Source organism: Ranitomeya variabilis, chromosome 4 (assembly GCF_051348905.1).
Source record: "Ranitomeya variabilis isolate aRanVar5 chromosome 4, aRanVar5.hap1, whole genome shotgun sequence".
In the NCBI taxonomy this organism is placed as follows: Eukaryota; Metazoa; Chordata; class Amphibia; order Anura; family Dendrobatidae; genus Ranitomeya; species Ranitomeya variabilis.
In genome coordinates, this window is record NC_135235.1 from 335,531,534 (window position 1) to 336,079,001 (window position 547,468).

The 547,468-nt window shown below is 46.0% G+C and overlaps 2 protein-coding genes across 6 annotated transcripts; both read right to left on the minus strand.

The window, feature by feature from the left end:
- Positions 1–32,122: 32,122 nt before the first annotated feature.
- Positions 32,123–279,692, minus strand: NHERF4 (NHERF family PDZ scaffold protein 4). Its single transcript, XM_077250577.1, has 10 exons — positions 279,550–279,692; positions 234,397–234,424; positions 164,977–165,041; positions 143,167–143,378; positions 113,863–114,064; positions 111,646–111,782; positions 106,632–106,833; positions 73,455–73,651; positions 42,451–42,555; positions 32,123–34,477 (listed from the first exon to the last, which is right to left on the minus strand). Exons 1-10 carry the CDS (start codon positions 279,563–279,565, stop codon positions 34,409–34,411), a joined length of 1,233 nt encoding a protein of 410 aa, XP_077106692.1. The 5' UTR covers positions 279,566–279,692; the 3' UTR covers positions 32,123–34,408.
- A 16,907-nt stretch (positions 279,693–296,599) lies between these two features.
- NLRX1 (NLR family member X1) lies at positions 296,600–374,794 on the minus strand. Of its 5 annotated transcripts, none has more exons than XM_077250580.1 (8): positions 374,693–374,794; positions 345,132–345,320; positions 344,963–345,051; positions 315,298–315,914; positions 305,824–307,217; positions 305,146–305,232; positions 299,626–299,877; positions 296,600–297,180 (listed from the first exon to the last, which is right to left on the minus strand). In XM_077250580.1, the coding sequence occupies exons 2-8, from the start codon at positions 345,278–345,280 to the stop codon at positions 296,874–296,876; spliced, it is 2,895 nt and encodes a 964-aa protein (XP_077106695.1). In that variant the 5' UTR covers positions 345,281–345,320; positions 374,693–374,794; the 3' UTR covers positions 296,600–296,873. The 5 variants fall into 5 exon arrangements, with proteins under 5 accessions (XP_077106695.1, XP_077106693.1, XP_077106694.1 ...); XM_077250578.1 differs by lacking the exon at positions 374,693–374,794 and adding an exon at positions 374,287–374,662; XM_077250579.1 differs by lacking the exon at positions 374,693–374,794 and adding an exon at positions 352,796–352,872.
- Between the last annotated feature and the right edge of the window lie 172,674 nt (positions 374,795–547,468).

Genomic DNA, 547,468 nt, shown 5'->3' on the forward strand with positions numbered 1-547,468 from the left:
CTAAAAAGAAGAAGGAGGAGAGGGGTGACTTTATTGTGCTGCGGTCTAGTGTGGTTCAGTGATCCGTATGCACTAGCCCCATAGTGAGTACCTTAATATCCAGAAACGCTCCTGGTTCCAGCTTTAAAGCTGGAAAATAATAAAGGACAAAGTCCTTGTAAGTCTGAGGGCGCCGTATGGCGGAGTCCGGTGGGCGTGGCTTATTGCCGGTATAGTGGGGCCGCTAAAACGCTGCGCTGATTACCTGTGTTGTGTCCGGGTATGGACGCGGTTTCCACCATTAGTCTCAATCCTCTACAGGAGTGAAGTGGACCGGTGTGTGCGCTCTTTTGTGTGAGCGGCATGGAGCGCCGGAAGTGACGCACCGGAAGTGCGTCACCGGACTGTCGTGACTGGCAGTAAAGAGGCGCCCAATGGGAAAAGCCTGGAGCGTGGTTATGGGCGGGACTATGGGTGAATGTGGTTGCCCAACAGTTAGTAAATAGAAGGAAAAGTCCGGTGTAGTAGGCGGAGCTGTGAACAAAACATTGCACAATAGATAGTAGTAGGTCCTAGGAGTATAGCGATGAGAAGTGCTCTTAAGGTGGTGATCAAGTGGTGTCCATCTCAGTGGTGAGAGGCGAGGTCTCAGTATAGGCGGCTCTAGGAGAATAGACAATGGTAATAGTAGGGTGTCCTTATATTCATAAACCATTACAGAAAACCGCAATTACATCCAATTCAATGGTAATCAATGTGGTACAGTATGATATTAAGACTAGTGTTGAGCGATACCTTCCGATATCGGAAAGTATCGGTATCGGAAAGTATCGGCCGATACCGTCAAAGTATTGGATCTAATCCGATACCGATACCCGATCCCAATGCAAGTCAATGGGACGAAAATATCGGAATTAAAATAAACCCTTTCTTTCCTTGTAGGTTCATTCTACATGAAGGAAAACAACTAAGAATAATGTAGGATGTATTGGGGGAGGTGGCGGAGACATTAAAGGCACAGAGGTTTAGCCCAATCAAATAGAATAGCAGGATTTTGGTTTTTTTTTATGACGTTCGGCGTTAGAAAGATTTTGACTATGTTATTTTTTAAAAATTTTGTCAGATATTGATGTTTCACTACTTCCACGCCCTTCACCTTCTTTTTTACTTCTCCCACACTTTCTTCTTCATTATCCTCATCATCAGCTTCTTTGACATCAACTTCTTCACCTTATTCATCTTCTTCTTCATCTTCTACCTATAATTTTTTTTTTTTACATTGTTCATATTCTTTCTATTTAACTATTATCTTCTTCATATTCAACTTCTTCATCATATTCTTATTTGTGACAGGCATTCCCGTAGTTGTTATCTATAAAAGTTTGAAGATTACACCTTCCGTTCTGCCTGTCACAAAAGAGTTACATTTGTCCGCGTTCAGTTTGGCCTGCAGCATCAGGCTTTATCCAGGGGCACCACGAGGAGGAACGGACTCACCCCCATACACTGCTTAGTCTTCTTCTGTTTATAATTTAGATAATATCTTTTGCTCTGATATTTAGTGTTATGCTTAATGTTCTTCTGCTCTTTGTTCTGCAGCCTCTTGTTCTTCTGCTTCTCGGTCTCCCATGTCGTCGTCGTCTCCAGGGTCGTCGTCTCCAGGGTCGTCGTCTCCGGGGTCGTCGTCATCGGGGTGGTCTTCAGGGTCATCGTCTCCAGGGTCGTCGTCATCTCAGTGGTTGTCGTCTCTGGTGTCGTCGTCATCTTAGGGGTGGTCTTCCGGGTCGTCGTCTTTAGGGTCTTGAACTTGGAAATGTAGCAGAAGGTACAAGAAGGCTGAGAAAATGCCGAGAAACAGCTGATGGAACTGGAACTCGGATGGCTACCCGAAGGTCCAAGAGCCAATGGAACTACCGAGGACCAGCTGACGTTACTGGAACCCGGTTACTAAGCAGGAGGTACCCGTACCTGAAAGCACTACCAAGGACCACCTGACGTTGGTGGAACTCGGATACCCAGAGAGAGGCACCTAAGCCAAAGGCTCTGCCCGGAACCAGCTGACGGTACTGGAACCAGGATGGGGAGCAGAAGGTACAAGAGCAAAAGACACTGCCGAGAACCAGCTGACAGTACTGGAACCCGGATGGGTAGCCGAAGGTCCAAGAGCCAATGGAACTACCGAGGACCAGCTGACATTACTGGAACCCGGTTACTAAGCAGGAGGTACCCGTACCTGAAAGCACTACCAAGGACCACCTGACGTTGGTGGAACTCGGATACCCAGAGAGAGGCACCTAAGCCAAAGGCTCTGCCCGGAACCAGCTGACGGTACTGGAACCAGGATGAGGAGCAGAAGGTACAAGAGCAAAAGACACTGCCGAGAACCAGCTGACGGTACTGGAACCCGGATGGGTAGCCGAAGGTCCAAAAGCCAATGGAACTACCGAGGACCAGCTGACGTTACTGGAACCCGGTTACTAAGCAGGAGGTACCCGTGCCTGAAAGCACTGCCAAGGACCACCTGACGTTGGTGGAACTCGGATACCCAGAAGGAGGCACCTAAGCCAAAGGCTCTTCCCGGAACCAGCTGACGGTGCTGGAACCAGGATGGGGACCTATTCAAGCTTGTCTTCCTAGAGCCCCAACTAGCGGTGTTGGAGCAAAGGGTCAGCAGGGGGAGCAGAGTGTAGGCCGAAGCCTTCACTGGAGGCATTTGTAGGTCTGTTGTGTCTGCGTGGCTTTTGCAGGACACGTTGCCGGCTACACAGCAGGGGAACAGCTGGTGGTGCTGAACCCCACTGACACATTGGCTGGTGTTTTTCTCTGTGCAGCTAGCAGTACCGGGCACCAACTGGCGGTGTTAGAGCCCAGGGTCAGCAGGAGGAGGAGAGGGAGCAGAGTGTAGGCCGAAACCTGCACTGGCGGCAGCTTTGTGTCTGCGTGGCTGTTGCAGGACACGTTGCCGGCTACACAGCAGGGGAACAGCTGGCGGTGCTGAACCCCACTGACACATTGGCGAGGTGTTTTTCTCTGTGCAGCCAGCACTTCGGGGCACCAACTGGCGGTGTTAGAGCCCAGGCTCTGCAGGGGGAGCAGAGTGTAGGCCGAAGCCTAATTGAACCAATTTTAAAGGTAACCTTTAACCCCCCCTCAGATGTTACAAACTAGAAGAGCCACGCCTTATGCAGCAGTAGTGCTGCACAAGTCAAAGGTTGCTCTTTTAATTTTGTTCCTTGCACAAGCTGAATGAAACACGTACAACATTTTGGCCCTTATACAGTCAATCTGTCTTGGAGGCGGGAGTTCCCTTCGTAATGAGACGCAGCACAGCTGGCAAAAATACCACCTTGGTGCTTGGCGCGGCCTCCTGAGCATCGCATTTTGATGTACAGGAGTCTGCGTTGTTGCGTTATCCCTTGGCCATGCGCTGCCTGTCTTCTGACATCATTTCATGTCGGCTGGTGCGGTTCGCGATGCCCATGAATCCCAGCCCCGCAGTGTCTTTACAGTGTTTCACACTGCGGGGCTGGGATTCATGGCCTGGCGCAGTACATATGTTCGCCTCTCGCTCGTGTCCTTACACCTGCTACAGACTGTGCGGCGTCAGCTGATCCCTTATCGCATGCCACGGCCATGAAGCTGCACAGTCTGAAGAAGGCGGAAGGAGCTGAGTGACAGCCTGGCGAAGATATGCACTGCTCATGCCCGTCAATCACACCCTCGCAGTCAAAATAAATAAGACACCGAGGGGCGTTGTGTCGGGCAGGGCGGCCGCAGAGGCACAGCCAGCCAAACAATGATGTCAGAAGAAGGGCTGTGCTACCAAGGGGGTCGTTGCGTGTCATTACAAAGGAAAGTCACACCTCAGGGACGTTTTAATGGTCTCAGGGGACACATTGTAGACGTGTTCTGTTCCACGGGTGCAAGGAGAATAAGTTTATGAGCCACCTTGCACACATGCAGCATTACTGCTGTACAAGGTGGCTGTAAAACATACAAACACCTGGGGGTGGGGCGACAGGATCCCTTCAATTTCAGTTCTTGTGTCTGCGTGGCTTTTGCAGGACACGATGCCGGCTACACAGCAGGGGAACAGCTGGCGGTGCTGAACCCCACTGACACATTGGCTGGTGTTTTTCTCTGTGCAACTAGCAGTACCGGGCACCAACTGGCGGTGTTAGAGCCCAGGGTCAGCAGGAGGAGGAGAGGGAGAAGAGTGTAGGCCGAAGCTTGCACTGGCGGCAGCTTTGTGTCTGCGTGGCTGTTGCAGGACACGATGCCGGCTACACAGCAGGGGAACAGCTGGCGGTGCTGAACCCCACTGACAGAGTGGCGTGTGTTTTGCTCTGTGCAGCCAGCACTTCCGGACAGCAACTAGCGGTGTTGGAGCCCGGGCTCTGCAGGTGGAGCAGAGTGTAGGCCGAAGCCTAATTGAACCGATTTTAAAGTTAACCTTTAACCCCCCCTCAGGGGTTACAAACTACAAGAGCCACAGCTTGGGCAGCAGTGTTGCTGCACAAGTCAAAGGTTGCTCTTTAAATTTTGCTCCTTGCACACGCAGAAAGAAACACGTATAACATTTAGGCCCTTAAGCAGTCAAACTGTTTTGGAGGCGTGAGTTCCCTTCGTAATGAGACGGAGCACAGCTGTCAAAAATCCCACCTTGGTGCTGGGCGTGGCCTCCTGAGCGTCGTTATTTGCTGCACATGAGTCTGCGCTGTCGTGTTATACCTTGGCCTTGCGCTGTTAGCGCTGCCCATCTTCTGACATCATTTAATGTTGGCCGGTGCGGTTCGCGATGACCATGAATCCCAGCCCCGCAGTGTCTTTACATTGTTAAAATACTGCGGGGCTGGGATTCATGGCCTGGCGCAGTACATAGGTTCTCCTCTCACACTCGGGTCCTTACACCTGCTTCAGACTGTGCGGCGTCAGCTGATCCCTTGTCGCATGCCATGGCCATGAAGCCGCACAGTCTGAAGAAGGCCGAAGGAGATGAGGGACAGGCGAACATATGCACTGCTCATGCCCATCAATCACACCCTCGCAGTCAAAATAAATAAGACACCGAGGGGCGTTGTGTGGGCCAGGGCGGCCGCAGAGGCGCAGCCAGCCAAACAATGATGCCAGAAGACGGGCAGCGCTACCAAGGGGGTTGCAGCGTGTCATTACAAAGGAAAGTCACACCTCAGGGACGGTTTAATGGTCACAGAGGACACATTTTAGACGTCTTCAGTTCCACGTGTGCAAGGGGAATAAGTTTCTGAGCCACCTTGGACACATGCAGCATTACTACTGTACAAGGTGGCTGTGAAACATACAAACGCCTGGGGGAGGGGGGACAAGTTCCCTTCAATTTCAGTTCTTGTGTCTGCGTGGCTGTTGCAGGACACGATGCCGGCTACACAGCAGGGGAACAGCTGGCGGTGCTGAACCCCACTGACACATTGGCTGGTGTTTGTCTCTGTGCAGCTAGCAGTACCGGGCACCAACTGGCGGTGTTAGAGCCCAGGGTCAGCAGGAGGAGAGGGAGCAGAGTGTAGGCCGAAGCCTGCACTGGCGGCAACTTTGTGTCTGCATGGCTGTTGCAGGACACGTTGCCGGCTACACAGCAGGGGTACAGCTGGCGTTGCTGAACCCCACTGACACATTGGCTGGTGTTTTTCTCTGTGCAGCTAGCACATCTGGGCGCCAACTGGCGGTGTTAGAGCCCAGGGTCAGCTGGAGGAGCATAGTGTAGGCCGAAGCCTGCACTGGAGCAAATTGAAAGGGAACCTATAACCCCCCCCCCAGGGGTTTGTAGCTGAAAGAGCCATATTGTACAGCACTAATGCTGGAAAAGGTAAACTTAGCTCTTTTAATTATGGTCCTTGCAAACGCTGAACTTGACACTTATGAAAGGTGTCCCCTCACACCATTAAACCGTCCGGTCAGAGGGACTTTCCTTTGTCATGTGACGCAGCACAGCTGTCATTCTTACCCCCTTGGTGCCGTGCACCGCCTCCTCAACGTTGTTTGAATCTGTCCCGGAGCCTGCGCTGTTATGTTAGCCCTTGTCCATGCACACATTTTGCGCTGCCCATCTTCTGACATCATTTGGTGTCAGACTGGCTGCGCCTGTGCGGCTGCGCTAGCCAAGATCCCGCCTCGCTGTGTCATCTAATGTAATCACTCTGCGGACCTGTGATCCATGGGCATGCGCAGTGCATATCCTTGCCTCTCACTCCCCTCCTTCCAGCTTCTTCAGACTGTGCGGCGTCATGGCCGTGGCATGCTATTAGGGATCAGCTGACGGCGCACAGTCTGAAGAAGGCTGAGGGAGATGAGAGAGAGGCGGATGTTAAGATATGCACTGCGCATGTCCATGGATCACAGGCCCGCAGTGGGATTAAATCAGAAGACACTACGAGGCAGGATCTCGTCCAGCGCGGCCGCACAGGCGCAGCCAGCCTGACACCAAATGATGTCAGAAGATGGGCAGCGCAAAATGTGTGCATGGACAAGGGCTAACATAACAGCGCAGGCTCCAGGACAGATTCAAACAACGCTGAGGAGGCGGCGCACGGCGCCAAGGGGGTAAGAATGACAGCTGTGCTGCGTCACATGACAAAGGAAAGTCCCTCCGACCGGACGGTTTAACAGTGTGAGGGGTCACATTTCATAAGTGTCAAGTTCAGCGTGTGCAAGGAGCACCACAAAAAGAGCCACTTTTTCCTTTCGCATCATTATCACTGCTGCACAAGGTGGCTCTTTCAGTAACAAACCCCTTGGGGGGGGGGGGACAGGTTCCCTTAAATTTAAGTTGTTGTGCCTGCGTGGCGGTCGCATGACACGTTGCCGTATACACAGCAGGGGAGCAGCAGGCATTACTGAACCCCACTAACACATTGGCGAGGTGTTTGGCTCTGTGCGGACAGCACTTCTGGACAACTAGCGGTGTTGTAGCCCAGGGACAGCAGGAGGAGGAGGTGGAGGAGATAGGAGGGATTGCCACACACACAGCTGGGGAACAGCTGACGTTACTGAACCCCAATAACAGAGGAGCGACTGTTGACTGTGCGTACAGCACTACCAGGCAACAACTAGCGGTGTTGTAGCCCAGGGACAGCAGGAGGAGGAGGTGGAGGAGATAGGAGGGATTGCCACACACACAGCTGGGGAACAGCTGACATTACTGAACCCCAATAACAGAGGAGCGACTGTTGACTGTGCGTACAGCACTACCAGGCAACAACTAGCGGTGTTGGAGCCCAGGGACAGCAGGAGGAGCAGAGGAACACAGTGTAGGCCGAAGCCTGATTGGAGTAAGTCGAAAGGGAACCTTTAACCCCCCCCAAGGCGTTTGTAGCTGAAAGAGCCAGCTTGTGCAGCACAAAGGATGCAAAAGGAAAAGGTGGCTCTTTTCATTATGCTCCTTGCAAACACAGAACTAAACACTTATAAAATGTCAAAAAATGAGATATCGCGCTATAGCACTACTTATTTGAACCCACCTATTAAATTCAAAAGAAACCTACACTAATATGCCATAAACTAATGATGAGAGGACAATAATATAACTAATGAAAAAAATAATGAAACCATAATAATATAATATAAAATGTAGGAAACAATAGATAATGATAATGGTAATGGTAATGGTAAACTGCCACCACTTCAAATACCAAGAACAATACAAATGAATGATTAATATATATATATATATATATATATATATATATATATATATATATATACAGAAAAAAGAGCTAAGCTCCTTACATAAATGGTAGCTTAAATCGAGTAACAGCTGGTACAGCGATGTAAATGATAGATGTCAATAGCTTGCGGTGCTAGGCGGCAGAAGTAAATGTCAGCCTGTACTGTGCTGGTATAGCGATACTGGTAATATGGTGCCAGCAGCTGGACCTGCTAAACACTCGGCAGCAGGAGTGAGTGTCCAAGGAAAGGGGGAATAAGTGTCCAAGGAAAGGACTGTGCTCTACGAACGCGCAGAGCCAGGAGCACTCCGGCCGGTAGCGATCCTGGATGCGCGTGTGGAGGAATGGCCGCCGCTGCTAGACTGCAGCGTGTGACGTCACAAGGGCCTACGGCGTGTAGCACAGGACACAAAGTGGCTAACCAACGCGTTTCGAGGGACTCCGTCCCTCTTCGTCCTTATAAAATGTGTCCCCTGATACCGTGAGACCGTCCCGGAGGTGGGACTTTCCTTCGTAATATGACGCAGCACAGCTGTCATTCCTACCCCCTTGGCGCCGTGCCCCGGCTCCTCAGCGTTGTTTGATTCCGTCCCGGAGCCTGCGCTGTTATGTTATCCCTTGGCCAGGCACACTTAGCGCTGCCCATCTTCTGACATCATTTGGTGTCAGGCTGGCTGCGCCTCTGCGGCCGCGCTGGCCGAGAGCCCGCCTCGCAGTGTCGTCTAATGTAATCCCACCGCGGGCCTGGGATCCGTGGCCATGCGCAGTGCATATCCTCGCCTCTCACTCCCCTCCCTACGGCTTCTTCAGACTGTGTGGCGTCACGGCCGTGGCATGCTATTAGGGGTCAGCTGACGGTGCACAGTCTGAAGAAGGCGTAGGGAGATGAGTGAGAGGCGGAGGTTCAGATATGCACTGCGCATGTCCATGGATCTCAGGCCCCCAGTGGAATTAAATCAGAAGACACTGCGAGGCGGGCTCTCGGCCAGCGCGGCCGCACAGGCGCAGTCAGCCTGACACCAAATTATGTCAGAAGAGGGGCAGCGCTAAGTGTGCCTGGCCAAGGGATAACATAACAGCGCAGGCTCCGGGACGGAATCAAACAACGCTGAGGAGCCGGGGCACGGCGCCAAGGGGGTAGGAATGACAGCTGTGCTGCATCATATTACGAAGGAAAGTCCCACCTCCGGGACGGTTTTACGGTATGAGTGGACACATTTTATAAGTGTTAAGTTCTGCGTGTGCAAGGAGCTAAACAAAAATAGCTACCTTTTCCTTGTGCAGCATTACTGCTGCACAAGGTGGCTCTTTCAGTAACAAACGCCTTGGAGGGGGGGGTACAGGTTCCCTTACATTTTAGTTGTTGTGTCAGCGTGGCGGTCGCAGGACACATTGCCGGCTACACAGCTGGGGATCAGCTGACGTTACTGAAACCCAATAACACTGGGTCGTATGTTTTGACTGTGCAGACGGCACTTCTGAGCCTCAACTGGCGGTGTTGGAGCCCAGGAATTTAAGTTCAGGTGGTAGAAAGATGAACACAACAGGAGACCTGGATACTGTAGACAGTCACCTAATTATTTAATCAGGAAGAGGAGTGGCAAATTCCTGCGAGATCCAGGCCTTGTTCATTTTCAGGAAAGTAAGCCGGTCAATGTTATCGGAGGATAGTCGCATGCGACGGTCAGTTAGTACACCACCTGCAGCACTAAAGACGCGTTCCGATAATACACTAGCCGCTGGGCAAGCCAGCACCTCCAATGCATACTGGCTTAGCTCTGGCCATGTATCCAGCTTTGAGACCCAAAACTTGAAAGGGGAAGATCAGTCTGGGAGTACAGCAAGAGGGCAAGACATGTAGTCTTGCTTGAAAAAGACCTCTGTGGTCGAAACGTTGCATCTGGCAAATAAAGGAAACATTTTTTAAGACTTCCCCTGGATTGGATGCTGTCCTTCATTGTGGATTTTGGTATGTAGTCTGTCACCATCTGACGGAACCGTTGCCTCCTGCTGACTGGAGCCATCTGTGATGGTGTAGACTTTTGTGGCGGGCACAAAAAACTGTGCCACAGTTGGGCCATACTGGTCTTGCCTTGGGCAGAGGCACTGCTTCTGCTCCCTCTTTGTGCAGAGCCTCCTCCACTGCCTGGACACACTGAGCTGCTTTGTAATGCAATAGCAGCACTTCTCTCAGTTGGAATGGAGAAGATGATGGAATTCACCAGTGTGTCTTGGTACTCCCGCATTTTTCGCTCCCGGTTCAACGGTGTGATGAGGCTTTCTACGTTGTCCCGGTAGCGAGGATTGAGGAGGGTGAACACCCAATAATCAGACATGTTGAGAATGTGGGCGATGTGGCGGTCATTTCTCAGGCACTGCAGCATGTAATCCACCATGTGCTGCAGACTGCCAACTGGCCAAGAAATGCTGTCCCCTGCTGGAGGCGTGATCTCTGCCCGCTCGTCATCACCCCACCCTCGCTGTACACACTGAGTACTGGACAATTGTGTAACTCCCTCCTCTGGACGGATGTCTTCCTCCTCCATTGACTCCTCCTCATCCTCCTCACAAAGTGTCCCCTGCCTACGCGTTTGTGAGGAACCACGTGGCGCTGACTGTCCAGATGATGATGGAAATGGTGAATCCTCATCCTCCACCTCTTCCACAACATCATCCCTTAGCGCTTGCAGTGATTTTTCAAGCAGGCAGATAAGGGGGACAGTCATGCTGACTAGTGCATCATCTGCACTCGCCATCCGCGTGGAATAATCGAAGGGACGCAAAACCTGGCAGACGTCCTTCATAGTGGCCCACTCTGTGGTTGTGAAGTCTGAACGGCGCGGAGTGCGACTTCTTTGCGCCTGATGCAGCTGGTACTCCATTACAGCTTGCTGCTGCTCACACAACCGCTCCAACATATGTAACGTGGAATTCCACCTGGTAGGTAGGTCACATATGATGCGATGTTCCGGCAGGCGGTGTCGGCGCTGCAGAGCCGCAATGCGCGATTTTGCCGTGCTGGAACGCCGCAAGTGAGCACACTCTAGGCGGACCTTGTGCAGCAGTGCATCAAGATCCGGATAGTCCCTCAAAAAACTCTGCACGACCAAATTGAGCACATGTGCCAGACATGGGATGTGAGTGAGGTTGCCGAGGCCCAGAGCTGCCACCAGATTTCGGCCATTATCACACACTACCATGCCTGGCTGGAGATTCGCTGGCACAAACCACACATCGCTCTCCTGCTTGATGGCATTCCAGAGCTCCTGCGCTGTGTGGCTTCGATTCCCCAAAGAAATTAATTTCAAGACGGCCTGTTGACGTTTGGCCACGGCTGTGCTCATGTCGGTCGTAACAGGTAAACGTTCATCACGGGTCCATGTGGAGGTGGACTGTGACGCTCCTGCAGCGATGATTCTGAGGAACTGGTGTAAGAAGAGGAGTCAATGCGTACAGAATGGATTCCTGCAATCCTTGGAGTGGGCAGGACACGGCCTGCACTCGCACGATCTGTACCCGGCTCAACGACATTAACCCAATGGGCAGTGAGGGAAAGGTATCGCCCCTGTCCATGTTGACTGGTCCACGCATCGGTGGTGAGGTGGACCTTGCTACTGACGGCGTTCAGTAGCACGTGTTTTATGTGTCCCTCCACATGCTTGTGCAGGGCAGGGACAGCTTGCCTGCTGAAGTAAAAGCAGCTGGGCACATTGTACTGTGGGACTGCCAATGACATCAAGTCACGGAAGCTGTCAGTCTCCACCAGCCTGAATGACAGCATTTCCAGTGACAGAAGTTTGGCAATGCCTGCAGTCAGAGCCTGTGCTCGTGGGTGGTTTGACGAGAAAGGCCGCCTTTTCTCCCATGCCTGTACTACCGATGGCTGTAGACTGGGCTGGGAGTGTGTGGATGACTGGGAAAGTGGTGCTGCTGCGAATTACAGTGGGTCTCTGGACAACAGGGCCAGAGGTTCTTCCACGGCGATCCTGGGAGGAAGCCGAACCAGCTGCGTGTGAGCTGGAGGAAGAGGCAACACGAGCTGAAGAGGTGGTAGCTGCCGCTGTTGGTTGGCCTAGCTCTTCAGTGTGTTTTTCTAACTCCGCCGCGTGCCTGTTGCGCACATGTTTCCACATGTTGGAGGTATTGAGGTTGCTGACATTTCGACCTCTTTTGACTTTGTGATGACACACCTTGCATTTGACATAGCAAATGTCATCTGCAACTGTGTCAAAAAAGGGCCAGCCAATGACTCAGAGGTATTCTTTGCAGTATGAGACGGTGCATTGTCATGCATGAAGATGATTTTGCTCCTGAAGGCATATTTCTGCTTTTTATATCATGGAAGAAAGTTGTCAGTTAGAAACTCTATATACTTTGCAGAGGTCATTTTCACACCTTCAGGAACCTTAAAGGGCTCTACCAGCTGTTTCCCCATGATTCCGTCCCAAAACATGACTCCTCCACCTCCTTGCTGACATAGCAGTCTTGTTGGGATATGGTGGACATCCACCAACCATCCACTACTCCATCCATCTGGACCATCCAGGGTTTCCCGACACTCATCAGTAAACAAGACTGTTTGAAAATTAGTCTTCATGTATGTCTGGGCCCACTGCAACCATTTCTGCTTGTAAACACTGTTTAGGGTTGGCCGAATAGTAGGTTTATGAACCAAAGCAAGCTTTTGAAGGATCCTACACCTTGAGGTTCAAGGGACTCCAGAGGCACCAGCAGCTTCAAATATCTGTTTGCTGGTTTGTAATGTTTTTTTAGCAGCTGCTCTCTTAATCCGATGAACTTGCCTGGCAGAAACTTTCCTCATTATGCCTTTATCACGTCTGTGCTCAGATTCAGCCACAAATCTCTTAACAGTACGATGATCACGCTTAAGTTTTCGGGAAATATCTAATGTTTTCATCTCTTGACCAAGGCATTGCACTAGTTGATGCTTTTCGGCAGCAGAGATCCTTTTTCTTTCCAATGTCACTTGAAAACTGTAGCCTGCTTAATAATGTGGAACATCATTTTTAAGTAGTTTTCCTTTAATTAGAATCACCTGGAAAACTAATTATCACATGTATTTAAGATTGATTTCAGTGATCCATTGAGCCCTGAGACACAATACCATCCATGAGTTTATTTGAAAAACAAAACAATTAAATCTTTATGACACTTAAATCCAATTTGCATAATAATTTGGAACACAGTATAATGCCACCGAAGCACTCGATCTCCTGTAATAAATCAAAAATAATAAAACAACAATATACCATACCTGTCACCTGTCCATCGTTCTGTCACACATTGTAAACCATGTCTACGGGAAAAACAGTTTTCAACCTGAACGGTGCAAGATGTGACCTTCCAGGCTGAGAACCACTGGGGAATGAACTGCTGCGAGCGCAGCCTCAGTGACTGGAGGTTATGTCATAAAGGTTACCTCTCACGATGTTAGTGGGGATGTCACAGAGGTCACCACAGTTCAGCCCGTCTGGGAACGCAGCCTCAGTAGTGTCACCGCTAGTCACTGATGCTGTGGTCCTCAGCCTGGACGGTTGCAACTTGGCACCATCCAGATTGATAACTGTTTTTCCCTCAGACATGGATTACAGGGTGGGACAGAACAACGGACAGGTATGGTATATTGTTATTTCATTATTTTTGGTTTATTACAGTGTGGGAACAGTGGCTCTCTGACCTGTGGGGATGATTTAATTGCCGATCAGAAGCGGTGTTTGGGCAGCCGAACAGTAACATGGACTTCCTGGTGAAGTCCATGTTCAGTCTCCGTGCCTGAACAGTAGATGTTTGGTATGGATGCCGAACTTTACTGTTCGGGTTTGCCCATCTCTATTTATTAACCCTTCAGTTGCTTCACAAGAATATTTTCACAAAAAAATGTACTTCAGATCCTTTTTTTTTATTTTACCAAGGATAACTGGAGAAATTAGACCCCAAAAGTTGATGTGCAATTTGTCCTGAGTATGCTGATACCCCATATGTGAGGGTAAACCACTGTTTGGGCGCATGGCAGAGCTCAGAAGGTTAGGAGCGCTATTTGACATTTTCAAAGCAAAAATTGTCTGGAATTGAGATCGGATGCCATGTCACGTTAAGAGAGCCCCTGATGTGCCTAAACAGTGGAAACTCCCTACAATTGACACCATTTTGGAAACTAGACCCCCCCAGGAACTTATCTAGAAGTGTGGTGAGCACTGTGAGCCCCAAAGTGCTTCACAGAAGTTTATACCATAGAGCCGTAAAATTAAAAAATTAAATTTTTTCCACAAAAATGATCCTTTTCCCCAAATTGTTTATTTTCCCAAGGGTTACAGGAGAAATTGGACCCAAAAATTTGCTGTGTAATTTGTCCTGAGTACGCTGATATTCAATTTGTGGGGGTAAACCACTGTTTGGGTGCGTGGCAGAGCTCGGAAGGGAAGGAGCGCTGTTTGACTTTTTCAATGCAAAATTGGCCGGAATTCAGATTGGACGCCATGTCGCGTTTGGAGAGCTCCTGATGTGCCTAAACAGTGGAAACCCCCCCACAAGTGACACTATTTTGGAAACTAGACCCCCCAGGAATTTATCTAGATGTGAGTTGAGCACTTTGAACCCCCAAGTGCTTCACAGAAGTTTATACCGTAGAGCCGTAAAAATAAAAAAAAATGATCTTTTGCCCCCAATCCATTACTAAACCCATAGTTACATGGTAAATAAAGACACAGCCAGAATAAAGTCTTTTATTAGAAATAAAACAAAACAATTTTAATTTTTTATTTAAAAATAACAAGCACAGTTATACTTACCTAACACGAATTGCACCGAAGCACTCGTTCTCCTGTAATTAAACAAAAATAAAAAAAAATCAATATACCATACCTCTCGGTCGTTCTGTTCCACACCATAATCCATGTCTGGGGGAAAATTAGTTTTCAAACTGTGGTGAGATCCCCCGGTGAGCGCTTATGGTGCTAGCGGGGATCTCCCCGAAGTCACCGCATTTCAGCCCGGCTGGGAACGGAGCCTCAGTGACCGGAAGTAACCTCTATGACGTCACCCCTGGTCACTGACGCTGCTCATTCACCAGTGGTTCTCAGCCTCAACGGTCGCATTTTGGCACAGTCCAGGTAGAAAAATAATTATCCTTCAGACATGGATTACGGCATGGGACAGAATGACCAGGAGCTATGGTATATTGTTGTTTTTTTTTTTTTGTATAATTATGGAGAACGAGGGCTTCGGTGGAATAGGTGTTAGGTGAGTATAACTGTGGTTTTTATTTTTAAATAAAAAAGTAAAACTGTGTTTTGTTTTATTTCTAATACAAGACTTTATTCTGGCTCTTTCATTATTTACTATGTAACTATAGGATTAGTAATGGATAGGTGTATTTTAGATGCTTCTCCATTACTAAGCCATGGGCTTTATGTCACCTGACATTACAAAAGTGACATCAACCCCAGAAATATGAACCCCACTTGCCATCGCTACAGGGCAAGTGGGAAGAGCCAGGCAAAGTGCTAGAATTGGCGTATCTAATAGATGTGCCTTTTCAGAGCAGCTGCGGGCTGCTATCTTTAGGCTGAGGGGGTCAATATCCATGGTCCCTTCCAAGCCTAAGAATACCAGCACCCAGCTGTGAGCTTTAGTAAGACTGGTTGTAAAAAATGGGGGGGCCCATGCCATTTTTAAAATTATATATTTAATTTATTTAATAATTTTAAAAAAAACAGCGTCGTGACCCCTCTATTCTTGATAACCAACCTTGCTGAAGCAGTCAGCTGAATGTTACAGCCCCCAGCTGTGAGTTTTGCCTGGCTGGTTATAGAAAATACAGGTGAACCCATGGCTTTATGCTGCGCCTTCTGGTGGCATAAACTCATATGAACTCTAGCATGGGAATTTTTCGGAATATTTTCTCACGCTAGAGTTCATATGAGTTTATGCCACCAGGGGGCGCAGCACCACAAGTCAACGGAGCTGCATTCCATTCATTCCCCAGTTATTACAGCCAGGGGTGGCTGCATTAGCAGGCTCCTGGTTGTAAATTTATTTAACCCCTTCAGATGGATTTACATCGTGGGACATGACTGTACGGCGGACAGGTATGGGATATTGTTGTTTTTTTTATTTTTCCTTTTTTTAAGAAGAACAAGGGTCGTCGGTTGGATTGAGCATGCAATAAAGATATTAAAACCCAATGTGTTTATTTATTTCATTAAAATACTTTATTTATAATGTGTGCATTTTTTTTAACCCTTTATTAATATTGGATTAATATCAGATAGGTGTCTTATTGACATCTCTTCATTATTAACCTGGCTTAATGTCACCTTACATTAGCAAGGTGACATTAACCCCTTATTACCCCATATGCCACTGCTACTCGGGAGAGGGAAGAGAGTGGCTAAGTGCCAGATTAGGCGCATCTTACAGATGTGCCTTTTCAGGGGTGGCTGGGGTAGATGTTTTTAGCTGGGGGGGCAATAACCATGGTCCCTCTCTAGGCTATTAATATCTGCCTCACTGGCTTTCCCACTCTGGCGGAGAAAATTGCGAGGGAGCCCACGCCAGTTTTTCCGTGAATTAACCCTTTATTTTAACACCTAGAGCTCCCAAATTTTGCACACACAACTAACATTATTAGTGAGGAATAGGTAAAAATATAACGGATAAATGGAGTACTGTATGTAAACTATGTCTCATATCCTGTCGGGTTTGGTAAGGAGATAGCAAAAGCGGGCAATTAAATTACCAGCTTTTCTGCTATCTAGCGCTGTATGAAATATATATATACACTGTGTGCAGAATTATTAGGAAAGTTGTATTTTGATCACATGATAATTTTTATACAGTACAGACCAAAAGTTTGGACACACCTTCTCATTTAAAGATTTTTCTGTATTTTCATGACTATGAAAACTGTACATTCATACTGAAGGCATCAAAACTATGAATTAACACATGTGAAATTATATACTTAACAAAAAAAGTGTGAAACAACTGAAAATATGTCTTATATTCTAGGTTCTTCAAAGTAGCCACCCTTTGCTTTGATGACTACTTTGCACACTCTTGGCATTCTCTTGATGAGCTTCAAGAGGTAGTCACCGGAAATGGTTTTCCAACAATCTTGAAGGAGTTCCCAGAGATGCTTAGCGCTTGTTGGCCCTTTTGCCTTCACTCTGCGGTCCAGCTCACCCCAAACCATCTTGATTGGGTTCAGGTCTGGTGACCACCCTATCACTCTCCTTCTTGGTCAAATAGCCCTTACACAGCCTGGAGGTGTGTTTGGGGTCATTGTCCTGTTGAAAAATAAATGATGGTCCAACTAAACGCAAACCGGGTGGAATAGCATGCCGCTGCAAGATGCTGTGGTAGCCATGCTGGTTCAGTATGTCTTCAATTTTTAATAAATCCCTAACAGTGTCACCAGCAAAGCACCCCCACACCATCACACCTCCTCCTCCATGCTTCACTGTGGGAACCAGGCATGTAGGGTCCATCCATTCACCTTTTCTGCGTCGCACCAAGACACGGTGGTTGGATCCAAAAATCTCAAATTAGGACTCATCAGACCAAAGCACAGATTTCCACTGGTCTAATGTCCATTCCTTGTGTTCTGTAGCCCAAACAAGTCTCTTCTGCTTGTTACCTGTCCTTAGCAGTGCTTTCCTTGCAGCTAATTTACCATGAAGGCCTGCTGCACAAAGTCTCCTCTTAACAGTTGTTGTAGAGATGAGTCTGCTGCTAGAACTCTGTGTGGCATTGACCTGGTCTCTAATCTGAGCTGCTGATAACCTGCGATTTCTGAGGCTGGTGACTCGGATAAACTTATCCTCAGAAGCAGAGGTGACTCTTGGTCTTCCTTTCCTGGGGCGGTCCTCATGTGAGCCAGTTTCTTTGTAGCACTTGCTGGTTTTTGCAACTGCACTTTCCCAATTTTCCTACTGACTGACCTTCATTTCTAAAGTAATGATGGCCACTAGGGTTGAGCGACTTTGACTTTTTTAGGGTCGAGTCGGGTTTCACGGAACTCGACTATCTCAAAAGTCGGGTCGAGTGAAATCGGCCGATTATCTCGTAAAGTCAGGATAGGCCGAAACACGAAACCCAATGCAAGTCAATGGGGCAGCATAGTCGGCAGTGAGTGGGGGCCAGGAAAACACCTAGAGTGGCCATTTTAATGCGAAAAACATCTATTCTTGTTAATGAAGCTTGTCAATCTTAATTTCCCTTATAATAATAGTTAGGCATTGGAAATTGGGGGTCATTTGGCTAAAGTTTTTGGGGGTAGGGCTGGTTCAAGTATTTTGTGGGCCCAGGAAATCTGGACCACGTCACGGCAGTGGCGCAGGGAGAGGTAAGTATTTCAACTTTGCAAGTGCTGTGATCCTGAGCAAGCAGGGGGGGCCCACTCTTTGGCATTGCCACTGGCACAGGGCCCCTCAAAGTACGGTGGTGTGTTTGCATGGCGGGGGTGCCTCCCACCGGCAGCGACACTTTTGCGTACTATGAGGGGCCCTGTGCCAGTGACGTCACCAACGAGTATTCCCCCTCACCTGATGAAGGAACCAGCACTTTCATCTGCACCTTCCTCTTTTTCCCCGTGTAAGGTGGTATAGCATGTGGGAAGGGGAATCTGACTTTCAGCAGGGACACATTCTGGCTGTGTAGCATGCAAGGGGAATGTAGTGGTCTGGGTCAATGTACCAGCAGACTCATCTAGCAGTGGCTGGGCAATGGGCAGGATGAGGAGGAAACACAGATATAGGGCCAAAGAATAAAGTAGGCTAAGTGCAGTTCAAAATTGGTAACAGGACTAAACAGGCGGCATTGCTTTGTTCAGTGGAGGAGCAAACCCAGGAGCAGCAGACACCGTTTTAAGGGCCCAACCACACTAGTAGGCCAAATGCAGTTTAATATCTGCTACTATAGGCCAAAAGCCTAAAGACTGAAGCTCAGCTTTATACAGTGGAGGACAACACCAGGGAGCGGCACACACCGTTAGTAGGGCCCAACCAAAGTTGAAGGCTAAATGCAGTTTAATATCTGCTACTATAGGCCGAAAGCCTAAAGACTGAAGCTCAGCTTTATACAGTGGAGGACAACACCAGGGAGCGGCACACACCGTTAGTAGGGCCCAACCAAAGTTGAAGGCCAAATGCAGTTTAATATCTGCTACTATAGGCCGAAAGCCTAAAGACTGAAGCTCAGCTTTATACAGTGGAGGACAACACCAGGGAGCGGCACACACCGTTACTAGGCCCCAACCAAAGTAGTAGGGCAACTGCAGTGTTACATTTAAAAATACTTTATGAGAGCCTGAAGGTTGAAGCTCAGACAAGGAAACCTGGAGGAGAACACCAAGGAGGAGGAGAACACCAAGGAGCGGCAGACACCATTACTAGGCCCCAACCCAGGTAGCAGGGCAACTGCAGTGTTACATTTAAAAATACTTAATGAGAGCCTGAAGGTTGAAGCTCAGACAATGAAACCAGGAGGAGAACAACAAGGAGGAGGAGAACACCAAGGAGCGGCAGACACCGTTACTAGGCCCCAACCCAGGTAGCAGGGCAACTGCAGTGTTACATTTAAAAATACTTTATGAGAGCCTGAAGGTTGAAGCTCAGACAAGGAAACCAGGAGGAGAACACCAAGGAGGAGGAGAACACCCAGGAGGAGGAGAACACCCAGGAGCGGCAGACATCACTAGTAGGCCCCAACCAAACTAGTAGCCCAAATGCAGTTTCCTATTTTTTAAAAAAGCCCAAAAACCTGAATTGAGGACAATTTGAATTAGGGACAGACTTAGTAGGCTGTCCCCTGTGGACCATGCATCCACCACATTAACCCATTGCGCCGTAATGGACACGTAACCTTCCTTGGCCATGCCTACAGGTTCATGCGTCTGTTGTCAGGTGCACCTTTGTACTCACAGATTGCCAGAGTGCATGGACAATGCGGTCTTTTACATGCTGGTGGAGGGTTGGGATGGCTTTTCTCGCAAAAGAAGTGTCAACTGGGTAGCTCGTAGCGTGGTACAGCGTAGTCCATCATGGCTTTATTAATATTAAATTAAATTAAAAAATAGGCTCTATGCACTTTAAAATAGGTTCCAGGGGTACACGGGCAGCATTGGTGTGGTCAGCGGAGGACGATTGCAAGGAGGGACCGCAGACAGACTTACTAGGCCTAAAATAATAAAATAGGCTCAAGGCACTTAGAGTTATCTCGCAGGGGTACACAGACAGCATTGGTGTGGTCAGCGGAGGACGATTGCAAGGAGGGACCGCAGACAGACTTACTAGGCCTAAAATAATAAAATAGGCTCTATGCAGTTTTAAATAGGTTACATAGGTACACAGGCAGCATTGGTGTGGTCAGCGGAGGACGATTGCAAGGAGGGACCGCAGACAGACTTACTAGGCCTAAAATAATAAAATAGGCTCAAGGCACTTAGAGTTATCTCGCAGGGGTACACAGGCAGCATTGGTGTGGTCAGCGGAGGACGATTGCAAGGAGGGACCGCAGACAGACTTACTAGGCCTAAAATATATAAAAATAGGCTCAAGGCACTTAGAGTTATCTCGCAGGGGTACACAGGCAGCATTGGTGTGGTCAGCGGAGGACGATTGCAAGGAGGGACTGCAGACAGACTTACTAGGCCTAAAATAATAAAATAGGCTCTATGCAGTTTTAAATAGGTTACATAGGTACACAGGCAGCATTGGTGTGGTCAGCGGAGGACGATTGCAAGGAGGGACCGCAGACAGACTTACTAGGCCTAAAATATATAAAAATAGGCTCAAGGCACTTAGAGTTATCTCGCAGGGGTACACAGGCAGCATTGGTGTGGTCAGCGGAGGACGATTGCAAAAAGGGACCGCAGACAGACTTACTAGGCCTAAAATAATAAAATAGGCTCTATGCAGTTTTAAATAGGTTACATAGGTACACAGGCAGCATTGGTGTGGTCAGCGGAGGACGATTGCAAGGAGGGACCGCAGACAGACTTACTAGGCCTAAAATAATAAAATAGGCTCTATGCAGTTTTAAATAGGTTACATAGGTACACAGGCAGCATTGGTGTGGTCAGCGGAGGACGATTGCAAGGAGGGACCGCAGACAGACTTACTAGGCCTAAAATATATAAAAATAGGCTCAAGGCACTTAGAGTTATCTCGCAGGGGTACACAGGCAGCATTGGTGTGGTCAGCGGAGGACGATTGCAAGGAGGGACCGCAGACAGACTTACTAGGCCTAAAATAATAAAATAGGCTCTATGCAGTTTTAAATAGGTTACATAGGTACACAGGCAGCATTGGTGTGGTCAGCGGAGGACGATTGCAAGGAGGGACCGCAGACAGACTTACTAGGCCTAAAATAATAAAATAGGCTCTATGCAGTTTTAAATAGGTTACATGGGTACACAGGCAGCATTGGTGTGGTCAGCGGAGGACGATTGGAAGGAGTGTCTGACACAGTTAGTACTCCCAAAAAATAAATAGATGTTAATGTCTCGCAAAACAAAAAAACAAAAGTGTGGCATACTTAGGTACAGGGGTGGGCTCCTCTGCTGAGTTTCAGACATAGTAATTTGGCACTAAGTATTTACTGGTGTCAATATAGGACACTGACCCTGACTATTTAAACTAGCATCATACATGTCAACAAATTGGTATTGTCAGTGCCAGGCATTGAAGGATGTCAGCGCATAGACTAAACATTGTTGGAGCTGTGAGAGATAATTTTGCACGTGGTAGAGCCCAGTTTGAGCTGGGGGGGAACTCTCTTGTGGCCGGCCGTACAGGCCCAGGGCCCCTCATGTTACAACGGTGTGTCTGACGTTGGTTGCTCGCCACCACCAGAGACACGTTATTGTACTATGAGGGACCCAGTGGCAGTGCCGTCGACCAAAAGCGGGCACACCTACCTCTTCAGACAAACGGCACTCTAACGGGTGCTTGCGCCAAGTGGCGAGACCACGGCCCCGTGGGGGGAGTTTTCCCATCTAGGGTGGTGTAAACATGTCGTATGCTGGACAAACAGCTGCTGCAAATTACGAGATTGGAACACTCAGTAAGACCAGTCCACAAGCAAGACCTTTTTATAGGAAAGCTAGGTGTCAGCCGGGAAAGGTGGGGCAAAATAATTTGAAATCCTGGAGTGGTTCATTTTAATGAAGGTTAGATCATCAACATTTTGGGTAGCCAGACGAGTCCTTTTTTCGGTTAATATTGAACCAGCAGCACTGAATACTCTTTCTGATAGCACACTAGCTGCTGGGCAAGCAAGCTCCTGCAATGCATATTCTGCCAATTCAGGCCAGGTGTCTAATTTGGATGCCCAGTAATCAAATGGGAATGACGGTTGAGGGAGAACATCGATAAGGGCTGAAAAATAGTTAGTAACCATACTGGACAAATGTTGTCTCCTGTCACTTTGAATAGATGCTGCAGTACCTGTCCTGTCTGCGGTCATTGCGAAATCACTCCACAACCTGGTCAGAAAACCCCTCTGTCCAACACCACTTCTGATTTGTGCACCTCTAACACCTCTGCCCTGTAGCCCCCTGCAGCTCGTGTGAGAACCATCACCGGCGCTGTGTGCTGGGAATGCCTGAATCAAACGGTCTACAAGAGTTGCTTGTTTCGTTGCTAATATTTGATCGAGGTTCTCATGTGGCATAATATTTTGCAATTTGCCTTTATAGCGAGGATCAAGGAGGCAGGCCAACCAGTAATCGTCATCGGTCATCATTTTAATAATGCGTGGGTCCCTTTTGAGGATACGTAAGGCATAATCCGCCATGTGGGCCAAAGTTCCAGTTGTCAAATCTGCGGTTGTGCTGGTTTGAGGGGCAGTTACAGGCAAATCTACGTCACTTGTCTCCCTCAAAAAAACGGAACCCGGCCTTGCCACGCCACCAATTTCCATTGGCCCCGGAGAAGCTTCCTCATTTAAAAAAGTCATCCCCATCATCCTCCTCGTCCTCCTCCTCTTCGCCCGCTACCTCGTCCTGTAGACTGCCCTGACCAGACAATGGCTGACTGTCATCAGTGCTTTCCTCTTCCTCGGCTGCAGACGCCTGCTCCTTTATGTGCGTCAAACTTTGCATCAGCAGACGCATTAGGGGGATGCTCATGCTTATTATGGCGTTGTCTGCACTAACCAGCCGTGTGCATTCCTCAAAACACTGAAGGACTTGACACAGGTCTTGTACCTTCGACCACTGCACACCTGACAACTCCATGTCTGCCATCCAACTGCCTGCCCGTGTATGTGTATCCTCCCACAAATACATAACAGCACGCCTCTGTTCGCACAGTCTCTGAAGCATGTGCAGTGTTGAGTTCCACCTTGTTGCAACATCAATGATTAAGCGATGCTGGGGAAGGTTCAAAGACCGCTCATAGTTCTGCATACGGCTGGAGTGTACGGGCGAACGGCGGATATGCGAGCAAAGTCTGCGCACTTTGAGGAGCAGGTCGGGTAACCCCGGATAACTTTTCAGGAAGCACTGCACCACCAGGTTTAAGGTGTGAGCCAGGCAAGGAATGTGTTTCAGTTGGGAAAGGGCTATGGCAGCCATGAAATTTCTTCCTTTATCACTCACTACCTTGCCTGCCTCAAGATGTACAGTGCCCAGCCATGACTGAGTTTCTTTCTGCAAGAACTCGGACAGAACTTCCGCGGTGTTTCTGTTGTCGCCCAAACACTTCATTGCCAATACAGCCTGCTGACGCTTGTCACTAGCTGTCCCATAATGGGACACCTGGTGTACAACAGTGGCAGCTGCAGATGGAGTGGATGTGCGACTGCGGTCTGTGGACGAGCTCTCACTTCTTCAGGAGGATGAGGAGGAGGAGGAGGGGGGGCGAACGCCTACAGCCAACTGTTTCCTAGACCGTGGGCTAGGCAGAACTGTCCCAATATTGCTGTCCCCTGTGGACCCTGCATCCACCACATTCACCCAGTGTGCCGTGATGGACACGTAACGTCCCTGGCCATGCCTACTGGTCCATGTGTTATGATCCTAGTGGCTTAGGATCACAAATCTAACCAGCTAAGTAGAAAATAATAGGACAGGACGAGCTCTGGGGATGTGGTAACTGGACTGACCGCAAAACCTGATCCTAACCGCACACACTATAGGCAGCCGTGGAACGTTTCCTGAAATCCTAGACGTCTCTTCACGGCCTGAGAAACTGACTACCCCTAAAGAGAAAGTAAAGACCTCACTTGCCTCAGAGAAATAACCCCAGAGATATAGAAGCCCCCCACAAATAATAACGGTGAGTTAAGAGGAAAAGACAAACGCAGAGATGAAACAGGTAGAGCAAATGAGGCCTGCTAACGCTAGATAGCAGAAAATAGCAAGGGATCTGTGCGGTCAGTAAAAAACCCTATGCAAAAATATCCACGCAGAGAATGCGAGAACCCCCACACCAACTAACGATGTGGGGGGAGCAACTCAGCACCCCAGAGCACCAGCAGGCAAGGAAATCACATATTAGCAAGCTGGACAAAACTCATAATATACTAGGAAACATCTTGAACACAGATGAGCAAAAATAAGCAAACCAAACTTAGCTTCTCTTGAGAGACTGATAACGGATGTAGACAGGAGCAATCAGAATAGGACTGAATACAACGACAACAGGCAAGGACTAAAAGACCAGGTGGATTAAATAGGAAACCTGACTAGCAGATGACGAGACAGGTGATCCCAGCCAGAAACCTGCAAAATAACAAAAAGAGCCACCAGGGGGAGCCCAAAGAGAGAACTCACACAGTACCACTCACGACCACAGGAGGGAGCCCGGAAACAGAGTTCACAACATCCATGCATCTGTTGTCAGGTGCACCTTTGTAGTCACAGATTGCCTGAGTGCATGGACGATGCGCTCTTTAACATGGTGGTGGAGGGCTGGGATGGCTTTTCTCGAAAAGAAGTGTCGACTCGGTAGCTCGTAGCGTGGTACAGCGTAGTCCATCAGCGAGCGCTTTGAAAGCTTCACTTTCAACTAACCGGTAGGGCATCATCTCTAATGAGATTAGTCTAGCAATGTGGGCGTTCAAACCCTGTGTATGCGGATGCGAGGATGAGTACTTCCTTTTCCTAACAAGAGTCTCATGTAGGGTGAGCTGGACTGGAGAGCTGGAGATCATGGAACTAGCGGTGGTGCCGGTGGACATGGCAGACTGAGAGAGGGTTGGAGATGGTATTCTTGCCGGTGCCCTACATGCAGTGTTTCCTACTACAAACCTGGTGATTCCCTGACTGCTTTGGCCTGGCGATGAAAGCTGCACAGATACTGCAGGTGGTGCGGGAAATGGTGGGCTTACAGTGAGGGAAGGGATGTAGCGTTGCTGACTAGCTTCATTGGCCGAGGGTGCTGCAACCTTTAGGGACGTTTGGTAGTTAGTCCAGGCTTTCAAATGCATGGTGGTTAAATGTCTATTCATGCAACTTGTATTTAGACTTTTAAGATTCTGACCTCTGCTTAAGGTAGTTGAACATTTTTGACAGATGACTTTGCGCTGATCATTTGGATGTTGTTTAAATAAATGCCAGACTGCACTCTTTCTACTATCGGATACCTTTTCAGGCATTGCAGACTGAGCTGCTTTAACCGGATGGCCACACTGTCCTCCAACTGGTTTTGGTTTTGCCACGCGTTTTTGGCCAGATACGGGCCCGGCAGATGGAACCTGTTGTGATGTTGATGCCTGCTGCGGCTCCTCTGCTTCAGAACTACTGCCGCCTGCACCCTGTTCCCCCAATGGCTGCCAATCGGGGTCAACAACTGGGTCATCTATGACCTCCTCTTCTATGTCGTGTGCAACTTCGTCTGCGTCACCGTGTAAGCCGGTGGTATAGCGGTCGTGACGGGGCACCATAGTCTCAGCTGGGTTTGATTCAGGCTCAGTACACTGCGAGGGCAATGTTCTGGTCTGAGTCAAAGGAACAGCATAGTAATCTGGCTGTGGCTGTGCATCTGTGCACTCCATGTCCGATTCAACTTCTAATGGGCATGGCCTGTTAACTGTTTCACTGTCTCACCCAGGAACGGTATGTGTAAAGAGCTCCATGGAGTAACCCGTTGTGTCGCCTGACGCATCCTTCTCTCCTGTTCTGGGTGAAGAAGACAAGGAAGCGACTTGTCCCTGACCGTGAACATCCACTAACGACGCGCTGCTTTTACATTTAGCACTCTCAGAAGAGGAGGCAAAAGAGCTAGAGGCTGAGTCAGCAAGGAAAGCCAAAACTTGTTCTTGCTGCTCCGGCTTTAAAAGCGGTTTTCCTACTCCCAGAAAAGGGAGCATTCGAGGCCTTGTGTAGCCAGACGATGAACCTGCCTCAACAACTCGAGACTTAGGTGCTGTATTGCTTTTACCACGACCACCTAATGCTCCACCACCACTACCATCATTACTAGCTGACAATGACCGCCCACGGCCACGACCTCTTCCACCAGACTTCCTCATTGTTTGCAAAACGTAACCAAAGTAACGGTATTTGTTACTGTAAAACAACTTATAAGGTGAACTCAAACTTCTGTAGGATTTATATATACCTTTATAGGTGGCTGACACTGAAAGGAAAATCAGGCCCAATGTTACACACTAGGTTTTCTGTGCCCCAATAATTTGAGACAGATGGCACACACAGGACCGGCACTCAAGCAGAAATGCCAATCTTAATCTCCCACTATTTTTTTTGTTTTCAGGGAGAATTTAAACAAAAAAAAAATCCAAGTATGACACACTAGGTTTTCTGTGCCCCAATAATTTGAGACAGATGGCACACACAGGACCGGCACTCAAGCAGAAATGCCAATCTTAATCTCCCACTATTTTTTTTGTTTTCAGGGAGAATTTAAAAAAAAAAATAATAATTTCCAGTATGACACACTAGGTTTTCTGTGCCCCAATAATTTGAGACAGATGGCAGACACAGGACCGGCACTCAAGCAGAAATGCCAATCTTAATCTCCCACTATTTTTTTGTTTTCAGGGAGAATTTAAAAAAAAAATAATAATTCCCAGTATGACACACTAGGTTTTCTGTGCCCCAATAATTTGAGACAGATGGCAGACACAGGACCGGCACTCAAGCAGAAATGCCAATCTTAATCTCCCACTATTTTTTTGTTTTCAGGGAGAATTTAAAAAAAAAAAAAAAAATCCCAGTATGACACACTAGGTTTTCTGTGCCCCAATAATTTGAGACAGAAGGCACACACAGGACCGGCACTCAAGCAGAAATGCCAATCTTAATCTCCCACTATTTTTTTTGTTTTCAGGGAGAATTAAAAAAAAAAAAAAAAATTCCCAGTATGACACACTAGGTTTTCTGTGCCCCAATAATTTGAGACAGATGGCACACACAGGACCGGCACTCAAGCAGAAATGCCAATCTTAATCTCCCACTATTTTTTTTGTTTTCAGGGAGAATTAAAAAAAAAAATAATAATTCCCAGTATGACACACTAGGTTTTCTGTGCCCCAATAATTTGAGACAGATGGCACACACAGGACCAGCACTCAAGCAGAAATGCCAAACTTAATCTCCCACTATTTTTTTTGTTTTCAGGGAGAATTTAAAAAAAAAAATAATAATTCCCAGTATGACACACTAGGTTTTCTGTGCCCCAATAATTTGAGACAGATGGCACACACAGGACCGGCACTCAAGCAGAAATGCCAATCTTAATCTCCCACTATTTTTTTTGTTTTCAGGGAGAATTAAAAAAAATAATAATAATTCCCAGTATGACACACTAGGTTTTCTGTGCCCCAATAATTTGAGACAGATGGCACACACAGGACCGGCACTCAAGCAGAAATGCCAAACTTAATCTCCCACTATTTTTTTGTTTTCAGGGAGAATTTAGAAAAAAAAAAATCCCAGTATGACACACTAGGTTTTCTGTGCCCCAATGATTTGAGACAGATGGCACACACAGGACCGGCACTCAAGCAGAAATGCCAATCTTAATCTCCCACTATTTTTTTTGTTTTCAGGGAGAATTTAAAAAAAAAATCCCAGTATGACACACTAGGTTTTCTGTGCCCCAATAATTTGAGACAGATGGCACACACAGGACCGGCACTCAAGCAGAAATGCCAATCTTAATCTCCCACTATTTTTTTTGTTTTCAGGGAGAATTTAAAAAAAAAAAAAAAAATTCCCAGTATGACACACTAGGTTTTCTGTGCCCCAATAATTTGAGACAGATGGCACACACAGGACCGGCACTCAAGCAGAAATGCCAATCTTAATCTCCCACTATTTTTTTTGTTTTCAGGGAGAATTAAAAAAAAAAATAATAATTCCCAGTATGACACACTAGGTTTTCTGTGCCCCAATAATTTGAGACAGATGGCACACACAGGACCGGCACTCAAGCAGAAATGCCAATCTTAATCTCCCACTATTTTTTTTGTTTTCAGGGAGAACTTAAAAAAATAATAATAATTCCCAGTATGACACACTAGGTTTTCTGTGCCCCAATCATTTGAGACAGATGGCACACACAGGACCGGCACTCAAGCAGAAATGCCAATCTTAATCTCCCACTTTTTTTTGTTTTCAGGGAGAATTTAAAAAAAAAATAATAATTCCCAGTATGACACACTAGGTTTTCTGTGCCCCAATAATTTGAGACAGATGGCACACACAGGACCAGCACTCAAGGAGAAATACCAATCTTAATCTCCCACTATTTTTTTTGTTTTCAGGGAGAATTTAAAAAAAAAAAAATAATAATTCCCAGTATGACACACTAGGTTTTCTGTGCCCCAATAATTTGAGACAGATGGCACACACAGGACCGTCACTCAAGCAGAAATGCCAATCTTAATCTCCCACTATTTTTTTTTTTTCAGGGAGAATTTAAAAAAAAAAAAGAAAAAGGGACTGTCCTATAATTACTATCTCCCTGCAGTAATCTCAGCAAGGTATGGCAGGCAGCAATAACAAGCAGTGGACAGCTGCACAAAAAAAAACAAAAGTGTGGACAAACAAACAAGATAGCTGTGCAGAAAGGAAGGAACAACAGGATTTGTGCTTTGAAAAAAGCAGTTGGTTTGCACAGCGGCATACACACACAGCAACGCAGCTATCAGGGAGCCTTCTAGGGCAGCCCAATGAGCTACAGCGCTGAGGAAAAAAAATGTAGCTTCCACTGTCCCTGCAAACAAAAGGTGGTGTTGGACAGTGGAAATCGCTACAGCACAAGCGGTTTGGGGGTGAATGTACCCTGCCTAACACTATCTCTGCTTCTGACGAAGCGGCACCTCTCCCTACGCTCAGATCAGCAGCAGTAAGATGGCGGTCGGCGGGAACGCCCCTTTATAGCCCCTGTGACGCCGCAGAAAGCAAGCCAATCACTGCAATGCCCTTCTCTAAGATGGTGGGGACTGAGATCTATGTCATCACGCTGCCCACACTCTGCGTCCACCTTCGTTGGCTGAGAAATGGCGCTTTTAGCGTCATTGAAACGCAACTTTGGCGCGAAAGTCGCGTACCGTGTGGCCGACCCCACACAGGGATCGGGTCGGGTTTCATGAAACCCGACTTTTCAAAAAGTCGGCGACTTATGAAAATGACCAATCCGTTTCGCTCAACCCTAATGGCCACTCATTTTTCTCTACTGAGCTGCTTTTTTCTTGCCATAATACAAATTCTAACAGTCTATTCAGTTGGACTATCAGCTGTGTATCCACCAGACTTCTGCACAACACAACTGATGATCCCATCCCCATTTATAAGGCAAGAAATCCCTCTTCTTAAACCTGACAGGGAACACCTGTGAAGTGAAAACCATTCCTGGTGACTACCTCTTGAAGCTCATCAAGAGAATGCCAAAAGTGTGCAAAACAGTCATCAAAGCAAAAGGTGGTTACTTTGAAGAACCTAGAATATAAGACATATTTTCAGTTGTTTCACACTTTTTTGTTAAGTATATAATTCCACATGTGTTAATTCATAGTTTTGATGCTTTCAGTGTGAATTTACAATTTTCATAGTCAGGAAAATACAGAAAAATCTTTAAATGAGAAGGTGTGTCCAAACTTTTGGTCTGTACTGTAGTTCTACGTACGCTCTAATCAGCATACTATTAACACTGTTATAGGCTATTCTGGTCCCAATATGGATGTTACAGGAGCAGTTTGGTATGTGCCCTTCCTTTCCTTCCCCTTAATTTTCCCTCACCATAATTGCACCATTGGTTTGATTATACTGCTTTATTACAGTATGTCTCTTCATACGACTGTACACGAACTGACTGTGGTTGTCTTCTATTCTTGATTAGCAATTTTGTTATACTTTGATCATTTCAGTGTATTGATGAAGGTCGATCTACGACCGAAACGTTTACTTTGACTGCAATAAAAAATTCTATTTCATCACACATTCAGAAGTTGAGTGCCAAATTTAATTTATTATTGTTCTGGTGGGGGAACCTATTTGAACACCAACACGGCTGTGCCACGATATACTTCACACATATCTGTTACCCCTTAGACCCCAGTCCAGAGCCTGTCACCTAGCCAAATCAGTTCTCATGCTTCGCACTGACGAGGGCCAACAGCCCGAAACACCGTGTCTGCGAATTGAGATACTGATTTGGCTTTTATCCTAAGTCATATTGTATGACTCGTTAAAGGGTTGATTGTGACTTGTAGGATCGCTACTTCCAATAGGTGGCGCTATAGAGTTAAGTCCTCTTTTTTTCAGCAGAGGCAATTTGCATACATATCTGTTAGAGATAGTCATCTGGAAATGCCTACGGTAGACCTGGTGTCTCATCTTTTGTATGTAATTTTAATCTCCCCTTCGGAATTTTACGTAATATAATAAATGCGATGTTTACATTTACTTATTTTTGAGGTTGCTGGCATTTTTTCTCTTTTCTCATGCTTCAGAATTCAATTACCAGCCTGAGGCTGCCATGCACTGCACCCTACTTTAGGAGATTTTCCTACCCGTTGAGCTAATGTTTCTGTTTTTTTATTTTTACCAGATCCTTATAGAGCTGAAAGGTCAATTATAATCCGCATAAAGAGATACATTTACTAAATTTAAAGAGAACAAAAACATGGATCTAAAGAAAAAATGCATGAATAGTTCTATAAAACTATGGGTCCATATGTTGTCTACATTAAAAAATAAATAAATATAAAGGATAGCACATGGATGAGAATGACTGATGTGTAAATTTGTTCTAATCCTGCTATGAAATCAACAGAAACAACAACATGAATGCCATAATGTGAAAAAGGTAATAAAATCTTTCCATTAAAAGCTTTTTATTAACGAATGCAAGTCAATACGTATTTCACTTTCATTTTTGCTCATTAATTATAAAGAACCACTTTGTATTTCCAAGAAGTGACAAAAATCCATCACATAAAGAATTGGATTGCATGTATTCATTTTATTACAATTCTTTTGAAACCACACAGAATTAACGTTAGGGCATGGATCTTCAGATGGCAGCAGTACTGATGTGTGGCGAGAGGTCTAATAACATACTCTCTTGGTAGATTCCTTAAAGACAATCCATCTCCCCCTAAAAAATCAAATTCTACCATTTATGCATTTATATAGGAGACTGTAAAATGATACTAATGTTGTACATTTTGTTGTTTCATATTAAGGCTATGTTCACACGATACGGTTTTCGCTGCGGATCCGCAGCGGATTTGCAGCTGCGGATCCGCAGACGTTTTCCATGCAGGGTACAGTACAATGTTACCCTATGGAAAACGAAATCCGCTCTGCCCACTATCCTTTTTTTGGCTTGAAAATCAGCACGGATTTTCAGCGGAAAAAAAGAAGTAGCATGTCAATTCTTTCTGCGGATTCCGCAGCGGGTTTCCACCTGCACCAATAGGAAAATGCAGCTGGAAACCCGCAGTGGAATCCGCAGTAGAAAAAGGACTGAAAACCGCAGTGAAAACCACCGCAGGTTTTGCACTGCGGTTTTCACAAATTAGGACCTGAAAAATCCGCAGCGAAAAAAGGATCGTGTGAACAAGCCCTAATTGTTTTATTAAAGAGTAGAAGAAAAACAGCACTCACCCCATTTGACTATGTATCAGTCCTTTTTTATTTTCAGTTAATTCAGGACAACTGCAGGAAGTGCAATGGTGCTAGCAGCGTTAAGACAGGGGCAGGGATTTCATGAGAGAGACATGACGGACAATGAACATTTCGCGCTCAAATTGCACTTCTATTGGTCCATGAACATGAATGAACATGGACCAGTGGAAGCGCAAGTTAAGCGCAAAACGTTCGTTGTCCTTCCTGTCTCTCTGATGAAATGAAGAAAAAAAACTTGTTCCAGCTCCATAATCGTAAAATTCAGGCTTGATACTTAATTATTCCAATTAAAAACAGTTGATGTGTAGCTCTCCAAAAGCACAATGGGAAAAGAGCGACGCGTTTCGATCACTAAAGATCTTTGTCAAACCTCTATACAAAAAGTCAGATCCACAATAAATGGACACCATTGACCAATGAGAAAAAAAGACAATAAAATTAAAAACATAATGTACAAATATGTTTTGATATGCGAAAATGCTTAGTGCTACGGGCATGTTGTGTGTTGAAATGTCTTGAAGCTGCTGAGACGACTTGAATCTCCAGTGTTACCTATGTCATAAAGATGTTCAGTAATGTGTACCTTAAGTTTGCGCGATGTACATCTGATGTAGGATAAATGACATGCAGTACAGTCAATTTTGTAGACCACATAGGTGGTGTTGCAGTTGATATATTGTTTAATATTGAAACTTGCTGAATTGTCAGAATTATTACGTAATGAATTGATGTATCACTATTAGTGTCAAAACACATTTGTACATTATGTTTTTAATTTTATTGTCTTTTTTTCTTTTTTTCACTGGAAGTATGTCTGTATATTTGTCTTTAGTCAATTTGTTAATCATTATTGTTTTTTGTACATCCAGGACCTTTGACTTGTCATGTGATTCGTGTTTAGATTCTCATTGGTCAATGGTGTCCATTTATTGTGGATCTGAATTTTTGTATATAGCTTTGACAAAGATCTTTAGTGATCGAAACGCGTCGCTCTTATCCCGTTGTGCGTTTGGAGAGCTGCACATCCACTGTTTTTAATTGGAATAATAAAGTAGCAAGCCTGAATTTTACGATTATGGAGCTGGAACAAGTTTTTTTCTTTCTTTCTCACATATGACTGCGTGGATCAGCGTGGAGTTCCATGCACCTGCGGTGGTTGCTTGGTGAGCTGGCTTTACTTGTTTATCTCTGATGAAATCCCTGCACCTGGCTTCACATTCCTAGAACCATTGCACTTTATGCAGTTGTCCTGAATGAACTGAAAATAAACATGGACTGATACGCCGTCAAATGGGGTGAGTGCTGTTTTTCTTCTACTCTTTTTGAAAAATCACTATGTGTCTTTGAATTTATACCACCATGAAGAAATTTGTCAAAGAGGTTGTTACCGAAAGAAGGGTCAGCACACACTGATGAAAAGCTATAGAATTGGTACCTCAACACTTTTTTGCATAGAATGTCAGTGCGTGCAGCTATGTTCTCATCACTTTCCTGTGTGTAACGGCTGCTCGCTGCACAGTTTTACACAGCAGCAAACAGCCGATGTTGATAGGAGAGGGAAATAAGAACATGCACACGCGCACACTGTCTGTACTTTTGCCATCGGCAGTGTCAGAACGCGCCTGGCTGCGGATTCAGATCAGGCATCGATCCAAAGCAAGCACTGTCACTCAACATAATTGGATGTGTGAAGCATTAAAATTGGGGGAGCACAATGGTGGACTGAGCCCTTGGCCATGAGAATCACTGAATCCCCTAATTTAATTTAAATATCTAATAAAAATGTTTTTTTAGATAAACACAATAAGTAAAATCTACATTGCAAGTATGATTTTTATAGGGGCCAAGTCCCCTATAATGAATGTGCAAATGATTCAATTTGAATTTTGGAAGTGACAATCTCCATTTAAGAAAATTAACCAAGCTATTTGTTAAATTTGGAGAGCAACTAGAGCTTATATCTGCTGTGCAACTATTAGTCTAAAGTATAAGGTAGAATCCTGAGTCTATATGAAAGATGTCCATATGAAAATCTCATCTACACACCGAAGAAAAATGTGAAATAATTTTGAAATCTACAGCACGCCAATTCTTTGTGAGATTTTTCATTGCAAAATTACAGCACAAAAGGTGAAATATGTGGCAAGTCCTTGACAAAATCCGCTGCGGATACCCTGCAGAAAATCCACAGCAAATTTCTTACCTGAGCAGGTACCCTAACGGCTGATTTGTGAATAGATATTAAAGTGCAGCTTTTAAATGACACATTGTGTGGATTATGTAACAATTTGCATCAGCAAAAGCAAATATAATATAAAAATGTCAATAATAAAATCAATATGATATGGTTGTAGACAGGATCATAGGTCACATTGTGCTGTAGGAATGTAGATTTAGTGTTTCTCTAATGACTATAAGTGATCACATCATCTACTATTGGCAGTGTTTGTAGTGTGTAGCCTTTGGTATAAAGTGCAGGTTCCATCTGTACAAGCCTGGTGCTCATATAATAACTGGAGCTCATACAGGAACAGAAGAACTGGAGCAGAGAGAACAAGAACGTCATCAAAGCCTGGAGTCACCTTCCGTAGTATAAACTCTCATGTTATTCCTCACTGCTCTGAGCAGTTGTACCTTCTCTCCCCGTCTGTGCATGAGAGAATGTTTTTTCAACCTGTTTGAAAAATAGCATTATATTCATATTCATATTATTAGTCACAATAATCCCAGAGAAAATATAATGCTCGACACTTTGCTACCTATTTATTTAACCAAAACACCTGAGAATAATAAATACCGATTCCAGAATATGAAGAGATTCCAGCAGGAATGATTAAAAAAATTGTACTAAGTAATTATGTAAAATAGAGCACGAAATAAAATGACAGGGAATAAAACTCCAAAATTAGGACACATAAATATCTGCAAAGCTAAAGAAATATAGTATAGATCCACTTACAAGATGGAGCCAAGGGTATTGATATTAAAAGTGCCAGTGCTGTGCTACATAGAAGGGTATATTTACAGTATCCCTACCTCCAGGCTACTCACATAGTGATCTCAGAAATAAAGCTGCCTCCTGGCGGCATAGAGTGGCTTTCAAAAGTATTCAACCCCTTGGCTGACCTCATTTTGTTGTAAAATTTTCTCCTGAGTACAACAAAACCCTACATGTAATCCGGAAATACAGCTCTGGCAAAAATTAAGAGACCACTGCAAAATGTTCAGTTTGTCTGATTTTTCTCTTTATAGGTATATTTTTGAGTAAAATGTAAATTGTTCTTTTATTCTATAAACTTCTGACAACATGTCTCCGAATTTCCAAGCAATAAATTTTGTATTTTTTTCTGACAAAGAAAAATGGTCAAAATTAAAAAAAAACCTAGTGCTTTCAGACCTCAAATAATGCAAAGAAATCAAGTTCATAATCATTTAGAAATAACAATACTAATGATTTAACTCAGGAAGAGTTCAGAAATCAATATTGGGTGGAATAACCATGATTTTTCATCACAGCTTCCATGCATCTTGGCATGCTTTCCACCAGTCTTTCACACTGCTTCTGGCACAAAAATGTAAGCAGTTCTTCTTTGTTTGATGGCTTGTGACTATCCATCATCCTCTTGATTACGTTTCAGAGGTTTTCAATGGGGTTCAGGTCTGGAGATTGGGCTGCCAATGACAGGGTTTTGATGGGGTGGTCCCTTAATTTTTGCCAGAGCTGTATATAGGAAACAATAGGGATCTTTTCATACAAGTATATTAGAATATAGCTTAGATTACAGCACCAAATAGATAGGGATTTAGAATTAAATTTAGTTTGAAGTCAAACCACGCCTGTAATACTATAAATATCTTTTACAGAACGTGGTCTCACTTCCACTCATTTATGGAATCAGATGACTATGAGCCTATAATTGTTACTGCATGATCAGACAGCCTGCTCCTAGTTGACTATGTGTGGTTTGCTGTGAGAAAACATTGTGTTGGTTTTCTTTTTTCTCTTTTTGTCATCTCATCACTCGACTGCTTAAATATTTTATATTTTGCTCAATTCTCATGGCTTTAGTTTCCTTGATAGCTTAATTTTCTCTTATGGCAAATACAGGTGCTTCTCACTAAATTAGAATATCATCAAAAATTTAATGTATTTCAGTTCTTTAATACAAAAAGTGAATATATTTTTATATTATATAGAGTCATTACAAACAGAGAGATCTATTTCAAGTGTTTATTTCTGTTAATGTTGATGATTATGTTGATGGTTATGTTGATGATTATGGCTTACAGCCAATGAAAACCCAAAAGTATTTATCTCAGTAAATTATAATAATTAATTAAAAAAAACACCTGCAAAGGCTTCCTAAGTGTTTAGAAAGGAACCTTAGTCTGTTTCAGTAGGCTCCACAATCATGGGGAAGACTGCTGACTTGACAGATATCCAGAACGCAATCATTCACACACTCCACAATGAGGGTAAGCCACAAAAGGACATTGCTAAAGAAGATGGCTGGTCACAGAGTGCTCTATCCAAGCATATTAACCCCTTACTGACCTCGGACAGGATAGTACGTCCGAGGTCAGATCCCCTGCTTTGAAGCAGGGCTCCGCGGTGAGCCCGCATCAAAGCCGGGACATGTCAGCTGTTTTGAACAGCCGACATGTGCCCGCAATAGCGGCAGGTAAATCGCGATTCACCCACCGCTATTAACTAGTTAAATGCCGCTGTCAAACGCAGACAGCGGCATTTAACTACCGCATCCGGCCGGGCGGCCGAATATGAGACCATCGCCGACCCCCGTCACATGATCGGAGGTCAGCGATGCTTCTCCATTGTAACCATAGAGGTCCTTGAGATCTCTATGGTTACTGATCCCCGGCAGCTGTGAGCGCCACCCTGTGGTCGGCGCTCACAGCACACCTGATTTTCTACTACATAGCAGCGAACAGCAGATCGCTGCTATGTAGCAGAGGCGATCGTGCTGTGCTAGCTTCTAGCCTCCCATGGAGGCTATTGAAGCATGGCAAAAGTTAAAAAAAAAGTTAAAAAAATTTGAAAAAAATAAAAAAAATATAAAAGTTTAAATCACCCCCCTTTTGCCCCAATCAAAATAAATCAATTAAAAAAAATCAAACCTACACATATTTGGTATCGCCGCGTTCAGAATTGCCCGATCTATCAATAAAAAAAAGCATTAACCTGATCGCTAAATGGCGTAACGAGAAAAAAATTTGAAACGCCAGAATTACATTTTTTTTGTTGCCGCGACATTGCATTAAAATGCAATAACGGGCGATCAAAAGAACGTATCTGCACCAAAATGCTATCATTAAAAATGCCAGCTCGGCACGCAAAAAATAAGCCCTCAACCGACCCCAAATCATGAAAAATGGAGACGCTACGAGTATCGGAAAATGGCGCTTTTTTTTTTTTTTTTTTTTTAGCAAAGTTTGGAATTTTTCTTTCACCACTTGGGTAAAAAATAACCTAGACATGTTAGGTGTCTATGAACTCGTACTGACCTGGAGAATCATAATGGCAGGTCAGTTTTAGCATTTAGTGAACCTAGCAAAAAAGCCAAACAAAAAACAAGTGTGGGATTGCACTTTTTTTGCAATTTCACTGCACTTGGAATTTTTTTCCCGTTTTCTAGTACACGACATGGTAAAACCAATGATGTCATTCAAAAGTACAACTCGTCCCGCAAAAAATAAGCCCTCACATGGCCATATTGACGGAAAAATAAAAAAGTTATGGCTCTGGGAAGGAGGGGAGCGAAAAACGAACACGGAAAAACGGAAAATCCCAAGGTCATGAAGGGGTTAATGGAAAGTTGAGTGGAAGGAAAAAGTGTGGCAGAAAAGGTGCACACCGGGATAACCGCAGCCTTGAAAGGATTGTTAAGAAAAGGCCATTCAAAATTTTTGGGGCGATTCACAAGAAGTGGACTGCTACTGGAGTCATTGCTTTAAGAGCCACCACACACAGACGTATCCAGGACATGGGCTACAAGTGTCACATTCCTTGTGTCAAGCCACTCATGACCAACAGACAACGCCAGAAGCGTCTTACCTGGGCCAAGGAGAAAAAGAACTGGACCAGTGGTCCAGGTGTTGTTTTCAGATGAAAGTAAATTTTGCATTTCATTTGGAAATCAAGGTCCCAGAGTCTGGAGGAAGAGTGGAGAGGCCACAATCCAAGCTGCTTGAGGTCTAGTGTGAAGTTTCCACAATCAGTGATGGTTTGGGGAGCCATGTCATCTGCTGGTGTAGGTCCACTGTGTTTTATCAAGACCAAAGTCAGAGCAGCCGGTGACCATGAAATTGTACAGCAATTCATACTTCCCTCTGCAAATAAGCTTTTTGGAGAAGGAAATTTCACTCTCCAGCAGGACTTGGCACCTGTCCACACTGCCAAAAGTACCAATACCTGGTTTAAAAACAACAGTATCACTGTGCTTGACTGGCCAGCAAACTCACCTGACCATAATCCTATAGAGAATCTATGGGGCATTGTCAAGAGTACGATGAGAGATACCAGACCCAACAATGCAGACGAGCTGAAGGCTGCTATCAAAGCAACCTGGGCTTCCATAACACCTCAGCAATGCCACAGGCTGATCGCCTCCATGCCTCGACACATTGATGCAGTAATTGATGTACAAAGAACCCCAGCCAAGTATTGAGTGCACAAGATCTTTTTATGTACTCCTCTCTCATCTCCTCTTCCCACAATTGCATACAAGATTTCTTCCGCACATCCCCCATACTCTGGAACTCTCTACCCCAACATATCAGACTCTCACCTACCGTGGAAACATTCAAAAGTAATCTGAAGACCTACCTCTTCCGACAAGGCTACAACCTGCAGTAACCACCAAACCGCTACACAACCAGCTCTATCCTCACCTACTGTATCCTCACCCATCCCTTGTAGATTGTGAGCTTTAGCGAGCAGGGTCCTCTCTCCTACTGTACCAGTCGTGACTTTTATTGTTTAAGATTATTGTACTTGTTTTGTATTATGTATACCCCTTTTCACATGTAAAGCGCCATGGAATAAATGTTGCTATAATAATTTCACATTTTACATTGAAGAATTGAAATTAATTAACTTTTTGATGATATTCTAATTTTGTGAGAAGCACCTGTAACTTCTCGTCCCTTACCAATGACAGAGCCTGCCTCTTTATTTCCTTTGGATTAGCTGTCTTTTCAGTATGGCCTCATTAGACATCTACTTTTATCTCACTTGTGAAAAACAGACAATTTTTTCAGAGTGTTGGATCCATTTTTGGTCCATGTATGAATTTTCTCAATTTGTGTGTCATCTGTTTTTCTCATATGAAAAAAATCAACAAATAAAGAGGTTTCTTAAATCTTTGCCTATCAGCTGCTCAGCTACTTGGATAACACATGGAGGCATATGAATGCTATCCTTTTTTGCCCATTGACCAAATCATTTGAATGAGTGAGTTTGATCTGCAAATCAGAACAAAAATAGACATATCTCAATCATTATTTGCAGATCACTTTAATACAATAGGTGCATGTTCCATCCATGAAAAACACAGAACACATGGAAATAATGAACTTTCACTCCTGCACAGAGCTAAAACAGGTGAAAGTTTGTCTGTTTTTGCAAAACATAAAAAGCTGATGTCTTATCATACCAGGAAGAATCATTTAAGGACTTTTTCCACCTTTAATGTCACCCATAATCTGTACAAATACATTCAGAAACAAACTGAAATCTTTTTGAGTGGAAAAGGAAAAATAAAACAAGAAAAAAGGTAGGCCTGACAAAATGGGAGTCACCACCAAGTCAATACAAAATCACAGCTTTATTAAACAATTTGTACAAGCAAAAAGGCAGAACACATTTAAAAACATTTTAAAACGAGGGGATATAACATAACCCCATTTTAACAAGAGCCCAAAATGAGGCCAAAAACCCGCACAAACCCAAGCAGAGTGAAATACACATGACCATGAATACAAATGGCCTAAACGACAGCGTGATGGCAAAGAATAACCAGCCCACCTGGTCCCATGAGATCACTCATATAAAGAAACATGATATATGCCTAGAGATAAACCAGACATGACACGCACCCTATGATAATGTGCCGTGACGTCCGCAAATGAAACAAATATACAAAAGAAAAATAATGAGACCGGCTATGCAAATAGTACAGGCAGGACTGTGACAAGTTGTCCTATACCCACCAAAGAATAAGACCGGAGGCCTGGGATGAAGTACGAGCATAAGGTGCATGAATAGCCCATAGGCACTGGTGATGGGCAAGACCAGAAGGGCATGTGTACCCTGAAGGAGGAGAGTGCGGGCAGCAGACACCCAACGCGTGTCGCCACACACTGGTGGCTTCGTCAGGGTATGCAACCACAGAAAAAATGGTGGAAAAAAGTCCATAGGTAACACGAAATAGCACAAAGTAGAAATATCTTTATTATTAAAATCCACATACAAGAGCAAGGGACAGGGGCATAACTGAAATGGGCGATGGAACAAAACACACCGGTGCCTATGGGCTATTCATGCACCTTATGCTCATACTTCATCCCAGGCCTCCGGTCTTATTCTTTGGTGGGTATAGGACAACTTGTCACAGTCCTGCCTGTACTATTTGCATAGCCGGTCTCATTATTTTTCTTTTGTATATTTGTTTCATTTGCGGACGTCACGGCACATTATCATAGGGTGCGTGTCAGTTCTGGTTTATCTCTAGGCATATATCATGTTTCTTTATATGAGTGATCTCATGGGACCAGGTGGGCTGGTTATTCTTTGCCATCATGCTGTCGTTTAGGCCATTTGTATTCATGGGCATGTGTATTTCACTCTGCTTGGGTTTGTGCGGGTTTTTGGCCTCATTTTGGGCTCTTGTTAAAATTGGGTTATGTTATATCCCCTCGTTTTAAAATGTTTTTAAATGTGTTCTGCCTTTTTGCTTGTACAAATTGTTTAATAAAGCTGTGATTTTGTATTGACTTGGTGGTGACTCCCATTTTGTCAGGCCTACCTTTTTTCTTGTTATATTTTTCCTGGTAGTTTTTAGGCCTTGGTTTGAGTCCCACTGACCGTGGTGCCCCCATTGTTCTTTCTCTGAAAAGGAAAAATAAAGAACTAAAATAATATGGCTGCATAAATATGCACACCCTTAAAATAATACTTTGTTGAAGTACCCTTTGAATTTATGACAGCATTCAGTCTTTTTGGTAGTAGTCTATCAGCCTGGCACATCTTGAATTGGAAATCTTTGCCCACTCCTCCTTGCAGTAGCTCCAAGCCTGTCAGATTGTGAAGGAATCGTCTCTGTACAGCGCCCTCTTCAAGTCACCAGATCACTCACTGATTTTCAATTGTATTCAGCTCTGGGCTCTGACTAGGCCATTCTAAATTATAGATTTTCTTCTGGCAGAGAAATTTTTTGGATGATTCAGAGGTATGCTTACGTTTCTTCTCGTGTTGAAAGGTGAAATTTCTCTTCATTGTCAGCTTTTAAGCTCAGGCATGAAGGTTTTGTTGCAAAATTTACTGATATCTGGAATGCTTCATAATTGTCACCACCTTTGCTAAAGCCTAGTTGCAGCTGCCAAAAATAGCCCAAAAGCATAATGCTGCCTCCACCATGCTTCACTGTAGGTATGGTATTTTTGGTAATGTGCAGCGTTGGCTTCGAGTCAAACATAACTTTTAGAATTATGGCCAAAACATTCAACCTTGGTCTCATCAGAATATAACATGTTTTCCCTCATGCATTCAGCAGACTTAGTGTAGATTGTGACAAAACAGCTGGGCTTGGATGTTTTTCTTTGCAAGAAAAGGGTACCGTCTTTACACTCTACCCCACAAACATATGGGGAATAAGGGAGATTGTTGTCACATACAATACACAACTAGTACTTACCAGAAAGTAATGCAACTCCTGTAATGTTGCTGTTGGTCTCTTGACAGCCTCAGGGATCATTTTTCTTCTTGCCTTTCACTAATTTTTTGAGGGACATCTAGTTCTTGGTAATGTCACTGTTGTGCAAAATTAAAGCCACGTCTTGCTAACTGACTTCACAGTGTTCCATGGTGTCTGATTACTTGTAGCATTTTTTGTACTCTTCGCCTAACTAATAACTTTCAACAATGAAATCCCTTCGCTGTGTTGTAAGCTGTTTACAGACCATGGCTTTAATGTAAAGTGTAAGTGTAAGGTCTAAAATTTACATGCAGTTAATCAAAATCTCTGTAAATGATGGTACCTGTGTGCTAACTACTATTTAATATGAGTGTAATTTGATTGGCTAATCCTAAACACATCCATATCCCCAATTATAAGAGTGTGCTGACACTTATGCAACCAAATTATTTTAATTTTGCTATTTTTATTTTCCGCTCAGTATTATTTCAGTTTATTTCTAAAAGGATTTGCTTGGATTATTGGTGGAAAAAGTACTGAAATGATTCTTCTTGGTATGATTTTTACATCACAAAAATCTGAAATTTTTACAGGGGTGTGTTGACTTTTTCTACACACTTAGATTTCCACTACTGCTTGATACTATTTTTAAAATGCTTTTAGCAAATAATCTAAGAAAATAACATATTTGGGTACAAATAGAAAAATATATCACCTCTGTAACACTGGATGACAGTGGTTCTCTTTGATTTGAGTTATCACCTTCTGAAGCTTTAACTTGACTGGTATCTTCATAAAAAAGCAGAGGTGAGGTTTCAATCTGATTGAGAGAAAACATGTAGCATAACATAACCAAATAATTTATGCCAAATTTTTAAATCTACATCTAATTTAGTTTGCTTTGATTTTCAGGTAAATAGGTTTCCAGAATCATTAAAACATTCATTCACTGGTACATTTTTCCTTTTAAAGGGAATCTGTCAGTAGGAGCAACCCTCCTGAACCGTAATACAACAGTAGAACTGAACTTTGCCTCCTTACTAACACATTAGCAGCTGCAGTTCTCACAGCTCTGCTGTATTGCAACACTATTGCAACCCTGTCTGCCTGGGAAATGGAAGCTGAAGCTGAGAGGAGCCTGCAGATGTGTCAGGTATAATCACACACAGCTCTGCAGAGAGATCAGGAGAACCAAGAGAGGCCATTACATATTGTAACATCCCTGCCAGCATCAAAGTAGAGAAGAACAAGAGAACAAAGGAAAATGCCTACAGAATTGGGAACACCAAAATTCAGTAACTGTTTTTTTATTATTAGACTGATAACAGCACATACAAAAATCACAGTAAGACTCAATAAAAACATTTAAAAACAAAAGATGAAAAAATGACCAGTTATGCCCATGATATGGCAATAACTAACCCACACTAAATCCCCAACAGCAATGTGAGCAACCACATATGGCTCCAAATCAAAAAACATATTATTTATGATGAGAAACAATATGCTCTGATACGATGGTACCAGTAATATGAATGCAAATATGCAAGACCATATATTCCTATTCACAGCACCATATTCAAAATAATACATATGTAATCATTATAAGCCGAGGTGGGCTGATCCACCGTATAACCACAAAATCAATAAACAAGATGTAAAGAGTACTGAATAGAAATCAAACCAATTCTTGTAGTATAGCAAAGAGGGGCAGCTCAAAAATTAGACCCAATGGTGGAGGAATGAAGAAAACATGGAGAGAGCCATGGAAGCTGGAGGAGAATAGGGGGGATGCGGACCCCATGCATATCGCCACAAACTAGTGTGGCTTCTTCAGGGGTAGATTCCTGCATGGCTTCCCATCCCTACTATTCAGCTTTCTTTGGTCTACATGCCCATATAGACGGCTTGGGAGGGTAGATCCTAGAACAGATTCCAATTAAAGGGAACCTGCCACCCCCCAGGTGTTTGTAACTAAAAGAGCCACCTTGTGCGGCACTAATGCTGCATTCTGATAAGGTGGCTCTTTTAGTTCGGGTCCCTGGCACTGCTGAAAGAATCGTTTTTTAAACGATTAGTGCAGCACAAGATGACTCTTTTAGTTACAAACGCCGGGGGGGAGGGGGGGGGGGGGCAGGTTCCTTTTAATACTATGCCCCATAACATATACTAGAGATTAGAAAATGTATTCTAGTTTCATTGAATTCTTCTCACATTTTACAAAAAATTTTATTCTCCAGAACACATATTATTTTGCAATTCTCTTCACACAAATTCAGCAATAAAGTTCCCAGTTGTGGCGGCCGTGTTGCTGAATTGTAGTTGGCAGTTAAAAAACATAATAATAATAATACTCACTTCCCTGCTCATTTGTCCCTTTGCTGCCATACCTGAGAAGGTGAGCGGTGAGGTGAGTATTAAGAGCATTGGGAAGAACAATCAATTTGCATCCAATTCATTTAATGAGAATCAAATTTCCCTGAAAAATTTGTGTGATTTGCTACATTTGAATCTAGATAGATTCAATCATATTATTGTATAAACCATCACACAAAATTGTTTGCATTGTTCATTTTGAATCCTAAATGCAGTTAATCAACTTTCTAAATAATCTTCCTTAACCTCTTTGAGACGAAGCCTGTTTTCACGTTCCTAACCAGGCCAAATTTTACAAATCTGACCACTGTCACTTTATGTGGTAATAACTCTGGAAATCTTCAATGGATCTCACTAATTCTCATGACATATTGTTCTTCATAATATTGTTAAAATTTCCTCATCATAGCTTGTGTTTATTTGAATAAAAAACAAAAATTGGTGAAAATTTGGAAAATTTAGCAATTTTCCAATTTTTAATTTTAAATCAGAGTTATGTAACACAAAATAGTTAAGAAATAACATTTTCCAAACTTTACATCAGGACATTTTTTGAAACATAATTTTTTTTGTTAGAAAGTTATAAAGGGTAAAAGTTGACCAGCGATTTCTCATTTTTCCAACAAAATTTATAAAACCATTTATTTTAGGGACCACATCACATTTGAAGTGATGTTGAAGGGCCTATATGACAGAAAATACCCAAAAGTAACATGATTCTAAAAACAACAACCCTTAAGGTGCTCAAATCCATATTTAAAAAATGTATGAACCCTTCAGGTGCTTCATGGGAATTAATGGAATGTGGAAGGAAAAAATGAACAATATTTTTGCAAGGATAAAAGGAAGAGATGGGCGAACCCAAACAGTAGATTTCAGGTCCGTACTGAACACCTATTGTTCGGGCACAGACCCCAAACACGGACTTCATTAGAAACAAAACAGTGGTGAACCCTGAATTTTTGATAACCAGCCAGGCAAAACTGACAGCTGCGGGCAGCAACACTCAGCTGTCAGCTTTAGCAAGGTTGATTATCAAGAATAGAAGAGTCCAAGATATAAAAGACAGCTGGGGGCTGGAATTCTCAGGCTGTTAAGGAGCCATGTATATTGGTCCCCCCAGTCTAAAAATAGTAGCTCACAGCCACCCAGAAAAGGTGCATTTATTAAATGTGTCAATTCTGGCTCTTTGCTTGGCTCTTGCCACTTGCCCTGTGCCACTTGCCCTGTGGGGTTGATGTCACCTTTGTATTGTCTGGCGACATCAAGCCCAAGGCTTAGTAATAGAGAGGCGCCTATAAGATGCCTCTCCAGTTCTAATCCTAGAGTTATATTGTAAATAAACACAGCCAGAATAAAGTTATAGGAAATCTTATGCCGGCTGTTAAATCTGAATCACATATTTCAGAGATTTACACAGCAGTGTAAGCACTTAGCGCTTAGCGTACAGCGCAGGATAAATGTGAGCCGAGCCTTACTCTAATCTTTGGGAAGCAAAATGAAACAAAATCAACATCAGGTAAAGAATTGGTTTTAGTTATTTTTTACGCCGTTTCTCGTGTGGCATGACCGATTAGACAACGTTATTCATCAGGGCGGTGCGCTTACGGCGATACCAGAGTTAAACTGTTTTTTTATGTTTGGCTTCTGTCACACACTAAAAGATACAAGTTTTTGCATCACCATATTTTGATAGCTATCATTTTTCCCTTTTTCGGTTGACAGAGTCATGTGAGGGCTTGTTTTTTGTGGGACGATTTGACGTTTTTATTCATACCATTTTCAGGCACATTTTCTGATTACTTTCTATTCTGATTTTTGGGAGGCAGAATGAGCAAAAATCAGCAATTCAGGAATTGCTTTTTTGGAGGGGTTTTGGCGTTCCACGTGTGGCAAAATTGATAAGGCAGCCTTTTTCTTCAGGGCAGTATGATTACAGCCATACTACCTTTATATTATTTTTATATGTTTGGCACTTTTACACAATAAAAAGTATTTGATAGAAAAAATAATTATTTTTGCATCGTTTTATTCTGAGAGCTATAACTTTTTTATTTTTCCCGCTGATGGAGCGGTTTGGTAGCTTGTTTTTTGCGGGACAAGATGACTTTTTCAGAAATACCATATTTATTTACATTCATCATTTTGATTGTGTTTTTTTCCACTTTTTGTTTGGCGATATGATGATAAAGCATAGTTTATTGCCTCGGTTTTTATTTATTTTTTTAACGGTGTTCACTGAAGGGATTAACTAGTGGGACACTTTTATAGGTTGGGTCTTTCTAGATGTGGCGATAGCAAATATTTGTACTTTTTTTGTTACTTCCTTTACATGAATAAATTGTTATGATCTGGTGGCCTAGGAGCAGCATGGACGAGCTCTGGAGTAGGTGGCCTCTATACTGACCGCAGACCCTGAACTTAACACCGCAACTAGAAGTAGCCGTGGGATGTTCCTGTCACTCCCTAGACACCTCGTCACGGCCAGAGGACTAATTACCCCTAAAGAAAGAAACAGGAATACTATCTTGCCTCAGAGAAAATTCCCAAAGGAAAGACAGCCCCCCACAAATATTGACTGTGAGAGGAGAGGGAAATTACAAACGCAAACTGAAAAACAGAATTTAGTAAAGGAGGCCACGCTACCTAGAAAGAAAAGACAGGACAGAGTACTGTGCGGTCAGTATTAAAATTCTACAAAAATCCACCACAGAGGATACAAAAATCTCCACACCTAACTAAAGGCATGGAGGGTAACTCTCTGACTCCAGAGCTTCCAACTTGGCTGAATAAATCCTTACACAGACAAAGCTGGACAAGAAAAAACATAGCAATTCACTGAACTATAAAGTCCACCGCATGTGGACTGCAAAAACAGAGCCAGGACTTATCTTTGATGATTTGGACAATCCAGCAGGAGAAACCAAGCAGAGATGAGAATCCCCAGAAAACAATGGACAACTGGCACTCACTAAAGGAAGGAGCCAGACTAAATAGCCCCGTCCAAAGTGGAAGCAGCTGATGACTGCTGTGAAGGACAAACAGCAGCACTACCACTTATAACCACCGGAGGGAGCCCAAGAGCAGAACCCACAACAGAATTCACAACAGTACCCTCACCAGAGCCCCCAGGCCGATCCGGACGAGCCAAATGGAAGGCACGAACCAAATCGTCAGCATGAACATCGGAGGCAACAACCCAAGAATTATCCTCCTGGCCATAACCCTTCCACTTGACAAGATACTGAAGCCTCCATCTAGAAAAACGAGAATCCAAGATCTTCTCCACAACATACTCCAACTCCCCATCAATCAACACCGGGGCAGGAGGATCAACAGAGGGAACCACGGGCACCACATATTTCCGCAACAAAGATCTATGAAAAACATTATGGATGGAAAAAGAGGCTGGAAGGGCCAAACGAAAAGACACTGGATTGATAATCTCAGAAATCCTATAAGGACCAATAAACCGAGGCTTGAACTTCGGGGAAGAAACCTTCATAGGAACATGACGAGAAGACAACCAGACCAAATCCCCAACCCGAAGCCGGGAACCCACACGCCGACGACGGTTGGCAAAACGCTGAGCCTCCTCCTGAGACAACACCAAATTGTCCACAACATGAGCCCAAATCTGCTGCAACCTGTCAACCACAGAGTCCACCCCAGGACAATCAGAAGACTCAACCTGCCCTGAAGAAAAACGAGGATGAAACCCAGAATTACAAAAGAATGGTGAAACCAAGGTAGCAGAACTAGCCCGATTATTAAGGGCAAACTCGGCCAATGGCAAGAAAGCCACCCAATCATCCTGATCGGCAGACACAAAGCATCTCAAATAATTTTCCAAAGTCTGGTTAGTTCGCTCGGTTTGGCCGTTTGTCTGAGGATAAAATGCGGAAGAAAAAGACAAATCAATGCCCAGCTTAGCACAAAAGGACCGCCAAAACCTAGAAACAAACTGGGAACCTCTATCGGGCACAATATTCTCCGGAATGCCATGCAAACGAACCACATGCTGAAAAAAACAACGGAACCAACTCAGAAGAGGAAGGCAACTTAGGCAAAGGTACCAAATGAACCATCTTAGAAAACCGGTCCCAGACCACCCAGATAACAGACATCCTCTGGGAAACAGGAAGATCCGAAATAAAATCCATAGAAATATGCGTCCAAGGCCTCTCAGGGACCGGCAAAGGCAAAAGCAACCCACTGGCGCGGGAGCAGCAAGGTTTGAACCCGTGCACAAGTCCCACAGGACTGCACAAAAGAATGCACATCCAGTGACAAAGAAGGCCACCAAAAGGACCTACTAACCAAATCTCTGGTACCAAAAATCCCAGGATGGCCAGCCAACACAGAACAGTGAACCTCAGAAATCACTTTACTAGTCCATCTGTCAGGAACAAACAGTTTCCCCGCTGGACAGCACTCAGGTTTATCAGCCTGAAACTCCTGAAGAACCCGTCGCAAATCAGGGGAGATGGCAGAAAGAATCACCCCCTCCTTAAGAATACCAACCGGCTCAAGAATCCCAGGGGAATCAGGTAAAAAACTCCTAGAGAGGGCATCAGCCTTAACATTCTTAGAACCCGGAAGATACGAGACAACAAAATCAAAACGGGAGAAAAACAGGGACCATCGGGCCTGTCTAGGATTCAGCCGTTTGGCAGACTCGAGGTAAATCAGATTCTTATGATCGGTCAAGACCACAATACGGTGCTTGGCCCCCTCAAGCCAATGTCGCCACTCCTCAAATGCCCACTTCATAGCCAACAACTCACGATTGCCGACATCATAATTGCGTTCCGCAGGCGAAAACTTTCGAGAAAAGAAGGCACACGGTTTCATCAAGGAACCATCAGAATTCCTCTGAGACAAAACGGCCCCTGCCCCAATCTCAGAAGCGTCAACCTCAACCTGAAAAGGAAGAGAAACATCCGGCTGACGCAACACAGGGGCAGAAGTAAATCGGCGCTTAAGCTCCTGAAAGGCAGAAACAGCCTCAGAGAACCAATTCGCTACATCAGCGCCCTTCCTCGTCAAATCAGTCAGGGGTTTAACCACACTGGAGAAGTTGGCAATGAAACGGCGATAAAAATTAGCAAAGCCCAAAAATTTCTGAAGGCTCTTCACGGATGTGGGCTGGATCCAACCATGAATGGCCTGAACCTTAGCCGGATCCATTTCTATAGATGATGGAGAAAAAATGAAGCCCAAAAAAGAAACCTTCTGTACTCCAAAGAGGCACTTAGACCCCTTCACAAACAAGGCATTATCACGAAGGACCTGAAATACCATCCTGACTTGTTTCACATGAGACTCCCAATCACCTGAAAAAATCAAAATATCATCCAAATATACAATCATGAATTTATCAAGATAATTCCGAAAAATATCATGCATGAAGGACTGAAACACAGATGGGGCATTAGAGAGTCCGAATGGCATCACAAGATATTCAAAATGGCCCTCGGGCGTATTAAACGCAGTTTTCCGGGGGCGTGGCCTGGCTGTGAAGGGAAACAGTCGCATGTCTGATGAGCTCCTGCCCAGCGCTGGATTCCCACTAAATTTAATTAGCCCTGCAGCGTGAGAAATAACCCCATAGACAGACAAGAAGCTGTGCCTGACCCTGGAGTGGACGGTGTACCACACCCCAGCACGAGTCCCAGAAACTGAGAGGAGAGAGGGAGACAGGACAGCGGCGCCGCCATCTTTAACAGATCCACGGGCCGGGTCTGTGCCGAGCTGCGGCGACCGCGGGGAGGTTCGAACTGCCCCCTTCCCACACACCCTCTCAAGCCTCGGCTTGCCGCTCATGCGGCTCACCGCTTACCTGCAGCTGTGCCCCCTGCGGTCCGGTGCATCTCGCTGTGCTTAGAGGCGCTCTGGACTGCTGCTTCCATAACCCGGTCCCTGTCCCATGCGGTGGTGCCTGCAGACATAGAGGGACACCACGGCCGGCGATATTGCTAGACGATCTCAACGCCTGTGAGGGCGCTCTGCTCTCCTGGAGGCCTGGTAATTCCCCTGGACACATCCCTGTCGGCGAGGTGAGGGAGCTGTAAGTTTTCCCGCCAGTCCTGGCGCCATCTTTGACTCGCTGCGTGGTGTGGAGGGAGCCCCTGCACGCTTGAAACAGGAGCTATACCTTTGCTGGGATCGCTCCCCGTTTGCAATCTGTACTTGTGCCTTGTCTCCTGCTGCCCCATACCCACCTGTTTAACACCTACTGGCCTGGAGAGATAGCTGTGGATGTTTGTGCACTGTTACACTGAGGCACACTTCAGCAGAAACCGTCTCCCTGTGCTGGGATCACTCCCCGCCTGCAGCCTGTGCTTATGCCTTATCTCCTGCTGCCCCATACCCATCTGTTTAACACTTACTGAGCTGGAGAGATAGCTGTGGATGTTTGTGCACTGTTACACCGAAGCACACTTCAGCAGAAAACACCCTGTGCTGGGATCACTCCCCGCCTGTAGCCTGTGCTTGAGCCTTGTCTCCTGCTGCCCCATACCCACCTGTTTAACACCTACTGGCCTGGAGAGATAGCTGTGGATGTTTGTGCACTGTTACACTGAGGCACACTTCAGCAGAAACCGTCTCCCTGTGCTGGGATCACTCCCCGCCTGCAGCCTGTGCTTATGCCTTATCTCCTGCTGCCCCATACCCATCTGTTTAACACTTACTGAGCTGGAGAGATAGCTGTGGATGTTTGTGCACTGTTACACCGAAGCACACTTCAGCAGAAAACACCCTGTGCTGGGATCACTCCCCGCCTGTAGCCTGTGCTTGAGCCTTGTCTCCTGCTGCCCCATACCCACCTGTTTAACACCTACTGGCCTGGAGAGATAGCTGTGGATGTTTGTGCACTGTTACACTGAGGCACACTTCAGCTGAAAGCGTCTCCCTGTGCTGGGATCACTCGCCTGCAGCCTGTGCTTGTGCCTTATCTCCTGCTGCCCCATACCCATCTGTTTAACACTTACTGAGCTGGAAAGATAGCTGTGGATGTTTGTGCACTGTTACATGGAAGCACACTTCAGCAGAAAGCGACACCCTGTGCTGGGATCACTCCCCGCCTGCAGCCTGTGCTTGAGCCTTGTCTCCTGCTGCCCCATACCCATCTGTTTAACACTTAGTGGGCTGGAGAGATAGCTGTGGATGTTTATGCACTGTTACATGGAAGCACACTTCAGCAGAAAGCGGCACCCTGTGCTGGGATCACTCCCCGCCTGCAGCCTACACTTGTGCCTTATCTCTTGCTGCCCCATTGCCTACTGCCGCCCTGAGTACGAGGCACTTCAATTCAGCAGAAAGTAGTAGACATTGTAGCCGGGACTGAACACACTAAAAGCAGTACCATTAGCTTCCAGCCCATGCGGCCTCCCTCTGCATGCGGCTCATCTTGCAACTAAGTGAAATCAGCAAGTAGATAAAACTTTATTGACGGGGCGCATGTGCAGGGAACGGCAATGACAGTCATGTTGTGCTGAGCTCTGCTACCCGACGGACCCCATTCAACCCTTTCCAGCGACCGAAACATTGTAAATATTCCCCTCCCGGGGACAGTCTGCCTCTAAGAGCAGGGCAGTCAGTAATGCCGAAAAAGGGGGGCGCAGCACAGCCGACGGGCCGCACCATTTCAGACCTCTTTATGAACGGCACCCCCTCCAAAATGGCTGCAGCAACTAACCCTCCGTCTGTTTCTGCAACTCAGGGTAATGGGGGCGCAGAGCGGGATGATGCTTCCCCAAGCTCTGAAGCAATGATTTCAATGGCTGCCTTCATGAGGTCCTTGCAAGAAACCTTTAGAGAGGAGCTTACCACCGCCATGCAGGGTATCTCATCCCAGTTGCAAGACCTGGCACAGCGCACAAATAACTTGGAGGAAAAAATGGATGTTGTCTCTGACGCGCTGGAGGAAGATCAGGAGACTCTCAAGCGGCATACTGACCGTATTACTGAGTTGGAATTGAGATGTGAGGATTATGAGAACAGGTCCAGAAGAAGCAACATTCGAATTAGAGGACTTCCATAACACGTGGTTGCCCTTAAAGATACAGCAGCAGCCCTTTTTGCAGCCCTTCTACCTGACCTAGACCCGGCCCTTCTCCATATTACAAGAATACACAGAGCACTGGGTAAGTCAAGATCTAATGCTATGCCCAGAGATGTAATACTAAAGATGCACTATGAGGAGACCCGTGATCAGATCTTGCTGGCGGCTAGAAACCAACCTATCTTACCTGGCCTTCCAGACTCAGTGCACATTTATGCAGACATTGCACCCACTACATTGGCCAGAAGAAGGGCCCTCAGGCCAATTACTACCTCCCTACAAGAGGCTCAGGTTAAATACAAGTGGGGTTTTCCATTCGCTCTTATCTTCACTTTCAAGTCTCAGCTCTATACCTGCCGGTCACTAGAGGAAGGAACCCAGGCCTTGATAAAGGCTAGTATTCCACTATCTTCAGAGACTCCCTCGCTTCCACAAAGAAAACCCAGGCCAACAAGGGAATGGACAAACTATCCCAGAACAAGAAGTCAAGACACTCAGATTACCTGATTTGCATACCTCAAGATTTGATATCCCCAAAATAATTCATGTTTCTCTAGGTTATATTTATGGGGCCAGTTGTTGTCTTTGCCCTGCTCTGGATTTAGGTTAAATACCTAGCAGTTAATGTTCGGTCTATCCACAGTTGTTGTATTACCTGCTAATGCATTATCTAGTTCTCTTCTCCTTCCCCCCCCCTTTTTTTTTTCTTTCTCTCCCTTCCCCTCCCCCCCTTCCCCCCTCCCTTCTCCCCCCTCCCTTCTCCCCCCTCCCTTCTCCCCCTCCCCTCCCCCCTTCCCCCCTCCCTTCTCCCTCCTTGTTAATAGTTACCTGCCAACGGCCACTCAGACTCGGGTCATGCGTTTAATCTTATCAAAATTAGCCTCATTCTCATATCATCACCTTATCTGGTGTGGCGATTTTAATCTCACTCTCAGCCCGTCGCTCGACAGCAGTTCACTTAATCGAGTTGACATATCAAAAATAGACAGGAAAAAGATTCTACAAATGCTGAAAGTAAATTGTCTGGCCGATATCTGGCGAAAGCAAAATGGACCTCAGAGGGGATATACTTACTTTTCACCTGCACAAAAGTCCTATTCCAGAATTGACCTACATCTCACATCCTCCAGAACCCTTCCCTCGGTTTTATTCTCCCGGCATATCGTATCGTCTTGGTCAGACCACGATGCGGTCCTATCTGCATTTAACTTTGCCATTACCTCTTCTAGACTCTTCAGGTGGAGACTGAATGAATCCCTACTAGTAGACCCATCGGTTTTATCTACCATAAAGGACGAGCTGAATCTATATTTCCAAACCAACAATACTGCAGAGGTGTCCCCGGGAAATGTGTGGATGGCACACAAAAAATTTATAACAGGGACCCTAATTAAAATTGCCTCTAGCAAAAAAAAGCAAAGGTCTGAGCTACAATTACAATTAGAAAATAAACTCTCAAAATTAGAACAGGCAAACCAAAACCTCCCCTCACTTTATCTAATTAAGAAAATTCGTGAAACTAAATTACAACTCAATACCATTTTAACAAACAGATCAGAAAGAGCCCTGGCTTGGACGAAATCTACTTTTCACAAATATGCAAACAAACCAAGCAGCATGTTGGCCCGTAAACTTAAGAGTAAAGAGCTCCTGAATAATATCCCCCATATTAAAGAAACTTCAGGCCGTATCACTGCCCACCCTGATGCAATATATAAAACGTTTCAGCAATTTTACCAAAATCTTTACTCTCTCCCACGGCCTCCTTCTCCAATTCGCATCCAGAATTTCCTCAAAGACCTGACATTACCTAAAGTCCCAAATTCTGATATAGCACATCTTCAAGCGCCAATCGACTCTGAAGAAATAAAGGCAACGATCAAAAATGTAAAAAAAAATAAGGCTCCGGGGCCTGATGGGCTCACCGCGCAGTATTATAAAAAATTTGACAGTATACTTATACCTCATATACAAAGCTTTTGTAATGCTTTACTAAACGGAGCCCAAATGCCATCCAAATTTTACGTTGCCCACGTCACTGTGATTCCAAAACCGAAGAAAGATCACCTTTACCCCAAAAACTACAGGCCTATTTCACTGCTAAACATAGACTTAAAAATTTTTACATCTATAATCACGGCCAGAATAAATAAAATACTGCCTACCCTAATTCACCAGGATCAAGTGGGGTTCATTCCCAGAAGACAGGGCCCAGACAATATTAGGAGGAACCTTAATTTAATACATTTAGCTAATCACTCCAAACAGTCCTTACTCTTGTTAGCACTCGATATAGAGAAAGCCTTTGATTCGGTGTCGTGGTCGTACTTGTTCGAAGTCCTTGCGAAATTTGGCTTTCCGAGTGGTTTCACCTCCTGCCTTCGACTCCTGTACGACCACCCCACGGCCTATCTAAAGTTACCCTCAAACCAGCCTACCCCTATTAACCCCTTCCCGACATTTGACGTACTATCCCGTCGAGGTGGGGTGGGCCCCCATGACCACGGACGGGATAGTACGTCATACGCGATCGGCCGCGCTCACGGGGGGAGCGCGGCCGATCGCGGCCGGGTGTCAGCTGCATATCGCAGCTGACATCCGGCACTATGTGCCAGGAGCGGTCACGGACCGCCCCCGGCACATTAACCCCCGGCACACCGCGATCAAACATGATCGCGATGTGCCGGCGGTGCAGGGAAGCATCGCGCAGGGAGGGGGCTCCCTGCGGGCTTCCCTGAGACCCCCGGAGCAACGCGATGTGATCGCGTTGCTGCGAGGGTCTTACCTCCCTCCCTGCCTGCTCCAGACCCGGATCCAAGATGGCCGCGGATCCGGGTCCTGCAGGGAGGGAGGTGGCTTCACAGAAGCCTGCTCAGAGCAGGCACTGTGAAGCAGCCTGCACTTCTCTCAGATCGGTGATCTGTCAGAGTGCTATGCAAACTGACAGATCACCGATCTGTATTGTCCCCCCCTGGGGCAAAGTAAAAAAGTTAAAAAAAAAAATTCCAAATGTGTAAAAAAAAATAAAAAAAAATATTCCAAAATAATGAAAAAAAATATATATATTATTCCCATAAATACATTTCTTTATCTAAATATAAAAAAAAAAACAGTAAAAGTACACATATTTAGTATCGCCGCGTCCGTAACGACCCGACCTATAAAACTGGCCCACTAGTTAACCCCTTCAGTAAACACCGTAAGAAAAAAAAAAAAAAACGAGGCAAAAAACAACGCTTTATTATCATACCGCCGAACAAAAAGTGGAATAACACGCGATCAAAAAGACAGATATAAATAAACATGGTACCGCTGAAAGCGTCATCTTGTCCCGCAAATAACGAGCTGCCATACAGCACCATCAGCAAAAAACTAAAAAAGTTATAGTCCTGAGAATAAAGCGATGCAAAAATAATTATTTTTTCAATAAAATAGTTTTTATCGTATAAAAGCGCCAAAACATAAAAAAATGAGATAAATGAGGTATCGCTGTAATCGTACTGACCCGAAGAATAAAACTGCTTTATCAATTTTACCAAACGCGGAACAGTATAAACGCCTCCCCCAAAAGAAATTCATGAATAGCTGGTTTTTGGTCATTCTGCCTCACAAAAATCGGAATAAAAAGCGATCAAAAAATGTGACGTGCCCAAAAATGTTACCAATAAAAACGTCAACTCGTCCCGCAAAAAACAAGACCTCACATGACTGTGGACCAAAATATGGAAAATTTATAGCTCTCAAAATGTGGTAACGCAAAAAATATTTTTTGCAATAAAAAGCGTCTTTCAGTGTGTGACGGCTGCCAATCATAAAAATCCGCTAAAAAACCCACTATAAAAGTAAATCAAACACCCCTTCATCACCCCCTTAGTTAGGGAAAAATAAAAAAAAAGTATTTATTTCCATTTTCCCATTAGGGCTAGGGTTGGGGCTAGGGTTAAGGCTACAGTTAGGGTTGGGGCTAAAGTTAGGGTTAGGGTTTGGATTACATTTACGGTTGGGAATAGGGTTGGGATTAGGGTTAGGGGTGTGTCAGGGTTAGAGGTGTGGTTAGGGTTACTGTTGGGATTAGGGTTAGGGGTGTGTTTGGATTAGGGTTTCAGTTATAATTGGGGGGTTTCCACTGTTTCGGCACATCAGGGGCTCTCCATACGCGACATGGCGTCCGATCTCAATTCCAGCCAATTCTGCGTTGAAAAAGTAAAACAGTGCTCCTTCCCTTCCGAGCTCTCCCGTGTGCCCAAACAGGGGTTTATCCCAACATATGGGGTATCAGCGTACTCAGGACAAATTGGACAGCAACCTCTGGGGTCCAATTTCTCCTGTTACCCCTGGGAAAATACAAAACTGGGGGCTAAAAAATAATTTTTGTGGGAAAAACAAAGATTTTTTATTTTCACGGCTCTGCGTTATAAACTGTAGTGAAACACTTGGGGGTTCAAAATTCTTACAACACATCTAGATAAGTTCCTTGGGGGGTCTAGTTTCCAAAATGGGGTCACTTGTGTGGGGCTTCTACTGTTTAGGTACATTAGGGGCTCTGCAAACGCAATGTGACGCCTGCAGACCATTCCATCTAAGTCTGCATTCCAAATGGCGCTCCTTCCCTTCCGAGCCCTCCCATGCATCCAAACGGTGGTTCCCCCCACATATGGGGTATCAGCGCACTCAGGACAAATTGGACAACAACTTTTGGGGTCCAATTTCTCCTGTTACCCTCGGGAAAATACAAAACCGGGGGCTGAAAAATATTTTATGTGGGAAAAATTTTTAGTTTTATTTTTACGGCTCTGCATTATAAACTTCTGTGAAGCCCTTGGTGGGTCAAAGCGCTCACCACACATCTAGATAAGTTCCTTAGGCAGTGTACTTTCCAACATGGTGTCACTTGTGGGGGGTTTCTACTGTTTAGATACATTAGGGGCTCTGCAAACGCAATGTGACGCCTGCAGACCATTCCATCTAAGTCTGCATTCCAAATGGCGCTCCTTCACTTCCGAGCCCTTCCATGCGTCCAAACGGTGGTTCCCCCCCACATATGGGGTATCAGCGCACTCAGGAAAAATTGGACAACAACATTTGGGGTCCAATTTCTCCTGTTACCCTCGGGAAAATACAAAACTGGGGGCTAAAAAATAATTTTTGTGGGAAAAAATTTTTGTTTTATTTTTATGGCTCTGCATTATAAACTTCTGTGAAGCCCTTGGTGGGTCAAAGTGCTCACCACACATCTAGATAAGTTCCTTAGGGGGTCTACTTTCCAACATGGTGTCACTTGTGGGGGGTTTCTACTGTTTAGGTACATTAGGGGCTCTGCAAACGCAATGTGACGCCTGCAGACCATTCCATCTAAGTCTGCATTCCAAATGGCGCTCCTTCCTTTCCGAGCCCTCCCATGCGCCCAAACAGTGGTTCTCCCCACATATGGTGTATCATCGCACTCAGGACAACTTGGACAACAAATTTTGGGGTCCAATTTCTCCTGCTACCCTCGGGAAAATACAAAATTGGGGGCTAAAAAAATAATTTTTGTGGGAAAAAATTTTTGTTTTATTTTTACGGCTCTGCATTATTAACTTCTGTGAAGCCCTTGGTGGGTCAAAGCGCTCAAAACACATCTAGATAAGTTCCTTAGGGGGTCTACTTTCCAAAATGGTGTCACTTGTGGGGGGTTTCAATGTTTAGGCACATCAGTGGCTCTCCAAACGCAACATGGCGTCCCATCTCAATTCCTGTCAATTTTGCATTGAAAAGTCAAACGGTGCTACTTCCTTTCCGAGCTCTCCCATGCGCCCAAACAGTGGTTTACCCCCACATATGGGGTATCAGCGTACTCAGGACAAATTGTACAACATCTTTTGGGGTCCAATTTCTCCTGCTACCCTTGGAAAAATACAAAACTGGGGGCCAAAAAATAAGTTTTGTGGGAAAAAAAAGATTTTTTATTTTCACGGCTCTGCGTTGTAAACTGTAGTGAAACACTTGGGGGTTCAAAGTTCTCATAACACATCTAGATAAGTTCCTTGGGGAGTCTAGTTTCCGATATGGGGTCACTTGTGGGGGGTTTGTACTGTTTGGGTACATCAGGGGCTCTGCAAATGCAACGTGACGCCTGCAGACCAATCCATTTAAGTCTGCATTCCAAATGGCGCTCCTTCCCTTCCGAGCTCTGTCATGTGCCCAAACAGTGGTTCCCCCCCACATATGGGGTACCAGCATACTCAGGACAAATTGGGCAACAACTTTTGGGGTCCAATTTATCCTGATACCCTTGTAAAAATACAAAACTGGGGGCTAAAAAATCATTTTTGTGAAAAAAAAAAGGAATTTTTATTTTCACGGCTCTGCGTTATAAACTGTAGTGAAACACTTGGGGGTTCAAAGTTCTCACAACACATCTAGATAAGTTCCTTGGGGGGTCTAGTTTCCAATATGGGGTCACTTGTGGGGGGTTTGTACTGTTTGGGTACATCAGGGGCTCTGCAAATGCAACGTGACGCCTGCAGACCAATCCATTTAAGTCTGCATTCCAAATGGCGCTCCTTCCCTTCTGAGCTCTGTCATGCACCCAAACAGTGGTTCCCCCCCACATATGGGGTATCAGCATACTCAGGACAACTTGGACAACAACTTTTGAGGTCCAATTTATCCTGATACCCTTGTGAAAATACAAAACTGGGGGCTAAAAAATCATTTTTGTGAAAAAAAAAGAATTTTTATTTTTACGGCTCTGCATTATAAACTTCTGTGAAGCACTTGTTGGGTCAAAGTGCTCACCACACATCTAGATAAGTTCCTTAGGGGGTCTACTTTCCAAAATGGTGTCACTTGTGGGGGGTTTCAATGTTTAGGCACATCAGGGGCTCTGCAAACGCAACATGGCATCCCATCTTAATTCCAGTCAATTTTGCATTGAAAAGTAAAATAGCGCTCCTTCCCTTCCGAGCTCTGCTATGCGCCCAAACAGTGGTTTACCCCCACATATGGGGTATCGTCGTACTCAGGACAAATTGCACAACAACTTTTGTGGTCTAATTTCTTCTCTTACCCTTGGGGAAATAAAAAAATGGGGGCGAAAAGATCATTTTTGTGAAAAAATATGATTTTTTATTTTTACGGCTCTGCATTATAAACTTCTGTGAAGCACTTGTTGGGTCAAAGTGCTCACCACACATCTAGATAAGTTCCTTAGGGGGTCTACTTTCCAAAATGGTGTCACTTGTGGGGGGTTTCAATGTTTAGGCACATCAGGGGCTCTCCAAATGCAACATGGCGTCCCATCTCAATTCCAGTCAATTTTGCATTGAAAAGTCAAATGGCGCTCCTTCCCTTCCGAGCTCTGCCCTGCGCCCAAACAATGGTTTACACCCACATATGGGGTATCAGCGTACTCAGGACAAATTGCACAACAATTTTTGAGGTCCAATTTCTTCTCTTACCCTTGGGAAAATAAAAAATTGGGGGTGAAAAGATCATATTTGTGAAAAAATATGATTTTTTATTTTTACCGCTCTGCATTATAAACTTCTGTGAAGCACTTGTTGGGTCAAAGTGCTCACCACACATCTAGATAAGTTCCTTAGGGGGTCTACTTTCCAAAATGGTGTCACTTGTGGGGGGTTTCTATGTTTAGGCACATCAGGGGCTCTCCAAATGCAACTTGGCGTCCCATCTCAATTCCAGTCAATTTTGCATTGAAAAGTCAAATGGCGCTCCTTTCCTTCCGAGCTCTGCCATGCGCCCAAACAGTGGATTAACCCCACATATGGGGTATCAGCGTACTCAGGACAAATTGTACAACAAATTTTGGGGTCTATTTTCTCCTGTTACCCTTGGTAAAATAAAACAAATTGGATCTGAAATAAATTTTGTGTGAAAAAAAGTTAAATGTTCATTTTTATTTAAACATTCCAAAAATTCCTGTGAAACACCTGAAGGGTTAATAAACTTCTTGAAAGTGGTTTTGAGTACCTTGAGGGGTGCAGTTTTTAGAATGGTGTCACACTTGGGTATTTTCTATCATATAGACCCCTCAAAATGACTTCAAATGAGATGTGGTCCCTAAAAAAAAAATGGTGTTGTAAAAATGAGAAATTGCTGGTCAACTTTTAACCCTTATAACTCCGTCACAAAAAAAAATGTTGGTTCCAAAATTGTGCTGATGTAAAGTAGACATGTGGGAAATGTTACTTATTAAGTATTTTGCGTGACATATGTCTGTGATTTAAGGGCATAAAAATTAAAAGTTGGAAAATTGCGAAATTTTCTAAATTTTCGCCAAATATTCGTTTTTTTCACAAATAATTGCAAGTTATATCGAAGAAATTTTACCACTATCATGAAGTACAATATGTCATGAGAAAACAGTGTCAGAATCGCCAAGATCCGTTGAAGCGTTCCAGAGTTATAACCTCATAAAGGGACAGTGGTCAGAATTGTAAAAATTGGCCCGGTCATTAACGTGCAAACCACCCTTGGTGGTGAAGGGGTTAACATCCAACGTGGCACCAGGCAAGGATGCCCGCTTTCCCCAGCTCTATTCGTCCTAGCCATGGAGCCATTAGCGGAAGCTATCAGAACCAACCCTAACATTAATGGACCCACAATCAGAGGTGACCACTACAAGGCTAGCCTTTTTGCAGATGATCTGCTTTTGTCCTTAGTCAATCCCATAATTACACTCCCAAATCTTTTTGTCGCTCTCCATGAATTTGAATTGGTCTCAGGCCTTAAGATTAACATAGATAAATCTGAAGCCCTGTTTATTAACACTCCCAGGGATACACAAAACAACATAACAGCGCAATTCAAATTTACCAGAAATGAGCAATACTTAACCTATCTCGGCATTAATCTAACTTCCCATAGGTCGACTTTATTTAAATGGAACTATGCTCCCTTAATTTCTAACCTCAAATCGGACCTTACCAGATGGTCGTCCATGCCCTTATCCTGGTTGGGTAGACTCCATGCCATTAAGATGGTTTCCTTACCACGATTTCTGTATGTTTTTCGATCCTTGCCCATTCCTCTCCCTGCCAAAACGTTGCTAGATATTCACAACACGATTTTTAAATTCATATGGCAGGGGAAGAGGCCTAGAATAAGGCTTAAAACTATGTTTATTAACAGAAGACGGGGAGGTCTGTCCCTACCCAACTTCATCTTATATTATAGAGCGGCCCAACTAGCCCAGCTAATAAGTGCCAATGCGGACAAACACAGCACTCCCAGATGGGTGAATCTCGAATCTCACCTCCTATCCCCATTTACCCTTCCTGGCCTCATGTGGACGTTGCAGAGACTCCCGAAAGGGATTCATAAGTCAGCCCCTTTTACAGCACACTCCCTGATGCTGTGGAGGAAGGAGAGATTTAAACACTCCCTACAATCCAGGTCCTCCTTAATGACACATATTTTTCACAATCCAGCTTTCTCCCAAGGGTTGGATCCTCGCCCTTTCAGTTGGTGGACATCTAGGGGTTTAATTACCCTTAGGCCATGTTCACATGATCCTTTTTTTGATCCTTTTTTTGATCCTTTTTTTTCAGGTCCTGATTTGGAAAACCCGCAGTGCAAAACTGCACTGCTGATTTTCCTGCAGTTTCTTCTGCAGATTCCTCTGCGGGTTTTCAACAGCACTTTCCTATTGGTGCCTGTTGAAACCAGGAGCTGAATCCGCAGAAAGAAGTGACATGGTACTTCTTTTTTTCTGCAGGCAAATCCTTGCGGATTTGCCTGAGAAAAAAAGGATAGTGGGCACAGCGGTTTTTGTTTTCCATAGAGTAACATTGGACTGTACCCTGCATGGAAAAAGGACCTGAAAAAAAAAGGATCAAAAAAAGGATCGTGTGAACATAGCCTCAAACAGCTTACCTCACCGTTCAACACTCTACTCACCAAGCAAGAGTTCATCCAAAAATACTCTCCACCAAGCTCTGAAATATTGCGTATCATCCAAATTTTCCATTTCGCTGAACAGATACTGGGACATGGTACCACCCACCGCCCATCGGGTTATGAACAAATATGCTTAAGTGACCCACTGGGCGGGGGAGCTATCTCTTTAATTTATTCGAACCTAAATGCAATACCAGAAGATGTAAAACTTAAATATATGATACAGTGGGAAAATGACTTCAATAAGATAATGTCCCCATTAGATTGGCAAAACTGTTGTTGCTCCCTCACTAAGGGCAGTCTCCAGACTTCTATAGTTGAGACGTCTATCAAACTTCTACATAGAACATATCTAGTCCCGAGCAAGCTACATGCTATCTTCTCAAACATATCGGATCGGTGTTTCAGGGGGTGTGGTGCTCTGGGAGATCTGAGGCATACGTGGTGGGATTGCCCGGTCGTGTCCGCCTTTTGGTCAAAAATCAAATCTATTGTAGAGGAGCTGTATGGTGGGGCGATCCAGTTAGAAGTGACAGTGTTCCTACTGGGGGCCAGATACCCGGGCTTCTCCAACAAGCTCCATAATTTAGTTAATCAACTATTTCTTGCTGCTAAGCTGCACATTGCAGCAAAATGGAAAACAGCTACCCTATCTCTCTCCCCAGTAATTGACAAGATGAACACTATCATGCTATGTGAACGAATACAAGCTACAAGAGAGGACTCCTGGGAGTCATATTATAAAGTGTGGAGACCGTGTATTGAAAGGAATCCTAACAGTAATCTTGATCAAGTTTTAACATTATCTCTATGAGGCTAATCTAATATCCGATGGTTTCTATTGGACTCGCTCCTTATACCTGACCATTGATTGTTTGATTGGTACCACTATGATGCAGTTATGGATCTCTTATCCCCCCCCCCTTCCTTCTTGTTCTTTCCATTTACCTGTCTTTGTCTATGTGTTTATTTGTATTGTTTAAATACCATGAAAGTTATTCTGGATTTTGATAATATTCAAGTATATTCCCCTGCGTGGGATTTTGTTGTAAAGCTTTCTGGATTTATCTTGAAAATAAAAACTTGTTGAAACTAAACGCAGTTTTCCATTCGTCGCCCTGCTTAATACGAACCAGATTATATGCCCCTCGAAGGTCAATCTTAGTAAACCAACTAGCCCCCTTAATTCTGGCAAACAAATCAGAAAGCAAAGGCAAAGGGTATTGGAATTTGACCGTGATCTTATTCAAGAGGCGATAATCAATACAGGGTCTCAAGGAGCCATCCTTCTTGGCAACAAAAAAAACCCTGCTCCTAATGGAGAAGAAGATGGCCGAATATTATTATTATTATTATTATTATTTATTGTTATAGCGCCATTTATTCCATAGCGCTTTACAAGTGAGGAGGGGTATACATAATAAAAACAAGTACAATAATCTTAAACAATACAAGTCATAACTGGTACAGGAGGAGAGAGGACCCTGCCCGCGAAGGCTCACAATCTACAAGATGCCCCTTCTCCAAAGACTCCTTTACATAGCTCCGCATGGCGGCATGTTCAGGCACAGATAGGTTGAAAAGTCGGCCCTTAGGGAACTTACAGCCTGGAATCAAGTCAATAGCACAATCACAGTCCCTATGCGGTGGAAGGGAACTGGACTTGGGCTCATCGAAAACATCCTGGAAATCTGACAGAAACTCAGGAATTTCAGAAGAGGGGGAGGAGGAAATTGACATCAGAGGAATGTCATCATGAACCCCCTGACAACCCCAACTAGTCACAGACATACACTCACCGGCCACTTTATTAGGTACACCATGCTAGTAACGGGTTGGACCCCCTTTTGCCTTCAGAACTGCCTCAATTCTTCGTGGCATAGATTCAACAAGGTGCTGGAAGCATTCCTAAGAGATTTTGGTCCATATTGACATGATGGCATCACACAGTTGCCGCAGATTTGTCGGCTGCACATCCCAAAGATGCTCCATACAAGGGAGGATGGATCCATGCTTTCATGTTGTTTACGCCAAATTCTGACCCTACCATCCGAATGTCGCAGCAGAAATCGAGACTCATCAGACCAAGCAACGTTTTTCCAATCTTCTACTGTCCAATTTCGATGAGCTTGTACAAATTGTAGCCTCAGTTTCCTGTTCTTAGCTGAAAGGAGTGGTACCCGGTGTGGTCTTCTGCTGCTGTAGCCCATCTGCCTCAAAGTTCGACGCACTGTGCGTTCAGAGATGCTCTTAGGCCTACCTTGGTTGTAACGGGTGGCGATTTGAGTCACTGTTGCCTTTCTATCAGCTCGAACCAGTCTGCCCATTCTCCTCTGACCTCTGGCATCAACAAGGCATTTCCGCCCACAGAACTGCCGCTCACTGGATTTTTTTTCTTTTTCGGACCATTCTCTGTAAACCCTAGAGATGGTTGTGCGTGAAAATCCCAGTAGATCAGCAGTTTCTGAAATACTCAGACCAGCCCTTCTGGCACCAACAACCATGCCACGTTCAAAGGCACTCAAATCACCTTTCTTCCCCATACTGATTCTCAGTTTGAACTGCAGGAGATTGTCTTGACCATGTCTACATGCCTAAATGCACTGAGTTGCCGCCATGTGATTGGCTGATTAGAAATTAAGTGTTAACAAGAAGTTGGACAGGTGTACCTAATAAAGTGGCCAGTGAGTGTAGATTTCCAATCCAACACCGGATTATGTACCTGTAACCATGGAAACCCCAGCACAATAGCATCATGCAAATTATGTAACACCAGGAAGCGACAATCTTCCTGATGGGCTGGCGCCATGCACATGGTTAACTGTGTCCAAAACTGAGGTTTATTTTTAGCCAATGGTGTAGCATCAATGCCCCTCAAAGGGATAAGACTCCGCAAAGGCTGTAAGGAAAAACCACAACGTCTGGCAAATTCTAAGTCCATTAAATTTAAAGCGGCGCCTGAATCCACAAATGCCATGACCGAGAATGACGATAATGAGCAGATCAGGGTCACAGATAACAGAAATTTAGGTTGTACAGTACTGATGGTAACGGAATTAGCGATTCTCTTGGCACGCTTAGGGCAATCAGAAATAACATGAGCAGAATTGCCGCAGTAAAAGCACAACCTATTCTGATGTCTGAATCCTTGGCGTTCCGCTCTAGACACAATCCTATCACACTGCATAGGCTCAGGACTCCGCTCGGAAGACAACGCAATAGTGTGCACAAGTCCACGCTCACGCATGCGCCGATCAATTTGAATGGCCAGAGACATAGAATCACTCAGACCTGCAGGCGTGGGGAAGCCCACCATAACATCTTTAACAGATCCAGAAAGACCCTTTCTGAAAATTGCCACCAAAGCATCCTCATTCCACTTAGTAAGCACAGACCATTTTCTGAATTTCTGGCAATATGATTCTGCCGCTTCTTGACCCTGACACAGGGCCAAAAGTGTTTTCTCAGCATGCTCTACAGAGTTAGGCTCATCATACAATAACCCAAGCGCCTGAAAAAAGGTGTCTACATTAAGCAAGGCCGGATTCCCTGATTCCAGGGAAAATGCCCAATCCTGCGGGTCACCACGCAACAGAGAAATGACAATTTTTACCTGCTGGATGGGATCACCAGAGGAACAGGGCTTCAGAGGAAAAAACAGTTTACAGTTATTTTTAAAGCTCAAAAATTTGGACCTGTCCCCAAAAAACAGATCGGAGGTAGGAATTCTAGGCTCTAAAACAGGAGTCTGCACGATATAATCAGAAATACCCTGTACTCTAGCAGCAAGTTGATCCACCCGAGAAGCAAGTTCCTGAACATCCATGTCAACGCCTAACTCCTGAGCCACCCAGAAGTGAAGAGGGAAAAAAAAACACAACAGAGTACAGAAAAAAAATGGCTCAGCACTTTCTTTCCCTTCTTTTGAGATGCGGTTAACTCATTGTGGGCCAGTTGTACTGTTATGATCTGGTGGCCTAGGAGCAGCATGGACGAGCTCTGGAGTAGGTGGCCTCTATACTGACCGCAGACCCTGAACTTAACACCGCAACTAGAAGTAGCCGTGGGATGTTCCTGTCACTCCCTAGACACCTCATCACGGCCGGAGGACTAATTACCCCTAAAGAAAGAAACAGGAATACTATCTTGCCTCAGAGAAAATTCCCAAAGGAAAGACAGCCCCCCACAAATATTGACTGTGAGAGGAGAGGGAAATTACAAACGCAGACTGAAAAACAGAATTTAGCAAAGGAGGCCACGTTACCTAGAAAGAAAATACAGGACAGAGTACTGTGCGGTCAGTATTAAAATTCTACAAAAATCCACCACAGAGGATACAAAAATCTCCACACCTAACTAAAGGCATGGAGGGTAACTCTGTGACTCCAGAGCTTCCAACTTGGCTGAATAAATCCTTACACAGACAAAGCTGGACAAGAAAAAACATAGCAATTCACTGAACTATAAAGTCCACCACATGTGGACTGCAAAAACAGAGCCAGGACTTATCTTTGATGATTTGGACAATCCAGCAGGAGAAACCAAGCAGAGATGAGAATCCCCAGAAAACAATGGACAACTGGCACTCACTAAAGGAAGGAGCCAGACTAAATAGCCCCGTCCAAAGTGGAAGCAGCTGATGACTGCTGTGAAGGACAAACAGCAGCACTACCACTTATAACCACCGGAGGGAGCCCAAGAGCAGAACCCACAACAGAATTCACAACATAAATTCACTTATTGTTAGGGCTAGCGGAACGCACCGAGAAAATATAGTTTTTTATTGTTATTGATGCGTTCGCAGCCCGGGGTCCACCGTGCAGGAAAACCTGCTGCTAGCAAATGGCAGCACTATATGACGGTATCGGCTAGCTCTGTTAACTCACAGAACAGCCGTGAAAGCAAAGCACTGCGCCCTGTTAGACTTCACAGGAGCACAGGCTAACTGCCCAACAGAGAGCAGTCAGTGGTCATGCATGCACAAAAAACTCCTCGCCGGAGGTGCCAGCATTCTAGGGGCTTATTTCAGCCAGGTCCCTGAATACACATGTAGCGCCCCTACTGCCGCAGGGCCGAGGGGTACCCGGTACCGGGCCTCTGAGTCTCTGCTCTGGGGTTGTCACGGTGGCTAGGCCCAGTCCGTGACCCTGCCGAGGGGCGTACAGTGATAGATATGATGAATGATGGTGGTGGTGAGGCTGTGGTGCGATGCAGTAAATAACGAGGACACCAGGTTGCAGTCTCTTTACCTCTTTACTGAAGATCTCTGGGTCCTCAGTCCGGAATCCGGATAACCAGGCTACGCAAGTCCGGCCAGTCTAATGGCACCTCCAGAGTTCTCTTAGCAGGTGGAAATCTGTGCCTTCCTTCTAGCGCTATGTGTTGCGGTCCTTCCCTGCTGTGCTTACAGAAAGTCCCCACAACTGTTGTGTCTGTTTCTTAAGTTCCCTCACAACTCGATTAGATGATGTTCTGCTAATCCTCCGTCCCTCCCTGGTGTTCTGGTTGGGACGGCACCCGTTTGACAGGTAGGCTCGGAGCTCTTCCGGGACCCTAGAGTCGCCCCTCTCCACAAGTTGCCCCCCAAGACTGCATAGGTGATTTAAGTTAGACAGCCCGCCTTAGACTGACTGCCCTGCCGCTGTTTAGAGTATTGCTTGAAGCTGGATGTTGAAATACTCTCTCGGCGTTCCGGCCACCGGTAGTGCGCCTCAGTAGGGTGTTGCTTCGGTCTTACAGCACGACCCCTACTGGTATTCTCCTATCGCTTGATCTCGTTTCTCACTCAGCACAATCTATCTCGCTTCTGATCCTTCCTTGGGCACCGCCGCTATCCTGAGCAGGCACGGTCCCGTTACGTTCGTTCAAGTTGCCAAGCCTCTGTCAGGATCCCACCCCTGACAGAGACCCTACTGTATCTTCCCCCACAACACCCTCTGCCACAAGGTGTTGCCTGGTTCCAACCCAGTCAGCTTTCTGATCTAACTTCCTGCCTGACCCCCAGTTTACCCACTATGGTGGGGAGTGGCCTAGTGAATAGAACCCTTAGCTCCCCCCGGAGGCCCGACTGTGAAATGTATTGGTGTCTGTGATACCTGATCAGATGAACTCCTTCAGTGCCATCAGATGCACCATAGCTCCCCTTAGTGGCGGAGCCACAGTACTCCAACGACCAGGACTCTGGGGCGCTGCACTCCCCCCTGGTTAAACACAGTACTCCGGGACTGAGAAGAAAACAACAATACAAGTTAGCAAAAAGACATACAGTTTTGTTGAGTGCAATAACAATAAGTATACTTAAACAGAGCTTCCCTTTATGGGAGGTGAGGACACTTGAACGTTACAAACATAGTTAAATGTCATAGCAACATGCTATAAATAACTTGCTTTTACCCAACCGGGTATTCTACTAAGTGCAAAATTGTTGAACAATAATTTAACATTGCCTTTAAGGACATACACTCTGAATCCACTAAAGACCTTCTTATAATCACATTATAAGGCAATTTAACTTTTTCATTCTCCTACTTTAAATCTGCAGGACCGCCTGTCCTAACGGCACCAGACCTTCTGCCTCTCCTTTCTGTTACAGGACCGCCCCGTTCAGCCCGGGCCTACTGCCTTTTCAACTACTATACACAATATAGAACATAACATTACTTTCAGTTTAAGAGTACTGAGCCAGTTCTATATGGCTCCTAGGAGGACTCAGGGTTCACCTTCTATCCTCATTGTCTATCAACATTATCAGCATTTTCTATAGAACTTTAAACCTTCTCATTATTTGTCTTACTAACGTGTATGCTGGGCACTACGTCCACCCCTACGGGCCCACTGCATCCCTCTTCTAGCTTTCACTTTCTTCCAGGGAACATCATCAGCATTTCTTTACAATTAACTGGTTGGATACATATAACTTTCTCATGTAAACATTATCATCACTTTCTTTCATCAAACATTATTGCCACCTGTCTTAAAGCAATATCACCATTTAAGTACAACAAATGAACATCCCCTTTAAGAGGGGACCAAGTCTTTATGAGGTAGCATATCTTCTCAAGCTACCAGTCCATACTCGGCAAAGGTTCCAGTGTGGTATCTTCACAAAGAGTCCTTTTTGAAGTAAAACCAGTAGGGAGCACCTTTAATAAGGTGCAAACTATTTACAAAAAGTTTGTATCATGCACTGTTCATGATTGCGGCAGTTCTGGAAACTTGTGCAAAAACTTAGAAGAACAAACACAACAATAGGGATCCCGGGTCAATAAAAGGAATCCCTTTAAAAGTTAACCCTGGACGGGTTTTAGCAGCAAAATAATAGAACAGCAACTATTTACATATTCAGAATACGGAGACATTTACTCAAACCACCAAGGAGGCAGCACCGGCGGAGGTAACCCCTTTGGTTATTGCGAGCCGCCTGGTACTGCATAAGGGGGTCTGTCGTCCCATCTGGGGGTCTGTGTACCCACAGTCTTCAGCTCCGCAGCAGCACGGGCACCACCCTCCGAGAGAGGTGCCTCCTTGGCCACGAGGGTGGTGGAGGTGACAATGCTGCATGTCGTGGTCTTGACCATAGTGCACGTGGGGGTGTCTTCGGTGGTCCTGGCCACGACCACGGGCTGACCGCAGGGGGACACCTTTGCTACAGGGGTCAGCTTTACTGGCACCCTAATCGGAGGCATCGCAGGGGTTGGCTCCTTGTGGACATTCAGGGCAAACCACCCCTTTTCCCCAAAGTGCCTGGTGTATGAGACTTCATCCCCCGGATAGAGATCCCGGCCTGGGTGGCCCTCCCTGAGGTGCGACTCAACATCCCTCCGGTTCACAAACACCTCCGCATACAGACCCGGTTCTTTGATAAAGCCCCAGCCCCCACGGAGCTTGAAGGTGGTGATGATGCCCTGCCTGCGCAGGGCCTGGTGAGCAGTGGGGTCCTTGCGGGCCCGGTCCTTGACCGCCAAGTCTTTCCGATGGTAGGCCTCCAGCCCGGCCTGGTATTTTTGTTCTTCTTCCTTCCACTGCTGCTCTAGCTGGACCTGATATTCTCCCCAGCTTAGGGCCTGCACCATCTCTCCCTCCTGGGTCTCCACCCCGGGGAACCCCATAAGATTGGATCCAGGGTTCGGCACACTGTGCGCTCCGCGTGGACCTCACACAGCAGGGGAGTGGGGGCGATTGGGGCTCGCATACGGTGTTCCATGCCCGTGGCTTCCTCCCATGGTAGCAGGCGTTGGAGTCTATGGGTTCCCGGGGGAGGTGGTGCTGCTACGGGACCCACCAGCAAACCCTCGGCCAGCGGGACGGGGTCGGCGGACTCACCAGCCGATGCAGGTTCCTCCTCCGCGGCGGGTTCCTCCGGCGGTGTCAGCGAGGATCTCAGCGGCTGCTCCAGTAACGGTGCAGGATCCGGCGCCTGAGGACCTTCTTCCGGCGCTGCCTGGTGCGGAGCCTGGGCCTTCATGTTCAGCTGACGGAGCTGGTCGAGCAAGCTCTCCATCTCCATCTCCATCTGCTGTGCTCATCCGGGTAGTTGGGGGAAACTTCCACTTCAACCCCACTGTCGGGTTCGAAGCTGCTGGCCATGGCGTCCTCCACGTGGGTCACTTCCTGGTCTTTTTCCCGCTCTCTCCTTCGTGGGCGGTGTCGTTTTCTCGATCTCCGCCCCCCATTGAGGATCAGGAGGCGGATCTCCGCTGCTGACGGACACGTCCTCACAGTGCAGAAATATTTAGACTGGGCGGCCATTGTTGTTCGCGCTCTCCAGCTTACCTACGCCCACTCAACGCCCCTCTTCTTCTCCTGCGCTCTCCTCAGCGCTATAATGGCGGCGGATTTTGGCGGTAAATGGCACAGCACAGTCTTTGCAATAAAGTACAGTCCAAGCACAACAAATCACAGTTCCAAGGCACACATGACCTGATTCTTCAGGCTTAAGTAGATCCTGTTCGTGACGCCAAGTTGTAGCTCCCCTACTGCCGCAGGGCCGAGGGGTACCTTCCTTGGGCACCGCCGCTATCCTGAGCAGGCACGGTCCCGTTACGTTCGTTCAAGTTGCCAAGCCTCTGTCAGGATCCCACCCCTGACAGAGACCCTACTGTATCTTCCCCCACAACACCCTCTGCCACAAGGTGTTGCCTGGTTCCAACCCAGTCAGCTTTCTGATCTAACTTCCTGCCTGACCCCCAGTTTACCCACTATGGTGGGGAGTGGCCTAGTGAATAGAACCCTTAGCTCCCCCCGGAGGCCCGACTGTGAAATGTATTGGTGTCTGTGATACCTGATCAGATGAACTCCTTCAGTGCCATCAGACGCACCATAGCTCCCCTTAGTGGCGGAGCCACAGTACTGCAACGAGCAGGACTCTGGGGCGCTGCACACACAAACACACAAACTCCTCGCCGGAGGTGCCAGCATTCTAGGGGCTTATTGCAGCCGGGTCCCTGAACACAATCTTACATGACCACACTGGCGCAAAGCACATAACTTAGAAAGATACTAGCGCATCGCCATGCGGCCATGCAAGCTTTTTATAGCTGCAGCCAGAACAAGGCCTTCCTAGAAGGACCAATGAGAAGCTGCCACAAAGCCTGAGCACCTTCAGGACCTTCCTGGAGGACCAATGGGCTTTGCTGCAGTATCCAAGCATGTGACCCTTGATCTCCAATGAGAGATCTTACCCTGGGCATGCTCAGAAGGAGAAAAGCAGGACTTAGTCCCAAAAGCGTCTGCTCGCCGCTGCCCAGCACTGACTTCAATGGCAGAAGCTGGAAAAGCAGCAGTAATCCTCTTCACAGAGTCAGATTGAGCGAGATGCTGGGACCGACGTCTCCGCTGAGCAGCCTCCACTGCAGCAGGAGAAGAATGGGAGACCGCAGCGGAGATGGCCTGAGATTCTCCCTGTGCAGAGGCGGGAACTCGACCCCTAACATTTATTGGATCAATATTTTTTCTTTTTTTGTTCCTTATTTTGTAATTTTTTGTAAAATATTTTTCAACTTTTATTAACTTTTTTTATAACTCTTTTACATTGTCCCAGGATGGGTCATCAACTTTCCAGAGACAGATCTGCACTGCAGAACATTAAAGCAGCATCTCATATGCAGGGAGGAGGCATGTCCGCTCATGAGCTGACAGGCCACCATCCTTGGGTGACCCTGCGGCAATCTTTCGGCCCGGGCTCACCAAGGACACCATTGGCAAGACGCGATCGCATCGTCTTGTGCTGATCGGAGCACAGAGGGAGCTCCCTCCCTCTGCGATGCCCCATGATGTTGCTGTCACTATTGACAGGGGCATCACAGGACTTACATGCCGGCGATCGGTGCCAGTACCAATCATGGGTGTTGCTGTAGGGTGTCAGCTCTCACATAGAGCAGACAACCACATTTGATCGCGGTGGCCCTCAATGTGAGCCCGCGCAATCTTGGCGCCATATATATATATATATATATATATATACAGCGATTTGCGTGAACGCAGCTCCTTCGGCGCCGTATATATACAACACATGTTGGCATGGGGTTAAAAATGTTCTACTATTTTGCTGCTTCAGAATGTCTGTGAGTCTTAATATTGGCTGGAGCAGCCATCATATGAGTGTATTCTGCATTTTAATCCAGTTCCCTCTGAACACTCTAGCTCTATTTTACACTGGTACACAGGTGCATTCAACACCAACTGCGATGAGTGTCTGAGTGTGGTGTTCGCCCGGAAGATTAAACCATCATGAATAAGGTGAGTATATAGAACTTGATGCTTTATTGCGATAAAACTACAGCGCATTTAGATTTCAATAAAATTCTGGAATCTTCATCGGGTATAAAAATACATCTATTCTTTTCAAATTATAAAACCATCTAATCCCTGACACTTGTTCAGAGACTTTGCCCCTCTTCATTGCAAAACAAGAGGTCCATTGTATAGCACTGTAGAGGGGCAACTCTTACTAAGGTTTATATTTAGAATTGAACAGATGTATTTCTATCTCACAGGAAAACCCTGTTCTAACCTTCTGAGGGAGAATGTTCTTTTTTTCATCTGTGTAATGCCTCCTAATTATGTCTGGACAATGCCATGCAGGGAGAAAAGTGCTCTTCCCAAGAGAAGAATCTCTCCTACCATGATTGAGTGGGAAATTAGAATAGAATTGTATCAAGTCAATATCTTTGCAACGGAGATGGAAAATATAAAATACATCTTACTCAGATCTGCCTACACTATTACATGATGTGGGAAGTTTAACATGCTCATACTGGTTATAGGACCTCTTTAAATATCTAACTGTTCATTTTCACATGGCTGTCAACCTTTTCTCACATTTTTTGACCATTTTATTAATAATTGAAATCCCTTGATAGGCCTTTAATTACCTCACTGTAGAATCTGTCCCCTTCATTGCTGATGACAAGCAGAGTTACTTGTTTTCCGCTTTCCTGAATGAGAGTGACAATGTCTTCATGTTCCAATCCCTCCACACTCTGTCCATTCACGCCCAATAGACGGTCTCCTTCACGCATTCCGGAAACTTCTGCTGGAAGTCCTGGATCCAACTCACGCAGAAACTGGCCTGACAAAAAGGAGCATGATACTATAAAATCTGTAATATAATATTCATAACGACTATGTACATTGGTGCCAATTGAAGACCAGCCATCTTCATGCAAGACACCTTTAAAAAGTAAGATTTCAATCAATATCTTACTGAACACAACAGCAATTTTAAAAGTTTGACAAGACTGAGTTTCACAGAACATTTTTTTTTCATCTCATAACATGGAAATAAGGTTTAGAATATAACTTTCCTTTCAAAATCTTCAGTTTTACTCAAAAATGAATGCACCCCACATGAAAAACTACTACATCCAATATTTTGTATCACCTCCATGTGTTTTAAGGAAAGCACCATGTTTTCTAGGCATGGAACGATCAAGCTGGAGACATATTGCAACATTAATGTTTTTTCATTCATCAATGTGACCTCTTTTAGAGCCTTGATACTAGAGGGCAATGCTAAACTTATCTCTTCAGAATTCACCATAGTTGTACATTTGGGTTAAGATGAGGAGACATACCCCTGGACTCATTTATGTTGAGCACTGTACATGTATAGTGTTTGTCCTTGTTCAGAAAACTATTGGCGGTAAACTGCGGTAGTTATATCAAAACAAACTGAGTATTACTTACTAGTGATGAGCTAGCACTAAAATGCTCGGGTGCTCGTTGCTCGAATCAAGAAAAACAGACTGTTTGGGTGCTTGATTCGAGTAAAGCGGATAATGGAAGACAATGGGAAACCCTAAAAGGATGCCTGGACGGGGCAGGAAAATTGCTGAAATGGCTGGAAACAGCACTCAAATGGAATGAGATCAGCACAGGGAATACGACTGGATGCATATGACTCCCAGGTCTCTGCTGGGAATAATATTGTCAGAGTATTACTCCACTTTTACTGACTGGCAATATAAGACACAAAAACAAAGATAAAATGGATTTTACAGGAAAAAATGTGAGGAAATATTATTTAATGTATTATGACTTGTATATAAGGCAAAATTTAAAAAAAAGAAAAAAAAACACCACCTCCACCCCTTAGTAGCCGGGTCATCTCTCACTATATTTCACCGTCACCTATAACTACAGTAGATGACATAGTAGAAGGGGAAATAACAGTACACCCACCGGTAGTTACCAGTAAATGTAATTTTAACATTTTACTTCCTAATCTGGTCATGTGGTGTATGTGACATGGTCAAACACATCCTGCTTAATTTATGAAGGAGGGACTCTGAAAGTCCCAAAACCTATGCGGACAATGCAAGAACTGCTAAAAATTAGAAATAGTTAACACAATACAGGGGTGTCTCCTAGTATAATTATGATAATTGATATCAAATCTCTCAATTTATATGTATATAAATATGTGTATATTACAAATAAGGTACTAAGAGATCCAAAGACTGGAAGGACAGCCGGTAATGCAAGCAATAAATATCAAGAAACAGAAAAAAAACGACCAGAAAGTCCAAACTATATTGTAAAATTAAAATATATAATTTTATTGAAAAACAGATTTAAAACAATGAGATCACAAGATCTATACATATATTAAAACATAACTTCAAATATTGTATATTATTAAATGAACGCAACCAATTCCAGTAAATGAATGACAAATCGTGGACTACACTGATAGTACATATGGCTCATGGATGTGTGCTAATAAATATTCAGTGCAAAAAATTGTAAGTATAAAGGGCTGAAAAAGTGTTACTGACATGAATGATATTAATAATTTGAAGACCATCCCGAAACATTTTAAATTACATCACAATTGTGACGGTACCTTGTGGAAAATACGGGGAAATGATACAATTGTAACCAATGTTAGAGGTGACAAGATTAGTTGGAAGTTAGCACAATGTGAGACCAAGTGGATTTGGACCAGAAATACGGTCAAACCACTAGGTCTCAATGACAATAATAGTTTTGCCCCATTTCTCTGATCATTTTTATATATTTTTTTATTGTGATTGTACAATTTTATGCCCCTTTTAAGCAACTTTTATGTATGGATTCTATTGCATATTAATATTTTTAATTTTGGTGTTTTTTAGGAGAATATTGTATGTGTATGCGGCCGTGCATTTACTATGTCCCCAGACTATTATGATTGCCATCTTGGTGTTACTAATTTTCTTGTCCTTACTATTTCAGTGGAAGTAATCTAATAAGATATACGACAACTGTTTGCTTTTATGAAGATAGATGGGACCATATAAGGAATTTTTCATTTGGACACCGAAGACCTATGATGTCATTATTTGATATATTATGCACCATTGCACTTAATTTTTATATATTCTTTTATGATTTAGTTATAATTATGGTATACATGTGATTCTATTATATATATGCATTATTTTTCATATTTGTTTTATTATTATAGTATATTAATATACATTGGGTGTGTGTTTATGTATTTATACAGAATTATACTTGTGGTCCGATCGCGGTGCGCGCGGGGTGGCATGGGTTACCTGGGCATTCCGTGCCTGGCTGCGTCTCCACGGTCCCCTTGGCAATCCTCATTGCCCTGGTGATTTTACGTGCCTGGCTCGGAGGTGCCTGGGGCCACTGCACCTCGTGCGCCGGCATGCTCTCGGCCCCACAAGTATATGGATACCTAATACTGTATTCATTTCCACTTTGTGTGCGCATCATTATATATACATGATTGGCAGGCGCTTATAAGTTATATCCTCCCTGTTTGCTTTTTATGAGGACATCTGCCTCTAACCGCTGCAGCCGGTGCGATTTAGTTAGCAGTATTGTGCTTTCAGCTTTACTAGCTTATTGTCCCCTTTTTTTATAGCATACTATAGTACTCTATATATGCTGGACATTGGTAATGTACGTTCCTACAGTTGTAACCATGGACGCTACCCTCTTGAGATCAGCTTCCGGTCATGCGTACTCCCTTGGTTTCAGATTCATATGTTTAAGGAGCGGTATGTTCCGTTATATGTTAAAACAACTTTTTGCTAGCCGGGTTAGGTGGTATTGTACTGTACCTATATTTCTCTATTCACCCGGGTATAATATTAACAGTAGATCTTCCATCCATTGTCTGAATCGGCCGCTGCGTGTACTTCCGGTCTTGCGCAGTCGGGCGGCATTCCACACGGATACGAATGTCTGCGCATTGGGGATGTATTGGTCTGGTGCATGCGCAGTGCGTCTGGTGTTTTAACAGGGTGGCGTCCATGACAGCGGGGATGCTGCTCCTGCACAGTAGATGCCTGTGTGCCCGTAGTTTCATTGGCGGTTTATCCACACACCTCCTCCTCTGTTGGGCATATGCCCTATTTATACTTACCTCTGTCCTAATGGCGCCACCCCCTGATGAAGGCAAGGAGCTGAAACGCGCGTCAGGTGTTGGATGCCATTCCAGGAGACCAGGTATACATCATATTCCCCTGTAAGTAGCCTAATTTACTTTACTTCACCTTGGATTGAGGTCTGATTCTAAACACTATAGCTTGCAGTTACCTTACAATCCTGGTCTTGCAAATATGTATGTGGTTACACTGACCCCTACTGGCTGCTTGGTCGATTGCACTTTTGCACTTTAAATATAGCTGTAAATATAGCATTGTATTCAATCACTTATTCATTTTTTATATGGATTTGTTTGAAATAATTTTTTATATGTGCACTTTATATAGTTTATATTAATTTTGCAGTGTCAGTGTAGCGAGCTAAAGAAGACAAGAGTGGACCCTCTGGACCGTGGGGAGACCTACCCCTGGGCGAGCGGCCTAGGAGAGAACGACCCCTATACAGGGACCGCAAGGAGCAAGCCCAGAGGTCACTTACCCACGGTGAGATACCAGCAGGGACGGCTCCAGGAAGAGAGAGAGCAGAGGCTGGGTATGGAAGGAGACTCCGGGAGGTAGCGGAAGGACCTGAGGACTGGAAGGCAGGAGAGGAGCGGACCTGAGGGAAGAAAACAGAAAACAAAACCAAAGAACACAATAGGAACGGTAAAACTGGAACCAAGGGAAAACAACAAGGGAGGCGAGGAGTAAAAGGGAAGGTTGCACGGAAGGGCACAGAGTTCGGGCCAAGAGGCAGGAAAGCAAACGGTGGGCCAAACGTAATAGCAAAGGTGCTAAAACAATCAGGCACCAGGAAGCAGGAAGAGCTACCTTAAATAGTAGACGCTGGAACAGGATTGGTTGAGGGAACCCCATGACCTCAGGAAGCGGTAGCAGGGAGGCTAGACCTGCGTCCAGGAGGGAAGCTAGAACGCCTGCGCAGAGACAGGATACCTGCTACGGACCTGGCCACTGGAAGTGCAGGAAAGGCGGAAGAGCGTGCAGACTCGGACGCAGCAGCGGCGGACCGAGAGCGGAGGAGTGCAGCGCTGGAGCGGTGAGAACCGCGACGCAGAGGCGCAGCAGTGGAACGAGGATGCCGGAGCGCAGCGCTACAGCGCCGCGGAAGAGCGGTGTGTGTAACAGTACCCCTCCTCTTACACCCCCCTTTACGAAGAGAAGCAAAAAATTTATTAAGAATACGAGGAGCATCAATGTTCTCCAAGGGTTCCCAGGACCTCTCCTCCGGACCAAACCCCTTCCAGTCCACCAAAAAAAACTCTTTACCCCGAACCTTTTTAACAGCCAAAATGTCCCTAACTTCGAAAATATTGTCCGTGCTGGCTGGTAGAGAAGAGGTACAAGAGGGGGAATGAAAACGGTTAAAGACGGCTGGTTTGAGAAGGGAGACATGAAACGTATTGGGTATTCGGAGCGAGGCAGGCAATTTCAGCTTGTAGGCGACATCGTTGACCCGACGTAGAATCTCAAAAGGACCGATGAAACGTGGACCCAGCTTGTAGGAAGGAATCTTGAGTCTGATGAACTTTGAAGAAAGCCAGACCTTATCACCAGGGGAGAAAGGAGAAGAGTCTAAACGCCTCTTGTCTGCTTGTTTTTTCATTCTGGACGAAGCTTGATTTAGCGTCTGTTTGACCTCGCCCCAGATGGAAGAAAAGTCGAGAGCCATAGAGTCAGCTGCAGGAACACCAGAGGCAGGAGAAACCGGTAAAGGAACACTCGGATGCCGTCCGAAAACAATAAAAAATGGAGACTTTGCAGAGGACTCGCTGGAATGGTTGTTATAGGCAAACTCCGCCCAAGGAAGTAGTTTGACCCAGTCATTATGGTGAGCATTAGAAAAATGCCGAAGATAGACAGCCAGAGTCTGGTTAGTGTGTTCTGCTTGACCGTTAGTTTGAGGGTGATAAGAGGAAGAGAAGTCCAGATTCACCTTTAGAAGTTTGCACAAGGCTCTCCAGAAGCGGGAAGTAAATTGAACCCCTCTGTCTGACACGATGTGCTGAGGGAGACCATGGAATTTGAAAATGTTAAGAATGAAAATGTTTGCCAACTCAGGAGCTGAAGGTAGACCGGACAAAGGGATGAAGTGAGCCATCTTAGAGAATCGGTCCACAACAACGAGGATGACCGTGCAGGCAGAAGAGCAAGGTAGATCGGTGATGAAGTCCATTGCGATGTGTTGCCATGGGGCGGACGGAACAGGAAGAGGAAGGAGATTTCCAAGCGGTAGTCGTCTGGGTACCTTGTTTCTGGCACAAGAAGGACAAGAGGCTACGAAGTCTTTTACATCTTGACGTAAGGTAGGCCACCAATAGTATCGTGAGATGAGAAGAAACGTCTTTCTAGTTCCGGCATGGCCAGCCAATTTAGAAGAATGGCCCCAAGATAAGACCCTCTTCGTGTCAGCATCCAAGACAAGAGTCTTACCCGGAGGAGGCTGGAACATCCGTACAGGAGCAACGGTGACCATTTTAGTAGGGTCAATGATGTAAGCAGGCTCCTCTATGGCATCGGATGACTGGAAAGACCTGGACAGGGCGTCAGCTCTTATGTTTTTGTTGCCGGGCCGAAAGCGAAGTTCGAATTCAAAGCGAGCAAAAAACAAAGACCATCTAGCTTGACGAGGATTTAATCTTTGCGCAGTCTGCAGATAAGTAAGATTCTTGTGATCGGAGAAGATAACAAACGGATGAACCGAGCCCTCTAGAAGATACCTCCACTCCTCCAAGGCCAGTTTAATAGCCAGCAGTTCACGATCTCCAATAGTGTAGTTTCGTTCAGCGGAAGAGAAGGCTTTAGAGAAGAAGCCACATGGAGCCGTTAGACCCTCCGGGGTCTTTTGAGAGAGCACTGCTCCGGCCCCGGTAGAGGAGGCGTCAACTTCCAGAATAAAAGGCTTGTTCACCTCCGGGTGATGCAAGACTGGGGCAGAAGAAAAAGATTTCTTAAGTCGAACAAAGGACTCCTCGGCCTCAGGAGACCAATCCTTGGAGCAGGAACTCTTGCGAGGGAGAAAAGAGAGAGGACGGATTATGGAGGAGAAATGCGGGATGAATTGCCTGTAGTAGTTGGCGAATCCGATGAAGCGTTGGATGGCTTTCACTCCGCAGGGCCGCGGCCAGTTTAAAATGGCATTCACTTTCTCAGGGTCCATCTTAAAACCGGAGTCAGAAACAATGTATCCCAGGAAAGGCAAAGAGGTTTGCTCAAATAGGCATTTCTCAATCTTGGCATACAAGAGATTATCTCTTAAGCGTTGTAAGACTTCGCGAACGCTCCTGCGATGTGACGGAAGATCAGAAGAAAAAACAAGGATGTCGTCCAGATATACCAAAACACAAGAGTAAAGAAGATCCCGGAACACGTCGTTGACGAACTCTTGGAAAACCGCGGGAGCATTGCAGAGACCGAAAGGCATAACTAAATACTCATAATGTCCATCCCGGGTGTTAAAGGCGGTCTTCCACTCATCGCCAGAGCGGATCCGGACCAAATTATAAGCGCCACGTAAGTCTAGCTTAGTAAAAATACGGGCGCCTCGGAGGCGATCGAAGAGCTCCGGTATAAGGGGCAGAGGATACCGATTCTTGATCGTGATGCTGTTTAGTCCCCGATAGTCTATACAAGGTCTTAAGGAACCGTCCTTCTTCTTCACAAAGAAGAACCCTGCTCCAGCAGGGGAGGAGGATTTCCGGATGAAACCCTTAGCTAGGTTCTCTTGTATGTATTCGGACATAGATTTGGTCTCAGCAGCAGAAAGCGGGTAAATTCTTCCCCTAGGAGGAGAACGACCGGGGAGAAGCTCCACAGGACAATCGTAGGTACGATGAGGAGGAAGGTTTTCTGCCTCTCACTTGTTGAAGACGTCAGCGAAAGACCAGTAAGGGGAAGGTAATCCATCAGGAACTTCAGCAGGCTGGGTACGAGAAACTGGACAAACAGATTGAAGACAGCGATCATGGCACGAAGAACCCCATCGAAGTACGTCTCCTGTGCGCCAACTTAATGTAGGCTCATGTAGTCGAAGCCAAGGAAGACCCAGCAGGAAGGCATAGGAGAGGTTAGGCAGAACATAAAAAGCGATCCTCTCGCGATGAAGGGCCCCAATTTGAATCTCCACCTCTTCAGAGACGAGAGAAATAGCGTCTTGTAAGGGTCTTCCATCCACAGACGCGATTAAGCGGGGGGTGTCCAAAGAGATTACAGGTACGCGAAGCCTCCGAACCGCTTCAAGACTGATAAAATTGCCTGCCGCTCCAGAATCCACATACGCCACTTCGGAAGATTGATGCTGGTTAGAAATAAAAAGAATGGAAAGAGTCAGAGGTAGAGAGGAAACGTGAGCACCTAGGGAGGCCTCTCTTACCTGGCCTAGGCGGAAGAGTTTTCCGGTCTGTCAGGACAACTGCGGAGTAAATGGGTAGCACTACCACAATAGAAGCAGAGACCCTGGGTGCGCCTCTCCTTGCGGCGTTGTTCCGCCATTTTAACTCGATCCACTTGCATAGGTTCAGAGGTTGGGACAGAAGGAGGAACAGAAACGGGAGCACGAGGAGAACTGGGCAAACGGAGGGTAGAAGATACAGGCATAGGTCTCCTCTCTCGAGCAGACTCCCGCGAACGCTCCTGGAAACGGAGGTCAATCCGGGTGGCGAGAGAGATAAGGTCCTCAAGGGTAGTGGGAGTGTCACGACCGGCGAGCTCGTCTTTAATACGACTGGACAAGCCCCGCCAAAAAGCACCCACAAGAGCTTCGTTGTTCCACCCTAACTCTGAGGCCAGAGTACGGAAGCGGATGGCATATTGTCCTACAGAAGAAGATCCCTGACGTAAATTAAAAAGAGACTCCGTCGTAGAGGCTAAACGTCCGGGCTCATCGAAGACCTTCCGAAAGGTCTCAAGAAACTCATCCAGATGGCAGACCACGGGATCGTCACGCTCCCATAAAGGATTCACCCAGGCTAATGCCTCTCCCTCTAGATGAGACACTATGAACGCCACTCTCGCCCGGTCAGATGGATACTGAAGTGGCAGAAGCTCGAAGTGGAGGCGGCATTGATTTAAAAATCCCCTACAGAGTTTAGGATCGCCGGAGTACCTGGGAGGTTTACCTAGTCGAGGAGGAGGGTGAGCGGTGGACGGAGAACTGGAATCTAGGGGAGGGGCTTGCGCGACCACAGCTGGGGCAGACTGAAGATTAAATAAACGGTCATCAATAGAGGCCATATAACTCAGCATGCGGGACTGGGTATCGCGTTGTTGGGCAAGCTCTTGTTGGAGGCTAGCTAATTGGGCGGCGTTAACTGGGTCAGTAGATTGACTCGACGTGAGGCGAGACTCCATAGATTTCAAGAAAGCCATTATGCGCTGTTGGTTATTGCGCAAATGGGTTAGCTCTTTCTGGGCCGAAAAAGGGGTACCAGCGGGGTCCATGGCCTGATTGTAATGTAGCGAGCTAAAGAAGACAAGAGTGGACCCTCTGGACAGTGGGGAGACCTACCCCTGGGCGAGCGGCCTAGGAGAGAACGACCCCTATACAGGGACCGCAAGGAGCAAGCCCAGAGGTCACTTACCCACGGTGAGATACCAGCAGGGACGGCTCCAGGAAGAGAGAGAGCAGAGGCTGGGTATGGAAGGAGACTCCGGGAGGTAGCGGAAGGACCTGAGGACTGGAAGGCAGGAGAGGAGCGGACCTGAGGGAAGAAAACAGAAAACAAAACCAAAGAACACAATAGGAACGGTAAAACTGGAACCAAGGGAAAACAACAAGGGAGGCGAGGAGTAAAAGGGAAGGTTGCACGGAAGGGCACAGAGTTCGGGCCAAGAGGCAGGAAAGCAAACGGTGGGCCAAACGTAATAGCAAAGGTGCTAAAACAATCAGGCACCAGGAAGCAGGAAGAGCTACCTTAAATAGTAGATGCTGGAACAGGATTGGTTGAGGGAACCCCATGACCTCAGGAAGCGGTAGCAGGGAGGCTAGACCTGCGTCCAGGAGGGAAGCTAGAACGCCTGCGCAGAGACAGGATACCTGCTACGGACCTGGCCACCAGAAGTGCAGGAAAGGCGGAAGAGCGTGCAGACTCGGACGCAGCAGCGGCGGACCGAGAGCGGAGGAGTGCAGCGCTGGAGCGGTGAGAACCGCGACGCAGAGGCGCAGCAGTGGAACGAGGATGCCGGAGCGCAGCGCTACAGCGCCGCGGAAGAGCGGTGTGTGTAACAGTACCCCTCCTCTTACACCCCCCTTTACGAAGAGAAGCAAAAAATTTATTAAGAATACGAGGGGCATCAATGTTCTCCAAGGGTTCCCAGGACCTCTCCTCCGGACCAAACCCCTTCCAGTCCACCAAAAAAAACTCTTTACCCCGAACCTTTTTAACAGCCAAAATGTCCCTAACTTCGAAAATATTGTCCGTGCTGGCTGGTAGAGAAGAGGTACAAGAGGGGGAATGAAAACGGTTAAAGACGGCTGGTTTGAGAAGGGAGACATGAAACGTATTGGGTATTCGGAGCGAGGCAGGCAATTTCAGCTTGTAGGCGACATCGTTGACCCGACGTAGAATCTCAAAAGGACCGATGAAACGTGGACCCAGCTTGTAGGAAGGAATCTTGAGTCTGATAAACTTTGAAGAAAGCCAGACCTTATCACTAGGGTTGAGCGAAACGGGTCGATCATTTTCAAAAGTCGCCGACTTTTGGCTAAGTCGGCGTCTCATGAAACCCGATCCGACCCCTGTGCTTGTCGGCCATGCGGTACGCGACTTTCGCGCCAAAGTCGCGTTTCAATGACGCGAAAAGCGCCATTTCTCAGCCAATGAAGGTGAACGCAGAGTGTGGGCAGCGTGATGACATAGATCCTGGTCCCCACCATCTTAGAGAAGGGCATTGCAGTGATTGGCTTGCTGTCTGCGGCGTCACAGGGGCTATAAAGGGGCGTTCCCGCCGACCGCCATCTTACTGCTGCTGATCTGAGCTTAGGGACAGGTTGCTGCCGCTTCATCAGAAGCAGGGAGAGCGTTAGGCAGGGTCCACTAACCACCAAACCGCTTGTGCTGCAGCGATTTCCACTGTCCAACACCACCTTCGGTGTGCAGGAACAGTGGAAGCTATTTTTTTTTTTTTTTCCCCTCAGCGCTGTAGCTCATTGGGCTGCCCTAGAAGGCTCCGTGATAGCTGTATTGCTGTGTGTACGCCACTGTGGAAACCAACTGCTTTTTTCAAAGCACATATCCTCTTGTTCCTTCCTTTCTGCACAGCTATCTTTTTTGTTTGTCCACACTTTTTATTTAATTTGTGCATCAGTCCACTCCTATTGCTGCCTGCCATACCTGGCTTACATTACTGCAGGGAGATAGTAATTGTAGGACAGTTTTTTTTTTTTTTTTGTTTTTTTTTTGTGGGAGATTAAGATTGGCATTTCTGCTACAGTGCCATCCCTGTGTGTGCCATCTCTCACTGAGTGGGCCATAGAAAGCCTATTTATTTTTTCCGTGATTTGTGTTCTAAAATCTACCTCAACACAGAAACACTACATCAATCAGTGGGAGAAAAATATTGGCCTCAGTCAGGGCTTGTGTGCCACTGCTGTGTGTGCGCTATCTCTCATTCAGTGGGCTATAGCAAGCCTATATTTTTTTTTTTTTTTTTTTTTTAATATTATTTGGTTTCAAAAGTCTCCCTGAAAAAAAAAAAAACCTAAAAAAACAGTGGGAGAGTAATATTGCCCTTTCAGCTTGTGTGCCAGTCTTGACTCCTGGGTGTGCCACCTCTCTCCCTCTCATTCAGTGGGCCATAGAAAGCCTATTTATTTTTTTTTTTAAATATTATTGGGTTTCTAAAGTCTCCCTGAAAAAAACAAAAAATACATAAAAAAACAGTGGGAGAGTAATATTGCCCTTTCAGCTTGTGTGCCAGTCTTGACTCCTGGGTGTGCCACCTCTCTCCCTTTCATTCAGTGGGCCATAGAAAGCCTATTTATTTTTTTTTTTAAATATTATTGGGTTTCTAAAGTCTCCCTGAAAAAACAAAAAAAACCTAAAAAAACAGTGGGAGAGTAATATTGCCCTTTCAGCTTGTGTGCCAGTCTTGACTCCTGGGTGTGCCACCTCTCTCCCTCTCATTCAGTGGGCCATAGAAAGCCTATTTATTTTTTTTTTTAAATATTATTGGGTTTCTAAAGTCTCCCTGAAAAAAACAAAAAATACATAAAAAAACAGTGGGAGAGTAATATTGCCCTTTCAGCTTGTGCGCCAGTCTTGACTCCTGGTTGTGCCACCTCTCTCTCTCTAATTGTGGGCCATAGAAAGCCTTTTTTTTTTTTTTTTTTAATATTATTTGGTTTCTAAAGTCTCCCTGAGAAAAAAAAATAAATAAATTAGGTGGGAGATTAATATTGACATTAGTGCTTGAGTGACAGTCCTGCGTGTGTGTCATCTCTGTGATTTTGTGCCACAGAAAACAGAGTGTGTAACATTGTGCCTGATTTTCCTTGTGGTCTCACCAACCTGTTAAGGGATATTGAAATCATACTGAAGTTATAGCTCACCGTGTAAGTTGTTTGATAGCAACAAATAAAGTTACTTTGGTTAAGATTTTAAAACAATGAGGAAGTCTGGTGCAAGAGGTCGTCGTGGGCGTTCATTGTCAGCTGGTAATGATGGTAGTGGTAGTGGAGCATCAGGTGGTCGTGGGGATAAAAATATTCCACCTAAGTCTGGAGCTGTGGAGCCAGTTTCGTCGTCAGGCTACACAAGGCCTCGAACGCTCTCTTTTCTGGGAGTAGGAAAACCGCTTTTAAAGGCGGAGCAGCAACAGCAAGTTTTGGCTTACATTGCAGACTCAGCCTCTAGCTCTTTTGCCTCCTCTTCCGAAACTGGTAAATGTAAAAGCAGCGCGTCGCTTGTGGATGTTCACGGTCAGGGACAAGTCGCTTCCTTGTCCTCCTCAGCAAAAACTACAACAAGAGAGAAGGATGCAGCAGGCGACACAACGGGTCACTCCATGGAGCTCTTTACACATACCGTCCCTGGCTTAGAAAGTGAAACATTTAACAGGCCATGCCCATTACAAGTATATTCTGACATGGAGTGCACTGATGCACAGCCACAGCCAGAGTACTATGCTGCTCCTTTGACTCAGACCACCACATTGCCCTCTCAGGGTACAGATCCACAATCAGACCCTGATGAGACTATGTTGCCCCGCCACGAACGCTATACCACCGACCGACACAGTGACACAGACGAAGTTGCACACGAGCTCGAAGAGGAGGTAATAGATGACCCAGTTATTGACCCCGATTGGCAGCCATTGGGGGAACAGGGTGCAGGCGGCAGTAGTTCAGAAGCGGAGGTGGAGGAGGGGCCGCAGCAGGCATCAACATCGCAACAGGTTCCATCTGCCGGGCCCGTATCTGGACCAAAACGCGTGTCAAAGCCAAAACCTGTTGGAGCACAGCGTTGCCATCCGGTTAAAGCTCAGTCTGCAATCCCTGAAAAGGGATCAGAGTCTAGGAAGAGTGCAGTCTGGCATTTTTTTAAACAACATCCAACTGATCAGCGCAAAGTCATCTGTCAAAAATGTTCAACTAGCTTAAGCAGAGGTCAGAATCTGAAAAGTCTAAATACTAGTTGCATGCATAGACACTTAACCACCATGCATTCTCAAGCCTGGACTAACTACCAAACGTCCCTCAAGGTTGTAGCACCCTCGGCCAATGAAGCTAGTCAGCAACGCAACATCCCTTCCGTCACTGTAAGGCCACCATTTTCCGCACCACCGGCAGTATCTGTGCAGGTTTCTTTGCCAGCCAAAAGCAGTCAGGGTCAGGGAATCACCAGTTTTGTAGGAGGAAATATTGCATGTAGGGCACCGGCGGAAACAATACCGTCTCCAACCGTCTCTCAGTCTGCCATGTCCACCGGCACACCCGAAAGTTCCACGATCTACAGCTCTCCAGTCCAGCTCACCCTACATGAGACTCTGGTTAGAAAAAGGAAGTACTTATCCTCGCATCCGCGTACACAGGGTTTTAACGCCCACATAGCTAGACTAATCTCGTTAGAGATGATGCCCTACCGGTTAGTTGAAAGCGAAGCTTTCAAAGCCCTGATGGAGTACGCTGAACCACGATACGAGCTACCCAGTCGACACTTTTTTTCCAGAAAAGCCATCCCAGCCCTGCACCAGCATGTTAAACAGCGCATCGTCCATGCACTCAGGCAATCTGTGAGTACAAAGGTGCACCTGACTACAGATGCATGGACCAGTAGGCATGGCCAGGGACGTTATGTGTCCATCACGGCACACTGGGTGAATGTGGTGGATGCAGGGTCCACAGGCGACATCAATTTAGGGACAGTTGTGCCTAGCCCACGGTCTAGGAAACAGTTGGCTGTAGGCGTTCGCACCCCCTCCTCCTCCTCCTCGTCCTCCTGCAGAAGCTACAGCTCTTCCACAGAACGCAGTCGGCCAACCACTCCATCGGCAGATGACACTGTTGCACACCAGTTGTCCCATTATGGGCCAGCTACTGCCAAGCGTCAGCAGGCTGTATTGGCTATGAAGTGTTTGGGCGACAACAGACACACCGCGGAAGTTCTGTCCGAGTTCTTGCAACAAGAAACGCAGTCGTGGCTGGGCACAGTAGATCTTGAGGCAGGCAAGGTAGTGAGTGATAACGGAAGGAATTTCATGGCTGCCATCTCCCTTTCCCAACTGAAACACATTCCTTGCCTGGCTCACACCTTAAACCTGGTGGTGCAGTGCTTATTGAAAACTTATCCTGGGTTCTCCGACCTGCTCCTCAAAGTGCGTGCACTTTGCTCACATATCCGACGTTCGCCTGTACACGCCAGCCGTATGCAGACCTATCAGCGGTCTTTGAACCTTCCCCAGCATCGCCTAATCATAGACGTTGCAACAAGGTGGAACTCAACACTGCACATGCTTCAGAGACTGTGCGAACAGAGGCGTGCTGTTATTTATTTGTGGGAGGATACACGGGCAGGCAGTAGGATGGCAGACATGGAGTTGTCAGGTGTGCAGTGGTCGAAGATACAAGACATGTGTCAAGTCCTTCAGTGTTTTGAGGAATGCACACGGCTGGTTAGTGCAGACAACGCCGTAATAAGCATGAGCATCCCCCTAATGCGTCTGCTGATGCAAAGTTTGACGCACATAAAGGAGCAGGCGTCTGCACCAGAGGAAGAGGGAAGCCTTGATGACAGTCAGCCATTGTCTGGTCAGGGCAGTGTACAGGACGAGGTAGCGGGCGAAGAGGAGGTGGAGGACGAGGAGGATGATGGGGATGAGTATATTTTTAATGCGGAAACTTTCACGGGGGCACAGGAAATTGGTTGCGTGTCACGGCCGGGTTCTGGTTTTTTGAGGGACACAAGTGACGTAGATTTGCCTGCAACTGCCCCTCAACCAATCACAACCGGAGATTTGACAAGTGGAACTTTGGCCCACATGGCGGATTATGCCTTACGTATCCTACAAAGGGACACACGCATTACGAAAATGATGAACGATGACGATTACTGGTTGGCCTGCCTCCTTGATCCACGCTATAAAGGCAAATTGCAAAATATTATGCCACATGAGAACTTGGAACTAATATTAGCAACCAAACAATCAACTCTTGTTGACCGTTTGCTTCAGGCATTCCCAGCACACAGCGCACGTGATCGTTCTCACACGAGCTCCAGGGGGCAGCAGACTAGGAGTGTTAGGGGTGCACACATCAGAAGTGGCGTTGGACAGAGGGGTTTTCTGACCAGGTTGTGGAGTGATTTTGCTATGACCGCAGACAGGACAGGTACTGCTGCATCAATTGAAAGTGACAGGAGACAACATTTGTCCAGTATGGTTACTAACTATTTTTCATCCCTTATCGATGTTCTCCCTCAACCGTCATTCCCATTTGATTACTGGGCCTCCAAATTAGACACCTGGCCAGAATTGGCAGAATATGCATTGCAGGAGCTTGCTTGCCCGGCAGCAAGTGTCCTATCAGAAAGAGTATTCAGTGCTGCAGGGTCAATATTAACCGAAAAAAGGACTCGTCTGGCTACCCAAAATGTTGACGATCTAACATTCATTAAAATGAACCACAACTGGATTTCAAAATCTTTTGCCCCACCTTGCCCGGCCGACACCTAGCTTTCCTATGAAAAGCTCTTGCCTGTGAATTACTTTTCTAATGTCTAATTTGCTGCTGCAGATTGTACAGCATACGACATGTTTACACCTCCCTAAATGGCCAAACTCCCCACACGGGGCCGTGGTATCGCGACTTGGCGCAAGCACCCGTGAGACTGCTGTTTGTCTGAAGAGGTGGGTGTGCTCGCTTTTGGTTGACGGCATTGCTACTGGGTCCCTCATAGTACAATGTAGTGTCTCTGGCGGTGGTGGTGCGCACCCAACGTCAGACACACCGTTGTAACATGAGTGGCCCTGGGGCGGTCCCGCCGGCCTCAAGAGAGTTCCCCCCTACCCCAGCTCAAACTGGGCTCTACTACGTGCAAAATTATGTCGCACAGCTCCACCAATCTTTAGTCTATTCGCTGACATCATTCAATGTCTGGCACTGACAATACAAATTTGTAGACATCTATGATGCAACTTAAAGTAGTCTGTGTCTGTGTCCTATATTGGCACCATTAAATAGTTACTGCCAAATTACTATGTCAGAAACACAGCAGATGAGCCCACCCCTGTACCTAAGTATGCCATCTTTTTTTTTGTTTTGGTTGTTTTGCGAGACATTAACATCTATTTATATTTTGGGAGTACTGGGACAGACACTCCTTGCACTACTCCTCCACTCAGCACCAAGCTGCCTGCCCGTGTATCCATGTAACCGCTGTAAAACTGCCATGAGCCTATTGTTTGTTATTTTAGGCCTTTGATAGCCTGTCTGCGGTCCCTACTCCTCCACTGACCACCAAGCTGCCTGCCCGTGTATCCATGTAACCGCTGTAAAACTGCCATGAGCCTATTGTTTGTTATTTTAGGCCTTTGAAGCCTTTCTGCGCTCCCTCCTTCCACTAGTCCTCCACTGACCAGACCACTGCTGCCCGTGTACCCCTGGAACCAATTTTAAAGTGCCTACAGCCAGCCCATTTTATTGTGTTAGGCCTTCGAAGCCTGTCTGCGGTCCATACTTCCACTAGTCCTCCACTGACCAGACCACTGCTGCCCGTGTACCCCTGGAACCAATTTTAAAGTGCCTACAGCCAGCCCATTTTATTGTGTTAGGCCTTCGAAGCCTGTCTGCGGTCCATACTTCCACTAGGCCTCCACTGACCAGACCACTGCTGCCCGTGTACCCCTGGAACCAATTTTAAAGTGCCTACAGCCAGCCCATTTTATTGTGTTAGGCCTTCGAAGCCTGTCTGCGGTCCATACTTCCACTAGGCCTCCACTGACCAGACCACTGCTGCCCGTGTACCCCTGGAACCAATTTTAAAGTGCCTACAGCCAGCCCATTTTATTGTGTTAGGCCTTCGAAGCCTGTCTGCGGTCCCTCCTTCCACTAGGCCTCCACTGACCAGACCACTGCTGCCCGTGTACCCCTGGAACCAATTTTAAAGTGCCTACAGCCAGCCCATTTTATTGTGTTAGGCCTTCGAAGCCTGTCTGCGGTCCATACTTTAAATACTCCTCCACTCACCACCAAGCTGCCTGCCCGTGTATCCATGTAACCGCTGTAAAACTGCCATGAGCCTATTGTTTGTTATGTTAGGCCTTTGATAGCCTGTCTGCGGTCCCTACTTTAAATACTCCTCCACTCACCACCACCAAGCTGCCTGCCCGTGTATCCATGTAACCGCTGTGAAACTGCCATGAGCCTATTGTTTTTTTATGTTAGGCCTTTGATAGCCTGTCTGCGGTCCCTACTTTAAATACTCCTCCACTCACCACCACCAAGCTGCCTGCCCGTGTATCCATGTAACCGCTGTAAAACTGCCATGAGCCTATTGTTTGTTATTTTAGGCCTTTGAAGCCTTTCTGCGCTCCCTCCTTCCACTAGTCCTCCACTGACCAGACCACTGCTGCCCGTGTACCCCTGGAACCAATTTTAAAGTGCCTACAGCCAGCCCATTTTATTGTGTTAGGCCTTCGAAGCCTGTCTGCGGTCCATACTTCCACTAGTCCTCCACTGACCAGACCACTGCTGCCCGTGTACCCCTGGAACCAATTTTAAAGTGCCTACAGCCAGCCCATTTTATTGTGTTAGGCCTTCGAAGCCTGTCTGCGGTCCATACTTCCACTAGGCCTCCACTGACCAGACCACTGCTGCCCGTGTACCCCTGGAACCAATTTTAAAGTGCCTACAGCCAGCCCATTTTATTGTGTTAGGCCTTCGAAGCCTGTCTGCGGTCCATACTTCCACTAGGCCTCCACTGACCAGACCACTGCTGCCCGTGTACCCCTGGAACCAATTTTAAAGTGCCTACAGCCAGCCCATTTTATTGTGTTAGGCCTTCGAAGCCTGTCTGCGGTCCATACTTTAAATACTCCTCCACTCACCACCAAGCTGCCTGCCCGTGTATCCATGTAACCGCTGTAAAACTGCCATGAGCCTATTGTTTGTTATGTTAGGCCTTTGATAGCCTGTCTGCGGTCCCTACTTTAAATACTCCTCCACTCACCACCACCAAGCTGCCTGCCCGTGTATCCATGTAACCGCTGTAAAACTGCCATGAGCCTATTGTTTGTTATGTTAGGCCTTTGATAGCCTGTCTGCGGTCCTTACTTTAAATACTCCTCCACTCACCACCTAGCTGCCTGTGTATCCATGTAACCGATGTAAAACTGCCATGACTGCCTACTGTTTGTTATTTTAGGCCTTTGATAGCCTGTCTGCGGCCCCTACTTGCAATACTCCTCCACTGACCACAATGCTGCCTGGAGTGCCTGCCTGTGTATCCATGTAACCGATGTAAAACTGCCATGACTGCCTACTGTTTGTTATTTTAGGCCTTTGATAGCCTGTCTGCGGCCCCTACTTGCAATACTCCTCCACTGAGCACAATGCTGCCTGGAGTGCCTGCCTGTGTATCCATGTAACCGATGTAAAACTGCCATGACTGCCTACTGTTTGTTATTTTAGGCCTTTGATAGCCTGTCTGCAGCCCCTACTTGCAATACTCCTCCACTGACCACACCAATGCTGCCCGTGTACCCCTGGAACCTATTTAAAAGTTCATAGAGCCTAGTTATATATTTTATTTACTATTAATAAGGCCATGATGGACTACGCTGTACCACGCTACAAGCTAACCAGTCGACACTTCTTTTGCGAGAAAAGCCATCCCAACCCTCCACCAGCATGTAGAAGACCGCATTGTCCATGCACTCTGGCAATCTGTGAGTACAAAGGTGCACCTGACAACAGACGCATGGACCTGTAGGCATGGCCACGGAAGATTACGTGTCCATTACGGCGCAATGGGTTAATGTGGTGGATGCATGGTCCACAGGGGACAGCCTACTAAGTCTGTCTGCAGTCCCTAATTCAAATTGTCCTCCACTGTCTAAATCGGAACTTCCACCTTCTGGCTTTCGGCCTATAGTATCAGAAATTAAACTGCATTTGGCCTTCAACTTTGGTTAGGGCCTACTAACGGCTTCTGCCCCTCCCTGGTGTTGCCCTCAACTAAATAAAGCTGAGCTTCAACCTTCCGGCTCTCATTATGTGGTTTTAAAAAAAAAAATGGTGGTTAGGGCCTACTAACGGCTTCTGCCCCTCCCTGGTGTTGTCCTCAACTAAATAAAGCTGAGCTTCAACCTTCCGGCTCTCATTATGTGGTTTTAAAAAAAAAAATGGTGGTTAGGGCCTACTAACGGCTTCTGCCCCTCCCTGGTGTTGTCCTCAACTAAATAAAGCTGAGCTTCAACCTTCCGGCTCTCATTAAGTGGTTTTTAAAAAAAAATGGTGGTTAGGGCCTACTAACGGCTTCTGCCCCTCCCTGGTGTTGTCCTCAACTAAATAAAGCTGAGCTTCAACCTTCCGGCTCTCATTAAGTGGTTTTAAAAAAAAAAAAAATGGTGGTTAGGGCCTACTAACGGCTTCTGCCCCTCCCTGGTGTTGTCCTCAACTAAATAAAGCTGAGCTTCAACCTTCCGGCTCTCATTATGTGGTTTAAAAAAAAAAATGGTGGTTAGGGCCTACTAACGGCTTCTGCCCCTCCCTGGTGTTGTCCTCAACTAAATAAAGCTGAGCTTCAACCTTCCGGCTCTCATTAAGTGGTTTTAAAAAAAAAATGGTGGTTAGGGCCTACTAACGGCTTCTGCCCCTCCCTGGTGTTGTCCTCAACTAAATAAAGCTGAGCTTCAACCTTCCGGCTCTCATTAAGTGGTTTTAAAAAAAAAAAAAATGGTGGTTAGGGCCTACTAACGGCTTCTGCCCCTCCCTGGTGTTGTCCTCAACTAAATAAAGCTGAGCTTCAACCTTCCGGCTCTCATTATGTGGTTTTAAAAAAAAAAATGGTGGTTAGGGCCTACTAACGGCTTCTGCCCCTCCCTGGTGTTGTCCTCAACTAAATAAAGCTGAGCTTCAACCTTCCGGCTCTCATTAAGTGGTTTTAAAAAAAAAATGGTGGTTAGGGCCTACTAACGGCTTCTGCCCCTCCCTGGTGTTGTCCTCAACTAAATAAAGCTGAGCTTCAACCTTCCGGCTCTCATTAAGTGGTTTTAAAAAAAAAAAAAATGGTGGTTAGGGCCTACTAACGGCTTCTGCCCCTCCCTGGTGTTGCCCTCAACTAAATAAAGCTGAGCTTCAACCTTCCGGCTCTCATTAAGTGGTTTTAAAAAAAAAAAAAATGGTGGTTAGGGCCTACTAACGGCTTCTGCCCCTCCCTGGTGTTGTCCTCAACTAAATAAAGCTGAGCTTCAACCTTCCGGCTCTCATTAAGTGGTTTTAAAAAAAAAAAAAATGGTGGTTAGGGCCTACTAACGGCTTCTGCCCCTCCCTGGTGTTGTCCTCAACTAAATAAAGCTGAGCTTCAACCTTCCGGCTCTCATTAAGTGGTTTTAAAAAAAAAAAAAATGGTGGTTAGGGCCTACTAACGGCTTCTGCCCCTCCCTGGTGTTGCCCTCAACTAAATAAAGCTGAGCTTCAACCTTCTGCTCCAAATTACCATTTTAAAAAATGCAATAGGCTTTTCCGGCCTACTAAAGGTGTCTGCCCCTCCCTGGTGTTGTCCTCAACTGAACAAAGCTGAGCTTCCACATTCTGGCTTTCGCCCTATACTATCAGATATTAAACTGCATTTGGCCTACTAGTGTGGTTAGGCCCTTGAAACAGTGTCTGCTGCTCTTGGGTTTGCTACTCCACTGAACAAAGCAATGCCGCCTGTTTAGTCCTGTTACCAATTTTGAACTGCATGTAGCCTACTTTATTCTTTGGCCCTATATCTGTTTCCTCCTCATCCTGCCCATTGCCCAGCCACTGCTAAATGAGTCTGCTGGTACATTGACCTAGACCACTACATTCCCCTTGTACTCTACACAGCCAGAATCTGTCCCTGCTGAAAGTAAGGTTCCCCTTCCCGCATGTTATACCACCTTACACAGGGACAAAGAGGAAGGTGCAGATGAAAGTGCAGGTTCCTTCATCAGGTGGGGGGGCATACTCGTTGGCGACGTCACTGGCACAGGGCCCCTCAGAGTACGCAAAAGTGTCGCTGCTGGTGGGAGGCGCCCCCGCCATGCAAACACACCGCCGTACTTTGAGGGGCCCTGTGCCAGTGGCAATGCGAACGAGTGGGCCCCCCCTGCTTGCTCAGGATCACAGCACTTGCAACTTTTAAATACTTACCTTTCCCTGCAACACCGCCGTGACGTAGTCCGCATTTCCTGGGCCCACGAAAAACTTGAGCCAGCCCTACTCCCCCCACAACTTTCCCCCAATTCCCTATGCCCAACTATTATTATACAGTTAATTAAGATTGGCAAGCTTCAGAAACAAGAATGGATGTTTTTGGCATTAAAATGGGCACTGTAGGTGTTTTCCTGGCCTCCACTCACTGCCGACTATGCTTCCCCATTGACTTGCATTGGGTTTCGTGTTTCGGTCGATCCCCGACTTTTAGCGATAATCGGCCGACTGCACTCGACTCGACTCTGGACAAAATCGGGTTTCCCAAAACCCTACTCGATCTTAAAAAAATGAAAGTCGCTCAACCCTACTTATCACCAGGGGAGAAAGGAGAAGAGTCTAAACGCCTCTTGTCTGCTTGTTTTTTCATTCTGGACGAAGCTTGATTTAGCGTCTGTTTGACCTCGCCCCAGATGGAAGAAAAGTCGAGAGCCATAGAGTCAGCTGCAGGAACACCAGAGGCAGGAGAAACCGGTAAAGGAACACTCGGATGCCGTCCAAAAACAATAAAAAATGGAGACTTTGCAGAGGACTCGCTGGAATGGTTGTTATAGGCAAACTCCGCCCAAGGAAGTAGTTTGACCCAGTCATTATGGTGAGCATTAGAAAAATGCCGAAGATAGACAGCCAGAGTCTGGTTAGTGTGTTCTGCTTGACCGTTAGTTTGAGGGTGATAAGAGGAAGAGAAGTCCAGATTCACCTTTAGAAGTTTGCACAAGGCTCTCCAGAAGCGGGAAGTAAATTGAACCCCTCTGTCTGACACGATGTGCTGAGGGAGACCATGGAATTTGAAAATGTTAAGAATGAAAATGTTTGCCAACTCAGGAGCTGAAGGTAGACCGGACAAAGGGATGAAGTGAGCCATCTTAGAGAATCGGTCCACAACAACGAGGATGACCGTGCAGGCAGAAGAGCAAGGTAGATCGGTGATGAAGTCCATTGCGATGTGTTGCCATGGGGCGGACGGAACAGGAAGAGGAAGGAGATTTCCAAGCGGTAGTCGTCTGGGTACCTTGTTTCTGGCACAAGAAGGACAAGAGGCTACGAAGTCTTTTACATCTTGACGTAAGGTAGGCCACCAATAGTATCGTGAGATGAGAAGAAACGTCTTTCTAGTTCCGGCATGGCCAGCCAATTTAGAAGAATGGCCCCAAGATAAGACCCTCTTCGTGTCAGCATCCAAGACAAGAGTCTTACCCGGAGGAGGCTGGAACATCCGTACAGGAGCAACGGTGACCATTTTAGTAGGGTCAATGATGTAAGCAGGCTCCTCTATGGCATCGGATGACTGGAAAGACCTGGACAGGGCGTCAGCTCTTATGTTTTTGTTGCCGGGCCGAAAGCGAAGTTCGAATTCAAAGCGAGCAAAAAACAAAGACCATCTAGCTTGACGAGGATTTAATCTTTGCGCAGTCTGCAGATAAGTAAGATTCTTGTGATCGGAGAAGATAACAAACGGATGAACCGAGCCCTCTAGAAGATACCTCCACTCCTCCAAGGCCAGTTTAATAGCCAGCAGTTCACGATCTCCAATAGTGTAGTTTCGTTCAGCGGAAGAGAAGGCTTTAGAGAAGAAGCCACATGGAGCCGTTAGACCCTCCGGGGTCTTTTGAGAGAGCACTGCTCCGGCCCCGGTAGAGGAGGCGTCAACTTCCAGAATAAAAGGCTTGTTCACCTCCGGGTGATGCAAGACTGGGGCAGAAGAAAAAGATTTCTTAAGTCGAACAAAGGACTCCTCGGCCTCAGGAGACCAATCCTTGGAGCAGGAACTCTTGCGAGGGAGAAAAGAGAGAGGACGGATTATGGAGGAGAAATGCGGGATGAATTGCCTGTAGTAGTTGGCGAATCCGATGAAGCGTTGGATGGCTTTCACTCCGCAGGGCCGCGGCCAGTTTAAAATGGCATTCACTTTCTCAGGGTCCATCTTAAAACCGGAGTCAGAAACAATGTATCCCAGGAAAGGCAAAGAGGTTTGCTCAAATAGGCATTTCTCAATCTTGGCATACAAGAGATTATCTCTTAAGCGTTGTAAGACTTCGCGAACGCTCCTGCGATGTGACGGAAGATCAGAAGAAAAAACAAGGATGTCGTCCAGATATACCAAAACACAAGAGTAAAGAAGATCCCGGAACACGTCGTTGACGAACTCTTGGAAAACCGCGGGAGCATTGCAGAGACCGAAAGGCATAACTAAATACTCATAATGTCCATCCCGGGTGTTAAAGGCGGTCTTCCACTCATCGCCAGAGCGGATCCGGACCAAATTATAAGCGCCACGTAAGTCTAGCTTAGTAAAAATACGGGCGCCTCGGAGGCGATCGAAGAGCTCCGGTATAAGGGGCAGAGGATACCGATTCTTGATCGTGATGCTGTTTAGTCCCCGATAGTCTATACAAGGTCTTAAGGAACCGTCCTTCTTCTTCACAAAGAAGAACCCTGCTCCAGCAGGGGAGGAGGATTTCCGGATGAAACCCTTAGCTAGGTTCTCTTGTATGTATTCGGACATAGATTTGGTCTCAGCAGCAGAAAGCGGGTAAATTCTTCCCCTAGGAGGAGAACGACCGGGGAGAAGCTCCACAGGACAATCGTAGGTACGATGAGGAGGAAGGTTTTCTGCCTCTCACTTGTTGAAGACGTCAGCGAAAGACCAGTAAGGGGAAGGTAATCCATCAGGAACTTCAGCAGGCTGGGTACGAGAAACTGGACAAACAGATTGAAGACAGCGATCATGGCACGAAGAACCCCATCGAAGTACGTCTCCTGTGCGCCAACTTAATGTAGGCTCATGTAGTCGAAGCCAAGGAAGACCCAGCAGGAAGGCATAGGAGAGGTTAGGCAGAACATAAAAAGCGATCCTCTCGCGATGAAGGGCCCCAATTTGAATCTCCACCTCTTCAGAGACGAGAGAAATAGCGTCTTGTAAGGGTCTTCCATCCACAGACGCGATTAAGCGGGGGGTGTCCAAAGAGATTACAGGTACGCGAAGCCTCCGAACCGCTTCAAGACTGATAAAATTGCCTGCCGCTCCAGAATCCACATACGCCACTTCGGAAGATTGATGCTGGTTAGAAATAAAAAGAATGGAAAGAGTCAGAGGTAGAGAGGAAACGTGAGCACCTAGGGAGGCCTCTCTTACCTGGCCTAGGCGGAAGAGTTTTCCGGTCTGTCAGGACAACTGCGGAGTAAATGGGTAGCACTACCACAATAGAAGCAGAGACCCTGGGTGCGCCTCTCCTTGCGGCGTTGTTCCGCCATTTTAACTCGATCCACTTGCATAGGTTCGGAGGTTGGGACAGAAGGAGGAACAGAAACGGGAGCACGAGGAGAACTGGGCAAACGGAGGGTAGAAGATACAGGCATAGGTCTCCTCTCTCGAGCAGACTCCCGCGAACGCTCCTGGAAACGGAGGTCAATCCGGGTGGCGAGAGAGATAAGGTCCTCAAGGGTAGTGGGAGTGTCACGACCGGCGAGCTCGTCTTTAATACGACTGGACAAGCCCCGCCAAAAAGCACCCACAAGAGCTTCGTTGTTCCACCCTAACTCTGAGGCCAGAGTACGGAAGCGGATGGCATATTGTCCTACAGAAGAAGATCCCTGACGTAAATTAAAAAGAGACTCCGTCGTAGAGGCTAAACGTCCGGGCTCATCGAAGACCTTCCGAAAGGTCTCAAGAAACTCATCCAGATGGCAGACCACGGGATCGTCACGCTCCCATAAAGGATTCACCCAGGCTAATGCCTCTCCCTCTAGATGAGACACTATGAACGCCACTCTCGCCCGGTCAGATGGATACTGAAGTGGCAGAAGCTCGAAGTGGAGGCGGCATTGATTTAAAAATCCCCTACAGAGTTTAGGATCGCCGGAGTACCTGGGAGGTTTACCTAGTCGAGGAGGAGGGTGAGCGGTGGACGGAGAACTGGAATCTAGGGGAGGGGCTTGCGCGACCACAGCTGGGGCAGACTGAAGATTAAATAAACGGTCATCAATAGAGGCCATATAACTCAGCATGCGGGACTGGGTATCGCGTTGTTGGGCAAGCTCTTGTTGGAGGCTAGCTAATTGGGCGGCGTTAACTGGGTCAGTAGATTGAATCGACGTGAGGCGAGACTCCATAGATTTCAAGAAAGCCATTATGCGCTGTTGGTTATCGCGCAAATGGGTTAGCTCTTTCTGGGCCGAAAAAGGGGTACCAGCGGGGTCCATGGCCTGATTGTAATGTAGCGAGCTAAAGAAGACAAGAGTGGACCCTCTGGACCGTGGGGAGACCTACCCCTGGGCGAGCGGCCTAGGAGAGAACGACCCCTATACAGGGACCGCAAGGAGCAAGCCCAGAGGTCACTTACCCACGGTGAGATACCAGCAGGGACGGCTCCAGGAAGAGAGAGAGCAGAGGCTGGGTATGGAAGGAGACTCCGGGAGGTAGCGGAAGGACCTGAGGACTGGAAGGCAGGAGAGGAGCGGACCTGAGGGAAGAAAACAGAAAACAAAACCAAAGAACACAATAGGAACGGTAAAACTGGAACCAAGGGAAAACAACAAGGGAGGCGAGGAGTAAAAGGGAAGGTTGCACGGAAGGGCACAGAGTTCGGGCCAAGAGGCAGGAAAGCAAACGGTGGGCCAAACGTAATAGCAAAGGTGCTAAAACAATCAGGCACCAGGAAGCAGGAAGAGCTACCTTAAATAGTAGACGCTGGAACAGGATTGGTTGAGGGAACCCCATGACCTCAGGAAGCGGTAGCAGGGAGGCTAGACCTGCGTCCAGGAGGGAAGCTAGAACGCCTGCGCAGAGACAGGATACCTGCTACGGACCTGGCCACCGGAAGTGCAGGAAAGGCGGAAGAGCGTGCAGACTCGGACGCAGCAGCGGCGGACCGAGAGCGGAGGAGTGCAGCGCTGGAGCGGTGAGAACCGCGACGCAGAGGCGCAGCAGTGGAACGAGGATGCCGGAGCGCAGCGCTACAGCGCCGCGGAAGAGCGGTGTGTGTAACAGTCAGTAACACTTTTTCAGCCCCTCATACCTACATTTTTTTTGCACTCAATATTTATTAGCACACATCCATGAGCCATATGTACTATCAGTGTAGTCCACGATTTGTCATTCATTTACTGGAATTGGTTGCGTTCATTTAATAATATACAATATTTGAAGCTATGTTTTAATATGTATAGATCTTGTGATCTCATTGTTTTAAATCTGTTTTTCAATAAAATTATATATTTTAATTTTACAATATAGTTTGGACTTTCTGGTCGTTTTTTTTCTGTTTCTTGATATTTATTAAAAATTAGAAAGAAGAGGAACTCCTATACACCCTGTATTAGACATAAAGGAGGGTTTCATACACATTCTGTTAAAATTGTTAGGTAGTTGGACTTCTAGACTCAAAAAAGCTATGCACTAAGTGCAAGGGCTGCCAAAAATTAGAAAAAGGGACTGCAATACACCTTGGAAGACACGTAGAAGAGGAACACAGAAAACATTTTTTCCACATTTTTAAGGAGCGGGACTCCTAGACTGGTAAAGCTTATGCACGAAGTGCAAGATCTGAAAAACATTTACCCCTGGGAGGTAAATATATATATATGCAAGAGAATTGTAGAGATAGGCCTCATACATATTCTGTAAAAATTATGAAGGAGGGCATCATACACTCCCTGGAAAAATTAAGAGCGAGGGTTGTGTAATGACCCTCTAAAAAATTTTGAGTTAGGGCCACATGATAACCCTATAAAGATTTTGAGTGAGGGGTGTCTGATGACCCTATAAAGATTTTGAGTGAGGGCCACCTGATGACCCTATAAGGATTTTGAATGAGGGCCACCTGATGACCCAATAAATATTTTTAGTGAAGGCAGCCTGATGACTCTGTAAAAATTTTGAGTGAGGGCTACCTGTTGACGTATGAAGAGTTTGAGTGAGGACCACCTGATGACCCTATGAAGATTTTGAATGAGGACAGCATGACAATACTATCAAGATTTTGAGTGAGGGCTGCCAAATAAATGAATAAGGGCCACCTGATGACTCCATAAACATTTTGAGTGAGTGAGGGCTGCCTGATGACCCTCTAAAGATTTTGAGCGAGGGCTGACCCTACGAATTGGCTTTGTTTTCCACTGCTGTCATCGGGTGAAATTGAGAAGTCTGGGCCAATCCAGGCCTTATTCATTTTGGTAAGAGTCAGCTTGTTCTCATTTTCAGTTGACAGGTGGATGCACCTCTGACAAACCCACTCTGACAAAATGCTAGTGGCAGGCCAGCACCTACAAGGCGTAGAGGGACAGTTCATGCCACGTGTCCAACTTGGATACCCAATAGTTATACCACACAGATGAATTACGGAGCAAGCTGGTACCATCAGCTAGGTACTCCTTCACCATTGTCCACAACTTTTCTATCCTTGTCAGACTACCCCGAACATCAGAGCTTGGGTGCTGGGAGGGTCTAATGCAACTTTCCTGGACCTTTAATACTGTTCCCCTGCCTCTGTTGGATCTGGTGTGTGTCTCCTTCCTCTCTCCTCCTTGGTTGCTCAAGGATCTATGACCTCTGCTGCCAGCGTTGTCAAGTGGGAATTTTCGTACTAATTGCTTGACTGGGGCCTTCTGGTATTACACAATTTTACTAGCCTTCTCTGTCTCAGGAAGGAGAGATTGAAACGTGTGCTTGTAGCATGGATCGAGAAGGGTGAACAACCAGTAATCGGCGTTGGACAAAAAGCGCATAATGGGAGGGTCACGGGAATGGCAGCGGGACATAAAGTCATCCATGTGTGTATGCATATCAGACTCCCAACAGGCAAGACTTCCCTGTCTCCACCAGGAGGACAACTCTCCATCTCCTCCTCCTCTTCTCTCTCCTTCTCCTCTTCAGCCCATCCACACTGAACAGATGGGATGAAGCTGGTGTGGGTAATACCCTCTGTAGTGCAGGCAACCATCTCCTGTTCCTCCTCAGCCTCCTCCTTCTAATTATCACCCAATCCGGGCTGAGAAGATAAGATGAGGCTTGGCTGTGTAGTATCAGCCTGTGTACTTTCTTCCTCCATCTCAACCTGATCCTCATGCAAAGCTTATTCTTTAATTGTGAGCAGCGAGAGTTTGAGTAGACACAGAAACGGGATGGTTACGCTAATTATGGTGTCATAATGCTCACCATCTTGGATGATTCCTCAAAGTTTTGTACAACCTAACAGATGTGAGACACCTATGCCCACTTGTCGGTTGTTATGTGCGGTGACTAATCATAATACCGATGGGCACGTTGTATCTGGTATTCAACTACTGCCCTCTGCTGCTCACAAAGCCTTGCCAACAGATGCAATATGGAGTTCCAGCGCGTGGTCACGTCACACACCAGTTGGTAAGCTGGCACTTGCAAGTGCTGCTGCAGCACTGCCAGATAGATGTCAGCTGTAGCTGACATGCGGAAATGGACGTACATCTGACATACCTTCACAAGTAATGCAAGCAAATCTGGGTACGTTTTCAAAAAGCTCTGAACTACTAAGTTGAGTACTTGGGCCAGGAATGATACATGTGCAAAGCTTGCCAAGCTTCAGAGCCACCACCAGGTAATGGCGATTATTCCACACGACCATGGCTGGTTGAAGGTTCAGCAGCAAGTCACAGATTTGTCTGGTCTGTTATACCTGTTAACAACTCTGCGGTGGTGTGCTGTTTGTCACCTAAACAAACTAGCTTCAGCAGAGCCTGTTGTCACTGAAGCAGTGCTGCAGTGCTTCCATCTTGCGACTGACATGGACAACGACACAGAAAAGAAAAAGAAATACAATATGCACTATGCAATATGCGAAGTGCACACGTACAATCTGACAAATTTTAGTAAACTACAATCCATAAAATATATAAAATGTAAGTACAAAAACCTGAACACATCTAATAAGGTGCTAAAATTGGGCCAATTTCTCATGGTCAGAATTGGATAAACTGCGTAATGCAGTATAATGTAATCTGCATACACTGATTGTGGACCCAGGCATGTGGCCCACCTAGTCAGATGCTTTGATGACATGTGCATGCTGGTAGTGGTGAGGCCCCTGCTGATCTTGGTGCTGAACAGGTTTTATCGTCCGGACTTTCATTTAACAAAGCACCAAATAGGGAAACACTTCTTCTGACTTTTTGACATAACAACATCACTTGTTTGCAACTGGATCTCATCATCATCTACCTCTTGAGACACTATTTGCAGTTTCCTACCATTGTCGTCATCTGACCATGGCTGCTCAAATATTTGGCCATCACTAAACATGAGCTCCTCATGTCCCTCTTGAAACGTGCAGGGCGAGAGGCCAGAACCAAAAAATGGAAACGTAAATAGCTCTATGAAGTGTCTGAGTGTGGGATCACTTATCTCCTGAGACTTGCCATGGTGGGAGGAAGGAGGATCAGGGTGAGGATTATGTGGCCCAGACTTTTGGCTGGTGAAACTGGACCATGTAGAAGACAGGGTGGTGCTGGGAAATATACTGGAAGCTTTATCTGCAATCCAACCTACCACCTGTTCGCACTGTTTTGCCTTCAAGAACGATGTCCCGCATTCCCCTGCAAAGTGGGACAGGAAGCTAGGTCTCCTGGATAAGCATGTTTGTTGTGCTCCTGTCACGCCGTTCTGTCTGTATCTGGTTTTCGACGAGACAATGCATGTCTTTGCTTTAACCCTTTGCTCCTTTCCCCCTAATCTGAGCTGGGATACTGTTGGCTGTTACCTGTATGGAGCCTTCTCAATTCCCTGCTCTGCTGCGCAGCAGTACATGGGTGGCTAGGTCTTTGCCCTGCTGCATGACCAGCTGCATGACCATCCGCATGTGTGGTCCCTGGTTGCCGCTGTGGAAGCTGTCCGCAGGTTGCAAGGTCATTTGCAGCTGGTGCATGACTTTCCACGTGTGTCAGTGCATGCAGTCACAGCCAGGTGCCCTAAGCCAGAGTTCCTGCACTGATTGTGCTGTAATGGTTACTGTTTGTGCTTAGGGCGTGCGCGGCCACACCTCCTCTGGTTTTATCAGGGTTAGTGTGTGTACTTGAAATGCTGTCCCCAGCCAATTGCTGAGGGGCAGCTCCTATATAAAGTTCCCCTGCCCTATGGGCGGGGTCTGAGCTACTCACAAAGCTCCTGAACTTTGCTATGTGTGTTTGTGTTCCTGCACCTCTCCTGTCTATGTTTTGGTACCAAAGCCCTTGCCTTGATTCCTGTTTTGTCCTGTTATGTCGACTGTCCTGGAGGCGGTTTCTCCAGGCCCGAATCCTTGATCCTGTGCCTGTCCTGTACCTGAATCTGTCTGAACTGTGTCTGCTGTGATTATGTTCCTGGAATCCCTCTCTGCATCTGGAGCCTCACACCCTGTGACTTTGAGTCTCTTGTAACTGGTGTTTCTGCGGAGCATCTACTACTCTGTGCTCTGAGTACCATGCGGTGTTAACCCCCTCTGGCCCAGTACAGTGGTGCTTGCACCATCACGCTTGAGTTCCTTCCTAGGTCCGATGCCCGGAGCCTGATGACCGCAGTCTGGAGCCTGATGACTGGTGGTGCTTGTAGGTCGTGTCGGATGTCCGGAACCGAACGACTCCTGCCTGATGTCTGCCGGTGACCCTGGGTCCAGATGTCCTGTCTGTACCCTGTAACCCTGCCTGTGTCTTGATTTCCTGATGTCCTTCCTGTGTCTGATGTCCTTCCTGAGTTCGATGTCCTGATGTAACAGATGCCCTGGGCTGCCATGCTAGTGTCCCAGCCGACTACCTGGGCTGCCACGCCAATGTCCCAGATGTCTATCCGGTATTCCTGATGTCCTGATGCCCTGCCTATGTCCTAATGTCCTTCCTGTGTCCGATGTCCTGATGTAACTGATGCCCTGGGCTGCCACGCCAGTGTCCCAGCCGATGCCCTGGGCTGCCACGCCTGTGTCCCAGTTGTCTATCCGGTATTCCTGATGTCCTGATGCCCTGTCAGTATCCTGATGTCTTGCCTGCGTCCTGCTGACCTCGTGTACCCTGATGTCATGCCTATGTGTGCCTCGGTGATCCGTTGGTACCTTGGGGTCCACTGGGTGGTACCCTTCTGGAGGTGTGGAATCGGGAGCCTGACATTGTCATGTTTTGTTTATGTACTGTGTGACTTTACTTTAGTAAACTTTACTTTCTCTATACCTGAAGTTGTGCGGTGTAATCAAGTTCTACGTGTCTCTTTCCTTGTCCACATGCTCAGCTGCCACAGAACCCCAGTCTCTGCCCTCTCCTAGTTCGGTCAGGCCCGGGTCCCCCTCTGCAGTATAAAGGGTCCGTATTGCGTCCCTGGGGGACGCGCGCCCCTCACCTTCTGAGGTCGGTCAGCTTGGGGGTGTCTATGGGCAGCTGCAGCTGATTGTGACAGCTCCCATAGGAGGCACAGTTCTACCTGGCCCACGGCCTTGGCCTCTACGTGCACCATCAGAAGCACATCCACTTTCCCGTTCCTTTCCACATGCCTTAATTGGGTATATATTTATATGCAAACTTTCTGGTATCAGTAGGGAAAATAAATTATGTAGCTCTGAAAGGGACTTTTCTTTTAACGGTGCAGCAGCATTATACAAGTACTTCAATAGCAATAATAAACCCTGCCAAATGCATCTAATCCAAAACTATCCCTCCACTGAATACAGGTAACGGCGGTTTTATTAGATAAAGGAAAATATGTATGAAAAAGACTGTTGTTTTTAGGTTGCAGCAGCAGTATACCTAGATAAGGACTGTAAGGCAATAAACCTTGACTATATGACTGCTCTAAAATACGCTCTCTCCCCTATAACAACTCTCCCTGAACTGCTTTCTGAGGATAGTGTGCTGAGCATCGTGTCACCGGGACTTATGTAGGACCCTGTGATGCGATGCGGCCAGCCAATCTCAGGGTTACTCATGCAGATGGCGTACGTGATTGGTGGACTCATTGTATCACGGACTGGGTTTAGCTAGGAGGAGCGTAGCTAAGTGGCTACCTGGTATTCACTGGAGCTCTTGCAGATAGCCTCCAGGTACCACTATTATCAGAAGGTAAAAGGAGTTAGTGGACAATTTCCACGCTGCCGACAGGATTGAGTTTAGTAAAGTAAGGTGGTGGTTTATTTCAACGCGTTTCGAAGTACAGCGTTACTTCTTCAGGAAAAACAACTTTGAAGGAAGTTTACCATGGTCGTCCACTTGTAGGTTTGTCAGCTGTTCCATAACCTTCTTTTTCTTTCTTTATTATACGTGATGCTTGACTTTGAGAATAGTTGAATTCCTTAGCTAACTCTTTTTAGCTTTTGCCTGACTTCACTCTCAGAATAAAAAGCTTTCTCACATCTGGTAATAAAATGTTGAAAACTAACACATATAGGGATAAAAGAATGTCAAACACAATTTCCATCCTTATAGCCGACAACCATTTGCTTTTAGCTTACTAAAATCACCAGGAAAATGGCATCACACCAACCAGACAGAAGTAATCACACTTTTTAAGAAAATTCCAAACTTTTGGTCTCTACTGTACATGTTATGGCGGCGCTGGCACTTGCAACACCTTTTCAGAACATCAAGCTAAAGTGGTACGTGCTAGTGAAATATATGGCCATATTATAACTCAGGTGATCACCTGCCTAAAAAGTGGACTCAGTATGCAGGTTTTCCATTAGTAGGGGCATATACATAATGTAAAAGCTATCAGCTGTGTTTTCCCTGTTGGTTGACTATTTGCAGTTGTTTCATCACATCAAATTGCTTACCATGTCCTCCTAAACACTTCTCTTGCCTTAAAAGGAACCCATATCCCTGTGGGCATCTCACCAAGTGAAGCTTTCGTGGATGGTACGGTAAGGGAGATGTATCAGCAAATGCTATGCTTGGTGTCACTCCATGAAACTCATACATCTCCCATGCAGACGATTCCATAACTAGGAGGACTACTCGAGAGCCACTTTGATGTAGCTATAAAGAAGAAAACACATTTTTGTACACACATTTAGGGTGTGTTCACATTGTCATATCGCCATTATACAACATATGACAACAATAACTTTTGTGTGACGCTCCGAACAAAGTCAAATGCACATTAAAAGGAGTCTGTCGTAAATTGCATAGTAAATTAATTACATATCTTTATAGTCGCCCCTTATAAAAATTGTTCCCTTAGTTTATTAGGAGACTATTTCTGTCCTCACTTCTGACTCATAGAGCTTGTATCACCCAGACATGTGCTGTCTATAAAGGAAAGCGCATTCATGCATGTGCTTGCTCGCATACAGTCCTGTCTCCTGATGCTGTGTAGGGAAGACATGACTTGTGTTCAATAGCACACTTAGTTACTGACATTAGCTAGCTCAGGCAATGCAAAGTGCTGTCAATCAGAAGACAGGAAGATGGAGGCATGCCACTACTAAGGGCGGAATGGTGCGCTGAGGCGCTAGGCAATATGCATCGAGCACACTAATTTGGATTAAGTTGTTATTCTTAACAAAGAAACAAGCTACGAATCAATATTAATAAGGGATAAGTTCCTAATATAGATATGTATTTAGTTTACAATGAAATTCTATAAAGTACAAGTATCATTACCAAAACTGCAGCTCTGGTCAATTTTCACTGCAGGTTTTCTCCACAGCATGTGGAAGAGATTGCGTAAAATCTGGGGTCCCCAGCAGTCAAATCCATACTTTGTGGGCAGGAAATAAGATATAATCTTGGAAAAACTCATTTAAATTGAATTGCAACTTTTAATACAACAGAAAGTTCTCAATGAAAAGGAGGACTTAGAAGATATTTACTAACATCTGCAACACCATTCCACAGAACCCTTGTATACTAATGACTCATGTGGCTCAGTCCATCCAGGAACACCAGGTATCATTAATAGGGTTGTCTGGTCTCAGAAGAAGAGTCTGCAGTTACTAAGTGACGCAGGGCCGGCTCCAGGTTTTCATGGGCCCTGGGCGAAAGAGTCCCGATGGGCCCCTTTAACACATACCACAATTCATAATGCACCGATACGGCAGAGAAATATAGGTATAGTACAATGCCAAAGATTTCACTAACTTCTTATATTACATGAGTGATATCTATTGTACATTCTACATTAACTCAGAAACCGGACAGTATAGTCCTCTATACAGAATAATGAGCCCCATATATTGCTCCAAACAGAATAATGAGCCCCATATATTGCTCCAAACAGAATAATTAGCCCCACATATTGGTCCATACAGTATAACTGGCACCACATAGTCCTCTATACAGAATAATGAGCCCCATATATTGCTCCAAACAGAATAATGAGCCCCATATATTGCTCCATACAGTATAATTGGCACCACATAGTCCTCTATACAGAATAATGAGCCCCATATTATGCTCCAAACAGAATAATGAGCCCCATATATTGCTCCATACAGTATAATTGGCACCACATAGTCCTCTATACAGAATAATGAGCCCCATACATTGCTCTAAACAGAATAATGAGCCCCATATTATGGTCCAAACAGCATAATGAGCCCCATATATTGCTCCATACAGTATAATGGGCAGCACTTAGTACTTCATACAGAATAATGAGCCCCATATAATGCTCCATACAGTATAATGGGCACCACAGAGTGCTCCATACAGAATGAGCCGCATATATTGCTCCATACAGAATTGACCCCATATAATGCTCCATACAGTATAGTGAGCCACATATAATTCTCCATACAGTATATGATGGGCCCCATCTATTGCTCCATATATAATGAGCCTCATATAATGCTCCATACAGTATATGATCGGCCCCATACAGTATACTGAGTCCCATATATTGCTCCATACAGAATGGGCCCCATATGATGCTCCATACAGAATGGGCCCCATATAATACTCCTTACAGAATGGGTCCCATATAATGCTCCAAAAATAATTGGCCCCATAAGATGCTCCATGTATAATGGGCCCCATATAATGCTCCATATATAATTGGCCATATAAAATGCTCCATATATAATTAGTCCCATAAGATGCTTCATATATTATTGGCCCCATATACTGCTCCATATGTAATTGGCCCCATATACTGCTCCATATGTAATTGGCCCCATAAGAAGCTCCATATAGAATTGGCCCCATAAGATGATCCATATAGAATTGGCCCCATAAGATGCTCCCTATTAAATTGGCCCTATAAGATGCTCCCTATAGACTTGGCCTCAAAAGATGCTCCCTATAGAATTGGCCCCATAAGATGCTCCATATATCATTGGCCCCATAAGATGCTCCCTATATTATTGACCCCATAAGATGCTCCATATTAAATTGGCCCCATATAATGCTCCATATATGGGCCCCTTCTGATGGTCCCCATATATTGCTCCAAATATTAAAAAAAATGAAATACTCACCTCTCGTTGCTTGTCGCTTCTCTGCTCTGGACTCCTCACCGTCGGCGTCTTCCTGCTCTGTGCTGCGACTGCTCAGGCAGAGGGCGTGCACTGGTGACGTCATCGTGCCCTCTGACCTGAACGTCACAGTCAGAGGATGGAAGACGCTGCAGCGCTGGAACCGGGAGAGGTAAGTATCGCAAGTGCCGGGGCCCGGAGCAGGCGGGGGGGGGTCCACTTGCGGGAGCCGGCACCATAGCGCACCAGTGTCCCAGACAGCGAGTGGGCCCCCTGCCTGCTCAGGGCCCCGGCACTTGCCCAGGTGCGCCGGGTGCTGACGCCGGCCCTGAAGTGAGGGGTGGCAAAGACTTAACCTCTTTTTTTCTTAAAAATAATGATAATCAATCCAAATGAAAAGTAATTTAATTAAACCTAAAATATTGGTTATGAAGTTGCTAATGTAGGTTCACGACTGGTAACAAATATGTGGCAACAATGGCATTAAGGCTGAGGGGTGTACATTATGTAAAGCTGATTTCGCTTTTTAAAAAAATTTAATAAAAGTAAAAAGCCCAAGTGGGATCCAGGAAATCTAGGTAGAATCAAGCCTCAAAAGCAAGCATGTGCAATTGGCCGCTGTTTTCAGGTGGCGTATGTACTCGTCTAATATTAGGCGAGCAATGAAGGATGCCCAAAATTGATTTTAAACAACGCACACACTCTGGTGGATAAGTGGATCACCCCCAGGTGCAGGGCAGTGGGGTACTCAGTACCGGGTCCCTCTGTCTCGGTTCTGGGGATGTCACGGTGGCCCGACCCGGTCTGTGGCCCTGCTAAGGGGCGCCCAATCAAAGGTGTAGTTTGTCAAGTGTTCGTGACGTCACCTGTGGTGTTCGGTCAGGGTGACCGACGCTGCTAGGGGTCCGCTGGGGTGATGGAATGGCAGCTAGATGTTATACCTTCCCACAGGTGAAGTATGTCCCCAGGGCTTCCCTTGATGAGTAGGTGGTAATGGTGGATGTTGTAAGGCGAGATGAATAACGAGGACACAAAGGTTGCAGTCTCTTTACCTTTTACTGAAAACTTCCATGTCCACAGTCCAGAGCACTGTTCACAGGGCAGGCTAAGTCCGGCCGGTCCGAAGGCACATCCAGAGTTCCCTTTGCAGGTGGAAATCAGTAGCCTTCCTACTAGCGCCTATGTGTTGTAGTACCTCCCTGCTGAGCACCACGGGATAGTCCTCACAACTCTTGTGTATATTTCTGATGTTCTATCTCCGTCCCCCAGATGGTATGGCTAGGACGACCTGTATGACGGGGTAGGCCTGGAGCTATTTTATAGGGACCCTAGTGACGCCCCTCTCCCACAATTTGCCTTCGTTGTCTTCATTAGGTATTAAGGTCGGGCAGCCAACTTGGAATTGAACTGTCCTGCCATGTTTCAAAGTAATGCGTAGAGCCAATTACTTCCTCGGTGTTCCGGCCACCGGCTACGCGCCTCAGAAGGATGTTGTCGATCTTAAGGCAGGACTCCTCCTGGTGTTATCTCCTTGTGCTATGATCTCGTTTCTCACTTCTCCACAATATACTTCGCTTCTTGTCCTTTCTTAGGATGCTGCCGCAATGAGGTGCAGGCGCAGCTCCGTAACGTTCTATCTCTTGCTATGTCTCTGTCAGGATCCCACCCCTGACAGGGACCTCTGTCTACAGCTCCGAGGTTCCTCCTTCTCTCTCTGTCTGCCTGACAGGTCTTCTCTGGGTCAAACCCAGGTAGCTTCTCCCTAACTTCCTATCCAACCCCCAGTTTTACCCGAGTGTGAGGAGTGGCCTAATAGATAGAACCTTTTGCTCCCCCTGGTGGACGGAGTGTGAAGTGTAGTGTGTGACTGTGATACCTGGTCAGGTGAACTCCTTTAGTACCATCAGACGTACCATCACTCCCCCTGGTGGAAGAGCGACAATACTGCAACGACCAGAACTCTGGGGCGCTGCACTAGCACTTGTGTTTAAGTTACAGAATTAGGGACGATTTAGTTTTTAAAAAGAAAATGACGCATCTCAAAACATAGAGAGCACGTTTTCATTTATAAACAAACAGAAACAAGCCTTGAATTCAGAATTTGGCAAGTACGGTATATTGAGCAGGCTAGACAAATGCTCCGCATGGCAAGTTTGGAACATGTAATAAGTTGAAACCTATTTTGCAGTATATATACATAGATATTAAGAAATACTAAGAAGCACCAAAACTATTAAGTTTTGGGTATTACATGCAGTGCTTAGTCTTTAGTGATTAGTACTATAATGCTGACCACCAGTGCATTACAAACACTGCGTAATACCAACAGCATACAGTATTAGTTTTTTATCTGTCATGTTGTTCAGTATTTTACCTTTTTAGAGAGCTGACTGATTGTGAAGCTCACAATGCTTTCACCGTTAACGTCAAGAAGTCGAGCTCCTTGAGGAATACCAGCCTTTTGTGCGGCCCCTCCATCTTCAACTGTGAGCAGGAATGTGCCACGTACACCTTATACAAAACAAGACGGGAATAATAAATAATTATATCAGCTCAACTACTGTGAATTATAGTCTTAGCCTCGGATTACATTTTTTCCAATTTTGTGGGAATTTCAGTTGTATAATTCACACTAAAATTAGAGAAGTATAGTACAATGCACAGTAAGTGAAGGTTTTGCCAAACCCTATTATCTAGCATCACAAAGAAGTAAAATAACCACAGCGAATTTTAGATATTGTGGAATTTACGTCTTTGTTATTTACCTCTTATTAGAAAATCATCTCCATTCTGAAAAGTGGAGGGATTTTTAATTCTATTATGTACAGCTTGTTGCCTAGGTTACCGGCCACCTTACATAGTTACATAGTTACATAGTTATTAAGGTTGAAGGAAGACTGTAAGTCCATCTAGTTCAACCCATAGCCTAACCTAACATGCCCTAACATGTTGATCCAGGGGAAGGCAAAAAAACCCCATGTGGCAAAGGGTAACTCCACCATGGGGAAAAAAAATTCCTTCCCGACTCCACATACGACAATCAGACTAGTTCCCTGGATCAACGCCTTATCAAGCAATCTAATAATTGCTGGTTTCCTAGGCAAGGAACCCGCACCACTCAGAAGCTGGCAGGATCAATGGAAAGCTGCCCCTGCTTGTAGAATGGGAGAGCACTTAGGCTATTTTCACACTAGCGTCGTGCTGACGCAACGACGCTAGCGTTGAAAGCGCCGCACAACGGGGGCAGCGGATGCAGTTTTTCAACGCATCCGCTGCCCCATTGTAAGGTCCGGGGAGGAGGGGGCGGAGTTCCGGCCGCGCATGCGCGGTCGGAAATGGCGGACACGTTGCACAAAAAAATGTTACATGTTACGTTTTTTTGTGCCGACGGTCCGCCAAAACATGACGCATCCGTCGCACGACGGATGCGACGTGTGGCAATCCGTCGCAATGCGTCGCTAATGCAAGTCAATGGAGAAAAAACGCATCCTGCAAGCACTTTTGCAAGATGCGTTTTTTCGCCAAAACGACGCATTGCGACGGAGGCCAAACGACGCTAGTGTGAAAGTAGCCTTAGTTCAGGCCGGTGGCTCAGTCTCGCCTCTGGCCTGAACTGTCAATTTTTAAAGGCATTTTGCCTGCTAGAAGGCAGGAAGCCAGGAGGCAGAGGCACGGAGCACTGCTGAAGACAGAAGATTATGCAGCCCCTTACATTTTTGTTAAATATTAGGACAGTAGACCGGTTTTTACTCTAGTTTGGAGTAAAAGGATAAACACTTTTATTTTTTTTTTAAAGTAGCCCCAAAATAATAATAATAATAATAATAATTTTTATTTCTATAGCGCCAACATATTTCGCAGCACTTTACAATTAAGCGGGGACATATCCAGACAAATTCAATACAAGTTAAGACAATTTAAACAGTGACATTAGGAGTGAGGTCCCTGCTCGCAAACTTACAATCTACAAGGAAATGGGGGGGACACAATAGGTGAAAAGTGCTTGTTATTTCAGGTCTGGCAATTATAATTATTATTGAGTCCAAAATGATTAAAGGCATGTAAATTGGTAAAATCAGATAGTATCCACTCGCCCCAGTTCCAGCACAGATGTGCCACATCTGTTTTGGGAATTTTGACTGCAGCGGTGGACAGCTCAAATCACTGCAGCAGCCAATCACAGCTCAATAGCTCTGCCAATGTAGATGTACAAGCCACTGAGCTTAGTGATTGGCTGCAGCAGTGATGTGAGATGTTGACACAGAATGGCACTGCTGCAGCCAAACACTGAGAAACAGCAGCGACGAGTCTGTGCTGGACCTGGTGAGGGCGAATACTATATGATATTATTATTTTAGATGAGTTCAATCGTTTGGGACCAATTTTTTTAAAATGGATATATTTACATATAACTGAAAACCAAGCTAGTGAATTATCAGGGCACAAATCTAATTCGGACTGTTTTTAGCAGAAAATAGGGTGGATTCACTGGGTTTTATTCAGACTGGTAAGAAAAATAATATTATGAAATCTGTTACCAGGATAAAGAATAATACATAAGGGCATTGTACATAAGAGTGTTATAGCTTACCGCCTGTAGCACTGGCAGTGAACCCAAAGCCTTTTCCCTCATTCCGTACTAGGCAGAGTTTGGGTCTGGGACATGACTCCGGGATATTATTAGTAAGGAGGGACAATGGTGAGATTTTATCAGCATGCAACTTTTCATAGCTGGGTTCATCAAGAACTGTTAGTGACAAGCGATGACCACTAGCTTTCACCTTCTGGACCACCTGATGATATATAAAATACATTCAAGAAAGGGAACTTCATGGAATCATACCACAAGCAGAATAGCAACATAATATAATATGAAGCTAAAAAATCCACTATGGCCAATGTATGGGTGAAGCAGGTGCTGGACCCACTAATAGTAATACATATATATGTCATGGTTCCACCCCTCAGTGTGTCTAGGGTGCAGTTACTGACAGCTCGGCCGGCCAGTCTGGTACAGGGGTGTGCTAAAGCTGTCAGTGTGTTGATTGACAGCTGGACTATCCAATCTGACACTGAGATGAGTCGGCTGTCTCCAAGTGTTTATTATCCCATGTGATTGCCATGCTACTTAACTGAGCTGTTTCTCCCAGACCACTGCCAGACGTACATTCTGCTAGTGAGGTTTGTGCTTCCTGTGCCTTGAGTTCTGCATGCTTGATCTTTTGTTGCCTGACCTTGGGATTCATTCTGACCATCCGTCTGTTTAACTCCTTCTGCTCTGATCCATTAGGGTAAAGGCTGAGTCACACATAACGATATCGTTAACGATATCGTTGCAACGTCACGCTTTTGGTGACGTAGCAACGATCCCGCTAACGATCTCGTTATGTGTGACAGCGACCAACGATCAGGCCCCTGCTGGGAGATCGTTGGTCGATGGGAATGATCAGGACCTTTTTTTGGTCGCGGATCACCCGCTGTCATCGCTGGATCGGCGTGTGTGACGCCGATCCAGCGATGTGTTCACTTGTAACCAGGGTAAATATCGGGTTACTAAGCGCAGGGCCGTGCTTAGTAACCCGATATTTACCCTGGTTACCATTGTAAAAGTTAAAAAAAAACAGTACATACTCACATTCTGATGTCTGTCACATCCCCCGGCGTCCACAGGGTTAAAACTGCTTTCGGCAAGAGCGCTGCTAATATGCACACGCTGCTGCCGAGAGCTTCCCTGCACTGAATGTGTCAGCGCCGGCCGTAAAGCAGAGCACAGCGGTGACGTCACCGCTGTTACTGCCAGCGCTGAACCCTGTGGACGCCGGCGGGGGACGTGACAGACATCAGAATGTGAGTATGTAGTGGTTTTTTTTTTTACTTTTACAATGGTAACCAGGGTAAATATCGGGTTACTAAGCGCGGCCCTGCACTTAGTAACCCGATGTCTACCCCGGTTACCCGGGTGCTGCAGGGGGACTTCGGCATCGTTGAAGACAGTTTCAACGATGCCGAAGTCGTTCCCCTGATCGTTGGTCGCTGGAGAGAGCTGTCTGTGTGACAGCTCCCCAGCGACCACACAACGACTTACCAACGATCACGGCCAGGTCGTATCGCTGGTCGTGATCGTTGGTAAGTCGTTTAGTGTAACGGTACCCTTAGTTCACACAGGGCGTTTTTCCTGCGTTGTTTTTGCTGCATTTTTTATGCTAATTTTCAGCTGCTTTTTACAGTACCAGCAAAGCCTATGAGATTTCAGAACTCTCATACAAACACAATGGGTTTTTGTTTGATCAGTATTTTGTGCTTTGCAGCGTTTTTTGACATAGGGCACTTCTTTCAGCATTTTTCCAGCGTTTTCCACCCATTGACTTGAATGGATGGAGAAAAAAACGCTGCAAATAGGCAAGGTTGACTTTTCTTGCAGCGTATTTGCTGCAGAAAAGTCGAGGAGAGCCGGATGTGGTCACATTCGCTGCATGAAGCGTCCATGCAGACTGTCATCCAACAGAGTGGACCTGATCCCCATTCACTTGAATGGGGGGTCCGACATTACAGTGTTTGCCACACTGTCATATGCATGACAGCGGGGCAAACACCGCTTCTGATTGGCCAGGAAATCATCCCCGCCGGTGAGAGAGCTGCAGCTCCCACGCTGTCAGAATACAGCGGAGAGCGCTCAGCTGTGATCGGAGATATAAACTTCACCTCCGATCACTGGTGTCAGCTGATGGGACTACTGATTCCATTATCCAACACCTACAGCTGCTAATTACACTGAGAGAGCAGGAGCGGCGTATGGGAGTTTTCATCTGCCGCACCTGCACTATAAATCTTTTTTTTTTTTTAAACGGCGTGGGTTCCCCCCTAATTTTGGTAACCAGCCAGACACAACTCACAGCTGGGGGGCTGCAATCCCCAGCTTCAGCAAGGCTAGTTATCAATAATAGAGGAGTCTTCATGCTTTTTTTAAATTATTTAAATAAATAATTTAAAAAAACAGCGTGGGGTCCCCCCCATTTTTGACAACCAGACTTGCTAAAGCTCACAGCTGGGGGCTGGTATTCTGGTTCTTTGCCCGGTGTAACAGGCCAGATTACCCCCCCCGCCCAGAATATACCCGGTGTTAAAGTGGCCTAGGCCAGATTATATCCCGGGTATATTCTGGCCTAGCCCAAACTATACCCCGGGGTACAAATTGGACTAGTCCAGTTTATACCCCTCTGGGCCAGATTATGCCGCGGGTATATTCTGGTCTAGCCCAAACTATACCCCGGGGTACAAATTGGACTAGCCCAGTTTATACCCCTCCAGGTCAGAATATACCCCAGCTACTGTAGATCAGATTGTTCTGGCTTTTGAGAACCATTGAGTGACATTCTTAATATCGGGGCCCCAGGCAGCACCCAGGGCCCCAGGCAGCACACAGGGGCCCCAGGAAGCGCACGGGGCCCCAGGCAGCGCACAGGGGCCACAGGCAGCGCATGGGACCCCAGGCAGAGAACAGGGGCCACAGGCAGCGTACAGGGCCCCAAGCAGCGCACAGGGGCCCCAGGCAGCCCTCAGGGGCCTCAGGCAGCCCACAGGGCCCCATGTAGCCCACAGGGCTCCAGGCAGCTCACGGGGCCCCAGGCAGCGCACGGGGCTCCAGGCAGTGCAAAGGGGCCCAAGGCAGCGCACAAGGGCCCCAGGCAACGTACAGGGCCCCAGACAGAACACAGGGCCCCATGCAGCCCACAGGGCTCCAGGCAGCACACAGGGCCACAGGCAGCAAACAGGGGCCCCAGGCAGCGTACAGGGCCCCAGGTAACACACATGGGCCACTGGTGGTGCATGGGCCCCAGGCAGAGCACAGGGGCCACAGGCAGTGCATGGGGCCCCAAGCAGCACACAGGGGCCCCAGGCAGCACACAGGACCCCAGGAAGCACATAGGGCCCCAGACAGAACACAGGGCCCCATGCAGCCCACAGGGCCCCATGCAGCGCACTGGGCCCCAGGCAGCGCACAAGGGCCCCAGGCAGCGCACAGGGGCCACAGGCAGAGCACAGGGGCCACAGGCAGCGCACAGGGGCCTCAGGCAGCCCACAGAGCCCCATGCAGCCCACAGGGCTCCAGGCAGTGCACGGGGCCTCAGGCAGCAAACAGGGGCCCCAGGCAGCGCACAGGGCTCTAGGCAGTACTAAGGGGCCCAAGGCAGCGCACAAGGGCCCCAGGCAACGTACAGGGCCCCAGGCAGTACACAGGGTCACAGACAGAACACAGGGCCCCAGACAGTGCACAGGGCCCCAGGCAGCACACAGGGGCCCCAGGCAGCACACGGGGCCCCAGGCAGCATACAGGGGCCCCAGGCAGCACACAGGGGCCCCAGGCAGCACACAGGGGCCCCAGGCAGCACACAGGGGCCCCAGGCAGCGCACGGAGTACCCAAACAGCGCACGGTGCCCCAGGCAGTGCACAGGACCCCAGGCAGCCCACAGGGGCCTCGGGCAGCCCACAGGGCCCCAGGCAGCCCACAGGGGCCTCAGGCGGCAGCCCACAGGGGCCTCAGGCAGCCCACAGGGGCCTCAGGCAGCCCACAGAGCCCCATGCAGCCCACAGGGCTCCAGGCAGTGCACGGGGCCTCAGGCAGCAAACAGGGGCCCCAGGCAGCGCACAGGGCTCTAGGCAGTACTAAGGGGTCCAAGGCAGCGCACAAGGGCCCCAGGCAACGTACAGGGCTCCAGGCAGTACACAGGGTCACAGACAGAACATAGGGCCCCAGACAGTGCACAGGGCCCCAGACAGCACACAAGTGTGGTGAGCACTTTAAACCCCCAAGTGCTTCACAAAAATGTATAACGTAGAGCCGTGAAAATAAAAAAACCTTTTTTTTTTCCTCAAAAATGATTTTTTAGCCTGCAATTTTTTATTTTCTCAAAGGGTAACAGGAGACATTGGACCCCAAAATCTGTTGACCAGTTTTTTCCTATCGCCACGACAGCACCCTTATGAGAGAGGGGATCCGCCCACCATCTGGACAGGATTTAAAGGGACGGTCCCCCTCACCACTCCAGTTTGGGTTCCTGTCCGGATGGCAGGAGCCTGCAGTCTCTTACCCAGGTCCACCAGGCCTCTGCGCGGTATCCACGAGAACAGCAGAATCGGGGACTCTGGAAGCAGCGTCGGGGGTGTTCTTTTTCAGACCTCTCCTCGTCTGGCCGTACGGTATGCGATCCCAGGGGTCGGGCAGTGCCGCCCTGGGTCGCGTGAACGCGGTGCCGGGTCAGCGTTCTTCATGCTGATGACCCGGAAGTGGAAGGTAGGACTTCCGGGGGATGCTGAGGGAGGGGGTGCGGCTGCCGGTATTAAGCAGCGGAGGCTGCAAGACAATGTGTGGCAGAAATGTCCTCGGTTGCGGACACAGAGCACCTTCAGGTGGAGGTGCCTGACCAGCGCAAGAAGAGTGACAGCAGCCGCTCCAGAAGCAGCAGCAGCGTGGTATAGGGGCAGCAGCATGCAGGTGCCTCAACGTCACGTATGGATTCTCCTCCTCAGAGACCGGTACTGTCCAGTTCTGCCTTGGTAAGTGTTATCAAAAGACACCTAGTAGCTGATATGGTCTGTTTGTTCTTGTGCTTTGTTTTAGGCCAAGAAGACAGCTAAATCTAAGCACAAGCAATGTGCTTTATGTGCAGTTCCTTTGCCTGATAGCTATCAAAAAAGGCTCTGCCAAACTTGTATTTGTCAGACCTTAGAAGAAGAGGCTCCCCTTCGTGCATCTGTCCTCAGGGCAGTCATAAGGGAGGAAATTAATTGTTCCCTTAAAGGCAGTCGGCATGAGAGATCCAGGGAGGTATCACCAGGATCGAGCCCGTCTTTGCAAGAAGGTGAATGTTCACGTTCCTCATCACCATCCTCTTCGGATGAAGAGGGGAGACCTTGTTTTTCAGTGGATGGAATGGACGTGTTGGTTAAAGCAGTTCGCACAACCATGAGGGTTGTAGAGAACAAGGAGCCTAGGTCAACTCAAGATATAATGTTTGCAGGGTTGTGCCAAAGGAATCGTAGATCATTTCCAGTAGTAGATACGGTGAAGGACCTTATTAAGCGAGAATGGGATAAGCAGGATAAGGGTTTCCTACCATCGTCAGCAAAGAGAAGGTACTCTTTTGATGATAAAGTCCTAGCGGAATGGGTAAAGGTTCCTAAAGTGGATGCGGCTGTGGCTTCCACATCTAAATCAGGCACCTTACCACTGGAGGATGTAGGTCTTCTGAAAGATCCTTCGGATAAAAAAGCAGACATGTTCCTTAAAAAAGTTTGGGAAGCATCGTCGGGGGCATTTAAACCGGCAATTGCCGGTACCTGCACTGCCAGATCAGTTATGGTCTGGGTAGCCCAGCTGGAGGAGCAGCTAAAAACTAAAGTACCTCGTGACAAATTGCTGGATTTACTATCCTAGATTCGGGAAGGTGTGGCGTATTTGGCGGATGCCTCGGTGGACTCCCTGAAACTTGCAGCCAGATCAGCAGGACCAGGGCCGGACTGGCCATCGGGCACTTCTGGCAAATACCAGAAGGGCCGGTGCCAGTCGTGGGCCGCTCGATCCGCCTCCCCCCGCCGCCGCCGACTCACCCCCCTGCCATCACATTCAACTACAGTTGAATGCAATGATGGAGGAGAGAGCGTCTACAGACGCTCCCTCTCCCATCATTCCCCGCTCTGCCTCTGACACTGCGGGTGTGCGCTGATGTCATATCATCGCGCACCTGCTGTGTCCCGGGCAGACTGCAGCCGCTGAGACAGGAGCAGGAAGCAACGCAGGCAAGTGGAAAGGTGAGGAGAGTGTTTTTTTTTGGTTTTTTTTACTGGACTGTGGGGACATTCTCGGGGGGAGGAGGAGAGATGCGGGCTGTGCTGGATATACCACTGTGCGAGCTGTGCTGTATATATCACTGTGCGGGCTGTGCTGTATATACCACTGTGTGGGCTGTGCTGGATATACCACTGTGTGGGCTGTGCTGGATATACCACTGTGCGGGCTGTGCTGTATATACCACTATGTGGGCTGTGCTGGATATACCACTGTGTGGGCTGTGCTGGATATACCACTGTGTGGGCTGTGCTGGATATACCACTGTGTGGGCTGTGCTGTATATACCACTGTGCGGGCTGTGCTGGATATACCACTGTGTGGGCTGTGCTGGATATACCACTGTGTGGGCTGTGCTGTATATACCGCTGTGCTGGATATACCACTGTGCGGGCTGTGCTGGATATACCACTGTGTGGGCTGTGCTGGATATACCACTGTGCGGGCTGTGCTGGATATACCACTGTGTGGGCTGTGCTGGATATACCACTGTGTGGGCTGTGCTGTATATACCACTGTGCGGGCTGTGCTGTATATACCACTGTGCGGGCTGTGCTGTATATACCACTGTGTGGGCTGTGCTGGATATACCACTGTGTGGGCTGTGCTGTGTATACCACTGTGCGGGCTGTGCTGTATATACCACTGTGCGGGCTGTGCTGTATATACCACTGTGTGGGCTGTGCTGGATATACCACTGTGTGGGCTGTGCTGGATATACCACTGTGCGGGCTGTGCTGTATATACCACTATGTGGGCTGTGCTGGATATACCACTGTGTGGGCTGTGCTGGATATACCACTGTGTGGGCTGTGCTGGATATACCACTGTGTGGGCTGTGCTGTATATACCACTGTGCGGGCTGTGCTGGATATACCACTGTGTGGGCTGTGCTGGATATACCACTGTGTGGGCTGTGCTGTATATACCGCTGTGCTGGATATACCACTGTGCGGGCTGTGCTGGATATACCACTGTGTGGGCTGTGCTGGATATACCACTGTGCGGGCTGTGCTGGATATACCACTGTGTGGGCTGTGCTGTATATACCACTGTGTGGGCTGTGCTGGATATACCACTGTGTGGGCTGTGCTGGATATACCACTGTGCGGGCTGTGCTGTATATACCACTGTGTGGGCTGTGCTGGATATACCACTGTGTGGGCTGTGCTGTATATATCACTGTGCGGGCTGTGCTGTATATACCACTGTGTGGGCTGTGCTGGATATACCACTGTGTGGGCTGTGCTGGATATACCACTGTGCGGGCTGTGCTGTATATACCACTATGTGGGCTGTGCTGGATATACCACTGTGTGGGCTGTGCTGGATATACCACTGTGTGGGCTGTGCTGGATATACCACTGTGTGGGCTGTGCTGTATATACCACTGTGCGGGCTGTGCTGGATATACCACTGTGTGGGCTGTGCTGGATATACCACTGTGTGGGCTGTGCTGTATATACCGCTGTGCTGGATATACCACTGTGCGGGCTGTGCTGGATATACCACTGTGTGGGCTGTGCTGGATATACCACTGTGCGGGCTGTGCTGGATATACCACTGTGTGGGCTGTGCTGGATATACCACTGTGTGGGCTGTGCTGTATATACCACTGTGCGGGCTGTGCTGTATATACCACTGTGCGGGCTGTGCTGTATATACCACTGTGTGGGCTGTGCTGGATATACCACTGTGTGGGCTGTGCTGTGTATACCACTGTGCGGGCTGTGCTGTATATACCACTGTGCGGGCTGTGCTGTATATACCACTGTGTGGGCTGTGCTGGATATACCACTGTGCGGGCTGTGCTGGATGTACCACTGTGCGGGCTGTGCTGGATATACCACTGTGCGGGCTGTGCTGGATATACTACTGTGCGGGCTGTGCTGTATATACCACTGTGCGGGCTGTGCTGTATATACCACTGTGCAGGCTGTGCTGTATATACCACTGTGCGGGCTGTGCTGTATATACCACTGTGCGGGCTGTGCTGGATATATCACTGTGCGGGCTGTGCTGGATATACCACTGTGCGGGCTGTGCTGGATATACTACTGTGCGGGCTGTGCTGTATATACCACTGTGCGGGCTGTGCTGTGTATATACCACTGTGTGGGCTGTGCTGTATATACTACTGTGTGGGCTGTGCTGTATATACTACTGTGTGGGCTGTGCTGTATATACTACTGTGTGGGCTGTGCTGTATACTGCTGTGTGGGCTGTGCTATATACTATGCGGGCTTTGCTATATACTATGGGGAGTATATTATCTTCTATGGGGAGGCCATGTTATGTACTATGTGGCTGTGGTATATACTATTGTGGGGGTATATTATATTCTATGGGGGAGGTTGGGTTATATACTATGGGGGAGGTTGTGTTATATACTATGGGGGGCTGCATTATATTCTATGGGGTTACATTATACTCTGTGGGGTGGCTGCATTATACTCTGTGGGGTGGCTGCATTATACCGTGGGGTGGCTGCATTATACTCTGTGGTTGCCGCATTATATTCTGTAGGGTGGTGGCTACATTATGCTATATGTGGGCTGCATTATACTGTATCGAGGACTATGGGGAATATGTTATACTATATGAAGGACTATGGGGTGCATTATACTATGGGAAGTGAATTGTACTACATGGATGACTATGGCGGTGCATTATGCTATATGGAGCACTATGAGGAGTGTATTATGCTATATGGAGGACTATGAGGAGTGTATTATACTATGTGGAGGACTGAGCAGTGTATTTTAATATATGGAGTACTATATGGAGGACTGTGGAGCACATTATAACATATGGAGGACTATGGGGTGTATTTTACTAAACAAGTAAAATGCTGCATATTCAGATTTTTTTGCCGGAACAAAAATCATTGTTCTCAGCAGCACATCGCCGCTGTAAACTGTAGATGTGCTGCTGATAACATGATACTGTATGGGGATCGGTTAGTGATCTGTTAGTGATCGTTCTGTCCCATCATTATTCCTCAGCTGGTGGAAAGAGGCCAGGAAACAAGCGTTGAACAACTTCAGTATTGTCGATCAAACTCATTTAGCAGCCTGAACTCAGCGCTTGTAAATACAACCAAAACGCTTTTGTTTGATGTGCAATATGTTAGCATTGTGGGCCCCATTTTAAACTTTGCCTAGGCGTAGTGCCCCACTTTGCCTAAAACCGGCCCTGCCTACAAGTGTACAAAGATATTATAAAGTCACCATGTGACAAGTGGGCCTGTGTAACTTCAAATGCCAGGGCTGAATTTTAGTCCCAGTCCGGCCCTGAGCAGGACTCTCAAATGCTGCCCGGCGGGCTTTATGGCTTAAGACCTGGAAAGGGGATGCGCAGGCTAGAGCTAAACTGTGTACTATTCCGTGTAGGGGTGAGTACTTATTTGGCCCGGTGCTGGATGACATCCTGGCTAAGGCTGAGGATAGGAAGAAGGGTTTTCCTAAAGTATTCAATCCTACCTTTAGGAATAACTTAAGAAACGCTTCCCATACCGGAGACCCTACTCAACCCGAGAGCCGACGGAGCTGAAGAAGAGAAGTTCAGACTTTAATACCTCATCATCTTCCTCAAGACGTAGGCGAAATTACCATTAAATCAGATCTTCCCGTAGGGGGCAGATTAAGACATTTCTATACTCAGTGGGCCAGAATAACTTCCAGTAATTGGATTCTGGGTATAGTCAGGATTAAAATTAGAGTTCCGGGAAAGACCTTCCGATTACTATGTATTGACTGCCCCTGGTTCCTTAGACCAACAGAAGGCCCTGGAAAAAGAGGTTCAGATGTTGAGACAGAAGGAAGTTATTGTAGAGGTTCCAAAAGATCAGGAGGGGGAAGGGTTCTATTCCCCTTTATTTTTAATCTCCAAACCTGACGGTTCCTTTCGAACCATCATAAATTTACGAAAGCTGAACAAATTTCTACAATACCATGCCTTTAAGATGGAATCAATTAAAACGGCGACTAAACTTCTTTTTCCCAGGTGTTATATGACAGTCCTGGATTTAAGAGATGCATACTACCATCTGCCCATTCACAAAGATCACCATCGGTTCCTCAGAATGGCGGTGCGCTTAAACGATCAGGTCAGGCACTTTCAGTTTACGGCAATGCCATTTGGATTATCTATGGCACCAAGGGTGTTTACTAAGGTCATTGCGGAAGTAATGGCCTATATCAGAGAACAGGATACATTAGTTATACCCTACTTGGATGACTTCCTAGTAGTGGGTAGTTCGTTTGTCCAGTGTAAAAGTCGCCTAAACTGTATAATATCTTCTCTACAGGACCTAGGTTGGCTGGTCAACCTAGAGAAGTCAAAACTAGAGCCATCAACGAATCAGACTTTCCTGGGTATTCTGCTAGATTCAGAGAATCAGCTATGTTTTCTTCCAGAAGAAAAGAAGCAGAAGATTATACACAAAGTCAGGACTGTGATAAAAAAAAACAGATCTGACCTTGAGAGACGCAATGTCCCTGTTGGGGTCATTAACATCTTGCATACCGGCCGTTCAGTGGGCTCAATTCCACACTCGGATATTGTAAGCCCAAGTCCTGGATACAGAAAGGAGTCTTCAAGGTCACTTAAGCGGAAGACTCACACTATCCACCACCACTCTGAACAGTCTAAAATGGTGGCTAAATATGGAACATTTGGCAAAAGGGGTACATTGGGAAATAGTACCAGACAACACGGTCACAACCAATGCCAGTCCAATAGGATGGGGAGCTCACATAGGAGATGTTTGGACTCAAGGGCAATGGTCTCTCTTAGAGACCCAAGAGTCCTCAAATTGGAAAGAGCTTACGGCAGTAAACAAATACCCTGCTCAGATGGCTACCGTTCCTGCGGGACTCGCATGTAAGGGTCCAGTCAGACAACACGACAGTGGTAGCATATCTCAACCATCAGGGAGGGACAAGGTCAAAGTCTCTGATGAACACCACCGCAGACATACTCGACATAGCCAAAGCTCATTTTCTCTCTCTCTCAGCGGTTCACATATGAGGAGAACACAACACAGAGGCAGATTACCTCAGCCGTCATTCTCTGCGTCAGGGGGAATGGGCTCTAAATCGGCTAGTATTCAAACAGATAGTGGGTCTGTGGGGGCTACCCGTTATAGATCTGTTTGCTATGAGGGAAAACAGACAGACCAGGAAGTTTGCATCCCTTCAGGTAGCGGACAAACCTTGTATAATAGACTCCCTTCAGATTCATTGGGATTTCCCTCTAGCGTATGCATTTCCCCCAATATGTCTGATCCCTCTAGTTCTCAGGAAGATCAGGAAGGAGGGGGCGAGAGTAATCCTAATTGCCCCCTTCTGGCCCAGGAGGGCATGGTTCTCCTTACTCAGGGCAATGTCAGTGACCGACCCCTGGGTGTTGCCTGTGAGTCCGGAACTTCTTTCTCAGGGTCCATTTCGTTATCCCAATGTGAAATCTCTGCATTTGACGGCATGGAATTTGAGAGGGAATTATTAAAAAGGAGGGGATTTTCTGACGCTTTGATATCTACCCTTTTAAGTAGCCGGAAAGAAGTCACTACTAAAATTTATTGTAAGATCTGGAAAAAATTCCTTGCCTTTTATCAACAGCCTTTCACGGACAAAAATTCCAATTCCGGCTATTCTGGAGTTCTTACAGAGGGGCCGAGAATTGGGGTTGGCGTTAAACACCCTTAGAGTTCAGGTATCAGCCCTGGGGGCATTATATAACAGCAATGTGGCGGGAAATAGATGGGTATCTAGATTCATTAAAGCTACGGAACGTAGTAACCCGGTTCATATTGTTAGATTGCCGCCATGGGATCTAAATTTGGTTTTGGATGCTTTAACAGAACCCCCCTTTGAGCCGTTAGATTCTGTCTCCATTAAAAATTTAACTTTAAAAACGGCTCTTCTAGTGGCCTTGACTTCTGCTAGAAGAGTAAGTGATAGGCAAGCATTGTCGGTAGACCCTCCTTATCTAATGGTCTTTCAGGATAGGATAGTTTTGAAACCGGATCCAGCATATCTGCCAAAGGTAGCTTCTAAATTCCACAGAAGTCAGGAAATATATTTACCATCATTTTGTGATAATCCAGTTTCAGCAGAAGAGCAGAAATGTCATATGCTAGATGTTAGGAGAACAGTATTAGAATACTTGCACAAAACAGAGCCTTGGAGGCAGAGTAGGGCTCTGTTTGTTTCCTTTCAGAACCCAAGGAAGGGGGCGAGTGTTACAAAAGGTTCTATTGCCAGATGGATCAGAGATGCAATATGTCTTGCCTATACTGCCAAAGGTCAAATTCCTCCAGAAGGCATCAAGGCCCACTCCACTCGAGCCATGGCCTCATCCTGGGCGGAGAAAACGGACGTCTCCATAGACGTGATATGTAAGGCGGCAACGTGGTCATCTCCTTCCACCTTTTATAATCATTACCATCTTGATCTATCATGTCAACCCTAACCCTAACTTTAGCCCCAACCCTAACCCTTAATTTAGCCCCAATCCTAACCCTAACTTTAGCCCCAACCCTAACCCTAATTTTAGCCCCAACTCCTCTAGCTGCTGGCTGGCAGATCATGGCGGGTGCACTGCGCATGCGCCCGCCATTTTCTTACCGGAGGAAGAAGCCAGCAGCCAGGAGAGGACACAGGAGGACCCAGGGACACCGGTAAGTATAACAGGGTCCCCGAATCCCCCTATTTCTCTGTCCTCTGATGTGCGATCACATCAGAGGACAGAGAATTACACATCGCTTTTTTTTTTTTTTTTTGCGGTCGCCGGTAAACAGTTAATTACCGGCGATCGCAAAACAGGGGTCGGTAAAAACCGACCCCGATCATTTTCTTTGGGGTCTCGGCTACCCCCGGCAGCCGAGACCCCAAAGATCTTCCGGGTGCCGGCCGGCGGGAGCACTGCGCATGCGCCCGCTATTATTTGGCGGAACAAGATGGCGGCACCCATCGGGCACCACGAGGAGCACCGGGGGAGACAGGTGAGTATCGAGGGGCTATCAGGGGCGATCGGGGACCCTATTTCTCTGTCCTCTGATGTGCGATCACATCGGAGGATAGAGAAATTAAATGGGAAATCGCGTTTTTTGTTTTGTTTTTTTGCGACCGCCGGTAAAGGGTTAATTACCGGCGGCGATCGCAACTCGGGGGTCAGTAAAAAAACCCCGAATCATGTTCTCTGGGGTCTTGGCTACCCCCGGTAACCGAGACCCCAGAGAAAATCCGACACTGGGGGGCACTATTCACTTTTTCCACAGCGCCGTTAATTATCGGCGCTGTGGTTTAAGTACCCTTAACTGCCGCCGTTAAAAGGCGTATCGGCGGTCGTTAAGGGGTTAAAATGATCATGATTGTTTTCAAGATAGGGATAGGTCAACCAATCCATGGTGTTACCAACTTTGGTGTGGATGACGATGTCACAACTCAACAGATTTGCTGTGGCCATGATTTCAGCATCAGTTGCCCAGACTCCATCACAAGAGATGCCAAAGGTGTTCACATATTCATTCACATCTTGATTACAGTAGCCTTGTAGTTTTTTGGACAAGTGAGTTTTAATGTGGTGGATGACTTTAGCTCTGAGAAGGGTGTAGTTGTCCTCTGTTCCTGTCAGGAAATAGCTGATGGCCCAAAAATAGCAGTTCCCATCACCTTTGGTTTTATATGTACGCCGTGGTTGTCCAAGATCTCTTGTGCCTCCAAAGTACACAACCCTATTAAACGTAAGGTCAAGAGTGGTGGTAAGATACTTCCTTCCTGAACTTGGTAGTGGGTTGAAAGTCTTGGTTTGCTGGTGTTTCTGTGTGGCAGAGTCACTGGGACAGTCATCAGGGGACTGGGGTGGTAGAGAAGTCTCTTCATCCTGGTAAATCTTAAGGTTGCAGGCATGTAGGTGTTGCTTAGTATCTTGCCAGTCTTATTGTTCTTAAGTTTTACTCGTCCCTTGGTTAAGGATTCCACAACTAAGTAGGGTCCAACCCAGCGTGGTGCCATCTTTGAACCCATGCGATGAATACGACATTGACTCTTGATATAAACAATGGTGCCAGCAGTGATTCCTTTGTTGCTCTTGTGTCGGCGATCAAACGCACACTTTTGGTGTTCCTGAGCAGAATGGATGTTGGTACTTACAGTTGAGAGGATCCTGTTATGAATGGTTGTGAGTGTATTTAGCACATCAGGGTTGGCATCATCTGAAAGAGACATGACATCCACAGTGTCATTTGCTGATGGATTGAGGTCAATAGGAAGCTTAGCCTTTCGTCCATACATGACCTCAAATGGAGTGCACTTGTTTGAGGCATGCACAGATGTGTGATAGGCAAACAAAACACCAGGGATGAACTGGTCCCAGTTGGTTCCTTGGTCATTGACAAGCTTGCAAAGAGATTCTTTGAGTGTTCGATTGTCACGTTCCCGCTGGCCATTTGTTTGTGGGTGGTAGGCAGATGAAATGCGGTGATCTGTTTTAAAATGATCCATCAGGTTGTCGATAATCGAGTTCACAAACTCTCTTCCCTGGTCGCTAATCAGAGTGTCCATACAGCCTAAGCGGCAAATAATGTTGTACAAAAATTTTGCTACTGACATGGCACTCTTGTCTGGAACAGCTGTTGCTTCAGTCCACTTCGAGAAATGATCAGTGACAGCAACTATATATTTGTTGCCGTTTGATGTTTCCTGAAGAAGACCGATCATATCAATCCCAACTAAGCTCCATACTTTTCCTGGCACTGGTATACTGTTGAGTGGTGGAGCTTCTTTGCTGATTTTGGGACATGTGACAAAACATTTTTGACAGGCTTTGACATGTTGGTAAACATCATTCTTCATTCCCTTCCAGTAATAATGGTCAGAAATTTTGGCAAATGTTTTATCTCTGCCAAAATGGCCACCAGAAGTTGGGTTGTCGTGACAGGCCTTCAGGATATATGGCAGTCGGCTTTTAGTGAGAACCTCCTTTTTTCCATAGTAAATTATCCCTTTCTCTGCTCGATATGGCTTAGATGTTTGTCTAAACTGGGACTTGGCATTTGAACGTTTCTCTGGAGGTAGATCGTAGATCCACTGGGGGTACTTTTGTTCTGTTGCAGTGTAGAATCTCAAAAGCTGATCATTTAGTTGGTCTTCCATTGTTGTCAAAATTGGAAAACTTTTTTTTTTGTTGGAGGTGTTCCAAGTTCACTTTATATACCTTATCAGGATAGAATAGGAACTCACATTGGAGAACTTAAGCTGCATATTATAGAGAGCAGGGAGAAACATACATAACAAGTTACAACATATAACATTAACTATGCACTGATGGAACTGCACCATCTACTATCAGTTCCATGTAATGCCTCCAACACATGCTAGAAGTCTAGTCCACCCTTTCCCTTGCACTAGATTTGCTGCTGATTTTCAACAGGGAAAAAATCAGCAGTCAATCTGCATCAAAATCCGCATCCCAACGATTTTGATTTTTTTTTTGCAGAAGCACAGCAGATTTCTCTGTGTCACGTGGAAGAGGGAAATCTGCTGCAGACTGCATGAAAATCTGACAAAAGCCACATGAAATGGTATATGGTTTGTGTATGTGCATCTATATATACTGTAGCACTACAGCAGCAAAACCACACTAATATTCTGCCCTAGAGGAGTATAGACCATGGGTATATTATACCTAGGCTAGATTATACTCCTCCAGGCCAGAATATACCCCTGCTGCTGTAGATCAGATTTTTCACGCTTATGAGAACCATTGAGTGAGGTACTCAAGAACAGGGCCCCAGACATTGCATAGGGGCCCCAGACATCGAACATCGCACAGGGGCCCTAGACATCTTAGGCTAGTTTCACATTTGCGCACGGCTGTGTACGCTCTTAGTGAAGCCCCGCCCACTGCCACGCCCACCAGTTAAGCTCCGCCCAGGTACGCATGCGGCCTGCGTACCCTATCATTATCATTGGGTACACAGGCCCTGCGGATGTTTGCGTTTGCGTCCGCATGCGTTGTTTTGACAATTCGGTGAACACAAGAAAATCCAACTTGTTGCCTTCGCCGTGGGTTGCAGCACCGTCAAAAGAACGTGGGCGGAGCTTAACCGGTGGGGCGCAGCAGTGGTCAAGGCTTCACTGAGAGCGTACGCATGCGCACGGCTGTATGCAAATGTGAAACTAGCCTTACAGGATTGAGTGATATACTCAAGGCCCCAGATATCGCAAAGGGGGTCCCAGACTGCGTACAGTGGGTCCCAGATAGCGAACAGGGGGTCCCAGACAGCGCACAGGGGACATGCACTCTGTCTATTTCCCCCCCTTGCACGCTCTTACCCCCTTGCTCACTGTCTCTGCCCCCCTGTGCGCTATCTGGGACCCCCTGTGGGCTGCCTGGGGTCCTGTGTGCTGCCTGGGGCTCCTGTGTGCTGCCTGGGGCCCTGTGTTCTGCCAGGGGCCCCGTGTGATGCCTGGGGCCCCTGTGCGCTGCCTGGGGCCCTGCAGGCTTCCTGGGGCCCCTGTGGGCTGCCTGGGGTCCTGTGCACTGCCTGGGGCCCCGTGCACTTCCTGGGGCCCCTGTGCTCTTCCTGGGGCCCCTCTGTGCTGCCTGTTGCCCTGTGCGCTGCCTGGGCCCCTGTGCTCTTCCTGTGGCCCCTGTGCGCTGCCTGAGGCCCCTGTGTGCTGCCTGGGGCCCCTCTGTGCTGCCTGGGGCCCCTGTGCGCTGCCTGGGGCCCCGTGCGCTGCCTGAGGCCCCGTGTGCTGCCTGGGGCCCCTGTGTGCTGCCTGGGGCCCTGTGCGCTGCCTGGGGCCCTGTGTTCTGCCAGGGCCCCATGTGCTGCCTGAGGCTCCTGTGTGCTGCCTGAGGCTCCTGTGGGCTGCCTGGAGCCCTGTGGTCTGCCTGGAGCCCTGTGGTCTGCCTGGGGCCCTGTGCGCTGCCTGGGGCCCTGTGCGCTCCCTGGGGCCCCTGTGTGTGCCTGGGGCCCTGTACTCTGCCTGGGGCCCTGTGCGCTGCCTGGGGCTGCCTGTGTGCTGCCTGGGGCCTTGTGCGCTGCCTGGGGCCCCGTTTGCTGCCTGGGGCTCCGTTATTGATTGTATCACTCAATGGTTCTCAAAAGGCTGAAAAATCTGATCTACAGCAGCTGGGGTATATTCTGACCTGGAGGGGTATAATCTGGACTAGTCCAATTTGTACCCCGGGGTATAGTTTGGGCTAGGCCAGAATATACCCGGGGTATAATCTGGCCCAGAGGGGTATGTTGCCCGGTGCGCTGCCTGGGGCCCCTGTGCTCTTCCTGGTGCCCCTCTGTGCTGCCTGGGGCCCCTCTGTGCTGCCTGAGGCCCCTGTGGGCTGCTTGGGGTCCTGCGCACTGCCTGGGGCACTGTGCACTGTTTGGAGCCCCTGTGTGCTGCCTGGGGCCCCTGTACGCTGCCTGGGGCCCTGTGGGCTGCCTGGGGCCCTGTGGGCTGCCTGGGGCCCCTGTGGGCTGCCTGGGGCCCTGTGCGCTGCCTGGGGCCCCGTGCACTGCCTGGGGCCCTATGCGCTCCCTGGGGCCCCGTACTCTGCCTGGGGCCCTGTGCGCTGCCTGGGGCCCTGTGCGCTGCGTGGGGCCCTGTGTGCTGCCTGGGGCGCCTGTGTGCTGCCTGGGGCACTGTGCGCTGCCTTGGGCCTTGTGCGCTGCCTTGGGCCCTGTGCGCTGCCTGGGGCACCGTTTGCTGCCTGTGGTTCCGTTATTGATTATATCACTCAATGGTTCTCAAAAGGCTGAAAAATCTGATCTACAGCAGCTGGGGTATATTCTGACCTGGAGGGGTATAATCTGGACTAGTCCAATTTGTATCCCGGGGTATAGTTTGGGCTAGGCCAGAATATACCCGGGGTATAATCTGGCCCAGAGGGGTATAAACTGGACTAGTCCAATTTATACCCCGGGGCATAGTTTGGGCTAGGCCAGAATATACCCAGGGTATAATCTGGCCTAGGCCACTTTAACCCAGGGTATATTCTGGGCGGGGGGTTTAATCTGGCCTGTTACACAGGCTCTTCCCACTTGCCCTGTAGCAGTGGCAAGCTAGGTAATGAGGGGATAATGTCACCTTGCTATTGTAAGGTGACATTAAGCCGGCTTAGTAATGGAGAGGTGTCAATAAGACACCTATCCATTACTAATCCTATACTTGCTAAAGGGTAAAATAAACACACACACGCATAAAAAAGTCTTTTAACGAAATAAAACAACACACAGTTTTGCCATTCCAAAGCAAAGCCCTCTTCTGTAATAAAGATAAAATAAAAAAATCAAAAGTATACTCCCTGATCCGTCGTAGTCCAATATAACGAGCGTCCCACGCAGTATCTGGAGGAGATAAAGCTTACAACCGGGAGTGCTGCTAATACGACCGCTCCCGGCTGTAAGTGACTGGGGAATGAATGAGACAGAGCGGGCACAGGCTCAGTAACTAGCGGTGACGTCACCAAGCCTGCGCTCTCTCACAGCCTGAACGGAGGTAACCTCTGCACTGTGGGAAAATGCCGGGGAAGAGGATACCGCAGGTAAAGTATCTATTCTATTCTATCTATTCTATCAATCTATCTATTCTGTCTATTCATTCTATCTATCTACAGGAAGTTGTGTTTTTTCTCTGTGTGCACTCAACTTTATTGGCATGCACAAAGAGAAAAAACGCATGAAAAAAAAGCGGCAAAAACACACCTAAACTTGCATTTTTGGCACAGCTTCTTTCCTGCCAAGATGATCAGGTTTTGCTGCAGAAAAAAATATGCAGCAAAAACGCCCTGTCTGAACTTACCCTTATCCTTCTGGTATTCTGACCTCAGAACGTAACCTGACCACGCTTTTTTCTCTTCCTTCTGTTTACGACGTACCCGCCTGGCTTCTGACCTTGGACTCCTTGACTATTCTAACTCACGGCTTGGACGTGAGAAGTGACTAGTGTGGCAACCAAGGAGTTCGGATACCACAGTGGTGCTGCCTTCCTCTCTCCTTACCGGGAGGGTAATGCCATGCCTCGAAACGGGAGGGATCCCTTTGGCAGGTAATCTTACATGCAACATATTCTGACTACAGGCTAGTAGGGGGAGCTCTAAACCCAGTTTAAGGGGAGATTCCCTGATATATACATCCTGGTCTGGAGGAGGGGTTAAAGAGTCTGGTAGAGACAAGAGACAGTGAAGGAGTAGAGAGGAACAGAGGAACTTGAGGAGGCTTCGGTTGGGCCCCTCAAAGCTGAGCGCAGAAACCAGGCACCGGGAGCCTGAGGCTGTGTGGAACTGCAAGTCCCACAGCAGAACCAGAGGGCAGAGAACTGAAAGTAACCTGCCCACATAAAACCTAAGGTACAGCAGCATTCCAGAGCCTGGAGTCACCATATAAAGAGACCTCAGAGAAACGGCTCAAGTTGCCTACCGTGCACTGTCCCAGGACAGGAGAGAAGAGGACCACGTCAGGACACTACAGGCAGCAAGGGACTAATAATCAGCGCAAAATGGAAGGCTCCCAACCTGACCTGTCAAAGGGGTTTCCACCTGTCTTCAGGCTGCCTGGACTCCATCTACACCTGTTGCTGGTACCCTAGACTGAGACTGACTACAACAACAGTAAACCAGGTAAAGACTGCAACTCTGTGTCCTCCTATTATTTACCGGCAACCCACCATCCTTGCCCACTACACTGGGAGCCCTGGGGACCCAGCTTCACCTGTAGGAAGCGTCACCATCTATGTTGCAGTAACATCACCCCAGAGGACCCCTTTAAGCAGTGTAGGTCCACTCTGTCCGAGAACCACAGGTGGCATCACAAACACAAACTTTATTACTACTCCCTTTAAAAGACCTTTCCCCCTTTACTTGAGCACCCAGGGCCACGGATCAGGTCGCTGCCACCGTGACCACCCCTTTAACTGCGACCGTACCCGGTACCGAGTATCTCTACTGCCCTGGCGGGCAACCCACTAGCATCACAATGTACAGTTGTGCGAAAAAGTGTTCGCCTAATTCCGGATTTCCTATTCTTTTGCATGTTAGTCACACTTAAATGTTTTCAAATCACCAAACAAATTTAGATATTAGACAAAGATAACACAAGTGAACACAAAATGCAGTTTTTCAGTGAACTTCTTTAGTATTAGGGGAAAAAGAAATCCAAACCTACAGGGCCCTGTGTGAAAAAGTGATTGCTCCTAAACCTAATAACTTGTATGGCCTCACTTAGCAGCAACAAATGCAATGAAACTTTTGCGATAACTGGCAATGAATCTTTTACAATGCTCTGGAGGAATTTTGGCCCACTCATCTTTGCAGAACTGTTGTAAATCAGCCACCAGCCAGGATCTGTATAAGTGCAGTTACCAAGTGGTATTGGATGCATGGAGGACATGGAGACAAATGAATAGGAAAGAGCTGATTATGATTAACACTTACAAAGAGGGAAAAGGGGAGCATTAGGTTAGTGAGTTGAGGTGATAAGTAGTGATGAGAGAGTATAATCGCTGTTTGTGTTTTCCCAAGCACGCTCGGGTGGTCTCTGAGTATTTATGACTGCTCGGAGATTTAGTTTTCCTTGCCGCAGCTAGATGATTTGCTGCTACTAGACAGCTTGATTACATGTGGGCATTCCCTAGCAACCAGGCAACCCCCACATGTACTCAGTCTGGCTAGTAGCTGTAAATCATTCAGCTGTGGCGATGAAAACTAAATCCCCGAGCAGTCATGAAAACTCGGAGACCACCCAAGCAACGAGTATACTCGCTCATCACTAGTGATAAGCTTTCCTAAAATGATGTATTTTAAAACATGCTTAAAAACATGGGGGCTAGGTGTCAGTCGGATCATTTGGGGTAGTGCATTCCAGTAGACTGGCGCAGCACGAGAGACGGATGTGCGAGGTTTGAATTATGTATGATGTTAGTCGTAGATCAGTTGCAGAATGGAGGGCACACATAGGGCAATAGACAGAAATGAGAGAGGAGATATAGGATGGTGCAGAACTGTGGAGAGCTTTGCTGATGAGAGAGATGAGTTTATATTTGATTCTGTAGCAAATGGGTAACTGGTGTAGTGACTGAAGTGGCATCTGTGTAGTGGCTGGACAAAAATAGGACCCTGGCTGCTGCATTCACTATGGATCAGGATGGATCGCTGGGCAGCACGTTGGCTCAGTGGTTAGCACAGCAGCCTTGCAGGGTTGGAGTCCTGGGTCCAAATCCCACCAAGGACAACATCTGCAAGGAGTTTGTATGTTCTCCCCGTGGGTTTCCTCTGGGTAGTCCAGTTTCCTCCCACAATCCAAAGACATACTAATAGGGTATTTAGATTGTGAGCCCCATCGGGGACAGCGATGATGATGATGATGTGTGCAAACTGTAAAGCGCTGAGGAATATGTTAGCGCTATATAAAAATAAAGATTATTATTGTAGAGGAGAAAGTTTGGTAGGAGGGAGACCTATCAGAAGAGAGCTGCAGCAGTCCAGACAAGAGTAAATAAGAGCAGCAGTAAAGGCCCCGTCTCACATAGCGATTTACCAACGATCACGACCAGCGATACCACCTGGCCGTGATCGTTGGTAAGTCGTTGTGTGGTCGCTGGGAAGCTGTCACACAGACAGCTCTCTCCAGCGACCATCGATCAGGGGAACGACTTCGGCATCGTTGAAACTGTCTTCAATGATGCCGAAGTCCCCCTGCAGCACCCGGGTAACCAGCGCAGGGCCGCGCTTAGTAACCCGATGTTTACCCTGGTTACCAGCGTAAATGTAAAAAAAAAAAAAAACGTACATACTCACCATCTGATGTCCGTCAGGTCCCTTGCCGTCTGCTTTCTGCTCTGACAGTGCCGACGTACAGTGAGAGCAGAGCGCAGCGGTAACGTCACTGCTGTGCTGTGCTCTCACTTTACGGCCGGCGCTCACAGTCAGAGCAGGAAACAGACGGCAAGGGACCTGACAGACATCAGAATGTAAGTATGTAGTGTTTGTTTTTTTTTACATTTACGCTGGTAACCAGGGTAAACATCGGGTTACTAAGCGCGGCCCTGCGCTTAGTAACCCGATGTTTACCCTGGTTACCAGTGAAGACATCGCTGGATCGGTGTCACACACACCGATTCAGCGATGTCAGCGGGACCTCAACGACCAAAAAAAGGTCCAGGCCATTCCGACACGACCAGCGATCTCACAGCAGGGGCCTGATCGCTGGTACGTGTCACACATAGCGAGATCGCTACTGAGGTCACTGTTGCGTCACAAAACTTGTGACTCAGCAGCGATATCGCTAGCGATCTCGCTATGTGAGACGGGGCCTTAAGAGTTTTTGCAGTTTCAAAGGTCAGATAAGGTCAGATTCTGGAAATGTTTTTAAGGTGAAAGTGACACGTGTGAGTGAGTGATTGAATATAAGGAATAAAGGAAAGTTCTGTGTCAAATATGACCACAAGACAGCGAGTTTGCTGCTTGAGAGTTATGGTTGCACAATCCAAGGAAATTACAAAGTCTGTTATAGGTAGGTTATTAGAGGGAGGAAACACAAGGAGTCCAGTTTTGGAGAGATTCAGTTTCAGATAGAGGGAGATCATGATGTTAGAGACAGCAGACAGACAATACCTGGTATTTTGTATTAAAGTTGGGAAGATATCAGGTGAAGAGTTGTATAATTTGGTGTCATCAGCATGGAGATGTCACTGGAAACCAAATCTGCTGATTTGTCCTCATATGAACTCGAGTGTGGGAACTTTTCCAAGGCTCCAGTTCATGAGGACATCCAGCAGAGGGTGCATCACCGCGACTCAAGGTAACTACAGATCACCCAGCTTTCCTTTCAGTACCTGGGGGTTTACAGGCACGAGCAAGTGCATTAGCACAGCTCCTGGCTGTAAAATGATTTAACCCCTTCAGATGGATTTACATCGTGGGACATAACAACGGAAGGTATGGAATATTGTTGTTTATTTTTTTTAACTTTGTTACAGAACGAGGGTCTTCAGGTGGATTAAGAGTCTAATAAAATATTACAACAACATGTGTCTTTATTTCATTAAAATACTTTGTAATCATGTGTGTGTGTTTTATTAACCATTTAGTACTATTGGATTAATAATGGATAGGTGTCATAATTGACGCCTCTCCATTATTAATCTGGCTTAATGTCACCTTACAATAGCAAGGTGACATTAACCCTTCATTATCCCATATCCCACCGCTACACGGGAGTGGGAAGAGAGTGGCCAAGTGCCAGAATAGGCGCATCTTCCAGATGTGCCTTTTCTGGGGTGGCTGGGGGCAGATGTTTGTAGCCAGGGGGGGTCCAATAACCATGGACCCTCTCTAGGCTATTAATATCTGCCCTCAGTCACTGGCTTTACCACTCTGGCGGAGAAAATTGCGCGGGAGCCCACACCAATTTTTTCCGCCATTTAACCCTTTATTTTACAAGCTACAGCGCCCAAATTTTGCACATACACACTACTAACATTAGTAGTGTGGAATATGCAAAAAAAAAGGGATATGAGATGGTTTACTGTATGTAAACCATGTCTCATATCCTGTCGGGTTTGTGAAGGAAAAATGAAAAGCCGGCAATTGAATTACCGGCTTTTTACTAACACCGCAGCGTATTTCTCGCAAGTCACACTGCTGGTCCGTGTGGAATCCGTATTTTTCTCGCCCCCATAGACTTTCATTGGCGATTTTTTTTGCGCAATACGGTGACAAACGCAGCATGCTGCGATTTTCTACGGCCGTACAAGACCGTATATTACGGATGCGTAATATACGGCAGATAGGAGCTGGGCCATAGAGATTCATTGGGCCGTGTGTAATGCGAATTTTACGGATGTAGTTTATGCGCTCATACGTCCGTAAAACTCGCTAGTGTGAGGCCGGCCTCAGAATGATCCTTAGGAACTCCGATGGTAAGGGAAAGAGTAGACAAAAAACAGCCAGCAAAAGATACTGTGAAGAAGCGGTTAAAGGCCCCTTTCACACATCAGTTTTTTGCCATCAGTCACAATCCGTTGGCTCAACGGATCCGTCACAGATTGTGAAAAACTGATGCGACGGATCCGTTTTTTCAATGGATCTGACTAGGGGGGCTGGCTAAAGTATCCTAAAAAAATCAAAGCATGCTCAGTTAAAAAAGAGCAAAGAACTGAAGTGCGCAGGTGCTGGGAAAGGTCAGAGAGGCCCGGCGCCTGCACACTGCAATACTTTACGCTGCTGTCAACAGGGCAGATAAAGCACGCCTGCGCAGGAGCCGCGGAAGGAAGTGAAGAAGAGGACGTCATCGAATGAAGATGGGAGGCGCCAGACCCGGACCGCGACGCCCATTGGACCGCACCGGGAACGCCCCTGGGTGAGTATAAGCTAACTTGTTTTTCTAAACTTTCAGGTTACATCAGGGGCTTATCTACAGCATTACAGAATACTGTAGATAAGCCTCTGATGGCGGTGACCGCAGTACATAGGGCCAAAATAAGGTGACAGATTCCCTTTAAAATCCTGCAGTGCTCGCAAGGTCCCCCTGCTCAAGAAGGCACATGTGCAGGCCCGTCTGAAGCTTGCCAATAAACACCTGGATGATTCTCTGAGTGATTGGGAGAAGGTGCTGGGTCACATGAGACAAAAATTAAGATCTTTGGCATTAACTCAACTCGCCATGTTTGGAAGAAGAGAAATGCTGCCTATAACCCAATGAACACCAACCCCACTGTCAAGGATGGAGGTGGAAACATTATGTTTTGGGGGTGTTTCTCTGCTAAGGGCACAGGACTACTTCACTGCATCAATGGGAGAATGGATGGAGCCATGTACAGTAAAATCCTGAGTGACAACCTCCTTCCCTCCACCAGGACATTAAAAATGGGTTGTGGCTGGGTCTACCAGCAAGACAATAACCCCAAACATACAGCCAAGACAACAAAGAAGTGGCTCAAAAAGACCTTAATCCCATAGAAAACTTATGGAGGGACTTGAAGCTCCAAGTTGCCAATTGACAGCCTCAAAATCTTAATGATTTAGAGATGATCTGCAAAGAGGAGTGGACCAAAATTCCTCCTGACATGTGCGCAAACCTCATTATCAGCTACAAAAAAGTCTCTGACTTGCCAACAATAGTTTCGCCACCAAGTATTCAGTCTTCTTTGCCAGAGGGATCAAATACTTATTTCTCACTACAAAATGCAAATTAATGTATATAATTTATACAATGTTATTTTCTGGATTTTATTTTTGAAATTCTATCTCTCAATCTTAAAATTAACCTACCCTTAACCCCTTCATGACCTTGGGATTTTTCGTTTTTCCGTGCTCGTTTTTCGCTCCCCTCCTTCCCAGAGCCATAACTTTTATATTTTTCCATCAATATGGCCATGTGAGGGCTTATTTTTTGCGGGATGAGTTGTACTTTTGAACGACATCATTGGTTTTAGCATGTCATGTACTAGAAAACGGAAAAAAAATTCCAAGTGCGGTGAAATTGCAAAAAAGTGCAATCCCACACTTGTTTTTTGTTTGGCTTTTTTGCTAGGTTCACTAAATGCTAAAACTGACAGGCCATTATGATTCTCCAGGTCATTATGAGTTTATAGACACCTAACATGACTAGGTTATTTTTTATCTATGTGGTGAAAAAAAATTCCAAACTTTGCTAAAAAAAAAAATTGTGCCATTTTCCGATACCCATAGCGTCTCCATTTTTCGTGATCTGGGGTCGGTTGAGGGCTTATTTTTTGCGTGCCGAGCTGGCGTTTTTAATGATACCACTTCGGCGCAGATACGTTCTTTTGATCGCCCGTTATTGTATTTTAATGCAATGTCGAGGCGACCAAAAAAACGTAATTCTGGCGCTTTGATTTTTTTGCTCGCTACGCTGTTTAGCGATCAGGTTAATGCTTTTTTTTATTGATAGATCGGGCGATTCTGAACGCGGCGATACCAAATATGTGTAGGTTTGATTTTTTTTATTGATTTATTTTGAATGGGGCAAAAGGGGGGTGATTTAAACTTTTATTTATTTTTATTTTTTTTCACATTTTTTTAACGTTTTTTTTTTTTTTTTTTTACTTTTGCCATGCTTCAATAGCCTCCATAGGAGGCTAGAAGCTGGCACAACTCGATCGCCTCTGCTACATAGCAGCGATCATCAGATCGCTGCTATGCAGCAGAATTGCAGGTGTGCTATGAGCGCCGACCACAGGGTGGTGCTCACAGCAGGCCGGGATCAGTAACCATAGAGGTCTCAAGGACCTCTATGGTTACTATTCTGACGCATCGCTGACCCCCGATCATGTGACGGGGGTCGGCGATGCGATCATTTCCGGCCGCCCGGCCGGAAGCGCCGGTTAAATGCCGTTGTCAGCGTTTGGCAGCGGCATTTAACTAGTTAATAGCGGCAGGTGAATCGCGATTTCATCCGCCGCTATTGCGGGCACATGTCAGCTGTTCAAAACAGCTGACATGTCCCGGCTTTGATGCGGACTCACCGCCGGAGCCCTGCATCAAAGCGGGGTATCTGACCTCGGACGTACTATCCCGTCCGAGGTCAGAAAGGGGTTAAAATTATAGACGGTTCATGTCTTTGTCAGTGGGCAAACGTACAAAATCAGCAAGGGATCAAATGCTTATTTCCACCACTGTACTTAGTTCAGGTCAAAGGTATCACATCGGTGGGAGTCGGACACACAGTATCCCCACCGATCAGCTGTTAACAGATCTGGCAGATGTAAATAGAGCAGAGCACAGCCAAAGCTGGAAACAGTGAATCAGTGGGGGTGCTGGCTGATAGATCCCCTCTGATATGATATTGAGGAGCCATCTTTGGGAAAGGTTATCAGTTTCATAGTAGTGGACAACCCCTTTACTAGAATGCTATACTCTGTAGCCCATTGACATGCAGAGACACATTATTTTGTATTTCCAGTAGGAGCTGTTAAGCCTGGGATTACATTTATCTGTCTGGCAGGGTTATCTTTGCTTTTTGGAGATATTCTATTGTGATGATTTATGTATGACTGTGAATTTGCAGTGGATATTCTAATATGTTGTTTCTTTACAGACTGTAATATTCTGTTGATGCCATTTGTATTTATAGACTGTGTTCTATTGTGATGATATGAAACTATTTTATAAGTTTACGCTATAGCTTGTATATGACTATTATGTAGGCCAGTGTATTTACAAGTTATACTCTATTGCTATAGTGTCAGCACAGTGTTCCTGTGGACTTGAATGATTATGTAGCATGATTTCAGAATAATACACATGCATGCTGTAATCATAAGGGCTGATGTCACAAGAGCTTAATTCTATCAAAATATATTATGGGAGGAATTTATTATTAGATGTATCTAACAACTAAAAATAACCCAAAATGCACCAAATTTCTGGAGCAAATATTATCACAAATTCTCCCCTGTTTATATGCTTTTTCATCATGATATTAGCATGTATTTTCCAGCATTTTCAGCCAGATGCTAAGAAAAGCCTGCTGTGCATTTGACTGGATAAGCGGCACTTGTCAGAATTTCCTGTGTCTTTTGACATACAACCAGGAAAAGTATATCTTTGTACCATGTTGAGCAGTAAATAAAAACTCAAGAATCCTCAGTGGATGAAATGATATTGTGAGGAAGGGACACAAGCTGGAACGTTCGATATTTCCCATAATCTTTTCAGACATCCTCTACAAGATATCAACAACTGTGGACTATCAATTCTGATTTTTACATGGAATAAGGAAGTAAAAACTTTAGAGAGAGTCAATATCGGAGCAAGGTAGACGAGATGTCAATTGCATATTTTATTCATTTAACCCATGTTGAACTATTGTTAAAAACAAAATGATCCGTTTTTGATTTTTAATGCTTTTTACGTCATGCTCTGCGGTCATAATGTCACTACATTTGCCTATAAGCATGTGCGGATCTATGGGTCATCGCGTTAATCGTTGTATGCACTGATTTGCCAGCAGTTTGAATTTCTGAATTTTCAGTGGATCTTCTCATTACAAATGCAAGACATATATAAAACATTAAACTACTTGTTCTTGTTAGTGAAGATAACAAATACAAATGTCATACATCAATCAAGATGTGACAGACAAGCTAATCCCAGTAGAACTGAGAGAATAAGCTAATGATGTCTATGGCTAGAAGCTGCCTGTACTCTGCCCGCCATACTTGTACTTTACAGGATTATGTGCTGTTTGTTATAACAAGGGGGATTTTTAATATTGTTACAAATACCCAAAATACTGGTAAATAAACAGTGCTTTTTAGGGTATGTTTCCACAGTCAGTATTGGCTGCGGATTGGACGCTGCGTACAGCCACAACGTCCAATCTGCAGCATCTAGATGTTACAGCATAGTGGAGGGGATTTTATGAAATCCCATCTCCACTATGCGTTCAAAGACGCAGGTCTGTGTATACGCACATGCAGCGCGTCTTTATAGACTGCAGCATGTCTATTCATCTTGCGGAGATACTCAGTCTTCGCAAGATAAATATCACCGTCCAATGTATAGGATGCGGTGATTCCGCACGGTTCAATGAACACATGCGGAATCACCGTGTGTACAAAGCCGGCAGCACTTTGGACAGAGCGGATATCTGCTGCGTCCAAAGCACTGCCTTTACGGAATGTGGAAACATACCCTAATACTCCTTTCTTATAAGAATCATCACTTAGTTTTTCTTTGGTAACGGCAAAGATGTTTTCTTATGACAACATAGGACAGGATATTTGGAATATATCTCTGCATTATAATGCCCAATTGCTGCTCTGGTGTCTAAGAAGGGATGATAAAATCTGATGTTACACCACGTTCTCATAAATGTACTAGAAATGACTGATGAAAAAATGAAATATATTCTGTAGGACAATAAAACTAATACAGATATGTGTATTGCATTTCTAGAGCAAAGTAAGGTTTCATTTGTGAAAAAAAATGATATATCTTCATCCATTGATACTGTATACAGATAAATTACACCATATACATTGAATTCTGAACTGAAAATAGAGTCATGATCTCACCCTAATGTGCACTTGTTCATGCACATATTCCCCATTGATCTGCAGCACTCGGTCTCCATCTTTAAGTCCTGCAAGATGAGCTGGTCCTCCAGGTACAACTTGACGAATAACATGGCCATCTCGTTCTATCTCCATGCGCAAATGAAATCCAAAAGTGCCGTTCACATCTTTTCTCAGGACACATACTCGAGCTGTCGGCTCGGGATTGGTGCCTTGAAAGAAAGAATTATTTAAATTTAAGGATTAAAAGGAAAATTGACTTAAAGAAAATTTGCCAGGAGAATCAACCCCTCTAAGGCCTCTTTCGCACATCAGTTTTTGCCATCAGTCGCAATCCGTCGAATTTTGAAAAAAATCGGACCCGGTGACTGATGCCGCCACATCCGTTTTTTTCTCATAGACTTGTATTAGCGACCGATTGTGATGGATGGCTTCACGTTTCATTTGTCGTTCGCCGGATCCATCATAAATTGTCCGGCGGAAGAGACAACGGACAAAGTAACTTTTTTGTGCACGTTGAAAAAACGGACAGCGACGGATCCGTCGCCATCCGTCGTTTTCTAGAATGGAAGCCTATGGCGCCGGATCCGTCAAATGATGGAATCCGACGATGAATTCCGTTTTTTTAACAGAGCAAGCTCCGAACCAATTAGCCAGATCCGTTAGTTAGTTTTTCACAATCTGCGACGGATCAGTCGAGCCAACGGATTGTGACTGATGGCAAAAAACTGATGTGTGAAAGGGGCCTAAGCCATCTATTATATACAGTATACACATATATACTGTATAGGGCACACATGCAGCTCTAGGCGCTTCAAGTGGTCAACCCTCTATTGATAAGTCAGACTAAGGGCTCATACTCACTTGCGCGAGACTCGGATGAGTCTCGCACGGCAATACCCGGCACTGCACCCAGCACTCAGATCGGAGCGTGCGGCCGCATAGGAATACATGCAGCCGCACGCTCCGCTCCTCTGTGCCAGGTGCAGTGTCGGGTATTGCCATGCGAGACTCATCCGAGTCTCGCACAAGTGAGTATGAGCCCTAAGGGTATATGGACACAACGTCTATTTCAAACGGATCTGCGCGTTAACCTTCCTGAAAAAAAAACACTAAATAAAAGCTACAAAAAATAAATATATGCACTGCAGTGTGAAAACGAATTCCTGAGCATATGTTCAGTCTTGTGAGCCACTTCAGGTTTTCAAAGACGCCAAGCAGTTAAAAGAAATAATTTATGCCATACAATTAAAAAAATTGTTGCATAAAGATATCAGAAAAGATGACTGAAAAGAGCAAAAAAAAAGGTCTGAATCATCTTCCACATAAAAAACTTGCAGGGTTTGCAGATGAATAAAAGACATTTTGTTCACACAACCTAAAAGTACCCATAACTTTTAGGTTGCAGTTAAAGCAACGCCACATTAGACGAAAGTTGGCCAAACACAGAGATATCGACAGGTGATAGTTTAATGTGTATGAGTGCCTCTGACTGATGATTGTCAGGGAAGATAACAATCTGGCATGTCCGATTTTGGCCTGTGGATCCTTTTGTTTTCTAAGGGATAAGCCACAGTGAGATGTCTAACAACGGCTTTCTCATATAGAGGAAACCGACGTACTGGCTAGGGGCCGGACACGGTGCTTTTGCACCCTGCTCCCTCTTTTGCTGTGCAGCTGGATCAGCGTGAACACCACCCCTTCTTCCGAACTGCCCACATCATTCTAATGGCCTTGATTCCATGTGGGGTGTAGGATCTCATCATTCCCCACTGCATCATTGTACCTCTTCAGTCTGTCCTTAACTCTCCTGCCCTACTAATCCACTCCTGTACTCAGTACTCCTTTTCTACTTCTCCCGTCTGCAAATCCCTTCATTGTCTCCCAACTCTGCAAAGTATCCACTGCAAGCTACTAACAGTGTCCTACAAAGTTGTTCATAATCTGCCTCATCCATAAACTGTGTCTCTGAACTAATCTCCTGATATCTCAAACCATGTAAGCTCTGGTCCTCCCAAGACCTCCTTCGCTCTTACTCAATTGTATGCTCTCCATCCAGTTGCCTGCAAGACTTCTCCTGAGTATCCCCCTTCCTGTAGAATTCTGTGGAATTCTCCCTACATTTGGAACTTTCAAGCAGACCTTGAAAACCAATGACTTCGGAACAGCTTACAGCCTGCAATATCCCAGCTGCCACCTCATGAAACACCAGAGCTGGTGCAACTCCTGAACCTACTGTCACCTTCCCCATTATCCTGTAGAATGTAATGCCACAAGGGAAGGGTTCTCTCCCCTTGGTACCTGTCTGGCACTATTAGTTTGTTCATTGTAATTTCTATTTGTGTTTTGTATGTAACCTCTCCTCATGTACAGCACCATGGAATGAATGGTGCTCTAAAAATAAATACTTTTAATCTCCCCCAAGATGTTCCAACCAGTCCTCATCCATGCCCTCTTTGCCGGTCTACACACAGCAGAAAGCTGCAGCAGTTGACACCTGTGTTTCATAATCATTATCATCAGAGATGTGCTGCTGTGGTCCGCTAACCTTTTGCACTACCCTTCCCACGTACTCATCCTAGAACATGTGATTGGGCATCAGTGCACTCAATCTCTTTCACTTGTTGGGCAAGGCTGGGTGGATATCCTACGCAACCACAGCCAGCAGAGTCATTAAAGAGCAGAAGTTACTGCAAGGTTATTTGCAAGGTACATGCCCATGGGTCTTAGGTGCCAAATCTGTGCTTTCAGCAGGGGACCGGGTGGAAGACAAAGCAAAGGGTCACAAGGCACTCTCAGCCAATCTAAAACTACCTCTACTTCTTCTGGCCTCACAATTCACCCAAGAGTACTTGGGCCTGCAAAATTCTGATGCTGAGTCACTTCTCACAGCCAGGCCATGAGTCATGATAGTCAAGGAATCCAAGGTCAGAAGCCAGGAGAGTATGTCATAAACAGAAGGAAGAGACAAAGGCGTAGTCAGGTAACGTTCTGAGGTCATAATAACAGGAAGATAGGGAATCAGCAGAAGGGCTTAAACAGATGGATGGTCAGAACGAGGTCCAAGATCACGCAATGAAAGATCTACATACAGAACGCAAGGCACAGAGGAACAAACCACACAGTAGCTGAATGTACTTCTGGCAGAGGTCTAGGAGAAACAGCCCAGTTAAGTAGCCTGGCAATCACCTGGGACAATGAACACCTGGAGACAGCCAGCAACTCCCAGTCTCAGACTGGATGGTCAAGCTATCAATCAACACACCGACAGCTCAGCACGCCCCTGTACCAGATTGGACTGCTGTGCTAACAATAACTGCATCCCAGATACACTGAGGGTAGAACCATGACAGAAATTACACGGAACGTGCAGTCGCCTGCTTGCACCAAAGGAAGGTGGTTCATTTGGGTGCATAACAAATATATATCAACTATGCCCTCTCTCTTCCTCCAGCAGCTTCATCACTACCAACATCAACCAAGGCTACATCTCCATTTGATGCTCTCCTCATCAATAAAAAAATCCCATAAAAACCTTGTTGGCTAGCTCCTCAACCTACGCCTCTTCCACTCACACCACCACCTTCACCTCCTCCTCAACTTCCCCCTCCATTTGGACCTTCACCTCCTGGTTCAAGATGATATCTTCCTGGTTCACACAATGCAGAGAGGCTAATATTACTAATATTACTATATTACTAAATATTACTAAATATTACTAAACTAATATTACTGAAAACAATAGGAGATACTTACATAGAGCTGCAAATTCACCCAAAATTTGTCTGAGACAAGGGAAAGGGAAGCTAACCAGACTGCTGACACATATATGACTTTCTTTTCTGCTTCAGAAGAATCTCCTATAAATTTGTATACCTGAGAGGTATTTAAAAAAGTCAGTGAGCTATAGCCCCCACTATAGGGTTACAACCAATATTTACTTACATCTAGCAAATGATTTTAAGTGAGCTTATTGCAAAATGGTCAAACCTCAAGACTACGAGACATTCTGTCTCTCTAGGTTCTTAAGATATTTTTAATTCATAGTGTTGGAAAAGTCAATTGATTCACATGAAAAATAATTTGTAGAATTTACCAAATATTCTATTTCTGGTTAAATAAATGTATAATCACAGGAGGTCCAGTCACTTGTACCCCCATAGATCTTGGCATCATTGGGGCTGAAAATTTAGTTCCTTGGGTGGAAGGAGCAAATGCATGGCCATGACTAGGTTCGTTGTTATTCAGCATGTGCACTATTAGGATATGTGCACACGTTGAGTATTTGCACAAATTTCTGAAAGGTTTTTGCATCTCTTAGCAGGAAAAAACATTTGTTTTTGCTTGTGTTTTTGTACAGCAATAAAGGGTTTTTTGAGCTAAATAAAGATATTTAAAAAAAAGTTTTGTGCTGTAATTTCTTTGTTCAACACCACCATTTTCATGCTGATGCAGTGGCATCATGGAATTAGGGCTTGGTGTCTGTTAGCACAACATCGGATCCCTGCCCTGACAAACAGGGTCTCCGGCGTGTCTCTTCACTCACCAATGCTACAGACAGTTCTTCCCTTCCACATGCACGGCATGCTGCCAGCTGGTCCTCTAGCCATGTCCTTAGGGCACACGAGCGTTCGCTCCCGCCCTCTTAAAGGGCCAGCATGTGAACTTGCTATTTCCTCCCCAGCCAATGGCTGTGGGTCATTATGGATATATTGCTTCCTCCCCACTGGGGAGGTGCTTGAGCAATCTTCCTGTTTCGCAGTCTAAGTTGTGTAAGGTTGCATACCAGTCCCCACTGCACTCTAATGCAGACCCTGCTTGCTGCACTCAACTGCAGACGCTGCTTGCTGCACTCAACTGCAGATCCTGCAGGCTGCACTCTACTGCAGATCCTGCAGGCTGCACTCTACTGCAGATCCTGCAGGCTGCACTCTACTGCAGATCCTATCAGCTGCACTCTGATACAAACACTTTCTGCTGCACTCTGATACGAACTCTGTCTGCTGCACTCGGATGCTTACTGTCTGCTGCATTCTAATACAAACTCTTCCAGCTGCTCCCTCCAGGCTGTCCTCTGGATCCAGCTGCTGCGCGTCTGTTGGTGTGTCCTGGAGTGGCACCTGGCGTTCATCGGGAGCCAGGTCTAACCTCACCATCAGAGGCTCTAGTGAACTTTCAGGTGTTTGTGGAGTGCCCGCTAGGACCGTGGGGTACTCGGAACCGTGCCAGTATTTAAAGGGGTGGTCACAGTGGCAGTGACCCGGTCCGTGGCCCTGGACGTCCAGTAAAAGGGGGTTAATGAAAATGGGAATAAAGTCTAATATAGGAATGTTCGTGACGCCACCTATGGTATTTGGCCAGGGGTAGCCAACGCTGCTTAAAGGGGTCCTCTGGGGCTGATGGTTCTGCAGCTTAGATGGTATAGCTCCCCACAGGTAGAGCTTGGTCCCCAGGGTTCTCGATGTAGCTGGTAAAAGGGATGGTTGATGGTGAAGTGCAGGAAAGAATTAGAGGACACAAGGTTGCAGTCTCTTTACCTTTTACTAAAGCAGTTCAGGTACAGGTTACAGGTGGTCTTTGGAATCCGGGCAGCCTGGAAGCAATTCGGAATCCCCCTAGCCAGGTGGGGATGGAGGCCTTCCTTACGGTGCTGTGTTCTCAGTCCCTTGCTGCCTTAGGCTTCGTACAAGGTCCTCTCTCTCTGTCCCTTTAGGTGGGCACTACCAGCATGGCAGGCAACTCGAGTCTTTTTACAGGTGTCCCTTCTCATGGTGACTCCGGGCTCTATCTGCTGCTGTGCCTTCGGGTGTAATGGTGGCCAGGAGACTTGGAATCTCCTGCCCACCAGTTTCTGCTGTGGAGCATACAGTTATCCTCACAACCTTGGAATTCCGGCCTTCGGTTTCTGCGTTAGATCATGGAGTGAGCCCAAACGCAGCTCCACTCCAGTTTCTCTCTCTCTCCTCCTTTGCTACTTCTCCCCTCACTGTCTCCTACAATGTGCCTGACTTTCCTGTGAGGAGCTCCAGAGCAGCATGTCTGCCCAGCTCCAGCTTTCCTCACAGACTCTATTAACTCCTCCTGCAGCCAGAATATATAGGGAAGCTACGCTCAAACCGGGTCAAGAGCTCCCCCTTCTGGCCTGGAGTCAGAACAGTGTTGTATGTACGTGTTACCTGTTAAAGGGATCTTTGTCGCTTCCAGGCATGGCATCACCCTTCCCGTGAGGAAGGCAATACTGTTGTGAATTCTGCTCTTGGGCTCCCTCCGGTGGTTGTAAGTGGTAGCGCTGCTGTCACTGAATCGCAGCATTTATCAGGTGTGTTCACTTGTTGCAAATCTTACTGGGCTATTTAGTCTTGCTTCACCCTTTAGTCAGTGCCAGTTGTCCATTGTTCCTGGAGGATTCACATCTCTTCCTGGTCTCTCCTGCTTTGCAGTTCTTTTCATCAAAGATAAGTTCTGGCCTTGATTTATTGCTGTCCACATGCTGTGGCCTTATTGTTCAGTTCTTTCCCCATGTTTTTGTCTTGCCCAGCTTGGTCTGTATAAGGAGTTGTTTAGCCAAGCTGGTATCTCTGGAGATGCAGATATACCCTCCATATCTTTAGTTAGCTGTGGAGTTTTTGTATTTTCTGTGGTGGATATTTTCTAGTGTTTTAATACTGACCGCATAGTACTCTGTCCTATCCTTTCTATTTAGCTAGAAGTGGCCTCCTTTGCTAAATTCTGATTTCAGTCTGTGTATGTTTTTTCCCTCTCCTCTCACAGTCAATATTTGTGGGGGGCTTCCTATCCTTTGGGAATTTTCTCTGAGGCAAGATAGTTTTCCCTTTTCTATCTCTAGGGGTAATTAGTCCTCCGGCTGTGTCGAGATGTCCAGGGAGTGCTAGGTACATTCCACGGCTACTTCTAGTTGCGGTGTTATCTTCAGGGTCTGCGGTCAGTACAGGTACCACCTTCTCCAGAGTACGTCTCATGCTGCTCTTAGGCCACCAGATCATAACACAATACCACTGTAACAACTGAATTCATGGGGTGTTACATTTGCTTAATCACGCCCCTCCAGGCTCTCCATGGTCCATGGTACAGTGGTTCCACAAACCAAGTCTGTGACAGTATCAGCAGCTGTCATTAACACCTAGCCCTAGGCTTAGTAATGAAAAGGTGTCAGCCAGACACCATAATTTCTAAGCCGATAAGTAAACACAAACGCGCACACAAACAAGTACACATTGTCACCAGCCTATGTAGGAGCTTTAACAGAAGGAACATACATAGGCTGTAAACAAACAGCAACTGTTAATTTTAACCCCTTATTGACAGAGCCAATTTGGGACTTAATGACCGAGCCAATTTTTACAATTCTGACCACTGTCACTTTATGAGGTTATAACTCTGGAATGCTTTAACAGATCCTGCTGATTCTGAGATTGTTTTTTCATGACATATTGTACTTCATGTTAGTAGTAACATTTCTTCAATATTACTTGCGATTATTTATGAAAAAAACGGAAATATGGCGAAAATTTTTAAATCTTTGCAATTTTCAAACTTTGTATTTTTATTCCCTTAAATCAGAGAGATATGTCACAAAAAATAGTTAATAAATAACATTTCCCACATGTCTACTTTACATCAGCACAATTTTGGAAACACATTTTTTTTTTGTTAGGGAGTTATAAGGGTTAAAAGTTGACCAGCAATTTCTCATTTTAACACCATTTTTTTTAGGGACCACATCACATTTGAAGTCATTTTGAGAGGTCTATATGATAGAAAAAAACCAAGTTTGACACCATTCTAAAAACTGTACCCCTCAAGGTGCTCAAAACCACATTCAAGAAGTTTATTAACCCTTTACGTGCTTCACAGGAACTGAAACAATGTGGAAGGAAAAAATGAACATTTAACTTTTTTTTGCAAACATTTTACTTCAGAACCATTTTTTTTTTTTTCACAAGTGTAAAAACAGAAATTTAACCATAAATTTTGTTGTGCAATTTCTCCTGAATACGCCGATACCCCATATGTGGGGGTAAACCACTGTTTGGGCGCACCGCAGAGCTTGGAAGAGAAGGAGCGCCGTTTGACTTTTTCAATGTAGAATTGGCTGGAATTGAGATCGGACGCCATGTCGCGTTTGGAGAGCCCGTGATGTGCCTAAACAGTGGAAACCCCCCACAAGTGACACCATTTTTTAACTAGACCCCTTAACGAACTTAACTAGATGTGTGGTGAGCACTTTAAACCCCCAGGTGCTTTACAGAAGTTTATAACGTAGAGCCATGAAAATAAAAAATCGCATTTTTTCTACAAAAATGATATTTTTGCCCCAAAATTTTTATTTTTACAAGGGTAACAGGAGAAATTAGACCATAAAAGTTGTTGTGCAATTTCTCCTGAGTACGTTGATACCCCATATGTGGGGGTAAACCACTGTTTGGGCGCACCGCAGAGCTTGGAAGAGAAGGAGTGCCGTTTTACTTTTTCAATGTAGAATTGGCTAGAATTGAGATCGGACGCCATGTCGCGTTTGGAGAGCCCCTGATGTGCCTAAACAGTGGAAACCCCCCACAAGTGACCCCATTTTGGAAACTAGACCCCTTTTATCTAGATGTGTGGTGAGCACTTTAAACCCCAAGTGCTTCACAGAAATTTATAACGTAGAGCCGTGAAAATAAAAAATCCTTTTTTTTTCCCTCAAAAATGATATTTTAGCCTGCAATTTTTTATTTTCTCAAGGGTAACAGGAGACATTGGACCCCGAAATCTGTTGACCAGTTTGTCCTGAGTACGCTGATACCCCATATGTGGGGGGGCACTGTTTGGGCACCCATCGGGGCTCGGAAGGGAAGGAGCGCCGCTTGGAATGCAGACTTTGATGGGACGGTCTGCGGGCGTCATGTTGCATTTGCAGAGCTCCTGATGTACCTAAACAGTAGAAACCCCCCACAAGTGACACCATTTTGGAAACTAGACCCCCCAAATAGCTTATCTAGATGTGTGGTGAGCACTATGAACCCCCAACTGCTTCACAGAAGTTTATAATGTAGAGCCATGAAAATAAAAAAAAATCATATTTTTTCCACAAAAATTATTTTTCACCCCCAAATTTTTACTTTCACAAGGGTAACAGGAGAAATTGGACCCCAAAATGTATTGTGCAATTTATGCTGAGTAGGCTGATACCCCATATGTGGGGGTAAACCACTGTTTGGGCGCATGGCAGAGCTTGGAAGGGAAGAGGCGCCGTTTTGGAATGCAGACTTTGATAGAATGGTCTGCGGGCATTATGTTGCGTTTGCAGAGCTCCTGATGTACCTAAACAGTAGAAACCCCCCACAAGTGACACCATTTTGGAAACTAGACCCCCCAAAGAGCTTATTTAGATGTGTGGTGAGCACTATGAACCCCCAACTGCTTCACAGAAGTTTATAATGTAGAGCCATGAAAATAAAAAAAATCATATTTTTTCCACAAAAATGATCTTTTCACCCCCAAATTTTTACTTTCACAAGGGTAACAGGAGAAATTGGACCCCAAAATTTATTGTGCAATTTATGCTGAGTAGGCTGATACCCCATATGTGGGGGTAAACCACTGTTTGGGCGCATGGCAGAGCTTGGAAGGGAAGAGGCGCCGTTTTGGAATGCAGACTTTGATAGAATGGTCTGCGGGCTTTTTGTTGCGTTTGCAGCGCTCCTGATGTACCTAAACAGTAGAAACCCCCCACAAGGGACACCATTTTGGAAACTAGACCCCCCAAAGAGCTTATCTAGATGTGTGGTGAGCACTATGAACCCCCAACTGCTTCACAGAAGTTTATAATGTAGAGCCATGAAAATAAAAAAAATCATATTTTTTCCACAAAAATGATCTTTTCACCCCCAAATTTTTACTTTCACAAGGGTAACAGGAGAAATTGGACCCCAAAATGTATTGTGAAATTTATGCTGAGTAGGCTGATACCCCATATGTGGGGGTAAACCACTGTTTGGGCGCATGGCAGAGCTTGGAAGGGAAGAGGCGCCGTTTTGGAATGCAGACTTTGATAGAATGGTCTGCGGGCGTTATGTTGCATTTGCAGAGCCCCTGATGTACCTAAACAGTAGAAAACCCCCACAAGTGACCCCATTTTGGAAACTAGACCTCCCAAGGAACTTATCTAGATGTGTGGTGAGAACTTTCAATGCACAAGTGCTTCACAGAAGTTTATAATGCAGAGTCGTGAAAATAAAAATATTTTTTTTTCCACAAAAAAGATTTTTTAGCCCCCAAGTTTTTATTTTTACAAGGGTAACAGGAGAAAAGTTTTTGTCCAATTTATCCCGAGTACACTGATGCCCCATATGTGGGGGTAAACCACTGTTTGGATGCACAGCAGAGCTCAGAAGGGAGGGAGCACCATTTGACTTTTTGAGCGCAAAATTGGCTGTGGCGTTTAGAGACCCCCTGATGTACCTAAACAGTGGAAACCCCCCAATTCTAACTCCAACCTTAACGACAACACACCCCTAACCCTAATCCCAACCCGATCCATAATCCTAATCACAGCCCTAACGATAATCACAACCCTAACCTCAAAACAACCATAACCCCAATCAGAACCCTAAATCCAACACAACCCTAATCCTAATCTCAACCCTAACCTCAAACATAACCCTAATCCCAATACACCCCTAACCCTAATCCCAACCCTAATCTTAACCCTAATCCCAAACCTAACCCTAATCCCAAAAGTAACCCTAATGCCAACCCTAATCCAAACCCTAACCCTAATCCCAACTCTAACCCTAACGTTAGTCGCAACCCTAGTCCTAAAATTAGCCCCAACCCTAGCCCTAACTTTAGCCCCAACCCTAACTTTAGCCCCAACCCTAACCCTAACCCTAAATTTAGCCCCAACCCTAACCCTAGCCCTAACTTTAGCCCCAACCCTAACCCTAGCCCTAAATTTAGCCCCAACCCTAAAGTTAGCCCCAACCCTAACCCTAAATTTAGCCCCAACCCTAACCCTAACTTTAGCCCCAACCCTAACCCTAAATTTAGCCCCAACCCTAACTTTAGCCCCAACCCTAACCCTAATTTTAGCCCCAACTCCTCTAGCTACCGGCCGGCAGATCATGGCGGGCGCACTGCGCATGCGCCCGCCATTTTCTTACCGAAGGAAGAAGCCGGCGGCCAGGAGGGGACACAGGAGGACCCAGGGACACCGGTAAGTATAACAGGGTCCCCGAATCCCCCTATTTCTCTGTCCTCTGATGTGCGATCACATCAGAGGACAGAGAATTACACATCGCTTTTTTTTTTTTTTTGCGGTCACCGGTAAACAGTTAATTACCAGCGATCGCAAAACAGGGGTTGGTAAAAACCAACCCCGATCATGTTCTTTGGGGTCTCGGCTACCCCCGGCAGCCGAGACCCCAAAGATCTTCCGGGTGCCGGCCGGCAGGAGCACTGCGCATGCGCCCGCTATTATTTGGCGGAACAAGATGGCGGCGCCCATCGGGCACCACGAGGAGCACCGGGGGAGACAGGTGAGTATCGGGGGGCTATTGGGGCCGATCGGGGACCCTATTTCTCTGTCCTCTGATGTGCAATCACATCGGAGGACAGAGAAATTAAATGGGAAATCGCGTTTTGTTTTGTTTTTTTGCGACCGCCGGTAAAGGCAGCCGAGACCCCAAAGATCTCCCGGGTGCCGGCCGGCGGGCGTACTGCGCATGCGCCCACCATTTTTTGGCCGGAAGAAGATGGCGGCGCCCATCGGGAGCCACGAGGAGCACCGGGGGAGACAGGTGAGTATCGGGGGGCAATTGGGGACCCCATTTCTCTGTCCTCTGATGTGCGATCACATCGGAGGACAGAGAAATTAAATGAGAAATCGCGTTTTTTTGGGTTTTTTTGCGACCGCCGGTAAACTGGTCGGTAAAAAAACCCTGAATCATGTTCTCTGGGGTCTCGGCTACCCCCGGCAACCGAGACCCCAGAGAAAATCTGATTCTGGGGGGGCGCTATTCACTTTTTCCACAGCGCAGTTAACGGCGCTGTGGTTTAAGTACCCTTAACTGCCGCTAAAAGGCGTATCGGCAGTCGTTAAGGGGTTAAAGAAAATAAATGAAAAAAAAAATGAGTGGGCTCACGTGTAATTTTCATAACCAGCAGAGGGAAAGTCGAGGGCTGATGTGAATATTCTGGGAAAGAGCCAATAGTCATAAAGCCTTTACTGGCTAGTTTACAGGGGGACCCAAAAAAAAATTGACATAGGGTCCCCCTATAAAATCTAACTAGCAAAGGCTAGGCTGACAGTTGCAGACTGATATTAATATCCTAGGAAGGGACCATGGAGATTGGCCCGCTCCCAGACTAAAAACATCAGCTCTCAGCCGACCGAGGAAAGGCGCATCTATAAGATGCACCAAATCTGGTACTTAGCCTCGCTCTTCCCACTTGCCCTTTAGTGGTGGCAAGTGGGGTTTATATTTGTGGTGTTAATGTCACCTTTGCATTGTCAGGTGACATCAAGCCCACAGGTTAGTAACAGAGAGGCGTATAAAAGACACCTATCCATTAGTAACCCCATAATGATATTGTATAAAAAAACACACACACAGAATAAAGTCCTTTATTTGAAATAATGACACAGACTCCTTTAATGAATCTTAATTAAACGATACTCACTGAACGCCTAATCCACTGATGCCAACGTCTCCTGCAATGAAAATAAAATAATAAACCACAATATTCCTCACCTGTCCGCATAGAAGATAAACCATAATGTCCCACAACGATCCTGATGATTTTGAGAACAGTCGCTGATGTGACTGCTCTTAAAGACAGCTGGCAATACACTGACAGGAGAAAGTGCTCACGCAGCGTTGGTGCCGTAAGTGAGAGCACCAGAGCTGATCAGCTGATGAACTCCAGTGAACTCTCTCACGGCAGCTCAGTGATACACTGTGGGAGCGATTACCTCCTGTCAGTTTATTGCCGGCGGCCGGGTAGAGAAGTCACATCTCTTGATGTGACTGTCCTACAAGTGAGATTGCCATGGGACACTCTGGATTACGTGGACTACGGCAGACAGGTGAGTATATGGCGGTTCATCATTTTAAATTTTTTCTAGGAGACAAGGACATCAGGGATTTGGTGTTAGGTGAGTATGGTTTTTTTTTTAAATTTGAACATGTATGTAATTATTTAACTTTTTTTTTTTTTTTTTAACTGAGAGCACAGGTGATGGTTGATGAGTAGTGTTGAGCGATACCTTCCGATACTTGAAAGTATCGGTATCGGATAGTATCGGCCGATACCCGAAAAATATCGGATATCGCCGATACCAATACCCAATACCAATACAAGTCAATGGGACTCAAGTATCGGAAGGTATCCTGGATGGTTCCCAGGGTCTGAGATCCATATTAATGTAAAAAATAAAGAATTAAAATAATAAATATGGATATACTCACCTCTCCGGCGGACCCTGGACCTTACCGCTGTTAACCGGCAGCCTCCGTTCCTAAGAATGAGCGCGTGAAGGGCCTTTGATGACGTCGCTGCTTCTGATTGGTCGCGTGACCGCTCATGTGACCGCTCACGCGACCAATCACAAGCCGCGACGTCATCGAAGGTCCTAAACTCATCATTCTTAGGAAAGGAGGCTGCCGGTTACAGCGGTAAGGTTCAGGGGCCGCCGGAGAGGTGAGTATATGGATATACTCACCTCTCCGGCGGCCCCTGGACCTTACCGATGTAACCGGCAGCCTCCGTTCCTAAGAATGAGTGCGTGAAGGACCTGCGATGACGTCGCGGCTTGTGATTGGTCGCGTGAGCGGTCACATGAGCGGTCACGCGACCAATCAGAAGCCGCGACGTCATCGAAGGCCCTTCACGCGCTCATTCTTAGGAACAGAGGCTGCCGGTTACATCGGTAAGGTCCAGGGGCCGCCGGAGAGGTGAGTATAATCATATTTTTTATTTTAATTCTTTATTTTTTACATGAAGATGGATCCGATTCCGATTTCCGATATCACAAAAGTATCGGAACTCGGTATCGGAATTCCGATACCGCAAGTATCGGCCGATACCCGATACTTGCGGTATCGGAATGCTCAACACTATTGATGAGACTACATCTCCCACCAGCGGCTCCTGCTGTTACTATTATCAGTGACAACAGACATAGCCCCGTGGGAGCAGTAGTCTCATCAGCCCATGCCTGCTGACATGGGGTAAGCATTTTACCACAGGTTACCGCTGCGGGACACATCTGTGGGGACACGCTGACATCTGACAATGTTACCCCGCAGTGCGCTGACCGATGGTCTTACTGGCGGTATGTTATCGTGGGTCACAGTCACAGCTGCGGGGTCACGCTGACATCTGACAGCATGACCCCGCAGCGCTCCGACCAACGGTCTTACCGGCAGTAGCGTTACCACGGGTCACAGCTGTGGGATCACGCTGACATCTGACAGCATGACCCCACAGGGCTCTGACCAACGGTCTTACCGGCAGTAGCGTTACCGCAGGTCACAGTCACAGCTGCGGGGGTCACCCTGACATCTGACAGTGTAATCCTGCAGTGCTCTGACTGACAGTCTTACAGACAGCTTTACCGACAGTAGCGTTACTGCCGATAAGAACCTTCGCGCCACTGTTTCCCACGCTGTAACACAGATGACAGCATGGGAAACACCATAGGACGCCGGTAAAATGCAAACCAAAACCCAGCAAATCCGCAAACATGTTTATATCTGCTGCGGATTTGACTGACTCAGTTGAAGTCAATGGGTGAAAAACGCTGCAGAAACGTACAAAGAATTGACATGCTGCAGAAAAAAAACACACTGTGCCCATTTCCGAGCAAAAAAAAAACAAAACGCGAAAATGCATCAAAAACACACTGTGTGCATATAGCCTTACTCCCCTGTACCCATATAAGTGAATACTGCAGTGTTCTTAAATGCACACAACCCCTTTGTTTATACAGAAGACACAGTGATAAATCATACATTTATCATCTGGTTTGGGGATAAATAAATAACCCCTTTAAGACACAATCTCCATCTCTCACATCATGGAAGCTGGCATCAGGATTTTGGGAAAGCAATAATTTTGCTGTATGAAATATATTTAGTCATATTGGAATAATGCTCATTATTGTATAAACTACAACAAATACTATTTACTACTAATAATCACGGAGAAAATTGAGTCTACATAGCTAATAAAATTAGATCAAAATTTATTTATACAAAAAATGTAACGCCAATACATAACAAATTGACCAAACATATACAATAGTACAATACATGGGTTTTTAGAATCAATAGGTGGTTAAATCCACAGGTGTGAAAAACTGAGGCTGAAGAAAGGTCAGGACATGGTTCGTGGCGGAGTTTAAGGCAGGACAAATCACCATTATGGGTAACTATTGCTTTACTTAAATATGTTTTCACATTGATGTTGTGGGCAGCAGTGGTGATCGTTGTACCATGTGTCATGGCGGTCAGCTTGAGCACATTTAGTTATATGGATATTATATGCTGCAGTCCATGGTGACATATTATATATTTCTCTGTCGCCCATGACGGCACCACGGAGAGAGGGGATCCGCCCAAGGACAGGAAACCTACAGATAAAAAGGCGGTACCACTCTCCCGCATCAGTTGGTTTCCTGTCCTTGATGGGAGACCTACGGATTTACCAGAAGAAGATCGACGTGGGATTCTGGGGCCAATCAGTCCGACTCAGGCAGCTGGGGTCCCTCTGCCTCGGCTGGTGTGGTCACCCGAAGCGCCACCACTGGGGCTAGTGGGCCTCTAGGGTGTGCGGGGGAGGTGACATGGAGTTCGCGGTCACCTCCCCAGGTAAGCTGCAGCAACATCCAGGGGGGTCCCTCTGTGGTTGCGGGAGGAGCGGCGCGGCCCTCCCAGAGAAAGCATAAGCCTGCACACTGCATTGCCACCCGGCATGCAGAGCCGCGCGTTAAGGGGCTGCATAGGACCGGGAGCCCGGCGGGCAGCTCCATATGCGCGCTTTCTGGGCGCCATCTTGGCCCTACGGCGCATGCCCGGGACTTACAGAAATCTCACTGCGCAGGCGCCGGCGGTGGGCGCATCTGCGCGGGCGCCGGCAGTGGGCGCATCTGCGCAGGCGATGGGCACATCTGCGCAGGCGCCGGTGAGGGTCACATCTGCGCAGGCGCCGGTGAGGGTCACGTCTGCGCAGGTGATAGCGAAATGGCACTTGGCACCGATGCTATGAGGTGCTGCTGCGCAGGCGTCAGTTCAAAAATGCGGCGGGAATCTCCAGCATAAGAAGGGAGCTGCTCCAGCTACCCAGGGGCACCGCAGCATTATCTGCAGCACGAGCCTCAAGCAGCAGCACGAGTCTCAAGCCACAGCACGAGCCTCAAGCCACAGCACCAGAGCAACCGCAGCACCAGCCGCCGCAGCGCCAGCCGCAGTATGAGCGACCTGGCATCACCATTGCCAGAATCACCACCACCACCAGTATCGCCGCCGCCGAAGCAGCAGCAGCAAAAACGGCGACAACAGAAAGGACACCAGGATACTACCGGTAAAGAACACCAAAGGTCCCAGCACAGCAAGGAATCCAGCACGGCGTCGGGAAAAAAGACAGATGCAGAGCATCCCCAACCGGTATTTATGGGTCCTTGAGGTGGTAAGTGATCTTCGTGAAAGTCAGAGGCAGTAAGGTTATTATTTGTCTCTTTTATAGGGGAAGAAAAGCTTAGGAAAAACTAAGCATAGAATATGTGCCTTTTGTAGAGAAGATCTTCCATCTACCTGGGAAAAGAGACTATGTAATACATGTATACAGCAGACAGTATCTGAAAGTCTTCCCGGGTTCGCAGCCGATCTAAAAACCCTGATCATGGATCAGGTAGAAGACACTTTTAGATCCCTAAAAAAGGGAAAAAAACGGAGGAAGACCAGACACAGGTCCCCGTCTCCGGCATCAAATACAGACAGTGATAGCTCGAGCTCAGTTTCCTCTAACTCCTCCTCTTCATCATCATCCTCTTCTTCCTCGGGGGGGCACAGTTGTTTTCCCCTAGAAGACACTGATGGCCTCATAAAAGCAGTGAGGAGCACTATGGGGCTAGTAGACTCCCACCCCAAAAGATCGGTTCAGGACATTATGTTCAGGGGTCTAGAGCAGAAAAAGAAGTGGGCCTTTCCGCTTAATGACGCAATATCGGCACTAATTAAAAAAGAGTGGAAAAAACCCATAAAAAAGTCACTATTAACTCCAAAAAGAAAGTATCCCTTCGAGGACGAATCCTGCTCCTTCTGGGATAAAGCTCCTAAACTAGATGTCGCCATAGCTAAGGCATCAAAGAAATTCGCCCTCCCTTTTGAAGACGTGGGGGTCCTAAAGGACCCTATGGACAAGAAGGCGGACGCCTTTCTTAAAAGCTCCTGGGAAGCAGCGGGAGAAGATCTAAAGCCGGCAGTGGCAGCCGCATGCACATCCCACTCCCTAATGATTTGGTTAGATCAACTAGAGGGCCAGCTAAAAGGAAAATCGTCCCGGGACTCTATACTGAACACCTTGCCTGTAATGAGGGGGGCAGCTGCATTTTTGGCTGATGCTTCTGCCGATTCCATCAGATTAGCCGCTAGATCAGCGGTCTTCTCAAACGCGGCTAGGCGCGCCTTCTGGCTTAAATGCTGGCCAGGCGATTTGCAAACAAAAACAAAATTATGTACCATCCCCTGTGAAGGAGAATTTTTGTTCAGGTCCACCCTAGATGACATCCTGAAAAAAGCAGGGGATAAAAAGAAATCTTTTCCCTCCCTGAGTTTCCCCTCTTATAGGAAGCCCTTTCGGAGCAAGAGGTTTTTTCCGTAAAAAAACGGGGAGAGGCCAGGGGAAATGGGAAGATAAGAAAAACAAGAACAAGTGATTCATCTTTAACAAAAGTCCCAACGATAACAAAAAACCTTCCCAATGAAGGTTGGCCCCAGGTGGGGGGGGGATTGTCTCTCTTTCTCTCGGCCTGGGAAAGAATTACCTCCAGTCAATGGATTCTGGGCATAATAGAATCAGGACTGAAATTGACGTTTCAAAAATACCCTTATCCCTCCTTTATGACGACATCTCCAAGGTCTTCAGCGGAGGAACAATTGGCATTGGAGAACGAAGTCATTGGGTTAGTAGAAAAAGGAGTGCTCCTGGAAGTTCCCCCACAAGAAAGAGGGCAAGGGTACTATTCCCCTCTGTTCCTGAGGAAAAAACCGGATGGGTCCTACAGGACTATCATAAACTTGAAAACCCTAAACAATTACCTAGAGGTTCAAGCATTCAAGATGGAAACAATAAAGTCATCTATAAAAATGCTGTTTCCTCAATGCTTCATGGTAGTCCTGGACCTGAAGGACGCGTATTACCATGTCTCCATACACAAAGATCACCAAAGGTTTCTCAGGATGGCAGTTCACATCAGGGGGGTGTTACGCCACTTCCAATTCTCGGCTCTACCCTTTGGTCAAGCTATAGCCCCGAGGATTTTCACAAAACTAATTGCGGAGGTAATGGCTCATCTCAGGGAACAAAACACCCTGATTGTACCATATCTAGATGACTTTTTGGTGATAGGCTCCTCCCCCAACACTGCGAAAATCAGCTGGCAACAGTAATACATTCTTTAAAGGAGTTGGGCTGGCTAATAAACTTAAGAAAGTCCAGACTATCGCCTTCCCAGGTCCAGGAGTATCTAGGTCTCACCCTAGACTCCATAAAAATGGAATGTCGGCTCCCGGGGGACAAAATACAAAAAGTAAAAAGTCTAGTATCAAAAATTCAATCTCTACCCTCCATAACTCTCTGCCAGGCCATGTCCCTCTTAGGCTCCATGACTTCATGCATCCCCTCAGTCAAGTGGGCTCAGCTCCATTCAAGAGACCTCTAATGGCAAATCTTTTTCAGAACAGGTCTCTCTAGGGGGGCATTTAGAAGGGCGGTTAACATTATCTCCTCGCACAAATCACTCACTAATTTGGTGGACATTGCAGGAAAATCTTTCCCGGGGTGTCCCGTGGGTATTCCCAGTGTCAAAGGTCCTAACCACGGACGCGAGTCCCACGGGGTGGGGTGCTCATCTCGGCGATCTAGTAGCCCAGGGTACTTGGTCGACAGCACTAGCAAACAAATCTTCCAATATGAAGGAACTTTTAGCGGTCAAGTTTGCCCTGCGGGAATTCTTGGGGGCCCTTCACTCACACCATGTCAGGGTGATGTCAGACAACCGGGTGGTGGTATCATACCTAAATCACCAAGGGGGTACTCGTTCCCAAAATCTAATGGAGGTGACCAAATCAATCCTACAAATAGACGAGAGCAACCTTCTATCCCTGACAAGCCTACATATAAAGGGAGTGGACAATTACAAAGCAGACTTCCTCAGTCGTTCCAGTCTAAAACAAGGGGAATGGGAGCTAAATCAGGCAGTCTTTACCCAGATCACAGAAAGATGGGGTGTACCCAAGATAGACCTCTTCGCAAACCACCTAAACAAAAAAGTAAACTCCTTTTGCTCCATAGCTCCCCTGGGAAACCCAGTAGTAGTTGACGCATTCCTGATCCCTTGGCGTCATCAGCTGGCTTATGCTTTTCCTCCTCTTGCTCTGATTCCGGCAGTGCTGAGGAAGATTCGGGAGGACGGGGCTATTGTGATATTAATAGCCCCGTTCTGGCCGAAGAGGCCTTGGTTTTCTTGGATGAGGAAAATGTCAATATCCGACCCATGGGTATTACCAGACCTCCCAAACCTACTATCCCAGGGCCCGGTTCATCATCCGCAAGTCAAGAGCTTACACTTGACAGCTTGGCTTTTGAAAGGAAGCTATTAGAAGGCAGAGGGTTCTCTCCGGGGCTAACTTCAACTCTATTACAAAGTAGAAAACCGGTCACAACAAAACAGTATGGGAAGATATGGAAAAAATTCCTTTCATCATCAGGTGCGAAAATAGGGGAAGAAATCCCCCTTAAATCTATATTAGAATTTTTGCAGAAGGGGTTGGAGATTGGTTTAGCCATGAGCACCCTAAAAGTTCATGTGGCAGCATTGGGAACCCTATTCAATTTTGATTTAGCTTCAAATAGGTGGGTCTCTAGGTTTATCAGAGCAGCCGGGAGATCAAGACCTCTTCCAGTAAGGGTTATCCCCCAATGGGATTTAAATTTGGTCCTTAAAGCACTGACTAAACCTCCCTTTGAATCTCAAATCTCATTGAAAATCCTATCTCTCAAAACTTCCCTGTTGGTCGCCCTCACATCTGCCCGTAGGGTTAGTGACATACAGGTGCTTTCAGCTAACCCCCCTTACACACAGTTATTAGAGGATAGGGTCATTTTAAAGATAGACCCAGCATACCTCCCGAAGGTGGCTTCCAGGTTTCACAGATCTCAAGAGATATCGCTCCCCTCCTTCTGTCCCAACCTTAAAAACAGGGAGGAACAAATATTACATACATTAGATGTCAGAAGATGCCTCTTGCAATACTTAGAAGCCACCAGAGAGAGTAGGGAGGATGCCTCTCTTTTTGTGTGTTTCCAGGGTCCCCGAAAGGGGAAAAAAGCCTCCAAAGACACTCTAGCGAGATGGATCACGGATGCCATCAGCCTGTCATACTCGGCAAGTGGGGTGTCCACTCCAGGGGACGTCAAGGCTCACTCAACGAGAGCAGTAGCAACCTCTTGGGCGGAGAAGGCCGGAGCTTCAATTGACCAGATATGTAGAGCTGCTACCTGGTCCTCACCATCTACATTCTATAGGCACTATAGATTGGACCTTATCTCCTCTTCAGACCTTACCTTCGGTAAAAGGGTTCTGGAAGCGGTGGTCCCTCCCTGAATGTACAATCTATGCAAATCTCTCCGTGGTGCCGTCATGGGCGACAGAGAAAAATATAGTTCTTACCGATAACGGTATTTCTCTGAGCCCATGACGGCACCCGTACATTCCCTCCCTTCATTTATGGCTGTACACATCAACATAGTGTCATAGATTATTTGATATTAGGTCATGCAGTATCTTGATTATGCTAAGTAATGTTAAAACTAACAAGCTTTTTCGTAGTCTCCCATTTTTTTCTATGTAAACAACTGATGCGGGAGAGTGGTACCGCCTTTTTATCTGTAGGTTTCCTGTCCTTGGTGGGCGGATCCCCTCTCTCCGTGGTGCCGTCATGGGCTCAGAGAAATACCGTTATCGGTAAGAACTATATTTTTAGCAGCTGCACTCCACATATGTATATGTCCTGACCTTTCTTTGGCCTCAGTTTTTCACGCCTGTGGATTTAATCACCTATTGATTCTAAAAACCCATGTATTGTACTATTGTATATGTTTGGTTAATTTGTTATGTATTGGCGTTACATTTTTTGTATAAATAAATTTTGATCTAATTTTATTGGCTATGTAGACTCGATTTTCTCCGTGATTATTTATAGTACAGCGAGTGGCCTTGTATATGGGTGTACTGGTATTTCCTTTTTGGATCTACTATTTACTACTGTTTATTAGCGCATGGGTTTCTGTCTCCAGAAGTAGTGTTATATTGCCAATAATGCATTGTTAAAAGTTCCTGCTCACTGTGTGTAGTTGGAGCACATTTAACTTTCACTTTAACAGCTGACAGACAAAATGCTAAGATCCTAAGTTATAAGAAACACCAGTTGTAAGCTGTGTTATCTTTGTTCCTGAATAAATATATATTCACTGTTGAACGCCAGGACGGTACAGAGATTAATCCGCTGTCAACAAGTCACATACCTGGATCTTCCCCGAGGCACAAAGCAGGATTATCGATACCCAATTTTGGGTTGAATGGAAACTTTCTAGAAGAATAAAACATAAAAGTATTATAAATTCCATGATCTATGTATGATAAGGTACAATAAAAACATGGAGAGGCTTTAAGGCTATGTGCACACGTTCAGGATTTCTTGCAGAAATTTCCTGAGCAAAACCGGACATTTTCTGCAAGAAATCCGCATGCGTTTTTTTTGCGTTTTTGACGCATTTTTTTCCGGAGCTTCCCAATGCATTAAATAGCGTGAAAAACGTAAAAAATCTGCAAAATTAATGAACATGCTGCGTTTTTTACCGCGATGCGCTTTTTTTTTTCCAGAAAAAACGCATCATGTGCACAAAAATTGCAGAATGCATTCTAAATGATGGGATGCATAATGTATGCGTTTTTTATGCGTTTTTATAGCGGAAAAAACGCAACGTGTGCACACAGCCTAATAAAGCATTTGTTCAAAGGGGTGTTCCGAAATTAAATTTACAGAGGCTTGCAAAAGTATTCCCCCCCCCATGATGAGAATCGTGGGTCCTGATGGTTACCATAATACCCTGAGGTCAAGTGATGATGACCCCAGGGTACAGTGGCCTGTGAGATCAAGCAATAAGCTTGCTATCACAGGCACAGTCAGTCAGACGTTGACAGTCTCATACACTGCTGTACATGTCCCACAGTAAAAAAAAAAAGTGGAAAAAAATGGGAAAAAAAGTTAAATAAAACACAAAAACACACACACAAATAATGAAAATCTATTTCACCATTCAAAACACAGCGTTTATGATAAAATAAAAATAAACAAAAAAAGCACATATAATTGGTATCGCCGCGTCCAGATCGACCCGATCTATAAAAATGTTATTTATTCAGTTTGGCAAACATCATCATTTCATCATGCTGACTCACAAAAAAAGTGAATAAAACGAGATAAAAAAGTTAAATGTAAAAAAATAAATGGTACAATTGAAAACTCCAAACCATCCCTCAAAAACAAGCCCTAATATGGCTCATTTGGCAAAAAAAAAAAAAAAAAAAAGTTACAGCTTTCAGAATATGATGATTCAAAAACAAATTCATTTTGCTAAAATATTGTTTTTAGCGTATAAAAATAGCAAGGCATAAAAAAACATAAATCTGATATCACTGTAATCGTATAGACCTGATGAACAAATGGGTCTTATCACTTTTACCGCACGATGAACGGTGCAAAACAATGTAAAATAAAAACAATAACTGAATTCCTGTTTTTTGTTCATTCTGTGTCTGAATAATCCGAATAAAAAGCGATCAAAAAATATTATGTGCCCCAAAATGGTACCAAAAAAATTTGCAACTCGTCACACAAAAAATAAGCCCTCGTACAGCTCTGCTTGCCAAAAAATAAAAAAAAAGTTACGGTTCTCAGAATATGGCGACAGAAAAACCCACTTTTTTATAACAAAGCATTTTTACTGTATGATAGCAGCAAAACCTAAGAAAAAAACAACGATATAAATCTGGTATCACTGTAGTCGCAGTGACACGAAAATTTAATCCGCCTCATCACTTATACCGCATGGTGAACCGCATAAAAATAACTACTACTACTCTTGTCATTCTGACTCCCAAAAATCGGAATGTGGTTCGGCTCACATTTATCTTGCTCTCTCCTCTGGGCAGTTACGTCAGGTTTTCCTTATAAATTCCCCAAAACCCCGATTCACACAAAACCCAGGGTGGAATCACTCAGTTATGAGACCGATAGAGTCACTTTGGACTGGTCTGTGTTCCAGCGGTGTCCCATAACTGTAGGCATCTTTTTTGGCACACAAGTGTGGGCAACCACAGATCTGTGCACGCCTAAAAGATAGATACCACCGGAGCAGACACCAAACGGAGTACAAAGTGTTTCCATCTGCCCCATTATTGTGGGTGGTTCCATTGGGGGTTTTGTCTGAATCGCATTTTTGTGGGATTTATACAGAAACCCAGAGGTAAGTGCTCACCATTGAACACAATAATGTGATCCCAGCCTTATACTGGAAGTGATCAAAAATATCATGTACCTCAAAATGTTATCCATAAAAATCCTGCTGAAAACTAGCCCATACTCAGGTCCCTCAACTGTCACTGGAACTATAGGGGATTACCACGTTACTGCTAGAACAAAGACTCTGGTCAATCCCACACAAAAACCAGCCACCACTCAGGTCCCTCAACTCTCACTGGAACTATAGGGGATTCCCAAGTTACTGCTAGAACAAAGATTCTGGAAAAGAGACATGACTCCCACCCCATCAAATAAAATCCAGTGAATTCTTTGCTCTCAAATCCAAATGCCGTTTTTGCATTCAAAAAGTCAAACGGTGCTCTTCCCTTACGAGCCCTGCCGTGTGCTTAAATAGTAGTAACCCCCACATATGGGGTATCTGCGTACTAAGTAGAGATTATACAACAAATTCCGAGGTCCATTTTCTCTGTTACCCTTGAGAAAATAAAGAAATTGGGGCTAAAATACATTTTTGTGGGTAAAATGTGATTTTATTATTACAGTACTATGTTATGAACTACTGTGAAGCACCTGGCTATTCAGGGTGCTCACTTTTCATTCCTTATGGGGTCAAGTTAGAAAATAGGGTCACTTGTGGGGGGTTTCCACTGTTTAGGCACATCAGGGGCTCTCCAAACCCAACATGACGTCCGCTCTCGATCCCAGCCATCAGAATCAAATGGCACTCCTTCCCTTCCGAGCCCTGCCATGAGCTCAAACAGTGATTTTCCCCCACTTATGGGGAATTGACATACTCAGGAGAAAACATTTTGCTTAAAAAAATTGTGCTGATGTAAAGTAGACATGTGAGAAATGTTATTTATTAACTATTTTGTGTGACATATCTCTGATTTAAGGGCATAAGAATTAAGTTAAAAAATTACTAAATGTTCAAAATTGTTGTCATATTTCCGTATTTTTCACAAATAAACGCAAGTCGTATAGAAGAAATTTTACCATTAATATGAAGTGCAATAAGTCACTAAAAAACATTCTCAGAATCAGTGGGATATGTTGAAGCGTTCCAGAGTTGTAACCTCATAAAGTGACAGTGGTCAAAATTGTAAAATTTGGCTTGGTCATTAAAGTCAAAACTGGCTCATTCACTAAGGGGTTAAGGGTTGCATCAGTTCATTTAAAGAACTTGCCTACAACTGAACGTTTGATTTCCTTTTTTTGTGAAGCTAACAACAATTAGGACAATTAGCTTAAAATGAACCTGTCAGCAGGATTGTGCTGAGTAACCTACATACACTTTCAGTTCGGCGCCATTATACTGATTAATGATACCTGGCGATGAAATCCGTCTTGTGGTTGTTGTGCAATCTTTATTTGCATTTTTCAGTTAATGATATGCTCGTGCTCCGGGGCGGCCTGTGAGTGGGGTTGTGGGCGGGGCTTCATGTGGAGCTCTAACATATTCATCTGTATGGCTTATGGCAGTCGTCACTGATCACTCACTGACACGCCCCCTATTTTACATACTGCATAAAATTATGGTCTGAAAACCCCCCAAAAAACTTCACATTCATCAGGCAGGCGACGGCAACTATGCTGTAACATGTAAAGGTAGATAATACGCCTGTTTTCATTTTATTTAAACTTGCATAGTATTGTTGTAAAAATTAAATTTATAATCTCTAGCAAAATGGCGCCAGCGGTGGCAAATGCGCAGTAGCATCTATCGGAACATTGATGGATGCAACTGAGCAGTCGCCGGCACCTTTTTGATGAAGATATATATTTTTTTTACAATAAACTACAGTATATGTCTAAATAAAATGAAAACAGGCATATTATCCACCTTATCATGTTACAGTGCAAGAAGCTTTGATCATTTGATCGCCTGTGCTACACAGAGTGGGTCTTCAGTCCTGCTATGTGTTGCTAAAATGCTCATCTCCTATGTGCGCTTGCAACAGGGCAGTGCTCGTAGCTGTCCAGCAATGACAACCACAGGGGTCTCCTACAGACCCTGAGTTGTCATGCCAACCCATCAGCGACCTGTGGTCATGTGACACCCATGTGGCACCACTGGGCGAAGCCAATGACGCACTTTCTATGCGATCATGTTAAATGCTGCTGTCAGAGATTGACAGGAGCATTCAACATGTTAACAGTTAACAGTCGTGGGTGGATCGCATATGTCAGCTGGGGTGTCATCAGTGTGTTTGTTTTTACCATCATTCATCAGTGTGTAACGACCGTTATGCCGGTCGCTGCTCGAGAACAGAATATGGCGCTGCTATGAATGACTCAGAGCACAATATGATATTAAACCAACTTTTCTTTATAACAAAAGAAAAAAGGAATATAGTCAGCTTACCGGTCTTGGACGAAATCCCCAGACCTGCCAACGCCCAGCACGGTTCAGGGTGAGCGCCCACAGCAAATGAAGACAAAAAGAGAAATGATCCAGCTGGAGGTGGAGGCAGTCCAAACTTTGTGAGACTTTATTAGACAACTAAAGCGATAAATAGTTCTTCAAAATGAAAAATCTTTACATAGCAAACACCTGGCACACCAGTGAGGAGGATCAACGCGTTTCAACTATGAAGTCTTACTCATGATCTACCAGGTAGATCATGAGTAAGACTTCATAGTTGAAACGCGTTGATCTTCCTCACTGGTGTGCCAGGTATTTGCTATGTAAAGATTTTTCATTTTGAAGAACTACTTATCGCTTTAGTTGTCTAATAAAGTCTCACAAAGTTTGGACTGCCTCCACCTCCAGCTGGATCATTTCTCTTTTTGTCAACTTTTCTTTATAACTTATGCAAAAAATGACAGAATTTTCTCTCTCAACACAATATGGACCACAACTCACAGAATACAAGTTATGCAGCCTGAGAGACCCCAAGTGCCAGCTTCACAGACAGGAATCTGACTACCCCACAACTATACCACTCCCTCCCTTAACTGTAATGGGCCTACACGGGGTTATACTGTGCCTGTGACACGTGGTCCTCTCAGGAATACAATCTTACACCCGCCTCCCGCCTAATTTACAATAAATCACGGGTACCCGTTTTTTCACAACATATATATATATATATATATATCTAATATATAAAGCTGAATGTGTGTGTGTGTGTATGTATGTATGTATGTATGTATGTCCGGGATTGGCATCTGAACCGTAGCAGCTACAGCCACAAAATTTTGCACAGTCACACGTCTGGACCCCGAGAGCGTCATAGGCTATGTTGTGAGGTGAAATTTTAACCCCGCGCTTTCCAATTCACCAAACAATTTTGCCCCTATCTACATAATGGGGAAAAAGTGAAAGGAAAAGTGTTGGAGGCGTCGCAGCTACAGGCACAAAATTTTGCACAGTCACACGTCTGGACCCTGAGAGCGTCAAAGCTATATTGTGAGGTGAAATTTTAACCCCGCGCTTTCCAAGTCACCAAACAATTTTGCCCCTATCTACATAATGGGGAAAAAATGAAAGGAAAAGTGTTGGAGGCAAATTAACAGCTGCCAGATGTGAACAAGGGGGACTTAAAGAATGACAGCGATGGCACCAAAGAGTATATACTGTACAGTTGCTAAGGTGGGGCCCCAACATGGGATAATCACACCACCACGGGGATATGAACACACACACAAAATGCGCCACACACTACCACGTGCTCGAACACATATACCACCCTCAGTGCACATTTCACCACACATACACCAACCTCGCCACATAAAAGTAGAAACACAAAAGTCGCCGCTCAAAACTCGCCACGCGCAAAACTCTCCACATGCAAAACTCGCCACACGTGCAAAACTCGCCACACGCAAAACTTGCACACGCAGAAAAATTGCCACACGCAGAAAAATTGCCACATGCACAAAAGTTGCAACACATGCAAAAGTTGCCTCACACAAAACTTGCACATACTCAAAAGGCACCACACATAAAACTCGCCACGCGCAAAACTCGCCATGCGCAAAACTTGCTGCACACAACTTGCTACACTAACCTGTCACATGCAACTCGACACACAAAAAGTTGCTACACGCATGTCGCCACACAAAACTCATCTCACAAAAGTCCCTACATGCATGTCGCCACACGCAACTCAACACACACAACTTGACACACGAAACTCGCCCTAAAACACACACAAGTCTGGTATCCTTCAAAAATAAAAATCTGATTAATAAGCAGACAAACTACAAGAGCAACAAATGTACCATATAGGAATCCGGCAGCTGTCAGTCACATGACCAGTCTATTATGTGTATGTGTGAGCTAATATATACTGCCAGGGGGTGGGCTTACTGTTGGCTGGGGATTTATCAGGCTGCCATTTTAGCTTACAAATACTGAGGTAAAAATACTGACCAAATAACGTGTGAACGAGGGCTAATACAGGAGGAGATGGCATACAGCTATATACTATATACAGGAGATGACACACAGGTATATACTATTTACAGGGGAGATGACACACAGGTATATACTATATACAGGAGGAGATGACACACAGATATATACTATATACAGGAGAGATGACACACAGGTATATACTATATAGAGGAGGAGATGACATACAGGTACATACTACATACAGGAGGAGATGACATACAGGTATATACTATATACAGGAGGAGATGACACACAGGTATATACTATATACAGGAGCAGATTACCTACAGGTATATAGTATATACAGGAGGAGATGACACAGGTATATGCTATGTATAGGAGGAGATGACATACAGGTATATACTATATACAGGAGATGACACACAGATATATACTATATATAGGTGAGATGACACACAGGTATATACTATATACAGGAGATTACATACAGGTATATCTAATATATAAAGCTGAATGTGTGTATGTATGTATGTGTGTATGTCCGGGATTGGCATCTGTACCGTCGCAGCTACAGCCACAAAATTTTGCACAGTCACACGTCTGGACCCCGAGAGCGTCATAGGCTATGTTGTGAGGTGAAATTTTAACCCCGCGCGTTCCAATTCACCAAACAATTTTGCTCCTATCTACATAATGGGGAAAAAGTGAAGGGAAAAGTGTTGGAGGAAAATTGACAGCTGCCAGATGTGAACAATGAGGACTTAAAGAATGAGAGCGATGGCGACAAAGAGTATATACCGTACAGTTGCTAAGGTGGGGCCCCGACATGGGATACTCACCACACACGGGGATATGAACACAAACACAAAATGCGCCACACACTACCACGTGCTTGAACACATATACCACCCTCAGCACACATTTCACCACACACACACACCAACCTCGCCACATAAAAGTCGAAACACAAAAGTCACCACTCAAAACTCGCTACATGCAAAACTCGCCATATGCAAAACTAGGCTCACGCAAAACTCGCCACACGTGCAAAACTCACCTCATGGAAAACTCACCTCATGCAAAACTTGCACACACAGAAAAATTGCCACATGTACAAAAGTTGCACCACATGCAAAAGTTGCCTCACACAAAACTTGCACATACTCAAAATGCACCACACATAAAACTCGCCACGCGCAAAACTCGCCATGCACAAATCTTGCTGCACACAACTTGCTACACTAACCTGTCACATGCAACTCAACACACAAAATGTTGCTACACGCATGTCGCCACACAAAACTCATCTCACAAAAGTCGCTACATGCATGTCGCCACACGCAACTCAACACACACAACTTGACACATAAAACTCGCCCTAAAACACACACAAGTCTGGTATTGTCCTTCAAAAATAAAAATCTGATTAATAAGCAAACTACAAGAGCAACAAATGTACCATATAGGAAATACGGCAGCTGTCAGTCACATGACCTGTCTATTATGTGTATGTGTGAGCTAATATATACTGCCAGGGGGGAGGGCTTCCTGTTGGCTGGGGATTTATCAGGCTGCCAATAGCAACCAATCACAGCTCAGCTTCTATTTTGCTACAGTTAATTAACCTGAGCTCTGATTGGTTAATATAGGCAACAAAGACATTCTCAGTATAACAAAGCTAATATATGTTGTGAAATGCTTCTATTTGCTTAGTTTTTGCCTTTTAATAATTACATTTCTATCTATTTGTTTTGTGGTTTTTGTGTGCAGAATAAATTTTTGTTAACACATTCTATTTTGCTAACAGCAGTCATTAACCCGGGCGAAGCCGGGTAGTACAGCTAGTCTAATATATAAAGCTGAATGTGTGTGTGTGTGTATGTATGTATGTATGTATGTATGTCCGGGATTGGCATCTGAACCGTAGCAGCTACAGCCACAAAATTTTGCACAGTCACACGTCTGGACCCCGAGAGCGTCATAGGCTATGTTGTGAGGTGAAATTTTAACCCCGCGCTTTCCAATTCACCAAACAATTTTGCCCCTATCTACATAATGGGGAAAAAGTGAAAGGAAAAGTGTTGGAGGCGTCGCAGCTACAGGCACAAAATTTTGCACAGTCACACGTCTGGACCCTGAGAGCGTCAAAGCTATATTGTGAGGTGAAATTTTAACCCCGCGCTTTCCAAGTCACCAAACAATTTTGCCCCTATCTACATAATGGGGAAAAAATGAAAGGAAAAGTGTTGGAGGCAAATTAACAGCTGCCAGATGTGAACAAGGGGGACTTAAAGAATGACAGCGATGGCACCAAAGAGTATATACTGTACAGTTGCTAAGGTGGGGCCCCAACATGGGATAATCACACCACCACGGGGATATGAACACACACACAAAATGCGCCACACACTACCACGTGCTCGAACACATATACCACCCTCAGTGCACATTTCACCACACATACACCAACCTCGCCACATAAAAGTAGAAACACAAAAGTCGCCGCTCAAAACTCGCCACGCGCAAAACTCTCCACATGCAAAACTCGCCACACGTGCAAAACTCGCCACACGCAAAACTTGCACACGCAGAAAAATTGCCACACGCAGAAAAATTGCCACATGCACAAAAGTTGCAACACATGCAAAAGTTGCCTCACACAAAACTTGCACATACTCAAAAGGCACCACACATAAAACTCGCCACGCGCAAAACTCGCCATGCGCAAAACTTGCTGCACACAACTTGCTACACTAACCTGTCACATGCAACTCGACACACAAAAAGTTGCTACACGCATGTCGCCACACAAAACTCATCTCACAAAAGTCCCTACATGCATGTCGCCACACGCAACTCAACACACACAACTTGACACACGAAACTCGCCCTAAAACACACACAAGTCTGGTATCCTTCAAAAATAAAAATCTGATTAATAAGCAGACAAACTACAAGAGCAACAAATGTACCATATAGGAATCCGGCAGCTGTCAGTCACATGACCAGTCTATTATGTGTATGTGTGAGCTAATATATACTGCCAGGGGGTGGGCTTACTGTTGGCTGGGGATTTATCAGGCTGCCATTTTAGCTTACAAATACTGAGGTAAAAATACTGACCAAATAACGTGTGAACGAGGGCTAATACAGGAGGAGATGGCATACAGCTATATACTATATACAGGAGATGACACACAGGTATATACTATTTACAGGGGAGATGACACACAGGTATATACTATATACAGGAGGAGATGACACACAGATATATACTATATACAGGAGAGATGACACACAGGTATATACTATATAGAGGAGGAGATGACATACAGGTACATACTACATACAGGAGGAGATGACATACAGGTATATACTATATACAGGAGGAGATGACACACAGGTATATACTATATACAGGAGCAGATTACCTACAGGTATATAGTATATACAGGAGGAGATGACACAGGTATATGCTATGTATAGGAGGAGATGACATACAGGTATATACTATATACAGGAGATGACACACAGATATATACTATATATAGGTGAGATGACACACAGGTATATACTATATACAGGAGATTACATACAGGTATATCTAATATATAAAGCTGAATGTGTGTATGTATGTATGTGTGTATGTCCGGGATTGGCATCTGTACCGTCGCAGCTACAGCCACAAAATTTTGCACAGTCACACGTCTGGACCCCGAGAGCGTCATAGGCTATGTTGTGAGGTGAAATTTTAACCCCGCGCGTTCCAATTCACCAAACAATTTTGCTCCTATCTACATAATGGGGAAAAAGTGAAGGGAAAAGTGTTGGAGGAAAATTGACAGCTGCCAGATGTGAACAATGAGGACTTAAAGAATGAGAGCGATGGCGACAAAGAGTATATACCGTACAGTTGCTAAGGTGGGGCCCCGACATGGGATACTCACCACACACGGGGATATGAACACAAACACAAAATGCGCCACACACTACCACGTGCTTGAACACATATACCACCCTCAGCACACATTTCACCACACACACACACCAACCTCGCCACATAAAAGTCGAAACACAAAAGTCACCACTCAAAACTCGCTACATGCAAAACTCGCCATATGCAAAACTAGGCTCACGCAAAACTCGCCACACGTGCAAAACTCACCTCATGGAAAACTCACCTCATGCAAAACTTGCACACACAGAAAAATTGCCACATGTACAAAAGTTGCACCACATGCAAAAGTTGCCTCACACAAAACTTGCACATACTCAAAATGCACCACACATAAAACTCGCCACGCGCAAAACTCGCCATGCACAAATCTTGCTGCACACAACTTGCTACACTAACCTGTCACATGCAACTCAACACACAAAATGTTGCTACACGCATGTCGCCACACAAAACTCATCTCACAAAAGTCGCTACATGCATGTCGCCACACGCAACTCAACACACACAACTTGACACATAAAACTCGCCCTAAAACACACACAAGTCTGGTATTGTCCTTCAAAAATAAAAATCTGATTAATAAGCAAACTACAAGAGCAACAAATGTACCATATAGGAAATACGGCAGCTGTCAGTCACATGACCTGTCTATTATGTGTATGTGTGAGCTAATATATACTGCCAGGGGGGGGGGCTTCCTGTTGGCTGGGGATTTATCAGGCTGCCAATAGCAACCAATCACAGCTCAGCTTCTATTTTGCTACAGTTAATTAACCTGAGCTCTGATTGGTTAATATAGGCAACAAAGACATTCTCAGTATAACAAAGCTAATATATGTTGTGAAATGCTTCTATTTGCTTAGTTTTTGCCTTTTAATAATTACATTTCTATCTATTTGTTTTGTGGTTTTTGTGTGCAGAATAAATTTTTGTTAACACATTCTATTTTGCTAACAGCAGTCATTAACCCGGGCGAAGCCGGGTAGTACAGCTAGTAATATATAAAGCTGAATGTGTGTGTGTATGTGTGTACGTATGTCCGGGATTGGCATCTGCACCGTCGCAGCTACAGCCACAAAATTTTGCACAGTCACACGTCTGGACCCCGAGAGCGTCATAGGCTATGTTGTGAGGCAAAATTTTAACCCCGCGCTTTCCAATTCACCAAACAATTTTGCCCCTATCTACATAATGGGGAAAAATTGAAAGGAAAAGTGTTGGAGGCAAATTGACAGCTGCCAGATGTGAACAAGGGGGACTTAAAGAATGAGAGTGATGGCACCAGAGTATATACCGTACAGTTGCTAAGGTGGGGCCCCGACATGGGATACTCACCACACATGGGGATATGAACACACACACAAAATGCGCCACACACTACCACGTGCTTGAACACATATACCACCCTCATCACATATTTCACCACACATACACCAACCTCGCCACATAAAAGTCGAAACACAAAAGTCACCGCTCAAAACTCACCAAACGCAAAATTCGCCACATGCAAAACTTGCCACATGCAAAACTAGGCTCACGCAAAACTAGCCACACCTGCAAAACTCAACTCATGGAAAACTCGCCACACGCAAAACTTGCACACGAGGAAAAATTGCCACATGCACAAAAGTTGCTACACATGCAAAAGTTGCCTCACACAAAACTTGCACATACTCAAAACGCACCACACATAAAACTCGCTGCACACAACTTCCTACACACAACTTGCTACACTAACCTGTCACATGAAACTCGCCCTAAAACACACACAAGTCAGGTATTATCCTTCAAAAATAAAAATCTGATTAATAAGCAGACAAACTACAAGAGCAACAAATGTACCTGTCAGGACTGAGAACATTTTTTATTACCTTTTGTGCATTACTGCCCTTTTCCAAGATGGCGTCTTTGGTCTCATGTGCACTGTGTCTAACTGCTATATAACTCCACCCCAGCCTTTAGTCTGTGCTAGAGTATTCTGCCTTGCATCCAGCTCCACCCTGGTGACTCCCTGGCTTTGCACCTGCACCTGCTCCTGTGAACCTGTGTGGAGATCCTGCTACTCAGCTCTGAGTTTCTGCTGCATACATCGGTTTCCAGTAATCCTCCATCTGGCTCCTTGTGTTTGTTTCCATCTGCATTTGCTGGACATGTAAGCTGTTGCTGCTCTGCTTAAACCTGAGACTTTTACCCAGGCCTCCCTGGTTGTGCTAAGATATTATTTTGAACTGCCTTATAAGCATATCTAACTGTGCTTGTACTACCAAGGACTTATTCGTGTCAAGTATCCTCAAGAATAATTGTGCTTCATAGACTTTCTGCGTGATTGCACTTTCCTCTGAAGTTTCCTATAGACTGTTAAGCTGCGTTTATATTTACACCAAGTGTTGTGAACTTGAGTTTCTCTCTGCACCTGTTTGAATCACCGTGTGATAATATAGACTTTACCACTTATAAAACTGTGTCCTGTACTTGTCTTGTTCCTGTCACGGGGGAACTAGGTGAGCGAGAGCTAATAACCCGGGCCCCTGCAATTTCCCTCAGACTAGGGAAATCCTGACTGACCCTCTACCTGGAGTTTACACTGATGGTGTGCATATCCAGGCCTCGAACCTCACCCTGTCTCCTGTTTCAACCCTAGGCTGAAACCTCCGCCCACCACCCAGTGAAGAGGTAATACACCAATACCCACAGTTAGCACAGACAAGGATAAAGGAAAATATACACCACGCCGCAGTCACTCAGGAATACACTATAAATGTGTAGGGCAAAATAAATACAAATATAGGAAGGAGTAAATAAGACTAAGGAAAATACACCACCAGCAACGAATCTCCAACAACCAGCTCTCCACTCCAGACCGAGATAACAATGCACAAGACAGAAGCTATAATTGGTGACGCCCAATGATCAGGAGAACTTTTTAAAGGCAATGGGCATGGCCCAGCTTCCAATCCGAGGATCAGGTAAATTAACCCCGGAACAGCTAGATAAAATCTAGCCAACGCCAATGAGCAAATAGTGGTCAAAAGCGGAATTACCGCTGTCTGTCGAACGACCTGGTCTGAACAGCGTCCGACATGACAGTACCCCGCCTTCTACGAGGGACCCCAGGGCCCTCACGGCTTATAGGACCCGGCTTGTCTGGATGGCGATGATGAAAAAACCTGACCAGCCGATCCGCATGAATATCTGAGGCTGGTACCCAGGACCTCTCCTCAGGCCCATAACCACGCCAGTGTACCAAGTACTGTAAAGTGCGACGCACTACACGAGAGTCAACCACCTTGGAGACTTCAAACTCCAAATTACCATCCACCAAGACTGGAGGTGGCATAGGCGCCGCGTCCACAGAACCCACCACCTTCTTTAGAAGAGACCTGTGGAACACGTTGTGTATCTTATACACCGTAGGGAGCTCCAATCGGTACGCTACTGGGTTAATGACGGGGGTGACCCTAAATGGACCAATAAACCGTGGACCCAATTTAAGGGATGGTATTTTGAGTCTTATGTTTTTTGTGGATAACCACACCCAGTCATCCACACTCAGGTCCGGACCTGGCACACACCTACTGTCAGCCACACGTTTGTACCTAGCACCCACACTCAACAGGCGCTGTTTAACTCTCCTCCAGACTGATGACAATTGTGCTCCTAACTGATCCTCCTCCGGAACGCCGGAAGAGCCCCTCTGACTCAAGGTACAAAATTGAGGATGTAGCCCGTAAACACAAAAAAACGGAGACTCCCCAGACGACTCCTGGCGGTGATTATTGATGGCAAACTCAGCCAAAGGAAGGTAGACCACTCCTCCTGGTTATCAGAGACAAAGCAGCGTAGGTACTGTTCCAAATTTTCGTTCATACGCTCAGTCTGACCATTTGACTGAGGATGGAACGCCGAAGAATGAGACAACTTGATCCCCAGCCGTGAGCAAAATGCTTTCCAAAATTTTGCCACAAACTGAGACCCCCTATCAGACACGATGTCAGATGGAACCCTATGAAGTCTGACCACCTCCTGCACAAATACCTGAGCCAGAGTCTTAGCGTTAGGCAACAAAGGCAAAGACACAAAGTGCGACATTTTAGAAAACCGATCAACAATCACCAAGATGACCGTGTTCCCAGCTGATGAGGGCAAATCAGTGATGAAATCCATGGAGATTTCCATCTATGGCTTACTAGGTACTTCAAGAGGAAGTAGTATGCCAACAGGACGGGCGCGGGGCGTCTTAGCCCTAGCGCACGTGGTACAAGCTGACACGCATGAGAACAGGTCCTGTCGGACCTTGGGCCACCAAAACCGACATGACACCAACTCCAAGGTACCTCTAACCCCTGGGTGGCCAGCCAGGACAGCATCATGATGCTCCGCCAAAACCTTTAAGCGGAGATGAAGCGGTACAAAAGATTTGTTGATGGGAAGCTCAGATGGTACCTCCTCCTGAGCCTCGGCAATCTCAGCCTCAACCTCGGTAGTGAGAGCCGAAACCACAACACCCTTTTGGAGGATGGGTACTGGATCTTCCCGAGGTTCACCACCCGGAAAACACCTGGACAGAGCATCCGCCTTAGTGTTTTTAGACCCCGGTCTGTAAGTGACAACAAAATTGAACCGTGTGAAAAACAATGCCCGGCGAGCCTGCCTGGGGGACAGGCGCTTGGCTGACTCCAAATACAGCAGATTCTTATGATCGGTAATAACAGTAACCTGATGTACCGACCCCTCCAAGAAGTGTCGCCATTCCTCAAAGGCAAACTTGATTGCCAACAACTCCCTGTTGCCGATATCGTAGTTACGTTCGGCGGACGACAGTTTCTTGGAGAAATAGGCGCACGGACGCAAACCACTCAAAGATGAGCCTTGAGATAGTACCGCCCCCACACCAACCTCAGACACATCGACTTCCACAACAAAGGGTTTTGATACGTCTGGCTGCACAAGAATGGGGGCTGAAACAAAACTGTTCTTAAGGAATTCAAATGCGCGCACAGCAGCCTCAGGCCAAACGGAGAAATTGGTACCCTTTTTAGTCATGTCAGTTAGCGGTTTAGCAATGATGGAAAAATCCTTGATAAATTTCCTATAGTAGTTAGAAAACCCAAGGAAAAGCTGAAGTGCTTTCAGGTTATCAGGACGTTCCCAATGCAGCACCGCTTGCACCTTAGCGGCGTCAATTTTAAAACCAGAAGCAGACACAATATAACCCAAGAAAGGCAACTCTTGAACAGAAAATACACATTTCTCAAGTTTAGCATACAGCTTATTCTCTCTGAGAAGCTGTAACACCTGCCTGACATGATCTAAATGAGTATCACGGTCGCAAGAATATATGAGGATGTCATCTAGTACACGATAACGAATTTCCCCAAAACATGCGAGAACACATCATTGATGAAATGTTGGAACACTGCAGGTGGGTTAGTCAACCCAAAAGGCATCACCAAATTTTCAAAATGACCTTCAGGGGTATTAAAAGCCGTCTTCCACTCATCACCTTGACGGACCCTTATGAGGTTGTACGCCCCCCTGAGGTCAAGCTTGGTAAACCACTTAGCACCCGCCACCTGGTTGAACAAATCTGGTATCAGTGGCATCGGGTATGGATCACGAACCGTAATCTGGTTCAACTCCCTGAAATCCAAACACGGGCGTAATCCGCCATCTTTCTTCTTCACGAAGAAGAACCCTGCTGCCACCGGCGAGGATGACGGCCTGATGTGCCCTTTGCTCAAGCTTTCAGCAATATAATCTTTTAACGCTTGTCTCTCCGGACCGGAGATGTTAAACATCCTTGCTTTAGGCAACTTGGCCCTTGGTTTAAACCTGATAGAACAGTCATAGGGATGATGTGGCGGCAACTCTGAACAACCCTTTTCAGAGAACACATCCACAAAATCCAGAAGTGACTCCGGAACACTTGAAGTCACCGCAGCCACACATGTGGCCAGGCAATTCTCCTGGCAGAACTCGCTCCACTGAATTATGTCCTGAGTTTTCCAGTCAATTACCGGGTTGTGCATGGACAACCAAGGAAAACCCAAAACCACCTGAGCAGGAAAATTCCTGAGCACCTTACATGTAACCCGCTCGGAATGTAGAACCCCAATGTGGAGTTTCACCTCAGCCACAAATTCAGTAATCTCCCCCTGTGAGAGAGGAGCAGCATTGATGGTGACCACGCGGATAGGATGAGACAGTTTTTCAATCCTAAAACCTGCTGTGCGCGCAAACTCCTCATCAATGAGATTTGTGGCTGAACCACTATCCACAAAAACAGTAATTGGCAGCTCACTGCCAGCGATAAAAACCTTAGCAGGGAGCATGCATTGAGAAACCACCATGGAGGATATACATAAGCTCAGATTGGTCTCCTCCACACCCTCTGAGCTTAGAAGTTTTCCGCCGTTGCATTTTTCTTAGACAGCAGAGGACAGATGTTAATAAAATGACCAGTTTTACCACAGTAAAAACAGGCTCCCTGCTTCCTGAGCTCAGGGGCTCGATGCTTCACATGTGACACCCCTGCGATTTGCATAGGCTCCGTGGGCTCACCTGCAGCAACCTCACGTGAACCTAAACCCTCTCCCATAGGCAGTGTCTCATGCTCCCCCTGATGCAAACGGCGATCAATGCGGACAACCAGACTCATAGCGGAATCTAGAGAAGCAGGAGTCTAGTACATCAGAAGAGCTTTTTTAACCCTTCCAGAAACCCCATGAATAAACTGACTCCGCAATGCTGGATCATTACATTGTGTATCGATCGCCCAGCGATGAAATTCAGAACAGTAATCCTCTGCAACTCGCTCCCCCTGGCGAATAGTGCGTATCTTAGATTCTGCTAGAGCCATTCTGTCAGGTTCATCGTAGATTTTTCCAAGAGAGGAAAAAAAACTGTCCGCAGAGTCAAATGCAGCAGAATCAGATGGCAAAGAAAACGCCCATGCTTGGGGATCCCCGCTTAACAATGACAACACCAGGCCCACATGCTGAGCCTCATTACCCAAGGAGATCGGGCGCATACGGAAATATAGTTTGCAAGCTTCACGAAAAGAAACAAATTTACAAATTTACTGCGTTCCCCAGCAAATTTTTCAGGCAAAGGGAATTTAGGCTCAGCAACTCTTCCTGTCGCTCCAGCTTGCACATTAGATACTGCTAGTCCCTGTTGCTGAACTGCCCCCCTCAACTCAGTGACCTGTAGGGACAGCGCCTCCAACTGGCGGGTTATGGAAGTCATGGGATCCATGACAAAAGAAAAAAAAGAAACCCTTTTTTTTTTTCTGTTATGTTGTTGGGCCGATTATAATGTCACGGGGGAACTAGGTGAGCGAGAGCTAATAACCCGGGCCCCTGCAATTTCCCTCAGACTAGGGAAATCCTGACTGACCCTCTACCTGGAGTTTACACTGATGGTGTGCATGTCCAGGCCTCGAACCTCACCCTGTTTCCTGTTTCAACCCTAGGCTGAAACCTCCGCCCACCACCCAGTGAAGAGGTAATACACCAATACCCACAGTTAGCACAGACAAGGATAAAGGAAAATATACGAAGGGAGAAATGGGGATTTCCAGCACATCCATCCAGTTTGAGTAAAATAATCAAAATTTATTTAGAACATTTTAAAAAACAACATTAAAAAGAAAGAGAGAGGAACTCTCTTTGCCTGACGCGTTTCTGGCGCACCACGGCGCCCTTAGTCATAGGAACTAATATGACATGAATACACAGGTTTATATATGACAAGGAACCAATCACAGACATAGCAATTAAATTTCATTGGAAAAAGCTGCAGCTAAATTCACATAACAAAACTTTACCTTATTTATCAAATGTCTTAGAAATACACTAACATCTGTTCTAAATTACCAAAAAATTCATTAGTTGTTCAATATATGTAAAAAAAAAATAAAAAAAAATAAAAAAAAAAAAATCATTTTTGTAATTCATACCATGTGGATATTTGGTGTCTAAAGTTAGAATCCAAAAGGCTTCCCACAGAGCTAATCGCTTCCTCCAATCTCTACCTCTAGGTGACTGACTAACCCTTTCAATGCCAAAAAAGGAAAAATCTGACAGATCTCCCTGGTGCACAGAGATAAAACTTTACCTTATTTATCAAATGTCTTAGAAATACACTAATATCTGTTCTAAATTACCAAAAAATTCATTAGTTGTTCAATATAAGTAAAAAAGATCATTTATGTAATTCATACCATGTGGATATTTGGTGTCTAAAGTTAGAATCCAAAAGGCTTCCCGCAGAGCTAATTGCTTCCTCCAATCTCCAAATCTAGGTGACTGACTAACCCTTTCAATGCCAAAAAAGGAAAAATCTGACAGATCTCCCTGGTGCACGGAGATAAAACTTTACCTTATTTATCAAATATCTTAGAAATACACTAATATCTATTTTAAATTACCAAAAATTTCATTAGTTGTTCAATATATGTAAAAAAGATCATTTTTGTAATTCATACCATGTGGATATTTGGTATCTAAAGTTAGAATCCAAAAGGCTTCCCGCAGAGCCAATTGCTTCCTCCAATCTCCACCTCTAGGTGACTGACTAACCCTTTCAATGCCAAAAAAGGAAAAATCTGACAGATCTCCCTGGTGCACGGAGATAAAATGTTTTGTAGCCCCAGAATAACCTGGATTTCTATTCCTTACATTGGCTATATGTTCAGAAATTCTCTTTTTGATTTTCCTAGTGGTATAACCTATATAACAAATATTACAGGCTTTGCATTTTATACAGTATATAACATGATCAGAATCACAGTTGATAAATGATTTTATATTATAAGTAACATTGTGATTTGAAGAAAAAGAAGTTCTCTTATTGTCTGCAAATTGGCAGACATTACATCTATTGCCAGAACATTTAAAGAAACCCTTCACTGATAGCCATGATGTGGGAGTTTTTTTCGGGTGCACCATACTGGGAGATAAAATATTCCCCAGTGTGCAACCTCTTTTGGCCACTACCCTGCAACCATTTTGGAGAATTGTGCACAAAGAACTATCTTGATTGACTACAGGAAGATATTTAAGAATAATCTGTCTGATTTTGTTGTATTGACTGCTGTACGCAGTAGAAAATGTAATGTGCGCTTCAGAAGCAGCATTTACTTTTTTGTTTTCAGAATGTAACAAATTGGTACGTGGAATTTTGGAAACCTGTCTGAATGCATGTTTTATATTAGATTGTTTGTACCCTCTATCCAGCAGTCTATCAGAAATAATGCGACTTTCTTTATGAAACTTTTCATCGCTAGAGCAGATTCTTCTCGCTCTAGTAAGTTCCCCCCTAGGAATGGCGTGAATGGTGTGGCGAGGGTGTGAGCTCGAGGACATCAGGATCGTGTTACCAGAGTTGTCTTTTCTATAGAGTGAGGTGTTAACCCTTTGTGTTGTATTACTGCCTGTAAGGAGAACATCCAAAAATGAGACTTCATCTGAAGGAATGCCACTGGTGAAGCGTAGATTACACTGATTGTCATTGAGATAGAACATAAAATCAGGAAATTTTGTCACCTCCCCCTGCCAAATTAACAAAATATCATCCACAAATCTCCCATACCAATTAAGGCATGGGAGAAATGGATTATCATCCGTAAATATATAAATTTCTTCCCACCATGCCATAAATAAAATTGCTAAAGATGGAGAGAACTTAGACCCCATAGGAGCACCCATGGTTTGAATATAGTAGTTATTTTGGAACATGAAAAAATTGTGTTTTAGTAGATAATGTAAGGACGCAAGAATAAACCATTTCAATGAATCTGAGTAACTGCTATACTTATTTAGATGATATTCAATTGCTGTCATAGCCAAAGAGTGGGGAATACACGAATATAAATTTGTGACATCACAAGTCACAAAAGAATAATTGTGACACCACTGGAAGGTGTCAAAAACCTTCAAAACTGATGAGGTGTCTTTGAGATACCCTGGAATCCTTGGGATTAAAGGCTGAAGATATTCATCAATCAAATGACTGAGATTCTCATTTAGGGAACCCATCCCAGAGATTATAGGTCGTAAGGGTGGAGGGAAAACATTTTTATGTGTTTTTGGGAGCCCATGAAAAATTGGAATAATTGGATGTTCCGGAAGCAGCCATTTATAAATTTTGTTATCAATGACCCCCAATCTCTGTGCTTTATTCAGTATATCAGTCATATCATATTTGAAAGACAATGTGGGGTCAGATTTTATAGAAGTGTATGTGCTGGTATCCTGTATAATAGATGTTATCAATTTACAGTATAATGCAGTATCTATAACTACTATGCAACCTCCTTTGTCTGACTGGCGAATTGTCAGATCATAATTGTGTTGTAAATCTCTCACAGCCTGGGATTGAATTTTACTCAAGTTACTTCGATGGTTAGTATTTCGTGTTTCAGCATGTAGTTTTTTCAAATCCTGTTCTACTAAGGTCTGAAACAAGTCTAGAGCAGGGACTCTTGATTGGAGGGGATAATATGCAGGATTAGATGAAAGCACCTGCACATCTTTGTCCTGTATTTTTTCTTCATCAAAATTTTCCTCTTGGAGGGAGGTTAAAGTAAGTAGCATGCATTGTTCCATAAATGAAAGAGACGCATTATTTTCTTTAGTGCAATATGATTTTTTGCTGCTAGGATTGAAGTCATTTAGATTTTCTGAAAAAAAATGTCTTTTAATCGTAAGAAGACGAGTAAATTTGTTGACATCTTTGATAGTCTCAAATAAATTGAAGTTACCAGATGGAACAAAGTTCAGACCTTTGGCCAATACCTCAATTTGTGTAGAAGATAAAATGGTCGGAGTCAAAACTATGACACTGTTCAGATGCTGGTTCAATACTGATGTCTGCGTTTTCTTTCCCTCCTGGGATATCTTCTCCATTCGTCTCTTGCGGGCTCTCCTGCCCCCCCTCCTCCTCCGGCGTTTTTTGACATAGCAGTGTTGTGAGCATGTCTGGCATCCGCACTGGAGAAGGACACATCTGTTTCACACTCCGATGGATTATACTCCGATGAAGAGAAAGACACAGATTTTCTACGTGCATATTCACATTGATGCCACTGAGGTTGGTTTCTAAGTATAGGCTTGGGTGTGTGATCAATCCGTTTTTTCCATGAGTACACTTTATCATTTTTGTAGTCAAAAGAGTCTCTATTAAATTTAGATTTTTTCATTTTGATAATGGAATCCTCCATTATCTTCAAGTGATCAGTCATTTTTTTAGAAAGCATATCAAAATCAGGCTGGTCAGTATATTTAGAAAGTTCTTTGTTAGTATTGTCAATGTCCATCTTGAGTTGGTGAAGTTTTATTTCTTCATATGATATAATCAAACTCATAAGCTTTAGCGAACATTGTGAAAGAATCATATTCCACTCAGAAAGAAACTTGTCAGAAAAAATATAAGTGGGAGATTTCTTCATACGCAAACCCCTGGGAATCATTTCTTTTTCAACATATTTTTTGAGAGTATTATGGTCCCACCAGGTGCGTATTTCTTGCTGAGAAAACTTCTCCAGCTTCGAATAGAGATCTTTCAGTTCACTAGGTGGTGCAGAGATACCATCTGTATTATCAAACACTGAAGCTAATTTAGCCATGCGGGAGTCCATGATTATATAGGAAACTGCACAGTGTGTATGAATACAAACCACACTTGTGAGCTAGTTGCTGCTTTTCCCAAACATTAGAAATTTTGCAACGGAATAAATAATAGTATTGTATAATATCATCCGTATAATCAGACAAATATATAAAAAAACTCACTTGAGCTTTTTGAAAGAAAACTTCGGCGGAGCTCCAAATCACTGCATAAACAATTCAGAAAAAGGAGGAGGGGGGAAGAGGAAGGGTTGAAGCTTGACACGCCGAGACATGCATCTAAGAACCGTTGCAAATAAATGTAACTGATGGGTGCCGTACCTGCCGGTGATTAACAGCTGCTGTAGACGAAGGGAGAAATGGGGATTTCCAGCACATCCATCCAGTTTGAGTAAAATAATCAAAATTTATTTAGAACATTTTAAAAAACAACATTAAAAAGAAAGAGAGAGGAACTCTCTTTGCCTGACGCGTTTCTGGCGCACCACGGCGCCCTTAGTCATAGGAACTAATATGACATGAATACACAGGTTTATATATGACAAGGAACCAATCACAGACATAGCAATTAAATTTCATTGGAAAAAGCTGCAGCTAAATTCACATAACAAAACTTTACCTTATTTATCAAATGTCTTAGAAATACACTAACATCTGTTCTAAATTACCAAAAAATTCATTAGTTGTTCAATATATGTAAAAAAAAAAAAAAAAAAAAAAATCATTTTTGTAATTCATACCATGTGGATATTTGGTGTCTAAAGTTAGAATCCAAAAGGCTTCCCACAGAGCTAATCGCTTCCTCCAATCTCTACCTCTAGGTGACTGACTAACCCTTTCAATGCCAAAAAAGGAAAAATCTGACAGATCTCCCTGGTGCACAGAGATAAAACTTTACCTTATTTATCAAATGTCTTAGAAATACACTAATATCTGTTCTAAATTACCAAAAAATTCATTAGTTGTTCAATATAAGTAAAAAAGATCATTTATGTAATTCATACCATGTGGATATTTGGTGTCTAAAGTTAGAATCCAAAAGGCTTCCCGCAGAGCTAATTGCTTCCTCCAATCTCCAAATCTAGGTGACTGACTAACCCTTTCAATGCCAAAAAAGGAAAAATCTGACAGATCTCCCTGGTGCACGGAGATAAAACTTTACCTTATTTATCAAATATCTTAGAAATACACTAATATCTATTTTAAATTACCAAAAATTTCATTAGTTGTTCAATATATGTAAAAAAGATCATTTTTGTAATTCATACCATGTGGATATTTGGTATCTAAAGTTAGAATCCAAAAGGCTTCCCGCAGAGCCAATTGCTTCCTCCAATCTCCACCTCTAGGTGACTGACTAACCCTTTCAATGCCAAAAAAGGAAAAATCTGACAGATCTGTCAGATTTTTCCTTTTTTGGCATTGAAAGGGTTAGTCAGTCACCTAGAGGTGGAGATTGGAGGAAGCAATTGGCTCTGCGGGAAGCCTTTTGGATTCTAACTTTAGATACCAAATATCCACATGGTATGAATTACAAAAATGATCTTTTTTACATATATTGAACAACTAATGAAATTTTTGGTAATTTAAAATAGATATTAGTGTATTTCTAAGATATTTGATAAATAAGGTAAAGTTTTATCTCCGTGCACCAGGGAGATCTGTCAGATTTTTCCTTTTTTGGCATTGAAAGGGTTAGTCAGTCACCTAGATTTGGAGATTGGAGGAAGCAATTAGCTCTGCGGGAAGCCTTTTGGATTCTAACTTTAGACACCAAATATCCACATGGTATGAATTACATAAATGATCTTTTTTACTTATATTGAACAACTAATGAATTTTTTGGTAATTTAGAACAGATATTAGTGTATTTCTAAGACATTTGATAAATAAGGTAAAGTTTTATCTCTGTGCACCAGGGAGATCTGTCAGATTTTTCCTTTTTTGGCATTGAAAGGGTTAGTCAGTCACCTAGAGGTAGAGATTGGAGGAAGCGATTAGCTCTGTGGGAAGCCTTTTGGATTCTAACTTTAGACACCAAATATCCACATGGTATGAATTACAAAAATGATTTTTTTTTTTTTTTTTTTTTTTTTTTACATATATTGAACAACTAATGAATTTTTTGGTAATTTAGAACAGATGTTAGTGTATTTCTAAGACATTTGATAAATAAGGTAAAGTTTTGTTATGTGAATTTAGCTGCAGCTTTTTCCAATGAAATTTAATTGCTATGTCTGTGATTGGTTCCTTGTCATATATAAACCTGTGTATTCATGTCATATTAGTTCCTATGACTAAGGGCGCCGTGGTGCGCCAGAAACGCGTCAGGCAAAGAGAGTTCCTCTCTCTTTCTTTTTAATGTTGTTTTTTAAAATGTTCTAAATAAATTTTGATTATTTTACTCAAACTGGATGGATGTGCTGGAAATCCCCATTTCTCCCTTCGTCTACAGCAGCTGTTAATCACCGGCAGGTACGGCACCCATCAGTTACATTTATTTGCAACGGTTCTTAGATGCATGTCTCGGCGTGTCAAGCTTCAACCCTTCCTCTTCCCCCCTCCTCCTTTTTCTGAAAGGAAAATATACACCACGCCGCAGTCACTCAGGAATACACTATAAATGTGCAGGGCAAAATAAATACAAATATAGGAAGGAGTAAATAAGACTAAGGAAAATACACCACCAGCAACGAATCTCCAACAACCAGCTCTCCACTCCAGACCGAGATAACAACGCACAAGACAGAAGCTATAATCGGCGAGGCCCAATGATCAGGAGAACTATTTAAAGGCAATGGGCATGGCCCAGCTTCCAATCCGAGGATCAGGTAAATTAACCCCGGAACAGCTAGATAAAATCTAGCCAACGCCAATGAGCAAATAGTGGTCAAAAGCGGAATTACCGCTGTCTGTCGAACGACCTGGTCTGAACAGCGTCCGACATGACAGTTCCATGCAAAGAGTCTCCTGAGTTATCCCTTATAATCATTACAGGATACTTTAGCCTCAAAGATGAGACTGCTGGAATAATGTCTGCAGAAAGCAGACTAGAGCAGGTGTTCTCCATAACTAGATCACTGCAGAAAGATGTGGAAGGTCTGCAAAAGAAGTTTGGAAGCTTTGAACACAATCAACAAGTGTTTGGACAAACTTTGCAGGACTTAAGCACCTGCATGGCAGCCCAGGAAAACAAACTTGCTGGCATAGAGTCCCAGTATGGACGGGCTTTTCAGGACATAAGCACGCAAATGGCTGCACAAGCGACTTTTCCATCTGGGCAACCGCCACCAGCTAGCCCACCTAAGTTGCCCCCATTCAGATTTAATGGTGATCGCGACAAATTTCGTGGCTTTGTGAATCAATGTATGCTATATTTTGATGTGCATGCTGACCGTTTTCCTAATGATAGATCCAAAGTATTGTGTGTAATAATGCTGCTGACCGCACGAGCGCTCGCCTAGGCGAATCCGATGATTGAGTCTTGTGACCCGCGGTTAAATGATTTGGACGATTTTTTTTGCCGCTATGGCATTAATGTTTGATGACCCTAATCGCCGTGCAACCGCTAAATCCACTTTATTGTCTTTACGCCAGGCTAAACGTTCTGTTATTGAGTATGCTACTGAATTCAGGAGATTAGCGGTAGATACTAATTGGGACAGTTATGCGCAATTACCTATTTTTAAAAGGGGTCTGTCTAGCATTGTAAAGGATGAATTAGCTCGCTCTGAATCACCACAAGACCTAGAAACATTTATACAGCATTGTGTGCGCATTGACATTCGCCTTACTGAGCGTAGGCAGGAGAAGTTTGCTGCATATAACGTATTTCTAACTTTTCCCTTCCTTCCAAAGAGCCTGCAGGTAAAACATCTCGAGAGGCAGAGGAGGTGCCCATGCAAATTGATTCTGTTCAGAGATGCGAGAGTAATGAGCGCTGGGAGCATCGCCTTCGAGAAAGTCTATGTTTCTACTGCAGCCAGTCTGACCACTTTCTAATCAACTGTCCCAAGTGTCCCAAGCGGCCTAACAAGGTGCTAGCAGCAGTAGGGGAGTATGACAACTATGATGATGAATCTGACATCTCTGAATGTAGCCTGCTTTTAAACGCTGTATTCCATTCACTTTCTATGACTTCACCAGCCAAGGAGCTAAATGAAAAGAATTCTCACTGTTCTCTCCCAATTAAGATTCTGTGTACAGGACAGTGGATTTCCAGTGCAGCTATGATTGACTCTGGTGCAGGTGGCAATTTTATGGATATCGCATTTGCCAAGGAACATGGTATTGAAATTCAGCAAAGAGCCTCTCCAATTACCATGGAAACAGTGGATGGGTCACCTTTAATCTCTGGGCCTGTGGATCAGGAGACTGCACCCCTTGAGATTTTGTTGGAGCCTAATCATCAAGAGCAACTCTCTTTCTTGTTAATTTCTTCTCCTCATTTTCCTGTGATTTTAGGCATCCCTTGGCTGCGTTCTCAGAATCCAACTATCAACTGGGAGACCAAGGAGATTATCTTTCCAACAAGGAGCAACTCAGCATTAACTGAAGCTGTCCCCGAGTCCACAGCTACGGAACTACCGGTACAGGTATTTACTTTACCTTCAGCATATAAAGAGTTCTCTGACATCTGTGACAAGAAGAATGCAGATCAGCTTACTCCACACAGGCATTATGACTGTCCCATTGAGTTGCTTCCTGGGGCAGCTATTCCTTTTGGTAACGTATATACTTTGGCGGCACCTGAGCTTCAAGCCTTAACCCCTTTCTGACATTAGGCGTACTATCCCGTCAAGGTGGGGTGGGCCCGTATGACCACCGACAGGATAGTACGTCATCACCGATCAGCCGTGCTCACAGGGGGAGCACGGACAATCGGGGCCAGGTGTCAGCTGACTATCGCAACTGACATCCGGCACTATGTGCCAGGAGCGGTAATGGACCGCCCCTAGCACATTAACCCCCGGCACACTGCGATCAAACATGATCGCAGTGTTCCGACGGTATAGGGAAGCATCGCGCAGGGAGGGGGCTCCCTGCGTGCTTCCCTGAGACCCCCAGAGCAACGCGATGTGATCGCGTTGCTCCGAGGGTCTCTTACCTCCTCCTCCCTGCAGCAGGCCCAGATCCAAGATGGCCGTGGCATCCGGGTCCTGCAGGGAGATGGCTTCACTGCGCCTGCTCAGAGCAGGCGCCGGGAAGCCTCCAGGAGCTGTGCACGTCAGATCTCCGATCTGACACAGTGCACAGCAAAGTGTCAGATCGGCGATCTTACACTATAACATGATGCCCCCACTGGGGCAATGTTATAGTGTAAAAAAAAAATATTCACATGTGTAAAAAAAATATATATATATATATATATATATATACACTCACCGGCCACTTTATTAGGTACACCTGTCCAACTTCTTGTTAACACTTAATTTCTAATCAGCCAATCACATGGCGGCAACTCAGTGCATTTAGGCATGTAGACATGGTCAAGACAATCTCCTGCAGTTCAAACCGAGCATCAGTATGGGGAAGAAAGGTGATTTGAGTGCCTTTGAACGTGGCATGATTGTTGGTGCCAGAAGGGCTGGTCTGAGTATTTCAGAAACTGCTGATCTACTGGGATTTTCACGCACAACCATCTCTAGGGTTTACAGAGAATGGTCCGAAAAAGAAAAAAAATCCAGTGAGCGGCAGTTCTGTGGGCGGAAATGCCTTGTTGATGCCAGAGGTCAGAGGAGAATGGGCAGACTGGTTCGAGCTGATAGAAAGGCAACAGTGACTCAAATCGCCACCCGTTACAACCAAGGTAGGCCTAAGAGCATCTCTGAACGCACAGTGCATCGAACTTTGAGGCAGATGGGCTACAGCAGCAGAAGACCACACCGGGTACCACTCCTTTCAGCTAAGAACAGGAAACTGAGGCTACAATTTGTACAAGCTCATCGAAATTGGACAGTAGAAGATTGGAAAAACGTTGCTTGGTCTGATGAGTCTCGATTTCTGCTGCGACATTCGGATGGTAGGGTCAGAATTTGGCGTAAACAACATGAAAGCATGGATCCATCCTGCCTTGTATGGAGCATCTTTGGGATGTGCAGCCGACAAATCTGCGGGAACTGTGTGATGCCATCATGTCAATATGGACCAAAATCTCTGAGGAATGCTTCCAGCACCTTGTTGAATCTATGCCACGAAGAATTGAGGCAGTTCTGAAGGCAAAAGGGGGTCCAACCCGTTACTAGCATGGTGTACCTAATAAAGTGGCCGGTGAGTGTATATATTGTCCCTAGAAATACATTTCTTTATTTAAATAACAAAAAAAACAATAAAAGCACACATATTTAGTATCGCCGCGTCCGTAACGACCCGACCTATAAAACTGTCCCACTAGTTAACCCCTTCAGTGAACACCGTAAAAAAATAAAAAAAAAAAAACGAGGCAAAAAAACTCTTTATTATCATACCACCAAACAAAAAGTGGAATAACACGCGATCAAAAAGACGGATATAAATAACCATGGTGCCGCTGAAAATGTCATCTTGTCCCGCAAAAAACGAGCTGTCATTACAGCATCATCAAAGAAAAAATAAAAAAGTTATAGTCCTCAGAATAAAGCGATGCAAAAATAATTATTTTTTCTATAAAATAGTTTTTATCGTATAAAAGCGGCAAAACATAAGAAAATGATATAAATGAGGTATTGCTGTAATTGTACTGACACGAAGAATAAAACTGCTTTATCCCTTTTACCAAACGCGGAACGGTATAAACGCCTCCCCCAAAAGAAATTCATGAATAGCTGATTTTTGGTCATCCTGTCTCACAAAAATCAGAATAAAAAGCGATCAAAAAATGTCACGTGCCTGAAAATGTCACCAATAAAAACGTCAACTCGTCCTGCAAAAAACAAGACCTCACATGACTCTGTGGACCAAAATATGGAAAAATTATAGCTCTCAAAATGTGGTAACGCAAAAAATATTTTTTGCAATAAAAAGCGTCTTTCAGTGTGTGACGGCTGCCAATCATAAAAATCCGCTAAAAAACCCGCTATAAAAGTAAATCAAACCCCCCTTCATCACCCCCTTAGTTGGCGAAAAATTCAAAAATTTAAAAAATGTATTTATTTCCATTTTCCCATTAGGGTTAGGGCTAGGGTTAGGGCTAGGGTTAGGGCAAGGGTTAGGGCAAGGGTTAGGGCTAGGGTTAGGGCTAGGGTTACGGTTAGGGTTGGGGCTAGGGTTAAGGCTACAGTTAGGGTTGGGGCTAAAGTTAGAGTTAGGGTTTGGATTACATTTACGGTTGGGAATAGGGTTGGGATTAGGGTTAGGGGTGTGTCAGAGTTAGGGGTGTGGTTAGGGTTACCGTTGGGATTAGGGTTAGGTATGTGTTTGGATTAGGGTTTCAGTTATAATTGGGGGGTTTCCACTGTTTAGGCACATCAGGGGCTCTCCAAATGCGACATGGCGTCCGATCTCAATTTCAGCCAATTCTGCGTTGAAAAAGTAAAACAGTGCTCCTTCCCTTCCGAGCTTTCCTGTGCACCCAAACAGGGGTTTACCCCAACATATGGGGTATCAGCGTACTCAGGACAAATTGTACAACAACTTTTGGGGTCCAATTTCTTCTCTTACCCTTGGGAAAATAAAAAATTGGGGGCGAAAAGATCATTTTTGTGAAAAAATATGATTTTTTATTTTTACGACTCTGCATTATGAACTTCTGTGAAGCACTTGGTGCGTCAAAGTGCTCACCACACATCTAGATAAGTTCCTTAGGGGGTCTACTTTCCAAAATCGTGTCACTTGTGGGGGTTTCAATGTTTAGGCACATCAGTGGCTCTCCAAACGTAACATGGCGTGCCATCTCAATTCCTGTCAATTTTGCATTGAAAAGTCAAATGGCGCTCCTTCGCTTCCGAGCTCTGCCATGCGTCCAAACAGTGGTTTACCCCCACATATGGGGTATCGGCGTACTCAGGACAAATTGTACAACAACTTTTGGGGTCCATTTTCTCCTGTTACCCTTGGTAAAATAAAACAAATTGGAGCTCAAGTAAATATTTTGTGAAAAAAAGTTAAATGTTCATTTTTATTTAAACATTCCAAAAATTCCTGTGAAACACCTGAAGGGTTAATAAACTTCTTGAATGTGACTTTGAGCACCTTGAGGGATGCAGTTTTTAGAATGGCATCACACTTGGTTATTTTCTATCATATAGACCCCTCAAAATGACTTCAAATGAGATGTGGTCCCTAAAAAAAATGGTGTTGTAAAAATGAGAAATTGGTGGTCAATTTTTAACCCTTATAACTCCCTAACAAAAAAAAATGTTGGTTCCAAAATTGTGCTGATTTAAAGTAGACATGTGGAAAATGTTACTTATTAAGTACTTTGCGTGACATATCTCTGTGATTTAATTGCATAAAAATTCAAAGTTGGAAAATTGCGAAATTTTCAAAATTTTTGCCAAATTTCCATTTTTTTCACAAATAAACGCAGGTAATATCAAAGAAATTTTACCACTATCATGAAGTACAATATGTCACGAGAAATCAATGTCAGATTCACCAGGATCCGTTGAAGCGTTCCAGAGTTATAACCTCATAAAGGGACAGTGGTCAGAATTGTAAAAATTGGCCTGGTCATTAACGTGCAAACCACACTTGGGGGTAAAGGGGTTAAAGGAGTATATTGATGAAAATCTGGCCAAAGGCTTCATATGTCCTTCTTCCTCACCAGCAGGGGCACCTATATTTTTTGTAAATTAGAAGGATGGGTCCCTGAGACCCTGTGTGGACTACCGAGAGCTCAATAAGGTAACCGTACGGAATCGTTACCCTTTGCCTCTGATTCCCGAATTACTTCAAAGAGTCCGCCATGCTACGGTGTTCTCTAAACTGGATCTTCGTGGGGCTTATAATTTGGTGCATGTTCATCCAGGGGATGAGTGGAAGACAGCATTCCGATGCCGGTATGGACACTTTGAATATCTTGTGATGTCCTTCGGGCTTTGTAATGCCCCTGCAACGTTTCAACACCTTGCTAATGACATTTTCAGAGATTTGTTGGACCAGTTTGTGGTGATCTATTTGGACGATATTCTAATCTTTTCTGACTCTCTACAGGAACATGAAGAACATGTCAAAGCTGTTTTAAGACGTCTGAAAGAGAACCATCTGTATATCAAGCCGGAGAAATGCGAGTTCCATCGTTCTGAGATACAGTTATTAGGTTATATCATCTCTCCCCAGGGGCTGAACATGGAATCTGGTAAGATTCAGGCTATCCTTGACTGGCCGGTACCCAAGAACGTTAAGGAGGTGCAACGTTTTATTGGTTTTGCAAATTTCTACAGACGTTTTATTTGAAATTTTTCTGATATTATCCGTCCCATTACTTCCTTGACAAAGAAGGAAAAGCCCTTTAAGTGGTCATCACAGGCTCAAGAAGCTTTTGATCGGCTTAAGATCTGTTTCACCTCAGCACCGCTGTTGATACACCCAGATCCAACACTTTCTTTCATTGTGGAGGTGGACACTTCTGATAATGCCTTGGGGGCTATTCTCTCCCAAAGAACTGGAGAGAAGGGTCTGCTACATCCTTGTGCTTTCTTTTCCCATAGACTAACCTCAGCAGAGAAGAATTATGATGTGGGAGACAAGGAATTGCTGGCTATTATTGCGGCTTTCAAGGAATGGAGGCTGTTGTGAATTCCGTTCTCGGACTCCCTCCTGTGGTCATGAATGGTACTTTGGTTAGTTCTGCTCTTGGACTCCCTCTGGTGGCTTCGAGCGGAACTGCTGGTCACTGAGGTTGGCTTTATCAGCTGCTCTCGTTTATTTCTATGCTGGCTTCCCTATTTAACTCTACTCAGATCGTTACTTCATGCCAGCTGTCAATGTTTCAGTATTGGTTCAGATCTCTCTTGGACTTCTCTGAGGACCTGTCTACTCCAGCAGAAGCTAAGTCTTTGCTAGTTCATTTGTTGTTACTGCTTCCTGAATATATTTCTTAGTACTGCTATTTCTAGTCCGGCTTGCTATTATGACATTCATTTGCTAGCTGGAAGCTCTGGGGGTGCAGAGTGGCACCTCCACACCGTGAGTCGGTGTGGGGAGTCTTTTTGCTTACTCTGCGTGGTTTTTTGTAGTCTTTTGTGCTGACCGCATAGTTCCCTTTTCTATCCTCTGACTATTTAGTGAAATCTGGCCTCCTTTGCTAAAACCTGTTTCATTCCTGTGTTTGTGACTTTCCTCTTAACTCACAGTCAATATATGTGGGGGTCTGCCTTTACCTTTGGGGAATTTCTCTGAGGCAAGGTAAGGCTTCTATTTCTATCTTTAGGTGTAGTTAGCTCTTAGGCTGTGAAGAGGCGTCTAGGGAGAGTTAGGTATGCTCCACGGCTATTTCTAGTGTGTGTGATAGGAGTAGGGTTTGCAGTCAGCAGAGTTCCCACTTCCCCAGAGCTAGTCCCGATTTTGAGTTTACTCATCAGGTCATTCCGGGTGCTCCTAACCACCAGGTCCATAACAGTACAGCTGGCCCATAAAGTGTTAATGCATCTCAAAAGAGGGATAAGAGAAGTTCTGAACCCATTTTTTGTCTTTGCAGTGTGTTTTGTCTCTCTTTTCCCCTTAACCTCTGGGTGGTTCAGGACTCAGGTGTAGATATGGATATTCAAGGTCTGTCCTCTTGTGTGGATCATCTCACTGCAAGGGTACAAAGCATTCAAGATTATGTAGTTCAGAATCCGATGTTAGAGCCTAGAATTCCAATTCCTGATTTGTTTTCTGGGGATAGATCTAAGTTTCTGAATTTCAAAAATAATTGTAAACTGTTTCTTGCTTTGAAATCCCGCTCCTCTGGTGACCCCATTCAGCAAGTAAAAATTATTTCTTTGTTGCGTGGCGACCCTCAAGACTGGGCATTCTCCCTTGCGCCAGGAGATCCTGCATTGCTTAATGTAGATGCGTTTTTTCTGGCGCTTGGATTGCTTTATGATGAACCGAATTCAGTGGATCAGGCAGAGAAAATCTTGCTAGCTTTGTGTCAGGGTCAGGATGAAGCGGAGATATATTGTCAGAAGTTTAGAAAATGGTCTGTGCTTACTCAATGGAATGAGTGTGCCCTGGCAGCAATTTTTTGAAAGAGTCTTTCTGAAGCCCTTAAGGATGTTATGGTGGGATTCCACACGCCTGCTGGACTGAATGAATCAATGTCCTTGGCCATCCAAATTGATCGGCGTTTGCGCGAGCGCAAAATTGTGCACCATTTGGCGGTGTCCTCTGAGCAGAGGCCTGAGCCTATGCAATGTGATAGAACTTTGACCAGAACTGAATGGCAAGAACACAGACGTCAGAATAGGCTGTGTTTTTACTGTGGTGACCCCACTCATGCTATCTCTGATTTCCTTAGCACACTAAGCGGTTCGCTAGGTCTGTCACCATTGGTACTGTACAGCCTAAATTTCTTTTGTCTGTTACTCTGATTTGCTCTTTGTCATCCTACTCGGTTATGGCATTTGTGGATTCAGGCGCTGCTCTGAATTTGATGGACTTGGAGTTTGCCAGGCGCTGTGGTTTTTTCTTGGAGCCTTTGCAGTATCCTATTCCATTAAGGGGAATTGATGCCACGCCGTTGGCCAAGAATAAACCTCAGTACTGGACTCAGTTGACCATGTGCATGGCTCCTGCACATCAGGAAGATATTCGCTTTTTGGTGTTGCATAATTTGCATGATGTGGTCGTGTTGGGTTTGCCATGGCTACAGGTTGATAATCCAGTATTGGATTGGAAATCAATGTCTGTGTCTAGTTGGGGTTGTCAAGGGGTACATGGCGATGTTCCGTTGGTGTCAATTTCTGCTTCCACTCCTTCTGATGTCCCTGAGTTTCTGTCGGATTACCAGGATGTATTTGATGAGCCCAAATCCAGTGTCCTACCCCCTCATAGGGATTGTGATTGTGCTATAAATTTGATTCCTGGTAGTAAGTTTCCTAAGGGCCGACTTTTTAATTTATCTGTGAAAGAGCACGCCGCTATACGGAGTTATATAAAGGAGTCCTTGGAGAAAGGGCATATTCGCCCGTCTTCATCACCGTTGGGAGCAGGGTTCTTTTTTGTGGCCAAGAAGGATGGTTATCTGAGACCCTGTATAGATTACCGCCTTCTCAATAAAATCACGGTCAAATTTCAGTACCCTTTGCCTCTTCTGTCTGATTTGTTTGCTCGGATTAACCCCTTCCCGACATTTGACGTACTATCCCGTCGAGGTGGGGTGGGCCCGTATGACCGCCGACGGGATAGTACGTCATCATCGATCAGCGGCGCTCACGGGGGGAGCGCGGCCGATCGCGGCCGGGTGTCAGCTGCATATCACAGCTGACATCCGGCACTATGTGCCAGGAGCGGTCACGGACCGCCCCCGGCACATTAACCCCCGGCACACCGCGATCAAACATGATCGCAGTGTACCGGCGGTATAGGGAAGCATCGCGCAGGGAGGGGGCTCCCTGCGGGCTTCCCTGAGACCCCCGGAGCAACGCGATGTGATCGCATTGCTCTGAGGGTCTCCTACCTCCCTCCTCGCCGCAGGTCCCGGATCCAAGATGGCCGCGGCATCCGGGTCCTGCAGGGAGGGAGGTGGCTTACCGAGTGTCTGCTCAGAGCAGACACTTGGAAAGCCTGGAGCCCTGCACAGCAGATCGTCGATCTGGCAGAGTGCTGTGCACACTGCCAGATCAATGATCTGTAATGTCCCCCCCTGGGACAAAGTAAAAAAGTAAAAAAAAAAATTTTCCACATGTGTAAAAAAAAATAAAAAAAAAATTCCTAAATAAATAATAATAAAAAAAATATATTATTCCCATAAATACATTTCTTTATCTAAATAAAAAAAACAAAACAATAAAAGTACACATATTTAGTATCGCCGCGTCCGTAACGACCCAACCTATAAAACTGCCCCACTAGTTAACCCCTTCAGTAAACACCGTAAGAAAAAAAAAAAAAAAACGAGGCAAAAAACAACGCTTTATTACCATACCGCCGAACAAAAAGTGGAATAACACACGATCAAAAAGACTGATATAAATATCCATGGTACCGCTGAAAACGTCATCTTGTCCCGCAAAAAAAAAGCCGCCATACAGCATCATCAGCAAAAAAATAAAAAAGTTATAGTCCTGAGAATAAAGCGATACCAAAATAATTATTTTTTCTATATTTTAGTTTTTATCGTATAAAAGCGCCAAAACATAAAAAAATGATATAAATGAGATATCGCTGTAATCGTACTGACCCGACGAATAAAACTGCTTTATCAATTTTACCAAACGCGGAACGGTATAAACGCCTCTCCCAAAAGAAATTCATGAATAGCAGGTTTTTGGTCATTCTGCCTCACAAAAATCAGAATAAAAAGCGATCAAAAATGGTCACGTGTCCGAAAATGTTACCAATAAAAACGTCAACTCGTCCCGCAAAAAACAAGACCTCACATGACTCTGTGGAGCAAAATGTGGAAAAATTATAGGTCTCAAAATGTGGAGACGCAAAAACTTTTTTGCTATAAAAAGCGTCGCTGGTTTCACACTTGCGTTTTTGTCTGCAGCGTTTTTTGCACAAAAAAACGCATGCGTTTTTTCCCTATATTTGACATTGAAAACGCATGCGGTTTTTTTGTACGCGTTTGGTCGCGTTTTCAAACGCATGCGGTTTTTTTCTGCATGCGTTCATTTTCAGAAATACAACCTGCAGTATTTTCTTGCGTTTTTAAGCACATGCGTTTGTTTGCGTTAAAAACGCATGCATTTTTATCGAAAAAAAACAGAAAACACACTGAAAAGCCACCCACCACCATCAAGGTGATAAAGGGATCCAAACCCTAACCCTAACTCTACCCCTAACCTCACCCCTAACCGTTTAATGAACATTTTCTGACAGTCATAGTGCCACGTATTTCAGTGCCACGTATTTCAGTGCCACGTATTTCAGTGCCACGTATTTCAGTGCCACGTATTTCTGTGCCACGTATTTCTGTGCCACGTATCACGTATTTCAGTGCCACGTGTTTCAGTGCCACGTATTTCAGTGCCACGTATCACGTATTTCAGTGCCACATATTTTAGTACCACGTATTTCAGTGCCACGTATTTCAGTGCCACGTATTTCAGTGCCACGTATTTCAGTGCCACGTATTTCAGTGCCACGTGTTTCAGTGCCACGTGTTTCAGTGCCACGTATTTAAGTGCCACGTATCACATATTTCAGTGCCACATATTTCAGTGCCACGTATTTCAGTGCCACGTATTTCAGTGCCACGTATTTCAGTGCCACGTATTTCAGTGCCACGTATCACATATTTCAGTGCCACGTATTTAAGTGCCACGTATTTCAGTGCCACATATTTCAGTGCCACGTATCACGTATTTCAGTGCCACGTGTTTCAGTGCCACGTATTTCAGTGCCACGTATTTCAGTGCCACGTATTTCAGTGCCACGTATTTCAGTGCCACGTATTTTAGGGCCACGTATTTCAGTGCCACGTGTTTCAGTGCCACGTGTTTCAGTGCCACGTGTTTCAGTGCCACGTGTTTCAGTGCCACGTGTTTCAGTGCCACGTATTTAAGTGCCACGTATTTAAGTGCCACGTATTTCAGTGCCACGTATCACGTATTTCAGTGCCACGTGTTTCAGTGCCACGTATTTAAGTGCCACGTATCACGTATTTCAGTGCCACGTATTTCAGTGCCACGTATTTCAGTGCCACGTATTTCAGTGCCACGTATTTCAGTGCCACGTATTTTAGTGACACGTATTTTAGTGACACGTATTTCAGTCACGTTTAGGGTTAGGGTGAGGGGTAGGGTTAGGGTTAGGGCTAGGGTTGGAGGTAAAGTTAGGGTTAGGGTTTGGATTACATTTACGTTTGGATTAGGGTTGGGATTAGAATTATGGGTGTGTCAGGGCTAGGGGTGTGGTTAGGGTTACCGTTGGGATTAGGGTTAGGGGTGTGTTTGGGTTAGGGTTTCAGGTAGAATTGGGGAGTTTCCACTGTCCAGGCACATCAGGGGCTCTCCAAGCGCGACATGGCGTCCAATCTCAATTCCAGCCAATTCTGCGTTGAAAAAGTAAAACAGTGCTCCTTCCCTTCCAAGCTCTCCCGTGCGCCCAAAAAGGGGTTTACCCCAACATATGTGTTATCAGCGTACTCGGGACAAATTGAACAACAACTTCTGGGGTCCAAGTTCTCTTGTTATCCTTAGGAAAATAAAAATTTGGGGGGCTAAAAATCATTTTTGTGGGAAAAAAAAGATGTTTTATTTTCACGGCTCTGCGTTATAAACTGTAGTGAAACACTTGGGGGTTCAAAGTTCTCACAACACATCTAGATAAGTTCCTTGGGAGGTCTAGTTTCCAATATGGGGTCACTTGTGGGGGGTTTGTACTGTTTGGGTACATCAGGGGCTCTGCAAATGCAACGTGACGCCTGCAGACCAATCCATTTAAGGCTGCATTCCAAATGGCGCTCCTTCCCTTCCGAGCTCTGTCATGCACCCAAACAGTGGTTCCCCCCCACATATGGGGTATCAGCGTACTCAGGACAAATTGGACAACAACTTTTGGGGTCTAATTTATCCTGTTACCCTTGTAAAAATACAAAACTGGGGGCTAAAAAATCATTTTTGTGAAAAAAAAAAAGAATTTTTATTTTCACGGCTTTGCGCTATAAACTTTAGTGAAACACTTGGGGGTTCAAAGTTCTCAAAACACATCTAGATAAGTTCCTTGGGAGGTCTAGTTTCCAATATGGGGTCACTTGTGGGGGGTTTGTACTGTTTGGGTACATCAGGGGCTCTGCAAATGCAACGTGACGGCTGCTGACCAATCCATTTAAGTCTGCATTCCAAATGGCGCTCCTTCCCTTCCGAGCTCTGTCATGCGCCCAAACAGTGGTTCCCCCCCACATATGGGGTATCAGCGTACTCAGGACAAATTGGAAAACAAATTTTGGGGTCCAATTTATTCTGTTACCCTTGTAAAAATACAAAGCTGGGTGCTAAAAAATCATTTTTGAGAAAAAAAATAAAAATTATTTTCACGGCTCTGCGTTATAATCTGTAGTGAAACACTTGGGGGTTCAAAGCTCTCAAAACACATCTAGATAAGATCCTTAGGGGGTCTACTTTCCAAAATGGTGTCACTTGTAGGGAGTTTCAATGTTTAGGCACATCAGGGGCTCTCCAAACGCAACATGGCGTCCCATCTCAATTCCAGTCAATTTTGCATTGAAAAGTCAAATGGCGCTCCTTCCCTTCCAAGCTCTGCCATGCGCCCAAACAATGGTTTACACCCACATATGGGGTATCAGCGTACTCAGGACAAATTGGCCAACATTTTTTGGGGTCCAATTTCTTCTCTTACCCTTGGGAAAATAAAAAATTGGGGGCGAAAAGATCATTTTTGTGAAAAAATATGATTTTTTATTTTTACGGCTCTGCATTATAAACTTCTGTGAAGCACTTGGTGGGTCAAAGTGCTCACCACACATCTAGATAAGTTCCTTAGGGGGTCTACTTTCCAAAATGGTGTCACTTGTAGGGAGTTTCAATGTTTAGGCACATCAGGGGCTCTCCAAACGCAACATGGCGTCCCATCTCAATTCCAGTCAATTTTGCATTGAAAAGTCAAATGGCGCTCCTTCCCTTCCAAGCTCTGCCATGCGCCCAAACAATGGTTTACACCCACATATGGGGTATCATCGTACTCAGGACAAATTGGCCAACATTTTTTGGGGTCCAATTTCTTCTCTTACCCTTGGGAAAATAAAAAATTGGGGGCGAAAAGATCATTTTTGTGAAACAATATGATTTTTTATTTTTACGGCTCTGCATTATAAACTTCTGTGAAGCACTTGGTGGGTCAAAGTGCTCACCACACATCAAGATAAGTTCCTTAGGGGGTCTACTTTCCAAAATGGTGTCACTTGTAGGGGGTTTCAGTGTTTAGGCACATCAGGGGCTCTCCAAACGCAACATGGCGTCCCATCTCAATTCCAGTCAATTTTGCATTGAAAAGTCAAATGGCGCTCCTTTCCTTCCGAGCTCTGCCATACGCCCAAACAGTGGTTTACCCCCACATATGGGGTATCAGCGTACTCAGGACAAATTGTACAACAACTTTGGGGGTCCATTTTCTCCTGTTACCCTTGGTAAAATAAAACAAATTGGAGCTGAAATAAATTTTGTGTGAAAAAAAGTTAAATGTTCATTTTTATTTAAACATTCCAAAAATTCCTGTGAAACACCTGAAGGGTTAATAAACTTCTTGAATGTGGTTTTGAGCACCTTGAGGGGTGCAGTTTTTAGAATGGTGTCACACTTGGGTATTTTCTATCATATAGACCCCTCAAAATGACTTCAAATGAGATGTGGTCCCTAAAAAAAAATGGTGTTGTAAAAATGAGAAATTGCTGGTCAACTTTTAACCCTTATAACTCCGTCACAAAAAAAAATTTTGGTTCCAAAATTGTACTGATGTAAAGTAGACATGTGGGAAATGTTACTTATTAAGTATTTTGCGTGACATATGTCTGTGATTTAAGGGCATAAAAATTCAAAGTTGGAAAATTGCAAAATTTTCAAAATTTTCGCCAAATTTCCATTTTTTTCACAAATAAACGCAAGTTATATCGAATAAATTTTACCACTAACATGAAGTACAATATGTCACGAGAAAACAATGTCAGAATCGCCAAGATCCGTCAAAGCGTTCCAGAGTTATAGCCTCATAAAGGGACAGTGGTCAGAATTGTAAAAATTGGCCCGGTCATTAACGTGCAAACCACCCTTGGGGGTGAAGGGGTTAAGGGGGCTAGTTGGTTCACCAAGATAGATCTTCGAGGGGCGTATAACCTTGTGCGTATTAAACAGGGCGATGAATGGAAAACAGCAGTAATATGCCCGAGGGCCATTTTGTGTACCTGGTAATGCCATTCGGGCTTTCAAATGCTCCATCTGTGTTTCAGTCCTTTATGCATGACATCTTCCGAAAGTATCTGGATAGATTCATGATTGTATATTTGGATGATATTTTGGTCTTTTCGGATGATTGGGAGTCTCATGTGAAACAGATCAGAATGGTATTCCAGGTCCTTCGTGCTAATTCCTTGTTTGTGAAGGGGTCCAAATGTCTCTTCGGAGTTCAGAAGGTTTCCTTTTTGGGCTTCATTTTTTCCCCTTCTACTATCGAGATGGATCCTGTTAAAGTTCAGGCCATTTATGATTGGACTCAACCTACATCTGTGAAGAGCCTCCAGAAATTCCTGGGCTTTGCTAATTTTTACCGTCGCTTCATCGCTAATTTTTCTAGTGTGGTTAAACCTTTGACTGATTTGACAAAGAAGGGTGCTGATGTGGTGAATTGGTCCTCTGCGGCCGTTGAGGCTTTTCAGGAGCTGAAACGTCGTTTTTCTTCGGCCCCTGTGTTGCGTCAGCCAGATGTTTCGCTCACTTTTCAGGTCGAGGTTGATGCTTCTGAGATTGGAGCAGGGGCTGTTTTGTCTCAAAGAAGTTCTGATGGCTCTGTGATGAAGCCATGTGCCTTCTTTTCTAGAAAGTTTTCGCCTGCTGAGCATAATTATGATGTTGGCAATCGGGAGCTGCTAGCTATGAAGTGGGCATTCGAGGAGTGGCGACATTGGCTTGAGGGAGACAAGCACCGCGTGGTGGTCTTGACGGATCACAAAAATCTGACTTATCTCGAGTCTGCCAAGCGGTTGAATCCTAGACAGGCTCGATGGTCGCTGTTTTTCTCCCGTTTCGATTTTGTGGTCTCATACCTTCCAGGTTCTAAGAATGTGAAGGCGGATGCCCTTTCTAGGAGTTTTGTGCCTGATTCTCTGGGAGTCCCTGAGCCGGCTGGTATTCTCAAAGAGGGGGTAATTCTGTTTGCCATCTCCCCTGATTTGCGGCGGGTGCTGCAGGAGTTTCAGGCTGATAGACCTGACCGTTGTCCAGCGGAGAAACTGTTTGTCCCTGATAGATGGACTAGCAGAGTTATTTCTGAGGTTCATTGCTCGGTGTTGGCTGGTCATCCTGGGATTTTTGGTACCAGAGATTTGGTGGCTAGGTCCTTTTGGTGGCCTTCATTGTCACGGGATGTGCGTTCTTTTGTGCAGTCCTGTGGGGCTTGTGCTCGGGCTAAGCCCTGCTGTTCTCGTGCCAGTGGGTTGCTTTTGCCCTTGCCAGTCCTGAAAAGGCCTTGGACGCATGTTTCCATGGATTTTATTTCAGATCTTCCTGTCTCTCAAAGGATGTCTGTCATCTGGGTGGTTTGTGATCGCTTTTCTAAGATGGTCCATTTGGTACCCTTGCCTAAATTACCTTCCTCCTCTGATTTGGTGCCATTATTTTTTCAACATGTGGATCGTTTGCATGGCATTCCGGAGAACATTGTGTCGGACAGAGGTTCCCAGTTTGTCTCTAGGTTTTGGCGGTCCTTTTGTGCTAAGATGGGCATTGATTTGTCTTTTTCTTCGGCTTTCCATCCTCAAACAAATGGCCAAACCGAACGAACCAACCAGACTTTGGAAACCTATCTGAGATGCTTTGTTTCTGCTGATCAGGATGATTGGGTGACCTTCTTGCCATTGGCTGAGTTCGCCCTTAATAATCGGGCTAGTTCGGCTACTTTGGTTTTGCCTTTTTTTTGCAATTCTGGTTTTCATCCTCATTTTTCTTCGGGGCAGGTTGAGCCTTCTGACTGTCCTGGTGTGGATTCTGTGGTGGACAGGTTGCAACAAATTTGGACTCACTTAGTGAACAATCTGACGTTGTCCCAGGAGAAGGCTCAACGTTTCGCTAACCGCCGTTGTTGTGTTGGTCCCCGTCTTCGTGTTGGGGATTTGGTTTGGTTGTCTTCTCGTTATGTTCCTATGAAGGTTTCTTCTCCTAAGTTTAAGCCTCGTTTCATTGGTCCTTATAAGATTTCTGAAATTCTCAACCCTGTGTCATTTCGTTTGGTCCTTCCAGCTTCTTTTGCCATCCATAATGTGTTCCATAGGTCGTTGTTGCGGAGGTACGTGGCGCCTATGGTTCCCTCCGTTGATCCTCCTGCTCCGGTGTTGGTTGAGGGGGAGTTGGAGTATGTGGTGGAAAAAATTTTGGATTCTCGTATTTCAAGACGGAAGCTTCAGTACCTGGTTAAGTGGAAGGGCTATGGTCAGGAGGATAATTCCTGGGTTGTTGCCTCCGATGTCCATGCTGCCGATTTAGTTCGTGCCTTTCATTTGGCTTGTCCTGATCGGCCTGGGGGCCCTGGTGAGGGTTCGGTGACCCCTCCTCAAGGGGGGGTACTGTTGTGAATTCCGTTCTCGGACTCCCTCCTGTGGTCATGAATGGTACTTTGGTTAGTTCTGCTCTTGGACTCCCTCTGGTGGCTTCGAGCGGAACTGCTGGTCACTGAGGTTGGCTTTATCAGCTGCTCTCGTTTATTTCTATGCTGGCTTCCTATTTAACTCCACTCAGATCGTTACTTCATGCCAGCTGTCAATGTTTCAGTATTGGTTCAGATCTCTCTTGGACTTCTCTGAGGACCTGTCTACTCCAGCAGAAGCTAAGTCTTTGCTAGTTCATTTGTTGTTACTGCTTCCTGAATATATTTCTTAGTACTGCTATTTCTAGTCCGGCTTGCTATTATGATATTCCTTTGCTAGCTGGAAGCTCTGGGGGTGCAGAGTGGCACCTCCACACCGTGAGTCGGTGTGGGGAGTCTTTTTGCTTACTCTGTGTGGTTTTTTGTAGTCTTTTGTGCTGACCGCATAGTTCCCTTTTCTATCCTCTGACTATTTAGTGAAATCTGGCCTCCTTTGCTAAAACCTGTTTCATTCCTGTGTTTGTGACTTTCCTCTTAACTCACAGTCAATATATGTGGGGGTCTGCCTTTACCTTTGGGGAATTTCTCTGAGGCAAGGTAAGGCTTCTATTTCTATCTTTAGGTGTAGTTAGCTCTTAGGCTGTGAAGAGGCGTCTAGGGAGAGTTAGGTACGCTCCACGGCTATTTCTAGTGTGTGTGATAGGAGTAGGGTTTGCGGTCAGCAGAGTTCCCACTTCCCCAGAGCTAGTCCCGATTTTGAGTTTACTCATCAGGTCATTCCGGGTGCTCCTAACCACCAGGTCCATAACAGGAGGCATCATCTGCAAGGAGCTGCACAACAGATCATAGTGCTTACTGACCATCGCAATTTAGAGTTCCTCAGATCCGCTAGATGTCTTTCTCCTCGTCAGGCTCGTTGGAATTTATTTTTAAATCAATTTAATTTTGTTATCTCGTACCTTCCAGGTTCTCGTAATGGGAAGGCTGATGCTTTATCCCGAATCCATGCTGCAGATTCCATACCTGGAGCCCCGTCCAAGACCATTCTATCTGATGCCAATTTCATCGGAGTTATCCACGATCAGGATTTGTGGAAGAAGTGCAGGGAGGCTTATGACGGTGATGTATTTCAGGCCAACCCACCTGTTGATATTAATCTTGTGTTTAAGGGTGGCATGTGGTTCAGAGATCGACGTATCTATGTCCCTGAGGCCGTCCGTCTGCAGATCCTCAAGTTGGTACATGACTACAAGTTGGCTGGTCACAGGGGGGTACAGAAGACACAAGAGTTCCTAAGCCGATTTTTCTGGTGGCCAACTTGCCTGAAGGATACTAAGGACTGTGTTCTCTCTTGCGAGGTATGTGCTTGTTACAAGACTCCTCGTGTGGCACCTACGGGTCTCCTGCAACCATTACCTGTTCCGTTCCGCCCTTGGGGGTCTATATCAATGGACTTTATTGTGGAACTGCCTACATCGGGGGGCATGAATACGATCATGGTAGTAGTTGATCGCCTGACTAAAGCCGCTCATTTTGTTCCATGCACCGGCCTCCCCTCAGCTAAGGAAACAGTGAACTTGGTTATTCAGAATGTCTTCCGGCTGCATGGGGTCCCGGATGAGATCATCTCTGACCGTGGAGTACAGTTCACTTCAAGATTCTGGAAGGGGTTTTGCTCTGCACTCAACATTAATGTCTGTCTCTCTTCCGCTTACCATCCCCAGACAAAAGGTCAGACTGAGCGTACCAACCAGACATTGGAACAATATCTAAGATGCTATGTTAGCCATCTCCAAGATGATTGGTTGGAATTACTGCCGTTAGCTGAATTTTCATACAACAATTCTCAGAGCGCCTCCACTAAGTTCTCTCCTTTCTTTGCCAATCTGGGTTATCATCCATGTATCTTACCTAGGTCTCCGATTAATTCTCCGGTTCCAGCAGTCGAGGAAAGGCTGACTGAGATGAGGCAAAATCTGGAGGTTCTGAAGGAATTCCTGACCACGGCTCAAGAACGTTATAAGAGATCGGCTGATAGATTCCGTAAACCTGCACCCATGTTCAAGGTAGGAGATTCCGTGTGGTTATCAACTAAGAATCTGAAGTTAAACGTTCCTTCACAAAAACTTGGACAGAAATTCATTGGCCCTTTCAAGATCAACAGTATTGTGAGCTCTGTGGCCTGCCGTCTGAAGCTGCCTAGGACTATGATGGTACACCCAGTTTTTCATGTATCTTTACTAAAGCCTGTATCTCCTAATACCTTCCAGGGACGTGTTGTGCCACCTCCGCAGCCTGTGGTGAATGATGGGCAAGAACAATTTGTGGTGGAGGAAATTATTGATTCCAGGATTCGCAGGAATCGGCTCCAATATCTTATAAGATGGCAGGGATATCCCCCTGGGAAGACTCTTGGGAACCTGTGGAAAACATCAATGCCCAACAGAAGATCTCTCGTTTTCATCAAAGATTCCCTGACAAACGAGGTCCAGGATCATCCTGAGGCCGCTTCTAAGGAGGGAGTAATGTCAGGACTCTGAACATTTTTTTATTACCTTTTGTGCATTACTGCCCTTTTCCAAGATGGCATCTTTGGTCTCATGTGCATTGTGTCTTCCTGCTATATAACTCCACCCCAGCCTTTAGTCTGTGCTAGAGTATTCTGCCTTGCATCCAGCTCCACCCTGGCAACTCCCTGGCTTTGCACCTGCATCTGCTCCTGTGAACCTGTGTGGAGATCCTGCTACTCAGCTCTGAGGTTTCTGCTGCATACATCGGTTTCCAGTAATCCTCCATCTGGCTGCTTGTGTTTGTTTCCATCTGCATTTGCTGGACATGTAAGCTGTTGCTGCTCTGCTTAAACCTGAGACTTTTACCCAGGCCTCCCTGGTTGTGCTAAGATATTATTTTGAACTGCCTTATAAGCATATCTATCTGTGCTTGGACTACCAAGGACTTATTCATGTCAAGTATCCTCAAGAATAATTGTGCTTCATAGACTTTCTGCGTGATTGCACTTTCCTCTGAAGTGTCCTGTAGACTGTTAAGCTGCGTTTATATTTACACCAAGTGTTGTGAACTTGAGTTTCTCTCTGCACCTGTTTGAATCACCGTGTGATAATATAGACGTTACCACTTATAAAACTGTGTCCTGTTGTTGTCTTGTTCCATGCAAAGAGTCTCCTGAGTTATCCCTTATAATCATTACAGTACCATATTGGAAATACGGCAGCTGTCAGTCACATGACCTGTCTATTATGTGTATGTGTGAGCTAATATATACTGCCAGGGGGGAGGGCTTCCTGTAGGCTGGGGATTTATCAGGCTGCCAATTTAGCTTACAAATACTGAGTTAAAAATACTGACCAAATAATGTGTGAACGAGGTCTAATACAGGAGGAGATGACATACAGGTACATACTATATACAGGGGAGATGACACACAGGTATATACTATATACAGGAGCAGATGACTCACAGGTATATACTATATACAGGAGGAGATGACTTACAGGTATATACTATATACAGGAGGAGATGACATACAGGTATATACTATATATATAGGAGGAGATGACATACAGGTATATACTACACACAGGAGGAGATGACACACGTATATACTATATACAGGAGGAGATGACATACAGCAGGTATATACTATATAAAAGAGGAGATGACTCATAGGTATATAGAGGAGGAGATGACATACAGCAGGTATATACTATATACAGGGGAGATGACAGAGGTATATACTATATACAGGAGATGACACAGGTATATACTATATACAGAAGAGATGACATACAGGTATATACTACAGGTCCTTCTCAAAAAATTAGCATATAGTGTTAAATTTCATTATTTACCATAATGTAATGATTACAATTAAACTTTCATATATTATAGATTCATTATCCACCAACTGAAATTTGTCAGGTCTTTTATTGTTTTAATACTGATGATTTTGGCCTACAACTCCTGATAACCCAAAAAACCTGTCTCAATAAATTAGCATATCAAGAAAAGGTTCTCTAAACGACCTATTACCCTAATCTTCTGAATCAACTAATTAACTCTAAACACATGCAAAAGATACCTGAGGCTTTTAAAAACTCCCTGCCTGGTTCATTACTCAAAACCCCCATCATGGGTAAGACTAGCAACCTGACAGATGTCAAGAAGGCCATCATTGACACCCTCAAGCAAGAGGGTAAGACCCAGAAAGAAATTTCTCAACAAATAGGCTGTTCCCAGAGTGCTGTATCAAGGCACCTCAATGGTAAGTCTGTTGGAAGGAAACAATGTGGCAGAAAACGCTGTACAACGAGAAGAGGTGACCGGACCCTGAGGAAGATTGTGGAGAAGGACCGATTCCAGACCTTGGGGAACCTGAGGAAGCAGTGGACTGAGTCTGGTGTGGAAACATCCAGAGCCACCGTGCACAGGCGTGTGCAGGAAATGGGCTACAGGTGCCGCATTCCCCAGGTAAAGCCACTTTTGAACCATAAACAGCGGCAGAAGCGCCTGACCTGGGCTACAGAGAAGCAGCACTGGACTGTTGCTAAGTGGTCCCAAGTACTTTTTTCTGATGAAAGCAAATTTTGCATGTCATTCGGAAATCAAGGTGCCAGAGTCTGGAGGAAGACTGGGGAGAAGGAAATGCCAAAATGCCTGAAGTCCAGTGTCAAGTACCCAGTCAGTGATGGTGTGGGGTGCCATGTCAGCTGCTGGTGTTGGTCCACTGTGTTTCATCAAGGGCAGGGTCAATGCAGCTAGCTATCAGGAGATTTTGGAGCACTTCATGCTTCCTGGCACCTGCTCACAGTGCCAAAACCACTGGTAAATGGTTTACTGACCATGGTATTACTGTGCTCAATTGGCCTGCCAACTCTCCTGACCTGAACCCCATAGAGAATCTGTGGGATATTGTGAAGAGAAAGTTGAGAGACCCAAGACCCAACACTCTGGATGAGCTTAAGGCCGCTATTGAAGCATCCTGGGCCTCCATAACATCTCAGCAGTGTCACAGGCTGATTGCCTCCATGCCACGCCGCATTGAAGCAGTCATTTCTGCCAAAGGATTCCCGACCAAGTATTGAGTGCATAACTGAACATTATTATTTGATGGTTTTTTTGTTTGTTATTAAAAAACACTTTTATTTGATTGGACGGGTGAAATATGCTAATTTATTGAGACAGGTTTTTTGGGTTATCAGGAGTTGTAGGCCAAAATCATCAGTATTAAAACAATAAAAGACCTGACAAATTTCAGTTGGTGGATAATGAATCTATAATATATGAAAGTTTAATTGTAATCATTACATTATGGTAAATAATGAAATTTAACACTATATGCTAATTTTTTGAGAAGGACCTGTATATACAGGAGGAGATGACACATAGGTATATACAATATACAGGAGGAGATGACATACAGCAGGTATATACTATTTACAGGGGAGATGACATGCAGGTATATACTATATATAGGGGAGATGACATACAGGTATATACTATATACAGGAGATGACATACAGATGTATACTATATATAAGGGAGATGACAAACATGTATATACTGAGGGGCAAATGAGAGGTGTGAGGTAAAAATGAAAAGGTGTGAGTGCAAAATGAGAGGAGTGTGGGAAAATAGTGGAGTGATCGGAATATGACAGATGTGAGGTCGAAATGTCAAGTGTTAGTGGGGAATGAGAGGAGTGAGGGGGAAAATAAGAGGAGTGAAGGGGAAAATGAGAGGTGTGAGAGAGAAAATGAGAGATGTGAGGGGAAAATGAAAGATGTGAGGGGGAAAATGAGAGGCGTGATGGGAAAATAAGAGAAGTGAGGTGCTATAACTAACCACAGATATTTACTATGCCCAGGCAACGCCGGGCTCTTCAGCTAGTATATATATATATCACAGTATATACTCAGTGTATACGCAGTGCACTGTTGTGAATTCTGCTCTTGGGTTCCCTCCGGTGGTTGTTGATAGTAATGCAGTTGTCCCTGGGTTGCAATCCTGGGCAGGTGTCCCTGCTGATTGCAGCTCTGACTGGGATATTTAGGTGTGCAGGATTCATTAGCCCTTGCCAGTTGTCCATTGTTCTTGGAGGTTTTGCATCTCTGTCTGGTTCCTCCTGCCCTGCTGCCAAATCAGCTAAGATAAGTGTCTGGTTTTGTTTCTCAGCACACATGCTGTGTGCTTTACAATTCAGTACTATTCAATGTTTTTTCTTGTCCAGCTTAGACTGTGTTTGGATATTTCAGTCAAGTTGGATTCTCAGGAGATGCAGATATACATTCCATGTCTTTAGCTAGATGGTGGAATTTTTGTATTATCTGCTGTGGATATTTTTAGGGTTTTAATACTGACCGCTTAGTATTCTGTCCTATCCTTTCCTATTTAGCTAGCGTGGCCTCTTTTGCTAAATCCTGATTTCTGCCTGCGTGTGTCTTTCCTCTAATACTCACAGTCAATATTTGTGGGGGGCTGCCTATCCTTTGGGGTTCTGCTCTGAGGCAAGATAGAATTCCCATTTCCATCTATAGGGGTATTTAGTCCTCCGGCTGTGTCGAGGTGTCTAGGATGTGTTAGGTACACCCCACGGCTACTTCTAGTTGCGGTGACAGTTTAGGGTTTGCGGGCAGTACAGGTTACACCTAATCCTGAGAAAGTCTCATGCGGCTCCAAGGTCACCGGATCATAACAGTACAACTGGCCAACAATGAGTTAAATGCATCTCAGAAGAAGGGAAGAAAGAGCCATTTTTTTTTTCTGTAGCCTGCTTTGTCTTTTCTTTCCTCTTTTTCTCTGGGTGGCTGAGGAGCCTTGTGCTGGCATGGATGTTCAGGGATTAGCTTCTCGTGTAGACCAGCTTGCTGCTAGGGTACAGGGTATTTCTGATTATATTGTTCAGACTCCAGTTTTGGAGCCTAAGATTCCTACTCCTGATTTGTTTTTTGAGGACAGGTCCAAATTTTTGAGTTTTAAAAACAACTGTAAACTGTTTTTTGCTCTGAGACCTCGATCCTCTGGTGATTCCATTCAGCAGGTTAAAATTGTCATCTCCCTGCTGCGTGGCGATCCTCAGGATTGGGCATTTTCCCTGGAATCTGGGAATCCGGCCTTCCTTAATGTAGACGCCTTTTTTCAGGCCTTATGATTATTATATGATGAACCAAATTCTGTAGATCAAGCGGAGAAGACCTTGTTGGTCCTGTCTCAGGATCAAGAAGCGGCAGAATTGTATTGTCAGAAATTTAGAAAATGGTCTGTGTTGACTAAATGGAATGATGATGCTTTGGCGGCAATTTTCAGAAAGGGTCTTTCTGAATCCGTTAAAGATGTTATGGTGAGGTTTCCCACGCCTTTCGGTCTGAGTGATTCTATGTCTCTGGCCATTCAGATTGATCGGCGTTTGCAGGAGCGCAGAACTGTGCACGCTGTGGCGTTGTCCTCAGAGCAGATGCCTGAGTCAATGCAGTGTGATAGCATTCTGTCTAGAACGGAACAACAGGGATTCAGACGTCAGAATAGGTTGTGTTTTTATTGTGGCGATGCTTCTCATGTCATTTCAGTCTGCCCTAAGCGTACAAAGAGGATCGCTAGTTCATTTTCCATCAGTACTGTACAACCTAAATTTTTATTATCTGTGTCCTTGATCTGCTCATTGTCATCATTTTCTGTCATGGCGTTTGTGGATTCAGGCGCCACCTTGAACTTAATGGACTTTGAGTTTACCAGGCGTTGTGGTTTTTCCTTGCAGTCTTTGCAGAACCCTATTCCTTTAAGGGGGATTGATGCTACACCTTTGGCTAAAAAGAAGCCCCAGTTCTGGACACAGGTGACCATGTGCATGGTGCCAGCCCATCAGGAAGATTGTCGATTTCTGGTGTTGCATAATTTACATGATGCTATCGTGCTGGGTTTTCCGTGGTTGCAGGCACATAATCCTGTGTTGGATTGGAAGTCTATGTCTGTGACTAGTTGGGGATGTCAGGGGGTTCAATAATGACGTTCCTTTGATGTCAATCTCCTCTTCTTCCACTTCTGAAATTCCAGAGTTTTTGTCTGATTTTCAGGATGTATTCGATGAGCCCAAGTCCAGTTCCCTTCCACCGCATAGGGACTGTGATTGTGCGATTGACTTGATTCCAGGCTGTAAGTTTCCTAAGGGCCGACTTTTCAACCTGTCTGTGCCTGAACATACCGCCATGCGGAGTTATGTTAAGGAGTCTTTGGAGAAGGGGCATATTCGGCCATCTTCTTCACCGTTGGGAGCGGGATTTTTTTTTGTTGCTAAGAAGGATGGCTGTTGTGAATTTGGATTCTGGGCTCCCCCGGTGGCCGCTTGTGGAATTGGACTTGTCATCCTCTTTCCTGTTTCACCTGGTTCCATCAGTAGTGGGTGTCGCTATTTAAGCTCATTTCTCTGGTGGTTTCTTGCCGGTCAACAATGTTATCTGATGCCTCTCAGTGCTTGTTCCTGCTTCTAGACAACTACTAGATAAGTTGGACTTTTGTCCATGTTTCGTTTTGCCTATTTGTTCCAGTTCACAGCTGAAGTTTTGTTACTGTGTCTGGAAAGCTCTCGTTGATCAGGGATTGCTACTCTGGCGTTATGAGTTAATGCCAGAGTTTAAGGTAATCTCTGGATGGTGTTTTGTTAGTGTTTTTCTGCTGACCATGAAAGTATACTATCTGTCTTCTGCTATCTAGTAAGCGGACCTCAAATTTGCTAAGACTATTTTCCTGCTGCGTTTGTTGTTTCATCTGAACTCACCGTCATTATATGTGGGGGGCTACTGTCTTCTTTGGAATATTTCTCTAGAGGTGAGCCAGGTCTTATATTTCCCTCTGCTAGCTATTTAGGTCTTAGGCCAGAGCTGGGCATCTAGCGATAAATAGGAAATGCTACCTGGCTATTTCTAGTTGCGCGGCAGGCTTAGTTCATGGTCAGTATAGTTCCATCTTCCGAGAGCTTGTCCCTCTATAGGCTTGCTATGATCTCTGCCTGCAGAGATCATGACAGTTTGACCGGCCAATAAAGTGTTAAAGACCCAGGTTGAGAAAGGAGAGTTATAAGAAGTCTGCTGGAAATTTTTTTTTTTTTTTTTTCCCTCCAGTCTGCCTTGCTGCAGTCTTTTTTCTCTCTCTCCTCCTAATCTCTGTATGGCTCTGTGTGCACCTGACAATAATGGATCTCCAGAGTGTAACTGCGGGTTTGAATAATCTCATCACGAAAGTACAAAATTTACAAGATTTTGTGGTACATGCTCCGGTATCTGACCCGAGAATTCCTTTGCCGGAGTTCTTCACAGGGAATAGAGCTAGCTTCCAGAATTTCCGAAATAATTGTAAGCTTTATTTGTCCCTGAAGTCTCGTTCAGCTGGAGACCCTGCTCAGCAGGTTAGGATTGTGATTTCCTTGCTCAGGGGTGACCCTCAAGATTGGGCCTTCTCATTGCCAGCAGGGGATCCTGCGTTACGCGATGTGGATGCGTTTTTTCTGGCCTTGGGCTTGCTTTATGAGGAACCTCATTTGGAACTTCAGGCAGAAAAAACTTTGATGGCACTATCTCAGGGGCAAGACGAAGCTGAAGTTTTCTGCCAAAAATTCCGTAAATGGTCTGTGCTTACTCAGTGGAATGAGTGCGCCTTGGCGGCAACTTTCAGAGAAGGTCTCTCTGATGCCGTTAAGGATGTTATGGTGGGGTTCCCTGTGCCTGCAGGTCTGAATGAGTCCATGACAATGGCTATTCAGATTGATAGGCGTCTGCGGGAGCGCAAACCGGTGCACCATCTGGCGGTGTCTATGGAAAAGACGCCAGAAAGTATGCAGTGTGATAGAATTCTGTCCAGGAGCGAGCGACAGAATTTTAGACGGAAGAATGGATTGTGTTTCTATTGTGGGGATTCTACTCATGTTATATCAGCATGCTCTAGGCGTACAAAGAAGCTTGATAAGTCTGTTTCCATTGGCACCATTCAGTCTAAGTTTATTTTGTCTGTAACCCTGATTTGCTCTTTGTCATCCATTGCCACGGACGCCTATGTTGACTCTGGCGCCGCTCTGAGTCTTATGGATTGGTCCTTTGCCAATCGTTGTGGTTTTGATTTAGAGCCTTTGGAGACTCTTATTCCTCTGAAGGGGATTGACTCCACCCCATTGGCTAATAATAAACCACAATACTGGACACAAGTAACCATGCGTATCAATCCGGATCACCAGGAGATTATTCGTTTCCTGGTGCTGTATAATTTACATGACGATTTGGTACTGGGATTGCCATGGTTGCAGTCTCACAACCCAGTCTTGGACTGGAGAGCAATGTCTGTGTTGAGCTGGGGATGTAAGGGTATTCATGGGGACTTACCTTTGGTTTCTATTTCGTCGTCCATTCCCTCTGAAGTCCCTGAGTTCCTCTCTGATTATCAAGACGTCTTTGACGAACCCAAGCTTGGGTCGTTACCTCCGCACCGTGAGTGCGATTGTGCCATAGATTTGATACCGGGTTGTAAATATCCAAAGGGTCGTTTGTTTAATCTGTCTGTGCCGGAACATGCTGCTATGCGGGAATATATAAAGGAGTCTTTGGAAAAGGGACATATTCGTCCATCTTCTTCTCCCTTGGGAGCTGGGTTTTTCTTTGTCTCAAAAAAAGACGGCTCTTTGAGACCATGTATTGATTATCGGCTTCTGAATAAGATCACTGTTAAGTATCAATACCCATTGCCATTGCTTACTGATTTGTTTGCTCGTATAGAGGGTGCTAAGTGGTTCTCTAAAATTGATCTTCGTGGGGCGTATAATTTGGTGCGGATCAGGCAGGGGGATGAGTGGAAGACCGCATTTAATACGCCCGAGGGCCACTTTGAGTATTTGGTCATGCCTTTTGGTCTTTCTAATGCCCCTTCAGTTTTCCAGTCTTTTATGCATGATATTTTCCGCGATTTTCTGGATAAATTTATGATAATATATCTGGATGATATTCTGATTTTTTCTGATGACTGGGACTCTCATGTCCAGCAGGTCAGGAGAGTTTTTCAGGTTCTGCGGTCTAATTCTTTATGTGTGAAGGGGTCTAAGTGCGTTTTTGGGGTCCAGAAAATTTCCTTTTTGGGGTATATTTTTTCTCCCTCTTCCATTGAGATGGATCCCGTCAAGGTGCAAGCTATTTGTGACTGGACTCAGCCCTCCTCTCTTAAGGGTCTTCAGAGATTTTTGGGCTTTGCCAACTTTTACCGCCGATTTATTGCTGGTTTTTCGGATGTCGTTAAACCATTGACTGATTTGACCAGACAAGGCGCTGATGTTGCTAATTGGTCCCCTCATGCTGTAGAGGCCTTTCAGGAGCTTAAGCGCCGTTTTGCCTCTGCCCCTGTGTTGCGTCAGCCTGATGTGAATCTGCCTTTTCAGGTTGAGGTTGACGCTTCGGAGATCGGAGCTGGGGCAGTGTTGTCGCAGAAAGGTTCCGACTGCTCCGTCATTAGGCCTTGTGCCTTCTTTTCTCGCAAATTTTCGCCCGCAGAGCGGAATTATGATGTTGGGAATCGGGAGCTTTTGGCCATGAAGTGGGCGTTTGAGGAGTGGCGCCATTGGCTCGAGGGGGCTAGGCATCAGGTGGTGGTATTGACTGACCACAAAAATTTGATTTATCTTGAGACTGCCAGACGCCTGAATCCTAGACAGGCGCGCTGGTCTTTATTTTTTTCTCGCTTTAATTTTGTGGTGTCATACCTACCGGGTTCTAAGAATGTTAAGGCAGATGCCCTTTCTAGGAGTTTTGACCCGGACTCTCCTGGTAATTCTGAACCCACAGGTATCCTTAGGGAGGGAGTAATTTTGTCGGCCGTTTCTCCTGATCTGCGGCGGTCCTTGCAAGAGTTTCAGGCGGATAGACCGGATCGTTGTCCGCCTGATAGACTGTTTGTTCCGGATGATTGGACCAGCAGAGTCATCTCTGAGGTACATTCTTCTGCATTGGCAGGTCATCCCGGAATTTTTGGTACCAGGGATTTGGTGGCAAGATCCTTCTGGTGGCCTTCCCTGTCACGAGATGTGCGAGTCTTTGTGCAGTCATGTGACGTTTGTGCTCGGGCCAAGTCTTGTAGTTCTCGGGCTAGCGGACTGCTGTTGCCCTTGCCTATTCCTAAGAGGCCTTGGACACACATCTCGATGGATTTTATTTCAGATCTGCCTGTTTCCCAGAAGATGTCTGTCATCTGGGTGGTCTGTGACCGTTTCTCTAAAATGGTCCATTTGGTTCCTCTGCCCAAGTTGCCTTCTTCTTCTGAGTTGGTTCCTCTGTTTTTTCAGAATGTTGTCCGATTGCACGGTATTCCTGAGAATATTGTTTCTGACAGAGGTACCCAATTTGTGTCTAGATTTTGGCGGGCATTCTGTGCTAGGATGGGCATAGATTTGTCTTTTTCATCTGCTTTTCACCCTCAGACTAATGGCCAGACCGAGCGGACTAATCAGACCCTGGAGACATATCTGAGGTGTTTTGTCTCTGCTGACCAGGATGATTGGGTTGCTTTTTTGCCATTGGCAGAGTTCGCCCTCAATAATCGGGCCAGCTCTTCCACCTTGGTGTCCCCGTTTTTCTGTAATTCGGGGTTTCACCCTCGATTTTCCTCCGGTCAGGTGGAATCCTCGGATTGTCCTGGAGTGGATGCGGTGGTGGAGAGATTGCATCACATCTGGGGGCAGGTTATGGACAATTTGAAGTTGTCCCAGGAGAAGACTCAGCGTTTTGCCAACCGTCATCGTCGTGTTGGTTCTCGGCTTTGTGTTGGAGATTTGGTGTGGTTGTCTTCTCGTTTTGTCCCTATGAGGGTCTCTTCTCCTAAGTTTAAACCTCGGTTCATCGGCCCTTATAGAATATTGGAGATTCTTAATCCTGTTTCTTTCCGTTTGGACCTCCCTGCGTCCTTTTCCATTCATAACGTTTTTCATCGGTCGTTATTGCGCAGGTATGAGGTACCTGTTGTACCTTCAGTTGAGCCTCCTGCTCCGGTGTTGGTTGAGGGTGAGTTGGAGTACGTTGTGGAGAAAATTTTGGACTCTCGTGTTTCCAGACGGAGACTCCAGTATCTGGTCAACTGGAAGGGTTACGGCCAGGAGGATAATTCTTGGGTCAATGCATCTGATGTTCATGCTTCTGATCTTGTTCGTGCCTTCCATAGGGCTCATCCTGGTCGCCCTGGTGGATCTGGTGAGGGTTCGGTGCCCCCTCCTTGAGGGGGGGGTACTGTTGTGAATTTGGATTCTGGGCTCCCCCGGTGGCCGCTTGTGGAATTGGACTTGTCATCCTCTTTCCTGTTTCACCTGGTTCCATCAGTAGTGGGTGTCGCTATTTAAGCTCATTTCTCTGGTGGTTTCTTGCCGGTCAACAATGTTATCTGATGCCTCTCAGTGCTTGTTCCTGCTTCTAGACAACTACTAGATAAGTTGGACTTTTGTCCATGTTTCGTTTTGCCTATTTGTTCCAGTTCACAGCTGAAGTTTTGTTACTGTGTCTGGAAAGCTCTCGTTGATCAGGGATTGCTACTCTGGCGTTATGAGTTAATGCCAGAGTTTAAGGTAATCTCTGGATGGTGTTTTGTTAGTGTTTTTCTGCTGACCATGAAAGTATACTATCTGTCTTCTGCTATCTAGTAAGCGGACCTCAAATTTGCTAAGACTATTTTCCTGCTGCGTTTGTTGTTTCATCTGAACTCACCGTCATTATATGTGGGGGGCTACTGTCTTCTTTGGAATATTTCTCTAGAGGTGAGCCAGGTCTTATATTTCCCTCTGCTAGCTATTTAGGTCTTAGGCCAGAGCTGGGCATCTAGCGATAAATAGGAAATGCTACCTGGCTATTTCTAGTTGCGCGGCAGGCTTAGTTCATGGTCAGTATAGTTCCATCTTCCGAGAGCTTGTCCCTCTATAGGCTTGCTATGATCTCTGCCTGCAGAGATCATGACAGATGGCTCCTTGAGACCCTGTATTGATTATCGCCTCTTGAATAAGATCACGGTCAAGTTTCAATACCCTTTACCTCTGCTTTCCGATTTGTTTGCTAGGATTAAGGGGGCTAGTTGGTTTACGAAGATTGACCTTCGGGGGGCATATAATCTTGTTCGTATTAAGCAGGGTGATGAATGGAAAACTGCGTTTAATATGCCCGAAGGCCATTTTGAATACCTTGTGATGCCATTCGGGCTCTCTAATGCTCCATCTGTTTTTCAGTCCTTCATGCACGATATCTTCCGGACTTATCTTGATAAATTCATGATTGTATATTTGGATGACATCTTAATTTTTTCCGATGATTGGGAGTCTCATGTGAAACAGGTCAGAATGGTATTTCAGATCCTTCGTGATAATGCTTTGTTTGTGAAGGTGTCTAAGTGTCTCTTTGGAGTGCAGAAGGTTTCTTTTTTGGGCTTCATTTTTTCTCCCTCATCTATAGAGATGGATCCGGTTAAGGTTCAGGCCATACATGATTGGATTCAACCCACATCTGTGAAGAGCCTTCAGAAATTTTTGGGCTTTGCTAATTTTTATCGCCGTTTCATTGCTAACTTCTCCAGTGTGGTTAAACCCTTGACCGATTTGATGAAGAAAGGCGCTGATGTGACGAATTTGTCCTCTGCGGCTGTCTCTGCCTTTCAGGAGCTTAAATGCCGATTTACTTCTGCCCCGGTGCTGCGTCAACCGGATGTTTCACTTCCGTTTCAGGTTGAGGTTGACGCTTCTGAGATTGGGGCAGGGGCCGTTTTGTCTCAGAGGGATCCTGTTGGTTCCTTGATGAAACCGTGTGCCTTCTTTCCCCGTAAGTTTTCGCCCGCTGAACGCAATTATGATGTCGGCAATCAGGAGTTGTTGGCTATGAAGTGGGCATTTGAGGAGTGGCGACATTGGCTTGAGGGAGCTAAGCACCGTATTGTGGTCTTGACCGATCATAAAAATCTGATTTACCTCGAGTCTGCCAGGCGGCTGAATCCTAGACAGGCTCGATGGTCCTTGTTTTTTTCCCGTTTTGATTTCGTGGTCTCGTATCTTCCGGGTTCTAAGAATATTAAGGCTGATGCCCTCTCTAGGAGTTTTTTGCCTGATTCTCCTGAGGTCCTTGAACCGGTCGGCATTCTGAAAGAAGGGGTGGTCCTTTCTGCCATTTCCCCTGATTTACGACGGGTTCTTCAGGAATTTCAGGCTGACAAACCTGACCGCTGTCCAGTGGGGAAACTGTTTATTCCTGATAGATGGACTAGTAGAGTGATTTCTGAGGTTCATTGTTCTGTGTTGGCTGGCCATCCTGGTATTTTTGGTACCAGAGATTTGGTTGGTAGGTCCTTTCGGTGGCCTTCTTTATCACGTGATGTGCGTTCTTTTGTGCAGTCCTGTGGGACTTGTGCGTGGGCCAAGCCTTGTTGTTCCCGTGCTAGTGGGTTGCTTTTGCCTTTGCCGGTCCCTGAGAGGCCCTGGACGCATATTTCTATGGATTTTATTTCTGATCTTCCGGTTTCCAAGAAGATGTCTGTCATCTGGGTTGTTTGTGACCGGTTCTCTAAGATGGTCCATTTGGTGCCTTTGCCTAAATTGCCTTCCTTTTCTGATTTGGTTCCGTTGTTTTTTCAGCATGTGGTTCGTTTGCATGGTATTCCGGAGAATATTGTGTCCGACAGAGGTTCCCAGTTTGTTTCTCGGTTTTGGCGGGCCTTTTGTGCTAAGCTGGGCATTGATTTGTCTTTTTCTTCCGCATTCCATCCTCAGACAAATGGCCAGACCAAGAGAACTTATCAGACTTTAGAAAATTATCTGAGATGCTTTGTGTCTGCTGATCAGGATGATTGGGTGGCTTTCTTGCCATTGGCCGAGTTTGCCCTTAATAATCGGGCTAGTTCGGCTAGTTTTTCTTCGGGGCAGGTTGAGCCTTCTGACTGTCCTGGTGTGGATTGTGTGGTTGACAGGTTGCAGCAGATTTGGGCTCATGTGGTGGACAATTTGGTTTTGTCTCAGGAGGGGGCTCAACGTTTTGCTAACCGTCGTCGGTGTGTTGGTTCCCGGCTTCGGGTTGGGGATCTGGTCTGGTTGTCTTCCCGTCAGGTTCCTATGAAGGTTTCTTCCCCTATGTTTAAGCCTCGCTTTATTGGTCCTTATAGGATCTCTGAGATTATTAATCCGGTGTCTTTTCGATTGGCCCTTCTGGCTTTTTTTGCTATCCATAATGTCTTCCATAGATCTTTATTGCGGAAATATGTGGTGCCCGTTGTTCCCTCTGTTGATCCTCCGGCCCCTGTGTTGGTTGATGGGGAGTTGGAGTATGTGGTTGAGAAGATTTTGGATTCTCGCTTTTCGAGGCGGAGGCTTCATTACCTTGTCAAATGGAAGAGTTATGGCCAGGAGGATAATTCTTGGGTTTTTGCCTCTGATGTCCATGCTGCTGATTTGGTCCGTGCCTTTCATCTGGCTCATCCGGATCGGCCTGGGGGCTCTGGTGAGGGTTCGGTGACCCCTCTTCAAGGGGGGGTACTGTTGTGAATTCTGCTCTTGGGTTCCCTCCGGTGGTTGTTGATAGTAATGCAGTTGTCCCTGGGTTGCAATCCTGGGCAGGTGTCCCTGCTGACTGCAGCTCTGACTGGGATATTTAGGTGTGCAGGATTCATTAGCCCTTGCCAGTTGTCCATTGTTCTTGGAGGTTTTGCATCTCTGTCTGGTTCCTCCTGCCCTGCTGCCAAATCAGCTAATATAAGTGTCTGGTTTTGTTTCTCAGCACACATGCTGTGTGCTTTACAATTCAGTACTATTCAATGTTTTTTCTTGTCCAGCTTAGACTGTGTTTGGATATTTCAGTCAAGTTGGATTCTCAGGAGATGCAGATTGTTGTGAATTCCGCTCTTGGGCTCCCTCCGGTGGTTTTGAGTAGCACTTTTGTGAGTTCTGCTCTTGGGCTCCCTCCGGTGGTTTTGAGTGGTATGGCTGCTTCTTGGATTTAGCATCAGCAGCTGCTTCCACTGATCGTCTTTCTGGCTCGGCTATTTTAGTCTGGCCTTATCCCTTAATCAATGCCAGTTGTCCATTGTTCCTGCTTGGAGTCTCGGCTCTTTTGGATTTCCCTGACACTCTGACCTGTTCAGCAAAGATAAGTCCTTGCTTGTCCTTTTGCAGTCCTCTTGTTGTGGACTTATTGTTCAGCACATTCTATGTTTTGCTCATTTGTCCAGCTTATTAGTATGGATCTATTCAGCTAAGCTGGAAGCTCTGGGCATCAGACTTTGCCCTCCACACCTTTAGTCAGGTGTGGAGATTTTTGCATTTCTCTGCGGTGGACTTTTTCTAGTTTTTATTACTGACCGCACAGTGCTCTGTCCTGTACTATCTATCTAGCTAGAAGTGGCCTCCTTTGCTGAATCTTGTTTCATTCTATGTATGTCATTTCCTTCTCCTCTCACAGTCATTAATTGTGGGGGGCTGTCTGTCCTTTGGGGATTTTCTCTGAGGCAAGATAGCTTTCCTGTTTCTACCTTTAGGGGTAGCTAGTTCTCCGGCTGTGACGAGGTGTCCAGGGAGTGACAGGAACATCCCACGGCTACTTCTAGTGTTGTGTTAAGATCAGGAACTGCGGTCAGTATAGTTACCACCTGCTCAGAGCTAGTCGCATGTCGCTGCTAAATCACCAGTCCATAACAGCAGATATACATTCCATGTCTTTAGTTAGATGGTGGAATTTTTGTATTATCTGCTGTGGATATTTTTAGGGTTTTAATACTGACCGCTTAGTATTCTGTCCTATTCTTTCCTATTTAGCTAGCGTGGCCTCTTTTGCTAAATCCTGATTTCTGCCTGCGTGTGTCTTTCCTCTAATACTCACAGTCAATATTTGTGGGGGGCTGCCTATCCTTTGGGGTTCTGCTCTGAGGCAAGATAGAATTCCCATTTCCATCTATAGGGGTATTTAGTCCTCCGGCTGTGTCGAGGTGTCTAGGATGTGTTAAATACACCCCACGGCTACTTCTAGTTGCGGTGACAGTTTAGGGTTTGCGGTCAGTACAGGTTCCACCTACTCCTGAGAAAGTCTCATGCGGCTCCAAGGTCACCGGATCATAACAGTGCACTGTCTTATTGTTGAGTGCTCAGAGTGTACTCTTTCACAATATATGCTTCAATGGTAAATAACTGAATTTGTTATACAGACATCCAGCAGCGGATTAAATTGGTATTTGAGCCACCAAATCTTCTGATGCAGATCCAGATAAAGTTCACAAATAATTCCAGGAATATCCCTCAGCCAGAATCGTGAAGCGCAGGAATCAACACAGTGTCTATTAGTTATCATGCAATTCTTAATACAAGACTGTCCTTAAATAGGCTGTGATTCCAATCTAGCTATCCCTAGCTAACTACACAGTCGGTGACCGGTCACACTTCTCTGTTTACTCACAAGAATAGCTTTCTTGAAATCACACAGTCCAAAAACATTGTAAAACAATGGGGAGACAAAGAGCGCAATAGGGTCTTATCCACGTTACACAGAGGAGAATATACACCAAATTTGCTCACCTGGTTAGGATGAGATTAGAGCATGTAGATAGCGGCTGCTGCAGATCCACAGGTCTTCACCGACCAGAGAAATTAATGTCTTCAAAAGGAGATTTGTAGTTAAATTTCCGCGCTGCCGCTAAGATGAATTTCAGGAGAGTATAGTTGATTCACAGTGGTTTTATTCAACGCGTTTCAGGGGTCTCATGCCCCCTTCATCAGGAAATACCACACAGAATATACATGCATCACAGGTATAAATAGTTTTGCTAGGTTAAAAAAATGAGCTCCACCAGGTCAGATGACTCAGTGTCAAAGTTCAATGATAACACACCATTAATAATTCAAACGATTAGAGAGGTATATACAATGACAAAATACAATGACTTCTTTTATGTTTCTAGACAATAGTTCCAAATTTGCAACATTAAGGAGGAAATTTAAAATTAAAAAAAAAAAAAAAAAATCTCTACTTAAATGGACAAGAACCTGTAAGAAAAAGAGCTACTCCAGTTCAGAAGCGAATGCCTTACAGATGGACTACCGTGTGGAATCAACAAGTTGCTATTTTCTTATCGTGAATCCATTGGAATCTTTACATTAATTGTGGAATAAAATCATGTTTTATTATTTTCCATTAAAAAATATATATATATGAGAATTAATTTGTCGTGGTTTGGGGTGATCTAAAATTACGAAAATTATAATTAGTGAGTTTAAAATTGCGTCATGTACATAAGAGTAACAATTTAAGCAGCAAACCAGCGCTCGAAGTGAGCGCAGAAACAAAATGAAAGTGACACTTCACCTGTCCAAGGACCAATAATAGATATATTTAACAAGAGACAATATAACATTGCCAAGGGAGGGGAATGAATGAATACACAGCACTCGGTGACCTCAAAGAACAGCAGATAAACTGGGACGCCTGGCAGCAGAGAAAAGGATGATTGAGTTAAGTGCTCCTGTCGGGAGGGGTCATTACACCCTGTGAAGCTGCCACAATCAGCACCAGCTCCCTGGATTTAATCTCAAGAGTCAAAAAGCATTATTCAGGACACAGTTGTGATGGAGACAATTTGTATGTAATAAAGGAGGGAAAACGCTCCTCTCCAGGGCAGACTCAGACTATGCCCACATGAGGAGTTTGAGGAAATTACAACTAAACATATCAATGAATGACTCCAAGATAATCCTAAATGAAAATGTAAATTTAAATCTTAAGTGGCTCACAGCACAAAGGATTAAAAAATCAATCATAACTATACAAATAAAAATATAAATATAGATATATCAATAAAAATATAAATATAGATATATCAAATTCATAAAAAAGGGGGGAGGGCTACGCATTCAGATAAAACCTTGGTAGTTTCTTTAAATATATATAAATAAAAATATAAAAGTGGGGGGGTGGAGAAGAAAAAAAAAATGTACTATTCAGATGAAAACCTCAGTTATTTCATTTAAGCCTTGTGGTTTTAGGCTCCCTAATTTGTAGATCCAATATACTTCTTTCCTATTTAGTTTCATGGATCTATTATGTACATGCTTAGGTATATGATCAATAGGGCTGATTTTTAATAGTTTAAAGTCCTTATTATGCACTAGGGCATAATGTCTGGACAGACATTGGGAATTCAGTCTGAGGTGAAGGGGCTGTGTGGTAAACAGTATGTGGGGAGAACCACACAGCCCCTTCACCTCAGACTGAATTCCCATCGTCACAATATAAAAAAAGGCTTACTCACTCATGGTCTGTCCAGACATTATGCCCTAGTGCATAATAAGGACTTTAAACTATTAAAAATCAGCCCTATTGATCATATACCTAAGCATGTACCTAATAGATCCATGAAACTAAATAGGAAAGAAGTATATTGGATCTACAAATTAGGGAGCCTAAAACCACAAGGCTTAAATGAAATAACTGAGGTTTTCATCTGAATAGTACATTTTTTTTTTTTCTTCTCCACCCCCCCACTTTTATATTTTTATTTATATATATTTAAAGAAACTACCAAGGTTTTATCTGAATGCGTAGCCCTCCCCCCCCTTTTTTATGAATTTGATATATCTATATTTATATTTTTATTTGTATAGTTATGATTGATTTTTTAATCCTTTGTGCTGTGAGCCACTTAAGATTTAAATTTACATTTTCATTTAGGATTATCTTGGAGTCATTCATTGATATGTTTAGTTGTAATTTCCTCAAACTCCTCATGTGGGCATAGTCTGAGTCTGCCCTGGAGAGGAGCGTTTTCACTCCTTTATTACATACAAATTGTCTCCATCACAACTGTGTCCTGAATAATGCTTTTTGACTCTTGAGTAGTGTTGAGAGATACCGTCCGATACTTGAAAGTATCGGTATCGGAAAGTATCGGCCGATACCGGCAAAGTATCGGATCCAATCCGATACCGATACCCGATACCAATACAAGTCAATGGGACTCAAGTATCGGACGGTATCCCTGATGGTTCCCAGGGTCTGAAGGAGAGGAAACTCTCCTTCAGGCCCTGGGATCCATATTAATGTGTAAAAGAAAGAATTAAAATAAAAAATATTGCTATACTCACCTCTCCGACGCAGCCTGGACCTCACCGAGGGAACCGGCAGCGTTGTTTGCTTAAAATTCGCGCGTTTACTTCCTTACGTGAAGTCCCGGCTTGTGATTGGTCGCGTGCCGCCCATGTGGCCGCGACACGACCAATCACAGCAAGCCGTGACGTAATTTTAGGTCCTTCAGGATTTTAAAATTACGTTCTGGCTTGTGATTGGTCGCGTCGCGGTCACATGGGCGACGCGACCAATCACAAGCCGGGACGTCACGGGAGGCAGGACACGCGCGCATTTTAAAATGCGTGCGTGTCCAGCCTCCCGTGACGTCACGGCTTGTGATTGGTCGCGTCGCCCATGTGACCGCGACGCGACCAATCACAAATCCGGAACGTAATTTTAAAATACTTAATGCCTAGAAGGACCTGAAAATTACGTCACGGCTTGCTGTGATTGGTCGCGTCGTGGCCACATGGGCGGCACGCGACCAATCAGAAGCCGTGACGTCACGGAAGGAAGGAAAAGCACGCATTTTAAGCAAAGAACGCTGCCGGTTCCCTCGGTGAGGTCCAGGCTGCGTCGGAGAGGTGAGTATAGCAATATTTTTTATTTTAATTCTTTATTTTACACATTAATGTTGTTTCGATACCGATACCCGATACCACAAAAGTATCAGATCTCGGTATCGGAATTCCGATACAGCAAATATCGGCCGATACCCGATACTTGCGGTATCGGAATGCTCAACACTACTCTTGAGATTAAATCCAGGGAGCTGGTGCTGATTGTGGCAGCTTCACAGGGTGTAATGACCCCTCCCGACAGGAGCACTTAACTCAATCATCCTTTTCTCTGCTGCCAGGCGTCCCAGTTTATCTGCTGTTCTTTGAGGTCACCGAGTGCTGTGTATTCATTCATTCCCCTCCCTTGGCAATGTTATATTGTCTCTTGTTAAATATATCTATTATTGGTCCTTGGACAGGTGAAGTGTCACTTTCATTTTGTTTCTGCGCTCACTTCGAGCGCTGGTTTGCTGCTTAAATTGTTACTCTTATGTACATGACGCAATTTTAAACTCACTAATTATAATTTTCGTAATTTTAGATCACCCCAAACCACGACAAATTAATTCTCATATATATATTTATATTTTTTAATGGAAAATAATAAAACATGATTTTATTCCACATTTAATATAAAGATTCCAATGGATTCACAATAAGAAAATAGCAACTTGTTGATTTCACACGGTAGTCCATCTGTAAGGCATTCGCTTCTAAACTGGAGTAGCTCTTTTTCTTACAGGTTCTTGTCCATTTAAGTAGAGATTTTTTTTTTTTTTTTAAATTTTAAATTTCCTCCTTAATGTTGCAAATTTGGAACTATTGTCTAGAAACATAAAAGAAGTCATTGTATTTTGTCATTGTATATACCTCTCTAATCGTTTGAATTGTTAATGGTGTGTTATCATTGAACTTTGACACAGTCATCTGACCTGGTGGAGCTCATTTTTTTAACCTAGCAAAACTATTTATACCTGTGATGCCTGTATATTCTGTGTGGTATTTCCTGATGAAGGGGGCATGAGACCCCTGAAACGCGTTGAATAAAACCACTGTGAATCAACTATACTCTCCTGAAATTCATCTTAGCGGCAGCGCGGAAATTTAACTACAAATCTCCTTTTGAAGACAGTCCAAAAACAGGAATGCCTCAAGATCTGGATTCCCCACTCTTTATCAACGCGCTGCTTCATCTCAAACGCCCAGAAACTCTCTCTGAGGTAACTGTCCTGTTTCCAGAATCTTATTGTCTTTAACTCATGGGTGACCTCCGGTGGCTGACCAAAATTACTGCAACAACATTGTAATTATCCTGTCTATTACTCAAGGGTGACCTCCTGTGGCTGAACAAAGTTACTGTATCAACACTGTTTATGATAAAAAAAAAATCACCATTTTACAAGTGTTTTTCATGGATGAATAAAGAAATAAATGACAAAGCTTCTACTATACTTTGCAATGTTAATCATAGACAGCACACAGATTGTACACTAAGAGCATCCATGTGCTGCATGTGTTTTTCATGAGCACAGAGACTTGTATTGGTCCTTGGCATCCACGCTCTTGTAAGGGGTGCACAAAGACAAGCTGTGCCCATTTTCTCTGACCCGCGTTATACGTCCCTGATGAACTGGTGTGTTTAACATGCTCTGCTGCTATATTGTATGTAACTGTTGAATGTTGTGTATAGTAAGATTATTGATGCCATGTACACGTTATTTTCTAGGGATAGTGTAGTATTCAAATTAGCCCACTAGCGGGGGGCACAATAGCATAAGACAGCAATTGGATAAGATGATAGGAACTAGTTAAATTAGGTGGGGTCAACTGGAGTAAGCTAGAAGGATTTCCTGTATTGAGTCAGAAGGGCCTCAGAGCCCATGCAGGGCAGTTGAGCCACGTAATGTTCTACAAGTAAAGGAGCTCAGGTCGTCCAGGGCCTAAGGATAATGTTTGCCAAGAAGGAATACAGAACAGCTGTGTCATGATGGCGGTCAGTTACTTAGGAAGACGCCTGCATGTCTGGTGCGAAACAGACAGGGAACTCCTACAGTTAGTCTGACAAAGTGCTGCAGTACCGGGGACAATGGTGCAACCCGGTGGTATTACTACAGAGAAGAGGGAGAGCACAGGGACAGAATATGATGTGTCTTGGGAAGTAACCTGTGCTGTACCTAATTGTGAACTGGACGAGCTGAGATTAGAACCAAGTAAAATTGTTTGTTTCAAGTTTGAACTTGCCTTTGTCTCTCTTTATCTGGAATATAAAGAAAGAATTCCCCAGCGGATCAGAGAGGACCCAGATGGACAGGAAAGCGAACAAGAAGGTACGTTACCACTGGAACTGGAGGTGCAGTAACTGAGCCATGATGAAATTCTGCTAGAGGTAGGCATGTACAGTTTGGACACACTTTCTCATTTAAAGATTTTTCTGTATTTTTAAGACTGTGAAAATTGTATATTCACACTGAAGGCATCAAAACTATGAATTAACACATGTGGAATTATATACTTATATATATTTTATATTCTAGGTTCTTCAAAGTAGCCACCTTTTGCTTTGATGACTGCTTTGCTCACTCTTGGCATTCTCTTGATGAGCTTCAAGAGGTAGTCACCGGGAATGGTCTTCCAACAATCTTGAAGGAGTTCCCACAGATGCTTAGCACTTGTTGGCCCCTTTTGCCTTCACTCTGCGGTCCAGCTCACCCCAAACAATCTCGATTGGGTTCAGGTCTGGTGACTGTGGAGGCCAGGTCATATGGCGTAGCACCCCCATCACTCTCCTTCTTGGTCAAATAGCCCTTACACATTCTGGAGGTGTGTTTGGGGTCATTGTCCTGTTGAAAAATAAATGATGGTCCAACTAAATGCAAACCGGATGGAATAGCATGCCGCTGCAAGATGCTGTGGTAGCCATGCTGGTTCAGTATGCCTTCAATTTTGAATAAATCCCCAACAGTGTCACCAGCAAAGCACCCCCACACTCACACCTCCTTCTCCATGCTTCACGGTGGGAACCAGGCATGTAGAGTCCATCCGTTCACCTTTTCTGCGTCGCTCAAAGACATGGTGGTTGGAACCAAAGATCTCAAATTTGGACTCATCAGACCAAAGCACAGATTTCCACTGGTCTAATGTCTATTTCTTGTGTTCTTTAGACCATACAAGTCTCTTCTGCTTGTTGCCTGTCCTTAGCAGTGGTTTCCTAGCAGCTGTTTTACCACGAAGGCCTGCTGCACAAAGTCTCCTCTTAACAGTTGTTGTAGAGATGTGTCTGCTGCTAGAACTCTGTGTGGCATTGACCTGGTCTCTAATCTGAGCTGCTGTTAACCTGCGATTTCTGAGGCTGGTGACTCGGATAAACTTATCCTCAGAAGCAGAGGTGACTCTTGGTCTTCCTTTCCTGGGACGGTCCTCATGTGAGCCAGTTTCTTTGTAGCGCTTGATGGTTTTTGCCACTGCAATTGGGAACACTTTCAAAGTTTTCCCAATTTTTCGGACTGACTGACCTTCATTTTTTAAAGTAATGATGGCCACTTGTTTTTCTTTACTTAGCTGCTTTTTTCTTGCCATAATACAAATTCTAACAGTCTATTCAGTAGGACTATCAGCTGTGTATCCACCAGACTTCTGCACAACACAACACAACTGATGGTCCCAACCCCATTTATAAGGCAAGAAATCCCACTTATTAAACCTGACAGGGCACACCTGTGAAGTGAAAATCATTCCCGGTGACTACCTCTTGAAGCTCATCAAGAGAATGCCAAGAGTGTGCAAGGGGTCTAATGGGTAACGTTTCTCCTTATGGAGAGTGACATACCAGCTGGCTTGTCAAGGTAAGGAGGCTTATTCGCCGTGCAATGCTCCTCTGGGAATATAAATATGCAAATTGCCTCTTCTGAGAAAAAGAGGACTTAACTCTATAGCGCATTGCACGGCGAATACGCCTCCTTACCTTGACAAGCCAGCTGGTATGTCACTCTTCATAAGGAGAAACGTTACCTCTTAGACCCCAGTCCAGAGCCTCTCACCTAGCCAAATCAGTTCTCATGCTTTGCACTGACGAGGGCCAACAGCCCGAAACACCGTGTCCGCGAATTGAGATACTGATTTGGCTTTTATCCTAAGTCATATTGCACGACTCGTTAAAGGGTTGATTGTGACTTGTAGGATCGCTACTTCCAACAGGTGGCGCTATAGAGTTAAGTCCTCTTTTTCTCAGAAGAGGCAATTTGCATATTAAGAGTGTGCAAAGCAGTCATCAAAGCAAAAGGTGGCTACTTTGAAGAACCTAGAATATAAGACATAATTTCAGTTGTTTCACACTTTTTTGTTAAGTATATAATTCCACATGTGTTAATTCATAGTTTTGATGCCTTCAGTGTGAATGTACAATTTTCAGTCATGAAAATACAGAAAAATCTTTAAATGAGAAAGTGTGTCCAAACTTTTGGTCTGTACTGTATATCAAGCTTGAATCAAGCCATTATTTTTGGTAGGTGACATAAACCGAGCCTACCTCACAGACTGTAATGGGTATGTGATCTAATCATGAAAAACAGAAAGGACATGTACGTGCAGCATGGATATCTTTATGAGGCCTAATACTAAGGCCCCTTTCACACTGTACTTTGTCCCACATTCATTGGTCCCGTTGGGGCTTACGTCCAAACCCTCCGCAAAATGGGATTTGGGCATATACGCCTACTGGAAGCGAACACTCAAACGCAGTCTGTAGTGTCTGAGTGTCCATCTCCAGAAGGCGTATATGCTCAAAAATTATGCACGACAGAGCACACAGTGACTCTGTCGGCCCAATAACAGTCAATGTTGCATACTCATGGAATGGTCTTGCATGGTGTTCGGACGCATGCCCCGACGGGGCAAAGCACAGTGTGAAAGAGGCCTTTGTATTAGGCCTTAGTATGATGTCCATGCTGCACGTTTGTATCCTATCTGTGTTTTTCACGAATAGAACACATACCCATTATAGTCTATGGGGGTGGGCACAACTAATATCACCTACCAAAAATAATGACTTGACTCAAGCTCATTATTGAAGCCTGCCTATGGCTGAATTTCATAATGAAGCAGTTACTGCACCCCCAATACATAGCGCAGTGTGAATACACCCTAAGAAATATCATTAGCAAATATTTCATGATATAGTCTAAATTGCTTTCCAGGTAGCAAGTAAACAAACTTCTGGCATAGACATCATAGAAACCAATGGAAAACTGTTCCTGAAAAGTTTGGTGAATAGTTCTAGTACATTGGAACATAAATACAGTAATTACCACAGTTACCTTTTAGTTTGTAATACAGATTTCCACTTCACATTTCTTACGTTTATGTTATCTTAATCATACAATATAAATTCAAGAGAACAGACTTACATGGTTAACTCGAGACCTTCCTCAATGCCTGCAAAATAACATAGGAATACTTAGGTTAACCGCAATGCTGACATTTGTCAGAAACACAACTTTCACATACTAAAATAAAGTAGACATGACAAAATCATTGCAATAAAAAAGTAACGACATAATAATCTCCTGTTTGTAAACCTGCTTCCTTCAGTTTATAAATCCAGCAATCTGCATCTTATGTCCACTATGCAAACTGTCACATTTTATATCTAGATTTCATTTAATATAAAACTTTAATCAAACTGTGTTTTTAAAATCTATTTCTTAACATCAGCTATGAAGTGGCCTTGCCCTTTAACCTCTTAAGGACCAAGCAATTAGACATTTTTGATATTTCGTTTTTTTCTCACCTTTCAACAAGTACCACCATTTTTTTTATCTTTCTACCGACATGGCATGAGGCCTTGCTTTTTGAGGGATGGTTTGTACTTTTGAATAACATCATCGATTTTACTATGTTGTGTACTGAAAAACAGGAAAAAAAATCCTAGTGCAGTGAAATTACTAAAAAATAAATTAAAAAAAAGGAATTCGGCAATATCTCTTGATGTTTTGCTTCTATGATGTTTGTTGTGCTTGTAAAGATGAAATGGTGATATGATTCTACAGGTCAGTACGATTACGGTGATGTAAATCTTGTACTTTTTTTTCATTTAATTTGTGGAAAAAAAAAATTGCTTGTGCTGTCATTTTTTTTCAAGACCAATAATGTTTTCATTTTTCAGTCACTGGAGGTGTGTGAGGGCCATCGATATAAATGGCAATATATGCTTTTCAATCTACAAAAAGAAAAGTAACACACTGGCGCTAGTGATGGGTACGTGCAAGCTGCTGATACCGGACAGGTGCCGTGCCACACCTGTCACACCTACAGGTGAACCAGAAAACACTAAAGAATAAGGTATCGCGCTAAAACACTGAAATAGACTGATGTGGGTTTTGCAAAACCCTGCTGCGCCCACAGACTATAGATAATAGAAATACCAAGGCTGATAATAATAATACGTCGAGGTGATGATAAGCACTTGCTCCTTACCTAAATCGTGGAAGATAGTAACAATAGGGGTTACAGCCAGTGGATGTCGTTGCTGGGGGTTCAGGATAACCTGGCGGCAGGAGTAAACTGCAGCAGTTGGAGTGGTTGAAGGACGCGCAGAGCCAGAAGCGCCCCGGCCGGTAGTGATCCTGGATGCGCGGCTGAAAAAAATGGCTGACACTGCTCTGCAGCGTGTGACGTCACAAAGCTATGGAGCTTGGAATGGGGCAAAAAGCTAACCAACGCGTTTCGAGGGACTCCGTCCCTCTTCGTCAGGGTTACCGCCCCCTCCCTGCCGATGGTTATATATAGTTGTCCAATATAATTGACATGTTAACCCCTAAGGAACCGGATCACAAAAAGATATAAATGCGCAATGATTGTCACTACTAACCCATTCATTATAGTGGACGAGAACATGTTTCCCCTACACTTAATGTATAAATGGGATCATTTAAGAAGTATGTAAGATGCTGCAGAAAAGTCTAAAGTAAAGTTGCCCAGGACATTAGACGCCTTCACAAATATTTAAAATAGGACTAAATTGCCTTTATTAATACTATTAAAACTAGAAAAGGATGTTAAAATATACCACTATGGTAAAATATACCGCTATGGTACAACAGGTGCTACTTATATAAAGATTAAAAACCATGTGAAAACAACATATAAATGATAATATAAATATAAATATATGTAAAAAACCTCAAAAAGAGGATATACTAGTATACAACTATTTATTGGAAATTTGGATAAAACAATTACACAAGATTTGATTAAAATTTTGAACAAGAACCACCCCATTTCTAAAAGTTAAAACGCGTATAGTTCTAACTCGTAGTTCAGGCCCATAGGGGCCAGACTGTTTAGATTAAAAATCCATTGGGATTCGACCCTGGACATTTTCTTCAGGTAATCCCCACCCCTTTGGTTATGAGGAACAATCTGTATACCACAAAAAATGACATTCCTCAGGGACTGGTTGTGTTTGTCCTTAAAGTGAGGAGAAAGGGGATGTCCTAAAAAACCTTTTTGTATATTTTAAAAATGTTCCTTAAAGGGAACCTGTCACCCCGTTTTTTGAAGATGAGCTAAAAATTGCGTTAAATAGGGGCAGAGCTGGGCGTTACATTAGTGTCTTTTGTGTGCCTTTATTACCCACCTATGCTGCTGAAATACGTTTGTAAAGTCGCCGTTTTCTGCTGTCACTCACGCTGGTCTGGTCCTATGGGCGTGGTGACAGCGCTGTTTCTCCCCCAGATCAGGCTCATCATTACGTTGGTGGCGTAGTGGTGTGCGCATGTCCAACAGAGAATATCCACTGCCCAGGAGATGAAAAAGAGCGCGATCTGCGCTATTCAGCCGTTTACCGGTGGGCGCGGCCATCTTTCCTGTGGCCGCGCGTGCGCAGATGGAGCGCTCTGCTGCCCGGGGCTTCAGGAAAATGGCCGCGGGATTCCGCGCGTGCACAGATGGAGATCGCGGCGGCCATTTTCCTGAATCCCCGGGCAGCAGAGCCCCAAGTTATGCTAACATCTATGTTGCCAAATGGGAGGAGTCTCATATATATAAGGAAGGTAAACTATGTCCCGGTCTGGTGATGTGGCGTCGTTTTATTGACGACATTTTGTTTATATGGGAAGGGTCCCAAGTTGAGCTCAGTACCTTTTTATTGGGACTTAACAACAATTCCTGTGGCCTGGAATTTACTTCTCACACAAGCCCTGTGGAGGTTAATTTTTTGGATCTTACCATTTATGTGGGGAATAATCAATTGCACACTAAATGCCACCGGAAGATGGTAGATTCTAATAGCTTTATACACCTTACCAGCTGTCACCTCCCGGTTTGGCTTACAAACATCCCAAAAGGGCAATTTACGAGGATTAGACGCAATTGCTCAACGATTGAGGACTATTGGAATATGGAATCAAGCTTTCTGACTAAGAAATTTCTGGAAAAGGGGTACCCCAGGCCGCTATTGGATAAAACGAAAAACGAGCTGGCCCAAACAGATAGGGGTTCTCTATTTGAACCACCATTCAAAAAGGACTCAAGCAATAGCAATACATCGGAACAGGTTACACTCTGCCATTTGTGACACAGTTCCATGCGGGTTATAATAAATTTGTTCGCATTATCCGCAAACACTGGCCTGTCTTACAGAAAGACAAAGTGGTAGGTGAGCTTCTTCCTGTCCACCCTAGGTTCGTATATAGGAGAGCCCAAACACTGGGCAATCTTATAGCCCCCACTACGGCAATTAACAATAAAAAGGGTTCTCAAACATTGAACCAATCAAGTGCCGGTTTTTCACCGTGTGGTGGCTGTTTTGGCTGTCTACATACTTCTTTTAAAAAAAATGACAAATTACATTCTTTGACACAGATGGTATGAAGGAGTTTCGAATTAAAGAAAGTATTTCCTGTTTTTCTTCAGGAGTCATTTATTTTATTAAATGCCCATGTGGGAAGGTATATGTTGGTCGCACCAAACGCCGTCTAATGGAGCGCATTAAGGAACATTTTAAAAATATACAAAAAGGTTTTTTAGGACATCCCCTTTCTCGTCACTTTAAGGACAAACACAACCAGTCCCTGAGGAATGTCATTTTTTGTGGTATACAGATTGTTCCTTATAACCAAAGGGGTGGGGATTACCTGAAGAAAATGTCCAGGGTCGAATCCCAATGGATTTTTAATCTAAACAGTCTGGCCACTATGGGCCTGAACTACGAGTTAGAACTATACGCGTTTTAACTTTTAGAAATGAGGTGGTTCTTGTTCAAAATTTTAATCAAATCTTGTGTAATTGTTTTATCCAAATTTCCAATAAATAGTTGTATACTAGTATATCCTCTTTTTGAGGTTTTTTACATATATTTATATTTATATTATCATTTATATGTTGTTTTCACATGGTTTTTAATCTTTATATAAGTAGCACCTATTGTACCATAGCGGTATATTTTACTATAGTGGTATATTTTAACATCCTTTTCTAGTTTTAATAGTATTAATAAAGGCAATTTAGTCCTATTTTAAATATTTGTGAAGGCGTCTAATGTCCTGGGCAACTTTACTTTAGATTTTTCTGCAGCATCTTACATACTTCTTAAATGATCCCATTTATACATTAAGTGTAAGGGAAACATGTTCTTGTTCACTATAATGAATGGGTTAGTAGTGACAATTATTGCGCATTTATATCTTTTCTGTGATCCGGTTCCTTAGGGGTTAACATGTCAATTATATTGGACAACTATATATAACCATCGGCAGGGAGGGGGCGGTAACCCTGACGAAGAGGGACGGAATCCCTCGAAACACGTTGGTTAGCTTTTTGCCCCATTCCAAGCTCCGTAGCTTTGTGACGTCACACGCTGCAGAGCAGTGTCAGCCATTTTTTTCAGCCGCACATCCAGGATCACTACCGGCCGGGGCGCTTCTGGCTCTGCGCGTCCTTCAACCACTCCAACTGCTGCAGTTTACTCCTGCCGCCAGGTTGTCCTGAACCCCCAGCAACGACATCCGCTGGCTGTAACCCCTATTGTTACTATCTTCCACGATTTAGGTAAGGAGCAAGTGCTTATCATCACCTCGACGTATTATTATTATCAGCCTTGGTATTTCTATTATCTATAGTCTGTGGGCGCAGCAGGGTTTTGCAAAACCCACATCAGTCTATTTCAGTGTTTTAGCGCGATACCTTATTCTTTAATGCTTTTCAATCTATATTCACTAGCACAGCAGAAGAGACGGAGCAGGATAATACGTTAAAACTGAACTTTTAATGACTATGGTAAAAACACCATAAAGAAATAAAGTATATACAATGAGAAAGTGCTCAGTGATACCAGTGCCAGGAATAAAAGTTTAGATCTCACCCAGTTCTTGTAAAGGACCAGAGTCATATACCAGACCAGGAGAAGGTGGCCAAAGGTGTGACCTGTAACCTAATGTCCCCTATCATGCCAATATAATGCCCACCCTGACAAGGGCTGCACCCAAGTGTGACTTATGAACCTGTGAAAAATACCATAAAAGAATATGACTCTGGTCCATTCAAGAATTGGGTGAGATCTAAACTTTTATTCCTGTCACTGGTATCACTGAGCAATTTATTATTTATTGTATACTTTATTTCTTTATGGTGTTTTTTGAACATATTCATTAAAAGTAAGGTTTTAACGAATTATCCTAGTCCGTCTCTTGTGCTGCACTAGTAATCATCTTGAAGTAGACCACAACGTTTTTTGTTGAGTAGAGACGACTGAAAAAAACACAATTTTGACCTTTTGTTTATTTTTGGCATCACAACTTTTAATCGATCAGGTTAATTAATTTTATATTTTGATAGATCAGCCTTTTATAGAAGCCTGTATGTTTATTTTGTGTATTATGTTTATTTTTAGTGGGGGAACAGGAGGTACAGGCTGGTCTTCATAGCTGTAATGTCATAGCAGTCACGGGGTGTTCATCAGACCCCTGGCTGTCATAACAACCCATCTTAACCCCAAAATCATGTTATAGAGGGCTGATTGGTGACTGGAATCAATGGCACTCTAAATGCCACTGCCAGAGGTTTACAGCATTTAACATGTTAACAGTAGCAGGCAGCGCTCAGCTTCACCCACGGATGTTAGAGACAGATGATGGCTGAATAACAGCCATTGTCTGCCGGAAATAGTGTGCGGTCAGTTCCTGAGCCCACTCCATACGACAGATCCAGACGAGCTCATTACATGTACGGTGCTTGTCGTTAAGGGGTTAAGGGACTTAAATAGATTTTGAAATATAAATATGGTAAATTGTAAGGCTTAATAATAAAGTCAGAGTTGGACAGCAGACTCAATGCTTAGGGTTCAATGCCAACCTTTCCACTTCTCATAAGTCAGATCTTAGTAATGAAAAAACTATGTAGATACTTTCAGATTAGTTTAATGTGGAAAGTAGTTTAATGGAAACAACATTGCATATGCAAAATTGAGGATGGCCTTCTAAAAAGTACCAAGCTATTTTCTTTTTGAATCAGATCATTTTTATTACAGAAAACCACTTTACAAAGTTTTTTGTTTTCTTTTTCCAAACAGGAAGAGGAAACAATAACAAGATATTGACATAGTTACAGATTAGTTCAAGGCAATATTTGCATTGTGTGTCTGCGTGTCACACTAAGCATGGAGTACAGAAAGAAGAGAACTATCTGAGGACTTCAGAACCAAAATTGTTGAAAAATATCAACAATCTCAAGGTTATATGTTCATATCCAGAGATCTTGATGTTCCTTTGTCCACAGTGCACAACATAATCAAGAAGTTTAATGGCACTGTAGCTAATCTACCTGGATGTGGACTGCAGAGAAAAATCCATGAAAGGTTGCAATGCAGGATAGTCCAGCTGGTTTATAAGCAGCCCCAATTAAGTTCCAAAGAAATTCAAACTGCCCTGCAGGCTTAGGGTGAATCAGTGTCAGCACGAACTATCTGTCTCCAATTGAATGAAATTAAACTCTCTGGCAGGAGACCTGGGGCCCCCCATTGCTGAACCAGAAACATATAAAAGCTATACTGAAGTTTGCCAAAATGTACATGAGTAAACCAAAATCATTCTGTAAAGCGTCTTCTGGACAGATGAGACCAAGATAGAGCTGTTTGGTAAAGCACATCATTCTACTGTTTACCAAAAATGGAATGATGCCTTCAAAGAAAAGGACACAATACCTACAGTAAAATATGGTGGAAGTTCAAAGATGTTTCGGGGTTGTTTTGCTACCTCTCCCACCTATGGAGAGATCTTAAAGATGTTGTTGGGAGAAGGCACCCTTCAAATATGAGAGACCTAGAGGGAATAGCAAAAGAAGAGTCGTCCAATATTCCAGTTGAGAGGCGTAAGAAGCTTGTTGATGGTTATAGGTAGCAATTGATTGCAGTTATTTATTCCAAAGGGTGTGGAACCAAATATTAAGTTGAGGGTGACAATTTTTCCCAGCCCTTTTTGAGGTTTTGTGTGAAATGATGTCCAATTTGCCTTTTTTTCTCTCTCTGTTTTTTTTGTGTTGTTCCAATACACAGAAAGGAAATAAATGTGTATAACAAAACATGTGTAATTGCAATAATTTTCTGGGAGATATACTTCATTTTTGGAACTTCAAGGTGTCATGTCGGACGCTGTTCAGACCAGGTCGATCGACAGACAGCGGTAATTCCGCTTTTGACCACTATGTGCTCATTGGCGTTGGCTAGATTTTATCTAGCTGGTCCAGGGTTAATTTACCTGATGCTCGGATTGGAAGCTGGGCCATGCCCATTGCCTTTAAATAGTTCTCCTGAACATTGGGCGTCGCCGATTATAGCTTCTGTCTTGTGCATTGTTATCTCGGTCTGGAGTGGTGAGCAAGTAGTTGGAGTATCGATGCTGGTGGTGTATTTCCCTTTGTCTTATTTACTCCTTCCTATATTTGTATTTATTTTGCCCTGCGCATTTATAGTGTATTCCTGAGTGACTGCGGCGTGGTGTATATTTTCCGTTATCCTTGTCTGTTCTAACTGTGGATTTTGGTGTATGATCTTTTCACCGGGTGGTGGGCGGTGGTTTCAGCCTAGGGTTGAAACAGGAGACAGGGCGCGGGTCGAGGCCTAGACATGCACAAGATCAGTGTAAACTCTAGGTAGAGGGTCAGTCAGGATTTCCCTAGCCTGAGGGAAACTGCAGGGGCCCGGGTTATTAGCTCTTGCCCACCTATTCTCCCCGTGACATTATAATCGGCCTTTAAAAAAAAAAAAAAAAAAGGGGGTTTCCTTTTTTTTGTTTTGTCATGGATTCCATGACTTCCATAACCCGCCAGTTGGAGGCGCTGTCCCTACAGGTCACTGAGTTGAGGGGGACAGTGCAGCAACAGGGACTAGCAGTATCTAATGTGCAAGCTGGAGCAACAGGTAGAGTTGCTGAACCTAAGTTTCCTTTGCCTGAAAAATTTGCTGGGGAACGCAGTAAATTTGTTTCTTTTCGTGAAGCTTGCAAACTATATTTCCGTATGCGCCCGATCTCCTCAGGTAATGAGGCTCAGCGTGTGGGCCTGGTGTTGTCATTGTTAAGCGGGGATCCCCATGCATGGGCATTTTCTTTGCCATCTGATTCTGCTGCATTTGACTCTGTGGAGAGTTTTTTTTCCTTTCTTGGAAATATTTACAATGAGCCAGACAGAATGGCTCTAGCAGAATCTAAGATACGCACTATTCGCCAGGGGGAGCGAGTAGCAGAGGATTACTGTTCTGAATTTCTTCGCTGGGCAATCGATACACAGTGGAATGATCAAGCGCTGTGGAGTCAGCTTATTCATGGGGTTTCTGGAAGGGTTAAAAAAGCCCTTCTGATGTACGAGACTCTTACTTCTCTAGATTCCGCTATGAGTCTGGTTGTCGGCATTGATCGCCATTTGCATCAGGGGGCGCATGAGACACCGCCTATGGGAGAGGGTTTAGGTTCAAGTGTGGTTGCTGCAGGTGAGCCCACGGAGCCTATGCAAATTGCAGGGGTGTCACATGTGAAGCGTCGAGCCCCTGAGCTCAGGAAGCAGGGAGCCTGTTTTTACTGTGGTAAGACTGGTCATTTTATTAACATCTGTCCTCTACTGTCTAAAAAAAATGCAACGGTGGAAAACTTCTAAGCTCAGAGGGTGTGGAGGAGACCAATCTGAGCTTATGTATATCCTCCATGGTGGTTTTTCAATGCATGCTCCCTGCTAAGGTTATAATCGCTGGCAGTGAGCTGCCAATTACTGTGTTTGTGGATAGTGGTTCAGCGACAAATCTCATTGATGAGGAGTTTGCGCGCACAGCAGGTTTTAGGATTGAAAAACTGCCTCATCCTTTCCGCGTGGTCACCATCAATGCTGCTCCTCTCTCATAGGGGGAGATTACTGAATTTGTGGCTGAGGTGAAACTCCACATTGGGGTTCTACATTCCGAGCAGGTTACATGTAAGGTGCTCAGGAATCTTCCTGCTCAGGTGGTTTTGGGTTTTTAATGGTTGTCTATGCACAACCCGGTAATTGACTGGAAAACTCAGGACATAATTCAGTGGAGCGAATTCTGCCAGGAGAATTGCCTGGCCACATGTGTGTCTGCTGTGACTTCAAGTGTTCCGGAGTCACTTCTGGATTTTGTGGATGTGTTCTCTGAGAAGGGTTGTTCAGCGTTGCCGCCACATCGCCCCTATGACTGTACTATCAGATTTAAACCAGGGGCCAAATTGCCTAAAGCAAGGATGTTTAACATCTCCGGTCCGGAGAGACAAGCGTTAAAAGATTACATTGCTGAAAGTTTGAGCAAAGGGCACATCAGGCCTTCATCCCCGCCTGTGGCAGCAGGGTTCTTCTTCGTGAAGAAGAAAGATGGCGGATTACGCCCTTGTTTGGATTTCAGGGAATTGTACCAGATTACGGTTCGTGATCCATACCCTATGCCACTAATACCAGATTTGTTCAACCAGGTGGCAGGCGCTAAGTGGTTTACCAAGCTTGACCTCAGGGGGGCGTACAACCTCATAAGAGTCCGTCAATGTGATGAGTGGAAGACGGCTTTTTATACCCCTGAGGGTCATTTTGAAAATTTGGTGATGCCATTTGGGTTGACTAACGCACATGCAGTGTTCCAACATTTCATTAATGATGTGTTTTCGCATGTTTTGGGGAAATTCGTTATCGTGTACCTAGATAACATTCTCATATATTCTTGCGACCGTGATACTCATTTAGATCATGTCAGGCAGGTGTTACAGCTTCTCAGAGAGAATAAGCTGTCTGCTAAACTTGAGAAATGTGTATTTTCTGTTCAAGAGTTGCCTTTCTTGGGTTATATTGTGTCTGCTTCTGGTTTTAAAATGGACGCCGCTAAGGTGCACGCGGTGCTGCATTGGGAATGGCCTGATAACCTGAAAGAACTTCAGCGGTTCCTTGGGTTTTCTAACTACTATAGGAAATTTATCAAGGATTTTTCCATCATTGCTAAACCGCTAACTGACATGACTAAAAAGGGTACCAATTTCTCCATTTGGCCTGAGGCTGCTGTGCGCGCATTTGAATTCCTTAAGAACAGTTTTGTTTCAGCCCCCATTCTTGTGCAGCCAGACGTATCAAAACCTTTTGTTGTGGAAGTCGATGTGTCTGAGGTTGGTGTGGGGGCGGTACTATCACAAGGCTCATCTTTGAGTGATTTGCGTCCATGCGCCTATTTCTCCAAGAAACTGTTGTCCGCCGAACGTAACTACGATATCGGCAACAGGGAGTTGTTGGTAATCAAGTTTGCCTTTGAGGAATGGCGACACTTCTTGGAGGGGTCGGTACATCAGGTTACTGTTATTACCGATCATAAGAATCTGCTGTATTTGGAGTCAGCCAAGCGTCTGTCCCCCAGGCAGGCTCGCTGGGCATTGTTTTTCAGGCGGTTCAATTTTGTTGTCACTTACAGACCGGGGTCTAAAAACACTAAGGCGGATGCTCTGTCCAGGTGTTTTCCGGGGGGTGAACCTTGGGAAGATCCAGTACCCATCCTCCAAAAGGGTGTTGTGGTTTCGGCTCTCACTACCGAGGTTGAGGCTGAGATTGCCGAGGCTCAGGAGGAGGTACCATCTGAGCTTCCCATCAACAATTCTTTTGTACCGCTTCATCTCCGCTTAAAGGTTTTGGCGGAGCATCATGATGCTGTCCTGGCTGGCCACCCAGGGGTTAGAGGTACCTTGGAGTTGGTGTCACGTCGGTTTTGGTGGCCCAAGATCCGACAGGATGTGGTCTCATACGTGTCAGCTTGTACCACGTGCGCTAGGGCTAAGACGCCCCACTCCTGTCCTGTTGGCACACTACTTCCTCTTGAAGTACCTAGTAAGCCATGGACGGAAATCTCCATGGATTTCATCACTGATTTGCCCTCATCAGCTGGGAACACGGTCATCTTGGTGATTGTTGATCGGTTTCTAAAATGTTGCACTTTGTGTCTTTGCCTTCATTGCCTAACGCTAAGACTCTGGCTAAGGTATTTGTGCAGGAGGTGGTCAGACTTCATGGGGTTCCGTCTGACATCGTGTCTGATAGGGGGTCTCAGTTTGTGGCAAAATTTTGGAAAGCATTTTGCTCATGGCTGGGGATCAAGTTGTCTCATTCTTCGGCGTTTCATCCTCAGTTAAATGGTCAGACTGAGCGTATGAACCAAAATTTGGAACAGTACTTACGCTGCTTTGTCTCTGATAACCAGTTGAGTTTGCCATCAATAATCACCGCGTGCGTGTGTCTTTCCTCTAATACTCACAGTCAATATTTGTGGGGGGCTGCCTATCCTTTGGGGTTCTGCTCTGAGGCAAGATAGAATTCCCATTTCCATCTATAGGGGTATTTAGTCCTCCGGCTGTGTCGAGGTGTCTAGGATGTGTTAGGTACACCCCACGGCTACTTCTAGTTGCGGTGACAGTTTAGGGTTTGCGGTCAGTACAGGTTCCACCTACTCCTGAGAAAGTCTCATGCGGCTCCAAGGTCACCGGATCATAACAGTTATCCACAAAAAACATAAGACTCAAAATACCATCCCTTAAATTGGGTCCACGGTTTATTGGTCCATTTAGGGTCATCGCCGTCATTAACCCAGTAGCGTACCGATTGGAGCTTCCCATGGTGTATAAGATACACAACGTGTTCCACAGGTCTCTTTTAAAGGTGGTGGGTTCTGTGGACGCAGCGCCTATGTCACCTCCAGTCTTGGTGGATGGTAATTTGGAATTTGAAGTCTCCAAGGTGGTTGACTCTCGTGTAGTGCGCCGCATTTTACAGTACTTGGTACACTGGCGTGGTTATGGGCCTGAGGAGAGGTCCTGGGTACCAGCCTCGGACATTCATGCGGATCGGCTGGTCAGGTTTTTTCACCGTCACCATCCGGACAAGCCGGGTCCTATAAGCAGTGAGGGCCCTGGGGTCCCTCGTAGAAGGCGGGGTACTGTCATGTCGGACGCTGTTCAGACCAGGTCGTTCGACAGACAGCGGTAATTCCGCTTTTGACCACTATGTGCTCATTGGCGTCGGCTAGATTTTATCTAGCTGGTCCGGGGTTAATTTACCTGATGCTCAGATTGGAAGCTGGGCCATGCCCATTGCCTTTAAATAGTTCTCCTGAACATTGGGCGTCGCCGATTATAGCTTCTGTCTTGTGCATTGTTATCTCGGTCTGGAGTGGTGAGCAAGTAGTTGGAGTATCGTTGCTGGTGGTGTATTTCCCTTTGTCTTATTTACTCCTTCCTATATTTGTATTTATTTTGCCCTGTGCATTTATAGTGTATTCCTGACTGACTGCGGCGTGGTGTATATTTTTCGTTATCCTTGTCTGTTCTAACTGTGGGTTTTGGTGTATGATCTTTTCACCGGGTGGTGGGCGGTGGTTTCAGCCTAGGGTTGAAACAGGAGACAGGGCGAGGGTCGAGGCCTAGACATGCACACCATCAGTGTAAACTCTAGGTAGAGGGTCAGTCAGGATTTCCCTAGTCCGAGGGAAACTGCAGGGGCCCGGGTTATTAGCTCTTGCCCACCTAGTCTCCCCGTGACACAAGGGTGCCAACGCTTTCAGCCATAACTGTATTTGTTGTGGGGCTTACTTCTCTTCTTTCGTCTCCACTTTGTGTCTATACATACATCTTTTTCAGATGGGTCCACTCCGAAACCTGCCAACTAAAACGCTCATTAGAATGAAAATAAGTATTTTGATATAAAAATTACATGCTTTTTTTCAGTTTTTCACATATACAGTACAGACCAAAAGTTTGGACACACCTTCTCATTTAAAGATTTTTCTGTATTTTCATGACTATGAAAATTGTACATTCACACTGAAGGCATCAAACTATGAATTAACACATGTGGAATTATATACTTAACAAAAAAGTGTGAAACAACTGAAATTATGTCTTCTATTCTAGGTTCTTCACAGTAGCCACCTTTTGCTTTGATGACTGCTTTGCACACTCTTGGCATTCTCTTGATGAGCTTCAAGAGGTAGTCACCGGGAATGATTTTCACTTCACAGGTGTGCCCTGTCAGGTTTAATAAGTGGGATTTCTTGCCTTATAAATGGGGTTGGGCAGAAGTCTGGTGGATACACAGCTGATAGTCCTACTGAATAGACTGTTAAAATTTGTATTACGGCAAGAAAAAAGCAGCTAAGTAAAGAAAAACGAGTGGCCAACATTACTTTAAAAAATGAAGGTCAGTCAGTCCGAAAAATTGGGAAAACTTTGAAAGTGTCCCCAAGTGCAGTGGCAAAAACCATCAAGCGCTACAAAGAAACTGGCTCACATGAGGACTGTCCCAGGAAAGGAAGACCAAGAGTCACCTCTGCTTCTGAGGATAAGTTTATCCGAGTCACCAGCCTCAGAAATCGCAGGTTAACAGCAGCTCAGATTAGAGACCAGGTCAATGCCACACAGAGTTCTAGCAGCAGACACATCTCTACAACAACTGTTAAGAGGATACTTTGTGCAGCAGGCCTTCATGGTAAAATAGCTGCTAGGAAACCACTGCTAAGGACAGGCAACAAGCAGAAGAGACTTGTTTGGGCTAAAGAACACAAGGAATGGACATTAGACCAGTAGAAATCTGTGCTTTGGTCTGATGAGTCCAAATTTGAGATCTTTGGTTCCAACCACCATGTCTTTGTGCGATGCACAAAAAGTGAACGGATGGACTCTACATGCCTGGTTCCCACCGTGAAGCATGGAGGAGAAGGTGTGAGGGTGCGGGGGTGCTTTTCTGGTGACACTGTTGGGGATTTATTCAAAATTGAAGGCGTACTGAACCAGCATGGCTACCACAGCATCTTGCAGGGGCATGCTATTCCATCCAGTTTGCATTTAGTTGGGCCATCATTTATTTTTCAACAGGAAAATGACCCCAAACACACCTCCAGGCTGTGTAAGGGCTATTTGACCAAGGAGGAGAGTGATGGGGTGCTACACCAGATGATCTGGCCTCTAAATCCAATCGAGATGGTTTGGGTGAACTGGACCGCAGAGTGAAGGCAAAAGGGCCAACAAGTGCTAAGCATCTCTGGGAACTCCTTCAAGATTGTTGAAAGACCATTCCCGGTGAATACATGGAAATACAGAAAAATCTTTAAATGAGAAGGTGTGTCCAAACTTTTGGTCTGTACTGTATGTTCAGACTTCTGAGAAATTATTAACAGCTACACGTTTCAAAAGATGTTAAGTAGTGATGAGAGAATATACTCGTTACTCGAGATTTCTCGAGCATGCTCGGGGGTCTTCTGAGTATTTTTTTAGTGCTTGGAGTTTTTGATTTTATTGCCGCAGCTGGATGATTTACATCTGTTAGCCAGCATAAGTACATGTGGGGATTCCCTAGCAACCAGGCAACCCCCACATGTACTAATGCTGGCTAACAGATGTAAATCATTCAGCTGCAGCAAGAAAAACTAAATCTCCGAGCACTAAAAAATACTCTGAGGACCCCTGAGCATGCTCGAGAAATCTCGAGTAATGAGTATATTCGCTCATCACAAATGTTCAGCAATAGATATCAGCAAAACCTCAAATTCGACTCAAATGTACCTCATTTGAATTTGGGTTCGGATTCTCGACCATTTTCCCTCAAAGTTGGCAAAATTCAGACACAGTTTGGTTAATTATCTTGTTTCCACTAATGTTTTTGTTAAGACTTTGGCTAGGATAGTTGTGCAGTATGATGATCGGGGGAACATGTTTTATGAGAGGTGGGGATGGGTAGAGGTCTGAGGAATGGAGGATTATTTATTTTTAATTAACTTAGTGTGTGCAGATTCCGGAAGCCAATCAGGGTGCAGAAACATCCACAATGTTGAGACACAAGGGTCTCTCTCATTGCCGAAGTCACATGTCCCTTTCCATATAAAAAGTGGACATTTGTTATGATCCGGTGACCCTGGAGCCGCATGAGACTATCTCTGGAGTAGGTGGTACCTGTACTGACCGCAATCCTAATACTGACACCGCAACTAGAAGTAGCCGTGGGATGTACCTAACCAGGCCTAGACACCTCGACACAGCAGGAGGACTAAATACCCCTAAAGATGGAAATGGGAAATCCTATCTTGCCTCAGAGCAGAGCCCCGAAGGATAGGCAGCCCCCCACAAATATTGACTGTGAGTTTAAGAGGAAATACGTACACAGGCAGAAAAGACAGAGTTTAGCAAAAGAGGCACTAATAGCTAAATAGAAAAGGATAGGACAGAGTTCTAAGCGGTCAGTATTAAAACACTAGAAAAATCCACAGCAGAATATACTATATACTACATCTAACTAAAGACATAGGATGTATATCTGCATCTCCAGAAAACCAGCATGACAGAAAAATCCAAACAAGTCTAAGCTGGACAAAAACACAGTAGATTGCACTGCACATAAAAGCACACTGCATGCGTGCTACAGAGAACCAAAACAAGACACTTATCTTAGCTGAAATGACAGCAGGGCAAGTGGAGCCAGACAGAGATGCAATCCCTCCAAGATACAATGGACAACTGGCAGGGATTGATGGATCCTACAAACCTAAATACCTAATAGAGCTGCAATAAGCAGAAACACCTGCCCAGCTTTTAATCCAGAGACCATTGCACTACCACTAACAACCACCGGAGGGAGCCCAAGAGCAGAATTCACAACAGTACCACCCCTTGAAGAGGGGTCACCGAACCCTCACCAGAGCCCCCAGGCCGATCAGGACGAGCCAGATGAAAGGCCCGAACCAAATCAGCAGCATGGACATCAGAGGCAAAAACCCAAGAATTATCCTCCTGGCCGTAACCCTTCCATTTGACAAGGTACTGAAGCTTCCGTCTCGAAAAACGAGAATCCAAAATCTTCTCAACCACATACTCCAACTCCCCATCAGCCAACACAGGAGCCGGAGGATCAACAGAGGGAAGAACGGGCACCACATATTTCCGCAATAAAGATCTATGGAAAACATTATGGATAGCAAAAGATGCCGGAAGGGCCAAACGAAAAGACACCGGATTGATAATCTCAGAAATCCTATAAGGACCAATAAACCGAGGCTTAAACTTAGGGGAAGAAACCTTCATAGGAACATGACGGGAAGACAACCAGACCAAATCCCCAACCCGAAGCCGGGAACCAACACACCGACGACGATTAGCAAAACGTTGCGCCTCCTCCTGAGACAACACCAAATTGTCCACCACATGAGCCTAAATTTGCTGCAACCTGTCAACCACAGAATCCACACCAGGACAATCAGAAGGCTCAACCTGCCCTGAAGAAAAACGAGGATGAAAACCAAAATTACAAAAGAAGGGCGAAACCAAGGTAGCCGAACTAGCCCGATTATTAAGGGCAAACTCGGCCAATGGCAAGAAAGCCACCCAATCATCCTGATCAGCAGACACGAAGCATCTTAAATAAGTTTCCAAAGTCTGATTAGTTCGGTCGGTTTGGCCATTTGTCTGAGGATGAAATGCGGAAGAAAAAGACAAATCAATGCCCAGCCTAGCACAAAAGGCTCGCCAAAACCTAGAAACAAACTGGGAACCTCTGTCGGACACAATATTCTCCGGAATACCATGCAAACGAACCATATGCTGAAAAAACAATTGAACCAAATCAGAAGAGGAAGGCAACTTAGGCAAAGGCATCAAATGAACCATCTTAGAAAACCGGTCACAAACCACCCAGATAACCGACATCCTCTGGGAAACCGGAAGGTCTGAAATAAAATCCATAGAAATATGCGTCCAAGGCCTCTCAGGGACCGGCAAAGGCAAAAGCAACCCACTAGCGGGAACAACAAGGCTTAGTGCACAAGTCCCACAGGACTGCACAAAAGAACGCACATCCCACGACAAAGAAGGCCACCAAAAAGACCTACCAACCAAATCTCTGGTACCAAAAATACCAGGATGACCAGCCAACACAGAACAATGAACCTCCGAAATCACCCTACTAGTCCATTTATCAGGAACGAACAGTTTCCCCACTGGACAGCGGTCAGGTTTGTCAGCCTGAAATTCCTGAAGAACCCGTCGCAGATCAGGGAAGATGGCAGAAAGGACCACCCCTTCCTTTAGAATGCCGACCGGTTCAAGGACCTCCGGAGAATCAGGCAAAAAGCTCCTAGAGAGGGCATCAGCCTTAATATTCTTAGAACCCGGAAGATACGAGACCACGAAATCAAAACAGGAGAAAAACAAAGACCATTGAGCCTGTCTAGGATTCAGCCGCTTGGCAGACTAGAGGTAAATCAGACTTTTATGATCGGTCAATACCACAATACGATGCTTGGCTCCCTCAAGCCAATGTCGCCATTCCTCGAACGCCCACTTCATAGCCAACAATTCCCGATTGCCGACATCATAATTACATACAGCAGGCGAAAATTTTCGGGAAAAGAAGGCACATGGTTTCATCAAGGAACCATCAGAATTCCTCTGAGATAAAACGGCCCCTGCCCCAATCTCAGAAGCGTCAACCTCAACCTGAAATGGAAGAGAAACATCTGGCTGACGCAACACCGGGGCAGAAGTAAATCGGCGTTTAAGCTCCTGAAAGGCAGAGACAGCCGCAGAGGACCAATTCGTCACATCAGCGCCCTTTTTCGTCAAATCGGTCAGAGGTTTAACCACACTGGAGAACTTAGCAATGAAACGGTGATAAAAATTAGCAAAGCCCAAAAATTTCTGAAGACTCTTCACAGACGTGGACTGAATCCAATCATGAATGGTCTGAACCTTAAACGGATCCACCTCTATAGATGAGGGAGAAAAAATAAAGCCCAAAAAAGAAACCTTCTGCACTCCAAAAAGACACTTAGACCCCTTCGCAAATAAAGCATTGTCACGAAGGATCTGAAAAACCATCCTGACCTGTTTCACATGAGACTCCCAATCATCGGAAAAAATCAAAATGTCATCCAAATATACAATCATGAATTTATCAAGAAAATTCCGAAAGATATCATGCATGAAGGACTGAAAAACAGATGGAGCATTAGAGAGCCCGAAGGGCATCACAAGGTATTCAAAATGGCCCTCGGGCGTATTAAACGCAGTTTTCCATTCGTCACCCTGCTTAATACGAATAAGATTATATGCCCCTCGAAGGTCAATCTTAGTAAACCAACTAGCCCCCTTAATCCTAGCGAACAAATCGGAAAGCAAAGGCAAAGGGCATTGAAATTTGACCGTGATCTTATTCAAGAGGCGATAATCAATATAAGGTCTCAAGGTGCCATCCTTCTTGGCAACAAAAAAAAATCCCGCTCCCAATGGTGAAGAAGATGGCCGAATATGCCCTTTCTCCAAAGACTCCTTAATATAACTCTGCATGGCGGTATGTTCAGGCACAGACAGGTTGAAAAGTCGGCCCTTAGGAAACTTACAACCTGGAATCAAGTCAATAGCACAATCACAGTCCCTATGCGGTGGAAGGGAACTGGACTTGGGCTCATTGAACACATCCTGAAAATCAGGCAAGAACTCTGGAATTTCAGAAGGGGGGGAAGAGGAGATTGACATCAAAGGAACGTCACCATGAACTCCCTGACAACCCCAACTAGTCACAGACATAGATTTCCAATCCAACACCGGATTATGTACCTGCAACCATGGAAAACCCAGCACAATAGCGTCATGCAAATTATGCAACACCAAAAAGCGACAGTCCTCCCGATGGGCTGGCGCCATGCACATGGTCACCTGTGTCCAAAACTGGGGTTTATTTTTAGCCAAAGGTGTAGCATCAATGCCCCTTAAAGGAATAGGGTTCTCCAAAGACTGCAAGGGGAAACCACAACGTCTAGCGAATTCAAAGTCCATTAAATTCAAAGTGGCGCCAGAATCTACAAACGCCATGACAGAAAATGATGACAATGAGCAGATCAATGTCACAGATATACGTAAGCTACTTACGGGTAGCGGTGTTTTTCAGGAGCCCATGACAGCACCACGAGAGAGGGGATCCGCCCTTCAGGGACAGGAAACCTTCAGACATAAAAGGGCGGCACCTCTCTCCTCCGTCAGTTGGTTTACAGAGCATGAGAGAATCTCCTAGGTTAGTAGCATATCAACATTAAAACATGGTACAATTCACCCAGTGAATAAAACTTAGGACCTAATGTAAAGAAGGTGCTGACCCAAACAAGAAAAGAGGGTAGGGAATATAAGGGTGCTGTCATGGGCTCCTGAAAAACACCGCTACCCGTAAGTAGCTTACGTATTTATTCAGTTGCCATGACAGCACCACGAGAGACTTTCAGAGAAGTAAAAGAGACTAGGGAGGGATAACTGCTTCAAGCACCCTTCTCCCAAATGTGAGATCTGAGGAGCTACCCAAATCTAGTCTATAGTGCCTAAGAAAAGTAGACGGAGAAGACCATGTGGCCGCCTTACAAATGTCTTCAATCGATACTTCCGATCTTTCTGCCCAGGAAGTAGCCATGGCTCGAGTGGAGTGAGCTTTTATACCCTCCGGGATCTGCACACCACCTGCTGAATAAGCCAGAGAAATCGCCTCCCTGATCCATCTAGCTAATGTGTTTTTGGACACCCTAAGTACTTTCCTAACCCCCTGGAAGGATACAAATAGGGAATTATCCTTCTTCCACGCATCGGTAACCGAAATATATTTAAGAAGACATCTTCTCACATCTAGCAAATGGAATTTTCGTTCTTTATCATTAGTGGGGTTAGAACAAAACGAAGGCAAAACAACTTCCTGTAGTCTATGGAACTTTGAGGCTACTTTCGGAAGGTAAAGAGGATCAGGTTTTAAGATAACTCTGTCTTCTCTAAACTGCATGTATGGAAGCTGTCTAGATAGAGCCTGCAGGTCACTAACCCTTCTTGCGGACGTGAGTGCGACTAAAAGGGCAGTTTTGAAGGATAGGATTTTAATTGGCACTGTGTCAATAGGTTCAAACGGTGCTTCCATTAGAGCGGAAAGCACAAAATTTAAGTCCCACGGAACCAATTTTTGTTTAATTAGAGGTCTGGACCTAGACGTGGCCTTGAAAAATCTGGATATCCAGTAATTATTGGCTAATTTATTATTATACAGAGCCCCCAGAGCTGATACTTGGACTCTGAGAGTGCTTGTGGCCAATCCCATCTGTAACCCTTTTTGCAGAAATTCCAAAATTTTCTTGACACAGATTTTTTGGTCAATACGTGACCCTGAAACCTCTAAAAAAAATTTCCAAATTCTAACGTAGACATTTGTTGTGGATGGTTTTCTACTTTTTAGTAGTGTATTTACAAGGTCTTGAGAAAACCCCTTTGCTCTTAATAGTGACCTCTCAAATTCCACGCCGCTAGATGCAAGTTGGCGACTCGTGGATGGAGAATTGGGCCCTGGGAGAGGAGATCCGATGTTTCTGGGAGAATCCACGGCTGAGAGATGGACATTTTCCTCAGCCAAGGAAACCATGATCTTCGAGGCCAGAACGGGGCTATCATGATTACCCGGGCCTTGTCCTCCCGTATCTTCCTCAGAACTAATGGTATTAAATTTAGAGGGGGAAAGACATAAGCGAGATCGAAGTGCCATGGAATTAGGAGAGCATCCACTGCGTAAGGGTTTTCTCTGGGATTTAAGGAGCAGAAACGGTGTAGTTTCCTGTTTTCCTTGTTCGCGAAAAGGTCTATGTCTGGGCACCCCCATAAGCGAACAATCTGATTGAAGATAGTCTGGTTCAAGCTCCAATCTCCCTGACCGAGTTTGTTGCGGCTTTAATAGTCGGCCATGACATTGAGTTTCCCCTTTATGTGGAGAGCCGTGAGAGACAGAAGGTGTTTTTCGGCCATCTGAAAAATATGATCCGTAACATTCATTAATGAATTTGATCGGGTACCCCCTTGGTGATTAATATAGGCTACAGTCACTTGGTTATCTGAGAGCACTCTGACATGTCTACCCTGAAGATGTATGAGGAAACTACTTAAGGCACGTTCCACTGCTAACAACTCTTTTAAGTTGGATGTCAAGTTCTGTTCGGATTGGGACCACAGTCCTTGAGTGCAACTATTTCCCATGTGCGCTCCCCATCCCCTGGGGCTAGCATCTGTAGTTATTATTCGCGACACGTCGTTTGTCCAGGGAACCCCTCTACATAAATTTGTTGTGAGTGTCCACCAATATAAAGATTGTATAGATTCAGTAGATAGTGAAAATATACTGTCCAGGTGTCCTGACAAGCAACGGGTGTTATGTAATATGTCCCACTGCAGCGGCCTAGTGTGATATTGGGCCCAGAGAACCGCCGGGATACACGATGTAAGGGACCCTAAAAGAGACATTGCTCTTCTTAGCGAGATTGATGGGTTGTTAATTATTTTAATCACCAATTGAGAAATCTTATCTACTTTTGCATCTGGAAGGCGGCATTCCTGTATGCTAGAATCTATGACCAGACCCAAAAACTCCTGTATCCTAGAGGGTTGTAACCGGGACTTTTTAAGATTAATTATCCACCCCAATTCCTGTAATACTGATGTTACTTTCCCCAATTGGTCAGTACAGTGTGATTCCGAATGACCAACGATCAGCAGGTCATCCAGATAGGGTATTATTAAGATGTCCTGTTCGTGAAGGTGTGCCATGACCTCCACCATTACTTTAGTGAATACCCGGGGTGCGACCACGACTCCAAAGGGAAGTGCTCGGTATTGGAAGTGTTCTATAGAGCCATTAATTGAAACTGCCACTCTGAGAAATTGTTGGTGGTCTGTGTGTATTGGGATATGGTAATAGGCGTCTTTTAAGTCCAAGACAACCATGAAGCAGTTGTTAAATAAGAGCTTTATTGCCGTTTTTACCGACTCCATTTTGAAGGAGGGAATCAGCAGAAATTTATTCAGACCTTTCAAATTAATGATTGTACGGAAAGATCCATCAGGTTTTTTGACCAGAAAGAGAGGGGAATAGAACCCCTTACCTTTCTGTACCGTGGGTACTCTAACCAGCACACCCTTTTGCTGTAGATCCCGGACCTCCGATTCTAGAGCCAGCTGTTCTGTGGAGGAAGAACGGACGGGCGTTATACAAAATTTGTTATAGGGAAAAGTCTGAAATTCAAATCTTAGACCAGCCGAGATGAGACTGAGGATCCATGGGCTGTTAGAAATTTTCAACCAGGCAGGGAAGAAGGCTGAAAGTCTTCCCCCCACCTGGTCCAGCAGTCATTGAGGCTTTTTATAGTCCCGAGAGGTGTCAAAGATATAGCCTCTACCTCTTTTTCTGTTACTGTCCCGTCTGGATCTTTCTCTAAATGATCTTCTACGGTTGTACCATCCTTTGTTGTATTCCCGTCTATATGGGGGTTTTCCCAGGAAGGGGAATCGTTTTTTATTATCACCAGCTTTCTCTAATAATTCGTCCAGTACAGGTCCAAACAAATGTGTCCCCTCACAGGGAATGCCGCACAATTTTGACCTTGCCTGTAAGTCTCCCGGCCAACATTTAATCCATAAAGCCCTGCGGGCTGCATTTGATAGAGCCGAGGACCTTGCGGCTAATTTTACCGAATCTGCCGAAGCGTCTGAGAGAAAAGCTGCTGCCTCCTGAATTATAGGAAGGGAAGACAGGATTTCACTCCTAGGGACTTTGCTCTTAAGTTGGTCTTCTAGCCGGTCAAGCCACACCATTAGTGACCGAGCTGTACAAGTGGCTGCAATTGCTGGTCTCAGAGATCCTGCCGCTGTTTCCCAGGTCCCTTTAAGAAAAACGTCAGCCTTTCTATCTAACGGGTCTTTTAAGTTGCCCAAATCTTCGAATGGTAGCGAGGATTTTTTACACGCTTTGGCCACTGCTGCGTCTAATCTCGGGGCTTTATCCCAAGAGGACGATGACTCTTCCTCAAAGGGATACCTTCTCTTGAATGCCGGTGGGAGTGAACCTTTCCTTTCAGGCTTCTTCCACTCCTTTGTAATTAGAGTTTTTATTTTCTCAATCACCGGGAAAGATCTACGGGATTTTTTGTCCAACCCTTTAAACATTATGTCCTGCATAGACCACTCTGACTGAGGCTCCTCAATCCCCATAGTGTTATTTACCGCTTTAACTAGCCGATTCACTTTATCAAGTGGCAAACAGGAATATCCTGATTCAACATCTATAGATGAAGAGGAAGACGGAGAGGAGTCCGAGGTTAACTCAGCCGAGTCTGACTCAATTTCTGAAACTGGGGAAGTAAGTTTCTTCCCTTTAGAATTTGTCTTTTGGGAAAGAGACCTAATAGAACCCCTGACTTCTTGTCTAACCATATCCCTCAAGGTAGACGTAAGGTCAGAAGCTTCTTCCTCTATAAGGCGCTGTATGCAAGGCCTGCACAGCTTTTTCTCATAAGCATCCGGGAGTAGATCCCCACACTCGCCACATTCCCTGTGATTGGACTTGGCGGTACATTTTCTCCCCTAATAAGGATAAAGGGGGACATAACAGGGACATAGGATCACTAGGTGAACTTTCACGTAGATCACTTACCCAGATGCGTAGTGAATGGTACCGTAGATAATGGGGTGTCCTTCCTGGCCAAAGTAGTCTTATGACCTGAGGACTTGCTTGACTTTTGAACATTTTTGACTCCACCAGCGCGACTACTGCCACTAGATCGACGCTGGGAGATGGCACGGGTCTCTTCAAGAGGCTGAGGCTGCTGCCGCACCTGCGGTGCTTCCTGCTCCGGCGACTCCATTATAATAAAGGGTCAGAGACATGCAGCGGCCGCCATATTGCCCTTAAATACTGCTCCCAAGCGGTACCACCCCCAGATGGGGGTCAGCAGGATAATCCAGGTGCCCTGCCCGGTACACATCTAATTGGCCACTACTGCTAGAGCCGCGCCCCCAGCCCAGGCCTCGGTACACCACCGCTCCTGCCCCATAACGCCGATAGGCCCGCACGGCGATCGCGCGTGCGCAGCCGCGCCAATGGACCACGCCGCTGCGTCACCAGGAAGCGCCGACGGGGACGTCGCCCGGGAACGCCCCTTCCGGTTACAGGCGCTCCCACCGAAAGGCAGGAAAATAGAACCGCCCCATCCGGCGCGGCCACCGCGCATGCCCAGCCGCGCTAATGGACCGCGCCGGCCGCGTCATTAGGAAGCGCCCCAGAGACACCACCGGGACGCCCCAGCACACGCGGCGAGCCCATAGACATATGGCCGGTGCAGAGGCAGGATGTGACCGGACCCGAGGCGCAGACATAGCTCCAGAGCAGGTAGCCTATACTTACCTCGTACCTGTAGCAAAAAAGGGTCACCCAGAAGCAAGCCATGTCTGAAGGCTGCTTCTCTCTGCTGTCACCTGACACAAGCAGTCCCCCTGCTGTGTGGTGCTTCCGGCGCCCTGGCTAGTCCGAGGTAGGGGCCCTCCCGCTACCTGCATCGGACTACCAGGACTGGGAAATCTTCCTTAATCTTCAACCTTCTTCATGAGGTCTTGTCTGAAGAGGTTCGCCTGTCAGGGACAGGAAACCAACTGACGGAGGAGAGAGGTGCCGCCCTTTTATGTCTGAAGGTTTCCTGTCCCTGAAGGGCGGATCCCCTCTCTCGTGGTGCTGTCATGGCGACTGAATAAAACAGAAATTTAGGTTGTACGGTACCAATGGTAACTGAACTAGCGATTCTCTTAGTACGCTTAGGGCAGACCGAAATGACATGAGAAGCATCGCCACAGTAAAAACACAACCCATTCTGACATCTGAATCCCCGTCGTTCAGCTCCAGACAGAATCCTATCGCACTGCATAGGCTCAGGTATCTGCTCTGAGGACAAATCCACAGCACGCACAGCTCTGCGCTCACGCAGGCGCCGATCAATCTGAATGGCCAGAGACATAGAATCGCTCAGACCAATAGGCGTGGGAAACCTGTCATGGTTCTCAATGGCAAGAGAACGTAATAAAGCATACAAAAGGACTAGCTCTTGGAAGATGGGAACTCGAGCTGACCATGAGCTAAACCTACCGCACAACTAACAGTGGCCGGGTAGCGTGCCTACGTTTTATCCCTAGACGCCCAGCGCCAGCCGGAGAACTGACTGACCCTAGCAGAGGAAAATACAGACCTGGCTTACCTCTAGAGAAATTTTCCCCAAAAGGCAGACAGTAGCCCCCACATATATTGGCGGTGATTTTAGAGAAAATTGACATACGAAGTATGAAGATAGGTTTAGCAAATTGAGGTCCGCTTACTAGATAGTAGGAAGACAGAAAAGGGAACTTCACGGTCAGCTGAAAAACCCTTTCAAAATACCATCCTGAAATTACTTTAAGACTCTAATATCAACTCATGACACCAGAGTGGCAATTTCAGCTCACAAGAGCTTCCAGCCTCAGAAATATTCAATCACAGAGAACTGGAACAAAAATGCAAAACAAACTTAGGACAACAAGTCCAACTTAGCTGATAGTTGTCTAGGAGCAGGAACATGCAACAGAAAGGCTTCTGGTAACATTGTTGGCCGGCATAGAAATGACTGAGGAGCAAGGCTAAATAGAAAACTCCCACATCCAGATGGAAAACAGGTGAACAGAGGAGATGAAGCACACAAGTGCAGTACCACCAGAAACCACCGGGGGAGCCCAGAAACCAAATTCACAACAGTACCCCCCCCTCAAGGAGGGGGCACCGAACCCTCACCAGAACCACCAGGGCGATCAGGATGAGCCCTATGAAAGGCACGGACCAAATCGGAGGCATGAACATCAGAGGCTGTCACCCAAGAGTTATCCTCCTGACCGTAGCCCTTCCACTTGACCAGATACTGAAGTCTCCGTCTGGAAACACGGGAGTCCAAGATCTTCTCGACAACGTACTCCAACTCACCCTCAACCAACACCGGAGCAGGAGGCTCCACGGAAGGCACAACCGGTACCTCATACCTGCGCAACAATGACCGATGGAAGACATTATGAATAGAAAAAGATGCAGGGAGGTCCAAACGAAAGGACACAGGGTTAAGAATCTCCAATATCTTGTACGGGCCGATGAACCGAGGCTTAAACTTAGGAGAAGAAACCTTCATAGGGACAAAACGAGAAGATAACCACACCAAGTCCCCAACACAAAGACGAGGACCAACACGACGACGGCGGTTGGCAAAATGCTGAGTCTTCTCCTGGGACAACTTCAAATTGTCCACCACATGCCCCCAAATCTGATGCAACCTCTCCACCACAGCATCCACTCCAGGACAATCCGAAGACTCCACCTGACTGGAAGAGAAACGAGGATGAAACCCCGAATTACAGAAGAAAGGAGAAACCAAGGTGGCAGAACTAGCCCGATTATTGAGGGCAAACTCCGCCAAGGGCAAAAAGGCAACCCAATCATCCTGATCCGCAGACACAAAACACCTCAAATAAGTCTCCAAGGTCTGATTAGTTCGCTCGGTCTGGCCATTAGTCTGAGGATGGAAAGCAGACGAAAAAGACAAATCAATGCCCATCCTAGCACAGAACGCTCACCAAAATCTAGACACGAATTGGGTTCCCCTGTCAGAAACGATATTCTCCGGAATACCATGCAAGCGCACCACATTTTGAAAAAACAGAGGAACCAGCTCGGATGAGGAAGGCAATTTGGGCAAGGGAACCAAATGGACCATCTTAGAGAAACGGTCACACACCACCCAGATGACAGACATCTTCTGAGAAACAGGGAGATCAGAAATAAAATCCATGGAGATGTGAGTCCAAGGCCTCTTCGGAATAGGCAAGGATAACAACAATCCACTAGCCCGAGAACAACAAGGCTTGGCCCGAGCACAAACATCACAAGACTGCACAAAACCTCGCACATCTCGCGACAGGGAAGGCCACCAGAAGGACCTAGCCACCAAATCTCTGGTACCAAAGATTCCAGGATGACCCGCTAATGCAGAAGAATGGACCTCCGAGATGACTCTACTGGTCCAATCATCAGGAACAAACATTCTACCAGGCGGGCAACGATCAGGTCTATTCGCCTGAAACTCCTGCAAGACCCGTCGCAAATCTGGGGAAACAGCAGATAATATCACTCCATCCTTAAGGATACCTGTAGGTTCAGAATTACCAGGGGAATCAGGCTCAAAACTCCTAGAAAGGGCATCCGCCTTCACATTTCTAGAACCTGGTAGGTAAGAAACCACAAAATTAAACCGAGAGAAAAATAACGACCAGCGCGCCTGTCTAGGATTCAGGCGCCTGGCAGACTCAAGATAAATCAAATTCTTGTGGTCAGTCAATACCACCACCTGATGTCTAGCCCCCTCAAGCCAATGACGCCACTCCTCAAAAGCCCACTTCATAGCCAAGAGCTCCCGATTACCAACATCATAATTTCGCTCAGCGGGCGAAAATTTACGAGAAAAGAACGCACAAGGTCTCATCACGGAGCAGTCGGAACTTTTCTGCGACAAAACCGCCCCAGCTCCGATTTCTGAAGCGTCAACCTCAACCTGAAAAGGGAGAGTAACATCAGGCTGACGCAATACAGGGGCGGAAGAAAAGCGGCGCTTAAGCTCCCGAAAGGCCTCCACAGCAGCAGGGGACCAATCAGCAACATCAGCACCCTTCTTAGTCAAATCAGTCAACGGTTTAGCAACATCAGAAAAACCAGTTATAAATCGACGATAAAAATTAGCAAAGCCCAAAAACTTCTGAAGGCTCTTAAGAGAAGAGGGTTGCGTCCAATCACAAATAGCCTGAACCTTGACAGGGTCCATCTCAATGGAAGAGGGGGAAAAAATGTACCCCAAAAACGAAATCTTTTGAACCCCAAAAACGCACTTAGAACCCTTTACACACAAGGAATTAGAGCGCAAAACCTGAAAAACCCTCCTGACCTGTTGGACATGAGAGTCCCAGTCATCCGAAAAAATCAAAATATCATCAAGATACACAATCAAAAATTTATCCAAATAATCACGGAAAATGTCATGCATAAAGGACTGAAAGACTGAAGGGGCATTTGAAAGACCAAAAGGCATTACTAAATACTCAAAATGGCCCTCAGGCGTATTAAATGCGGTTTTCCACTCATCCCCCTGCTTAATTCGCACCAAATTATACGCCCCACGAAGATCAATCTTAGAGAACCACTTGGCCCCCTTTATTCGAGCAAACAAATCAGTAAGCAGTGGCAAAGGATACTGATATTTAACCGTGATTTTATTCAAAAGCCGATAATCAATACACGGCCTCAAAGAGCCATCTTTTTTAGCTACAAAGAAAAAACCGGCTCCTAAGGGAGATGACGAAGGACGAATATGTCCCTTTTCCAAGGACTCCCTAATATATTCCCGCATAGCAGCATGTTCAGGCACAGATAGATTAAATAAACGACCCTTTGGAAACTTACTGCCCGGAATCAGATCTATAGTACAATCGCAATCTCTGTGCGGAGGTAGTGAACCAAGTTTAGGCTCCTCAAAAACGTCACGATAATCAGATAAAAATTCCGGAATCTCAGAGGGAATAGATGACGAAATGGAAACCAAAGGTACGTCCCCATGAGTCCCCTGACATCCCCAGCTTAACACAGACATTGCTTTCCAGTCGAGGACTGGGTTATGAGATTGCAGCCATGGCAATCCAAGCACCAACACATCATGTAGATTATACAACACAAGGAAGCGAATAATCTCCTGGTGATCCGGATTAATACGCATAGTTACTTGTGTCCAGTATTGTGGTTTGTTACTAGCCAATGGCGTGGAGTCAATACCCTTCAGAGGTATAGGAACTTCCAGAGGCTCTAAATCAAACCCACAGCGTTTGGCAAAGGACCAATCCATAAGACTCAAAGCGGCGCCAGAGTCGACATAGGCGTCCGCGGTAATAGACGATAAAGAGCAAATCAGGGTCACAGATAGAATAAACTTAGACTGTAAAGTGCCAATTGAAACAGACTTATCAACCTTCTTAGTACGTTTAGAGCATGCTGATATAACATGAGTTGAATCACCACAATAGAAGCATAACCCATTTTTTCGCCTAAAATTCTGTCGTTCGCTTCTGGACAGAATTCTATCACATTGCATAATCTCTGGCGTCTTCTCAGTAGACACCGCCAAATGGTGCACAGGTTTGCGCTCCCGCAAACGCCGATCAATCTGAATAGCCATTGTCATGGACTCATTCAGACCTGTAGGCACAGGGAACCCCACCATAACATCTTTAATGGCATCAGAGAGACCCTCTCTGAATTTCGCCGCCAGGGCGCACTCATTCCACTGAGTAAGCACAGACCACTTACGAAATTTTTGGCAGTATATTTCAGCCTCATCTTGCCCTTGAGACAGGGCCATTAAGGCTTTTTCAGCCTGAATTTCTAAATGAGGTTCCTCATAAAGCAACCCCAAAGCCAGGAAAAACGCATCCACATTGAGCAACGCAGGATCCCCTGGTGCCAAAGCAAATGCCCAATCCTGAGGGTCGCCCCGGAGCAAGGAAATTACAATCCTGACCTGCTGTGCAGGATCTCCAGCGGAGCGAGATCTCAGAGACAAAAATAATTTACAATTATGTTTGAAATTCTGGAAGCGAGATCTATCCCCAGAGAAAAATTCAGGTAAAGGAATTCTAGGTTCAGATGTAGGAGCATGAATAACGAAATCCTGTAAGCTTTGAACCTTCATAGCGAGATTATTCAAACCTGTAGCTAAACTCTGAGGATCCATATTAATCAGGTGAAATCAGAACCATTCAAGGATTAGAAGGAGAGAGAGACGAAGGCTGCAGTAAGCAGAGATGCTAGTGAATCAACTAATGAGCAAACTCGGGAAAAAAAAAAATATATATCTCTGCAGACTTCTTTTCTCTCCTTTCTACTGCCAATTATTTTAACTCTTGGCCGGCCAAACTGTCATGGTTCTCAATGGCAAGAGAACGTAATAAAGCATACAAAAGGACTAGCTCTTGGAAGATGGGAACTCGAGCTGACCATGAGCTAAACCTACCGCACAACTAACAGTGGCCGGGTAGCGTGCCTACGTTTTATCCCTAGACGCCCAGCGCCAGCCGGAGAACTGACTGACCCTAGCAGAGGAAAATACAGACCTGGCTTACCTCTAGAGAAATTTTCCCCAAAAGGCAGACAGTAGCCCCCACATATATTGGCGGTGATTTTAGAGAAAATTGACATACGAAGTATGAAGATAGGTTTAGCAAATTGAGGTCCGCTTACTAGATAGTAGGAAGACAGAAAAGGGAACTTCACGGTCAGCTGAAAAACCCTTTCAAAATACCATCCTGAAATTACGTTAAGACTCTAATATCAACTCATGACACCAGAGTGGCAATTTCAGCTCACAAGAGCTTCCAGCCTCAGAAATATTCAATCACAGAGAACTGGAACAAAAATGCAAAACAAACTTAGGACAACAAGTCCAACTTAGCTGATAGTTGTCTAGGAGCAGGAACATGCAACAGAAAGGCTTCTGGTAACATTGTTGGCCGGCATAGAAATGACTGAGGAGCAAGGCTAAATAGAAAACTCCCACATCCAGATGGAAAACAGGTGAACAGAGGAGATGAAGCACACAAGTGCAGTACCACCAGAAACCACCGGGGGAGCCCAGAAACCAAATTCACAACAGAAACCCTACCATAACATATTTAACAGATTCAGAAAGACCCTTTCTGAAAATTGCCGCCAAAGCATCCTCATTCCATTTAGTCAGCACAGACCATTTTCTAAATTTCTGACAATACAATTCTGCCACTTCTTGACCCTGAAACAGGGTCAACAAGGTCTTCTCAGCATGATCCACAGAATTTGGTTCATCATATAATAACCCTAGAGCCTGAAAAAAGGCTTCTACATTAAGCAAGACAGGATTCCCAGATTCCAGGGAAAATGCCCAATCCTGAGGATCGCCACGCAGCAGGGAGATGACAATTTTAACCTGCTGAATGGGATCACCAGAAGAACGAGGTCTCAGAGCAAAAAACAGTTTACAGTTATTTTTAAAACTCAAAAATTTAGACCTGTCCCCAAAAAATAAATCAGGAGTAGGAATCCTAGGCTCTAAAACCGGAGTCTGAACAATATAATCGGTAATACCCTGTACCCTAGCAGCTAGTTGGTCTACACGAGAAGCTAATCCCTGAACATCCATGCTAGCACACAGCTCTTCAGTCACCCAGAGGAAAAGAGGGAAGGAAAGACAAAACAGACTGCAGAAAAAAAAATGGCTCAGCACTTTTCTTCCCTTCTTCTGAGATGCATTTAACTCATTATTGGCCAGTTGTACTAATATGATCCGGTGACCCTGGAGCCACATGAGACTATCTATGGAGTAGGTGGTACCTGTACTGACCGCAATCCTAATACTGACACCGCAACTAAAAGTAGCCGTGGGATGTACCTAACCAGGCCTAGACACCTCGACACAGCCGGAGGACTAAATACCCCTAAAGATGGAAATGGGAAACCCTATCTTGCCTCAGAGCAGAGCCCCAAAGGATAGGCAGCTCCCCACAAATATTGACTGTGAGTTTAAGAGGAAATACGTACACAGGCAGAAAAGACAGAGTTTAGCAAAAGAGGCACTTCTAGCTAAATAGAAAAGGATAGGACAGAGTTCTAAGCGGTCAGTATTAAAACACTAGAAAAATCCACAGCAGAATATACTATATACTACATCTAACTAAAGACATAGGATGTATATCTGCATCTCCAGAGAAACCAGCATGACAGAAAAATCCAAACAAGTCTAAGCTGGACAAAAACACAATAGATTGCACTGCACATAAAAGCACACTGCATGCATGCTACAGAGAACCAAAACAAGACACTTATCTTAGCTGAAATGACAGCAGGGCAAGTGGAGCCAGACAGAGATGCAATCCCTCCAAGATACAATGGACAACTGGCAGGGATTGATGGATCCAACAAACCTAAATACCTAATAGAGCTGCAATAATCAGAAACACCTGCCCAGCTTATAATCCAGAGACCACTGCACTACCACTAACAACCACCGGAGGGAGCCCAAGAGCAGAATTCACAACAGACATTTTGCTTTGTTGGCACATTTTGCCAGTGTAATAGTGTATAGAGGCTGCTCCTGCTGCTGAAAGCTGTCAGATAGTTAGATAGCATCCTGTGTGAAATCGACCTTCCAGCATCTAACTAGTTTGTGGTAATAGTATTGTGCAGGCAGGAGTCCACATTTCCTAATCTAAATAGTTTGGTCTAATATTGTGTTGCAGTCAGGAGCTCATATTTCCTAATCAAAATAGTTTGGACTAATAGTGTTGTGCAGTCAGGAGCTCACATTTCCTAATCAAAATAGTTTGGCCTAATAGTGTTGTGCAGTCAGGAGCTCACATTTCCTAATCAAAATCGTTTGGGCTAATAGTGTTGTGCAGGCACCAGGCCACATTTCCTAATCAAAATCGTTTGGGCTAATATTGTTGTGAAGGCAGGAGGCCACATCATCTCTACTAAGCAATAAAATAAGTGACCCATCCATTCTTTTGCTGTCCCATTATGAAGACACTTTATACTTTATAATACAAGGCTATGGGAAGGCTCAAAAAGCTGCGGACAGCTAAAACTGACGAAAAAGTGCCCGGGAGACAGCAAGAAAAAAAAACACCACATTTTCCTGAACAGCCTTCTTCTTGGAAAACTAAGCAGGTTAACATGCCTGAAAAAAATGTAGCATGCACATCACCTTCAAATGTTTCTCTTATGTGTGAAAGCTAATGGACAGACATGATTCCTCTTGTACACGGGCAGTGAAGTGATTATAGATGAGAACTAGAATTCTTGACGTGTTCTCTTCAGTCCAACAATAGACACTGGACATTAGAGGGATGTGCTGAGGGACCGCACTTGGTGCAATAAAATGTGGATACCAGTAATATCTAGACACAGGAACATAAAAATATCAATTAAATACTTTAGGTAATTTAACATAGCAAATTAATATTCAAGTATCAGACAATCCTCTAAAACAGACCTGGCACAATATGTCTCGCGTGCCACAGCTGGTCCTTTGGCTGTTTGTTTCTCTCCGGCCCATGCACTGGGACAGCAAAAGGGCTATGTGCCGCAGATGCCCTTTCCACCTCCGTCCAGATTTCACCAGTATCTGCATCTTCAGTAAGAAGATACTGGTGAATGTAATGGTGGAGGAGAGAACCATCTGCTTCTTCCTCCACCATTCAGTCTATGTAACTCAGCGTCTCAGTGCAGCAGGGTTGATTTCGTCACTAGATCGCGCCTGCTGTAGAGCTTCAGTTTGCAGAACAAAGACCAGAGCAGTGTGTCTTGGGAAATGGTTTTGGGATCATAATGTGGAGGGGGGGCTTTAAGGAATTATACTGTAGGGGTCATTATTCTGTGTTGGGACTGTACTGTGTGAGTGACATCATAATGTGTGGGGAAACTGTTAAAAATCATTCTGTGGAGATTATTATTCTGTACGGGGGGGCTGTGGGGGGATTATATTTTGTTTAAACTTTGTGGGTGGACCATGGGGGACATCATGTTATGTGTAGTGATAATACTGTATTAGAGGCTCTTGGGGATCATACTGTAGGGGTCATATTCTGTGTTTAGAGACTGTGGGAGCTAATACTGTGGGGATCATCATTCTGTGATTGGGCAACTGTGGAGGTCATCATTCTTCTGTGTTTGGGGACTGTGGGAAATTATACTATGTTGTGGGTTCTGTAGGCGTCATCAAATTGAGTTTGGGGGTTGGGGGAGTCATCACTATGTTTGAGGGCTGTGGTGGATGATACTGTGTGGGGAGCAATAGGGACCATCATACTATGTATAGTGGGTTGTGAAGGCCAGCATACTATTTGTGAGCAGTGGTGACCATCATAATGTGTTGGGGCTATGTAGGATCATGCTGTGAGGGTAATCATTCTGCATATAGGGAACTGATCATTATGTCTATGGGATTAAACTTCTTTTGGGGGCTGTGGGGGTCAACATACTGTGTTGAGAGGCTGTAGTGGCATCAAACTGTGTATGGGGGGGCTGTGGGATTCCAGTATACTGCAGACCTGAGCAAAGTGCCGAGACAGCCGTGGGGCTGGAAACCAGAGGTCCATGGGCCGCACAGTGCCCATGTAAGGAGGTGGCAGTGTGGTCATTACAGGTTGTAAGCTTCTTTGAAGAGATGGGTTTTCCGGTTTCGTTTAAAGGATCCAAATGTGGATAACTGGACGTGTTGGGGCACAGAATTCCAGATGATGTTTAATACATGTTTACTGATGTTTGTGTACTGTAATGTGATGCATTTGTTATATACTGTGTGTAATCTTAGGGACAGTATAGGACCGTAGGGGAATTAGAATAGAGGGGGGCATCATAGAGGAAAGGAATAGAATAGGGTACCATAGAATAAACAAGGAGTGTTAGTGAGATACAGGCAGCATAGGGGTTAAGCAGTTGGGAGGAGTTAGAGCAGGGCAGTGCAGAGCCACAGGGGTATAGGACAGACACTTCCTGATTAGATGCAGACACCCGGGTAGCCTGCCCAAGGGCAGGTAATGGGAGCAGTAGTGGAGCAGAGTATTACCGGCCATGGGGATAAAGCTGTTTAGTAGTAAGGGGCCCCAGGCTGGGAGTCATGCAGGCGGTCACCAGCAAGAATAGAAGCCAACCCGAAGAAGATCTGGGATCTAAGACCAGGGCAGGAGGAGCTGAGACCGCGATCCTGACACCTTTCCCAATTGGAACCGGACAAGGGACTGGTAGGAAGCTAGTGGAGCACGAGTGGGACAATCATTGTCCAGAAGAGGGACAGGGATTGTTCAATAGTTGGTCAGAGATTGACCAAGAGTGAGACAGAGGCTGCAAGGATATAGACAGAGGCTGCAAAGATATAGACAGAGGCTGCAAGGATATAGACAGAGACTGCAAGGATATAGACAGAGTTGACAGGAAGAACAGAGTCTGCCCGGAAGGCAGGGAAAGATAAGATGTCTCTGTGTTTAACTTATGCTGCCTGTGTGATGAATGCAGATAAGATGACTCTGTGTTTGAACTGTGCTGCCTATGTGATGAATATTCTGCTGTCTACCCGGTTTCCCCGAAAATAAGACCTAGCTGTGGTTTTGTAGAACTGCTAAATATAAGGCCTCCCCCAAAAGTAAGACGTAGCAAAGTTGTTTTTTGGTAGCATGCCCGCTAAAACACTAGAGCACACAGCTGTAATTCTTTTTCGCACGCCGCTGTTGTCCCCTACCTTCACTGTCCGTTGCAGGACATAGAGACCGGCTGCCAACCCCGATGTTCCGTTCTATGGCCATCACTTGTAAAGGTGCAGGCAAGGCATCAAGAGGCCCATCGCCTGCCGCCTTCTCCGTTGTCAACTGTGCCTGTAGTGGGTCGCTTGATCTGTTCCTGCTTCCGGGGCACACCATGCAACTACGGGGTCCCCCTCCTGCAATGACGCCACATGGATATTCCTCTATACTGTGCATGGAGAGCGGCCATCCCATCCCCACACAGACAGGCAGCACCGGCAGCCTCTGCCTTGCAGAGCAGGAGCACACCCTCGGGACAGCTCAGAGTGATGACTTGTGCGGGTGCTGGGGTCACCCGGCCACGAGGGGGCAGGAGCTCTCATTATCCCTTGCAGTGTCGGACAAGTGTGTGAGGTGCCGTGCCGCAATAGTGATTGTAAGACCCCGACGTGTAATGCGAGGAGCTGTGGGGGACTACAGGTAACAGGGATGCATGTGTGGGAAGAAGAGAGTAAACTGTATTACAGTGTTGGGTGTTAAAATTCAACATGTGAAAGCCATAATGTGTATGGTATGGGGCCTAATGGGTGTGGAGCCTAATGTGTGCGGAGCCTAATGTGTGTGGGGCCTATTGTGTAGGGCCTAATGTGTGTGGAGCCTAATGTGTATGGGAGCTCCTAATGTGTGTGGGGCCTAATGTGTGTTGAGCCTAATGTGTATGGGAGCTCCTAATGTGTATGGGGCCTAATGTGTGTGGAGCCTAATGTGTATGGGAGCTCCTAATGTGTGTGGGGCCTAATGTGTATGGGAGCTCCTAATGTGTGTGGGGCCTAATGTGTTTGGAGCCTAATGTGTGTGGGGCCTAATGTGTATGGGGCCTAATGTGTATGGGAGCTCCTAATGTGTGTGGAGCCTAATGTGTATGGGAGCTCCTAATGTGTGTGAGGCCTAATGTGTGTGGAGCCTAATGAGTGTGGGGCCTAATGTGTATGGGAGCTCCTAATGTGTATGGGGCCTAATGTGTATGGGAGCTCCTAATGTGTGTGGGGCCTAATGTGTGTGGGGCCTAATGTGTATGCGAGCTCCTAATGTGTGTGGGGCCTACTGTGTATGGGGCCTAATGTGTATAGGAGCTCCTAATGTGTGTGGGGCCTAATGAATGTGTAGCCTATTATGTATGGGAGCTCCTATTGTGTGTGGAGCCTAATGTGTGTGGAGCCTAATGTGTGTGGGGCCTAATGTGTGTGGAGCCTAATGTTTTGGGAGCTCCTAATGTGTATGGGGCCTAATGTGTATGGGAGCTCCTAATGTGTGTGGAGCCTAATGTTTTGGGAGCTCCTAATGTGTATGGGGCCTAATGTGTATGGGGCCTAATGTATATGGGAGCTCCTAATGTGTGTGGGGCCTAATGTGTGTGGAGCCTAATGTGTGCGGGGCCTAATGTGTGCGGGGCCTAATGTGTATGGGAGCTCCTAATGTATATGGGGCCTAATGTGTATGGGAGCTCCTAATGTGTGTGGGGCCTAATGTGTGTGGAGCCTAATATGTGTGGGGCCTAATGTATGTGGAGCCTAATGTGTATGCAAGCTCCTAATGTGTGTGGGGCCTAATGTGTATGGGGCCTAATGTGTATGGGAGCTCCTAATGTGTGTGGGGCCTAATGTGTGTGGTATAGGGAGGCTGTGTGGGACTCATGCAGTACATGGGGGGGCTGTGTGGGGCTCATGTCGTATATAGGGAGGCTGTGTGGGACTCATGCTGTATATGGGGAGGCTGTGTGGGGCTCATGCAGTATATAGGGAGGCTGTGTGGGGCTCATGCAGTATATAGGGAGGCTGTGTGGGGCTCATGCCGTATATAGGGAGGCTGTGTGGGGATCATGCAGTATATGGGGAGGCTGTGTGGGGCTCCTGCAGTATATGGGGAGGTTGTGTGGGGCTCATGCCGTATATAGGGAGGCTGTGTGGGGCTCATGCAGTATATAGGGAGGCTGTGTGGGGAACATGCCGTTTATAGGGAGGATGTGTGGGACTCATGCAGTATATGGGGAGGCTGTGTGGGGCTCATGCAGTATATAGGGAGGCTGTGTGGGGCTCATGCAGTATATGGGGAGGCTGTGTGGGGCTCATGCCGTATATAGGGAGGCTGTGTGGGGATCATGCCTTATATAGGGAAGCTGTGTGGGATTCATGCAGTATACGGGGAGGGTATGTGGGGCTCATGCCGTATATAGGGAGGCTGTGTGGGGCTCATGCAGTATATATAGGGAGGCTGTGTGGGGATCATGCCGTATATAGGGAGGCTGTGTGGGGCTCATGCTGTATATATAGGAAGGCTGTGTTGGGCTCATGCAGTATATATAGGGAGGCTGTGTGAGGCTCATTCTGTATATATAGGAAGGCTGTGTTGGGCTCATGCTGTATATATAGGAAGGCTGTGTTGGGCTCATGCAGTATATATAGGGAGGCTGTGTGAGGCTCATTCTGTATATATAGGAAGGCTGTGTTGGGCTCATGCTGTATATATAGGAAGGCTGTGTTGGGCTCATGCAGTATATATAGGGAGGCTGTGTGAGGCTCATTCTGTATATATAGGGAGGCTGTGTGGAGCTCATGCTGCATATGTGCATATATGCCACACATAAGGGGCTGTTTGGGGGGCTCATACGATATACATAAGTGGCTGTACTCGTGTTTAAACATTATATAGGGGGGTGTCAGCATACTTAATTCTGCTCAATATTAAGTTATACAATTAACATTAATAAAATGATCAATATTATAATAATTATAATATATCAATGTTAATATTGAGCAGAATTAATTTCAGCCTATTGATTCGGCCCTCCACAACAGTCACGGTCTCTCATGTGGCCCCTCGGGAAAATTAATTGCCCACCCCAGGTATACTGTGTGGTGATCTGTGTGTGGGGGCCATGGGGACAGCAAATTGTTTTTGGGGAGCTGTTGATCATAATACAAAAGCTGAATAACAGGAGCAGTAGGTTGTATTATTTTTTATAGACTATAAAAATCAGTAAATTATATCATTTTGACCTGCTCAATACTAAACAATAAAAATAATATAAAATAATATGTTATTGTTAATATTGAACAGAATTAATTTCCCAATCTATCATGTGGCTTATTGGGAAAATTAGCTGCCGACCCCTGCTCTAAACTAATAAGGAGGTAACCTATTTTGCTACTTTATTACGAAGGCCAGGGATGGACACTGAATGCCAAAAAACCCTGTGCAGAAAGTGACTAACCCTGCTCCATCATGCCCCTCTAGTAATCATTTTACTGACAGAAATTTTTATATTGTACTTATTCAAGTAGCAAAAATAATTAGTTTTTAACTTCCTATGGTCACATGAGGTTTTAACGTCTATGAGGCGCCATTTTGTCACCACATATCATATGTAAGAGTTACATTTATATAAACTTTTATAATGAGCTAAATGCGTGAAAAACAATTGCACCAATTTTTAAATTTATGCCAATTACCAGTCACTATAAAAAGTGCGTACACTTTATTTGTAAGATATCTCAGCTTTTGTTTTTGAAATACAGTATATTGTGCTGGCATATAGAGATATCTAATATATAATTGCCTAGAATACTACTTCCTGCAATTTGTGCCAACTTCCGTGGCTTTGTCCGGAGCTATTGTCCGGAGCTATTGTCCGGAGCTAATGTCCGGAGCTAATGTCCGGAGATAAGTGACGTCACCAGTGTCCTACACCCAGGCAGAGCACAGTGGCCCCAGGCAGAGCACAGGGGCCCCAGGCAGAAATGGGGCCCCAGGCAGAGCACAGGGGCCCCAGGCAGCATATGGGGCCGCAGGCAGAGCACAGTGGCCCCAGGCAGAGCACACACCAAATCGGAGGCCGAGGGGCCCCGCCAACCAAATCGGAGGCCGAGGAGCCCCGCCCACCAAATCGAAGGCCGAGCGGCCCCGCCCACCAAAGCGGAGGCCGAGGGGCCCGGCCCGGCCCCGCCCACCAAAGCGGAGGCCGAGGGGCCCCGACCACCACATCGGAGGCCGATGGGCCCCGCCCACCAAATCGGAGGCCGAGGGTCCCCGCCCACCAAATCGGAGGCCGAGGGTCCCCGCCCACCAAATCGGAGGCCGACGGGCCCCACCCACCAAAGCGGAGGCCGAGGGTCCCCGCCCACCAAATCGGAGGCCGAGGGTCCCCGCCCACCAAATCGGAGGCCGAGGGTCCCCGCCCCCAAAAATCGGAGGCCGAGGGGCCCCAACAACCAAATCGGAGGCCGAGGAGCCCCGCCCACCAAATCGAAGGTCGAGGGGCCCCGCCCACGAAAGCGGAGGCCGAGGGTCCCCGCACGCCAAATCGGAGGCCGAGGGTCCCTGCCCACCAAATCGGAGGCCGAGGGTCCCCGCCCACCAAATCGGAGGCCGAGAGTCCCCGCCCACCAAATCGGAGGCCGAGGGGCTTCGCCAACCAAATCGGAGGCCGAGGAGCCCCGCCCACCAAATCGAAGGCCGAGCGGCCCCGCCCACCAAAACGGAGGCCGAGGGGCCTGGCCCCGCCCACTAAAGCGGAGGCCGAGGGGCCCCGCCCACCACATCGGAGGCCGAGGGGCCCCGCCCACCACATCGGAGGCCGAGGGGCCCCGCCCACCACATCGGAGGCCGAGGGTCCCCGCCCACCACATCGGAGGCCGAGGGGCCCCGCCCACCACATCGGAGGCCGAGGGTCCCCGCCCACCAAATTGGAGGCCGAGGGTCCCCGCCCACCAAATCGGAGGCCGAGGGTCCCCGCCCACCAAATCGGAGGCCGAGGGTCCCCGCCCAACAAATCGGAGGCCGAGGGGCCCCGCCAACCAAATCGGAGGCCGAGGGTCCCCGCCCACCAAATCGGAGGCCGAGTGTCCCTGCCCACCAAATCGGAGGCCGAGGGGCCCCGCCAACCAAATCGGAGGCCGAGGGGCCCCGCCCACCAAATCGGAGGATAAGGGGCCCCGCCCACCAAATCGGAGGATAAGGGGCCCCGCCCACCAAATCGGAGGCCGAGGGGCCCCAACAACCAAATCAGAGGCCGAGGAGCCCCGCCCACCAAATCGAAGGCCGAGTGGCCCCGCCCACCAAAGCGGAGGCAGAGGGACCCCGCCCACCAAATCTGAGGCCGTGGGGCCCCGCCAACCAAAGCGGAGGCCGAGGGTCCCCGCCCACCAAATCGGAGGCAGAGGGACCCCGCCCACCAAATCGGAGGCCGAGGGGCCCCGCCCACCAAAGCGGAGGCCGAGGGTCCCCGCCCACCAAATCGGAGGTCGAGGGTCCCCGCCCACCAAATCGGAGGCCGAGGGTCCCCGCCCACCAAATCGTAGGCCGGTCCCCGCCCACCAAATCGGAGGCCGAGGGTCCCCACCCACCAAATCGGACGAGGGGCCCCACCCACCAAATCGGAGGCCGAGGAGCCCCGCCCACCAAAAGTAAGTGCGGCCCCAAAAGTAAGTGCGCCCCCGGGTGCAAAAGTAAGTGCGCCCCCGGGTGCAAAAGTAAGTGCGCCCCCGGGTGCAAAAGTAAGTGCGCCCCCGGGTGCAAAAGTAAGTGCCCCCCCGGGTGCAAAAGTAAGTGCGCCTCCGGGTGCAAAAGTAAGTGCGCCCCCGGGTGCAAAAGTAAGCGCGCCCCCGGCCCCGGGTGCAAAAGTAAGCGCACCCCCCAGTCCTGTGTGTGAAAAGTGCTGCTGTAAAGCTGGTAGCGCTGTTCAAGCACCATGTATTTCCTTCAGGAAATGCCCATCTAATATATAATTGCCTAGAATACTACTTCCTGCAATTTGTGCCAACTTCCGTGGCTTTGTCCGGAGCTAATGTCCGGAGATAATGTCCGGAGCTAATGTCCGGAGATAAGTGACGTCACCAGTGTCCTACACCCAGGCAGAGCACAGGGGCCCCAGGCAGCATATGGGGCCCCAGGCAGAGCACAGTGGCCCCAGGCAGAGCACAGGGGCCCCAGGCAGCATATGGGGCCCCAGGCAGAGCACAGTGGTCCCAGGCAGCCTATGGGGCCCCAGGCAGAGCACAGTGGCCCCAGGCAGAGCACAGGGGCCCCAGGCAGCATATGGGGCCCCAGGCAGAGCACAGTGGCCCCAGGCAGAGCACAGTGGCCCCAGGCAGAGCACAGGGGCCCCAGGCAGAACATGGGGCCCCAGGCAGAGCACAGGGGCCCCAGGCAGAGCACAGGGGCCCCAGGCAGCATATGGGGCCCCAGGCAGAGCACAGGGGCCCCAGGCAGAGCACAGGGGCCCCAGGCAGCATATGGGGCCCCAGGCAGAGCACAGTGGCCCCAGGCAGAGCACAGGGGCCCCAGGCAGAACATGGGGCCCCAGGCAGAACATGGGGCCCCAGGCAGAGCACGGGGCCCCAGGCAGAGCACAGGGGCCCCAGGCAGCATATGGGGCCCCAGGCAGAGCACAGGGGCCCCAGGCAGCATATGGGGCCCCAGGCAGCATATGGGGCCCCAGGCAGAACACAGTGGCCCCAGGCAGCATATGGGGCCCCAGGCAGAGCACAGTGGCCCCAGGCAGAGCACAGGGGCCCCAGGCAGCATATGGGGCCCCAGGCAGAGCACAGTGGTCCCAGGCAGAGCACAGGGGCCCCAGGCAGCTTATGGGGCCCCAGGCAGAGCACAGTGGCCCCAGGCAGAACATGGGGCCCCAGGCAGAGCACAGTGGCCCCAGGCAGAGCACAGGGGCCCCAGGCAGACCATGGGGCCCCAGGCAGAGCACAGGGGCCCCAGGCAGAGCACAGGGGCCCCAGGCAGCATATGGGGCCCCAGGCAGCATATGGGGCCCCAGGCAGAGCACAGTGGCCCCAGGCAGAGCACAGGGGCTCCAGGCACCATATGGGGCCCCAGGCAGAGCACAGTGGTCCCAGGCAGAGCACAGGGGCCCCAGGCAGCCTATGGGGCCCCAGGCAGAGCACAGTGGCCCCAGGCAGAACATGGGGCCCCAGGCAGAGCACAGGGGCCCCAGGCAGCATATGGGGCCCCAGGCAGAGCACAGTGGTCCCAGGTAGAGCACAGGGGCCCCAGGCAGCCTATGGGGCCCCAGGCAGAGCACAGGGGCCCCAGGCAGCATATGGGGCCCCAGGCAGAGCACAGGGGCCCCAGGCAGCATATGGGGCCCCAGGCAGAGCACAGTGGCCCCAGGCAGAGCACAGGGGCCCCAGGCAGAACATGGGGCCCCAGGCAGAGCACAGGGGCCCCAGGCAGCATATGGGGCCCCAGGCAGAGCACAGGGGCCCCAGGCAACATATGAAGCCCCAGGCAGAGCACAGGGGCCCCAGGCAGCATATGGGGCCCCAGGCAGAGCACAGCGATATTTTGGACCACTGTGCGGTGTTTCAGACCCCCTGTGTGATGTCTGGGGCCCTGTTCTTAAGTATATTAAAGATTAAAGTAACGTATATTAAAGTATATTATAGATCAAATTTGACACGTTTATGAGCACCATTGAGTGATATACTCAAGAATGACATAATTTTTCAACATTTTATGGTTTCAAACTGTAAACACTCAGAGTTTTTTTTACTTCAACCAGAAAACCTTAACGGTTCATAAAAAACTTGACTGTTCAGGATATGATAAAAGTCATAGTATTCTGAATCTTTAACTTATAAAGATACCTTTACATGGGGTGATTATTGGTTCCAGAGAGGCTTTCGGCCGATAATCGTACACATGGCTGGTGACAGGACAATACAATATAAACGTTCAAAGGTAAACACTGATAACATTAAAATCTAATATATAATTGCCTAGAATACTACTTCCGGCAATTTGTGCCAACTTCCGTGGCTTTGTCCGGAGATAAGTGACGTCACCAGCGTCCTACACCCGCTCAGGGTGGACAAAGATATATGCCTTCGTGGTGCGCGGCACTTTTCTGATTGGTTGCCGCCTGCCGCGAGCGACCAATCAGAAATGTGCCGTACTGTCAAGAATTGTCAAGAGCTGGTGAGTGCAGCCATTTTTTGTTTTTTCTTACTATTATTTATTAATTGTATTATTCTTACATTTGAATAAATAAAGTATATATGGATTCTAGACTCCCGATTCTTTAGAATCGGGCTGCCATCTAGTACTGTATATATGTATAACCTGTCAGCGCTGCACTGCTCATGATCTAACTAACTTGCTAGAGCGTAGTGACCCGGATGTCGAACATCGGGTCACCATGGTAATGATCGGGCCCCCACTATGACGTCGCGGGGGCGCCGATCCAAGGAAGGAGGGGCTTTCTTTCCTCTGCCTGCTATCCACAATGGTCCCTGATCAGCTGCACTTGCTGGATGTTTGCCCCTGACCTACACTAGATGGGCTTCACGTCTCAGGTGAGAACAGGTCTACCTACACTTTTCATTCAATCTAAGGGCCTTAAACACGGAGAGCTATTGAAATATAAAGTATATAAACAAAGTTGCAAAACTTTATACAGTAATTACACTTTATTTGCAAAAAACAAAAACATTATTTTAATTGAGTAAGGACGGTTTTATTTGCTCATATGGCCACATCTTCAATTCCATATAATGACTGCAACACAGCACTGAAAAACTCTATTGTGTTTTAAGCCTCTGTTCATGGCGGATCTGGATATAAAAACTGTATAAATGTTACAATGCTGGCATATTGTAGTGGTGTGAAACTAGCCTTAATCATTAGTGATGAGCAAGTGTACTCAGTACTCGGGTGTTCTCCTAGTATCTTGGGCGTACTCGGAGATTATGTTAGAGTCCCCGTAGCTGCATGATTTGCGGCTGTTAAGACATCCTGAACCCATGTGGGGATTCCCTAACAAACAGGCAACCCCCACATGTACTCAGGTTGTCTAACAGCCGCAAACCATGCAGCTGCGGGGACTCAAACATAATGTACACGCACGCCCAAGATACTCGGAGACCAGCCGAGCATGCTCGGAAAACCCAAGTACATTTGCTCATCACTATTGATCATGATTGCAGCTAATCACCTTATTTAGAATAACACCGTCTGGTGTAATGACAGAACTAAACACAGATACACAATATGTATTATATGATTTGTCTATTTCCAGATATCAAGAGTAAAAGATAAAAGAAAAACATGTGAACCTGCAAAACCATTGAGGATACAAGCCACAAACGTCAGTATTAGACTAGGTAGAGCTCGCCTTTATTACATACAACTCACAGGTCAGTAACAGAGATCACAAGATACAAAGTTCAAGAATAAGATCATAAAATCAGTAACACAGACACAAGTGACTATGGAAACTGAAGACCATCAATGACGGCGATGATGGACAACGTACAGAATAACTATTGTACATACAAAACAGAACAATGAAAGTTCAGAAACCAAAGGGAAACACATTTCTCCTCCTATGTTACAAAGTGTTTTATGTTAACATCTAGCATTTCCTTAATTGAACTATTCATAAATGATCAATAAAGAACTTTACTTACAACTATTGTCCTGAAATATCTGTAATGTCAAATAACCTCTTTATATACTCCGTAAATAATCCCAGGATTTCAAATACTCTCACAGAAAAGTAATGGGAGTATGTTGGGTACATTTTAGGACAAATATTAAAAGTGAAAGGCCATTTTCCCATGGCAGGCAGTATTTTGGTCACTACGTTGTATCTGCATTGATAAGCCAACATAGAATGGATCCAAATCTTTCCATTAAGAGTTTTTCTCTCTTTAGATCCCACTGCCAGATCTAGCTCCAAGTACCGATGCAAAATACTGGCCCAAATACTGCGGGGTAGAAATAGGCGAAGGATAACTAACCAATTATAGGGGTTTTGTGTGTATTCTATACCTGAATGTTTCTTCATTTCTCCTTCAAATCTTCTCAAATATTCCTTCCAGAAGGTCTAAAGTACATCTTTGTTCAACACCTTCTCTAATCCCATATCCTCTTTTTCCATCAAGACACTCAAGTTAATATTCAATCAAAGAGGAGTTTTCTTCCTGCTGGTTATGTGCAGGTTATGCCCCCTCCCCCCTACTGAGGAGTGTCAATTATGAGGGAAGAGTGTGACAGACACATTTTCCTAGCCTGTGACCAAACTGTTCATTGAGGGGATTTTGATGAGGATAACGACAACAATCTGAGTTTCTCAGTGTAAATTATCTATGTGCAGTGCATGATAGAACTGAAGTCATTAGTGTAACATCTACAGCGGCTTCACAGTCATAAGAACATGATGTAAGGGTCATGTTCAAACATAAAACAGGATGTTTCCTGCAATTTTCAAGAGCTAAGCCTGCCGCACTGTCCTGTTATAGACAGATTAGGAACAGATCTTTTGATCAACAACGAAAGTCAATGGCATATCCATGTTTGGTTTTATCTAAAGACAACAATGACAAAGACAAAAGAAATCTCTACTTTGCTGCCATTGAAAAAAATCCATCAAAATAAATATTTACTTTATAGTATTGTATACTTTTTGGAATCATCAAAAAAGTATACAGTTGATATATACCATTATATTCCACAACTGTTGTTAGCCAGAATATTGCAAGAAACACTCAACTAACAGGAACAACAGCACCATTACTTTATGGCTATGTGCCCACAATTCAGAACTAGCAGAGCTTTGGAAGTGTACAAAGCGCTGCCTTCTATTGAACGCAGGTAAATCCGCATGTGATCACTGAATCATGCGGATTTACCTCATTTAATACATTCTATTGATGTAATTTCTCTTGCGGACACTAGCGTCTATGCAAGAAAAATTAACATGCTGCAGGTTGGAGAGACGCACCGCATGTCAGTGTCCGCGAGTGATCCGCAGGCATCTGTAGACGCATAGTGGGCATGAGATTTCTAGAAATCCCATCCACTATACCGTCACAGCTGGCAGCTACGGATTTGACGCTGTGTAATTACACTGCGTCAAACCCACAGCAGTTCCTTTTCCTGAGCACATACACTAAGACATGAAGATCAGGTAACTCCTTAACCCCCAGCCCATTTTCCATTTTTGCATTTTTGTTTTTTTGCTCCCCTTCTTCCCAGAGCTTTATTTTTTTATTTTTTTGGTCAAAATGGCCATGGGAGGGCTTTTTTTTTGAGGGACAAGTTGTACTTTTGAACGACACCATTGGTTTTACCATATCATATACTGGAAAACGAGAAAAAAATTCAAAGTGCGGTGAAATTGAAAAAAAAGTGAAATTCTACAGTTGTCTTTTGTTATTTTATTTTATCATGTTCACTAATGCTAAAACAACCCTGCCATTATGATTCTCCAGGTCATTACGAGTTCATAGACACCAAACATGTCTAGGCTCTTTTTTATTTAAGTGGTGGAATAAAAAATCCAAACTTTGATACAAAAAAAAAAATGGCACCATTTACCAAGATCCATAGTGTCTCCATTTTTCGTGATCTGGGGTTGAGTGAGGGCTTATTTTTTGCATGCGGAGCTGACGTTATTGCATTTTATTGCAATGTAGCGGCAACCAAAAAAATGTAATCCTGGTGTTTTGACTTTTTTTCTCGTTACGACGTTTAGCGATCAAGTTAATACTTTTTGACATTGCTAGATCGAGCAATTGTGAAAGCGGCGATACCAAATATGTGTGTTTGGTTTTTTTACAGTTTTATTTTGAATGGGGTGAAAGGGGGGTGATTTGAACTTTTATATTTTTTTTACATTTTTTAAATATTTTAGAAACATTTATTTTTTTTACTTTTTGCATGCTTCAATAGTCTCTATGGGAAAATAGAAGCTGCAGTTTTCTGATCGTCTCTGCTACATACAGGCGATGATCAGATCACCTGTTTGCAGCAGAAATGCTCACTTGCTATGAGTGTTAACCACCGGGCAGTGCTCATAGCAATTTGGCTATGACAACCATAGAGGAAATTCTGATGGGCGGGATTTCCAGGGAGCTTCCTAGAAGCGCGAGTTAAAAACCATAATCAGAGATTGACAGCGGCATTTAACGGGTTAACAGCCGCGGGTGGATCGTGATTCCACCCGTGGCTTTTAGAGGCTCATGTCAGTTGTTCAAAACAGCTGACATATGCCAGGAAAGATGTGGGCTCAGAGCCAGAGCCCACATCAAATGGAGGGAGTCCAACGGGGGCATATAACTAGCCCAATATCGTAAAGGGGTTAATCTGGAAAATTGTCAGAACCTTGAACACAACCTCAGGTGAAGCTAAGAAATGCATCAATTGCTATGATGAAACAGGCTGCCCGGAAAAAAGACCAAGAATTACCTCTGCTGTAGAGGATAGGTTCATCAGAGATACCCACCTCAGCAACCACCAATTTAGATCACCTCATATTATAGCCCTCATAAAATATGGAAAAAGAAAACAAAAAGCAGCACCAAAAGAAAACAAAGGGTGCAAAAAATCCTTCCAGGTATGTACCAAACCTCATGCTATTATCCAGAAAAATGAAGGCAGCACTCCAATAGAAAAAATAAATGTGGTTTATTGGCCCATGTGCGACATTTCAGTCCAGGATGTGGACCTTTCTCAAGCATCTGCTTGAGAAAGGTCCACATCCTGGACTGAAACATCGCACATGGGCCAATAAACCACATTTATTTTTTCTATTGGAGTGCTGCCTTCATTTTTCTGGATAACCTCATAAAATATGAACAGACATCAAGCAGCTGACACATCTCAACATCAACTGTGCAGAGGAGACTGCATCTTCTATAAGTAAACTTGAGGTCACAATTAATGGCAACTGTGAACAAGAATAGTTTGTGCTGCTTCTATTCATAAATACTGCTAATGTCCTCTAGTTTTTATGTGGGGAGCAGAAATTCAAATCCGCAATAAAGTGAAAATAAAGGACAAAAACTATGTAAGTATTTAGGAATTTATATCTGTTTGAGAATAGAATCGGTCTGTCCGGAAGTTATGGACTCAGTAGTAGTTCTGAAATGAATCTGCTAAGGATAAGCTCTTTTGCCCACTCTTCTTTCACAGTCAGTCACAGTAGGTCCCCTTCCAGCTTGTGGCCAATAAATCGGTGGGAACACTATAAGTGCTGTGTCTGAAGGGTGCTGGACCATTTCCAGTGATAAGCCAGTTTCCTCTCTGTCTATGCATTGGCCGTCACAGAGAAGGGGGCTGGCTTAGCCAGTAAAATTAATTATCCAGTCAGCCAGCCCACTGAACGCACAGCACAGATAACATCCCAACAAAATGAAAATATCAAGCACAAGCCAGAAATGTAGATGCCGGGATCAACGTTGAAGCCATGGAACTTTGCTAATACAAGTATAATTATTAGTCTGCTGCATATATTTTTGTTGTAAACATACTCACAGACCCCTCGCTGCTGGCACATCTTTTCTGCCTTGATCGATTTCCGAGCCAGCATGTAAATGTGTGCCAGATGGGATGTCAATTAATGCAGAATTGGCATGCTACTGTAAGACCCATCTAGATGAATGGTAATGTGACGTGTGTACTAAGAGCTCGCTCACATGAGCATATACATTGGACAAGTACTATCTGATTTTTATATTGGATAGCACTGGGACCAATATTATTCAATCGGGCAGTGCTGATGTTCTTTTGCATACCTCTGAGGCTAAATTTTATGGTGAGGACTAGGGAAAGGCTTTCTTCTGATGGATCTTCCATGAATGCCATATTTGTGAAGGTGTCTCTGAACAGTAGAACAATGTACCACACTCCAGAGTCTGCTAAATCTTTCTAAAGTTCTTTTGCAGTTAAGCAGGGGTTCTGATTTGCCTCTCTAGCAATCTTATGAGCAACTCTCACTGAAATTTAGCTTTGACTTCCAGACCTCATCTTGACATACTGTATATATATTGTATTGTATTTTATACAATATAAAATTAGAAAAAAACTGGCAGCACTCCAAAAAGCCTTACTGATCCATTAGCAGCAATGAGTCGGCAGATTTCTCTGCCTTTCTCAAGCCATATATATATAATATATATACACTGCTCAAAAAAATAAAGGGAACACTTAAACAACAGAATATAACTCCAAGTAAATAAAACTTCAGTGAAATCAAACTGTCCATTTAGGAAGCAACACTGTTTGGCAATCAATTTCACATGCTGTTGTGCAAATAGAATAGACAACACAACAGATGGAAATTATTGGCAATTATCAAGACACACTCAATAAAGGAGTGATGAGTACCACAGACCACATCTCAGTACCAATGCTTTCTGGCTGATGTTTTGGTCACTTTTGAATGTTGGTTGTGCTTTCACACTCGTGGTAGCATGAGACGGACTCTACAACCCACACAAGTGGCTCAGGTAGTGCAGCTCATCCAGGATGGCACATCAATGCGAGCTGAGGCAAGAAGGTTTGCGGTGTCTGTCAGCGTAGTGTCGAGGCTGGAGGCGCTACCAGGAGACAGGCCGGTACACCAGGAGACGTGGAGGGGGCCGTAGGAGGGCAATCACCCAGCAGCAGGACCACTACCTCAGGCTTTGTGCAAGGAGGAACAGGAGAAGCACTGCCAGAGCCCTACAAAAAGACCTCCAGCAGGCCACAAATGTGCATGTGTCTGCACAAATGGTTAGAAACCAGCTCCATGAGGATGGTCTGAGTGCCCAACGACCACAGATGGGGGTTGTGCCCACAGCCCAACACCGTGCAGGATGCTTGGCATTTGCCACAGAACACCAGGATGGGCAAATTCGCCACTGACGCCCTGTGCCCTTCACAGATGAAAGCAGGTTCACACTGAACACATGTGACAGACGTGACAGAGTCTGGAGATGCCGTGGAGAGAGATCTGCTGCCTGCAACATCCTTCAGCATGACCGGTTTGTTAGTAGGTCAGTAATGGTGTGGGGTGGCATTTCTTTGGAGGGCCGCACAGCCCTCCATGTGCTCGCCAGAGGTAGCCTGACTGCCATTAGGTACCGAGATGAGATCCTCAGACCCCTTGTGAGACCATATGCTGGTGTGGTTGGCTGTTATGTTGGGCTGGTGGTTAGGAACACTAGAAATGACCAGATGAGCAAACTAGCGATACAGGACGAGCTCTGGGAAGTGGGAGCTCTGCTGACCGCAACCTCTAATCCTATCACAACAACTAGAAATAGCCGTGGAGCGTTCCTGACTCTGCCTAGACGCCTCTTCACAGCCTAAGAGCTAACTACCCCTAAAGATAGAAAACACAGCCTACCTTGCCTCAGAGAAATTCCCCAAAGAAATAGGCAGCCCCCACATATATTGACTGTGAGTTAAGATGGAAGTCACAAACACAGGAATGAAATAGATTTCAGCATAGGAGGCCAGACTAACTAAACAGACAGAGGATAGAAAAGGTATCTTTGCGGTCAGCATAAAAAACTAACAAAAAACCACGCAGAGTGTGCAAAAGAAATCACCGCACCGACTCACGGCGCGGTGGTGCCACTCTGCATCCCAGAGCTTCCAGCTAACAAGATAAATTCATTATAGCAAGCTGGACAAAAACACAGTGGTAACAAATAAGCTAGCAGGGACTTAGCTTTTGCTGAAGTAGACAGGTAATCTGAAAGATCCAAGTGAACTGAACCAGTACTAGGACATTGACAGCTGGCATCAAGTAACGATCTGAGTGGAGTTAAATAGAGCAGCCAGCCAAGACCTGAACGAGATCAGCTGGAGAAGGAATCTCAGAACCAGCAGCTCCACTCACAGCCACCAGAGGGAGTCCATGAACAGAACTCGCCGAAGTACCATTCATAACCACAGGAGGGAGCTCGAGAACAGAATTCACAACAGTACCCCCCTCTTGAGGAGGGGTCACCGAACCCTCACCAGAGCCCCCAGGCCGCTCCGGGGCGAGCCAAATGAAAGGCACGAACAAGATCGGCAGCATGAACATCAGAGGCAACCACCCAGGAATTATCCTCCTGACCATAACCTTTCCACTTGACCAGATACTGAAGCTTCCGTCTCGAAATACGAGAATCCAAAATCTTCTCCACCACATACTCCAACTCCCCCTCAACCAACACCGGGGCAGGAGGATCAACGGAGGGAACCATAGGAGCCACATATCTCCGCAACAACGACCTATGGAACACATTATGGATGGAGAAAGAAGCTGGAAGGTCCAAACGAAATGACACAGGATTAATAATTTCAGAAATCTTATAAGGACCAATGAAACGAGGCTTAAACTTAGGAGACGAAACCTTCATAGGAACAAAACGAGACGACAACCAAACCAAATCCCCAACACGAAGTCGGGGACCAACACAGCGACGGCGGTTAGCGAAACGTTGAGCCTTCTCCTGGGACAATGTCAAATTGTCCACTACGTGAGTCCAAATTTGCTGCAACCTGTCCACCACAGAATCCACACCAGGACAGTCCGAAGGCTCAACCTGCCCTGAAGAAAAACGAGGGTGGAAACCAGAATTACAGAAAAAAGGCGAAACCAAAGTAGCCGAGCTGGCCCGATTATTAAGGGCGAACTCAGCCAAAGGCAAGAAGGACACCCAATCATCCTGATCAGCAGAAACAAAGCATCTCAGATATGTTTCCAAAGTCTGATTGGTTCGTTCGGTTTGGCAATTTGTCTGAGGATGGAAAGCTGAAGAAAAAGACAAATCAATGCCCATCTTAGCACAAAAGGACCACCAAAATCTTGAAACAAACTGGGAACCTCTGTCCGACACGATGTTCTCCGGAATGCCATGTAAACGAACCACATGCTGGAAAAACAATGGAACCAAATCAGAGGAGGAAGGCAATTTAGGCAAAGGTACCAAATGGACCATCTTAGAGAAGCGATCACAAACCACCCAGATAACTGACATCCTCTGAGAGACAGGGAGATCTGAAATAAAATCCATGGAAATATGCGTCCAGGGGCTTTTCGGGACCGGCAAGGGCAAAAGCAACCCACTGGCATGAGAACAGCAGGGCTTAGCCCGAGCACAAGTCCCACAGGACTGCACAAAAGAACGCACATCTCGTGACATGGAAGGCCATCAAAAGGATCTAGCCACCAAATCTCTGGTACCAAAGATTCCAGGATGACCAGCCAACACCGAACAGTGAACCTCAGAGATAACTCTACTAGTCCATCTATCAGGGACAAACAGCTTCTCCGCTGGGCAACGGTCAGGTCTATCAGCCTGAAACTCCTGCAGCACCCGCCGCAAATCAGGGGAGATGGCAGACAAAATTACCCCCTCTTTGAGAATACCAGCCGGCTCAGGAACTCCCGAAGAATCAGGCACAAAACTCCTAGAAAGGGCATCAGCCTTCACATTCTTAGAACCTGGAAGGTACGAAACCACAAAATTGAAGCGGGAGAAAAACAGCGACCATCGAGCCTGTCTAGGATTCAAACGCTTGGCAGACTCGAGATAAGTCAGATTCTTGTGATCCGTCAAGACCACCATGCGATGTTTGGCTCCTTCCAGCCAATGTCGCCACTCCTCAAACGCCCACTTCATAGCCAACAACTCTCGATTACCCACATCATAATTGCGCTCAGCAGGCGAAAACTTTCTAGAAAAGAAAGCACATGGTTTCATTACAGAGCCATCAGAACCTCTTTGAGACAAAACAGCCCCTGCTCCAATCTCAGAAGCATCCACCTCAACCTGAAACGGGAGCAAAACATCTGGCTGACACAACACAGGGGCAGAAGAAAAACGACGCTTCAGTTCCTGAAAAGCCTCAATGGCCGCAAAGGACCAATTGACCACATCAGCACCTTTCTTGGTTAAATCAGTCAATGGTTTAACAACACTAGAAAAATTAGCGATGAAGCGACGGTAAAAATTAGCAAAGCCCAAAAATTTCTGAAGGCTCTTCACAGAAGTAGGCTGAGTCCAATCATAAATGGCCTGAACTTTAACAGGGTCCATCTCGATAGTAGAAGGGGAAAAAATGAAGCCCAAAAATGAAACCTTCTGAACTCCAAAGAGACATTTAGACCCTTTCACAAACAAGGAATGAGCACGAAGGACCTGGAACACCATTCTGACCTGCTTCACATGAGACTCCCAATCGTCCGAAAAGACCAAAATATCATCCAAATATACAATCATGAATCTATCCAGGTACTTTCGGAAGATGTCATGCATAAAGGACTGAAACACAGATGGAGCATTAGAAAGCCCGAATGGCATAACCAAGTACTCAAAATGGCCCTCGGGCGTATTAAATGCTGTTTTCCATTCGTCGCCCCGTTTAATACGCACAAGATTATACGCCCCTCAAAGATCTATCTTGGTGAACCAGCTAGCTCCCTTAATCCGAGCAAACAAATCAGACAGTAGCGGCAAAGGGTACTGAAATTTGACGGTGATTTTATTAAGAAGGCGGTAATCTATACAAGGTCTCAGAGAACCATCCTTCTTGGCCACAAAAAAGAACCCTGCTCCCAACGGTGACGACGACGGGCGAATATGCCCTTTCTCCAAGGACTCCTTTATATAACTCCGCATTGCAGCGTGTTCTGGCACAGATAAATTGAACAGTCGGCCGTTCGGAAACTTACTACCAGGAATCAAATTAATAGCACAATCGCAATCCCTATGAGGAGGTAGAGCACTGGATTTGGGCTCATCAAATACATCCCGGTAACCTGACAAGAACTCAGGGACTTCAGAAGGATGGGAAGATGAAATAGACAACAATGGGACATCCCCATGTACCCCTTGACAACCCCAACTGGATACAGACATTGATTTCCAATCCAATACAGGATTATGGACCTGTAGCCATGGCAAACCCAAAACGACCACATCATGCAGATTATGCAACACCAAAAAGCGAATATCCTCCCGATGTGCAGGAGCCATGCACATGGTCAATTGAGTCCAGTACTGAGGCTTATTCTTGGCCAAAGGCGTAGCATCAATTCCTCTCAATGGAATAGGACACTGCAAGGGCTCCAAGAAAAAACCACAGCGCCTGGCAAACTCCAAGACCATCAAATTCAGGGCAGCACCTGAATCCACAAATGCCATAACGAATAGGACGACAAAGAGCAAATCAGAGTAACGGACAAAATAAATTTTGGCTGTACCGTACCAATGGTGGCAGACCTAGCGAACCGTTTAGTGCGCTTAGGACAATCAGAGATAGCATGAGTGGAGTCACCACAGTAAAAACACAGCCCATTCTGACGTCTGTGTTCTTGCCATTCAGCTCTGGTCAAGGTCCTATCACATTGCATAGGCTCAGGCTTCTGCTCAGGAAACACCGCCAAATGGTGCACATTTTTGCGCTCACGTAAGCGTCGATCGATCTGAATGGCCAAGGACATAGACTCATTCAGACCAACATCCTTAAGGGCTTCAGAAAGACCCTTTCTGAAAATTGCCGCCAGGGCACATTCATTCCACTGAGTAAGCACAGACCACTTTCTGAACTTCTGACAATATACCTCCGCTTGATCCTGACTCTGACACAAAGCCAGCAAAATTTTCTCTGCCTGATCCACTGAATCTGGTTCATCATAAAGCAATCCAAGCGCCAGAAAAAACGCATCTACATTACGCAATGCAGGATCCTCTGGCGCAAGGGAAAATGCCCAGTCTTGAGGGTCACCACGTAGCAGAGAAATAATGATTTTTACTTGCTGAATGGGGTCACCAGAGGAGCGGGGTTTCAAAGCAAAAAACAGTCTACAATTATTTTTGAAATTCAGGAACTTAGATCTATTCCCAGAAAACAAATCAGGAATTGGAATTCTGGGTTCTAACATCGGGTTCTGAACTACATAATCTTGAATGCTTTGTACCCTTGCAGTGAGTTGATCCACACAAGAGGACAGACCTTGAATGTCCATATCTACACCTGCGTCCTGAACCACCCAGAGGTTAAGGGGAAAAGAAATACAAAACACACTGCAGAGAAAAAAAAATGGTCTCAGAACTTCTCTTATCCCTCTATTGAGATGCATTAACACTTTGCGGGCCAGCTGTACTGTTATGTTGGGCTGGTGGTTAGGAACACTAGAAATGACCAGATGAGCAAACTAGCGATACAGGACGAGCTCTGGGAAGTGGGAGCTCTGCTGACCGCAACCTCTAATCCTATCACAACAACTAGAAATAGCCGTGGAGCGTTCCTGACTCTGCCTAGACGCCTCTTCACAGCCTAAGAGCTAACTACCCCTAAAGATAGAAAACACAGCCTACCTTGCCTCAGAGAAATTCCCCAAAGAAATAGGCAGCCCCCACATATATTGACTGTGAGTTAAGATGGAAGTCACAAACACAGGAATGAAATAGATTTCAGCATAGGAGGCCAGACTAACTAAACAGACAGAGGATAGAAAAGGTATCTTTGCGGTCAGCATAAAAAACTAACAAAAAACCACGCAGAGTGTGCAAAAGAAATCACCGCACCGACTCACGGCGCGGTGGTGCCACTCTGCATCCCAGAGCTTCCAGCTAACAAGATAAATTCATTATAGCAAGCTGGACAAAAACACAGTGGTAACAAATAAGCTAGCAGGGACTTAGCTTTTGCTGAAGTAGACAGGTAATCTGAAAGATCCAAGTGAACTGAACCAGTACTAGGACATTGACAGCTGGCATCAAGTAACGATCTGAGTGGAGTTAAATAGAGCAGCCAGCCAAGACCTGAACGAGATCAGCTGGAGAAGGAATCTCAGAACCAGCAGCTCCACTCACAGCCACCAGAGGGAGTCCATGAACAGAACTCGCCGAAGTACCATTCATAACCACAGGAGGGAGCTCGAGAACAGAATTCACAACAGTTGGCCCTGGGTTCCTCCTAATCCAGGACAATGCCAGACCTCAATTGCCTGGAGTGTGTCAGCAGGTCCTGCAAGGTGAAGGCATTGAAGCTATGGACTGTCCCGCCCGTTCCCCAAGCCTGAATCCGAATGAACACATCTGGGACATCATGTCTCACACCATCCATCAATGTCATGTTGCACCACAGACTGTCCAGGAGTTGGCAGATGATTTAATCCAGGTCTGGGAGGAGATCCCTCAGGAGACCATCCGCCGCCTCATCAGGAGCATGCCCAGGCTCCAGGCTTTGTAGGGAGGTGGCACTTGGTGGCCACACACACTACTGAGCATCATTTCCTTGTCTTGAGGAATTTCCACTGAAGTTGGATCAGCCTGTAATTTGATTTTCCACTTTGATTTTGAGAATCATTCCAAATTCAGACCTCCATGGGATTTTAATTTTGATTTACATTGATCATTTTTATGTTTAATTCTTCTCAACACATTCCATTATGTAATGAATAAAGATTTGCATCTGTAGTGTTTAATTCAATGACATCTAGGATGTGGGATTTTAGTGTTCCCTTTATCTTTTTGAGCAGTGTACAGTGCCTTGCGAAAGTATTTGGCTCCCTGGAACTTTTCAACCTTTTCCCACATATCATGATTCAAACATAAAGATACCAAGTGTAAATTTTTGGTGAAGAATCAACTTCACAATTGTGTTCCAATTGTTGTTGAACGAAATTTATTGGTTATTTTAAATTTTGTGGAAATTCAAAAACTGAAAAGTGGGGCGTGCAATATTATTCGGCCCCTTTACTTTCAGTGCAGCAAACTCACTCCAGAAGTTCATTGTGGATCTCTGAATGATCCATTGTTGTCCTAAATGCCTAAGGATGATAAATATAATCCACCTGTGTGTAAAGAAGTCTCCGTATAAATGCACCTGCTCTGTGATAGTCTCAGGGTCCTGTTTGAAGCACAAAGAGCATTATGAAGACCTAGGAACACAACAGGCAGGTCCGTGATACTGTTGTGGAGAAGTTTAAAGCCGGATTTGTATACAAAATGATTTCCAAAACTTTAAACATTCCAAGGAGCACTGTGCAATTGATCATATTGAAATGGAAGGAGTATCATACCACTGCAAATCTACCAAGACCCGGCCTTCCCTCTAAACTTTCATCTCAAACAAGAAGACTGATCAGAGATGCAGCCAAGAGGCCCATGATCACTCTGGATGAACTGCAGAGATCTACGGCTGAGGTAGGACAGTCTGTCCATAGGATAACAATCAGTCATACACTGCACAAATCTGGCCTTTATGGAAGAGTGGCAAAAAGAAAGACATTTTTCAAAGATATCCATAAAAAGTGTTGCCTAAAGTTTGCAACAAGCCACCTGGGAGACACACCAAACAAGTGGAAGAAGGTGCTCTGGTCAGATGAATCCAAAATTGAACTTTTTGGCAACAATGCCAAACGATATATTTGGCGTAAAGGCAACACAGATCATCACCCTGAACACACCATCCCCACTGTCAAACATGGTGGTGGCAGCATCATAGTTTGGGCCTGCTTTTCTTCAGCAGGGACAGGGAAGATTGTTAAAATTGATGGGAAGATGGATGGAGCCAAATACAGGACCATTCTTGAAGAAAACCTGTTGGAGTCTGCAAAAGACCTGAGACTGGGACGGAGATTTGTCTTCCAACAAGATAATAATCCCAAACAAAGCATAATCTACCATGGAATGGTTCACACATTAACGTATCCAGGTATTAGAATGGCCAAGTCAAAGTCCAGACCTCAATCCAGTTGAGAATCTGTGGAAAGAGCTGAAAACTACTGTTCACAAACGATCTCCATTAAAACTCAATGAGCTCGAGCTGTTTGCCAAGGAAGAATGGGCAAGAATTTCAGTCTCTCGATGTACAAAACTGATAGAGACATACCCCAAGCGAAATATGCTCCTAAGTCTGTTGGTCTATACTTATACAGACCAACACATATCATTAATCCTTTGAAGGTCAAGCACCAACTCCCAGTTGCGTGGAGGATTAATAATTCCTTCCATTCCTCGCTTAAAAAGTTTGAGGGGACACCGAGTCCTCAGGACATCATTGAGGACAAAGAGTATGAGCTGGAACAAGTTTTGGTTTCCAGATGTGTCAGACATCGACAGCAATATCTCATTAAATGGAAGGGTTTCGGTCCTAAGCATAATTCCTGGGTTGATGCGGAAGATTTACAAAAGGCTCGCCTAGTTAAGGAGTTATGTAATCGGCTTCAGCAGTTGGGGATCTCAGTGGGTCCTGTAGCCCCTCGTAGAAGGGGGGGGTACTGTCATGCATCTGGGTTTCAACGCTTGTATCTTTGGTTTGTGGTCGGCTTCTCTGTCCACCGAGCCACAGCAGATACACCTTTTCCCTGGCCTTTCAACTGCTTCTATCCATGCTTCAGTCTTTTTAGGATAACAGGTATTTTCATTTACTCTTGTCTGCCCTGACACCTTTCGGGTGTGGCTTTATATACTTTCCCCTGCTGGTGTTTCGTGCTGGTGATAACTTAATTTGGATGTCCAGCCATACTTCTGTAGTTTAAGCCAGTTAGTGAAAGACCAGTAAGGGTTTATTTATTTGCTGTTTATGTTCTTTTACCTGCATCCATCTTCATTCGGTTTCTTATTAGGAAGTAGGCGGCATATTTTCTAACAGGACGTACTTAACCCTTTATTTTGTATTTCATGGTTTATTTTATTCACTCTGGAATCTCTTTCTATTTCAGCACACTGTGGGTATGTGTACATGTTGCGGATTTTGCTGCGGATCAGCCACGATTTGGCCGCTGCGGATTCGCAGTTTTCCATCCATGCGTTTACAGTACCATGTAAACCTATGGACAACAAAATCCGCAGTGCACATGCTGCGGAAAAAAACGCTCACAAACGCTGCGTTGTTTATTCCGCAGAATGTAAATTCTTTGTGCGGATTCCGCGACGGTTTACACCTGCTCCATAATAGGAATCCGCAGATGTAAAACCACACGTGAAATCCGCACAAAATCCACAAAAAAAGCGCTGTAAATCCGCAGTAATTGCGCAGGTAATCCGCACTGCAGTTTACCTGCGGATTTACCAAAATCAGTCCAAAAAAATCCGCAGGACTTTCCGCAACGTGTGCGCATACCCTTTCTCTTCTATGTGTAATTTACACTCTGATCTGCCATCCATTTCTTTAGGAGGAACGTGAAGCGCTCAACAGCCTTTCAGGCAGCATAAAGTCCAAGTTGCCATCATCTAGTCTGTGGTTAGGGCTATCTTGTCTGTACTAGAGGCTGCGGGGTCAGGACCGCTAGTCTGTACAGGAAACGGCAGGGTCAATTGCAGTTTTTTTTTTAAGGTGTAACCAATTTTCCCGAATGAGTTGCTTCTCTATCATACCAATGTATTCCAAAACGATACCAACAAAAGCTAAGGCTTTGAACGCAAAAAAACCAAATCCCCAAAACAGCTCTATGAAAAAAGAAAAAAAAATGGATCTTCAAAGATGGAATTTGTGGCAAAAAGCAAATATTTGTTAACAAAATTTAAGATTTTTTATGCGGTAGTAGAAGAAAACAAACCAACAACTAAAGGTTTGGTATCACCATAATTGCACTGACCTTAGTAATCACATTGCCAAGTCATTTATATAACACAACTAATGCTGTAACAGTGAAATCCAAAAAAAAAAAACGGAATTGCCTGTTCTTCACAATTTTTAACCATTTTATTTAATTTTAAAATTAACTGTGTAATTCAAAACTACAAGTTTATAAAAGATGCAGATGAAAAAAAAGTCATGACTGTTGGAAAACAGGGAAACAAAAAGGGGGAAAAAAATACAATACAATAAATGTACTGGAAAAAAATTCTAACTGCAGTTAAATTGCACAAAAAAAGATTGTTTGCAATAGTTTGTGTTTTGATTTTAGGAAGTTCATTTGCTGTAAAATGACCTGGATATACGATTCTCCTGGCGAGTAGAATTATGTCACTATCAACTACCGTAGTTATTTGAAGTGAAAAAAATTGAAAATCCTAAATCTTGAAACGTTTTTAAGCTTGTCAATGGAGCTGTGGCCTACCACCACTCACATATAAAAATGTATATTTGGGCACCACTACGTGTCCCCTGCAGACTCGGTACAACCCTGCACTCGGTTGTAAGAACTGAAGGGACTGGGTACTATCCTTCCAAAAATGTTTTGCTTGAAAAAGAACATGTGACCAAAACGTTGCATGTCCATTTTTTTTTATGTGCACACTGGTGCCAAGAAAACTTTTTTGAAGGATAGTACCATGGGCTTTGGATTGTTCACATGTTTATTGATATAATTTCAATGTAGGTGCAACGCTTTGATAGATTGTTATGGCTTTTTTGCAGTGTTGCAATGACCGAAAAAACGCAATGCTGGAGATTTTATTTTTTATTTATAACATTTACAGATCGGTTTAACTCATTTGAAATTTTGACAGATCGGATTTTTATGGAAGCAGTGATACCAGGTGTGTGTTATTTTTATTTTTTTATTGGGAAAATGGTAAGGGGGGTTGATTTGAATTCTTATATTTTTTATATTCTTATCTCTTTGCAGAGTATGGGCTGATTCATATTGCATTTCCACAAGTATGTTGGTGTTACGTAATATCTCTCAATTATTGACTTACTGATTTGATTCATCAAACGACTTTGTGCCTTTTTTTCAAGTTGTCTTTGTGGTTTAGTTAGTTTTCTGACTTTTATATCAATGTGGCTTATCCCGACGATTTAGATTAATTCATGAAATGAAAAATTTGGAGCAATTTTACTCCAATCCTCCCATGTAGAAATGTAATGTACGGCAGGTATTTTGGCGCATTTTCTTGCAACATATCATGAAACCAAATGGGTAGTTAATCTTTTACCAACTATAATTGTGTTATTTGTATAGCGTGCACCAGAAACGTACCGTACACTTCATAATAGACTACGCATCATAGCGTTTCCGCTAGATTGCTCCCTTGCCATAATCTGGTATAGGGTAATAAATGGAACAATCAGACATAAGAAAGCTAATTGATGCTGGTGTCTCTTGTGTAGTTTGATAAAATTCATCGATGGCCCACATCATTATTATTATGTAATCCTGACCAGACCTCCGGCCACTGTTCATTCATTTCACCTATGGATAAAATACCCATATAAATTTTTATATTGTACTGTATATGTTTACGATTGGTAACTTTTTTGATAAAGTCTTTATAATTTTTATATGACTCTGGATCTCCTTTAAAAATATTTCACAAAATTTTTGACTTTTCCCACTAAAGTCTCAAAACCTGTTGAAGACAATTTGGGCTTTGCGTAAAGTTTATGAATTACCACAATTTTGATGAATTTGGTGCAAAAAATGTTTTTGTTTTCCACCTTACTGACATCCGCCATATATGTACAGTGCAAATCAATAGCGGGTTTATGGAGCGGCAAATAATGGCTCTGCCCATGACTGTTAACCTGTTAAATGCTGCTGTCAAACTCTGACAGAGGCATAAACAGCGCACAGGCATGGGGGCGATCTATTCAATATATATATATATATATATATATATATATATATATATTACATATATATATATATATATATATATATATATATATATATATATATATATATATATATATACATATACACGGTATGTATATATATATATTTTTTTTTTTTACAAATTTCTGATTTTTTTCACAGCTAAAATAATTTTAAAAAAACTTGAGACGTTTGGTATTGTCGTAATTGTACTTACGTGGAGAATCATATTGCCAGGTCTTTTTTACCATACATTGTACACTATAAAAATAATTCCCCAAAAACAATATCCAAATTGTGGAGTGTTTTTTTGCAACTTGCCTGTACTTGTAATTTTTTTCCTCATTTTTCAGCAAATTATGTGAAAAAATGAATGGTGTGTCTGTTTGGACAGAAAAATAAAAAAAGTTATCACTCTTGGAAGAAGGGCAGGGAAAAATGAGAATGCAAAAACTGAAAAGTGGCCATGTCGGGAAGGGGTTAATTCAGAATTTGCTAGCTATGGTTACTGTATGTTCAGTGTGTGCATATGTGAACACAGAACAAGAGAAGACGGCACAAGTGTAATAATAAAGAAGGCATTTATTATTTATGTACAGTGCAGAGGATCGATACAGCGGACAACCTGTACAAGCAGCATACACAGGTAAAACACACCTTTACATATAGTCATCTGAACTGTAACTTCGTTTCCTTGAGCAAAACACATAGGAAAATAAATAAAAAATCCTGCAAAATAAAAGTGGAATTCCAGTAAAAACCAGTGATCACCTATCACTACTTGATCAGTGGTGGTTTGTTCTTACTGGGATACACCTTTAAAGGCACAGTCGGTAACTCATAGCTTTCCTTGATGTATACGGCTCAGCATAAGTTTGACCTCGGTCTCCACACGTAGAATACGTGCTTTACGCCACCAGTTTCCAGTCAGTGCCCTGCTGCTTTGTAGATCCCGCAATAGCAAAGTGAGGTGTGAGCCCATCCGTGCCTGGTCCCAGCCTCCAGCATTGGCCTTAAGCTCCCTCAGGATCAGAGACCAATGACGTGATGCATCTGATCCTTCTGAGAGGGATACAATAACTCTGACGTCACCTAAAGTCTGCAAGGCACGGAGACCACTGTCCGAAACTTCATTAAAATACAGACTGGAAAAAAAAAAAAAAAAAAGAGTAAAATATTTTTTCTTCAAAACTAAAAACAATATTAATCTTGTACTTCCCCAGCAATACCCAAATCATAATTTCATTTCAGCTGAAATTACATTTTAACGATTGTTGACAAACTGCATAAAAGGTTAAATCAAAGGCCACCCCAATAATATAAATGACACCGCGACTGTGAAGAAACCAGATTGTATCTTAATTTCCCAGACAACCATGTTTTGCAAAAACAAAAGAACTGACTTTTCATCTGTATATTGGCTTGTGCATTTAAGTGTTTATGTCTGGTGGTTCAAGAGGACAGACTTGCAGACTGATACTATTTAACATACAGTGTAAAGGCCCCGTCACACACAGCGACGCTGCAGCGATACAGACAACGATGCTGATCGCTGCAGCGTCGCTGTGTGGTCGCTGGGGAGCTGTCACACAGACAGCTCTCTCCAGCGACCAACGATCAGGGGAACGACTTCGGCATCGTTGAAACTGTCTTCAACGATGCCGAAGTCCCCCTGCAGCACCCGGGTAACCAGGGTAAACATCGGGTTACTAAGCGCAGGGCCGCGCTTAGTAACCCGATGTTTACCCTGGTTACCAAAAAAAACAAACAGTACATACTCGCCTTTCGGTGTCCGTCAGGTCCCTCGCCGTCTGCTTCCTGCTCTGACTGAGCCGCCGTACAGTGAGAGCAGAGCGCAGCAGTGACGTCACTGCTGCGCTGTGCTCTCACTGTACGGCGGCACTCAGTCAGAGCAGGAAGCAGACGGCAAGGGACCTGACGGACATCAGATGGTGAGTATGTACTGTTTGTTTTTTTTTACATTTACGCTGGTAACCAGGGTAAACATCGGGTTACTAAGCGCGGCCCTGCGCTTAGTAACCCGATGTTTACCCTGGTTACCAGTGAAGACATCGCTGGATCGGTGTCACACACACCGATTCAGCGATGTCAGCGGGACCTCAACGATCAAAAAACGGCCCAGGCCATTCCGACACGACCAGCGATCTCGCAGCAGGGGCCTGATCGCTGGTACGTGTCACACATAGCGAGATCGCTACTGAGGTCGCTGTTGCGTCACAAAACTTGTGACTCAGCAGCGATCTCGCTAGCGATCTCGCTATGTGAGACGGGGCCTTAAGTCTGTAGTGGTGACTACATCCCATCACCATTGTTTGCCTTATCTTGATGTTGGACTGAAAGACCCATGGTGGTTCTAAGGGTAGCTTTCATGCCTTGGGTATAAAGAGTCTGAGGTAATACAGAGCTACCAGCTGGACATTCTGCAAACCACCCAACAGACAAGAGAAACGACTGCAGCCAATTCATCATGGCACCATCACGAGGGACACTGATCTAGGATTCTATAGGATACAACCTAGGGGTTTTCGGCTCCGGTTGGAAGGACACAGATGTGATCCAGTGACCATCTCTGCACCATGGATATGTTTGGAGAAAGCCAGGGTTGGGACCCACTGGTCGCCTTGTTCCATGGAGATGGTCAGATAAGCCAGGTGGTGACTCTCGTGTCAACTGGCTTTGGACCTTGTATGGACTCTATGGACAGTTCTTGGTCATCTCCCTATGCTTGTCGTTACCCCTTCTCTGTGCGTTCATCCACAAATGGAGTAGCGACCCTGGGAGCTCTGACATCATGTCAACTGGCTTTGGACCTTGTATGGACTCTATGGACAATTCTTGGTCATCTCCCTATGCTTGTCGTTACCCCTTCTCTGTGCGTTCATCCACAGATGGAGTAGCGACCCTGGGAGCTCTGACATCATGTCATACTGGAAATACATAGAGACGCAGTGATCTTTTATATGCGCCCATGTGACCCTGGGAGCCCTGACATCGTGTCATACTGGAAACACGAAATACTTGGAGACAAAGTGATATTTTATATGCGCCCATGTAACCAAACAATTCCAGTCATGGTGGGATTGTTCTGTTTGCTATTGTGTGTTGTGGTTCAATAAAGTATTGCCACACTGTTTTACCTTAACCCTGTGCTGTGTGTGTAGTGTATTGCCCACGGGGAGATAGAGCGGGCGTTCAGTGGTATGAGCCATGGTCCAAGCAGTCTTGCTAAAGACAGACGGGCCAGCGGACGAGAGCACCCACTGACCCCGTTTCTCCGTAACAGCGACGATCAGCTGATCACCAAGGCTCTGACTACAAAGACCCCTGGGAAACAGCCGATCTTAGCAAGAGAAGTTGACATTGCCTGCAGTATTACAAGACAAGTACATGACCATCCATATTCTACATGGAGGCCCTAGTACACCATAATGAGATCTACTGCTTCTAGATCCTTTAATGGACCTAAGGTTTTCTGATGGAACAAGCCCTTTAAGCTCCAAAATATGCAATAACTAGTCTTCTAGCACTTTATCAGTTTATTACACTCTTTGATGGATAATGGTACTTACTGAACTCTGCCAAGTGTTGGGTGACGTGAAGCCTCTTCCACCAGTCTAAGTGCAGCCTGGTCATGGATCCCATTGTATGCTAGGTTTATTTCTTGGAGATGTTTATTTTTTCCAAGATTATTTGCCAGAATTTCAGCACCCTCATCTCCAAGATCTGTGCGGAGTAGAGACAAGTGCTTTAATGAACTGTTACCAGCAAGCCCCTCCACAATTAACTGTGCTCCCTCCGGTGCCAAAGGGTTGTTACATAACCTAGGACAAAGGTATGAGAATTTATGAATGCGGATACTTTAAACCAAATGTACACCAAGCAGACAACACAATTCTACCACGTAAGTTAACATTCAAGCAGGTTTACAGTGCAAAACCCTCCTACAATATTAAGCATTCTACTCTAATATCATCTCAGACTGTCTGCATGGTCTAATATGTCTGACCTATCATGGAGGCAAATCGGTTACGGTATTGTAACGGTTAAGGTTGTGTCCAAGTACAGGAAAACATATATTTTTTAGCCTTGAATGTTGGTTGCATACAACACTGCCCCATGCAGCACTATTCATAATGTGATTATTGTATTTAATTTAACTCTCGTAGGAGTCTCAAAGGGTTTCTCCTGGTTTCATTGACGGCCATGATGAATTAGTGCTTGCAAAAAAAGCCACTTTCCAGTTTATAGTTTAGTAAAATTCCTTCCCACTCACCTGATAATTACAATTGTATTTTTCATTGCTCATGACTTCTTGCCTAGGTAACCAGCCACTAGCAGCAGTGGCTAAGGTCACGATACAAGTATTTAGCAATGGAGCCTGTTAGTATTGCTCAAAATCTGGCCAGAATCTCCGGAGTGCAGTTAGCTCCTGATCCCAGCCAGCTTCAGTGCTACAGTGCTCCTCCGATGCCCCAGGGGTAAAGCTGCCTTGTACTTTAGCATCATATGGTACCCAGTTTGGGTCGGTGGTGCTGCATTCTTGCTACCCTAAACTGTCAATTAAGCAGGCGCACATTGTCCTCAAGCAACCAGTAAGCTGAGGTTGGAGAGTAGTGCGCTCCCACTAAAGAACATAAGACAACCCTTTTAATTATTTCTAAAGTATGTGTTTTCTTTGCACATTTCATGCTTATTCACGATCAATATACTAGCTGTATATTTAATTTCACCTCAATAACAGCCATACATATCCCCACCCCTTTATTATAGGAAATTTATTATGAGATCTCAAATCTGTCACATATTCCTTTACAAGCACTAATATGTAGACAGGTAATCAGCCTCTGACTGCCCATATCAACCAAACATACAGCAGCTTTCATTTTGTATTCTACTCTTGACAAATGAAAGCAGTGCTGTGATTGGTTGCAACTTTAATTTTGCTTTGGTAAAATGAAAACTGCAATGTAATTGGTTTATTTTCCTGTTAAGACATTTTCATAAATCTGGTCTATGATTTCTGCTTAATATGCTTAATATGAGAGGGTAGGGATATAGCACTTTGTATGTGAGAATGAAGCTGCATCACACAAGATACAGACTCTGCAGTACAAATCACATACAGTACAGACCAAAAGTTTGGACACACTTTCTCATTTTTCAAGATTTTTCTGTATTTTCATGACTATGAAAATTGTACATTCACACTGAAGGTATCAAAACTATGAAATAACACATGTGGAATTATATACTTAACAAAAAAGTGCGAAACAACTGAAATTATGTCTTATATTCTAGGTTCTTCAAAGTAGCCACCTAGATGGCTCTGTAAACTGTAGGCCTCTATTCACACAGCATGCATTTTGTAGCACTGGGCGGCCCGCCTGTATGTGCGTTAGTAATAGGCTGTAAACCAGATGCTTTGCATTGCCTGTGTGAACAATGCCACATACAGACTATTATCGCTTATCTTTTTGTGCACTAATGCCAAACAGCCAACACAGGATTGAAAGTGGTTGTTTCATCAGTATTTTTTGCACCTGTGTTTTTGCCATCATTAATCGGGTCCGATGCGCCCTGCTGGTGCATTTGTTTGGAGGCTTCAGCAGGTAATTATCTCTGCTTTTTTCTCTGTGATTTTTTTCCAATTTTCTGGAGGATTTTTAAGTTCTCTTTTTGTGTCTGTGAGCTTTTACTCAATGTTTAGCGTTAGGACTGGCAAAATGTAAGGACCCTTGACGCGGGTTGCCAGCTTAGGTATTGAGGCCCCAATATAAACTAATACCTTACATACATTGATATGTGTTTTTTTTTTTGTTTTTTTTTTGCACTTTATCTTGTAGGGTGCAGTCGGACCAAGATGGCTCTGTAAACTGTAGGCCTCTATTAACACAGCATGCATTTTGTAGCACTGGGCGGCCCGCCTGTATGTGCGTTAGTAATAGGCTGTAAACTAGATGCTCTGCATTGCCTGTGTGAACAATGCCACATGCAGACTATTATCGCTTATCTTTTTGTGCACTAATGCCCAAACAGCCAACACTGGATTGAAAGTGGTTGTTTCATCGGTATTTTTTGCACCTGTGTTTTTGCCATCATTAATCGGGTCCTATGCGCCCTGCTGGTGCATTTGTTTGGAGGCTTCAGCAGGTAATCATCTCTGCTTTTTTCTCTGTGAAGTGAAAACCATTCCCGGTGACTACCTCTTGAAGCTCATCAAGAGAATGCCAAGAGTGTGCAAAGCAGTCATCAAAGCAAAAGGTGGCTACTTTGAAGAACCTAGAATAGAAGACATAATTTCAGTTGTTTCACACTTTTTTGTTAAGTATATAATTCCACATCTGTTAATTTATAGTTTTGATGCCTTCAGTGTGAATGTACAATTTTCATAGTCATGAAAATACAGAAAAATCTGTAAATGAGAAGGTGTGTCCAAACTTTTGGTCTGTACTGTAGGACACACTGAGATTGCTGTACATACATCACATAGGATACACTGAGACTGCTGTTGTATACATCACATAGGATACACTATATACAGCTCTGGCAAAAATTAAGAGACCACCACATCAAAACCCTGTCATGGGCATCCCAATCATCCCAGCCCTTACCGCTCCCTCCACCGCGCAGTCTCCTGCACTTTTGCTGCTTCCCAGGCCTGGTTCCATACGGCGCTTGCGCACTCCTCCTCGCGCCCCCCCCCCGCCTCTTCCTACTTCCGTTCTGACACTATATTAACCCACTGACCACCTATGATGGCGCACACCACCACAGTCAGCTCCATGCTCTGGACCCGCAGGTATTTTCTTTTCAGCACTGCCAGCTTGTTTACCCTTGTCCTTGACTAACTATACCTTTAGAATTACGCTATTTCAGCCGCCACCAGTATCTTGGTCTTCTTCTGTGCATTTCCGGATCCCTGTACTCCACATTATTAGGTATGCTAATTGTGCTCTTTCCTTCTTTCCCCCCTGATCCTCTATTCCCTGCTTCCAGCTTATAAACACCCCCCCCCTCCCTTGTTCCTGTCTTACATCTAGTATATACCCTGCTTTTTCACAGTTCTTTCCAGGAACCTTTTGCTACCTACGGCGCGGCCTCTCCTCCTCTTGTCTCTCTGTTCCTTCAAGGTCAATTTTTTTGTTCACACCTCCCCCATGTTTTAGAGATATAATGACTTTGTGCTAGATATGTTTTTGGTGACATGTATTGCTCACCATCTCCGCTTTCGTTTATATCCTACCTATGTTTGCGTCCGTAAACGCAATTATGAAATAAAGTCTTTTCCACGCAATTTTTCAATGGGCTTTTTCTGTATATAATTCCGTATATAGGTGTTTACATTGTATATACTTGTACATAACTTATTTTCTGCGTGATCACGGATAGAAATGATTAATATGATATATAACTTGTTCGTCCTTTTAGATTTTAATATATGGTACGTTTATGTCTTTTTCAGTGAGGTTTGTTAAAGACCCAACACGGGGTCGAAAAGTTACCTCAACGCATTATATTCACTGTGGTGCTTTCATTAAATTTCACCTTTGTTGTGCATTCAAAAATCCGTATCTTGAGTGCGGCTGTTTTTTCAAGTATATGTTTATACACTCACCGGCCACTTTATTAGGTACACCATGCTAGTAACGGGTTGGACCCCCTTTTGCCTTCAGAACTGCCTCAATTCTTCGTGGCATAGATTCAACAAGGTGCTGGAAGCATTCCTCAGAGATTTTGGTCCATATTGACATGATGGCATCACACAGTTGCCGCAGATTTGTTGGCTGCACATCCCAAAGATGCTCCATACAAAGCAGGATGGATCCATGCTTTCATGTTGTTTACGCCAAATTCTGACCCTACCATCCGAATGTCGCAGCAGAAATCGAGACTCATCAGACCAAGCAACGTTTTTCCAATCTTCTACTGTCCAATTTCGATGAGCTTGTACAAATTGTAGCCTCAGTTTCCTGTTCTTAGCTGAAAGGAGTGGTACCCGGTGTGGTCTTCTGCTGCTGTAGCCCATCTGTCTCAAAGTTCGACGCACTGTGCGTTCAGAGATGCTCTTAGGCCTACCTTGGTTGTAACGGGTGGCGATTTGAGTCACTGTTGCCTTTCTATCAGCTCGAACCAGTCTGCCCATTCTCCTCTGACCTCTGGCATCAACAAGGCATTTCCGCCCACAGAACTGCCGCTCACTGGATTTTTTTTCTTTTTCGGACCATTCTCTGTAAACCCTAGAGATGGTTGTGCGTGAAAATCCCAGTAGATCAGCAGTTTCTGAAATACTCAGACCAGCCCTTCTGGCACCAACAACCATGCCACGTTCAAAGGCACTCAAATCACCTTTCTTCCCCATACTAATGCTCGGTTTGAACTGCAGGAGATTGTCTTGACCATGTCTACATGCCTAAATGCACTGAGTTGCCGCCATGTGATTGGCTGATTAGAAATTAAGTGTTAACAAGAAGTTGGACAGGTGTACCTAATAAAGTGGCCGGTGAGTGTATATTGGCCACATAGCATATTTGTGAACATTGTGTATATTAAGTATATTAATTTAATAGTAAAGATGTTTGGTCTCTTTTTTTCTGTATATAAATCTATGTATATATATATTTTTATACATTATTTTTTTCCCTCAATATATACATCACAGGATACACAGACTGCTATATGCATCACATGGGATACACTGAGACTCTGCTACATATATCACATGGTATACATTGAGACTGCTGTATCTACATAATATAGATACACTGAGACACACAGGATACCCAGACTCTGTTAAATAAAGTCATCGATGTTTATTCGCCTGTATACTCACTTATCATACTTGACTTATGTATCCCCTCTTGTTTAGGTGCTGTGGTATGTGCCAACCATGAACTGAAGCAGCTCTGCATGATCGGACACAGCAAATAACAGTATATAGCAGGGGCACATTTATAATATTATGTCAGCACAAGAACATTTTTGTGAAACTAATCAATATTCCAAGATCTATTGATTAAAATTTACATTGTTCATGGAACAACCCCTCTAAATTTTGAAATGGCTTGGTCTCCCCTTTTAGAATCGCTTACCGTAAACTGCTGATTGCACAGTCCGGGTGTAACAGCAGACCCTTTATTTCTTTGCAGGAATCAGGACCCAGTGAGTTCATGTGGAAACTGTAAACAACAAGGTCATACAGTAAGTAAAACTACATATACCGCATTCTTTACAGATAATACATTTAATAATAATGTATTTGGCCTGAATTTCGAGTGTTGTGCTCTAGCAAAGGGCTTCTTATTCTTTTTTTCTACTGGAACCTGACCAACCAGAACAAAATGAGGACAATGACAATGATGCACCTGTACCTTTCTATTGGTTGTAGTCTATATCGAAAGTTTCAAAATTATTTCAGTTCATTTTTATTGTTTTTCTTAGTGAAGCTAATAAAACATGGGTATTTATGTTTCTAGATCCAATTGGTGAGACCAGAGAAAAGCCTGTGCAGCAGAAAGAAAATCTGTCAAAATGGCCTATAGCTACGCCTTTCTATCAAATTAAATAAAGCTCTGTCTCAGTCTGAGGAGCTCTACTCTTGCCCACAGCAAGCTCCTAGTCAATTTCACAATAGAAAAGTCAACCTAGACTTGTAGAATTGTTCCATTAGAGTTAGAAATCATGGTCTCCCAACAACCTTCTTCAGTAAAAGGTGTACGACCTCCCCCCTTCCACATTAAATAATATCACCCCTTTCTAACGGTCCTCACTTCACATTCTGGCATCTTCGGAGTACAGGTGCCAACGTATGAATGGCATCTGGATCTAGGTGACAGGAGCTGAGGTTGGCGTCTGTCAGTACTTTCCCTGTACCTCCAATTACTGTGGCAACCACATTACATTTAAGTGGTGTCATGCGAACAGTGGACAGATCCAAATCTCGGAGTGAATTCACGAGTCCTGCTGTGAAATCTTCATTTTGAAACTCATATAGAAAGAAGAGAAAGTCCATCAGCTCAGAAGGTGGCAATCTACGAAGACTGCATCGCAACAGATGTTTCTTCAGAGCACGAGTGATTTTTAGAGCATCCATGTTCATAATAGTGCAGCCCAGCTGGTCAAGCATAGCTCGATTCCGACGGGACAGAAGCCCTGCCATAAAAATGGGAAACAATTCAAATGCTTCTTGTACGCTGTAACTATCCTCCTCTGCTGGCTGTAAAGGTCCCTCAACGCCAAGAATGCTAGAGTTTATTTGGTCTAACACATCATCATTATAGGAATCCTCTTCTCGAAACATTTCCGCAGTCATTGTTTGAGCTATATTTTCACGACTCTGTCCACTCACTCTGCCATAAAGACGTGGCACTACACGTAAAAGGTTAAAAAGCGTGAAGATGCGCAGAGGAAGAAATTTAGACAAAACGTTGACAACAGCAACCACATCTTCTCCAGCTTTGCTGATGATCTCAGAAAGCTCTTTCCCCAGCCGTTGCAATACAGTCTTATTTTCTCCCAACACAACATATAGTGCTGCTAAGTATTCCTGCATAGCAGGTATGGTGAAGACAAAGAGGCTTTCTTGGCCTGGTTGGACACAGGGAGTGAGGAAAAAACGAAAAGCATCAGATCTGAAGACAGTAAGAAGGTTGAGCTCTTCTTCGCTGTTCATCTGCACATGAAAACACTTTGAGATATCAGCTTCACTGAATTTGGTACGGCGAGAATTACAGCCCTCATATGCGAGCTTGCCTACAGTCCGTGCCACATAAAGCATTAAAGATATTTTAGAAGGGTGTGTGATATCCAATACTTCACCAGCAAAGTTTAACCGTAAAAAAGTAGTGTAGATGCCGGTCAGTGTGGTACACGACTCATCGTCCTTTGTGTAATACAGCAAGTGTAAAGTAGCACAAGTCAGCCAACAATAGGAGGGCAGGAAACATGCAGCTGATAATTGGCTGTGATGCTCCAGATTGCGGCTTAACATTTCTGCCAAGTTCTCAGTTTCACGTGGATCTGCATCCTTGTGGCCCAAACGTAACTCGAAGTACATCTTTTGTAGCTCCGTGTCTGAAAAGCCACAGATCTCAGCATACCGACCTACATACTTCCGTGGGATTCGTTTTAGTGCTGAGGGTCGAGTTGTCACCAACACATTTGCCTGAAAGAGAAAGTAAGAACTTACATCAACTTTTTTTCTTTTTTAACATTCTATTTATAAAAACTATTCTAGTAAAGTGGTTGTCTTGTGGTCAGTCTTCAGGAACACACCACTCCTCCTGCCATTCTGCTAGGTGGGGACGGTGCACACCCGATGACTGACACTCCCGATGACGGACACTAAGGAGTGGCGGCATTGGCACGGTGCACTCTCTGATGTCACTAGCAGAGGCAGCATTGGAGAAGAACAGGAGCACTGGCCAGCTTCAGAGCAGCGCTTCCATGCAATAGAGCATACAGCTTGCAAGCGCTGGCTCCTTACCTCGGATACTGGCCACATGCATTTTTGATAATGGAAAGGGTTTTTAACAAGAGGTAAATTGTAAAGCTGTTTGTTTTTACAAGCATTCTGCAATTTTACCAATTGAATAAGATAAGATAATCACTTTATAGGCAAAGTCTGCAAAATAGGATATTTACCATAATATTTTAGTTAGAATTTAAAGTGGTTATTGTTACATTTAATTTTTAACTCCTTCATGACATGAGAATGTACACATACACCGCATGCTGGTGGCAGGAGTATAGAATAGACTCAGAAGCTGAGCCCTCTCAATACACAGCCATTAGCAGCCATTAACACTAGCTCTGATCACTAATGTTTAACCCCTTGCCCATGCGGCCTCTTTCAATTTTTTTTTTTCATTTTTGTTTTGCCTTCTCTTCTTCAAAGAGCTATGACTTTTTTATTTTTCTGTCCAGAGACTAGATGTACGAGGTTCTTATTTTTTTTTTTTTTGAAAGACGAGTTTTAGGTTTAGGGACACTGTTCATTTTACCACATAGTGTACTGGAATACTGAAAAAATTCCAAATGCAGTGAAATTGTAAAAAAAAGCATGACATTGTTTTTTTGGGAATTGTTTTTATGACATACATTGTCTGGCAAAAATTACATTTGATTATGATGATACACTTGTCCAGCTTTTTTTTATTATTATTTAGATTTCAGAACTTTGAGAAATATTTTTTTTAATGTGTTGCCATTTTACAAGACTAATAACGTTCTAATTTTTCTCCTGATAGAACTGACTGAGGGCTTATTTTTTGCACGGTGAGACGTTTATAACTATGGAATGCTGGGATAGATAAGAACTTTTGGTCGATTATTCCAGCGTTTTTGTGCTATTGCAACAACCAAAAAAATAAAAAAACTTAATTTTATTGTTTTCTAATTTTTTTCTACTTATGGTGTTTACAAATCAGGTTCATCTATATATATATAACTAGCTGTACTACCCGGCTTCGCCCGGGTTAATGACTGCTGTTAGCAAAATAGAATGTGTTAACAAAAATTTATTCTGCACACAAAAACCACAAAACAAATAGATAGAAATGTAATTATTAAAAGGCAAAAACTAAGCAAATAGAAGCATTTCACAACATATATTAGCTTTGTTATACTGAGAATGTCTTTGTTGCCTATATTAACCAATCAGAGCTCAGGTTAATTAACTGTAGCAAAATAGAAGCTGAGCTGTGATTGGTTGCTATTGGCAGCCTGATAAATCCCCAGCCAACAGGAAGCCCTCCCCCCTGGCAGTATATATTAGCTCACACATACACATAATAGACAGGTCATGTGACTGACAGCTGCCGTATTTCCTATATGGTACATTTGTTGCTCTTGTAGTTTGCTTATTAATCAGATTTTTATTTTTGAAGGACAATACCAGACTTGTGTGTGTTTTAGGGCGAGTTTTATGTGTCAAGTTGTGTGTGTTGAGTTGCGTGTGGCGACATGCATGTAGCGACTTTTGTGAGATGAGTTTTGTGTGGCGACATGCGTGTAGCAACATTTTGTGTGTTGAGTTGCATGTGACAGGTTAGTGTAGCAAGTTGTGTGCAGCAAGATTTGTGCATGGCGAGTTTTGCGCGTGGCGAGTTTTATGTGTGGTGCATTTTGAGTATGTGCAAGTTTTGTGTGAGGCAACTTTTGCATGTGGTGCAACTTTTGTACATGTGGCAATTTTTCTGTGTGTGCAAGTTTTGCATGAGGTGAGTTTTCCATGAGGTGAGTTTTGCACGTGTGGCGAGTTTTGCGTGAGCCTAGTTTTGCATATGGCGAGTTTTGCATGTAGCGAGTTTTGAGTGGTGACTTTTGTGTTTCGACTTTTATGTGGCGAGGTTGGTGTGTGTGTGTGGTGAAATGTGTGCTGAGGGTGGTATATGTGTTCAAGCACGTGGTAGTGTGTGGCGCATTTTGTGTTTGTGTTCATATCCCCGTGTGTGGTGAGTATCCCATGTCGGGGCCCCACCTTAGCAACTGTACGGTATATACTCTTTGTCGCCATCGCTCTCATTCTTTAAGTCCTCATTGTTCACATCTGGCAGCTGTCAATTTTCCTCCAACACTTTTCCCTTCACTTTTTCCCCATTATGTAGATAGGAGCAAAATTGTTTGGTGAATTGGAACGCGCGGGGTTAAAATTTCACCTCACAACATAGCCTATGACGCTCTCGGGGTCCAGACGTGTGACTGTGCAAAATTTTGTGGCTGTAGCTGCGACGGTACAGATGCCAATCCCGGACATACACACATACATACATACACACATTCAGCTTTATATATTAGATATACCTGTATGTAATCTCCTGTATATAGTATATACCTGTGTGTCATCTCACCTATATATAGTATATATCTGTGTGTCATCTCCTGTATATAGTATATACCTGTATGTCATCTCCTCCTATACATAGCATATACCTGTGTCATCTCCTCCTGTATATACTATATACCTGTAGGTAATCTGCTCCTGTATATAGTATATACCTGTGTGTCATCTCCTCCTGTATATAGTATATACCTGTATGTCATCTCCTCCTGTATGTAGTATGTACCTGTATGTCATCTCCTCCTCTATATAGTATATACCTGTGTGTCATCTCTCCTGTATATAGTATATATCTGTGTGTCATCTCCTCCTGTATATAGTATATACCTGTGTGTCATCTCCCCTGTAAATAGTATATACCTGTGTGTCATCTCCTGTATATAGTATATAGCTGTATGCCATCTCCTCCTGTATTAGCCCTCGTTCACACGTTATTTGGTCAGTATTTTTACCTCAGTATTTGTAAGCTAAAATGGCAGCCTGATAAATCCCCAGCCAACAGTAAGCCCACCCCCTGGCAGTATATATTAGCTCACACATACACATAATAGACTGGTCATGTGACTGACAGCTGCCGGATTCCTATATGGTACATTTGTTGCTCTTGTAGTTTGTCTGCTTATTAATCAGATTTTTATTTTTGAAGGATACCAGACTTGTGTGTGTTTTAGGGCGAGTTTCGTGTGTCAAGTTGTGTGTGTTGAGTTGCGTGTGGCGACATGCATGTAGGGACTTTTGTGAGATGAGTTTTGTGTGGCGACATGCGTGTAGCAACTTTTTGTGTGTCGAGTTGCATGTGACAGGTTAGTGTAGCAAGTTGTGTGCAGCAAGTTTTGCGCATGGCGAGTTTTGCGCGTGGCGAGTTTTATGTGTGGTGCCTTTTGAGTATGTGCAAGTTTTGTGTGAGGCAACTTTTGCATGTGTTGCAACTTTTGTGCATGTGGCAATTTTTCTGCGTGTGGCAATTTTTCTGCGTGTGCAAGTTTTGCGTGTGGCGAGTTTTGCACGTGTGGCGAGTTTTGCATGTGGAGAGTTTTGCGCGTGGCGAGTTTTGAGCGGCGACTTTTGTGTTTCTACTTTTATGTGGCGAGGTTGGTGTATGTGTGGTGAAATGTGCACTGAGGGTGGTATATGTGTTCGAGCACGTGGTAGTGTGTGGCGCATTTTGTGTGTGTGTTCATATCCCCGTGGTGGTGTGATTATCCCATGTTGGGGCCCCACCTTAGCAACTGTACAGTATATACTCTTTGGTGCCATCGCTGTCATTCTTTAAGTCCCCCTTGTTCACATCTGGCAGCTGTTAATTTGCCTCCAACACTTTTCCTTTCATTTTTTCCCCATTATGTAGATAGGGGCAAAATTGTTTGGTGACTTGGAAAGCGCGGGGTTAAAATTTCACCTCACAATATAGCTTTGACGCTCTCAGGGTCCAGACGTGTGACTGTGCAAAATTTTGTGCCTGTAGCTGCGACGCCTCCAACACTTTTCCTTTCACTTTTTCCCCATTATGTAGATAGGGGCAAAATTGTTTGGTGAATTGGAAAGCGCGGGGTTAAAATTTCACCTCACAACATAGCCTATGACGCTCTCGGGGTCCAGACGTGTGACTGTGCAAAATTTTGTGGCTGTAGCTGCTACGGTTCAGATGCCAATCCCGGACATACATACATACATACATACATACACACACACACACATTCAGCTTTATATATTAGATTGTCTAAGGGGTACTTCCGTCTTTCTGTCAGCAACTTCCGTTACGGAAATCCCGCGTCGCTGATTGGTCTCGCCAGCTGCCTGTCATGGCTGCCGCGACCAATCAGTGACGGGCATAGTCCGATTAGTCCCTCCCCCTACTCCCCTGCAGTCAGTGCCCGGCGCCCGCTCCATACACTCCCTGCAGTCAGTGCCCGGCGTCCGCTCCATACTCCCCGCAGTCACTGCCCGGCACCCGCATACTCCCCTCCACTCGCCGCTCACACAGGGTTAATGCCAGCGGTAACGGACCGCGCTATGCCGCGGGGTAACGTTACCGCTGCTATTAACCATATGTGTCCCCAACTTTTTACTATTGACGCTGCATAGGCAGTAAAAAGATCTAATGTTAAAAATAATAAACAAAAAACCTGCTATACTCACCCTCCGTAGTCCGATTATGCGCTCACGCCGGCCGCCATCTTCCGTTACCAGAGATGCTTTGCGAAATTACCCAGAAGACTTAGCGGTCTCGCAAGACCGCTAAGTCATCTGGGTAATTTCGCAATGCATTCTGGGAACGGAAGATGGTGTCAGCCGCGCGCATAGCGACAGCTTCGCTGGATCCCAGGGGGTGAGTATATAACTATTTTTTGTTTTAATTATCTTTTTTTAACACGGATATGTGCCCACACTGCTACTACGTGGGCAGTGTTATATAGCGTGTGGGCTGCATTATATACAGCGTGGCTGCTATATACTACTTGGCCAGTGTTATATACCACGGGGGCAGTGTTATATACCGCATGGGCTGTGTTTTACACCGCGTGGGCAGTGTTATATACCACGTGGGCAGCGTTATATACCATGTGGGCTGCGCTATATACCGCGTGGGCTGCGTTATATACCGCGTGGGCTGTGTTATATGCCGCGTGGGCTGCTATATACTAGTTGGCCAGTGTTATATACCGCGTGGACAGTGTTATATACCGCGTGGGCAGTGTTATATACCACGTGGGCTGCGTTATATACTGCGTGGCTGCTATATACTACGTGGCCAGTGTTCGATACTATGTGGGCTGTGTTATATACTACGTCGCCTGTGTTATATACTGCGTGGCTGCTATATACTGCGTGGGCTGTGTTATATACTGCGTGGCCACTGTTATATATTGCGTGGCCTGTATTAACGCATCGGGTATTCTACAATATGTACAGTTAGGTCCATATATATTTGGACAGAGACAACATTTTTCTAATTTTGGTTACAGACATTACCACAATGAATTTTAAACAAAACAATTCAGATGCAGTTGAAGTTCAGACTTTCAGCTTTCATTTGAGGGTATCCACATTAAAATCGGATGAAGGGTTTAGGAGTTTCAACTGCTTAACATGTGCCACCCTGTTTTTAAAGGGACCAAAAGTAATTGGACAATTGACTCCAAGGCTATTTCATGGGCAGGTGTGGGCAATCCCTTCGTTATGTCATTCTCAATTAAGCAGATAAAGGGCGTGGAGTTGATTTGAGGTGTGGTGTTTGCATTTGGAAGGTTTTGCCGTGAAGTAAACATGCGGCCAAAGGAGCTCTCCTTGCAGGTGAATCAAGCCATCCTTAAGCTGCGAAAACAGAAAAAACCCATCCGAGAAATTGCTACAATATTAGGAGTGGTAAAATCTACAGTTTGGTACATCCTGAGAAAGAAAGAAAGCACTGGTGAACTCATCAATGCAAAAAGACCTGGGCACCCACGGAAGACAACAGTGGTGGGTGATCGCAGAATAATCTCCATGGTGAAGAGAAACCCCTTCACAACAGCCAACCAAGTGACCAACACTCTCCAGGAGGTCGGCGTATCAATATCCAAATCTACCATAAAGAGAAGACTGCATGAAAGTAAATACAGAGGGTTCACTGCACGGTGCAAGCCACTCATAAGCATCAAGAATAAAAAGGCTAGACTGGACTTTGCTAAAAAACATCTAAAAAAGCCAGCACAGTTCTGGAAGAACATTCTTTGGACAGATGAAACCAAGATCAACCTCTACCAGAATGATGGAAAGAGAAAAGCATGGCAAAGGCGTGGTACAGCTCATGACCCAAAGCATACCACATCATCTGTAAAACACGGCCGAGGCAGTGTGATGGCTTGGGCATGCATGGCTGCCAGTGGCACTGGGTCACTAGTGTTTATTGATGATGTGACACAGGACAGAAGCAGCCGAATGAATTCTGAGGTATTCCGAGACATACTGTGTGCTCAGATCCAGCCAAATGCAGCCAAACTGATTGGTCGTCGTTTCATACTACAGATGGACAATGACCCAAAACATAAAGCCAAAGCAACCCAGGAGTTTATTAAATCAAAGAAGTGGAATATTCTTGAATGGCCAAGTCAGTCACCTGATCTCAACCCAATTGAGCATGCATTTCACTTGTTAAAGACTAAACTTCAGACAGAAAGGCCCACAAACAAACAGCAACTGAAAACCACCGCAGTGAAGGCCTGGCAGAGCATCAAAAAGGAGGAAACACAGCGTCTGGTGATGTCCATGAGTTCAAGACTTCAGGCAGTCATTGCCAACAGAGGGTTTTCAACCAAGTACTAGAAATGAACATTTTATTTAAAATTATTGAATCTGTCCAATTACTTTTGGTCCCTTTAAAAACAGGGTGGCACATGTTAAGGAGTTGAAACTCCTAAACTCTTCATCCAATTTTAATGTGGATACCCTCAAATGAAAGCTGAAAGTCTGAACTTCAACTGCATCTGAATTGTTTTGTTTAAAATTCATTGTGGTAATGTTTATAACCAAAATTGGAAAAATGTTGTCTCTGTCCAAATATATATGGACCTAACTGAATGTATGTATGTATGTATGTATGTATATAGCAGCCACATAGTATATAGCACAGGCCACGTACTATTTGTCTGCTATATACTACATGGCTCCTATATACTATGTGGCCTGTGCTATATACTATGTGGCTGCTATATACATACATATTCTAGAATACCCGATGCGTTAGAATCGGGCCACCATCTAGTTATTTTATATTTTGCTATATCGGACTTTTCTGAGTGCGGAGATTTTAAGGATTTTTCTTTTAATGAAAAAAGTTAATAAAAGTGCTGTTTTAGGAGATATTTATATTTGCTGAACTTTTCCTTATCCTCTTTCTTATGCCTATTCTTGTTCGTTGAACGTGGTGATGCCACACAAGTGCATTTTTTCTCATTTGTATATATATATATATATATATATATATATATATATATATATATATATATATATATATATATGTGTGTGTGTGTATATATATATATATATATATATATATATATATATATATATATATATGTATATATATATATATATATATATATATATATATATATATATATATATCAATATCACTGTATTGGTGCCCTTAGGGGACTTGAAACTGTGATCGCTTGTACTAAACTAAGGCCTACCTCAAAGCCCGGCCACAGGCAGAGTTTCAAAGAAGCTCTGAATTGACAATCGCGGAGGTCTTCAACAGACCCCGGCTGTCATATGTACTCTGTGATCACGTCAGAGTTTGACATCAGCATTTAACAGGTTAAACAAACCTTTACCATTTTCAAAAGAGTTAATGCATTTTCAATCCCATCTGTGCCTGTATGAGTCATTCTTATTAGTGCGTTGTCTGCATGCTGCTCACCTCCGGAAGCAGGTATCCTCTTATAAGATTTACAAGGATAGCTGCTGGTGGCATTGGGTCATTCGGATCACTACATAGCTCAGTGTTGGCCATTCTGAAATCTAGATTCATCCATTCTAGGCTGTTGAGTATGAAGAGCACGCCAGAATAATGTTGCAGTGAGGGTAACAGTTCCCGAAGATGAAGATACTTCTTGTTGATGAGCCGCGTAAGTGATACAGGAGCGGTAACTTGGGACAGATCTTCACAAGAAAGGGGAATGATTAACTGAAACTCACTGCTTCGTCCATGGCACCAATCCAGTACAAGTTTTCGAATTAACGTGCTCTTTCCAGTACCAACCGTGCCAAAAAGAACCACATTTCTAACAGATTTTCCAGTTGTGTCTGGTTGGAACAGCTGAGACACAGGCATACTCTGAGGATAGATTGGGCTTTGCAATTGAGCTTGCAACGTTGGCTCCGACAGTGGGCGCAGAATATCTTCTGGAGAACTCTCACGGATAACAGGATCAACATGAATGGAGTCTAGGGCAAAGGAAGGTCCAAAACTCCTTTCTTCAGTAGGCAAACAACTAAACCAAGCTGACAGGCGTTGCCGATGCTCTTCTATGGGATCTTTGAAAAAAAAAAATCTTAAGATTTATCTAAGCCACTTAGAAACAAGGCTGTAAAACTTTAAGAATATGCATTACAATATGAAATTAAAAAAAGTAATACAAACTTTTATATACCATCTCATTAAGCCCCACAATGAACTTGCACAATAAATTTATTTTTATGTTTGTCCTTACTCATGTACTCATGTTATTGCTGAGCAATAATAGTGGAACCAAATTAAGTATCGTATCCTCAGCTACACGTTACATAAATTCTGCACAGTTAATTTGACCTGGGGCACAGATTTTAACTGAAAAAAAAAACTTTTTTATATAATTGAACAATGGAGAAAGAAACCTATTGCTAATAAAAAAAATGCTTAATTATGTTGTAATATATGAAAATAAAAAATGCATATAATTGGCATTGCAAAGTCTTTTACAACCCAAATTTCTAAACTAACACTTTTTTTTAACTTGCAAAGTGAATGCTATAAAAATATAATTCTTTCTTTTTTGTTCCCATGCCCACCTAACAAAAAGAAAAAAAAAAACTAAAAAAAAAGAATTATGACACCATGAAAAGGCATCTCAAACAGCAAAAACAAGCCCTCACCTTATCAATGAAGAGCAACATTTAAAAAAAAAAAGTCTTAGTAGAGTCAGGCAGATGGTTGGAGACTTGATCTTGCCAGCTTTGATTAATTTATCCTAAATATTTGATTTGTGATGAATAAATTTACTGAGGTCTCATAGAACTCTATTGAGCCCCTTATAAGTGTTTTAATACACAGGCTTAACCACACATCCAAATAAGAAAATATTACAATTGTTTGATATATGTCGGTATTCACGAAAAAATATATATAACTACACAAGAGACGAACGAATGACCACAAAAGAAGAAAAATATATTAAAAAGGTATGTATTGTATTACTACATAAAATTACAATATATTAAAATAGTGGGAAGCAATACACAGAAAAAATAAAAGATGGCTCACGACAAGTGTATACATAAGACGTATATGTGGAGGGGGCTAATGGCTAGGTTCTTATTAAACTAGTTACATACAAAATGAAATGTAGCATATATCTATCAAATACACCAATAAATGTATAAATACTTAAATGGATAAATAGATACACTGTATATACATACTACAAAAGTGACATACCATAAAAGAGAAAGATGGCATGTGATACAGGACCCCAGGAAACCGACGAATGTCACAGCAGCAGTGCTGTACAGCACTATAATACACAGTGGGCAGCCAGGTAATGTGTGGCTGGAGTGGCTCTGAAGTGGCAAAAGCCGAACAGTAGGGAATTAGCTTGGGGCAAACAAGGAGATGTGTGGCAGTGTAAATCTAGCAACGGCAACCCCTGCATCAGCTGTACTGCAGAATAAATGTCATGATGGGCCGGAAGTAGATGCCCAGCAGAGCATGAGACATTTTAACTTGTGTCAGCAGATAGATGATTTAGCAAATGTAATCAATGGCATTAGCCATGAAAGAAAATCATCACTGATCCATACCGGATTCATTTTGACAAATGTAAGATTTCCCGCGCTTGCCACCGGCCTGGTGATCACCCTCTCTGACATTGCCCTGAAGACTGGACATTATAGTACGCCCATAAAACCTGGCTGTTTTTATATGGTGTGTCTCTGTTTGCTGAAATGTCTCAGGTTGTGGCAATGGCAGATAAAACATCTGGTCCATCATTTCAAGTGTAACAAAAAGCCATGATCTCTCTGGAGAACTCTTCCAGGATGTGCCATTAATGAGGAGAGACTGCCATCTGCTGGCCAGCTGAAATCAAGCAGAACCAAAGTGTGCTGGAGCGACCTCATGTGCTGGACTGGATCAGGAGCCCCACAGGAAACATTTTCTTGATATAAAGCACTGCATGCACAACCACTAGGAGATTTGGCATCAAGGAAGAGAGCAGAGCAGATGTGTTCCAGAGACACCGCTGAGACACATGTGACAGGCCTCAGTTTGAAGTCTGCGCCATCCAGGTGCCAGCCATTGCCTGGCAAGGTCAGGATTCCCCAAAGATATCCAAGTACCACTTACACTGGTCAAAGCCAGGATCTGCACCTTACGCTTGTCAAGCCTCCGAGACCAGATGACACCTGTCAAGAGTTGAGGACCCGTCCATTCCGCCTGAGAGACTTCCACTGACGGTCAAGAAGAACAGTGCAGAGGCAGCAACAGGAGAGGCGCACCTGTTATTGAGGAGGAACAGCACAAGTGAGCAGGGCCGTCACTTCCAGCTATCACCTACGGTACCGGGGTTGGTTGGCGGTAAGATCATTACCGTCGCTCAGAGAGCTGTGGTTCACGTGCTGTCAGAAGACAGAGAGCCAACAGTGGTGATCAGTGGTAAAAAGGTTACCGCTGGTCACAGGCGTTGGATGATGAAAGAGTATTACTCCCATCAACCTACGCCTGCTGTTGCTGAGAACAGCGAGAGCAGACACCGCCAATGGGAGTATTCATCAGCTGGCGCTTGTGATAAAAATAAATAATAATAAAAAAAAATGACATAGGGTCTGTTCTATTTTTGATAATCAGAATGGCAAAACTAACAACTGTGGGCTGAAACCCTCAGCTGTCAGCTTTATCATGGATGGTTATCAAGAACATAGGGGTCCCACGCATTTTTTTAACAATGTGGGGCATATTATATATATATATATATATATATATATATATATATATATATATATATATATATATATATATATATATATATATATATATATATATATATATATATATATATATATAGCAGCGGGCACAAGAAATCAAACAACAAATTAGAATAAATATCTAGTTCATGGATCAACCTACTGCATACTAAAAATTAGACTAGAAACTAAAGAGAAAAAAGAAGTATAGTTTTTATTTATACTTAGATACACAAAAAGACATAAATATACAACAACAATAAAAACATTTAAAAATGCCAAAGAAGGCTAGCAAAATCTGACCAGCTAAGGTCCACCCCAGGACATAAATAAGGTAACACCATCAAGCACAATAATGCGTGTTCAGATTTCACAATGTGACTACAAGCATAAGAATGATTATGGAAAGGTTTGGGGTTCTGCATCCCGCAGGATTTCAACATGACTGATTTTAAAATTGATTTATTTAAATCCATCAGGAAAATTCATCTGCTTTAAAACATTCAATAATAAAGCTGAGGCCAGTAATGCTCTAGAGGGAGAGATTCCATGTGCAATTGGCCCGTTGGGGTTTATGGCAGGTACGGGGGCTTTAGCTGATGTAGGATAGGATGCTAGATTATTATTGGGCATAAATGAAGATCCCGGTCGTCGCGAGCAGCTAGATGGGGATAAGATAGTCCCGTTTAGGGGAGGAGTTCCCTCTAGGTTTATGCCGGTAGTTTCCCCTGGTAACCTGGTGGATCTATTTGAAGCGCAAGTCATTAAGGATGTAGAGGCACTTATATATCAGAAACCCCCGAACAATTTGACGATGGAGGAAAATAAAGCCTTGCAGGAGATACGTACTTGGGAAGATACGGTGGTGCGAGCTGCCGATAAGGGGGGCAAAACAGTTTTGCTTCCCAGATCCTACTATATCGCTGAGGCAAAAAGGCAATTATCAGATGAGACAGTATATAGGTCGTTGCCCAGAAGCCCTGTATAAAAGTACAAAATGGAGTTGAGATCCTTTTAAAGGAAATATGTAGAATTGGGTATTATCACACAAAAGAAAGCGGAGAAACTGCTGCCGGAGTATCCCACCAGACCCCACTGGTACCATATTCCTAAAGTGCACAAGTCTGTTCTCTGCCCTCCAGGATGGCCAATCGTGGCTGGGATAGGATCGCTCACTGAGCCCCTGTCCCAGTACATTGATTGGTTGTTACGGCCGTTACTTAAGGATGTTCCTGCGTATTTAAAGGATACTAATTCTTTCCTTGAAAGTATTCAAGATTTCGAAAGGCAGGATAATTATTCCTTAGCCTCGATAGATGTGGAAAGCTTATATACGAGGATTCCCCAGAAGATAGGGGTGGAGGCCATTGAGCAGATTTTGTGCACTACGGATAAAAGTCGTGAATTTATCAGGTTCATATGTGAAGGTTTGGAATTTATCCTGACTCACAATGCATTTATGTTTTTGGATGAATGGTATGTACAAGAAGTGGGGACTGCGATGGGTACTCCGGCAGCTTGTACTTTCGCCAATTTGTTTTTAGCCCTTTTTGAGGAGAGATACATTTATGTAGATAATAACAGTTTTTTGCAACATATTAAATTTTATCAAAGATATATCGACAATGTAGTAGTGATCTGGGATAGTACTGAGGAGGTTTTCAATGATTTTGTATCTCAACTTAACAGGAATAATAGGATGAACATGGCCTTCACATCAGTGTTTGGAGGGCGTCGGTTGGAATTCCTGGATGTTTTAGTTGAGATTAAAGATGATAAGATTTGTACATCATTGTATCGTAAACCTGTGGCAGCCAATACTATGATGCACTTTAAGAGTTTTCACCCGGTGCATAGAAAGCAGGCGTTACCCCGCAGTCAGTTCCTAAGAGTAAGTAGAGTAAATAATACCAATGAAGGCTTTGAACGTCAATCAGAAGAGATGTTATGTAGATTTGAACAGAGGGGTTATCCACGTAAATTGTTAAGAGTCAGCAAAAAATAGAGTAGCTTATGAGAGAAAAATGGGGAGTGAATATACATCACCTAGCCAAAATTGTAGTGCAGGGAAAAGATTCACTTTTTGTTTTGCGTACAATAATATGGATCGACAGATACGATTGGCTATCAAAAAGAATTGGCACATCTTAGGGCGAGACAAAGATTTGGCGGAGGTTGTAGCCAGAGGCCCGTTGATAGCCAACAAACGGAGTGTCAGATTGAGAGATAAATTAGTAAAAAACCGCATCATTGGGCCGAATCAGAATTGGTTGAATTCTATGGTTCCGAAAGGGAATTTTAGGTGCGGGCACTGTCCGTATTGTAAACTACATACAACAGATCGGGTATTACGTATAGGAGCATTGGAACATGTAGTTAACGATTTTATCACATGCAAAACAGACCACGTAGTTTACGTGGTCTTTTGCCCCTGTAGGCATTACTATGTAGGTAAAACGATACGACCGATGTATGTTCGGTTTCGTGAGCATTGCAGGTCGGTAATAACAGGTAAAGGTGTACCACGGCTGATCACCCACATAAAAGAAAAACATGGGAGCAATGTAGAAAGCCTGACCTTTGCGGGACTTGAGAAGGTGAGTCTACCAGTTAAAGGGGGAGACTTGGATAATTTGCTCCTTAGGTGTGAAGCTAAGTGGATTATGCGTAGTAACGCGATGGGACCACTAGGTTTTAATGACAGGGTGGATATGTCCATATTCTTATGAATGAGATAGTAAGATAGCCTGCGGTTCTAGTAAACTCATTTGATGCAATGGACATAACATGATCTGTAATTAGGAGTACCGGTTTTTCGGGAATAACAGCAAATGCTTGTAATATTAGCTGTGATGTGCAATATCTAAAGTCATGTGTAGTATTCCATTTCTTTTGTTTTGTTTTTATGTGTGCTTTTAATAGTTTGTGTATTTTAAGGTTGTGGGAGGGGTTTTGGCTGGTGGGGGGAGGTGTCATAGCCGGCACTATATTTCCGCCACCTTACCTTGCCACAAATTGACCCGTAGAAGCGCAAGCACAGCGCGAAACGGCCGTCGTCCCGGTTCTCCCCTACTCACACGAGCTTCGGCTCTGTCATCTCCGGCCATGAATTTTATTTGGACTTGTTATCAATAAAGGTTTGAATCTCGTGAAGACTGGTGAGTGCCCTCATTTTTTCTTACATGTGGATTATACATAAGAATGAAATTGATAGCAAAATGCAAGTAAGTATTGAAAATCAGATCACATTGAAAAACGCAAATGGGACGATGGTGTGGTGCCAGCCCTATCAAGTGAGCTAAAAAAAATTATCTAGAAAAAATATTAACAGATACCATGCAAATCAGCATAGTTGACAGGAAGAAATGCTCTGTTTAAGAATGACAGAGCCATTAACAAATGTGGATCCAGCCGGTACACGCTCAAAGAGCACTAGGCAGCCACGAGTCCCTTCCTAAAGTGCTATGTTCAGCCAGGAGAGCAGGTACCCCATGCGTATCTACACTGAATATCGCCTTCCCCAGGGGTGAAGTTATACCAGTGGTCAATATCAGCCTCTTATATATCCCAACCATAAGCAATAATAATAATTTCCAGCTGAGGTGAGGAGGCAGCACGTCCAAGTCCCCGTATCACGAGGAATATGGAGAGTGGAGTAATCCATGTTGTCGATATGCAATTGCACAATCAAGGCACCCATGTGTCACTTACATCAGACATGAAATAGTACGCATGCGCCTGATCTCACAGTGGAGATTCAGACGCGCGGCATAGCCGGTATGTATTTGCGCAAGTGCACGATAAACCAATCAGGAGGCACAGTAGCCGGTGATGTCAAAAGGAGCTAGTGCGCACGTATCAAGTTTTTTTTTTTTTTTTTTACACAGAGCGCTTCCCAGAATATTAACATCAGCCCTCAGCCATCCTCTGCTGCGGGGCACTGCACGCCATTTTTTTTTTCCATTTTTTTTTTATTCACTGACGTGACCGCTATCAATCATCCAGATCATCATAGGACAGTATGGATTATCTGAGGGATATGGCTGTTTGTTATTTTTCTTTTTTCCAGGAGACATGGGCTTCAGTGGACTAAGTGCAAGGTAACTTTCCCCTTTTCTATTTAAAATAAATGAGTTTGTGTCATTATTTCAATTAAAGGACTATTTTTGGCTGTGTCTTTTTTACAGTCTAACCATGGAGTTAGTAATGGGGCATCTTACAGATGCCTCTCCATTACTCACCTGTGGGCTTGATGTCAGCATCCATAAAATAGCTGACATCAACCCCACAACTATTACCTTACCACCCTTGTCACTGCACCAGGGCAAGTTGGAAGAGCCGGGCAAAGGGCCAGAATTGACGCACCTAATAGATGTACCTTTTCTGGGGTAGCTGCTTTTTTAGGCCGGGGGGCGGGCAACACCCATGACTCCTTACCAGTCTGAGAACACCAGCCCCCAGCTGTTTGCTTTAACTTAGCTACCTGTCAAAAATTATGGAGACCCCATGTCATTTTTTTAAATTATTTAAATAATTAAAAAAAACGGTGTGGGATCCCTCTGTTCTTGATAACCAGTCATGATAAAGCTGACATCTGAGGGTTGCAGCCCTCAGCTGTCAGTTTTGCCTGCTCTGGTTATCAAAAATAGAAGAGACCTCAGGTCATTTTCTTCATTCATTTATAGCGCAGGCGCTGGCTGATGAATAAGCTCATCAGTGTGGCCTGCTCTCGCTGTTAATAATGCTCTTTCATTAGCAGACACCTGTGCCTGGAGGTAACCTTTAATATCTGACAGCGTGTGAATCGCAGCTCTCTGACCGGCAGTAATGATCATTCAGAGCCACCGGTGTTTCTCACGCTGTCATGTGTGGGAAACAGACGATGTTTGGCAGCCAAATACGAACAGTAACGCAGACTTTCAGAAGAAGTCCATGTTTGGGGTCCATGCTCAAACACTAGGTGTTCTGTACGGACCCCGAACTTCACTGTTTGGGTTCGCACATCTCTAACTAAGACTACCACTCCCATTTTCAATCCACTTCAGCCCAACAGTAGCACACAACAGTCAGATTAGGCTTTTTCTATACTTACTGTCATGGCTGAAAGTGTTGGCAACCTTTAAATTGCTCCACAAAATGAAGTATTTCTCCCAGAAATGTACTGCAATTACATTTGTTTTATTTTACACATTTCTTTTGTGTGTATTGGACCAACTAAAAAAAAAAAACACACAGGAAAAAAAATTGTATATTGGACATAATTTCACACAAAACCCTAAAAATAGGCTGGACAAATTTGTTTCCACCCTCAACTTAATATTTGGTAGCACATCCTTTGGAATAAATAATTGCAATCTGTCGCTTCCTATAACCACCAACAAGATTTTTACATCTCTCAACTGAAATTTTGGACCACTCTTCTTTTGCAACCTGCTCCAGGTCTCTCATAGTTGAAGGGTGCCTTCTCCCAACAGCAATTTTAACATCTCTCCTCAGGCGTTCAATGGGATTTAGATCCGGAATCATTGCAGGCCACTTCAGAACTCTCCAGTTCTTTGTTTACATCCATTTCTGGGTGCTTCTTGAAGTATGTTTGGAGTCATTGTCCTGCTGGAAGACCCAAAACCTACGACTAAAACTCATCTTTCTGAGACTACACTACACTGCCTCCCAAAATCAATCAGATTTCATGATGCCTTTCACACAGTGAAGGCACCCACTGCCAGAGGAAGCAAAACAACCCCAAAACATCTTTGAACCTCCACCATATTTAACTGCTGGTACTCTGTTCTTTTCTTTGAAGGCCTCATTCCGTTTTCAGTAAACAGTAGAATGATTTGCTTTACCAAAAAGGTCCATCTTGGTCTCATCTGTCCACAAGACACTTTCCCAGAAGGATTTTGACTTACGTACTTTTTGATACAGTCTAGCTTTTCTACGTGCTTGTCTCAGTGGGGCCCTCCTGGGTCTCCTGGCATTGCATTTAAATGTCAACGGATAGTTGGCGCTGACACTGATTCACCCTGAGCCTGCAGATAAAATTTATTTGGCACTTGATTGGGGCTGCTTATTCACCATCTGGACTATCCTGCATTTCAACCTTTCATCAATTTTTCTCTGCCGTCCATGTCCACGAATATTAGCTACAGTGCCATGGTTTGTAAACTTCTTGATTATGTTGCGCACCCTGGACAAAGAAACATCAAGATGGACTTGTAACCTTGAGATTGTTGAAATTATTCAACAGTTTTGGTTCTCAAGTGGTCAGCTTTCTTCTCTTTCTGTTTTCCAGGCTTAGTGTGGCACACAAAGACACACAATGCAAACATTCAGTTAACTTCACCCCTTTTTATATGCTTTCAGTTGTGCTTTTCGTATTTACCACACATGTTACTTGCCACAGGTGAGTTTGAACGAGAATCACATGTTTGAAACAAAGCTGTTAACCAGCAATTTTGAAAATGTGCCACCAATTTGTCCGGACCAATTTTGGGGTTTTGTGTGAAAGTATGTCCAATTTACCTTTTTTGTGATATTCCAATACACACAAAGGAAATAAACATGTGTTCAACAAAACATTTGTAACTGCAATAATTTTATCAGAGCAATACTTCATTTTCTGTAACCACTTCAAGGGTGCCAACACTTTCAACCATAACTGTGTGGAATTTGCTGTGTGTTCTGTCCTCCTATCAATTTGCTAGAAAAGTCTAAAATGCTTTGCCAACTCAACTTTTATACTGGTTGTGATAGCCCCGATTGGCTGCGCTAGACATAGCTCATGGGGCATTAGTGGGAAGATTGTAGGATCATGCCTGACGTCATTAAGCCTGCTCTTCAAGACTTTTCCTTTTTTTTGAGATTCTAGGGAATTGAATCGCAAAGTGTTCGAATTTGAGGGGACCTGTGGATTTGAAGAAATTTTCCTTTTGGGTGCTAAACACAGCGAAACCTTCAACACCCTTCACCTGCCAACTGCTGGAAAATACTTTATCTATTGACTTGAACAGACCTCGAGCTCTTTACTTATGTATATACCATATTGTAAACCTCTGCAGGTCCCTTTCCTTACTTATCAGCTTAAGTTTTATAGATCATTGTAAGAATGCGATCTCAATCCTGACTTACAAAGATTACAATTTAGCTAGGCTTGACCTCCTCTACACCCTTCTCATGGTGATACCCAAAGTGATAGAGTTACCTCAAAAGGTATCCAAAAGTATGAAACGTCACGTGTATGCGTTATATATATTAACATGTCTTATTCATTACTAAGTAACGAGTTTTTCTGAACATATCACTTATATATTAACTAGATGGAGGCCCGATGCTATCGCATCGGGAGGGCAGAAATGTCACGATGGGGCAGGCTTTGCAGAATTGAGAATCTCTCCCCCCATGTGCTCACCCACCAATCCACTCTCTCTTTCCCTTTTGTGAGGTAAAATATTTTTTAAAAACAGTCAGTGAAATATTTTACCTCACATAATGAATCCTCTGTGATCACCTGCTGTAATGTCAGTATTGTCTTTTGCTTCCTCCCCTGCCCAGGAGATGTGGTATGCGCCGTACACTGTCAGACACAGGACATTTTTAAAATGAACTTTCGTTCATGGGAAAACCCCTTTAATGTGACCGGCTTCCTCTGCCTGTAGACACGTCGCGCATCTGCTGCCGGGATCAGCAGAATCATTTACTGTGCCTGTGCGTAATTCGCACAGGCGCAGTAAATCAGACCGCCGCCATCTTTGTGCAGATAGATAACCGTGTTCCGCTGGTGGTACCGTGCAAGAGGCTGGTACCACCACCAGTTTCCATATTGAGACACCCATCACTTGGGTGTCCCAATATGGCGGTTGGTGAAAATTCGCCGCTTGGAATTCTGGGATCCAGACACATCTGGACGGAACAGGATGTGAAGACATTACAAGGCAAGTATATATAAAGATGGTTTTTGAAACTCGTGCAATTTTGGATCCTTCAAGCCACTATAATGCATTTTACTTCCTGCATACTTTTGAAGTACCATATGTAAGAACAGTCTACAATGTTTAATTACATTCTCTTGCAAGTGTGAAGTTTGCCAACACTGCACCTTCTGACAACAGGTTTTTTTTTTTATTGCACAGCACATTTTCCACTTGACTACGTGATTTTAATATATCACTTAGAAACAAACTCTTTAAAGACTTGTACAATGAGTCTTCTGTAGTCTACAGTGCACCATAGACTTTGCCCTAGTTATCGGCCATTACCTGCGGAGAACAATATGTTGTCAACAACTTTTTTTTACCCTTTACAAACCAAGTGAAACAATCAGTGGTAGAATAACCCATCAATTGCTACAGGAGCTCTCATATATGCAACTTTAATGCAGTTTGAGTCAAAACGAGGTTACTAAAAAAATAAAAAAGTTGAATCTTATTTACAAAATTAATTTGCATTTTCTGCTTTCATAAAGACTGATTTAACTGATTTAATAAACAGGCATTTATTTTGTCTTTGTGCTTTTTTTGCTTCTTGTTCTACACGCCATAACTTCATAAATGTATCCATCCACATTCCCATAGGAGGACTTATTATTTTGTGGGATGAGTTTAGTTTTGAATTACACTATTTATTTACCACACAATGTACTGGAAAAAAAGGAAGTGTGATGAAATGGGAAAAAAAGAAACACAATTTGGGATGCAGCAACCATAATATGGTTACTTTCCATGAAATGTTTGATTTTTTTTATTTTTTAACCCCTTTACCCCCAAGGGTGGTTTGCACGTTAATGACCAGGCCAATTTTTACAATTCTGACCATTGTCCCTTTATGAGGTTATAACTCTGGAATGCTTCAACGGATCTTGGCGATTCTGACATTGTTTTCTCGTGAGATATTACTTCATGAAAGTGGTAAAATTTATTTGATATAACTTTGGCGAAAATTTTGAAGATTTCGCAATTTTCCAACTTTGAAACTTTGAATTTTTATGCCCTTAAATCACAGGGATATGTCACGCAAAATACTAAATAATTAACATTTCCCACATGTCTACTTTACATCAGCACAATTTTGGAACCAAATTTTTTTTGTTGTTAGGGAGTTATAAGGGTTAAAAGTTGACCAGAAATTTCTCATTTTTACAACACCATTTTTTTTTTAGGGACCACATCTCATTTGAAGTCATTTTCAGGGGTCTATATGATAGAAAATACCCAAGTGTGACACCATTCTAAAAACTGCACCCCTCAAGGTGCTCAAAACCACATTCAATAAGTTTATTAACCCTTCAGGTGTTTCACAGGAATTTTTGGAATGTTTAAATAAAAATGAACATTTTACTTTTTTTCACACAAAATTTATTTCAGCTCCAATTTGTTTTACTTTACCAAGGGTAACAGGAGAAAATGGACCCCAAAACTTGTTGTACAATTTGTCCTGAGTACGCTGATACCCCACATGTGGGGGTAAACCACTGTTTGGGCGCATGGCAGAGCTCGGAAGGAAAGGAGCGCCATTTTACTTTTCAATGCAAAATTGACTGGAATTGAGATGGGACGCCATGTTGCGTTTGGAGAGCCCCTGATGTGCCTAAACATTAAAACTCCCACAAGTGACACCATTTTGGAAAGTAGACCCCCTAAGGAACTTATCTAGATGTGTGGTGAGCACTTTGACCCACCAAGTGCTTTACAGAAGTTTATAATGCAGAGCCGTAAAAATAAAAAATCATATTTTTTCACAAAAATGATATTTTCGCCCCCAATTTTTTATTTTCCCAAGGGTAAGAGAAGAAATTGGACCCTAAAAGTTGTTGTGCAATTTGTCCTGAATACGCTGATACCCCATATGTGGGGGTAAACGACTGTTTGGGCGCATGGCAGAGCTCGGAAGGGAAGGAGTGCCGTTTGACTTTTCAAAGCAAAATTGACTGGAATTGAGATGGGACACCATATCGCGTTTGGAGAGCCCCTGATGTGCCTAAACATTAAAACCCCCCACAAGTGACACCATTTTGGAAAGTAGACCCCCTAAGGAACTTATCTAGTTGTGTTTTGAGAGCTTTGAACCCCCAAGTGTTTCACTACAGTTTATAACGCAGAGCCGTGAAAATAAAAATTCTTTTTTTTTTCACAAAAATGATTTTTTAGCCCCCAGTTTTGTATTTTCACAAGGGTAACAGGATAAATTGGACCCTAAAAGTTGTTGTCCAATTTTTCCTGAGTACGCTGATACCCCATATGTGGGGTGGAACCACTGTTTGGGCGCACAGCAGAGCTCGGAAGGGAAGGAGCACCATTTGGAATGCAGACTTAGAAGGATTGGTCTGCAGGCGTCACGTTGCATTTGCAGAGCCCCTGATGTACCCAAACAGTACAAACCCCCCACAAGTGACCCCATATTGGAAACTAGACCTCCCAAGGAACTTATCTAGATGTGTTGTGAGAACTTTGAACCCCCAAGTGTTTCACTACAGTTTACAATGCTGAGCCGTGAAAATAAAAAATCTTTTTTTTTTCCCACAAAAATGATTTTTAGCCCCCCAAATTGTTATTTTCCCAAGGATAACAAGAGAACTTCGACCCCAAAAGTTGTTGTCCAATTTGTCCCGAGTACGCTGATACCCCATATGTTGGGGTAAACCCCTGTTTGGGCGCACGGGAGAGCTCGGAAGGGAAGGAGCACTGTTTTACGTTTTCAACGCAGAATTGGCTGGAATTGAGATCGGACGCCATGTCGCATTTGAAGAGCTACTGATGTGCCTGAACAGTGGAAACTCCCCAATTCTACCTGAAACCCTAATCCAAACACACCCCTAACCCTAATCCCAACGGTAACCCTAACCACACCCCTAACCCTGACACACCCCTAACTCTAATCCCAACCCTAATCCCAACCGTAAATGTAATCCAAACCTTAACTTTAGCCCCAACCCTAACCCTAACTTTAGCCCCAACCCTAACTTTAGCTCCAACCCTAACCCTAACTTTAGCTCCAACCCTAGCCCCAACCCTAGCCCTAACACTAATGGGAAAATGGAAATAAATACATTTTTTTAATTTTATTATTTTTCCCTAACTAAGGGGGTGATGAAGGGGGGTTTGATTTACTTTTATAGCGTTTTTTATATCGGATTTTTTTTGATTGGCAGCTGTCACACACTAAAAGACGCTTTTTATAGCAAAAAAGTTTTTGCGTCTCCACATTTTGAGACCTATAATTTTTCCATATTTTGGTCCACAGAGTCATGTGAGGTCTTGTTTTTTGCGGGACGAGTTGACGTTTTTATTGGTAACATTTTCGGACACGTGACAGTTTTTGATCACTTTTTATTCCGATTTTTGTGAGGCAGAATGACCAAAAAACAGCTATTCAGAATGCTGTAGATAAGCCCCTGATGCCAGTGGGCTTATCTCATATAAGATTTTTGGGGTGACAGATTTCCTTTAAAAGTTCATAAGAACAAGACAATTATAGAGGACAAAAAAAAGGCTGAGATATTAAACAGGCACTTATTATCCATGTTCCCCAATGACTTGTCTGTTCCAGTGATCTTTCAACAAGGCAAAAATCAATGTTAACCACATGATATTATTAGTTTAACACAAGAAGAAGTAAGCCTGCGTCTGAGCAATTTAAACATTGACAAATCCTCCGGTCCAAATGGCATTCATCCATGAATACTGAGGGAATTGAGCTCACTAATTAACAGACCACTGTATCTCATATTCTTAGACTCTCTTGTAACACGTCCCCAGAAGAAGCTGGCAGTGAAATGCGCATCAGGGTAACGGGACAGGGTCTGCACTGTCACTTTGTATTCAGGTGAAACGCCACAGAGCACTTTTTTACTTAGATGCATTATTATCTGCTATTCAATTGAATGGCCTCTGGGTAACATATTGAAATGTATACAAATCTAGGGGAAGTGCACTGGTTCAAATATACTCCACTTATCTGCTTATTGCAGCATTTTATATTGCCCAACTGGGCCTCTGCAACATTTTTCTGGAGGTGTCCCCTGATCATTGATAGGCCAACATATTATATACTTGTTTTATTATTTGTTAGAACAAGGAGTACAACAGGAGTCTGTAGGTACTATAAAAAGTAATATTTTATTATATGATAATTACAAGCTAATAAAGTGCATACAGTGTACAAAAGATAAATACATACAAAAGTGCATAAGGACGGAAATTGTGGATATCCACCGGTGCGAGCTGTCCATGTGAGGTATATACCTTGATAGAGTACAGAGCTGCCGGAAAATCACATAGTAATTAAGCTCCTGGGTAAAGCATATCCCACAGCATTAAGTAAATAAGGATAGCAGCGCTTACCAAAACAGGACGGCGGGCACCGGACCGGATCCAATGTATAAAAACCCCCGACGCGCATTTCACCCCTTCCGGTGGTCTTGCTTTCTCCCTTCGCCCTCCGTCCTGTTTTGGTAAGCGCTGCTATCCTTTATTTACTTAATGCTGTGGGATATGCTTTACCCACGAGCTTAATTACTATGTGACTTTCCGGCAGCTCTGTACTCTATTAAGGTATATACCTCACATGGGCAGCTCGCACCGGTGGATATCCACAATCTCTGTCCTTATGCACTTTTGTATGTATTTATCTTTTGTACACTGTATGCACTTTATTAGCTTGTAATTATCATATAATAAAATATTACTTTTTATAGTACCTACAGACTCCTGTTGTACTCCTTGTTCAAATGCTCTTGCATGGAGTTGGTTCTTTTGATTTGGGGCTCTCATACACTATTTAGTGTTTTGATCTTCCTTTTTTTCTGCTTAATATGTTCCCTGGTTTTGTTATTGTTTTATTATTTACAGAGTACTCTGTCAGAGTATGTGCCTTGCTACGTTTAGTCCGTTTGGTCCTTAGTAGTCCTTAGTTCCGTTTTCCCGGCTTCTGTTTATCTTCCTTCTGTGTTCACTAAACTCCTCCTTTTGTTTTGTTTCCATATCCCTTCGTTATATAATTCTCAATTAGGCAGATAAAAGGCCTGGAGTTGATTTGAGGTGTGGTGCTTGCATTTGGAAGGTTTTGCTGTGAAGTAAAGATGCGGTCAAAGGAGCTCTCCATGCAGGTGAAACAAGCCATCCTTAAGCTGCGAAAAGAGAAAAAAAAACATCCGAGAAATTGCTACAATATTATGAGTGGCAAAATCTACAGTTTGGTACATCCTGAGAAAGAAAGAAAGCACTGGTGAACTCATCAATGCAAAAAGACCTGGGCGCCCACGGAAGACAACAGTGGTGGATGATCGCAGAATAATCTCCATGGTGAAGAAGAGAAACCCCTTCACAGCAGCCAACCAAGTGAACAACACTCTCCAGGAGGTAGGCGTATCAATATCCAAATCTACCATAAAGAGAAGACTGCATGAAAGTAAATACAGAGGGTTCACTGCACAGTGCAAGCCACTCATAAGCATCAAGAATAATAAGGCTAGACTGGACTTTGCTAAAAAACATCTAAAAAACCCAGCACAGTTCTGGAAGAACATTCTTTGGAGAGATGAAACCAAGATCAACCTCTACCAGAATGATGGAAAGAGAAAAGTATGGCAAAGGCGTGGTACAGCTCATGATCCAAAGCATACCACATCATCTGTAAAACACGGCGGAGGCAGTGTGATGGCTTGGGCATGCATGGCTGCCAGTGGCACTGGGTCACTAATGTTTATTGATGATGTGACACAGGACAGAAGCAGGCGAATGAATTCTGAGGTATTCAGAGACATACTGTGTGCTCAGATCCAGCCAAACTGATTGGTCGTCGTTTCATACTACAGATGGACAACGACCCAAAACATAAAGCCAAAGCAACCCAGGAGTTTATTAAAGCAAAGAAGTGGAATATTCTTGAATGGCCAAGTCAGTCACCTGATCTCAACCCAATTGAGCATGCATTTCACTTGTTAAAGACTAAACTTCAGATAGAAAGGCCCACAAACAAACAGCAACTGAAAACCACCGCAGTGAAGGCCTGGCACAGCATCAAAAAGGAGGAAACACAGCGTCTGGTGATGTCCATGAGTTCAAAACTTCAGGCAGTCATTGCCAACAAAGGGTTTTCAACCAAGTACTAAAAATGAACATTTTATTTACAATTATTGAATCAGTCCAATTACTTTTGGTCCCTTAAAAAACAGGGTAGCACATGTTAAGGAGCTGAAACTCCTAAACCCTTCATCCAATTTTAATGTGGATACACTCAAATGAAAGCTGAAAGTCTGAACTTCAACTGCATCTGAATTGTTTTGTTTAAAATTCATTGTGGTAATGTCTATAACCAAAATTAGAAAAATGTTGTCTGTCCAAATATATATGGACTTAACTGTATAACTACGATTATGCCATTGTTTTTTTGGGGGGGTTGTTTTTACAGCATTTATTGTTCTGTACAAAGAATCTGGCAACATGACTGCCTAGCGTCACCATTTCTGCCGCTGCACGTCCTCGCCAATCTGCTGCCGGGTCTGGGCGTGCCAGCTTCTCTCCCTCTGCCGCGGTGTCTGTTCCTGCGCGTCGCCGCCGCTCTGCTTCCAGGTCCGGGCGCGCCAGTTTCTCCTCTTCTGCCGCGGTGCCTGCTTCTCCTGCCACGGTGCACTCCCGCCGCTCTGCTGCCAGGTCCGGGCGCGTCCGGGCTGTCCTCTCCCTCTCTACTTCCGGCGTCTTGCTCTCCCAAAGGGGTCCGGTGTCTGCGCAGGCGCTCTGGGCTCTTCAGAGGGCCCAGGTGCACCTTCCCCATTTCTCCTTCCTGTGGTCACCAAGGTCAGTGATTCCCAGCAGCCAATCCGGGTAAGGGCTCTGCTATAAGAGGCAGTCCATCCTGCATCTAGGTGTCTGATTGTCACATAGCCTTGCTTGTGCGTCTGGCCCTTATGCTTTCCCTGTGCTTCGTGCCTTGTAACTCAGTACTGTCAGAGTCTGTGCCTTGCTACGTTTAGTCCGTTTGGTCCTTAGTAGTCATTAGTTCCATTTTCCCGGCTTCTGTTTATCTTCCTTCTGTGTGCTCTAAACTCCTCCTTTTGTTTTGTTTCCATAGCCTTCCTCCGTTTCGGCTCTCCTGCTCTCTGGTCAGACTTCCGCCTTCCTGGATCCCCGTTTGGTACCTACTAGCAGGTCTTTCTGTTCGCCTTCCTTCGCCCCTTCTTATCCTCTTCTTTCTTTTCAGAGCCGTCCCTCTTGGTACTTCCATCGTGGGTTAGTGACCTCTGGGCCTGCCCCTGACAGTCCCTGTATAGGGGTCGATACATCAGTAGGTCCGCTCGCCCAGGGGTAGGTCTTTCCACGTTCCAGAGGGTCCACTCTTGTTCCTCTTTTCCGAACGTTATACCTAGATTAGTACATAGTAGATTATTAGTATGATTTACAAGAAGAAAAAATGGTTTATATTTTTCTGTTGATGGATCTGTGTGAGGGCTTGGATTTTTCTTTTGCAAGGTAAAATAACATTTCTGTTGATACTATTTTGGAGAACATAAGACGTTTTGTTCTCTTTTGATTATATTTTATAGGGAGGTGGGGTAACAAACAATCTACACAATTTTGGAGTTTCAGTTTTCTTCTTTTACAGTGTTTACCATATGAGTTAATATTTTGATTGGACTTTACAGACATTACAATACTGAATATGCTTTATTATTTTAGGTGTTTATCATTAAATAGGGAAAAGTGGGTCGATTTACATTTTTATATATTTTTATATTACTTTTTGAAAACTTTTTTTTACTTTATATTTTAATCTCCTTAGGTGACATGAACCTGCAATCACTTGATCTATATCCTGCAATGCTATTATATTACAGTATATACTTAAAATAGCGTTCTCCTTTGATTCTAGGCAAGAGAATAGACTTAGAAGAACTAAGATGGCTGCCAAGGAAGACTTTAGCAAGTGATGGTTGCTAATGACAACCCACTGGCACCCTGCAATCACATTGTGGGTGGGAGGGGAGCTGCTGCATGTATGCACTGATGATCACGCTATATAAATGCTGTTGTTACTGATTGACAGCAGCATGTAAATGGTCAAACAGCAGAGATCGGAGCTAGCTCTGGTTGCTGCTGTTACAAGTAAATAGCGGCTGTGCTTCACAGCCGGCATCTCCTAGCATGGAGCGGGTTCAGTTCCTAAGTCATCTCCATACACATGACAGGTGATGTCCTATTCTGTCACATCAGGAAGGGATTAAAAAAAAAAAACTGTATCTAAATGGCACATGTAAAAGCACACACAAAGTTTCCCCAATACGTATCCCCACCCCAAACTTATATTCCCTCTGTTTATTAATCTGCCTTTACCCTGTGCCCAGGATTGTAAATAAAACATTCATAAACCTCAGATCTGTGCACATTTCAACTCTATTTTGTATGATATTGAGACACCTGAATACCAAAGCGTTATCCTGCAGATCAGCAAATACTTGTATGCAATGCAGTCGTCCAAAGGTTCATCTATTTTACAGCCTTTATATATGTACTATGTTATAGTTCCCAATGTGATGTTTTTTATACTCTGCAGACGTGTGGTTCCTTTTGTACCTAAAGCAAACCTAGTACATGAAAGCAACTACTGTGCGCACTGTACTGTATCATGGCTCACACATTAAAACATACCGTAGTGCAGGTGCCATGACACAGCTGTCGGGTGATCCGGGACCAGGGGCTCCTTCCCTGTCCCTAACACTATGGGGGTGCCTTAGCTCGCCCTATTTCCCGGGATACTTTTGAAGGTGAAGATGCCGGGGCTGCCACCCTTGCCTTATCTCCCGAGTTAGCCCTCCGTCTGTTCTCTTCCCCCACCCAGGGAAGTGGGGCGCTGCTGTGCACAGTAGTACACCAACCTGACAAACAAGGCTACACAGACAAGGGATAACTGAAAACTCCAGGCATACTAAATATTCACTCACATATAACAGAGGAATACACGGGGGTGTGAAGGTAGGGGAATAAGCAATAACAGAGAAGAATAAGGAATTACCATGCATACAAACCAAACAACAGTCACAGATAACTCCTCCAACTCTCCTTCTCATATGAACTCCTTTCCCACTGTTAGCCATGCAGCAAATACTAGCACTGACAAGGATTTGTAACAGATCTCAGATTATAAAAGGGAAGGAGTGGCTAACCGAGTTCAGCTGTGAGCACAGGTATTTCCATCATGGCCGAATAACCCCTGTTCTGCCAGAAGAAATAAACACATTTAAAATGAAGAAGAAGTGCTTCTTCTCAGCGCCGGAGTAGGAGAAATCAGATGCTGTGGTCTTCTGGCTCCACATTGTTGTGGTAACCCCGTCACGGCTGGGGTGGGGAACCTCAGGCCAAGGGGGCCATTTACAGCCCTCTATGACCTTTTATCCAGTACCCGGGCAGATTCCTGGGGACCCCAGTACTTGAGCCGGAAGCTGTATTTTTCCGACCACATGCCCATTAATTTCTTCTTGCTCTGGGAAAACGCACAGTGTTTACTACTGAACGCTGAGGAGTATGAAATGAAAAATTACGTCCTGAAACCAGTGCCAGCGTCAGGACGCCTGAAACCAGTGCCAGCGTTAGGACGCACTTTGTCGGCAGAAGAAAGATTCCCCACCCCGGCCATCGGTAGACCACCTTTCCTGTCTCCTCTCCTGATATCTGTATTAGTAAATAAATACTCTTATTCCTCATGAAAAACAATGCGGAACACCATTTCCCAAAACTCTGCCCCACTCCTGTTATCCGTCCTGAAGATGTACTAAAGAACTGATAAATGTGTGTTAAAGTTCCCCTTGTCAATAACTTGGGTGTGTACACAGTCTGACAGGGCCGGACTGGGACTAAAATTCAGCTCTGGCATTTGAAGTTACACAGGCCCACTTGTCACATGGTGACTGTATAATATCTTTGTACACTTGTAGGCAGGGCCAGTTTTAGGCAAAGTAGGGCCCTAGGCAAAGTTTAAAATGTGGCCCAAATGCTACCATATTGCACATCACACAAAAGCATTTCGTTTGTATTTACAAGCGCCGAGTTCAGGCCGCTAAATGAGTGTGATCGACAATACTGAAGTTGTTCAACGCTTGTTTCCCGGCCTCTTTTCACCAGCTGAGGAATAATGATGGGACAGAACGATCACTAATAGATCACTAACAGATCACCATACAATATCATGTTATCAGCAGCACATCTACAGTTTACACCTGCGATGTGCTGCTGAGAACAATGATTTTTGTTCTGGCAAAAACAATCTGAATATGCAGCATTTTACTTGTTTAGTATAATACACTCCCTATAGTCCTCCATATATTAAAATGCACTGCTCAGTCCTCCACATAGTATAATACACTCCTCATAGTCCTCCATATAGCATTATACACTTCTCATAGTGCTCTATATAGTATAATGCACCGCCATAGTCATCCATGTAGTACAATTCACTTCCCATAGTATAATGCACCCCATAGTTCTTCATATAGTATAACGTATTCCCCATAGTCCTCGATACATTATAATGCAGCCCACATATAGTATAATGCAGCCACCACCCTACAGAGTATAATGCAGCCACCCCACAGAGTATAATGCAGCCACCCCACAGAGTATAATGTAACCCCCATAGAATACATTCCACCTCCCCATAATATATAATGTAGCCCCCCATAGAATATAATGCAGCCCCCCATAGTATATAACACAGCCTCCCCATAGAATATAATATACCCCCCACAATAGTATATAACACAGCCACATAGTACATAACACGGCCTCCCCCATAGAATATAATATACTCCCCATAGTAGATAGCAAAGCCCGCATAGTATATAGCACAACCCGCATAGTATATAGCACAGCCTGCACAATATAGCACAGCCCGCGTAGTAGATAACACAGCCCACACAGTAGTATACAGCACAGCCCGCGTAGTAGTATACAGCACAGCCCACAGTAGTATATACAGCACAGCCCACACAGTAGTATATACAGCACAGCCCACACAGTAGCATATACAGCACAGCCCACACAGTACTATATACAGCACAGCCCACACAGTACTATATACAGCACAGCCCACACAGTAGTATATAGCACAGCCCACACAGTACTATATTCAGCACAGCCCACACAGTAGTATATAGCACAGCCCACAAAGTGCTATATACAGCACAGCCCACACAGCAGCATATAGCACAGCCAACACAGTACTATATACAGCACAGCCCACAGAGTAGTATACAGCACAGCCCGCATCTCTTCTCCCCCCCCCCCCCCCCCCGAGAATGGCCTCACAGTCCAGTAAAAAAAAAACACTCTCCTCACCTCTCCTCAAGCCCCGCGTTGCTTCCTGCTCCTGTCTCGGCAGCTGCAGTCTGCCCGGGACACAGCAGGTGCGCGATGATATGACATCGCGCACCTGCAGTGTCAGCGCCAGGCAGAGCGGGGAATGATGGGCGAGGGAGGGTCAGCAGACGTTCTCTGCTCCATTATTGCATTCAACAGTTGAATGCGACGGCGGGGGAGGTGAGTGCCAGAAGTGCCTGATGGCCAGTCTGGCCCTGCAGTCTGACATGGGGTGCACGGATTGGAAATTGTCAGTGTTTAGGGGCTTTGTGAATTGCAACATACATTTATGGAGAAACATCAGACTGCTGAGCTGTAATACAAGACGCTACTACAGTTTTTTTTTTTAAAATAAAATGCAAGTATTCTCTAAATCACATAGGAGAGATGATAGGTGAACATTAAACACTTAACCTTTTTCCTTCCAAGGACATATCTCATACAGGTGCTTCTCACTAAATTAGAACATCATCAAAAAGTTAATTTATTTCAGTTCTTCAATACAAAAAGTGAAACTCGCATATTATATAGAGTCATTACAAACAGAGTGATCTATTTCAAGTGTTTATTTCTGTTAATGTTGAGGATTATGGCTTGCAGACAATGAAAACCCAGAAGTTATTATCTCAGTAAATTAGAATAATTAACGAAAACACCTGCAAAGGCTTCCTAAGTATTTAAAAAGGTCCCTTAGTCTGTTTCAGTAGCTCCACAATCATGGGGAAGACTGCTGACATGACAGATGTCTAGAAGGCAGCCATTGACACACTCCACAAGGAGGGTAAGCCGTAAAAGGTCATTGCTAAAGAAGCTGGCTGTTCACAGAGTGCTGTATCCAAGCATATTAATAGAAAGTTGAGTGGAAGGAAAAAGTGTGGTAGAAAAAGGTGCACATGCAACCGGGATAACCGCAGCCTTGAAAGGATTGTTAAGAAAAGGCCATTCAAAAATTTTGGGTAGATTCACAAGAAGTGGACTGCTGCTGGAGTCATTGCTTCAAGAGTCACCACACACAGACGAATCCAGGACATGGGCTACAAGTGTTGCATTCCTTGTGCCAAGCCACTCATGACCAATAGACAATGCCAGAAGTGTCTTACCTGGGCCAAGGAGAAAAAGAACTGGACTGTTGTCAGTGGCTCAAGGTCTTGTTTTCAGATGAAAGTAAATTTTGCATTTAACGTATTTTCCGGCGTATAAGACGACCTTTTAACCCCTGAAAATCTTCTTAAAAGTCGGGGGTCGTCTTATACGCCAGGTGCAGACCAATGTGCATATGGTGGGGGGAGTGGTCCCGATGACGAAGAGAGGGGGCGTCTCACAGGAAAGTGTGAGTGGAGTATCCCCCTATTACCTCATTGTGGCCGCGTGAGGTTACTGTGCGGGTGAGCGGCGGCGGTGGCTCCTCTTTGTGCTGCGTGGGTGCTCTGTGCTGTGGGGCGGCAGATCTTCGCGCAGCATCGGGGCTCCGCCGGCATTTCCTCAAAGCCCGGAGGCATCGCCAGCTCTATTGCTGCGATGCGGTGGCGAAGATCCGCCGCCGCTCCACAGCACAGAGCCCCGACGCTGCATGAAGATCCGCCGCCCCACAGCACAGAGACCCCACACTGCCACAATGAGGTAATAGTTGGATACTCCACTCACACTTTCCTGTGAGACGCCCCCTCTCTTTGTCATAGGGACCCCTCCCCCCCCAAAAGGCACAATAGTCACCCGCCCTATAAGACGACACATGGCATGTAAGAAGACCCCCGACTTTTAAGAAGATTTTATATTTTAACTGAAAAAGTTGGGGGTCGTCTTATATGCCCAGTCGTCTTATACGCCGGAAAATACAGTAATTTGGAAATCAAGGTCCCAGAGTCTGAAGGAAGAGTGGAGAGGCCACAATCCAAGCTGCTGGAGGTCTAGTGTGAAGTTTTCACAATCAGTGATGGTTTGGTGAGCCATGTCATCTGCTGGTAAAAGTCCACTGTGTTTTATCAAGACCAAAGTCAGCGCAGCCGTCTACCAGGAAATTTTAGAGCACTTCATGCTTCCCTCTGCCGACAAGCTTTTTGGAGATGGAAATTTCATTCTCTAGCAGGACATGGCACCTGTCCACACTGCCAAAAGTACCAATGCCTGGTTTACAAACAACAGTATCACTGTGCTTGATTGGCCAGCAAACTCGCCTGATCTTAACCTTAAGAATATCAAAAATAAAATACAGAAAATCACAATGTATAAATTATATACATTTATTTACATTTTGCAGTGAGAAATAAGTATTTGATCCCCCACCAACCATTTACGCTATGTTTCCACATTCCGTTAAGGCAGCGCTTTTGGACGCAACAGATATTCACTCCATCCAAAGCGCTGCCGACTTTTGTACGCGCGGTGATTCTGCATGTGTTCATTGAACACATGCGGAATCACCGCATCCTATATATAGGACGGTGCTATTTATCTTGCGGAGAAGCTCAGATAAATAGGCATGCTGCGGTCTATAAAGACATGCCGCATGTGCGTGTCTGCCTCCTGCGTCTTAACGCACAGTGGAGATGGGATTTCATAAAATTGCCTTCAGTATACTGTAATATCTGGCCGCTGCAGATTGGACACTGCGGCTGTATGCAGCATCCAATCCCCAGCAAATACTGAACGTGTAAACATACCCTAAGAGTTCTGGCTCCTACAGACCAGTTAGACGCTCCTAATCAACTTGTTAACCGGAATTAAAGACAGCTGTCTTACATAATCACCTTTATAAAAGACTCCTGTCTACAGACTCAGTCAGACTCTAACCTCTACAACATGGGCAAGACCAAAGAGCTTTCTAAGGATGTCAGGGACAAGATCATAGACCTGCACAAAGCTGGGATGGGCTACAAAACCCTAAGTAAGACGCTGGGTGAGAAGGAGACAACTGTTGGTGCAATAGTAAGAAAATGGAAGAAATACAAAATGACTGTCAATCGACATCGATCTGGGGCACCATGCAAAATTTCACCTTCTGGAGTATCCTTGATCATGAGGAAGGTGAGAGATCTGCCTAAAACTACACGGGGGGAGAACTAGTTAATGATCTCAAGGTAGCTTGGACCACAGTCACCAAGAAAACCATTGGTAACACATTACACCGTAAAGGTTTAAAATCCTGCAGTGCCGCAAGGTCCCCCTGCTTAAGAAGGGACATGTGCAGGCACGTCTGAAGTTTGCCAATGAACACCTGGATGATTCTGTGAGTGATTGGGAGAAGGTGCTGTGGTCAGATGAGACAAAAATTGAGGTCTTTGGCATTAACTCAACTCGCTGTGTTTGGAGGAAGAGAAATGCTGCCTATGACCCAAAGAACACCGTCCCCACTGTCAAGCATGGAGGTGGAAACATTATGTTTTGGTGGTATTTCTCTTCTTAGAGCACAGACTACTTCACCGCATCAATGGGAGAATGGATGGAAATCGTTTCTTGTAGTCTATGATGTGTGCTATGACTATCTGTTTTAACCCTTTCTCGACATGCAGATTTGATCTTCCATTTTTTTTGCAGTTTTGTTTTTCCCTCCCGTTTTCCCGAAAGTCATAACTTATTTTATTTTTCTGCTGAAATAGCGGAGCTGTTTTTTGCGGAACGAGTTGTACTTGTGAAGGACACCATCCATTTATTTGTGTAACGTACTGGAAAGTGGGAAAAAAATTCCAATTGCAGCAAAATAACATAAAACGTGCATTTCCTTCATTTTCTTTTTGATTTTTTCCTTAGTGTTCATTACATGGTAAATACGACCTGGAAATAGGAATCCCCAGGTCAGTACAGTTCTGGTGATAAAAAAAACAACTATGCTTGTGGGTAAGGCTACGTTCACATTTGCGTTGTTGGGCGCAGCGTCGTCGACGGATACCGACACATGCCTCATGCGCTCCTATCTTTAACATGGGGGGCGCATGGACGTGCGCCGGTATGCGTTGTAATGCGTTTTACGACGCATGCGTCATATTGACGCACAAGACAGGGCAGAGGACGCCGAAACTCCTGATCTTTACTATCTTATGACAACGCATGCGTCGCTAAACGCTGCGTTGTGTACATGCGTTGTTGGTTGCGTCGCCGACGCTGCGCCCAACAACGCAAATGTGAACGTAGCCTAAGTGAAAACTAAATCGGAAATTTGTAAAAAAAAAAAAAAAAAAAAGAAAATTGCTTCTATCAGTATTTTCTGAGAGCCTTAACATTTTCAATCTTCAGGTTATGGAGTTGTGAGGGAATGTTTTTGGCCATTTGGGGTTAGAGAAAATGTTTTCATGGCCTCATATTACATTTTTTTTGTGCTGTTGCGGCGTCTGAAAAACACTTTTGGATAGTTAGATTTTTTTTCTCATTCCGCCACTTACAGATTGGATTAATTAATTTTGTATCTTCATAAAATCAGACTTTTATGCATACATATGTGTATTCTTTTTCATTTCTTAATTTTTAATGGGGGAAAAGAGCGATTCTAACATTGTTTTTAAAAAAAAAATAAAAATCCTTTTGCTGTATTTGTAGTGACCACAGAGAACTGCGACTGTATGAGTAACATTTCTGGAGAGACATGCTACTGACAAGAGACATCAAATTCATTAAATGACGTGCTTCTCTTAATCAGTCTGGCGCATATTATTCCAACATGCCCCTTAATGAATCGCCAGGCTTAATGAATTAGGCCTTCGTCTTTCCAGTTGTGATGATTTTATAAAGATATATAAAATGTAGACATAGAACTCAGAAGTAAAGTTAATTTTGAAATTTATTTTAATCAATAGATCTTGGAATAATATAATAGTATAAATATAAATAAAAAGAGTAAAATTTTACAAACAAACACACAGACTCGAACAAAAGGAAATAGAGGAAATTATGTGGGATGTTACAACCTACCGTATTTTTCGGACTATAAGACGCACTTTTTCCCCCCAAAAAATGTGAGGAAAATGGGGGATGCGTCTGATAGTTGGAATGCAGGCTTACCGGCAGTGGTGTGGCGGCAGCAGAGGTGCGGCGGCGGCAGAGGTGCGGGGATGATGAGTCGCAGTGAGCGGTATGGCGTGAGCGGGGTCCCTTCCACAGGTGAGATGACGCAGCTGCCCGGTATCCAAGGTATGCAGCAGAGCCGGGTAAATCATGGCTTTATTGGTGGCGGCGGCCATCTTCCTGAGGCCACGCGTGCGCAGATGGAGTGCTCTGCTTCCCGGGGCTTCAGGAATATGGCCGCGGGAGGCCGCGCGTGCGCAGATGGAGATCGCGGCAGCCATTTTCCTGAAGCCGAGATCTAAAACTGCGAACTCGGCTTCAGGAAAATGGCCGCCGTGATCTCCATCTGCGCACACGCGGCCTCCCGCGGCCATTTTTCTGAAGCCCTGGGAAGCAGAGCACTTCATCTGCGCACGTGCGGCCTCAGGAAGATGGCCGCCGCCACCGATAAAGCCATGATTCACCCTGATCTGCTGCTTACATTGTATACCGGGCCACTGCGTCACCTCACCTTTGGAAGGGTCCCTGCTCACGCCATACCGCTCACTGCGACTCATCATCCCCGCACCTCTGCCGCCGCCACAGCACTGCTGCAACCCCCCCCATGGACACCAGGCCGTGGCGTCGCCCACCTAAACAGGAAGGGACCCTGCTCAGGTGCACGCCATACCCTGCTCTACCACCGCCAGCCCTCAGGTAAGATACTGTAAATTCGGACAGTAAGACGGACCCCCATCTTATAAAAAATCTTTTTTTCTGCAATTTTCACCCCAAATTTGGGGTGCGTCTTATGGTTCGATGCATCTTATAGTCCGAAAAATACGGTAGTTATAGCCATCTCATGCTCCCCTCTGCCAAAAAGCTTTTTGGAGATGGAAATTTCATTCTCCAGCAGGACGTGGCACCTGTCCACACTGCCAAAAGTACCAATACCTGGTATAAAAACAACATTATCACTGTGCTTGATTGGCCAGCAAACTCGCCTGACCTTAACCTCATAGAGAATCTATGGAGTATTGTCGAGAGGAAGATGAGAAACACCAGACCCAACAATGCAGACAAGCTGAAGGTTGCTATCAAAGCAACCTGGGCTTCCATAACACCTCAGCAGTGCCACAGGCTGATCGCCTCCATGCCACGCTGCATTGATGTAGTAATCGATGCAAAAGGAGCCCCGACCAAGCATTGAATGCATTTACTGAACATACATGTCAGTAGGCCAACATTTTGGATTTTAAAATCATTTTTTCAAGCTGGTGTTATAAAGTATTCTAATTTACTGAGATAATGACTTTTGGGTTTTCATTGGCTGTAAGCCGTAATCATCAACATTAACAGAAATAAACACGTGAAATACATCACTCTGTTTGTAATGACTATATAATATATGAGTTTCACTTTTTGTATTGAAGAACTGAAATAAATTAACTTTTTGATGATATTCTAATTTTGTGAAATGCACCTGTGTCTCCATCTAAGAAGGTCAGTGCACATCTGCCCTTTACAGTAAGAACACAACTCCATTATTTGGTTGCTTCTTTCACACAATCTGTGTTCAAAAGGTCATTTGAAATTCATTTGGTACCTGATTATTTCGTTTTGAATTGTTTTTAGTATTGCACTCATGTCTGTGTCGACTTATTTATCTATTTCTGAGCACACAGGCGAGTGCTTCATACACAGCTCAGGAGGCTACATTAGATGTGGTGTGAACCTGACCTAACGACCTGACAAATGGCACGATCATCATGTGTGATCACCTCGTCACTGGGGCGTATTTGACAATACCCATCCCCAGGAGCAAAAACTGAAAAATCAATAAGGGCACTATACTGCTCAGCGACAATAAAGGCAGCAGGACGCACAGAATGTTCCTAGGCGAGGTACGACTGTGAGCCAGCAGAGACAGAACGGACCACGTCTTTTTACATTTCTCAAATATTTTACTTTTACATTTCTGTTCACTAATGCCTCTTACAAATGACTTTTTCTACCCAGCAGAAAGATATGGACATAGGCTTCCATTCTTACCCTTCACTGTCCCGCTCTGACTCCTCCGAGATGCCAAACTGTGCAATAACCCAGGTGACTTTGACAGGAGGAACACAGATCGATCAGACCTAAAGAGACAAAGAGAAAACCACAGATTGCATAAGACACGGTCCCAGGATCCCAAAACGTCTTCCATGCAGGTCCTCACCTGTAGGGGTCCTTACTGAGAACCGAGTGACACACATACTGCTGGCACCTATGAGGCCCAATGACTGCACCGTGCAACAACTTCTCCTGGACTAAGTTGCTCCTTCGCCTTAAGACACTCAGGTGTGATACTGAGCGATGGCACAGCATGTTTCCCCAGACGATTCAACGTTTTACCAACACATAACACCTGCAAATACAAGGAAGTTACAGTAGTTGTACACAGAAGCCAAGACATTAACCAGAATCTCTCTACCCCACATTATATTCACTGTGCTACGCAAGATAAACACAACATCTTGTTAACGGGAATATGTCATCTAAGAGCAGCATAATGTAGGGGCAGAGACCCTGCTTCCAGTGATGTGTCACTTACTGGTCCGCATGCTGTCATTCTGGTACAATCACAGTTTTCTCCGCTACAGATCTAGCAGGTCACTAAACACTGAGCTCTGCATAACCTGGCCCACACCACTGATTGACAGCTTTTTGTGTACACTGTGCATAGGAAAAAAGCGGCTAATTAGTGGTGGAGGCGGGGTTGCACAGAGCAATTGACTAGGAGGTATGAGACAACCAGTCTTATTGTGAATCTCCTGTTGATAAAACATTGGATTTTATTGAAACAGCAACACCCAGCCTAGTATGTGACAGATCAATGGAATCGGGGTCTCTGTCCCTACCTCATGCTGCTCTTGGATTAAGAAGTCTCCTCAATTTCCAAGACATTCAGCACAGAGTGACGGCCGGGACGCAGGCAAGGAGATGAGTGATGCGAGTCACTGACACCGCTCACGCCGCTCTCTGCTTGCTCCCCGGCCTTCACCCCCCTTTGCACTCAGTTGTATTTGCCTCTACCAGACGTGAATGCAATTGCTGTGTGCTCCACCCAAGAAAGAGCAGAGGAGCGGTTATCTCCCCTGCAAGAAGTAGGCCACACAGATTGAGGGGCAGCCAAGCTGATGTGGGCCATTCCATATTCATCCCCCCCCCCCCCCAAACCTGTCTGATTTTTTCCTCAGTATGACTTAGCCTGAGAAAAAAAAAATCACAACATGCACAATTTGTCTCCGAGAATCAGATGGCACTTACTCATTCATCTCTATGGGTCCATGGGGAAAAAATAATAATAATAAAAAAAAAAATCGGACCTCATGACATCAGAGTGTGGTCCAATTTTCCCGGAATTAAACTTTTTTTTTTCTCCACGTCCAAAAATTCGGATCACACTCTGATCTGTGTGATTAGCATAATCGGACCAATCTTCTCGGATGAGAGAAAAAACGTGGTATGACCCTAGCCTTACAGCCATGTTTCATCAGGTGATGTATGTATGGAAGCTGGAAGCCACAAAAGAGACACTGGGGGAGACTTATCAAGCTATATTAGCTACAACTGCGGCATAATTTGACCTAGCAAACGGTTTCTTATGGCTTGCACCATATTTATGATGTGTTTTAGCCAACTAAGGTGGTGTAAGCATGGATGAGACAGTTTAAGGCTAGGTTCCCATGATGAGCTTTTGGTGCCTTTATGACACTGCATATTTTTGCAGTTCTAGCAAAGTAGATGGGATTTATAGATATCTCCTGACACTGTGCTTTGCTTTAACGCTGCGTAAGCTCACCTGCGGTGTGTGTTTTATATCCACAAGATGTCGATTTATATTGAAATTATATGGAGAATTTCCCCATAGACTTGCCTTAAGTGCAGAAAATCTGCAGCAAAAAAACACATGTAATCCGAACACAAGTTTTAGCGATGAGCAAACGTGCTCGGATAAGGTGTTAACTGAGTGACTTCAGGGGGCTCAAATAATATGTTCGAGTCCCCGCGCCTGCATGTCTCAACAGGAAAAACATGTGCATGTGCGATGTATAAGTTATTGGGTGCAGCAGTTTTTCTGCAGCTACTGGGAATGCTGTGCCCTATATAACCCCGCTCACAGCACTGATTAGCAGCTTTCTGTGTACATTGTATAGTGGTGCGGCTGGACTAGAAGGTACGAGGCAGCTAGTCCTGTAGCCATAATCTCCTGCTGATAAAACACTGATTTCATTGAAACAAACAACACAGCCCAGTAAGTGACACATCGCTGGAATCAGGGGATTTGCTCCTACATCATGCAGCTATCAGATTACATGGCTAAAGCCTGCTGACAGATTCCCTGTAAAATTAGATTTATCAAACGGCATGAGCCACTTTAATAAATTTGGAAAAAATGTTGGCTAAGTTTGCATGGTTTAAGAATTAGACATTTCTGATAAATATGCCCCATTGTGCCTACAATAGCTCCTTACTAGTGGCGGAGGCAGACAGAAGGGGACCATTGTAGAAGAACAATATATGGGCCCTGTGCAGCTCATCATAATGCACAATTCCTCTGGCTTGGAGATGGAAGTGGCCCCCGAGCGGCTGCATAGCTTGCACCAATGACATGTCCGCCTCTACCCTATCCACACAGTCAGTGATGAGTGTGGCACCTTTTTATGAAGAAAAACAATATGAATGTTAAGCCCCCCGTCTGTTAGAGTAAGGGGCTCATGGGAATATGGGATTTCATACATGAGTATAGCATTTGGGCACCTTTTGTTGCTAAACTATTGTTTTTCTGAGTTTACACTAAGGGTTAAAGAAGTCCTGAAAGCCAAGCTCACAAGGTTACTGGGCAGAATTAGGAGGGTTGGCGGGGCTGTTCTAACCCATATTTATTACAGGGCACAAGACGTTCTGTGTCACTGTCAGCAAGTACTGGAGATCTCTTGTCCCACCCTCCCTCCTCCACGGCTTATTTCGTCACAGTGCTTTATTGGAGGGTGGTAACAGCCAGCTCTGTGGCTGCCGGGTGTTCAGAAGTATTTAGGAATGGACTGGATGATCGGCCGTTGTTGTTATTATTATTGAAGTTATGTACTGGTTTTCAGTGATTATTTATTATATTTATTATATATTTTACAGGTGGAGATGAGCAAAGACTGTATAACCATAATGTATTTCAGTATGTTGAAGACAACAGTAGAGTTATACCGACAGACCGGATGCAGTGTGAACAGAGACTTTGGGAGGATTTTGCTGAGGATGTTCTTGGCTGAATAATCCACATCTAAGCGTATAACGTACTTTCATAGGTTACCTAATTAGGTATGAAGTGACGCAAGATAAGATATATAAAAACATTTTCCTTTATTAACAAAATATTTAAAATAGAATATATTTAAAAAGACAGAGACGATGGAAAAGGTGGGACCTCCAAAAAAGACAGGAGGTGACACAAAAAGATGGCACTTTATGTTGTATATCTGCACACGGGAAGTGTATTCCTAAATTAATATTCTGGACTGATTTGAAGCAAATGGACGTGAATAGCATCTCAAAGTTCACATTTACAGTCCTTTCAGGGAAAAGAAGAATACACAAACCGGAAAAAGCACCCTTATTCCCAAAATAAGCAGGTCGTCATGCATAAAAAAACAGTTCAAAAATTGCAATATGGCAGATAGCAGACAAGCTACATAAATAATTATATTCCAAAATTACCACTAGATGGCGGCCAAGTAGAAGATTAGAAAGAGTGTTGGTAGAAGTAACAAACATAAGGCTATCTATATGTATACTGAAGATGATTTGAAAAGAGACGAATGTTGCCCAAATGTTAAAGAAGAGGGGAGTATTTATCTATACACGGGCTGTGTCATTTCCAATAAATGAAAAAATGAAAGAGGACTAATTTGGAGCAGAAGGACACAAAAAGCGTCTCAATATATTGCTTTGTAGTCCTTTAGATTAAGAAAAATACAGACCAGGAAGAAATACTATAAAACCCACCTGGGGCAAGTAAACGTGTGTTCAGGCAGCTTCAAGGATACAATGTATCAGGTAAACAACAATGGCAGCCAAAAGAGGGAAAAGGGAATAAATAAATATACTAAAAGCCATATTATCTGTGTGCAAAGATGATTTGAAGCAAGCCGACATTACCTGAGTGTGGGGGTGGAGAGGGTGAGGCAGCGTGAGAGCAAAATGGTGTCACCTCCTGCGCCCGACGAGCGCCGTTTCGCGTTACTGCTTCTTCATAAAGCGTCACGCCCCCTTTTTTGCAATGGGCGTGCGCTAGGTATGTACCGTCATTGAGTGACGGACCCTGGGACGTGGGCTGCAGCGTTTCCGCTAGCTCTATCTGCGCTAGCGATATGACATGTCGGCACTTGTGTTAACAGCAGCTCGGTAACGCATGTGTTGAACGGGTTGCTGTTAACGCAATGTGAACCTAGCCTTATAGATAATTTAGTGACAAAGAAGGTATAACTGGTGGATAAAGGATAAACCTGATGGATCTTGATGGTCTTTTTTCAACCTATGTTATCGCTTCAGATTTCCTAAAAATCTTTTCTAAGAAGAAACACATGGATTTTGTTACAGTTTTGAGAAAACAAGTCTTTTTAAGCTGTTTGGACGCTGTTTTTGATACTTTTTTTTCAGTGTTGTTTTTTATGCGCTTTTAATTGTAATATGAGGGTAGCAATAGGATGTTGTTTATGTTGTGCTCACACTACAAAAACTTCTACAAAAACTAAAATAAACTACACAAATGTGTGTTTTGATGCAATCTATGTGAGAAAATACTCCAAATAAATAACATGAAGTTTTTTTCACCATGTGTTAAAAAACAGCCCTGGAAAAGACACAAGTGCACTATAGCTGAACAAACCTCAACAGAGATTTTTCATTTCGCACCAAAATCCAAACAAAAAGCTTCAAGTCTGCTTACAACAAGCTTCTCATTCATTTAAATGAGAAAATACACCTATCATGCACATTGCATTTTTTTCTGGGAGTTAAAAAAAGAAGAGATTAAGTTTTGTGGAGTGTTTTCTCCACATAAATCACAAGAATATGCATGGCTGGTATTGCGGTTTTTATTTGCTTTTTGCAACGGAAACATGCCAGAAAACACCCTAACTACACCCAATATTAAGGAATATTCATAGAGTTTTTTTTTTTTTTTTTTTAAGTAACAAATCTGCTTTAAAATCAACATCAAGGAGAATTCAAAGTGAATTTTGAAACAGATCAGCTTCAAATCCATGTCAAAAATGTTTTGCGAACATAAAATACCTTATATGTAAGAACACTGATTCAGGCTAATGACAATCCTGTTACCAACAGATTTGAAGAGTTTTTTTATGGGGATTTTGCTGCTGAGTCCGAGCCTTCTTTGATGTGGATTTTTTTCCACAGAATCCGCATTAAAAATGTATGTGAATATTACTTTAGGGTAGAGAAAATTCCGCTCCAAAATCCACATATAAAAACGCTCCAAGTAATCTTTGAGTATGATTCCTAGTTTTTCAATGGGAAAATTAGATATAGTGCACATGGTTCTGTTTCTTTTCCCCCCCATGTTATATTTTCAGGATGATAAAAAAAGCAACATGTCAATACTTGAAGTATTTCTTTCTGAAACAAAGTTCCAAATTTAGCTACTGAATTAATTAGAAGCAGAAAATACAAAGAAACACAAAAACAGTGCAAAAAACAGCACTTTGGGCACGTATCAATGATGAGCTTTTGGTCAGTTTTCGACAATGCAGAATTTTTGCACCTTTTAGGCCTTGTGTACATGTTGAGCATCTGGTCAGTATTTTACCTCAGTATCTGTAAACCAAAACCAAGAGTGGGTGATAAATACAGAAGTGGTGAGGTGACGGGTTTCTATTATACTTTACCTCTGAGTGTTCCACTCCTGGTTTTGGCTTACAAATACGGAGGTAAAAAACTGACCAAATGCTAGATGTGTATTCAAGGGCTTAGGTACATTAGATTACTAGCGTTTTTAACATGCATTTTTATCTAGTTTTTGACGCTTTGTTTTTTGTCTCGTTGGTGTGTCATGCTTTAAATAAAGCTACTTTGTTTTTTAAACTTCCTGGTATTTGGCTTTGATAAAAAACTTTGACCTACCTAGGTGCGAATTACATGCATTTTTGCTGCGCCAATAACGCATTTGCGTTTTTTTTCCTGTGAATTTTCCGCATCTAATTCAAATCTATAGTGAAAATCCACACACAAAACTCAGTATGCCCACAAGAGAAATTGACATATTGCGAATTTTAAAAACGCTCCGCAGGTCAGTTTGCGCAGCGTAACATAAAAGCCAAGTGGACACGACATTTCTATAATTCCCATAGAAACTCTAAGGCGTTGCGTGTGTGATGCAGCAAAAACATATAGAGACAAAAACTCACCAAGAGCTCATCATGGGAACACAGCCTAAGGGTATGTGCACAGAGCATCGTTTTCAGGTGGATTTTGCCCAGAATCCACCTGACAAAGCACCCCATAAATAAACATAAAGCACAGCAATGTCCAAACCACAGTGTGCACATGTTCCATCCTCAGGCACGTCTTATCTTGGCAGGTGTGAAGGCATCTAAAAGATGCTGCATGTACATGACCTAACAAAAAAAGAACTAAACAAATGCCTAGGAGTTTTTATTCAGAATAATCTGTCAAAAAATTCACGCAAAATACTTTAAAAGTTTTCTGGGCCATTTTTGAACACTTTCTTTGTTTATGGGACAATCTTTGCTTCAATTCATTTAGTAGTCAAATATGAGGCGTTTTTTTCCAGAGACAAACACACACTGGGCAGAACAGGTTCTGAGGCAACCTTCTGAAGATGAGGGAGTGTCCTGCATTGGTCCTATTGTGATTAATGGATACCATGTATAATAACCTGTTCAGATGTCTTTTTTTGTTTTTTAGGATATGAGAAAAATCAGACTGTGTGAAACCAGCCAGGGGGTGATTTCAGCAGTCAGTGATTTTTCTCACTGATGCCACCTGCGCATTCTCTAGGATTCCATAAACTTGTATAGATAAATTTGATTTTGATGAAAAATAGACGTCTCTGTGACTTTTTGGGACCTTTCGGCCCGCAAACAGCCGTGCGTGCAGCCTCCCAGAACATATACCCATCACAGCCTATCTGTGAAATACACAGAATATGACCGTGACTCACAGATGTCTGAATGAGGCCTAAGGTGTATTCACATGCAGGAGATCATTTCTATAGATTTCAGTAAGAAAAAAAAAAAAATCACAGAATCCAGGTTTGCAAATCTTCATGGCCCCAACGTGACAAAGTGCTTACACCAATTCTAGAGTAAAACAGATTAAAAAGTCACAATATTTTTGCACACTGTGGGTTGCGCAAAAATGTGCAACTTTTGATATTTTCATGCCAGTTTGGGACACTTCCGTCAAAATGGGTGGCACAGGGGAGGAGTTGGCATGGGGCTTGGCCATACCCACCTGTCAAATTCAAAGGTGGCGGCATTTCTTACCTCAGAAATGGTACTCACCGAAGCAGCATTTCTGGCGAGGCACACGCCACTGAGAAGATGCGAGAAAATCATTAAGTCCACTTGTTAATGAATTCGGGGCATCTTACTCCTGCACACCCATCATTAATACTGGGGTCCGAAACACCAGGCTTAATAAATGGGGTCCCATATGCTTGCTTAATCCATCTCTGAATGAAGCTACTATGAGTTTTTCAAAAACATGGACTCCTGAAGCATATTGTCCCAGCAATCTACTTACACTAAGACAGGAGAGTGTGCAGAGATAACACAGGCCGCAGAGGGTGCAGGAGGTTCTTACCAGCCCAATAAAGTGGAAGCCGCTATAACGGAACAGGGAGTAGACTGAAGATAACAGTATATATATAAATATATATATATATATATATATATATATATCGTGGTGTTGCTGCGGTCCTCACAGGATCATTCTTCCTCTGACACAGCAGATTAAGCTACATCTTAGATCTCATAATGAGATGGATCTGGACCTGGCCCAAGAACAGGGCCACTCCTGCTGCAGATATGCTGCCAATTTCTCTAAGTGCTTTCTATTAATCATAATGGAAGCAAAACTTCTGCAGATAGCCTGCTGCTGCAGGCGGGTTACTTAAGTCTTCTGCTCACATAGCCATCACCTCTTATGTGCGTTTAGGCTACGTTCACATTTGCGTTGTGCGCCGCAGCGTCGGCGCCGCAACGCACAACGCAAACAAAAACGCAGCAAAACGCATGCACAACGCTGCGTTTTGCGCCGCATGCGTCCTTTTTTCATTGATTTTGGACGCAGCAAAAATGCAACTTGCTGCGTCCTCTGCGCCCGGACGCGGGCGCCGCAGGGACGCATGCGGCGCAAAACGCAAGTGCGACGCATGTCCATGCGCCCCCATGTTAAATATAGGGGCGCATGACGCATGCGGCGACGCTGCGGCGCCCGACGCTGCGGCGCAGACCGCAAATGTGAACGTAGACTTACATTGTCCAGAGACACCACTAAAAACCCCTTTTCAAAGTTGCAAGAAAATTTGAGAACGGAGGTTGTCATCTTTGGCGCGTGCAATGGTATTAGGTCTTTCACGCTTCCATCTTTTTCCTCCCGTTGAAATCCGTCGACTTTTGAAAAAACAGGATACAGCAAATTTTTGTGCTGGATCCTGTATTTCCCATAGACTTGTTAGTATAGAAGAATAGGAGACAAAAAAGCGCATATAGGGTCTTATCCTCAGGACTGCTCTTAGAGAATTATGAGAGAACTGCTCACCTGATGGTGCAAAGTAAAGGCGTGTAATTTGTCAGCTGCTGCAGATCCACAGGTCGGCGCTGCGACCTCTTAGAGACGTTATAATAGATGAATGTGGATAAAATCTGCGCTGCTGTGACAAATAATGAATCCAGATATAGTTGTAAGGTGTTCAGGTGGTTTATTCAACGCGTTTCGAAGCTCATGGCTTCTTCTTCAGGAAGTTTCCACACAAAGATATCATTGATATCAATGATATCTTTGTGTGGAAACTTCCTGAAGAAGAAGCCATGAGCTTCGAAACGCGTTGAATAAACCACCTGAACACCTTACAACTATATCTGGATTCATTATTTGTCACAGCAGCGCAGATTTTATCCACATTCATCTATTATAACGTCCATAGACTTGTTAGTGACGGATTGTGACGGATGGCCATCCGTTTCATCCGTCGTGCACTGGATCCGTCGGTAAATTGCTGTCCGTCGGGCGGAGAAAATGTTCAGAGGAATGTTTTTTCTGCACGTCGGAAAATCGTCTGCGACGGGTCCTGCACTGCCCATCGTCGGCTATAATGGAAGCCCATGGACGCAGGATCCGTTACTGACCATCAAAAACAGGAATCCAGTGACGTATCCCGTTTTTCTATTCTGAGCATGCCTGGAATGATTTACTAGTCAGGGGAATATATTCTCTTTCTCTTTCTCCGGAATTTTATACATTCAAATTCAGGCAGCGCCTCATTCGACGCATCCATCAGGAAACTGGATGCGTTACATCCGTTTTTCACTATTTTTAAGACATCCATCGATACGTCACCTCGACGCATTCTGACACCCACCTGCCGACGGAAGTGTGAAAGAAGCCTTACAAAACAGGGGTTGGGTGGAATAAAATAGTATATGCCACGCCAAAAGCACGATAGGAATTGCAGGGGTCAAAAACATTGGGGAAGATTTTTTTTTGTGCTTATTTTTTTTTTTAATTTGTGAATAGTAAAATTTGTTGCATTCAATCATAATTTAGGACTGGAACCCAATATTGGGTCATAGACAAGGCACGTTTATAAAACATCAATACAGGATAAAAGTTTGCTGCATGTATTCAATTTTATTCCATTTGTGCTGTCTCACAGAGCAGCGGTCCTCTGTCCTGACATCTTTTTTTGTAAGGCCCTTTCACACGTCTGTGTCTCCAGTACGTGTGGTGACAGTTTTGACACGTACCGGAGACACGTACACACATAGACCCATTCAAATGAATGGGTCTGTGCACATGTCAGTGTGTTTTCACGGACCGTGTGTCCGTGGGCATAACACGCTGACATTTCCATTTTATACAAAATAGCCCGCACACGTAGAACATCACACATCGGCACAGGGGAAGAAGCGCTACTGTAAGCGCTGTACGCCGCGTTATTAGCGGCAGCAGGTGTCGGATGATGGGGTTAAGAGTCCCAAAAGCCACCACCTGCTGTCGTTCGGACTTTAATATAACGCTCATCATTCTCCTCTGCTCACTGGCAGAGCAGGGGAGAATGATGAGAGCAAGCTTCAGCACCTTCCGCCGGGGAACAACGCTTACAGTAGCGCTTCTTCCCCTGCGGCTGTCCGTGTGGTACTGATGCGGCACACGTAGTACACACAGATATCTCCAGCACCGGAAATAAACGGACAAGTGAAACCGGCCAAAATGAAAGCTCAAATAAAAGGGGCTAAGCATTGCCACTTCAACAGGACTGACATCAGGTGAGCTTTATAGCGCTAAGGCCATGTTCACATGTTCAGTATTTGGTCAGTTTTTTACCTCAGTATTTGTAAGCCAAAACCAGGAGTGGGATAATCAGAAGAAAAGTATAATAGAAACACGTCACCACTTCTGGATTTATCACCCACTCCTGGTTTTGGCTTACATACAGGTCCTTCTCAAAAAATTAGCATATAGTGTTAAATTTCATTATTTACCATAATGTAATGATTACAATTAAACTTTCATATACTATAGATTCATTATCCACCAACTGAAATTTGTCAGGTCTTTTATTGTTTTAATACTGATGATTTTGGCATACAACTCCTGATAACCCAAAAAACCTGTCTCAATAAATTAGCATATTTCACCCGACCAATCAAATAAAAGTGTTTTTTAATACCAAACAAAAAAACCATCAAATAATAATGTTCAGTTATGCACTCAATACTTGGTCGGGAATCCTTTGGCAGAAATGACTGCTTCAATGCGGCGTGGCATGGAGGCAATCAGCCTGTGACACTGCTGAGATGTTATGGAGGCCCAGGATGCTTCAATAGCGGCCTTAAGCTCATCCAGAGTGTTGGGTCTTGCGTCTCTCAACTTTCTCTTCACAATATCCCACAGATTCTCTATGGGGTTCAGGTCAGGAGAGTTGGCAGGCCAATTGAGCACAGTAATACCATGGTCAGTAAACCATTTACCAGTGGTTTTGGCACTGTGAGCAGGTGCCAGGTCGTGCTGAAAAATGAAATCTTCATCTCCATAAAGCATTTCAGCCGATGGAAGCATGAAGTGCTCCAAAATCTCCTGATAGCTAGCTGCATTGACCCTGCCCTTGATGAAACACAGTGGACCAACACCAGCAGCTGACATGGCACCCCACACCATCACTGACTGTGGGTACTTGACACTGGACTTCAGGCATTTTGGCATTTCCTTCTCCCCAGTCTTCCTCCAGACTCTGGCACCTTGATTTCCGAATGACATGCAAAATTTGCTTTCATCAGAAAAAAGTACTTGGGACCACTTAGCAACAGTCCAGTGCTGCTTCTCTGTAGCCCAGGTCAGGCGCTTCTGCCGCTGTTCATGGTTCAAAAGTGGCTTTACCTGGGGAATGCGGCACCTGTAGCCCATTTCCTGCACACGCCTGTGCACGGTGGCTCTGGATGTTTCCACACCAGACTCAGTCCACTGCTTCCTCAGGTTCCGGTCACCTCTTCTCGTTGTACAGCGTTTTCTGCCACATTGTTTCCTTCCAACAGACTTACCATTGAGGTGCCTTGATACAGCACTCTGGGAACAGCCTATTTGTTGAGAAATTTCTTTCTGGGTCTTACCCTCTTGCTTGAGGGTGTCAATGATGGCCTTCTTGACATCTGTCAGGTCGCTAGTCTTACCCATGATGGGGGTTTTGAGTAATGAAGCAGGCAGGGAGTTTTTAAAAGCCTCAGGTATCTTTTGCATGTGTTTAGAGTTAATTAGTTCATTCAGAAGATTAGGGTAATAGGTCATTTAGAGAACCTTTTCTTGATATGCTAATTTATTGAGACAGGTTTTTTGGGTTATCAGGAGTTGTATGCCAAAATCATCAGTATTAAAACAATAAAAGACCTGACAAATTTCAGTTGGTGGATAATGAATCTATAGTATATGAAAGTTTAATTGTAATCATTACATTATGGTAAATAATGAAATTTAACACTATATGCTAATTTTTTGAGAAGGACCTGTATACTGAGGAAAAAACTCACCAAATACTCAATGTGTACATGTGGCCTTTAAGGCGGTTTCCACTACTGAAAGTCATCCTCTATCCATGTTGCCTACCCTCAAGGAACTCTCCTTAGCGATTTTCTGAGAAGGTCTGTGATGGAGTGGAGGTGTGCATGCTCAGCCTCTGATCCTTTCATTGTCTATGGGACCACAACAGACATTGAACAGAGCAGAATCTCTCAAGATCCAGAACCTTGTTCTCAAAATCTCTAGCAGTCTAGAAAGTGCATTATTGCCAATTGTAGAAATACCACTTTAAGACAGACTGCTCAAAAATAGGGAATGGCAGACCGGTGGATGTTCAAGTCCGTCAGGTTCTCCCGAACAGTACCCAAACCCCATTCAAGTGGATGGGAGGCCCAAACATCCGGTAGTTCCAACTCTGTCATCTTTAGGAAAGATAGGCTCTGACCAGCGGTAACCATACTGAAGGCCCCGCCGGTCACAACCACTGGGTATCGTGGACCAATGCGGGTTCCCACACCGTCACACAAAGGACAGCGTTTGAGCCAGTGGCTGTAACCGGCGGTGAAAAGGTTACAGCCCATCAGATGTTGTCTGACAACTACTACTCTCACCGTCGTGTGCCTGGTCTCACTGACAACAGAGAGAGCAGGCAACACTGATGAGAATATTCATCAGCTGGCGCCCGTGCACAGTAGGAAATATGTCAGCGAGATATATAATTAGTGCAGTGTGTGTATAGCTTACTACATATGTATTTAGATAATAAATAAAGAAATATAAGAAAAACTGGTGTGGGGCCCCCCTTATTTTTAATACAAAGCTGAGGGAAAGCAGACAGCTGGGGACTGGTGTTATTATTCTGGGAAGGGGGCAATAAACATGGAGCTTCCCAGGCTATTAATATCAGCTCACAGCTCTCTGCATAGCCTTTACTGGTTATTAAAAAGGGGGTCCTTCCTATTTTTAATGACCAGTAAAGTCTAAGCAGACAGCTGGTAGCTGACTTTAATAGACTGGGAAGAGGTTGTGGATATTGTTCCCCTCCCAGACTAATAACACCAGCCCACAGACACCCCATAAATGGGGCATCCATTAGATGCGCCAATTTTGGTGCTTAGCCTCAGCTCTTCCCGCTTGTCCTGGTGCGTTGGCAAGCGGGGTAATAGTTTTGGGGTTGATGTCAGCTGTGTAATGTCTGCTGACATCAAGCCCAGGGTTAGCAATGGAGAGGCATCTATCAGACACCCCCATTATTAACCCCGTGCCCAAAAGAAATAAACACACACACAGAAAAGTCCTTTAACTGTAAAAAGCACTCCAAGACAATTTCCCTCTTTTACTCATTAAGTTTAAAAAAGTAAAATAATCCAAAAGAGTCTGCCATAAATCTATTCCACGTCCCACGACGATCCCCAACTCTGCTACAATCGGCTGCCGTGCTGAGCGTTCACTGCATCTGGATGTAGCAGTCGAGGATCGATTTACGTTGGACCCCTTTAGATTATTTTATTTTTTTTAAAAGCAATAAATGGGTAAAAGAAGGTTGGGGAGTGCTTTTTACAATTAAAGGACTTTTCTCTGTATGCGTGTTTATTGCTTTTGAATACAGGGCTAGTAATGGGAGTGTCTTATAGACACCTTTCCATTAATAATCCCTTGACTTGATGTCAGCGAACATTACACAGCTGACATCAACCCCAAAATATTAGCCAGCTTGCCAGTGCTCCAGAGAAAGAGAGAAGAGACAGGCAAAGCACCAGAAATCGTGCATCTAATCTACGCCTTTTCTGGGGTGGCTGCGGACTGCTATTTTTAGGCTTTAGAGGGCCAAATATCCATGATCCTTCCATAGCACCATTGCTGTTATCAAAGATAAGGGGGAACAATAATTAAAAAATAAAAAACTCATGGACACCCCTCTATTTTTGATAACCAGCCAAGACAAATCAGACAGCTGAGTTTTGCAATTTTCAAACTTTGAATTTTTATGTACTTAAAATTAGAGAGTTAAGTCACCCAGATTAGTTAATAAATAAAATTTCCCACATGTCTACCTTACATCTGCATAAATTTTGAAACATAATTTTTTTTGGTTAGGAAGTTAGAAGGGTTAAAAGTTGACCAGTGATTTCTCATTTTTTTAAGGACAACATCGCATTTAGGCCGAGATCACACAGGCGAGAAACACGTCCGAGTCTCGCATGTTAATATCCAGCACTGCCGCCAGCACTCAGGGGCGGCAGCATAGCAATACATGGAGCCGCAGGCTCCGCTTCCGAGTGCCGGGTGCAGTGCCAGGTATTAACATGCAAGACTTGGCCGTGTTTTTCGCATGTGTGATCCCGGCCTTAAAGTGACTTTCACTGGCCTACATGCCAGAAAATACACAAAACTGACATCATTCTAAAAACTGCACAACTCAAGGTGCTCAAAACCACATTCAAGAAGTCTATCGACCCTTCAGGTGCTTCACAGGAATTAATGGAATGTGAAAAGAAAAAAATGAACATTTAATTTTTTTTTTCACAAAAATTTTAATTTAGAAACATTTTTTTATTTTTGTAAGGGTAAAAGGAAAAAATGGACCCAAAAATGTGTTGTGCAATGTCTGCTGAACATGCCGCTACCACATATGTGGGGGAAAACCACGGTTTGGGCACATGACAAAGATCGGAAGGGAAGAAGTGCCATTTGACTTTTTGAATGTAAAATTTGCTGGAATAATAAGCGGATGCCACATTGCGTTTGGAGAGCCCCAATGTGCCTAAACAGAGGAAACCGCTCACAATTGACACCCTTTTGGAAACTTATCTAGATGTGTGGGGAGTACCTCGAATCCCCAGTTGCTTCACAGAAGTTTATAACATTGAGCCAAAAAAAAAAAACACATTTTCTCCTCGAAAATGTCCTTTTAGCCCCAATTTTTTTTTTTACAAGGGTAACAGGAGAAAATTGACCCACAAATTTGATGTGCAATTTCTCCTGAGTACGCCGATTTCTTATATGTAGGGAAAAACTACTGTTGGGTGCACGGCAGGGTTCAGAAAGGATGAAGTGACGTTTTGCAACACAGGTTTTGATGAAATGTTGTGAGGGTGTCATGTCGTGTTCGGAGAGCCCCTGATGTGCCTAATCATTGGAAATCCCCCACAATGTACCCCATTTTTTGAAAGTAGACCCTCAAGGAATTTATCTAGATGTGTGGCGAGCACATTAAACCCCCAGGTGCTTCATAGAAGTTTATAACGTTGAGCCAAGAAAATAAAAAAATAAATTAATTTAAAAAAATTACATTTTTTCCACAAAAAATGTTTTTAGGCCCATTTTTTTTTTATTTTCACAAGAATAACAGGAGAAAATGGATGACAAAAATGGATGGGCAATTTCTCGTGAGTACAGCAATAAGCCATATGTGGTGGAAAACTACTTTTGAGACACAGTAGAAAGCTCAGAAGGGAAAAAGGGCCAAATTGAAGTTTAGCTTTTGCTGGACTGGTTTGAGGGGGAAATATCACATTGGCAGAGCCGCTGAAGTGCCAGAACAGCAGAACCCCCCATAAGCAACCCCATTTTACAAACTATAACTCTCAAATTCATTAAGGGGTGCAGTGATCAGATTGACACCACAGGTGGGTCACAGAATTTTATACCATTGGGCAGTGAAGAAAGAATAATTACCGTATATACTCGAGTATAAGCCGAGATTTTCAGCCCAAAAACATGGGCTGAAAGTGCCCCTCTTGGCTTATACTCGAATCATGGTCAGCGGGTGAGGGGGAGCGACGACTGTCAAATACTCACCTGCTCCCAGCGCGGTCCCTGCATGTCCCACGGTCTTCGGGCACAGCAGCTTCTTCCCTTGTGTTCAGCGGTCACGCGGTACCGCTCATTAAAGTAATGAATATGGACTCCACTCCCATAAGGGTGGAGCCGCATATTCATTACTGTAATGAGCGGTACCATGTAACCGCTCACTACAGGAAGAAGCTGCCGTGCCCGGAGACCGTGGGACATGCAGGGACCGCGGCGGGAGCAGGTGGGTATTTCATATTCACCTTTCCGCGTTCCACCGACGCTCTGTCTTCCCCGTCCTCTTGCTGTGACTGCTCAGGTCAGAGGACGCGATGACGTATTAGTGTGCGCGCCGCCCTCTGCCTGAACAGTCAGTGTGGAGAGACGGGACGCTGAGGAGCAGCGGGCAGCAACGAGAGGTGAGTATGTCATTTATTTTAGTGCAGCAGCAGCATTACATGTGGCACATTGTTATATGGGGCATCTATGGGGCCATAATGAACTGCATGGAGCATTATATGGGGCATCTATGGGGCCATAAAGAACTGCATGAAGCATTATATGGGGCATCTATGGAGCCATAATGAACTGCATGGAGCATTATATGGGGCATCTATGGGGCCATAAAGAACTGCATAGAGTATTATATGGGGCATCTATGGGGCCATAAAGAACTGCATGGAGCATTATATGGGGCATCTATGTGGCCATAAAGAACTGCATGGAGCATTATATGGGGCATCAATGGGGCCATAAAGAACTGCATGGAGCATTATAAGGGGCATATTTGTATATCGAGCATCTTATGGGGCCATAAACAAAACTGTATGGAGCATTATATGGGGCATATTTTAATATGGAGCATCTTATGGGGCCATAATGAACTGTATGGAGCATTATATGTGGCACATTGTTATATGAAGCATCTTATGGGGTCATAATAAACTGTATAGAGCATTATATGGGGCTCCTGATTCAATATGGATATTCAAATACACAACCTACTGATGTCTCAATTCATTTTACTTTTATTGGTATCTATTTTTATTTTTGACATTTATCGGTAGCTGCTGCATTTTCCACCCTAGGCTTATACTCGAGTCAATAAGTTTTCCCAGTTTTTTGTTGCAAAATTAGGGGCCTTGGCTTATACTCGGGTCGGCTTATACTCGAGTATATACGGTACATTTTTACCATAAAATTCTTATGAAAACATCTACAGAACATCCTGCATTGTACTGCTATACCCAATTTATAACAATTTTTTTTACAGTCATGTGCGGATTATACGTGTGTTTCCCCTGCGGATTTTCCGCATTAATGGAATTCTAGAAAAATCTGTACATAAAACTCCACGTAATTGCAAGAATAATTGTCATGTTGAGGATTTATTGTCATGTTGAGGATTTGAAACCCGTAAAGCAGCTACACTGAGTAAATATGCTCAGTGGGCATTAGATTTCTATACATACCATCCACTTTGCAGGAAATATAAGATACTGCGTTTTTTTGCAAAAATACAGTGTTAGGGTAAGTTCACACAGGGCGTTTTTGCTTCTTTTTTTTTCTGCAGCAAAAGCTGATCTTCTTGACAGGAACAAAGCTGCGTCAAAAACGCAGGTTTAGGTGCGTTTTTGGTGCGTTTTTTTTTCTCTTTGTCCATGCTAATATCCTTGGATTTTCAGCAGCAAAAACGCAGCAAATAATGAAACTTGTGCTTTTGCTGTGGTTTTTTTCAACACTCATTCAAGCTAAAACGCTGAAAGAAGTGACATGCTCTATGTCCAAAAAACGCAGCAAAGAACAAAATACTGACCAAGCAAAAAACCAATGTGTGTGCATGAGATTTCTGAAATCTCAAAGGCTTTGCTGGTACTGTAAAAAGCAGCAGAAAATTAGCATAAAAAAACGCAGCAAAAACGCCCTGTGTGAACTTACCCTAAGGCTGCTTTCACACATCAGTTTTTTGCCATCAGGCACAATCCGGCAAATTTTGAAAAAATGGGATCCGGCAAAAGTTGCCACCGGATCCGTTTTTTTCTCAAAGACTTGTATTAGCGACGGATGGCCTCACATTTCATCTGTCGAAAATTCATTTTCCAGCAGCCGGAAAAAACGGACAGAGGAACTTTTTTTGTCCGTCGAAAAAATAGACAGCGACGGATCCGTCGCCGTCTGTCGTTTGCTATAATGAAACCCTATGGCATCGGATATGTCAAATGATGGAATCCGGAGACGGATTCCGTTTTTTTTAAGTAAGCATGCGTTTTCCATTCTGTGGTCACTCGCTCTCCTAGCCTGAGGATCAGCTAGTCGGACGAGGCAAAAAAAAGGGATCCGTGGCATCAGTTTTTCACAATTTGCGACGAATCCGTTTTATACAAATTTGTCGGATTCAGCCTGACGGCAAAAAACTGATGTGTGAAAGTAGCCTTACAAACTCACGGTGAGAACTGAACCATAGCGCCTCTGCCATATAACTGACTCCAACACATTAACCCCTTCCCGACATTTGCAATATATGTACATCATGGTCGGCTCCATCTGCTGATGGAGCCGCCATACAGCTCCATCAGCAAAAAAATTTATAAAGTTACTAGATGGCAGCCCGATTCTAAAGAATCGGGAGTCTAGAATCCATATATACTTTATTTATTCAAATGTAAGAATAATACAATTAATAAATAATAGTAAGAAAGAACAAAAAATGGCTGCACTCACCAGCTCTTGACAATTCTTGACAGTACGGCACATTTCTGATTGGTCGCTCGCGGCAGGCGGCAACCAATCAGAAAAGTGCCGCGCACCACGAAGGCATATATCTTTGTCCACCCTGAGCGGGTGTAGGACGCTGGTGACGTCACTTATCTCCGGACATTATCTCCGGACAAAGCCACGGAAGTTGGCACAAATTGCCGGAAGTAGTATTCTAGGCAATTATATATTAGATTTTAATGTTATCAGTGTTTACCTTTGAACGTTTATATTGTATTGTCCTGTCACCAGCCATGTGTACGATTATCGGCCGAAAGCCTCTCTGGAACCAATAATCACCCCATGTAAAGGTATCTTTATAAGTTAAAGATTCAGAATACTATGACTTTTATCATATCCTGAACAGTCAAGTTTTTTATGAACCGTTAAGGTTTTCTGGTTGAAGTAAAAAAAACTGAGTGTTTACAGTTTGAAACCATAAAATGTTGAAAAATTATGTCATTCTTGAGTATATCACTCAATGGTGCTCATAAACGTGTCAAATTTGATCTATAATATACTTTAATATACGTTACTTTAATCTTTAATATACTTAAGAACAGGGCCCCAGACATCACACAGGGGGTCTGAAACACCGCACAGTGGTCCAAAATATCGCTGTGCTCTGCCTGGGGCCCCATATGCTGCCTGGGGCCCCTGTGCTCTGCCTGGGGCCCCTGTGCTCTGCCTGGGGCCCCTGTGCTCTGCCTGGGGCCCCTGTGCTCTGCCTGGGGACCCTGTGCTCTGCCTGGGGCCCCATATGCTGCCTGGGGCCCCTGTGCTCTGCCTGGGGCCCCATATGCTGCCTGGGGCCCCTGTGCTCTGCCTGGGGCCCCATAGGCTGCCTGGGGCCACTGTGCTCTACCTGGGACCACTGTGCTCTGCCTGGGGCCCCATATGCTGCCTGGGGCCCCTGTGTTCTGCCTGGGGCCCCTGTGCTCTGCCTGGGGCCCCATGTTCTGCCTGGGGCCACTGTGCTCTGCCTGGGGCCCCATATGCTGCCTGGGGCCCCTGTGCTATGCCTGGGGCCCCTGTGCTCTGCCTGGGACCACTGTGCTCTGCCTGGGGCCCCATATGCTGCCTGGGGCCCCTGTGCTATGCCTGGGGCCACTGTGCTCTGCCTGGGGCCCCATATGCTGCCTGGGGCCCCTGTGCTCTGCCTGGGGCCCCATATGCTGCCTGGGGCCCCTGTGCTCTGCCTGGGGCCCCATGTCCTGCCTGGGGCCCCTGTGCTCTGCCTGGGGCCACTGTGCTCTGCCTGGGGCCCCATGTTCTGCCTGGGGCCCCTGTGCTCTGCCTGGGACCACTGTGCTCTGCCTGGGGCCCCATATGCTGCCTGGGGCCCCTGTGCTCTGCCTGGGGCCACTGTGCTCTGCCTGGGGCCCCATATGCTGCCTGGGGCCCCATATGCTGCCTGGGGCCCCTGTGCTCTGCCTGGGGCCCCATATGCTGCCTGGGGCCCCTGTGCTCTGCCTGGGGCCCCTGTGCTCTGCCTGGGGCCCCATATGCTGCCTGGGGCCCCTGTGCTCTGCCTGGGGCCCCTGTGCTCTGCCTGGGGCCCCATGTTCTGCCTGGGGCCCCTGTGCTCTGCCTGGGGCCCCTGTGCTCTGCCTGGGGCCCCATATGCTGCCTGGGGCCCCTGTGCTCTGCCTGGGGCCCCTGTGCTCTGCCTGGGGCCCCATGTTCTGCCTGGGGCCCCTGTGCTCTGCCTGGGGCCCCTGTGCTCTGCCTGGGGCCCCATATGCTGCCTGGGGCCCCTGTGCTCTGCCTGGGGCCCCATATGCTGCCTGGGGCCCCTGTGCTCTGCCTGGGGCCCCTGTGCTCTGCCTGGGGCCCCATATGCTGCCTGGGGCCCCTGTGCTCTGCCTGGGGCCCCTGTGCTCTGCCTGGGGCCCCATGTTCTGCCTGGGGCCCCTGTGCTCTGCCTGGGGCCACTGTGCTCTGCCTGGGGCCCCATATGCTGCCTGGGGCCCCTGTGCTCTGCCTGGGGCCACTGTGCTCTGCCTGGGGCCCCATAGGCTGCCTGGGGCCCCTGTGCTCTGCCTGGGACCACTGTGCTCTGCCTGGGGCCCCATATGCTGCCTGGGGCCCCTGTGCTCTGCCTGGGGCCACTGTGCTCTGCCTGGGGCCCCATATGCTGCCTGGGGCCCCTGTGCTCTGCCTGGGTGTAGGACACTGGTGACGTCACTTATCTCCGGACATTAGCTCCGGACATTATCTCCGGACATTAGCTCCGGACAAAGCCACGGAAGTTGGCACAAATTGCAGGAAGTAGTATTCTAGGCAATTATATATTAGATGGGCATTTCCTGAAGGAAATACATGGTGCTTGAACAGCGCTACCAGCTTTACAGCAGCACTTTTCACACACGGGACTGGGGGGCGTGCTTACTTTTGCACCCGGGGCCGGGGGCGCGCTTACTTTTGCACCCGGGGGCGCACTTACTTTTGCACCCGGGGCGCACTTACTTTTGCACCCGGGGGCGCACTTACTTTTGCACCCGGGGGCGCACTTACTTTTGCACCCGGGGGCGCACTTACTTTTGCACCCGGGGGCGCACTTACTTTTGCACCCGGGGGCGCACTTACTTTTGCACCCGGGGGCGCACTTACTTTTGCACCCGGGGGCGCACTTACTTTTGGGGCCGCACTTACTTTTGGTGGGCGGGGCACCTCGGCCTCCGATTTGGTTGGTGGGGACCCTCGGCCTCCGATTTGGTGGGCGGGGACCCTCGGCCTCCGATTTGGTGGGCGGGGACCCTTGGCCTCCGATTTGGTGGGCGGGGACCCTCGGCCTCCGATTTGGTGGGCGGGGACCCTCGGCCTCCGATTTGGTGGGCGGGGACCCTCGGCCTCCGATTTGGTGGGCGGGGACCCTCGGCCTCCGATTTGGTGGGCGGGGACCCTCGGCCTCCGATTTGGTGGGCGGGGACCCTCGGCCTTCCATTTGGTGGGTGGGGACCCTCGGCCTCCGATTTGGTGGGCGGGGACCCTCGGCCTCCGATTTAGTGGGCGGGGACCCTCGGCCTCCGATTTGGTGGGCGGGGCCCCTCGGCCTCCGATGTGGTGGTCGGGGCCCCTCGGCCTCCGCTTTGGTGGGCGGGGCCGGTCCCCTCGGCCTCCGCTTTGGTGGGCGGGGCCGCTCGGCCTTCGATTTGGTGGGCGGGGCTCCTCGGCCTCCAATTTGGTTGGCGGGGCCCCTCGGCCTCCGATTTGGTGTGTGCTCTGCCTGGGGCCCCTGTGCTCTGCCTGGGGCCCCATGTTCTGCCTGGGGCCCCTGTGCTCTGCCTGGGGCCACTGTGCTCTGCCTGGGTGTAGGACACTGGTGACGTCACTTATCTCCGGACATTAGCTCCGGACATTAGCTCCGGACATTAGCTCCGGACAAAGCCACGGAAGTTGGCACAAATTGCAGGAAGTAGTATTCTAGGCAATTATATATTAGATAGATCTCCGAATAAAGCGATGCAAACTAAATAATTTTTTCTATAAAATACTTTTTATTGTGTAAAGGCACCAACACATAAAAAATATATAAATGTGGTATTCCTGTAATTGTACTGACCCGAAGAATAAAGCTGCCTTATCAATTTTACCAAATGAGGAACGGCATAAAAAAAAATAAACAAAAAACAAAAAACAACTCCTAATTTCCTGGTGTATGTTCAATCTGCCTCCCAAAAATCGGCATAGAAAGTGATCACAAAAAGGTCATGTGTCTGAAAATAATACGAATAAAAAGGTCAACTCGGCCCACACAAAAAACAAGCCCTCACATGACTGTCGGCACAAATAAAGAAAAAATATAGCTATCTAAATATGGCAATGCAAAAAAATTGTTTTTTGCAATAAAAATCGTCTTTTCCTGTGTGTGACAGCTGAAACATTAAAACCCAATATAAATCTAGTATCCCTGTAATTGCACCGACCTAAAGAATAAAATCGTCTAATCACTTATACCACACAAGGAACAGCATAAAAAAGAAATAAAACCAATTATTCACCTGCTGTTGATTTGTTCATTCTGCCTCCCAAAGATCGTAGTAAGGCTCAGCTCACATTTATCCTGCACTATACGCTGAAGCTTACACAAGGTTTCCATATAAATCTCTAAAATACGTGATTCAGATGGAATCCCTGGCAGAAGATTCCCTATAATGTGGCAGATAGAGGCACTGTTGATGCCATAGGACCTGTTATCCGGCGATGTCCATCTTTATAGGCGTAAATAAAAGCGCGGTTCACCACAGTTTTGTGCACTTCTGAAAAGAAGGACAACAATGAACAGAGGCCAGACGGAGTCCAGAGTAACTCATTATAATGACTGAATCCCTGAGGGGGGTCTCATCTAAATCACGTCACTCAAATATTTAGATGGAACTCCGATATACATTGGGGGAAATAAGGATTTGATCACTTGATGATTTTATAAGTTTGCCCACTGACAAAGAAAAGTCTATAATTTTAAGGGTAGGTTAATTTTAACATTGAGAGATAGAATATCAAAAATTACATCCAGAAAATCACATTGTATAAATTATATAAATTTATTTGCGTTTTACAGTGAGAAATAAGTATTTGATAACTCTAGCAAACAAGATTTAATACTTGGTGGTAAAAGCCTTGCTGGCAAGCACAGCAGTCATGTTTTTTGTAGCTGATGATGAGGTTTGCGCACATGTCAGGAGGAATTTTGGTCCCCTCCTCTTTGTAGATCTCCTCCAAATCATTAAGATTTTGAGGCTGTCACTTGGAAACTCGGAGCTTCAACTCCCTCCATAAGTTTGCTATGGGATTAAGGTCTGGAGACTGGCTAGGTCACTCCATGACCTTAATGTGCTTCTTCTTGAGCCACTCCTTTGTTGCCTTGGCTGTATGTTTTGGTCATTCTCTTCCTCCAAACACGGCGAGTTGAGTTAATGACAAAGACCTCAGTTTTTGTCTCATCTGACCACAGCACCTTCTCCCAATCACTCGCAGAATCATCCAGGTGTTCATTGGCAAACTTCAGACGGGCCTGCACATGTGCCTTCTTGAGCAGGGGGACCTTGCGGGCACTGCAGGATTTTAAACCTTTACGGCGTAATGTGTTACCAATGGTTTTCTTGCTGACTATGGTCCCAGCTGCCTTGAGATCAATAACAAGTTCCCCTCATTTAGTTTTAGTCTGATCTCTCACCTTCCTCATGATCAAGGATACCCCACGAGGTGAGATTTTGCATGGTGCTCCAGATCAATGTTGATTGAGTCATTTAGTATTTCTTCCATTTTCTTACTATTGCACCAACAGTTGTCTCCTTCTCACCCAGCGTCTTACTTATGGTTTTGGAGCCCATTCCAGCTTTGTGCAGGTCTATGATCTTGTCCCTGACATCCTTATAAAGCTCTTTGGTCTTGTCCATGTTGCAGAGGTTAGAGTCTGACTGATTATAAAAGACTCCTGTCCACAGACTCAATTAAAGGTCACTATGTAAGGGTATGTGCACACGTCCGGATTTCTTGCAGAAATTTCCTGAAGAAAACCGGAAATTTTCTGCAAGAAATCCGCATTTTTTTTTTGCGTTTTTTTTCCGGTTTTTTTCAGCATTCTGCAAGCGTAATTAGCTTGCAGAATGCTAAAGTTTTCCAAGCGACCTGTAGCATCGCTTGGAAAACTGACTGACAGGTTGGTCACACTTGTCAAACATACTGTTTGACAAGTGTGACCAACTTTTTACTATAGATGCTGCTTATGCAGCATCTATAGTAAAAGATAGAATGTTTAAAAATAATAAAAAAAATAAAAAAAATGCTTATACTCACCTGCAGACCTCAGCGGCGTCCGTTCCGTATAGATGGTGTGTGCGTGCAGGACCTTCCATGACGTCGCGGTCACGTGAGCGGTCACATGACCGGTCTCGACCAATCACAGGACCGTGACGTCATCGCAGGTCCTTCACCGCACACCAGCTACAGGAACCGAAGCGGCAGCATGCACCTGAGAGGCGGGAAGACATCGAAGGTGAGTATATCACTATTTTTTATTTTAATTCTTTTTTTTTACCACTTATATGGTGCCCAGTCCGTGGAGGAGAGTCTCCTCTCCTCCACCCTGGGTACCAACCGCACATAATCTGCTTACTTCCCGCATGGTGTGCACAGCCCCGTGCGGGAAGTAAGCAAATCAATGGACTCCTAGGTGTGCGGAATCCCCGAAATTCCGCATTTTTAATGAACATGTTGCTTTTTTTTCCGCGATGCGATTTTTTTCGCGGAAAAAATCGCAACATTTGCACAAAAAATGCGGAATACACTGTAAATAATAGGAGGCATAGGTTAGCGTTTTTTTCGCGTTTTTATAGCGAAAAAACGCGAAAAAAACGCGAAAAATCCTGAACGTGTGCACATGGCCTAAGACAGCCATCTTCAGTGCAGGTAACGAGTTGATTAGGAGCGTCTTAACTGGTCTGTAGGAGCCAGAACTCTTAATGGTTGGAATGGAATTGATAATTCTCACTGCAAAAGGCAAATACATTTATACAATGTGAATTTCTGGATCTTATTTTTGATATTCCATCTCTCAATGTTAAAATTAACCTACCCGTAAAATTATAGACTGTTCATGTCTTTGTCAGTGGGCAAACTGACAAAATCAGCAAGGGATCAAATACTTATTTCCCCCACTTTAAGTGTTCAGCGTAGAGCGCCGGATAAACGTGAACCCAAATGTTATGTAAAGTGTTCCTAACAAAAGCTTCAATCAATCCACACAATAAAGCAAGTCCCCACTCAGGTCCATCATCTGTCAATGGAAATATAGGGGGGCTTCCATGTTACTGGTAGTACAAAGGCTCTGGAAAAGCGCTATGCCCCCCAAAAGAAATTCAGCAAATTCTGCACTCTCAAATCCAAATGCCTCTCTCCGTTCTGAGCCACAGTGTGCCTAAACCACATTTAGCGTCCATGTTTGGCATTCCTGTAGTAATGAGAGCCCGCCTTATCTACGGGTGCGTGTCTCCAGAAGCATGAGCTGGGCATAATGTACTTGTCAGGACTCTGAACATTTTTTATTACCTTTTGTGCATTATTACCCTTTTCCAAGATGGCGTCTTTGGTCTCATGTGCACTGTGTCTTCCTGCTATAAAACTCCACCCCAGCCTTCAGTCTGTGCTAGAGTATTCTGCCTTGCATCCAGCTCCTGACTCTGGTGACTCCCTGGCTATATACCTGCTCCTGTGAACCTGTGTGGTGATCCTGCTACTCTGCTCTGAGTTCCTACTGCATACACCAGTTTCCAGTAATCGTCCTTCATCTGCTGCTCGTGTTTACTTCCATCTGCATTTACTGGACATGTAAGCTGTTGCTGCTCTGCAAAAACCTAAGACTATTACCCAGGCCTCCCTGGTTGAGCTAAGATATTATTTAAACTGCCTTAGGCTATGTGCACACTTTGCGGCGTCCTCTGCGGGTTCTCCCGCAGCGGATTTGATAAATCTGCAGGGCAAAACCGCTGCGGTTATCCCTGCAGATTTATCGCGGTTTGTTTTGCGGTTTCCGCTGCGGGTTTACTCCTATACTATTGATGCTGCATATTCAGCATCAATAGTAATGGTAAAAATAATAAAAATTGGTTATATACTCAACCTCTGACGTCCCGATCTCCTCGGCACTGCACATGGCGGTCCGTTTCCAAAGATGCTGTGCCGAGAAGGACCTTCGGGGCGTCACGGTCATGTGACCGTGACGTCACGGTCATGTGACCGCGACGTCATCTCAGGCCCTGCTCGCACAGCAACCCAGACCGGACGGCCGCGTGCAGCGCTGAGAGGTGAGTATATCATTATTTTTTATTTTAATTCTTTTTTTTACACACAAATATGGTTCCCAAGGCCTGGAGGAGAGTCTCCTCTCCTCCACCCCGGGTACCATCTGCACATTATCCGCTTACTTCCCGCATCGTGGGCACAGCCCCATGCGGGAAGTAAGCGGTTCAATGCATTCCTATGTGTGCAGAATCGCAGCGATTCTGCACAAAGAAGTGACATGCTGCGGGTTGTAAACCGCTGCGTTTCTGCGCGGTTTTTCCCGCAGCATGTGCACAGCGGTTTGCGGTTTCCATAGGGTTTACATGTAAATGTAAACGCAATGGAAACTGCTGCGGAGCCGCAGCATCAAAATCGCCGCGGATCCGCGGTAAAACCGGCAAAGTGTGAACATGGCCTTATAAGCATAGCTATCTGTGTTTGGACTAAAACAAGGACTTATTCGTGTCAAGTATCCTCAAGAATAATTGTGCTTCATAGACTTTCTGCCTGATTGCATTTTCCTCTGAAGTGTCCTATAGACTGCTAAGCTGCGTTTAATATTTACACCAAGTGTTGTGGACTTGAGTTTCTCTCTGCACCAGTTTGAATCACCATGTGATAATATAGAACCACTTTACCACTTATAAAACTGTGTCCTGTAGTTGTCTTGTTCCACGCAAAGAGTCTCCTGAGTTATCCCCTATAATTATTACAGTACTGGTCACTACAGCGGCAGTTTGCAATTTTCATTCAGCAACATTAACTGTAGCTTGTTTCTGGAAAATACCCATGGAGTAAAAATTGGTAACTTATTATGGGGTTCTGTTGCTCTGGCACCTCAGGGGCTCTGCCAATGTGGTTTTCTCACACCATTGCAGCAAAATTTGAACTCCAATACGGTGCTTCTTCCCTTCTGAGCTTTACACTGTGCCTCAAAAAAAATAGTTTTTGACAACACATGGAGAACTGACGTACACAGGAGAAATTGCACAACACATTTTGAGGTCAATTTTACTGCTATCCTTGTGAAAATGAAGAAAAATTGGGCCATAACATTTTTGTGGGAAAAATATTTTTTCATTTTTACAGATTTATGTTGTAAAATTCTGTGAAGCACCTGTGGGTTCAAGGTGCTCCCCACATATCTAAATAAATTCCTTTTGGGGTCACTTGTGGGGATTTTCCTTTGTTTAGGCGCATCAGGGGCTCTCCAAACTAGACATGACACCCGCAGACCATTCTATCAAAGGTCAGTGTTCCAAAATGTCACTCCTTACTTTCTGAGCCCTGTAGTGCGCCCAAACAAAAGTTCCCCCCCCCCACATATTGGGAATCTGCGTGCTCAGGAGAAATTGCACAACAAATTTTGGGTTTCATTTTCTCATATTGCCCTTGTGAAAATGTAAAACTTGGGGTTTAAAGAACATTTTTGTGGAAAAAATGTGATTTTTTTTTTTTTATTTTCATGGCCCAACATTACAAACTTCTGTGAATCACCTAGTGCTCACAACACAAAGTTCAGTGAGGGGTCTAGTTTCCAACATGGTATCACTTGTGGGGGGTTTCCACTGTTTAGGCACATCAGGGGCTCTGCAAATGCCACATGGTGTCCGCTAGTTATTCCAGCTAATTTTGCATTCCAAATGTCAAATGGCGCTCCTTCCCTTCCAAGCTCCGACGTGCGCCCAAGCAGTGCCCCCCCCCCCCCCCCCCACTCCACTCATATGGAGTATTGGCATGCTCAGGAGAGATTGCACACCACATTTGGGGGTCTATTTTCTACTATTATCCTTGTGAAAATTGAAAAATTTGGGTTTAAAGGAAAATCATTGTGAAAAAAAGTTAAATGTTCATTTTTTCCTTCCACATTGCTTTAGTTCTCATGAAGCACCTGAAGGGTTAATAAACTTCTTGAATGTGGTTTTGAGCACCTTGAGGGGTGCCGTTTTTAGAATGGTGTCACACTTGGGTGTTTTCTTAGATATAGACCTCTCAAAGTGACTTCAAATGTGAGGTGGTCCCTAAAAATATTGTTTTGTAATTTTTCTTGGAAAAATGAGAAATCGCTGGTCAACTATTAACCCTTCTAACTTCTGAACAAAAAAAATTGGGTTCCAAAATTGTGCTGATGTAAAGTAGACATGTGGGAAATGTTATTTATTAACTATTTTGAGTGACATATCTCTGTGGATTCAGGGCACAAAGATTAGAAGTTTGAAAAATTACAAAAAATGTTGTCAAATTTCTGTTATATATAGAAGAAATGTTCCCGCTGTCATGAAGTACAGTATGTGAGGAGAAAACAGTGTCGGATCAGCGTCATCCGGTGAGGCGTCCAGAGCGGTCACCTCATAAAGGGACAGTGGTCAGAATTGTAATATGTGGCCGGGTCATGAAGGTGAAACCAGGCGTGGGGGGGAAGGGGTTAATATGCTATGGTCCGGGGTCGCCCGCACAGGGGCGTCTGAGTATTTTGGGGTCACACCTGAAGGGCACATGGCGGCTCTGACCCCTCACACATGATAATAACACACAGCCTGTGCGCCAGGTGACACCGTCCTCTCTGCTGCAGGGACGAGTGCGGCTCCTCGGACGTGGCTCACACATCCCGGGCAATGAGGAGAAAAAGTTCCCGAGAAACTTCACACACAGAAGGTCGCAGTCACCCCGGGGGGAGTTATCCATTAACCCGCTGCCTCCCAGCAGCCACTGCTGTGTGACATAATTACCAGTGCAGCCGCCGTCCTCCACTTCCGTGTGATCAGTGCCCGCACTGCCCGGCTTCCCTGCTCCCCGGCGGCCACCACGTCCACAGGCTGCACGGGCTCTCACTTCCTGAGTGCTCAGCGCTGTCATAAATCTACTGGTTACGGGCAAGTGCGCAGAGCAAAGGGAGGCGGGAGAGGGGAAACTAAAAACAGCGCGGCAGGGCTCACTAGGAGGCTTATAAGATAGGAACATTCACTGCAGTGAAATGGCAGCCATAGCAAAGCATCCTGACTGTGACAAGCGACGTTAGTGTCCTGAGGCCCCAGACACCATTACCGACAGCTGATAGCCTCAGCTGAGAGACCCGGGCCTAGTGTCATGGCTGCTGCTCTGTATACTGTTCCATCTGAAGCCTAAACTACTTACAATGAAACACTGGCCACGTCCCCAACCAGGGGTCCAGCTGCTGTAGCCAGAGGCAGTCTGAGGTGGCGCCCCCCATCCGTGTCCAAATAACACCACTGTCCAAAAATAGATGAGAGCCGAGGAGCGAGCCGTAACCAGGGAGACACCGCGGAGGGGCCTAGGTGTGCACTAGTGGCCCCCATGCAGCAGTAATGTCACCGTTACCGATACCGCCTCATACAGCAGTAATGTCACCGTTACCGATACCGCCCCATACAGCAGTAATGTCACCCTTACTGATACTGCCTCATACAGCAGTAATGTCACCGTTACCGATACAGCCTCATACAGCAGTAATGTCACCGTTACCGATACCGCCCCATACAGCAGTAATGTCACCCTTACTGATACTGCCTCATACAGCAGTAATGTCACCCTTACCGATACCGCTTCATACAGCAGCAATGTCACCCTTACCGATACCGCCTCATACAGCAGTAATGTCACCCTTACCGATACTGCCTCATACAGCAGTAATGTCACCCTTACCGATACCGCCTCATACAGCAGTAATGTCACCCTTACCGATACCGCCTCATACAGCAGTAATGTCACCCTTACCGATACCACTTCATAGAGCAGTAATGTCACCCTTACTGATATACCGCCTCATACAGCAGTAATTTCACCCTTACTGATTGTCACGATATTGTATGAAATATCATATAAGTTTAGTTTCTCTTGCCAGCATGCTGTGGGCTAAGCCCCCCTTCTTGGTGTGATTCTGCAACAGCTTTTATGGCTGGTAGCTGCAAATTCCTGACTTTCAGCTCCAAAGCCCCTCATACCCCTCGCCAAGGTATTTACGACCAGCATCCCTGCAGTGGAAAGTGACCAGCTTAAACTGGTAGAGAAGCTTCCAGAATCCATGAAAGTCCTTTGTTCTGTTTTTGTAAGATATTAGGCAAACCATTTAAGTTAGGAACCGGAAAATATATATTCTTAAAGTCCATCAGAGCATCTATCCATCACTCTAAACACGGGCTTCTAACTCCATCTGGTAAAGAAGTAGGGATTTCTCTGTAATTAGGCATCACACATAGGACATATTTGATCTCTTTAGAATGCCAACGTTAATATGAGATGAATGCTGGGTTTGTTATGACTATGACATGTTTTGTAGCAGAGTTATAGACATTAGACAAATTTAAAGTTGAATTACTCAGACTGAAGAGAGAGGAGGGTCTGGATAAGCCAGCCCATTCTGTGATGTCACAGGCTGCAGGTTATAAGTTTCTGGCAGGCTTCCAGCAGGCAGTTCAGTTAGTTTTTTTTACCTGAAGAGCCCTGAGCAAGTCCTAATGCCCTGGGACGTATGGGAACTCCACTAGCCTGGTTGCCTGCATTGCTCTGAGAACATGTGAGTGTTATCTTTTCTCCTTTAATCCTTTTATGTTATAATTACCTTGTACATATTTGCAATTGTCTCTTTTTGTAACATCTTTGTAAAATATTTTGATAAAGCACTGCCTAAACTTTATGGAGTATAATAATTAATACTAGATTCATTCTCCTGCTCTAAAACGTACCCTGTCTCTTGAAGGGAATTACGCTACTGTGTTGGGTTAGCTTCGGACCCGTTTAATCGAAGCTGGTGGCAGCTTACCGTGTGCAGGCCTTTGGGTGTTGTAACGACTGCGGCGTTGATAATTATTGTTCCTGCCTGAATGGGAGTAGTTCATTTTGTCGCTGCAGCGTGCCCAATAGCCAGTACATAGCAGGCAGCCGTTCTGGCGACTAATTACCCTAGGTGCAGTACCTAATCTGACCTGACAGTAAGGGGGGCGCCAGAGAGCTGCAAGGTTTAAGTCGAACTGTAAGCGGGATATTCATAGATCCCTGCAGTTCATGGTATATTGAAGAGCAGTGGGATACCTAAAATAAGCCCCTGCTGTAAACTAAGAGGTCAATAGCCTTGTGTGTGTTTTTTTTATCACATTGTAGCAGTGGAGGGATAACTAAGATAAGCCCCCTGCACATGTGATAGCCGTCTGTTGGCCTAAAGTCACCCCGATCCGTGACGTAGGGGTGACGGTCACGGGGTGAATCGTGACAAATTGGCGGCAAGGCGGTGGGATATTAGAGCATTAGTGATTTGGTTTGAGCAATCATTCCTCTCACTAAAAACTTGCAGAAAGTTCTTGCGAGGACTCTGTGCAAATAAGTTGGGAGAACGAACTCAGTGTTTATTAGTCTTGAGACAATTGTGTGTACTGGTAATTATCCCCTCCCTTTCTCTTCGTTTTTCTATCCTCTCTTTTATTTGGCAACCATGGTTGTGCTGGGAGAAACCTTTTATGAGCAGCAGACCAGAGACACCCTTGTTGCCTTATGCAAGTCACAGCACATTGACTTTGCAGGCAAAAACAAAAGCCAACTGTTGTGAATTCTGCTCTTGGGTTCCCTCCGGTGATTGTTAATAGTAATGCAGTTGTCCCTGGGTTGCAATCCTGGGCAGGTGTCCCTGCTGATTGCAGCTCTGACTGGGATATTTAGGTGTGCAGGATTCATTAGCCCTTGCCAGTTGTCCATTGTTCTTGGAGGTTTTCCATCTCTGTCTGGTTCCTCCTGCCCTGCTGCCAAATCAGCTAAGATAAGTGTCTGGTTTTGTTTCTGCAGCACACATGCTGTGTGCTTTACAATTCAGTACTATTCAATGTTTTTTCTTGTCCAGCTTGGACTGTGTTTGGATATTTCAGTCAAGTTGGATTCTAAGGAGATGCAGATATACACTCCATTTCTTTAGTTAGATGGTGGAATTTTTGTATTATCTCCTGTGGATATTTTTAGGGTTTTAATACTGACCGCTTAGTATTCTGTCCTATCCTTTCCTATTTAGCTAGCGTGGCCTCTTTTGCTAAATCCTGATTTCTGCCTGCATGTGTCTTTCCTCTAATACTCACAGTCAATATTTGTGGGGGGCTGCCTATCCTTTGGGGTTCTGCTCTGAGGCAAGATAGAATTCCCATTTCCATCTATAGGGGTATTTAGTCCTCCGGCTGTGTCGAGGTGTCTAGGATGTGTTAGGTACACCCCACGGCTACTTCTAGTTGCGGTGAAAGTATTGGGTTTGCGGTCAGTACAGGTTCCACCTACTCCTGAGAAAGTCTCATGCGGCTCCAAGGTCACCGGATCATAACACCAACTGGTCGCAGTTCTGGTGCAATGGGATGCCGCTCTAGACCACTCACAGAGCCCAGAGGCCACAGAAGCCAGCACCAGCGAACATGGTGCTGCAGCAGAGGTCCAACCACTGAATGCTGGCCCTGTTAGCAATCCGGGCGAATTGGACCCCCACCTGCAGGCGGCCTTGAAAGAATTCCCCGCTGACGACCATGAGGGACGTCGGCAGCTGATTCATCAATACCGGCAGGAGGCCGAGTCTCTAGCCGAGCGAGAGGCCCAGGCCCAGCGAGCCGAGTGGCAAGCAGAGCGGGAGTACCAGCTGCAGTTAGCCCGACTGAAAATGCAGGGGTCGTCCCAGTCCGGCCGTGAGCCCAGCAGCGCTCAGACACCGAAGCCCCGGCCCGATCACTTCCCTGTTATGGAAAAGGATGGGGACTTGGACACTTTTCTGCGGGCATTTGAGAAAGCCTGCAGACAGTACCAGCTGCCTACACAAGAATGGGCACGATACCTGACACCAGGGCTGAGAGGCAAAGCTCTGGAGGCATTTGCTGCCCTCCCTCAAGAACAAGATGGTGACTATGAGGCCATCAAGCAGGCTCTGATAGCCAAGTACCAACTTACACCCGAGGTGTACCGTAGAAAGTTCCGGACCCTCCAACGTGGCCCACACGACAGTTACAGTGATGTGGTGCATGGACTCAGGACCCACTTTCACCAGTGGATCCAAGGACTGTCAATGACCACCTTTGAGCAGCTGGAAGACCTGATGATCAAAGACCAGTTCTTCTATCTTTGCCCAGCTGAGGTGCGACAGTTCGTGATGGACAGAGAACTCAAAGACGTGATGAAAGCAGCGCAGATTGCCGATGCCTATGAGGCCAACCGTAGATCGGAAGTGCGGAAGCCAGTCACCACCAGCTGGAGAGGGGGTAAGCCTGCAACCAACGCCAATACCCCTGCCAGCCAACACACCAGAGGTCCTGTCCCCGTGGCCCGCAGCACCAGACCTACCACCGAACCTCGCCAGTGTTACCACTGCAGGCGGCCTGGTCATATCAGTCCCAACTGTCCAGACAAGCAGAAGAACCCCTCATCCAAGGCCCCAGGGCCTAATGCCGCAGTTCTTTTGGTGGGTGGTGTGGCTGGGAGGGTGTGTGACAACGTACAGCACGTCACTGTGGGAGGTCATGTTGCTACAGGCCTCGAAAGACACCGGGGCTGAACGAACCCTCATCCGACCCGAACTGGCGGCCCCTGAAGAAATCATTCCGGGGAAAACCCTAACTGTCACTGGGATTGGGGGCATCAGCTGTCCCTTGCCAATGGCCCGGGTTTATATTGATTGGGGTGCCGGGAGCGGGGTGAAGGAAGTGGGGCTGTCTGATAATTTGCCCACTGATGTTTTGTTGGGGACTGATTTGGGGAGGTTGGTTGCATACTACGTCTCTGACACCCCTCCCCAATCTGCTAATAATGGTAACGCTAACCCTGATGATGATGATGATGGGAGATCGCATGTGTTACCTGACCATGCTTTATCTAGTAATGATGCATCTGATAACCATTTTTTTCCTAGGAGTGATGGTGAAAATGTTGTACCTGTGCCCACTGAACCTGATAATGATGTTTCTGTGAAAGTTGATGTGTCCATAGGTACAGGAGTGCTCAGCCACGTCGCTCTGCGGAGTGAGACGGCTGATGAACCCCTAGCAGGGGCAAGTGTCAGAGCTACAGGAAATGGGGAGATACATGGGAACCGTGAGGAAGGTGATGCCATGCAATTGACCAGTGCCACCGAGGAAGGTAACTGGCCCATAAGTAGCAATGCTCCTGAGGTAATGGGGGTGGATGGAGAGGTAGAACCCATAGCAGCGTCGGCTGATGGGTCTGTAGAAACCCCCGGGGAGACAGCCTACGTAGCTGCTATCACCCGCAGTCAGAGTGCCCGGAACGCAGATAACTGTCTGCCTCCCGGACCCTCCTCAGTCATCAGTATGACTGAACCAGAGGTGGACCCAGAGCAGGTCCCAGAGGGCTCCCGTGGGGAAGGGACCCTGACGTCGCTTCTGGCTTCCCCTAGCCAGGAGTTTCAGGCCGCTCTGCACACAGATGCGAGCCTAGAGAGTTTGAGACAACTCGCCGGGACGCCCTTCTCCGAGACTGATAAGGAGAAGGTGTTTTGGGAACAAGGAAGGTTGTACCGGGAGACAGTACCCGGAGAATCACAAAAGGAGTGGTTGAGGGAAAGACAGCTGGTCGTCCCGCAGAAATTCCGGGGTGAGTTGTTACGGATTGCCCATGAGATCCCACTAGCTGGACACTTGGGGATCAGCAAAACAAAGGCCCGGCTGTCTCAACACTTCTATTGGCCTAAGATGGGGACAGATGTGTCAAACTACTGCCGCTCCTGTGTCACCTGTCAAAGAGTGGGGAAGGCGGGGCCTGCTCTTAAGGCTCCCCTGATCCCTTTGCCAGTGATAGAGGAGCCTTACCAGAGGATCGCGTTGGACATTGTGGGCCCGCTGGTCGTCCCCAGCACCTCTGGAAAGCGATATATCCTTACTGTGGTAGACTACGCTACCCAGTACCCAGAGGCAGTAGCTCTGTCGTCAACTAGGGCAGATAAGGTGGCGGATGACCTGTTGGCTATCTTTGCATGGGTAGGATTTCCCAGAGAAATGTTTACTGATCAAGGGACCCAATTTATGTCTCACCTAATGGAGGCTCTCTGTAAGAAAATGCAGGTGAAGCACCTGGTATCGAGTGCGTATCACCCACAGACCAATGGCTTGTGTGAACGCTTCAATGGTACCCTCAAACAGATGCTACGCATGCTGGTTGAGACTCAAGGGCGCGACTGGGAGCAGTATCTCCCACACCTGCTGTTCGCTTACCGAGAGGTTCCGCAGGCCTCGACGGGGTTCTCCCCCTTCGAGCTCCTGTATGGCAGGTGAGTCCGGGGACCCCTTGGGTTGGTAAGAGAATCCTGGGAAGAGGAGCCGAACCCTTTTGAAGTGTCCATAGTGGAGTATGTCATGCGCTTCCGTGACAAGATGCAGACCTTGACGCAGTTGGTGCATGACAACATGACGCAGGCTCAGGCTGATCAGAAGCACTGGTACGACCAGAACGCCCGGGAGCGGACCTACCACATGGGTCAAAAGGTGTGGGTGCTGGTCCCCATACCAACGGATAAGCTTCAGGCAGCATGGGAGGGCCCGTACGTCATCCACCAACAGCTCAACCCGGTCACCTACGTGGTCACGCTTTGGCTATCTTTGCACGTGTAGGATTTCCTAGGGAGATGCTCACTGATCAAGGGACCCAATTCATGTCTCGCCTAATGGAGGCTCTCTGTAAGAGAATGCAGGTGAAGCACCTGGTATCGAGTGCGTATCACCCACAGACCAATGGCTTGTGTGAACGCTTCAATGGTACCCTCAAACAGATGCTACGCATGCTGGTTGAGACACAAGGGCGCGACTGGGAGCGGTACCTCCCACACCTGCTGTTCGCTTACCGAGAGGTTCCGCAGGCCTCGATGGGGTTCTTGTTATGACCTAGTGGTTAAGGAGCAACATGAGACAAGCTCTGAGGAGGTGTTATCTGTACTGACCGCAGTTCCTGATCCTAACACCAACACTAGAAGTAGCCGTGGGATGTTCCAGTGCAGCGCCCCAGAGTCCTGGTCGTTGCAGTACTGATGCTCCGCCGCTAAGGGGGGCTATGGTACGTCTGATGACACTGAAGGGGTTCACCTGACCAGGTATCACAGACACCAATACACTTCACAGTCTGGCCTCCAGGGGGAGCTAAGGGTGCTATGTATTAGGCCACTCCTCACAATCTGGTAAAACTGGGGGTTGGATAGGAAGTTAGTGAGAAGCTGACTGGGAATCAAACAGGCAACATCCTGTGGCAGAGGGTGTTGCGGAGAGAGACTCAGGGGGGTCCTTGTCAGGGGTGGGATCCTGACAGAGGCCTAGCGAACAGAGAGAACGTTACGGGACCGCGCCTGCACTTGATCGCGGCGGTACCCCAAGAAAGGATAAGACGCGAGGTTTATTGTGCTGAGTGAGAAACGAGATCAACGCAACAAGGAGAAATACCAGTAGGAGTCGTGCTGTAAGACGAGGCAACATCCTACTGAGGCGCGCAGCCGGTGGCCGGAACGCCGAGGAAGTACTAGACTCCAAGCAATACTTCAAACCTACGGCAGGACAGTCAGTTATAGGCGGGCTGTCTCACATAAATCACCTGCGAAGACATAGGGGGCAACATTAGGAGAGGGGCAACTCTAGGGTCCCGGAAGAACTCCGAGCCTACCCGTCATACGGGTGCGTCCTAGCCATACAATCTGGGGGACGAAGAACATCAGAATCGAGTTGTGAGGGAACTTCAGAAACAGACACAACAGTTGTGGGGACTATCCCGTAAGCACAGCAGGGGAGGACCACAACACACAACCGCTAGAAGGTAGGCACAGATTTCCACCTGCAAAGGGAACTCTGGAGGTGCCATCGGACCAGCCGGACTTGCGCAGCCCGGTTAACCGTATTCCGGACTGAGGATCCTGAGCCTTCAGTAAAGAGGTAAAGAGACTGCAACCTGGTGTCCTCGTTATTTACTGCGACCGGCACTCCACCGCACTACCACCACTTTCCACACCTATTATTGGGCGCCCCTCAGCAGGGTCACGGACCGGGTCTAGCCACCGTGACAATCCCAGCGCAGAGACTCAGAGGCCCGGTACCGGGTACCCCTCGGCCCTGCGGCAGTGGGGGCGCTACAACTTGGCGTCACGAACAGGATCTACTTATGCCTGAAGAATCAGGTCATGTGTGCCTTGGAACTGTGATTTATTGTGCTTGGACTGTGACTTATTGCAAAGACTGTGCATTGCCACTTGCCGCCAAAAACCGCCGCCATTACAGCACTGAGGAGAGCGCAGGAGAAGAAGAGGGGCGTGGAGTAGGCGTGGACCAGCTGAAGAGCGCGAAAGACAATGGCCGCCCAGTCTAAACATTTTTGCATCCTGAGGACGTGCCCGTCAGCAGGGGAGATCCGCCTCCTGATCCTCTATGGCGGGCGGAGACCGAAGAAACGAAACTATGACTCAGATGAGGTGGGACGAGAGACCAGAGAAGGCCTGCGGAAAAGGATGGCCCCGCATCGATCCCCATCACCAGAGGATTATTCCGATATGCCCCCGCTGGAGGATTTGGACCCGTGGGAGCTGTCGATGGGGCATCCTTTGCCTGCGCGGTCCCCAGCCTGTGTGCCTCCCCCAGGAGAGTGGAGTGGCGCCAGAGGAGTTACCCCAAGTAGGGGTACTGAGTGCCGCGACCCCAGGGAGGCTGCCTCACCTCTGCACCAGACCCGGCCGCCGCTGCGACCACTGGTGCCCCAGCGTTCCCGCCGCCTGGTCCCAAAGTACCGGGGGGGCCAGACCTGGGGCCCTTCCCTTGGGGAGAATACAGGAACCACCTGGTTGCGGAGTTCCAGCGGGAAGTAGAGCGTGAGGCGCGTGGTGAGCTGCTAGAGGGCTCCCTGCCGAAATGGGGCGTCGTGATCGTCTACCAGCCCCAGGAAGGGAAGGGCTTCGTGCAGGAGATTGGAACAGCCCTGAGAGTCCTCATCACCCGGGACGAAGTGGAGCCCTGCCTGTGTGGAGACGGCGCCAAGTCCCTCCTGAAGCCGGGGGATGTGGAGACGTATCGCCGGCGCCTAAAGGGGAGCAGCTGGTGGGCCCAGGATATACAGCGCTGTATGGCCGTTCTAGCGGTATCCCAAACCAAAGGGGAGGAGCTTGCCGCTGAAGCCGCTGCTGCAGCCTCTGCCGCCGCCAGCATCATCCATCGACCCACGCAGTCACTCATCGCAGCGCACGACCTGGTCGTGCAGAAGACCCGAACCCACGGGGTACACCTGGCATCGGGAGTAGACTTAGAGTCCGGCCTGCCTGGGCCGCAGAGGGCCACCTGCCAGGTAAAACCTCGGGGGGGGGGCAGCCAGAAGCTGAGTAAGCAAGAATGCTTCATCACATGTAAATAGTTAACTGTTTGTCTTCTTGCTGCTACAACCCGATCAGGGTAACTCTTAAAGGGATCCCTTTGTTTACCCGGGATCCCTTCCTCTGCTTTTGCTTTTGTTTCCTGTTTTATCACTGTTGAAAGAACTGCTGGATCATGAACACTGCATGATTACAAACTCAAGAAAAAACACCAAAAACAGGCAGAGATGCTTACCTGTCTGAATAGGCCTCAATACTAATGCACAAGCAGGATGCAGCGGACCCAAATGAAATAGCAAATGCACAGGTGCAATACCTGATGAGACAGCCAGCCTTCAATAAGGGTTTGGCCGTGTGGTGCACCCGTGCACTAAGATAAAAACTGTATGTGGCGTGTTCACACAGGGAATGCAGGCATCTGGCTCCAGCCTATTAATAACGCCCTATGGCGGGCTGCCCAGTGCCAAAATGCATCCCGTGTGAACAGAGGCCACAGTGTACAGAACCAATTGGGCCCAGCTGCACCCTGCAAAAAGATATACGTGCAAAAACAAAACATATAAATATATGTAAGGTATTGGTTGATATTCTGGCCATAATATGGAAGCTGGCAACCCACGTCAAGGGTCCTTACTTATTGCCAGTCCTACACTAACATGAAAAACACCAAAAAAGGAACAATCCAAGAAAAAACACCAAAAACAGGCAGAGATGCTTACCTGTCTGAATAGGCCTCAATACTAATGCACAAGCAGGATGCAGCGGACCCAAATGAAATAGCAAATGCACAGGTGCAATACCTGATGAGACAGCCAGCCTTCAATAAGGGTTTGGCCGTGTGGTGCACCCGTGCACTAAGATAAAAACTGTATGTGGCGTGTTCACACAGGGAATGCAGGCATCTGGCTCCAGCCTATTAATAACGCCCTATGGCGGGCTGCCCAGTGCCAAAATGCATCCCGTGTGAACAGAGGCCACAGTGTACAGAACCAATTGGGCCCAGCTGCACCCTGCAAAAAGATATACGTGCAAAAACAAAACATATAAATATATGTAAGGTATTGGTTGATATTCTGGCCATAATATGGAAGCTGGCAACCCACGTCAAGGGTCCTTACTTATTGCCAGTCCTACACTAACATGAAAAACACCAAAAAAGGAACAATCCAAGAAAAAACACCAAAAACAGGCAGAGATGCTTACCTGTCTGAATAGGCCTCAATACTAATGCACAAGCAGGATGCAGCGGACCCAAATGAAATAGCAAATGCACAGGTGCAATACCTGATGAGACAGCCAGCCTTCAATAAGGGTTTGGCCGTGTGGTGCACCCGTGCACTAAGATAAAAACTGTATGTGGCGTGTTCACACAGGGAATGCAGGCATCTGGCTCCAGCCTATTAATAACGCCCTATGGCGGGCTGCCCAGTGCCAAAATGCATCCCGTGTGAACAGAGGCCACAGTGTACAGAACCAATTGGGCCCAGCTGCACCCTGCAAAAAGATATACGTGCAAAAACAAAACATATAAATATATGTAAGGTATTGGTTGATATTCTGGCCATAATATGGAAGCTGGCAACCCACGTCAAGGGTCCTTACTTATTGCCAGTCCTACACTAACATGAAAAACACCAAAAAAGGAACAATCCAAGAAAAAACACCAAAAACAGGCAGAGATGCTTACCTGTCTGAATAGGCCTCAATACTAATGCACAAGCAGGATGCAGCGGACCCAAATGAAATAGCAAATGCACAGGTGCAATACCTGATGAGACAGCCAGCCTTCAATAAGGGTTTGGCCGTGTGGTGCACCCGTGCACTAAGATAAAAACTGTATGTGGCGTGTTCACACAGGGAATGCAGGCATCTGGCTCCAGCCTATTAATAACGCCCTATGGCGGGCTGCCCAGTGCCAAAATGCATCCCGTGTGAACAGAGGCCACAGTGTACAGAACCAATTGGGCCCAGCTGCACCCTGCAAAAAGATATACGTGCAAAAACAAAACATATAAATATATGTAAGGTATTGGTTGATATTCTGGCCATAATATGGAAGCTGGCAACCCACGTCAAGGGTCCTTACTTATTGCCAGTCCTACACTAACATGAAAAACACCAAAAAAGGAACAATCCAAGAAAAAACACCAAAAACAGGCAGAGATGCTTACCTGTCTGAATAGGCCTCAATACTAATGCACAAGCAGGATGCAGCGGACCCAAATGAAATAGCAAATGCACAGGTGCAATACCTGATGAGACAGCCAGCCTTCAATAAGGGTTTGGCCGTGTGGTGCACCCGTGCACTAAGATAAAAACTGTATGTGGCGTGTTCACACAGGGAATGCAGGCATCTGGCTCCAGCCTATTAATAACGCCCTATGGCGGGCTGCCCAGTGCCAAAATGCATCCCGTGTGAACAGAGGCCACAGTGTACAGAACCAATTGGGCCCAGCTGCACCCTGCAAAAAGATATACGTGCAAAAACAAAACATATAAATATATGTAAGGTATTGGTTGATATTCTGGCCATAATATGGAAGCTGGCAACCCACGTCAAGGGTCCTTACTTATTGCCAGTCCTACACTAACATGAAAAACACCAAAAAAGGAACAATCCAAGAAAAAACACCAAAAACAGGCAGAGATGCTTACCTGTCTGAATAGGCCTCAATACTAATGCACAAGCAGGATGCAGCGGACCCAAATGAAATAGCAAATGCACAGGTGCAATACCTGATGAGACAGCCAGCCTTCAATAAGGGTTTGGCCGTGTGGTGCACCCGTGCACTAAGATAAAAACTGTATGTGGCGTGTTCACACAGGGAATGCAGGCATCTGGCTCCAGCCTATTAATAACGCCCTATGGCGGGCTGCCCAGTGCCAAAATGCATCCCGTGTGAACAGAGGCCACAGTGTACAGAACCAATTGGGCCCAGCTGCACCCTGCAAAAAGATATACGTGCAAAAACAAAACATATAAATATATGTAAGGTATTGGTTGATATTCTGGCCATAATATGGAAGCTGGCAACCCACGTCAAGGGTCCTTACTTATTGCCAGTCCTACACTAACATGAAAAACACCAAAAAAGGAACAATCCAAGAAAAAACACCAAAAACAGGCAGAGATGCTTACCTGTCTGAATAGGCCTCAATACTAATGCACAAGCAGGATGCAGCGGACCCAAATGAAATAGCAAATGCACAGGTGCAATACCTGATGAGACAGCCAGCCTTCAATAAGGGTTTGGCCGTGTGGTGCACCCGTGCACTAAGATAAAAACTGTATGTGGCGTGTTCACACAGGGAATGCAGGCATCTGGCTCCAGCCTATTAATAACGCCCTATGGCGGGCTGCCCAGTGCCAAAATGCATCCCGTGTGAACAGAGGCCACAGTGTACAGAACCAATTGGGCCCAGCTGCACCCTGCAAAAAGATATACGTGCAAAAACAAAACATATAAATATATGTAAGGTATTGGTTGATATTCTGGCCATAATATGGAAGCTGGCAACCCACGTCAAGGGTCCTTACTTATTGCCAGTCCTACACTAACATGAAAAACACCAAAAAAGGAACAATCCAAGAAAAAACACCAAAAACAGGCAGAGATGCTTACCTGTCTGAATAGGCCTCAATACTAATGCACAAGCAGGATGCAGCGGACCCAAATGAAATAGCAAATGCACAGGTGCAATACCTGATGAGACAGCCAGCCTTCAATAAGGGTTTGGCCGTGTGGTGCACCCGTGCACTAAGATAAAAACTGTATGTGGCGTGTTCACACAGGGAATGCAGGCATCTGGCTCCAGCCTATTAATAACGCCCTATGGCGGGCTGCCCAGTGCCAAAATGCATCCCGTGTGAACAGAGGCCACAGTGTACAGAACCAATTGGGCCCAGCTGCACCCTGCAAAAAGATATACGTGCAAAAACAAAACATATAAATATATGTAAGGTATTGGTTGATATTCTGGCCATAATATGGAAGCTGGCAACCCACGTCAAGGGTCCTTACTTATTGCCAGTCCTACACTAACATGAAAAACACCAAAAAAGGAACAATCCAAGAAATGTTTTTCATGTTAGTGTAGGACTGGCAATAAGTAAGGACCCTTGACGTGGGTTGCCAGCTTCCATATTATGGCCAGAATATCAACCAATACCTTACATATATTTATATGTTTTGTTTTTGCACGTATATCTTTTTGCAGGGTGCAGCTGGGCCCAATTGGTTCTGTACACTGTGGCCTCTGTTCACACGGGATGCATTTTGGCACTGGGCAGCCCGCCATAGGGCGTTATTAATAGGCTGGAGCCAGATGCCTGCATTCCCTGTGTGAACACGCCACATACAGTTTTTATCTTAGTGCACGGGTGCACCACACGGCCAAACCCTTATTGAAGGCTGGCTGTCTCATCAGGTATTGCACCTGTGCATTTGCTATTTCATTTGGGTCCGCTGCATCCTGCTTGTGCATTAGTATTGAGGCCTATTCAGACAGGTAAGCATCTCTGCCTGTTTTTGGTGTTTTTTCTTGGATTGTTCCTTTTTTGGTGTTTTTCATGTTAGTGTAGGACTGGCAATAAGTAAGGACCCTTGACGTGGGTTGCCAGCTTCCATATTATGGCCAGAATATCAACCAATACCTTACATATATTTATATGTTTTGTTTTTGCACGTATATCTTTTTGCAGGGTGCAGCTGGGCCCAATTGGTTCTGTACACTGTGGCCTCTGTTCACACGGGATGCATTTTGGCACTGGGCAGCCCGCCATAGGGCGTTATTAATAGGCTGGAGCCAGATGCCTGCATTCCCTGTGTGAACACGCCACATACAGTTTTTATCTTAGTGCACGGGTGCACCACACGGCCAAACCCTTATTGAAGGCTGGCTGTCTCATCAGGTATTGCACCTGTGCATTTGCTATTTCATTTGGGTCCGCTGCATCCTGCTTGTGCATTAGTATTGAGGCCTATTCAGACAGGTAAGCATCTCTGCCTGTTTTTGGTGTTTTTTCTTGGATTGTTCCTTTTTTGGTGTTTTTCATGATTACAAACTCCTTGTAAATAGTTCGCATCTTCTTAAAGGTGCCCTCTACTGGTTTTACAAAAGAAGGGACTCTTTGCGAAGAAACTGTTCCTGGAAACAGCACCGGAGTCCTTGCTGTATACGAACTCGCAGCTTGAGAAGTTGCACTACCTCATAGAGACTTGGTCCCTTCTTAAAGGGGACGTTCATCGATAGCACTTAGAGAATGCTGATACTTTAACAGAAGAAGTAATAATGCTGACATGTAGCAGTTATATGTAGTTAGCTAGTTAATTGTAAGGAATGTTTAATAATGTGTTAGAGAATGAGGACAGGAAGTGAACCCGTACGGGGTTAGTCGGTGAGTCCTCCTAGGAGCCATACAGAGATGGCTCGGTGATCCTGAACTGAGAGATGGATGATACGTTCTATACTGTGTATAGTAGCAGAAAGGCAGTAGGCCCGGGCGGAAAGGGGCGGTCCTGCAACAGAACGAGAGGCAGTAGGCCTGGGGCAGATAGACAGGCGGTCCTGCAGATGTAAAGATGGAAAATGAAGAAAAGTTGATTAGCCTTATAGTGTTTTATAAGAAGGTTTTTAGTGGATTCAGTGTGTACGTCCTTAAAGGCAACGATAAATTATTGTTCAAAAATTTGCACTTCGTAGAATACCCAGTTGAGTAAGAAAAGTTATTTATAGTATGTTATTTAAAGTATTTAACCATGTTTGTAACGTTCAAGTGTCCTCACCTCCCATAAAGGGAAGCCCTGTTCAAATTTACTTATTGTTATTGCATTTCAAAATTGTATGTCTTTTTGCTGACATGTATTGTTGTTTTCTTCCCAGTCCAGGAATACTGGATTTAACCGGGGGGGAGTGCAGCGCCCCAGAGTCCTGGTCATTGCAGTACTGATGCTCCACCGCTAAGGGGGGCTATGGTACGTCTGATGGCACTGAAGGGGTTCGCCTGACCAGGTATCACAGACACCAATACACTTCACAGTCTGGCCTCCAGAGGGAGCTAAGGGTGCTATGTATTAGGCCACTCCTCACAATCTGGTAAAACTGGGGGTTGGATAGGAAGTTAGTGAGAAGCTGACTGGGAATCGAACAGGCAACATCCTGTGGCAGAGGGTGTTGCGGGGAGAGACTCAGGGGGGTCCTTGTCAGGGGTGGGATCCTGACAGAGGCCTAGCGAACAGAGAGAACGTTACGGGACCGTGCCTGCACTTGATCGCGGCGGTACCCCAAGAAAGGATAAGACGCGAGGTTTATTGTGCTGAGTGAGAAACGAGATCAACGCAACAAGGAGAAATACCAGTAGGAGTCGTGCTGTAAGATGAGGCAACATCCTACTGAGGCGCGCAGCCGGTGGCCGGAACGCCGAGGAAGTACTAGGCTCCAAGCAATACTTCAAACCTACGGCAGGACAGTCAGTTATAGGCGGGCTGTCTCACATAAATCACCTACGAAGACATAGGGGGCAACATTAGGAGAGGGGCGACTCTAGGGTCCCGGAAGAACTCCGAACCGACCCGTCATACGGGTGCGTCCTAGCCATACAATCTGGGGGACGAAGAAGAACTTCAGAATCGAGTTGTGAGGGAACTTCAGAAACAGACACAACAGTTGTGGGGACTATCCCGTAAGCACAGCAGGGGAGGACCACAACACACAAGCGCTAGAAGGTAGGCACAGATTTCCACCTGCAAAGGGAACTCTGGAGGTGCCATCGGACCGGCCGGACTTGCGCAACCCGGTTAACCGTATTCCGGACTGAGGATCCTGAGCCTTCAGTAAAGAGACTGCAACCTGGTGTCCTCGTTATTTACTGCGACCGGCACTCCACCGCACTACCACCACTTTCCACACCTATTATTGGGCGCCCCTCAGCAGGGTCACGGACCGGGTCTAGCCACCGTGACAATCCCAGCGCAGAGACTCAGAGGCCTGGTACCGGGTACCCCTCGGCCCTGCGGCAGTGGGGGCGCTACACCTGTCACTCCCTAGACACCTCGTCACAGCCTGAGAACTAACTACCCCTAAAGATGGAAACAGAAAGCTATCTTGCCTCAGAGAATATCCCCAAAGGAAAGATAGCCCCCCACAAATATTGACTGTGAGTGGAGAGGGAAATGACATACACAGAATGAAAACAGGATTTAGCCTGGAGGCCAAAACTACCTAGATAGACAAAGCAGAAAAGGATACTGTGCGGTCAGTATTAAAAGCTAAAAAATCCACGCAGAGTTTACAAAAATAATCTCCACACCGACTCACGGTGTGGAGGGGCAAATCTGCTTCCCCAGAGCTTCCAGCTAAGCTGAATATATCATACTGACAAGCTGGACAAGAAAAAACATAACATGAGCTGAACGATTAAGTACACAGCAAGTGGACAACCAAAAGAGCAAGCAATGACTTATCTTTGCTGAAACAGGCTATCAGAGAAATCCAAGGAGAGATCTGAATCCAACCAAGAAACATTGACAGCTGGCACTGGCTGAAGAGCAGAGCCAGGCTAAATAGCAGAACCAGGAGAGACGATCAGTGGATGTAGCTGCTAATGCTAAACCCAAGGAGCAGCAGTTCCACTCAAAACCACCAGAGGGAGCCCAAGGGCAGAATTCACAAAAGTGCCATTTACAACCACCGGAGGGAGCCCAAGAACGGAATTCACAACAGTACCCCCCCCTTGAGGAGGGGTCACCGAACCCTCACCAGAGCCCCCAGGCCGATCAGGAGGAGCCAAGTGAAACGCACTAACCAAATCGGCAGCATGGACATCGGAGGCAACAACCCAAGAATTATCCTCCTGGTCATAAACCTTCCACTTGACAAGATACTGAAGCTTCTGCCTCGAAAAACGAGAATCCAAAATCTTCACCACATATTCCAACTCCCCCTCAACCAACACCGGAGCAGGAGGATCAACAGAGGGAACCATGGGCACCACATATCTCCGCAACAAAGATCTATGGAAAACATTATGGATGGAAAAAGAAGCTGGAAGGGCCAAACGAAAAGATACCGGATTGATAATTTCAGAAATTTTATAAGGACCAATAAAGCGAGGCTTGAACTTAGGGGAAGAAACCTTCATAGGAACATGACGAGAAGATAACCAGACTAAATCCCCAACACGAAGCCGGGGACCAACACACCAACGACGGTTAGCAAAACGTTGAGCCTTTTCCTGAGACAACGTCAAATTGTCCACCACATGAGTCCAAATCTGCTGTAACCTGTCCACCACAAAATCCACACCAGGACAGTCAGAAGGCTCAACCTGCCCTGAAGAAAAACGAGGATGAAAACCAAAATTACAAAAAAAGGCGAAACCAAGGTAGCCGAACTAGCCCGATTATTAAGGGCAAACTCGGCCAACGGCAAGAAGGTCACCCAATCATCCTGATCAGCAGACACAAAGCATCTCAAATAAGTTTCCAAGGTCTGATTGGTTCGCTCAGTTTGGCCATTTGTCTGAGGATGAAATGCTGAAGAAAAAGACAAATCAATGCCCATTCTAGCACAAAAGGACCGCCAAAACCTAGAAACAAACTGGAAACCTCTGTCAGACACAATATTCTCCGGAATGCCATGCAAACGAACCACATGCTGAAAAAACAATGGAACCAAATCAGAGGAGGAAGGCAACTTAGGGAAAGGTACCAAATGGACCATCTTAGAAAACCGGTCACAAACCACCCAGATAACAGACATCTTCTGGGAAACAGGAAGATCCAAAATAAAATCCATGGAAATATGCATCCAGGGCCTCTCAGGGACCGGCAAAGGCAAAAGCAACCCACTAGCATGGGAACAGCTAGGCTTGGCCCGGGCACAAGTCCCACAGGACTGCACAAAAGAACGCACATCCCGCGACAAGGAAGGCCACCAAAAGGACCTAGCAACCAAATCTGGTACCAAAAATCCCAGGATGACCAGCCAACACCGAACAATGAACCTCAGAAATTACCTTACTAGTCCATCTATCAGGAACAAACAGTTTCCCCACTGGACAGCGGTCAGGTTTATCAGCCTGAAACTCCCGAAGCACCCGCCGTAAATCAGGGGAGATGGCAGAAAGAATCACCCCCTCCTTGAGAATACCAACCGGCTCAAGGACTCCCGGAGAATCAGGCAAAAAACTCCTAGAGAGGGCATCAGCCTTCACATTCTTAGATCCCGGAAGATACGAGACCACAAAATCAAAACGGGAGAAAAACAGGGACCATCGAGCTTGTCTAGGATTCAACCGCTTGGCAGACTCGAGGTAAATCAGATTCTTATGATCTGTCAAGACCACAACGCGATGCTTGGCTCCCTCAAGCCAATGTCGCCACTCCTCGAATGCCCACTTCATAGCCAACAACTCCCGATTGCCGACATCATAATTACGCTCAGCAGGCGAAAACTTTCTGGAGAAGAAGGCACACGGTTTCATCAAAGAACCCTCAGAACTTCTCTGAGACAAAACGGCCCCTGCCCCAATCTCAGAAGCGTCAACCTCAACCTGAAAAGGAAGAGAAACATCCAGCTGACACAACACAGGGGCAGAAGTAAAACGACGTTTAAGCTCCTGAAAGGCCTCAACAGCCGCAGAGGACCAATTCATCACATCAGCGCCTTTCTTCGTCAAATCGGTCAGGGGCTTAACCACACTGGAAAAGTTAGCAATGAAATGGCGATAAAAATTAGCAAAGCCCAAAAATTTCTGAAGGCTCTTCACAGATGTGGGTTGAATCCAATCATGAATGGCCTGGACCTTAACAGGATTCAATTCTATAGCCGAGGGAGAAAAAATGAAACCCAAAAAAGAAACCTTCTGAACTCCAAAAAGGCACTTAGACCCCTTCACAAACAAAGCATTAGCACGAAGGATCTGAAATACCATCCTGACCTGTTTCACATGAGACTCCCAATCATCGGAAAAAACCAAAATATCATCCAAATATACAATCATGAATTTATCAAGATAATTCCTGAAGATATCAAGCATAAAGGACTGAAACACAGATGGAGCATTAGAGAGCCCGAATGGCATCACAAGGTATTCAAAATGGCCTTCGGGCGTATTAAATGCTGTTTTCCATTCGTCACCCTGTTTAATACGAACAAGATTATACGCCCCTCGAAGGTCAATCTTAGTAAACCAACTAGCCCCCTTAATCCGAGCAAACAAATCAGAAAGCAAAGGTAAAGGGTATTGAAATTTGACCGTGATCTTATTGAGAAGGCGATAATCTATACAGGGTCTCAAGGAGCCATCCTTCTTGGCAACAAAAAAGAATCCCGCTCCCAACGGTGACGAAGACGGGCGAATATGCCCCTTCTCCAAAGACTCCTTAACATATCTCCGCATGGCGGCATGCTCTGGCACAGACAGATTGAAAAGTCGGCCCTTAGGGAACTTACAGCCAGGAATCAAGTCAATAGCACAATCGCAGTCCCTATGAGGAGGAAGGGAGCTGGACTTGGGCTCATCAAATACATCCTGGAAATCCGACAAAAACTCAGGAACTTCAGAAGAGGGGGAAGAGGAAATTGACATAAAAGGAACATCACTATGTATCCCTTGACAACCCCAACTAGTCAGAGACATAGATTTCCAATCCAGCACTGGATTATGTACCTGTAACCATGGAAAACCCAGCACAACAACATCATGCAAATTATGCAACACCAGAAAACGACAATCTTCCTGATGTGCTGGAGCCATGTACATGGTCAACTGTGTCCAGTACTGAGGTTTATTCTTGGCCAATGGTGTAGCATCAATCCCCCTTAAGGGAATAGAACTCTGCAAAGGTTGCAAGGAAAAACCACAGCATCTGGCGAACTCTAAGTCCATTAAGTTCAGGGCAGCGCCTGAATCCACAAATGCCATAACAGAAAAGGACGATAATGAGCAAATCAGGGTAACAGACAAGAGAAATTTAGGCTGTACAGTACTAATGGTAACAGACCTAGCGACCCTCTTAGTACGCTTAGGGCAATCAAGAATAGCATGAGCTGAATCACCACAGTAAAAACAAAGCCTATTCTGACATCTGAATTCCTGCCGTTCTGCTCTAGTCAAAATCCTATCACATTGCATAGGCTCAGGACTCTGCTCAGAGGACACTGCCATATGGTGCACCACCTTGCGCTCGCTCAGGTGCCGATCAATCTGAATGGCTAGATACATTGATTCGTTCAAACCAGCAGGCGTGGGGAACCCCACCATAACATCCTTAAGGGCTTCAGAAAGACCCTTTCTGAAGATTGCTGCCAGGGCATACTCATTCCATTTAGTGAGCACAGACCACTTTCTAAATTTCTGGCAGTATACTTCTGCCGCTTCCTGACACTGACACAGAGCCAGCAAGGTTTTTTCTGCCTGATCCACAGAATTAGGTTCGTCATACAGCAATCCGAGCGCTTGATAAAATGCGTCTACATTGAGCAATGCAGGATCCCCTGACTCAAGGGAGAATGCCCAGTCCCGAGGGTCTCCATGCAGCAGAGAAATCACAGTCTTCACCTGCTGAATGGGGTCACCAGAGGAACGGGGTCTCAAAGCAAAAAACAATCTGCAGTAATTTTAAAGTTCAAAAATCTGGATCTATCCCCAAAAAACAAATCAGGAGTAGGAATTCTAGGCTCTAAAACAGGAGTCTGAATGATAGAATCCGAAATACCCTGTACTCTAGCAGCAAGTTGATCCACACGAGAAGTCAATCCCTGAATATCCATGCTAGCACCTAACCACTGAGCCACCCAGAGGTAAGGGGAAAAAAAGACAAAACAGACTGCAAAGAAAAAAAAAATGGCTCAGAACTTTTTTTTTCCCTCTTTTGAGATGCATTCAACACATTGCAGGCCAGCTGTACTGTTATGACCTGGTGGTTAAGGAGCAACATGAGACAAGCTCTGAGGAGGTGTTATCTGTACTGACCGCAGTTCCTGATCCTAACACCAACACTAGAAGTAGCCGTGGGATGTTCCTGTCACTCCCTAGACACCTCGTCACAGCCTGAGAACTAACTACCCCTAAAGATGGAAACAGAAAGCTATCTTGCCTCAGAGAATATCCCCAAAGGAAAGATAGCCCCCCACAAATATTGACTGTGAGTGGAGAGGGAAATTACATACACAGAATGAAAACAGGATTTAGCAAAGGAGGCCACAACTACCTAGATAGACAAAGCAGAAAAGGATACTGTGCGGTCAGTATTAAAAGCTAAAAAATTCACGCAGAGTTTACAAAAATAATCTCCACACCGACTCACGGTGTGGAGGGGCAAATCTGCTTCCCCAGAGCTTCCAGCTAAGCTGAATATATCATACTGACAAGCTGGACAAGAAAAAACATAACATGAGCTGAACGATTAAGTACACAGCAAGTGGACAACCAAAAGAACAAGCAATGACTTATCTTTGCTGAAACAGGCTATCAGAGAAATCCAAGGAGAGATCTGAATCCAACCAAGAAACATTGACAGCTGGCACTGGCTGAAGAGCAGAGCCAGGCTAAATAGCAGAACCAGGAGAGACGATCAGTGGAAGCAGCTGCTAATGCTAAACCCAAGGAGCAGCAGATCCACTCAAAACCACCAGAGGGAGCCCAAGGGCAGAATTCACAAAAGTGCCATTTACAACCACCGGAGGGAGCCCAAGAACGGAATTCACAACAGGTTCTCCCCCTTCGAGCTCCTGTACGGCAGGGGAGTCCAGGGACCCCTTGGGTTGGTAAGAGAATCCTGGGAAAAGGAGCCGAACCCTTCTGAAGTGTCCATAGTGGAGTATGTCATGCGCTTCCGTGACAAGATGCAGACATTGACGCAGTTGGTGCATGACAACATGACGCAGGCTCAGGCAGATCAGAAGCACTGGTACCACCAGAACGCCCAGGAGCGGACCTACCACGTGGGTCAAAATGTGTGGGTGCTGGTCCCCGTACCAACGGATAAGATTCAGGCAGCTTGGGAGGACCCGTACGTCATCCACCAACAGCACAACCCGTTCACCTACGTGGTAACGCTTCACCACACCTGGGGTAGGCGAAAGGCCTTTCACGTCAACATGATGAAGGCTCAACACGAACGTGAACCTTTCGTCCTACCGGTCTGCAGCGTACCCGAAGACGGGGAGGAAGACACCCTCCTGGACATGCTGGCCCAAGCCAAGGCCGGTGGGTCCATCGAGGACGTGGAGGTAAGCGCCTCGCTAACAGAACCACAGTGGTTGCAGTTGCAAACCACGCTGGAACTAAGTTAGCAGTCCACGATGTGGACACCGGGAATCATGCCCCACTACGGCGAACACTATCAAATCTCCGACTAGGTGCAGCAGGTTATGCGCCAGGAGATCGATGAGATGTTACAGCTGGGGGTGATTCGACGGTCAAAGAGCGCGTGGGCCTCACCTGTAGTTCTTGTGCCAAAAAGGACTGGACCACCCGGTTCTGCGTGGACTACAGGGGGCTCAACGCCATTACAGCCTCTGACGCGCACCCAATGCCGCGCATCGATGAGCTGCTTGAGAAGTTAGCTGGCGCAAAATACCTGACCATAATGGATCTGAGTCGAGGATACTGGCAGATTCCCCTGAGCCCCGAGGCGCAGGAGAAATCCGCCTTTATCACACCCTTTGGACTGTACGAGTCCACGGTCATGCCGTTCGGCATGAAGAATGCCCCTGCCACTTTCCAGCGGATGGTTAACCTCCTGCTTCAGGGACTAGAGAAGTACGCAGTGGCGTACTTGGATGACATTGCCATCTTCAGTCCCTCCTGGGAGGAACACCTGCAGCATCTCGAGGAGGTGCTCAGGCGAGTTCACCAAGCAGGACTTACTATCAAGCCGGGAAAGTGCCAGATGGGCATGAGGGAGGTCCACTACCTGGGGCACCGAGTAGGCGGAGACACCCTAAAGCCAGAGCCTGAGTAAGTGGGCGCGATCGTGAACTGGCCCACTCCCGGGACCAAGAAACTGGTGATGTCACCAGATGGAGTTAGAAGCCCGTGTTTAGAGTGATGGATAGATGCTCCGATGGACTTTAAGAATATATATTTTCCGGTTCCTAACTTAAATGGTTTGCCTAATATCTTACAAAAACAGAACACAGGACTTTCATGGATTCTGGAAGCTTCTCTACCAGTTTAAGCTGGTCACTTTCCACTGCAGGGATGCAGGTCGTAAATACCTTGGCGAGGGGGATGAGGGGCTTTGGAGCTGAAAGTCAGGAATTTGCAGCTACCAGCCATAAAAGCTGTTGCAGAATCACACCAAGAATGGGGGCTTAGCCCACAGCATGCTAGCAAGAGAACTAAACTTATATGATATTTCATACCATATCGTGACACCTCCCCTTTTGGCATGCGCTAGGGAGGTAGAACCCCACGGCATGCCTCCATGCGCACCTCAGTAGGTTCACCCTGGCGGGACAGTCCATCTGCATTCCCATGCTCCCTGCCCGCTTTGTGTTCCATGGTGAAGTCAAATTGCTGAAGGGCCAGGCTCCAGCGTAGCAACCTGCCGTTAGTTCCACACATGGTGCTTAGCCAGCGCAGAGGGTCGTGGTTGGTCACCACAGTGAAGGTGCGACCTTACAAGTAGGGCTGCAAGTGCAGCAGGGCCCAGACTATGGCCAGGCACTCCTCGATGGTGGAGTAGGCCACTTCCCTCGGCAAAAGTTTCCGGCTCAGGTACAACACGGGGTGCTCTTGGTCCTCCGAGTCAACCTGGCTGAGCACAGCACCGAGGCCAAACTCGCTGGCGTCAGTCTGTACCAAGAACGGTCGACTGCTGTCGACTGCTTTCAACACAGGGGCGTTGCACAGTGCTGTTTTCAATGCCTGGAAGGCCCCCTCACAGCCATCTGTCCAGTTGACGATGTGGGGTAGCTTCTTCCTGGTGAGGTCCGTCAAAGGTTTTGCCAGGCTACTATAGTGTTGTACGAAGCGCCTATAGTACCCTGCAGTGCCCAGGAAGGACATCACCAGTTTCTTGGTCCTGGGAGTGGGCCAGCTCACGATCGCGCCCACTTTCTCAGGCTCTGGTTTTAGGGTGTTTCCGCCTACCCGGTGCCCCAGGTAGTGAACCTCCCTCATGCCCATCTGGCACTTTCTGGGCACCTGGTCAGAGATTCAATAGGGTGTTCGCCGTAGTGGGGCATGATTCCCGGTGTCCACCTCGTGGACGGCTAACTCAGTCCTTCCAGACCGGTTGGAGAACACGACCCGGAAGGGTTCCAGTGTGGTTTGCAACTGCAACCGCTGTGGTTCAGTTAACGAGGTGCTTACCTCCACGTCCTCAATGGACCCACCGGCCTTGGTTTGGGCCAGCATGTCCAGGAGGGTGTCTTCCTCCCCGTCTTCGGGCAAGCTGCAGACCGGTAGGACGAAAGGTTCACGTTTGTGATGAGCCTTCATCATGTTGACGTGAAAGGCCTTTTGCATACCCCGAGCATGTTCAAGCGTGACCACGTAGGTGACCGGGTTGACCTGTTGGTGGACGACGTACGGGCCCTCCCAGGCTGCCTGAAGCTTATCCGTTGGTACGGGGACCAGCACCCACACCTTTTGACCCACGTGGTAGGTCCGCTCCTGGGCGTTCTGGTCGTACCAGTGCTTCTGATCAGCCTGAGCCTGCGTCATGTTGTCATGCACCAACTGCGTCAAGGTCTGCATCTTGTCACGGAAGCGCATGACATACTCCACTATGGACACTTCAGAAGGGTTCGGCTCCTCTTCCCAGGATTCTCTTACCAACCCAAGGGGTCCCCGGACTCCCCTGCCGTACAGGAGCTTGATGGGAGAGAACCCCGTCGAGGCCTATGGAACCTCTCGGTAAGCGAACAGCAGGTGTGGGAGGTACAGCTCCCAGACGCGCCCTTGAGTCTCAACCAGCATGCGTAGCATCTGATTGAGGGTACCATTGAAGCGTTCACACAAGCCATTGGTCTGTGGGTGATACGCACTCGATACCAGGTGCTTCACCTGCATTCTCTTACAGAGAGCCTCCATTAGGCGAGACATAAATTGGGTCCCTTGGTCAGTAAGCATTTCCCTGGGAAATCCTACCCGTGAAAAGATGGCCAACAGGGCATCCGCCACCTTATCTGCCCTAGTTGACGACAGAGCTACTGCCTCTGGGTACCGGGTAGCGTAGTCTACCACAGTAAGGATATATTGCTTTCCAGAGCTGCTGGGGACGGCCAGCGGGTCCACAATGTCCACCGCGATCCTCTGGAAAGGCTCCTCTATCACTGGCAAAGGGATCAGGGGAGCATTGATAGCAGGCCCCGCCTTCCCCACTCTTTGACAGGTGACACAGGAGCGGCAGTAGTTTGACACATTTGTCCCCATCTTAGGCCAATAGAAGTGTTGAGACAGCCGGGCCTTAGTTTTGCTGATCCCCAAGTGTCCAGCTAGCGGGATCTCATGGGCAATCCGTAACAACTCACCCCGGAATTGCTGCGGGACGACCAGCTGTCTTTCCCTCAACCACTCCTTTTGCGATTTTCCGGGTACTGTCTCCCGGTACAACCTTCCTCCTTCCCAGAACACCTTCTCCTTATCAGTCTCGGAGAATGGCGTCCCGGCGACTAGTCTCAAACTCTCTAGGCTCGCATCTGTGTGCAGAGCGGCCTGAAACTCCTGGCTAGGGGAATTCAGAAGTGACATCAGGGTCCCTTCCCCACGGGAGCCCTCTGGGACCTGCTCTGGGTCCACCTCTGGTTCAGTCATACTGATGACTGAGGAGGGTCCGGGAGCAGACAGTTATCTGCGTTCCGGGCACTCTGACTGCGGGTGACGGCAGCTACATAGGCTGTCTCCCCGGGGATTTCTACAGACCCATCAGCCGGCGCTGCTATGGGCTCTACCTCCCCATCCACCCCCAACACTTCAGGAGCATTGCTACTTATGGGCCAGTTACCTTCCTCGGTGGCACTGGTCAATTTCATGGCATCACCTGTCTCACAGTTCCCATGCAGCTCCCCATTTCCTGTAGCACCAACACTTGCCCCTGCTAGGGGTTCCTCAGCCGTCTCACTCCGCAGAGCGACGTGGCTGAGCACTCCTGTACCTATGGACACATTAACATTTGCAGAAAAATGGTTATTAGCTTCAGTTGGCACAGGTACAACATTTTCACCATCAATCCTAGGGAAAAAATGGTTATCAGATGCATCATTACAAAATAAAGCATGGTCAGGTAACACATGCGATTTCCCATCATCATCATCATCATCAGGGTTAACGTTACCCTCATTAGCAAGTGGGGGAGGAGTGTCAGGGACGTAGTATGCAACCATCCTCCCCAAATCAGTCCCCAACAAAACATCAGTGGGCAAATTATCAGACAGCCCCACTTCCTTCACCCCGCTCCCGGCACCCCAATCAATATAAACCCGGGCCATTGGCAAGGGACAGCTGATGCCCCCAATCCCAGTGACAGTTAGGGTTTTCCCCGGAATGATTTCTTCAGGGGCCGCCAGTTCGGGTCGGATGAGGGTTCATTCAGCCCCGGTGTCCTTGAGGCCTGTAGCAACATGACCTCCCACAGTGACGTGCTGTACGTTGTCACACACCCTCCCAACCATACCACCCACCAAAAGAACTGCTGTATTAGGCCCTGGGGCCTTGGATGAGGGGTTCTTCTGCTTGTCTGGACAGTTGGGACTGATATGACCAGGCTGCCTGCAGTGGTAACACAGGCGAGGGTCGGTGGTAGGTCTGGTGCTGTGGGCCACGGGGACAGGACCTCTGGTGTGTTGGCTGGCAGGGGTATGGGCGTTGGTTGCAGGCTTACCCCCTCTCCAGCTGGTGGTGACTGGCTTCCGCACTTCCGATCTACGGTTGGCCTCATAGGCATCGGCAATCTGCACTGCTTTCGTCACGTCTTTGGGTTCTCTGTCCATCACAAACTGTCGCACCTCAGCTGGGCAAAGATGGAAGAACTGGTCTTTGATCATCAGGTCTCGCAGCTGTGCAAAGGTGGTCACTGACAGTCCTTGGGTCCACTTGTCAAAGTGGGTCCCCAGTCCATGCACCACATCACTGTAACGGTCGTGTGGGCCACGTTGGAGGGTCCGGAACTTCTCACGGTACACCTCGGGTGTAAGCTGGTACTTGGCTATGAGGGCCTGCTTGATAGCCTCATAGTCACCATCTTGTTCTTGAGGGAGGGCAGCAAATGCCTCCAGAGCTTTGCCTCTCAGCCCTGGTGTCAGGTATCGTGCCCATTCTTTTGTAGGCAGCTGGTACTGTCTGCAGGCTTTCTCAAATGCCCGCAGAAAAGTGTCCAAGTCCCCATCCTTTTCCATAACAGGAAAGTGGTCGGGCCGGGTCGGCTTCGGTATCTGAATGCTGCTGGGCTCACGGCTCTGGGTGGTGGAAGGCATCCCCCCCCGCCGGAGCATCTCCAGTTCATGTTCTCGCTGGGCTTGGCGCTCGGCTCACTGGGCCTGGGCCTCTCGCTCGGCTCGCTGGGCCTCTCGCTCGGCTCTCTCTGCCTCTCGCTGGGCCTCTCGCTCGGCTCGGGCCTCAGCCTCCTGCCGGTATTGCTGAATCAGCTGCCGACGTCCCTCATGGTCGTCAGCGGGGAATTCTTTCAAGGCCGCCTGCAGGTGGGGGTCCAATTTGCCCGGATTGCTAATGGGGCCAGCATTCAGTGGTTGGACCTCTGCTGCAGCACCATGTTCGCTGGTGCTGGCTTCTGCGGCCTCTGGGCTCTGTGAGTGGTCTAGAGCGGCTTCCCATTGCACCAGAACTGCGACCAGTTGGCTTTTGTTTTTGCCTGCAAAGTCAATGCGCTGTGACTTGCATGAGGCAACAAGGGTGTCTCTGGTCTGCTGCTCATAAAAGGTTTCTCACAGCCCAACCATGGTTGCCAAATAAAAGATAGGACAGAAAAACGAAGAGAAAGGGAGGGGATAATTACCAGTACACACAATTGTCTCAAGACTAATAAACACTGAGTTCGTTCTCCAAACTTAATTGCGCAGAGTCCTCGCAAGAACCTTCGGCAAGTTTTTAGTGAGAGGAATGATTGCTCAAACCAAATCACTAATGCTCTAATATGCTACCGCCTTGCCACCAATTTGTCACGAACCCCTGACCGCTTCCACCAATATGTCAGGGATCCACACCGTGACCGTCACCCCTACGTCACGGATCGGGGTGACTTTAGGCCAACAGACGGCTATCACATGTGCAGGGGGCTTATCTTAGTTATCTCTCCACTCCACAATGTGATAAAAAGACACACACCAGGCTATTGACCTCTTAGTTTACAGCAGGGGCTTATTCTAGGTATCCCACTGCTCTTCAATATACCACGAACTGCAGGGACTTATGTATCCCGCTTACAGTTCCATTTAACACTTGCAGCTCTCTGGCGCCCCCCTTACTCTCAGGTCAGATTAGGTACTGCACCTAGGGTAATTAGTCGCCAGAAAGGCTGCCTGCTATGTACTGGCTATTGGGCACGCTACAGCAAGGCGGTTTAACTACTCCCGCTCAGGCAGGAACAATAATTATCAATGTCGCCGTCGCTACAACGCCTCCAACAGGCACAGTGCACACAGTAAGCTGCCACAAGCTTCGATTAAACGGGTCCGAAGCTAACCCAAAACAGTAGCGTAATTCCCTTCAAGAGACTTAGGGTATGTTTTAGAACAGGAGAACGAATCTGGTATCTTAAATATTATACCCCATAAATAATTTTCAGGCAGTGTTTATAAAAGGTATATTTTACAAAGATGTTACAAATGAGACAATTGCAAATATGTACAAGGTAATTATAACATAAAGGGTTTAAAGGAGAAAAGATAACACTCACATGTTCTCAGAGCATTGCAGGCAACCAGGCTAGTGGAGCTCCCATACGTCCCAGTGCATTGGACGTGCTCAGGGCTCTCCAGGAAAAGACAAGAACTTTCACTCCTGGAAGCCTGCCAGCAACTTATAACCTGCATCCTGTGACATCACAGAAAGGGCTGAGTTAAGAACGCCCTCCTACCTCTTCAGTTTTAGTACATCTAACTCAAGTGGATCTAATACTTGTATCTTCGCTACATAACATGTCAGAATCATAACACACCCAGCATTCATCTCGGATTAACGTGGGCATTCTAATGAGATCAAATATGTCCTATCTGTCATGCATATTTACAGAGAAATCCCTACTTCTTTACCAGATGGAGTTAGAAGCCCGTGTTTAGAGTGATGGATAGCTCCACCGAGGGGAATTAAGAATATATATTTTCATGTTCTTAACTTAAATGGTTTGCCTAATATCTTACAAAAACAAAACAAAGGACTTTCATAGATTCTGGAAGTTTCTAATCCAGTTATAGCTGGAGAAGAGTTTACACTGCAGGAAATGCCGGTCGCAAATACCTTGGCGAGGGGGATGAGGGCTTTGGGAGCAGAAAGTCAGGAATTTGCAGCTACAAGCTGTTGCAGAACCACTCCAAGAAGGGGGCTTAGCCCACAGCATGCTAGCAAGAGAACTAAACTTATATGATATTTCATACCATATCGTGACACACCTCATACAGCAGTAATGTCACCCTTACCGATACCGCCTCATACAGCAGCAATGTCACCCTTACTGATACCACCTCATACAGCAGTAATGTCACCCTTACTGATACCACCTTATACAGCAGTAATGTCACCCTTACTGATACCGTGTCATAAAGCAGTAATGTCACCATTACCGATACCGCCTAATACAGCAGTAATGTCACCCTTACCAATACTTCCTCATACAGCAGTAATGTCACCCTTACCGATACTGCCCCATACAGCAGTAATGTCACCCTTACCGATACCGCCCCATACAGCAGTAATGTCACCCTTACCGATACCGCCCCATACAGCAGTAATGTCACCCTTACCGATACCGCCTCATACAGCAGTAATGTCACCCTTATTGATACCGCCTCATACAGCAGTAATGTCACCGATACTTCCTCATACAGCAGTAATGTCACCCTTACCGATACTGCCCCATACAGCAGTAATGTCACCCTTACCGATACCGCCCCATACAGCAGTAATGTCACCCTTACCGATACCGCCCCATACAGCAGTAATGTCACCCTTACCGATACCGCCTCATACAGCAGTAATGTCACCCTTATTGATACCGCCTCATACAGCAGTAATGTCACCGATACTGCCTCATACAGCAGTAATGTCACCCTTACCGATACCGCCTCATACAGCAGTAATGTCACCCTTACCGATACCACCTCATACAGCAGTAATGTCACCCTTACTGATACCGCCTCATACAGCAGTAATGTCACCCTTACCGATACCGTCTCATACAGCAGTAATGTCACCCTTACCGATACCACCTCATACAGCAGTAATGTCACCCTTACCGATACCGCCTCATACAGCAGTAATGTCACCCTTACTGATACCTCCTCATACAGCAGTAATGTCACTCTTACCGATACCGCCTCATACAGCAGTAATGTCACCCTTACTGATACCGCCTCATACAGCAGTAATGTCACCCTTACCGATACTGCCTCATACAGCAGTAATGTCACCCTTACCGATACCGCTTCATACAGCAGTAATGTCACCCTTACTGATATACCACCTCATACAGCAGTAATTTCACCCTAAGGCTAGTTTCACATTTGCGTCTAAATCCGCAGCATTTAAAACGCATCCGCAAGTGGTGGAAAAAACGCATGTAAACGCGTACAAACGCAGCGTTTTTTTTACGCATGCGTTTGTACGCGTTTACATGCGTTTTTTCCTGCGTTTGTGTTTTTGGTGCACATGATGAGAAATTTCACAAGAGAAAAATCTAGATAACTAGACAACGCCAATGGGACTACAGAGGGCGTGTATTATGGAATCTCTATATATAGACCCTAGGGCTACTGAAATTTTAACAGTTTGCTACTGTATCCTGTGTCATGATGGATCTTCGCATGGAGAGCTTTTATTTCAACCTGGATTTCAGCTTCAAACTGTTTCTTGCCTGTGCTTTTGCTTGGGAGCAAGACAGAAATCGCCAAAGATGGAGAAGGAGACAACGTAGGCGTTTTTGGAGGCACCCCATTATTGAACTACGTGAGAGCCGTGGAGCCTACCACACGCTCTATGCCGAGCTTAATGCCAACCCGGAGAAATTCCAGGAATACACACGAATGTCGCAAGACTTGTTCCGGGATTTGCTTTCTCGTGTCCAAGGAGCCATACGGCGACAGGACACCCAGCTCCGTAGAGCGATTACACCCGAGCAACGTCTGCTGGTTACATTAAGGTATGTTCAAAATCTACACCAATGACAGTCCAAATTTAGTGTTTTCTGACATGTATTTTTTGGGTATTTTCCCAGGAACCCCTGACCGCTCTCACCAATATGTCAGGGATCCACACCGTGACCGTCACCCCTGCGTCACGGATCGGGGTGACTTTAGGCCAACAGACAGCTATCACATGTGCAGGGGGGGCTTATTTTAGTTATCCCTCCACTCCACAATGTGATAAACAGACACACACAAGGCTATTGACCTCTTAGTTTACAGCAGGGGCTTATTCTAGGTTTCCCACTGCTCTTCCATATACCATGAACTGCAGGGATCTATACATATCCCGCTTACAGTTCCACTTAACACTTGCAGCTCTCTGGTGCCCCCCTTTTTCTCAGGTCAGATTAGGTACTGCACCTAGGGTAATTAGTCGCCAGAAAGGCTGCCTGCTATGTACTGGCTATTGGGCACGCTGCAGCAATGCGATAAACTACTCCCGCTCAGGCAGGAACAATAATTATCAACGCCGCAGTCGCTACAGTGACACCCAAAGGCCTGCACACGGTAGTGCCGCCACCAGCTTCGATTAAACGGGTCCGAAGCTAACCCAAAACAGTAGCATAATTCCCTTCGAGAGACAGGGTACGTTTTAGAGCAGGAAGAACGAACTAGTATTAAATATTATACCCCATAAATGATTTTCAGGCAGTGTTTATATCAAAATATTTTACAAAGTTGTTACACAAGGGACAATTGCAATTATGTACAAGGTAATTATAAAAAAAACAGGGAATAACATGAGAAATAACACTTACATGTGTTCAGAGCATTGCAGGCAACCAGGGTAGGGGAGTTTCCATCTGTCCCAGTGCATTAGCACTTGCAGTCAGGTTGCTTCAGGTAAAAACTCAAAAACTGACTCCTGGAAGCCTGCCAGAAACTTATAACCTGCAGCCTGTGACATCACTAAAAAGGGCTGGGTTACCAGACCCTCCTATCTCTTCAGTTTAACTAAATGTACCTTAAATCTATCTAATGCCCGTAACTCCGCTCCAGTACATGTCACAATCATAACACACCCAGCATTCATCTCGTATTAACGTTGGCCTTCTAATGAGATCAAATATGTCCTATCTGTGATGCCTATTTACAGAGAAATCCAAACTCTTTACCTGATGGAGTTAGAAGCCCACGTTTAGAGTGGCAGATAGCTCCACCGAGGGAGATTAAGAGTATATATTTTCCGGTTCCTAACTTAAATGGTTTTCCTAATATCTTACAAAAACAGAACAAAGGACTTTCATGGATTCTGGAAGCTTCTCTACCAGTTTAAGCTGGTCAAATTCCACTACAGGGATGCCGGTCGTAAATACCTTGCCGTGGGGGATGAGGGCTTTGGAGCTGAAAGTCAGGAATTCGCAGCTACAAGCCATAAAAGCTGTTGCAGAATCACTCCAAGAAGGGGGGCTTAGCCCACAGCAAGCTAGCAAGAGAAACTAAACTTATATGATATTTCATACCATATCGTGACACCTCCCCCTTTTGGCGTGTGCTACGGAGGCAGAACCTCTCGGTATGCCTCCATGCGCACCTCAGTAGGTTCACCCTGGCAGGACAGTCCATCTGCATTCCCATGCTCCCTGCCCGCTTTGTGTTCCATGGTGAAGTCAAATTGCTGAAGGGCCAGGCTCCAGCGTAGCAACCTGCCGTTAGTTCCACACATGGTGCTTAGCCAGCGCAGAGGGTCGTGGTTGGTCACCACAGTGAAGGTGCGACCATACAAGTAGGGCTGCAAGTGCAGCAGGGCCCAGACTATGGCCAGGCACTCCTCGATGGTGGAGTAGGCCACTTCCCTCGGCAAAAGTTTCCGGCTCAGGTACAACACGGGGTGCTCTTGGTCCTCCGAGTCAACCTGGCTGAGCACAGCACCGAGGCCAAACTCGCTGGCGTCAGTCTGTACCATGAACGGTCGACTGCTGTCGACTGCTTTCAACACAGGGGCGTTGCACAGTGCTGTTTTCAACGCCTGGAAGGCCCCCTCACAGCCATCTGTCCAGTTGACGATGTGGGGTAGCTTCTTCCTGGTGAGGTCTGTCAAAGGCTTTGCCAGGCTACTATAGTGCTGCACGAAGCGCCTATAGTACCCTGCAGTGCCCAGGAAGGACATCACCTGTTTCTTGGTCCTGGGAGTGGGCCAGTTCACGATCACGCCCACTTTCTCAGGCTAAGGCTTTAGGGTGCCTCCGCCTACCCGGTGTCCCAGGTAGTGAACCTCCCTCATGCCATCTGGCACTTTCCCGGCTTGAAAGTCAGTCCTGCTCGGTGAATTCGCCTGAGCACCTCCTCGAGATGCTGCAGGTGTTCCTTCCAGGAGGGATTGAAGATGGCAATGTCATCCAAGTACGCCACTGCGTACTTCTCCAGTCCCTGAAGCAGGAGGTTGGCCATCCGCTGGAAAGTGGCAGGGGCATTCTTCATGCCGAAGGGCATGACCGTGGACTCGTACAGTCCAAAGGGTTTGATAAAGACGGACTTCTCCTGCACCTCGGGGCTCAGGGGAATCTGCCAGTATCCTCGACTCAGATCCATTATTGTCAGGTACCGGGTGGTCCGGTCCTTCTTTGGCACGAGAACTACGGGTGAGGCCCAAGCACTCTTTGACCGTCGAATCACCCCCAGCTGTAACATCTCATCGATCTCCTGGCGCATAATCTGCTGCACTTGGTCAGAGATTCGATAGGGTGTTCGCCGTAGTGGGGCGTGATTCCCGGTGTCCACCTCGTGGATGGCTAACTCGGTCCTTCCAGGCCGGTTGGAGAACACGACCCCGAAGGGTTTCAGTGTGGTTTGCAACTGCAACCACTGTGTTTCATCTAGCGAGGCACTTACCTCCACGTCCTCAATTGGCTTGGGCCAGCATGTCAAGGAGGGTGTCTTCCTCCCCATCTTCGGGTACGCTGCAGACCGGTAGGACGAAAGGTTCACGTTCGTGATGAGCCTTCATCATGTTGACGTGAAAGGCCTTTCGCCTACCCCGAGCGTGGTCAAGCGTGACCACGTAGGTTACCGGGTTGAGCTGTCGGTGGATGACGTACGGGCCCTCCCAGGCTGCCTGAAGCTTATCCGTTGGTACAGGAACCAGCACCCACACCTTTTGACCCACGTGGTAGGTCCGCTCCCGGGCGTTCTGGTCGTACCAGTGCTTCTGATCAGCCTGAGCCTGCGTCATGTTGTCATGCACCAACTGCGTCAAGGTCTGCATCTTGTCACGGAAGCTCATGACATACTCCACTATGGACACTTCAGAAGGGTTCGGCTCCTCTTCCCAGGATTCTCTTACCAACCCAAGAGGCCCTCGGACTTGCCTGCCGTACAGGAGCTCGAGGCCTGCGGAACCTCTCGGTAAGCGAACAGCAGGTGTGGGAGGTACCGCTCCCAGTCGCGCCCTTGAGTCTCAACCTGCATGCGTAGCATGTGTTTGAGGGTACCATTGAAGCGTTCACACAAGCCATTGGTCTGTGGGTGATACGCACTCGATACCAGGTGCTTCACCTGCATTCTCTTACAGAGAGCCTCCATTAGGCGAGACCTAAATTGAGTCCCTTGGTCAGTAAGCATTTCTCTGGGAGATCCTACACGTGAAAAGATGGCCAACAGGGCATCCGCCACCTTATCTGCCCTAGTTGAAGACAGAGCTACTGCCTCTGGGTACTGGGTAGCATTGTCTACCACAGTATGAATATATCGCTTTCCAGAGCTGCTGGGGACGTCCAGCGGGCCCACAATGTCCACCGCGATCCTCTGGAAAGGCTCCTCTATCTCTGGCAAAGGGATCAGGGGAGCCTTAAGAGCAGGAGCGGCAGTAGTTTGACACATCTGTCCCCATCTTAGGTCAATAGAAGTGTTGAGACAGCCAGGCCTTAGTTTTCCTGATCCCCAAGTGTCCAGCTAGCGGGATCTCATGGGCAATCCGCAACAACTCACCCCGGAATTGCTGCGGGACGACCAGCTGTCTTTCCCTCAACCACTCCTTTTGTGATTCTCCGGGTACTGTCTCCCGGTACAACCTTCCTCCTTCCCAGAACACCTTCTCCTTATCAGTCTCGGAGAAGCGCATCCCGGCGAGTTGTCTCAAACTCTCTAGGCTTGCATCTGTGTGCAGAGCGGCCTGAAACTCCTGGCTAGGGGAAGCCAGAAGCGATGTCAGGGTCCCTTCCCCACGGGAGCCCTCTGGGACCTGCTCTGGGTCCACCTCTGGTTCAGTTACACTGATGACTGAGGAGGGTCCGGGAGGCAGACAGTTATCTGCGTTCCGGGCACTCTGACTGCGGGTGACAGCAGCTATGTAGGCTGTCTCCCCGGGGATTTCTACAGACCCATCAGCCGACGCTTCTATGGGTTCTACCTCCCCATCCACCCCCATTACCTCAGGAGCATTGCTACTTATGGGCCAGTTACCTTCCTCGGTGGCACTGGTCAATTGCATGGCATCACCTTCCTCACGGTTCCCATGTATCTCCCCATTTCCTGTAGCACCGACACTTGCCCCTGCTAGGGGTTCCTCAGCTGTCTCACTCCGCAGAGCGACATGGCTGAGCACTCCTGTACCTATGGACACATCAACTTTCACAGAAAAATCATTATCAGGTTCCGTTGGCACAGGTACAACATTTTCACCATCAATCCTAGGGAAAAAATGGTTATCAGATGCATCATTACAGGATAAAGCATGGTCAGGTAACAGGCGATTTCCCATCATCATCATCATCAGGGTTAACGTTACCCTCATTAGTAGGTTGAGGAGGGGTGTCAAGGGCGTAGTATGCAACCATCCTCCCCAAATCAGTCCCCAACAAAACATCAGTGGGCAAATTATCAGACAGCCCCACTTCCTTCACCCCGCTCCCGGCACCCCAATCAATATAAACCCGGGCCATTGGCAAGAGACAGCTGATGCCCCCAATCCCCGTGACAGTTAGGGTTTTCCCCGGAATGATTTCTTCAGGGGCCGCCAGTTCGGGTCGGATGAGGGTTTGTTCAGCCCCGGTGTCTTTGAGGCCTGTAGCAACATGGCCTCCCACGGTGACGTGCTGTACGTTGTCACACACCCTCCCAGCCATACCACCCACCAAAAGAACTGCGGCATTAGGCCCTGGGGCCTTGGATGAGGGGTTCTTCTGCTTGTCTGGACAGTTGGGACTGATATCACCAGGCCGCCTGCAGTGGTAACACTGGCGAGGTTCGGTGGTAGGTCTGGTGCTGTTGGCCACGGGGACAGGACCTCTGGTGTGTTGGCTGGTAGGGGTATTGGCGTTGGTTACAGGCTTACCCTGTCTCCAGCTGGTGGTGACTGGCTTCCGCACTTCCGATCTACGGTTGGCCTCATAGGCATCGGCAATCTGCGCTGCTTTCGTCACGTCTTTGGGTTCTCTGTCCATCACAAACTGTCGCACCTCAGCTGGGCAAAGATGGAAGAACTGATCTTTGATCATCAGGTCTCGCAGCTGTGCAAAGGTGGTCACTGACAGTCCTTGGGTCCACTGGTGAAAGTGAGTCCCCAGTCCATGCACCACATCACTGTAACTGTCTTGTGGGCCACGTTGGAGGGTCCGGAACTTTTTTACACCTCGGGTGTAAGCTGGTACTTGGCTATGAGGGCCTGCTTGATAGCCTCATAGTCACCATCTTGTTCTTGAGGGAGTGCAGCAAACGCCTCCAGAGCTTTGCCTCTCAGCCCTGGTGTCAGGTATCGTGCCCATTCTTGTGTAGGCAGCTGGTACTGTTTGCAGGCTTTCTGACTTAACAGGGAAGTGATCGGGCCGGGGCTTCGGTATCTGAGCGCTGCTGGGCTCACGGCTGGACTGGGACGACCCCTGCATTTGCAGTCGGGCCATCTGCAGCTGGTACTCCCGCTCTGCTTGCCGCTCGGCTCGCTGGGCCTGGGCCTCTCGCTCTGCTCGGGATTCGGCCTCCTGCCGGTATTGCTGAATCAGCTGCCGATGTCTGTCATGGCCAGTGGGGAATTCTTTCAAGGCCGCCTGCAGGTGGGGGTCCAATTCGCCCGGATTGCTAACAGGGCCAGCATTCAGTGGTTGGACCTCTGCTGCAGCACCATGTTCGCTGGTGCTGGCTTCTGCGGCCTCTGGGCTCTGTGAGTGGTCTAGAGCGGCTTCCCATTGCACCAGAACTGCGACCAGTTGGCTTTTGTTTTTGCCTGCAAAGTCAATGTGCTGTGACTTGCATAAGGCAACAAGGGTGTCTCTGGTCTGCTGCTCATAAAAGGTTTCTCCCAGCACAACCATGGTTGCCAAATAAAAGATAGGATAGAAAAACGAAGAGAAAGGGAGGGGATAATTACCAGTACACACAATTGTCTCAAGACTAATAAACACTGAGTTCGTTCTCCAAACTTATTTGCGCAGAGTCCTCGCAAGAACCTTGCAAGTTTTTAGTGAGAGGAATAATTGCTCAAACAAAATCACTAATGCTCTAATATCCCACCGCCTTGCTACCATTTTGTCACGAGCCCCTGACCGCTTTCACCAATATGTCAGGGATCCACACCGTGACCGTCACCCCTACGTCATGGATCGGGGTGACTTTAGGCCAACAGACAGCTATCACATGTGCAGGGGGGGCTTATTTTAGTTATCCCTCCACTCCACAATGTGATAAACAGACACACACAAGGCTATTGACCTCTTAGTTTACAGCAGGGGCTTATTCTAGGTATCCCACTGCTCTTCAATATACCATGAACTGCAGGGATCTATGAATATCCCGCTTACAGTTCCACTTAACACTTGCAGCTCTCTGGCGCCCCCCTTTTTCTCAGGTCAGATTAGGTACTGCACCTAGGGTAATTAGTCGCCAGAAAGGCTGCCTGCTATGTACTGGCTATTGGGCACGCTGCAGCGACGCGATAAACTACTCCCGCTCAGGCAGGAACAATAATTATCAACGCCGCTGTCACGATATGGTATGAAATATCATATAAGTTAGTTTCTCTGCCAGCACTCATAGGGTGGGCAGTGACCCCCCTTCACTCTGTGTTCAGCCTGTCTTGTCAATGAGTGTACAAGTTTTATTGCTTCTAGCTGCAAATGCCTGACTTCAGCTGCCAAGCCTCAGCCCCCGCCAAGGTATTTACGACCGGCATTTCCTGCCGTGTAAGCTCTTGTCCAGCTATAACTGGATGCGAAACTTCCAGAATCATGAGTCTTTTGTTCTGTTTTTGTAAGATATTAGTCCAACCATGGGAGATAGGAACTCAAAAATATATCGTCATAATCACACTCGGAGGATCTACCCATCCCTCGAAACACGGGCTTCTAACTCCATCTAATAAAGAAGTAGGGATTTCTCTGCAAATATGTATCCCAGAAAGGACATATTTGATCTCATTAGAATGCTCACGTTAATCCGAGATGTATGCTGGGTTTGATATGATTATGACATGTTCTGCAGCGAAGTTACGGGCATCAGATATATTTAATGCACAGTGAGTAACACTGACGAGGTAGGAGGGGTTGGAAAAGCCAGCCCTTTCTGTGAGGTCACAGACTGTAGGTTTTAAGTTGCTGGCAGACTTTCAGGAGGCAGATTTGAGTCTTTTCCTGGAGAGCCCTGAGCACGTCCAATGAGCTGGGACGTATGGTTGCCTACAATGCAATGAACTGAGAATATGTGAGTGTTATCTTTTCTTCTTTTAATCCCTTTATGTTATAATTACCTTGTACATATTTGCAATTGTCTCATTTGTAACATCTTTGTAAAATATTTTGATAAAGCACTGCCTACTGTTGTGACCCCAATGGCAGAGGGTCTCTGCAATAAATACCAAGTCTGCAAACACAAAAAACCAGCTCATAGGGCAGTGGTAACTGGGCTGACCGTATAGCTAATCCTAGCACCACAAATAGCAGCAGCCGGGGAACGTGCCTACGTTGGTTCTAGACGTCTCGCGCCAGCCGGAGAACTAACTAACCCTAGAAGGGAAAAGATAGACCTTTCTTGCCTCCAGAGAAAAGACCCCAAAAGTTGGATACAAGCCCCCAACAGATAATAACGGTGAGGTAAGAAGAAAAGACAAACGTAAGAATGAACTAGGTATTTAGCAAAGAGAGGCCCACTGACTAACAGCAGAATATAGTAAGATGATTTATACGGTCAGCAAAAACCCTATCAAAAATATCCACGCTGGATATTCAAGAACCCCCGAACCGTCTAACGGCCCGGGGGGAGAATACCAGCCCCCTAGAGCTTCCAGCAAAATCAGGAATCACATTTAGTACAAGCTGGAAAAAAAATAAGAGCAATACAAATAACCAAAAAACAAGGAAGCAGGACTTAGCTTAATTTTGCATGAACCAAGACCAGCAGACAGGAGCAAACAGAAAGGACTGATTACAACGATGCCAGGCACCAGACTAAGAATTCAGGAAGTTCATATAGCAACACCCCTGGACTAACGACCCAGGTGGGTGCCAAACTAGGGAAAGACAATCTCAGAGTCATACCACTAGTGACCACAAGAGGGAGCCAAAAAAAGTCTAATTCACAACAGTACCCCCCCTTTAAGGAGGGGTCACCGAACCCTCACAAAGACCACCAGGGCGATCAGGATGAGCAGCGTGAAAGGCACGAACTAAATCGGCCGCATGCACATCAGAGGCAACCACCCAGGAATTATCCTCCTGACCATAGCCCTTCCACTTGACCAGATACTGAAGCCTCCGTCTGGAGAGACGAGAATCCAAGATTTTCTCCACCATGTACTCCAACTCGCCCTCAACCAACACCGGAGCAGGAGGCTCAACAGAAGGAACCACAGGTACAACGTACCGCCGCAACAAAGACCTATGGAACACGTTGTGAATGGCAAACGACACCGGAAGATCCAAGCGAAAGGACACAGGATTAAGGATTTCCAATATCTTGTAAGGACCGATGAAGTGAGGCTTAAATTTAGGAGAGGAGACCTTCATAGGAACAAATCGAGAAGACAGCCATACCAAATCCCCAACACGAAGTCGGGGACCCACACCGCGGCGGCGGTTGGCAAAACGCTGAGCCTTCTCCTGTGACAACTTCAAGTTGTCCACCACATGATTCCAAATCTGCTGCAACCTATCCACCACAGAATCTACCCCAGGACAGTCAGAAGGCTCCACATGTCCCGAGGAAAAACGAGGATGGAAACCAGAGTTGCAGAAAAATGGCGAGACCAAAGTAGCGGAACTAGCCCGATTATTAAGGGCAAACTCAGCCAACGGCAAGAAGGTCACCCAATCATCCTGATCCGCAGAAACAAAACACCTCAAATAAGCCTCCAAAGTTTGCTTAGTTCGCTCCGTTTGTCCATTAGTCTGAGGATGAAAGGCAGACGAAAACGACAAATCAATGCCCATCTTAGCACAAAAGGATCGCCAGAACCTGGAAACAAACTGGGATCCTCTGTCAGACACGATATTCTCAGGAATGCCATGTAAACGAACCACATTCTGAAAGAACAAAGGAACCAGATCGGACGAGGAAGGCAGCTTAGGCAAAGATACCAAATGGACCATCTTGGAAAAGCGATCACATACCACTCAGATGACAGACATGCCCTGAGACACCGGAAGATCTGAAATGAAATCCATGGAAATGTGTGTCCAAGGCCTCTTCGGAACAGGCAAGGGCAAGAGCAACCCGCTGGCACGAGAACAGCAAGGCTTAGCTCAAGCACAAGTCCCACAGGACAGCACAAATGACCGCACATCCCACGACAAGGAAGGCCACCAAAAGGACCTAGCCACCAAATCTCTGGTGCCAAAAATTCCCGGATGCCCTGCCAACACCGAGGAATGAACCTCGGAAATGACTCTGCTGGTCCATTTAACAGGAACAAACAGTCTGTCAGGTGGACAAGAGTCAGGTCTACCAGCCTGAAATCTCTGCAACACACGTCGCAAATCCGGAGAAATGGCTGACAAGATTACTCCCTCTTTAAGAATACCAACTGGTTCTGCGACTCCAGGAGAGTCAGGCACAAAGCTCCTTGAAAGAGCATCAGCCTTCACATTCTTTGAACCTGGTAAATACGAGACCACAAAGTCAAAACGGGAGAAAAACAATGACCAACGGGCCTGTCTAGGTTTCAGGCGTTTAGCAGACTCGAGATACATCAGATTTTTGTGATCAGTCAAGACCACCACACGATGCTTAGCACCCTCGAGCCAATGACGCCACTCCTCAAATGCCCACTTCATGGCCAGCAACTCCCGATTGCCAACATCATAATTCCGCTCAGCAGGCAAAAACTTCCTAGAGAAAAAAGCGCATGGTCTCATTACAGAGCAACCAGGGCCTCTCTGCGACAAAACGGCCCCTGCCCCAATCTCAGAAGCATCCACTTCAACCTGAAAGGGAAGTGAGACATCAGGCTGGCACAAAACAGGCGCTGAAGTAAACCGGCGCTTCAACTCTTGGAAAGCCTCCACGGCTGCAGGAGCCCAGTTAGCAACATCAGAACCTTTCTTGGTCATATCCGTCAAAGGTTTAACAACGCTAGAAAAATTAGCGATAAAACGACGGTAGAAGTTAGCAAAGCCCAAGAACTTCTGAAGACTCTTAACTGACGTGGGTTGAGTCCAATCATGAATAGCTCGGACCTTGACTGGGTCCATCTCCACCGCAGAAGGGGAGAAAATAAAACCCAAAAAGGGAACCTTCTGTACTCCAAAGAGACACTTTGAGCCCTTAACAAACAAAGCATTCTCCCGCAAAACCTGAAACACCATCCTGACCTGCTCTACATGCGAGTCCCAATCATCAGAAAAAAACAGAATATCATCCAGATAAACAATCATAAATTTATCCAGATACTTCCGGAAAATATCATGCATAAAGGACTGAAACACTGAAGGAGCATTAGAGAGCTCAAAAGGCATCACCAAGTACTCAAAATGACCTTCGGGCGTATTAAATGCAGTTTTCCATTCATCTCCTTGCTTAATGCGCACAAGGTTGTACGCACCACGAAGATCTATCTTGGTGAACCACTTGGCACCTTTAATCCGGGCAAACAAGTCCGACAACAGAGGCAAAGGATACTGAAATTTAACAGTGATTTTATTCCGAAGCCGATAGTCAATACAAGGTCTCAAAGATCCATCCTTCTTGGCCACAAAAAAGAATCCCGCACCAAGAGGGGAATAGGATGGACGGATATGCCCCTTCTCCAGAGATTCCTTGATATACGAACGCATTGCGGTATGCTCAGGTACAGACAGATTAAATAATCTTCCCTTAGGAAATTTACTACCCAGAATCAAATCTATAGCGCAGTCACAGTCCCTATGAGGAGGAAGAGCACTGGACCTGGACTCGCTGAATACATCCTGATAATCAGACAAATACTCAGGAACTTCCGAAGGAGTAGAGGAAGCAATAGACACCGGTGGGGAATCACCATGAATTCCCTGACAGCCCCAACTTGACACAGACATTGCCTTCCAATCCAAGACTGGATTATGGGTCTGTAACCATGGCAGACCCAAAACGACCAAATCCTGCATTTTATGCAGAACAAGAAAACGAATCACCTCCCGATGTTCAGGAGTCATGCACATGGTTACCTGTGTCCAAAACTGCGGTTTATTTTCCGCCAATGGCGTAGCATCAATACCTCTAAGAGGGATAGGATTTACCAATGGCTCAAGAACAAAACCACAGCGCTTGGCAAACGACAGATCCATAAGACTCAGGGCAGCACCTGAATCCACAAACGCCATAACAGGGTAGGAAGACAATGAGCAAATTAAAGTCACAGACAAAATAAATTTAGGTTGCAAATTACCAATGGCGACAGGGCTAACAACCCTTGTTAGGCGTTTAGAGCATGCTGATATAACATGTGTAGAATCACCACAGTAAAAACACAACCCATTCTGCCATCTATGATTTTTCCGTTCATTTCTAGTCTGAATTCTATCACATTGCATTAAATCAGGTGTTTGTTCAGACAACACCACCAGAGGATTAGCAGTTTTGCGCTCCCGCAAACGCCGGTCAATTTGAATAGCCAGCGCCATGGAATCATTCAGACTTGTAGGAATGGAGAAACCCACCATCACATTCTTAATGGCTTCAGAAAGGCCATTTCTGAAATTTGCGGCCAGAGCACACTCATTCCACTGAGTAAGCACGGACCATTTCCGATATTTTTGGCAATACACCTCAGCTTCATCCTGGCCCTGAGAAATAGCCAGCAAGGCTTTTTCTGCCTGAATTTCAAGATTGGGTTCCTCGTAAAGCAATCCGAGCGCCAGAAAAAACGCATCAATATTCGCCAATGCCGGATCTCCTGGCGCTAGCGAGAAAGCCCAATCCTGAGGTTCGCCCCGCAAGAAAGAGATAACAATTTTAACTTGCTGAGCTGAGTCTCCAGACGAACGGGGTCTCAGAGAAAGAAACAATTTACAATTATTCCTGAAATTCCTAAACTTAAATCGATCTCCAGAGAACAGTTCAGGAATAGGTATTTTAGGTTCAGACATAGGACTACTGGTAACAAAATCTTGTATGCCCTGCACACGAGCAGCAAGCTGATCCACACTTGTAATCAGAGTCTGGACATTCATGTCTGCAGCAAGCTTAAGCCACTCAGAGGTAAAGGGGAGGAAGAAAGAGAGGAAAAAAAAAAAAAAACTCAGAATTTCCTTTCTTATTATCCCACTTCTGCAATGCATTAAACATTCAACTTGGGCCTGGCATACTGTTGTGACCCCAATGGCAGAGGGTCTCTGCAATAAATACCAAGTCTGCAAACACAAAAAACCAGCTCATAGGGCAGTGGTAACTGGGCTGACCGTATAGCTAATCCTAGCACCACAAATAGCAGCAGCCGGGGAACGTGCCTACGTTGGTTCTAGACGTCTCGCGCCAGCCGGAGAACTAACTAACCCTAGAAGGGAAAAGATAGACCTTTCTTGCCTCCAGAGAAAAGACCCCAAAAGTTGGATACAAGCCCCCAACAAATAATAACGGTGAGGTAAGAAGAAAAGACAAACGTAAGAATGAACTAGGTATTTAGCAAAGAGAGGCCCACTGACTAATAGCAGAATATAGTAAGATGACTTATACGGTCAGCAAAAACCCTATCAAAAATATCCACGCTGGATATTCAAGAACCCCCGAACCTTCTAACGGCCCGGGGGGAGAATACCAGCCCCCTAGAGCTTCCAGCAAAATCAGGAATCACATTTAGTACAAGCTGGAAAAAAAATAAGAGCAATACAAATAACCAAAAAACAAGGAAGCAGGACTTAGCTTAATTTTGCATGAACCAAGACCAGCAGACAGGAGCAAACAGAAAGGACTGATTACAACGATGCCAGGCACCAGACTAAGAATTCAGGAAGTTCATATAGCAACACCCCTGGACTAACGACCCAGGTGGGTGCCAAACTAGGGAAAGACAATCTCAGAGTCATACCACTAGTGACCACAAGAGGAAGCCAAAAAAGTCTAATTCACAAGAGCCTACATTTTGTGGGGTATATTATTTCATGCCAGTTCTTTCTCCATGCTGTAAAAACGTACACTAAGTCTTCTTGAAGGGAATTTATGCTACTGTTTTGGGTTAGCTTCGGACCCGTTTAATTGAAGCTGGTGACAGTGATACCGTACTGTGCCGGCCTTTGGGTGTCACTGTAGCGACTGCGGCTTGATAATTATTGTTCCTGCCTGAGCGGGAGTAGTTTATCGCGTCGCTGCAGCATGCCCAATAGCCAGTACATAGCAGGCAGCCGTTCTGGCGACTAGTTACCCTAGGTGCAGCACCTAATCTGACCTGACAGAAAGGGGGGCGCCAGAGAGCTGCAAGGTTTAAGTGGAACTGTAAGCGGGATATACACAAATCCCTGCAGTTCATGGTATATTGTAGAGCAGTGGGATACCTAAAATAAGCCCCTGCTGTAAACTAAGAGGTCAATAGCCTTGTGTGTGGGTTTTTCATCACATAGTGTCAGTGGAGGGATAACTAAGATAAGCCCCCCTGCACATGTGATAGCCGTCTGTTGGTCTAAAGTCACCCCAATCCGTGACATATTGGTGGCAGTGGTCAGGAATCCCTGTGGATTTCGTGACAAACTGCTGGCAGCGGCTAAGGGATCGTAACAATTGGTGGCAGAGGTGTGAATTGTCATGACAATTGGTGGCAAGGCGGTGGGATATTAGAGCATTAGTGATTTGGTTTGAGCAATCATTCCTCTCACTAAAAACTTGCAGAAAGTTCTTGCGAGGACTCTGCGCAAATAAGTTTGGAGAACGAACTCAGTGTTTATTAGTTGTGAGACAATTGTGTACTGGTAATTATCCCCTCCCTTTCTCTTCGTTTTGCTATCCTATCTTTTATTTGGCAACCATGGTTGGGCTGGGAGAAGCCTTTTATGAACAGCAGACCAGAGACACCCTTGTTGCCTTATGCAAGTCACAGCACATTGACTATGCCAGCAAAAACAAAAGCCAACTGGTCGCAGTCCTGATGCAATGGGAAGCCGCTCTAGACCACTCGCAGAGCCCAGAAGCCGCAGAAGCCAGCACCAGCGAACATGGTGCTGCAGCAGAGGTCCAACCACTGAATGCTGGCCCTGTTAGCAATCCGGGCGAATTGGACCCCCACCTGCAGGCGGCCTTGGAAGAACTCCCCACTGACGACCATGATGGACGTTTGCAGCTGATTCAGCAATACCAGCGGGAGGCCCGAGCCGAGCGAGAGGCCCTGGCCCAGCGAGCCGAGCGGCAAGCGGAGCGGGAGTACCAGCTGCAGATGGCCCAACTGCAAATGCAGGGGTCATCCCAGTCCAGCCGTGAGCCCAGCAGCGCTCAGATACCAAAGCCCCGGCCCGATCACTTCCCTGTTATGGAAAAGGACGGGGACTTGGACACTTTTCTGCGGGCCTTTGAGAAAGCCTGCAGACAGTACCGACTGCCTACAGATGAATGGGCACGATACCTGACACCAGGGCTGAGAGGCAAAGCTCTGGAGGCGTTTGCTGCACTCCCTCAAGAACAAGATGGTGACTATGAGGCTATCAAGCAGGCCCTCATAGCCAAGTACCAGCTTACACACGAGGTGTACCGTAAAAAGTTCCGGACCCTCCAACGTGGCCCACATGACAGTTACAGTGATGTGGTGCATGGACTGGGGACCCACTTTGACCAGTGGACCCAAGGACTGTCAGTGACCACCTTTGCACAGCTGCGAGACCTGATGATCAAAGACCAGTTCTTCCATCTTTGCCCAGCTGAGGTGCGACAGTTCGTGATGGACAGAGAACCCAAAGACGTGACGAAAGCAGCGCAGATTGCCGATGCCTATGAGGCCAACCGTAGATCGGAAGTGCGGAAGCCAGTCACCACCAGCTGGAGAGGGGGTAAGCCTGCAACCAACGCCAGTACCCCTGCCAGCCAACACACCAGAGGTCCTGTCCCCGGGGCCAACAGCACCAGACCTACCACCGAACTTCGCCAGTGTTACCACTGCAGGCAGCCTGATCATATCAGTACCGTCTGTCCAAACAAGCAGAAGAACCTCCCAGCCAAGGCCCCAGGGCCTAATGCAGCAGTTCTTTTGGTGGGTGGTGTGGTTGGGAGGGTGTGTGACAACGTACAGCACGTCACTGTGGGAGGTCATGTTGCTACAGGCCTCAAGGACACCGGGGCTGAATGAACCCTCATCCGACCCGAACTGGCGGCCCCTGAAGAAATCATTCCGGGGAAAACCCTAACTGTCACGGGGATTGGGGGCATCAGCTGTCCCTTACCGATGGCCCGGGTTTATATTGATTGGGGTGCTGGGAGCGGGGTGAAGGAAGTGGGGCTGTCTGATAATTTGCCCACTGATGTTTTGTTGGGGACTGATTTGGGGAGGTTGGTTGCATACTACGTCACTGACACCCCTCCCCAATCTACTAATGAGGGTAACGTTAACCCTGATGATGATAATGATGATGAAGGGAAATCGCATGTGTTACCTGACCATCCTTTATCTTGTAATGATGCATCTGATAACCATTTTTTTCCTAGGATTGATGGTGAAAATGTTGTACCTGTGCCAACTGAATCTGATAATGATGTTTCTGTGAAAGTTGATGTGTCCATAGGTACAGGAGTGCTCACCACGTCGCTCTGCGAAGTGAGATGGCTGAGGAACCCCTAGCAGGGGCAAGTGTCGGTGCTACCGGAAATGGGGAGATACATGGGAACCGTGAGGAAGGTGATGCCATGCAATTGACCAGTGCCACCGAGGAAGGTAACTGGCCCATAAGTAGCAATGCTCCTGAGGTAATGGGGGTGGATGGGGAGGTAGAGTCCATAGCAGCGTCGGCTGATGGGTCTGTAGAAATCCCCGGGGAGACAGCCTACGTAGCTGCTGTCACCCGCAGTCAGAGTGCCCAGAACGCAGATACCTGTTTGCCTTCCGGACCCTCCTCAGTCATCATTGTGACTGAACCAGAGGTGGACCCAGAGCAGGTCCAAGAGGGTTCCCGTGGGGAAGGGACCCTGACATCGCTTCTAGCTTCCCCTAGCCAGGAGTTTCAGGCCGCTCTGCACACAGATGTGAGCCTAGAGAGTTTGAGACAACTCGCCGGGACGCGCTTCTCCGAGACTGATAAGGAGAAGGTGTTCTGGGAAGGAGGAAGGTTGTACCGGGAGACAGTACCTGGAGAATTACAAAAGGAGTGGTTGAGGGAAAGACAGCTGGTCGTCCTGCAGCAATTCCGGGGTGAGTTGTTGCGGATTGCCCATGAGATCCCGCTAGCTGGACACTTGGGGATCAGCAAAACTAAGGCCCGGCTGTCTCAACACTTCTATTGGCCTAAGATGGGGACAGATGTGTCAAACTACTGCCGCTCCTGTGTCACCTGTCAAAGAGTGGGGAAGGCGGGGCCTGCTATTAAGGCTCCCCTGATCCCTTTGCCAGTGATAGAGGAGCCTTTCCAGAGGATCGCGGTGGACATTGTGGGCCCGCTGGCAGTCCCCAGCAGCTCTGGAAAGCGATATATCCTTACTGTGGTAGACTACGCTACCCAGTACCCAGAGGCAGTAGCTCTGTCGTCAACTAGGGCAGATAAGGTGGCGGATGACCTGTTGGCTATCTTTGCATGGGTAGGATTTCCCAGAGAAATGTTTACTGATCAAGGGACCCAATTTATGTCTCACCTAATGGAGGCTCTCTGTAAGAAAATGCAGGTGAAGCACCTGGTATCGAGTGCGTATCACCCACAGACCAATGGCTTGTGTGAACGCTTCAATGGTACCCTCAAACAGATGCTACGCATGCTGGTTGAGACTCAAGGGCGCGACTGGGAGCAGTATCTCCCACACCTGCTGTTCGCTTACCGAGAGGTTCCGCAGGCCTCGACGGGGTTCTCCCCCTTCGAGCTCCTGTATGGCAGGTGAGTCCGGGGACCCCTTGGGTTGGTAAGAGAATCCTGGGAAGAGGAGCCGAACCCTTTTGAAGTGTCCATAGTGGAGTATGTCATGCGCTTCCGTGACAAGATGCAGACCTTGACGCAGTTGGTGCATGACAACATGACGCAGGCTCAGGCTGATCAGAAGCACTGGTACGACCAGAACGCCCGGGAGCGGACCTACCACATGGGTCAAAAGGTGTGGGTGCTGGTCCCCGTACCAACGGATAAGCTTCAGGCAGCATGGGAGGGCCCGTACGTCATCCACCAACAGCTCAACCCGGTCACCTACGTGGTCACGCTTGACCACGCTCGGGGTAGGCGAAAGGCCTTTCACATCAACATGATGAAGGCTCATCGCGAACGTGAACCTTTAGTCCTACCGGTCTGCAGCGCACCCGAAGACGGGGAGGAAGACACCCTCCTGGACATGCTGGCCCAAGCCAAGGCCAATGGGTCCATTGAGGACGTGGAGGTAAGCGCCTCGCTAGATGAACCACAGCGGTTGCAGTTGCAAACCACACTGGAACCCTTCCGGGTCGTGTTCTCCAACTGGCCTGGAAGGACTGAGTTAGCCGTCCACGAGTTGGACACCGGGAATCATGCCCCACTACGGCAAACACCCTAACGAATCTCTGACCAGGTGCAGCAGATTATGCGCCAGGAGATCGATGAGATGTTACAGCTGGGGGTGATTCGACGGTCAAAGAGCGCGTGGGCCTCACTTGTAGTGCTCGTGCCAAAAAAAGACCGGACCACCCGGTTCTGCGTGGACTACAGGGGACTCAACGCCATTACAGCCTCTGATGAGCACCCAATGCCGCGCATCGAAGAGCTGGTTGAGAAGTTAGCTGGCGCAAAATACCTGACAATAATGGATCTGAGTCGCAGATACTGGCAGATTCCCCTGAGCCCTGAGGCACAGGAGAAGTCCGCCTTTATCATACCCTTTGGACTGTACGAGTCCACGGTCATGCCCTTCGGCATGAAGAATGCCCCTGCCACTTTCCAGCGGATGGTCAACCTCCTGCTTCAGGGACTGGAGAAGTACGCTGTGGCGTACTTGAATGACATTGCCATCTTCATGGAGGGAACACCTGCAGCATCTCGAGGAGGTGCTCAGGCGAATCCACCGAGCAGGACTGACTATCAAGCCGGGAAAGTGCCAGATGGGCATGAGTGAGGTCCACTACCTGGAGCACCGGGTAGGCGGAGGCACCCTGAAGCCAGAGCCTGAGAAAGTGGGCGTGATCGTGAACTGGCCCACTCCTGGGACCAAGAAACAGGTGATGTCCTTCCTGGGCACTGCAGGGTACTATAGGCGCTTTGTGCAGCACTATAGTAGCCTGGCAAAACCTTTGACGGACCTCACCAGGAAGAAGCTACCCCACATTGTCAACTGGACAGATGGCTGTGAGGGGGCCTTCCAGGCGTTGAAAACTGCACTGTGCAACGCCCCTGTGTTGAAAGCAGTCGACATCAGTCGACCGTTCTTGGTACAGACCGACGCCAGCGAGTTTGGCCTCGGTGCTGTGCTCAGCCAGGTTGACTCAGAGGACCAAGAGCATCCCGTGTTGTACCTGAGCCGGAAACTTTTGCCGAGGGAAGTAGCCTACTCCACCATCGAGAAGGAGTGCCTGGCCATAGTCTGGGCCCTGCAGCGCTTGCAGTTCTACTTGTACGGTCGCCCCTTCACTGTGGTGACCGACCACAACCCTCTGCGCTGGCTAAACGCCATGTGTGGAACCAATGACAGGTTGCTACGCTGGAGCCTTGCCGTTCAGCAATTTGACTTCACCATTAAACACAAAGCGGGCAAAGAGCTTGGGAATGCAGACGGACTCTCCCGCCAGGGTGAACCCACGGAGGTGCGCATGGAGGCATACCGAGAGGTTCTGCCGCCGCAGCCAACGCCAAAAGGGGGAGGTGTCACAATATGGTATGAAATATCATATAAGTTAGTTTCTCTGCCAGCACACATAGGGTGGGCAGTGACCCCCCTTCACTCTGTGTTCAGCCTGTCTTGTCAATGAGTGTATAAGTTTTATTGCTTCTAGCTGCAAATGCCTGACTTCAGCTGCCAAGCCTCAGCCCCCGCCAATGTATTTACGACCGGCATTTCCTGCCGTGTAAGCTCTTGTCCAGCTATAACTGGATTAGAAACTTCCAGAATCATGAAAGTCTTTTGTTCTGTTTTTGTAAGATATTAGGCCAACCATGGGAGATATGAACTCAAAAATATATCGTCATAATCACACTCGGAGGATCTACCCATCCCTCGAAACACGGGCTTCTAACTCCATCTAATAAAGAAGTAGGGATTTCTCTGCAAATATGTATCCCAGATAGGACATATTTGATCTCATTAGAATGCTCACGTTAATCCGAGATGAATGCTGGGTTTGATATAACTATGACATGTTCTGGAGCAAAGTTACGGGCATCAGATATATTTAATGCACAGTGAGTAACACTGACGAGGTAGGAGGGGTTGGAAAAGCCAGCGCTTTCTGTGAGGTCACAGACTGTAGGTTTTAAGTTGCTGGCAGACTTTCAGGAGGCAGATTTGAATCTTTTCCTGGAGAGCCCTGAGCACGTCCAATGAGCTGGGACGTATGGTTGCCTGCAATGCAATGAACTGAGAATATGTGAGTGTTATCTTTTCTTCTTTTAATCCCTTTATGTTATAATTACCTTGTACATATTTGCAGTTGTCTCATTTGTAACATCTTTGTAAAATATTTTGATAAAGCACTACCTACATTTTGTGGGGTATATTATTTCATGCCAGTTCTTTCTCCATGCTCTAAAAACGTACCCTAAGTCTTCTTGAAGGGAATTTACACTACTGTTTTGGGTTAGCTTCGGACCCGTTTAATCGAAGCTGGTGGCAGTGATACCGTACTGTGCCGGCCTTTGGGTGTCACTGTAGCGACTGCGGCTTGATAATTATTGTTCCTGCCTGAGCGGGAGTAGTTTATCGCGTCGCTGCAGCATGCCCAATAGCCAGTACCTAGCAGGCAGCCGTTCTGGCGACTAGTTACCCTAGGTGCAGTACCTAATCTGACTTGACAGAAAGGGGGGCGCCAGAGAGCTGCAAGGTTTAAGTGGAACTGTAAGCAGGATATACACAAATCCCTGCAGTTCATGGTATATTGTAGAGCAGTGGGATACCTAAAATAAGCCCCTGCTGTAAACTAAGAGGTCAATAGCCTTATGTGTGTGGGTTTTTCATCACATAGTGTCAGTGGAGGGATAACTAAGATATGCCCCCTGTTGTGAACTGTGTTTCTGGGCTCCCTCTGGTGGTCACTAACGGTATTGTGTTAGGCATGTCTTGTTGCAGGCCTGAGCTCCAGCTGTGTCGTTAAGCAGCGGGTGTTCCCTATTTAAGTCTCCTCTGGACTCAGTCTCTTGCCTGGCATCGTTGTATCCAGACCTTTATGGTCTCCTCCGGATTCCTTTCAGTCTGCCTCATGCAAGAAAAGCTAAGTCTGTTTTGTACAATTTGGATCGTTTGCATTATTCAGTGTTTTTGTCCAGCTTGCTTTACATTTGATTTTCTGACTCGCTGGAAGCTCTAGGGGGCTGATATTCTCCCTCCACACCGTCAGTCGGTGTGGGGGTTCTTGAATGTTCAGCGTGGATGTTTTTGTAGGGTTTTCTGCTAACCGCATAGTCCACTATCTATTTTCTGCTATTTAGATTATTGGGTCTCACTTTGCTGAATCTAGTTCATCTCTACGTTTGTGCTTTCCTCTTGCCTCACCGTTATTATTTGTTGGGGGCCTTCTATATCTTTGGGGTTCAATTTCTCTGGAGGCAAGTGAGGTCTTATTTTTTCTCTCTAGGGGTAGTCAGTTCTCCGGCTGGCTCGAGACGTCTAGAACCAACGTAGGCACGTTCACCGGCTACTTTTAGTTGTTTGTGTTAGGATCAGGTATGTGGTTAGCCCAGTTTCCATCTCCCTAGAGCAGTATTTATATTTTTGCTATCTTGCCAGAATATCAGAGATCCTCTGCCATTGGGATCATAACAGAATGCCAGGACAAAAGAAAATGTTTAATGCATCGCAGAAGCGGGATTAAAAAGAAGTTCTGAGTTTTTGTTGTTTTTTTTTGCTGCAGTTTGCCTAGCTTCTTCCATCCCCTTTTTCTCTGAGTGGCTGAAACTCTGCTGCAGATATGAATGTCCAGACTCTGACTTCTAGTGTGGATCAGCTTGCTGCTAGGGTGCAAAGCATTCAGGATTTTGTTATCCATAGCCCTATGTCTGAACCAAAAATACCTATTCCTGAGCCGTTTTTTGGAGATAGATCTAAATTCCTGAATTTATGGAATAATTGTAAATTGTTTCTGTCTCTGAAACCTTGTTCCTCTGGTGATTCCGCTCAGCAAGTTAAGATTGTTATTTCCTTCTTGCGCGGCGACCCTCAGGATTGGGCCTTCTCTCTGGCGCCAGGAGATCCTGCATTGGTGAATGTTGATGCGTTTTTCCTGGCGCTTGGTTTGCTTTATGAGGAGCCTAATCTTGAAAATCAGGCTGAAAAAATGTTGCTGGCTATCTCTCAGGGTCAGGACGAAGCTGAGGTTTATTGCAAAAAATTTCGGAAATGGTCCGTGCTTACTCAATGGAATGAGTGTGCACTGGCCGCAAATTTCAGAAATGGTCTTTCTGAAGCCATTAAAGATGTGATGGTGGGGTTTCCTATCCCTACAGGTCTGAATGATTCAATGGCTCTGGCCATTCAAATTGATCGACGTTTGCGGGAGCGCAAATCTGTTAATCCTTTGGCGGTGCTGTCTGAACGGTCACCTGATTCTATGCAATGTGACAGAATTTTGACCAGAGCCGAGCGACAAAATCATAGACGTCAAAATGGGTTGTGTTTCTACTGTGGTGATTCAACACATGTTATCTCAGCATGCTCTAAACATTTAAAAAAAGAAGTTAATCCTGTCGCCATTGGTACTTTTCAGCCTAAGTTTATTTTGTCGGTGACTTTAATTTGTTCATTATCTTCTTACTCAGTTATGGCTTTTGTGGATTCTGGTGCTGCTTTACATCTGATGGATTTGTCGTTTGCCAAGCGCGGCGGTTTTGTCCTGGAGCCTTTGGAAAATCCTATTCCTCTTAGAGGAATTGATTCTACGCCATTGGCAGAGAATAAACCTCAGTATTGGACGCAAGTGACCATGTGCATGACTCCTGTACATCAGGAGGTGATTCGTTTTCTGGTACTGCATAAAATGCATGATGTTGTCGTTTTGGGTCTGCCATGGTTACAGGCCCATAATCCAGTTTTAGATTGGAAAGCTATGACTGTGTCTAGTTGGGGGTGTCAGGGGATTCATGGCGATTCTCCATTGGTGTCTATTGCTTCTTCTACTCCTTCTGAGATCCCTGAGTTTTTGTCAGACTTTCAGGATGTATTTAATGAGGCCAGGTCCAGTGCCCTTCCTCCTCATAGGGACTGTGATTGTGCTATAGATTTGATTCCTGGTAGTAAGTTTCCTAAGGGACGACTCTTTAATTTATCTGTGCCAGAGTATGCCGCGATGCGGAGTTATATAAAGGAGTCTTTGGAGAAGGGACATATTCGCCCATCCTCGTCCCCTCTTGGTGCAGGATTCTTTTTTGTGGGCAAGAAAGACGGGTCTCTGAGACCTTGTATTGATTATCGTCTTCTGAATAAGATCACGGTTAAATTTCAGTATCCTTTGCCATTGTTGTCTGATTTGTTTGCTCAGATTAAGGGATCCAGTTGGTTCACCAAGATAGATCTTCGTGGTGCGTATAACCTTGTGCGCATAAAGCAGGGAGATGAATGGAAAACGGCATTTAATACGCCCGAGGGTCATTTTGAGTACCTGGTGATGCCTTTCGGATTATCTAATGCTCCTTCTGTGTTTCAGTCCTTCATGCATGACATCTTCCGGAAATATCTGGATAAATTTATGATTATTTATCTGGATGATATTTTGGTTTTTTCTGATGATTGGGAGTCCCATGTGAACCAGGTCAGGATGGTGTTTCAGGTTCTGCGGGAGAATGCTCTATTTGTGAAGGGCTCAAAATGTATCTTTGGGGTAGAGAAGGTTTCTTTTTTGGGTTTTATTTTTTCCCCTTCTACTGTGGAGATGGACCCGGTCAAGGTCTGTGCCATTCATGACTGGACTCAGCCCACGTCTGTTAAGAGCCTGCAGAAGTTCTTGGGCTTTGCTAATTTTTACCGTCGTTTTATCGCTAATTTCTCCAGCGTGGTTAAACCTTTGACGGATATGACTAAGAAGGGTTCTGATGTTGCGAACTGGTCTCCTGCGGCCGTGGAGGCCTTTCGGGAGCTGAAGCGTCGGTTTACTTCAGCGCCAGTCTTGTGCCAGCCGGATGTCTCTCTTCCCTTCCAGGTTGAAGTTGATGCTTCTGAGATTGGTGCAGGGGCTGTTTTGTCGCAAAAAAAGTTCTGATGGCTCCGTGATGAAGCCATGCGCCTTCTTTTCAAGGAAATTTTCGCCTGCTGAGCGGAACTACGATGTTGGTAATTGGGAGTTGTTGGCTATGAAGTGGGCATTTGAGGAGTGGCGACATTGGCTCGAGGGAGGTAGACATTGTGTGGTGGTCTTGACTGATCATAAAAATCTGATTTACCTCGAGTCTGCCAAGCGCCTGAATCCTAGACAGGCTCGTTGGTCGTTGTTTTTCTCCCGTTTTGACTTTGTGGTCTCGTACCTGCCTGGTTCGAAGAACGTGAAGGCTGATGCACTTTCTAGGAGTTTTGTGCCTGACTCTCTGGGAGTCTCTGAGCCGGCTGGTATTCTCAGAGAGGGAGTGATTTTGTCTGCCATTTCCCCAGATTTGCGACGAGGGCTGCAAAAATTTCAGGCTGATAGGCCTGATCGTTGTCCACCGGAGAGATTGTTTGTCCCTGATGGATGGACCAGCAGAGTTATTTCTGAGGTTCATTCTTCGGTGTTGGCGGGACATCCTGGGATTTTCGGTACCAGAGATTTGGTGGCTAGGTCCTTTTGGTGGCCTTCCTTGTCACGGGATGTGCGTTCTTTTGTGCAGTCCTGTGGGATTTGTGCTCGGGCTAAGCCTTGCTGTTCTCGTGCCAGCGGGTTGCTTTTACCCTTGCCTATCCCAAAGAGGCCTTGGACGCACATTTCCATGGATTTCATTTCGGATCTTCCGGTATCTCGGAAGATGTCTGTCATCTGGGTGGTGTGCGATCGTTTTTCTAAAATGGTCCATTTGGTGCCCTTGCCTAAGTTGCCTTCCTCCTCTGATTTGGTCCCTTTGTTCTTTCAGAATGTGGTTCGTTTGCATGGCATCCCTGAGAATATTGTATCTGACAGAGGATCCCAGTTTGTGTCCAGATTCTGGCGATCCTTTTGTGCTAAGATGGGTATTGATTTGTCTTTTTCGTCGGCTTTTCATCCTCAGACTAATGGCCAGACCGAGCGAACTAATCAGACGTTGGAGACATATTTGAGATGTTTTGTTTCTGCTGATCAGGACGACTGGGTTACCTTTTTGCCACTGGCCGAGTTTGCCCTTAATAATCGAGCTAGTTCTGCCACCTTGGTTTCACCCTTTTTCTGCAACTCTGGTTTTCATCCTTGTTTCTCCTCGGGCCAGGAACCTTCTGACTGTCCTGGGGTTGATTCTGTGGTGGATAGGTTGCAGCGGATTTGGAACCATGTGGTGGACAATTTGAAATTGTCACAAGACAAGGCCCAGCGTTTTGCCAACCGCCGCCGCGGTGTGGGTCCTCGACTTCGTGTTGGGGATTTGGTTTGGTTGTCTTCTCGGCATGTTCCTTTGAAAGTCTCCTCTCCTAAGTTCAAGCCTCGCTTTATCGGTCCTTATAAGATTTTGGAAATCCTTAACCCGGTGTCTTTTCGCTTGGACCTTCCAGCGTCATTTGCTATTCATAATGTGTTCCATAGGTCCTTGTTGCGGCGGTACGTGGTGCCTATGGTTCCTGCTGTTGAGCCTCCTGCCCCGGTTTTGGTTGAGGGCGAGTTGGAGTACGTGGTGGAGAAGATTCTGGATTCTCGTATCTCTAGACGGAAACTCCAGTATTTAGTTAAATGGAAAGGCTATGGTCAGGAGGATAATTCCTGGGTTGTCGCCTCTGATGTTCATGCGGCTGATTTGGTTCATGCCTTTCACGCTGCTCATCCTGATCGCCCTGGGGGTCTTGGTGAGGGTTCGGTGACCCCTCCTCAAGTGGGGGGTACTGTTGTGAACTGTGTTTCTGGGCTCCCTCTGGTGGTCACTAACGGTATTGTGTTAGGCATGTCTTGTTGCAGGCCTGAGCTCCAGCTGTGTCGTTAAGCAGCGGGTGTTCCCTATTTAAGTCTCCTCTGGACTCAGTCTCTTGCCTGGCATCATTGTATCCAGACCTTTATGGTCTCCTCCGGATTCCTTTCAGTTTGCCTCATGCAAGAAAAGCTAAGTCTGTTTTGTACAATTTGGATCGTTTGCATTATTCAGTGTTTTTGTCCAGCTTGCTTTACATTTGATTTTCTGACTTGCTGGAAGCTCTAGGGGGCTGATATTCTCCCTCCACACCGTCAGTCGGTGTGGGGGTTCTTGAATGTTCAGCGTGGATGTTTTTGTAGGGTTTTCTGCTAACCGCATAGTCCACTATCTATTTTCTGCTATTTAGATTATTGGGCCTCACTTTGCTGAATCTTGTTCATCTCTACGTTTGTGCTTTCCTCTTGCCTCACCGTTATTATTTGTTGGGGGCCTTCTATATCTTTGGGGTTCAATTTCTCTGGAGGCAAGTGAGGTCTTATTTTTTCTCTCTAGGGGTAGTCAGTTCTCCGGCTGGCTCGAGATGTCTAGAACCAACGTAGGCACGTTCACCGGCTACTTTTAGTTGTTTGTGTTAGGATCAGGTATGCGGTTAGCCCAGTTTCCACCTCCCTAGAGCAGTATTTATATTTTTGCTATCTTGCCGGAATATCAGAGATCCTCTGCCATTGGGATCATAACAGCCCCCCTGCACATGTGATAGCCGTCTGTTGGTCTAAAGTCACCCCAATCCGTGACATATTGGTGGCAGTGATCAGGAATCCCTGTGGATTTCGTGACAAACTGCTGGCAGCGGCTAAGGCAGGGGTCAGGAACCTTTTTGGCTAAGAGAGCCGTAAACGCCACATATTTTGAAATATAATTCCGCGAGAGCCGTACGTGCTTGCAGACGGCGCGGCTATGCAGGGAGTTATGGGAAATGTAGTCCATGCTCCCTGCCGCTCACCACTGCCGCCAATGCTTATCAGGCCATCAAAGAACTACCAATATCAGCGTGCACCACGGCCTGATGGAGCGCGGTGCATGCATCCTTCCCAGGGGCGTAGCTAGAGCTTTTGCCGCCCGGGGCTGTTCCCGAGTTTGGTGCCCCCCCAGAACGTATGCGATTTTCACACTTAGTCATGTACCGACGAGCTCCTCTCCCTTAAGCTCCCAATGTTCAGTGAAAAACTGAGAGAAGCAGAAGAGAAGCTCGTTGTCACAGGACCATGAGTATGAAAATCGCATATGAGTGAAGTTTCCATGTGTCGACGACTGGAACCTGCGGAGCTGAATCCTGACATCGCACGCTTCTGAATTCTCACAACGCATGCACTGCACACTTTTAGGATTCTCCCTTGCCGGTGGACAGTCATGTCAGCACAAGCATGTGATTTGTATACTTCTGACCACATTCCGACTAGACGTGCCCGGCCTCACTCAGTTCATTTTCATAGAGTGAGGCCACACATGTCTAGTCAGCACGTGACCGCATGTATGTAAATCGCCAGCACCAGAGAATCCTGACAGTGTGCAGGGCGCACTGTGAGAAGTCAGAAGTCTGCAGTCACAAAGAATGACTGCAGACTCATCACAAACCTGGACATCCCCTTTAATGCTCCTAACATAAATAAAAACATGAGAGTTAGTATCACAAATAACATTTACATCCAGGTACCTGATAGATGACGTCTCCTCTGGAGCCGTTCTCCCCATGTTGAGTTTTCTCATCCACAGCTGTCTCTGCAGACTTCCATCTTCTCCGCTCTTTTGCAGAAAATCTCCACATGACGCCCTTAAAGATACAAGTGTCATTATAATGCTCCTGAATAAAAAATTTCCCCTCACTATATTGTCTGCATAAAATATGACCCCCACACTGTCTGTCTTATGGTACATGCTCTTCACACTGACCTCCCCTTTCTATACCGGACCCCTCTTCACACTGACCTCTCACACTGTGTCCCCCCTATAGGGCCCAGTATTTATACTGTACTCTCTCATCACACTCCCCCTCCTTTGTATACTGTCCCCTCCTGGCTGTGCCCTTACACTGTCCCCCATGCTACGCATGCACACATCCCAACACCCTGACTCCCCGTACTCTGTCCACATACGTTTTTCACATCGCTACTCATACTGTGTCCGCATACATTCCCCCGTTTGACCCCAAGCTGTCTGCACCCATCCCCCATACTGTTTCCTCATATATGCCCCCCCATCTCCCCCTTTGCTCTTCATTTTGTGTCCTCAGATCTCCCCCACACATTAAATCCCCCCATCCCCATGACAAATCTCCCCCCACACACACAATAAATACCCCATCTCCACTCACATTAAATTTCCCCCCACAATAAATCCCCCCATCTCCACTCATATTAAATATCCCCAATCCAATAATATATCCCACTATCCCCACTCACATGAAATCCCCCCCACAATATATGCCCCCATCCCCCCCCGCACAATATATGCCCCCATCCCCACTCACAGTAAATCCCCCCACAATATTATATGCCCCCCATCCCCACTCACAGTAAATCCCCCCACAATATTATATGCCCCCCATCCCCACTCACAGTAAATCCCCCCCTGCACCTTCGGTGTCTTCAGCTCCACTGGAGCACTTTCCACCGCTCTGTGTCTCCTGGTCGATCTGCAGCTCCTGCTCTGCCGCGCAGGTGAGTGACGTCAGCAGCGTGATCACATGACCTGATCACGCTGCTGGCGTCGCTGTGACCCGGCAGTCAGAGCTTCAATTGTACTCGCATCACAGATACGAGTACAATTGAACACTGGGAGCCGGCGCGCCGCAGCTTCTCTGTGCCGGCTGTCAGCTTGACAGTCGGCACAGAGAACAGCTGACTCCCAGTGCGGGGGGTGACAGAATGCAGCCGCCGGGGGAGACACTGCGGACCGCCGCTTTAGGCGGCCCGACTGCGCCCCCCTGCCGGCTGCGCCCCCCTAGATACGCCACTGACTCACCGCCGCATTGTGCCACCCCCCGCATTGTGCCGCCCGGGGCGGACCGCCCCCCCCCCGCACCCCCCTTCCTACGCCACTGATCCTTCCCATAGACAGGTAGGAGCCCTGTCTGCGAGCCAGATACAGCCATCAAAAGAGCCATATCTGGCTCGCGAGCCATAGGTTCCCGACCCCTGGGCTAAGGGATCGTGACAATTGGTGGCAGAGGTGTGAATTGTCATGACAGCCGCAGTCGCTACAGTGACACCCAAAGGCTTGCACACGGTAGTGCCGCCACCAGCTTCGATTAAACGGGTCCGAAGCTAACCCAAAACAGTAGCGTAATTTCCTTTGGGAGACAGGGTACGTTTTAGAGCAGGAAGAACGAACTAGTATTAAATATTATACCCCATAAATGATTTTCAGGCAGTGTTTATATCAAAATATTTTACAAAGTTGTTACAAAAGAGACAATTGCAATTATGTACAAGGTAATTATAAAAAAAACAGGGAATAACATGAGAAATAACACTTACATGTGTTCAGAGCATTGCAGGCAACCAGGCTTGGGGAGTTTCCATCTGTCCCAGTGCATTAGCACTTGCAGTCAGGTAGGTTGCTTCAGGTAAAAACTCAAAAACTGACTCCTGGAAGTGTTGTGTATCCGCTTTTTGGGCTCCCCTGGTGGTTGCTGGTGGTACTGGTGACTTGTTTGCACTTTGCTGCTTCTGTTCACCTGCTTCCATCAGTGTTTGGGAGTTTCCTATTTAGCCTTGCTCTCCAGTCTTTTCCTTGCCGGTCATCATTGTAACCAGAGCCTTCGGTTGCATGTTCCTGCTACTAGTCTGCTGATCAGCTAAGTGGACTTTGTCCTTTTGTTTTGTACCTTTTGTCCAGTTTGCAGTTTTGTTATTCTCTGTAGCTGGAAGCTCTTGCGGGCTGAAATTGCCACTCCTGTGTCATGAGTTGACACAGGAGTCTTAAAGTAATTTCAGGATGGTTTTTGAAAGGGTTTTCAGTTGACCGTGAAGTCCTCTTTTGTATCCTTCTGCTATCTAGTAAGTGGACCTCTCTTTGCTAAATCTACTTTCATACCGTGTATGTCTTTTCCTCTTAATTCACCGTTATTACATGTGGGGGGCTGCTATCATCTTTTGGGGTATTTCCCTAGAGGTAAGCCAGGTCTGTTTCTTCCTCTACCAGGCGTAGTTAGTCCTCCGGCTGGCGCGTGGCATATAGGAAGCCGTAGGTATGCTCCCTGGCTACTGTTAGTTGTGTGGTAGATTTAGCTCACGGTCAACTCGAGTTTCCATCACCCGAGAGCTCGTTCGTTACTTATATGTTTCTTACGTTCCCTTGCCATTGGGAACCATGACATGGAAGCCTGCCAGAAACTTATAACCTGCAGCCTGTGACTTCACCAAAAAGGGCTGGGTTACCAGACCCTCCTATCTCTTCAGTTTAACTAAATGTACCTTAAATTTATCTAATGCCTGTAACTCCGCTCCAGTACATGTCACAATCATAACACACCCAGCATTCATCTCGTATTAACGTTGGCCTTCTAATGAGATCAAATATGTCCTATCTGTGATGCCTATTTACAGAGAAATCCAAACTCTTTACATGATGGAGTTAGAAGCCCACGTTTAGAGTGGCAGATAGCTCCACCGAGGGAGATTAAGAGTATATATTTTCCGGTTCCTAACTTAAATGGTTTTCCTAATATCTTACAAAAACAGAACAAAGGACTTTCATGGATTCTGGAAGCTTCTCTACCAGTTTAAGCTGGTCACTTTCCACTACAGGGATGCCGGTCGTAAATACCTTGGCGAGGAGGATGAGGGCTTTGGAGCTGAAAGTCAGGAATTCGCAGCTACAAGCCATAAAAGCTGTTGCAGAATCACTCCAAGAAGCGGATCTTAGCCCACAGCAAGCTAGCAAGAGAAACTAAACTTATATGATATTTCATACCATATCGTGACAGCGGCGTAGTACAGATATATGCTCAGAGATGCCAGCGCGGTCTGTGGCATTTCAGCGTGATATAGTCACTGAGGCACTGGTAAGGGTACAGAGGAAGCGGTACCAGGGGCCCGAAAGCAGATACTTAGGTGACAGGATGACCCATGGGGTTAGTGAACCTGAAGTAAACAAAGTAAAGACCACCCAAAACTGGCCCAAATCTGTGGTTAATCAGAAAAGAGGGTTTGGCTTCTTCGATGGAGATCGGGGTGGGTGGTCCCGTAATGAAATATAGAGGAGAAACGCAAAGGGGAGGGATGCGTGCATTGATCGATGGTTCCGGTCCCTACTTTGGTTTCTTAAAGGGAACCTGTCACCCCGTTTTTTCGGTATGAGATAAAAATACTGTTAAATAGGGCCTGAGCTGAGCATTACAATAGTGTAGTTTGTGGACCCCGATTCCCCACCTATGCTGCCGAAATACGTTACCAAAGTAGTCGTTTTCGCCTGTCAATCAGGCTGGTCAGGTCAAAAGGGCGTGGTGTCTTCCCCCAGATTTTGCGTAGTTTTCCGTTGGTGGCGTAGTGGTGTGCGCATGCCCAAGGTCCGGAATCCTCTGCCAGGGTATTTAAAAGAGCGCGCTGTTCGTTATTTCATTGGTGATCGGTGGGCGCGGCCATCTTCCTTTGGCCGCGCGTGCGCAGAAGCGGCGCTCTGCTGGCCGCGGCGCTCTGCTGGCCGCGGCTTCAGGAAAATGGCCGCGGGATGCCGCGCGTGCGCAGATGGATATCGCGGCGGCCATTTTCCTGAAGCCGCGGCCAGCAGAGCGCCGCGGCCAGCAGAGCGCCGCTTCTGCGCACGCGCGGCCAAAGGAAGATGCCCGCGCCCTCCGATCACCAATGAAATAAGGAACAGCGCGCTCTTTTAAATACCCTGGCAGAGGATTCCGGACCTTGGGCATGCGCACACCACTACGCCACCAACGGAAAACTACGCAAAATCTGGGGGAAGACACCACGCCCTTTTGACCTGACCAGCCTGATTGACAGGCGAAAACGACTACTTTGGTAACGTATTTCAGCAGCATAGGTGCGGAATCGGGGTCCACAAAATACACTATTGTAATGCACAGTTCAGGCCCTATTTAACAGTATTTTTATCTCATACCGAAAAAACGGGGTGACAGGTTCCCTTTAATGTAGTGTCTATAATACTAAATATAAGTGGTGCACCCCTGCATAGATCAAGAGAAAGCAGGGTGCAAAACCTGGCCAGTGGACAAATAATAGAAACAAAAACTTCCCCTGACGAAGCTGCGTTCGCAGCGATACGCGTGGGGCTCGCTGCCTCACCCCTGCACCTGCCTCCTGTCCTTCCCGGACACTGCTCTCTATGACATATTTTTGCTGACCACTGACCACTGACCAAATAGGTATACCGCTGGGACATGACCTTTACTATTATCATTATTATTGATTATTATTATTTTTTCTTTTGTCCGACTGGGTGCCCATTTCCAATACCCCAGGGATAGTACTTTCTATCTGTTTTTCTTGCATTATTGCGTTTATGGTATCACCATTCTCATGCATGAGTATTACTCAATTTGACATGATCACTGGGGGGGCACTATTGGTATGACCATCGGTCATTTGGTATGTCGGGGTTGGTTTATCTGTTTCAATTGAGCATACGTTATTGTATATACCCTGTTGTTATCTGAGGGAATATTTTGTGTACAGGAGGCACTGCATATATATATTTATACATTTTGTATTTATGTATTTACATTTCTTCATGTGCTAGGCTTATCTATGCCATATATCTAGGGGTGATGGTATGTGGTCGTGTATCTAGACCTTTTTAATTGGTTTTATCTGTACATGTCTTGTTCTGAGGTGTAATAAAATTGTTTGATATGTTTATAGCATTCGTGGGTGTGCATACCATTATTGGCCTAGTCTGTTCTTTTTTTGTCCCTTTAATGTAGTGAGCGGGGATGTCAGGGGGGCATACCGATGCCCTGTCTTTCGCCCTTACGGGGTAACAAATGTTCAACCCCACAGGTATGAACAGGGGGGAGGATATGTGAGGCAGTGACCCCTGTTACAGCTAGGGGGGCGCTGTATGTGCTCTGCAGAATGTGCATTGAAGCGTAGTGAGGCCATGAGGGCGTACTACAGACACAGGTGTGGCTGTAAATTAGAATAGTAAAGCAGTGACTGATTAAAAAGCTCTGTAGTAGTGGGGGAGGTGTGTCAGTGTGTTCTTGGAAGCAGACAGGGCAGTTGTCTGCAGAGCTCTCTCTGTGTGGAGCAACACAGAGGCTAAAGAAACCAGAGAGACTGACACCCTGCGTCTTGGGCTGTCTTACATGTACCCGGCTGCACTCCAGAGGATAAAGAGTGCAGTGCGCTGAGTGAGTACAGAGACTTGTTACCGGCATGCGGTCACCCAGGGAAACTGGACAGAGGGAAGTTCGGCCTGTGTATTGACTGCGTCATATAGCCATGCATTATTAATGGACTGTGTGAAGAAGCCATATACTAAATTGACTGTGTGAAGTAACACAATAAAAGAACATTTTGTTTGAACTTGTTTGAGTCACTGCCGTTTCACTGTGTATGGTCATACCGCTGCATCACAACAGGTTTGTGTACTGTAGACGCCCCCTGCAGAGGGAAACAAAGACAAGCATGCCCCCACCAGATACAGGGCAAGGAATGTTAATGTAAGCCTGATTACAGTATGGTCTACAGGCTTGGCGGACACTCTGTTACAACCCCTTCCCCCTTCAAGTAGTGTACATACTAGTGACCTCAACAGGTCGCTTGTCAAGTACACGTAAACATGGCCGACATAACTCATGGCTCCTGTTTGGACAATCCATTAGCGTTTGTGTCGACTGCCTCATCTTTATTGTATGGTGCAGCTGTAGGCTTAAAGGCGGGCTCCATTTTACATCCTCTTTGACTTAAACTCTGCTTCTGGCACCCACAAATTGACATTGTAGCTCTCCCACATCATTTCCTAAGACAATATCTGCAGGCAGGCCCCTCATCACCCCAACCACGCATTGCTTTACCCCAAAGCCAAAGTCTAGTTCTACAATTGCTTTTGGGATATTCTTCCATTGGCCTCCAGCTAATTCAATGGTAATCCCAGGTCCATGCTGTATTGCCTCTGGCCGAACCACTCTGGGATCAGCTATGGTGAGAAATGCCCCAGAGTCACAAAAGCCAATAACTCTCCGACCGTCCAGCATGACCTCCTGTACGTGCTTTCTTTGAGGATTAAAGGAACTCGTGGCTGTGGCCCGCACCCCATAAACCTCTAACGGTCGGACATGGGTTTCTGAGCTATTAGGCAAATCAATTTGTAGCGGTGGCACCTCTTCCTACATTGTATTTGGCTGTAAATAATTGATAGGCCGATTTGGTGCAGGGTCATTCCTCAATTGAGGGCGGGCGTCTTGCCGATGCCCAGCCTGCCCACATCGGTAACATCTGCGCTGTATCGCACTCCTTCCCATGTGCACTCTGGGGATGGAGGTAAGGAACCTGAAGGCTGATATCTATGTGACGGTGCATGCGGTGGTTGTTGGGGTTGAGATCGATTTCTCTACTGTATAGCTGGGCAGGTGGCCTGCAAATGCCCAGGATGCCCACATCCATAACACCTGTGCTCTACTACTTTCTCTCCTTGTAGCATTTCAGAGGAAGGGGCAGGACTAGCTGGAAGGAGAGTCACATGGGTATCAACAAGAGGTGGTGGTCTAGGGGACAGCAAACTTTGGGGACTGAAGGACAAGAGACCACTGGTGGTTGGGTGTTGGTAGTTTTTACTCCATCCACCAGTACATTTTTCCAATGAGGCTTGACAGTGAGAACCTCATCAGCTAAAGCAGCAGCTTGCTCCACTGTCGCTGGTCTCCTCTCACGCACCCATTCCCGGATCTCAGAGAGCTGCCTTTCATGAGCTCTCCGAATAGCCTCCCTTTTATCTTCTATGGTGGCTTCTTCTCCCAGCAAGGCCATCTCCTCCTCATACCACACAACCCACTGACTTTTCAGAGTATTTACCTCCAGGTCCCGTCTTTCCTCCAATTGCTGTGGGAGTCCCTCTCCAGTGCAATCTTGAAGGCCAGCTCCCTCCAAAGACTCAATCAGCTGATCCTTGTACAGTCCTTTGTAACTGACCCCTAATTCACATCCCTTTGTCTGTAGGTTCATCACAGTCCAGTTCCTGTATCTTGAGGTTCTGGTTCCATTTGTTGCTGGGCCGCTGATCTCCATTTCCTCTGCTCTGATCCCGCTGCTTGCCACCAGTTTGTGACGGGTATTCGACAGAGCAGAAAGAGACTCCAGGCCGATAACCAATCCAACAAGATTTATTGAAATAGGAAACTGGGACAAGGCAAATGAAAGTAATTCTGCAGCATCCACAATGAGTCCACAAGGAGTCCACAGAAAGGGAGTAGATCTGGGGGCGCCACCCGGCAATCCGACACCAGGGAAATAGCAATAGTCCTTGAGTGAATTCAATAGATCCAGCAGATGAGGGGCAAAACACAGTCCCACGTGGCAGCTTCCAACAATACTGTACACACTGTCACAGGGATCTCGCCTCAGCCTAAGATCCCAGCCCTTCAAAACACACAGCATCGACTAACTGAACATGTGGCTTGTTGTCCTACCACTCTTAAGGCTGAGTCACACATAACGATATCGTTAACGATATCGTTGCAATGTCACGCTTTTGGTGACGTAGCAATGATCCCGCTAACGATCTCGTTATGTGTGACAGCGACCAACTATCAGGCCCCTGCTGGGAGATCATTGGTCGATGGGAATGATCAGGACCTTTTTTTGTAAAAGTAAAAAAAAAAAAAAACAGTACATACTCACATTCTGATGTCTGTCATGTCCCCCGGCATCCACAGGGTTAAAACTGCTTTCGGCAGGAGCGCTGCTAATGCACGTGCACACGCTCCGGCCGAGAGCTTCCCTGCACTGACTGTGTCAGCGCCGGCCGTAAAGCAGAGCACAGCGGTGACGTCACCGCTGTTACTGCTGGCGCTGAGACATTCAGTGCAGGGAAGCTCTCGGCAGCAGCGCGTGCATATTAGCAGCGCTCCTGCCGAAAGCAGTTTTAACCCTGTTGACGCCGGGGGACGTGACAGACATCAGAATGTGAGTATGTAGTGTTTTTTTTTTTTTTTACTTTTACAATGGTAACCAGGGTAAATATCAGGTTAATAAGCGCGGCCCTGCACTTAGTAACCCGATGTTTACCCTGGTTACCCGAGTGCTGCAGGGGGACTTCAGCATCGTTGAAGACAGTTTCAACGATGCCGAAGTCGTTCCCCTGATCGTTGGTCGCTGCAGAGAGCTGTCTGTGTGACAGCTCCCCAGCGACCACACAACGACTTACCAACGATCACGGCCATGTCGTATCGCTGGTCGTGATCGTTGGTAAGTCGTTTAGTGTAACGGTACCTTTAGTATCTATGCCCAACAAAGGGGCTGATCCAAACACCCACCCCCTTAAACATAGCTCTACTGTAAAGGTACCTTCACACTGACCAACTTTCCAACGATAACGATAGCGATCCGTGACGTTGCAGCATCCTGGATAGCGATATCGTTGTGTTTGACACGCAGCAGCGATCTAGATCCTGCTGTGATATCGTTGGTCGGAGCTTAAAGTCCAGAACTTTATTTGGTCGTCGGATCGGCGTGTATCGTTGTGTTTGACAGCAAAAGCAACGATGCCAGCAATGTTTTACAATGGTAACCAGGGTAAATATCGGGTTACTAAGCGCAGGGCCGCGCTTAGTAACCCGATATTTACCCTGGTTACCATTGTAAAAGTAAAAAAAAAACCACTACATACTCACCTTCTGATGTCTGTCACGTCCCCGGCGTCCGCGCTGCTGCTCAGAGCTTCCTGCACTGAATGTGTCAGTGCCGGCCGTAAAGCAAAGCACAGCGGTGACGTCACCGCTGTGCTTTAGGGCCGGCGCTTACACAGTGCAGGGAAGCGGACGCCGGGGGACGCGACATGCACCGAAATGTAAGTATGTACTGTTTGGTTTAATTTGCATTTACACTGGTAACCAGGGTAAACATCGGGTTACTAAGCACGGCCCTGCGCTTAGTAACCCGATGTTTACCCTGGTAACCCGGGGACTTCGGCATCGTCGGTCGCTGGAGAGCTGTCTGTGTGACAGCTCTCCAGTGACCACACAACGATGAAACAGCGACGCTGCAGCGATCGGCATCGTTGTCTATATCACTGCAGCGTCGCTTAATGTGACGGTACCTTAAGGATTAAGAAAGTTCCAGAAACCCTGTCTGCAGACCCTCCACAGGTTTGTGTACTGTAGACACCCCCTGCAGAGGGAAACAAAGACAAGCATGCCCCCACCAGATACAGGGCAAGGAATGTTAATGTAAGCCTGATTACAGTATGGTCTATGTGCACAGGCTTGGGGGACACTCTGTTACACTGGGGCAGAATGCAGACACCGGGGGCAGAATGCAGACATGGGGCAGAATGAAGACACGGGCAGAATGGAGACACTGGGGCAGAATGCAGACATGGGGCAGAATGGAGACACGGGGCAGAATGGAGACACGGGGCAGAATGGAGACGGGGCAGAATGGAGACAGGGGGAAGAATGGAGACACAGGGCAGAATAGAGACACAGGGGGCAGAATCGAGACACGGGGCAGAATGGAGACATGGGGCAGCATGGAGACAGATCGGGCAGGAATATCGGACAGGATGGATACGATGGAGACAGATGGGGCAGGATCATGGGGCAGGATGGGGAGATCATATAAGGCAGGATGAGACATCACATGGGGCAGGATAGGAGAACATATGGCTGGAGCCAGGAATGAGACACACGGGGGCCAGGATGGGGAATATTGTTACCATAGGGGCTAATTAAGGGATATTATTACTGCAGTAATGTATTTATTTTATTTTTTGAGGATACTGTTTTAAATGGGGGTGGGGTGGTCCTGTTACTGTGCAGACCAACACTTTCACTTTTTTTCTTCATCTGTTTTAGTAATTTGGGAAAAAAATAAGTAATGTGTTCTGCAAGTGGTGCTCTAGATAAATGTTATTTCCTGCAGAGACAAACCCTGGCTGGATGAAGTGACGGCAGTCTGTGCTGGATGAAGATTAAAAGCAAAGATGAAGGACTTCACCTAGAGACGTTACTGGTGAGTCAGTGTGTTACCTGTACACTGATGCTATACACTGTATACTATATACAGTGGTCCTGTGTACAATGTCACCAGTGATCACTGAATTACCTTTACATTATACACTATATGCAGAGCACCAGTGTATAATGTCACCGGTGATCACTGTATTACCTGTACACAGACACTGCATACTAAGTACAGATCTCCTGTGAATACTGGCACTTAAGGTGATATTAGTATTGTGGGGGTTTTTTTATTACTGATCAGTATTGTAGTATTCAGTCACTATGTGGTGGTAATATGTTGTCGGCCATGATGTGGCGGTATTTGTTCCTTATATGTGCTATTATTTGGTCACTATGTGATGGTAATATGTGGTCTGGTCATGGTGTAGTGGTATTTGTTCCTTGTATGTGCTATTATTTGGTCACTATGTGGTGGTAATATGTGGTCTGGTCATGGTGTGGCGGTATTTGTTCCTTGTATGTGGTATTATAGGTCACTATGTGGTGGTAATATGTGGTCTTGTCATGGTGCGGTGGTATTTGTCCCCTGTATGTGGAATTATTGGTGATCATATGGTGGTAATATGTGGTCTGGTCATGGTCTGGTGGAATATGTCCCCTGTATGTGGTATTATTGGTAATCATATGGTGGTAATATGTGGTCTGGTCATGGTGCGGTACTATTTGTCCACTGTATGTGGTATTGGTCATTTTAAAAATTGAAAAATAAATAAAAGTATACCTAAATTATATTTGATACTTTAACAAGTGTTTAATAGGTTAGAGTAGGGTAGGGCCCGACCCTGTCGTGGTGAATGCTTTAAAAATCTTTTGACTGTGGACAGTTCAAGGGGTGGAGCCTGGGCGGAGTCTCAAGGAGGCCCCGAAAATTTTGCCAGTATTTGGCCCCGAAATTCCTAGTGGCAGCCCTGACCCCAATACAGCGGTAATACCAGCCATTGGCCCAACTAGAAGGCTATAATGAGGGCCATCTGGGCAATCACCCAAGCCGGGAAAGTAATTTATACAGGCAGTGTAAATTTGCATTAAAGGGGTTGTCCTATACTAGTGTCATAGCTAGAGTACAAAAATGTCACCAGTAACCCTTTAACGACTGCCGACTTGCCTTTTTAACGGGACACTGCCTGAATGGAGGCCAAAGTGACTCCATCTGCCTCATTATAGTAAATAGTTCCATCGGGGTTTATCTGAAACACATGTTCTGTAAATTGCAACAGAAACCTGCACTTAAATATTTATTTAAATCCTAAATCACTATCTATTTAATGTAGTAATCTAATCACTTTTCTAATATACTGGACATTGATTGAAAAGTCCCTATATTGCTTCTCTATCTGTTTTATTTTTTTTTTAACCTACTTCCATTTGATAATATTTTGTTTTGAGTACCCTAGTGTTTCAATGGGATATGCTGGGACATCATCAGGGGGCAGAGGCTGTGGTCACTTCGGCAACAGCTTTCCCTTCTCTGAAATGAAGAATCATCTGTGACCTCCTATTCAGGGTCTGGGCTAGTCCCTGCTCCACTGGGCATGAATCGATTGTCAATTCCGATATATGCTCAGTATGAGCTCCCTTGTCACTGTGCAATAATCTTTTCAATACACAGTGACAGTGCACTCTCTCTCCAACTCTTATGTAATGAGCCATCAAGCAGGAGATGAAAGCCAGCAAGAGGAAAGAACGCAGCGAGCAGGGACCAGCCCCACCCCAAAAATTATGTCTATTTTGGGGACAGGGCTGACCTTTGCTCTCCTTGCTTGCTGCATGCTCTCTTTACAATGCACTGTCTTGCCAACTCGTCACTTCTCATTAGAGCCAACAAGTAAGCGCACTGTCACTGTGCATTGAAAAAAATATTGCATAGTGACAAGGAAGCTCATACCAAATATACGTCAAAATTGACAACCAACACATTCTCAGCAATCCAGCCACTGAAACGGATGTCACTGATGATGGTTTGTTCAGGGTGGGGACAGAGGATTCAGAAATGATCGAAGCCTCTGCCACTTAATGACATGACCATTTCTTCTATCCATAAAGCGTCTCTTTAAAATGTAGCACCCAATCATCTTTGGCTTACTGCTTTATGGTTTTCCTAAAGATGTAGGAATGTGCTCAACATTCCAGTACCTCTATGCAAACCATATAGTTCTATAAACTTTGTGCTCGGTATAGTAATAGTACCAGGGGCTTAATGACTGCGGTCATAGAGATCGCAATCATGCCCATGCGGGTGATAGGCCAACCAGTGCAAACTTCAACTGGATGTGCGTCAGAGACCTGCTGTCACGTTCGCAGGTGGCGCAAGTGGTTTTGGACCCACGGTGTCATGTGGCTGAGGCTGGTCTTGCCTGGGAGGGGTGTAGCTAATCGGCTACCTGGCGTTCCTTAGAGTTCCTGAACGTGGAGTTAAGCTTGAGCTGCAGGTAACTGCCAGGTAGCAATCGCAGGTAGTCCCCGAAACCGCAGCTGCCGATCCCAAGGGGTCGGGTTCGTGGGACAAGGAGACGTGACCAGAGTAACTAGTGAGCTGTATTCTGAGACTGTTGGAAAGTCCAGATAACATGGATCTTAAAGATAAGTTCTCGTCAGACACGCAGTTTATCAGGAAACAGTTCAGGTACCACCGATACAGTTTCAGAGTTCAGAAACCGCCGAAGCAGCCTCAGGATCACGTACACACTATATTAGATTAATAGGACTACACAGGATTAGGGAATAACTAATGGGCTAAGGATGGGGGACTGGCAATGTATAGCTGCACACACCAACACCATGTAATAATTATAGGGGATAACTCAGGAGACTCTTTGCATGGAACAAGACAGCTACAGGACACAGTTTTATAAGTGGTGAAGTCTATATTATCACACGGTGATTCAAACAGGTGCAGAGAGAAACTCAAGTCCACAACACTTGGAGTAAATATTAAATGCAGCTTAGCAGTCTTTACGAAACTTCAGAGGAAAATGCAATCAAGCAGAAAGTCTATGAAGCACAATTGTTCTTGAGGATACTTGACACAAATAAATAATTGTCTTAGTCCAAAACACAGATACATATGCTATAAGGCAGTTCAAATCATATCTTAGCTCAACCAGGGAGGCCTGGTTAATAGTCTCAGGTTCTTGCAGAGCAGAAACAGCTTACATGTCCAGCAAATGCAGATGGAAATAAACAGGAGCAGCAGATGAAGGAGGATTACTGGAACTGGTGTATGCAGCAGGAACTCAGAGCAGAGTAGCAGGATCACCACACAGGTTCACAGGAGCAGGTATATAGTCTGGGAGTAATCAGAGGTCAGGAGCTGGATGCAAGGCAGAATACTCTAGCACAGACTGAAGGCTGGGGTGGAGTTTTATAGCAGGAAGACACAATGCACATGAGACCAAAGACGCCATCTTGGAAAAGGGCAGTAATGCACAAAAGGTAAAAAATGTTCAGAGTCCTGACTGTTATGGTTTCCAATGGCAAGGAAACATCAGAAGCATAGAATAAACGGACAAGCTCTCGGGTGATGGAAACTAGAGCTGACCGCGATGCTAAACCTACACACCACACTAGAAGTAGCCAGGGGGCATTCCTGCGTTGTCTCTAGATGCCGCGCGCCAGCCGGAGAACTAACTACCCCTGGTAGAAGAAAACACAGTCCTGGCTTGCCTCCAGAGAATGTCCCCACAGGAGATAGCAGCCCCCCACATATAATAACGGTGAGAGCAGATGAAAAGACACACGTAGTATGAAAGCAGATTTAGCACAGAGAGGCCCGCTAACTAAATAGCAGAAAGATACAACAGAGGACTTCACGGTCAGCTGCAAAACCCTTCAAAACACCATCCTGAAATTACCTTAACTCATGTGACAACTCATGCCACTGGAGTGGTAATTTCAGCCCAACAAGAGCTTCCAGCTGCAGAGATTCACATAAGTGCAAACTGGACAAAACATACAAAAATAGACTTAAGGACTAAAGTGTCCAACTTAGCTGAGCAGAAAACTGGGAGCAGGAACATGCAACAGAATCACTCTGGATACATTGATGGCCAGCATTAGAATGACTGAGGAGCAAGGTTAAATAGGATACTCCCACATCCTGATAGGAACAGGTGAACTGAGAAGGCAAAGCTTGCAGGACACCAGTACCACAAGAGACCACCGGGGGAGCCCACGAAACGAATCACAACACCTGACATTACTCCCTCCTTAGAAGCGGCCTCAGGACGATCCTGGACCTGGTTTCTCAGGGAATCTCTGATGAAAACAACGAGAAATCTTCTGTTGGGCATTGATGTTTTCCACAGGTTCCCAAGAGTCTTCCTCAGTGGGATATCCCTGCCATCTTATCAGATATTGGAGCCGATTCCTGCGAATCCTGGAATCAATAATTTCCTCTACCACAAATTGTTCTTGCCCATCAATCACCACAGGCTGCGGAGGTGGCATAACAGGTCCCTGGAAGGTATTAGGAGATACAGGCTTTAGTAAAGATACATGAAAAACTGGGTGTACCTTCATAGTCCTAGGCAGCTTCAGCCGGCAGGCCACAGAGCTCACAATACCGTTGATCTTGAAAGGGCCAATGAATTTCTGTCCAAGTTTTTGTGAAGGAACGTTTAAGTTCAGATTCTTAGTTGCTAACCACACGGAATCTCCTACCTTGAACATGGGTGCAGGTTTACAAAATCTATCAGCCGATCTCTTATAACGTTCTTGAGCTGTGGTCAGTTATTCCTTCAGAACCTCCAGATTTTGTCTCATCGCAGTCAGCCTTTCCTCCACTGCCAGAACCGGAGAATTAATTGGAGACCTAGGTAAAATACATGGATGATAACCCAGATTGGCAAAGAAAGGTGTAAATTTAGTGGAGGCGCTCTGAGAATTATTATTTGAAATTTCGGCTAACGGCAGTAATTCCAAATAATCATCTTGGAGATGGCTAACATAGCATCTTAGATATTGTTCCAACTTCTGGTTGGTACGCTCAGTCTGACCATTTGTCTGGGGATGGTAAGCGGAAGAGAGACAGACATTAATATTGAGTGCAGAGCAAAACCCCTTCCAGAATCTTGAAGTGAACTGTACTCCACGGTCAGAGATGATCTCATCCGGGACCCCATGCAACCGAAAGACATTCTGTATAACCAAGTTCACCGTATCTTTAGCTGAGGGGAGGCCGGTGCATGGAACAAAATGAGCAGCTTTAGTCAGGCGATCAACTACCACCATGATTGTGGGCGGGACGGAACAGGTAATGGTTGTAGAAGACCCGTAGGTGCCACATGAGGAGTCTTGTAATGGGCACATACCTCGCAAGAGAGAACATAGTCCTTGGTATCCTTCAGGCAAGTTGGCCACCAGAAGAATCAGCTCAGGAACTCTTGTGTCTTCTGTACCCCCCTGTGGCCAGCCAACTTGGATTCATGTACCAACTTGAGGATCTGCAGATGGATGACCTCAGGGACGTAGATACGTCGATCTCTGAACCACATGCCACCCTTAAAGACAAGATTAATATCCACAGGTGGGTTAGCCAGAAATACATCACCGTCATAGGCCTCCCTGCATTCCTTCCACAACTCCTGATCGTGGATAACTCTGATGAAATTGGCATCGGATAGAATGGTCTTGGATGGGGCTCCAGGTACGGAATCCGCAGCATGGATTCGGGATAAAGCATCAGCCTTCCCATTACAAGAACCTGGACGGTACAAGAGTAGTGTTGAGCGATACCTTCCGATATCGGAAAGTATCGGTATCGGAAAGTATCGGCCGATACCGGCAAAATATCGGATCTCGCCGATACCGATACCCGATACCAATGCAAGTCAATGGGACGAAAATATCGGAATTAAAATAAACCCTTTCTTTCCTTGTAGGTTCATTCTACATGAAGGAAAGCAACTAAGAATAATGTAGGATGTATTGGGGGACGTGGCGGAGACATTAAAGGCATAGAGGTTTAGCCCAATCAAATAGAATTTTAAAAAAATTTTATGACGTTCGGAGTTACAAAGATATTGACTATGTTAAGATTTTTTTTATTTTGTCAGATATTGATGTTTCACTACTTCCACGCCCTTCACCCTCTTTTTTACTTCTCCCACACTTTCTTCTTCATCATCATCAGCATCTTTGACATCAAGTTCTTCTTCACCTTATTCATCTTCTTCTTCATCTTCTACCTATAATTTTTTTTTGTTACATTGTTCATATTCTTTTTATTTAACTATTATTCTTCTTCATATTCAACTTCTTCATCATATTCTTATTTGTGACAGGCATTCCCGTAGTTGTGATCTATAAAAGTTTGAAGATTACACCTTCCGTTCTGCATGTCACAAAACAGTTAGATTTGTCCGCGTTCAGTTTGGCCTGCAGCATCAGGCTTTATCCAGGGGCACCACAAGGAGGAACGGACTCACCCCCATACACTGTTTAGTCTTCTTCTGCTTATAATTTAGATAATATCTTTTGCTCTGATATTTAGTGTTATGCTTAATGTTCTTCTGCTCTTTGTTCTGCAGCCTCTTGTTCTTCTGCTTCTCGGTCTCCCATGTCGTCGTCGTCTCCAGGGTCGTCGTCTCTGGGGTCGTCGTCATTGGGGTGGTCTTCAGGGTCATCGTCTCCAGGGTCGTCGTCATCTCAGTGGTTGTCGTCTCTGGAGTCGTTGTCATCTTAGGGGTGGTCTTCCGGGTCATCGTCTTTAGGGTCTTGAACTTGGAAATGTAGCAGAAGGTACAAGAAGGCTGAGAAAATGCCGAGAAACAGCTGATGGAACTGGAACTCGGATGGCTACCCGAAGGTCCAAGAGCCAATGGAACTACCGAGGACCAGCTGACGTTACTGGAACCTGGTTACTAAGCAGGAGGTACCCGTGCCTGAAAGCACTACCAAGGACCACCTGATGTTGGTGGAAATCGGATACCCAGAGGGAGGCACCTAAGCCAAAGGCTCTGCCCGGAACCAGCTGATGGTACTGGAACCAGGATGGGGAGCAGAAGGTACAAGAGCAAAAGACACTGCCGAGAACCAGCTGACGGTACTGGAACCCAGATGGGTAGCCGAAGGTCCAAGAGCCAATGGAACTACCGAGGACCAGCTGACGTTACTGGAACCCGGTTACTAAGCAGGAGGTACCTGTGCCTGAAAGCACTACCAAGGACCACCTGACGTTGGTGGAACTCGGATACCCAGAAGGAGGCACCTAAGCCAAAGGCTCTACCCGGAGCCAGCTGACGGTACTGGAACCAGGATGGGGAACTATTCATGCTTGTCTTCCTAGAGCCCCAACTAGTGGTGTTGGAGCAAAGGGTCAGCAGGGGGAGCAGAGTGTAGGCCGAAGCCTGCACTGGAGGCATTTGGAGGTCTGTTGTGTCTGCGTGGCGTTTGCAGGACATGATGCCGGCTACACAGCAGGGGAACAGCTGGCAGTGCTGAACCCCACTGACAGAGTGGCGGGTGTTTTGCTCTGTGCAGCCAGCACTTCTGGGCGCCAACTGGCAGTGTTAGAGCCCAGGGACAGCAGGAGGAGAGGGAGCAGAGTGTAGGCCGAAGCCTAATTGAACCAATTTTAAAGGTAACCTTTAACCACCCCCTCAGGTGTTACAAACAAGAAGAGCCACACCTTGTGCAGCTGTAATGCTGCACAAGTGAAAGGTTGCTCTTTAAGGTTGCACATTAAGGCCCTTATACAGTCAAAACTGTCTTGGAGGAGGGAGTTCCCTTCTTAATGAGACGCAGCACAGCTGGCAAAAGTACCACCTTGGTGCTTGGCGCGGCCTCCTGAGCATCGCATTTTGCTGTACAGGAGTCTGCGCTGTTACGTTATCCCTTGGCCATGCGCTGTCCGTTTTCTGACATCATTTGATGTCGGCTGGTGCGGTTCGCGATGCCCATGAATCCCAGCCCAGCAGTGTCTTTACATTGTTTCACACTGCGGGACTGGGATTCATGGCCTTGTGCAGTACATATGTTCGCCTCTCACTCGGGTCCTTACACCTGCTTCAGACTGTGCGGCGCCAGCTGATCCCTTATGGCATGCCATGGCCATGAGGCCGCACAGTGTGAAGAAGGCGGAAGGAGATAAGTGCCAGGCGAAGATAGGCACTGGTCATGCCCATCAATCACACCCTCGCAGTCTAAAGAAATTAGACACCGAGGGGCGTTGTGTCGGGCAGGGCTGCCGCAGAGGCGCAGCCAGCCAAACAATCATGTGAGAAGACGGGCAGCGCTACTAACGGGCTTGCTGCGTGTCATTACAAAGGAAAGTCACACCTGAGGGACGTTTTAATGGTCTCAGGGGACACATTTTAGACGTGTTCAGTTTCACGTGTGCAAGGAGAATAAGTTTATGAGCCACCTTGTACAAATGCAGCATTACTGCTGTACAAGGTGGCTGTTATACATGCCAACGCCTGGGGCGGGGGGGACAGGTTCCCTTCAATTTCAGTTCTTGTGTCTGCGTGGCTTTTGCAGGACACGTTGCCAGCTACACAGCAGGGGAACAGCTGGAGGTATTGAACCCCACTGACACATTGGCTGGTGTTTTTCTCTGTGCAGCTAGCACTTCCGGGCGCCAACTGGCAGTGTTAGAGCCCAGGGTCAGCAGGTGGAGAGTGAGGAGAGTGTAGGCCGAAGCCTGCACTGGCGGAAGCTTTGTGTCCGCGTGGCTTTTGCAGGACACGTTGCCAGCTACGCAGCAGGGGAACAGCTGGCGGTGCTGAACCCCACTGACAGAGTGGCGGGTGTTTTGCTCTGTGCAGCTAGCACTTCCGGGTGCCAACTGGCGGTGTTAGAGCCCAGGGTCAGCAGGTGGAGAGTGAGCAGAGTGTAGGCCGAAGCCTAATTGAACCAATTTTAAAGGTAACCTTTAACCACCCCCTCAGGTGTTACAAACAAGAAGAGCCACACCTTGTGCAGCTGTAATGCTGCACAAGTGAAAGGTTGTTCTTTAAGTTTTGAATCTTGCACACGCTGGATGAAACAGGTTTAACATTTAGCCCCTTATACAGTCAAAACTGTCTTGTAGGCGGGAGTTTCCTTCTTAATGAGACGCAGCACAGCTGTCAAGAATCCCACCTTGGTGCTGGGCGCGGCCTCTTGAGCGTCGTTATTTGCTGTACAGGAGTCTGCGCTGTCGTGTTATTTCTTGGCCTTGCGCTGTTACCGCTGCCCGTCTTCTGACTTCATTTAATGTCAGCCGGTGCGGTGCCCATGAATACCAGCCCCGCAGTGTCTTCTCATTTATTCACACTGCGGGGCTGGTATTCATGGCCTTGCGCAGTCCATATGTTCGCCTCTCACACTCGTGTCCTTACACCTGCTTCAGACTGTGCGGCGTCAGCTGATCCCTTATCGCATGCCACGGCCATGAAGCCGTACAGTCTGAAAAAGGCGGAAGGAGATGAGTGACAACAGGCGAAAATATGCACTGCTCATGCCCGTCAATCACACCCTCGCAGTCAAAATAAATAAGACACCGAGGGGCGCTGTGTCGGGCAGGGCGGCCGCAGAGGCGCAGCCAGCCAAACAACGATGTCAGAAGACGGGCAGCGCTACCAAGGGGGGTGCAGCGTGTCATTACAAAGGAAAGTCACACCTCAGGGACAGTTTAATGGTCTCAGAAGACACATTTTAGACGTGTTGCGTTCGGCGTGTGCAAGGAGAGTAAATTAATGAGCCACCTTGTACAAACTCAGCATTACTGCTGTACAAGGTGGCTGTTATACATGCCAACGCCTGGGGGGGGACAGGTTCCCTTCAATTTCAGTTCTTGTGTCTGCATGGCGTTTGCAGGACACGATGCCAGCTACACAGCAGGGGAACAGCTGGCGTTGCTGAACCCCACTGACACATTGGCTGGTGTTTTCTCTGTGCAGCTAGCACTTCCGGGCGCCAACTGGTGGTGTTAGAGCCCAGGGTCAGCAGGAGGATCAGATAGGAGGTATTGCAGCACACACAGCAGGGGAGCAGCTGACGTTACTGAACCCCAATAACAGAGGAGCGACTGTTGACTGTGCGGACAGCACTTCCAGGCACCAACTAGCGGTGTTAGAGCCCAGGGTCAGCAGGAGGAGCAGATAGGAGGTATTGCAGCACACACAGCAGGGGAGCAGCTGACGTTACTGAACCCCAATAACACGGCAGCAAGTGTTAACTGTGCATCCAGCACTTCCAGGCACCAACTGGCGGTGTTAGAGCCCAGGGACAGCAGGAGGAGAGGGAGCAGGGTGTAGGCCGAAGCCTGCACTGGAGGAACTTTTAGGTCTGTTGTGTCTGCGTGGCGTTTGCAGGACACGATGCCGGCTACACAGCAGGGGAACAGCTGGCTTTGCTGAACCCCACTGACACATTGGCTGGTGTTTTTCTCTGTGCAGCTAGCACTTCCGGGCACCAACTGGCGGTGTTAGAGCCCGGGGTCAGCAGGAGGAGCAGAGTGTAGGCCAAAGCCTGCACTGGAGCAAGTTGAAAGGGAACCTTTAACCCCCACCCCAGGCGTTTGTTGCTGAAAGAGCCATCTTGCACAGCACTAATGATGCAAAAGGAAAAGGTGGCTCTTTTAATTATGCTCCTTTCAAAGGCTGAACTAGACACTTATGAAATGTGTCCCCTCACACCGTTAAACCGTCCCGGAGGTGGGACTTTCCTTTGTAATGTGACGCAGCCCAACCGTCATTCCTACCCCCTTAGCGCCGTGCGCCGCCTCCTCAGCGTTGTTTGATTCTGTCCCTGAGCCTGCGCTGTTATGTTATCCCTTGGCCAGGCACACTTAGCGCTGCCCATCTTCTGTCATCATTTTGCGTCAGGCTGGCTGCGCCTGTGCGGCTGCGCTGGCCGAGATCCCGCCTCGCAGTGTCGTCTAATGTAATCCCACCACGGGCCTGGGATCCGTGCCCATGCGCAGTGCATATCCTTGCCTCTCACTCCCCTCCCTCCGGCTTCTTCAGACTGTGCGGTGTCACGGCCGTGGCATGCTATTAGGCATCAGCTGATGGTGCACAGTCTGAAGAAGGTGGAGGGAGATGAGTGAGAGGCTGAGGTGAAGATATGCACTGCGCATGCCCATGGATCCCAGGCCCGCAGTGTGATTAAATCAGAAGACACATAACAGCGCTGGCTCCGGGACAGAATTAAACAACACGGAGGAGGCGGCGCACGGCACCAAGGGGTAGGAATGACGGGTGTGCTGCGTCACATTACAAAGGAAAGTCCCACCTCTGGGATGGTTTTACGGTATCAGTGGACACACTTTAAAAGTGTTAAGTTCTGCGTGTGCAAGGAGCTAAACAAAAATTGTTACCTTTTCCTTGTGCAGCATAACTGCTGCACAAGGTTGCTATTTCAGTAACAAACGCCTGGGGGGGGGGGGGACAGGTTCCTTTACATTTCAGTTGTTGTGTCAGCGTGGCGGTCGCAGGACACATTGCCAGCTACACAGCTGGGGATCAGCTGACGTTACTGACACCCAATAACACTGGGTCGTATGTTTTGACTGTGCAGACAGCACTTCTGAGCCTCAACTGGCGGTGTTGGAGCCCAGGAATTACAGTTCAGGTGGTAGAAAGATGAACACAACTGGAGACCTGCATACTGTAGACAGTCACCCAATTATTTAATCAGGAACAGGAGTGGCAAATTCCTGCGAGATCCAGGCCTGGTTCATTTTCAGGAAAGTAAGCCGGTCAACGTTATCGGAGGATAGTCGCATGCGACGGTCAGTTAGTACACCACCTGCAGCACTAAAGAAGCGTTCCGATAATACACTAGCCGCAGGGCAAGCCAGCACCTCCAATGCATACTGGCTTAGCTCTGGCCATGTATCCAGCTTAGAGACCCAAAACTTGAAAGGGGAAGAGCCGTCTCGGAGTACAGCAAGAGGGCAAGACATGTAGTCTGTCACCATCTGACGGAACCGTTGCCTCCTGCTGACTGGAGCCGTCTGTGATGGTGTAGACATTTGTGGCGGGCACAGAAAACTGTGCCACAGTTGGGCCATACTGGTCTTGCTTTGGGCAGAGGCACTGCTTCTGCTCCCTCTTTGTGCAGAGCCTCCTCCACTGCCTGGACGCACTGAGCTGCTTTGTAAAGCACTAGCAGCACTTCTCTCAGTTGGACTGGAGAAGATGATGGAATTCACCAGTGTGTCTTGGTACTCCCGCATTTTACGCTCCCGGTTCAACGGTGTGATGAGGCTTTGTACGTTGTCCCGGTAGCGAGGATCGAGGAGGGTGAACACCTAATAATCAGACATGTTGAGAATGTGGGCGATGCGGCGGTCGTTTCTCAGGCACTGCAGCATGTAATCAACCATGTGCTGCAGACTGCCAACTGGCCAAGAAACGCTGTCCCCTGCTTGAGGCGTGATCTCTGCCCGCTCGTCATCACCCCACCCTCGCTGTACACACTGACTACTGGACAATTGTGTAACTCCCTCCTCTGGACGGATGTCTTCCTCCTCCATTGACTCCTCCTCATCCTCCTCACAAAGTGTCCCCTGCCTACGCCTTTGTGAGGAACCACGTGGCGCTGACTGTCCAGAAGATGATAGAAATGGTGAATCCTCATCCTCCACCTCTTCCACAACATCATCCCTTAGCGCTTGCAGTGATTTTTCAAGCAGGCAGAAAAGGGTGACAGTCATGCTGACTAGTGCATCATCTGCACTCGCCATCCGCGTGGAATAATCGAAGGGACGCAAAACCTGGCAGACGTCCTTCATAGTGGCCCACTCTGTGGTTGTGAAGTCTGAACGGCGCGGAGTGCGACTTCTTTGCGCCTGATGCAGCTGGTACTCCATTACTGCTTGATGCTGCTCACACAACCGCTCCAACATATGTAACGTGGAATTCCACCTGGTAGGTAGGTCACATATGATGCGATGTTCCGGAAGGCGGAATCGGCGCTGCAAAGCCGCAATGCGCGATTTTGCCGTGCTGGAACGCCGCAAGTGAGCACACTCTAGGCGGACTTTGTGCAGCAGTGCATCAAGATCTGGATAGTCCCTCAAAAAACTCTGCACGACCAAGTTGACCATATATAACAAACATGACCAAGACACATGATCATAATAAACCGTAGTATATTACCCATAATCATGTGTCTATTAGGACTAATAGACCCATCATCAATATCATATATAGACACCATAAACAAAGCAATGATGCAACTGGTCACTTTTGTATAGAAAAACTCAATATAATCTTTATTAGTAATAATTTAAAAACACAACATCACATCAAACCAAATTGGGACAAAGGGTGAATTTGGAGCACCTTATACATACTGTGTGTTACATAGGTGACGGACGTCCATGTCCAGACTCAGAACCCACCACTAGATACATACAGCTGTGTATATGGTCCAACAATGTGGACTTTAGCCAGCGTTCTTACTTCAATAATATTGATACCGATCACCGGTTAACCTAAATTCAAGCTGCTAGCACTACCATATAACACATGCCCCCCCAGAGAGTTACCACCAAATGGGCATAAACATGCCGAAAAAATCAGCTAAAATCTTTACCTCTGTAGCGGGGGTATCACGGTGAGACTGTAATCCGGGCAGTGGCGTCTGCCCCAACGCGCGTTTCGGACCTAATCCTTTTTCAAGGGGCCTGGCTGTAATACCTCGCATTGATCTTTAAATAGTATCCTTCCCGTGTATACGGTGACGTTGTCACCGGAAGTTGCGCGCCCGGCCCGGAAATGACGCGCCAAGTCGTCAAGGTAACCACAGCAAACAGCGGGCATCGGCGTCACAGGGAGGGAAGGTCATGTGACCGAACCACCCCATAAAGATACCGATAACCCGCGGCTACCATGGCACCCAGACGGCGAGCGCGTACAGAGCAGGGAGCGCAACTATCTATACAAGATGGACAATTGCCCAACAATGATTCAACACTTAAAAATATATAAATATAGATAAAACAGAAGGCAAAACTAGGAACATGGGAGACAAATGGCTGGATACTACACCTCCTATCACCGGCATACCGCAGTATGGAACTAACAGACCACTGGTATATATCTATTGCATATAAGGGGTATCAGAGATTTTACCTAAAAGGCAGATAATTTTTACAAATAATATTATATATCACATCTATAAACCTATATCAAATATTTATAATTATCACATATGATATGCTACTGCCACTCAACCAGTACCACCATAATACAACCAAAGATATTAACCATCAGTCAAAAATATAGTCCATTCTTTGCTTATAACGGCATCCATCTTCTCATGCTGCTTTATAAATTTCTCAATGTATCATATCAGGAAGTATTCCATGCCGATACGCCATTCCTCATATTCCACCATGTCTCCCCGATCGCTTATAACTAAGATAAATGTGAATATAAAAACAAGTTAAAATTGTACACACAGAATGGACAATGCTCCATATAAAACAGAGCGATGCTCAGAGAAACGGGGTGAAGCTAAGGTTCTCATTAAGTCCAGATGGATGGACTGTGCCCAATGTCCATATCCACCTGGACTCTACCTGAGCTAACTTCCTAAACATCCCACCACCACGAATATTCGTGTTGAGCATATCAATGCCCCTTACCCGAAATTGACTACTGTCACAATTATGGAACCTACGGAAGTGTCGGGGGATCGTTTTTAATAATGTCTCATCCTCTGCAGCAGCCGCTGCCTCGATCCCTAACACGTGCTCCCGAATTCTGATCTTTAGTTGTCGGGTAGTCATACCCACGTAGATCATATCACATGGGCAGACACCATAATAAATTACGTTTTTGCTGGTACACGTAATATTTGTTTTAATAATGAATTCCTTAGAGCCTTCCTGATTTTTAAATTTGTCCGTTCGATCCATATTAGGACAGGCCACGCAATGACCACATGGGGTACTACCACAGCGTCTCTTGAACTGATCCAAGAAAGTAGTTGTTGGCTCACCCGTATAGTGGCTATGGACCAATCTATCCCTCAGATTTCTAGATCTTCTAGCTGTAATCACAGCCCTATCTGGGATAAATCTAGAAATCACTGGGTCCGCCTTCAATATATGCCATGACCTATCAAGAATTTTCCTCATTTTCGGGAAGTGTGAGTGGAAATTGGTGATAAATCTCACATCACCATTTCTTTTGGGTTGTCGAATACCATACAATAACTCATTTCTGGAGGAACCCTTAGCACGGTTATATGCTTTCTTAATCATGCGGTTGCTGAAGCCCCGCTCCTTCAGGCGTTGTTTAAGATCTTCAGCCTGTTTATAAAAATCACCATCTGTGGAGCATAGCCTCCGCAACCGCAGAAATTGTCCGGTGGGGACCGACTGGATCATGTGTCCAGGATGGGAGGATGTTGCATGTAGCAACATATTAGTAGAGGTGGGCTTCCGGTAAATATCCGTCTGTATCTCACCCCTCCCATCTTTCTTAAGTGTAACATCAAGAAACTCCAGAGTTAAAGAGTCACACTTATAGGTAATAAAGATATTCTGGTCATTGTCATTTAGTGATCTCATAAAAGTATGTAGATCATCACATGACCCCTGCCAGATCAGGAAAATGTCGTCGATGTACCGGGTCCAAGATAGGACCCGGCACATCGGCGACGACCGATCCGGCAGGGAGAGGTCTCTCTCCCACAGCCCCAGGAACAGGTTGGCATATGCCGGGGCAAAGGAAGCCCCCATAGCTGTTCCCTGGAGCTGCAGGAAGAAAGACCTCTTAAACACAAAGAAATTATGTGTTAGTGTGAACTGTAATAACTCAATGACCAAATCTCTAATATCACCTGGTAAGTTAGACATTGAGAGGAAAAACTTCACTGCACGGACCCCATCAACATGTCTGATACTGGTGTAGAGGGACTCGACGTCCCCCGTCACCAGTACCATATCTTCCTCTAAACACAAACCATCCACCTGTCTCAACAGTTCCCCTGTGTCTTTCAAAAAAGATGGCAAACCCTCAACTAGCGGTTGAAGCTTAGAATCGATCCATCTATTTATATGTTCGAGATAATTTCCTCGCCCAGAGATAATGGGGCGACCCGGGGGCGTCTGCGCGTCCTTATGTAATTTTGGCAACAAATAAAAGGTGGGGACAATAGGATCTGATACAATTAAGGCATCCGCCAACTCCTTTGTAATTGTTCCCATATCTTTAGCCCCACCGATAATGGTCCGTAATTGTGTAGAAAAGGCCGACAAGGGGTTGAACGTGAGTTTTTTGTAGCATGTGACATTGCCCAATTGGCGAAATGCCTCTTTTTCATATAGGGACTTAGGCCATACTACCACGTTCCCCCCCTTGTCGGCCGGTTTAAAGACCACATCGGTGAGATTTTGGAGGACACGCAGACGCTCCCGTTCACCCCTAGTAAGATTATCATTATAGATATAACGTGGTATCTTACATAATTCATTGCTAACAATTTGTACAAACAGGTCCACATTCGGACATGTTGCCAAAGGGGGGAATTTTTTAGACTTAGGACGAATAGACACTGGGATCTTACCTCCCTCTGTCATATTGTGTTCAACCGCCAATTCCTCCAATGCTTGCAATGCTACTTGTTCTTCTTCTGTGGGGAATAATTGTAACAGGTTGCCATCAAAAAAATGTTTCTTAAAAATTAACGAGCGAGCAAACAGATGCAGATCCTTAATAGCCAAAAACGCATCAAATGGTGCGGCTGGTGAAAATGAAAAGCCTCTTTCCAATAATGCTAGATCTACATCTGTAAACTCATGTGTGCTCAAATTAATTACCTTTTTTCCAAAACGAGTAGACACAGGGGAAAAGTCAGACCTCCTATATGGATGGAACGTGTGTTCCCTTTGGTTTCGTCTTGTCTGTCCGGACCCAGACGCACCAGACGTCTCTGAAGTGTCTGACATATCCCCAAGAGAGAACACTGAGGAGTACGACGGGATGCGCTTTATTTGTTGACCTTTTTGCGCTAATTTCCTCCACAAATAGACATGATTCGTGTCATAATCCCGTCGGTCCCGGTTTAATTTATTCAACTGGGTCATCTGGATTTTTTTCACTACTCCTTCCAAGATCTTATCCGTTTGACCATGGAAAGTTTTTACTTTTTCCGTCAGATTAGCCACATTCAGTTCATCCTCCATAGTCTTAATTGATGTGTCCAGCTGGGTCATTAACGCCCCATTATGTTCACACAATAATTGCATCAATGTTTTTGAGCACATGTTGCACGCCTCCTCCCATCTAGACACAAATCCAGGGTCCTCCACCGGAAAAGTGGGAATTACCCGCACACGTAATCCCCTCGGTATCATGTTTTTACTCAAATATTTTTCTAAAAATGTGCGGTTCCACCATAACTTTGTCCTTTTTATAATCATTTTTTGCAAAGCCGATGCTTGTTCATCCCATTTCCCATCACCACTCTGCTGAATGCTGGACCCCTCTCCCCCAAACACCTGGTCGATGTGTGAAAGCCAAGTCTTCTCCCTGGCTTGGAAATCCATGTCAAGTTCGAATCCTGTGCAAAACACAGCAACATTTAACCATATATAACAAACATGACCAAGACACATGATCATAATAAACCGTAGTATATTACCCATAATCATGTGTCTATTAGGACTAATAGACCCATCATCAATATCATATATAGACACCATAAACAAAGCAATGATGCAACTGGTCACTTTTGTATAGAAAAACTCAATATAATCTTTATTAGTAATAATTTAAAAACACAACATCACATCAAACCAAATTGGGACAAAGGGTGAATTTGGAGCACCTTATACATACTGTGTGTTACATAGGTGACGGACGTCCATGTCCAGACTCAGAACCCACCACTAGATACATACAGCTGTGTATATGGTCCAACAATGTGGACTTTAGCCAGCGTTCTTACTTCAATAATATTGATACCGATCACCGGTTAACCTAAATTCAAGCTGCTAGCACTACCATATAACACATGCCCCCCCAGAGAGTTACCACCAAATGGGCATAAACATGCCGAAAAAATCAGCTAAAATCTTTACCTCTGTAGCGGGGGTATCACGGTGAGACTGTAATCCGGGCAGTGGCGTCTGCCCCAACGCGCGTTTCGGACCTAATCCTTTTTCAAGGGGCCTGGCTGTAATACCTCGCATTGATCTTTAAATAGTATCCTTCCCGCGTATACGGTGACGTTGTCACCGGAAGTTGCGCGCCCGGCCCGGAAATGACGCGCCACGTCGTCAAGGTAACCACAGCAAACAGCGGGCATCGGCGTCACAGGGAGGGAAGGTCATGTGACCGAACCACCCCATAAAGATACCGATAACCCGCGGCTACCATGGCACCCAGACGGCGAGCGCGTACAGAGCAGGGAGCGCAACTATCTATACAAGATGGACAATTGCCCAACAATGATTCAACACTTAAAAATATATAAATATAGATAAAACAGAAGGCAAAACTAGGAACATGGGAGACAAATGGCTGGATACTACACCTCCTATCACCGGCATACCGCAGTATGGAACTAACAGACCACTGGTATATATCTATTGCATATAAGGGGTATCAGAGATTTTACCTAAAAGGCAGATAATTTTTACAAATAATATTATATATCACATCTATAAACCTATATCAAATATTTATAATTATCACATATGATATGCTACTGCCACTCAACCAGTACCACCATAATACAACCAAAGATATTAACCATCAGTCAAAAATATAGTCCATTCTTTGCTTATAACGGCATCCATCTTCTCATGCTGCTTTATAAATTTCTCAATGTATCATATCAGGAAGTATTCCATGCCGATACGCCATTCCTCATATTCCACCATGTCTCCCCGATCGCTTATAACTAAGATAAATGTGAATATAAAAACAAGTTAAAATTGTACACACAGAATGGACAATGCTCCATATAAAACAGAGCGATGCTCAGAGAAACGGGGTGAAGCTAAGGTTCTCATTAAGTCCAGATGGATGGACTGTGCCCAATGTCCATATCCACCTGGACTCTACCTGAGCTAACTTCCTAAACATCCCACCACCACGAATATTCGTGTTGAGCATATCAATGCCCCTTACCCGAAATTGACTACTGTCACAATTATGGAACCTACGGAAGTGTCGGGGGATCGTTTTTAATAATGTCTCATCCTCTGCAGCAGCCGCTGCCTCGATCCCTAACACGTGCTCCCGAATTCTGATCTTTAGTTGTCGGGTAGTCATACCCACGTAGATCATATCACATGGGCAGACACCATAATAAATTACGTTTTTGCTGGTACACGTAATATTTGTTTTAATAATGAATTCCTTAGAGCCTTCCTGATTTTTAAATTTGTCCGTTCGATCCATATTAGGACAGGCCACGCAATGACCACATGGGGTACTACCACAGCGTCTCTTGAACTGATCCAAGAAAGTAGTTGTTGGCTCACCCGTATAGTGGCTATGGACCAATCTATCCCTCAGATTTCTAGATCTTCTAGCTGTAATCACAGCCCTATCTGGGATAAATCTAGAAATCACTGGGTCCGCCTTCAATATATGCCATGACCTATCAAGAATTTTCCTCATTTTCGGGAAGTGTGAGTGGAAATTGGTGATAAATCTCACATCACCATTTCTTTTGGGTTGTCGAATACCATACAATAACTCATTTCTGGAGGAACCCTTAGCACGGTTATATGCTTTCTTAATCATGCGGTTGCTGAAGCCCCGCTCCTTCAGGCGTTGTTTAAGATCTTCAGCCTGTTTATAAAAATCACCATCTGTGGAGCATAGCCTCCGCAACCGCAGAAATTGTCCGGTGGGGACCGACTGGATCATGTGTCCAGGATGGGAGGATGTTGCATGTAGCAACATATTAGTAGAGGTGGGCTTCCGGTAAATATCCGTCTGTATCTCACCCCTCCCATCTTTCTTAAGTGTAACATCAAGAAACTCCAGAGTTAAAGAGTCACACTTATAGGTAATAAAGATATTCTGGTCATTGTCATTTAGTGATCTCATAAAAGTATGTAGATCATCACATGACCCCTGCCAGATCAGGAAAATGTCGTCGATGTACCGGGTCCAAGATAGGACCCGGCACATCGGCGACGACCGATCCGGCAGGGAGAGGTCTCTCTCCCACAGCCCCAGGAACAGGTTGGCATATGCCGGGGCAAAGGAAGCCCCCATAGCTGTTCCCTGGAGCTGCAGGAAGAAAGACCCCTTAAACACAAAGAAATTATGTGTTAGTGTGAACTGTAATAACTCAATGACCAAATCTCTAATATCACCTGGTAAGTTAGACATTGAGAGGAAAAACTTCACTGCACGGACCCCATCAACATGTCTGATACTGGTGTAGAGGGACTCGACATCCCCCGTCACCAAATTATCTCGAACATATAAATAGATGGATCGATTCTAAGCTTCAACCACTAGTTGAGGGTTTGCCATCTTTTTTGAAAGACACAGGGGAACTGTTGAGACAGGTGGATGGTTTGTGTTTAGAGGAAGATATGGTACTGGTGACGGGGGACGTCGAGTCCCTCTACACCAGTATCAGACATGTTGATGGGGTCCGTGCAGTGAAGTTTTTCCTCTCAATGTCTAACTTACCAGGTGATATTAGAGATTTGGTCATTGAGTTATTACAGTTCACACTAACACATAATTTCTTTGTGTTTAAGGGGTCTTTCTTCCTGCAGCTCCAGGGAACAGCTATGGGGGCTTCCTTTGCCCCGGCATATGCCAACCTGTTCCTGGGGCTGTGGGAGAGAGACCTCTCCCTGCCGGATCGGTCGTCGCCGATGTGCCGGGTCCTATCTTGGACCCGGTACATCGACGACATTTTCCTGATCTGGCAGGGGTCATGTGATGATCTACATACTTTTATGAGATCACTAAATGACAATGACCAGAATATCTTTATTACCTATAAGTGTGACTCTTTAACTCTGGAGTTTCTTGATGTTACACTTAAGAAAGATGGGAGGGGTGAGATACAGACGGATATTTACCGGAAGCCCACCTCTACTAATATGTTGCTACATGCAACATCCTCCCATCCTGGACACATGATCCAGTCGGTCCCCACCGGACAATTTCTGCGGTTGCGGAGGCTATGCTCCACAGATGGTGATTTTTATAAACAGGCTGAAGATCTTAAACAACGCCTGAAGGAGCGGGGCTTCAGCAACCGCATGATTAAGAAAGCATATAACCGTGCTAAGGGTTCCTCCAGAAATGAGTTATTGTATGGTATTCGACAACCCAAAAGAAATGGTGATGTGAGATTTATCACCAATTTCCACTCACACTTCCCGAAAATGAGGAAAATTCTTGATAGGTCATGGCATATATTGAAGGCGGACCCAGTGATTTCTAGATTTATCCCAGATAGGGCTGTGATTACAGCTAGAAGATCTAGAAATCTGAGGGATAGATTGGTCCATAGCCACTATACGGGTGAGCCAACAACTACTTTCTTGGATCAGTTCAAGAGACGCTGTGGTAGTACCCCATGTGGTCATTGCGTGGCCTGTCCTAATATGGATCGAACGGACAAATTTAAAAATCAGGAAGGCTCTAAGGAATTCATTATTAAAACAAATATTACGTGTACCAGCAAAAACGTAATTTATTATGGTGTCTGCCCATGTGATATGATCTACGTGGGTATGACTACCCGACAACTAAAGATCAGAATTCGGGAGCACGTGTTAGGGATTGAGGCAGCGGCTGCTGCAGAGGATGAGACATTATTAAAAACGATCCCCCGACACTTCCGTAGGTTCCATAATTGTGACAGTAGTCAATTTCGGGTAAGGGGCATTGATATGCTCAACACGAATATTCGTGGTGGTGGGATGTTTAGGAAGTTAGCTCAGGTAGAGTCCAGGTGGATATGGACATTGGGCACAGTCCATCCATCTGGACTTAATGAGAACCTTAGCTTCACCCCGTTTCTCTGAGCATCGCTCTGTTTTATATGGAGCATTGTCCATTCTGTGTGTACAATTTTAACTTGTTTTTATATTCACATTTATCTTAGTTATAAGCGATCGGGGAGACATGGTGGAATATGAGGAATGGCGTATCGGCATGGAATACTTCCTGATATGATACATTGAGAAATTTATAAAGCAGCATGAGAAGATGGATGCCGTTATAAGCAAAGAATGGACTATATTTTTGACTGATGGTTAATATCTTTGGTTGTATTATGGTGGTACTGGTTGAGTGGCAGTAGCATATCATATGTGATAATTATAAATATTTGATATAGGTTTATAGATGTGATATATAATATTATTTGTAAAAATTATCTGCCTTTTAGGTAAAATCTCTGATACCCCTTATATGCAATAGATATATACCAGTGGTCTGTTAGTTCCATACTGCGGTATGCCGGTGATAGGAGGTGTAGTATCCAGCCATTTGTCTCCCATGTTCCTAGTTTTGCCTTCTGTTTTATCTATATTTATATATTTTTAAGTGTTGAATCATTGTTGGGCAATTGTCCATCTTGTATAGATAGTTGCGCTCCCTGCTCTGTACGCGCTCGCCGTCTGGGTGCCATGGTAGCCGCGGGTTATCGGTATCTTTATGGGGTGGTTCGGTCACATGACCTTCCCTCCCTGTGACGCCGATGCCCGCTGTTTGCTGTGGTTACCTTGACGACGTGGCGCGTCATTTCCGGGCCGGGCGCGCAACTTCCGGTGACAACGTCACCGTATACGCGGGAAGGATACTATTTAAAGATCAATGCGAGGTATTACAGCCAGGCCCCTTGAAAAAGGATTAGGTCCGAAACGCGCGTTGGGGCAGACGCCACTGCCCGGATTACAGTCTCACCGTGATACCCCCGCTACAGAGGTAAAGATTTTAGCTGATTTTTTCGGCATGTTTATGCCCATTTGGTGGTAACTCTCTGGGGGGGCATGTGTTATATGGTAGTGCTAGCAGCTTGAATTTAGGTTAACCGGTGATCGGTATCAATATTATTGAAGTAAGAACGCTGGCTAAAGTCCACATTGTTGGACCATATACACAGCTGTATGTATCTAGTGGTGGGTTCTGAGTCTGGACATGGACGTCCGTCACCTATGTAACACACAGTATGTATAAGGTGCTCCAAATTCACCCTTTGTCCCAATTTGGTTTGATGTGATGTTGTGTTTTTAAATTACGACCAAGTTGAGCACATGTGCCAGACATGGGATGTGAGTGAGGTTGCCGAGGCCCAGAGCTGCCACCAGATTTCGGCCATTATCAAACACTACCATGCCTGGCTGGAGATTCGCTGGCACAAACCACACATCGCTCTCCTGATTGATGGCATTCCAGAGCTCCTGCGCTGTGTGGCTTCGATTCCCCAAAGAAATTAATTTCAAGACGGCCTGTTGACGTTTGGCCACGGCTGTGCTCATGTCGGTCGTAACAGGTAAATGTTCACGGGTCCATGTGGAGGTGGACTGTGACGGCTCCTGCAGCGACGATTCTGAGGAACTTGTGTAAGAGGAGGAGTCAATGCGTACAGACTGGATTCCTGCAATCCTTGGAGTGGGCAGGACACGTCCTGCGCCACTCGCACGATCTGTACCCGTCTCAACAACATTAACCCAATGGGCAGTGAGGGAAAGGTATCGCCCCTGTCCATGTTGACTGGTCCACGCATCGGTGGTGAGGTGGACCTTGCTACTGACGGTGTTCAGTAGCGCGTGTTTTATGTGTCCCTCCACATGCTTGTGCAGGGCAGGGACGGCTTGCCTGCTGAAATAAAAGCGGCTGGGCACATTGTACTGTGGGACTGCCAATGACATCAAGTCACAGAAGCTGTCAGTCTCCACCAGCCTGAATGACAGCATTTCCAGTGACAGAAGTTTGGCAATGCCTGCAGTCAGAGCCTGTGCTCTTGGGTGGTTTGCCGAGAAAGGCCGCCTTTTCTCCCATGCCTGTACTACCGATGGCTGTAGACTGGCCTGGGAGTGTGAGGATGACTGGGAACGTGGTGCTGCGGGTGGAATTACAGTGGGTCTCTGGACAACAGTGCCAGAGGTTCTTCCATGGCGATCCTGGGAGGAAGCCGAACCAGCTGTGTATGAGCTGGAGGAAGAGGCAACACGAGCTGAAGAGGTGGTAGCTGCCGCTGTTGGTTGGCCTAGCTCTTCAGTGTGTTTCTGTAACTCCGCCGCGTGCCTGGTCCGCACATGTTTCCACATGTTGGAGGTATTGAGGTTGCTGACATTTCTCCCTCTTTTGACTTTGTGATGACACACCTTGCATTTGACATAGCAAATGTCATCTGCAACTGTGTCAAAAAAGGACCAGGCACTGCAAGTCTTGGGAGCGCCCTTTTTGGCTTTTGGAAGAGACACGCTCCTAACGGGTGCCAAAGTGGAGGCTACAGAATCCGCAGTCTTCCCCCTCCCTCTCCCTCTTTGGCCCATTCGGGGAATCTCTTCCTCAGAGCTGCTCCCACCACCTTCCTGTCCCTCACGCCACGATGGGTCAAGGACCTCATCATCTACACTACCCTCTGCCACCAACTGCTCCTCCTGGGTAGTCTCAGCCGCAGAGCACGCATCAGAAAGTGGCACCTGAGTGTCATCAGCGGATGCGTTTTGCGGTGTGGTGACCGGAGGCACTGGCCCACCCGCCTCTTCAGACTCAGAGAGAAAAAGCTGTTGGGCATCACTGCACACTGCCTCTTCTTCCATTTCTCCAATGCTGCTTGGCTGGCCCCCTGTTTCCAAGCCAAGAGATTCAGAGAACAGAAGTAGAGACGGCTCCTGTCCTGGGCTCTCTGTCCGCCTGGGCAATTTGGCAGGTGGCGAAGAGACAGATGGGTGCTCTCCAGTGCTCTGTGTCTGAAAGGATGTGGCACTAATTGAAGTCGATGTGTTAGCTGCCATCCATCCGACAACGGCTTCAATTTGGTCTTCACGCAGCAGCGGTGTACGGCGCTCTCCGACAAAGCTGCGCATGAAGGACTGTTCCCTGCTGAAACTGGGTGATGATGAGTCACCGGTGCCCGCAGCAGGCACAGAGTCCCCATGTCCTCTCCCTGCTCCGCGCCCACGCCCACGTGCCTTACTCCCTGCCTTCTTCATCTTGGTTGACTGATAAAGATAAGCAGAAAAGTACTAACGGCTTAGTGTGCTTATTCCTGAACAGCTCCTAACAGGTATAAGAAACACTAATTTTCTAAAGTGTGGACTAGACATTAATATGAGCTAATGTGGCGTACACAACTGTAAAGTGGTGTGTTTGGTGAACTTTATTCTTTATTTATTTTTTGGGGGGATGAACTGACAACAGGGAGAGCTGCACTCACACGGAGACCGTGCAGACAGCCGTAAACGGCGCTGCAAGGCCCAAAAAAACTACTCTAGGTTATCTTATGTAGTGTTTTTCCACAATTTAGCTGGATACGGGTGGAAAGTCAGTAATAGGAATTATTTGAAAAAAATGTGCAGCAGCCTGCACTACTTGCAAAAAAGGACAATGGAATGGATAGAACTGTATGAGTCAGTGAACCACCCTGAGCTGGATACAACCGGCTGTGGCTGCACACAGACTACAGGGCGAGCTGCACTCACACGGAGACCGTGCAGACAGCCGTGAACGGCGCTGCAAGGCCCAAAAAAACTACTCTAGGTTATCCTATGTAGTGTTTTTCCACAATTTAGCTGGATACGGGTGGAAAGTCACTAATAGGAATTATTTGAAAAAAAAGTGCAGCAGCCTGCACTACTTCCAAAAAAGGACAATGGAATGGATAGAACTGTATGAGTCAGTGAACCACCCTGAGCTGGATACAACCGGCTGTGGCTGCACACAGACTACAGGGCGAGCTGCACTCACACGGAGACCATGCAGACAGCCGTAAACGGCGCTGCAAGGCCCCAAAAACCTCCTCTACGTTATCCTATGTAGTGTTTTTCCACAATTTAGCTGGATACGGGTGGAAAGTCACTAATAGGAATTATTTGAAAAAAATGTGCAGCAGCCTGCACTACTTGCAAAAAAGGACAATGGAATGGATAAGAACAGTATGAGGCAGTGAACCACCCTGACCTGAATACAACAAGCTATGGCTGCACACAGACTACAGAGTGGGCTGCACTCTCACACACACACACACACACACACACAGACCTTGCAGATCGCTGTGAAAACAGCGCTGCAAGGCAAAAGCAAGGTGAACACACAGCGGTTGCTAAATTAGCCTGGGAAAAGCACAAAGAAGCAAATCGCTATCTCAACTGGCCCTCAGTCAGAACACAGCGTCCTGTCACTAACTGAATTCACAGCAGAGTGAGCCCAAAATGGCGCCAGCGACTTTTAAACTGCAGCATGACATCATTTCAGCAGCCAATCACAGCCTTGCTAGTAGTTTCATGCCCACCATGCTGAACAGGATGTACCCACACTTGGAATCATTCCTCATTGGCTGAATTCGTGCAGTTTGAATCCTGGGAACTTCCGATTCAGGTATCCGATATGCGGCAAGTATCGGATCTCGGTATCGGAATTCCGATACCGCAAGTATCGGCCGATACCCGATACTTGCGGTATCGGAATGCTCAACACTATACAAGATAACAAAGTTAAATTGATTTAAAAATAAGTTCCAACGAGCCTGATGAGGAGAAAGACATCTAGCAGATCTAAGGAACTCTAAATTGCGATGGTCAGTCAGCACTATGATCTGTTGTGCAGCTCCTTGCAGATGATGCCTCCATTCTTTGAAAGCCACAATAATAGCCAGCAATTCCTTGTCTCCCACGTCGTAATTCTTCTCTGCTGAGTTTAGTCTACGGGAAAAGAAAGCACAAGGATGTAGCAGACCCTTCTCTCCAGTTCTTTGGGATAGAATAGCCCCCAAAGCATTATCAGAAGCGTTCACCTCCACAATGAATGAAAGTGTTGGATCTGGGTGTATCAACAGCAGTGCTGATGTGAAACAGATCTTAAGCTGATCAAAAGCTTCTTGAGCCTGTGATGACCACTTAAAGGGCTTTTCCTTCTCTGTCAAGGAAGTAATGGGATGGACAATATCAGAAAAATTTCGAATGAAGCATCTGTAGAAATTTGCAAAACCAATAAAACGTTGGACCTCCTTAACGTTCTTTGGTACCGGCCAGTCAAGGATAGCCTGAATCTTACCAGATTCCATGTTCAGCCCCTGGGGAGAGATGATATAACCTAAGAACTGTATCTCAGAACAATGGAACTCGCATTTCTCCAGCTTAATATACAGATGGTTCTCTTTCAGACGTCTTAAAACAGTTTTGACATGTTCTTCTTGTTCCTGTAAAGAGTCGGAAAAGATTAGTATATCATCCAAATAGATCACCACAAACTGGTCCAACAAATCTCTGAAAATGTCATTAGCAAGGTGTTGAAACGTTGCAGGGGCATTACAAAGGCCGAAGGGCATCACAAGAGATTCAAAGTGTCCATACCGGCATCTGAATGCTGTCTCCCACTCATCCCCTGGACGAATATGCACCAAATTATAAGCCCCACGAAGATCCAGTTTAGAGAACACCTTAGCATGGCGGACTCTTTCCAGTAATTCAGGAATCAGAGGCAAAGGGTAACGGTTTCGTACGGTTACCTTATTGAGTTCCCGATAGTCAACACAGGGTCTCAGGGTCCCATCCTTCTTTTTTACAAAAAATATAGGTGCCCCTGCTGGTGAGGAAGAAGGAAGTATGAAGCCTTTGGCCAGATTTTCATCATTATATTCCTTTAAGGCTTGAAGCTCAGGTGCCGCCAAAGGGTATACGTTACCAAAAGGAATAGCTGCCCCAGGAAGCAGCTCAATGGGACAGTCATAATGCCTGTGTGGAGGAAGGTGATCTGCATTCTTTTTGTCACAGATGTCAGAGAACTCTTTACACTGTGTTCCAAATTATTATGCAAATAATATTTCCTCATATTTTCTCTAAATTACCTATCTGAATTGCAGTCATTGTTATTTTCCAGTCATCTACTATTCTAGTATAATTGCAATGTTTTGGAACAAACTGCCTATGAAAAGAGTATCTTTTTTAAAAACATAAAACACTCAAAATGCATGTTCCAAATTATTATGCACAGCAGAGTTTTCAACCTTTTTTTTATATTTTGAACAAAAAAATGGTCAATTGTGAAGTTATAAGCATTATCAGCTTATTACAAAATGAAATCAAACAGTTTTCAAGTGAAAACTTTATTCTAGGTGATGTTACATTTGCACATAGGACCCCTTGTTCGAAAGAAGCTTCTGAACTCTCTCGTCCATTGAATTTGTCAGTTTTTGGATGGTTTCTGCTTCAATTGTTTTGCATGTGGACAGAATACCCTCCCAGAGCTGTTGCTTAAATGTGAACTGCCTCCCGCCATCATAGACACTCCTTTTGCTGATGCTCCAGAGGTTCTCAATGGGGTTGAGGTCAGGGGAAGATGGTGGCCACACCATAAGTTTGTCCTCTTTTATGCCCATAGCAGCCAGAGATGCAGATGTGTTTTTTGAAGCATGAGACGGTGCATTATCATGCATGAAAACGATCTTGCTGCGGAAAGCACGGTTCTTCCTCTTGAACCATGGCAGGAAGTGTTGTTTTAGAAACTCCACATAGATTATGGAGTTCATCTTTACCCCTTCAGGGCTCATAAAGGGGCCGACAATCTCTCTCCCCATGATTCCAGCCCAAAACATTACTCCACATCCTCCTTGTTGGCGCCTTAGCCGTGTTTTCATGGGGTGTCCATCAACCAGCCATTCTCCACTCCATCCATCTGGACCATCGAGCGTTGCACGGCACTCATCGGTGAACAAAACAGTTTGGAAGTCAGTCTTCATGTATCGTTTGGCCCACTGGAGCCGTTTCTGCTTATGCAGTGGATAGAGGTGGTTGACAGGATGGCTTACGCACCTCTGAAGCACCCTGCATCTTGTTGTTCTGGGGACGTTGGAGGCACCAGCAGCTTCAAAAACTTGTCTGCTGCTATGACAAGGCATTTTTGCAGCTGCTCTTTTAACCTTACGCAATTGCCTATTGGAAAGAGTCCTCAATTTTTCCTTATCAGCATGCACACGTGTGTGCTGGGAATCAGCTACATACTTCTTGATTGTGCGATGATCACGATGAAGTGTCTTGGCAATGTTGATTGTAGTCATGCCTTGACCTAAATACTCCACAATTTGTTGCTTCTCAGCAGCCAACACATCCTTTTTCTTTCCCATTTTGGCAAAAAATGTAGGCTGCTTAATAAAGTGGAACAGCCTTCTTAAGTAGTCTTGCCTTTATTTGGACACACCTGCCAAACTAATGTGCACAGGTATCTGCAATTGCTTTCAGTGATAAAAAGAGCCCTGACACACATCACCATCAATGAGTTTAAATGACAAACAAAAAAATTCTAACCTTATCACTCCTAAACTCTTTGTGCATAATAATTTGGAACACAGTGTATATGCTGGAGGTAAAGAAAATACCTGTACATGTGGTTCTGTAGCCGTGGACTCAGGGACAGCTTCTGTTAACGCTGAGATGCTCCTTGTTGAAAAGATAATCTCCTTGGTCTCCCAGTTGATAATTGGGTTCTGAGAACGCAACTAAGGAATGCCTAAAATCACAGGAAAATGAGGAGAAGAAATTAGCAAGAAAGAAAGTTGCTCCTGATGATTAGGCTCCAACAAAACTTCAAGGGGTACGGTCTCCTGATCCACAGGCCCAGAGATTAAAGGTGACCCATCCACTGTTTCCATGGTAATTGGAGAGGCTCTTTGCTGAATTTCAATACCATGTTTTGTGGCAAATTTGATATCCATGAAATTGCCACCTGCACCAGAGTCAATCATAGCTGCACTGGAAATCCACTGTCCTGAACACAGGATCTTAATAGGGAGAGAACAGTGAGTTCTTTTCCTTAAGCTCCTTGGGGGATGAAGTTATAGAAAGTGAATGGAATACAGCGTTTAAAGGCAGGCTACATTCAGAGATGTCAGATTCATCATCACAGTTGTCATACTCCCCTACTGCTGCTAGCACCGTGTTAGGCCATCTAGGACACTTAGGACAATTGATCAAGAACTGGTCAGACTGGCCGCAGTAGAAACATAGACTTTCACGAATGCGATGCTCCCGGCGCTCATTGATCTCGCGCCTCTGAACGGAATCAATTTGCATGGGCACCTCCTCCACCTCCCGAGAGGTTTTACCTGCAGGCTCTTTGGAAGGAAGGGAAAAGTTAGAAATACGGTTATAAGCAGCAAATTTCTCCTGCCTACGCTCAGTAAGGCGAATGTCTATGCGCACACAATGCTGTATAAATGTCTCTAGCTCTTGTGGTGACTCAGAGCGAGCTAGTTCATCTTTTATAATACTAGACAAACCCCTTTTAAAAATAGGCAATTGTGCATAACTGTCCCAATTGGTATCTACCGCTAATCTCCTGAATTCAGTGGCATACTCAGTAACAGAACGTTTAGCCTGGCGTAAAAACAACAAAGCAGATTCAGTGGTTGCACAGTGATTAGGGTCATCAAACATTAATGCCATAGCGGCCAAGAAATCATCCAAGTTATTTAACCGTGGGTCACGAGACTCAATCATCGGATTCGCCCAGGCGAGCGCTCATGAGGTCAATAGCATTATTACACACAATACTTTGGATCTATCAGTAGCAAAACGGTCAGCATGCACATCAAAATATAGCATACATTGATTCACAAAGCCACGAAATTTGTCGCGATCACCATTAAATCTGAATGGGGGCAACTTAGGTGGGCTAGCTGGTGGCGGTTGCCCAGAGGGTCCTGAAAAGCCCAACCATACTGAGACTCTATGCCAGCAAGTTTGTTTTCTTGGGCTGCCATGCGGTTGCTTAAGTCCTGCAAAGTCTGTCCAAACACTTGTTGATTGTGTTCAAAGCTTCCAAACTTCTTTTGCAGACCTTCCACATCTTTCTGCAGTGATCTAATTATGGAAAACACCTGCTCTAATCTGCTTACTGCAGTCATTGTTCCAGCAGTCTCCTTTTTTTATGGCTAGAGTATCCTGTAATAATTATAGGGGATAACTCAGAAGACTCTTTGCGTGGAACAAGACAACTACAGGACACAGTTTTATAAGTGGTAAAGTCTATATTATCACACGGTGATTCAAACAGGTGCAGAGAGAAACTCAAGTCCACAACACTTGGAGTAAATATTAAATGCAGCTTAGCAGTCTTTACGAAACTTCAGAGGAAAATGCAATCAAGCAGAAAGTCTATGAAGCACAATTATTCTTGAGGATACTTGACACAAATAAATAATTGTCTTAGTCCAAAACACAGATACATATGCTATAAGGCAGTTCAAATCATATCTTAGCTCAACCAGGGAGGCCTGGTTAATAGTCTCAGGTTCTTGCAGAGCAGAAACAGCTTACATGTCCAGCAAATGCAGATGGAAGTAAACAGGAGCAGCAGATGAAGGATGATTACTGGAACTGGTGTATGCAGCAGGAACTCAGAGCAGAGTAGCAGGATCACCACACAGGTTCACAGGAGCAGGTATATAGTCAGGGAGTAATCAGAGGTCAGGAGCTGGATGCAAGGCAGAATACTCTAGCACAGACTGAAGGCTGGGGTAGAGTTTTATAGCAGGAAGACACAATGCACAGGAGACCAAAGACGCCATCTTGGAAAAGGGCAGTGTTATGGTTCTCAATGGCAAGAGAACATAGCCCAGCATACATAGGAACTAGCTCTTGGAAGGATGGAAACTTAAACTGACCATGAACTAAACCTGCCGCACAACTAACAGTAGCCGGGTAGCGTAGCCTGCGTTTTATCCCTAGACGCCCAGCGCCGGCCGGAGGACTAACTAATCCTGGCAGAGGAAAATATAGTCCTGGCTCACCTCTAGAGAAATTTCCCCGAAAGGCAGACAGAGGCCCCCACATATATTGGCGGTGATTTAAGATGAAAATGACAAACGTAGTATGAAAATAGGTTTAGCAAAATCGAGGTCCGCTTACTAGATAGCAGGAAGACAGAAAGGGTACTTTCATGGTCAGCTGAAAACCCTATCAATACACCATCCTGAAATTACTTTAAGACTCTAGTATTAACTCATAACATCAGAGTGGCAATTTCAGATCACAAGAGCTTTCCAGACACAGAAACGAAACTGCAGCTGTGAACTGGAACAAAATGCAAAAAACAAACAAGGACAAAAGTCCGACTTAGCTGGAAGTTGTCTGGTAGCAGGAACATGCACAGAAAGGCTTCTGATTACAATGTTGACCGGCATGGAAGTGACAGAGGAGCAAGGTTAAATAGCGACTCCCACATCCTGATGGGAACAGGTGAACAGAGGGGATGATGCACACAAGTTCAATTCCACCAGTGGCCACCGGGGGAGCCCAAAATCCAATTTCACAACAGGGCAGTAATGCACAAAAGGTAAAAAATTTTCAGAGTTCTGACACACAACTAAAAAAATAATTAAAGGGGTTGCTCGGGCTCCTCCCTATTGGGGAGGGTGCCTTACATAAAGATGCCTCCCAGCTATTGGCAGGGAGACATCTTGCAGGTGTACACTTTTACTAAATTCCTCTGTTATGGTTCTCAATGGCAAGAGAACATAGCCCAGCAAACATACGAACTAGCTCTTGGAAGGATGGAAACTAAACTGACCATGAACTAAACCTGCCGCACAACTAACAGTAGCCGGGTAGCGTAGCCTGCGTTTTATCCCTAGACGCCCAGCGCCGGCCGGAGGACTAACTAATCCTGGCAGAGGAAAATATAGTCCTGGCTCACCTCTAGAGAAATTTCCCCGAAAGGCAGACAGAGGCCCCCACAAATATTGGCGGTGATTTTAGATGAAATGACAAACGTAGTATGAAAATAGGTTTAGCAAAATTGAGGTCCGCTTACTAGATAGCAGGAAGACAGAAAGGGCACTTTCATGGTCAGCTGAAAACCCTATCAAAATACCATCCTGAAATTACTTTAAGACTCTAGTATTAACTCATAACATCAGAGTGGCAATTTCAGATCACAAGAGCTTTCCAGACACAGAAACGAAACTACAGCTGTGAACTGGAACAAAATGCAAAAACAAACAAGGACAAAGTCCAACTTAGCTGGGAGTTGTCTAGCAGCAGGAACATGCACAGAAAGGCTTCTGATTACAATGTTGACCGGCATGGAAGTGACAGAGGAGCAAGGCTAAATAGCGACTCCCACATCCTGATGGAAACAGGTGAACAGAGAGGATGATGCACACCAGTTCAATTCCACCAGTGGCCACCGGGGGAGCCCAAAATCCAATTTCACAACAGTACCCCCCCCTCAAGGAGGGGGCACCGAACCCTCACCAGAACCACCAGGGCGATCAGGATGAGCCCTATGAAAGGCACGGACCAAATCGGAGGCATGAACATCAGAGGCAGTCACCCAAGAATTATCCTCCTGACCGTATCCCTTCCATTTGACCAGATACTGGAGTTTCCGTCTGGAAACACGGGAGTCCAAGATTTTTTCCACAACGTACTCCAACTCGCCCTCAACCAACACCGGAGCAGGAGGCTCAACGGAAGGCACAACCGGTACCTCATACCTGCGCAATAATGACCGATGAAAAACATTATGAATAGAAAAAGATGCAGGGAGGTCCAAACGGAAGGACACAGGGTTAAGAATCTCCAATATCTTGTACGGGCCGATGAACCGAGGCTTAAACTTGGGAGAAGAAACCCTCATAGGGACAAAACGAGAAGACAACCACACCAAGTCCCCAACACAAAGCCGAGGACCAACCCGACGCCGGCGGTTGGCAAAAAGCTGAGTCTTCTCCTGGGACAACTTCAAATTGTCCACTACCTGCCCCCAAATCTGATGCAACCTCTCCACCACAGCATCCACTCCAGGACAATCCGAAGATTCCACCTGACCAGAAGAAAATCGAGGATGAAACCCCGAATTACAGAAAAAGGGAGACACCAAGGTGGCAGAACTGGCCCGATTATTGAGGGCAAACTCCGCTAAAGGCAAAAAAGCAACCCAATCATCCTGATCTGCAGACACAAAACACCTCAAATATGTCTCCAAGGTCTGATTAGTCCGCTCGGTCTGGCCATTAGTCTGAGGATGGAAAGCAGACGAGAAAGACAAATCTATGCCCATCCTAGCACAGAATGCTCGCCAAAATCTAGACACGAATTGGGTACCTCTGTCAGAAACGATATTCTCCGGAATACCATGCAAACGGACCACATTTTGGAAAAACAGAGGAACCAACTCGGAAGAAGAAGGCAACTTAGGCAGGGGAACCAAATGGACCATCTTAGAGAAACGATCACACACCACCCAGATGACAGACATCTTCTGAGAAACAGGAAGATCCGAAATAAAATCCATCGAGATGTGCATCCAGGGCCTCTTCGGGATAGGCAAGGGCAACAACAATCCACTAGCCCGAGAACAACAAGGCTTGGCCCGAGCACAAACGTCACAAGACTGCACGAAGCCTCGCACATCTCGAGACAGGGAAGGCCACCAGAAGGACCTTGCCACCAAATCCCTGGTACCAAAGATTCCAGGATGACCTGCCAACGCAGAAGAATGAACCTCAGAAATGACTTTACTGGTCCAATCATCAGGAACAAACAGTCTACCAGGTGGGCAACGATCAGGTCTATCCGCCTGAAACTCCTGCAAGGCCCGCCGCAGGTCTGGAGAAACGGCAGACAATATCACTCCATCCTTAAGGATACCTGTAGGTTCAGAATTACCAGGGGAGTCAGGCTCAAAACTCCTAGAAAGGGCATCCGCCTTAACATTCTTAGAACCCGGCAGGTAGGACACCACAAAATTAAACCGAGAGAAAAACAACGACCAGCGCGCCTGTCTAGGATTCAGGCGTCTGGCGGACTCAAGATAAATTAGATTTTTGTGGTCAGTCAATACCACCACCTGATGTCCAGCCCCCTCAAGCCAATGACGCCACTCCTCAAAAGCCCACTTCATGGCCAAAAGCTCCCGATTCCCAACATCATAATTCCGCTCGGCGGGCGAAAATTTACGCGAGAAAAAAGCACAAGGTCTCATCACGGAGCAATCGGAACTTCTCTGCGACAAAACCGCCCCAGCTCCGATTTCAGAAGCGTCGACCTCAACCTGAAAAGGAAGAGCAACATCAGGCTGACGCAACACAGGGGCGGAAGAAAAGCGGCGCTTAAGCTCCCGAAAGGCCTCCACAGCAGCAGGGGACCAATCAGCAACATCAGCACCCTTCTTAGTCAAATCAGTCAATGGTTTAACAACATCAGAAAAACCAGCAATAAATCGACGATAAAAGTTAGCAAAGCCCAAAAATTTCTGAAGACTCTTAAGAGAAGAGGGTTGCGTCCAATCACAAATAGCCTGAACCTTGACAGGATCCATCTCGATGGAAGAGGGGGAAAAAATATATCCCAAAAAGGAAATCTTTTGAACCCCAAAAACGCACTTAGAACCCTTCACACACAAGGAATTAGACCGCAAAACCTGAAAAACCCTCCTGACCTGCTGGACATGAGAGTCCCAGTCATCCGAAAAAATCAAAATATCATCCAGATACACAATCATAAATTTATCCAAATAATCACGGAAAATGTCATGCATAAAGGACTGAAAGACTGAAGGGGCATTTGAAAGACCAAAAGGCATCACCAAATACTCAAAGTGGCCCTCGGGCGTATTAAATGCGGTTTTCCACTCATCCCCCTGCTTAATTCGCACCAAATTATACGCCCCACGAAGATCTATCTTAGAGAACCACTTGGCCCCCTTTATGCGAGCAAACAAATCAGTCAGCAGTGGCAACGGATATTGATATTTAACCGTGATTTTATTCAAAAGCCGATAATCAATGCACGGCCTCAAAGAGCCATCTTTCTTAGCCACAAAGAAAAAACCGGCTCCTAAGGGAGATGACGAAGGACGAATATGTCCCTTTTCCAAGGACTCCTTTATATATTCTCGCATAGCAGCATGTTCAGGCACAGACAGATTAAATAAACGACCCTTAGGGTATTTACTACCCGGAATCAAATCTATGGCACAATCGCACTCCCGGTGCGGAGGTAATGAACCAAGCTTAGGTTCTTCAAAAACGTCACGATATTCAGTCAAGAATTCAGGAATCTCAGAGGGAATAGATGATGAAATGGAAACCACAGGTACGTCCCCATGCGTCCCCTTACATCCCCAGCTTAACACAGACATAGCTTTCCAGTCAAGGACTGGGTTATGAGATTGCAGCCATGGCAATCCAAGCACCAACACATCATGTAGGTTATACAGCACAAGAAAGCGAATAATCTCCTGGTGATCCGGATTAATCCGCATAGTTACTTGTGTCCAGTATTGTGGTTTATTGCTAGCCAATGGGGTGGAGTCAATCCCCTTCAGGGGTATAGGAGTTTCAAGAGGCTCCAAATCATACCCACAGCGTTTGGCAAAGGACCAATCCATAAGACTCAAAGCGGCGCCAGAGTCGACATAGGCATCCGCGGTAATAGATGATAAAGAACAAATCAGGGTCACAGATAGAATAAACTTAGACTGTAAAGTGCCAATTGAAACAGACTTATCAAGCTTCTTAGTACGCTTAGAGCATGCTGATATAACATGAGTTGAATCACCGCAATAGAAGCACAACCCATTTTTTCGTCTAAAATTCTGCCGTTCACTTCTGGACAGAATTCTATCACATTGCATATTCTCTGGCGTCTTCTCAGTAGACACCGCCAAATGGTGCACAGGTTTGCGCTCCCGCAGACGCCTATCGATCTGGATAGCCATTGTCATGGACTCATTCAGACCCGCAGGCACAGGGAACCCCACCATAACATCCTTAATGGCATCAGAGAGACCCTCTCTGAAATTCGCCGCCAGGGCGCACTCATTCCACTGAGTAAGCACAGCCCATTTACGGAATTTCTGGCAGTATATTTCAGCTTCGTCTTGCCCCTGAGATAGGGACATCAAGGCCTTTTCTGCCTGAAGTTCTAACTGAGGTTCCTCATAAAGCAACCCCAAGGCCAGAAAAAACGCATCCACATTGAGCAACGCAGGATCCCCTGGAGCCAATGCAAAAGCCCAATCCTGAGGGTCGCCCCGGAGCAAAGAAATCACAATCCTGACCTGCTGAGCAGGATCTCCAGCAGAGCGAGATTTCAGGGACAAAAACAACTTGCAATTATTTTTGAAATTTTGAAAGCAAGATCTATTCCCCGAGAAAAATTCAGGCAAAGGAATTCTAGGTTCAGATATAGGAACATGAACAACAAAATCTTGTAAGTTTTGAACTTTCGTGGTGAGATTATTCAAACCTGCAGCTAAACTCTGAATATCCATTTTAAACAGGTGAACACAGAGCCATTCCAGGATTAGAAGGAGAGAGAGAGAGAAAGGCTGCAATATAGGCAGACTAGCAAGAGATTCAATTACAAGCACACTCAGAACTGAGAAAAAAAAAAAAAAAATCTTCAGCAGACTTCTCTTTTCTCTCCTTTCTCTGTCAATTAATTTAACCCTTTTGGGTCCGGTCAAACTTTTATGGTTCTCAATGGCAAGAGAACATAGCCCAGCAAACATACGAACTAGCTCTTGGAAGGATGGAAACTAAACTGACCATGAACTAAACCTGCCGCACAACTAACAGTAGCCGGGTAGCGTAGCCTGCGTTTTATCCCTAGACACCCAGTGCCGGCCGGAGGACTAACTAATCCTGGCAGAGGAAAATATAATCCTGGCTCACCTCTAGAGAAATTTCCCCGAAAGGCAGACAGAGGCCCCCACAAATATTGGCGGTGATTTTAGATGAAATGACAAACGTAGTATGAAAATAGGTTTAGCAAAATTGAGGTCCGCTTACTAGATAGCAGGAAGACAGAAAGGGCACTTTCATGGTCAGCTGAAAACCCTATCAAAATACCATCCTGAAATTACTTTAAGACTCTAGTATTAACTCATAACATCAGAGTGGCAATTTCAGATCACAAGAGCTTTCCAGACACAGAAACGAAACTACAGCTGTGAACTGGAACAAAATGCAAAAACAAACAAGGACAAAGTCCAACTTAGCTGGGAGTTGTCTAGCAGCAGGAACATGCACAGAAAGGCTTCTGATTACAATGTTGACCGGCATGGAAGTGACAGAGGAGCAAGGCTAAATAGCGACTCCCACATCCTGATGGAAACAGGTGAACAGAGAGGATGATGCACACCAGTTCAATTCCACCAGTGGCCACCGGGGGAGCCCAAAATCCAATTTCACAACATTCCTCCCAGCCAATGGCTGAGAGCATTTTACTATGTGCGCTCGTTGCCCCTTTAAGAGCAGGGAGCACTCGCATGGCGTGCGCAGGAGAAAAGGGAGGAGGAGCACGAGGATGCTGCTGCGGCCAGGACTGTGAGTACAGTATGTCTGCATCCTCGCATGCAGAGAGCATAAAAACCATGCAGTGCCACTCAAGAGTATGCTTAGGAAGGCCATAGAAAATGATGGTAGAGAGTGGGACTGTCTGCTACTGTATCTGCTGTTCTCTATCCATGAGGTTCCACAGGCCTCGCCATTTAAGCTTCTGTATGGCCGACATTGATGGGTCTCTGTGATATAGCGAAGGAAATTTTGGAAACCGAAGTCACACCCCATTGGAGCGTCGCTCAGATGAAGGAGAGGATTGCAAAAGTAATGACCATCATAAAAGGACACCTCGTTCGGGCATAAGAGGGTCAATCTAGAGGCTACAACTGCATAGGCAGAGTGAGGTAGTTTAACCCTCGGGCCCAAGTCCTCATACTAATTCTCACCGTGGAGAGTACGTTCTTGGCCAAGTGGCAAGAGCCTTATGGGGTGGTGGAAAAGCTTGGTGAAGTGAATTACAAAATTCTTCAACCGGGAAAACGTAAGCCATACCCAGGGCCGGCGTTTGAGGCAGGCAAACAAGGCAGATGCCTAGGGCCCCACCCACAAAGGGGGCCCCTGCATTTGCAGCCCCTTTAGGAAGTGCACAGAGGGTGTACAGCATTACTTACAGTGAATTATGTTGTGCATCCTTCGTAGTCCCAGAACGCGTCTAGTATCTCCCTCTCCCGGCAGTGTCGGGATAGAATTTGAGAGGGAGGGACAGTCTCACAGCACAGCAGAGGCCAGACGCCAGACAGGAAGATGTCTGCAGCCCTGTCTGTGTCCACTCCTCCTCATCATGGCTGCTCCTAAACTGCTGTCCTGGGATCTGCACAAGTGAAGCATCAGGACCTGGTAAGTATACATATATATATGTGCAGTATACAGTGTGTCTGTATATGTGTATACAGTATGTGTGTACATATATACAGTATATGGTATGATTTTTTATACGGTAGCTGTGGTGCATGTGTGTGTATATATGCATGTACATACAGTATATAGTATGATTGTGTATATATGCGGTGTGTGTCTATATATATATAGATAGATAGATATATATATATGCATGTACATAGAGTATATAGTATGTGTGTGTCTGTATATTTATTATATACAGTTAGGTCCATATATATTTGGACAGAGACAACATTTTTCTAATTTTGGTTATAAACATTACCACAATGAATTTTAAACAAAACAATTCAGATGCAGTTGAAGTTCAAACTTTCAGCTTTCATTTGAGGGTATCCACATTAAAATTGGATGAAGGGTTTAGGAGTCTCAGCTCATTAACATGTGCCACCCTGTTTTTAAAGGGACCAAAAGTAATTGGACAGATTCAATAATTTTAAATAAAATGTTCATTTTTAGTACTTCGTTGAAAATCCTTTGTTGGCAATGACTGCCTGAAGTCTTGAACTCATGAACATCACCAGACGCTGTGTTTCCTCCTTTTTGATGCTCTGCCAGGCCTTCACTGCGGTGGTTTTCAGTTGCTGTTTGTTTGTGGGCCTTTCTGTCTGAAGTTTAGTCTTTAACAAGTGAAATGCATGCTCAGTTGGGTTGAGATCAGGTGACTGACTTGGCCATTCAAGAATATTCCACTTCTTTGCTGTAATAAAATCCTGGGTTGCTTTGGCTTTATGTTTTGGGTCATTGTCCATCTGTAGTATGAAACGACGACCAATCAATTTGGCTGGATCTGAGCACACAGTATGGCTCTGAATACCTCAGAATTCGTTCGGCTGCTTCTGTCCTGTGTCACATCATCAATAAACACTAGTGACCCAGTGCCACTGGCAGCCATGCATGCCCAAGCCATCACACTGCCTCCGCCGTGTTTTACAGATGATGTGGTATGCTTTGGATCATGAGCTGTACCACTCCTTCGCCATACTTTTTCCTATCCATCATTCTGGTAGAGGTTGATCTTGGTTTCATCTGTCCAAAGAATGTTCTTCCAGAACTGTGCAGGCTTATTTAGATGATTTTAAGCAAAGTCCAGTCTTGCCTTTTTATTCTTGATGCTTATGAGTGTCTTGCACCGTGCAGTGAGACCTCTGTATTTACTTTCATGCAGTCTTCTCTTTATGGTAGATTTGGATATTGATACGCCTACTTCCTGGAGAGTGTTGTTCACTTGGTTGGCTGTTGTGAAGGGGTTTCTCTTCACCATGGAGGATTATTCTGCGATCATGCACCACTCTTGTCTTCCGTGGGTGCCCAGGTCTTTTTGCATTGATGAGTTCACCAGTGCTTTCTTTCTTTCTCAGGATGTACCAAACTGTAGATTTTGCCACTCCTAATATTGTAGCAATTTCTCGGATGGGTTTTCTCTGTTTTCGATGCTTACGGATGGCTTGTTTTACCTGCATGGAGAGCTCCTTTGACCGCATGTTTACTTCACAGCAAAACCTTCCAAATGTAAGCACCACACCTCAAATCAACTCCAGGCCTTTTATCTGCTTAATTTAGAATGACATAACGAAGGGATTGCCCACACTAGTCCATGAAATAGCCTTGGAGTCAATTGTCCAATTACTTTTGGTCCCTTTAAAAACAGGGTGGCATATGTTAAGGAGCTGGAACTCCTAAACCCTTCATCCAATTTTAATGTGGATACCCTCAAATGAAAGGTGAAAGTCTGAACTTCAACTGCATCTGAATTGTTTTGTTTAAAATTCATTGTGGTAATGTCTATAGCCGAAATTAGAAAAATGTTGTCAAATATATATGGACCTAACTGTATGTATACTGCATGAATGCAGTATATTGTGTTAATATATGTATAAACTGTATATGTATGTGAGCATACTGTATATACTGTATTGTATCTAAACTGAATGTTTCTGTGTGTATTTACTTTATATATGTGTTTGTATCATTGTGTATATATCTGTAATGCGTGTGTGTTGTTGGTGGAATATTTCAGGATTGGGGGCTCCACTTTAAATTTTGCCCAGGGCCCCAATTTTGACGAAACCCCATGTGTGGGTTAACTTGAAGCCCTATCAAATGCCCAAGGCCCAACAAGAGCTGATATCCAAGGAAGTACCATATTTTTCGGACTACAAGACGCACTTTTTCCTCCCCAAAAAAGGGGGGAAAATGGGGAGTGCGTCTAATAGTCGCAATGCAGGCTTACCGTGGCGGCAGAGGTGCGGTGGCAGAGGTGCGGCGGCAGAGGTGTGGCAGCAGAGGTGCGGAGATGAGGAGGCGCAGTGAGCGGGGTCCCTTTTCCCGGTGAGGTGATGCAGCAGCCCGGTAAGGCAGCAGAGCCGGGTGAATCCTGTTGTTATCGGTGGGCGCGGCTATCTTCCTGAGGCCGCGTGTGCGCAGATAGAGCGCTCTGCTGCCCAGGGCTTCAGGAAAATGGCCGCGGGATGCCGCGCGTGCGCAGATGGGGATCGCGGCGGCCATTTTCCTGAAGCCGAGATGCGAACTCGGCTTCAGGAAAATGGCCGCCGCGATCCCCATCTGCGCACGCGCGGCATCCCGCGGCCATTTTCCTGAAGCCCCGGGCAGCAGAGAGCTCCATCTGCGCACGCGGCCTCAGGAAGATGGCCGCGCCCACCGATATCAACAGGATTCACCTGGCTCTGCTGCATTACCGGGCTGCTGCATCACCTCACCGGGACTTTGGACTCTGTATACTCCATCCTTTTGCTTCCCAGGATGGGTGCAGCAAGGTTCAGGAAGGATCTCGTGGGCACATGGACTGGAGATGATGGAGGTAGTGGTGTACATTGTGAAGCGAGTATTCCACAGGAGCTCAGATGTCTGAGTCCTTGCCGCTTCCCGGCACTCTTCAGCACCGCATGGCATGGCCGGCTCTCCGCCTCCAGCAGGGCTCGCAGCAGTACAGAGGCGCTTTTCCCGCAGTGTCCGGTCGTGGCGGCTGTGTCTCGATAGCGGAGCTCCTCACTTATTACTGGCTTCTGAAATAATTATTGCGCTGAGGAGCGCCGGGAAGCGGCAAGGACTCAGACATCTGAGCTCCTGTGGAATACTCGCTTCACAATGTACACCACTACCTCCATCATCTCCAGTCCATGTGCCCACGAGATCCTTCCATCACCTCATCGGGGAAAGGGACCCCTCTCACGCCATACCTCTCACTGTGCCTCCTCATCCCAGCACCTCTGTCGGTAACCACTGCTGCCACCCTCCCATGGACACCAGGCCGTGGCGTCGCCCACCTAAGCAGGAAGGGACCCTGCTCAGGTGCATGCCGTACCGCATCACCCCACCTCTGCCGCCACCATGCCTCCTGTGACCCTGCTCTGCCACCACCAGCCCTCAGGTAAGATACTGTAAATTCGGACAATAAGACGGACCCCCATCTTATAAAAAATCTTTTTTTCTGCAATTTTCACCCCAAATTTGGGGTGCGCCTTATGGTCCGGTGCGTCTTATAGTCCGAAAAATACGGTAAGTCATATGTTGAAACTTGGAGTCACTGAGGAAGCCAAAATCGGGTGGTCCAGCCCAATTGTTCTGGTTCCAAAACCCGATGGCGAGTGGAGATTCTGCAATGATTATAGTAAGCTGAATGAAGCCTCCAAGTTCAACACATATCCAATGCCATGTGTTGATGAGCTGTTCAAGAGATTTGGGCTGGCCTGGTACCTAACCACCTTGGATTTAACAAAGAGATATTGGCAAATCCCCATGTCAGAGGAAAGAAAGGAAAACACAACTTTTTCTATGCTGGACAGATGCTTCCATTACATTTCGGATGCCGTTTGGACTGCAGGGAGCCCTGTCCACCTTCCAGAGGGCCATGGACCGGATTCTCACATCCATTGGATTTACATTGGCGTATCTGGACGATATTGTATCTTCAGTCCTGATTGGGAAAGTCATCTACATAAAGTCCAGGCGGGGTTTGGTGCTCTTAGAAAGGTGGAGTTTTCCATAAATCCTAAATCCATGGCCGAGACCACTCTCAAAGAAGCAGGTTAGAGCCTTTGTATGAGTTGTGGGACACTACAGGAGATTCACCGCAAACTTTGCCATGATGGCCGCACCCCTAGCGGACCTCCTTAAGGGGGACAAAATCAGCTGTGGCCAAATGAACTGTGTTGGAGACGGCCTTTCTGGAACTTAGAGAGGCTCTGTGTAAGCAACCAGTCAAGGTTGCCCCTGACTTCCAGAAGGAATTTGTACTCCAGACAGACTCCTCAGAAGTCGGCTTAGGAGCAGTCCTTTCTCAGGAGATACACGGGGAGGAGCACCCAGTAGGAAGCTATCTGTATGTGAAAATTCCATCGTAGAAAAGGAATGCTTAGCCATAAAGTGGACGGTGGACACGTTACGGTACTATCTGCTAAGCCGAAAATTTAAATTGGTATGAGACCATGCCCCACTCCTGTGGATAGGGAGAAAAATGGAAAAAAAATTCTAGGGTCACCAGCTATTTTTATGTCGGCTTCCATGTGGAACATAGAGCCGAGAAGCTACATGGTAATGCCTATGCCCTCTCAAAACTCCCCTGTCTAGTGGTAGAAGGTGCCAAGCACCATGTCTTTAGGCAGAGGGGCGAGGTATGTAAGGCAGCTACCGGACAGATAGTTGATGGGAGGTATGATAATCACTGAATATCAATATTGTAGTGTATATACTCACTATTAGGTTCACAGACTGTACACATAAAATCACTGTTTATTAGTATCATTTAAAATACAAAAAAAAACACTCAAAAATCCCCCAAGAAAAAATATTTTATCCAGAGTGAAACGAGATATATAAGAGAGTCCTCTATAAGAGAGGACAGAGCCATCACCCTATACTGTCCCCTAACCTTGTCGCTATATGACAGCGGAGGTTGGCACCCTCTTGATGTGCAAATGGCGCTTCCACTCCCCGACGGCTCTCCCTAAAGGTTCATATAAGACCCTATTGTGATTTCATACAGTATGTAGGGATAAACCATGAAAGGTAATATAGTACAAAGTATCTAAGCCCTATCCTTTAGACAGTATGTCTACAGACAATACTTCAGCAGAAGGATGATTAAATTACATATATATCCTGTATAAAGATGGTGTCAGAGATATTGCCGATACAAATACATCATATGCAATTAAAATATAGCTCTCAACACAGGGACATGTATAGATTTTCACATGTATCCATAAATACACTTTATAATAAAAAAAAAACACTAAACTAATCCTGTAGTAACATAAAAATGTGCTCAATGGAGAATAATGCTAAGCAATGCAACAGGCATCAACATGTGATATTGCAAAATTGGAAACTGCACCAACTGTTGCCCCAAAGGGTGTAAGACCCACAAAACATATGCAAAATATGTCAAATGATGTGCAAAAGTGCTCACAAAAATTGTATGCGTTTCCCCTCAAAATATGCTCATCAGGAGTACATGATGTGCAGTTCATCAAAAAATGACGGAATTTTAAATCACTTAGCTCATAAAGAAGGTAGTAATCCATGGGGTGTGTATGCATTAGGACTAAGGCTAGTTTCACATTAGCGTTTAAATCCGCAGCGTTTAAAACGCATCCGCAAGTGGTGGAAAAAACGCATATAAACGCGTACAAACGCGGCGTTTTTTAGACGCATGTGGTGTCGCATGCGGTTAAAAAACCGCCGCGTTTGTACGCGTTTATATGCGTTTTTGGTGCGCATGATGAGAAATTTCAGAAGAGAAAAATCAAGTTAACCAGACACCGCCAATGGGATTACAGAGGGCATGTGTTATGGAATCTCTATATATAGACCTTAGGGCTACTGAAATCTTAACAGTTTGCTACTGTATCCTGTGTCATGATGGATCTTCACATGGAGAGCTTTTATTTCAATCTGGATTTAAGCATCAAGCTGTTTCTTGCCTGTGCTTTTGCTTGGGAGCAAGACAGAAATCACAAAAGATGGAGAAGGAGACAACGTAGGCGTTTATGGAGGCACCCCATTATCGAACTACGTGAGAGCCGTGGAGCCTATCACATGCTGTATGGCGAGCTTAATGCCAACCTGGAGAAATTCCAGGAATACACAAGGATGTCGCAAGACTCGTTCCGGGATTTGCTTGCTCGTGTCCAAGGAGCCATACGGAGACAGGACACCCAGCTCCAGAGTGGATTCCACGGGAGGAACGTCTGCTGGTTACATTAAGGTACGTTCCAAATCTAAACCAATAACAGTCCAAATTTTGTGTTTTCTGGCATGTATGTTTTGGGTATTTTCTTTTCTTTCTTTAGCGTAACCACACCATAAGTAGAATAGATTGTAATGTTTCTTGGGTTTGTTTTACAAATTTCTGGCAACCGGAGAGAGTTTATCATCCCTCCACTTCCAATACTGGCTTGTAATATCCACCCTGTCCGGAATAGTTGCGGACACCAATCGGGCTTTGTGGAATGTACTCCGGGATGAGTTTATACCCCTACCCACCGTCGACATGTGGCTTGAAATTGCGGAAAAATTCTGGAGTGTTTGTGATTTCCCCAACTGTTTAGGAGCAGTGGATGGAAAGCACATCTGCAATATCAAACCTGCAAGAACAGGATCGGAGTATTTCAACTATAAAAAATATTTTTCTGTTGTGCTCATGGCAATAGCTGATGCGAACTGTCGGTTCATTGCCGTGGACATTGGAGCTTTTGGCCGTGGCAACGATTCCCAGACTTTCAAGAACTCGGATATGGGCCGCCGTGTGTATGGCAAAAATGTCAATTTTCCCCCGCCACAACCTCTCCCCAACACTCAAGGTCCACCGATGCCATTTGTTATGGTTGGGGATGAGCCCTTTCAGATGTGTGAACACCTACTGAAGCCCTATTCCAGTCGGAACTTGAACCACACTAGAAGGATCTTTAACTACAGACTGACCAGGGCCCGAAGAGCAGTAGAGTGTACCTTAGGCATTCAGGTCGCTAAATGGCGCATTCTTGCATCAGCCATAAATCTAAAAGTGGAAACAGTCGACGAGGTGGTCAAAGCCTGTGATTCTGCATAATTATATAATGGTTAAGGAGCAACCCAACATTGAACTGCATGATATACAAAAGGTATGTTAAAACCATATTCATATAGAGATGCCTAGGTCTAATGGTAGCACTAAAAATAATGACTGAGGTACCTCAATACATATATAGCCAGACAATAGTCAGGAAAAAAACTGCAAACCATAAGGTAGCAAGCTTCACAAATATGCAGTCAAGAGTTTCCCATAAAAATATCTTTATTAGTACAAAAGTGAACATACATAAGGATAAAACAGGTAGATGGACAACAAAGGGGAACAGAATGCGCCCTAAATAGCGGTCCCTAAGCCCAAAGGCTCCAGGCTAGCTGGCTACAGCAACATCAGTGCGGTGGGAGCACACAATGCCAAAAAATGAGGGGCCAGTAGTAAGTACTTATAAAGAATCATTAACCCCAACCACCGCCACTAAGCCATGAGGTAGAGAACAATAAATATGGTATAATTACCAGATGGTGACAGAGCCAGCAGCCAGGAGCACACCCGACGCGCGTTTCGGAGCAGAGACAGCTCCTTCCTCAGGGGGCGTGGAGGATGTACAAATGACCAGCATTTTATATATATCTCAAACCGGAAATGTCCGGTATATGGCCTATGACGCGCCGCAAATCGCCGGCGCCGATGCGCACAGCGTCCGCACCGCCAGCATGGAGGAAGCACGTGGGGCCCCACGTGATCACTCACTGCATAGCCATGGGAACGCCGGGCCGCAGCACACATCCGGCAATGCGCATGCGCGAAGCCAAAGCGGCCATATTGGAAAAGGGAATAACATAGGGCAAAACCATCACGTACGGCCGCAGATGAGGAGGAAAACAAAGAACGGCTCATACCACAAGATAAATACAGCATGTAAGGTAAGAACATAACAGGAAAATGACAATGAATATAACAGTAAAAACACAGCAATATACATATATGTGTGTGGACACAGAACAGTCCATCATAGATTGGTAATAATAAATATGGATTCCATGTTGATAGAAGACAAATCCGTCCATAATACCAAGTCCAGACAACCATTCTGCGGGCACATCCTCACAACGATTGGAGCTTTTGGCCGTGGCAACGATTCCCAGACTTTCAAGAACTCGGATATGGGCCGCCGTGTGTATGGCAAAAATGTCAATTTTCCCCCGCCACAACCTCTCCCCAACACTCAAGGTCCACCGATGCCATTTGTTATGGTTGGGGATGAGCCCTTTCAGATGTGTGAACACCTACTGAAGCCCTATTCCAGTCGGAACTTGAACCACACTAGAAGGATCTTTAGCTACAGACTGACCAGGGCCCGAAGAACAGTAGAGTGTACCTAAAGGCCCCGTCTCACATAGCGAGATCACTAGCGAGATCGCTGCTGAGTCACTAGTTTTGTGACGCAACAGCGACCTCCATAGCGATCTCGCTATGTGTGACACGTACCAGCGATCAGGCCCCTGCTGCGAGATCGCTGGTCGTGTCGGAATGGCCTGGACCTTTTTTTGGTCGTTGAGGCCCCGCTGACATCGCTGAATCGGTGTGTGTGACACCGATCCAGCGATGTCTTCACTGGTAACCAGGGTAAACATCGGGTTACTAAGCGCAGGGCTGCGCTTAGTAACCCGATGTTTACCCTGGTTACCAGCGTAAATGTAAAAAAAAAAAAAACAATACATACTCGCCTTCTGATGTCCGTCAGGTCCCTTGCCGTCTGCTTCCTGCTCTCACTGACTGCCGGCCGGAAAGTGAGAAGTGAGAGCACAGCAGTGACGTCACCGCTGCGCTCTGCTCTCGCTGTACGGCCGGATCTCAGTCAGAGCAGGAAGCAGACGGCAAGGGACCTGGACACCGAAAGGCGAGTATGTACTGTTTGTTTTTTTTGGTAACCAGGGTAAACATCGGGTTACTAAGCGCGGCCCTGCGCTTAGTAACCCGATGTTTACCCTGGTTACCCGGGTGCTGCAGGGGGACTTCGGCATCGTTGAAGACAGTTTCAACGATGCCGAAGTCGTTCCCCTGATCGTTGGTCGCTGGAGAGAGCTGTCTGTGTGACAGCTCCCCAGCGACCACACAGCGACTTACCAACGATCACGGCCAGGTCGTATCGCTGGTCGTGATCGTTGGTAAATCGCTTAGTGAGACGGGGCCTTTAGGCATTCAGGTCGCTAAATGGCGCATTCTTGCATCAGCCATAAATCTAAAAGTGGAAACAGTCGACGAGGTGGTCAAAGCCTGTGATTCTGCATAATTATATAATGGTTAAGGAGCAACCCAACATTGAACTGCATGAACCAGTTGCACACCCACTACCTGATTTCCAGCATCACCCGCTGCGGTCAACTGCAGCAGTTGGTCTCATGCGGGACCAATTTGCTGCCTTTTTTGATTCAGATATTGGAAGTGTGTCATGGCAGGAAAATGTTGTGTAAATGTCCTGTTGTAATTCGATCTGTACCAGCAATTTTCTACAATGATAATAATATTTCTCATTAATAAACTTTACTTTTGGTTGTGTTGACCGTGTCTCCTATGTTTTTCCTCTCCAAACCAAGGCTGTCCTAAAACTGGCAGTATTTGATCTGTATTTAATATCAGTTTTTGTAATCCAAAATCCGGAGTGGGTGATAAAGGCAGAGTAGCTATTATGTTAATATCATAATTTACCTCTAATTGTTCCACTCCTTGTTTTGGCTTACAAATACTGATATAAAACACTGGCCACATACTGCTAGTGTTATGGCAGCCATGTTGCTTTATTGGTAAGCTTGTTGACGTCATTGCGTCCTGATTCTGTTCTGCTGTATCCATTGGACACAAACTGAAGAGACAATGACTGTCACACTGTCTATACTCATCGAGTCAGGTGTCAGAAATAATGAATTCATGATGCACATATAACAGCCTCATGAATTCACTATTTCTGACACCTGTGCAGGTGAGCATAGATATGCAGTGTGTGACCACCATTGTCCCCTCAATTTGTGTGTAATAGATTATGTATAAAGAAGAGAAAATGGTGGTTATACAAGGCAGTTCTCTACTCAACAGGTCAGGTGTCATAACTAATGAGTTTTTTGACACCTGACCTGTTCAGTAGAGGTCTGCATTGTATTTCCACCATTTTCTCTTCAGACTGCCACACTAGGCACAGACAAAAAGAGATTATGGAGATACATGTAATATTTTTGGGCCCACCTCATATCTGTATACTAAAGACACACAAACCCTTTTTTTTTAACTACTGGAGATATGATGTGGGCCAAAAAGTAAGTGTGTGGCGCAGTTTCGTGGCGCATGGTGTGTGTTGCCGGCGGCGGAAGACACAATAAACCAAACATAATTGTGGCAAATCAAATTGTTTTTATTTTTTAACAACCCAAAAATTTATTTACTGCGCCGGCTTGGGGTAGAGTGATGTAAACAGGGGGTGTGAAGAACTGAGGCCTGGCTAACCGTGGACAACGCAGAGGTGGCAGGAGAAGGGGCAATGAAACTAGAAGGGTCTGGAAGTTCGGGGATGGGGCTTGACACATGAGAGGCTTGAGACAAACCTGACATTACAGACACATTGGGAGGTGAAGGCAGAGGACTGCTAAGAGTCCTCTGTTGTTGTTTTTTTTTTGTGGTTTTTTGCTTTGCCTGGTTGTGGGAGGTCTTGGTGGGCTCATGTGGCGTGGTGGTGGGTGACCTGTCAGGGTCCGGCTGCACCGTGTCAGAGTCCATAGTGCTCGTAGATTGTGCAGCCATGCCAAAGTCCATAGTGCTTGTAGAGCGTGCAGCCATGCCAGAGTCCATATTGCTCGTAGAGCGTGCAGCCACGCCAGAGTCCATAGCGCTCGTAGAGCGTGCAGCCATGCCAGCGTCCATAGCGCTTGTAGAGCGGAAGGCCATGCCAGGGTCCTGCTGCATCATGGTGGTGGTGGTCCGGAAGGCCATGCCAGGGTCCTGCTGCATCGTGGTGGTTGCGGTCCGGAAGGCCATGCCAAGGTCCTGCTGTATCATGGTGGTGGCGGTACGGAAGGCCATGCCAGGGTCCTGCTGCATCGTGGTGGTGGCGGTACGGAAGGCCATGCCAGGGTCCTGCTGCATCGTGGTGGTGGCGGTATGGAAGGCCATGCCAGGGTCCTGCTGCATCGTGGTGGGGGCGGTATGGAAGGCCATGCCAGGGTCCTGCTGCATCGTGGTGGTGGCGGTACGGAAGGCCATGCCAGGGTCCTGCTGCATCCTGGTGGTGGCGGAGGATGTCCAAACAGGAGCAGCGGATGTCATGGTGGTGGCGGTGGGATGTCCAACTGCACTCGGCATGGTGGTGGTGCTGTAGTGGTGTCCGGCTGTGGAAGGAATTGAGGTGGCCGTGCAGAGGGATGCAGCAGAGGTCGGCATTGAGGTCAATCGTGACAATGAAGGCACAGGTGGATATGCCGGCACTGTCTGCTGGAAATACCGACTCTGCTGCATAGCCTGCACATAAGCAGCATTGCAGGCCTGCATGACACTCAGCTGGAGATCAGGAGTAAGGTGTTCCGACATGCCCTGCTCAATTTGGTTAAAAAAATGATGTGCTGGCCTCTGGAGGTCGGCTTTCACTTGATCAAGGCTTTTGCTGACCTCCTGGATACATGCATTCAAGAGGTTATGTGAAACATCCATTCGGTCACCCAAAGCCTTGATTGCTTAGTGTAAAACCGAGCTCAAGTGCAAAAACTCGGGCATGAGTGACCTGTCCGAAACCCTCTGCCGCTGCCGGGAGGAGCCCAAAAAAAAAGGAGCAGTGGAAGAGGACTGAGAAAGGGGAAGACCTGAAGGACCAGCTCCCTGGTCTCCAGTTAGTGTGGAAGGCCCACTTGCTGCTGCGCTGCTGGATGGCTGGGACGGGTCCGTGGCTGTCGGATGAAGAACCGCTCCAGAACCTGGGCCAACAGTAGTGCTGTATGTGCTGTGAAAAAATGAAAAAGGAAATTAATATCAAATATTTACCAGACGCAAAATCCTGTGGAACATAAAAATACAGATTATGGCAATACAATACAACCTGATGCACGTGATAAATACTTACGTTCTCTGGGCAAGGACCGGTCTTAAAAATGCCAGAACTCGATAGTATTTGTATTGTATTGTATTGTCTGATCCTGAACCACTGGGAACACGGCTCTCTTGACGCAGGTCCTTGTTGAAGCGGTCCTTCATCGAACGCCAACGTGTTTTGACTTTGGATACTGTTAAAAAAAAATAAAATGTGGTCAGAAAAAGGACTTTTGGCCGTGCTCACACAACTGTGTGTGATGAGAAACTCCAGAGAGTTTCTTTCATCACACACAGTCGAGTGAGCATGACCAATGTCTCTGCTGCTTCACACTGCAGTGCAATACTTACCAAATGCATTTCGGACCCGTGTCGGGGCGTTGTCCCAGCCATCCCACATGGCTTGGGCCACCTCAATCCATAAGCGCCGGATCGTGACGTTGTTTGAGTGCAGTGGATCCCGGGTGTCCCACAACGGGACTCGCTCCTGGACGAGGGAGATGAGGAGGTCATTCTCGATTAGATCCTCCTCCCGTTGTGAAACCTACAAATTAAATAAAGTCATTAAAGTTTGCTCAATTAACATAAGGAAAAGAAAGAAAAAAGATGATGAGAAATGTCATGAATAGGAAAGTCAACATACAAAGGGATTCCAGAAGAAAAAAGTAAAGAAATAGGAATGGAAAGAAAGGAAGATTCAAGAATATTACACTGAGGATACAGTAAACAGTCAGCCTTGTATACGTACCCGCTGCCGTCTTTCCACCGGACCTTGACTCCGCTGCTCCTGCCCTGTCTCTGCCGCAGTAGAAGAGCTCTAAAAAAAATAAAAAATAAAATTGTCACATGTGTGGATGTGACAGTGAATACTTACCAATCTGACGAGGCAAGTACTCACCTCACTGACATGCTCTACTTCCGACGGCCCAGGACGAAACTCCTCACCAGAAGAATCCGATGAAGACATTCTGATGCATGTAGAAAGAAAGAAATGCAAGAAATTAGGACATGTAGAGACAGAAAATAGAAAATGAAGGCATTGGATAGGATATACTCACATTGTTCAGTGTCTTGTTTTCCTCCAAGGATGTAGCCTGCGTCTTGTCTGCTTCAGTGTCTGGTGAGAAGTGACCTGCAACTGTCCACACCCTCCCTTTATCACCTTGATGGTTGGGGGGTGGCTTATCAGTGTCTAGACATGTTTTTCTCTACTGAAACACATTAGATCACGAACGCAACCAAACGCATGTGCTTGTAAACGCATGAGTTTATATAGACAGCAATGCGTTTTTTGGTCGCAAACCTTGCGCAATCGACCGCATGTGTTTCCAGGCGGCAAATAGACGCCTCTAAAAATTACTATATGTTGCATTTCCGCGCCAAGCCGCAAATGATTAACGCGGCAAAACGCAAACAAACAAAAACGCATGCGTCGCTAATGTTAAATATATGAATACACAACGCATGCGGATATATGCGGTACTAACGCTGCGGACACAACCGCAAATGTGAAACCAGCCTAACACCCCCTCCTCTAGTGTCAACTACAGGTCTAGGCCACCATTAGCTTGGGATGTCAAATAAAGTCAATACAAGGACCAGAAGTCACACAATGTGGATGTAAAAGTATAATGAAAATACATTATATAGCTATATCTATCAGAGACCCCATAAATAGAAGGTAATGATTACTGAGAGTGACCATCTCAGTCAATAAAGATTATTTTACAACCATGTATGGTAACATGATGTTCAGTGATACAACTTGTACAACTCCTATTGATCAGTAACACAATATGATGTGTATAAAATGATGTTACACAATGATATAGGATGACATTCTTGTAAGTAATGTAACAAATGAAGTGATAAATACCATTCGATCACTGAGAACCCAATACCAATGAATCGTAGCTCAATAAGTTGAAACATAATGCATGGGACTATGTAGCCATAGATTAGAGATCAATACATACCATCTGAAAGAAATACATTATGAACAGTGGGACCTGTGAATAAAAAGGATCAGTGGTAGTGGAGTAGTAAAAACCCCACGTGTATTGTCACCTACAAGCATGGCTTCATCAGGGGTGAGGGTGGATCCCACGCGTATATCGCCACCTACAAGCATGGCTTCATCAGGGGTGAGGGTGGATCCCACGAGTATCGCCACCTACAAGCATGACTTCATCAGGGGTGAGGGTGGATCCCACGGGTATCGTCACCTACAAGCATGGCTTCATCAGGGGTGAGGGTGGATCCCACACGTATTGCCACCTACAAGCATGACTTCATCAGGGGTGAGGGTGGATCCCACACGTATCATCACCTACAAGCATGGCTTCATCAGGGAAGAGGGTGGATCCCACGCGTATCGCCACCTACAAGCATGGCTTCATCAGGGGTGAGGGTGGATCCCACGCGTATCGTCACCTACAAGCATGACTTCATCAGGGAAGAGGGAGAATCCATCGCGTTTCATCACCTACAAGCATGGCTTCATCAGGGGTGAGGGTGGATCCCACGCGTATCATCACCTACAAGCATGGCTTCATCAGGGGTGAGTGTGGATCCCACGCGTATCGCCACCTACAAGCATGGCTTCATCAGGGGTGAGGGTGGATCCCATGTGTATCGCCACCTACAAGCATGACTTCATCAGGGGTGAGGGTGGATCCCACGAGTATCGTCACCTACAAGCATGGCTTCATCAGGGGTGAATGTGGATCCCACGTGTATCGCCACCTACAAGCATGGCTTCATCAGGGGTGAGGGTGGATCCCACACATATCGTCGCCTACAAGCATGGCTTCATCAGGGAAGAGGGTGGATCCCACACGTATCGCCACCTACAAGCATGGATTCATCAGGGGTGAGGGTGGATCCCACGCGTATTGCCACCTACAAGCATGGCTTCATCAGGGGTGAGGGTGGATCCCACATGTATCGTCACCTACAAGCATGGCTTCATCAGGGAAGAGGGTGGATCCCACGCGTATCACCACCTACAAGCATGGCTTCATCAGGGGTGAGGGTGGATCCCACGCATATCGTCACCTACAAGCATGACTTCATCAGGGAAGAGGGAGAATCCAACGCGTTTCATCACCTACAAGCATGGCTTCATCAGGGGTGAGGGTGGATCCCACGCGTATCGTCACCTACAAGCATGGCTTCATCAGGGGTGAGGGTGGATCCCACGGGTATCGTCACCTACAAGCATGGCTTCATCAGGGGTGAGGGTGGATCCCACGTGTATTGCCACCTACAAGCATGGCTTCATCAGGGGTGAGGGTGGATGCCACACGTATCGTCACCTACAAGCATGGCTTCATCAGGGAAGAGGATGGATCCCACGCGTATCGCCACCTACAAGCATGGCTTCATTAGGGGTGAGGGTGGATCCCACGCGTATCGTCACCTACAAGCATGACTTCATCAGGGAAGAGGGAGAATCCAACGCATTTCATCACCTACAAGCATGGCTTCATCAGGGGTGAGGGTGGATCCCACGCGTATCGTCACCTACAAGCATGGCTTCATCAGGGAAGAGGGTGGATCCCATGCGTGTCGCCACCTACAAGCATGGCATCATGAGGGGTGAGGGTGGATCCCATGTGTATCGCCACCTACAAGCATGACTTCATCAGGGGTGAGGGTGGATCCCACGAGTATTGTCACCTACAAGCATGGCTTCATCAGGGGTGAATGTGGATCCCACATGTATCGCCACCTACAAGCATGGCTTCATCAGGGGTGAGGGTGGATCCCACGCGTATCGCCACCTACAAGCATGGCATCATGAGGGGTGAGGGTGGATCCCATGTGTATTGCCACCTACAAGCATGACTTCATCAGGGGTGAGGGTGGATCCCACGAGTATCGTCACCTACAAGCATGGCTTCATCAGGGGTGAATGTGGATCCCACGTGTATCGCCACCTACAAGCATGGCTTCATCAGGGGTGAGGGTGGATCCCACGCGTATCGCCACCTACAAGCATGGCTTCATCAGGGGTGAGGGTGGATCCCACACGTATCGTCACCTACAAGCATGGCTTCATCAGGGGTGAGGGTGGATCCCACGGGTATCGTCACCTACAAGCATGGCTTCATCAGGGGTGAGTGTGGATCCCACACGTATTGCCACCTACAAGCATGGCTTCATCAGGGAAGAGGGTGGATCCCACGCGTATCGCCACCTACAAGCTTGGCTTCATCAGGGGTGAGGGTGGATCCCACGCATATCGTCACCTACAAGCATGACTTCATCAGGGAAGAGGGAGAATCCAACGCGTTTCATCACCTACAAGCATGGCTTCATCAGGGATGAGTGTGTATCCCACGCGTATCGCCACCTACAAGCATGGCTTCATCAGGGGTGAGGGTGGATCCCATGTGTATCGCCACCTACAAGCATGACTTCATCAGGGGTGAGGGTGGATCCCACGAGTATCGTCACCTACAAGCATGGCTTCATCAGGGGTGAATGTGGATCCCACCTGTATCGCCAACTACAAGCATGGCTTCATCAGGGGTGAGGGTGGATCCCACGCGTATCGTCACCTACAAGCTTGGCTTCATCAGGGAAGAGGGTGGATCCCACGCATATCGCCACCTACAAGCATGGTTTCATCAGGGGTGAGGGTGGATCCCACGCGTATCACCACCTACAAGCATGGCTTTATCAGGGGTGAGGGTGGATCCTACATGTATCGCCACCTACAAGCATGGCTTCATCAGGGGTGAGGGTGGATCCCACGTGTATTGCCACCTACAAGCATGGCTTCATCAGGGAAGAGGGTGGATCCCACGCGTATCGCCACCTACAAGCATGGCTTCATCATGAGTGAGGGTGGAAAACATGTTCAAAGTTTAGGCTATGATTGTCACAAATAATAAGATAAAAATCAACAAACATGTTTAGAAACTTGAGGAAGTAACACCGGAACAAAATATGGCATTCAGTGATATATACTGCAGAAGGGCACTGTCTTGCAGAAAATCAGAGTGTGTAATGCATTACTTCGTCAAAGGATATGTAATGTCCATGCGCCCCAACGGTTGACCAATTGGAAGACAGATAATAGAATTCAGCATGAGGATTAAAAAAATGACATGTCTGTCAAGTAAAAACAATAAAGCTAAATTGAACAATATGATATTTACTGGGGGTAACTAAAGGAACATTTACAAAGAATATCAAACGACAAGGTGAGTATCTTCGCAACCTAGGTATGTAACATGATGAAATTATTGTGTGTATACTACACGCACCATCTTAAAAGATTTGCCATATATGAGATGAACATACAGAAACAGCACAGGTACCCCATATTCATAAAGATATGTCACTAATGACCCTATTATTCATAAGGATAAAACCTAAGATTTGGTCAGAGAAGGTGAAGAACATTAATGTGCCCCTTATACATACAGGTCCTTCTCAAAAAATTAGCATATAGTGTTAAATTTCATTATTTACCATAATGTAATGATTACAATTAAACTTTCATATACTATAGATTCATTATCCACCAACTGAAATTTGTCAGGTCTTTTATTGTTTTAATACTGATGATTTTGGCATACAACTCCTGATAACCCAAAAAACCTGTCTCAATAAATTAGCATATCAAGAAAAGGTTCTCTAAATGACCTATTACCCTAATCTTCTGAATGAACTAATTAACTCTAAACACATGCAAAAGATACCTGAGGCTTTTAAAAACTCCCTGCCTGGTTCATTACTCAAAACCCCCATCATGGGTAAGACTAGCGACCTGGCAGATGTCAAGAAGGCCATCATTGACACCCTCAAGCAAGAGGGTAAGACCCAGAAAGAAATTTCTCAACAAATAGGCTGTTCCCAGAGTGCTGTATCAAGGCACCTCAATGGTAAGTCTGTTGGAAGGAAACAATGTGGCAGAAAACGCTGTACAACGAGAAGAGGTGACCGGAACCTGAGGAAGCAGTGGACTGAGTCTGGTGTGGAAACATCCAGAGCCACCGTGCACAGGCGTGTGCAGGAAATGGGCTACAGGTGCCGCATTCCCCAGGTAAAGCCACTTTTGAACCATAAACAGCGGCAGAAGCGCCTGACCTGGGCTACAGAGAAGCAGCACTGGACTGTTGCTAAGTGGTCCCAAGTACTTTTTTCTGATGAAAGCAAATTTTGCATGTCATTCGGAAATCAAGGTGCCAGAGTCTGGAGGAAGACTGGGGAGAAGGAAATGCCAAAATGCCTGAAGTCCAGTGTCAAGTACCCACAGTCAGTGATGGTGTGGGGTGCCATGTCAGCTGCTGGTGTTGGTCCACTGTGTTTCATCAAGGGCAGGGTCAATGCAGCTAGCTATCAGGAGATTTTGGAGCACTTCATGCTTCCATCGGCTGAAATGCTTTATGGAGATGAAGATTTCATTTTTCAGCACGACCTGGCACCTGCTCACAGTGCCAAAACCACTGGTAAATGGTTTACTGACCATGGTATTACTGTGCTCAATTGGCCTGCCAACTCTCCTGACCTGAACCCCATAGAGAATCTGTGGGATATTGTGAAGAGAAAGTTGAGAGACGCAAGACCCAACACTCTGGATGAGCTTAAGGCCGCTATTGAAGCATCCTGGGCCTCCATAACATCTCAGCAGTGTCACAGGCAGATTGCCTCCATGCCACGCCGCATTGAAGCAGTCATTTCTGCCAAAGGATTCCCGACCAAGTATTGAGTGCATAACTGAACATTATTATTTGATGGTTTTTTTGTTTGGTATTAAAAAACACTTTTATTTGATTGGTCGGGTGAAATATGCTAATTTATTGAGACAGGTTTTTTGGGTTATCAGGAGTTGTATGCCAAAATCATCAGTATTAAAACAATAAAAGACCTGACAAATTTCAGTTGGTGGATAATGAATCTATAGTATATGAAAGTTTAATTGTAATCATTACATTATGGTAAATAATGAAATTTAACACTATATGCTAATTTTTTGAGAAGGACCTGTATGTTGGCCAAGTCCAGAAACTATAAACACTCAAAAGAATGAAAATGTGTTTGCTATATGTTAATTATATGGATGTATAAGTGTAATGACTAGACACGTGAGCAAAATATATACACTCACCGGCCACTTTATTAGGTACACCATGCTAGTAACGGGTTGGACCCCCTTTTGCCTTCAGAACTGCCTCAATTCTTCGTGGCATAGATTCAACAAGGTGCTGGAAGCATTCCTCAGAGATTTTGGTCCATATTGACATGATGGCATCACACAGTTGCCGCAGATTTGTCGGCTGCACATCCTAAAGATGCTCCATACAAGGCAGGATGGATCCATGCTTTCATGTTGTTTACGCCAAATTCTGACCCTACCATCCGAATGTCGCAGCAGAAATCGAGACTCATCAGACCAAGCAACGTTTTTCCAATCTTCTACTGTCCAATTTCGATGAGCTTGGACAAATTGTAGCCTCAGTTTCCTGTTCTTAGCTGAAAGGAGTGGTACCCGGTGTGGTCTTCTGCTGCTGTAGCCCATCTGCCTCAAAGTTCGACGCACTGTGTGTTCAGAGATGCTCTTAGGCCTACCTTGGTTGTAACGGGTGGCGATTTGAGTCACTGTTGCCTTTCTATCAGCTCGAACCAGTCTGCCCATTCTCCTCTGACCTCTGGCATCAACAAGGCATTTCCGCCCACAGAACTGCCGCTCACTGGATTTTTTTTCTTTTTCGGACCATTCTCTGTAAACCCTAGAGATGGTTGTGCGTGAAAATCCCAGTAGATCAGCAGTTTCTGAAATACTCAGACCAGCCCTTCTGGCACCAACAACCATGCCACGTTCAAAGGCACTCAAATCACCTTTCTTCCCCATACTGATGCTCGGTTTGAACTGCAGGAGATTGTCTTGACCATGTCTACATGCCTAAATGCACTGAGTTGCCGCCATGTGATTGGCTGATTAGAAATTAAGTGTTAACAAGAAGTTGGACAGGTGTACCTAATAAAGTGGCCGGTGAGTATATATGACTGATTATATGTGTATGCTGCAAAAAAATATGTATATGTATATGCTCGAGTTTCCCATTGACTTCCATTATACTCATTACTTGAATCGATCACCCGAACATTACGATTTGCTCACTTCCAGTAATGAGTGCCTTACTGCTCGCTCATCATTAATAACCACAAGTATGTAAAGCGCATTCACACATGCAGTCATGTGGCCGCCCATTCACATCTGGAATGCAGGGTAATCCCTATGTAATGAACGCTGTCATGATTCTGCACTCTGCAGTCACATAGACTGACAGCAGACTTTGGTTCCAAGCCCGGACAATCCCTTATAGATAGGTAATAATCTGCTTGTTATTCCTTTCATGAAGGCTGCCTGTGATAATATGAGAGTCTGTTGCCACCTTGTGGCGGCATTTGCATATTGCACCACTTATGACAAGTAGAAAGTGCTGTATTAGGCTATGTTCACACTTGCGTGTGGCTGGTCTGCATATGGCTGCATAGTTCCTCCCTTTAGATCTGCCTACGCTCCACCTACTTCTGTATGCATCCTGCATATCTACCTTTAACCTTGGGTACGCAGGGACATGCATTGCATGCGGATGTGTCTGCATGCGGTGTTTTGACGTGCACGGCAACCACACGGGATCGCAACACGCAAGTGTGAAACCGGCCTTACGCTACTTTCACATATCAGGTTTTTGGCTCAGGCACAATCCGCCTAATTTTATAAAAAACGGATCCGTCGCAAATAATGAAAAACTGATGCGATGGATCTGTTTTTCTGCTGGATCCGTTTTTTGTTTTTCACCTGGGAATACAATGACTTCCTGTTCAAGACAGAGAGAGACCCCAGGATGGAACATGCATGATTTCTGTTAAAAACTGGATCCGGTCGCCGGATTCGGCCATTTCTACCTGCGTTTCATATGATTTTGGCCGGATCAGTCATTGTGCGGTTTTCCGCCAGACAGAAAAAACGTTGCTCTAGATGTTTTCTCCGTCCGCCGGAAAACTAATTTTTGATTTGATCTGGCAAAAACCGGATGAAATCCAGGGCTAATACAACTCTATAAGAAAAAAACGGATCAGGCGGAAAAAAAACGGATCCTTTTTTTAAATTCGCCGGATTGTGTCTGATGCAAAAAACCTGATGTGTGAAAGTGGCCTTAGGGGAATTTTCAGCAATTATTTCTATTGTTCAAAAGAGATTTGGGAAGTATTTTACCTGGCTGGTAGACTGTTCTATGTGTATCATTATTCCTAAAAGGTTATCAGAATAAGGGCTCATTTCCACATGCGAGGCACACGTCCGTATCTCGCATGTGGAAACCAAGCTCTGGCGCCGGCACTTTGGAGCGGAGCTGTGCAGCTCCATGTGTTCCTATGCGACCGCACGCTCCGCTCTGGAGTGCCGGCTCCACAGCTTGGTTTCCACATGCGAGATACGGACGTGTGCCTCGCATGTGGAAATGAGCCCTAAGAAAGATAATATGCAAATATCATGTTATACACTTCTCAAAAAAATAAAGGAAACACTTAAACAACCGAATATAACTCCAAGTAAATCAAATTTCTGTGAAATCAACTGTTCACTTAGGAAGCAACACTGTTTGACAATTAATTTCACATGCTGTTGTGCAAATGGAATAGACAACAAATGGAAATTATTGGCAATTATCAAGACACCCTCAATAAAGGAGTGATTCTGCAAGTGGGGACCACAGACCACATCTCAGTACCAATGCTTTCTGGCTGATGTTTTGGTCACTTTTGAATGTTGGTTGTGCTTTCACACTCGTGGTAGCATGAGACGGACTCTACAACCCACACAAGTGGCTCAGGTAGTGCAGCTCATCCAGGATGGCACATCAATGTGAGCTGGGGGAAGAAGGTTTGCTGTGTCTGTCAGCGTAGTATCCAGAGGCTGGAGTGTTGTGAATTTGGATTCTGGGCTCCCCCGGTGGCCGCTTGTGGAATTGGACTTGTCATCCTCTTTCCTGTTTCACCTGGTTCCATCAGTAGTGGGTGTCGCTATTTAAGCTCATTTCTCTGGTGGTTTCTTGCCGGTCAACAATGTTATCTGATGCCTCTCAGTGCTTGTTCCTGCTTCTAGACAACCACTAGATAAGTTGGACTTTTGTCCATGTTTTGTTTTGCCTATTTGTTCCAGTTCACAGCTGAAGTTTTGTTACTGTGTCTGGAAAGCTCTCGTTGATCAGGGATTGCTACTCTGGCGTTATGAGTTAATGCCAGAGTTTAAGGTAATCTCTGGATGGTGTTTTGTTAGTGTTTTTCTGCTGACCATGAAAGTATACTATCTGTCTTCTGCTATCTAGTAAGCGGACCTCAAATTTGCTAAGACTATTTTCCTGCTGCGTTTGTTGTTTCATCTGAACTCACCGTCATTATATGTGGGGGGCTACTGTCTTCTTTGGAATATTTCTCTAGAGGTGAGCCAGGTCTTATATTTCCCTCTGCTAGCTATTTAGGTCTTAGGCCAGAGCTGGGCATCTAGCGATAAATAGGAAATGCTACCTGGCTATTTCTAGTTGCGCGGCAGGCTTAGTTCATGGTCAGTATAGTTCCATCTTCCGAGAGCTTGTCCCTCTATAGGCTTGCTATGATCTCTGCCTGCAGAGATCATGACAGTTTGACCGGCCAATAAAGTGTTAAAGACCCAGGTTGAGAAAGGAGAGTTATAAGAAGTCTGCTGGAATTTTTTTTTTTTTTCCTCCAGTCTGCCTTGCTGCAGTCTTTTTTCTCTCTCTCCTCCTAATCTCTGTATGGCTCTGTGTGCACCTGACAATAATGGATCTCCAGAGTGTAACTGCGGGTTTGAATAATCTCATCACGAAAGTACAAAATTTACAAGATTTTGTGGTACATGCTCCGGTATCTGAGCCGAGAATTCCTTTGCCGGAGTTCTTCACAGGGAATAGAGCTAGCTTCCAGAATTTCCGAAATAATTGTAAGCTTTATTTGTCCTTAAAGTCTCGTTCAGCTGGAGACCCTGCTCAGCAGGTTAGGATTGTGATTTCCTTGCTCAGGGGTGACCCTCAAGATTGGGCCTTCTCATTGCCAGCAGGGGATCCTGCGTTACGCGATGTGGATGCGTTTTTTCTGGCCTTGGGCTTGCTTTATGAGGAACCTCATTTGGAACTTCAGGCAGAAAAAACTTTGATGGCACTATCTCAGGGGCAAGACGAAGCTGAAGTTTTCTGCCAAAAATTCCGTAAATGGTCTGTGCTTACTCAGTGGAATGAGTGCGCCTTGGCGGCAACTTTCAGAGAAGGTCTCTCTGATGCCGTTAAGGATGTTATGGTGGGGTTCCCTGTGCCTGCAGGTCTGAATGAGTCCATGACAATGGCTATTCAGATTGATAGGCGTCTGCGGGAGCGCAAACCGGTGCACCATCTGGCGGTGTCTATGGAAAAGACGCCAGAAAGTATGCAGTGTGATAGAATTCTGTCCAGGAGCGAGCGACAGAATTTTAGACGGAAGAATGGATTGTGTTTCTATTGTGGGGATTCTACTCATGTTATATCAGCATGCTCTAGGCGTACAAAGAAGCTTGATAAGTCTGTTTCCATTGGCACCATTCAGTCTAAGTTTATTTTGTCTGTAACCCTGATTTGCTCTTTGTCATCCATTGCCACGGACGCCTATGTTGACTCTGGCGCCGCTCTGAGTCTTATGGATTGGTCCTTTGCCAATCGTTGTGGTTTTGATTTAGAGCCTTTGGAGACTCTTATTCCTCTGAAGGGGATTGACTCCACCCCATTGGCTAATAATAAACCACAATACTGGACACAAGTAACCATGCGTATCAATCCGGATCACCAGGAGATTATTCGTTTCCTGGTGCTGTATAATTTACATGACGATTTGGTACTGGGATTGCCATGGTTGCAGTCTCACAACCCAGTCTTGGACTGGAGAGCAATGTCTGTGTTGAGCTGGGGATGTAAGGGTATTCATGGGGACTTACCTTTGGTTTCTATTTCGTCGTCCATTCCCTCTGAAGTCCCTGAGTTCCTCTCTGATTATCAAGACGTCTTTGACGAACCCAAGCTTGGGTCGTTACCTCCGCACCGTGAGTGCGATTGTGCCATAGATTTGATACCGGGTTGTAAATATCCAAAGGGTCGTTTGTTTAATCTGTCTGTGCCGGAACATGCTGCTATGCGGGAATATATAAAGGAGTCTTTGGAAAAGGGACATATTCGTCCATCTTCTTCTCCCTTGGGAGCTGGGTTTTTCTTTGTCTCAAAAAAAGACGGCTCTTTGAGACCATGTATTGATTATCGGCTTCTGAATAAGATCACTGTTAAGTATCAATACCCATTGCCATTGCTTACTGATTTGTTTGCTCGTATAGAGGGTGCTAAGTGGTTCTCTAAAATTGATCTTCGTGGGGCGTATAATTTGGTGCGGATCAGGCAGGGGGATGAGTGGAAGACCGCATTTAATACGCCCGAGGGCCACTTTGAGTATTTGGTCATGCCTTTTGGTCTTTCTAATGCCCCTTCAGTTTTCCAGTCTTTTATGCATGATATTTTCCGCGATTTTCTGGATAAATTTATGATAATATATCTGGATGATATTCTGATTTTTTCTGATGACTGGGACTCTCATGTCCAGCAGGTCAGGAGAGTTTTTCAGGTTCTGCGGTCTAATTCTTTATGTGTGAAGGGGTCTAAGTGTGTTTTTGGGGTCCAGAAAATTTCCTTTTTGGGGTATATTTTTTCTCCCTCTTCCATTGAGATGGATCCCGTCAAGGTGCAAGCTATTTGTGACTGGACTCAGCCCTCCTCTCTTAAGGGTCTTCAGAGATTTTTGGGCTTTGCCAACTTTTACCGCCGATTTATTGCTGGTTTTTCGGATGTCGTTAAACCACTGACTGATTTGACCAGACAAGGCGCTGATGTTGCTAATTGGTCCCCTCATGCTGTAGAGGCCTTTCAGGAGCTTAAGCGCCGTTTTGCCTCTGCCCCTGTGTTGCGTCAGCCTGATGTGAATCTGCCTTTTCAGGTTGAGGTTGACGCTTCGGAGATCGGAGCTGGGGCAGTGTTGTCGCAGAAAGGTTCCGACTGCTCCGTCATTAGGCCTTGTGCCTTCTTTTCTCGCAAATTTTCGCCCGCAGAGCGGAATTATGATGTTGGGAATCGGGAGCTTTTGGCCATGAAGTGGGCGTTTGAGGAGTGGCGCCATTGGCTCGAGGGGGCTAGGCATCAGGTGGTGGTATTGACTGACCACAAAAATTTGATTTATCTTGAGACTGCCAGACGCCTGAATCCTAGACAGGCGCGCTGGTCTTTATTTTTTTCTCGCTTTAATTTTGTGGTGTCATACCTACCGGGTTCTAAGAATGTTAAGGCAGATGCCCTTTCTAGGAGTTTTGACCCGGACTCTCCTGGTAATTCTGAACCCACAGGTATCCTTAGGGAGGGAGTAATTTTGTCGGCCGTTTCTCCTGATCTGCGGCGGTCCTTGCAAGAGTTTCAGGCGGATAGACCGGATCGTTGTCCGCCTGATAGACTGTTTGTTCCGGATGATTGGACCAGCAGAGTCATCTCTGAGGTACATTCTTCTGCATTGGCAGGTCATCCCGGAATTTTTGGTACCAGGGATTTGGTGGCAAGATCCTTCTGGTGGCCTTCCCTGTCACGAGATGTGCGAGTCTTTGTGCAGTCATGTGACGTTTGTGCTCGGGCCAAGTCTTGTAGTTCTCGGGCTAGCGGACTGCTGTTGCCCTTGCCTATTCCTAAGAGGCCTTGGACACACATCTCGATGGATTTTATTTCAGATCTGCCTGTTTCCCAGAAGATGTCTGTCATCTGGGTGGTCTGTGACCGTTTCTCTAAAATGGTCCATTTGGTTCCTCTGCCCAAGTTGCCTTCTTCTTCTGAGTTGGTTCCTCTGTTTTTTCAGAATGTTGTCCGATTGCACGGTATTCCTGAGAATATTGTTTCTGACAGAGGTACCCAATTTGTGTCTAGATTTTGGCGGGCATTCTGTGCTAGGATGGGCATAGATTTGTCTTTTTCATCTGCTTTTCACCCTCAGACTAATGGCCAGACCGAGCGGACTAATCAGACCCTGGAGACATATCTGAGGTGTTTTGTCTCTGCTGACCAGGATGATTGGGTTGCTTTTTTGCCATTGGCAGAGTTCGCCCTCAATAATCGGGCCAGCTCTTCCACCTTGGTGTCCCCGTTTTTCTGTAATTCGGGGTTTCACCCTCGATTTTCCTCCGGTCAGGTGGAATCCTCGGATTGTCCTGGAGTGGATGCGGTGGTGGAGAGATTGCATCACATCTGGGGGCAGGTTATGGACAATTTGAAGTTGTCCCAGGAGAAGACTCAGCGTTTTGCCAACCGTCATCGTCGTGTTGGTTCTCGGCTTTGTGTTGGAGATTTGGTGTGGTTGTCTTCTCGTTTTGTCCCTATGAGGGTCTCTTCTCCTAAGTTTAAACCTCGGTTCATCGGCCCTTATAGAATATTGGAGATTCTTAATCCTGTTTCTTTCCGTTTGGACCTCCCTGCGTCCTTTTCCATTCATAACGTTTTTCATCGGTCGTTATTGCGCAGGTATGAGGTACCTGTTGTACCTTCAGTTGAGCCTCCTGCTCCGGTGTTGGTTGAGGGTGAGTTGGAGTACGTTGTGGAGAAAATTTTGGACTCTCGTGTTTCCAGACGGAGACTCCAGTATCTGGTCAACTGGAAGGGTTACGGCCAGGAGGATAATTCTTGGGTCAATGCATCTGATGTTCATGCTTCTGATCTTGTTCGTGCCTTCCATAGGGCTCATCCTGGTCGCCCTGGTGGATCTGGTGAGGGTTCGGTGCCCCCTCCTTGAGGGGGGGGTACTGTTGTGAATTTGGATTCTGGGCTCCCCCGGTGGCCGCTTGTGGAATTGGACTTGTCATCCTCTTTCCTGTTTCACCTGGTTCCATCAGTAGTGGGTGTCGCTATTTAAGCTCATTTCTCTGGTGGTTTCTTGCCGGTCAACAATGTTATCTGATGCCTCTCAGTGCTTGTTCCTGCTTCTAGACAACCACTAGATAAGTTGGACTTTTGTCCATGTTTTGTTTTGCCTATTTGTTCCAGTTCACAGCTGAAGTTTTGTTACTGTGTCTGGAAAGCTCTCGTTGATCAGGGATTGCTACTCTGGCGTTATGAGTTAATGCCAGAGTTTAAGGTAATCTCTGGATGGTGTTTTGTTAGTGTTTTTCTGCTGACCATGAAAGTATACTATCTGTCTTCTGCTATCTAGTAAGCGGACCTCAAATTTGCTAAGACTATTTTCCTGCTGCGTTTGTTGTTTCATCTGAACTCACCGTCATTATATGTGGGGGGCTACTGTCTTCTTTGGAATATTTCTCTAGAGGTGAGCCAGGTCTTATATTTCCCTCTGCTAGCTATTTAGGTCTTAGGCCAGAGCTGGGCATCTAGCGATAAATAGGAAATGCTACCTGGCTATTTCTAGTTGCGCGGCAGGCTTAGTTCATGGTCAGTATAGTTCCATCTTCCGAGAGCTTGTCCCTCTATAGGCTTGCTATGATCTCTGCCTGCAGAGATCATGACACTGGAGGCACTACCAGTACAGGCCAGTACACCAGTAGACATGGAGGAGGGCATAGGAGGGCAACAACCCAGCAGCAGAACCGCTACCTCAGCCTTTGTGCAAGGAGGAACAGGAAAAGCACTGCCAGAGCCCTGCAAAATGACCTCTAGCAGGCCACAAATGTACATGTGTCTGCCAAACGGTTAGAAACCGACTCCATGAGGATGGTCTTAGTACCCGACATCCACAGATGGGGGTTGTGCTCACAGCCCAACACTGTGCAGGAAGCTTGGCATTTGCCACAGAATACCAGGATTGGCAAATTCGCCACTGGCACCCTGTGCTCTTCACAGATGAAAGCAGGTTCACACTGAGCACATGTGACAGATGTGACAGAATCTGGAGATGGCGTGGAGAGCGTTCTGCTGCCTGCAACATCCTTCAGCATGACCAGTTTGGCCGTGGGTCGGTAATGGTGTGGGGTTGCATTTCTTTGGAGGGCCATACAGCTCTCCATGTGCTTGCCAGAGGTAGCCTGACTGCCATTAGGTACCGAGATGAGATCTTCAGACCCCTTGTGAGACCATATGCTGGTGCGGTTGGCCCTGGGTTCCTACTAATGCAGGACAATGCCAGTCCTCATGTGGCTGGAGTGTGTCAGCAGTTCCTGCAAGATGAAGGCATTGAAGCTATGGACTGGCCCGCCCATTCCCCAGACCTGAATCCGATTGAACACATCTGGAACATCACCTCGCACCATCCACCAATGTCACGTTGCACCACAGACTGTCCAGGAGTTGACGGATGCTTTAGTCTTGGTCTGGGAGGAGATCCCTCAGGAGACCATCCGCCGCATCATCAGGAGCATGCCCAGGCATTGTAGGGAGGTCATACAGGCACGTGGAGGCCACACACACTACTGAGCATCATTTCCTTGTCTTGAGGCATTTCCACTGAAGTTGGATCAGCCTGTAACTTCATTTTCCACTTTGATTTTGAGTATTATTCCATATCCCGACCTCCATTGGATATTCATTTTGATTTACACTGATCATTTTTATGTTTTATTGTTCTCAACACATTCCACAATGTAATGAATAAAGATTTGCAACTAGAATATTTAATTCAGTGATATCTAGGATGTGGGATTTTAGTGTTCCCTTTTGAGCAGTGTATGAACAAAGCTTGTTGAAAGGCTGCAGTCAATCAAAATGCTTTAAGGCTATGGCATGACTGTAATTGGCTGGCGCTCCACGTGACCCAATAAATGTAACGCGAGGGTCACGGGAAAGGCAGCGGTACATAAAGACAGCCATATGTGCCAAGCTCCATACAGCCAACAGTTCCCTGTCTCCACCATGATGACGACTTTCCATCTCCTCCTCCCGCTTTTCCTCCTCATTCACATCCTCAGCCCATCCACATAGGAGAGACGGGACAAAGGTTATGTGGCTATTAGTCTCTGTTGTGCTAGTCACCAGCTCCTGTTTTGCTTTGCCACCTCCTCATTGTTACCCAATCTGCGCTGAGCAGAAGAGATGAGGCTGGGCTGGCTACAATCTCTCTGTGTTATATCTTCCTCCATCCCCACCTTGTTCACATGTAAAGTTTCATGTTTATTTGTGAGCACCGACTGTTTAAGGAGGCACAGAATCGGGATGACTATGGTGTCATTGCCGCTCACCATCTTGGAGAACCAAACAAATGTCAGACATCCTTCACAGTCGTCACCAGGTTAAGCACATTATCACACACAATCGTGCCAGGTTCAGCAGTAAAAACCACAGATCTGTCTGGTCTGTTATTTCTTTAAGTAACTCTGCCGCAGTGTGTGGTTTGTCTCCTAGATAAATTAGCTTCAGCAGTGCCTGTTGCCGCTTCGCTGAGGCAGTGCTGCAGAGCTTCCATCTTCCGGCTGATGTTGACGACATGCTCTGAGATACCACATTGGAGTTGGAGGAGGAGCAAGAGAGGGTGCAGGAGCTGCTGTAAGAGGTTGAGGAAACCTTGATAGAAGTAGGGCCATCAATCCTCCATGTCGAGAGTACATGTGCCATGCAGGATGTGACTTGGCCCCGGCCTCCACAATGTTCACCCAGTGTGCAGTCAGGGAAATGGTCAGAAGCGATTGTCCACATGTCAGTCATTAAGTGGACAATACCAGTATGTGCATTGGTAAGGGCACTAGTGATGTTCCTGGACACGTGCGGGTACAAGGCCACACTGGGAGAAAAAGTGGCAGCTGGGGATTGAGTACCCAGGGACAGCTGCCACAATGAGTCGGGGAAGTCCTTCATGTCTACCAGCCTCAATGGCAACATTTAAACGACAAGCAGCCTGAAAATGTGCCCGTTTAGCATTAGGTTGCTGGGAACTTTCTATTTTGATTCCAAAGCCTGGGGTAGGGACAGCTGAATTCTGGGCTGGAACAATGATTTTGAAGTGACTAATGATGTTAAATCAGAATATGTAAGGATAGGTGCAGGGCAAGGGATTGGGAAGCACCAAGCACAGGGGAAGAGGCAGTGGTGTCACCCGATGGCAAAATTGTGGACCCAGACGTTCGGCCCAAAGAGTCAGATGCTTAGATGACATGTGCCTGATCATGCTGGTGATGGAGAGATTCTTTGTGGTCAGGCACCTGCTGATCTTTGCATGGCACAGGTTGCAAATGGCCATTTTGTTTGTCTCAAAACTCTCTTTAAAAAAAGTCCCAGACTGGGAACGCCTAACTCTTTCACGGAGAAATTCAGAAGGGTTGGTGCTCTGTGGAACAGTTGCCCGTCTTCTCACATTGGTCACCCTAACTGCTACTCCACTGTTTTTCCTGTTTGTTTCAGTGCTGCTGGTCTCACTCTGCATGCCAGCTCCAAGGCTGAGTCGGTCATCCACCGCCTCGTCTTCCACCACCACACCCTGGTCCTCCCGACTTCGTGACTTAACAACAAGAGTTAGCGGCAATTGTGTCTCATCATCATCTTTCTCCTTATCCCAAATTTGCCAATCCCCCCATCATGTTCTTGTGTCCGTGACTGCTCTAAGGTTTGTTCAGCATTAAACAGTATGCCCTCATGACCCTCTTGGAGCATGCAGGTTGAGAGTCTGCAATCAAGAAATTATGTTGTAAACAGCTTCTCGGAGTGTCCTAGTGTTGGATCTCTAGTCTCCTGGCACTTGACATGATGGGCTAGGAAGGAGGATCAAGGTGAGGATTAAGTGACCCAGACTTTAGGCTGGTGAGAATAGATGTGGAAGACTGTGTTGTGCTGCCAAGCCTGCTTGAAGCATTATCTGCTATCCAAACAACCACCTGTTTGCACTGCTCTGGCTTCAGAAAGGGTGTATCGTGTATCTCTGCAAAGTGGCATAGGAACCTATGTGTTGTGGATGGGTGTGATTCTTGTGCTCCAGCAACAGGCGTGGTCACACCTGCCCCACGTCCTTGGCATCTGTGTGCACCATCAGCACTTTCACTTCTCCATCCCCTAACGCATGCTTTACACATTTTGTAATTGCTGGGTCTCTTGAAACCAAGTTTATTTTTAATAAAAGAAAAGAAAATTGGTCACCTGCAGCAATCAAAGCAGTTTTTGAGTTTACTCCACCATAATGTAACAGAAAGAATTCAAAAATGTATAGATGACAATCAAATTCAATCCAGAAAAATGTCAATGATTTGTCTCACTTTTAGAGTTTACAGAAATGTTGACAGACCACAAAACACTGTATGCTTGAGAAATGGAAACCTACTTTTTAAAAAAAATCTTTTTATCAGTTTTATAGATCACAGAATTGTTCACAGATCACATAACACCGTATGGCTGAGAAATGGAAGCCTACAACATTTTTAAAAGCTTTTTCGCACCTTTAGACATCACAGAAATGTTCACAGACCATGTAACGCTGTACATCTGAGAAATGGAAGCCTACAAAATTTTTAAAAGCTTTTGATCACTTTTAGAGTTCACAGAAAAGTTCACAGACCACATAACACAGTATGTCTGAGAAATGAAAGTCTACAACAATTTTAAAGTATTTTAGCAGTTTTAGAGATCACTAGTGTTGAGCATTCCGATACCGCAAGTATCGGGTATCGGCCGATACTTGCGGTATCGGAATTCCGATACCGAGATCCGATACTTGCCGCGTATCGGATACCGGAATCGGAAGTTCCCAGGATTCAAACTGCACGAATTCAGCCAATGAGGAATGATTCTGAGTGTGGGCACATCTTGTTCAGCATGGTGGGCATGAAACTACTGGCAAGGCTGTGATTGGCTGCTGAAATGATGTCATGCTGCAGTTTAAAAGTCGCTGGCGCCATTTTGCGCTCACTCTGCTGTGAATTCAGTTAGTGACAGGACGCTGTTTGCTGACTGAGGGCCAGTTTAGAGATAGTGATTTGCTTCATTGCTCTTTTCCAAGGCTAATTTAGCAACCGCTGTGTTCACCTACTAATCACCTTGCTTTTGCCTTGCAGCGCTGTTTTCACAGCGATCTGCAAGGTCTCTGTGTGTGTGTGTGTGTGTGTGTGTGCAGCCCACTCTCTAGTCTGTGTGCAGCCATAGGCCATAGCTGGTTGTATTCAGTTCAGGGAGGGTGGTTCACTGCCTCATACTGTTCTATTTTTTTTTTTTCAAGTAGTGCAGGCTGCTGCACATATTTTCAAAAAATTCCTATTAGTGTCTTTCCACCCGTATCCAGCTAACTTGTGGAAAAACACTACATAGGACAACGTAGAGGAGTGTTTTTGGGCCTTGCAGCGCCGTTTACGGCTGTCTGCACGGTCTCCGTGTGACTGCAGCTCGCCCTGTAGTTTGTGAGCAGCCATAGCCGGTTGTATCCAGCTCAGGGTTCTTCACTGTGTCATACCATAAAATCAATTTTCCTTTTGTTTTAAGTAGTGCAGGCTGCTGCACATTTTTTCAAAAAATTCCTATTAGTGTCTTTCCACCCGTATCCAGCTAACTTGTGGAAAAACACTACATAGGACAACGTAGAGGAGTGTTTTTGGGCCTTGCAGCGCCGTTTACGGCTGTCTGCACAGTCTCCGTGTGAGTGCAGCTCGCCCTGTAGTTTGTAAGCAGCCATAGCCGGTTGTATCCAGCTCAGGGTTCTTCACTGCGTCATACCGTAAAATCAATTTTCCTTTTGATTTAAGTAGTGCAGGCTGCTGCACATTTTTTCAAAAAATTCCTATTAGTGTCTTTCCACCCGTATCCAGCTAACTTGTGGAAAAACACTACATAGGATAACGTAGAGGAGTGTTTTTGGGCCTTGCAGCACCGTTTACGGCTGTCTGCACGGTCTCCATGTGACTGCAGCTCGCCCTGTAGTCTGTGTGCAGTCATAGCCGGTTGTATCCAGCTCAGGGTTCTTCACTGCGTCATACCGTAAAATCAATTTTCCTTTTGTTTTAAGTAGTGCAGGCTGCTGCACATTTTTTCAAAAAATTCCTATTAGTGTCTTTCCACCCGTATCCAGCTAACTTGTGGAAAAACACTACATAGGATAACGTAGAGGAGTGTTTTGGGGCCTTGCAGCGCCGTTTACGGCTGTCTGCACGGTCTCCGTGTGACTGCAGCTTGCCCTGTAGTTTGTGAGCAGCCATAGCCGGTTGTATCTAGCTCAGGGTTCTTCACTGCGTCATACCGTAAAATCAATTTTCCTTTTGTTTTAAGTAGTGCAGGCTGCTGCACATTTTTAAAAAAAATTCCTATTAGTGTCTTTCCACCCGTATCCAGCTAACTTGTGGAAAAACACTACATAGGACAACGTAGAGGAGGTTTTTGGGCCTTGCAGCGCCGTTTACGGCTGTCTGCACGGTCTCTGTGTGACTGCAGCTCTCCCTGTTGTCAGTTCAGCCCCCCCAAAAAAAAAAATAATAAAGTTCACCAAACACACCACTTTACATTTGTGTAGGCCACATTAGCTCATATTAAAGTCTAGTCCACACTTTAGAAAATTAGTGTTTCTTATACCTGTTAGGAGCTGTTCAGGAATAAGCACACAAAGCCGTTAGTACTTTTCTGCTTATCTTTATCAGTCAACCAAGATGAAGAAGGCAGGGAGTAAGGCACATGGGCGTGGGCGCGGAGCAGGGAGAGGATGTGGGGATTCTGTGCCTGCTGTGGGCACCGGTGACTCATCAGCACCCACTTTCAGCAGGGAACAGTCGACTGTTCATGCGCAGCTTTGTCGGAGAGCGCCGTACACCGCTGCTGCGTGAAGACCAAATTGAAGCCATTGTTGGATGGATGGCAGCTAATGCATCGACTTCAATTAGTGCCACATCCTCTCAGACACAGAGCACTGGAGAGCACCCATCTGTCTCTTCACCACCTGCCAAATTGCCCAGGCAGACAGAGAGCCCAGGACAGGAGCCATCTCTACTTCTGTTCTCTGAATCTCTTGGCTTGGAAACAAGGGGCCAGCCAAGCAGCATTGGAGAAATGGAAGAAGAGGCAGGGTGCAGTGATGCCCAACAGCTTTTTCTCTCTGAGTCTGAAGAGGCGGGTGGGCCAGTGCCTCCGGTCACCACATCGCAGGACGCATCCGCTGATGACACTCAGGTGCCACTTTCTGGTGCGTGCTCTGCTGCTGAGACTACCCAGGAGGAGCAGTTGGTGGCAGAGGGTAGTGTAGATGATGAGGTCCTTGACCCATCTTGGCGTGAGGGACAGGAAGGTGGTGGGAGCAGCTCTGAGGAAGAGATTCCCCGAACGGGCCAAAGAGGGAGAGGGAGGGGGAAGACTGCGGATCCTGCAGCCTCCACTTTGGCACCCGTTAGGAGCATGTCTCTTTCAAAAGCCAAAAAGGGCGCTCCCAAGACTTGCAGTGCCTGGTCCTTTTTTGACACAGTTGCAGATGACATTTGCTATGTCAAATGCAAGGTGTGTCATCACAAAGTCAAAAGAGGGAGAAATGTCAGCAACCTCAATACCTCCAACAAGTGGAAACATGTGCGGATCAGGCATGTGGCGGAGTTAGAAAAACACACTGAAGAGCTAGGCCAACCAACAGCGGCAGCTACCACCTCTTCAGCTCATGTTGCCTCTTCCTCCAGCCCACACGCAGCTGGTTCGGCTTCCTCCCAGGATCGCCGTGGAAGAACCTCTGGCCCTGTTGTCCAGAGACCCACTGTAATTCCACCTGCAGCAGCACGTTCCCAGGCATCCTCACACTCCCAGCCCAGTCTACAGCCATCGGTAGTACAGGCATGGGAGAAAAGGCGGCCTTTCTCGTCAAACCACCCAAGAGCACAGGCTCTGACTGCAGGCATTGCCAAACTTCTGTCACTGGAAATGCTGTCATTCAGGCTGGTGGAGACTGACAGCTTCCGTGACTTGATGTCATTGGCAGTCCCACAGTACAATGTGCCCAGCCGCTTTTACTTCAGCAGGCAAGCTGTCCATGCCCTGCACAAGCATGTGGAGGGACACATAAAACACGCGCTACTGAACGCCGTCAGTAGCAAGGTCCACCTCACCACCGATGCGTGGACCAGTCAACATGGACAGGGGCGATACCTTTCCCTCACAGCCCATTGGGTTAATGTTGTTGAGCCGGGTACAGATCGTGCGAGTGGCGCAGGACGTGTCCTGCCCACTCCAAGGATTGCAGGAATCCAGTCTGTACGCATTGACTCCTCCTCTTACACCAGTTCCTCAGAATCATCGCTGCAGGAGCCGTCACAGTCCACCTCCACATGGACCCGTGAACGTTTACCTGTTACGACCGACATGAGCACAGCCGTGGCCAAACGTCAACAGGCCGTCTTGAAATTAATTTCTTTGGGGAATCGAAGCCACACAGCGCAGGAGCTCTGGAATGCCATCAAGCAGGAGAGCGATGTGTGGTTTGTGGCATCGAATCTCCAGCCAGGCATGGTAGTGTGTGATAATGGCTGAAATCTGGTGGCAGCTCTGGGCCTCGGCAACCTCACTCACATCCCATGTCTGGCACATGTGCTCAATTTGGTCGTGCAGAGTTTTTTGAGGGACTATCCGGATCTTGATGCACTGCTGCACAAGGTCCGCCTAGAGTGTGCTCACTTGCGGCGTTCCAGCATGGCAAAATCGCGCATTGCGGCTCTGCAGCGCCGATTCCGCCTTCCGGAACATCGCATCATATGTGACCTACCTACCAGGTGGAATTCCACGTTACATATGTTGGAGCGGTTGTGTGAGCAGCAGCAAGCAGTAATGGAGTACCAGCTGCATCAGGCGCAAAGAAGTCGCACTCCGCGCCGTTCAGACTTCACAACCACAGAGTGGGCCACTATGAAGGACGTCTGCCAGGTTTTGCGTCCCTTCGATTATTCCACGCGGATGGCGAGTGCAGATGATGCACTAGTCAGCATGACTGTCCCCCTTTTCTGCCTGCTTGAAAAATCACTGCAAGCGCTAAGGGATGATGTTGTGGAAGAGGTGGAAGATGAGGATTCACCATTTCCATCATCTTCTGGACAGTCAGCGCCACGTGGTTCCTCACAAACGCGTAGGCAGGGGACACTTTGTGAGGAGGATGAGGAGGAGTCAATGGAGGAGGAAGACATCCATCCAGAGGAGGGAGTTACACAATTGTCCAGTAGTCAGTGTGTACAGCGAGGGTGGGGTGATGACGAGCGGGCAGAGATCACGCCTCAAGCAGGAGACAGCGTTTCTTGGCCAGTTGGCAGTCTGCAGCACATGGTGGATTACATGCTGCAGTGCCTGAGAAACGACCGCCGCATCGCCCACATTCTCAGCATGTCTGATTATTGGATGTTCACCCTCCTCGATCCTCGCTACCGGGACAACGTAGAAAGCCTCATCACACCGTTGAACCGGGAGCGAAAAATGCGGGAGTACCAAGAGACACTGGTGAATTCCATCATCTTCTCCATTCCAACTGAGAGAAGTGCTGCTAGTGCATTACAAAGCACCTCAGTGAGTCCAGGCAGTGGAGGAGGCTCTGCACAAAGAGGGAGCAGAAGCAGTGCCTCTGCCCAAGGCAAGACCAGTATGGCCCAACTGTGGCACAGTTTTGTGTGCTCGCCACAAAAGTCTACACCATCACAGACGGCTCCAGTCAGCAGGAGGCAACGGTTCCGTCAGATGGTGACAGACTACATGTCTTGCCCTCTTGCTGTACTCCCAGACGGCTCTTCCCCTTTCAAGTTTTGGGTCTCAAAGCTGGATACATGGCCAGAGCTAAGCCAGTATGCATTGGAGGTGCTGGCTTGTCCTGCGGCTAGTGTACTATCGGAACGCGTCTTTAGTGCTGCAGGTGGTGTACTAACTGACCGTCGCATGCGACTATCCTCCGATAACGTTGACCGGCTTACTTTCCTGAAAATGAACCAGGCCTGGATCTCGCAGGAATTTGCCACTCCTCTTCCTGATTAAATAATTAGGTGACTGTCTACAGTATCCAGGTCTCCAGGTGTGTTCATCTTTCTACCACCTGAACTTTAATTCCTGGGCTCCAACACCGCCAGTTGAGGCTCAGAAGTGCCGTCTGCACAGTCAAAACATACGACCCAGTGTTATTGGGTGTCAGCTGATCCTCAGCTGTGTAGCCGGCAATGTGTCCTGCGACCGCCACGCTGACACAACAACTGAAATGTAAGGGAACCTGTCCCCCCCCCCCCCAAGGCGTTTGTTACTGAAAGAGCCACCTTGTGCAGCAGTAATGCTGCACAAGGAAAAGGTAGCTATTTTTGTTTAGCTCCTTGCACACGCAGAACTTAACACTTATAAAATGTGTTCACTGATACCGTAAAACCGTCCCGGAGGTGGGACTTTCCTTCGTAATGTGACGCAGCACAGCCGTCATTCTTACCCCCCCCCCGGCGCCGTGCGCCAGCAACTCAGCTTTGTTTGATTCTGTCTCGAAGCCTGCGCTGTTATGTTATCCCTTGGCCAGGCACACTTAGGGCTGCCCCTCTTCTGACATCATTTGGTGTCATGCTGACTGCGCCTGTGCGGCCGCGCTGGCCGAGATCCCGCCTCGCAGTGTCTTCTGATTTAATCACACTGCGGGCCTGGGATCCATGGGCATGCGCAGTGCATATCTTCACCTCCGCCTCTCACTCATCTCCCTTCGCCTTCTTCAGACTGTGCGCCGTCAGCTGATCCCTAATAGCATGCCACGGCCCGTGACACCGCACAGTCTGAAGAAGCCGGAGGGAGGGGAGTGAGAGGCGAGGATATGCACTGTGCATGGCCACGGATCCCAGGCCCGCGGTGGGATTACATTAGACGACACTGCGAGGCGGGATCTCGGCCAGCGCGGACGCACAGGCGCAGCCAGACTGACACCAAATTATGTCAGAAGATGGGCAGCGCTAAGTGTGCCTGGCCAAGGGATAACATAACAGCGCAGGCTCCGGGACGGAATTAAACAACGCTGAGGAGCCGAGGCACGGCGCCAAGGGGGTAAGAATGATGGCTGTGCTGCGTCATATTACAAAGGAAAGTCCCACCTCCGGGACGGTCTCACGGTATCAGGGGACACATTTTATAAGTGTTTAGTTCTGTGTTTGCAAGGAGCATAATGAAAAGAGCCTCCTTTTCCTTTTGCATCCTTTGTGCTGCACAAGCTGGCTCTTTCAGCTACAAACGCCTTGGGGGAGGGGGTTAAAGGTTCCCTTTCGACTTTCTCCAATCAGGCTTCGGCCTATACTGTGTTCCTCTGCTCCTCCTGCTGTCCCTGGGCTCCAACACCGCTAGTTGGTGCCTAGAAGTGCTGTCTGCACAGTCAACAGTCGCTCCTCTGTTATTGGGGTTCAGTAACGTCAGCTGTTCCCCAGCTGTGTGTGTGGCAATCCCTCCTCTCTCCTCCACCTCCTCCTCCTTCTGTCCCTGGGCTCCAACACCGCTAGTTGTTGCCTGGTAGTGCTGTCCGCACAGTCAACAGTCGCTCCTCTGTTATTGGGGTTCAGTAATGTCAGCTGTTCCCCAGCTGTGTGTGTGGCAATCCCTCCTCTCTCCTCCACCTCCTCCTCCTTCTGTCCCTGGGCTCCAACACCGCTAGTTGTTGCCTGGTAGTGCTGTCCGCACAATCAACAGTCGCTCCTCTGTTATTGGGGTTCAGTAACGTCAGCTGTTCCCCAGCTGTGTGTGTGGCAATCCCTCCTCTCTCCTCCACCTCCTCCTCCTGCTGTCCCTGGGCTCCAACACCACTAGTTGTTGCCTGGTAGTGCTGTCCGCATAGTCAACAGTCGCTCCTCTGTTATTGGGGTTCAGTAATGTCAGCTGTTCCCCAGCTGTGTGTGTGGCAATCCCTCCTCTCTCCTCCACCTCCTCCTCCTGCTGTCCCTGGGCTCCAACACCGCTAGTTGTTGCCTGGTAGTGCTGTCCGCACAGTCAACAGTCGCTCCTCTGTTATTGGGGTTCAGTAACGTCAGCTGTTCCCCAGCTGTGTGTGTGGCAATCCCTCCTCTCTCCTCCACCTCCTTCTCCTTCTGTCCCTGGGCTCCAACACCGCTAGTTGTTGCCTGGTAGTGCTGTCCGCACAGTCAACAGTCGCTCCTCTGTTATTGGGGTTCAGTAACGTCAGCTGTTCCCCAGCTGTGTGTGTGGCAATCCCTCCTCTCTCCTCCACCTCCTCCTCCTTCTGTCCCTGGGCTCCAACACCGCTAGTTGTTGCCTGGTAGTGCTGTCCGCACAGTCAACAGTCGCTCCTCTGTTATTGGCGTTCAGTAACGTCAGCTGTTCCCCAGCTGTGTGTGTGGCAATCCCTCCTCTCTCCTCCACCTCCTTCTCCTTCTGTCCCTGGGCTCCAACACCGCTAGTTGTTGCCTGGTAGTGCTGTCCGCACAGTCAACAGTCGCTCCTCTGTTATTGGGGTTCAGTAACGTCAGCTGTTCCCCAGCTGTGTGTGTGGCAATCCCTCCTCTCTCCTCCACCTCCTCCTCCTTCTGTCCCTGGGCTCCAACACCGCTAGTTGTTGCCTGGTAGTGCTGTCCACACAGTCAACAGTCGCTTCTCTGTTATTGGGGTTCAGTAACGTCAGCTGTTCCCCAGCTGTGTGTGTGGCAATCCCTCCTCTCTCCTCCACCTCCTCCTCCTGCTGTCACTGGGCTCCAACACCGCTAGTTGTTGCCTGGTAGTGCTGTCCGCACAGTCAACAGTCGCTCCTCTGTTATTGGGGTTCAGTAACGTCAGCTGTTCCCCAGCTGTGTGTGTGGCAATCCCTCCTCTCTCCTCCACCTCCTCCTCCTGCTGTCCCTGGGCTCCAACACCGCTAGTTGTTGCCTGGTAGTGCTGTCTTCACAGTCAACAGTCGCTCCTCTGTTATTGGGGTTCAGTAACGTCAGCTGTTCCCCAGCTGTGTGTGTGGCAATCCCTCCTCTCTCCTCCACCTCCTCCTCCTGCTGTCCCTGGGCTTCAACACCGCTAGTTGTTGCCTGGTAGTGCTGTCCGCACAGTCAACAGTCGCTCCTCTGTTATTGGGGTTCAGTAACGTCAGCTGTTCCCCAGCTGTGTGTGTGGCAATCCCTCCTCTCTCCTCCACCTCCTCCTCCTGCTGTCCCTGGGCTCCAACACTGCTAGTTGTTGCCTGGTAGTGCTGTCCGCACAGTCAACAGTCGCTCCTCTGTTATTGGGGTTCAGTAACGTCAGCTGTTCCCCAGCTGTGTGTGTGGCAATCCCTCCTCTCTCCTCCACCTCCTCCTCCTCCTGCTGTCCCTGGGCTCCAACACCGCTAGTTGTTGTCCGGAAGTGCTGTCCACACAGAGCCAAACACCTCGCCAATGTTTTAGTGGGGTTCAGTAATGCCTGCTGCTCCCCTGCTGTGTATACGGCAACGTGTCATGCGACCGCCACGCAGGCACAACAACTTAAATTTAAGGGAAACTGTCCCACCCCCCCCAGGCGTTTCTTACTGAAAGAGCCACCTTGTGCAGCAGTAATGATGCAAAAGGAAAAAGTGCCTCTTTTCGTGGTGCTCCTTGCACATGCTGAACCTAACACTTATGAAATGTGTCCGCTCCCACCGTTAAACCGTCCGGTAGGTGGAACTTTCCTTCGTAATGTGACGCAGCACAGCCGTCATTCTTACCCCCTTGGCGCCGTGCGCCGCATCCTCAGCGTTGTTTGAATCTGTCCCGTAGCCTGCGCTGTTATGTTAGCCCTTGGACATGCACACTTAGCGCTGCCCGTCTTCTGACATTATTTGGTGTCAGGCTGGCTGCGCTTGTGCGGCCGCGCTGGCCAAGATCCCGCCTCGTAGTGTCTTCTGATTTAATCCCACTGCGGGCCTGTGATCCATGGACATGCGCAGTGCATATCTTAACCTCCGCCTCTCACTCATCTCCCTACGCCTTCTTCAGACTGTGCAACGTCAGCTGATCCCTAATAGCATGCCACGGCCGTGACGCCGCACAGTCTGAAGAAGCCGTAGGGAGGGGAGTGAGAGGCGAGGATATGCACTGCTCATGCCCATGGATCACAGGTCCGCAGAGTGATTACATTAGATGACACAGCGAGGCGGGATCTTGGCCAGCGCGGCCGCACAGGCGCAGCCAGACTGACACCAAATGATGTCAGAAGACGGGCAGCGCAAAATGTGTGCATGGCCAAGGGCTAACATACCAGCGCAGGCTCCGGGACAGATTCAAACAACGCTGAGGAGGCGGCGCACGGCGCCAAGGGGGTAAGAATGACGGCTGTGCTGCGTCACATTACGAAGGAAAGTTCCACCTACCGGACGGTTTAACGGTGGGAGGGGACACATTTCATAAGTGTCAAGTACAGCGTTTGCAAGGACCATAATTAAAAGAGCTAAGTTTACCTTTTCCAGCATTAGTGCTGTACAAGATGGCTCTTTCAGCTACAAACGCCTTGGGGGGGGGGGTTAAAGGTTCCCTTTCAACTTGCTCCACTGCAGGCTTCGGCCTACACTCTGCTCCTCCTGCTGACCCTGGGCTCTAACACCGCCAGTTGGTGCCCGGGAGTGCTGGCTTCACAGAGAAAAACACCGCCAATGTGTCATTGAGGTTCAGCACCGCCAGCTGTTCCCCTGCTGTGTAGCCGGCAACGTGTCCTGCAACAGCCACGCAGACACAAAGCTGCCGCCAGTGCAGGCTTCGGCCTGCACTCTGCTCCCTCTCCTCCTGCTGACCCTGGGCTCTAACACCGCCTGTTGTTGCCCGGTACTGCTAGCTGCACAGAGCCAAACACCTCGCCAATGTGTCAGTGGGGTTCAGTACCACCAGCTGTTCCCCTGCTGTGTAGCCGGCAACGTGTCCTGCAAACGCCACGCAGACACAAAGCTGCCGCCAGTGCAGGCTTCGGCCAGCACTCTGCTCCCTCTCCCCCTGCTGACCCTGGGCTCTAACACCGCCTGTTGGTGCCCGGTACTGCTAGCTGCACAGAGCCAAACACCTCGCCAATGTGTCAGTGGGGTTCAGTACCGCCAGCTGTTCCCCTGCTGTGTAGCCGGCAACGTGTCCTGCAAACGCCACGCAGACACAAAGCTGCCGCCAGTGCAGGCTTCGGCCTGCACTCTGCTCCCTCTCCTCCTGCTGACCATGGGCTCTAACACCGCCAGTTGGTGCCCGATACTGGTAGCTGCACAGAGAAAAACACCAGCCAATGTGTCAGTGGGGTTCAGCACCACCAGCTGTTCCCCTGCTGTGTAGCCGGCATCATGTCCTGCAAAAGCCACGCAGACACAAGAACTGAAATTGAAAGGAACCTGTCGCCCCTCCCCCAGGTGTTTGTATGTTTTACAGCCACCTTGTACAGCAGTAATGCTGCATGTGTGCAAGGTGGCTCATAAACTTATTCTCCTTGCACACGTGGAACAGAACACGTCTACAATGTGTCCCCTGAGACCATTAAAACGTCCCTGAGGTGTGACTTTCCTTTGTAATGACACGCAACAACCCCCTTGGTAGCACAGCCCTTCTTCTGACATCATTGTTTGGCTGGCTGCGCCTCTGCGGCCGCCCTGCCCGACACAACGCCCCTCGGTGTCTTATTTATTTTGACTGCGAGGGTGTGATTGACGGGCATGAGCAGTGCATATCTTTGCCAGGCTGTCACTCAGCTCCTTCCGCCTTCTTCAGACTGTGCGGCTTCATGGCCATGGCTTGCGATAAGGGATCAGCTGACGCCACACAGTCTGTAGCAGGTGTAAGGACACGAGCGAGAGGCGAACATATGTACTGCGCCAGGCCATGAATCCCAGCCCCGCAGTGTGAAACACTGTAAAGACACTGCGGGGCTGGGATTCATGGGCATCGCGAACCGCACCAGCCGACATGAAATGATGTCAGAAGACGGGCAGCGCATGGCCAAGGGATAACGCAACAACGCAGACTCCTGTACATCAAAATGCGATGCTCAGGAGGCCACGCCAAGCACCAAGGTGGTATTTTTGCCAGCTGTGCTGCGTCTCATTACGAAGGGAACTCCCGCCTCCAAGACAGATTGACTGTATAAGGGCCAAAATGTTGTACGTGTTTCATTCAGCTTGTGCAAGGAACAAAATTAAAAGAGCACCCTTTGACTTGTGCAGCACTACTGCTGCATAAGGCGTGGCTCTTCTAGTTTCTAACACCTGAGGGGGGTTAAAGGTTACCTTTAAAATTGGTTCAATTAGGCTTCGGCCTACACTCTGCTCCCCCTGCAGAGCCTGGGCTCTAACACCGCCAGTTGGTGCCCCGAAGTGCTGGCTGCACAGAGAAAAACACCCGCCAATGTGTCAGTGGGGTTCAGCACCGCCAGCTGTTCCCCTGCTGTGTAGTCGGCAACGTGTCCTGCAACAGCCACGCAGACACAAAGCTGCCGCCAGTGCAGGCTTCGGCCTGCACTCTGCTCCCTCTCCTCCTGCTGACCCTGGGCTCTAACACCGCCTGTTGGTGCCCGGTACTGCTAGCTGCACAGAGCCAAACACCTCGCCAATGTGTCAGTGGGGTTCAGCACCGCCAGCTGTTCCCCTGCTGTGTAGCCGGCAACGTGTCCTGCAAACGCCACGCAGACACAAAGCTGCCGCCAGTGCAGGCTTCGGCCTACACTCTGCTCCCTCTCCTCCTGCTGACCCTGGGCTCTAACACCGCCAGTTGGTGCCCGGTACTGCTAGCTGCACAGAGAAAAACACCGGCCAATGTGTCAGTGGGGTTCAGCACCGCCAGCTGTTCCCCTGCTGTGTAGCCGGCATCGTGTCCTGCAAAAGCCACGCAGACACAAGAACTGAAATTGAAGGGAACCTGTCGCCCCTCCCCCAGGTGTTTGTATGTTTTACAGCCACCTTGTACAGCAGTAATGCTGCATGTGTGCAAGGTGGCTCATAAACTTATTCTCCTTGCACACGTGGAACAGAACACGTCTACAATGTGTCCCCTGAGACCATTAAAACGTCCCTGAGGTGTGACTTTCCTTTGTAATGACACGCAACAACCCCCTTGGTAGCACAGCCCTTCTTCTGACATCATTGTTTGGCTGGCTGCGCCTCTGCGGCCGCCCTGCCCGACACAACGCCCCTCGGTGTCTTATTTATTTTGACTGCGAGGGTGTGATTGACGGGCATGAGCAGTGCATATCTTTGCCAGGCTGTCACTCAGCTCCTTCCGCCTTCTTCAGACTGTGCGGCTTCATGGCCATGGCTTGCGATAAGGGATCAGCTGACGCCACACAGTCTGTAGCAGGTGTAAGGACACGAGCGAGAGGCGAACATATGTACTGCGCCAGGCCATGAATCCCAGCCCCGCAGTGTGAAACACTGTAAAGACACTGCGGGGCTGGGATTCATGGGCATCGCGAACCGCACCAGCTGACATGAAATGATGTCAGAAGACGGGCAGCGCATGGCCAAGGGATAACGCAACAACGCAGACTCCTGTACATCAAAATGCGATGCTCAGGAGGCCACGCCAAGCACCAAGGTGGTATTTTTGCCAGCTGTGCTGCGTCTCATTACGAAGGGAACTCCCGCCTCCAAGACAGATTGACTGTATAAGGGCCAAAATGTTGTACGTGTTTCATTCAGCTTGTGCAAGGAACAAAATTAAAAGAGCACCCTTTGACTTGTGCAGCACTACTGCTGCATAAGGCGTGGCTCTTCTAGTTTCTAACACCTGAGGGGGGTTAAAGGTTACCTTTAAAATTGGTTCAATTAGGCTTCGGCCTACACTCTGCTCCCCCTGCAGAGCCTGGGCTCTAACACCGCCAGTTGGTGCCCCGAAGTGCTGGCTTCACAGAGAAAAACACCGCCAATGTGTCAGTGGGGTTCAGCACCGCCAGCTGTTCCCCTGCTGTGTAGCCGGCAACGTGTCCTGCAACAGCCACGCAGACACAAAGCTGCCGCCAGTGCAGGCTTCGGCCTGCACTCTGCTCCCTCTCCTCCTGCTGACCCTGGGCTCTAACACCGCCTGTTGGTGCCCGGTACTGCTAGCTGCACAGAGCCAAACACCTCGCCAATGTGTCAGTGGGGTTCAGCACCGCCAGCTGTTCCCCTGCTGTGTAGCCGGCAACGTGTCCTGCAAACGCCACGCAGACACAAAGCTGCCGCCAGTGCAGGCTTCGGCCTACACTCTGCTCCCTCTCCTCCTGCTGACCCTGGGCTCTAACACCGCCAGTTGGTGCCCGGTACTGCTAGCTGCACAGAGAAAAACACCGGCCAATGTGTCAGTGGGGTTCAGCACCGCCAGCTGTTCCCCTGCTGTGTAGCCGGCATCGTGTCCTGCAAAAGCCACGCAGACACAAGAACTGAAATTGAAGGGAACCTGTCACCCCTCCCCCAGGTGTTTGTATGTTTTACAGCCACCTTGTACAGCAGTAATGCTGCATGTGTGCAAGGTGGCTCATAAACTTATTTTCCTTGCACACGTGGAACAGAACACGTCTACAATGTGTCCCCTGAGACCATTAAAATGTCCCTGAGGTGTGACTTTCCTTTGTAATGACATGCAACAACCCCCTTGGTAGCACAGCCCTTCTTCTGACATCATTGTTTGGCTGGCTGCGCCTCTGCGGCCACCCTGCCCGACACAACGCCCCTCGTTGTCTTATTTATTTTGACTGCAAGGGTGTGATTGACGGGCATGAGCAGTGCATATCTTCGCCAGGCTGTCACTCATCTCCTTCCTCCTTCTGCTGTGTAGCCGGCATCGTGTCCTGCAAACGCCACGCAGACACAACAGACCTACAAATGCCTCCAGTGCAGGCTTCGGCCTACACTCTGCTCCCCCTGCTGACCCTTTGCTCCAACACCGCTAGTTGGGGCTCTAGGAAGACAAGCTTGAATAGGTCCCCATCCTGGTTCCAGCAGCGTCAGCTGGTTCCGGGCAGAGCCTTTGGCTTAGGTGCCTCCCTCTGGGTATCCGAGTTCCACCAACATCAGGTGGTCCTTGGTAGTGCTTTCAGGCACGAGTACCTCCTGCTTAGTAACCGGGTTCCAGTAACGTCAGCTGGTTCTCGGTAGTTCCATTGGCTCTTGGACCTTCGGGTAGCCATCCGAGTTCCAGTTCCATCAGCTGTTTCTCGGCATTTTCTCAGCCTTCTTGTACCTTCTGCTACATTTCCAAGTTCAAGACCCTAAAGACGACGACCCGGAAGACCACCCCTAAGATGACGACGACACCAGAGACGACAACCACTGAGATGACGACGACCCTGGAGACAATGACCCTGAAGACCACCCCGATGACGACGACCCCGGAGACGACGACCCCGGAGACGACGACCCTGGAGACGACGACGACATGGGAGACCGAGAAGCAGAAGAACAAGAGGCTGCAGAACAAAGAGCAGAAGAACATTAGGCATAACACTAAATATCAGAGCAAAAGATATTATCTAAATTATAAGCAGAAGAAGACTAAGCATTGTATGGGGGTGAGTCCGTTCCTCCTCGTGGTGCCCCTGGATAAAGCCTGATGCTGCAGGCCAAACTGAACGCGGACAAATGTAACTCTTTTGTGACAGGCAGAACGGAAGGTGTAATCTTCAAACTTTTATAGATAACAACTACGGGAATGCCTGTCACAAATAAGAATATGATGAAGAAGTTGAATATGAAGAAGAACAATAGTTAAATAAAAAGAATATGAACAATGCAAAAAAAAATAAAATTATAGGTAGAAGATGAAGAAGATGAATAAGGTGAAGAAGAAGTTGATGTCAAAGATGCTGATGATGATGAAGAAGAATGTGTGGGAGAACTAAAAAAGAGGGTGAAGGGCGTGGAAGTAGTGAAACATCAATATCTGACAAAATAAAAAAAATCTTAACATAGTCAATATCTTTGTAACTCCGAACGTCTTTAAAAAAAATTTAAATTCCTGCTATTCTATTTGATTGGGCTAAACCTCTATGCCTTTAATGTCTCCGCCACCTCCCCCAATACATCCTACATTATTCTTAGTTGTTTTCCTTCATGTAGAATGAACCTACAAGGAAAGAAAGGGTTTATTTTAATTCCGATATTTTCGTCCCATTGACTTTCATTGGGATCGGGTATCGGAATCGGCGAGATCCGATACTTTGACGGTATCGGCCGATACTTTCCGATACCGATACTTTCCGATATCGGAAGGTATCGCTCAACACTAGAGATCATGTAAATGCACATAGACATCGCAACTGTTTGCCTGAGAAATGGAAGCTTAAAATTTTTTTTAAAGCTTTTGTTCAGTTTTCAAGACCACGGAAATGTTCATAGACCATGTAAAACTGAAATGGAAGCCTACAAAATGTTTAAAGATTTTTCTCAGTTTTAGAGATCACAGAAATCTACTCCACACTACTGAATAGTGTATGGATGATAAATCGAGCCCAGAAAAATGTTTCAATGATTTTTGGGTGTGTTATACAAAACAAAAAAGGACCTCAAAGCACATAATACGTGATGGATCAAAATATATTACATTTTTTCAGCTCCCACAAAAAATTTCAGCTATAAATTTGACAACAGACTACACGAGCCTAATCCCTGTGTACAGACTGTATTCTGTCACTCTCCCTGTTCTTGCGATTCTCTCTCCCTCCCTTGGCTAAATACAGATAGTATGTGATAGCTCAGCTTTAGCACCAGTATCAACACTAATGGCCTCTGATTTGTTATATTGTGCACACGCATGTCTAGACCAGCACTCTCTCCCTCCAATACGAAGTGTCACAGATTTGTGCAATGGCGTCATTGTGCTGAGCGGGCTGCACCTGTTCTTTTATAATCCCTGAAGATGTTAGATGTCCAGCCAATCACAGTAATCCCAGAACCAAGATAGCTATGACATTACAGTGACTTACAGGCAATCCTTGCATACTTATTGGCAGTGTAACAGGCGTCAAACATGTGGTACAGGCAGAGGCATAGCTAGGGTTTTGGTTCAGGGGGGCGAAACTTCTGAGTGGGCCCCTAACCAGGTAACTGTAATAATTATAGGGGATAAGTCAGGAGACTCTTTGCGTGGAACAAGACAACTACATGACACAGTTTTATAAGTGGTAAAGTCTACATTATCACTAGTGTTGAGCATTCCGATACCGCAAGTATCGGGTATCGGCCGATATTTGCTGTATCGGAATTCTGATACCGAGATCCGATACTTTTGTGGTATCGGGTATCGGTATCGAAACAACATTAATGTGTAAAATAAAGAATTAAAATAAAAAATATTGCTATACTCACCTCTCCGACGCAGCCTGCACCTTACCGAGGGAACCGGCAGCGTTGTTTGCTTAAAATTCGCGCTTTAACATCCTTACGCGAAGTCCCGGCTTGTGATTGGTCGCGCGCCGCCCATGTGGCCGGGACGCAACCAATCACAGCAAGCCGTGACGTAATTTCAGGTCCTTCAGGATTTTAAAATTACGTTCCGGCGTTGTGATTGGTTGCGTCGCGGTCACATGGGCGACGCAGCCAATCACAAGCCGTGACGTCACGGGAGGCAGGAGACGCGCGCATTTTAAAATGGGCGGCCACATGGGCGGCGCGCGACCAATCACAAGCCGGGACTTCGCGTAAGGATGTTAAAGCGCGAATTTTAAGCAAACAACGCTGCCGGTTCCCTCGGTAAGGTGCAGGCTGCGTCGGAGAGGTGAGTATAGCAATATTTTTTATTTTAATTCTTTATTTTACACATTAATATGGTTCCCAGGGCCTGAAGGAGAGTTTCCTCTCCTTCAGACCCTGGGAACCATCAGGGATACCGTCCGATACATGAGTCCCATTGACTTGTATTGGTATCGGGTATCGGTATCGGATTAGATCCGATACTTTGCCGGTATCGGCCGATACTTTCCGATACCGATACTTTCAAGTATCGGACGGTATCGCTCAACACTAATTATCACACGGTGATTCAAAAAGGTGCAGAGAGAAACTCAAGTCCACAACACTTGGCGCAAATAATAAACGCAGCTCAGCAGTCTATAGGAAACTTCAGAGGAAAATCCAATCAAGCAGAAAGTCTATGAAGCACAGTTATTCTTGAGGATACTTGACACGAATAAATCCTTGTCTTAGTCCAGGCACAGATAGATATGCTTATTAGGCAGTTCAAATCATATCTTAGCTCAACCAGGGAGGCCTGGTTAATAGTCTCAGGTTATTGCAAAGCAGAAACAGCTTACATGTCCAGCAAATGCAGATGGAAGTAAACACGACCATCAGATGAAGGAGGATTACTGGAAACTTGTGTATGCAGCAGGAACTCAGAGCAGAGTAGCAGGATCACCACACAGGTTCACAGGAGCAGGTGTATAGCCAGGGAATAATCAGAGGTCAGGAGCTGGATGCAAGGCAGAATACTCTAGCACAGACTGAAAGCTGGGGTGGAGTTTTATAGCAGGAAGACACAGTGCACATGAGACCAAAGATGCCATCTTGGAAAAGGGCAGTAATGCACAAAAGGTAAAAAATGTTCAGAGTCTTGACATTACTCCCTCCATAGAAGCGGCCTCAGGACGATCCTGGACCTGGTTTCTCAGTGAATCTCTGATGAAAACGAGAAATCTTCTGTTGGGCATTGATGTTTTCCACAGGTTCCCAAAAGTCTTCCTCAGGGGGATATCTGTTGTGATCCGCTTTTTGGGCTCCCCTAGTGGTGGCTGGTGGTACTGGAGACTTGTGGGTTCTTTTCTGCCTCAGCTCACCTGCTTCCATCAGTTTTGGGAGTTCCCTATTTAGCCTTGCTCTCCAGTCACTTCCTTGCCGGTCATCATTGTAACCTGAGTCTTTCAGTTGCATGTTCCTGCTACCAGTCTGCTGATCAGCTAAGTGGACTCTTGTCCTTTTTGTTTTGTATTTTTTGTCCAGTTTACAGTTTGTCATTTCCTGTTACTGGAAGCTCTTGTGGACTGAAATTGCCACTCCTGTGTCATGAGTTGACACAGGAGTATTAAAGTAATTTCAGGATGGGTTTTTGAAAGGGTTTTTCAGCTGACTGTGAAGTCCTCTTTTGTATCCTTCCTCTATCTAGTAAGTGGACCTCGCTTTGCTAAATCTACCTTCATACTGTGTATGTCTTTTCCTCTGAACTCACCGTTAATATATGTGGGGGCTACTATCATCTTTGGGGAATTTCACTAGAGGTAAGCCAGGTCTGTTCCTTCCTCTTCCAGGCGTAGTTAGTTCTCCGGCTGGCGCATGGCATCTAGGCAGCCGTAGGAATGCTTCCTGGCTACTGTTAGTTGTGTGGTAGATTTAGGTCACGGTCAGCTTGAGTTTCCATCACCCGAGGGCTAGTCTGTTATTTTGTGTTTCTGATGTTCCCATGCCATTGGGGAATCATGACAGTATGACCGGCCGCTGTTAAAGTAATTGGCAGAAGAAAGGAGAGTAAAAGAAGTCTGTAGATTTTTTTTTTTTTTTTTCCTCACATGTTTGCTACTTAGTTGGCTCAGTTGTATTTCTGCTCTATTTACAGCCTTGCCTTTCCCTCCTTCTAATCCTTGAATGGCTCTGATCTCTCCGGTTTAAGGATGGACGCTCAGAGTTTGGCTGCAGGTTTAAATAATCTTGCTACGAAGGTTCAGAATTTACAAGATTATGTTATACGTACTCCTATTTCTGAACCTAAGATTCCTACACCAGAGGTATTTTCCGGAGATAGATCTCGGTTTCTGAATTTCAAATGTAATTGTAAATTATTCCTTTCTCTCAGACCTCACTCCTCTGGAGATCCTGTTCAGCAGGTTAAGATTGTGATTTCTTTGCTGCGAGGTGACCCTCAAAATTGGGCATTTTCATTGACACCAGGGGATCCTGCGTTGCTCAATGTGGATGCGTTTTTTCTGGCTTTAGGGTTGCTGTATGAGGAACCTAATTTGGAGATTCAAGCTGAAAAAGCTTTAATAGCCCTGTCTCAAGGGCAAGATGAAGCTGAGATATACTGCCAAAAATTTCGTAAATGGTCTGTGCTTACTCAGTGGAATGAGTGTGCCCTAGCGGCAATTTTCAGAGAAGGCCTTTCTGATGCCGTTAAGGATGTCATGGTGGGGTTTCCTACGCCCACAGGTCTGAATGAGTCCATCACAATGGCGATTCAGATTGATCGGCGTTTGCGGGAGCGCAAACCCGTGCACCATTTGGCGGTATCTTCTGAAGGGACGCCAGAGAAAATGCAAGGTGACAGAATTCTGTCAAGAAGCGAGCGGCAGAATTATAGGCGCAAAAATGGCTTGTGCTTCTACTGTGGTGATTCCGCGCATGTTATATCAGCATGCTCTAAACGTACTAGGAAGGTTGACAAGTCTGTTTCTATTGGCACTTTACAGTCTAAATTTCTTCTGTCTGTAACTCTGATTTGTTCATTATCAGTTATTACCGTGGATGCCTATGTGGACTCTGGCGCCGCCCTGAGTCTCATGGATTGGTCCTTCGCCAGGCGCTGTGGGTTTGATTTGGAGCCTCTGGAAGTTCCTATACCTCTGAAGGGTATTGATTCTACACCTCTGGCTTGTAATAGACCACAGTTCTGGACGCAAGTGACTATGCGTATGACTCCAGACCATCAGGAGATGATTCGCTTCCTCGTGTTGCATAATTTACATGACGTGTTAGTGCTTGGATTACCATGGTTGCAATCTCATAACCCAGTACTGGACTGGAAAACTATGTCTGTGTTAAGCTGGGGATGTCGGGGGGCTCATGGGGACATACCTTTGGTTTCTATCTCGTCATCTATTCCCTCTGAGGTTCCGGCATTTTTGTCGGATTTTGGGGATATTTTTGAAGAGCCTAAAATTGGTTCTCTCCCTCCCCACAGAGAGTGTGATTGCACCATAGATCTGATTCCAGGCAGTAAATTTCCAAAGGGTCGTTTGTTTAACCTATCTGTACCTGAGCATGCCGCCATGCGAGAGTATGTTAAGGAGTCCCTGGAAAAGGGACATATTCGTCCTTCTTCATCACCTTTAGGAGCTGGGTTTTTCTTTGTCTCTAAAAAGGATGGCTCGCTGAGGCCTTGTATTGATTATCGACTCCTGAATAAAATTACTGTCAAATATCAGTATCCGTTGCCGCTGCTTACTGATTTGTTTGCTCGCATAAGGGGGGCTAAGTGGTTCTCCAAGATTGATCTCCGTGGGGCGTATAATTTGGTGCGAATTAAGCAAGGGGATGAGTGGAAAACCGCATTTAATACGCCTGAGGGCCACTTTGAGTATTTAGTAATGCCTTTCGGCCTTTCTAATGCACCTTCAGTTTTTCAGTCCTTTATGCATGATATTTTCCGTGAATATCTGGATAAATTTATGATTGTGTATTTGGACGATATTTTGATTTTTTCTGAGGACTGGGAGTCTCATGTTCAGCAGGTCAGGAGGGTTTTTCAGGTCTTGCGGGAGAATTCTCTGTGTGTAAAGGGTTCTAAGTGTGTTTTTGGGGTTCAAAAGATTTCCTTTTTGGGGTACATTTTTTCCCCTTCTTCTGTTGAGATGGACCCTGTCAAGGTTCGGGCTATTTGTGACTGGACGCAGCCTACTTCTCTAAAGGGTCTTCAGAAGTTCTTGGGCTTTGCTAATTTTTATCGTCGATTTATAACTGGTTTTTCTGGTGTTGCTAAGCCTCTTACGGATTTGACTAAGAAGGGTGCTGATGTTGCCAATTGGTCCTCTGCCGCTGTGGAGGCCTTTCGGGAACTTAAGCGCCACTTTTCGTCTGCCCCTGTGTTGCGCCAGCCTGATGTCTCTCTCCCCTTTCAGGTTGAGGTCGATGCTTCCGAGATCGGAGCGGGGGCGGTTTTGTCGCAGAAAAGTTCCGATTGCTCAGTGATGAGACCTTGTGCGTTCTTTTCTCGAAAATTTTCTGCCGCCGAAAGAAATTATGATGTCGGTAATCGGGAGCTTTTGGCCATGAAGTGGGCATTTGAGGAGTGGCGTCATTGGCTTGAGGGTGCTAGACATCAGGTGGTGGTTTTGACTGATCACAAGAATCTGATTTATCTTGAGTCTGCCAGGCGCCTGAATCCTAGACAGGCGCGCTGGTCGTTGTTTTTCTCTCGGTTTAATTTTGTGGTCTCATATCTACCAGGTTCTAAGAATGTGAAGGCAGATGCCCTTTCTAGGAGTTTTGAGCCTGATTCCCCTGGTGATTCGGAACCTACAGGTATCCTTAAGGATGGGGTGATATTATCCGCTATTTCCCCAGATCTGCGACGTGCTTTGCAAGAGTTTCAGGCGGATAGACCTGATCGCTGTCCACCTGGTAGACTGTTTGTTCCTGATGATTGGACCAGTAGAGTCATCTCGGAGGTTCATTCTTCTATGCTGGCGGGTCATCCTGGAATTTTTGGTACCAGGGATTTGGTGGCTAGATCCTTCTGGTGGCCATCTCTGTCTCGAGATGTGCGTGTTTTTGTGCAGTCTTGTGATGTGTGTGCTCGGGCCAAGCCTTGTTGTTCTAGGGCTAGCGGGTTGTTGTTGCCCTTGCCTATTCCGAAGAGGCCTTGGACGCACATCTCGATGGACTTTATTTCTGATCTTCCTGTCTCTCAGAGGATGTCTGTTATCTGGGTGGTGTGTGACCGTTTTTCTAAGATGGTTCATTTGGTGCCATTGCCGAAGTTGCCTTCCTCGTCTGAGTTGGTTCCTTTGTTTTTTCAAAATGTGGTTCGCTTGCATGGTATTCCTGAAAATATCGTTTCTGATAGGGGTACCCAGTTCGTTTCTAGATTTTGGCGGGCATTCTGTGCCAGGTTGGGCATTGATTTGTCTTTTTCGTCTGCCTTCCATCCTCAGACTAATGGCCAGACGGAGCGAACTAATCAGACTTTGGAGACGTATTTGAGGTGTTTTGTGTCTGCGGATCAGGATGATTGGGTTGCCTTTTTGCCATTGGCGGAGTTTGCTCTTAATAATCGGGCTAGTTCGGCCACTTTGGTTTCCCCTTTCTTTTGCAATTCGGGGTTTCATCCCCGTTTTTCTTCTGGTCAGGCGGAGTCTTCGGATTGTCCTGGAGTAGATGCTGTGGTGGATCGGTTGTATCGGATTTGGGAACAAGTGGTGGACAATTTGAATTTGTCCCAGGAGAGGACTCAGCGGTTTGCTAACCGCCAGCGTCGGGTTGGTCCACGCCTTCGTGTTGGGGACTTGGTGTGGTTGTCTTCCCGTTTTGTCCCAATGAGGGTTTCTTCTCCTAAATTTAAGCCTCGGTTCATCGGTCCCTATAGGATTTTGGAGATTATTAACCCTGTTTCCTTTCGTTTGGACCTCCCGGCATCTTTCGCTATCCATAATGTGTTCCATCGGTCGTTGTTGCGGAGATACGAGGTGCCGGTGGTTCCTTCTGCTGAGCCTCCTGCTCCTGTGCTGGTTGAGGGTGAATTGGAGTACGTTATAGAGAAGATCTTGGACTCCCGTATTTCCAGGCGGAGACTCCAGTATCTGGTTAAATGGAAGGGCTATGATCAGGAAGATAATTCTTGGGTAACTGCCTCTGATGTTCATGCCTCGGATTTGGTTCGTGCCTTTCATAGGGCTCATCCAGGTCGCCCTGGTGGTTCTTGTGAGGGTTCGGTGCCCCCTCCTTAGGGGGGGGGTACTGTTGTGATCCGCTTTTTGGGCTCCCCTAGTGGTGGCTGGTGGTACTGGAGACTTGTGGGTTCTTTTCTGCCTCAGCTCACCTGCTTCCATCAGTTTTGGGAGTTCCCTATTTAGCCTTGCTCTCCAGTCACTTCCTTGCCGTCATCATTGTAACCTGAGTCTTTCAGTTGCATGTTCCTGCTACCAGTCTGCTGATCAGCTAAGTGGACTCTTGTCCTTTTTGTTTTGTATTTTTTGTCCAGTTTACAGTTTGTCATTTCCTGTAACTGGAAGCTCTTGTGGACTGAAATTGCCACTCCTGTGTCATGAGTTGACACAGGAGTCTTAAAGTAATTTCAGGATGGGTTTTTGAAAGGGTTTTTCAGCTGACCGTGAAGTCCTCTTTTGTATCCTTCCTCTATCTAGTAAGTGGACCTCGCTTTGCTAAATCTACCTTCATACTGTGTATGTCTTTTCCTCTGAACTCACCGTTAATATATGTGGGGGCTACTATCATCTTTGGGGAATTTCACTAGAGGTAAGCCAGGTCTGTTCCTTCCTCTTCCAGGCGTAGTTAGTTCTCCGGCTGGCGCATGGCATCTAGGCAGCCGTAGGAATGCTTCCTGGCTACTGTTAGTTGTGTGGTAGATTTAGGTCACGGTCAGCTTGAGTTTCCATCACCCGAGGGCTAGTCTGTTATTTTGTGTTTCTGATGTTCCCATGCCATTGGGGAATCATGACAGATATCCCTGCCATCTTATAAGATATTGGAGCCGATTCCTGCGAATCCTGGAATCAATAATTTCCTCCACCATGAATTGTTCTTGCCCATCAATCACCACAGGCTGCGGAGGTGGCACAACACGTCCCTGGAAGGTATTAGGAAATACAGGCTTTAGTAAAGATACATGAAAAACTGGGTGTACCTTCATTGTCCTAGGCAGCTTCAGCCGGCAGGCCACAGAGCTCACAATACCGTTGATCTATAAAGGACCAATGAATTTCTGTCCAAGTTTTTGTGAAGGAATGTTTAACTTCAGATTCTTAGTTGCTAACCACACGGAATCTCCTAGCTTGAACATGGGTGCAGGTTTCCGGAATCTATCAGCCGATCTCTTATAACGTTCTTGAGCTGTGGTCAGGGATTCCTTCAGAACCTCCAGATTCTGTCTCATCACAGCCAGCCTTTCCTCCACTGCCGGAACCGGAGAATTAATTGGAGACCTAGGTAAAATACACGGATGATAACCCAGATTGGCAAAGAAAGGTGTAAATTTAGTGGAGGCGCTCTGAGAATTATTATATGAAAATTCGGCTAACGGCAACAACTCCAACCAATCATCCTGGAGATGGCTGACATAACATCTTAGATATTGTTGCAGCGTCTGGTTGGTACGCTCAGTCTGACCATTTGTCTGGGGATGGTAAGCGGAAGAGAGACAAGACATTAATATTGAGTGCAGAGCAAAACCCCTTCCAGAATCTTGAAGTGAACTGTACTCCACGGTCAGAGATGATCTCATCCGGAACCCCGTGCAACCGAAAGACATTCTGTATAACCAAGTTCACTGTATCTTTAGCTGAGGGGAGGCCGGAGCACGGAACAAAATGAGCAACTTTAGTCAGGCGATCAACTGCCAACATGATTGTATTCATGTCCCCCGATGTAGGCAGATCCACAATAAAGTCCATTGATATAGACCCCCAAGGGTGGGACGGAACAGGTAATGGTTGTAGAAGACCCATAGGTGCCACATGAGGAGTCTTGTAACGGGCACATACCTCGCAAGAGAGAACATAGTCCTTGGTATCCTTCAGGCAAGTTGGCCACCAGAAGAATCGGCTCAGGAACTCTTGTGTCTTCTGTACCCCCTGTGACCAGCCAACTTGGAGTCATGTACCAACTTGAGGATCTGCAGACGGACGACCTCCGGGATGGAGATACATCGATCTCTGAACCACATGCCACCCTTAAAGACAAGATTAATATCCACGGGTGGGTTGGCTAGAAATACATCACCTTCATAGGCCTTCCTGCACTCCTTCCACAAGTCCTGATCGTGGATAACTCCGATGAAATTGGCATCAGATAGAATGGTCTTGGATGGGGCTCCAGGTACGGAATCCGCAGCATGGATTCGGGATAAAGCATCAACCTTCTCATTACGAGAACCTGGACAGTTTGAGATAACAAAGTTAAATTGATTTAAAAATAAGTTCCAATGAGCCTGACGAGGAGAAAGACATCTAGCGGATCTAAGGAACTCTAGATTGCGATGGTCAGTTAGCACTATGATCTGTTGTGCAGCTCCTTGCAGATGATGCCTCCATTCTTTGAAAGCCGCAATAATAGCCAGCAATTCCTTGTCTCCCATGTCATAATTCTTCTCTGCTGAGGTTAGTCTATGGGAAAAGAAAGCACAAGGATGTAGCAGACCCTTCTCTCCAGTTCTTTGGGAGAGAATAGCCCCCAAAGCATTATCAGAAGCGTCCACCTCCACAATGAAAGGAAGTGTTGGATCTGGGTGTATCAACAGCGGTGCTGATGTGAAACAGATCTTAAGCCGATCAAAAGCTTCTTGAGCCTGTGATGACCACTTAAAGGGCTTTTCCTTCTTTGTCAAGGAAGTAATGGGACGGACAATATCAGAAAAATTTCGAATGAAGCGTCTGTAGAAATTTGCAAAACCAATAAAACGTTGGACCTCCTTAACGTTCTTGGGTACTGGCCAGTCAAGGATAGCCTGAATCTTACCAGATTCCATGTTCAGCCCCTGGAGATAGATGATATAACCTATGAATTGTATCTCAGAACGATGGAACTCGCATTTCTCCGGCTTGATATACAGATCATTCTCTTTCAGACATCTTAAAACAGCTTTGACATGTTCTTCATGTTCCTGTAGAGAGTCAGAAAAGATTAGAATGTCGTCCAAATAGATCACCACAAACTGGTCCAACAAATCTCTGAAAATGTCATTAGCAAGGTGTTGAAACATTGCAAGGGCATTACAAAGCCCGAAGGGCATCACGAGATATTCAAAGTGTCCATACCGGCATCGGAATGCTGTCTTCCACTCATCCCCTGGACGAATATGCACCAAATTATAAGCCCCACGAAGATCCAGTTTAGAGAACACGTTAGCATGGCGGACTCTTTCCAGTAATTCGGGAATCAGAGGCAAAGGGTAACGGTTTTGTACGGTTACCTTATTGAGTTCCCGATAGTCAACACAGGGTCTCAGGGTCCCATCCTTCTTTTTTACAAAAAATATAGGTGCCCCTGCTGATGAGGAAGAAGGACGCATGAAGCCTTTGGCCAGATTTTCATCAATATACTCCTTTAATGCTTGAAGCTCAGGTGCCGCCAAAGGGTATACGTTACCAAATGGAATAGCTGCCCCAGGAAGCAGCTCAATGGGACAGTCATAATGCCTGTGTGGAGGAAGCTGATCTGCATTCTTCTTGTCACAGATGTCAGAGAACTCTTTATATGCTGGAGGTAAAGAAAATACCTGTACATGTGGTTCCGTAGCCGTGGACTCAGGGACAGCTTCTGTTAACGCTGAGTTGCTCCTTGTTGGAAAGATAATCTCCTTGGTCTCCAAGTTGATAATTGGGTTCTGAGAACGCAACCAAGGAATGCCTAAAATCACAGGAAAATGAGGAGAAGAAATTAGCAAGAAAGAAAGTTGCTCCTGATGATTAGGCTCCAACAAAATTTCAAGGTGTATGGTCTCCTGATCCACAGGCTCAGAGATTAAAGGTGACCCATCCACTGTTTCCATGGTAATTGGAGAGGCTCTTTGCTGAATTTCAATACCATGTTCCTTGGCAAATGCAATATCCATGAAATTGCCACCTGCACCTGAGTCAATCAAAGCTGTACTGGAAATCCACTGTCCTGAACACAGGTTCTTAATAGGGAGAGAACAGTGAGAGTTCTTCTCCTTCAGCTCCTTGGGGGGTGAAGTCATAGAAAGTGAATGGAATACAGCGTTTAAAGGCAGGCTACATTCAGAGATGTCAGATTCATCATCACAGTTGTCATACTCCCCTACTGCTGCTAGCACCTTGTTAGGCCGTCTAGGACACTTAGGACAATTGATGAAGAAGTGGTCAGACTGGCCGCAGTAGAAACATAGACTTTCACGAAGGCGATGCTCCCGGTGCTCATTGATCTTGCGCCTCTGAACGGAATCAATTTGCATGGGCACCTCCTCCACCTCTCGAGAGGTTTTACCTTCAGGCTCTTTGGAAGGAAGGGAAAAGTTAGAAATATGGTTATATGCAGCAAACTTCTCCTTCCTAGAGGGTAAAGTCACTAGGGCAGCTATTTGTGTGCTTATGTCCTGAAAAGCCCGTCCATACTGGGACTCTATGCCAGCAAGTTTGTTTTCCTGGGCTGCCATGCGGTTGCTTAAGTCCTTCAAAGTTTGTCCAAACACTTGTTGATTGTGTTCAAAGCTTCCAAACTTCTTTTGCAGACCTTTCACATCTTTCTGCAGTGATCTAATTATGGAAAACACCTGCTCTAATCTGCTCTCTGCAGTCATTGTTCCAGCAGTCTCCTTTTTTTTATGGCTAGAGTATCCTGTAATAATTATAGGGGATAACTCAGGAGACTCTTTGCGTGGAACAAGACAACTACAGGACACAGTTTTATAAGTGGTAAAGTCTATATTATCACATGGTGGTTCAAACAGGTGCAGAGAGAAACTCAAGTCCACAACACTTGGTGTAAATATTAAACGCAGCTTAGCAGTCTATAAGAAACTTCAGAGGAAAATGCAATCAAGCAGAAAGTCTATGAAGCACAGTAATTCTTGAGGATACTTGACACGAATAAATCCTTGTCTTAGTCCAAACACAGATAGATAAGCTTATAAGGCAGTTCAAATCATATCTTAGCTCAACCATGGAGACCTGGTAAATAGTCTCGGGTTTTTGCAGAGCAGCAACAGCTTACATGTCCAGTAAATGCAGATGGAAGTAAACACGAGCAGCAGATGAAGGAGGATTACTGGAAACTAGTGTATGCAGCAGGAACTCAGAGCAGAGTAGCAGGATCACCACACAGGTTCACAGGAGCAGGTATATAGCCAGCGAGTAATCAGAGGTCAGGAGCTGGATGCAAGGCAGAATACTCTAGCACAGAGTGAAGGCTGGGGTGGAGTTTTATAGCAGGAACACACAGTGCACATGAGACCAAAGATGCCATCTTGGAAAAGGGCAGTAATGCACAAAAGGTAAAAAATGTTCAGAGTCCTGACAGGGAATGGATGACGTTTAAGTAGACCCGTGCTACCACCGACTTAATCGGGTTTCCTGGGGAGACCCAGCCAGAAGGAGGGAACTTAGAGGTCGTCTCCCAGCTGGATTATCGACAACAGCTACGCCGGCAGGAGGAGGAATGGGCCAGAAAGAAGGAGCTCCGTCGTCAGGCCGAGCGGGATCTGTACCTAGGTGACCGTGTTCGGTACACACGCCATTGGGGAGACAAGGGGTGGTACGCCCTCCATGTTCGTAAATACAAGCCAGAGATCACCGTATCGTCGCCCTTCTATTCTACACCCAAACAGATGACCCCTGCAGCAGTCACCATGTGATCGAGGTGCACTCGGACCTCAGTGGCGAGAACTGTGAGCACACAGACCCCTATCCAGGGTGTGGACACCCTCTACGTGGTCGCAGGAGGTGGTCAGTACCCGAAGGGACCACCCCCTGAATCATCACTCCAATAAACCTCGGAAAACTGAAAATGTAAATAGTTAACTGTTTGTTTCCTGCTGCTTAAACCCGTCTAGGGCTATCTCTTAAAGGGATCCCTTTGTTTACCCGGGATCCTTGTTGTTTCAAGTTTTGCATAAGTTTCTACTTTTCCAAAAGAACATTAGAATCATGGACCATGAATGATTCACAAACTGTTCCTGTATATCGTTTGCACCTTCTTGAAGGTGCTCTCTACTGGTTTTACAAAAAAGAGCTTTGCGAAGAGACTGTTAAAGATGAATGCGTGAAAGTTCTTGCTGCTTTTACAAATTGATGACTGACTTGCAAATTGATTGTTTGCACTACCTCAGAGGAGACTTGAGATTTCCTCTTAAAGGAAATGTTAGCTGTTGCACTTTCTTCAAAAGTGAAAAATGTTGCCTTAAATAGTTAGATAGCAATAATGTTTACATAGCTGATAGTATGTAGCCAAAAGTATAGGAAAAGTTTGATAATGTTGAAAATAGGAAAGGTTTAGTGAAGTTAAAGTAAATATTAGGTTTTATGTGAGTAGGCTGAAGAAAAATGCAGTGAGCCCGTAGGGGTTGATAGATAGTCCTGCATATGTGGAAGTGAAAGAAGTGAGAATAAGGAAAATGTTAATTTGCACTTTGAAGTTTTATAGTATACCCTTAGAGGGTACTTGCACTTAACGAGATAAAGATACTGTTATAGTATACCCACATGGGTGATAGTCGTTCATAGTTATTTAGTTAATAATTGTTATTTAAAGTCGTACACACAATGTAAATATGTTCTTGTTTTGCAACGTTCAAGTGTTCTCACCTCCCATAAAGGGAAGCATTGTTATATTATCCTGTTTTACAGCATTCCAAAAATTTGTATGTCTTTTTCCTTATGTATTGTTGTTTTCTTTTCCCAGCCCGGGAGTACTGGATTTAATGGGGGGCAGTGCAGCGCCCCAGAGTCCTGGTCGTTGCAGTAATGTCATTCTTCCCCCAGGGGGAGTGATATTACGTCTGAAGGTAATAAAGGAGTTCATCTTTCCAGGTATCACAAACCAAACACCACACTTCACACTCCAATCCACCAGGGGGAGCTATGCTCCTATCTAGTAGGGCACTCCTCACAGAAGGGTAAAACTGGTGGTTTGGATAGAAAGTTAGTCAGATGCTGCCTGGGTTTGACCCAGAGAGTTCCTGTCAGGCAGAGAGGGGGAAAGGAGGGACATCTGAGCTGCAGACAGAGGGTCCCTGTCAGGGGTGGGATCCTGACAGAGTGAAAGAAAACCGTGAGCACTGCCACAGGGGTGCATGGGTAGGTTCCCACACCTTGATACAGTAAAGATAAGTAAACCCGGCACTCAACTTTGATGCAATTTCAGCATTTATTGCGTAGTACCAAAAACGTTTTGGTCAAGTGCGACCTTCTTCAGTTACGTACTTAGTAGCAATTAGGTACTGCTTGGTGAGCCGTACTCAATAGATCAGGTTGGAATCACTGTTCATTAGATGCCCAACTTGTGATGGGCTAGGAGCTTCTATGATCTGGAGCTTGACGCGGTGTCCACCGCTTGTCAGCCTGCATGCCCAGGCATGCAAGGTCGCACTTGACCTAAACGTTTTTGGTACTACGCAATAAATGCTGAAATTGCATCAAAGTTGAGTGCCGGGTTTACTTATCTTTACTGGATCCTGACAGAGGCCTAGCGGGATAGAAAGCTATGGAGCTGCGCCTGCCCCACGTGCGGCAGCATCCTAAGAAAGGACATGAAGAGAACTGTGTTGTAGAGAGTGAGAAACGAAGTCACAGCACAAGGAGATAACACCAGAAGGAGTTCTGCCCTGTAAAGGCTGCCTCCTTCTGAGGCGTGTAGCCAGTGGCCGGAACACCGAGGGAGTAATTGACTCTATGCATTACTTCAGAGACCGGCAGGACAGTCAATTCCAAGTTGGCTGCCCGACCTTAATACCTAAGAAGACACAGTGGCAAATTGTGGGGGTCGGGGCGTCTGTAGGGTCCCTATAAACAAGCCTCAGGCCATCAGTCATATGGGTTTGTCCTATCCATACCATCTGGGGGACAGAGAGGAAGAAATAACATCTAGAACATCTACAAGAGTTGTGAGGACCTTACCGAGTTGCTCAGCAGGGAGGTACTACAACACACAGACACTAGTAGGAAGGCTACTGATTTCCACCTGGTTAAGGGGACTCTGGATTTGCCTTCGGACCGGCCGGACTCTACCTACCCTGTGGTCTGTACCCTGGACTGTGGATGCTGAAGTCTTCAGTAAAAGGTAAAGAGACTGCAACTTTGTGTCCTAGTTATTCCCTGCGCCTTACATCGTCCACCATCACCATCTACACTTCTGGGAAGCCCTGGGGAAACACTTCACCTGTGGGAAGGTACACCATCCCACTGCCATAACCTCACCGCAGCGTCGGTCACCCTGACCGAATACCACAGGTGGCGTCACGAACATTATACAAACACTTCCCCTTTTAATACGGATGTCCCTAGGGCCACGGACCGGGTCAGCCACCGTGACATCCCCATCGAGAACCGAAGGGCCCAGTACCGAGTTCCCCTAGCCCTGGGGGGCGATCCAACAGCTGCTCCCCCCATATATAAATCCTGTCCTCTTGTGCTGCTCCCCCCCATATATCCATCCTGGTCCCTTGTGCTGCTCCACCCCCATATATCCATCCTGGTCCCTTGTGGTCCTCCACCCCATATATCCATCATGTGCCCATGTGCTGCTCTCCCATATATCCATCCTGGTCTTTTGTGCTGCCTTCCCCCATATATCCATCATGTGCCCATGTGCTGCCATCTCCCCATATATCCATCCTCGTCCTTTGTGCTGCCATCCCCCCATATATGCATCCTGGTCCTTTGTGCTGCCATCCCCCCATATATCCATCCTTGCCCTTGTGCTGCTCCCCCATATATCCATCCTTGCCCCTTGTGCTGCTCCACCCCATATATCCATCATATGCCCATCTCTGTCACCCCCATATATCCACCCTAGTCCCATGTGCTGCTCCCCCATATATTCATCCTGGCCCCTTGTGCTGCTCCACCCCATATATCCATCATATGCCCATGTGCTGCCACCCCCATATATCCATCCTAGTCCCATGTGCTGCTCCCGCCATATATCCATCCTGATACCTTGTGCTGCTCCCCCCCACAAATTCATTCTGGTTCCATGTGCTGCTCCCCCCATATATCCACCCTGGTCTGCCATATATATGCATCCTTGTCCCTCTTCCTGCTCCACCCCCCATAAATCCATCCTGGCTCCCCCATACATCCATCCTGGTCATTTGTCCTGCCTCCCATATGTATCCACCCTGGCACCTTGTCGTGCTGCCCCCATGTGTCTCTAGCCTGCTGCCCCCATGTGTCTCCAGCCCCCATGTGTCTCCATGAACCCATGTTTCTCCAGCCTGCTGCCCCATGTGCCTCCAGCCTGCTGACCCCATGTGCCACAAGCCTGTTGTCCCCAGGTGCCTCCAGCCTGCTGCCCCATGTGTCTCCAGCCTGCTGCCCCCATGGGCTTCCAGCCTGCTGCCCCATGTGCTTCCAGCCTGCTGCCCCATGTGCCTCCA

Bases quoted from the DNA above. Each gene is read 5' to 3' on its own strand.
- NLRX1 (XM_077250580.1), bottom strand. From the start codon at position 345,280: ATGCTGTGCCATCGCTCAGTATCACACCTGAGTGTCTTAAGGCGAAGG. The intron at 307,218-315,297 runs GTGAGCAGCATG...TTTCTCTTTCAG, and splicing joins GAGGATACCTGCTTCCGGAG to GCAAATGTGTTGGTGACAAC. The intron at 299,878-305,145 runs GTAAGCGATTCT...CCTTTGTCCTAG, and splicing joins TGTGCAATCAGCAGTTTACG to GTTATGTAACAACCCTTTGG.
- NHERF4 (XM_077250577.1), bottom strand. The intron at 165,042-234,396 runs GTAAGTCTGTTC...TTATTCTTCTAG, and splicing joins GAAGGTCTCGAGTTAACCAT to AAAGTTTCCATTCAACCCAA. The intron at 143,379-164,976 runs GTATGTGACTTG...CTTTCTTTCAAG, and splicing joins GTGCCTCGGGGAAGATCCAG to GCACCAATCCCGAGCCGACA.